The sequence below is a fragment of the Homo sapiens genome, chromosome 18 (genome assembly GCF_000001405.40).
Source record: "Homo sapiens chromosome 18, GRCh38.p14 Primary Assembly".
Lineage (NCBI taxonomy): Eukaryota > Metazoa > Chordata > Mammalia > Primates > Hominidae > Homo > Homo sapiens.
Window position 1 is genome coordinate 27,767,492 of NC_000018.10, and position 576,716 is coordinate 28,344,207.

The following is a 576,716-nucleotide window of genomic DNA, read 5'->3' on the forward strand; positions in this document are numbered from 1 at the left end:
GCTAGGATGGAGTAGGACAGAAAAAAAGAAATTATGGGTGACACCAAAGCTTTTGGCCTAAGTAAAAGAAAAAGTGAAGCTGGACATTTATTTATTGAGCTGAGCATTATTATGTGAGATGGTTATGATTTGCATTCCATTTTTAAAATTAGACTACATAGGCTCCCATTAATTATGGGCTTGCTGCAGGTAGCACAGCTTGTACAAGGTGGAGAGTAGTTTTGAACCAAGTCAGTAGACCAAAGCCCCTACACTCAATCATAAAGGCAGCTAGGGACCCCTTAGTACCTGCCAAACTTGCTTTGGACCTACCCCTTAGAAGCTTGCACACCTCAAGATGAACATAGATGGGAAGAGAAGGACCGGAGTCCCTCCATCTGTGCTCGGGGATTTAAAAGCATTTCCATGCCAGTCCATCGCTACCATTCTGCACACTCCCCAACAGAGCAAAGGGACCTGCCTGTCTTTGGCTTGACATTTCAGAGATTCCTACTGCACATTTCTATCTATATATAGGCAGGTCCAGCTCCAGGCAGGTGCAGGATACAGAACAAATCTCAGCGCCTCTCCTCTATACCAACACCCTCCAGCATATGGTATGTGGGTGAAATTAGGTTAAAAAGAACATCAAGGACAACCCTGGAGGATAAATGAAATCATTACCAAAAGGAAACATGTGATGGAATAAAGGAGGGGTGCCAGCTGAGAAAGGTGTTGGAGTGCTGAGTATTTGTACAAGGAATCTGCCGCTGACCATCTGTCTATTGTTTTTCAAGTTTCTACATAGACTATTAAGTTTCAGTCTCAGTAGGAAGGAAGAGGAAAAGAGAAAGAAAACATTTACTGGTTGTTTGCTATGAGCCAGGCACTGGACTAGATGCTTTGTATACATTTGTGCAACACAATGTGGCATTGTCATTATTGGGCCAGCTTTACATAGATTAAGTCACTAAACTGAGACTCCAGCTTAACTTTTCTGCACAAAAGCAATCTGTAAGCTCCATGAGGGCAAGGACTGTCTTTGCCAAGTTTACTGTGTGTCCCCAGTGCTTAACACAGCACCTGGAACTCTGAGGTGAGGAGGGTGTCATTGACTCTTTTCTTCTTTTTTTAGAGACAGGGTCTCACTCTGTCACCCAGGCTGGAGTGCAGTGGTACAATCACAGCTCACTGCAGCTTCGACCTCCTGGGCTCCAGGATCCTCCTTCCTCAGCCTCCTGGAACTACAGGTGTGCACCCCCACACATGGCTAATTTTTTGTATTTTTTGTAGAGACGGGGTTTCACCCTGTTGCTCAGACCAGTCCGAACTCCTGTGCTTAAGCAATCTGCCAGCCTCAGCCTCCCAGAGTGTTGAGATTACAGGCGTGAGCCACCGCTCCCAGCCATCATTGACTCTAGAGTGAATCATGCTTCGCTCTTTCCAATTCTAGTTCCAGATCAAGAATCACATCTCTCTCCTCAACCCATCTCCCACCTTCCTCCCTCCCTCCCTCTCTCCTCACCATGACAGAGGAAGGTCTTAGATTCCCAGGGCTGCTTCTGCTATGCACAAAGCAATGACTGTGGACTGGGGACAGCAGGACAAGCTAACAGGGGCATCCTCCAGCAGTATAGTTACTACCAAAAAGGGAGCTGAGCTTGGAAAAAATAGAAGAGGCAGGCAGGCTTTCCTGGGTATCTGTAGCTTTCCCACTCTCAAAATTTGCACAAGAGGAGGGAGCTTTCCTTTATAAGCACAGTTGTGTCTGCCTACATAGAAGGAAGTCCTGAATGTCCATCCCCTGGGGTTCTGCTTTGGAGTTTAGCTCTGGATAGACGCCTCCACCACCCACCTCTCATACAGCTGGTGAGGCTACTTCCTGTTCCCTGCCACCTGCTTCTCTGAGTCACTGGTCTTTAAGTTTCTCCAGTAAACCCAGGCCACCTAACAGCCTTCATTCTTCATTCAATTACCATTTATTCTTAGCAGAAGCACTAAGAATGCAAAATGGTAGCATGTACATGGCACTAGTTAAGGAATGTGCAAAAATCTATGCCTGTGCATAATGCTTTAAGTAGAACAGGAATTCTTTGTTTTTATGCTGTATTTATAATCTCAACCAAACAATTAAGATGAGATAGGATTTTATTTCAGTTTTTACCAAAAAAAGAAAGTTAAAGGACCAATGTCAGCCTATATTAATGTGAAACTGTCCTTTATTATTGACTAAAAATAAACTCACACAAACCCAGCAGCAATTTTAACCAGGTACTTCCTAGTTAGAATCAGTTCCTGTAATTTTCAGCTTTAGAGCAACAGTTCAGAACACCAAAACTTAGCATTTTCTAAGTATTCAAAACTCAGCAAAGCAATTACTTCTTTTTCCCTCTTTTGAACCTTCCATTAGGCAACAGAGTCTCTCTTTTACCTAAGAAAGAACTATGATCTAAAAATATTATAATTTTGAATTAGGACTTAAAATAATCAAGTTTAAAGCATGTCCTTCTATATTTGTGAGTTATTCCTCCTTGATATATTTGTGGCTCTCCAGCAGCAGCAAGAAAATACTTTCTATTCCAGAGCACCTCGCCAGTGTCTACTTTTCATAGCTCCTTCTCCCCCCATTGCATTGTGCCCTGGTTTTTATTTATTTGTTTTATTGGACCAGGGTGGGTGCAACATTTTCAAACCTCAAATATGAGAAAGTCGTAGAGGGCAACATGTTTAAGATTTATATGATTAGACTGCAGGGAAGAGCAAGATGCACTTGGATGAGAGAAATTATCCTTACCATTTCCTTCTTTTATTTCTCCTTCCTTACAAAAGAGAGGTCTTGTTCTATACAATGGGCTTCAATAGCCTTCACATTCCACATAGGGAGATGATAAAGTAGCAGTCGCAGATACCTGCTAAGACTTGGTAGAAAATTAATCACCTCCCAATTATACCCAAAGCACTTGCGCATCGGAACTCTTAACCCCATTTAGATCTGCTTGTATATTTATAATTTATAATGTTTGCAATTTGTATTGTTATTTTGGAATAAAAATTACTTCTATGCATGCAAAGTAAAAAAAACACATCTAATAATAATTAGATAATTCAACCAAGTAAAGCCACTCTGTCTTCAAAAATATGCATAAATCTTAAGGCTTTTAGTTTCCTTTTGACTTTGTTTTGTTTGGCTGTTGAAATATTTTCTTTGCATTCATAAACACAGAAAGAAAGTCTAGTTTTTGCAGGATTTCGTAGAATCACCTCTGATTCTGTTTTTGGTATATGCCCAAGGAAAGGGTACCAAAGGGACCTTCTACAGAATAATAGGGAGAATTGGTACCTCTCCAAGCTGAGTCCCTTTCCTCTGTCACCCTGCTGCCATAGAGGAGAGTTTCTTTAACCTTTCTTCCCGTCAGAGTCCAGATGGGAAGAACTTTTATAACTTTTATAAATACAGGTTCTTGAGCATCTACATAGACCTCCCAAATCAGTAATTCTAGAGGTGAGGTTTACAGCCCCAACATTTGTAAAGCTGTCCTTCTTGGGTGATTTTCATATGCAGGCAGGTTTGAGAGTAACTGTCCTTATTTAGGACAGTGACCCCATGTTTCCTAATGAGTCTCCTAGTTATATCCTTTATTCCTATGGCGGATAATAGCTATCATTTATTCATTTGTTAATATGCATATGATTTATTTAGCCAAGAGAAACTAGAAATCTCAGGCTTTTTGAGGATTTTCTTGCCATCATTCCTGATTTGCTTAATGCTGATCCCTTAGGGTTAATTCTTTATTATTTGATAAAATGATATCCTGCATTGGTCATCTCTGCTGTAGCTACTGTGATGTCAACATGCCATCAACTCAAGAATATGTCAAAGCTGGCATCTCCAGGAGGAACTACCCTTCTTTCTTCCTTACAAGGTGTCTCTTGTTTCCCAGTCTGAAATATTTCCACTGAGTCTTGTATGTTATTTGACTTCTCCCTCGTTAAAGAACAGAAGCCTCTAATGTCACATTTTCTTCTATGCTATACAATAGAGAGAAGAGAAAGCAAGCATTGTGTTGCATTTATAGTCATGCCTTTTATAATTATTCGTTTTAGAATATGTCATATTATTTGACCAGGACTGGACTTTTTATAATTGTAGAAAATCATGGGAAACATGCCATGTTCAGAAGACTTTTCAGGAACCCATTTTATTCATAGCCTTCTTTGCTGCTGGGTGTGTTCATCACAACTCCCATCAGAACTTCACAGGCACTAGCAGGAATACCAGAGAGTGCTACACAGCTACATTACATGACCCTGAAGTTTCTCACTTTGGCAACATACCACACTGTCATACCACAAAAATGTAACACTGATTCCCCCAATAAGAATAACACTAACTGTTTCTGGATAAAAAGAAGGAAATAAGTAACATGTTCAAAAGCACCTGCCCACAACAAATGCTTTCTGGGAGAAAATGTGAAAATTAGATATGAAGAATCCTTGAGATAAGTTTTCACAACAATTAAATGTGAGATGGTAAAGAAGAAGCATCAGTTCACATTGAAAAAACGTATAAAATAGTTTCATTTATCAGAAAGAAAAGAATCACTTCCCTATTAGAATTATAGACTGTGGCCCCAAAGGGATGGTGGCCCACCCTTCATTCAGAATGGTGCCAGGGATGTTACATTTTGGCAGCGTGCAGAGACTGATGGCATGCAAGAAACACTCCTAACTAGTCTTTCTTAACAGATGTGGATTGTTCCCTATTAAACTGGCCAAGGGCATCTCTTTTTACTTCTTGGGGAATTAAGGAGAATAACAAATAGCACATTGTGTTCACAGCCAGCTAAAGAGGAGAAAGTTCAACAACGTGTGTCTGTGTTAGAATAGGAAATGCTGTGGGCTTAACGTTAGGGCCCACATTCTTCTCCCATTTTTCAGCATTTTTACCCGCCTTGGAGGAAATGTGGTCATAAAAAGCGCTTCAGAGTGGTCATGGTGGTGATGGCATATGTATGAACACACAAAGACATATAATGATGTTTGCATGTGCATCCACACTTGGAGAAGCCCAGTGCATGTTATTGCACACCAGAAACCAATGTGTGTGTCGCACCTCTGCTTTTTAATAGAATTTTATATATTCCCCATTCTGTTTTTAATGAAGAATAAGAAAGAAAAAGACAACTTTCTCCCTTTCCTTTACCTGTTCCTAGGAGTGAAAGCACAGATCTGAGTCTGTGCGAACTTTGATTTGCATTCTAAACAATTAGTGGAGTTAATGCATTGATCAACTTATTTAATTAAATGTATTGAAATAATCTTTATATCCCATTTCAGCATCACTTGATCATCAGGAATCAGGTTCTGTGGTCAAGATTTATGAAACACCTGCAGATTACTTTTCAGTATTCAAAGACAGTATAGAAGTTGATTTATTGAGACTAATAAGAAACAAGTATCCATAAACTGAGATAAAGATGGGATGTGATGAATATAATAAAGAAAAAGAGGAAATAAGTTTCAACATATCTCTGTCTTCTCCATCCCCCCTTTTCACTCTCAAATAAGAATACAGCCTAGCACAATATTTAACTTCTCTCTCTCATACCTGTTCTTCATGCCTTGGTACAATTTATAAAAAGTGAATATTTTTTAGGAAATTTAATCTTAATATTTGTTCCATATTAGGAATAGCCTGGGTGGCAAATGATGTTTAGCCAAATATCCCATAAAATTGAGCAGGCTGAAAGAAAATGTCATTGAAAGAAATACTTTCACCTTTCATGTCTGGCAAATACGATACATGTTCTATGACTGTTTTTTCTTTCTAAGTCTCTAGATTAGAAGATTATATGAAGTTTCCCTGGAACTGATGTTGGTGGCAATTTCTGGATAAAGTTTCTGGCTAAAATGAGGTTATTTCAACTTAAAGAGGAAATCAACATCTAAAAAGGGGTTAGCACTCTTTCTTCAAAGATGTTCCTGATATTTTACAAGGCTTAAAATCACATATTGTAAGTTGCTGTGATAAAATGCATTGTTTATTCAAACTGGGAAAAACAGAAGATTTAATAAATGTCTTCTCACAAACAGTATTTGGCTACAAGAAACTCCATGTGGTATGATAAAAATTGTTCAATTTGGAAAATGACCTAGGACCTAAGTTTTGGCCACTTTAAACATCCAACATAATGTTGGCTCACATGGCAGAGAGGGGATATTAACTGATACATGGAATGTATTTCTAGAGTTCTTTAAAAATCCAAGGAAAAATTGATATAATTTTCTAACAGCTTATGTAAAAGTTGCACATAAAATTGTTGCAAAATAGAAAAAGTAAATCTTAGCTCTGCTTAAATTACCACAAAGAACATGAAACTTTCCATTCAAGAGGAAGAACATTTTTTTACAGTCATACAGTATTATAGCTGGAAGGAGCCTCAGAGATGATCTTTCTTACCTGTTATCTTTACTGCGGAGAGAACTGGGGGTGAGATAATTTAAGAGACTTATTATGATCATCTTCATTCTTAAGCTTTCTATGAGCTACCTTAAACATTCAAATCTAATATTTGTATTGAAGATTTCCTTCACTCATATAAACCAAAAGGTAAGAAAGAGTATGCACTTTTGTATAGTACCCACAACTAGAAAGTTAACAGTGATAGCAAAGTAGGTTCTAGTGCCTGTGGTCACATTTGAGATAGACTCCATGGATTTAGATGGCTCCCTTCCCCACCTCTTCTAATTTTGAAAAGGCAATGCAATATCTTTTCTCTCCTTTTTAATTTCTCTACATCGTGGGCTGTTGTTGTCTGCAGAAGCAAACAAAGGGCTCTCTGCTGACAGCAGAATTAATTTACAAATTCTGTTTGTTTAAGTAAAATATATCTGACAAAAAATGCTAGCTGCTATTTTAAAAAGGACTCTTGTTTGGTATCATATGTTAGCCATGCTTAAAGCAAGGTATAGAGACAAAGGGTTGACCTGGGCATGGTAGCCCACCTATGGAGACACAAGAAGTAAAGTTGCCAGGTGACAGAGAAGGAACAGAGCCATGTAAGTGCTATTCTGCTGTCCCCTTATTTATTAAGGAAAAGGGCCTCCACACTTAAGCCATAATGAACCAGAGCGAATCCTGCTATACTTGTGGAAAGGAAAAAGGAACCTAGTTGCTCCAAACAAAGTAAATCATATTGCTTAATATTAAACCATCTTGTAGGTTACCAAGAACCATTTATGATCATCTTTGTCCAATAAGGAAAAATGGGAAAAATTTAAATAGACTGAAGATAGGGAAAATCTTGACCCAAATTTTAAAACTGTAAATGCTATAAATTATGTATTGCTCGACTTGGTTCTAATATCTGATAAAATTCTACAATGGATCCATCAACATGTGGTCTAGAAAAACTGAACAAACAAGCTAACCCAGTTGCTTGTTTTGAATTTTGCAAAGGAAAATATTCTATACAGTAAACCAAAATTTTGCTAACATATCTGACAGAGTGTCTCATGACATTCTTATAACAGCATGGTGAAATGTGGGTTGGATAATAGTACAGTTCGATGGCTTGTTTACTAACTGAAGAAAAGCTATTGGCAATCCGGAAAGTAAAAAAGAAACCTGATCTCTACGTGATGATCCACAATGTCCTCCGTGATCTGCTCCACCTACTTCTCTCCTGTTCACCAAGTTCCACTCATGCCGATGACTCTATCCTTAACCAGGCCACACTCATTCTTTGCTGCTTGCATTTGCTGCTCCCATCTGTCTGGGATGCTCTTCACCTAGCTCTTCCAATAGTCAGATCCTTATGAAACTGTAGGCATTAGTTTAAATGTCACCTATGCAGACATTGTCTTCAAATTACGCAGCCACCTAATCAACCCTGTCACTCTATATCCTATCCCTCTGTTTATTACCTATTAGATTCTGTTTATTTTCCATCACTCCCACTACAATATCAGCTGCATCAAGGCTAAGACCTTCTTTGTTTATTCACTGAGTATCTCTAAGGCCCAACCCAATACCTGGCATGCACTAGGCTTCTGTGAATTTTTCGATAAATTAGTGAATGAATTAATAAAATACAACCCTAAGTAATGATATAATATCTTCTAGTTGGTTTTTTAAAATATAATATTTTTATCCATGTCTTATATGGAGATACAGAAGGTCTGGATGTTTGTTTTGTTTTAATCTTTCTGATTACGTTATACCGAATAAATACACTGCATGATGAAATAAGAATTCATCGGGTCCTTGAAGGGTTGAAAGACCAAACCCTTACAACAAAATGTCATTAAACGAGGAGACATGAAAATTTCTGCACTTAGAATCAAAGGGAGTTTTTGTGTTATCACAGAATGCGGAGACATCATTTGTCATCAGGATTTATAAAAAATACTTTGGGTTTTACTTTATCACAATCTTGTTTTGAGCCAATAGTGTGATGTGGGCAATAAAAATCATCAGAGTTTTAAAATTAAAAGACAGTCCCTCCAGACCAAATCCATACATTTGTTCAATTCTAGACATTAATATCTAAAAACACTGGAAAATGTTTAAGTGGTGAGAGGAAGAGAACAATGATTATGAGAAGCATGGAAAACTGCTCTCATAATAAAATAATCAAACTTTTACCAATAACCTCAATAAGAGTGAAGGACTTTCTGACAGCTTAGAGTCATCCCAACATACAATAGATTATTCCATGAAACGGTGAATTTCTTGTCAGTGTAGATTCCTATTTCATGGTTAGCAGTTAGGATGCATTGGAAATAATTTTCATAAAATGCAAGTTTATTTGATTAATGATTTGTGATCGATTTATATAATTTAGCTGGGCTTCTTTACTCACTCCTCAGTTTCCCTACTGTGAAGTATTTGCATTAAATACTAGCATTTTTGTTTTGTTTTGTTTTCTAACGTACTATGCATGGAGAAGTTGGTTGAAAGGCATACACGCTTTGTCAGTCTGCAGATCATGAAAGTATCATGACAATAAGTATTTTGCTATATGTTAGTGGCCCACAGAGATGTCAAGAAAAGGTCAGCTACCCAACTAGGAATTGAGAATTAGTAAGTAAACTAGTAAAATCCATGCGAAATGGATGGAATTTGCCTTTGTAGGAGTAAACCAGGAGGTTATCTTTAAATTTGTCTCTCAAGAAACTAGAAATACCTGAATATAATAGAGGAAAAGTCGATTTGGAAGCTTTTTCTTATCACCTTGAAAGCAGGAACATAACTGTAACCAATTTGGAGAAAAATTGTGTGAAGAAAAGGATAGTCAGCCTCAAAAACAGAGCATCAAGACCAGGAATGTGAAGCTGACCTTGTTTATCAAATTCCATAAAAGACATAAACTTCTTGGTTCACATAGTGATGTAATCTATAGAGATGGATTCAACAAGTTCAAGACAGACTTAGTGAAATATCCCTCAAAGCTGCCTTCTCCACTGCACTCCCAAACAACTCAGGTTAAGTCCACTTCCCAGACATTCTGGTACCTTATACTCATCTTCTTCATGGAAAACAATATAAAAATATAAAATATATAAAAATATAACCCCAATCTAAACACTTATTATGGTGTATATACTTTGATATCATTTTGATTAGCATCCGTCTTCCTCTCCAAGTCTATACAACATGCACAACAAAATAGAGAGGCTGACCATGGGCTACAGTAACATCCCAACATAATGGCATGTTGGGTAGCTCCTAAGTAGAGAGTGTTTTCTGGCCACACTCTTGCTCACTTTCATAGCTACATCATTCTGTATTGACTACATACTTAAACATGAGCTAATTAGTTATGGAAGAATTAATGTAAACAGGTTTTGATTTTTTGGTATGAATAACAACTATTGAACTTAAGGATCATTAAGAAACCTTGAGGCTAGAAAGTAATTGAGAGTATTACAGAGCACATGAGATGATTTGGAAAGGAAGTAATCAAAGATCAAGAAAAGGTGAGTTTTTTAAACAATTGGTTATTTTAAACCTTAGAAGTAAGCAAAGAAGCACATCTTTCACAAGAAAATGACTGAAAATGCACAAGAAAGTTAGTGTGAACTTTGGCAGTTGGAGGAAGCCTATGCAATGATCTGCAAACCTGAAATAAGTCTATGCTCACGGAGAATTCAGTGGGGAGGCCTTCAGACATACGTCCCAAATGATACTGAGATATTTGAGAATATGCTGCTGAATCAGGTTCACACATTTAACCAGAAAGATGACAACAAAGTAGTCTTTACTCATGTACACTTCTGGAAATACAAAATCTCCTGATTGCCTTTTACTGCGAAAAGAGTAGAAGGAGAAACTATTCTGAATGGGGCTTGGGTGAAGACTGTGAAGCACACCAACCGCATAATGGAACATTCAAAAACCAAATGCAGAGTCTTTCTCACCACTGCTGTGAGGGGCCCTTTTCTCTCTCTCCATCCAGATAGTATGTGACTCTGAATATCAGCAGGCAACAAGCCAAAAAAAAAAGTAAACTTGTCTCCTTGCATTTCTTTTTGCTTAATTTCTGTTTGGAGGAACTTCATGACATCATAGCGGAGAGTTTATACATAATATATGAAATAAAATGCCCTTGCCCAGAGCACAAGGAGAGTATCATCACAGACTGCTATGTGATCCTTGTCACTGTGCATTCAGTTCTCACAAAGCTGTGAAAAACCCACACTCAGAGCTCTCAATCCATTATTGCTCCCACACCCTCCCCTCAAAATTATTTGCTTGTATTCTAAATGAACATATTCTTTATATTGGTCCCACTTATTCTTTAGACATTCCCTCCAAGATGTTAGACCATGGCCTTGAGGAACAAATTATATTCATATACACAAGTAGTAGTCTCATACATTTTGTGAAAAAGGAAGCATTTTTCTTTCTTCAATTCAATAGAAGTTTTTAAAATTTAGATGGGAAAAGAATGATGCAAGGGGGAGAGAGCAAATTAATGCCGTTTGACATTTGGTGTTTGGTGGGTAAATGGTGTTCTTCCTTGCTCAGTGGCTTAAAGCCAACCATCCAGTGACTTCCCCAGGTTTAATTAAACCTTCAAAGAGAGGGATATGTGTTTGAAATCCAGAGAGAGGAGTAGAGATTTGTGATCAATATCAGAAACTTCCACAAGTTGGTGCTAGAGGCAGAAAGTAAGCACCGTGATACCCAGTTCCTTCTCCCAGCCATTAGATTTAATTTTAGCCTTCAGATGATATAACAGCTGACCAATGACAGGCAATGCTACTTTTCCTGCTTATGTATACATACCCCAGAAGACAAGAAATGCACAGATTTTTAAAATATTTTAGACAAATAAGCACATATTATTTTATATGTTGGAAAATATTTAAGCATCTGCAAATACCTAGAGCATGTTTCTGTATCATGAATAAAAATTATAAATTCTTAGTATAGGACATGGGCTGTCTGTAAGGGGTGCAATAAAAACAGAAAAGAACCACGAATGGCCCCAATAGCCTAGTCAAATTAAATCAGAATGTGAGCTTTTTGTTGTTATTGTTTACCATCAACTTACTTTTGAAAACAGCCATTGTAAAGCATCTGAAACCTAATCATTTAAGTAAACAAGGTTGGCTATTAGCTTCAGAAGAAAACACACTCTCCATTTACTCAGTGGCTAGTCTACTTCATCAAGGGCTAACACCTCTTTTCAGAAAGTTTGGTATTACTTGGCTATCCTAAACAGATGAAGGTGAGGTTCAATGAAGCAGTAAGAATTTGTTTTCACTACTACAAAAGAACCACCACAAACACTAAAATATGCAAGCATTGCAACCTACTGTGTGAAGACTAATTCCCTGATAGAAGTAATGAGAAAGCTAAGCTAGGAGACCAATTTACAGAAACCCTATTCACCTGTTCCTGAAAAGGCATCCACTGAGAAGTCATCAGAATATCTCACCATCCCACCAAAAAAAAAAAAAAAAAAAAAAAAAACCTGGGCAACCTTCCTCTATCTGTGGAAGATGCTAATTTTCACAGCCATGCAGCTTGGTAATTGCTTCAAAGACAATGAGCAGCAGTCATGTGGCTCCAGATCTCTATCTAGGCTCCTTATTTCAAGATTCATGGACTTTATGAATTTTGTTCAGTGACTCTGAGTGCCACAGCTGATAAGGAGCTGGACTGTTATCAACCTACAGAAATATCTAAACTCATGTGCTGGATTCAGCCATCCACACGTAAGGAGACCATCTAGCATGTGCCAGATGTTTAAAGCATGGAAATTATGAATGGATCTAACAGAACTTAGCTTTGAGGCTTAAAAAAAAAATGAAGGCAAGCTCAGGGATACCTGTGGAAAAATATGTTTTTTTTCTCTTTCTGAAATGAATCATTTTGACAAATGGAGGCGTATGGCAGTTTAGTAAACTTCACACACATGATTGGAGCTAAAATATATTTCTCCCTATTTCAACTCAATTCATAGTAAGCTAAGGAGCCTAAATTTTTTACTTTCGGCATTCTCTAATTGGGTGATATTTTTGTGTGGTATGAGAACTGAAGAGATCAAGAATTCTCCCTTAGCATGAACACCCATTTTGCTCTGAATTCAAAAATGCTCTTCTACTCATTTTCCTTAGGTAAATTTGCAATGGTATTTTAACATCTGAAACTGCCATCCATGAATTTAAATTTCTGCATCATTAAATGGGCAACAAGCTAGCTCTGGCTGATGAAAATATGAGCTGGAAGATAACAGCACCATATGGAATGATGATCACATAATAAACCAGGAAACCAAAAACTGAATGAGTCAAGCTGCTTAGAAACACAAAACAAGGTTATAGCACTCTTTTGAAATTACTATACTCATAAATGGTAAAAAGTACTACCTCCCAAACTTGATATCAGCTCCGTCAATAAGTCTTAACAATGTCCCCATATTATCCCTAGGGATGTAGGTAGTTGTAATGAACTCAAATAAAACTGCAAAAAATGTGTAACCTTTTCTTTTCGATAAAACTTCAGTCTATACTTTTGACTCACTCTATTACTTCCCCACCCACAGTAAAAATATGAAGACACGATGACGTACAATACTTTTAAGTTGAAAGCTCTAGACTTTTAGTCATAGCATGGTTGGGATTTATATAGCAAAATTGTTATTTTTCTAGCAGCAACTGCTTTCATGAGCCATGAGTCTTGGGAAGATGAGATAGAAGGTGGCACATAACATTTTCTCCCACTTGGTTTATTTTTACTCAAGATACTTTGGTACTTTATGGTTTGATAAGCTACTACTCAATGATTATGGCTTGAATTACAATAAAAAAGTAGTTGGATATGTTTCAATATTACATATACTGCAATATTACATATGGAGTATATCAAGCAACATATGGAACAATTTGTAATGATCTAGATGCTCCCAATGTCTAAATCACTTTCAGAAAATTATGGGTTTTAAGAGACTTTGAAGACATTAGTTGTTATGGTCACCAGGATGCCTTGAATAATATGCTAAGAAAGTATATATATATATGGGACCTGCATAGTTAATAGAAATAAGCTACATGCACAATGAATTTCTATATAAAATATTTAGCTTAATCCCCATGAAAAGCTTGTGGGTTAGTTAGGTTTTATTATTCACATTTCACATAAGAAAGTTTAAAGGATTTGCTCAAAATCACAAAGCTAATAGTAACTCCAGGTTAGAGGAAAAACAAATTAGTATAGTGAGTATACAAGTGTACAGAGGCAGAGTTCTGAGAATTTCACAGACCCAACGTAATTCTCAAGAGGGGAAACAGAGGCCCAAAGTCACATGATTGGTGGTCAGCAGTATGGCTTCAGAGCCTGTGCTCTCAATCACCACTTCATGCTCCTCACTTTCTCTAGAGGCTGCTGGATGAATAAAAGAAATACAGAGGCTCAATGTCAGGATTCTGGCCCAGTGTTGCATAGAGTACAAATAGCCATGGAGTGACAATAGTTAAAAAAGAAAACATTGAATTTCCAGTGGTTCTGCAAGTAATAAAATTATATAAAATCTTAGGATGCTAGAATTCTTATTTCTATGCCATTCTCTTGATTTCCTCTTCAGGAAATAGCAGTCTTGCTTCAGACCACCTAAAAGTATTTAAATGTCAATATCTTCATTTCCAGTGTTCCTAGAGAGAATATTGTAATGCATCGTGATACTCCATTCCCACATTAGGAGAAGATTTGGTTGAAACCAGGGAGAAGAGAAGGGTCATAAAATTGGTTTGATGTAAAATATCCTACATCTGCTTCCAGTGATTTCAATGCTATAAGGGTGAGAAGGAGAACAAGCAGTACACACGTAACAATAAAAAGCAGTAGGTAATTATTAGTTTAAAGTAGTTCCATCAATTAAATTTAATGTTTTAAAGATTTTATGCATCACTTTGGAAGAGTCATATTCACATCTTGGGTTTTCTTTTAAACATACCAGATAAATTCTTAATAAACTTGAGTATAGTCTTCAGCAATATCTTTAGAAATAAGGGTTTGTAGCTGGTTCTGTACAGAAATGGGAATAAGTAGTTAGGCATGGGAGGTATAAAATGTATAGCTGCGTGCAATGATCAAATATTCATTGAGAGTGACAGGTGAACCAAGTGTATTAGACACGATCCTCTCTAGTGAGCTGGAATTTCAAACTCAACATGGCAACTAGTCACATGGGATAGTTTATACAATGTGTTTAGAGGAAAGCAGAATTTTAAAAGGCAATAACCAACAACCTTTCTCTTACATAGAGAATGCCATAGCATGATTTGTGGGAAAAAAAAACATGTTTTAGCTAGCATTGTGTCATAGAAAGTGGATTTAAATAAAATCTCAATGGACAATCAAGAGATGTGATAAGAAGTTTCCATGTGAGTCTTCTCCCTCATATTCTCATTTAAAGAAAATTTAGAAAATGCTAAATTGGGTCAATGCGAATATTGTAGAAAAATAAAGTAAAAGAATAGCAGACACAATTTACTAACTGCCAGTTTGAGCCTTCCTGATCAAGAATCCCAAAGAGTGTGCTCAAGAAAGATGATCCTTCTCAAAAAAAAAAAAAAAAAAAAAAAGAAGAAGAAAAAAAAAACACAAAGCACTGCAGAGGTATAAACAACAAACTGTGGGAACTACAGATTTGAATCCTTTCTTTACTTTGCCATGAGTTTGATTGTACCAGCTATAAATCATCATTTCAAGAATATTGCTGAAGACTATACTCAAGTTTATTAAGAATTCATCTGATACGGTTAATAGAAAATCCAAGATGTGAATATGACTCTTTCAAAGTGATACATAAAATCATAGGAGAATGGAGTTGTCAAGTCAACTGTTGTGATATGGTTTGGCTGTGTCTCCACCTAAATATCATCTTGAATTGTAGCTCCCATAATGCCCATGTGTTGTGGGAGGCAGACAGTGGGAGATAATTGAATCATGGGGGCAGTTCCCTCATACTGTTCTCGTGGTAGTGAATAAGTCTCAGGAGATCTGATGGTTTCATAAGGGGAAACATCTTTTGCTTGGCTCTCATTCTCTCTTGCCTGCTGCCACATAAGACGTGACTTTCATCTTCTGCCATGATTGTGAAGCCTCCCCAGCCACATGGAACTGTGAGTCCATTACACCTCTTTTTCTTTATAAATTACCCAGTCTTGTTTATATCTTTATCAGCAGCATGAAAACAGACTAATACACATTGTTTCAATTATAAAGTTTGTACTAGAATGTGAACATTGTAATTCCTACTAGGACTCCTGTGGAAAAGTATTTTTACATATTAAAATTAGTTATTATTATTATTACTCTAAAATGGAGTACTCTAAAGAGAAAATGAGCCAAATTTGAGTGAAAGATTTATTTTGGGTAAGAATAATTACTTCCATCAAGTTATTGTCCTTGTGTCTAATACAGCCCCAGTACACAAAAGGAACTATTATTTGTGGAATTCTGTCTCCAACCCCCGCCCCCCACCAAAAAAAGGATATATTGAAGTTCTAACTGCTTGTATCTCAGAATGGACCGTATTTGGAAACAGAGCTGTTGCACAAGTAATTAGGTGAATTAAAATTAGGTCATACTGGAGAAGGGTGGACCCCTACTCCAATATGATTGTGGCTGTTACAGAAGAAAGTGGCCATGTGAGGACAGGGACTGTGTGTGTTTTGTCTTGTCACAACAAAAGCACAGGTTGGAATGAGCAGCTGCCAATCAAGGAATGCCAAAGATTAGCAACTAACCACCAGAAGCTGAAAGAGGCAAGGAAAAATTATCTTACAGGTTTCAGGGGGAATATGGCCCTGCCAACACCTTGATTTCAGACTTCTAGCCTCCAGAACTGAGAAGCAATGCATTTCTGTTTTAAGCCACCCAGTTTACGGTACATTGTGATAGGAACCCTAGGAAATTAATAAAGGCCTTCAAGAAGCACTTAAACAGGGACAAATCAAGGACTGGATTCCTGACAACTGCCTTATTAGATCCCTTTCTGTTTTTAGAGAGGGCATCGTGGAAGGAGTTTCATAAAACTGAGTTTGAATCCTGATGCCACCACTTACTAGTGGTCTTTAGGCAATTCACTTAACATCTCCAAACTGTAGGTTACTCATCTGGAAAGTGAGAATAAACCTCCATAAAGTCCTAAGAGCATTAAATAAAATGATATATGTAAAGTGCCTGGTACATGCTTGGCACGGAGTAAATGTTAGTTCCAGTATCTCTCCTTGCATCACAATGTTGTAATAACAATTACATGAGACTAGAAACAAATTACTTTTACCATAGAGACCACTCTACATTTTACTATTCTATCGTCACCAGCACCTTGGGCATGACATAAAAGGCGCAAAAGAGCCCATCTGAGAGGTTTTTGAGACCCCCCAGGAGCCCAGGAAGAGAACTTGGGATGGGTTAGAGTTCTGTGGGATATGGGGGATTACATCTTAACTCTCACTGCTCTGTAATTCAGAGCCATTGCCCTAAACTGCAAAGGACTCAGTGAAATATAATCCCCTTCTAAGCCCTAAAAAGTTCCATCAAGTGTCAGAGAGGCAGCCTCACATGCACTCTCCAGCCCAGTTCCTTGAGAACTTCCTCTCAGTCCTCGGGTCAAGGGAAGTGTTAAACTTGAAAGAGTAAAATCACTTCCAGTTGCAAGGAAAGCTACAGAAATGATGAAAACACTCATTGGCCATAATATTTGCTCCTCCAATGAAGACAAGGCAGAACTAGCAGTTGGTAATAAGATGTTCCCAACTGGGACCAGTAGGAACTATTGCTGAGCACAGTTAATGCTAAATTCAGAGGAAAACCAGGATCCAGCCCCAGAGAGATGACTTGTAGTCCTAAAAGCATAGCAGGGCTAGGAGGGGCCCCAGAAGGGCACTAGGGCTACTTGATTGTACTCCACTGGGACCTTAGCCCACCTGGAGTTAACTTTAGTAATCAGCAAGATGTTGCAGGGTAGGTAGAAGGAAATTGTGTCCATATAAGAAAAAGGCAAAGCTAGCTTTTATTTTATTTTATTTTATTTTGTTTTATTTTATTTTGAGACGAAGTTTTGCTTTTATTGCCCAGGCTGGAGTGCAATGGTGCGATCTTGGCTCACTGCAACCTCTGCCTCCCGGGCTCAAGTGATTCTCCTGCCTCAGCCTCCCGAGTAGCTGGGATTACAGGGGTGCATCACCATGCTGGGTAATTTTTTGTATTTTTAGTAAGGACGGGGTTTCATCATGTTGGCCAGGCTGGTCTTGAACCCCTGACCTCAGGTGATCCATCCACCTCGGTCTCCCAAAGCTCTGGGATTACGGGTGTGAGCCACCGTGACTGGCCAAAACTAGCTTTTAAAGAGAGAAAGAGAATAAAGATGAAAAAAAAATTCACAAATTTGAGAAAATTCTGAAATGTAAGGAGGCAATCATCAGAAACCCAGTTCTTGATTTTCCCTGTTTGAGTGCTTTACAGCAGAAGAAAGGACCATTTTCTCCCTGGCACAAAGAGAGAGTTCCTACACGACAAGTCACTCCCTTCCTTAGTCCTCATAGCCAGAGATGAAGAAAAAAGCAGTCAAATACATTGCTGGCTGTGTAGCCCAAAGTGTATCTCCAGAATCTGCGTTTAAGTAAAGAAAATTATTTTCTTGGTTGCTATTCCAAATAAAAAGATGATCCCAATAAGAGTCCAATGATTTCAAGAATATACTTGGACTTCTGCCTGCCAGTTAAGGTTCACTTAAAAGGTGAGTCTTTCCTCACACTTTCTGGAACATCTGGAGGGAACTTCCTCCTCTCCCCCTGCTCTCCTCTACCCCGCCCAGGAATTATGCAGTGTGGAGGGCCTTCTGGAGGACAGCAGCATGGAATACCACCTCAAAAAGAACACACAGAGAACCATCCCTGCCATCGCTCCCTTCTTCTCGTCTCCTCCCAGTGTCTCCCACCCCAGAGAAGCTTAAGACCCTGAGGAAGGGAGGCGTGGAGGTGACAAAGCAGACCTCCCCGCCACTGCCGACAGCAGGTGAGGATACGTCAGGGCAGGGCTTAGCCCTGCACTGGCTAAGGAAGGCATGACACTTGAGGTCTGAGCCAGATTGATCCAGATTTTAATAACTGAAAGTGAATGTACTGCTGTTCCCAAGCTCAGGGGACAAAAGAGCGAGTCAACAGAACACGGTTTAAAGTGATGATTGAATAAAAATAAAACCTTTTCATGCTCGCACCCCACGGAGTGCAGAACCACTTCACTGAACACTAAAGTATACATCCTAAGAGGAGCTACTGAATAATGCAGTGGCCATGTCTCCGGTAACGAGAGTAGCAGGTGCCAGTGCAGTCCAGCTGGGCTGGCGAGGAACCGGGACAAGTGGGGGATGGGGCAGAAGAGTCAGAGAGGAGAGACAGGAAGTGTGGCCATTGTTCTGAATGTACTACGCCGTTTCTGAAGCAATTGAAGTAGGTGCAGTGACTTCACATTTTAAGAAGCTGTGTGTGCAGAGGACGCACAGGCAGAGAGGAGCACGAGGCAGGAAGGCTGCATCCAACTGAAGTTAACTGGTCCTTTGTTGCTTCTCCAGTCTAAGCTCTGTGGAGGGACGTCAAGGCCAGAATGGGATCCAGAAGGGTGGAGGATGGGGTTGCCTTAGTAGCATGAAGGATTGGTGGGAGGCAAGAAGAGCCGAAAGTTACTTTTTAAATAATTTGGCTCATATTTGAATTTATCTGATTAGTAGAGCAATGTCTGGCATCCCTCCTGCTTGGAAGGCAGACTTCCCTTTTCCAGCCAAATTCAGTAAGTTTCAGGTAAGGAACAGCTGGAACACGTGGCCTAAACGATATCTTCTCTCCGCAGTAAGGAGTATGGGAGTTGGAGGGAAGGTGGGTTCGAATCTCAAATACAGCCCAGCCCCCTTCACTGGAGCAGAGCTGAAAGTGTTTTGAAACTCAAACCCTAATTAGTAATAAGGAAGACACTTTTGTCTGGGACACCCCCTCCCCATTGTGCAAAGATCTCTCTAGGACCTAATATGGTGGAAGGTGATAGGCAACTGTATGAAAATATGGGGATATGGAGTCCTGCCTAAATGTAATTCTTGAAGAAAAAGCGAATAATACAGAGGAACTAAACGTAGAGAATTTGAAGAGGGATGATAGCAGCGAGGTACAAAAGGTAAAGTGGCAAGACTTGCAACCAGGTAGATATCAAGCATGAAAAGAGGCAGAGAAAGCAGTTTCAGAGAAGGAATTAATGGGGAAATGGCGATTGCTTTAATAGAAACAGAGGGGAAGGGAGAAGATTCAGAGATAAGAGAAAAGAGGTGAGTGAGTCCGATTTTAAACATGCTAAAACAAAAGCATCTCCATGACATTCACCAGCACTTGGAAACAGAGGCTGGAGCTCCAGAGGGAGTTTGGCTTCTTGTCTCCACCCATCCCTTCAGGCAGAGGTGAAGATGGCTTCTCGTCTCCACCCACCCCTACAGCAGCAGAGGTGGAAGTTTTCCATGTTCCCGTGCCAGAAAGAGGAACTAAGCCCCAGCTTTAACACACACAGTGGCTACAAGAAACAAACAACACATCTATTTTTCACATTGACTGATCTACCCCAATGGGTTGGCAATGTCTCTGTGTGTTAGAGAGCAAAGACCCAGCATAAGTAAATGCTGAACTAAGAGCTAAGGACTGCAACTGTAGATGCTGTGAAGTTTGTTACATGCAATAATGAAAATGTCAGATGCCACATGGATGAGGAACTTGGTACATAAGAAACACATGTTATTTAACAATCTGCCACTGAGTGAACAAAAAGCAGCTGAAATCAAGCTAGAGGCAGCCAAGAACACACCACTGAAGTCATTACAGAGCAATACTAGGATTGCCACGGGAGCAACAGTGCTGTGATTCTTCCTCTGACAGAAGTCCAGATCAAAGGAGATGGACAAAGCATGCAGAAAAACTGCTAATAAAGGAAAAAAAAAGAAAAAAAGTACTCACTTAAAGCTAGTGAATACAGTACATAGGATGGCAAGACAAAGAAAAAGAAGGGACATCACTCCCCTCGAAGATGTGCTTATCTCTGGGCTTACCTTTGTGATCCTCTTACTTGGTTGGCTATGTCCTTTACATCTTCCACTGACAGGGACAATAACGTCCCAAAACAGTTTCCCAAGTGCCCTCAAGAGCATGAAAAGGCTCCTCTTAGAGAGGGGTGCACCTACTCCATGAGGGACAGAGTTGAGCACGCCAGACTTTAACAGGTGCAGAGGCCAGAGGTCGGAAATCACATGCCTATAACAAAGGAAATGTAGCTTCGAGCAATTATACAAATTAAAACCAGGCAAAGCACATGTGGGCACAGTAGAAAAGAATATGGGCTAATTCAGCAGAAAACGTTTCACAGCAAATGTTACATTGTGGTGATAAATTTAAATATTATGACAGTTTAGCCTTAGTTTTCTTATCTGCAAAATGGGAATAAGACCACCTCTCTTATAGGGCTGTTGTGAGAACTGCAGGGGAAATAAAATTTTGATCAGAAGACCAACTGAGTAAATTGACTCTAATCTTAAAAGAAAACTATGATATGTGAACAGTTGTAAGCTTTTATTTATTCATTTATTTATTTTGGAAATGGAATTTTACTCTTGTTGCCCAGGCAGGAGTGCAATGGTGTGATCTCTGCTCATTGCAACCTCCACCTCCTGGGTTGAAGCAATTCTCCTGCCTCAGCCTCCTGAGTAGCTGGGATTACAGGCATGTGTCACCATGCCTGGCTAATTTTTTTTTGGATTATTACTAGAGACAGGGTTTCACCATGTTGGCCAGGCTGGTCTTGAACTCCTGACCTCATGTGATCCACTCACCTTGGCCTCCCAAAGTGCTGGAATTACAGGCGTGAGCCGCTGGGCCCACTCAATTGTAAGCTTTTTAAGCTCACATTTCATGAGAAGTGATATAGGAGAACAGTTAGGAATGTCTGTGTTAGCATCCTGAGAATGCAACTAGCTATATAATCTGAGCAAGTTAATAGCTCTGTGCCCCATTGTTTTCATATAAAAAATGGATCTAATAGAAATATGTTGGTCTTAGGTCTATTTAGGATTAAATTAGGGAATATGAGTAACATTCTTACAGTGGTAACAGGCATATGCATAGCACATGTTTATTAAATGTTAATTATTATTAATCGGAGAAGTAGCTCTAGGAAGTTTCCTAAAACTTCCTTACCTGAGCTACTAACTCTACATAAAAAAATGCTTTATTATTTTTGTGTTTTTATTCTAGGAATTGTCTGGAATTTTTGTGGAATCATGAGAAAATTTGAACACAAATATCTCCCGTGGACTAACTGAGCAAGAACTCATTTATCACCAAGGGGATGGTGCCAAGCCATTCATGAGGGATCTGCGCCTGTGATCCGAACACCTTCCACTAGGCTCCACTTCCAACACTGGGAATCACATTTCAACATGAGAGTTGGAGTTGACAAATGTCCAAACCATGTCTCCATCCAACCATCTATACAGGTCTTTTTCTTTTTTTAATCTATGATTCAATGTGATAGTGGGGGTGGATGTGGCTTTTGGTGTGCCTGCTCCTGGTAGGTACTATGCAAATACTAGGACATGACCAGGCTAGTATTCAGACAACATGAAGACAAACCAGTTCTTCAGGTGTTAAAATAATTTCACTAGTTATAGTGGCTACCTTAAGCTCCCCAGTGACTCTTCCCCAAACTTCCAGGGATGTTTGTCATCCAGTAGTAGAAAGGTTTATACCTAGTTCAAGGAAATTTTTTCAAAATAGGGTATCATCACAGCTCTTATACAGATATAAACAAATGTCAACAATTTATTTAACTTATTAAATGATGAGATAACTGGAAAAGCTGTCACAAAAACCTCAGTGAGAACCTGAAGACCAGACAAATGTATAAGCCCATCAGGAGGGAATGTTGAAACAAACTTGGCTAAGCAATGCAAAACTGGCTTCCTCCACAGCAGAGAGGGAAGTTAATTGAATTTCTACAGCACAACAATTCTTTGCATGTCTACAGACAAGAATTATTTGCCTTATATCAGTGTTGTACAATTTGCTTCTATAGAGTTAACTATATCTAGTTATCTCTATACAATTATAAAATAACTCAGACAATTAAAAGCACAAACCCTGTAGAATCAGCTAATCCTGAACTGAACGGTGTGCTTCAAACAAGGCACAGTTTTCCACGGATGACACCTGGCAATCTTTTGGCCCAATTAAAAATCTTTCAAATTTTTTGTTACTATCTCCCCAACCTTGATCAAGAATAATGATAAGGAAAATTTCTCGTAAGGCCAGTCTCATTACAATTGGCCTGATCGTTTGCACAGCTGCAGTGAGAGGACTTCTACAGTTTGCTTTGGAAATCTAGAGCTCTGCGGTATTGAATAATCACAAAATTAACCTCTGTTGGGAAGTTTTCGTAAAGAATTTCAGTTTGGGCTTTTCAAAGTGCCTGTTATTTGTTATGCCAAAGCTAGGAAACTAAGCCCAAAAAACTCTCTTGACCTAATTTTACCTGCAGTTCCTACAAATGTGGGCGAATTCCTCTCTTCTCAATGTCCCTGGTCTAGCAGAAGGTAGCTTTTCTCAGTATGTGTCAGGCAGGGCCTCTGTAAGCCAGGTTCCAGGCCAGTCTTTCTGAGAGGCCTTTATGGGCATTGGTTCCATAAGAAAGTCATAAGTAAAATATTCAATTTTATTCTCTTAACAGTGGCTGTCACACCTGATTAATGAGAATTATTCTCAAATATGACATTCCAGGCAAGAACTTAGTTGCATACCTGATTTTTCTAATTATATCATGGTATAAAGGTGGACAGATTCTTATTGAGCCTGTTGAAATAACTATTTTTCCATGAACAATAAGGAGATTGAGTAAGAATTTCTGATTTGGGGTTACGGGAGGCAGGGGAGGAAGGGAGAGGGAAACGGGTTAGTGACAATTAGATATCATTTAAAAATGCTTCATTTTCGTTTCCAATAGCAGCATCTACTAAACTGTTATTGGTTACAGATAGGTTAAGAATAAAAAAGGAGGACTTGCTTGCAGATAAAGAAGAGAGTACATTAAAAGAACACCAACAGTATCCTAAATAAAGATCTATAATAAAAATTTCCTCATCAGTTCATTCGGTCCTATGTAATTAAATTATGTTCCACCAGATCTTGGATTCAAGAAGCCTTATGCCTCTTGGCTAAAAAGAGTTTGAAAATCCTGACTCGGCCCATTGGTAAGCAATGCCATCTTTACACAAGAATTTATTCTTAGATAATTCTTATTGATCTTTGGCAACACAAATGTTGATACAATTCTGCTTATTCAGGTGAGAATCAGAGTAAAGTAAGTAAAGTAAAAGTTATCTGCACTTGACAGAAATGTGAAATAGGTATGGTTATTTATTACTGATAATTTTCAAATATGAAAGATCTTATATTAGTTCAGAACAAAGCAACTGAAATTTGGTTTCTTCTGTGGGATACAAAACAAAATCATATTACCATTCCAAAAAAAGTTTAGACAAAATATCTCTAAGGATAATATTGAGTTTAGACAAAATATTTCTAAGGATAATATTAAGTCCATATACAAATGTTATATCTAATTTATAAATGCATGAATATAATTTTTATAGAGAAAAAACCTGAGATATAATATACAATATTTCCGAGATGTTGCATACATAATATATCAAGACTATACCAGGAATATCAAGTAAAGAAATTCAGTAACTCTGGAGTAGTGACTAGACATGTGTATTTTTATAAAACTCTATGGGTAAGTCTGATGTGCCTCTCTAATTTAGAATCACCGGCCAGACGATGCTAGATTCAAATTATAAAAGTAGGTTTGTTCCAAGTAGGCATTTTAAAAAATAGCTGAAATTGACTGCTAACACTATACTATTTTTGCAGAATATTATCAGGCAAACTACCACCAGAATTCTGATCAATAGGAACATATTTTAGATAATGTGGGCATTGATAGACCTCTAAGAATTTCCCATGAAAACAACACACAATTTCTGAAATATTTATATTAATACGTCTTATGTATTGAAATTTAACCTTGGGAAATCTGAGCATCTCTTCTGCTGTGCCAATTCGTTAAACAAACCTAATTATTTCTAGCATCATTTAATAGAAACTAATCATTAATTTTCCAGAGATCTTCTGGGAAATCTCAAGGATAGTTTTAGGTATAAAAGATACTCTGAAAGTTTTATTTTTTCTTTTCTTAGAATTTGATTTTTTGAAGGCAAAAATCAAAAAGGATGTCAGAGGAAATTTAGACATGTGATTAAGATAGAACCTCCTGTGGGTGCCTGAGAGACAATACATGATTGTTCATTTAATCAAAGAGACAACAAAGCATTTAAAAGTAAACATAAAGGTAACACAACTAAAAAGAACCTTAGCCTTTCATGAAAGAGGAAGATTTGTTCTTCGTTAGATTTTTTTCCCCTAAAGAATCTCAGTAGAAAATCTCTACGTCCCTTTAAGATAGTTTTTATAAAGAAAAAAGTTATAATCATGACTCTCATACAGACATAAAATGAACGGGTGTCAAAGATTTTATTTAACTCATTAATCAATGAATAAAGGAACTGGAAAAGTTGTTACAACCAGTTCAAAGGAGAATTCAAAGGCCAGAAAAATATAGGCCCTTCAGACATGTTGAAATTAATTTACTTAGTAGGTGTAACACTGGCTTCTTCCACAGTAGGTGTGGACGGGGGTGTTGGGGGGAGCTGGGTATTGGCAGGGCAGAATCAGTTGAACATCTACTAGACGATATTTTTCACATGCCTATAGACAATAATTAATTACATTACTATCAGTTTTCTGCAAGCTAATTTCTCTGTCTACAGAGCTATAGGATAGCTCAAGATAATGAAAGGTCTAAACTCCATAAAATCAAATAGTCTAGGAGAAAGTGCTCAATGTCATGTGCTGTTTTTCTATTGAAGACACCTACTAAATTTGGGTTCATTTAGAAGTCTTCCACATTGTCTTCTTATACCCTGACACAGCAGGGAGCCTTCGTAACCCCACTCTATCAGTTTTCCAGGCTTGTTAATATTTACCACTGCTTGTTAAATATGTTTACTATCCCTCCGGCACACAATAGAGAAAAAGACAGTTTCTGTCCTTCATGGGCTCTTAGTACAATGGGAAAGACAGACCAGTAAACAGAGCACAGATAAGCACAAGGTACTTGTAGAGGGAGGCACTAAATCTAACTTTAAAAGTCAGGACAGGCTTTCTGGAGCAACAGTAGCAATTAGCAAAGAGATTGAGATGGGTGGATAGGAAGGGAACAAGAAAAAAGGGGCCCCAGACAGAAGAAATGGTGTGAGCCATAACCTGGAGGCAAACTAAACCACGGTGAATTTAAGGAACTGCGAGTAGTTCACTTAGGCTTTTGGGGAGAAAAATATACTTTTCACCATCCTTAACTTGGCTCAGGAATACACCCCTCAGTAGCAGCGATATCCTCACTGCCTTGAAGGATTTTAAGAAAAATGCATAGTGAACATATGACAGGCAAAATGTGGGAGCAGGGTATTGTAAATAATTCTCAGCCAATTCTAAAAATGGCTTGCAGCCATTCTAAATATTGCCTAGGAATTATTTATAATGCCTGATATAACATTCTGTGATAACATCAGCACACACAATTGAGAATTTGTTAAAATTTAATCCCAATTGAAAAGCTAGGCAGACGGGGTCAACACGAGAACAGGGAAAGGATTTTCATCAGTAGCATCTTATTCAAGTAAAAGTTAGAAAAAACCCTCAAACTCAAAAAATTAAAATGACCATTTCCCAGAGTTGGTAAATTTTTAAGTGGACAGAAGGCAATCTCTTCTTGGGATTGGTTGCCATATTCAACAGAGGACTAGATTTTCATCAGTCTTGGTGAGATGGGTTGTTGGGAATAGATTCCACTTGTTGGCACATATGTCCCCAGCCTATCCTAATTCTAAAATTACATCTGAAAAAAATGAGATTGTAATCAGAGCTGCCAACAATAAAGAACTCTTCAGAAACATGACAGCTACCATTCATTTACTACTTACCATGTATTAGGCACTTAAAAAAACCAAAACCTTCTGTGACAGATAGTAAATTATCACATCTACTTTACAGATAAATAAGAATCAGGGAGATTATGTAAGTTGCCTAAATTTTCATATGTTGTAAGTAGAAGAATTTGGATTCAAATATACATTTATCAGTCCTAAAACCTGTGGTCTAAAAAGTATACAACATCCAGAGAAAAACAGAGCTCCCTCCAAGGACTTTTAAATGATGACATTTATTAACAGCATCTGAGATTATGAAAGAGGACTTGTTATCTGGGAAGTAGACTTCTGGACCATAACCAGGCCTGCCTTTAACATCATTTGTAAGGCCTTGGACAAGAATACAAATGAAAATCCACGTACCATATGTCTCAATATTAAAAGTAATAAATCAGTCTAACAAGCTGTTAAATAAAATATGTTCTATACCCTTGCCTTGATAAATATATTTTATAATGACTGGAGGGTCAGGGTCAAATTTAGAATCTCTCGGCTCTAAACATGGCACCTTGTCTCCCCAAGTCCACCCCCTCCAACTCCCACACACACACTCTTCCAAGTTCTGGCTCTGTCCCACACTACAGGGGACCTGGCATGCATGTATGCTGTCACCCCATCCCACATGTCCAAACTCCATCCACAACCCCCACACAGCTGTCCCTTAGCTACTAGTTATGTGATCCACCTCCAGAGTATAGATTTAGGGAAAAGTCCCACACAAGTCCTAGAGGTAAGCTCAGGTTCCTCTGGACAGGAGATCCTGGGAACCCAAGTATGGCCTATAAGGTGATATCCAAAGTACTGTCTTTAAACCTGTCTTGGTCATTGAACTGTTTATTACTAGTCTGCATCAAGAAAAGTACAGAAAGTGAAAGTACGCATCTAGAGCTTTTCATTACAATCTGACATTTGCTGCAACATCCAAGGGCAGGGTTTCATATTAAAAAATATATATTGGTGGGCCAAGAATAGGAAATTTTTAAAGCTGGGGTTGGGGTTTTACCCATAAATGGGTAGAAAAGCTCTGCCTAGAATGGGAAGGAGGAGAAAATCCTGAGGGACACAGCCCTTTGCCCACAGACCCACCCACCATGGGGAAGGGTCCAGCCTCAGGAGGGCCTGGCCAAGGACTTCCAAAAGGGGCTTCCTCTTACCCAGGTCTAAGAGCAACCCTGACAATCACAAGACCATTTCTGCTCTTTCAGTGTTACTTTAAAGATCTGCGTGCCTGGGGCCTTGGGCTTGATGAAGCTGAGAGAAACGGGAAAGCAAGCTTTGCTGTTACTGTGTGAGCTTTGGGATCCCACATGACAACAAGCAGGTGTATAGCTAATAATGGCTAACAGGAAACCTCTAAGACTTTAGAACTCCTGCTACCAACATTCTGCTGATTACCTCCACCAGGACAATCAGGTCAAAGCCAATAAAATTTAGCTCCTATTAATTGAGGACTACTCTGACATTTCAATGGAAAGATTTTAGATTCCCTGTATCTTTTCTTGCTCCAAATCCCAAATCCTGCTGAAGACACATTCCTCAGCCTCTTTTTTTTTTCTATGTCTGTTGATAAAGGAATTTTAAAATAAAGCAAGGGAATTTGAGACATTTGAGATCTGTTTCAAAGAAAATGAATTTTTTAAGGAGTAATACAAATGTAACTCAAACTGCTACTTGCGGTCTTGATACTATTGCCTAAAGGTTTTGGCCAGGAAGAAATTGTTTTTAAAATGACTTAGGATAAGAAATAAGATTTGCTACTATGACTTTTTCCTTTTCATAATTTTATTTATTCAAATATTAACATGCATATCCTTCACTCTTTACCTACTCCCTCCCTTTTTCTATCCCCTTCAATACACACATATGCATACCCACACCAATAAACCAAGAGCTGATGAGAATTGTAATAGCTCCATTTTGTTTAAACACTATATTTAACTATTAATAAATAATAAGCTTAGCAAATACATATTTTTGGTACAAATCATGTAATAAATAATTATACTTCTAAAGTAATAAATGCCCAGCTAAAATTAACTTATTTTTATTAAAATATTAAAATTTTATTCCAGTGTAGCTCCTAGAAATTCTGTATTAAAACACAAAATTCAGTGGTCTGGATTTTATGTAGACAAGCAACACAGAAGGTAAAGTAAAAAGGGAAGTCTGCCAGTACCTTCCTTAGAGAAAATTCCTCTCAGTTTCTCCCAGAGCACACATGTATTTTATGACAAATTGGCCTCCTTCACTTTGAGGCCAGGGTTTTATTCAGCAGCAAAGTTCACTGTTAACTTTACATGAAGGTTAAATTAAAGATTGTAAACCAACAAGAGTTTTCAATATCACACTTAAAATTACGTAAATAGTGGTCAGTAGCACCAATACCTTCGCGAAATACAAGTTCCCGTAAGTACATACAGGATTTTAACCCTGGAATAGTCTGTCAACAATATCCCTTTTTCCTCAAACAGTGACTTGATCTCTGGAGGCCTAAATGATTTAGATCTGTTTTTCCTGAGCATTTCTTGGTATTAACTTATCTTAGGCAGGCTTCTTTTCTTTCCCATAGACAAATAACTCTAACCTTTAATGTGCATAAGAATCATTTAGAAACATTTATAAAATTTAGATTTCCAAGCCACATCCCTAAAGATTTCAAGTCAGTAGATCCAATATCTCACTAGGAATCTGTACTTTTAAGAAGTATCTTAGGTGATTTCAATGCAGTTGTTTAATAGAATGGCTTTAAAGAGATGCCATATAGGAACCATGACTGTCTCTAAGTACTGAATTGGATCAACTCATGCTTACTGGCAGTTTGAGCTCATTTTATTTTGTTGACCATGGTATCACGGTGGGGAAAAGTAAAATTTCACAGAATATGTCACAAACCGTAAACATTATGGAAATTAGTTGAATAATTATATAATCAAACTTGCCAAAGTAAATACAGATCTATGTATGCTCTCTTATTAGGAAACTTTTTGTTAATTAAAGCAAGCAAATGACTGCATATTATTATATTTCAAAGCTATTGTTTAACACTCTCAAAGAATATTAATTAATAAGGGAGAGTATCTGCTATTTAATATTTAGTTTGGAGACCAGACATCGTGAAGTTACATGTAAACTTGTATCTAATCCCAAAAGTTAGAGTTGTGTTGCTCTGTAAAACGTTAATCAGGTTTGCATCTATGAGCAAATTTATCTCAGTGTTCTTTTGTGTGCCTGACTACATATGAATTTGTCAAATTCTCCTTTGAATCCATCTTACTGACTCTTTCATTAAGCAATGGGTTGAATGAAAGAATTGACATGTATTCATTTTATATTTGTATGAGAGACATGTTTTTGAATTTTTCTGAGAATTGTGCTTTGACTGTTTTGGAGTACCACTGAGATCTCAGCTGCACTTACCTGCCAAGGCCAATTAATCCATGTTGGCCAAGAAATATAAGTTCTTGCGTTGTTTAAACCCAGGCACATCTTTTCTTGGCTCTCTGAGTGAATCTCAAGCAGCAGTAGACTCTCTTGCTGACTTTCTGTTTCTCTTTTTAGTTTCCTGTCTGTGTTTTTGTTTTGTTTCTGGTTCTTGGCCTCATTCAGTTCTGATTCTAGTTTGTGCACAGCCAATGCATTATTTCCCACTGGAGGCCTTGATGGTCTGTATCAGGATGATGGACATCTGCCCTCTGTCAGGGGAGAGACCAAAGATAATTTTTTTTTGTGTATGTCTCTTTATGTCCCCAAATCAATTAAGAATATATTTTGTACCCACTAAAAAGGAAAACAGCTCTTTGAGACAGAAATTGGTGAGGTTTTTGTGTTTCTGTTGACTTTGCAAAACCTGTGGCTCAGATTATGTAAGTGAAATGTGTCTGTGTGTCTATAATTGAGAAAAGCCTTAACCTCTCATTGTGTGAATTTGAAAATTTTCCTACCTCTGAGGAGTATTAATAAATTTGAAGATAAAGTCCCTCAAAATAAAGAAGCTTTGTATTGTATTGATGTAGTAAATGCTTATGTAAGTAGAACATTCTTTAAATTCCCCCAGAAAATAAACTGAAATTTAAATGTGATAGCATTTTAAGACAAAACAAATTAACTTCTAGCCCAGAAACATGTTGTATATAATAATCTAAATTCACATAATCAAGATGAACCATTGGACAAATAAGACTGGTTGATAATTTTGATTAAGAAAATAGCTACATATCTTTCTTGTAATTAGAGTTTAGTATAAGAATTTTTAAAATTTTTAAATAAATTTGCAAAACTTCTTATACAGGTTTATTGATCAAATAAGCTAACCCTACTCCTACATTATTTTTTTAAATTTGAAACATATAAAACCATGTTCTACTAAAATTAATTATAAATTTGATAGGCTTTTGGATATAAACAGCAATTATGTTCTGATGTTCTGTAGAGTTTCAACCTCAATGTGATTTTCAAAGTCCTTAGTTAACTACAAAAAGTTGGACTAATTTTAAATAGAGTTAATTATTGGATAATCTTCAGACACCTGGATAATTTCTAAGTAAAAGAGAATACTGAAACCCAAGTACAGTTTTAATATATGTACTTTTGCTTCTTTAATATATTATAGAGTGGCTACAGTTTTAAATAATATTATTAAATTTGCTCATTCTTGACATTTTAAGAACGCATAAAACTGATGCATGTGGCTACAGGGACTGAGCTTTCCTGACTAGTTTGCTAAACTGCTTATGTGATAGAAAATTATGAATGACCTATCTCTTGGCAAAATCGAAGTTAGTTTATTTGGTGGAAGTTACATTTAGCATGGGTAACTGAGATTATACCAGAAACAGAGCATCAGAGGAATACAACTCTGTATGCAAAATTATGAGATATGTTTTTGTTTTCCTAGAAAAATGAGAGCAGTGTTGACCTAAATGAAAGTGTCAGCTTGTTCTAAACTATAAAACATCACAGAGAAGAACAAAATTTAAGTTTGTCTAGCAAGTTGTAGACATTTTGAGGGAAGTGAACTTTATTTACCTTGGTTTATAATATCCAAGTCTGAAAATAATGAATTATGTTAAAATTTTGAAAAAGTTTGCACAGCCTTAATGGACTTATTCTTGTTAATTTGTAAAGAAGCTTGAGAACACTTTACTGCCAGCTAGAAATTAACACAAACAAGTATTCATGCAAACTAGAAAGTCAGTTTCTGTCTGTTGAAATGACAACTGATCTTAAAATATTTAGTCTGAACAATGGGTAATAAATGATTATTCTTCACTTCTGTGTAACCTGTCCAAATAGTATTCCATACAGCAGATTAATTTTCTGTGCTTTGTGTTGCTTTACAATGTCTTTGATTATCATTAAAACAAATAAAAGTTTGTTCTCATAACAGTGCTAAGGTCATCAGAGAATGGATTCTGCAGAAGCAGATGCTGAAATACTTTGGTGGGCAGGGCTCAACATCTCCAGGGACAGGGCAGGGCAGAAGCAAGGTAAGGAATTGGCAGAAGTCAAACAACGCTGCAGTTCCCAACCCTAGGGGAGCTCCGGAACACAAATGGCTCATCAGAGTATCCAACATTGGACCAAAATGGCCAGGGCTTTATACCCAAGACCTGATGGGTCACTGGTTATGGGCCACCCTGGGAGATGTTAGCTGAGCACAGCCCTGAGGGAGTTGATAGTTTAAGGCAGCCTGCCGACAGCTGGGCACCAAGTGCCTCCATGAACTGGAATCTGGGCAGTTCACTTTCATGCCCGCCACAATCTCCTGCAGCCACCTTACCTTCTGCTATGTTTATTTTAAAATATTGTACTGTTACCTTGATTCAATAAGTAGCCAACTATTCTACCTCAGGAAGCCCTGGATCTTGCCTAATCAGGTAAGAAATCACTTGTAAAAACTCTTGAGTTAACCTTCTCAAGATCAGAACTCAAATTTAGAAAAGGACAAATTTTTACGATACTTTTTATTATTATCTAAAACTAACTTGGAGGTTTTACACTCAGCCCCTGGATAATCACAAATATGTCTTCTGTTGCCTTATAAAAAGAGGGATGCTAGAAAGCACAGGTATGCTCCATATTTCTCAATGAGCTCAATACTATTGTAAGTTGTCAAATCAAAGGATAAATGTGTGTGCGTTAAATATTATTAGTAAAACAGTTTCAGGGATTATACTCTTTACAGCAGCATTTCTCAAAATGAGGTTCTTAGACATCATCGTCCAGGACCTTGTTAAAAATGCAAATTATAGAGCCCCATCCCAGGCTTACCAAATGAGAAATTATGAGGATGGGATCCAGCAATCTGTGTTTTAATAAGTCTTTCAAGTGATACTGATGCCCGATAAAGGGTAAAAACCGCTGCCTTACAGAATAGATGGAAAGGCCCTGGAAATGTGTTAATATCCTTACTGTCCACTATGTTTTCTTATCCTCAGGAGAAACATTGGTCAAATCCTCATGAAAATGTTATGCAATTTACTGAAATAGAGAATTTTATACTCTTGCGTTTTTTTATATTATTGGTTACTGTGATAAATCAATTACAGCATTTAGATTCATTACCAATCAGGTTTTTCTGTCCTACCCTGGATGCTTGCCTGAAGACTCTGCTATATATAAACCACAGGCTTGAATTTTTATCTTCGTCAAAAGGCAGTCTCAATAACTCATTGGAAGGTCTGTACCAGTGATTTTAAGGCAAAGACTCAGGGGTCAGAGTTTAGAACTTAAAGATGACATTACTTAAGCAACTAACTTTTCCTGAAGACAAAGCCAGGATTTGCAAAACAAGTTTTTTTACTCCAGAAGGAGACAATTTCTTGAAAGTAAAACAAAAATTAATTACATCAAACTAAATGAAACAATGGAAAACATTTAAATGTAGTTATTTATTTTGGAATACATTTAGTATTAGGTTTAAAGTTCTATTATTTAATCAGTATATAAGAAAGCTCTTTTTCTTTGTTTTAGATCTATTTCTACTCATAATTTAGGAGACTATGCTTTTCCCAATTGAAATGAAATATTTGGTAAATGACATCTGATTCCCCTCGGAATTCAAATACTTCTACGGAGTCTTCTTATTTTTAATGAAAATGTGGTTATTTGCATGTTTTCAATGAGAGTCTGTCCACCTTCTTACTAGAGTATCATTGCAAAAATTAATTGTGCAACCAGGACCATAATTGGTGTTTTGTATTTGAGAATGATTCTTATTTGATATGGTTTCACAAGCTCACCATTAAAGAATAAGGATTGCACATGATGTGTGCAGCCAATAACTACAAGGCCCTCCTAGGAAAATTGGCCTGGAACTTGTTTCATTGTCTGGAAGATTCCAGACTCAAAGGGGCAAGGAATGTTATTTATTGCTATTCAGAATCTTATAAAATACTGGGAATATTTATGAGGTAGGATTTCACTCTGACTTACAGGTACCACATGTGAAGTTTCACAGAAGGCATTTCTTGATCTTGGTTTTCTACACTCAGGATAAAAGAACAAATAATAGAGGCTTTTAAAAGTCCAAGACAAGATTTTTCTAGAAAATGTTCATGTAGAAGTTAATTTTCTTGTCTTAGTTTATGAAATACAGTATGCTTGAAGAGCCTTATATTGTGAATTTATGCTTCTTACTGTACCTACGTAAATAATCAGGTCAAAATTAAATGAGGGTAGCCTTTTTATGTTGTCAGGAATAATTTTAGAGGGATAACTATAAGTAGAAGAATGAAACTAGATGCCTATCTATTACCACACACAAAAGTCAGATAAAAATGGATTAAAGACTTGAATCTAGGATCTGAAACTATGAAACTACTGGAAGAAAACATTGGGGAAATACTCCAGGACATTGGTCGATGCAAAGATTTCTTGTGTAAGACCTCAAAAGCACAGGTAACCAAAGCAAAAATAAACAACTGGAATTATATCAAGCTAAACAGCTTCTGCACAGCAAAGGAAACAATCAACAAAGTGAACAGATAACCCACAGAATGGGAGAAAATATTTGCAAACTATCCATCACAAGAGATTAATAACAAGAATGTACAAGGAGCTCAAGTAACTCAATAGCAAAGAAATAGATAATCTGGTTTAAAAATGTGCAAAAGATTGAAAAGACATTTATCAAAAGAAGACATACAGGCTGGCATGGTTGCTCATGCCTGTAATCCCAGCACTTTGGGAGGCTGAGGTCAGAGGATCACTTGAGCTCAGGAGTTTGAAACCAGCCTGGGAAACATAGTGTGACCCTGTCTCTACAAAAAATTTAAAAAATTAACGAGGCACAGTGACACATGTCTGTTGTCCTAGCTACTCAGGAAGCTGAGGTGGGAGGATCGCTTGAGCCCAGGAGTTCAAGTCTGCAGTAAGCCATAACTGCAACACTGCACTTCAGCCTGGGTGACAGAGTGAGACTCTGTCTCAAAAAAAAAAAAAAAAAAAAAAAGGTTCAATGAATGAGGCATCTCACACTCAAGTTGGCTAAGGTGATCTAGCAATTCCACCACTGGGTATATGCTAAAAGAAAGGAAATCAACATATCAAAAAGTTATCTATAATCCCATGTTTATTGCAGCAGTATTCACAATAGCCAAAATAATGAAATTAAACTAAGTTCCTATCAAAGCATGAATAGGTGAAGAAAGTGTGGTATATATACACAATGAAATACTATTCAGCCATAAAAAAATGACATCCTGCCATTTACAGTAACATGGATGGAACTGGAGGTCATTATGTTAAGTAAATTAAGCCAACCACAGAAAGACAAATATCCATGTTCTCATTCATATGCAGGAGCTAAAAAAACTGGATCTCACAAAAGTAAAGAGCAGACTGATGGTAACCAGAGGCTGTGAATGGAAGGGGAAAGGGAAGGGATGCAAGGGAAAAAAAGAAGGTAAATATTTATTGCCACTGAACTGTGCACTTGAAAAAGGTAAAGATGATAAATTATATATGTGTATCTTACCTCAGTAAAAAAGAATAAACTTTAGAGACTAGTTATGATCATGGTAGGGGTAGGGGTACAGTTGAGAAAATTGTTCCAAATTAGAAGTAAAGTTTAAGGATAACTAATATGGTTTGGCTCTGTGTCCCCACTCAGATCTCACCTTGATTTGTAATCCCCACATGTAGAGGGAGGGAGGTGATTGGATCATGAAGGTAGTTTCCCACATGCTGTTCTCATGATAGTGAGTGAGTTGTCATAGATCTGATGGTTTTATAAGTCTTTGAAAGTTCCTTCTTTGTTCCTCTCTCCTGCCGCCTTGTGAAGAAGGTGCCTGCTTCCCCTTCTGCCATAATTGTTAAGTTTTCTGAGACCTCCCCAGCCATGCGGAACTGTCAATTAAACCTCTTTCCTTTATAAATTACCCAGTCTCAAGGAGGTTCCTAGTAGCAGTGTGAAAATGGACTAATACAATAGCTACATGTTCTTTCAGTATCATTGTTTAATTATAGATTATATAAATATCAAGGAGAATGCACCTATATTTAATTATGTTATTTAATATTTTTAATTAGAGTCCAAAGACTCTGAAATTACACGATAATTTATAGAGTTCTGTGGAGTAGAAAAGATAACCCAGTTCTTTACTTTGTATGTCATTAACCATTTTTAAAATCTATTCACAAAAATTTCTTACAGCGTTTCTTTGACTGCCTGACTATATAAACTTATATACTTAAATTCTCCTTCGAACCAGACTTGCCATCTAACTGGTTTCCTCATCAATTAATGAGTTGCATGTCGTTTTAGGTTTGGTTTTACCACATTATTCTGAGCATATTCAGAATAGGTCAACATGCTACCAAATTAATTATGAAAAATTTATCACTTTTCAGCATTTGTTGGATTTTGGCGGGCAAATTAGGGGATTGTGAACCTATAATTTCTATTGCCATCAAAAACTACATTTACTCAGCTGTAGGGGACTCATGTCAAAGATAATAAAAAAAAGGAGTGTGAATCCTCAGAAATGATTCATAATTTAGTATCTTAGAGTGCAATCTAATGTGACTCATTTCTTTGAGGAGAGTAACAGAGTTGCAAATGTCACATCCCCAAAATAATGGCAAATAATCTGTGATTCACGTTTAGAAAGACTTCATACTCAAGATCCCTAACCATAAAATTTAAAAAACAGCAAACAAAACTGAAGAAAACATGAAAGTTATAAATAAAACTTTCTTAAATTTAAAATAGGTGAATTTTCCTATAGTAATACTTCATGGCAAATATAAACCTCTGCATAATATCACAAATCTTTTGCAGTCTTTGAATAAGTAGAATACTTAAAACCAACACATTCAGAGAAAATAAATGCCAATTTATTCACGGCAAGATTGAAAAAGGCTTATAAAGACATGAGTAATGTAACTTTTAATGAACAAGAATGATCTCAACATTAGGCATAATAATTAGAGTCTAAGCTCTTAAAATATGGCTATGTTTAGATAAACAGAAACAGATAAACACAAGTGCAAGGGTTACTACAATGAAAATTCTATTGTACATTATTTCTTAGGATTTTTGTAACTTTTATGCAATGTTTTGAATATTGAAGACTTTGATTTAAATTTTAAAACATTAATTAAAGTTTCTTAACTTTCTCCCTAGCAAAAACTTCTCATTTTTTGTTTGTTTGTTTGTTTTTAGGACAGGACTAAGAGAAAGGCAGAGATTCATGGCTTTTTAAAATGGTATTTATGGTTATTCCCTCCTCCACCTCATCCCTAACTTACCGGAAGACAAAATGACATGGGAAGAAGAGGAAAGTTGTTAGAAGGGGAGCTCTAGACAGCCAGGAAAGCTGGAGTCACAAGTGGACAAGGAGACCCATGGAAGCGACTCATGATAGAAATGGTTCTCCTTTGGTCATCTGCAAACTTTACCCAACAATGGTATCTCCTGGTATCGTATGAAATAAAACCAGAAGTCTGGTATTTTGGTCCCAGCTGTTAAGACTTCTGCCTGGATTAAGCCTTCTTTTCCATCTCTCTGAGGGGCCACCCTGCTCAGATTTCTCACACTTGGGCAACCTGCCTTGATATGTGAATCTTACTTAGGAAAACAGACAATTTTCTCTGGTCACTATCTCAGCCCACAAGGGAGATTTAGCATTTTTAGTCGACCCTCTTCTGCCACAATCCTAGAAGCTTGCAAATATGAATTTATATCTGTAGATATATATCATCTATCTATCCACCCATCCATCTATCTAAATGTATATTCTAACTATCACAAATATGTTTCCACTGTGTAATTTTCGCATAACAATCTACACACATAAATAAGATACACATAGTATTTCAGAACTCATTTGATTCACTGTGAAATCTAAAGGTAGGGAAACCTTTACTGAGTGAAGGTTTCTCTTAAAAGCCATCTCTCCCAAAACTAATCCCATCAAAAAATGTAACAGACTATATCAATTTTAACAACAGTAATGAATATTTATGGAATGCTTAATAAATTATTTATTATTTGAAAAACTGTTATACACAGAACCTTTTAACACTATGGGGAAAATCTTACAAATAAGCATTAGTCATCTTCCATATGCGTTAAGAGTAAGCTGTTTTGCATGTGTTGCAATTTACCTTTCCTCTAAAAATAGAATAAGAAAACTTTCAGGCTAAAGATAACACTAATGAATAATTAAATATACAATAAGAAATCTGTGGCTTTAAAATACACTTTACATGTAATACATGTACACATTTAATACATCATAAGAATATAATCAAAATACATTATTCTCATCAGTCTGTATAAATTGAGGATTTGTAGGGAAAGGGGATGGTTCTCCCTGACCACCTCCCCATCCTCAATTTTTCTACACACTGTGCATTAATTGGTCTCCTCCAACTGGTATCACTCTTCTTGATATCCCCATTTCCTGTTTTCCATCAAGAAGACAAGGCTTGGCATTTAATTATTTTATTAGTTCATGTAAGTTAGTTACCCTGGATAAATGGTCAGTGTGACCTCAAATGTGCAACAGATTCTTAAACAGGCTGGGGAGAAGCAGCAGAGACGAAAAGAAAGAGTAAAATAATGTTTGACAAAATAACAAGAAAATTCAGTGATTTTCCATAGTGAAGGAGGCGTTCAAGGCCTATAGACTTGGAAACTGCTTTCCAGATATCAAAGAACAAGATGAACTCCACAACTACTAAAACTGCAACATGTACAGGAAAATCAGAATAGAGACCAGAGTGCAGTGACATTATTCTCATGTAGAAATAAAATCCTTTGGAATATGCATTATAAAAGCATAGAGCTCCTTCAGGTCCAGAATTCCAAAAATCTATGCATCATCTTATAAGAATAGGGACCACTTGCCAGGTGTGGTGGCTTATGCCTGTAATTCCAGCAATTTGAGAGGCCAAAGCAGGAGGATCGCTTGAGCCCATTAGTTCAAGACCAGGTTGGACAACGTAGTGAGACCCCATCTCTACAAAAAATTAAAAATTCACCAGGTGTGGTGGTGAATGCCTATAGTGCCAGCTACTTGGGAGGCTGAGGCGGGAGGATAGCTTGAACTCAGGGGGTCAAGACTGCAGTGAGCTATGATGGCACCACTACACTCCAGCTTGGGTGAGAGAGACCCTGTATCAAAAAAAAAGAAAAAGAAAAAGTAAAAGAAAAGAAAACACTGAAACTATCAAATGTTAACTTGGTAGTTGAATTTCAGAATCTTCAGGCCAAGGAGCCTGAGAAATCTACAGTCAGTGCAAAGAATCTGATGCCGGGTAACTGCTGTTTCAAAGCAAATGTGGCTGTAACAGAGCAGACTCTTGAATTGTTACCCAAAGAGGGTAACAACCTAGATAGATCCAGGATGATGAAAAAGGCATGTCCCAGGCAGGTCCTGGGCAGAAATGGTGGTCTTGGCTGCTTGTGGCTGGTAAACTCATTTGATGAAGAACTAGACGTTAGCATTAGAACCATGCTGCATATATTCTAGGAGCAATTACTCTGTCTCTACAAGATAAATGACAAGTGCAAATGTGACACATTAATACTGAAATTACCCTGGATTCCAGCCACCCCAACCCACCTCAACTCCATCACACCAGCCTTGGCACAGTCTCCTTTTGTTATTTCTAAAAATCACCAAGAGTGTTACATAACTCAAAAAGAAGTTCACTCACATTCTCTCCTGACTTCTTGACAAGGTGTTTTATCCCGGGCTGCCTACCCTGCCTCTTGGAATGCAGCACTAACAGAAACTTCTGCCTCTTCCCAGATGCTGTTCTGACCCTTCAGATGGTCAAAACTGACTGCTCTATGGTCAAGTGGGTGTTTGCCTCTCATACAGTTAGAGCTGTTTCCCATACATTTGCAACCCCTCTCCTCATTGCCTGATACTTCAGATGGCTCTCCTCTCTGCTCCATCTTCCACTGGGATATGTGTGGTAGACTGCTTGCAAAAATGGCACCAACTCTCCAACCCCCACTTCTGTGGAGTCAATTTCCCCCCTTGAATATGGGCTAGCTGTGCAATTAGCTTGACAAACAGAATGTAGCGGAAGTGACATGTGCCTTACCTACATTGGTTTCTCAGAATTCTACAACCATCAAGAGAAAAAAACCCAGCTAGCCTGCAGGAGGATGAGAGACCATATGGGTCAGTCACCCCCATCAGCTCAGGGGACAGCCAGCCAGCTCCCAGAAGCAAGGCTGCCTAGCTGGCCTGTAGCTCCCGACAGATGCATGAAGCAACCTGGCCAATATCAGAACCACCCAGCTGGGACCAGCCTAAATTGCTGACCCCCAGGGTCCTGAACCCAATAAACGGTTGTTATTTTAAGCCATTAAAATTGGTGGTGGTTTGTTATATAGCAATACATAATTAATACAATATGCTATCCATGACAAATTGTCCACATAGAGGTTAGCTCTGTGATCAATTAACTTTCTACATAGCAGAAATATTTGACTCTCCTGTGATATGTAATAGTATATTAGCATATTAAAATAATATATTATATTGTAATATTATAATACTGCACTGTATTACATTATATTATTATGCTATTGTACTATATTATATCAAATTATGTTGCATTGCATTACATTATTATATGTTCCTCCTTTTCTGAGGGCAGATATTCCAAGGGAAGCTATGTCAGTGATGGGGAGGAATGGGAAAGGGGGCATTAAAGCTAGTGGAAAACACTGTCCCTTCCCTCAGCTACAGCTTGCTTCTCAGTCTGACCTGCCCTGCTAAACTTCATTCTCTCTCATGATTTTCCCTAAGGAACACCTCAGTGTAGCTTTCACTGAGGCTCCGGTTCTTTCAGATACACCTGCCAATACTTCCATCACTTAGGATCCCTCAAATGCAAGTACTTACATTGGCTGTCATAAATAGTGAGAAAATATATTTTCTCACATACCATGAAATCCAGATGTAGACAGCTCCAGGGTTGCTTAATTAAGTGGCTCTGTGACATCACTAAGAATTCATCTTTCTGCCCAATTGTTTGCAATTCGTCAGTTTTGCCCTCATCATTGCTCTCTCCTGGGCGCAAAAGTAATGCTGCAATTACATAGACATCAGATCTAGACACGAGAGCATCTCTTCCTAAATGTGCATAAAATTATCTCTCTCTCTCTCTCTCTTTTTTTTTTTATAGAGAACTTCCTCCTAGAGTTTGAACTAGGGATTCCCTTAGAAAGCCTGCCTAGCTGTAGTGCTATATGGAACTGTCCAGCCACATTCTTAGGTTGTGTTGGATGCACTCTTGCCTGACCCTGAAGTTCTCTTTTTCTTGTCTTACTGACTCATTGTGGTTGTGTGTATCTTTCTACAGTATCCTGAGAAAGGGTATGGGGGAAGTAAATGTTTAGAGTTCTTGCATGTTTGAAATGTCTTTCATTTCACATTTGATATGATATGGCTTGGTTCTGTGTCCCCACCCAAATCTCACATCAAATTGTCATTCCCAACGTTGGAACAGGGGCCTGGTGGGAGGTAACTGAATCATAGGAACAGACTTGCTGTTCTCATGGTAGAGTTCTCTAGAGATCTAGTTGTTTAGCACCTCTAGAGATCTAGAGTGTGTAGTACCTTTCCATTCACTTTCTCACTCTCTCTCTCTCTCTCTCTCCCGCCGACCACGTGAAGATTTGCTTGCTTCTCCTTTGCCTTCGGCCATGATTGTTAAGTTTCCTGAGGCCTCCCCAGGAGCAGAAGCTTGAACAGCCCATAGGACCATGAATCTATTAAACCTCTTTTCTTTATAAATTACCTAGACTTAGGTATGTCTTTATAGTAGTGTAAAAATGGACTAATACATGATATCAGTTTGGTTGTGAATAGAATCTGAGGTTAAAAATAGTTTTTCACCAGGATTTGAAGGTATCACTCATACTTTCCACCTCCAGGTTGATGCCATATTTTTTTCCCCACTTACTGTATTTGCCTTTTTTTAGTTTTCTTGCTGTAAGTTTTCATCCCTAATCTTTTAATATTATATAATGAAGTTCCTTAATATAAGTCTCTTTATATTCCTTATAGTACATGCTCTGTGGGCCTTTCACTTTTGGGAAATTTTCTTCAATTATTTTTTAGCTGATTTTCTCTCATTTTTTTTACTGTTCTCTCTTTTAACCTATTAGTCAGATATTAGATGTCCTAGTGAATACCATAAATACCTCATGTTTCTGTTCTATGATGCAATTCTCTTTATGTTGTTTTCTATTTCAGCTTTAATTTTGTTATTTCAGCTTCTTTTCTCTGATTTTCCCCTTTTTATCACTGGAGCATCTTCACAGATTTTATATCTCCTATAATATTTTTATAATTTTTAAACTTTTAAAAATTATTCTCTTCATTGTCTCTGTTGCCTGTAATTTACTCCTGTGTTTATTTTAGTGAGTTTTCATTTTGGAGGTTTTCTTTAAATATCTCCTGGTTTTTTGATATCTGTATATACTTTAGAATGAGGCACTGAAAACCTGGTTTGATGTCCTGGTTTTTTCTTTTTTTTTGACCAATTTTTTGGACTATGGATTATTTTACTTATAAGACACTCAGGATATGAACTGGATTTCTTTTGGAAGACCTCCAACTGTCCATATTTACTATTTCCTATAGATGTTGAGTTTCTTACGAGAAAAACCTTCCAAATTTCTACCCAGGAGTATGAGTTACAGAAACAGTAGATGAAGGAAGTTGGAGAAGCTGCCATTCAGTATATAGACTTAATCTCAAACTGTTCCCTCAAGAGAGGGCATCAATAAAACAGCCCATCACACAGAAAAGTGACCAATATCTCTCTGTAGTGACCCACATTACCCAAGTTACTTTAAGATTTGGATAAATAATCTTTGCTTCCCTTATGTTTCCAATAGTATCTGTTGTGAACTGAGTTTTGTCCTCCCAAAATTTGTATGTTGAAGGCCTAACCCCTAGCTTCTCAGAATATAATTGCATAGTCATGTGTTGCTTAATGATGGACATGCTTTCTGAGAAATGCATGACTGGGCCATTTTATTATTGTGCAAACATCACAGAATGCACTTACACCAACCCAAGTGTATGGTCTACTATACACCCGGGCTATGTGGAATAGCCTATTGTTCCTAGGCTATAAACCTGTATAGTATAGGACTGTACTGAATACTGTAGGCAAGTATAACACAAAAGTAAATACATTCATCCCTGGATATCCATGGGGGATTGGTTTCAGGACCTCCCATGGATACCAAAATCTGCAGATGCTAGAGTCTTTAATATAAAATGGCATAGTAGTTGCATATAACCTATGCATATCCTCTTGTATACAGTACTTAAATCATTTCTAGATTACTTCTAATACCTAACAAAATATACATGCTATCTAAGTACTTTTTATACTATATTGTCTAGGGAATAATGACAGGAAAAAATGTTTGTACATGTTCAGTATAGATGAAATTTTATGTTTTTCAAATATTTGTGATCTCCATTTGGTTGAATACACAGATGCAGAACCCATGAATCCAGGGGACTGATGGTATTTGTGTACCTAAACATATGTAAACATAGAAAAGGCACAGTAAAAATATGGTATAGAAGATTAAAAGTGGTACACCTATGATATGATTTGGCTCTGTATCCTTACCCAAATCTCTTCTCAAATTGTGATCCCTACATGTTGAGGGAGGGACCTGTAATCCCCATGTGTCAAGGGAGGGAGGTGACTGGATCATGGGGGTGGTTTCCCTCAGGCTGTTCTCATGATAGTGAGTGAGTTCTCCTGAGATCTGATGGTTTTATAAATGGTAGTTTTTCCTGCACTCACGTGCTCACTCTCTTCTGCTGCCATATAAGATGTGCCTGCTTCCCCTTCTGCCATGATTATGTTTCCTGAGGCCTTCCAAGCCATGCAGAACTGTGAGTCAATTAAGCCTCTTTCCTTTATAAATGACCCAGTCTCAGATAGTATCTTTATAGCAGTGTGAGAATGGACTAATACAACCTATATAGGACATTTACCATGAGTTGAGCTTGCAGGATTGGAAGTTGCTCTGGGTGTGTCAGTGAGTGAGCGGTGAGTGAATGCAGTGGATTAGGACATCACTGCATACTAACATAGACTTTATAAACACTCTACACTTAGGCTACACTAAATTTATACACAAATATTTTTCCTTATTCAGTAATGAATTGACTTTACTGAAACTTTTTTATTTTATAAACTTTTAAATTTTTTTAACTTGTTGACTTTCGTAATAATACTTAGCTTAAGCACGAACACATTAAACAGCTGTACAAAATAATTTATATCCTCATTCTATAAACTTTCTTCTATTTACATTTTTTTAACTTTTTAAACATTTTTGTTAAAAACTAAGACACAAACACACACATTAGTCTAGGCCTACGCAGGGTCAGGATTGTCAATATTACCGTCTTCCAACTCCGTATCTTATTCCACTGGAAGGTCTTCAGGGGAAATAACATACATGGAGCTGTCATCTCCTATGATAACAGTACCTTCTTCTGGACTATCTCCTGAAGGACATACCTGAGCCTGTTTTACAGTTAACTTTTTTTTAAGTAGAATGAGTACACTCTAAAATAACTAAAAAGTATAATAGAGTAAATACATAAGCCAGTAATAGTCACTTATTAATATTTTCAAGTATTATGTGCTGTAAGTAATTGTACTTGCTATACTTTTATACACCAGCAGTGCAGTAGGTTTGTTTCCACCAGCATCACCACAATATATGAGTAATGCATCGCACTAAGACCTTATACCGATAGGAATTTTTTAGACCCATTATAATCTTATGTAATTGCTGTCATATAAGTGGTCCCTCATTGACCAAAAGGTCATTATGTGGTTCATGACCATGTGGAGAGAGGGCCTTCAAACAAGTAATTAAGTTAAAATGAGGTCATTAAGTTAAAATGAGGCCATCAGCTGGGCCCTAATCCAATCTGATTGATTTCCTTATAAAAAGAGATTAGGACATAGAAACACAGAGATAGTAGACCATGGAAAACACAGAGAGAAGACGGTGATCTCTAAGCCAAGGAGAGAGGCCTTAGGAGAATTCAACCCTGCTGACACCTTGATTTTGGACTTCCATTCTCCAGAACTATGAGAAAATACTTCTGTGGTTTAGGCCACCCAGTCTGTGGCATTTTGTTATGGCAGGCCTTGCACACCAATACAGTACCTAAAATGTACATAAAGGTTGTGTTGCATGACTTTCTCCTTAGTTCAGCTAAAACTGGGCTTTTGTCACATGACCAGGGAAGATTAGGCTCTCAGACACATAGAAGGTTGAGGAAAATTAGATTTCTTGGGAGAAAAGGAAAAAGGAAAAGTAACTCTCAGCAAAGTGAGAGTGTCCTGCTGGCAGGTTTCCTTCTCACAGATTGAATCCCAGATTACCACCCAGGAACCGAAGAGGCCAGACTCCTCCCACCTGCAAACAGCGCGAACTTTCCGAGGCTCCACCCCATCCTCCCGGTGCACAGGTGCGCAGGGTTCAGAGAGAATCAGTCAGGAAAGGGTGGGCTTCATCCAGCACAAGCAGTCCGGTTTTTCAGCCTTTGGGCTGTTTTAGGCTTGAAGCCGGGGTTTTGCCGGGGACCTTGGCTGTCTCCTGTCTCTATCAGTTGCTAATAAGTATTTGTTTTTAGTGAATAATCAGTTTGACTAGTTGACTATTGGTGTCCTGCCTCTATGCTCTTGCCTACTACAAGGTCATCTATAGAGAGCTTCCACATGCTGATGGCTTCCCCCAGCACTCCGCCTGAGGCCAAGGAGTGAGCAGAGCAGGTCACAGTTCATGATTTTGGGGCAATCCTCAACCAACAAGGAATCCAAGTCAATAGGTAAGTACTCCACCTTTCTTACCCCTTAGTGGAACAATTCTGAAGTGTGTCTCTCACAGCATACCTAGCACAGCCAAGCTTTTTTGCCGACTGCCGGTCGGTAGCCAAGTCTTAAAGCTAAAGGGTTGCACAAGGGGAAAAAAATCAAAAGGGAAAATGCAACAGCAGTTACTTGAAAATAGAGGCCGGGCTCAGTGGCTTTCACCTATAATCCCAGTGCTTTGGGAGGCTGAGGCAAGGAGGATCCCTTGAGCCCAGGAGTTCATATTGAGCTATAATCGTATTACTGCACTCCAGTCTGGGTGACAGAGCAAGACGCTGTCCCTAAAACAAAATCAAAAAAATAAAATAGAAACTGAAATACATTATCCTTTGTCGGTCTGAAAGGAAGAAGCTGAGGCAAAATTAATATAAATAGTTTATTTGGGCCAAGCTTGATGATTGCAATCCAGGAGCAGGTTCCAGCTGCCCTGAATACAACTTCAATTAAGAGTTACAGGAGGATATTTAAAGGGAAAGAGGAGGCAGTTTCTGAGTTGTTTACCAAGAATTTAAATTGAAATTACATTAGCTATTGATTGGCTATATATTGTTTCTTGTATCACAGATTCTAGGAACATGAACATAATGGACCAGGCAGCTAGTTAGGAACAAAATGCCTCTAACCAGTTGCCTCCAGTCATAGGTTGAGGGGGGCGGGGTTTGGGCCTTGCTAGGCGTGAAGTCTCATACTCAAGTTCCTCTGAGCCTGCAAACCTCACATATCTCAGACTGCTCTGAACTTTTTTGTCTTTTCCCTCACCCTTACTCCTACTACGCTAATAAAAATTCAATCTGTGGTTGCTCCAGCCTTCTCTTAAACAAGCTTCGGCGTTTAGTAGCGTTCACTGTGAAAAAAGCTGTTTTCAAATCAGACCCAGGTCACATAGCAAACGTTGCATCAGGACTTTAAAAATAGAAATATAAAGACCTTTTCTTATTGTACAATAAAATATTAAAATTCCTGTCATACGTTGTTAGATTTAGACATTTACATTTCATCAGCATAAGTTATACTTGGGATTCCTGTCGAAGAGGTTGTGGACTGCTGTTCCTCCGCAATCATTCTGAGCCTCAGGTCTGTGTCACATTTCACTATGCTTTTCTTCTACAATTAGCATGGATTTTTGCACAACTACATAATACAGACAAGACACTATTAGGAAGATTTGGCAACAAAATGACATCAAGTTCAAAGAAAATATACAACACTGTGATGAGGATTTAAATTCCATTTGGGCTAAATCTATGCTCTATGTGAATCTAGAATTTCTTGCCCCTAGTAATTCACTTTTCTCACATCCTGTGTGTTAGTTTTGTAGTGAAGTTTAAACTTTCCCTATGAAGGTTCTATTCTAAGTTTGTTGATGTGAATTAACAATAGACAGGTTAACAGGTAAAAGTCCTATGATTTTATTAACATGCATGAACATGGGGAATTACAGAAGAATGATTATCCTATAACCCAATGAGGTGCAGGTGTTTATATACCCTTCTTCATAGGAGAGGTGGGATATGGGGCGTGTAAACAATGTTTTTGATGGGTAGTAAACAATTGTTAGAGTTGTTAGAGAAAATGAATGGGGCCAGGAGACAGAAATTAATTTGTAAACGATTCTCTGTGGAGTTTGAATAAGCCCAAAAGTCAGACATTATCTTGTGGAAAAATCCATCCAGGTATGGTGGCAGTCCTCAGTTTTCTTTTCTGCCATAGATAGTGAGATTTCAGGGAAGGAATGGAAGGCAGTTGCTTTTCTCTGGTAGGTCCAGTCTTAGGGCAGATAAAGGAATATCAGGGCAGAGCCTCTTCCAGCATCTGCTGACCTTCAAGATCGTTTATTTTCAAATAATCAGCATGGCAGGGTGCCATATTTTGGGGTGAAATTCCCTGGGCTCTTTCAGTTCCAGTTCCCCAAGAGCAGATTAGGTGTAAGTAGCTATTTGGAAAGCTAGAAGTATCCCAGTAGAAGGATAAAAGGGGAGAAGACAGACTTGACTGAGCTTAAATCCACCAAAGACAGTTTTCTAAATGAGACCAAATTAAATCTAAAGAGTTTTAAACCAGAAGAGACCAAGATATTTCCAAATAATTAATAGAATAGGTGACATTACATTTCACAGGTATGTCCACTGGAAGAAAAATATATAGCCAAGAACAAAGATTTCTTTACCACTAAATATTGTCTGAGAGTAGTAAACATTTAAAATGGTAGCAGAGAGGAAGGGAAGTTGAGCTCTACACGGGCAGGCACGATTGTCTTCTGTTCATGGCTGAAACTCTATGCCCACAGCAGCGCCCGAGATGTGGGAGCCACGCAGCAAACATTTACAGGAAGAAAGAAGGGGGATCAAGTAAGATAAGGAAGGGCTCAGAGTCCCCATGAGGCTTACTTCATTAGGAAATTTTAAAATATTCAGAACCAAAATCCTTCTGAAACTCTAACAGACATGGCAAGAACAAACTGGCAACATATTCAATAAGAGAAGCATTTATCATAAAAAGTTCATGGATGGTGTGTATATAGTAAAATTTCTAAATAGAAAAAAAAAAGTTGAGAGTTAAGTCTTACAGTGTTATATGTGAGAGTTAAGTTATTTTCATACTGAAATATGGCCAAGTAGTTTCTTAACGTGTATGTGTATGCATTTGTTTCTCTGCTGATGGCAAGACTGAAGCTTGGGATTAGAAACTACAAGTTGAGATAAATTCTCAAGATTCCTCTACTTGATGGAGGTAGTGTATTCTTTGAGATGGGGCTGGTTAATGATGATGAATGCACAGATTTTCTTTCTGTTTTTTTTTTCTTTCAACTTTTAAGTTCAGGGGTACATGTGCAGGATGTGCAGGTTTGTTACATAGGTAAACATGTGCCATCGTGCTTTACTGCACAGATCATCCCATTACCCAGGTATTAAGCCCAGTGTCCATTAGCTATTCTTCCTGAGGCTCTGCCACCCCACCCCAAACAGGTGCCCAGTGTGTGTTGTTTACCCTCGTGTGTTTATGTGTCCTCATCAATCAGCTCCCACTTATAAGTGAGACCATGCGGTGTTTGGTTTTCTGTTCCTGCATTAGTTTGCTGAGAATAATGGCTTCCAGCTCCATCCACATACCTGCAAAGGACATGACCTCATTCGTTTTTATGATGGCCAAGTTTCTGAATACCAGGCCAAGTGTTACTGGATAAAAACTTATCGATAAATGATGAAAGCTTTGGAAACTAAGTCTTTTTTTTTTTTTTTTTTTGAGACGGAGTTTTGCTTTTGTGACCCAGGCGATCTCGGCTCACTGTAACCTCTGCCTCCTGGGTTCAAGCGATTCTCCTGCCTCAGCCTCCCAAGTAGCGGGGATTACAGCTGCCTGCCACCACAGCTGGCTAATTTTTTTTGTATTTTTAGTAGAGATGGGTTTCACCATGTTGGCAGGCTTTTCTCAAACTCCTGACCTCAGGTGATCTGCCCGCCTCAGCCTCCCAAAGTACTAGGATTACAGGTTAGAGCCACTACTCCTGGCCAGAAACTAAGTCTTTTTGTACATTAGAGTTCCATTCACTAAATTAGAACATTAATATATTTTTATAATTATTTTAATTGTTGTTAGTAGTAGTAGTGTAAGTAAACATGTAAACAAATGAGATAGAAGCCATATTTGGTTAGAGTACATAATTTAACAAAAAGAAATAAAAAATATCTGGAATCTCAGTATTCAAAATGACCCAAGTCCTAAAACCTTAAGGACCAACTAACCACTGAGGTCCAAATGCCCAGGTTTGAAACCCATGACTGCTGACTTACAGCTGCATGACTTGGTACAAGTTTTTTTTAACATCTCTGCAGCTGTTTTCTCACCTGTAAAACGGGAATGCTAATGTCTCTTGTAATTAAGTTATTGTTAAGATAAGATAAAATTTTACACAAAAAGCATAGTAAATGTCCAGCACGTGGGAGCAGTGTCATGACACAGAAATTGGGAGAAAAGGAATCAGGTATTATCTGAGGGCATTGGACAGTTACACGCACTCAGTAAGCCTCACTTTCTTCATGTGTAAAATGAGCATTTTGGAGGTTATGAACCTTTCATATAATGCAGGGACTTGCCCTAATTAATGACAGGGTTCAAGAAAGCTACCTCAAAATATAGCACTTTGGCATTTGAGAAAACAGCTGAGGCAAGAAGGTCACTCTCACCTTCCCCTTGCCTTTCTCTCCTGAAGCAGATCATAAGATCATCATTCCAGAGGCATAGGACTCTAATTTCAGAACTCCTATGCCCAGAAGAAAGGAGCATTCTTAACCCTTAGGCACAGGGAAGCAGAAAAGAATCTGAACAATAAGTCCTTGCTAAATTTCCCACAATTTACTCCCATTAGATCATACTTTTTTGTCCTCCAATCATATGTCTCCATGACTGTCTCCTTTTCCTCAAAGCTGAGCATAAAAATACACAAGTTTTCATCTGTTTCTCTGGGTCTTCTTTGCCTTATGAAGTCTCCCATATCACATAAAACCTATATTAAATAAATTTGTATTTTTTTTCTTGTTAATTTGTCTTTTGTTATAGGGACCTCAGCCATGAATCTAATGATGGCTGAAGAAGAAAAATATTTTCCTACCCTGCATTAATAGTATAAGACTCAATAATAATACTAATAACATTAGCTGACAATAATCTGCATTTACTTTTTACTAGTCACTGTGCAAAGTGCTTTCATTGCACTTATTAATCAATTTTTAACATGCATTACATCTCAAAATTGCCCGAAATTCCATTTTTTTTGACAGCCACATGTTGGACAAGTGAGTCAAGCAATATTATTAGGGTTCTTATATTTTTTAAATACAAATTGTGATTTCAGGTCCTCTCAGCTCTATCTTTAAAACAGTTGATTTTTAAAAATACACATGTAGGCAAATATATTTAAATATGATTAATTTTATTATCCTGGTCTGGAACCATCATTCCAGCTAACTCAAGTCTGTTCTTCATCTTAAGCCAGTTTTCCAAAATATTAAATACCATTGGCAACTTTGTGTTGAATAATACCAGAGCAAAAGTGAAGCCCAATGGTTTGCTATCAACGACTTCCTTTCAGTTAGTCTGCAAATCAACTTTGATTTCATATTGTCTGATAAACTTTCAACTTGCCCATCTGACCTGTCATTTAGTCTAATTTCAGAACTCAAAGACCTTGTCTGTAAAATGGGGAAAGTCTTAGGCGTTATATGTGAGAGTTAAGTGAAGATATATTAAAAATATTTAGCAGGGTATACAGAAAAAGTAGGCATTCAATACATGCCAGTTTTCTTTTCCCCTGTTCAACTGATAGTGATGTTTGAGGTATTGACTTTATCTTCTTTCTCACAACACATTTCCTTCATCCACTATACTGTTGCCTAAATTATCTGAAACACATAGGCAAGAATACAAAGTGATTGTATCAATTTAGGTGACAATGCTATGTTCCAAATATAAAACTGTGGTTGACTTTTGGCTCTGTATTTCAAAAGGGACTATGTTTAGGCAAAAATTTCCAGCTTGTCTGTCCACTTGAATTAATGACCACACTCAGCTGACCCTGAAGATCTAGTTAACTGATGGCGTTTCTTCCAGGACAACCCGAGGCCTCAGCTTGCACACGTGATGTATGCAAGACCCACTCATGGAAATACTGTTCCTCTCCTGACCTGGTGAAGTTGGCTGCCTAAATTACCATTCCCCCAACTTCTACTCAGTGAGCACTTATTTTGCCTGTAAGGGTGAAAATCGGGCTTGTTCACGACCCACTTTAGTGAATGAATCATCTCTTTCTTCCTCATTAGGTCCTTTGGCAAATGGGAAGTGGCATTTAAGTTTGCTTTTCCTTTTCCTATACCATATGTCTTTGTCTCTTTGTGTGGCTATAACTAAACACTGCAGACTAGGTAATCTACAAATAACACAAATTTATTTCTCATAGTTCCGGAGGTTGGGAAGTTCAAGATCAAGGCACCAGCAGATTTGGTGTCTGGCAAGGGCTGCTCTCTGCTTCCAAGATGGTGGCTTCTTGTTGCATCCCCTGGAGGGGACAAACCCTGTGTCCTCACTTGACAGAAGAGATGAAAGAGCAAAAGGCACTAGGGTGGTTCCTTCAACTTCTTTTATAAGAGGACTAATCCAACCATGAGGGCAGAGCCCTCATGACTTAATCACTTCCCCAAATGCCTCCCCTCTTAATACCATTGCCTTGGGCTTTAAGTTCTATCATATGCACTTTGGAGGAACAAATGCTTTCAAGAAGCTGAATCTTCTCTTGTGTAAGGCCCATGCATGTACAGTAGTGGTTCTCAAACTTCACTGCACATTGAAACCACTCAGGGAGTTTGAGAAAATAGCGGAGGCCTGGATCCATGCCTGAGAGATGGTGATTAACTGGTCTCAGGTATGGCCTGATCAATGTTTAAAAGGAGATCACAGTGTGCAGGAAACATTGAGAACCACTAATTCAGATGGCTAAGAACCTTTGAATCCCACATCTGAAACTACAATGTGGATCCTCATTCAGATGAATGGACTCAAGCTACTGTTACTGCTCCCTACCTTTTCTTCCTACTCATCCCTCAGACTCTTCTAACTTACCTGTGTCAGCAATGTGTTTTAAGCTATCTTTGTTGCTGGGTGGGAGAGTCCACTGGGAGTTCTTTTGGCGAAACATACTCTATTAACCCCTCACCCAGTTTCAGACAACAAAATGCTAAAACGAGTTAATTTTATAAATTCAGCTAAACCATTTCATTTCACAGAGAGAAATCAAATCAATTCAGCCACTTATTGGTATCTTACATATATGGCAAAAATACAACAATTTTCTAAATGACTTAGTTTTTTTTTTTTTTTTGACTGGTAGTTTTGGCAACATGTATGCCCAGCTCCTATTACATAAACACCTTGATTTTTAAAAAATTATTTTTTAGAGGCAGGGTCTCACTCTGTTGCCCAGGCTGGGGTACAGTGGAGTGATCATAGCTTATGGAAGGCTCGAACTTCTGGGTTCAAGCAATCTTTCCACCTCAGCCTCCCAAGTACCTAGGACTACAGGTGCATGCTACTACACTCAGCTGTTTATTTTATTTTTGAAACAGGGTCTCACTATGTTGCCCAGGCTGATCTCAAAGTCCTGGCCTGAAGTGGTCCTCTTACCGCAACCTCTCAAAGTGCTGGGATTACAGGTATGCACCACTACACATGGTCCAGTTTCTTTTTTCTTTTTTCTTTTTTTTCAATTTAAAAATTTATTAATTAAAGAGAATCTTGGCGTATAAACCTTTGAACAAGCAATGCCTCTGTAACCAAACATCTGCTCCTTCTTAGTTTGTCTTTTTTTTTTTAATCTTTTGTTTTTGTTTTTTTTTTACTTTTATTATTATTATACTTTAAGTTTTAGGGTACATGTGCCCAATGTGCAGGTTTGTTACATATGTATACATGTGCCATGTTGGTGTGCTGCACCCATTAACTCGTCATTTAGCATTAGGTATATCTCCTAATGCTATCTCTCCCCCCTCCCCCCACCCCACAACAGTCCCCGGAGTGTGATGTTCCCCTTCCTGTGTCCATGTGTTCTCATTGTTCAGTTCCCACCTATGAGTGAGAACATGTGGTGGTTGGTTTTTTGTCCTTGTGATAGTTTGCTGAGAATGATGGTGTCCAGTTTCATCCATGTGCCTACAAAGGACATGAACTCATCATTTTTTTATGGCTGCATAGTATTCCATGGCGTATATGTGCCACATTTTCTTAATCCAGTCTGTGGTTGTTGGACATTTGGGTTGGTTCCAAGTCTTTGCTATTGTGAATAGTGCCGCAATAAACATACGTGTGCATGTGTCTTTATAGCAGCATGATTTATAATCCTTTGGGTATATACCCAGTAATGGGATGGCTGGGTCAAATGGTATTTCTAGTTCTAGATCCCTGAGGAATTGCCACACTGACTTCCACAATGGTTGAACTAGTTTACAGTCCCACCAACAGTGTAAAAGTGTCCCTATTTCTCCACATCTTCTCCAGCACCTGTTGTTTCCTGACTTTTTAATGATTGCCATTCTAACTGGTGTGAGATGGTATCTCATTGTGGTTTTGATTTGCATTTCTCTGATGGCCAGTGATGATGAGCATTTTTTCATGTGTCTTTTGGCTGCATAAATGTCTTCTTTTGAGAAGTGTCTGTTCATATCGTTTGCCCACTTTTTGATGGGGTTGTTTGTTTTTTTCTTGCAAATTTGTTTGAGTTCATTGTAGATTCTGGATATTAGCCCTTTGTCAGATGAGTAGGTTGCGAAAATTTTCTCCCATTCTGTAGGTTGCCTGTTCACTCTGATGGTAGTTTCTTTTGCTGTGCAGAAGCTCTTTAGTTTAATTAGATCCCATTTGTCAATTTTGTCTTTTGTTGCCATTGCTTTTGGTGTTTTAGACATGAAGTCCTTGCCCATGCCTATGTCCTGAATGGCATTGCCTAGGTTTTCTTCTAGGGTTTTTATGGTTTTAGGTCTAACATGTAAGTGTTTAATCCATCTTGAATTAATTTTTGTATAAGGTGTAAGGAAGGGATCCAGTTTCAGCTTTCTACATATGGCTAGCCAGTTTTCCCAGCACCATTTATTAAATAGGGAATCCTTTCCCCATTGCTTGTTTTTCTCAGGTTTGTCAAAGATCAGATGGTTGTAGATATGCAGCATTATTTCTGAGGGCTCTGTTCTGTTCCATTGGTCTATATCTCTGTTTTGGTACCAGTACCATGCTGTTTTGGTTACTGTAGCCTTGTAGTATAGTTTGAAGTCAGGTAGTGTGATGCCTCTGGCTTTGTTCTTTTGGCTTAGGATTGACTTGGTGATGCAGGCTCATTTTTGGTTCCATATGTACTTTAAAGTAGTTTTTTCCAGTTCTGTGAAGAAAGTCATTGGTAGCTTGATGAGGATGGCATTGAATCTATAAATTACCTTGGGCAGTATGGCCATTTTCACAATATTGATTCTTCCTACCCATGAGCATGGAATGTTCTTCCATTTGTTTGTATCCTCTTTTATTTCATTGAGCTGTGGTTTGTAGTTCTCCTTGAAGAGGCCCTTCACATGCCTTGTAAGTTGGATTCCTAGGTATTTTATTGTCTTTGAAGCAATTGTGAATGGGAGTTCACTCATGATTTGGCTCTCTGTTTGTCTGTTATTGGTGTATAAGAATGCTTGTGATTTCTGTACATTGATTTTGTATCCTGAGACTTTGCTGAAGTTGCTTATCAGCTTAAGGAGATTTTGGGCTGAGACAATGGGGTTTTCTAGATATACAATTTTTTTAACTAAAACATAACAACTGATCATATCATCCAAAGAATATTTCCCCAGGTTCTAGTTTTCACAGCCTAGGCCATATTTAAAATATATTATTGATGAATTAAATAGTAGTAGTAGTAGATTAAATATCAGTGCTAGATACTGTTTATTCAAAATATACTATATGTGTATATTTTCAAGCAATGTCTAAGAAATAAATTGGACTGTTACTATTTTTTTTCAAAGAGAAATGATTTGGTAAACAACATTATCTTGAAAGCAACTAGTTCTTTTTAATGCTTATCATGCTTTCTTTGTATTCAGTTTAAATGTCACACATCAGCGTCAGTAGGTGGGCTATTGTCAGTGACCTTTATATTATGTTGAAAAAGCACCAGGAATTTTTTCCCTGTATTGTCAAAGAAAGAGGGAAAAGACTTAAAGCTCTACTCTTTCATTGCCAGAAATGCCTGCAATCAGAACTTATATTCCCCATTATATGACATCATAATTACAGTCAATAAATATTAATGGCAAATTCCAGAGAATTCCCTGGATCCCTTTAGCTAACGTGCAAATGCAACGGGGTTGGGGAGCTCTTCTCAATAGATTTTGTATGCGCCTCTACAGAAAATAGTAACCTTCACGCAGGGTCCCACGAATTCATAAATAATACAAGAGAAACATTTATGCCTGAACATAAACTTCATAAACTTGTTTTCTAAAATGTTGCTTTAAAGTGTGTATGTGAAGCAGAGGTAAAAAGGACTCCCTATTTAATAAATGGTGCTGGGATAAACTGGCTAGCCACATACAGAATGAAACTGCACCCCTACCTTTCACGATATACAATAATTAACTCAAAAATGATTAAAGATTTAGATGTAAGACCTCAAACTATAAGAATCCTAGAAGAAAACATAGGAAACAGCACTCTGGACATCAGCCTTGGAAAAGGATTTATGACTAAGTCCTCAAAGCAAATGCAACAAAAACAAAAGTTGACAAGTAGGACCTAATTAAACTAAAGAGCATCTGCACATCGAAAGAAACTATGAACAGAATAAACAGACAACCTACAGAACCTGAGAAAATATTCACAAACTATGCATCTGATAAAGGTCTAATATTAAGACTATGTAAAGAACTTAAACAGTTGAACAAGCAAAAAACAACCCCATTAAAAATGAGCAAAAGACATGGTCAGATACTTCTTAAAAGAAACAGCCAAAAACATATGTAAAAATGCTTCATATCACCAATCATCAAGAAACGCAAATCAAAGCCACAATGAGATACTATCTCACAACAGTCAAAATGGCCATTATTAGAAAGTCAAAAAATGCCAGATGCTGGCAAGGTTGAAGAGAAAAGGGACTGCTTATACACTGTTGGTGGGAATGTAAATTAGTTCAGCCAGTGTGGAGCACAGTTTGGAGATTACTCAAAAACTTAGAACTAGCATCCAACCCAGCAGTTCCATTATTGGATATATATCCGGAAGAAAACAAATTGTTTTCTTGCACTTACATGTTCATTGCAACCCTATTTGTAATGGCAAAGACATGGAATCAACCTAGGTATCCATCAACGACAGATTGGATAAAGAAAATGTGGTACATATACACCATGGAATACCACACAGCCATGAAAAAGAACGAAATCATCTTCTCTGCAGCAACATGGATGGAGCTAGAGACCATCATCCTATGCGAATTAATGTGGGAACAGAAAACCAAATACCACATGTTCTCACTTAGGAGCCAAACAGTGGACACTCAGGGACATGAAGATGGCAACAAAGAAACTGGGAACTACTAGAAGAGGGAGGGGGACAAAGACTGAAAAACTATTTGGTACTATGTTCAATACCTGGGTGATGGGATCATTTATACCCCAAACTTCAGCATCACACCATATATCCAGGTAACAAACCCACACATGTACCCCTTAAATCTACTCTAAAATAAAAGTTGAAAAAAAAAGTAAAATGTCAATAAACTAAAGTGTGTATGTGTATAGATACATATACACTGTGTATGTGTTTGTATGTGTGTGTATGAGTTTACCCTGTATTGTAAATTAAAAACAAAAAATGTTAGATAATTAAATGTTATATGACTTGAACTGGGTGCTTGTGTAGGGATTACTTGCTTAATAGGATTAGCATTTAAATGGTCAGTATTGAGATTAACAAACAGCCGTTAAGATGCATCAGAGGAGTTTTCTGCAGTTTTTTGCAGCCGCTGTTTTAGTCTGGCTGGCTACAGCCTCAACAAAATGGCAGAGATGGGATTTACATAGTGAAGGCTATTTTTGTTAGTGGGAGGGATGAAACCTTTTCTCCAATATAAATAAAATGGATGGTCTTGAGAGACTAGCATGTGGGAAAAACTAAATCTTCCACCCACCTCCCAGCCAACCTTGCAATTTCCATTGTCATCCTCCCCTTTCCCTGGAAGGCTTCAATGCAAATTTTTTAGTTCCCAAGCATTTGCCTTGTGCGTTGCTCACAGCATCTCAGCCACCTCTCAAAGGACTCCTTGGATACGGAGCCAACTGTCTACAAGATTCATTATTCTGGGCTTTCTGGGGTTAACACCCAAATCCTCTCCCATGGCAGTACATGTCAGAGGAGGAATGGAGGGGAGAAATTACATGAAAATTCCTACTGGCACTGTCTATAGAAAAGAGGGCAATAATTAAGAGATAATGTGAAAGGGGAGAGAACATTCTCACAGGATAATGGTCTCCTGCTGTTAAAAGGATGCCAAGGCAGAGCCAGCTCCATTAATGGAAAATAAATGTCATGGCGAGGGAGGTTAAGACATTTACTTTCACATCAGAATAGCCAGTCCCTTGGTAAAGTCCTGTTATTCCAGATCATCAAAGCTGATTAAATCATTTTATCTAATAGATGTTCAAGCAGAAAAGGGACACTCCCTATGTCAGTAGCAGCCTGCACAGTTAGACAACCTGGCATAAATAAATAAATAAAATGTAAAATAATGGTCACATCTTTAGCTGGCTAAGAGAGGTGCAAGTGAAGCATGGTTTTTTACTAAGTCCATGCTAGGCTGTGCTCTGAGGCATTCCAAGTGCTTAGCGCCAGTCATGCATTCTGTAGAAGCTTCCCAAGAGCAACACGCTTACTTTTGTTAAGTAAGAAAGGAATTGCTTCAGAGGTGGAAACTGAAGGTTGAAGGGTCTGAGGAGGGGGGAGGGGAGGCAGCCTTTATAGTAGAAATTTTTTTGGGCAAATGGGGCTTTTCAATACCCTCAAATTACACTTGTGGGACTAATTCCAGTGCTATAGTTCACCGAATGAACTCCAAAGAAATTGCAGGGTTGTTTCAAATGCCTATAAATAAAATTGCAACTGTGACATGTTTGATTGAGTGTTTCTGGGCATCCATGGAATGACACATCAATTTATTGCTTCAAAAAATCAAATGTAAATACAGACATAATTTTTCAAACAAATGATTCACAAGTTTCATTCAGTCATGTCAAAGATCGTAGTCAATACCACCAGTTTTGCACTTGTGTGACATTTCATAATTGGATTCACCATAAACAAGCTGAAAAGTCACATAAAGACAACACATATTTGGCAATTACCTACCTTGTACAGAGATTACATATGATATCACCAGACACATAAATATGAACAAGATAACCTCGAGATATTTATATCTTATCACAAGGGAAAAAGATGGAAAACTATACCTATTGTTATTAAAAAAAAAAAAAAAGCAAGTGTGGTAATCCAACAGAAATTATATGAGAACCCAAGAGGGACCAATAAATTATAGTTAATAAAATTTTGGACAGCTTCATTGCAAGGTATGTGGCTGCCTGGAGCACAAGCAAATCAGTCCCTTAACTCTCCTCTGTTCAAAATCCCTAGTGGCTTCCATGTCATTCAGAGTAAAAGCCAAAATCCTTCCTCTGACATACAAGGTCCTCCATTAACCTCTCTTAGCAGATTTCCTACCACCCTTTTTATTCATTCTAGATGCACTGGCCTTCTTGCTGCTCCTAGACTGTGACGGGCGCACAGCTGCCTCGGGACCTTGACGTATGCTGTTTCCTCTCCCTGAAATGCTCTTCCCCCCAGATAGCATCATGGCTTGCTCCATCACTATTTTTAGGTCTCAACTCAAATGCCTCCCTTCTCAGCAAGGTCTTGCTTGGCCACCATTCTTGAAAGTAGAATTTCTCACCTCCCTACCCTTACATTTTGCCATACTCTAAATTGCTATACATTTCTGCTTATGTTCTGCTGCCCCAGTTAGAAGGTAAACCATATAGGGACAGAAACTTTTATATACTTTGTTTAACTAGAGCAGTGCCTAGTCCATAGTAGATATTCTTTATTGCATGAATGAATGAATGAATGAATGGGTATATTATTAATCCTCTCAGTCTTATTGTATTCATGTTTTAAAGGAAAGGTTTTATTTTGGAAGTTTTAACTCTCTGACTGGCAATATATTACCATGTGTCTGTAACATTTCTCTTTGGAACACTGTAGAATATCTTTAAATAGTATGGTTTTTCTATACTATTCATTCAGATTAGAATAAAAATGGCCTTATATACACAAATCATTGGATTTTTCCATCTGAAAAATAAAGGTATTCAACTATTGTTTAGAATAATTACATCAACCGTTTAATGAGTGCGTACTCTCTGTAAGGCACATTTGTCAATCAACATTTAAACAAATATTTATAGACTCTGTAATATATGCTAGGCACTGGACATATATGGGGAACAAGAAATGCAAATTATTTTGTTTGCCCCTGAAGTCCCTCTGCAATCTGGTCCATCTATGTATTCAGTCACAAATATATATTGAGCACCTGCTATGTATCAGGCGTGGCAAAATGCATCCTTACTGTTCTACAATATTTTCTTGTACTCCTCAAGGTCAGGAAGCTTAGTCGTCTTCTTTTCTTTTTATTTATTTATTTATTTTTGAGACGGAGTATCGCTCTGTCACCCAGGCTAGAGTGCAGTGGCGCCGTCTCTGCTCACTGCAAGCTCTGCCTCCCAAGTTCATGCCATTCTCCTGCCTCCGCCTTCCAAGTAGCTAGGACTACAGGCACCTGCCACATGCCCCGCTAATTTTTTTTTGTATTTTTAGTAGACACGGGGTTTCACCGTGTTAGCCAGCATGGTCTCAATCTCCTGACCTCGTGATCCACCTGCCTTGGCCTCCCAAAATGCTGGGATTACAGGCGTGAGCCACCGTGCCTGGCCCCTTCTTATTTTCTTTAATTCCCACAGCTTCTCATGCTGTCCTCTCTAGCAACTTCCTCTCTTCACTTGTTCAGACATTCTCCCCTTCCTGGGGGGTGTCTCTGCTTCATTCACCCTGGTCTCCTTGCTGAATGAAGGTGACTAACACCCAGGTCCTGATTTCATGGCAGCCCTGAACACACTGTCTCACATGTAATCTTGCCACTCTTCCACTAAACTTGACTTCACATCACAATCACCAGGAATATTTAAAAAAAAAAAAATGGTAACTACATTTGAATTCCAGGAAGCAACACACAAATCAGTGATTTAGACCCAAAGTTGAAAACAAATTCTCCAATTTGAATTAACAATGGAGTAGTCAACCTAAATTTAATATGGATGTTGCTATCATTTGCTTTATATTATGATGTTATTGGACATAACAGGATTCAACAGAGCGGCAGTTTTCATCTTGAATGTTTCTTGCCCATCAATTTAGACAAAATCTTGGAAATATTACTTAATGTCATGTGTCTGTTAAAAAATCTTCATTCCCTATTTGTAAATGCAAAAGTATGAATTTCACAAAACGTGAGTAGCAATCATTGTAATTGTGCCAGGCTCAATTGCCTGGTGCGCAGCCAGTTAATACACCAAGACACCGTGAATTGCAGCAGAGAAAGAGGCTTAAGACAGGAGGAGACCTCAAATCTGCTTCCCTAAGGAGGCTAGGGCTTTTAAGGGATTTGGGATGAGTAGTGGGCTGGGGATCACTGATAGGTCAAGAGTGAAAGGTGAGGTCATGAAATGGGAGGATGAGGAAAGAACATTCTTGTGCTGACTTGGTTCTTTGGTGGGAGTCTTCAGACTAGCTGGCATCAGCCATTCTGCTGGAATTCAGGATCTGAAAACATTTTAGGTGAGTCTTAAGCACAAAGGCCCTATAAATTCTATCTATAGAAAAAACAGGGAAGCAAATGGTCAGCATCTAGTGCTACTTAACTTTCAGTTAGTAGGTAGCTATAGTAAAGTAGGCCAGAAGGCAACCTGATTCATGCATAATTGTGTCTAAAACCTAGCATGAAATTCTCGTTAACCCTGTGGGGACAGTTTCACTGTCACTACCTATTTACCTCACAATCCCATTATTTTAGGGACTGTAAAATTATTTTAAATTAAGGACAAGTTGTATAATAAGTAGATGCTTTTAGATGTAACTTTCCACATTTCCTCCAATGAGGCAAGTTTTGGTAAAAATGATAATGGTTTGGGGAACTTATACTCTAGTCTTAATTTTTATATCTCTCATAAGAGTTTCTGGGTGAATGGGTTTTCTTTATGTTAATGATGTTCTCAGACCAAGTAGAAGATAGATTATTTTTAAAGCAATCATCACATTTTTTAAATAAGTATTTTTCTTAGAACAGAATAAGTTCTAAGTTCCCGGGAGTCTCATTTCATTCTCATAAACCTTTGTGTAATGGACTGGTTGAGAAGGAGGGAAGAGGAAGAATCAGAGAGGGTGGCAACTTAAGGGAAGGCATTGCTTTCTAAACTCTGGGTAGGAAATCTTGGGAGTTCCAACCAAACCTACAGCACATAGTCACACTCTGAAGATTCAAAGTATATGAGAATGTACATAACACTTAAATGTTACTCAAAATGCTTTATTCTTTCATTTTCATTCTCTCTTTACCTTACTCACTGTATTAGTCTGTTCTTACACTGCTGTAAAGAACTACTTGAGACTGGGTAATTTATAAGAAAAGAGGTTTAATTGACTTACAATTCCACAGGCTATGCAGGAGGCATGGCTGAGGTAGCCTCAGGAAACTTACAATCATGGCAGAAGGGCAAAGGGGAAGTAAGCACATCTTCACATGGAGGCAGGAGAGAGAGAGAGTGAAGGGGGAAGTGCTACGCACTTTCAAACAACCAGGTCTCATGATAACTTAATATCATGAGAAGCGCAAGAGACAAGTCTGCCCCCATTATCCAGTTGCCTCCCCCAACACTGGGGATTACAATTTAATGAGATTTGGGTGGGAACACAGACCCAAACCATATCACTGACAATCTTTTCCCTTACATTTTCCATTTATGAACCATAATTATCACCTAGGAAATTTTGACATATGTGATACTCTTTGTATTTAGAATAAGTTAGGCATTCTGAAACATTTTAAGTGATCTATTAATAAAAACAAACTTTGATAGAAAAATTTACTGATTGTCTCTGAGATAACATGAAATAAAATATACTTTCACTTCTTTCCTCTACTACACAGAGTCAAGGGTGTGCAAGCAAAGTGTTCTATTATATAATTTTTGTGCCTCAGTTCCTTTATGTTCCAGGGGCAGATTGTAGACCTATGTAATTTTTCTAAATGATGATATTCGCTCTACCATCTCCAAATAACAGAATCTATGGAAAATTAGATCTAAACTGACATTCCAAGTTGACAATCTATCTAAGGGTGTCGTCTATGCACTGATTCTTTCAGCAACAGAAAAAAATTACAAAACATTTATCTTAGGGAGTCTGACACATGCTCAATTTATTCCTGATATGTAGGAAAATGGGGAGATCTGACATTAAAAGCTGAAATTTCTCATATTAAGAAAGAATATATGAAAATAATACCGGATTGAAGTGCATACAAGGATGCCTTGCTGTCCTCTGCATGTCTCTTATTGGAAATGATAGGACAATATACCCTCCTCCTATAAAAAGGCTATATTGTCCTATCATTTCCAGTGAAATGTAAATACATGCCTTTAACCCCTTCAATTGAGTTTTAAATTCTTAATCCAAAAAAAATCTAATCATTCTCAAATATCTACATCAAAGTCTTGCCATACTACTTGACATGTCTAACACCAATATCATTTCTTGGGAAAGGTATGGGAGTCTTTAAAACCTGATTATTTTAACTTGTTTTAGGCATTGTTGTTCTTGGGCACTATGGTCTATCAAGCAAGAAATTTTCTGGAACTCTTTTATCTAATTAAGCCAGTATCACCGACTCTTAAAGAGAAAGCATGATTTTGCATGAATATGTCTAAAAGTCATGTAATTATGACCTTTAGGAGGGAGGAGAGGAGAGAGAGAAGTTAGGTTATGTGCAAAAGACTCTTTCAGAATGGGTAGGACACAGAATAGTCTGATGGGAGACCAGGAGAGCAGACTCAAGTTCCCGGAAGCTGCTCTGACGGTTCTAGTGGAAGACAGATTTTACCTAATTCTTAATTGTGTCCAGGCGTCACTTACCCCACAAGGATCTATTGAGCACCAACTATATGCTGGGAGCTTGTATTAGTTTTGCATTTCTTTCATGCTACTTTAGATTCTGTGAAGGCAAATGTTGACCTCATGCAGCACCGAGAAATTCTTCCATGGTGGAAAGACCTACACATATAGCAGCTGCAATTCAAGAGTTTTGAAGATTTTATTGGTGGTTTTTTTTTAAGCAATAGTTTTTCTACAGCAAATCTCTCACTAACAAGATGGCCATTCATGATATAAAATTAATTTTTGCAGTAAAATAACTCCTACTCTTTATGCCCATTATTTTGTACTGCTGCTCTCCTCTTACTGACCACTGCATATGACCCTAAAAACATCTCAAGCTCACAACCCTAGAGTTCATGCTGCATCTCTGTGGTCTCTCATAGACCACATCTAAGCTACTGTCAAGTTCAAGTGCTCTTTTTCTTTTTCTTTTCATTTACTCAACAAATAATTATGGAGTGCCACATGCCCCCATAATAATAATCACCACGTGCCTGTCATTGTCCCAGGCTTTGGGATATGGAAATGAGCAAAACAGACAAAACTAGTTTACACTCTAATTGGAGAAAAAGACAAACCAATAAGTAAAATGCATAATATATTACTTTATGGTGAAGGGGATAGGTCCTGCGGGGGTTGGAGCAAAGAGGATTAGAATTAGGGGAATGAGGGCTGACTTGGTGTTCTCAGCTTCTTGTGGTAACTGATATGAACAGGGATATGAGACATAATGAGTTAATTACAGTCTCAAGGCCAACACTAGTGTAAAGCTGTGCATCTCTGTGAAGGGGAAGTATTAATCCAAGCAGGGTAGCTCACGGTTTTGGAGCCCCTTCTTGCGAAGGTGACAAAGAGACAAAGGGACTGGGAGAGTGGCTTATCTAGAGCTGAAGAGCTCTAGAGCTCATTCCTGCCTTCTTTGTTCATTGACAGAGTCTTTGCTAAATTCCCCAGTGGATTCTTAACCAAATCACTGTCACTGAGATATATTAAAATAGAAAATGTCTTCTTTAAAATCCCTGAAGAAATTACCAAAAATATACATGCAACATTTTCACACAAAGTAAGAAAGCACAAATGTTAAAAAAAAAATTTTCAGCATTTGATGGCTTGTGTCCTCCCAAGAAAATTAAATAATACCCATAACTATCTTTATTCTTAATTTTTTTCTTTTATTGCCAAGTGGGAAATAAAAAAAGTCAATTATTTTTGTTTCTAGCATACTGTGATTAAACTGTGTGTTTCTAATTATAAGCTACCTACTCAAATAAAAAAAATGTTGCTTTCAAAACATAACACCACAAAATTGTCCCTGTGGCCTGGTGAGCAGTGGCAGAATTAGAGCTGATTGGGAACATCTACAAAGAAAAAGTGTCCTTAATAATGTGATTATTGGCCACCACACACTTCAGCTGGGGACTTTTCTACACGGATGCTTCTGTGGACCCTGGGGAGGGAGTATTTGAAAAGAGCTCAACATTGGACATTGACTAACTGATTTTCTGGTTATAAATAAGAACAAGCATGTGTCCTGGGGAAAGTAATGAATGTCACTGAGCATAAAGAAGAAACCAAGTTAAATGTACATGGATAGTTTTTTTCTAAGTGTGAATACAGTAGGTCGTATTTGTACAGTTTTGTCATGTATCATGGTATAGATTCCAAGTTGCATGTGGGAGCTGAAGGAAGCACCCATTTTTCTGTTCACCAAGCCATTCATTCACTCTATTGAGGATCTCCATCCATCCAGGGGAGAGCCACTTTTGTGTAGCTTGCTCAAAAACATTGTGTGGCTTATTGGAGAATAAATATACGCAAACACAAACAGGTATCTCACAACAATTTCTCCTCTACTCTATGGATTCAAATTTTTCCTTTCTGTTGGATGTTTCCACTTAGCCAGAAAGCATTCTGTAAAGTATATAAGCACTTAAGACTTTGCATACATGTATTATTAATCCCCCCAAGCCATCATTTCTGCCTCTAATTCTTCTTCGTTCAGCCTTCGATACCTCACCACCTACCCCCGCTTTATTTTGTGTAATCTACATTCAACCACTGCTGAAACCCCACTTGCAATAGACATCAGTCATTCTCTAGCTACCAAATCCACCCACCTTCTCAATTGTGTTTCTTTTCCATAGCCTCACACCGTTGATCAGCACCTATTTCCCTAAATCACTCCTTCCTTGCACTGCTCATTTTCAGGGTGGTTGTTGTTTTTGTTTGTTTGTTTGTTTTCTTCTCTAGAATCGCTTCTTCTGTGACTTTATCTCTGGTCTATCTTCCTGCCTCTAGGCCCTAACCATAGGTGTCATGGAATTTTCTATTTAGCCCTCTTCTCCACCCTCTGTCTTCTAGAAAAATGTATTTACTCTCACTCTTTCAATTATCATCTCTAAGCAGAGAGCATCCAAGTAGCTATCTAGAGACCTGACTTCTCTCTTGAGCTCCAGTCCCAAATATTTGTCTTCCAGACCAACAGGCAAAACTAAACTGTAGCATCTGTTGTAAACAACCCCCAGGCATCCACATGAGTAGCTGAGTGTGTTGTGAATGACCCCCAGGCATGCATATGGGTAGCTGGGTTCGTTATGAATGATGCCCAGGTATGCACTTGGGTTTGAGCTCAAACTGGAATATGAGCCAGAGCAGTCAGGCCTCTCCCCCTTTTTGAGGGCTCTCCAGAAAGGACTATTGTCAAGGAGGGAGGTGTGAAAGGAAAAGAGAGAAGAAAGGGAAGAAAATAGCTTAGGTGGGCTTCAGCCTCTGCTCAGCCCTCAAAGCATGATTTCCTATGAGAACCTCAAAGTTCATCTAGAGAATCTAAACTTGCCATCCTCTATCCTGTCCTTAAATTCGTCTTTCTTCCTACCTTGTTTATGATAATGTCACTTCATCTTTCCTTTCGCCTGGGTTCAACACATCTTGATCCTCTCTGTAGCTGCTGGTTATTTTCCATTTTATTCTGTGCAATATATCTTTCTATTTTATATCCTTTCTCCTTTCCCACTGCCTTTGCCTTGATTCCAGTTTCCAGTGCTTCCCACCTGGACTGTTCCAATAGTGCCACTGACCACTATCCACTCAAGCAACTCACTCCCGTGTGTCTTTCTCAGAGGTCTAAACTTACTTCCAACATTCCCTGGTTATATGGATTTTTTTTTGTTGTTTTTTGAGACGTGGTCTCACTCTGTCACCCCATGCTGGAGTGCAGTGGCTTAACCATAGCTCACTGTAGCCTTAAACTCCTGCACTCAAGCAATCTTCCCACCTCCCAAAGTAGCTGGGACAATAGACAGACACCAACACATGGCTAATTATTTTAATTTTTGTAGTGATGGATTCTCACTATATTGCCAAGACTGGGGGATATGTTTTCAGAAAACATACACACAATCTGAAAAATCTCAAGAAATATTATAAATGTTCTTCTTTCCATTGAATAGTTTACTTCTTTGGCTATAAACAGGGGCCATTTATTAACATTATATGTAATTTATGGTTTAAAAATGTGGTGGTAAATATTATCTGTGAAAGAAAGACTGGGAAAATAGCAATCTGTGGGAAGAAGGCTTTGTATGTCAAGGGAGTGAAAAGTGGACCAACTAAAGAAAGTCTCAATTAACCAGGAGAGCATGTTATTCTGTGGAGTTAGATAGGCAAGGCTCCATGTGAGAAAAGAAAATACAAGGGGGACGTGTGTGTGTATATGTTTGTATGTGTCTCCAACTACACAAAAGAGCTCTGTTTCCTCAAAATGACCAACTTTGAGTTGGAAGAGACCAAACTCACAACACTAAACAGGAATCCCAGAATATTCTCCCTAGTTGATAATTTTGGACCCTATAAATATACATCTTTACCATTTAACTTGGCTCAGTTATGACAGCTAATGACTAACTATTGAAGAATGTCCTTAAAGAAAGAGGGGAATGTGGGTTAGTTTGCAAATTCAGGGACTTCTCCCACATTCTCTGAGAGTAGTACCTGAGGACCATAATCCCATTGACGTAGAATGTAGTATAAATGATGCTCCTCAAGTTGTGTAAAGTGACTCATTGATAGGGAGTTGCTTTCATGGGCCGCTTCTCCATTCTCACAACCTCTAACTCCCCAAAAGAACTAGGAGATGCTCCCAAAGTAAACACTTGTTAAAACAGAAGCTTCCTGCTGGTGAGAGAGGGTCAGGGCAAGGATCTTCAATTTTGTTTGTATTTGCCGTGGGAAGTTTTGATGATATCAGTGATCTAATCCCTTATGTTCCTCTCTCAACATCCCACCTCTTAAGTCTAACAGGTTGATAGTCCATCCCCTATCTCCTACTCCCTGAATACTACATCACCTGCTTGAAGGCAGGGAGTGCCTTGTGTATCTTTGTATCTGGCACGTGTGTAATAATAGGTAAGTGAATCAACAAATCAATGAGCAAATATACCCCATAGCAATGGCTCCCAAAATATTAGATTAAAATATCAAAACACAGTCATTAATTGGACACAAATAATAATATTTGCATAAACATATTGCTGTAAGTACTTTCCTTTTGGTAAATTTCAAGAATGTGGAAATCATTTCAGAATGAATTAGGAAAATAGCTGCACTGTATTCATTTTGGTATTGAATTCAACTGTATTCATTTTTTCTACCACCTGGCCCTTGTCTACACTTCAGCTCCCCTCTCCCCAATTTCCTTTTTTGCTTTTTAGTCTCAGCTTTTAGACATCTTCCAACTCCTCTGACAGGCCATCATCTCTCTTGTCTTTGTGACTTCATATGTGAGGTTTACTGAGCCCCCAGATTTATCTTCCTCACCTTCTTATCATTCAGGTCTCAACTCAAAGGAGATATTCTCAGAGAGACCACTTTGACATCTCACTTGGCTAGCTCTTCTGCATACGCTGAGTGTGTGAAGCCATCAGCACATTAATGATGACATCTTTTTATGCATGTCTTCCTGACTAGACCATCAGCTCCTTGGAGGTTCAAGTTTGTCTTGTTCACTTGGTTAGTATTCATTGGTCTCAGTACAGTGCCAAGCAAACTATAGGTGTTCCGTAAATATTGTCTAGTAACATCTCAAAGTTAAACAAACATCATTATCATTTTAGTATCTTTGGGGAGATTTCATTCATTCATTCAACAAAAAATATATATTCAGCCCTTACTTTCTCAAGCTCTGCTAGAAGTATTCAAGCTCTTCACTCTATAAACAGATCTATTATTTTTCTCCCTCAAGTATTTCCAGCCCAGAATTCATTTTATCTTCCAAGAGATGTACTTAATAAATCTAGATTGAAATACCACCTCCAAGACTCCTGATGTCCTTCCTGTAGAAATATGTTATTTTCATATTCTACATTGTCTAAAGCTATTTAACTTCCCAATCACACACAGTGCCTTATGTAGTAACTATGTTCCCAAAAATGTTACTTAAAAATCAAATTATATATTTCAAGTGAATAACATTGTCATTTTAAGTATTATGTACTCATTTTTATTAAACCTCAATTGACAGTAGTTTTTCACATTTTACGTTGTGCCAGAATTTTTCTCTTGATTAATTAATAATACATAAACTAGGCTTAAAAGTATTGGAGGAGTATCTATTTAAATAAATATGTAAATGATTCCTTTTATTTTAGTGAATGATACATTATTTAACCTTTGTGTAGTAATTCTTTGGTCACCAGCCACATATGTCTGAGATATAATGTGCCCTTTCTTTACGGGGGTTCAATTAATGTTTCATTTTTGCAATGATGAAATTTAAATTCAGTTTTCCCTTTTTAAAGTTTTTTTTTCACTCTTACATTGCCAATATTGGAATTGCCACTAACAGATTTTTCAGGAGTGAGGATGAAATGATGTGTGTGAGAAAAAAAATGTGATAGGGAAGTTTGACAAAGTGTTTTAACTAGGCAGAGGCTGAAATTAGAAGCTGGTTATATGAGACATAGCTAAGAAGACATGACATTAAATATGCAGTGATAAGCTGAAACCCTGTTCAAGTAATAGAGCATCACACATAAAGGTATAGGTGGTTATGGTTAACTATTTTTACGATGAAAAGTAAATAAATATTGAAGCACTAGAAGCTTTCCTAATTCAAACATGACTGGGGTAATACATTTATGAACAGAAGAGGCAGGCGAATGGAGATTTGCATAGCCCAACATGAAATCTACCTATGCAATGGCAGTAGAGAGACTCATAAAAAAGCAAGATGGACCATTAGAGAAACACTTGCATTTTTATAGCTATTTTTATATCCAATGATCAAAGGCATTTTATTACCTATGTTAGGGGGAATTCATTTATTCATCTTCAAGCTCTACTATCTCTTTGGAGAAATAAACAAAAAGTCATGACACATCTTTGTAGCCATGACCAAGTAAAGAATTTAATCAAGTAATTTTTTTCACTGATAAATGATGAAAAAAAAGGTTAATTTTATTTGGGGGAGAAATAACCAATTCATCTCAAAGTATGGGTAAAGGCAGAAGTTATTTTTATGGGCCATCTAGAAAAAAGCTCAGGTAAAGAGACAGGGCCCACTAAAAGGCAATCTCTTGTCTCCTACTAGGTACTGATTTATTATAGGCACAAAGGGGGAAGTGTTACTTGGGTTCCATGCATCACTTACTGCATCTCTCCAGGAGATTCGGCATCTGCCATCCAGGTGCTGGCTTGATCTGCACTCTTTTTCTTTATAAGATCCAGTGAGATTATAGCCAAACTGATATGACTGCAGGGTCCCTAAACCCCTTGGCACACAACACTTGGATGTGTCTTTTTCAGCAGATATGATCAGCTTAACATCTGGTGGTTTCCCTCATTCTGTATTCATGCTTAGAGGCCAGAGTGAGCCAAGGTGATATGATTCTCTTAATGCTTATGTGATTTTGTTTGAATTTAGAGGAGGGCCAGAAACCAGAGCCCATTACTTTGCCTATATGATGATGTAATTAAGTACAAATTGGAAAAGGTAGTTGGCTTGCCTGTTGGTTGGCCCCCAACCAACCAGTGTGACTGATAAGTGTGACTAAGAAAAATAATTTTGGTAATGCCTCATCTCACCACCTGGCTGAATCACAAAGTTTAGAAAGCCTGAGACTAGCTGCCTGGTTGATGGTTTGTACCAATGTGCTGTGCATCTACCACTGAGATGCTTGGAGACCTCTAGTTTCAGATCAGTGCTAATGGCCTCAAGCCTAGGAATAAGCTGATTAAGGAGTTCCAAAGGTTAGAGCAGAAGAAAAACTAATCACCCTCAGGAAGGTAGTGGTGTGAAAAGCCAGCAACTACATATGAATGGTGCAAGCATTGCTGTTTTTTCAGGACTGTTCAAAGCAGCAAATGATAGTTAAGCATCATTCCTATCTGGGCAGTATCACTCTGTTGGTCACAGCATGTCCTTGAAAAGGTAGAGAGATCTTGGTTCACTATCTGAGCAAGACAAATTCATTCCATGGCCAAGGCAAGATGTTAAATAGTAATTGTGTGCCCAACTCTCTAACACACACTGGATGCTTTTCAAATGACCTTGTAGATGGAAAGACTTTCCCCTTTGGCTTCATATACAAGGAAACAGCCCTGTGTTACAGACTGAATGTTTGTGTCCCTCCCAAAATTCATATGTTGAAATCCAATCCATATAGTGATGGTATTTGGAGGTGAGGCCTTTGGAGCTAATTAGGTCATGAGTTTGAGGCCCTCATGAATGATATCAGTGGTCTTACAGAGAGAGCTCACTTTCTCTCTCTTTCCACCATAACAGGATGCAACACAGATCAGGAGTCTGAATCTCAAAAGAGAGCCCTCACCAGAACTCCACCATGCTAGCACCTTGATCTCAGGCTTCCAGCCTTCAGAACTGTGAGAAATACATTTCTGTTTGTTTTGATAAGACACCCAGTCTGTAGCACCTTGTTACAGCAGCCTGAGTGACTAAGACATCCTGCATGCAGCTGCCCGTTTGCTTTTTGAGTCACATAGGCCTATAAATAGGAGAAATAAGGGCTACTGCTAGCTCCTGAGGATATACATGCATACCATGCATACCATTTTATTGTGCTTCACTTTATTGTGCCCCACAGATGTATTTTTTAGAAATTGGCGTTTGTAGCAACACTGCATTGAGCATGTCTATCAAAGCATTTTCCCAATAGCAAGTACTTGCTTCATGTTTCTGTGGCTTTGCCATTATTTATTATATCTGTTATGGTGATCTACAAATCAGTGATCTTTGATGCTACTCTTGTAATTGTTTTGGGATATCATGAACTGCGCCCACGTAAGATGGCAAACTTAATGGATAATGGTTGTGTATATTCTGACAATTCTACCACCAGCTAATCTCCCATCTCTCTCCCTCTCTTTGGGCCATGATGTTTGCTGAGACACAACAATATTGAAATTAGGCCAGGTAATAACCCTACAATGGCCTGTAAGTGTTCAAGTGATAGGTAAAGTCATACATCTCTCACTTTAAATTAAAAATTGAAAACTAGAAATGATTATGTTTAGTGAGGAAGGCATGTTGGAAGCCAAGACAGACTGAAAGCTAGGCTTCTTGTGACAAAGAGAAAGGCAAGTTGTGAATGCAAAGAAAAAATTTTTGAAGGGAAGTAAAAGTGCTACCCTAATGAATACATGATTATATGAAAGCAAAACAGCTTGTTGCTAATATGGAGAAAGTTTGTGTGGTCTGGATAGAAGATCAAACCAGCCTCAACATTCCCTTAAGTCAAAGCCTAATCCAGAGTAAGGCCCTAATTATCTTCAATTCTATAAAGGCTGACAGGGGTAAGGAAGCTGCAGAGGAAAAGTGTGAAGCTAGCAGAAGTTGGTTCCTGAGGTTTAAGGAAAGAAGCTTCTTCATAGCAAAAGTTCAATGTGAAACAGCAAGTGTTGAGGTAGAAGTTGCAGTAAGTTATCCAAGAAGATCTAGCTAGGATAATTGATGAACGTGGCTATACTAAACAACAGATTTTCAATAGAGACAAAACAGCCTTGTCCAAGAAGAACGTGCCATCTAGGACTTTCATAGCTGTAGAAGACAAGTCAATTCCTGGCTTGAAAGCTTCAAAGGACAGGCTGCTCTCTTGTTAGTGGCTAATAGAGCTGGTGACTTAGTTGAAGTCAATGCTTATTTACCATTCCAAAAACCTAGAGTGCTTAAGAATTATACTAAATCTGTCTGCCTACACTTTAGAAATGGAACCATAAAGCCTGTTTACAGCATATCTATTTACAGCATGGTTTACTGAATGTGTTAAACCCACTGCTGAGACCTACTGCTGAGAAAAAAAATTCTTTCAAAATATTACTGGTCATTGACAATGTACCTGGTTATCCCAGATCTCTGATAGAGCTGCACAAGGAGATTGATGTTGTTTCCGTGCCTGCTGACACATCCATTCTGAAGCCCATGAATCCCTAAGGAGTAATTTTGACTTTTAAATATTATTATTTAAGAAATGTAAGGCCAGGTGCGATGGCTTATGCCTGTAATTCTAGTACTTTGGGAGGCTGAGGTTGATGGATTGCTTGAGCCCAGGAGTTCAAGACTAGCCTGGGCAAAATGGTGAAACCCCATCTCTACAAAAATATGTATATATATATAAAATTAGTTGGGCATGGTAGTGTGCACCTGTAGTCTCAGCTACCCAGGAAGCTGAAGTGGGAGGATTGCCTGAGCCCGGGATTTGGATGCTGCAGTGAGCCATGATCTTGACATTGCACTTCAGACTGGGCAACAGATCAAGACCTTATCTCACACACACAAAAAAAAGAAAAGAAATTTATTTTGTAAAGTTATAGCTGCCATAGTTCTTGATTCCTCTGATGGATGTGGGCTGCATAAATTGAAAATCTTCTAGAAAGACTTTGCCATTCTAGATGCCATTAAAAACATTCATGATTCATGGAAGGAGGTCAAAATATCAACATTAATAGTAGTTTGGCAAAAGTTGACTTCAATCCCCATGGATGACTTTGAGGGGCTCAAGACCTCAGTGGAGGAAGGAACTGTAGATGTGGTGGAAAGAACAAGAGAACTAGAATTATAAGTGGTGCCCGAAGATGTGACTGGCTTGCTGCAATCTCATAATAAAACTTCAACATACGAGGAGTTGCTTTTTATGGATGAGAAAATTGGTTTCTTGGGATCGAATCTACTCCTTTTGAAGATGCTATGAACATTGTAGTAATGACATCAAAGTATTTAGAATATTCCACATACTTAGTTAATAAAGCAGCAACAGGGTTTGAAAGGATTGACTGCACTTTTGAAAGAAGTTCTACTGTGGGTAAAATGCTATTAAACAGCATCGCATGCTACAGAAAAATCTTTTATGACAGGAAGAGTCAATTGATGTGTCAAAATTCACTGTTGTCTTGTTTTAAGAAATTGCCACAGTCACCCTAACTTTCATCAACCACCATCCAGATCAGTAGCAGCCATCAATATTGAGGCAAGACCCTCCACCAGCAAAACAATTATGACTCTATGAAGGTTCAGATGATCATTAGCAATTTTTAGCAATAAAGCATTTTTACGTTAAGGTACATACATTTTTTACACCTAATGTTATTACACATTTAATATACTACAATATAGTGTAAACATAACTTTTATATGCACTGGGAAACCAAAAGATTTGTGTGATTTGCTTTGTTGTCATATAAGCTTTATTATGGTGATCTGGATCTGAACCCACAATCTCTCCAAGGTATGCTTGGATTAACAACCTGTGTCTCAGCTCCGAAACCTTTTCTAAAGCAGTATAAAAACCTGGTAGAATCAGAAGGCTTCATAAGATGCAAAATATGTAAAGAGATTCTTTGTTAGATTTAAGGGATCCAGATGTAGTGTACGAAGTTATATAATCACATTCAGATCCCTAGTATATATGGTTATTGTTGGAATGCACCTGTTTTTTTTAACACCTTCACAATAAACCTGTGGGGGTAACTCCTATTATTGCCCGGTAAAGGAAGATGCTCAGAAAAGTTCATCCCACCCAATGAGAAAGGGTGAAAAATACAGAGCTGAGATGCCCACCCAAAACCGCCTCCAAAAGTGTATCATTTTATTAGAAGCTGAAGTTTTTATCTATTTTAAAGACAAGTCATAAAAGAAGACTGGCTTAATAGTAAAACATTAATGGTAACATTAATTAGCATTCCCATCACCATTGCTCACACTTATTTTCCATCTTACCTCTGCAATAAAGGTGCTTACATTTTTTTAAAAAATCAGCATCCAAAAAAAAAATTGAGACCCCAAAAGGGGAAATGATCTCACTGAGTCCCTGAGCAAGTCACAGACAATTTTGTCAATCTGATTCCATCTCTAAATCTCTCCTTACCTTGATATTCTAATTAGTAAAAGTGAGAGAAATTATCTCCTATCCTCTTATTTCAATGTCAGGGAAGGAGCCAAGAAAGAAACTCAGCAGCCTCCACTCTCTGTCTAAATGTTTTGTTGACAAAGCCATATTATATCCACATGCCCAAATGCAAGCAAGATGGGAATAACAACAACAAAAACTCTCAAGAATGGCAGGAAGATCATGGAAAAAAGCAGCTGATTCTCCCCTTCCTCAAGAAAAGGGAACAATGGCATCCATTCATTTGGAGGTAGAACTTTGAAAGTCCAAGAACTATGGCATGGACTGTTTAACTCTGGTTCCCACTAGGACTTTTCTGCCACTGGCAATTTTGCCAGAAATTGCACTATAAAACATGAACCAGGGATGGAAGGGTGGGGTGCAGAACCGTGGGAGACCCACACAACCCCCAAAATTCAATTCCACTCTTTATTTCTGGTTCATGGAAAGAAATTGGCTCAGCACGCAAGCTACTCTGGGATTTGCTGACCCTTCTGCCGGGGGTGATAGGAATCTGTTCCTAATTGACCCTCCTGGACAAATCTGGAAACTTCTACTTTGTTCTCCCTGTCTTAGAAGAACTGAGTACATATTGTGCCCAAAGAAAAGTAATTCTAGCAAGTTTTCATCAGTAGGTCTAACTAAACTGTGGGAGTAACAATCTGGAATTTAAGAAATGCAGTGCCAAGACTCACAATGAGTGGACACTGTGATTTTTAAAAACTCCCAATTTACTCTTCTGTAAAATGAGAGTATTAATATTGGTATCCTAAAACCATGGTGAGAATTTAATGATACTACATATATACATATATATACAATCTCCAGCATGAAGTGAGTGCCCCTCCCCTTCCTGGCACAGTCCAATCTAGTGGCATATCCAGAGCCTCCACACTCTAAGATGCTAATATTCGAGGTGTCCTCACTTGAATAGGTCCCATGGCAGGTGGATCCAGAGATAACCACAGAATCCCATTTTGTACAGCTTTCTGCTCTCAGTGTCTTTGCTTCCTGCTCAAGGGACTCATCACTTTTTTTTTTCTTCTCTTCTAATCCCTGCTAATAAATCCATTCTCAGACATTTTCTTAACCAATGCTTCAATCATGGAATCAGGAAATTTAAAAGCAGAAATGAATCTAACAATGTAATTGAGGTTATCCCTCCTCTGGGCAATTGATTCCCAATGTGAATATGAAGAATGGCATCCTTGCAAGCATAGTTTTGGTATTAGTCACTGTAATGATGAAAAGCTTGTTGTTTTATGTTCAGGGGGCGTGACAGTAAGAAAAGTGGGGGGGTTTCTGAGGGGCCTTGAAATCTCTCTTATCACTCACATCATTTCCTTAAAGTTACCATTCATTGGCTTTATGTTATGACTAATAAACTCTTTAAACTAAAATCTATCAACCCTCTTAACAACCACAGATGTAGACAGGTCCTGATGCATCCTATCTCCTCTCACTCTCCATGACTCTACTCAAACACCTCTCACTAGGGCTGCCAGAGACGTGGAGATGTTATTAAGAGCTCACTTCCTATTTTCATCTCACCTGACTTCTCAGTATTTCCACTATTTTGAACATTCCCCTTTTCCTGGAACTCTCTATTCTCTAAGTTTCCTTGATCCACACTCTAGTTTTCTCATGCCTCTCTGGAGATTCTTTCTTCACCCAGCCATTAAATATTGCAATTCTTCAAAACTTTGTCATAGGTCTTTCCTCTTTTTAAAATTATTTTCTGAGTAATATCATCCACATGGGCTTCTGTGACCACTTATATATAAATTATGCCTAGACGTCAGATCTCTCCTCTGATCTCCAGTTGCACATATTCAACAGCCTGCCTCTTGTCCCTGCTTGGATATCTTAAAAACCACAACCCACAAATGTTTATTTGAACTCTCCACCTTCTTCAAGAAGTCTTGGGGTTTAACTGTCACAGCAACTCCCAGCATCCACCAAAACAACATTTTTGATCCTTTGATCCCATCACCTTTACCCTCCATATCCTTACTGTAGCCAAGCCCTATAGATTTTTCTTCCAAATATCTCTTGGATCTGTCCAGTATTTCTACCTTTGATGCCACTTTGGACTACAGCAGTCAATAGCCTTTCAACCAGTCTTATTGTAGCCATTCTTGTCTAGCTCCAATTCATTCTCTCTAATAGAGGCAAAGCGCTGTGCTAAAAGGCAAATAGAATTTTTCCATTCCCCATTTAAAATACTTCAATGGTACCTGGTGTTCCTGGATTAAAGACCACAGTCCTTACCAAGACTTTCAGGGGCAAGAGTTCTCCACTCCTGTCGATCGCTATGGTTTCATCTTCACCTGTTCCAGCAGACACCTTTCTGTTTCTAACAACAGCAAGCTCAATCCCACCATAGAAACTATGTTTATATTCTCCCCTCTCTGCCTAGAAATCACTTATCATCTCCCCAAACCCCCTCACCCACTCCATTAGTTTCCTAGGGATACCATAACAAATTGCAAGAAACATGGTGGTTTCATAAAAGAAACTTTTAATCTCAGGTTCTGGAGGTCAGAAATCTGAACTCAGGGTGATTGCAGGGCCATGCCCTCTCTGATGGCTCCAGGGGAGAATCTGTCCTTTGCCTCCTCCAGCTCCTGATGGCCGCTTGGCATTTCTTGACTTGTAGCTGCATAACTCATCTCTGCATTCATCTCTACATGGCTCCTCTCCTCTTGTGCCTGTGTTCATCTTTTCTGTGACATTTCCTATTCTTTTTTTTTTTTTTTTTTTTTGAGACGGAGTCTTGCTCTGTTGCCCAGGCTGGAGTGCAGTGGCACAATCTCGGCTTACTACAAGCTCCGCCTCCCAGGTTCATGCCTTTCTCCTGCCTCAGCCTCCCCAGTAGCTGGGACTACAGGCGCCTGCCCCCACACCTGGCTAATTTTTTGTATTTTTAGTATAGACAGGGTTTCACCATGTTAGCCAGGATGGTCTCGATCTCCTGACCTCGTGATCCACCCACCTCGGCCTCCCAAAGTGCTGGGATTACAGGCGTGAGCCACCATGCCCAGCCAACATTTTCTATTCTTATAAGGTCAATTCTCATTGGACTAAAGGCTCACCCTGTTAATCTAGAGTGATCTCCACAAAATCCCTAACTTAAGTATATCTGTAAAGACTCTTCCTGCATAAAGTTAGAACTTAGACTTATCTTCTTGGGGGCCACATTTGAACCCTTTACATGTACCTAAACCCTATTTATTCTTCAGATTTCAGCCCAATAAGTATTTCCTTAGAGCAGCCATTCCTTCTCTGAATAAGCTCATGCTTCTGAGGAAGTACATACTTCTTTGTGGTCTGCTGGCCACATCACACAGCAGCAAAGCAAAGCTTCTTCCTCCATAATCTCACATTGGTACACAGCGTCATGTACACACACATAAAAGAGAACACACACATTAATTCGCTGAAACACATGTGTACAAGCAGGTATGCCCAATCCCAACAGAATTTTGGGAAGTTTGATTCCCACACACCCCCTAACCCATACAACTCTAAGTCTAGCATGATTGCCTCACTGAGGGTCTAGGGTACATTTAGGGTAAACATCTCTGGTGCCATGTAGTGAGTGAGTGGGTTTGATTGTGTTGCAGCCAGGGCTGATGACCATCTGGACTATTAAAAAGTTAACTTGGATCCAAGGAAGTCCAAAAAGTGGTTCTTTTTGTAGAATAGTAGCCAAAATGTATTTTTACTTGAGTAAGTTGTACCCTTTTCTAACATAAACAAAGAAACAGTGTCTTAGTTCATTTCTGCTGCTATAATACGGCAGACTGGGCAATTTATAAAGAAGAGGAATTTATTCTCACAGTTCTGGAGGTTGGGAAGTCCAAAATCAAGATCCCACTATCTGCTCTGATCTTTCCTATTGTGTTCTCTCATAGTGGAAGGAGGAAAGGCAAGAGAGAGCAAACTCACTCCTATAGGCCCTTTTCAAAGTGGCATTAATTCATTCATGAGGGCAGAGCCCTCATGACCTAAACACTTCCCAAAAGGTCCCCGCCTCAACACTGTTACATTGGGTATTAACTTTTCAACACACAAACTTGGGGGTCACATTCAGACCACAGCATATGATATAAGCAAGCTATCAGTGGCACTACCCAAATATGCCCACTTCTGTCCATCACCACTGCTACAACATAGATGCAAGATGCCATGAGCCCTTGCCTAAAATATTGCATCAGCCACCTAATTGTCTCTCTGCTTGTCCTCTATGCTTGCCTCCTTACAATCAGTTCTTCTGTATATGACTTTCAGAATTATATTTTCTGTAACAAATCGTGTCACTTAAATCCCCTGTCATTCCCTTGCTTGAAACACTTCAATGACTTTCCACCAGACTTAGAATATTATCCAAGCTCCTCACTATAACCTATTAGCTTGTATATTATCAGGGTATCCCATCTCTTATCACTTCCCCCATCATTCACCCTGATCCCCACCACTTCAGTGATACTTCTACCTATTCCTTGAAGATATCAAGTCAACTCTCAGCTTAGAGTCTTTCCACAGACTGTTGCCTTTGTCTGGAATACTGCTTCCCTGGGACCTTGTATGCCTGGCTCCTTATTATGTAGATCTCAGCTAAAGATGCCTCTTATTTTATCTAAAATAAACCTCCTCAAATCTCTATCACATCGGTTTATTTTATTTCCTTTGTATCTATGATTACTATCTGAATTAATCTTATTATTATTTATTTCCTATACCCTCTCAGGAAAAGATAAGCTTCATGAGACAGAGTTGGCCCACAATAAATATTTAATGAATAAACGAATGTTTGGCTCCACCAACTCTGCTGTACACACATATCGCAGACTTAGACAAACAGTGTGTCAGTGTTTATGACTGAGCCATAAAGATGTTAATCTAGCTCTTCTTTCAAAGGTTTTTCTTTCTGTTTTTTCCTTCTTTACCCAGCAGTAACAGGCCTTCCTGACAACTCAAGTTGTTTGGCATCTTGGGCTCTTGTCTTTACTCCATTCTCCAGCAGCCTTGGAGTCATTTTATTTTCGTTGCTCTAAACTACATTTGCAAGGTCCAGAACAATGAGATAAACTCTCCCTTCTCCTGTGGCAGAAGCATAAAGGAATTTATAGTATCAGACCCTCTCTACTGGAAAAAGTCTTTTCGTAGTCTACTTTGAGCCCAAGTTACTTATCTGCAAACACTTTAATTTGCAACCAATGCACTAATTTAATGTCATGCCTATTTTCCAGTGCAGAAAAACTGTCTACTGATCTCTGTATACCCCAGTGTACCATAGAAATTAGCACGTAGTAGGTGTTCTGCAGTGTTTACTGAGAAAACAGAATACATTTATGTCTCAAAAAGTTATTAAACTCAGCAGAGACTTAAAAGAATATCAAGTCCCTTCCCATAGGGGAAAAATAACTCTTTTAGATGGAATGAGATTTACTGTGTCAAAATATATAAAAACCAGTTAGACAGAAAAAGCCCTCCACAAGATCAAAATCATCTCCCAAAAGATGTAATGAATGTTTCCATATTTGAGTCACTTCAAACTATACTGAGCACTCTAAAATATGTAATTATAAAGCCCTGTAAAAATAAAAATCTATGTTCCAAGGAAAAGACACTGAGCTCTCCTGATTTGAAACCAAGATGGACCAGCATTCACAGCATGTTAATCTCCTTAAGCCACAGTTTCCACATGTGAGAGAACTTAACCTGTGTCCCGAGGCAGTCAGGAAGCTAAAGCGCTCTTGTCTGCCATGCATGTGAAGACCTTTACATGAAAGGTGTTACAGAAGGCCAAGAAATTCATCTTGGCATTTGTTTCGACTGGAAAATTCCTTCAAATATTATAAGAAGAAATCCCATAAATGACTCATCGGGTTTCAGCCCTTCATAAATTTTAAAATCAAATGATCTTTTAGCTTTAAACTTGTAGATAAAGGTTACAGAAAATTCTGCAGTACTATATAAGGCCAACGGCTCTGGTAATGGCCAGTCTTAGACACATACACGTATTGCCTCTGATGGCTGTGAAAGGGGGATTACCTGTTTATTTTCTGCAATGATTTGCAGGGACAGGGACTAGGGTTTACCTTATGGCATAATAGTCACCAGCCAGCACGCAGTCTGATAGTCCCAAGCAGATGAACTTGATTCACTCTGTTATTTATATTCTCCAATTGAGAATGTTTGCATATAAAAGTTTCATTAATTATAAAAAGAGATAATGTAAAGGAAAAAGCCAGAATCACATCAAAAGGACTTCGGTATTGTGATTCTCTCCCTGCCACACCCCAGTCATATGATTTTGGCCAAGTTATAACATCCTCCAGTTTTCTCATCTGTTAAAAGAAAGAATATATTTCAGCTACCCATTTAACAGAATTGTTGTGAAGATTAAATCATGTAATGCATTTGAAAGCATTAGAAAAATATAATGTAAAATATTTAAATAAAACATTATAGGTATCATTAATACTGCTAACATTTAGATTGAATTGTAGAAAAATTTTAAGTCTTAGTATATTAGTCAGAAAAATTGTATCTGTTTTTGTTTCTTTTTTTCTTTTTTTTTAAATAGAGACAAGGTCTCACTGTGCTGCCTAGGCAGATCCCAAACTGCTGAGCTTAAGCAATTCTCCCACCTTGGCCTCACAAAGTGCTGGCATTTCAGGCATGAGCCCCCCAACCTGGCCATATTTTATCTAATTTCTCTCCTTCTTAAAGAAGGGGACATTTTAACTCTAATCACACCCAATATATCTTACTTTTTGTGTTGTTCAATAATTTACCTATATCTTATTTTTATCCTTAAGTTTGATATTATTATTTTTTTACTCAGTCAACATTGGTTTAGGTTAACCTAAAGTTTACTAAATAATTTAGGATCCCATTTTACATCTCAGACCTTCCCTCTGAAACCATTTGTCTTCTTCCTCATATATTTTGTGTAGAGCTATGGTTCTCCAACAGGAGCAGCATCAGAAGCCCTGGAGAGCTTGACGTAGCACAGCTTGCTGGGCCCGCCACAGTGTCTGGTGCAGGGTGGGCTTGAAGATATGCATTTCTTACGTATTCCTGAGAGGTGCTGCTGCTGCTGCTGGGGACCACACTTTGAGAATCACTAGAAGACTCTTGCCTAGGTTGTCCGTTTACTCTATTGATAGTTTCTTTTGCTGTGCAGCACCTCTTTAGTTTAATTAGATCCCGTTTGTCAATGTTTGCTTTTGTTGCAATTGCTTTTGGCATCTTTTTCATGAAATTTTTACCCATTCTTTTGTCCAGAATGGTATTGCCTAGGTTGTCTTCCAGGGTTTTTATAGTTTTGGGTTTTACCTTTATGTCTTTAATCCATCTTTGTGTTGGTCACAAACTCTCAGTCTTTGCTTGTCTGAAAAACGACTTAATTTGCCTTTCTTCCTGAAGGATAGTTTAGATAGACACATAAATCTAGGTTGATTTGTTTCTTAAGCTTCTCAACAGTACAAATGCTTGTGGAATAATATTTTCTTCTAAGACAGACAAAGAGGGAAAGAAAACAAACCCAGATTTTATTATATTATTATCAATATTAACATTCCACATTTATTTGTACTGTTGAGAAGCATAATATCAATGTAACTGTTCTCTTGGTGGGTAAACTTTTTTTCTCCTCTTTGATCAATTTTATCATCTTCCTTTTCTTGAAAACGCAATTGTCTGAGGTGAAAATCTCTCTCTCTCTCTCTCCACCCCCGCCCCCCACTTCTTTTCTTTCATTTTTCCCTCCTTGAGTGTGGTTTCCTTAATCCGCAGCTTCATGTCTTTCATTAGGTCCGAAAAATTCTTTGCCATTATCTCTTCAAATATAGCCTCAACCCTATTCTTTCTGTTCTTATACTCTCTTATTCAAAGAGAGATTTTCTGTCTTTGTGTTCCCGGGACACAATTTTGAAATCTACCTTCTAGTTCCTTTTGCCTCAAACTGTGGGTCTCACTTGACAGCTTATTAGAAATGGCAACTTTTGGACCTCACACCAAACCTACAGAATCAGAATCTGCATTTTAACACACTCCCTAGGTGATTGCCATATACGTTCAAGGCTGAGAAGGATGGCTCTAGTTCACGAATTCTCTCTCTTTGGGTTTATCTAATCTGCTTCTTAATTCATTTATTAATATTATCATTGTAATGATTATACTTTTTTTATTATACTTTGTTTTAGGGTACATGTGCACAACGTGCAGGTTAGTTACATATGTATACATGTGCCATTTTGGTGTGCTGCACCCATTAACTCGTCATTTAATACTAGGTATATCTCCTAATGCTATCCCTCCCCTCTCCCCCCACCCCACAACAGGCCCTGATATGTGATGTTCCCCTTCCTGTGTCCATGTGTTCTCATTGTTCAATTCCCACCTATGAGTAAGAACATGCGGTGTTTGGTTTTATCGTCCTTGCGATAGTTTGCTGAGAATGATGGTTTCCAGCTTCATCCATGTCCCTACAAAGGATATGAACTCATCATTTTTTATGGCTGCATAGTATTCCATGGTGTATATGTGTCACATTTTCTTAATCCAGTCTATCATTGTTGGACATTTGGCTTGGTTCCAAGTCTTTGCTATTGTGAATAGTGCCGCAATAAACATACGTGTGCATGTATCTTTATAACAGCATGATTTATAATCCTTTGGGTATATACCCAGTAATGGGATGGCTGGGTCAAATGGTATTTCTAGTTCTAGATCCCTGAGGAATTGCCACACTGACTTCCACAATGGTTGAACTAGTTTACAGTCCCACCAACAGTGTAAAAGTGTTCCTATTTCTCCACATCCTCTCCAGCACCTGTTGTTTCCTGACTTTTTAATGATCGCCATTCTAACTGGTGTGAGATGCTATCTCATTGTGGTTTTGATTTGCATTTCTCTGATGGCCAGTGATGATGAGCATTTTTTCATGTGTCTTTTGGCTGCATAAATGTCTTCTTTTGAGAAGTGTCTGTTCATATCGTTTGCGCACTTTTTGATGGGGTTGTTTGTTTTTTTCTTGTAAATTTGTTTGAGTTCATTGTAGATTCTGGATATTAGCCCTTTGTCAGATGAGTAGGTTGCAAAAATTTTCTCCCATTCTGTAGGTTGCCTGTTCACTCTGATGGTAGTTTCTTTTGCTGTGCAGAAGCTCTTTAGTTTAATTAGATCCCATTTGTCAATTTTGGCTTTTGTTGCCATTGCTTTTGGTGTTTTAGACATGAAGTCCTTGCCCATGCCTATGTCCTGAATGGTATTGCCTAGGTTTTCTTCTAGGGTTTTTATGGTTTTATGTCTAACATGTAAGTGTTTAATCCATCTTGAATTAATTTTTGTATAAGGTGTAAGGAAGGGATCCAGTTTCAGCTTTCTACATATGGCTAGCCAGTTTTCCCAGCACCATTTATTAAATAGGGAATCCTTTCCCCATTGCTTGTTTTTCTCAGGTTTGTCAAAGATCAGATAGTTGTTGATATGTGACATTATTTCTGAGGGCTCTGTTCTGTTCCATTGATCTATATCTCTGTTTTGGTACCAGTACCATGCTGTTTTGATTACTGTAGCCTTGTAGTATAGTTTGAAGTCAGGTAGCATGATGCCTTCAGCTTTGTTCTTTTGGCTTAGGATTTACTTGGCCATGCGGGCTCTTTTTTGGTTCCACATGAACTTTAAAGTAGTTTTTTCCAATTCTGTGAAGAAAGTCATTGGTAGCTTGCTGGGGATGGCATTTAATCTGCAAATTACCTTAGGTAGTATGGCAATTTTCACAATATTGACTCTTCCTACCCATGAGCATGGAATGTTCTTCCATTTGTTTGTATCCTCTTTTATTTCCTTGAGCAGTGGTTTGTAGTTCTCCTTGAAGAGGTCCTTCACATCCCTTGTAAGTTGGATTCCTAGGTATTTTATTGTCTTTGAAGCAATTGTGAATGGGAGTTCACTCATGATTTGGCTCTCTGTTTGTCTGTTATTGGTGTATAAGAAGGCTTGTGATTTTTGCACGTTGATTTTGTATCCTGAGACTTTGCTGAATTTGCCTATCAGCTTAAGGAGATTTTGGGCTGAGACAATGGGGTTTTCTAGATATACAATCATGTCATCTGCAAACAGGGACAATTTGACTTCCTCTTTTCCTAACTGAATACCCTTTATTTCCTTCTCCTGCCTGATTGCCCTGGCCAGAACTTCCAACACTATTTTGAATAGCTGTGGTGAGAGAGGGCATCCCTGTCTTGTGCCAGTTTTCAAAGGGAATGCTTCCAGTTTTTGCCCATTCAGTATGATATTGGCTGTGGGTTTGTCATAGATAGCTCTTATTATTTTGAGGTACGTCCCATCAATACCTAATTTATTGAGAGTTTTTAGCATGAAGGGTTGTTGAATTTTGTCAAAGGCCTTTTCTGCATCTATTGAGATAATCATGTGGTTTTTGTTGTTGGTTCTGTTTATATGCTGTATTACGACTATATTTTTAATTTGTAAAACTTCTGTTTGTTCTTTTTCAGACTTCCCTGATTTATATTTATGGTATTTTTTCTTTTATCTCCTTTTTTACTCCATTTTTGGTTTTTATACAGTTTTTAAATCCTAAATTTTCTGTGCAATTATTCTAGTATCTAAAGTCCTTGGCAGTCACCAGGGCTCATTTCCTTGTGTTCTCAATGACTTTGGATTGTGCATTTATATTTGACTGATGTGAATCTATGGGATTAGAGAACACAAGCTTGTTCCTCCATGTGAATTTGGGTTCTGCTGAGTGATCCCCAGCATATCAACTGTGGTCCTCTTGAAATTTGTTTTCCTGTCTTGAGATTTTTATGACACCAAAGAGGATGATTTAATCTCTAAATCTGTGTGAGGAACTCGTACCTGATTGTAAGTCCTTTGGGAAAGACAAGTATCATCTTCCTTTGTCAGGAGGTAAATTTTCCTAACTAACCCCTCAATGAGGACGTGGCCCTATGAGTTTTCTAGCTTTGTGCAAATGTCGCTTTTCTTACTTCCTGCTTTGCAAAGGCCCAAAACCTTATCTCCTGGCCTCACCAGGCGGCAATAACTTTTAAGTTTCTCATGCAGACAAATGCGCCCACAGCACTTGTAGCTTTGCTTGTCATTCTGGTCTTCAGTTCATTCCATTTTTGTCCTGGGATTTATCTTACCTTCTTCTGAACTCAGCTTTATTGGGCAAGGAAAGAAAAGAGGAAGAAGAGAGAGACAGAGGGAGAGAGAAGAAAAGAGAGAAGAAGAAAGAGGAGGGAAGAAGATAAGAAAAATAAGTGGGGGAAAAGGTGGAAAAGAGAGAAAGAAGAAGAAGGAAAGAAGAGGATATTCATCCACCATCAATTTTTTTTTAACTTCTAATTTTAACTTCAGGGGTACATGTGCAGGTTTGTTGTATAGGTAAACTTGTGTCATGGGGGTTTATGTTCAGATTACTTTGTCTCCCAGGTATTAAGGCTGATACCCATTAGTTATTTTTTCTGATCCTCTCCCTCTTCCCACCCCCCACTCTCCAGTAGGCCCCAATGTGTGTTGTTGTCTCCTATGTGATCACGTGTTCTCATCGTTTAGCTATCACTTGTAAGTGAGAACATGCGGTATTTGGTTTTCTTTTTCTCCATTATTTTGCTAAGGGTAATAGCTTTCAGTTCCATTCATGCACCTGCAAAGGACATTGTCTCGTTCTTTTTTATGGCTGCATAGTATTCCATGGTGTATATGTACCACGTTTTCTTTATCTAGTCTACCACTGATGGGCATTTAGGTTGATTCCATGTCTTTACTATTGTGAATAGTGCTATGATGCTAGAATGATTTGTATTTCTTAGGGTATATACCCAGTAATGGGATTGCTGGGTCAAATGGTAGTTCTGTTTTTAGCTCTTTGAAGAATTGTCACATTGTTTTCCACAATTGTTGAACTAATTTACAATCCACCAACAGTGTATAAGAATTCCTTTTTCTCTGCAACCTTACCAGTATCTGCTATTTTTTGACTTTTTAATAATAGCCATGACTGGTGTGTGATAGGGTATTTCCTTGTGGTTTTGATTTGCATTTCTCTAATGATCAGTGATGTCGAGCTTGTTTTCATATGTTTGTTGGTCACATGTATGTCTTCTTTTGAAAAGTGTCTGTTCATGTCCTTTGGCTACTTTTTAATGGGGTTGTTTGTTTCCTTCTTCTAAATGTATTTAAGTTCCTTATACATGCTAGATATTAGTCCCTTATCAGCTGGATAGATTGCAAAAATTTCCTCCCATTCTATAGATTGTCTATTTACCTGTTGATAGTTTCTTTTGCTGTGCAGAAGCTTTTTAGTTTAATGAGATCCCATTTCTCAATTTTTGCTTTTGTTGTGATTGCTTTTCGTGTATTCATCATGAATTTTTTTACTCATTCCTATGTCCAGAATTACTGGTATTGCCTAAGTTGTCTTCCATGGTTTTTATTGTTTTGGGTTTTACATTTAGGTCTTTAATCCTATATAATATAATATATATTTATATATATAATATATATATTTATTATATATATATTATATATTATATATATAATATATATAATATATGTAATATATATTTATAATATATAATATATAATATAAATATATATAAATATTATATATTATATATTATATATAATATATAAATATTATATATTATATATAATATATAAATATTATATATTATATATAATATATAAATATTATATATTATATATAATATATAAATATTATATATTTATATATATTTATATATAATATATAAATATTATATATTATATATATTTATATAAATATATAAATATTATATATTTATATATATTTATATATAATTATATAAATATCATATTTATATATATTTCTATATTATATATAAATATCATATTTATATATATTTATATATTATATATAAATATCATATATATTTCTATATTATATATAAATATCATATATATAATATTTATATATTATATATAAATATATTTATAATATTTATAATATTTATATATTATATATATCATATTTATAATATTTATATATTATATATCATATTTATAATATTTATATATTATATATATCATATTTATAATATTTATATATTATATATATCATATTTATAATATTTATATATTATATATATCATATTTATAATATTTATATATGATATATATCATATAATATTTATATATGATATATATCATATAATATTTATATATGATATAAAAATATATTTATAATATTTATATATGATATAAAAATATATTTATAATATTTATATATGATATAAAAATATATTTATAATATTTATATATGATATAAAAATATATTTATAATATTTATATATGATATAAAAATATATTTATATATATTTATATATGATATAAAAATATATTTATATATATTTATATATGATATAAAAAATATTTATATATATTTATATATGATATAAAAAATATTTATATATATTTATATATGATATAAAAAATATTTATATATATTTATATATGATATAAAATATATTTATATATATTTATATATGATATAAAATATATTTACATATATTTATATATGATATAAAATATATTTACATATATTTATATATGATATAAAATATATTTACATATATTTATATATGATATAAAATATATTTACATATATTTATATATGATATAAAAATATATTTATATAATATTTATATAAATATAATATTTATATATATAAATATTAAATATATTTTCATATATACATATTATATTTATATATATTTTCATATATAAATATTATCTTTATATATATTTTCATATATAAATATTATCTTTATATATATTTTCATATATAAATATTATCTTTATATATATTTTCATATATAAATATTATCTTTATATATATTTTCATATATAAATATTATCTTTATATATATTTTCATATATAAATATTATATATATTTTCATATATAAATATTATATATATTTTCATATATAAATATTATATTTATATATATTTTCATATATAAATATTATATTTATATATATTTTCATATATATATAATATTTATTGTAAGAAAGGGGTCCAGTTTCATTCTTCTGCATATGGCTAGCCAGTTATCCCAGCACCATTTATTGAATGGGGAGTCCTTTCACCATTACTTGTTTTTGTCAGCTTTTTCAAAGATCAGATAGTTGTAGGTGTGTGACCTTATTTCTGAGCTCTCTAGTCTGTTCTATTGGTCTATGTGCCTGTTTTTATACCAATACCATGCTGTTTTGGTTACAGCAGCACTGTAGTATATTTTGAACTTGGGTAGCAAGATGCCTCCAGCTTTGTTCTTTTTGCTTAGGATTGCCTTCGCCATTCAGGCCCATTTTTTGGTTCCATATGAATTTTAAAACAATTTTTCCTAAGTTTTTGTGAAGAATGTCTTTGGTAGTTTGATAGGAATAGCATTGAATCTATAAATTGCTTTGGGCAGTATGGCCCTTTTAATGATGTCGATTCTTCCTATCCATGAGCATGAAATGTTTTTCCATTTGTTTATATCATCTATGATTTCTTTGAGCAATGTTTTGTAGTTCTCATTGCAGAGATGTTTCACTCCAATAGTTAGCTGTATTCCCTGGTATTTTATTCTTTTTGTGGCAATTGTGAATGGGATTGCATTCTTGATTTGGCTCTCAGCTTGACTGTTGCTTGTGTATAAGAATGATTCTTCTCTTTTTACATTGATTTTGTATCCTGAGACTTCACTGAAGTTGTTTATCTGCTTAAGGAACTTTTGGCCTGAGACTTTGGGGTTTTCTAGATATAGAATTATGTTGCCTACAAACAGATAGTTTGACTTTCTCATTTCCTATTTGGATGCCCTTTATTTGTTTCTCCTACCTGATTGCTCTGGCCAGGACTTCCAATAATATGTAAATAAGAGTGGTGAGAGAGAGCATTCTTGTGTTGTGCCAGTTTTCGAGGGGAATGCTTCTAGCTTTTGCCCATTCAGTATGTGTCAATTATTTTGAAGCAGGTAGGATTTTCAGTTTTTACATATAGCCAGATACTCTCCAGACCCCCTGCAGGATATAGATTTTACTTCTATTGTTAGACCACGTGCTCTTTCACCTGTTGGCATTTGTTCATGTCTGCTTGGAACTGTCTACCCCTGTTTAATTACGTCCACTTCTTTTACCTGTTTTATAAATGCTTTCAAGCACAAATAAGAAAGGACCAAAACAACAGTGGCTTTATGAACAAATATATTTTATTAGTTCACCTGACAGGCTCCTTATCTAGAGATAAAGCATCCAGCAGGCCAGTGATGTCAGGAAATGTGGCCCTCCCTGGCCACTGGCCACTGGCCACTGGAGCAGTGCCTGTCACAAGACCTCACACCAGTGTCCCAAGCAAGAAGGACAGACAGAGGCAAACACATCTTTTTTATATTTGTCCCCACCAGCAGATTTCTCTTTCTACCTTATCAATCAGAACCTTTTTACTATCATATCCCTGGTTTGGGGGAAATGACGATGTGGCCTAGAGAGTGTGGGTCACCATGACTGACTTACACTAAGTATGCAAAGCTTTACATCAAGGTACCTCCATCTACCACTTAAGCAAATGCAGAAAGAATCATGTAGAAAGGTATGTTGTTGAGTACAAAACAGTGTCTTTCTCACTGAGGAAGTTCATCTAGGTCTTAGCTAAAATATTATTATCTTCAAATATGTCAGGCCTCCTATAACACTCTCTATTCATAGCACTAATTAGGCTCCCTTGTGACTTCCTTATGGGACCTTATACTCACCCTATTGTAATATTTCCCACACTTTACATTATTTGTGTGATGTCTACCTTTCTTGGTATAATGTTAAGTCTATGAGGGCAAAGATCATGACTGTTTTTGTTCATTACTTAATCTATATCATAAATACTAACATATATTTACAGAAAAAAGGAGTAACAACAATAAAAGCAAACTATAATGTGTCCTGACCTATACTTTTCTTCCCAAACTCTCCTCTGAGAATCATACCCACATGTACAACAGTCTACTAGTTATCTCCATTTAGATATTTTAATATAGTCCTAAAATAAAGCTCTTACAGTGGATTACCACTCTGTGATGAGGTTAGCATCTAACGTAAGCACAAAAGCCACAATCAAATATAATTACAAGTACCCTTAGGAATACATAAAGCACAGTGATATTCAGAAACATGTTGCTCGAGTAGGAACAGCATGACACCTAGGGCCTACTGTGATACTTTTCATGTAGCAGGTATCATAAATAATCATTGTTTATTGAATATATGAAGTTGTTGGTTTGGATGTGGTCAGGTCAGCAGAACGAACCAAGAAAAATTATCATATTGTCAAAGGAAGCACTCTGAATTCCTCATGCCTTCTAATTATGCCGGTCTAGAAAAAGCTGTCATCAGATCTAAAATACCTATTTAAATCCTAATTATGTATTTACTAAACCCAACAACACAACATGGGTATTTCTTGTTTTTTATTTGGACGTAAGCAATACATTCCCCATTAAACAATTAGAAATGCAAACCACTACAGTGAAACTGCTTCCAGGCTAACAAATACCCAGGGACAACCCGTCAATTTTGGAGACTTGCATTTAACTGTGAATGTTGCCTTCTATTGCTGGAAACCACGTAAGGATTATCTAAAGTGGTCACTTAAGAAGAGGGTACTTCCTTTTAGAGACACTCTGTGATTCCTAACTTCTCAAGGTTGTCTTGAAAGGATTTGACCAGATATCTAGTATTTCACTGGTTATGTTATTAGAAGGGTAGGAGATAACTGGCAATGCATTTTTCACCTGGCTGCAGAAGTAGAAACATCAGGAAGAGTACATGGTATTTATTCAAAAGGACTAATTTAACCTCGTTTTCTTTCTACCATAGATTTATGGGACTTTTATTTAACCAATTTTTGCACCAGTACTCTTCCAGGCATTGAGCCTATGGAGATAAAAAAGAAGACATGAATACAAGGGGCTATTATTCTCTAGTGGGGAAGAAAGAAAATTACCTTATTTTATAACAGAGTACAAGGGTTATGCGCAGAGATACACATATTAGAATGTGATAGCAAAAAGGAGAGGCAAATATGGCATAACATTTGTCTTAAGACTTTTCTTCCACACACACATACAAATCTATTCTGGATCATAGCTAAGAGATGAATGGGGACCATTTTCAGGCCTGCTGTGTAACAATGCTGAGATTGCATATTGCACTAGGGAGACCATTCTCCTTGTGGACATGTCCTAACACACCAGGTATGGAGGCTGAGTTGCAACTATATTCAGATGTGCCGAGTCACTTATTTCCTGTGCCTTTGCTTGACAAGCCTAATCCCTCTCATCACCTAGAGTAAGCCTGCCCGACTTCCTCAGCCTCTGCCTGCAGTGTCTTCCTCCTGCTCTTGACCTTATAGAGCATTTGGATGTGTATAAGCAGGCAAGCATATAGGCATGTGTGCGCCCAGCTAATGTCATTGTCTGCTAGGGCGCAGGAAAATTCCCCCAGGGCACAGGTATTCAGGTTATGCTAACTTTTTTTTTTTTTTTTCTTTGAGACAGAGTCTTGCTCTGTCACCCAGGCTGGAGTGCAGTGGCGCCATCTCAGCTCACTGCAGCCTCCACCTCCCAGGCTCAAGAGATTCTCCTGCTTCAGACTCTCGAGTAGGTGGGATTACAGGTGCATGCCACCATGCCCAGCTAATTTTTTTTTTGTATTTTTAGTAGAAACAGGGTTTTGCCGTGTTGGCCAGGCTAGCCTCGAACTCCTGACCTCAAGTGATCCGCCCACCTCAGCCTTCCAAAGTGCTGGGATTACAGGCCTGAGCCACCAGGCCCAGCCTAACTTTTTTTTTTTTTTTTTTTTCAATCTTGTGGACCAGACAACTTCTTCTTCTTCTCAAAAAGGCATTAGCTGCAGCCATCATACACTTTCACTTTCACACACAAAACTAAAACAAAAACCACACAAATATTTTTTCTTGTTCTTTGCATATGCTTATTGAAAGAAGACAATGACACGATGGCAAGGAATTCCAACACCTAAGCAGCAATGCTTTTTTGCTGTCCACGTGTAAAACTCCTTTGATCTGCAGCTGTAGCTGCAGCTGCTATTTGCAGAGCCTGGCACTGTACTATGAAATTCCTGGTCAGCCCAGAACATTCACTCTTGGGAAGCCATGTCCTTGCTGACTGCAGCCGACCACGCTGGCTCAGCAGCTTCTGTGGCTTCCTGGCTGCCCACAACTGTGTTTGAAGCTGGGCTGCCCTGGGCCTTCCCAGGATTCATCTTGCCTTCCTGCTTGCTGGTGCTTGGCTGCAATTCACCATAAAGCTCTTTCTTGCTTTTTATCCCGCTAAGGGTGAGTTAAACTAGCACAGGTAAAAATGTGAGTTTTGTTTTACAAGCACCTTTCAGGAATATACAATCTTTCTGTCTCTCAAGTGAACTCCCTGGACTCAGTAAAATTCTAAAAACACCAAAAAAAAAAAAAAAAGAAACAGTGGGGTTCAATTTTATTAACCCCCTAAAAATTACATAATAAAAAGATCAGAAACATGACCTTTGTCACCCGAAGCGAGAATAATTTTAATGGTTCAGGTGACTCCCTCATCCTGAATCCTGACTGGATCCACAGAGTTAGAAATCCCAAAGCCATATGCATTACACAGCACTGGGAAACGAGAAAGGAATCAATTATCCACAACCTGGATTTGGAAGACCTTAAACCACCTTGCGTCTCTGATTTCAGGATAGCTACGGCTGCATGATCTCTCCTGCAAGAGCAAAACCATTTGAAAAACTATCCCTTTAAGGTGCAATTGATTTAGCCATAAATAAATCCTGGAGGAAACAGCCTGCTCTTTGCCAGGAGGGCCAGCATGCACGATATGCATGTTCTTTCACACAGCGATATTTGATAGGACCCAGCGTTGGCTGGAAAATGTAATTTGCTCAGTGAAGCATGCCCATCCCTGGCCCCTGATTACTCACTGCTCCCTTTACAAATGCCCCAGCCCCTTGCCACTCGGTACTCATCAAGGTTTCTCTTACGCCGATAGCAAATATTTTATCAGATCGGTGATTATTCTTATTATAAAGAAAATGCACCAGCCAAACAGCCAGGTTGGTTCAATTATCGAAATTATGTCTTCCCCCTAGGTAATTTCTAATTGAGTAATTATGAGGATTACAAGGCTCATTGAGACCTTACTGGATACCGGTGATGCACTAGTCTTTTTTTCAGTGAATCTTTTCTCTTGATATTTCTGCTATGAGAAAAGGTTAATCTATATCAGCAAGGTTTCAACTGAAAGGACATTTGTGCTCATCAGCGTTATCACTTCTGGTGAGCCTGGTTTTCATCAAGAGCTTTAAAATGAACAGCCTCCGGGTTTTCTATAAACATCCAAAAGGCACTAACATGAAAAGTCTTTTGGCGTGGCCTCTGAGTGGGCCGGAGATAGAAGCGGGCTTCCATTTCAGCCATCTACCACTGTTCTTTCAATTACTGCTCCTACCTCAGGTTCAAGTTCTCAGGTTTGTGCCCTGTAGGCAAAGGGAATGGCTATTCTTATCTCCATGGGAGTGCAGTGCAGCTTGGCTCCTTCAAATAAATAACGAGATCAAATGATTATAATTTCTCTAGATTCAAATTTAATCTTGGCTATGCATCTAAGTGCATGATGAACACAATATTGCTCAACCAGAGAAAACAGTATCTTGATAAAGCCCTGGCAAAATGCAAATAATAAATAATGATCTATGAGGGGCATCTGTTTGTGAAAAGAAGAGAGATAAAAAAAGATACACAGTGGGACATAAATTGCCTCCTTATAATCCTCAGAAATTAAGTGCATCAGAGTAGTCGATCTTCACTACTGTCTTCTGCTAGGGAATAGAGTTGTCCTTCACTATCCCCTGGGGATTGGTTCCAGGAACTCCAGTGGTACCAAATCCACAGACATTCAAGTCCCTGACACAAATTGACATAGTATTTTCATAGAACCCACACACATCCTCCTGTATACTTAAAATCATCTCTAGATTACTCATAATACCTAATTAAAATATAAATACTATGTTAAAAGTTGCTATGCTATATATTGTTTAGGGAATAATGATAATAATTAAGTCTGTACATGCTCTGCACACATGCAGGCATCCGTTTTTTCCCCAAATGGTTTCCATCCATGGTTTGTTGAATCCATGGGACCTGTGAATAAGGAGAGCCAACTGCATTAATGAAAACAAGTTTGGATGGTGCCTGAGTAGCAAACGAAGCGAGTGTTTGGGAGGCAGCGTGATGTGGAAAGGACCTGATGTAAATTCCTGGATACAAACTCGATGACAGGGTCTCCTTGGCCATTCCCTCTACTTCCATAGTAGTTTCTTCAACTATTAAAAAAAAAAAAAAAAGACAGTTCCTTCATTTGCTAGGACTACTATAACAAAGAACCCTAAACTGGGTGACTTAAACAGCACAAATGTATTTTCTTACTTTCTGGAAGGTAGAAGGTAAGTCAAGGTATCAGCAGGCCAGTTCCTCCTGAGGGCTGTGAGGAAAGGATCTGTTCCAGGCCTCTCTCCTTGGCTGTCAAATGGCCATCTTTTCCTGGGTCTCTTCACATTGTCTTCTCTCTAGGGATGTCTGTCTCTCTGTCCAAATATCCCCTTTTTATAAGACACTAGTCCTTTCGGATTAAGCCCTGCCTTAGAGACCTCATTTTAACTAATTACATCTGTAATGACCCTATTTTCAAATAAGGTATTTAGGTTGGTGCAAAAGTAATTGCAGTTTTTGCCATTACTTTCAACGACAAAAACCACAAATTACTTTTGTACCAACCTAATACTAGGGGGTAGGACTTCAACAGATAAATTTGACACAATTCAATACATAACACGTGGATTGGTAAAAATCTCTAAGTTCCCACTCGGCTCCAAAATTATATGACTTTTTCTCTTAATAATTCAGAAAAACCAACTCACAATTTTTTTTAAGTCAAAAATAAGGGGTAGGTTTGTCTAAATTCCATTAATTACTCGCAATCATGAAATTATCCAGCTAATGCCTTACTCTTTGCTGTTCTCTTTAAGATAGATGAAGTACTGGCAGATTCCCTCTCTAGCCTGAGTTGGCACTGCCCCTTTTGGCTGTTGCAGGAGCAGTTGTTACATGTGGCTGCAGCCCTGACCTTTCTCTGTCACCCATGCCCAAGGTCAGACCCTGCCACTGCAGCTCTGAAAGACCACAGACTTCATTTTATTTTATTTATTTTTTATTAGCCCTAAATTACTTTCCTAGGTGTTTTTATTGTGTGTGCACTTTTTTTCTTGAAATTCAGGAACTGAAGCAGGCTTCCAAAGCACACAGTGGATGGTCTAACACCATATGGTGCTGACATTAAGCTTTATATTGTGTGACTAATGGCTTAACTCGGGGCTTGAGTGCGGTTTAACCTTTTTAATATTCATGCATTGCACTAGTGTGTGCAAGTATTATATATCCAGTATATAGATATAAGCACTAAATGTTCTCAGTTGTTGATATGGTCAGACAGGGTGTGGTAGGAGGTGCTTTGCTTTGTACGCAGAGGACCTGGTGAGGGAGAGCTGTTATAATTATCTTAGAACTCACCTTTGGTTCATCTCACTTAAAACCAAAAATGTGTCTGCCCTAAAGTGGTGAAGTGTATTTTTGTTTTGTTTTGTTTTTGAGACAGAGTTTCCCAATTCTTGCCCAGGCTGGAGTGCAATGGTGCGTTCTTGGCTCATTGCAACCTCCGCCTCCTGGGTTCAAGTGATTCTCCTGCCTCAGCCTCCCCAAGTTGCTGTGACTATAGGTGCCAGCCACCAAGTCCGGCTAATTTTTTTTGTATTTTTAGTAGAGACGGGGTTTTGCCATGTTGGCCAGACTGGTCTCAAACTCCTGACCTCAGGGGATCCACCCACCTCGGCCTCCCAAAGTGCTGGGATTACAGGCATGAGCCACCGTGCCTGGCCTCAAAGTGTCTTTTTTTAAGAGAATTTTGGTATTATTAAAAGGATTTTTTTTCTTTATTTTATTTTTTTTCTGAGATGGAGTCATTTTATTTTTTTTCTGAGATGGAGTCTTGCCGTGTCACCCAGACTGGAGTGCAGTGGCACGATCTCGGCTCACTGCAACCTCTGCCTTCTGGCTTCAAGCGTTTCTCCTGCTTCAGCCTCCCAAGTATCACTGGTATTACAGGCACATGCCACCATGCTCGGCTAATTTTTGTATTCTTAGTAGAGATGGGATTTCACCATGTTGGCCAGGCTGGTCTTGAACTTTCGACCTCGTGATCCACTGCCTTGGCCTCCCAAAGTGCTGGGATTACAGGCATGAGCCACTGCACCCAGCCCAAGGATTTATTTTTAAATGGAATTTGGTAGTGTATGTAAGTCCCTCAACAAGAAAAATAAGGCTTCCTTATATAGGCTGAGCCAAAGACTCAACATCTTCAACATATATTCATTTCATTCAGAGTCTACAGCAAAAAAGATTTAAGTAAGGAAATGTACAAAACCAGTGTTTGAAATGTTCACTTTTTTTAAACTTTGAGAAATAGCTTTTACTCAATCAGATAGAAAAGTTACAGTGACCCAGCAAGAATTGGATATTCATTTTATTTTTGGATGAAAAATGAAGTACCGAGACATTTCATTATGGCCATGGGTCCTACACTCATTCTTAACCTGAACTCTCTGGTTTCTCTGCACACACAAGGCCCTGGTGCCCTCTTCAGCACACACACCTGATAGATGAGCTCTGCTCCTTCCCAGAGAAAATTCCTCAAGTTGTCCTTGGTGACTCCTGGTCTGGGGATGGCTATTACTGAGTCATACCTTTAAAGTGTCTGAGAAAGAAGCAATTTGTGGTCATGAAAAATTAGGAGTCCACTTTTAAATCTATAGGTATTGCTATTTTGGAGTGGAGCTGGACAGATTGGTAAGTAAATCCTGTAGTGATGAGGAGAGTCAAAGTATAGGAAAGGGGATGATGGGATTGTATTCCACTCCTAAACAAGGAAGTATAATTATGTGAACACTGCATGTCAGATCTTCTTTGAAACAAGATGCGTAGAGTTACATTTAGTATGTTTAGTGTGAAAGCCTATGAATGCTGAAGATGGGTGGGTTAAAAATAGAAAGAAAATAAATGACATATTAATATATGATGCAGTAAATTCTGAATGTGGGTAAATTTATTTTTTAATTAGCCCACCTAAAGCTCCAGAAAAATAATTTTCCAGGTACTCATTAAAAATTAAAAATAAAAATATAATGGTGAAAAATAAAATCCTACCTGATTGTCACATTTGTTTATGAAATAATAAAAAGATAATGCTTTTCATAATTTAATAAATATGTATAGAAGCATCAAATTTTTATTTAAAAAGGCCTTAGCAATCCTACTGTTATTTTCTAGGTAACCAAGAGTTCATTAATTTACGTTTTAACTTAAGTATTACATGAATGCACAAAAGCATTTAGCAAAATGAATTACGAACTTTTTTGAACACGTAATCTTTAAATAAGGATGAATTAAAGTAAATGAATCTTAGTTTTATATTCAAGTCAACCATCTTGTTATTTAAATAAGTTTCTTGTTTAAAAGAAATTAAAGAGTAAACAGGCAACCTACAGAATGGGAGAAAATATTTGCAAACTATGACTCCAACAAAAGACTAATATCCAGAATCCATAAGAAACTTAAATCAACAAGAAAAAAAATAACCCCATTAAAAAGTGAGCACAGTACATGAAGAGACACTTCTCAAAAGAAGATATGCAAGCAGTGAAAAAATGCTCAACATCACTAATCATCAGAGAAATGTAAATTAAAACCGCAATGAGACACTAATTCATACCAATCAGAGTGGCTATTATTAAAAAGTAAAAAAATAACAGATGTTGGTGAGAATGTAGAGTAAAGGGAATGCTTATCTACCATTGGTGGGAATGTAAATTTGTTCAACCCCTATGGAAAACAGTAGGAAGATTTCTCAAAGAACTAAAAGTAGAACTACCGTTTGACTCAGTAATGTCACTGCAGGGTATCTACCCATAGGAAAAGAAATTGTGTATCAAAAAGACACCCACATTTGTATGATTATCACATCACTATTCACTATTCCATAGCAAAGCCATAGAATCAACCTGTGTCCATCAATGGTGGATTGGATTTTTTTAATGTGATACTTATATACCATGGAATACATATCACCATAAAAAAGAATGAAATCATGAACTTTACAGTAATATGGATGAAGCTAGAGGCCATTATCCTAAGTGAATTAACGGCAGGAACATAAAATCCGATACCGCATATTCTCACTTATAAGTGGGAGCTAAACAATGGGTACATATGGATGTAAAGATGAAAGCAATAGACACTGGGGGCTCCAAAAGATGGGGAGGCAGGAAGAAGGGGAAGCGTTGAAAAACTGCCTATTGGGTACTGTGTTCACCATTTGATTGATGGGTTCACTAGGAGCTCAAACCCCAGCATTACCCAATATGCCCAGGTAACAAACCTGCATATGTACCCCCTGTATCTACAATTTTTAAAAAAATAAAGAAAAAGAAGACAGGATAATGATTACCTTGGCACAGGAGACAAAGATAGTGATTTTTAAATAGTATTAGAGATTAACTTTGTATGTTTTTGAATTTTGTATAAATAGATTGATATTATGTATCCTTTTTTGTCTACATTTTTCATTCAACATTTATAAAAATTACTTACATTGTCGCGTTTAGCATTAATTTATTCTGACTTTATGTAGTCTATTGCAGAATTTATCATTCATTTTTCTATTCTACAATTGACAGATTGTTTTCTATTTATGACTATTAAAAAGAATTCCAAAAAATGAAATATGTATTATTGTGCATGTATTTTTGCACATATGTATATATTTCTGCTGTGTATGTACCTAAGATTGGAAGTGCTGGTTTGTGAAGAATACATCCATTCAATTTTGGTAGAAAATGCTACTTTTCTATTATTAATGTATGAGAGTTCCACTGGCTTTAGGTCTTCAGCAGACTTCAGGAATGCAGCAAAAGTCATATTTATAGGCGAATTTGTAGTCTCTTATGCATTAATTAGAAAAAAATGGTTGAAAATTAATTATATAAGCATCCATTTTATGGAGTAAGAAAATTAAACTCCCATGTTTAAAAATTAAACTCTCCACGTTAATCCCAAAGAAAATGGAATGAGGCCGGGCGCGGTGGCTCACGCCTGTAATCCCAGCACTTTGAGAGGCCGAGGTGGGCGGATCACGAGGTCAGGAGATAGAGACCATCCTGGCTAACACGGTGAAACCCCGTCTCTACTAAAAATACGAAAAATTAGCCGGGCGTGGTGGCGGGTGCCTGTAGTCTCAGCTACTCGGAAGGCTGAGGCAGGAGAATGGCGTGAACCTGGGAGGCGGAGCTTGCAGTGAGCGGAGATCGCGCCACTGCAGTCCAGCCTGGGCAACAGAGTCAGACTCCGTCTCAAAAAAAAAAAAAAAAAAAAAAGAAAAGAAAAAAGAAAATGGAATGAAAGAAATAATAAGAGGAGAAAGTTGTGAAAGAGAAAAACAATGCAACACGGAGAATCAGGATAATAAAAAGTTTGCAAAATCAATGAAGAAAGAAGAGAGGGTCCAACATTAGAAATGAAAAGGGAGTCCTCACTACAGAACCTATTGTACATTCATTAAAAATATCATAGGAGTGGGAGCTAAGCTATGAGGACGGAAAGGCATAAGAATGATAAAATGGACTTTGGGGATTCGGGGAAAGGGTGGGAGGGAGTGAAGGATAAAAGACTACGCATTAGAGACAGTGTACACTGCTTGGGTGATGGGTGCACCAAAATATCACAAATCATCACTAACGAACTATTCATGTACCCAAACACAACCTCTTCCCCAAAAACCTATTGAAATAAATAAAAATAAAAAGACCTAAGAGACATGACAACCACATTTTATACATGATTGGTGATTAAACCCAGGATCGTGGAAAATTATTATAAAGAATATTGTTGAAACAATTAATAAAATTTGAGGATGAATTGCATTTTAAATAATAGCATATAAGTATATCAATGCTTAGTTTCCCAAATTTGATCATCAAATAGTGATTATGTAATGGAATGTCTTTGTTCTTAGGAAATACATCTTGAAGCATTTCAGAGTAAATGATTGTGATAGATGCAACTTTCACCCAAATGAATTAGAAAAAAAAATATGTATACATTCTTATGTGTATGTATTTTTTCTGAATCATTTACATGTATACATAAATATATATGACGTGTGTATATACAAAATAAATATATGTGTGTATATATGCATAAAATAATAAAATAAATATATAAAAAACAAAATAAAAATAAATAGGTGGGGCGCAGTGGCTCAAGCCTGTAATCCCAGCACTTTGGGAGGCCAAAATGGGCGGATCACGAGGTCAGGAGTTCAAGACCAGTCTGGTCAACATAGTGAAACCCCATCTCTACTAAAAAAAAATAAAATTAGCCAGGCATGGTGGTGTACGCCTGTAATCCCAGCTACTCTGGAGGCTGAGACAGGAGAATCGCGTGAACCCGGGAGGTTGAGGTTGCAGTGAGCAGAGACTGTGCCACTGCACTCCAGTCTGGGTGACAGAAAGAGACTGTCTCAAAAAATAATAATAATAATAAACAGATACACATATAAAGTATATACAGGTAGAATATTGAATATATTCATATGAATCTGAATGAGGGGTCTATGGGAGTTCTCTGTATTATTCTTACAGCCTTCCTATAAATATGAAATTATTTTACAATAAAACATTTTTGAAAATGTTAAAGAGGATAGCATGAATAACTTTATGCCAATACATTAAAAATTATCAAAATATTAGCAATTACTTTGTTGTTATTTAAGAACAATTGAGGAAAAACATATGACCTATCTCTTACCCTGGGTCAGTTTTAAATAAAGTCATGCCTTCCGTAGCGCCGCAGTGTCATTGCTTTTTGGCTGTGTGACATGTCAAGAAGGGTGAGAAGGTTCTGTCAGGACAATAGATTTCATATGACATGGTATACTGCAGTTTTGTTCTTGAATTCAGTTCAGCCTCTGACAATTGTAATTGCAGTTACATTAAATGAATGGTTTTCTGTGGCTCTGTAGTAAAATGGTGAGACAGCGTATTGTAGTGAAAAAGACAGGGTTGCTGATGGTAGCCAAATCTATATTCAAATACAAGTCCTCTGTATCCCAGTTGTATAATGTCTTGGATAAGTTATTAACACTCTGAACCTCAGATTTCTCATGAGTGAAATGAGGATAATACAACCAACCTCACATGCCTGTCCAGAGGTATAAAAACAGTTCTGATATTTATATTTTATTCTGTTTCACGAACATCTATTTTCTATTAAAACTGTCCTAGAAAAGGCCTGAAACAAAAAAGGAAAATTTATAAAACTATCATTTGGAAACTATTTTTTTCTTGATGGTTATACAGTGGGACTTTTCTTATTTCTTTTATGAACACCAAACTGCTATTCTTTCAAAATATGTAGATAATAAGAAAGGTCTTCCTTACCTAATTTTATTTCCAAGTTTTTGGCAACACTAATCTGATTTCTTTACTTTTTCTAGAGTAGACTTTGTAAGAGAATATAATGTGTCTCTGTGTTTTGTGGGGTTTTGCTTTGTTTTGGTTTGTCTTTAGTTACTAGCACAGTGCCTGAGCGAGAGGCCCTCAAATAAACTCTTCTTGGAAAAAACTGAATTAAATGAAACATGCTCAAAGCTGTTATATGTTATGGAAATTGTTCATAAGAATTTCTATCACTCTAGAAATTATATATTACACTTCAGAATTCCAGAATCTTCAAAAACCAAATTTATTAGTAAATATTATATTTTCTAAAAATATATTGTAATAAAGACAAGTCCCTAAAATAGAGATTCCACATGCATTATTCATATAGAGTATAGTAGGCCGTAATTCTAGGGTTTTTAAGATTTCTTCTTGATGTAAAATCCTTACCTTGACCAATAAATTTTAGATTTCTAAGCTGATGTTTTAAAAATGTAGGTCTTTTTTTTTTATTAGATTTCACTGTGATTTACTTAGGTATCTATAAAGGAATTAAGCAAATACTGGGTCACATGTCTCTGTATCCAGAATTTCCCATAAATTGGGGTGTGGGCACCCTGGCAATCAAGTGGTGGTATTAAAAACTTTGTCAATTTTCTACGGTCCTTTTGTTTGGTTTTTGAAGGGACTTATTACTATGAGTAAATATGCTATATTTGTTTTAGTCAAGATAGCATAAGAGGGATGGTCAATTAAGAATGAAAAAAATCATTGTAAATATTAGCCCAGACCATATAAATTCATAGGTCAAATATTTTGTGCTATTCTCTTAACCCTTGAAAACGACTACATCTATAGATGATGTAGTCTTTTACCACATTCATGATGTATATTTAATTCCTGAAGTCTGTGATTTTCAGTAGGAACTGTTAGAATGCTCAAAGGAGGATTCTAATGAGGGGCGGGAAGGAGTTGGACTAAAAAATGCAAATACAATCTGTGATCTTGCAATAATCAGCAAATCATTTTTAATGCAGTAAAGACCTCTAAATTTTATAGAGGCTTTTAAATTAACATATAATTACAATGAAAAACTACATATGTTAACTTGTTAATTATTGATGGCATATATAAAAATCATAGTCACAAAATGATGTATATGTGTACTGTCACTAGAAAAATTAGCAGTTTGGTGTTTCTAAAGAAATACAGTCAGTGCCAATCTATGGCACGAAAGAAAAATTTAGTATTAGTTTTCAAATGATCACTTTATTTTTCTCTATCAAGAAAAATCTCTAGGAATTATAGTATTATTTTTAATATACATGATGAGTGGCCACAACTTTTCTTTTGGAGAGTCATATTTCTGTTTCATGATGGTCTTAACATAATGTTGGCAGCAGAAAAGTCTTCCAGGTGCACCTGCAGAGACCAGATGGCTTTCCACTCCTCTGCTTGGGAGTGGGTCTCGGTTCCCAGCATGTTATCACCCTTTCCTGGGAGCAAAGCACCAGGTGTTTCCCAGGCTTCGTTTGCATTCCATACACACTTCATGCTCTTTTGCTTCCAAACGTGCACAAAACTATTCCTTACTCCTTTTGTATTGCTAATGTTCGTTTATTCTTCAGATTAATTTTGTGACCCTGAGAAAAGTTAGTGCGCAAGGGTGAATTAAAGGATGTGAGATTGCTCAAAGGGCAGCACTAGCTGGAAGGGGAATGGAGAAATTGCCACCAGTTTACACTGTAGCTGAGAGAGTTATGGGAGAAGTTTTAAAGTGAAAACATATCAAAGAAAAAAAAGGTTTATTATTTCTGTTATTCTTCTTCTCAGTGGTCTTTCTATAAGCTAAGTTCATACAAACTTTCAAACAGACAATCTAACCTTAAACAACTTAATTCAGTCAACATCCTCCTGACCATCACTGAAATTAAATAGTATCGGGGTGGGTGATGACCAACTCTTAACCAAAACAACCAACATAATGAGGAGCGCTGTTCCTTGGAGGAAACTTTCCCTCTCTTAGTACCATGATTTCAGGAATCATTTCATGTAAGGATGCTATCCTTGGTAGTTAAGCTGAAATAAAATAACTCAGGCAATATATATGACTTAAAACTCAACTTGGCTTAGCTTCTTGGGAAGCTAAGAAAGGAAGTATGGCCTTTCTTATTGACTCTGGCAACTCCCCAGATTTCAAAGTATCATTAAAAACTCTAAGAAAAAAATTATGCATGTCAGGCATAACTTTGTCAAAATTAGTCTGAAAGCCCATCTGGCTACAGTGTCTTATTGAATTTGTCACATTTTATAGGTAGTTGAGTTTCTTTCCTAATAATCAATCTCTCCAAGGGATGACAAGAATTACTTCATTGTATAAGCAAATTGCTACAGTTGGTTACCCCGACAAGACATTCTCTCTCCCAGAACTTCATTGCTTAAATAAATTTCTAACTTTTTATTTGGAAGATCCAAATTTTAACTCTCCAGTGGCCCTCAAGTGGATACATCCTATGTTTACCGTCACCCAATTCCAAGCAGCATGTATTAAATAACCTCCTAACTTATCGCCTCACATAAACTGCTGCCCTCTTCAATCCGTTCTCATACTGGAGCCACAGTGATACTTTCAGAACACAATTTGGATCACACTTTCCAAACCATAACCTCTACTTTCTACCCTTCCCCACTTCTTTCCTCTTAAAACACCTCTGTGACCTCCTGTTAATGTGGCTTCCGAGTTATTGCCTGGTCTCACTTCCACCTGTCTCTCCGTTCATCTCATCCTGCCCTCACTGTTCTTGGTGCTTTGCTCATACTGACCTTTCATTTTCTCTAGTGATCATTAGGTATCCTCCCTACCTGACAACCCACCCAATATCATGCTGCTACTCATCCTTTGCCAGAATGTTTGCCCTCCTACAACCCCTCACTGAGTTAACTCTACTTACCCTTCCAATCTCAGCTCAAGGAAGCCTTTCCCATCCCTTCAGAATACGTCAGATCTACTATTCTACTTTCAGTCATCATCCTCTACCTTTCCTTGTGCTCATCACCAGTTTATATATTTGTGTACTTATTTGATTAATGTCTTCTTCCCCCCTAGCTTCTAAGCCTCAACTGCAAGAGATCACATTCTGTCTTCTCATCATTATATCCTCAGCAATCAGCAGAGTTCTGCTCATAGACTGGGCACTCAAGACATAAATGAATGCATGAATAAATGAATGCCAAGAAAGGATTATATTTTTTCTGTTCCTTTACCTTTCTGGGTTTTACCCCTAAAAGTAAAATATTCTTATTCACCTGACAGATTTTAAAGCTTGCCATGCTCATACTTAAAGTGATGGATATTGGCATTGTTTGCAAAAATAAAATGCTTGACTACATGGTAGGCATGAAAAAAAACCTTTGATGAGTAACAGAAACTTCTCTATGTATCTGGCTAGCAAACCATTTGCCTACATTTGTGGGCAGGGGTAAAATATAAACATATTAATTCCCTTTATCTCATGAGAGACAAGGTCTAGAAAACCAGAAAATGCCCCTTTGCTTTTTACCTTACAAGCGTTCTTTGAAGCAATTTTGTCCCAGACACTACATGGCTAAGATACACAGGTGAAATAAGCACCATCCCTGCTCTCAAGAAGTTCCCTCTCTTACAAAGTTCGCTCTCCTCTTATATAGCTCTACAACACCTCTATAGGACTGAAGCAACCTTCCAAAATTTGAAGTTTCATACCAAAATTTCAAACATGAAGCTCTTTATCTGCCAATATATTGTATCATAAATATATTCAGGTTTTATAAACAGAAAATCTTTGTTTCCATGTTGGGAAGTTTTAAATATATATTTAATAGTTGCTCAGTCAACATGAGCTGAATGGACTGATTGATTAGGTGTTATGGTGACTTTAAAGTGAAATTTTACCATCATTTCCCTTTATCTTCCTCAGCTCACACAAAGATTCTTTTAAAAGTAGTGGCATGCAACTGTAGTGGATATCGTTCAACTACATGCGAGTCCACTTAAGGTTACGAGAAACATATAGCACAGATCAGAATATCTTAGTTGAACATTGCCACTCCCCTCATTGCATACATAACCTTTAGCAAATTCAAGATTTCCTTATATTTCTTTTAAATATTTTAAAATTTCTTTTTCAGAAAAGAGATTGGCAACTTCAGATTGGAAGTGGATCATAGCAGGAATCCAAGCCTATAAATCAGGTATGGAATAGATCAAGGAACTCAGAAGTCCAAGAATGAGCAACTCTACTGAGGTTTTTCAGCTATAAAATGGAGTAATAATGATTGTGCTTTCTTCAAGTGTTTTTGTTAATATTTGGAAAGTGTTTTAATCTGATACTAAAAAGGTGTTTTGGGGCCTGGCGTGTGGCTCACGCCTGTAATGGAAAGCACTTTGGGAGGCCGAGGCTGAGGTGGGCGGATCACTTGAGGTCAGGAGTTCGAGACCAGCCTGGCCAACATAGTGAAATCCTGACGCTACTGAAAATACCAAAATTGGCCAGGTGTGGTGGTGCACATCTGTAGTCCCAGCTACTTGGGAGGCTGAGGCAGGGGGATTGCTTGAACCTGGGAGGCAGAGGTTGTGATGAGCTGAGATCGTGCCACTGCACTCCAGCCTGGGCAACAGAGTGAGACTGCGTCTCAAAAAAACACACAAAAACAAAAACCTGTTTTGGAAGAAAAAATGTGATGGGTGTTGTCAGTGTGGGGGTAGGAGAATGCAGTTTATTCTCAACAAACGTCCAATCACAGCTTTTCAAGAAAGTGGAAATTCAAAGGGATTTTATTTTCAAAGCTTATTTAAAAAGTGAAAAGAGGCTTGCATGATTATGTCTTTTATATAGCATTCCTGAGCTATTTATCAAGGTGCATAATTGAAGAAACATGATAACAGCTGGTACTGGCTAGGAATTACTGTACTTAATTAAAAAGTAGATGTAGATCCTGGCAGCTTTGGTTTCACAACATACCTGTTCTACCCACTGAGGGGAATTTAAATTCCACTTAGTACGATCAGTACATCAATACACAAAAGTATGTTGTAAGGAGATACTCCCCAGGAAGGTAGAAGACCATCTACAGTTGAAGGGAAAATGGACAAAGAACAGTAATTATTTTTATTCAAATTAGTTTTTAAAATTTTTTAAGTTGTGTTAGTTTTGACTATCAAAATATATGTTCATTTTTATATTTAGAGAATTAGTAAACGCCTAGGAAACAAATGATATTTACCCATAGAGCTACAACAGTACAACAAACCACTGTTAAAACACTATTGCATTTCCTTCCATTTTTATATATGCATATATACATTTTAATTCTTGAAAAACTGTGATTATGTTATATATTCAGTTTTTGGGTAAGGGTTAAGTTTTGGTTTGGGTTTATACACCAATTCAAAGTCAAGGTCATATCTATAAAAACTTTATCTTATTTCCTGAACTATTTTTACAAAACATGATTTTAAAAGCTATATAACATTTAATTATATAGTTATGGTTTTTGTTTTGTTTTGTTTGAGACGGAGTCTCACTCTGTTGCCCAGGCTGGAGTGTAATGGCACGATCTCAGCTCACTGCAACTTCCACCTCCCGGGTTCAAGCAATTCTCTGCCTCAGCCTTCCAAGTAGCTGGAATTACAGGTGCCCACCACCACGCCTGGCTAATTTTTTGTCTTTTTAATACAGACGGAATTTCACCATCTTGGCCAGGCTGGTCTTGAACTCCTGACCTTGTGATATGCCCGCCTTGGCCTTCCAAAGTGCTGGGATGACAAGTGTGAGCCACTGTGCCTGGCCGAGTTATGTTTTTTTTTTTTTAACTCTTTTCTTCATTGTAAATACGTAGGTGGTTTTTAAGATTTTTTTTTTCCTTTCATACATTGTTAGGTCTCTCTATTAAAAGAAATCTCTAAAAGTAGACTTCAGGGGTTAAAACATTTATATATCATAAAAGCATTTTTACATTATTACAAAATTGTTTTCCAGACCGTTAGTACTCCCATCAATGGTGCATAAAAGTGTCTATTTCATTAAAAATTAACATAATTTAATATTAAAATTTTTCTCTATCCAATTCTTGAAAAATTATAAAATTTTATTATTTTAATGTGTATTTTTAACACTAATGAGATTGCACAGTTTTGTACATGTACCTTCTTTTTGCAAATTATTTTTATATTCAATTTGCTTATTTTTCAATAGGGGATGTTAGTTTTTTCATATTAATCTATAAACACACAAGATATGAAACATATTAAGTGATAATTTTTGAAATATCTCCTCAATTTTAATTCCTAGTTTAATTTTATTCAGAGCGCTTTTTGACACTAGTTCGTACAATACAGTCAGGCAATGAGAACATATTCTGGGAATTGCTTCATTAGATGACTTTGTGTGAACATCAACAGAGTATACTTATACACACCTAAGTGGTCTAGCCAACTACACACCTAGGCTATGGAGTATAGCCTATTACTCCTGCACTGCAAACCTGTCATGGCATATGACTCTACTGAATAGTGTAGGCAATTTTGGAACAACAGTACGTATTTTTGTAACTAAACATATCTGAACATAGAAAAGATCGAATAAAAATATGGTATTATAACCTTAAAGGGCCACCATTGTGTATGTGGTCTGTCGTTGACTAAAATGTTGTTATGGAGCAAATGACTGTAGCAACTGAAAGGTTGCTATGGACTTCACACTATTCTGAGCACTGGTAATCTAGAAATGAACAAAAAGTCGAAACTCTAGACTTTGTAAAACTTGAACAAAACAGTAAAAAATCCTGGCCTTCAGGAAGTTTTAATTTTAGTTCAGAAGAAAGACAACAAATTTTGAAAACTGATATATTAGGAGGTGATAAATGCTATGGATAAAAGTGATAACAGCAAAGAGAAATAAAAGATGCTAGGGATGGAGGTTGTGATTTTCAGCAGGATTATCAGGGAGGATGACATCTGAGCAAACACTTGAAAGAGGTTGGAGGTGAACCAGGCAGAAGAAATAGTGAGTACAAAAGCCTACAGGTTAGATGCCACCCAGGCTTAAGGAATAGGAAAAATGCTAGCGTGGCTGAAATCAATTGAGATTGGGATTTCATTGACGAGTTATGGGTCCCAGAACACTAAGGGCCTGGTGTAAACTTTTTGGCATTCACTTTGAGTGAGAAATGGACCATTGGTGAATTTTACGTAGGTAAGTGCTATGATCTGACTTATAAGCTCATTCTGGATGGTGGATTGGGAACAGGTGGAAGCTATTGCAATAATCTAAACAAAAGCTTGAACAGGGTGATAGTAATCTAGAATAAACACAGCCCCTATATACATTGAGAAACAAGTGACAGGAGTTACTCAAAGCAAGGTTTGGAAGGTGAATATGAAGCAATGACAACTCTGGATTTTTTTATGTTTATTTTAAGTTCAGGGACAATGTGCTGGTTTGTAATATGGGTAAACTTGTGTGGTGGGGGGTTGTTGTACAGATTATCTCATCACCCTGGTATTAAACCTAGTAGCCATTTGTTATTTTTCCTGATCCTCTTCCTCCTCCTCCCACCCCCCATCCTCCGATAGGCCCAGTGTGTGTTGTTCCCCTCTATGTGTCCATGTGTTCTCATCATTTGGCTCCCACTTATAAATGAGAACATGCGGTATTTGATTTTCTGTTCCTGCATTAGTCTGATAAAGATAATGGTCTCCAGATCCATCCATGTTCCTGCAGAGGACATGATCTTATTCTTTTTTTCTTTTTGACTGCATAGCATTCTATGATATATATGTACCACATTTTCCTTTTCCAGTCTACCATTGGTGGGTATTTAGGTTGATTCTATGTCTTTGCTATTGTGAATAGTGCTGCAATGAACATAAAACTCTAGAGTGTTTAACCTGCAACTAGAAGGATGGAGTTGTCACTAACATAGATGAGAATGACTTCAGGAGGAACAGATTCAGGGGGAGAAACATGAGGAGCTGAGTTTTAGACGTGTCAAATTTGTGTCTTATTAGACATCCATGTAGACGACCAGTAGTCATTTGGAAAAAAGTGACTTTAGGAGAGAAGTCAGAGCTAGAGCTACTCATGTGGGAATCATCAGCAAATAGGTAGTATATAAAGCCATGAAATTAGGTGAGATTAAATAATCATCGATATAAAAAGAAAAGATAAACAAAGGCTGAGCTCTGGGGAACTTCAACCAGCAGAAGAATGAGAAGTAGCCATTTAGGAGGAGGAAAGATAGGAGACTTCTGAAATACAAGGAAAGAAATATTTCAAGAGAGGAGAGAATAATTGCTAGGGTCAAATACTGGTGAGAGATTGGATAAGAGGGAGACTGACATTCAGGTGTGATGTGATTATGACAACATGGAAGTCTTCAGTGACTTTGACAAGAGGAGTTTGGAATTTGGAATGAGAGCCTCTTAGAACAAATTTGAAGGAAAATAGGAGGAAACAATTTGGAGACAACAGCTAAAAACACTAGGGAAGAGTTTTGTTGGAAAGGGAAATAGTGGTAGTTAGAGGAGAAATGAGTTGAGGGAAGGATTTGTTTTAGATAGGAGTAATATAGCATATTTTTCTGTTGATGAGGAAGATCTAGAGAGAATAAAAAAGATTCAAAATAGAAAAATATTTAATGGAGCAACATACTGAGTTGGAGAGAGACCCTAGGGTCTACTGTAAAATAGGGATTTGGCTTTAGAAAGGAGCATGAACAGTTTATTGACAGTAACATAAGTGGAGAAAGAAGATGTGAAAATCAATGCTAACAGATGAGGAGAACATGGTAGACACTTGGAAGTCTTCTGATTGCTTCTGTTTTCTCAGCAAAATAAAAGGCAATTTCATCAGCTGAGAGTGACACATGCTTTACTTTTAAATGGGGCAAATCTGTCGTGCCCATTTTTTTTTTTTTTTTTTTGTAATTTCTTCCATAACTTTTCAGCTTAGGAATCCTCTTCCATTTTGAGGTCAGCTTTTAAAATCCCTGTATTTTCTCTAAGGTTTTGAATGCTATATATATTTTTTAATTTTTGAGGGATAATCATCAAATAATCAAGTCTAAGCAAGACACTAAACCCAGAATCTATAAATAAGCAATTGATAAAAGTTACTATTTAATAATATTTATGCTTGGCAAGAATATACTATAAGCAAGGTTCAAAGATCAACCTAAAACTAAAACTGCATCAGCTGGACTGTACTTGTGACTTGCTCTGGCTAACAGAATGTGACAGCATGCCAGTTGTAATCCTAGGTCTCAAGAGTCTGTGCTTCCATGTTATCTCTTGGAAACCTGTAACTACCATATGAACAAGCCCAGGTTAGGTTCCCAGAGAGTGAAAGAACACATGGAGGAGAAATCAGTTGCCCTAGCTGTGTTTCCAGACATGTGAGAGCACATATCCTCTACACAGCCACATTTGAATAAAACCGTAGAGTCAGCCCAGCAAAGACCAGAAAACTGACACACCTGAGTCTGGTCTAAGTCATTAGCTTGCAGACTCGTGAGCTAAATAGTGGTTGTTACTACTTTTAAGCCAACTAAAGTTTAGTGGGCTTGTTCTGCAAACATAGCTAACTCATACATTTGCATGAGTATTTCTAAGTATTGGAGAGAGAATAGAACAAGCTGACACAGGGTCCTCAACAGTCTACAGAAAGAGTTAATTCTATAGTGATAGTCAACTTAAAGCTGATGTTAATTATAAGGCTAAGTGTGAGCTTAAGACACCATTCCCCAAATTGTCCTCCATCAATAATAGTCCTACCAGATTCTCATGACAAGGGGGGTCGCTACGATAAAATAATTTTTTAAAAGGGTGCACACTACATTATACTACTAGAGCCTGTCGATATACATTAATATATAAAGCCTCTAACAAGTGGTTAGTTCATGGCCTGAAATCTAGTGATCATTCAACAAACGCTCAAGTACTTATAATCTTTATCATCATCAGCAGCAGCATCATTCTTTATTTACTGGCTACAAATTAAATCTCAATTCAGAAACTTGAAACTTTATAGTTAATTGATTAGTCTCTCAGATTCTTGCAGTCAGTTGACTTTAATTTTTAGTCTAGATTTAAAATAATTTTATAAAGTTACAAAACATTTGATTTCATAATTTTGGACATTTAAAGAAAAAAATGAACGTGGATTGCTATGATGCTAGTAATTATACAGCACATATTTCTTTCAAAAGTAGGTTGTAAGTAAGTAGATGCAATTTCTATTAATAGCCTATAGAACTAGAGTTTTGTGAAACTCTGGAATTCTCTACTCTGAGGTGATGATGGCTAAATGAAAAATGTCACAGGTGAAATACTCTGCTCTTTTAAAGACTGAACAAGGAAAAGGCAGATAAAAGTTAATTATCTTACTTCCCACCAAAGACATGAAGAACCATGAAACAAAGTTTTAAAGTAACTCTGAGAGTTCCCTTACAAATCCAGTTGTGATAGGTGTTAGTGGTTATGCATTGTAACAAAGAATCTTTACTGGGGAAGAAAGGAAGAGAGATTTCTCAGTTCAATTTAATCTATAAAAGTAGTCACCTTTCTTGGAACACATGATCATAAACACGGGTTTCATCTCATGTTTTCTAATTTAAGCTTTTCCCATTTTTTAAATTCATCCTTTTTGGCATTTGATTCTAATTGATTATTCTGTATTTGTGTGTTTTTATTCTGCCTTTACTTGGTAATCAATTGTTACAAATCCATTAATTTTTTACCTTATAGCCATTCTTAAATGTAATCTAAGCACTAAAACACTTAGTAATACTTACTGGGCAACAGAAATAAGAAATGCCCTAGATTTTGATGTTTACAGTAGTACCCCTTTCTCCACACTTTCTCTCTTCTTGGTTTCAGCTACCCAGGGGCAACCACAGTTTAAAAATATTAAACAGAAAAATCCAGAGATAACCAATTCATACGTTTTAAATTGTATGTCGTTCTAAGGAACATGATGGAATCTTAAGTCATCCATCCTGTCCTTCCTGGACATGAATCATTCCTTCTCCCAGCATCTACATGCTGGGTGTCCACCTGTTACTCACATAGTAGCCATCTTGGTTAACAGATCTACTGTTGTGGTGGGCAGTGCTTGCGTTCAAGTCACCCCAACCATGGATACCCTTTTCTCCTAACATCCAACCATGGAAAATGTCATGGCTACATGATCCAAGATCACCTGAAGCAGATGCTCTTCCTGAGATATTATCGAAAGGTCCATAGTAGCATAACGCTGTGTCACGATGCCTGTGTCATGTTATGCTATGTCATTCACCTCAGTATGCAGGCATTTTATCATCTCACAAGAAGAAGCATGCATACAGTAAAATAAAATATTTTGAGAGAGAGAGGCCACATTCAATTCACTTACTTATATTACAGTATATTATAATTATTTCATTTTATTTTTAGTTATTGTGGTTAATCTCTTACTGTGCTTTATTTACAAATTAAACTTTAGTGTAGGTATGTATGTATAGGAAAAAACATAATATGCATAAGGGTTGGTATCCATGGTTTTCGGCATCCACTGGAGGGTCTTAAGAACTTGGAACACAGAAGATGTAACATATCTGGGGATAATAATTCAGCTTACGGCATTTAGATATAAGATCCAATTAACACTAGTCATAGGGATTGTGGAATAAGCTTATTCCACAGGTTACCCAAACCCCCTATTCTTGCAAATATCTTTTTATCAGCTTCTATATTCATTTGCTAGGGCTACCATAACAAAATACCACAAACTGGGTGGCTTATACAACAGAAATATATTTTCTCACAATTATGGAAGCTATAAGTCAGCAATGAAGCTGGTTGGTTTCTTTTGAGGCCTCTCTCCTTGGCTTGTAGATAGTAACCTTCTCCATGTTTTGACATGGTCTTCCCTCTGTCTGTTTTTGTGTTCAAATTTCCTTTTCTTTGAAGAACATCAGTCAAATTGGATTAGGGCCCACTCTAATGATCTCTTTTTAACTTAACTACCTCTTCAAAGACCTTATCTTTGTTTATTTATCTATTTGTTTAAGAGACAAGGTTTTGCTCTGTCACCCAGGCTGGAGTGCAGTGGTGCGATCATGGCTTACTGCAGCCTCAAACTCCTGGGCTCGAGAGACCCTCCTGCCTCAGCCTCCGGAGTAGCCAGGACTACAGGCTACACACTACCGTGCCCTGCTAATTTAAAACAACAAATGTGTAGAGATAGGATCTGTCTGTGTTGCCTGGTCTCAAACTCCTGACCTCAAGTGATCCTCTTGCCTTTGTTTCCTTCCCAAAGTGCTGGAATTTCAGGCATGAGCCACTGTACCTGGCGAGGCTAATCTTCAAATACAATCACATTCTGAGGTATTGGGGGTAGACTTCAACATATAAATTTTGGGGGAACACAATTAGCCCATAACAGCTTCCTTCTTATTTTTCTCCTTACCCATATTATGTAACTTCTTTGTTCTCCATCTGTTAAATAAGAATAATAAAACCCTTTGAAACAATGCTAGGAGCATAGTAAACTTAATGAATATTGTCTGACACTATGTTAGACCATCTATTATAGTCTGGGTCTGTGAAATGAAGAGAATTATCAAGGGTGGAGAATAAACTGGAAAAAATAAAGCAAATGCTGCTAAACACAAACTAGTCTATAGTCTAGCAGTTAAGAGAACAGGCTCTAGAGTCAGAATCAAATGCAGCCCTCTTGTTGCAGGGCAGGCAAGCCTCCAAACTGGGGCATAACCTAGATGGTTCTTAGCTTCACCCAGGAAAGAATTCAAGGGTTAGCCAGTGGTGTTTGACAGCAACTTCGATAGGAGTGGCAGCGTAGAGCAGCAGCAGCGGTACCACTCCTTGCAGAGCTGGGCTACCCCATAGGCAGCGTGCCCAGAGCAGCAGCTCAGAGGCAGGTCTGCAGTCATATTTATACCTACTTTTAAGTGCATGCAAATGAAGGGGCAGGTTATTCAGAATTTTCTAGAAAAGGGGTGTACTTCTGGGCGGCTGTCATGGAAAAGGGCAGTAACTTCTGGGCTTTGCCATGGCAATGGAAAACTGACATAGCCCTGGTGGGAATGTCTTATGGAAAGGTACTTTTACCGTCTCCTGTTTCAGCTAGTCTTCAATCTGGTCCAGAGTCGAGTCCCTGCCTCTTAACCTCACTGTGACTTATAAACCACATGACTTTAGTAACTGCTTTATCATCTCACATTTTAAGCTTTATATTCCTCATAAGACCATAATCCTCATAAGGTGGTTGTAAGGATCAAGAGAGAGAATGCAGAAAGAGCACCATGGAGGTACTTGGCACATGGTGGTATTGGACAACCAGCAGCCACTCTCAGTATTAATCATTTTCAGGATCATAAATAATCCATTGCATTTACACTTAATTCTCTCATGCTTTGATTTTCATCCAAAGAAGTGAATAAATATTTATTAAACCAAACATGGTTTTATTTCTTTAAAAATGATTAGCCAAAGAAATGCATCCTTTTTGGTTAGAAAAAGAAAATAATGACTCTATAAATATACTGTGAACTCTAAGAGTGAGCCCTGACTCAGACTATGGAGTTTGGGTGAGAATGACATGTCAAGGTAGGATCATAGATTGTAACAAATATACCACTCTAGTGTGGGATGTCAATAGTGAGGGAAGTCTGTGGATATACAGGGGGAGGAGGTATATGAGATAACTCTGTGCCTTCTGTTCAATTTTACTGTGAAACTAAAATGGCTCCAAAAAATAAAACTTATCACAAAAAGTATTTTGGAATCCCTTTTTATATATTTTATAATGTAAAGGGACAAAAGGAAAGAAATATTTCTGAATTGCTATAAAGAAATCTACTACCAAGTTTATCTTCTATCAAAATGGAGAGAATAACATCTAAGTATACATTTTGGATGTTTTATTTGTCTCTAGATTTCTAAACACGACAATGTCATTTGCTTTTACCTAACTTTCTTTGAATTGAAATTATATTCATGATGAAATAAAACTCACTCTAGAACCAATGCGATAGTTCTCAGAAAAGTGAAATTATTCCTTTTCTTTGTGCTATAGATGCCTTTAACAAGCTTCGATCTGCAGTTCACTCATCTTTTTAATAGCAGAGACTTTGGGGAACGAATGAAAATAATTGTATATCCAGTGAAAGAAAAATTGGGTAGGAGTCACTGGACTACCATGCTTTATTTATTCAGTTAAATCCATAGTTCCCTTTGCCAAAAATTCTCCAGAAAAAAAACAAAGGGGAATTAGGGTGGCTATTCAGCAAATTTTTTTATGAGCTTCTTTTGACTATACTTGCCATTAAGTGGAGATTTGTTAGGAGAAAAAATATAGATAGATAGATAGATAGATAGATAGATAGATAGATAGATAGATATAGTCTGGGCATCGTGGCTCATGGCATTCTGGGAGGCCGAAGTGGATGTCACATGAGCTCAGGAGTTCAAGACCAGCCTGGGCAACATGATGAAACTCCATCTCTACAAAAATAAATAAATAAATAAAAAATTAGCCAGGCATGGTGGAATACACCTGTAGTCCCAAGTATTTGGGAGGCTGAAGTGGGAGGATTACTTGAGCCCAGGAGAGGTGGAAGTTGCAGTGAGCTAGGCCACTGCACTCCAGCCTGGGCGACAGAGCCAGACCCTGGCTCATAAAAAAAGAAAGAAAGAAATGTATTTCTCAACATCTTCAGTGTTCTACAGACAAACTAACCAGCATAAAATGAACTTAATATCTCCAGAGTTATGTGTTTAACTTTATATCTCTATCAGAATCTTTGTTATTTCCATTATCAGAAATATCATTCTTTGTAAGGGGGAAAGAAAGAATTCCAGGTATCTTTTCTGAAGGTAAAAAGACATAATAACAGTCCCTTAAATTCACACTCTAATTGTACCTGTTTTAATGAGCCTTCCTGAATATAGCAATGTCAGCATGCCATTTTATAAAGGATAAAATTATACTTTCTACTTGCTGAATTATTAATGATATTTAATTTCTCCAGCATTCACCTTTGATTTAAGAGTCATAATCAGAAATACATTTGTTAATTCACAGTAACAGAAATGGAAGAATTAGCCAACCACATTCTTCAATATGTATACCCAACCTTCGCACTACCCTAAGGACCTGTTTCAAACCAAGCATGTTATTTAGAAAAACGCAGGGAAATGAGAAGCGTAGCCTTGAAGTTTAACTTCAGGGCGGTAAAGAAGCAATGTTGTTTTGAGGATACCGAAGAAGTGAGGCAAAACCCTTTCAAGTGCAAACAATCCCGTTTTAAGCATATATTTGTCACCCTAGAGTTCACCAGAAAGGATAAACAGGATTTTACACCAGATATCAACATATATACTTAAAATGAGTATCAGAGTATTTTCTCAAGGCAGCCAAAAGCAATCCTTCCATTTCTGGCACTGGAGTTGGTTTAACTAAAGGAATAAAAGGATAGAGTGACCACATTTTTAAAAAACAAAGATAACCTGAGACATCTCTGAACAATAGAATTATCTCTTTAAAGGTAATTTCTGTAAAAATCTTAGTGGTTGTGTGACTTTATATAACCTCTCTAATCCTGCAAGATTGCATATGCAAAATCGTTCTTCTCTTTAAAGGAATAGGATCAGACTAATTTAAGCCAGAAAAAGAGAATTTATTGTAATCTACAGGGACTCAGAGGGTCAAAAGAAAAGAGAGCAATCAGACCTTGAGAAGGCCAAGTGCGAGGGTAGCTTTGGAGGGCTCAACAAGCAGGAAGCACAGACCACCCTTTAGCTTCCTAGTTGAGACCATTTAGCTTTAGTTCCTCATTCCCTTGGGGACCACTGCTCAAAATTCATATAATTGGAAGATAATTCATCAGCACTAGCTTGGGACATGATTATTTCCCTGTGGTAAGCTTAGAGAGTTGGGGGTGAGGGGTGGGGACAAGAATGGAAAGGGGTAGAGGGGAGGATAGTTTTATTCAGGATACAAGTGTGAGTCACACCAGATCCCAGAGATGGAGGCAGGGTGGGACATAAAATGAGAGGCAAATGCTTGCATCGGCAGAAGGAAGGGGATACCTGTGTGTATGTCTGGGGACCCTGCTATCCCCTAACACCCCCACAAAAAAAGGACAAAATTCAAATAACCTACTTTGCAGAGTGACAAAAACATAGTCCTCAATAAATGTTAATCATAATGATGTATTTGGATAGGCCTAGAATAAATAAACTCAAGAACACATTTGATTTGGAAAGCGTGTCTTATTCGTGCCCTCAAAAAATCGTTTCAAGTATTTTCACCTAAACTATTTTTCAGTTTCTCTATACTTTTCGGAAAAAGAATCATCTTCTACCTTAGCAGGAAATACAAGGCAAGAACTCCGTCAGAGCAGGTTCAAAGTTAAGCAGAAATGTCCTACATGTCACATTCATCTTCAGTGCACAAGCTCCACAAAATTCTCCTAGAGTCTTTCCACCTTCAGAGGGAAGTTGCCTTAGTAATTCCACCCCCAAGCCAGGAGCCACTGATCTCCTCACTCAGCTTCTATCAAAACCTCTCTTGGGTACTTTCTCTGTACTGTTTATATTTTAACAGAAATAAGAAATAAGGGGGAGGGGGGCAAGCTCTGACCTTGGAATTCCAACAGTTCTGAGGGGACAGGTTTCGACAAGTGAAGAGTCTTTCTGGTCCTCTATTGGGTTGTCACCACTTGGGAGAAAGAATTCCTAGGGAACAAACAAATTGCCACAAATAACAGCCTGCTCTAATAGAAGCCATTCTTCTTGCCTGCAAAATCAGTGTGGAATTAAAATTTTCCCAAGTAATTCTGTTTTGAGTTGCTCATCTACCAGCTCCTCCAGTCTGTTTTCAGAGCCCAGTCATCGCATGACAGCACTGAAATACCTTATGCAACCTGCATTCTGCTACCAGCCTACTCTGGGTCATGCCCTCTGTGTTTGTTCCCTTGTATTTTGGTGATTGTGCTTCCTTCCTTCCCTCCTTCCCTCCTTTACTCCCTCCCTTCCTTCCTTTCCTCCCTCCCTGCCTCCCTCCTCCTTCCCTGCCTCCCTCCCTCTGTCCCTCCCTCCCTCCCTTCCTTCCTTTCTCTCCTCCCTCCCTCCCCTGTCTCCTCCCTCCCTCCTCTTTCCCTCCCCTCTCTCCTCCCTCCCTTCCTTCCCTCTCTCTCTCCCTCTCTTCTTATCCTCCCTTCCTCCTTCCTTCCATCCCTTCTTGTTTTTCTACCCTCCTTTCTTCTTGCTTTCTTTCTCATTTTTAACTAGGCACAGAAAAATTCTATACAAAATCTGGATTTGAGGAAGATGTAGTAGAGTGTAATAAAATTATTTAAGGAGGTAAGATTTACAGTGTCTGGAGCTGAGTCAGTCACTAACTATCTGGGGGATGAGAAAAAAAAATCTCTTAAGCTTTCTGAGCCTCAGTTTTCTCATAACTAAACAAAGACGGTTGTTTAAAACAATAATTCACCAATGCCCTTCCACCCCAGCCAGTTCTATGCCAGGCAGTAATAGAATTTCCTGTTTAGCTTTGGTGGTAGGTGATCTTTTAAAATTACAAGCCACCTATTTTCCTTATAACCAAGATGCTGTAAGGTCCCTCCCTGTGCTCTGCTGTGAAGAATCCCTTCACTAGTGTCACTGGATGTTACCGATGCAGTGAAGTGTTCCTTTCTTCAGGGGCTTCTGGGCAAAATCAAGGTTGGGAACCACTGGTCTAGACTAGCTCCAAAGTTCTTTCCAGCTCTGACATGGATTCTCAGTAGGTTTGAGTTGGTCACATTCCTTAAGGATTAATCAAAGACTCCTCTCATTCTAAGAGAAGATTATATGTCAAGAACATACACTTGGGTTATCACAGCTTTTAGAGGAGGAAATAAATTATAAATAGCACAGGACTAGGATAACTCAAGCAAAATTGCTTCCTTCATATGGCTCTCTTCTCTTCTCTTTCTTGTATCCCATGTGTAGCTACTATAGTAGGACCTCTCTCTGCTTTTAGAAAGCAGAGTGGGACCAGGGAAGGCTTCAGAGAAATGAAAGCATGGGCTAGTCTACTCACAGACTCTTGTACCACAGTCATAGAATAACAGAGCTCAGTAGCATAGGAGGAGGAGAAGCCAACCAGGGATTCAGGGCTGAAACCCAGGTGAGCATGAACATCATGCGTCTAAGGCCAGGCGTGGTGGCTCTCGCCTGTAATCCTAGCACTTTGGGAGGCCGAGGCAGGTGGATCACCTGAGTTCGAGACCAGCATGGCCAACATGGCAAAACCCTGTCTCTACTAAAAATACAAAAATTAGCCAGGCTATTTTTTCCCAGCTACTCAGGATATTATAGCCGGACTGTATTATCCCAGCTACTCGGGAGGGTGAGGCAGGAGAGTCGCTTGAACCTAGGGAGCAGATGTTGCAGTGAGCCAATATCACACCAATTCACTTCAGCCTGGGCAAAAGAGCAAAACTCTGTCTCTAAATAAATAAACAAACAAATAAATAAAAATAAAGATAATAGATCCATATCATGTGCATTTGCTGCATTTATTCCCTGGGAATCTAAGAAGTGGCCCAACAGCTAAACTAGTGTCTGGGTCAAGATTTGAGCATCCCGGATTACCTAAGGGATTCAACTTAAAATAGATTAGCTGGTCCTGATTTTTAACTGCTTGAATCGTGACTGCTTCAAAATAAGAGTTTTCAAATCATGAAAGAGGGAGCTGCATCATTTAAAGTTTCCGAAAACATTTAGGTATTAGAATTCTTTATTAAATAAAGGCCTGTAGTGGATAAAGGAATTTAGGGTGGTTTTATCCCTGGATGTTGTATAAACATGCCACCAAACATTCCATTGAAAAGGAAACTAATAATAGCAAACTATTCATTTTTATTACTTATGCTAATTGTTATTCACTGGTAGTTTTAGGATTATAGGGAATGCTTATTCTTGCAATTAAGGTTGTGTCTGCAGCAACAATTGGTTTAGAGAAAAAAACATGTCTGTGTATGGCAAATACCTACTTATTTTGAAAACAACTGATTCAGAAATAGTTGGCCGCATTAAATATATGTTTCCCTCCAAAATAATTTGTGTTAATAAACACTTAGGTTTAAAAATGCCTTTACTGAACACCCACAATGAACAAAGTATGGTAAGATATATGGATTACCTCAAAGGAACTTAGAATATAACAAAAGAAACTTGAGTTAGAACGCATCTTATGTAATACATGTCTTATGATAGGGGTATGGATGAATATTTTGCAGTCACTCTAATGCTAACAATGATCTATCTTACATAAAAAAACAGAATAATTTAATGATAAAGTCCATGTCCTTTGCACAACATTCAAGGTTCTCTTTCTTCTGGCCCATACATACATTTCCAATCACTTCTTGTTTCTTGGGAGAGATGGCATGATTTAAAATTTCTGAAAACATTTAGGTATTAGAATTCCTTAGAAAAATTGTAAATTACATATAGTTTCTAAAGATGGGCCATGATGTCTCGTGCCCCATTTATGACTATTCACTTGTGTATCTGTCCATTTCCTATTTGACTCTGAGCACCTTGCTGGAAGCTCTATTGACCCTCACAGCCCAACAGTTAGCACAGAGTCTGGCACACAATTGCATACGTAAAGATTTATGAAATTAGACAGAGTTAATAGTTTATTTTCAAAGACAGCTTGCAAGCAGAAAGTATTGCTTCTCTTTAGTGTTCTCACAGTTTCACTATTTTATTCTTTCTTCTCTTTATCACCTAACTGTGGAGAATAAGGTGGATGTTCTTTACTTTTTTTTTCCTTTCATTATCTTCTTGCACAAGTGCCACCACATACTGGTGTCAAATATATTAATTGCATTAATGACAAGCAAACTAGAGGCAGATCAAACACCTAGGCCAGTGATATCCATAGATGGCATTTTAATCATTTTTCTTAATTATTATTTTTTAGTGCTTCCAAGATTTTAGACACTACATTTGACATCATAATAAGGTCTTATGTCCAGGATTGCTAAGGGCTACTCTGGTGAGAAAAGCAGCAAAAGTTAAAGCAGTTAAATATTATAAGGGTTAAATAATAAAATGAAACTGTACAATAAGTATTCAGGGAAAAAAAAAACATGTCTTAACCAAGTGATGTCTCAGAAATATGCCCCTTAGGGTTTTCGTTTTCTAGAATTTACTTGTTGCTATGAGATGATTCCAGGCATGGGGATCAGTGATACATAAGCACCATCACCAGATTCCTCCCTTGAGTCTGGCACCCTGACATCCTATGTTGTAGCCCCTCTTCCCTGTGTCAGCCTTTCCTCATGGAGCCAAACTCCATTTATCAACCGGCAGTAATAGCAGGCTGGCAATGCCTCCCCTGGCTGTTGGTCTAAGCTAACCTTGAAAGGACTCCAGATGACAACAATGGGTTAAGATTTTCTTCAGCAGTTCCACAGAAATATTCAACACCAAAATGACTCAATTCTAGATCAATCCTTTGCAACTGAGAAACTAATGTGTAATTTATGACAGAAATAAATATATTTAATATTCTAGAGTTTTGTAAAGTTATAAACAAAATATTCAAACATGGAAAGCTCAAGTATAATCTAAACTAATCTAATTCTAACATGATCTATTGTAATCCTTTATGTAGGTTACTAGGGAACCAGAGTCTTCCCTGGTATTGAATAGTTAAAGGAAAGGGGAAATGGCGGCCAAAGATAAAAAAAGCACTGGGGTGGAGGATTGGAGTTACTGGGGGCAGGAGGAGCAACAAGGCAAATTGGGAGATAGGAAGGCAAAGAAGCTCTTTCCATTTTTTTCTTTGTTACAGAAAATAACCTTTGCTTTAAAGGAGTTACTGCATATTCTCTTCCCCTTGCCACCTCCATTTTCACCAGCATAATCACTACCATATTTATAAAGTTCTAAAAATGAGCAATGGACAGAAACATTGTAATGCGACCTACTACTTTCTACTGTTTTAAAAAGCAAACCATCTTCTTGGTTAAATTAATTAGTATTTTATTCGTTTTGATGCTATCATAAATGGGATATTTTTCTTGATTTTTGGACAGATTATTATTGGTATACAGAAATGTAACTTTTTTCATGTTGATTTTGTATACTATAAATTTGTATCCTATGAATGGTTGAATTCATTTATTACTTCTAAGAGTTTTTTGGTAGAGTCTTTAGGGTTTTCTACACATAGGATCATATTGTCTGCAAATAGGAATAATTTTAGTTTTTCATTTCTGGTGTGAGTGCTTTTTATTTCTTTTCCTTGTCTGATTGCTTTTGATAGTACTTCCAGTACTATGTTGAATAGAAGTGGTGAGAGTAGGCAACCTTTCCTTGTAGCAGATCTTAGAAGAAAAGCTATTGGTTTTCCCCCATTGATTATGATGTTATCTGTGGACTTTTCATAATTGATCTTTATTATGTAGACAAAATTTCATTCTATACTCGAATTGGTGAGAGGTTTTTTAATCAAGAAAGAATGTTGAACTTTGTCAAATGCTTTTTCTGCATCAATTGAGATGATCATGTGGTTTTTATTTTTCACTTTGTTAATGTAATATATCACACTGGTTTGCATACGTTAAATCAACTTTGCATCTCAGAGATAAAGTCAACTTAGTCATGATGCATAATCTTTTTGATGTGTTGTTGAATTCAGTTTGCAAGTATTCCACTGAAGAATTTTGCATCTATGTTCATCAGAGACATTGGCCTATAGGTTTCTTTTCTTGCAGTATCTTTGTCAGGCTTTGGGACCAGGGTGACACTGACCTAATAAATTGGGTTTGAAAGTATTTCTTCTGGTTCTATTCTTTGGAAGAGTTTAAGAGGGATTTATTTGATTCTTGTTTGAATGTTTGGTAGAATTTAGCCATGAAGCCCTCTGGTCCTGGCCCTTTTTGTTGTTGTTGGAGATTTTTAGTTACTACTTCACAGAAAAGTATAGAATATTGGTGAAAGAAATTGAAGAAGATACCAATAAAAAATATATTCCATATTCATGGAGTGGGAGAATTAGTATTGTTAAAATTTTTGTACTACCTAAAGCAATATTCAGATTCAACATTATCTCTATAAAAATTCCAAAGCTATGCTTCATAAACACAGAAAAAAAATTCTAAAATTTGTATTGAACCACCAACAACCCCAAATAGAGGAATCGTGAAAAAGAACAACACAGCCGGAGGCACCACACTTCTTGATTTCAAAATATACTACAAAGCTGTAGTAACCAAAATATTATGGTATTGGTATAATAACAGACAAATAGACTCATGGAGCAGAATAGAGGACCCAAAAATAAACCCAAGCATATACAGTCAACTAATTTTCAACAAGCCCATCAAGAAGACACAGTTGGGAAAGAATAGTCTCTTCAATAAATGATGTATGGAAAACCAGATATCCACATGCGAAGAATAAAATGGGAACCTTATTTTACACCACACACAAAAATCAACTCAAAATGGATTAAAGACCTAAATGCAAGACCTGAAACCATAAAAATCCTAGAAGAAAACATGGGAAAAGCTCTTTAACATTGTTCTGGGCAATAATTTTTTGACTATCACACCAAAAAATCGAGCAACAAAAGCAAAAATAAACAAGTAGGACTACAAACTGAAAAATTTTCTGTTCAGCAAAGGAAATAATAAAAAAAATGAAAAGGCAGCCTAAAGATGGTTGCAAATCCTACATCTGATATGGAGTGGGTATCCAAAATATATAAGGAATACACACAACTCAATAGCAAAAAATGAAAAAAATTTTAAATATTCTAAAAATTAGATAAAAAGTGGGCAAAAGATATGAATAGACATTTCTCCAAAGAAGACATAAAAATGGCCAATATGTATCTGAAAATGTACTCAACCTCACTAATCATCAGGGAAATGCAAATCAAAACCATTATAAGATATCACCTCACATCTGTCAATATGACTATTATAAAAAATAAAGAGAACAAGTGTTGGTAACAGTGTGGAGAAAAGAACCTTTATATAGTGTTGGTGGGAATATAAATTAGTGTAACTGTTATGGAAAGCAGTATGGAGGTTCTTCAAAAAATTGAAAATAGAACTACCTTAAGATCTAGCAAGTCCTCTACTGGGTGTATACCCAAGGAAGATGAAAATAGCATCTTGTAGAGATATTTGCATTCTCATGTTCACCACAGCTTTATTGACAATAGCTGAGACAGAGAAACAACCTAGGTGTACATCAACAGATGAATGGATTAAAAATTATAGGGGGATGTATGTGTATGTATATGTATATACATATATGAATATTATTCAGCCTAAAATCGAGATCCTGACATTTGTGACAATGTGAATGGATCTGTATTACATTATGCTAAGTAAAATAGGCCAGGCACAGAAAGAAAAATGTTGCATGATCTCACCTTTATGTGAAATCTAAAAAACAAAACTGGCAAATATACAGAAACAGAGAATAGTCAGTGGTTACCAGGGGTGGAGAGGTGGAGAGAAAATAAGGAGATGTAAGTCAAAAGATACAAAGTTATAGTTATGTAGGACGAATAAGTCTAGAGATCTAATGTACAACATGAAGACTAGAGTAATAATATTGTATACTGAAAATTTGCTCACAGAGTAGATTTTAGGTGCTCTAACTACACACGTACACATGCATAGACACACAAATGAGTAACTATGTGAAGTACTGGACATGTCCATTTGCTGGGCTATGGTAACCATTACACTGTGTATAAGCACAGCATTATATTATACATCTTATTTATATACAGTTACAAAAAACACTGGTAAAGGGAGCTACCTGCTACATAGAAAATCTAGAATTTCTACATCTTTGGCTTATTCCTTTTTTCCTGTGTGTTTTAAAAGACAGTGTTTAAAACAATAATTATAAGTCATAATTTGCACAAAAAGAGTAAAAGATAAACACAGGAAATGTAATTATCTGGCTGTCTGTGATAGGCTTCTTGAAAGGTGGTTTTTAACTACCACTTAATAGATGTGACATATTTGAAACTTTGCTGATTGGTCAAAACTTCACAATATTTCCTTCCACATTCGAACCTTGGTATTTTACTCCAGTGATTATCAATTTTTTTAAGGGAATCTAAGAATTATAAAGAATCTCTAGGTCTTCCTTTTTGAAACAGAGTTGATAACAGCAAGCCAAAGGTCTATCTCATTTTGTCATTGTTTATTTGTTTGTGTTGTCTTCGTGTGTGAAGTTTTATCTAGTATCTGACAGTATGACAGGTACTTGGGCACAAAGACTTGCATCTTGCCTCTGAGTAGCTCACAAGCTATTCAACCCTAAAGCCCAAGTTGTGATTCCGTGACAAAAATATATTTTTAAAGTCGGCCTTCTTTCCCATTTGGAAAAATTCCAAGCTGAACTACTGGGCTGTACAATGATTATACTGTGCTCTTCAGTAAATTACTTGTGGCCTCTGTATTGAAGACATCACGATTAAATTAAGCAGAGAACATTCACTATTCATCTACTTTTCAGTGTAGAGGGAAAGATTCATTAGATCATATCTATGTCATGCTTTAAACAATTCAGTAGCCAAGAAATATATTATTACAATTTCATTAATCATTCATCTCTGTTCACATTGCAATGTCCATATAAACTTGATATCCAAATATAACTTGATGTCAACACCATTCTGGCCTCATTCTGGTGCAAACATCAAGTCACATACACTGTCATGTACATTTATTCTGAGGCAAATTCTGTTGGATATTCTGAAGCAAAGTAACTTCTGCTGATCACAGCAGTATAACTTAAAATATACAGAATTTCACTACAGTTTTTCCTCTCTCAAGTTCATTTTTGAGCCCAAACTAAGCAAGATAAATTATATAACTAAATGTATTTTTCTGGAGAAATGATTAGAGAATGAAAAATAGAGGTTAGTTCACTGTGGCCTCAGCAACCTTAGCTGGAGCATCGCTATTGCTGTCCCGTAAATTAGATTTTCAGTGAGATCTGCTACTGCTATTCAGGGCTTAGCCTCGGTCTATTCCATGTCCCAGAATTGCAGACAACAGAACAAGCAATTAGGTCAGCTCAGGTCAACGCATGATTCAGCTCTAAATTTGTTAAGGGTTCGCGCTGCAAATAATATTAAATAGTAGATCATAGGTTGATCCTAAATTTGGCTTCTTTAAGGTACTCTTTTCCTGTGATTGGGAGGGAATATCACATCTAAGGAGAGGCTTCTGGGAGATTGGGAATTGGGTCAAATAAAAATCACCTAGGGAGTTTTTAAAGTATATTAATACTCATATTTTTGAGTCAGTCCCCCAGTCCAGTTCTTTAACTTTCTCTACTGTTAGATGTATATAATTGGGAAAATGATCTGATATTTTTGGTACGCAGCACCTTCTAATATCAGAGATTACAGAGATGGTTGGGCAGGGTTTTATATTGCCAAGCTTGGAGCTAAAATAATAGGGGCTTTCTCACTTAGCCAAAACAAACAAGAAAGGAAAATGTTTTTGCTCCCAACTACAGAAGAGAAAATCAAAGGAATGTGGGACACCAGGAGTCCTAGCAATTACGGTTGCTGTCCATAGCAGAATTCACACTCCAGAGATTAGCCTGGAGATGAATATGCTTTCAAGGGTGGAAGGTATCATTGGCTTCCCATATATGCAGTTGGGGCTTGGTATCTGTGGAGGATTGGTTCCAGGAACACCTGAAGATACCAAAATCCAGGGATACTCAAGTTCTTGATATAAAATGATGTGGTATATTTGCATATAACCTACACACATCCTCCCAAGTACTTCAAGTCATCTCTAGATTACTTATAATACCTAATACAATATAAATGCTATGTAAATTGTTGTTATATTCTATTGTTTAGGGAATAATGCCAAGAAAAAAAGTTTGTACATGTTCAGTCCAGACACAATTTTTTTTCTGAGTATTTTCAATTCAAGTTAGTTGAATCCATGGATGTGGAACCTGCGGATGCCAAGGGCCTACTGTGTCAATCATCACTGTTCTCTCAAACTACATCCAAGAAAAACTAGCACAAATGTTACCCACAAAAGTTTTTCTTTACAGTATTGTATCATTGGATTCTTTTCTGTTGGAAAACAGGAAAATGTGAGCCAGTATGGATACATTCTCATGTTCTTAAAAGATTGTTTACTAAAATAGAGAAAGACCTAGAAAATGATCAGACCTGAAATGCTAATCTAAAACTGAGATGCAGCCATCCAGTTACCAGCATCTGGCCTTTGGTTGTATTTATTTAACGTTATGAATACATGATGATCATTCTTTCACTGATATTTTTTATTACACCTGCATATTTAGGATACAGTTTAGTGATGGAAACTGGAGAAGACAAAAGGAGAACATTGAACATTGAAGACAAGAAAGACAAGAGAAAGAAGGTGCTGATGGAAGGTTCTGTCAATGCCCTCCAGCCAAAGACCACCAGTAACACTCCTTTAGTTGAACATATTAAGTTTATGGTTTGTTGCAGTAAGGGATCATAGGGTATGATGGACACTATGGGGGTGAGGAGCAGGGGGATGTGGTCAAGGACATCTCAGTAAAATGGCATTAGGAAGGATTAGAGTTCGGCCGGGCATGGTGGCTCACACGGTAATCCCAGCACTTTGGGAGGCCAAGGCAGGCAGATCATGAGGTCAAGAGATCGAGACCATCCTGGCCAACACGGTGAAATGCTGTCTCTACTGAAAATACAAAAATTAGCTAGGTGTGGTGGCACACACCTGTAGGTTCCCAGCTACTCAGGAGGCTGAGGCAGGAGAATCACTTGAACCTGGGAGGCGGAGGTTGCAGTGAGCCGGGATCTTGCCACTGCACTTCAGCCTGGCAACAGAGTGAGACTCCATCTCAAAAAAAAAAAAAAAAAAAGGATTAGAGTTCATGCTTGGGCAACTTAGTGTCTTCCCCAGAAAGAGGGGAAACTGGAGTGAGGTTGTAATTTGTAAGAAAGGAATGAATACTCATTCATATGAACCAGGATAGAATGGGGTTAGGTCATTTCTGATGTTTGGTTAATATTCATGTTTTTGTCTGCATTCAGTTATGGTTATGGGGCAGTCTTATTTTTGTCTTGATTCATCATGGTCACAGAGTGGCTCTGTCTGATCTTGGTGCTCTGTCAAATTGTTTATACTCAGCAGGGGAAGGTCTAGCTGTGAGTGCCAAGCTAGCTTCTAGATGCCAGGAACTGCTTTTCTCTAAAGACAAAGTATAGATGATTATTGCACCTCAACAGTAATAGTTGATAAGAGTAAATCTATAATACAGAGAGCACTTGTCATATAGCAAGCACTGCTAATCACTTTATGAGTACTATTTCATTTAATCTTCCAAACAACTCTATACAGTATTACTCTACTTGTCCTCATTTGTCACGTAAGAAACTGAGTCATCGAGAGCTTGAGATCCTTGTCCAGAGTCTCCTAGGTTGTAGAGCTGACCTGTCCGACTTCAAAGCCCAGGTTCTCAAAAGTGTCACTCTCCCACAAACAAACAAGTGAATAAATACTTCTGTTCTCATACTGTGAACAGATAATTTGTTGTGGTTAATTATTATCATTCAAGGGTGCCTTATTCTCCTTCCTGATGCTTTTCTGAGTTCTTATCTATTTATCTTCCTGTCTAAAGCATTTTACAACTTGTCCCATCTTCACAGTGTGCAAGGTGCAAAATGGGAAACCAATTTGAACAATTCTGCTATGTAAAAAGTGGCCTAAAATGTAGGGTTGCCACATTTAGTGAGCACACATATACACAAATACAGGATGACTAGTTCAATTTGAAATTCAGATAGACAATACCATATTTGGGATAGGTATGCTCCAAATACTGCGCGGGATATACTTACCTTTAAAAATTATTTATTGCTTATCTGAAATTCAAATTTAAATAAGTGTCCTGTATTTTACCTAGCAAACCTACTCTGAAAGTTTAGTGAAACTTTTAAAGTTTTTAACCATGAAATTAATTTCTTTTTGCTATCTTCCTGGCCATTAGAAGAGAGATCAGTTACCTACTCTTTGAAAACTGAATATTCTACCATATTTATTTCTGTATCCCACACAATTAACATAGGTAGTCTGTAGATATTTTGGAAGTAAAGGAACGGCTACATTTAGTCTTCATACACATACACATCAACATACCTATTTCACAGACAAAGATGGACACATGAGTATAATAAATTACAAAAAGAAACCCTGCATTATATTTTTTATGAGTAAGGATGGGCTGTCCCTCATTAACTCAATGGTCCTTTATGGAGCCTCTACTATGTCGTACGCTCTTTTAAACACACAGGATACAAGGAGAATCTCACAATTTAATGAAAACTAAAGTAAAGAGAAAAATGATAAGATAATCTGGTGAATATTTGCCAATCCTCTTTATTTATCTTAAATATTCTTAGAACATTTATTCTTTGGTTTTGCGAAATAAATACACTTTAGCAATTTGTTACAGACAACCTGTGATTAATTTTCTCCTTGGCCTCTGCTAAACTCATCAGATGTCTGGACTATTGACTGGTGCCTGTTGTGAGAGTTTAGTACTAATTTAGCAAGCCAGCTTTTCCTAATTATTACTGCATCTCACACAGACTTGAGTCACAGTTTGGGTTTATAAAGCTTTTGACTTCTCTCTATCACGAGAGACTATTTACTATAACAAATAGTACTTTAAGGTTTGGTCATCACAGAATAGACTAAGAACCTTAACACTGAGAAAGTAGATGATTTGAAATCATTGATCAACAAAGAGAATAGATGTGTTCTGTAAGGAATAGTTTCATTAGCAACTTTATGCTTAAAACAAAAGCTAGAATCTACTGTTAAAAAGAAACAAAACAGAAAAATAGTCCTACATACAACCCACTAATTATTTTCCCAGAAAGCACTAACTGCATGTAATAAAGTCTAACTAAGATTTATTTTCCTAGTTTATGGCACATATGTGCAATATCATTCTATGAATACTGAATACTGTTTGATTGCCTGGAACATCTTTGATTAATTAAAGAACAAAAACTTCTAACAATTGCTTTTTATGGAGTTTAAGGAATACCTAAAAGATTACCCTGAGCAACAAAAGCACATGAGGTAATGATCTGAAATTTGAGGGAAATTGCAGCCCATGGTGAGAAACTCAGATGGAACTATCTAGCACCACACACCTTCTAGCATGTGGGAAAAGAACAATAAACACTGACTGAACAATATAATTATATAAGAAGCCACAGATATTCTGCAGTGTTTTTGACAAGAAGGAATGCAACGGGATGAAAAAGTTAGAGGCGATATGCTCAAATATCTGCAGGCTGGTTTTAAGATCTGCTATACCATTTGGTGATTGGGCAATCTGCTCAGAGTGACTTCACTGGGAAAGGAAAGACCTATCCAAGGACACACAACAGTTTTGCTATCCTCAAAATTTCCACAGTCAGTTTTATATCTTCCCTGTTTAATCTTGTTTGCTCATCTTACTAGCCTGGAATTGTTGTATGGGCCCTCCCAGTGATGTTTACAAACACGGTCACACCCTGGGAGGTACTGCTATCTCTCTTGAAAGGCTCATAATGACCGTATGTCTTTGACATTGTGCCCTTTGGTAAACAAACTAAACCAGGATTTTAAAGTGTGGTCAGCTTAAAAAGCCAGTGCTTGTCCATATGCTCAGATCACATGGGGGAACTAGAAATACTAGTGTCACCATTTGTTGTGGCTCTTTTACCAACAGGCTCGTGAAATAACTTGGCCAAATGTTTTCTTGTCTATTCACCATCTTCATATGGCAGAAATTTTAAGGTCTCCCCAGGCTCAAACACTACTAGAATTCAAATTATACAAGCAATCTAGTAATACTCAGTGTGTCCTGTAATGACTTTGTCAATATTTTTCCATTATTTATCATGCCTTCCCCTCACAATAATTTTGTGAGGCAGGTCATATAAACAATTCCAGTTTGCAGTATAATAAATTAAGGTACAGAAAATAGAAGTGAAGATTATAATTTATATGCTAGGCGCTATGCTTTGCATTTAAATATATTCAGTAATTTAATATTCCTAACAGTCAAGAAAGTTAGGAATTATTATGCCCACTTTAAAGGTGAAGAAACTCAGTCCCAAAAAGATGATGCAACTTGTCCCAATAACACAGTTGGGAGCTGTACTTTGAAATTATTAAAAATAAAGGCCCAAATAAAATTCCTCTATACAATTGTCTTTGAAATTGTGACATTTTGTTTTGTGTTTTGTTGTTGTTCATTTTGTTTGGCATCTACTTCGTGCTACATTATTTACCTAACTTACATTTTTTAAGTAGATTTCACTAAAATTGACTGCCTTCAAAAATCCCATGAAAGCAAATCTAAGGATTATATCACGAATCACTTTGTTTTAAAAATGCAAGAGAAGTGTACTTGCTGGATAAAGTACAAGATTTTGGCTTCACATCTGTAGGTCCAGGGGCGTGGCGAGGATGTTTAATCTTAGGTTTTAAGTCCTGCACTATCGGTAAGATTTACACATTAGCTCTAAAGGGGGAGATAAAATGAATGAATCAAGTTGCTCACAGCCTGAGGACAGTCTTTTTATCTACACATCAATGCTACTGAAGCCCTTCAGGAAGTTTACAGTTCTTCCTTTTTTTCTTGCAGGAACTTCTCTCTTAAGTGTAACTCCTTGATTGAACCCAGTACTCTGTCCATGCCATTTCTTTTTTCTATTATTAAAAGAAGAAGAAAATCTTCCATTCGCATTCTTCTGTGAACATGACAGAACCTAACAGGGTTTATCTGGGCAGACCATTAAAAGTATGGCAAGCAGGCCTATGCATCAGCCATTTGGAGAGTGGCTCGCTGCCCCCTAAGGAAGAATTTAGCAAAATCATAAGAATCTCTTTGCCCTTTGCCCCTTTTGTCTGAATGGAATAAATCAATTTGAATGTAATCATTTCAGTTACTCTTTCCTGCATAACTTGCTTTGTTGCATGGATGTAAACCATATCAGGTTAACCCCAAATGCTTCATGGGTACTTGTGCTGTAATGCCAAACTGCCAGAAATGATTTGCTCAGCCAGGATTACACAGAGAAGGACAGTAAACCCGGAATGAATTTCCTCATTCCTAAAACAGTATTCTTTTCTCTCTCACTGCCTTTTTTTTTTTCCTTAATAAAATTGTTCTAGCTAATTACAGGATTAAAGAACCTAAACCCACATGAAAACCTCTCCAATGGCAACAAAGGTTAAAGCAACGATACATTTGTGTGCTGATTACCAGTGGGGGAAAAAAGTCTTTTTGAAAATCATGTCCTTTTCAAGCAATAAACCCTTAACAATAGATACCCACCCTTGGAGAGTAAAAGGCTTCAGGGCTGTACAAATAACAATAATCAGATGAGAAACTGTTGAAAGCATAAGACAAATAAACCCAATGAGAAACCTTCAGAGGGGAGTAGATAAGCATTGCATCAAAGGGAAAATGTCAGTGAAGCTATTTCACTCTGGAAGCTATGTTTTTTTCTCTTGAGAGGAAAAAGCACTGATTAGAAGTAGAAAATGTGTGTGCATTTTAAACAGAGAGATGAGTCCTGTCGAACGCCTATCTTCCTGGTAGCCTCTTGCCTTCTTTGCTTCTAACCCTATGCTGTGATGGTTTGCCAATATCTTTTTTTTTTTTAAGTTGGGCCAAAAAATATTTGTCAGTCAGGTAGAAAAGTAAATGTTAAATGCACATGCAAATTGAAAATGAGAGAAAATCCATGGTTGAGACACACTCAGATTCAAAGTTGGGCTGTTGAACGCAACAGATACAGTGCTGATTTATTCACATTGCCTCATGCAGATGAAAGAAGTTACCAAATAGAAAACGCATAGTGATGTCAAGAATTTCTACTCAGTAAGCCACCTGTCCCAGAACCTCGCAAGGACTTGGCCTCTGTTTTTAACTTACCTCTTGGGAGTCTTGATTGCTTAGGAAAAATATGAATGATTCTTTGATGTAGATAAATGTTTTTCTACCTGATACCAGCACTTACTTTTAATGCTTCTCGGAGTCACTGACTCATTTGTTAAGCAGCTTTATTGAAGTAGAATTTACATAACATAAATGCACTCATTTTAATTAGACAATTCAGTGATATCTAGTAAATTAATAGAGTTGTACAACCATCACCACCATATTTTCTCTTTCTCTTTGGCTTTCTGCAGTTTGAATGTCATATGCCTTGGTGTGTTTTATTTCTTATTTATCCTGCCTGATATTCTGAGTTTCCTGGATCTGTGACTTCTTGTCTACCATTAATTTTGGAATTCTTTTGGCCTTTATTGCTTCAAATATTTATTCCACTCCATTCTCTGTCTCTTATTCTGATATTCCAATTCTGCATATAGTACACCTTTTGCAACTGTTCCAATAGTTGTTGGATGTTCTGCTCTGTTGTTGTTGTTTTCTTTTTTCTCTCTGCATTGACGTTTGGGACACTTCTATTGACCTTCTTCAAGCTCATGGGTTCTGTCTTTAGCAGTGTCAAGTCTACTGATGAGCCTCTTAAAGGCACTCTTCATTTCTTTTACTAGGGTTTTGCTTGCTAGAATTTCCTTCTGGTTCTTTTTTAAAGTTTCAAAATCTTACTCATCTTTTTGCATGTTGTCTTATTTCTTCATTAAAGACTTTAACATGTTAATCCTAGTTATTTTAACTCTGTCTGATAATTCCAATATCAATGCCACATTCCAATCTTATTCTTAACAATTGCTTTGTCTCTTCAGACGGTTTTTCTTTTGTTTCATTTTGTTTTTGACTTTTGGCATGCCTTGTAATTATTTTTTAAAGCAGGACATGTTTTACTGGGTAACAAATCTGAGGTTATATAGGCCCTAAGTGTAAGGATTTACAGTAACCTGGCTACAGTACTCACTATGTTTAATAATTTCTGTAACTACAGGTGACAGAGTCTTCAGATTCTCTAGCACCCTATTTTTTGTCTTTCCTCTTGACCTTGGGCTTCCCAACATATTAATCTTCAGAGAGAAACTGTGTCCTGCAGCTCTTTCAGCTGTCTTCTGTGATTTTCCTGGAGCCTTGTTGGGGTAATGACCAGGTGTTGGGGAAGGGAAGCATTCTACAATCCTATGATTTAATCTCAGTCTTTTAGTGAGCTTACGCCTTGGAAAATTTTTTCTGCATCCTCTACTTCCTTTTCTGGCCACAGCATTCCCAATCTATTTCTTCGAAGCCCTGACTTCTGTTGACTGTGTTTTTTGTTTTTTCCATGAAATAAAACAGGAGTGCAAATGGGGGTTGAAGTAGGATCCTGTATAACCTTTACCCAACTCGGTTAAGACTCTTAGTTTCTAGAGCATAAGCCTGTTTATGAAGGTGCTGAGCATATTTCACAATGGTTACCGTGTCAGTCTGCTCAAGCTGGTATAACAAAATACCACAGACTGGGTGGCTTAAAAAGCAGATATTTATTTCTCATGGTTCTGGAGGCTAAAAAACCCAAGATCAAGATGATGCCAGCTGATTCCATTCCTAGCGAGTTCTCTCTTCTGTCCTGCTGATAGCTATCTTCCTGCTGTGTCCTCCTGTGGCACAGTCAGAGCTATCTCTCTCTTTCTCTTCTGAGAATTTCACTGATTCACCATAAGGGCTCTACCTTCGTGATATCATCTAATCCTGATGACCTCCTGAAGGCCTCATCTCCACTGAGGGTCAGGGCTTCAACATACATATTTGGTGGCAGTGGAGTAGGCGGGACAGAATGCAATCCGTAGCAATTATTCTTCTCCTATTTTTGTCAGAACCATGAGGCAATGTTTTTCAGATCTTCACCATGAGAATCTGGTGGAGTTCCTGGAGGAAAAGCCAAAAAAAAGTGTGGAGCATCCCTAAAACAGTGATTCCCAGGAGTTTCTCACCATCGTAATACTTCACATTCAGTGTGATGGTTAATTTTATGTGTCAACTTGACTAGGCTGTGACGCCCAGTTGTTTGTTCAAATGTTAGTTGAAATGTTGCTATAAAGGTATATTTTTAGATGTGATTAACATTTAAATCAGTAAACTGTAAACAAACAGATTACTCTTCACTGTGTGTGTGAACCTCATCCAATCAGTTGAAAGCTTTAGGAGGAATGATTGAGGTCTGCCGAGGAGAAAGGAATCCTGTCTCCAGACTACCTTTGTGTGTGTGTGTGTGTGTGTGTGTGTGTGTGTGTGTGTGTGTGTGTGTAGGTTCTGTTTCTCTGGAGAATCCTGACTATTACAACTGCCAGCAATTTATCAAAATCATGGTTTTTTTTTTTTAGTGGTTTTACCAGCTTATGGCAGCTCCAGCAGCTTTCTGTTAGATAAGAAGGCCTTGATTGTATTTCTCTGGATGAGACTGTCTTTCCAAATGTCAAATTGGAGATTTTCCCTGCAACATCAGTTTTCTGATAAATCTAGGAAAAGTCATCTTTTTTGTTCAGTTTTTTTTTTTTTTTTTTCTGTTGTAAGGGTAAGTGTGATGACTTCCAAGGTCTTTACATGTTGGAAGTGAAACCTAAAGTCTCATTTGTATAAATGGAATCATAAAATAGTGTATTATTTTTCATTCTGCTGATAAAGACATACCCAAGACTGGAAAGAAAAAGAGGTTTAATTGGACTTACAGTTCCACATGTCTAGGGAGGCCTCAGAATCATGGCAGGAGGTAAAAGGCACTTCCTACATGGCAGCGGCAAGAGAAAAATGAGGAAGAGGCAAAAGCGGAAACCCCTGATAAACCCATCACATCTCATGAGACTTATTCACTATTAGGAGAATAGCACGGGAAAGACTGGCCCCCATGATTTAATTACCTCCCTCTGGATCCTTCCCACAACATGTGGGAATTATGGGAGTACAATTCAAGTTGAGATTTGGGTGGGAACACAGCCAAACCGTATCATTTCACCCCTGGCCCCTCCAAATCTTATATTCTCACATTTCAAAACCAATCATGCCTTCCCTACAGTCCCCCAAAGTCTTAACTCATTTCAGCATTAACCCAAAAGCCCACAGTCCAAAGTCTCATCTGAGACACAGCAAGTCCCTTCTATCTATGAGCCTGTAAAATCAAAAGCAAGCTAATTACTTCCTAAATACAATGGGGGTACAGGTATTGGGTAAATACAGCTGTTCCAAATGGGAGAAATTGGCCACAACAAAGGGGTTACAGGGCCCATGCAAGTCTGAAATACAGCAGGGCTGTCAAATTTTAAAGCTCCAAAATGATCTCCTTTGACTCTAGGTCTCACATGCAGGTCACACTGATGCAAGAGATGGGTTCCCATGGTCTTGGGCACCTCTGCCCCTGTGGCTTTGCAGGGTACAGCCTTCCTCCCAGCTGCTTTCACAGGCTGGCATTGAGTGTCTGCGACTTTTCCAGGCGCACTGTGCAAGCTGTCGGTGGAACTACCATTCTGGGGTCTGGAGGAGGATGGCCCTCTTCTCACAGCTCCATTAGGCGGTGCCTCAGTAGGGATTCTGTGTGGGGGCTCCAACCCCACATTTCCCTTCCTCACTACCCTAGCAGAGGTTCTTCATGAGTGCCCTGCCCCTGCAGCAAGCTTTTGCCTGGGCATTGAGGTGTTTCCATACATCTTCTGAAATCTAGGCTGAGGTTCCCAAACCTCATTTCTTGACTTCTGTGCACCCTCAGGCTCAATACCACATGAAAGCTGCCAAGGCTTGGGGCTTCTACCCTCTGAAGCCACAGCCTGAGCTACACATTGGCCTGTTTCAGCCATGGCCAGAGTGACTGGGAAACAGGGCACAAGTCCCTAGGCTGCACACAGCACAGGAACCCTGGGCCCAGCCCACAAAACCACTTTTTCCTCCTGGGCCTCCAGGCCTGTGATGGGAGGGGCTGCTGTGAAGGTCTCTGATGTGACCTGGAGACATTTTCCCCATGGTCTTGGGGATTAACGTTAGGCTCCTTGCTACTACATATGTAGATTTCTGCAGCAGCTTGGATTTCTCCGCAAAAAATGGGTTTTTCTTTTCTACTGCATCATCAGGCTGCAAATTATCAAACTTTTATGCTCTGTTTCCCTTTTAAAATGGAATGCCTTTAACAGCACCCAAGTCACCTCTTGAATGCTTTTCTGCCTAGAAATTTCTTCTGCTAGACACCCTAAATCATTTCTCTCAAGTTCAAAGTTCCACAAATCTCTAGGGCAGGGGCAAAATGCGACCAGTCTCTCTGCTAAAACATAACAAAAGTTACCTTTTCTCCAGTTCCCAACAAGTTCCTCATCTCCATCTGAGACCACCTCAGCCTGGATCTTATTGTTCATATGACTATCAGCATTTTTGCCAAAGCCATTCGACAAATCTCTAGGAGGTCCCAAACTTTCCCACATTTTCCTGTCTTCTAAGCCCTCTAAACTGTCCCAACCTCTGCCTGTTACCCAGTTCTAAAGTCACTTCCACATTTTTGGCTATCTTTTCAGCAACACCCCACTCTAATGGTACCAATTTACTGTATTAGTTTTTATGCTGCTGATAAAGACATACCTGAGACTGGGAAGAAAAAGAGGTTTAATTGGACTTATAGTTCCACATGGCTTGGGAGGCCTCAGAATCATGGTGGGAGGCAAAAGGCACTTCTTACATGGTGGCGGCAAGAGAAAAATGAGGAAGAAGCAAAAGTGGAAACTCCCGATAAACCCATCAGACCCATGAGACTTATTCACTATAACGAGAATAGCTCAGGAAAGACCCGCCCCCATGATTAAACTACCTCCCCCTGGGTCCCTCCCACAACATGTGGGAATTATGGGAGTACAATTCAAGTTGAGATTTGGGTGGGGACCTTCTGTTTGGCATCTTGCTTCTTTCACATAGTGTCATGTTTTTGAGGTTCATTCGTGTTGTAGTATGTTTTAGTAGATTCTTGCTTTTTATTGCTAAATAGCATTTTATATAGTGTTACGCCACATTTGATTTATACCTTCACCAGTTAATGAATACTTGGATTCCAATTTAGGGGTATATAAATCTAATCTTCTAAACAACAGAAAACAAAGTATACTATTTTCCTTTTAATATACAGTTGTACTTTAACACATGTACAGATTCATGTTATTCTTACAACAAACAAGATACAAGACAGTTCCATCACCACAAAAACTCCCTTTGGATGTCCCTTTCTATTCTTTCTATATCTGCTCCTAACTCTTAACCCTGCCAGCTTCTCATCTATTCTCCAACACTATAGTTTTGTCTTTTCAAGAAGGTCATACACATGGAATTATATAATATAAAAGCTTTTGAAACTGGCCTTTTAATTCAGCATAATGCTCTTGAAATTCATTCAAGTTGTTGTGGGTATCAATTGTGAGCTCCTATGTTATTGCTGACCAATATGCCATTTTATAAGGATATAGGAAAAACCAAAGTGTTTTTCCAACTCTATACTCACACAATTTAGCACAATAAATACTCCTGACACTGATGTGTTGAAATTTCTTCCTACACTCTGAGCAATTCATCAGCAAGCACCAGCTGATTGTCCTTCAATTCAATGCTGACATTCTCTACCTGGAGATAGTGTCGATCCCACAGGTTGAGGGCTCAGTTCCACAAGACTACCTCCCACTTCAAATACCAGTTGCAAGTAGTAGATTATCACTTAGAGTTGTAACGCACCAGCTTTAAATCTGGGTTCCCATGATCCCCTCCTTGCTTCAATTAGTTTGCTATAGCAGCTCACAGAACCTAGGGAAACACTTATGTTGGCCCAGTTATTATACAGGGTGTTATAAATGATATAGATAAACGGCTAGATGGAAGAGATACTTAGGGTATGGGAGAAAGGGTATGGAGCTTCCATGCTTTCTCCAAGCACACCATCCCCTGGCCCATCTCCATGTTCAGCTATCCAGAAGCTCCATGAACCCAGTACTTTTGGGATTTTATAGAGGCTCCATTATGTAGGCATGATTGATTCAATCAGTGGCTATTGGTAATCAACCCAATCTTCAGCCCATCTCCCTTCCCCAGAAGTTGGGCAATAAAAATCTAAGTGCCAATGCGCTAATCATATTGTGGTCTTTCTGGCAACCAGCCCCATCCTGAAGCAAAGAAGGGGCCTCCAATCATCAGTCATCTTATTTAGCATACGGAAGATACTCATCACTTTAGCGATTCCAAGAATTTTAGGAGCTGTATGCCAGGAAATGGGAAGAAAGAACAAATATATATTTCACAGTATCATACATTATATGACTATAGAACAATTTGTTGGCCCATTTTTCCAAGGAAGGACATTGAGGTTAATTCCAGTTATGGGAAATTATTAACAGAGCTGGTATAAACATTTGTGTGAACATCAGTTCACTTTTCTCAAGTAAAAACCCAAGAATAGGATAAAGTAGTGTATATTTAACTATAAAAATCTTCCAAAGTATTTTTCAAAGTTGATACACCATTTTTCATTTTCACCAGTAAGGTATGAGAGTTTTAATTGCTCTGTACCTTTACCAACACTTGGTATTGTCAGGATTGTTTATTTTAGCTACTATAATAAACTAAATTACTCAGTTGAGTTTAAACTAAGCTACTAAACTTAGCTACTTAAGTGTGTAATTGTATCCCATCATAGTTTTAATTTGCATGTCTGTAGTGGCTAATGATGTTGAACACCTTTTCATGTCCTTATTTCTCAAACTCATACCCTCTTTTCAAGTTCTTTCTCCATTTTTAACTTTGTTGTCTTTTTAATTTTTCTTGCTTTCTTGTTGAGTTTGGCAGTTCTTTTTATATTCTGCATACAAGCTTTTTGTTAAATATGTGATTTGCAAATATTATCTCCCAGTTTGGAACTTGTTTTTCATTCTCTTACAGACCTTGTAAAACTTACTTACCAGTCCTAATACTATTTTTCTATGAAGACTCCTTGAGATTTTCTATGAAGACCATTATGCCATCTGTAAATAGAGATAGTATTACTTCTCCCTTTGCAACCCTCTGTATGATATTCATTTTTTCTTCTTGTCTTATTTCATTGGTCAGGATTTTCATTATTATGTTGACTAGTAGTGGTATGAACATTCTTGCCTTGTCCCAATTTTAGAAAGAACACATTTAGACTTTCACCATTAAAAATAAGGAGATTGGCCAGGCATGGTGGCTCATGCCTATAATCTCAGCACTTTGGGAGGCAAGTGGATCACGAGGTCAGGAGTTCGAGACCAGTCTGGCCAACATAGTGAAATGCTGCCTCTACTAAAAATACAAAAAATTAGCTGGACATAGTGGTGTGTGCCTGTAATTCCAGCTACTTGGGAGGTTGAAGCAGAAGAATTGTGAGAACCCAGGAGGCAGAGATTGCAGTGAGCCGAGATCACACTGTTGCACTCCAGCCTGGAAGACAGTGCAAAACTCTGTTTCAAATAAATAAAAATAAAAATAAGGAGATCAGGCACAGTGGCTCACCCCTGTTAATCCCAAGACTTTGGGAGGCTGATGCAGGAGGATTGCTTGAAGCCAGGGGTTTAAGACCAGCCTGGCAACAAAGCAAGACCATCTCTACAAAACATTAAAAAAAAAATAGCCTACAATGAAGGCATGCCTGTAACCGTAACTTCACAGGATACTAAGGCAGGAGGAATGCTCACGAGTTCAAGGCTGCTGTGAGCTATGATCATGCCACTGCATGACAGAGTAAGATAATAATAAAAAGAATCTGTAAAGATAATAAGAAAATAATCTAGGTTTTTTTTTTTTTTTCAGATATTCTCTGTTGGGTGGAGGAAATACCATTCTGACTTAGTCTATTTGTGCTGCTACAACAGAATACCTGAGACTGGGTAATTTATAAAGAAAAGAAATTTATTTCTCACAGTTTTGGAGGTGGGGAAGTCCAAGATAAAGATGCCAGCATCTGGTGAGGGTCTTTTTGCTGTGTCCTCACATAGCAGAAGGCGGAAGCGCTGAATGTTGCACGAAACCTCTTTTATAAGAGTCTTAGTACCATGAATAAGGGAGGAGCACTCATGGTGTAATCATCTCTTAAAGACCTCACTTCTTAAAGTATCACATTGGCCACAATTGGATTTTGGAAGGGACTAATACTGAGCATGAATTTTGGAGGCAACAAAAATAATCAAACTATAGCACCTTCCATTTGTTTTTTCTTGAGAGTTGTTATCATGAGTGGGTGCTGAATTTTGTCTAATAGTTTTTGTGTATTATTTGATATGATAACGTGGTGTTTCTTCTTTAGACTGCTAATATAATACATTGCATTGATTCATTTTTTAATATTGAACCAGCCTTGCATTCCTGGAATAATCGTCATTTGTCCATAGTGTATTGTTATTTCTATATATTTCTGTTATTAAATTTACAAGTGTTTTTGAGGATTTTTGCATCAATGTTCATGAGGAATATTTCTTTATTTGTACTATCTTTGTCTGATTTGGTACCAGGGTAATGTTAACCTTGTAAAATGCATTGAGAAGTGTTTCCTCCCCTAGCATTTTCTGGAAGAGACGTCTTTTTTTTTTTTTTGTATAATTTGCCTGTGAAACCATCTAGGACATAAGACTTCTTTTTCAGAAAGTTTTCAACTGTGGCTTTAATTTTCTTAAGTGTCAAAGGACTATTCAGTTTATTTAGGTTATCTTTCATCTACAAGGAGTTTTGGTAGCTTATGGTTTCAAGAAATGAATCCAGTTCATCTAAGTTGTTAAATTTATGTATGTAGATTTGTTTATATTACACTTTTATTGTCCTTTTAATGTTGTAGGATATATGGTGATATGCCTTCTTTAATACTGATATTGGTAATTTGTATCTTCTCTCTCTCTCTTCTGATTTATTAGAGGTTTGTCAATTTTTCCCCTAAAGAAAAGATTATATACAGATTTTTAATTCATTTTTTTCCATGTTACTTTTAAGCATTATGTTTCATTTTTGTACGACTAACACATGTAACTTATACCACCCATATCTTAATTTTATGACAGTAAAGGATGCACATAATGTTATAAAAGAAAGCATTGCACCTAAGGTTAAGAATCACTAATAGAAATCATGTTGCACTATGGAAGGCAGCCACTTAGAGAATCACATGGACTACCACAACTACTGGCCTTTCCTGAGAGCAAGCATCTGAAGTAGGCTTGGGCCAAGGTCTTTAAGAAAGACCCACAAGGGTGATGTGTGACTCAGCATGATCTGCCATTTATTGATCTTTTCAAAGAACCAACTTTTGGTTTCATCGATTAGCTCTATTTTTTTTCTGTGTTCAATTTCTTTACTATTTATTCATTATCTATTCTAATAGATAACTGTTTCTTCCTTTTTCTGCTTGACTTGGATTTATTTTGCTCTTCCTTTTCTACTTTCTTAAGGTGTAAACCTAAATTATATATTTTAGTTCATTTTCTTCTCTAATCTAAACATATAATGCTACACATTTCTTTCTAAACACAGCTTAAGCTATATTCCACAAATTTGCATATGTTGTATTTTTATTTTCATTCAGTTCAAGATAGTTTCAAATTTTTTTTGAGACTTTCATTTGCCTGTGGATTATTTAGCCGTATATTGTTTACTTTATACATTTTAGAGATTTTCCTCTTATTCTTCTGTTATTTATTTTTAATTTTATTTTAGTATGATCAGAGAACATGCTTTGCATGATTTGAATTTTTCTAAAAATGTAAAGATTTAATTTATGACCCAGCTTATGGTTCACCTTGGTGAATATTCTATGTAAAATTGAAAAGTTTATTTTTCTGCTATTAAGTGGAGTGTTCTATTATTTTTTTCTAACCTCTTTCAGTATCTTTTTCTTTGTGTTTAACTTTTAGAAATTTGATTATGGTGCATCTGGGAATTATTATTTGAGTTTTATTCTTTTTGGGGGCTAATTCAGCTTCTTCAATTTGTAGGCATATGCCTTTCACCAAATTTAAGAACTTTTTGGCAAATGTTTCTTCAAATATTTTCCTTTAGCACCTCATTCATTCTCCTTTTTCTACAATGCTGATGACACATGTGTTAGACTTTTTGTTGGTCCCTGAAACTCTTATTTTTTTCTGTTTTCCAATTAGATAATTTCTATTCATTTACCTTTAGGTTCACCATCTTTCCTCTGTCACTTTCATTTAAGTCCAGTCAGTGAGTTTTTCTTTCTAGTTATTGTGTTTTTAATTTCTAAAATTTGTATTTGATTCTTCCTTGTATCTGCTATTTTGTTGTGAAAAGTTTCTCTTTTAAGTTTTGTTTCGAAGATCTGTCAGATAATTAAAACATCATGTCATCTCATCATCGGAATCACTTGTCTTTTCCCATACAAGTTGCAATTTCATAATTCTTGCTATGCCAAGTACTTCCAGATTGTAGCCAAGGATAGCCTGAATATTATGTTCTGAGACTACGGGTCTCATTTAAATCCCATGGAGGATGTTGATGTTTTGTTTTAAGAGGCACTACCTGATTCAGTTCAACAGGCAAGTTTCCACCAGCCTTCTGTGGGCTATGGTTCCATTATCAGTTCAGTTTTCAAAACCTTTGCAGTGTTATCTAGATCCATGCCACCCAAGTCGCTTTGTCCTGGTTGGAGGTTTATCTCTTAGATTCATTCTCAAAGTCTTTGGATGCCAATTAGTATCAAAAACATTCATTCCTATATTGGAGTGAGTTCAAAAGTTTACAAGTGGAGTTGTTTTCTCTAACTTCTTCACCTCTGCTATATATCCAGTACTCTTTGATTTCCTGAAGCTCTTCTATTTAGTTCTCTGACTAGAAATCTGACGTTTCCACTATTTCACTATAGCAATTGAAGACAGAAAGAGAAAGAAAAAAGCAATAGAGTTTGGCCTCATCATCTTGGAACTGCAGCTTTACTGTTAGAAGTTTTTCCTCTTTCAGAGTTTGGGCTCTCATAATCTCCTCTTGCTGGTTTATTTTTGCTGTGGCTACTACTGTAGAATGGTTGGAATCTGAACTGCGAAAGACTGGAGAAAAAGGAGATGAAAAACTAGTGGGATTTCTGACACTTTCTCTGCTTTAAGAACTCCATTGTCTGTTCCTCAATTTATAACTAGAAAGTTTGCCAGGCTATCCCTCTGAAGCACAGTGCCGACCTCCAGGTTTTCATTCTAAAAGTGAAGATTATCATTAGTAGCAATAAGGAAGGTCACTACAAAGAGTCCAATGTTCAGTGCTAAATAACTGTAAGCTTATATGTGTCAAACAACATAACCATGAAATATATATATGTAGTAAAATTCACAAAACTATAAGGAGAAATAGACAAATCCACAATCACAGGATATATTCAGTGTACTGCCCCCCAGCAATGAGTAGATTTAAAAGGCCAAATATTAATAAGGATATAGAAGAATCAAAAACCACAATTTAAAAACTTGATCTGGCCAAGAGCACTTTGGGAGGCCAAGGCGGGTGGATCAACCGAGGTCTGGAGTTCGAGACCAGTCTGACAAAGCCCTTTCTCTACAGAAAAATACAAAAATTAGCTGGGCATGGTGGTGGGTGCCTGTAATCCCAGATACTAGGGAGGCTGAAGCAGGAGAATTGCTTGAACCTGGGAGGTGGAGGTTGCTGTGAGCTGAGATCACACCAGTGCACTCCAGCCTAGGCAACAGAGCAAGACTCTGTCTCAAAAAAATAAAAATAAAAAATAAATAACTAAATAAAAACTTGGCCTAATGTTCTTGCATACAACGCTGCACCCAACAAAAAACAGCATGTGTCCCTTTCAAAGAATATACAAAATATTTAGCAACTTAAGCTAGTATCAATTAATTCCAAAGAATTGGTAGGCTGACCACAGTTTAGTAAATAATCATAGTGTCTACTGCATAACTACAGGCTCTGGCATCAACGGACAAAATAGTACATGATAAAATTACTTTAGAAACTGTAATAAAAACAATAGGAAGAAAACTCTATATGGTTAAACATGTTGGCAATACACTGAAATCGCTCCTTTGGAAAAGAAATTGGTATTATCTAGAAAAGCTGAAGATATTTATATCCTATGGTCCCACAATTCTTCTTGTAGATATATACTTTAGAGAAAATCCTGCATTTGGAGTATTAACGGCATACTCCAAATTGTTCAAAATATTGAGGTTATGATAATAAAAAACTTGGAAGATTCTAAATGCCAATCAACAATAAAACAGGTAAATTATGATATATTCTATAACGGAATAGTACACAAAAGAGATATATAAGTGAAGTGTACCTGCATAAAACAAAACAAAAAATCAACAGTAAAAGTCAATATAATACTAAAGTTCATATGGAAAAACATATATGCAAGAGTAGTTGGAAAAACACAAGAAATAAAAACTATGAGGAAGATTAGCTCTACTGGACATTGTAACATATTATAAAGATACTAATTAAATCAGTGCGGTACTGGAGTGTGGCTAGATAAATAAACCAGTGGAATAAAATATAAAGCCCTGATATTGACTCACGTACATATAAAAATATGTATATTCAATGTATGATAAAGGTGGTATCTCAAATCACTGGGACAAAGATTGACTTTATAATAAATGATGCTGAGACAACCATTTAGCCACTTGGAAAAAGGTGAAGGTAGATCTATATTTCACACCATACACAAAGGAAACTCAGTGGTTTAGGGATCTGCATGTAAAATAAACCCTTTAAATACTAGTAGGAAACATGGGTAAGCTAGTAACCTACTCTAATTTCAGTGTAGATAAAGGCTTTTTAACTATGACTCCAAATCTAGAGGCAATGAAAATGATAAATTTGGCCATAAAAATTATAATTTTGTATGACAGAAAATACCAGAAATGAAGTCAACAAACAAGTGATAACTGGCAGAAAATATTTGCAACATATATACAGAGGGCTAAATCCCTAATACAGTCATGTGCCACATAATGACATGTCAGTCAACAATGGTGGTCCCATATGATTATAGGAGCTAAAAAATTTCTATTTCCTAGTGACACGGTGGCCATCATAACCTTGTAGCACAATGCATTACTTTTTGTTTGTGACGATGCTAGTGTAAGCAGTATGTGTGCATTACTTTTTTGTTTATGGTGATGCTAATGTTTGTGCATTATTGTTTTGTTTGTGGTGATGCTACTGAAAGCAAACACACTGTGCTGTTAGCTATATAAAAGTATAGCACATACAATTATGTGCAGTATATAATACTAGATAATGATAAATAATTATGTTACTGGTTTATGTATTTATTATAATTTACTATTATTTTAGAGTGTATACCATCTACTTATAAAAAAAAAAGTTAAACTGTGAAACAGGCTCAGGCAGATCCTTCAGGAGGTATTACAGAAGAAGGCACTGTTATCATAGGAGACGACAGCTCCATATGTGTTCTTGCCCCTGAAGACCTTCCAGTGGGACAAGATGTAGAGATGAAAAACAGTGATATTAATGATCCTGACCCTGGGTAGGCCTAGGCTAATGTGTGTTTGTGTCTTATTTTTTAACCAAAAGGTTTAAAAAGTTCAAAAAAATGCAATAGAAAAAAGATTGTAGAATACGGATATAAAAAATATTTTTGTATAGCTGTACAATGTGCTTGTGTTTTAAGCTAAATGTTATTTCAAAAGAGTCAAAAAAATTAAAAAATTAAGTTTGTAAATTTTAAAAGTTACAGTAAGCTAAGGTTAATTTATTATTAAAAAATATTTTATATAAATTTAGTGTAGTCTAAGTGTACAGTGTTTATAAATCTATAGTAGTCTACAGTAACGTCATAGACCTTCACATTCACTCACTGCTAACTCACTGACTCAACCAGAGCAACTTCCAGTCCTGCAAGCTTTATTCATGATAAGTGAATATACGGATGTACCATTTTTTATCTTTTACACCATATTTTTAAGGTACCTTTTCTATGTTTAGGTATGTTTAGATAAACTCATATTTACCATTGAGTTACAATTGCCTACAGTATTCATAACTGTAACATGCTATACAGGTTTGCAGCCTAGGAACAATAGGTTATACTATGTACCCTAGGTTTGTAGTAGGCTATATGTATCATCTAGGTTTGTGTAAGTACACACTATGATATTCACATAATGACAAAATCTCCTAAAGATGCATTACTTAGAATGTATTCCTGTTGTTAAATGATGCGTGACTGTAATTTAAGAACTCTTACAAATTGAGGGACAAAGGATCAAAATCCTGATAGAAAACTCTGAAAAGGACATAAATAAACAATTCACACACAAAACAATATTAAAAAGCCCTGAAACATATGGAAAAATGTTAATTTGATCATAATGATATGCAAATTAGACAACACTGAGCTACCATATTTCACTTAACAAATTGGCAAAAATTAAAAGTATGGCAACACATTCTGTTGACTAGCTGTGGGTAAACAAGCACTCTCATATATTGCTGATGGAAATGCAAACTGCTACAATCCTTCTGGTGGGAAATTTGGCAACCTACGTATACATTTACCTTTCAACCAGCAATCACTTTCTAGCTGAATCTACCCTGAAGATACACCTCTAACACTACAAAAATACATATGCACAAGGTTATTGATTGCAGCATTGTTTATAATTGCAACATATTAGAAACAATCTAAATGTACACGCTTAAGTGTATGGTTGAATAAACTACAGTACATCCACTCAATGGAATAATATACAGTGGTAAAAGGGATGCAAATGATCACTGAGTATTGCTATTAAGTGATTTCCAGATTATACTGCTAAGTGTAAACAGCAAAGTACAAAACAAACAAACAAACATGTCTATACTATCCTTCAACTGTAAAAACAGAGGATATAAGAAAAGATATATGAATCCGCTTTTGTGCGTAAAAGAAAATTACCTACGGGGGACGAATGAGAAAGATGTTCAAAGAAGTGGAAGTGGAGCTGGACTAGCATGAGAAAGATGTAACACTTCTCTAAGTCCCCTATTTATGTAGCCCTGACTCTAAGCTTCAAAGTCATGTTTCAAATGCCCCAATAACAAACAGATAATTAAAATCATACAGCATTTGGGAAACCCAAGAGGAATACAAACAGTAACCAATGCACCCAACCGTACTACAAATAAACAACTTTACCTCACTGAAGGGAGCAGAGAAGACAATTAATCTAAGTAACTTATAAAAGCTGTATTTTGACGGTATACTGTCACACTAATGACAAATGGAATTGTACACAAATACTTTACTTTTGTTGACAGATTCGCTTCTCAGGTATGGACTGACAATTCATAATTTATGTTTATACTAGGATTAAACAAATAGGTAAATATATTATAAATAACGAGAGTCGGGTTTTTCATTTTTAGAGAAATTAGCCACTAATAAGGAAATGAGGGAAGACTAGAATGAGCCCTGTGGTGTTGGACTGGAATCAGAAGTATCAGTATGAGCTAATGGTTTTGTGTGTGTGTGTGTGTGTGAGAGAGAGTGTGTGTGTGCACATGTTTTTTGGGTCTATTGCCTAGAAGTAATACCAATCCCAAGCAATGAACACACCTAGTATCTGGATTTTAGTTTCCAAAATCCAAATATCATTCCTCAGTAGAATGAACCAAAACTCCTTGGATAAATGATTGATTCCACAACTGAGCAAGAAATGTACAAGATAACAACCTGGACCATCCTGCTGTGCCAGAAGGTAAGAAGTTGCTGAAAGGGAGTTGGGAGCTTGTTAAAAGAACACAGAAGCCATCCTGAAGAAACTCTTAATAACCAAAACTGGAACAATTTGAAGAAAACAATGAACAATGCATTGGAATATATAGAATAAAATAAATATTCAGAGTGAATACTAATATAAATAATTAAATACATGTATAGAAGAAGAAAGGATTTACAGAAGAATTCTAATTAGTAAATGTAGAAGAACAAAGGGAATGGAAAGAGTATCATTTGTCAAACACCACATTGAATAGGTGTTATTGCATGCAAGATTAACCAATGGATGCAAAAATTAGTGGGTAAAAGTTTGAGGAAAACAAGATATTCTCATAGTCTCAAAATGCCTTCCCAAGGAGATTTACTAATTACAAAGGAAAAATAGTAACTTTATGTTAATACTAGAGAACCTGACAGATACCACCTTAACCAAGTAAGTAGACATACTGGCATCATAACCCCTGTGATATAATGAACAAAATTACTTCTGTGGCATTCTTACCAAAGTAATCTCAATCTCATGATAAGTAAATATTTAAACATCAAAATGAAGAGATATCCTACCGAATAACTGACCAGTACTCTTCAAAAGAAATTCATGCCTCTGAATTGGAATCAGGAACAGAATTAAAAAGTGCACCACTTAAAAAAATGATGAAATTCGGAAAGGTCTGTAGTTCAGTTTAGTAGAATTTCTCTAATGCTATTTTCCTGGTTTTGGTAACTGAACTATACAAGACGGTAACTTTAGGGGAAGCTAGGTTAAGATCCTACTATAAACAGGAGCTCTTTGTATTATTTTTGTAACATCACTGTAAGTCTAAAATCATTTCTAAATAAAAAACTTTAAAAAAAAATAGGCCGGGTGCGGTGGCTCACACCTGTAATCCCAGCACTTTGGGAGGCCGAGGTGGGCGGATCACGAGGTCAGGAGATCGAGACCATCCTGGCTAACATGCTGAAACCCTGTCTCTACTAAAAATACAAAAAAAAAAAAAAAATTAGCCGGGCGTGGCGGCGGGTGCCTGTAGTCCCAGCTACTCCGGAGGCTGAGGCAGGAGAATGGCATGAACCTGGGAGATAGAGCTTGTAGTGAGCCGAGATTGCACCACTGCACTCCAGCCTGGGGACAGAGTGAGACTCCGTCTCAAAAAAAAAAAAAGAAAAAAGAAAAAAATATATATACATATGTTTAGGGTCACAACATTTTCAGTAACACTATTAGATACCATGAAGGAATAATAAGCATAAAATATAGGCTAGTGGTGACATTTGAGAGTGACAGCATGGGAACTGGATTAGGGAGGGGCACACAGGAAGCTTCAAAGGTAATTTTAATATAACTGTTTTTAGAATGGCTGTGAATACATGAATGTTCATTGTTAACATGATTATTTTATATCTTCCATATATTTGATAATTTTTGAATCAATGGAATAGATTTAATAAATACAAATATGTGAGATTCTGACATAAAGAGTTTACATTAGAAATAGGCTCATTTGTAGCCATTTGAAATTGCATTGCATTAAATCAGAATACTCCTAAAAAGACCTTTCCATGTTACAATTTAAAGTGTTAGGTTTACTTATTCCTCCCTTTGGGGATTCCTAATGTGAGTTGGCTTGCATTTGAGCATAGTAAAACCTTGGCAATAATGCAGTTTAATCCTGAGTGTGGTATCAATGGAGAAAGGGGAGCAGTTGGATTTTTTTTTTTTTCTGCCTGTGGATACAATCTTAAGAAGAACAAATGGGAAAGAGTACTTCTTGGCACATATTGAGAAAAAAAAAAAACCTGCAGTGAGTCTCAAGATACCCAATTAAGATAAAATTAAATCATGCAAATATTGATCCAGTTAAATTTGCCATGGGTAAGCCTTATTATCAATCAAAATTTTTATATCAAATAGCAAAGAACTATAGAAAAGCCAAAATTATATATATATATAAAGAAATGAATGATATATATATATATATGTATATATATATCAGGGTATATATATATGTATATATATATCAGGGTATATATATATGTATATATATATCAGGGTATATATATATGTATATATATATCAGGGTATATATATATATATCAGGGGAACAGTAATAATAAAGAAAAACATATTTTATTTCACTTTTATTACTTGTGTTGGTAATTGACTCATAGTTTTGCTTTTGACTAATTATGCTTAAAATTTCAGACTCCTTCCCAGATGATTAGCATTCGTAGATAATGCGATACTCTCAAAAAACTAACATATTGCTTAAATAAGATGCACACAATTTTAGTCAACGTGCATATAACTAAATGCACAAAATGGACCACAGAATATCCACGAGCAACACAATGGCTCATGGCTCTGGATGTCCCTAGAAAATGACTACACATGAGTTCATGGATCAAAGTAATTGATGACAGTTTTATCACTGAAGTTATTCCTTGAGGAATTTAATACTGATTGATGTAGGCAAACATGTTTAATTCCACAAGTTTGAATGAATGCAAGTCTGAATTTTCTTTGTAAGTTTTTTTCTTCAATAATATGGTTTCCAAAAGCAAAGTCTCCATTGAAAAGTTTGCATTAAAGCAAACTCACAAAAAAACTCTTCCACAAGAAAAGTACAATTAGCCATGAATTTGCTTTATATTGTTTTCATTATTTAGGACATTATTCCAAGAGAGTTGATTGCTTTTAAGTCTACCAAATTATACACGCCCGTGTGAGTACAGACTGCATTAAAGCAGTCCTCTTTAGAGGTCACATTTCCCATTGATGCTGACCCTTCATCAAATGCTTTTGGAGTTCCTCTTTTGGAATTGTACTCAGAGCTTACAACACATTCAGGAAAATCCTCAGAGAATAACCTTAGTTCTTTGACAGTGGGTTTGATTTTCAAAAAGAAAGTTACGTAGCATTTGGTATAGTGATTAAAATGGGTGCTGAATCTGGTTAATGGAATTCTGAGCTAAACATGAGGCATGATTACAAATGATTGCTACTGCTCCACAGGACATTTAAGAAGGACTTTGCACCAATGGGACCTTTGTTAAAATGAGCATATAAACTTCCAAAGAACCTATCTTGAGGGACAATATTCATTTGTCTGCATAAGTTATGGCATTGACATTTTAACAAACAACACTTTATAATTCCTAGCAGTACAACGTTGAAGGCTGGTTAAGGTTTGCTGTCCCGAATGTGTCTCTGAGAGCCATTCTGTTTCTGCTAAGCTAGGGCTCTTTTCTGAGTCCTCTCAGCCACAGGGCGGGGCCGAGCCTCACGGTAGGCCCGCCTTTTTCAGCACCATCTCCCAAAATCTGCCCTGAGTTCCCACCTTTCTTCTAGCCTGCGTGGAAGGCTTCCTATGAAAGCTTCCCCTTTCTTCACACAGCCAGCAGCCTAGAGGCAGCAGGAAATCAAGACTGCTTCAAACAGGTGAAGAAGATGGCCGTGAAAGCCACAAGGTCATCCCCCTGAAGGTACTAATTTGTTGAAATTTTACTAAAATGAAATGGCTAACAAGTTCACTAAAGAAGACGTATAGCTGAGAGTCAACAGGAGCAGAGCCAGTGCTACTTTCACCCAAATAAACAAATGATATGCACACACCCCTCAGTTTCAGTAAAGAATCGGTTGGCAGAAGCTTTTCCTCTCCTGCCCTGACGGCGAGTTTTCTCCATAACTTGCTCCCGGGGTTCCCCTGCGGGTGTCCTCTCCCATCCAGACTGGCTGGCCATTCCCGGGACTAGACGGTGCTTAGGGCGATCGGGAGCTCTGATCCGGCCTGATTTTTCTGATCATCAGCTTCCTTTCTTTTTCATACTCTGATTCTAAAGATAAAGATAGAGCCAGTTTCTCCCCCTTTGGTGTTTCAAATTCCTTTCTCATGACTCTTCAGGCAGTACAGTGAAGAGATTAAGTGCACGACGTGGAATTCCGGCCTGTCTCCTTAATAGCCTTACGATCTACCTCACGGAAGTGTTATGAGGGTGGAATGAGTTAGTGCACATAAAGCCTGTAGCATGGTGCTTGGCCCAGAATAGGCCCTCAGCGAATGTTAGTTATTATGGTGATGATTAATACTTCAGTTTCTCTGTGCTCAGCAAACACCACCTCCCTGTGTGGGCACTGCATAATCCCCTCGCCACATATATTCAAGGTCCTACCCCTGTCTGCTTATGCTATGGTCTCTAAGGAGGAGCAATGGGGGATGCCTGTCACCTTCCAAGACTTTTATCTGAAACAGGCTTTATCTCGTTCTCTTTGGAGATTTTTCCCCGAGGCTCTTTTGTCCCCTATTTCAGAGCTTATTTTGCCTCCCTTTTGTGTTACATTTGCTTCTATAGGGGGGTAGAGTTGCCCTATTTACAAGAGTAGCTATCACCATGGTAACTTGGTATTTTGATACAGGCATGAAGCATTTCTGAGGGAAAAATAGGTCCCTTATTTTTCAGCTTTGGCATGTAGATGTATGGGAATCAAAATACTTGCCCAACATTATATATCTGGTTCAAATGTCAAAGCAAAGAAGCAAGTTTTGTGGATATTTTAAATAAGTATTGAGCAACCACAGCATGGTATCAATTGGGCAGAACATTCTCACAATTAATTCCTGCCGCTTAGGCATGAATGCCTGAAGGCAGCGTGGCGTATACTTTGGTGAACTCGTTCTCTGAATGAAAAAAATAATGGTACACATGGTTGGACAATAAAACATTGTGTTCACTCACATTGCAAAACGTGTCAGAGATGCCAGGTTGGAGTTTCTGAAATATTTTGATTGTTTTTTGAGAACAAACAAGACAGAACATTCTAAAATCAGCCTGCTGTTTAATGATCAGGGGAATGTGTTTACTGTATATGTCACTTACTTATACACTGGGCATGGAGTAAGGGAAAGACTGGTATTGGGTGTTGAGTGCCTACTGTGGGCCAGGTTCCCTGCTATGAGCTGCTAACATAGATGAATGAACTGTAATTCCTACCTTTGAGACTTTGCATTTGGTGAGGAAACAAATAATTATAATACAGTGTAATGTGTCTTGATAAAGATAGCTACAGAAATGATATGAGGGACAAGGAGGAAATAAGGCCTCATAGAGATGTACTCTGAACTGTTTTAAGGGTGAGCAGATGGTGAAATTAGAGGGTGTGGACTCTACCCCAGACTACTATAGAGTATCTTTCCAGAGCATGGACTTATTTTACTCTGCCAAACAAGGGCAACAGTAGTTTCTACTTTGGCATGTTCCGACAACCTAGGGATTCCGGGGACTGGGCTTGGAACTATTTTCAGTTCACTAAATGTGCCATATTTTTGCTTACCTTTGCTCATCTTGTTCCACCTACCTGAATTCTTCCTGTAGTACCACACCTCCTCTCCATCTGTCTTGTTGGTACATATCCTCTTACCCACTTTTGTGTCCTTCAGGCTTTGGCTGTGGTGTTTCTTCCTGGGGTAACCTTTGCAGACCCTCACAGAGGGCTTCGTTACTCCTATTTGCTCCTACAATATCCTCTACTTACCTTTCTATTAGTGCTTATAAACATTTTTTTTTCATTGCCTGTTTTCTGGCTTGGCTCATTCAATTCACTCACCCCGTTCAGTAGGAAACAATGCATATCATTCCGTTTTGTACTCCCAGAGCCTAACTTCATGCTTATTAAACAGATGTGTAAATGAATCAATGGAGAGACTTACTATTACAACTGCCCTTCAAGGGAAAGAACTACCTTGTCCCATAATGATGTTCTCTTGGATTTGTTATAGTCAGTCTTCTGCAAGGTATGGATGGCTAAACAAGATAGATGAAAATCCATGTTTATTTCACTTTGGGGGTAACATTTTATAATTTCGAACTTGTAGAAAATTTGCAAGTTTAGTATACGCAAAACCATAAATGTTTATGTGGATTTTAAAAATGGTTTTTATTTTATCCCAATTGCTTTACCATCTCTTTGTTCTTCCATTTCTCTGTACATATATGAACTTTTTTTTAAAGTCAATTCATCAATTATCTTTCTTTTTTTTATTATACTTTAAGTTCTAGGGTACATGTGCACAATGTGCAGGTTTGTTACATATGTATACATGTGCCATGTTGGTGTGTGGCACCCATTAACTCGTCATTTACATTGGGTATATCTCCTAATGCTATCCCTCCCCCCTCCCCCCACCCCACAACAGGCCCCGGTGTGTGATGTTCCCCTTCCTGTGTCCAAGTGTTCTCACTGACAAACGTTTTTTTAACCATTTGAGAGTAAATTAGAGACATCATGCCTTTTAACTTCTACATACTTTAGTGTGAATTTCCCATCAAAAAGACGTTCTTTTACTTTAAATCACAGTAAGATGATCAAAATCTGGAAATTTAATATTGATACAATATGAACAAATAATTAATAGTTTATACTTAAATTTCATCAATTGTACCAATAATGTTCTTTACAGCTATTTTCCCCAGTCCAGAATCCAATCAAGGATCACATGTTGCACATAGTTATCATGTCACCTTGAGTGTCCTTTAACGTGGAGCTATTTCTCAGCCTTTCTTTGTCCTTCTTGATCTTCATAGTTTGAAGAATACAGGAAAGTTATTTTGCAAAAAATCCTTCCACATTTGGCTTAGTCTAATGTTTTCTTGTAATTAAGCACAGGTTATGCTTTTTTTTTTTTTTTGCCAGGAATACTACAAAAATGAGGCTGCTGTATCTTTTCTGGTGCAGCATGTCAGGAAGCATACGACTTCAGGTTGTCCCAATATTGGTAATGTTAATTTTGACCACTTGGTTAAGGTGGTGTCTGCAAGCTTTCTCCACTGTAAAGTTTCTATATTTTCTTTGTAGGTAACAAGTGATTATACACACATATGTATATAAAGATGTTGTTAGATAGCAAGGTAGGAAGACAGATTATAAACAGATAGCCAGCCATGGACATAGAAGTAGATGTAGAGATGTACGTAGACATAGACATGGAAGTATAATTTCTGGATTTTATGTTGAAATGAATGTTTAGGTTTATGAGAAATTGCCACAGTGTTTTCCAAAGTAGCTGCACCATTTTGTATTCCCACAAGCAATGTATTAGACTTTGAGTTACTCCACATCCTCACCAACATTTTCAATATTTTGTTTTATTATTGTTAGTTATTTTAAAAGAAATGTAATAGTATCCCATTATTGTTTTCATTTTCATTTGCCTGAAGACTAATGAAATTAAATACAAAACTCCTTTATTACTTTTAGTTTTTTCACCATTTGGCTGTCCTCTTTTTCTTTTTCTTTTTTCTATTTTTATTATACTTTAAGTTCTGGGTACATGTGCAGAACGTGCAGGTTTCTTACATAGATATACACATGCCATGGTGGTGTGCTGCACCCTTCACCCCATCATCTACATTAGGTATTTCTTCTAATATTATCCCTCCCCTAACCCCCCACCCCCGGCAGGCCCTGGTGGGTGCTGTTCCCCCTCCCTGTGTCCATGTGTTTTCATTGTTCAACTCCCACTTATGAGTGAGAACATGCAGTGTTTGGTTTTCTCTTCTTGTGTTAGTTTGCTGAGAATGACAGTTTTCAGCTTCATCCATATCCCTGCAAAGGATATGAACTCATCCTTTTTTATGGTTGTGTACTATTCCATGATGTAAATGTGCCACATTTTCTTTATCCAGTCTATCATTGATGGGCATTTGGGTTGGTTCCAAGTCTTTGCTATTGTGAACAGTGCTGCAATAAACATACATGTGCATGTGTCTTTATGGTAGAATGATTTATAATCCTTTGGGTATATACTCAGTAATGGGATTGCTGGGTCAAATGGTATTTCTAGTTCTAGATCCTTGAGGAGTCGCCACACTGTCTTCCACAATGGTTGAACTAATTTACACTCCCACCAACAGTGTAAAAGCATTCCTATTTCTCCACATCCTCTCCAGCATGTTTTTTCCTGACTTTTTAATGATCGCTGTTCTAACTGGCGTGAGATGGTATCTCATTGTGGTTTTGATTTGCATTTCTCTAATGACCAGTAATGATGAGCTTTTTTTCATATTTGTTGACCGCATAAATGTCTTCTTTTGAGAAGTGTCTGTTAATATCCTTCACCCACTTTTTGATGGGGTTGTTTTTTTCTTGCAAATTTGATTAAGTTCCTTGTAGATTCTGGGTATTAGCCCTTTGTCAGATGGATAGATTGCAAAATTTTTCTCCCATTCTGTATGTTGCCTGTTCACACTTACGATAGTTTATTTTGCTGTGCAGAAGCTCGTTAGTTTAATTAGATCCCATTTGTCAATTTTGGCTTTTGTTGCCATTGCTTTTGGTGTTTTAGTCATGAAGTCTTTGCCCATGCCTATGTCCCGAATGGTATTGCCTAGGTTTTCTTCTAGGGTTTTTATGGTTTTAGTCTTACATTGAAGTTTTTAATCCATCTTGAGTTAATTTTTGTATAAGATGTAAGGAAGGGGTCCAGTTTCAGTTATCTGCATATGGCTAGCCAGGGCTGTCCTCTTTTGTGAATTGTCTATTCATAATTTTTGCCCATTTGGATTTTTTTCTGGTCATTTAATTATTGAGTTGTGAGAGTTATCTACTCTGTGTACAAGTTATTTGTTCACATATTTTGAAAATATTTTCTTCTGGGCTGGTATGCCCATTCATTTTCTTCACAATCTTCTGATGAGTAGAAAATTTTAATTTTGATGTAGCTTGCTTGTCATTTTTTTCCTTTTGTGGTTATTGCTTTCTGTATCTAAGAAGTATTTTCCTGCCTACTGTAAAGCTATTCTCATATGTTGCTTTCTAGAATATGCATAGTTTTATCTTTTCCATTTAACTCTATGATCAATATAGTGTTTACGTTATACTGTAGCCTATTAAGTGTGTAGTAACATTATGTCTAAAAATCAATGTACATACTTTAATTTTAAAATATTTAATTGCAAAAAATGCTAACGATCATCTAAGCCTTCAGCAAGCCATACTTTTTCTGTAGGTAGAGGGTCTTTTGTTTAACTTAAAGTGGAAACCTCCATTTTTAAAGAATATTTCAACTGGATATAGAATTCTGGATTGCCAGATTGCAGTTTTCTGCAGTTTGAAGATGTTCCATTGTCTTTGGCTCACATTGTTCCTGAAGGAAAGTTGACCTTAATTTATATCTTTGTATACAATGTGTCATTTTAATCTACCTGTTTTCAAAATGTTTCTCCTTATTGTTGGTTTTCAAAAGTTTTATTACAATGTGTCTAGGTGCAATTTTATGTTCTTAAACTTCTTAGGGGTCACTGAGTTTCCTGGATCTGCAAGTTACATATTTCACAAAACTTGGAAAATATCCTGACCCTTTCTGTCTCTCCTCTCTAGGACTTCAGTGACATATATGTTAGACCACTTGATGTCCCACATGCCACGGAGAATCTTCTTAAATTTTTTTCTCTCTGTTCTTCAAATTATATACTCCCTATTGATTTATATTTAAGCGTATTGACTCTTCTACCATCTCTAATATGCTATTAAGCCAATCAGGACATTTTTTATTTCAGATACTGTATCTTTAATTCTAAAATTTCTATCTGCTTCTTTCTCATACTTTCCATCTGTTAATGTATTACTCCACATTTTTCCTTAAAAACATTAACATATTTATAATAGCTACTTTAAGGTCCTTGTTCAATAATTCCAATATCTCATTTCTGTGAGAGTTGAGTACTATTAATTGCTTTTTTCTGGGCTATGTGACACATTTTTTCTGTTTTGGGGGCATATCTAGTAATTTGTTATTATATACTGAGCATTGTGGACGATACGTGGTAGAGATTCTGGATTCTGTTATACTCTTCTGAATGTATTTATTTTTGTTCTAGCAAGCAATTTATTATACTCTAAATTCCCTTCTTCCTGTGATGAACAATAGCTGAAACAAAACTTTCTCTCATTCTTCCAGTTCTTAATTCTAGTTAATCTTTTAGAGACTCCCTGTGTATGTTTAGATCAGCAAAGTTTATTCACACATTTTTGTGACATGTTCCTCTGACCTGGGACTTCTCAGTATTCTACCATCTGGCAGTCCTGATTCCTAACCTCTGACTTCTTGAATAAGACCAAGGCTTTCTGCTTATGCTTAAGTGGCTCCAGGCATGGGACTGGATGTGTCCTCAAGCAAAATGCTACATAAACAAAATCTCACCTAGTGCTCTTCTTTTTCAAAGACCAATCCTTCTCCAGTTTTTGCTTGCTTTTGATTTGTCCCCAGTGCTGATAGTTGCCTATAGTTTAGAATCATTATATAAAGGAAAGTTAGTCCTATATTAACTACTTTGCAGTTACCAAAAGTGAAATCTGCCAAAATGAACCTTATTATGCACTCAGGTCCTCTGCATGAAATAAGACAAAGATCCATTAATCAATTTATACCAGATATTAGGGATTCTGTCTAGATTTATTCTTTGTTTTCTAATATATCTTTGGGTAATTTTATCTGTAGCCATGACCTCCACTGACCCCTATTATCTCCTATATTAATGTCTTTTAAATCTTTAGCTTTAGACTTTATCATTCTTCTGTGATCCAAGTCTTGATTTCCAATTATCCTCCCATTCATATCCATAAGACAGCATTTTCTTTGTAAAATTTTGTCCATCCATGACCAGCAGAGACTGATACCCCAACTGTGTGTTCCTGAAGCAATGTATTTCTGCTTCGATCTAATCACTTGTCAATATCTAATTTCGATTTTAGGTAGTTTCATACACTCGTTTCCCCAAATATACTGTAAACTCCTTGATGCCATATGCCATGCCTTATTTATCTTCCTATCATTAGTGCCCAGATCAGTTATTTTATTCAAAAATGTTTGTTGAAAACAGATTTCAAAAGGAGCAAATATTTGCATCATTTTTGGCAATATAAAAGGATGCTATTGTCTCCCCCAAAAAAGCCGTTTGTTTCCTACAAAGTTAAAATGCTTAGATTTTCAGTAGGCCTCTCCAGGAGGCTTTGAGGAATATGAGAGAAGTGACACACTATGACCCACTGCTTGTAAGGACACTTTTAAAGACAAATATTTAATTTTGAATTTGATTAGATATTGATATTTACCTAACTCTTAGTAAAGGGGAAGTAAGCCTTTCTTTAAAAAAAGAAGTAATTCAATACATTCAAATTGTGAGTCGTATACACTCTTGGAAGTGTTGTATAATATGTTATCACTTTTTGATATAAATGTAAGGGGCTGCTCATGTGGAAAGTGGTCATTTTCCAAGCTCTCTCTTTCTCATAAAGAAGTAGTATAATAATAATAAAAATAGCACATGCTATATTTGTTGAATTCTTACTGTATATTTGAGGCATTGTCCAAAATGCTTCACCTATATTAACTCATCTAATACTCAGAACAATGCTACAGAAATGTATGGTTATTATTATTATTTCCTCAGTTGAAGAAATTGTGACTTAAGCAGTAGTAAGCTGAAGATATTTTACAGTCTTAGCTTTTGTGATCAAGAACAAACTCTATGGGTATAGAATATAATCCCTCTGCATACTTATTTCTGATACCTTTATTTTACCAACTCATTGCTCCTTCAATACCTTGTGTTTGCCTTTCAGCCATATCATGCATCATCATTTTACCAGTGACAAGTTACCTAAAATCCAATTTTTCTTTATGCTTACAAATACTCCCCAATTTCAGCAAATATTCTCTTTTCTCCATCACTGCAGTGAGCTTCTGTTTTGTCCTTTTAACTGTTGCACTTGCCTGTCATTAATACTCCTTTTGACTTGAAGAAATCATCTTTTTCAATCATAAGAACCTGATGAAGCAATTTATGTCCCCAAAACAACAATCCTCAAGTTGTTTTTAGTTGGCTGTTCTTCGTGTGAATTATGTGTAATGGTATATTGATGTTAGCTGATATCTAATAGGGATTGGTTTGACACTACCAATCTCATTTCTTTTAGGTACTTAGGTCCTTAGGTCCTAAGACCTGAGTGGAGATGATAGGACCTTTGTTTTTTTGGTTTATCGTGTCACCAGTTGCTTAATATTTGAGGTTTACTTTTTATAAAAAATACAGTAAAAAATTTTTGCAGCTTATAAGATATTCTTTACTTGGTTATAGGGAAGTGGTACTATTGCTGAGCTCATGAAGAGCAATTAAATAACAATAATTCACTAACATTTCAAAATTAGGCATCATCGTTTTTCTCACATTAAAACTAGTATAGTTAGTCTTAAGTAGCTCATCATTTTGTTATGGGGAGATTTGTACACATTTAAATCAGTGTTTTAGTTAAATGTAAATTAGTATTTTTATTTTAAACTGCAAAGAGCTGGCACTCACTCAGAAATATGGAAATGGCAACCAATAAAAGGAAAATGGTTTTCTTCTCTGAGATACCTATATGAGAAAATATTGTTAACAATAATGGGAGTGAGTTGTTCACATGGAGAGGGCATTATGCCCACAAGTACTCTTGAGGCAACATGACAAACTTGCCTGTTTCTAAAGTTCTGATTTATGTAGTGCCTTATTCACTGTGCAACAATATCAGTCTCTGAAGTGCATCCTATAATTATACCAGCAATAACCATTTCTTTTTGTTTATAAAAATAACAGTGAGTGAAGAGCTGAGATGTAATTTCCTGAAGCAAAGATCTTGAAAATTGATAACATCTTTGTAACTCTTCATGTATCATTTTCAAATTCAGTTCATAAGGTCAATATTTGTTTGTTAATGAGTTCTCAACAATGTCAGCCCAGAAAGTGACAGAAAATCACACGTATATCTAATGAATATGTAAAAATATCAAAATATAATGTCAATTCAATTATTCACAGTAATTGAAGGATTAAGATGTCCTATTTCATTGTGTTTTCTGGTTACATGAAACTTGATCCATTTGTGCTAGATGTATGAACCAGTTAACTTACTATGTCTCATTGAGTTACTTACTATGTCACTGAGTAGACATTAACCAACCACAAGTCTTCAATTTAGAAATCAAAATATCCATTGTACGGTCAATATTCTTTGAGAAAGTATGACAAAAACAGAAACGTAAAGATTCTACCAAATACCATAAGTATAAAAGAGTAATGGCCCAGAAAAATGATTTTCATTATTTCAAATATAAATTTAACTCAAAATTTGATGCAAAAAAGTTTTGGAAAACAACTAGATAATTTTGAATTTATGTAATCTTATTTAAAGAGGTGGTGATAAAAATGCAAATATGAAATTGGCTCTAGCTCTCTTTAGCTAACAGAATAAATCTTAGTTGAATCATTTATCCCCCTTTATACATATTCATATTCTTGCTGTAGCCTGAAAACTCAGAGGTAAAAAAGTAAGGCCTTTAGAGGTATCTAGGACACAATTGGCAAACAGATTAAAAGTCATAATAGTTGGCAAAGTGCCTTCTTCACGTCTCTTTCTCATTGCCTATGCTTATCTCCATATGGTGCCTCTGTTTCAAGCTAGGCACTATCTCGTCTTCCCCAAATGAAGCAGAATCAAATTTATATTTCATTTTAATCTGCTTATTCTAAGAAATTAATGCCACCTGCCCCACATGCAGACTGACATGCCTTCGTTTGGGTGAACTGTTAACATAATATCTGACTTTCCCTTGTCAGATGACATATTTATTTTTTGGTTTTCTTATGTAAGAGAGACTATGTTTACTAGAAACTTTTCTACCATCCCTTTATGACAGTTGACTGGTATTATGTACATAAATCAAACATTTAAATTAAATTTACTTTTCATTTTGCAAGAAATTCCTATGCCAGACTCTGGGGATTATGAACCAATTAACCTTTCTTGATTTCTCTTGAATACTTCTTGGTTCCTATTTATATTTCTTAGCACTCCTGTGGTCATAGGTTTAAAAAAATCACCTGAATAGTTTTAAGCAAAGAGTCCAATTTAGTGCAAGGACTTAGAGTTCTCTTTTGTAAGCTATACACAGCAATGGGGTTGGCACTGAGGAATGTCTGAGAAAGAGGCACTGGACTGCCTGCCTTGAAAAACTCAGCTGTCTCCTATCATTTCTGCGTCTCTGTGCAGTTGCTGAGTCTCCAGTTGCAGACCAGCTCTTTTTGTTCAGTTCATATGATGGAAAATGGCTATTGAATAACTCCATGTTCGTGTTGCCTTCATTAAGAGATGAGCATGACAGAGTTGAAGCCTTGCTTGCAACTACATATTTTCAGAGTCAAACTAGGATCAGCTGCATATACTTTGGCCTGAAAGCTGAATCATGTCAGACAAACATAGCTGTTGCTGTGGTAAACCATGTAAATGGTGGGAGGACCTTTGAAAGCAATACAAGATGCCTTGATTTTAACTCTTATATTAATTATATGAAGTTTTGACTTACCAAAGAGATAAATTAGGTTGATCACTTCTATTCATCAATTTTTAGTATCTATCAATGATCAATTAAATATCATTCAAATAAATCTAGAGCTGTATTTAAGGGAAAGTTAGATTTGGCTTTGGCTTGTAATCATGCCTTTTAAATCCTACTGCTTATGATCCAGATATATTAATAATATTTGCCCACTTGGAATCATATTTACTAGGAAGCCAGATAATATATTCATGCATTTTTTATTTTAGAGATAAATAATACTATGCTGCAATATTGCTGAAAATGCAAGTACATAGGTTCACATGTAGTTGTAACTCTAAAATATTAATTGTTGACCCTGGCACTCTTCTCTGATGTAATGTGGTTCATACTCATTAGGTCCAAAGGCAGGCATGATAGATGCATTGCTGAGATCATGGTGCCCACGAAGCCAAGGTCATAGGTGTAAGCTCTCTATGGGCCAGGTTTTCTGTAGAAAAAAAATGAAAAGCCAGCATCTCAAGTCTTATCTCTTTTTTGGATTAACACATACCATTAAACAGGAGGTATACTGATGGTAATATTAAATAAACCAAACCAAAATGCATGTCCTCCTTATTGTACCTAAGATCAACTTCATATATAAAGGGAATTTATTTATTTAATCAAAAGAATATCTTGGTTCAAGAGCATATTCAGCAAAATCATATACTCCGGCCTTTATGGAAATAGGTCCTCTTTACTTTCAACTATTCATCTATAAAATGTATAGGTATGTTGTGAAATAATTGTTTAGTCATCAACATGACCAATATAAATCATAATATGTATTATTCCTGAACCCCTATAGCATGTCCTGAATATTATGATTTTGCTACAATAAGTAGCTCTCTGTTTGAATATACTTAATTCCAGTTCTTAGGTTGGAAAAAAAGAAAGAGAGAAAAGGAGGGAGAGAGAGAAATATTGACTATGTTAGAAGAAAAGTAGTCTTGAGGCCCAACATTGTGGCTTTTACTTTGAGAGATTAAACATCTTGTAATTCTAACCCGTTTCGGATGCCCGAAGTCACTAAGCTATGAAACTGACTGATGAATCAATGATTGTTTCAGGAAAAGCAAGCTTCACGTATTTGGGATTTAAACAAAATGGCATGACACCTCAATGCATATTTTCTAAGAAATTTGAAATTATACCTAACTAAGACTTTCCAAACCCGATAAGTATTTATCAGAACTTGTTGACTTGAAGGCCATGGTATATTAGCAAATGGTGATAATTTTAGGTAGCTTTGATTGAAGAGCTTATTTGAGATCCATGTGAACAGTCTCACTGAAATAACATAAATTAAAGAAAGAAAATATGTTATCAGCCAGTAAATACAGTTTTTCTCTCACAACTGTGAAATAGTGAGATGACTGGCCTGTTTATATTCTTTTCATTCTAACAAATACACGTAGGATAAAATACACCAAATACTATTATGATTCCTCTATTAATACCATTTTCTTTACTTATATCAGTTGTGCTGAAGCACACACATTCACATGCATATGGTCATTCTAAGGTCTGTTTTCCTTCCTGGTTCTGTCGGCTTCCATTTTAGGTCGTTTATGCTGCTGTCTGTATCGATGTCTGTCAAACTAGCCAGTAGGTTGTGTCAGTTAACTCCATATTGCCTTCTGAAATGATTCTGAGAGCAATCTGAGTGCCATTTTTGCTTTGAGGTACAGATTTCTTTTCAAACCAATGAAGGTTCCATTACTGCAAGGAATAGATTTCTTTCTCTATCAGAATCAGAGTGGTTTATTGTCTCTTTGATACTGCAGGATTTTCTTTCAGAGAACTTTTTCTATTTTAGCAGGATATCCCTTTCTTGCCCTAAAGATCAGCTATTTTCTAAACCAGCATCTCCCTTAAAGGGCAATATACTAATTTTAATAATACATTTATTAGATAAAACATCATCTCTGTAAGCATTGAAACATCCTATTAATATTAACATACAATGAAATAGTCACACAGCTGTGTTTTCTTTGGTCCTTGACCCCAGGATTTTTGGAACCAGTAATTAATTAAATTAACTAATCAATTAACTAATTTGGTACAAGAGTCTGGAACAGAGTCGTGTCTGCACTGGAAGCAAGTGGAAGATTTTATTTGGGCCCGGCAGACTCCATAGAACTACCACTGTGACTACTCAAGAATGTCAATTGATGATATCTTTCCTTTATTTCAAATTCCTACTCAGCTTTTTATAACCCAAGACATAAAAATCTAAATTCTTTAGCATACTACACAGGTCTGAGTATGATCTGAAACTGCCCCAACTTCCAGCAAACTTCATTCCTTGCTGCTCTACCCTCCAGTGCTTTACTTGACCATTCCCAGAACATGCCTTGAGATCACACCTTGATGTTTTTGTATTATGCTGTTCCCTTTGTGAATGTTCCTTTTTTCCCCCTTGGGTTTGGGAAACTTAGCCTTCCACACTCATAGTAAGTATTGCCATGTGTATTAGTCCATTCTCACACTGCTATAACGATACACCTGAGACTGGGTGATTGATAAAGAAAAGAGGCTTAATTGGCTCACAGTTCTTCAGGCTGTAGAGGCTTCTGCTTCTGGGGAGGCCTCAGGAAACTTCTAGTTATAGAGGAAAGCAAAGGGGAAGCAGACACATGTTCACATGGCTGGAAGGAGAGACAGAGAGAGAGTGAAGTGGGAGGTGCTACATACTTTCACATAACCAGATCTTATGAGAACTCTATCACAAGACAGCATAGGGGGATAGTGCTAAACCACTGGAAACCACCCTCATGATACAATCATCTCCCACTAGGCCTACTTCCAACGCTGGGGATTACAATTTGACATGAGATTTGGGTGGGGACATAGAGCCAAACCATATCACCATGACAAGGGGGTAGGCCAGATGAAGTCAGATATTCATTTCAATAGCTCCAGTAGAATTGGGTCCATTCCACTATGGTACTGCCTTGTGTAGTGTCTGGCCACATGACTTATCTCTACATTAGACCAGAAAGTCTTTGAGGGCAGACTACAAGTCTTAATGACCTTTATAGACTTGTGCTTAGCATGGTGCTTGGCACACAACAGATGTCCAATCAGTCTCTATTGTTCAATGGCTATCTTTCTGGGCTAAAGTACAATGTGAAATACATTTTCTTTATTCATTATAGTTTCTTATGCAACTAAATTTGTCTCTTAAGAATTAAAAAGCAAGTTATTTTTTCATTTCACATTTAAAGGATTAAACTTAACAAAGCCCTTTTAAGAAGGCTTCACTAAAACTTGCACTCATTGATTTATGTGAATTGCTATATTATTCTGTTGCACTATAAACACAACTGTAATATTGACAGAAAATAGATCATCAAGGGAAGTCCAGATGTGTTTGGTTTTATGTTTTTCATTTCACTTCTTCTTGACAATAGAAGACAGAGTTGAAGGGATAGACTCAATGCTTAGACTTACACTAATGAACAATTGCTGTGATAACCATCAGTCAAGGTTAGAAGATCAAAATTAATATCTATATACATTTACATTCTACAAAGGTCTTTTATATACCTTTTCCTTTTTGCCTCTCATAATAGCCTTTTAAATTAAATAGACAAGCAGACATTGTTATATGCTCATTGTACAGATAAGGATGCGGATGCCATGGTGCATATTCATGAGTAACTGACGATTCTGGGACACAAATGCAGGGCTCCTGGCTGAAAACCTTTCTCTTTCACTACACTGCACAGCATCCTTTATTCTGTGAATCTGACTACCTACAGATTCCTTTTAATAAGTAAAACCATCTATTTCTCACTCACACTTTCATAGCTGATGTATTTTTCTTTCTTATACTGTTTTCCCCTCCCTCCCTTTTGTTTTCTCCAAGACAGAATCTCACTCTGTCACCCAGCCCAGAGTGCAGTGGTGCTATCACAGCTCCCTGCAGCCTCAATGTCCCAGGCTCAAGCCACTGTCCCACCTCAGCATCCTGAGTAGCTGAGACTTCAGACATGTGTCATCATGTTCTGCTAATTATTTTATGCTATTTTTTGTAGAGATGGGGTCCCACTGTGTTGTCCAGACTGGTCTCAAACTCCTGGGCTCAAGTGATCCTCCTGCCTTGGCTCCCAAAGTGCTGGGATTGGCATTACAGGCTGAGCCACTGTGCCGCCCCTCTCCTCCCTTTTGAATTACTTCAGTTATTTCTGCCTGGGCTCAAAAAAACTTGAGGTAGGAGACTGGCATTTTGTTATGAAAGTAAAACACTCTCAAGTTTTAGAGATATTCTAATTCAAAAGGAAACTTTAGTAATGCCAACTGAATGTGCTGGTAAAAAGATGTGCAAGCAAAATAGTTACATTCATTCATATTCAAAATATGAGTAAACTTCATATGAGGATAGCCAACATCCTCAAATTTCATTTTATTTCTCTTTTCTGGGAACATTAACAGAATTGAAATTGTGGGGTCAACTTTCAAATACATTAAAAGCTTGAAATTTTACCAAAACATGCAAAATTTACAACTGAAGTTTGAAATTTTGCTATATTAGAGGTAAAAATCCATCTTTATGAACATTTTATTATAATTAAAATAAAGACATTTAAAAGAAAATGTAGCGGTTCAAAATCTGGATCGTAGAATTAGACATGACTAAGTTTTTTTTCCAAACTCTGTAATTTACTATGTGATTTTAGGCAACTTACATATATACTTTTTGAACCTTAGTTTACTCACCGGTAAGACAGGTTGAGGTTTGGATCATATTAGATAATTTCTGTAAAGCATATCAGTAACAAAAACATGTGCAAAATAAAAGATTGTTATTGTTATGACATTAGGCTAATTTATCCCTTTGTTCGTTTTAATACACCATTTTAGGGTCTCAGGTACCATTGATATGCACCTCTGAATAACATGAAAATAACCTACACACTCAATCTTCTAATCTAACTTTCTTTTCTAAATTCTCTTCCCTATTTCTCTCAAAGGCCTGTGAGCTGCACAACACAATGGTAGGATTATAAGTGAGCCAAGGATGTAGGAACTACATTTCAAGCTTTCTTCGACATAAATTGAACTAATGGTCAATTATTTTAGGTTCTCAAGAAAATCAATAATTTATTTTTCATTCCAGAAAGATTTTATGCAGCTCCAGATAGTCAGAAAATCATCCGCTATGAATGGTGAGGCAAGTTTTTATTTAATTTTGAAAACACCAAAATATTTTTTTAACTTCTTTAAAAATATAGGCATATGATATGGTTTGAATATGTGTCTCCATACAAATATAATATTAAGTAATTTCCAATGCTGCAGGTGGGGTCTGGTGGGAGGTGATTGGATCGTGGGGGTGGTTTCTCATGGCTTAACATCACCTCCCTTTTTGCTGTCCTCGCGATAGTGAGTTCTTGTGAGATCTGCTTGTTTGAAAATGTGTGGCACCGCCCCCATCTCTCTCTTCCTTGTGCTCCGGTCATGTGAAGTGCTGGCTCCCCCTTCGCCTTCCACCAAGATTGTAAGTTTTCTGAGGCCTCCCCGGAAGCCAAACAGATGCCAGCATTATGCTTCCTGTACAACCTGCAGAACCGTGAACCAGTTAAACTTGTTTTCTTAATAAATTACCCAGTCTCAGGTATTTCTTTATAGGCAATGTGAGAATGGGCTTATACAGCATACCTTTTGAAAACCACCCACATAGTATTCATAAATTGAATATATAATTTGAATATATTATCCATATTTATAGACCATGTTTGTCCTCATACACTTGTATCATTGTGAATTATAATAGATAATTCTTATCTCTGACATCAACATTTTAAGGTGATAAAATGTTATGGGAAAACAAAATGAATCAACCTTTGGATTATCTTTTTCAATCAAAAGCATTTTTGAGAGCACTGAAATTAAAGCAAGTTTTAAAAGATGCTACTTGTGACTATTAAGTAGGAATTATTAATAATTATACTATACCCTTTCACTCTAGTAAGTTATACTTGATTATGTTCTAGATATTTCCCTTATCTTGAGAAAGTGAAACCTCTACATTTTTTTTAAATCACCTCACCATCAAGTACTGAACAGCACAGTGTTATAGCATCGCTTAATTTCTGTGTGTGTAATCTAGCAGAATTTAAGACAATACACGCCAATTAACTGGTATAGAAGCATGCAGGTATAAGCAAATCGTGCCTGCTAAATTGGGATATTCGAAGGAAAGCAAAAGTATTTTTAGCAAGGAATTCAAATGTTCAAATGGTATAATATTTACAGTCTAGGTAGAAAGAATGCTATCACATTTTAAAAATATATCCCTAGAAGTTTATACAAAGTACCTATCTCTATCTGTCAGGAGAATGTTTGTGGGCCTTCTGGATCAGATGAATTTTCTTTCTTCCTGTGTGTTTTTGGGAATGCATTCTGCATTTCCCATGTCTTTTATTTCCTGGGCTCCTTCCTCTCAATTTGGCTCTACATGATGGCCTAGTGAGTTTCCCCACGTTTTCTTCCTTGCAGCTACCAAATCAAGCACACATGTTCTTCCATAGATGAACTAATCACTGTGGGTAAACCCTGGGAGTCATAAAAATAACTGCAATTTCAGATAGCCTGGGGTCTTGGTGTCCTTAAGAGCTACATTACTTCTATTTCAATCTGTCACTCCCCACTGCACTAATATTCCTGCTGAATCTCTACCTGATTTCTACAATGCACTAGAAACACACGAAAGGAGAAACAGCAAAACAAAACCCCCAAAACCTCCTACGTGACCTTTATAGTAGAAATGGAGGGGGTGGTTTTTATCCAGCACTGCAGACACATTGAAAGTGAGTGTAAAATGGCCTGATGTCGAACTTTCCCATGCTGTTATTTAGGCATCACTGCTTTCATTCACCTCCACACTCTTCCTGTGCGTTGCAGATGTGGCCCTTGAGCTCACCTCTTTTCACATTGCCTCATTCCCAATAAGTCAAGGACTTCTTTGTCTAGTCATTCCCTAGACAAAGACTTCCTTCCTGGGAGTTCTTATACTATGTGGTTTAATTTTGTTTTTACTATACTGCAACATTAAATGGCTAAGTTACCAAAGTTAAAAACAGATTAATAAGCATGCACTATGGTGTGCCTCTCAGGACCTTCTGGAAAACTGAAAAATGTGCTTTCCCATTTCTGATAGTACTGCTGGCAGATGGCCCTCAGTTGTCAGCCCTCTTCTAGGGTTGCCTCCCAAGGCTAAAACCTTCCTAGGGCTGCACACATCCAGTGGCATATCTATACTGGGCTATATAGGCGTGTCTGCAACCCCACCCTTGGGCTTCAATTTGGGACCACCCTGAAGGACCAATATAGTTTTCTAGTTTCCTCAGGTATCAGTTGAGAACCTTTGTTGACACTTCATGGCAGCCCAACTTCTCCCTCTACCTAATCTGGCTTCTTTCCCTTTCTTTCCACAAACATAAATCCTTAAATTATTCATGATAAACTTTCTGCACGCTAATCTCAATCTCAGTATGCTTCCTTTGGAGCCCATCCTGGGACAGGTTCTTAATTAGTGTTCCTCCATATGGTTACCAACTGTCTAAATCAGATGAGACCCCAACAATACTTTTAGGCAAATCCAGACTCGCTCTTCTCTTGGGTAATCCTGCATGGCGGGTTCAGTTGCTCAGACTGTGGTCTTGGGTATATTGGTGTGGGAGCCAGGCAGTATTTTCAAAAGGTCCCTAGAAATTCTAATATGTAGTAAGTTTAGGGATCACTGGCCAATAAGCTCAACCATTATCCATCAAGTCCTTCCACCTTCCTGGATGCCTCTTATTGTAAAGAACCCTTGCCAACTCTTTGGAGCTTTTTCTTGTGCTTTATTTGGACAATAGTTTTGTTTTATGCTCATTTGAGGAGCCATGTTTTTTCCACCCTGAGACTAATGAGTGACTTCAGTCTCCTTGGCTCCCATTATAGTTCCTCCATTCTTCAAGGTCACTACATGATTTATTCACATATTGCATCTTTCCTAGAGGACTAGTCACGTGAGAAATAAGGTTTGACAATAGAAGAATCAATTTAACATGCAAAAACAGTAAAAGACAGTATCCTTCAAAGGACAAAATAGCAGTTTGTCACACCATTTAATAATTTTGTCTCACCATTAAGAAGTCATAATTACAATAAATTATTGCAACTGCAAGAAAAACAAAATCAACAAGCAAACATATCCTGGAACAAAAGAACAAATGAATAGCTCCATCTCTGACCTGTTTCTCTGGGTTGTGCCATCAGTACATTCTGAGATAGCTAAGTATTGGCTTTTAGTTTGTAGGAGAGATACATACATACATAGCTGAGGTTTCAATCTAAGTAGCACCTTTTTTTTTTTTTTTTTTTTGAGAAGGAGTCTCGCTCTGTCGCCCAGGCTGGAGTGCAGTGGTGCTGTCTTGGCTCACTGCAAGCTCTGCCTCCCGGGTTCACGCCATTCTCCTGCCTCAGCCTCCCGAGCAGCTGGGACTACAGGCACCCGCCACCACGCCCAGCTAATTTTTTGTATTTTTAGTAGAGACGGGGTTTCACCGTGTTAGCCAGGATGGTCTTGATCTCCTGACCTCGTGATCCGCCCGTCTCGGCCTCCTAAAGTGCTGGGATTACAGGTGTGAGCCACCGTACCTGGCCAAGTCCCACCTTTTTTATGATACATATGCCATTTTTCCAAGTTATTGATTTAATATTTAAAACCTAACATTTATACAGCCTTTTCCAGTTTATAAAATACCTTCACATCAATGGTCTCATTTCACATTCTTCAGTTGTGCTAAATGATTTCATAAACTTGATGATACTGGTATTAAGTTCTTGTAAAGAATGTGATTCTGATTAACGAAAGCAATTAGATATATTTGCTTCTATGCCCTGTATATCCAGTTATTAAAGTTTAATGTTGCATGATGACCTAATTTCTGAAAGATTCCTATACATGCAGCCAAAGGGTTTAAGAGGAATGATACTATTAAGAAGGGAAATATTAGAAAGTAGATATAGAATTAGGTGAGCCAGGCTAAAATAGATGGTTCTGCTAACATAGCTGAGTTATTAAATCTGCACTTTTTATGCCAAAGTCCACAAGGAAAATCTCCAGAGTAATAAAGTTTGATCTCTTTAGGATCTATCACTTCCAGGCAATTTAATCGATTTTCAGAATTTCTGTGTTTCCAAGTTTCCTGGATGTACTTGGATATTCTTCCAGAGCTGGCAATTAAGGAAACAAAGTTAACAGGTGCTGAAGCATTCTGGAAACTGGGACCAGAAATCAAGTACAATTCTACTTCCATAAACTTGACTATAAGGGCCAAATAAATTATATAAAACATATTTAATGCTGCTTTTAATAATGGTAAAAAGTTCAAAACCTGGAATGCAGAAAACTTAGATTTTTTATTTTTTATGAGGTAGGATAAACTCTCTTACCCACATAAGTGTGTATACTGGAAGGGCAAAAAGAATATGTATGTTAGAATTACAAAGTTCTTATGGAAGTTCTGTCTGAAGTCTTTTCAAATAATGTTTGAAAAAATATGAGAATAACCTGAAACTTAAAAAGCTTTTTGAGAGTGAAACATTTTCTTTCTTTGTAAATTATAAAAGGCTATAGTGTAACAATTATAGGTAGGTAGATAAACATGAACATGTCTTCCTAATAATAGATAACAATAGCTAACTTGTAATGGTGTGGTTACAATGCTCCAGGTGTCCCCTATTCCACAGACAAGGACACAGAGAGAATGAACAAATTATCTGAAGTTATGCAGCCATTAAAGGGCACAGGTGGGATTTGAACCTAGGGAGAATCATACCAGTCTGTACCTCTGGCCATGTTTAATTTCTTCTCAAGGCACTTGAGGATGTTGCAGTGCTCTGGAAGGCCAAGAGTTAGTATATTAGAAAAACAAATGTTTTTTATCCAAGCTATGCTGCATAAAGAAACAGAAGAAAAGATTCATCTTTCTTAGTGGAGAAGAAAATGAGTTTCTGCTAGCAGACTACATGTTCCCCCAGAGCCCGGAAATGTTACTTTGATTTCCAAAATTGTTCAGCTTACAACTGGAAAATGAAACATGTCGGCCAGAGATGGTAGGTAGGTCTTGTTTTGTGTATGAACGAGATTGTCCATAGTGGCTGTGTGAGTGCGCCTGGCAGCTTTCTAGGCCCTGGAGAGACTGATGAGTAAGAACGCTAGGAATGTGTCAGTCTTGGTGCAAGCAGTCAAGGAACTTAGTGAGTATAATAAACCATTATGTTTTCTAAAAGTTTCCTCTTGTCCTGAGGTCTCCCATTCATCTCCTTCCCCACCACACACCCACACTTCTATGCTTGTGTTTCACAGGGTATTATGGTTCCTTGTAAATTATGTGATTCATTCGTAGAGTTTAGAATGAACTAAATTAAAGATTTAATTTAGGTATATAAATATTTGACTATCTGAACACCCCAAAATGGCGATCCTATGTGGTTCAACTAATACACACGTGGTACTATGCAAAAGAGCCACTCTTTCTTTTATTCACTCAGCCCTCTGTCTTTTCACTCAGTGTCTTCTAGAGATAAGTAAGTGTGAGCTCTGGAGCTAGACAGTTGGGCTTAATAAATCATGGCTCTGCCACTGACTAGCTCAGTGTCAGTGGACAAGCCACATAACTTCTCCTAATAGAGCTTCTCCATCTCAAGAAATCAGGAAAAATAAAAGTGACCTTATATACCTTAATATGTATTTCATAGACTCAGACACTCTGATGCTAGTGCTTTACTGATGTTACCAAAAAGCATCAACGTAAAGTTTTCACACAACTACAGCACCTTGCTGGGGTAACGCTATTAACTGTATGCAGCTTCTTGATCTTAGAATTGTTAAAATGTGGGAAGTAATGATGAGTCTATAAGACGTGATGAAGTAATTACTATAAATATTAAATGAATTAATATGCCAAGTCCACAGCCCAGTATCTATGCACCTGGAAAGAACTCAGTATTAATAAAATCCATCCATGTTGTTGGATGGGTTTCTGTGTAGGGGTTTACACAAGACTGGCCATAGTTTTGGTTCAACGCAGTCTCTGAGGCCATGTTTTCTACAACCACAAAAGAGGTCCACTTTAATTTATATTGTTCACATGAGGCCTGAAGAGATGAGGCTTTGATTTAGTTTTATTTATTCCAAAGGTTGCAGAGTTACTAGTGCAGTGGTATGAAACTAGGTATTCCAGGTGAAAAAACTGTGGGACAAAAGGAAAACATTTCCGTCAGTCTGTGGTGGTTGATGCTTTTTTAGATACCTAAAGATTAAGATGGAGATAAAACAGGAGAAAATGAAACAAAAAAATTATTACAATAGTATCAGCCTCTGAATATAAAAGCGATTTAAAATGAAAATAAAAATATTCTCATTCAATGTTTTGCTGCTGACCACGGATGTTAACAAAATGTCTTTACCATATATAATAAAAAACTATTAGAAAAAAGCAGCAAACTCTAAAATTTCAATATGCAAACTACCTTTCTCACAAAGTAGAAACTAGAAAAATAAGCTGTCACTGATAAATATATATGTATTAACCTACAAGATAAAGGTCAACATTCTTAAACTTGCAGTTTTTTATTCAATGTTCCTTAGTTGCAGAGAAAGATCAAGTAAATTACTGTAGAAGCTGACATCCATTTCATAATTAAGTTAGCCATTAATTCCTGAATTCCTGAATATATGAATACTTTTTTGAATTACTCGAGGTCAGCATGTCCAAAGTTTAAAACCTGATTAAATGAATCTAATATATCAAATATATGTTGGCTTACAGTAACAGAATACCTCAAAGGATGTCTGTCTCCCATCATGTTTCTGATTCACAAACATGTTCTAATCAACAGGCTTCACCTCTTCTCCTCCTTCTGCCTCCTCATCCAAGAGTGGGCACTTAAAATATCAGGTCAGGTGTGGTGGCTCATGTTGCATGTAATCCCAGTGATTTGAGAGGCTGAAGTGGAGGATCACTTCAGGCTAGGAGTTCAAGACCAGCTTTGGCAACATAGTGAGACTTCCTTTCTAAAAAAAAAAAAAAAAAAAAAAGGCCAGGCACACCCTAGTCCCAGCTACTCAGGAGCCTGAGGTATGAGGATGTCTTGAGCCCAAGAAGTTTGAGGCGGCTGCAGTGAGCTATGATCATGCCACCGCACTCCAGATTGGGTGCCACAGCAAGACCCTGTCTAAAAAAACTGTAATTCTCATGTAGGCTTAGTTTTTGCTAAAACAATCATAAAATATATATTCTCAGATTTTAAGTTGTACCTATCGTTAGCATATCCATTTGTTGTACTAGAAATTGAAGGTACTGGAATTGCTTTAAATATACAAATAATCTCTCTCAAACTTGTTTTAGCTGCTGTAGCATCATCTTTTTCCACCCACCCAGTGCTTAATTAGGCTAAGAAGCAGAAAAAATGGTGATGTGTGAGTTCTTACTACAAACCTTACAGAAGTACTGACGATCAATGAAAAAGCAAGACCCGTAAGACTGAATTTGCTGCATGAAAAAAAAGAGAAGTGCTCTTGCTTTCTCCCCTCTGAGTCCTTTCATAATGGGGGTCAATCAACTGATACTTTCCAGGAAGGAAGATTTTTTTTTTTTTTTTTTTTTTTTTTTGCTGTTTGCTTGTTGTTGCTAAGGATATGGTGATAATAACTGTCAGGTAGTTTATATTTGTATGATCTCAAAGTCATCTTGTATGAGTCAAAAAAGTGACAGTTCAGGATCACATGAACTCTAAGGTCTTCCAGTTTTCCTTATGAGTTAGTCTTCCAACTTTTCCTTTGAATATGAAAAATGATACTTTCTCCCCCCAGTAAGGAAAAAACTTTTAAATCAAAACATAAAGCTACAATGCGGTAAACATGAGAGGGAAAAGGAGCCTGGTTGTTGAATGTCTCTTCTTTTTAATACCATCAGGGTCCATTAACACGCTGGTGACCTGGAGATACCCTGAAGAGCTGTGGGAACAACCAGTGAGAGCCTAGTTTATTGAGGTCACAACTCAAAATGCAGGATTGTTATTGGCTTAAAAGGAGGTAAACTGCAAAAATCAAATCATTGTCTGGACTGATGTTTTACCAATCCACTGTTACAGTGTCTGTTTGAAAATGGCATTGAAATGAAAGTTTTAGGACATACATGTTGTTTAAAATGTAGAAGGAAAAATTATTCAAGTTATTAACAATGAAGAGATGGACATGCTACATCAGACTAAAATCACACACATATTTGGCTAAACAAACAAAAAATCAGCAAAAGAAAGCAGGTATGGCTATATTAATATGGAATAATGTGGAATTTAGAACTGAAGGTACTGAAAGTTACTGAGCAAGGACTGGTAAAAGTTACAATCCAAGTTTTAAGCACATATCATCATGGTCTGGAAATACATCCAAAAAGCTCATGGGAAATGTTAATAAATCCCTTTCAAGAACTGATAAACCAAATGGAAGTAAAACATTAGTATCTGAAAAACAAATTAATAGGCTTGGAGAAATGTGTACCCAATAACCAAATGAATAAATATTCTGTATCGATAAATATAAAGCTGGTTCTCTTAATAGAATAATAATATTTGACTACCCTGATGAAGAAAAAAGTAAAAAAGAAAAAAGGGAGAAAGAAAACATAACCTAAGGTATGATACAGATTTTATGAAGATAATACTGTATGGAATTTTCTATTGATACATTTTTTAAAAGCTAGATTCTGCAAGAGACTTTTCAGGAAAATGTAAATTGTGAAACATGTTCAAAAATAAGTGCAATATCAGAATTATACCTATTCCTACTGAAGAAAACCTATCCCCAAAATGATAAAATTGTAGGAGAATTTGAGCATTTTTAATGGAGAGTTCATTGTGATGTATATAATCCAGAGCATAGGAAAAATGGCAATCTTCCTAATTACTTATTGTAGGCTAGCATAAGCCTAAGACTAACGTTGAGCAAAATATTGAAAAAACAAAGTATAAGATAACCACATATAACTTAAAATTCCTGAGTAATATAGCAGCAAATAAAATATATCAACCCATTAAAAGAATAACATTATGACCAAGTAGGTTTATTCCAGGAAAGTTCAATTCAATATTAGAAAATCTAATGGCATTAATGATGTAATTCACTCTTATTAATGGGCTAATACACAATCATCTATGTAGATGAAGAAAGTGTTATAAAATTCAACATGTACATACAAAATTTCAAGGTAAGTGAAGTATAAACTGGTATCTATACTAAATGCTATGCATAATCGTGAAACATACAAAGCCTTCCTATTATAGTCAGGAATAATAAAACAATGCTTGTAATGATCACTGCTACTAATGGTACAGAAAAAAAAAATACTATTCATCTTGGAAAAGGGAAAAAACTGTCATTAATTGCCGTTATGATTGTTTGTCAGGAAAATCCAAGAGAATCGCCAAAAAGCTATTAAAAGTAATACAACAGTAAAATAAGACAGTAACAGGAGAAATAAAAGTTGATAAATCTCCAACAGAGCAGTAAAGTATCACTAGAAAAAATGCTATAAAAAGTAGAGCCCACTCATAATAGCAATGAAAATTATTAGAGTGTAATAAAATGAGATGTTTAGTGAAATTCCATGAAAGTATATACAATGTGAAAAGTGAGAATATTATAGTATTGGATAGAATAGTAAATGAAACTGTTAGCTTTTCACAATTCAATCAAATTTTGAATAAAATTTGTTATGGAACTTCACAAAATAATTCTACAATTTATGCACAAGAGAAAATGCGAAAAAAAGAACGTAAGAAATTTTAAGAGGCTTCTTCAGAACTGATAATTTAGTGTAAAAATTGAGTATTGTACAGGAATTTAAAGGTCAATGGAATAGAAGATCCGGAAACAAACACATGCTTATATGACAACTGTGATGTAAGTATGTGATATAAGTATATGTGATATAAGTATATGTGATATAAGTGTATATGATGTAAGTATATGTGATATAAGTATGTGATGTAAGCATATGTGATATAAGTGTATATGATGTAAGTATATGTGATATAAGTATATGTGATATAAGTATATGTGATGTAAGTATATGTGATATAAGTGTATGTGATATAAGTGTGTATACGGTAAAGAATGCATTCCACATGGTTGGGTTTATATTGAAGTTTTTAACAAGTAGTGTTTGGAAAACAGATATAAGTGATATAACTTTGATATAAGTGTGTATACGGTAAAGAATGCATTCCACATGGTTGGGTTTATATTGAAGTTTTTAACAAGCGGTGTTTGGAAAACAGATATAAGTGATATAACTTTGATATAAGTGTGTATACGGTAAAGAATGCATTCCACATGGTTGGGTTTATACTGAAGTTTTTAACAAGCGGTGTTTGGAAAACAGATATAAGTGATATAACTTTGATATAAGTGTGTATACGGTAAAGAATGCATTCCACATGGTTGGGTTTATATTGAAGTTTTTAACAAGTGGTGTTTGGAAAACAGATATAAGTGATATAAGTGTATGTGATATAAGTGTGTATATGGCAAAGAATGCATTCCACATGGTTGGGTTTAGACTGAAGTTTTTAACAAGTAGTGTTTGGAAAACAGACCTTTATCTAGAAATGTTTTAGAAAGTTAGATTTCTGCATCACACAAAATCATTTCTAGGTGGATTAAAGAGATAAATGCAAAATAATGGGAACAATACAGAATAATCATCTTATAATTTAAAGGTGTTAAGACCTTCTCAAAAATCTAGTCAAACATAGTGAGAACCACATAAAAATGAAACTTGCTATACATTTCTGTAAGAAAATTTACTAGATTAGCAAAAGATCATGAAAAAATGCATATAAGCTCTAATTAGAAAAACACAAATAACTCAACAGGGAAAATAAAATACGTAATTCAAAGAAACACAAATGGCTAATGAGCATAAGAAAAAAATCTCCAATCCCCTCATTAGTAATCAGAAAAGTCTAATTGTTAACATGAGGTATCTTTTGTTGCCTATCATAATGGCAAAACTTTTAAATGTGTGTGATGTCCAGGACTGTTGAGGATGAGTGTAAATATATTTTTGTACACAGGCTGGTAGGAGTGTACATTGGCATAGTTTTTAGAGAAATTTGGCAACGTCTTACTAAAATTTAAACTACACATACTTTTATCATTGAAAATAACCATTTCAAAGGGGTACTAACACTCTGTATGCATGTTTTTTTATTAGCAATATTGCAGAAGAGATCCAAATTACCAGGAATGGCCTAGAAAAACATGTTTCTGGATGGGATCCATAAACCATGTTGATAAATGTATAGTTTTCAGGTTTTAGTACGTCACATGGTTACAGTCATTTTACAGAATACTTTAAACTAGTATTGTGGCCTGACTCAAAAGCTAACTTCCAAAGAAAAAAGAAGGCGGCCCTGGCTGGATTGTCTTACATTTTGTGGTTACTATTTTGAGCTGCACAAAATCCTTTTGCCAGAGGAGGAAGTTACTGGCTTTTAGAAAGCCTTGTCTTCTTTCAGCTAAAAGGCACTTTTAAGCATGCTAAAACATTTATTATTTCAGCCATATTTAACTTATCTCCACATTCTTTAATCCAGCAATTCCATCTCCAAGACTCTACTAGTACTAGAAAAATATTCCCATGCAAAGAGACATGCACAAGGATGTTTACTGTGGCATTGTTTTTAATAGCAAAAAAATTGGGAACAACAAATTAATTAGGAAATGGTTCAATAAAACTATTATGTTCATATTATGGAATAATATGTAGCAGTTAAAAAGAGGTAGGTGTACATATATACTAATATGGAAAAATTACCAAGATACACTCAGTGAAAAAAGGCAACTTACAGAATAATACATAATGTACAATCTCATTTTCATAAAAACAAAAGAAAATCATTATGGACATGTGTGTGTAAAAATGCTTTTTGGAAGGACTAGAAACTAGATCAACCAGCTAAACAGAAGTTCCTTCTGTAGCATGGCAGCGGGTTTCCATTTTTTATTAGTTTCCTAGTTTTTTTAATATAAAAAGAATGTTTTTACAAAGAAAATAGTTGTTTATTATGCCTACAAAAATTAATATTTATATTTATTGTGTATATATATAAAACCTTACAAACACTTAAAGTTTATACATATACACACTAGATATGGCCTGTGAATTGTACATCAACCATAAGAAAATCATTTAAACAGTGTTTATCTAAATGGTGTGAGCATTAAGTGTTATGATGTGTGAATCTGAAAATATAGTTTCATTTGGATGTACAACAGCATGGAGGCACAGTCTAAGAATCAATTTTAGAAAAGACTATTCCGATTAGCAAATTTAGTAAAAGTTTCATTATGGAAATTCCCAGAGGCAAGCTCTGGCATTTAATGATTAGAAAAGTAACAAGAAAGTATTGCCTACAAAGTGAATCAATAGAAAAGTAAATTTCACGGTCTAATATAAAATAACCTTTATGTTAAGCAAAAAATATAGTTAGAGGAGGTATATTATATAAGTGTTTTCAATGTGTACAGTATAAGACTATATGGTGTGATGATTAAGAAACAAACAGATAAATACAAGTGGAGAATTCCTTTGCCTCTTAAAATTCAGAATGAATCATAGTAAGATACATAAACAATTTTACAAAATTTAGCAAGACTGTTTCCTTTTGTTGCCCTCTGCAACCATTACTATATCAAACTGAAGCAAATGATCAAGTCAATGGATAAAGGCCAGTCAAATCTAAGTGTGTTTCACTAAGTACATAAAACGATGGCTTCAATGAATTGCACAAGAATTCCAGGTGTCCACTGCAGTTTCCAGGTTCAGTCCTATAACCCACTTTACTGAAGTTTCCCTTATGGTGGTGGCTCTAATGGGAAAGGCCTGTCAGTCAACAGAACAATTAACTTGAGCAGAAACAAATTAAAACATGAGTTATATTAAGAATTAACACCGAAGTTCACTGAAGGTAAAGGATGTGATTTTTCTATCACCACCAGTAGGGTCTATTCCTGAATCACTTGATGTTTTTCTTCTATGATGATGGGAAGGTCCAAAATGATTCTCTCTGCTGCACACCGTACATGGTTGCCATGCTACGCGTTTCAATGGTGAATAGTGCAAGAACAAATACATACTTTTTGTACTGTTGTTCCCAGTACTTGGGATTTTTGCAACATTCAAAGCAGCTCAAGTAGAAAAGAAAAAGTTCAAACCAGTCACCAGATCCAAAATTAGCATTTTATTCAGAACGCTGGGGTCAGAGGTGTATCATTTATATTCTGGTACACAATACAGAGGCAAAGCTGTTGTCAGAAGTCTCTCCAGTTTAAAAGCTTTTTTTTTTCCATTTTTTTTTTAAAAAAACACACACTTAGTAGTGCCACCAGTGTCAGGCCACCCCTTTCTTTCCTTTCCTTTTTTTTTTTTTTTGGTACAAATTATGTAAAACATTTGTGCTAAGAACTTTTCTCCCTCCCCAAACCAAAAAGAAAATAAAAAATAAAAAAATTAAAAAAATTAAAAATTGAGTATTCTAACTACAGCTCAACAATTGAATCAAATGTCACTGTTTTGTAAATACTTTATCCATAACGAAAGATATAAACATGCAAAAAACCTGAATCCATAGTCCAAATAATACATACACATGTTCTGAAGTTTCTGCACTTCTCCATAGACTATGCCAATAAAACATTATGTACACATACTATTTTTACAGTGAAGTGGAAAAATACAGAAATAAAAAAGTGTACATGGATTAAGACCAAAATGTGTCTAACATTCTAGTTTATGAAAAAATTCAATTTTGCTACAAATTGGTGATATGAAAACTCCCTTTATTTGCAACCAGCTGAGTAAGTTTTAAGATTTTAGTGAAAAAAAAAAAAACAAACTAAAGTCTAAAACTAGAAGTAATGTACATTTTCCAATCTCATGGTCTCATCCCCCAAGATAATAAAATCGCTCCATGAGTTTTTTTGTTTGTTTAATTTTGTATTTTAATAAAAGCAAATGCAATGTAACAAAAGCGTGTTGAAGCATATCATGGTTTAACTTACTGCTCCCACCACAAAATATTTTGTCTTTTACTTATCGTTTCAGAAATCAGTACCATTAAAGCCTTAAACAGAAAACTAATTCCAATCTGAAAAAGGTACAAAAAGGCACATAAAATCCCAGTGCTTCTGTACTGTAAAATTCAAGTGTAACTGAGCTCAGTGTTTTTCCAAACAGTATGGATCACTGATATTCCCTCTGAGCCCAAATTGGTTTGCAGCCTATGCCAAAGCCTCCAGCAAGCACTGTGCTAGTAGACTACAAAGTTAAAGCCTAGCTTCTGAATGCTTTTTGGGAATATCAGTTGAAATTGTTTGTACTTGTCCAAAAACCAAGTTCACCCTGAAGTTCAGTCATCACCTCCACCATACATGTCAGCAAGTTTCTTGAACCGTGGCCCCCAGTCGTTCAGGTAATCATAGTCCTGCTCACCACCACTACTTGAGGAATTAAGGGAGCTCAAGGACCCAGCAGTGGAGCCACTGCCTTCATAGTCAAACACTAACAGGGAGTCATATGGTGGAGCTGTGGGGTCATTGTCAGCCGCTTTAAGGCCCTGCAATTTGGAAACACAAAGAATGAAAGAATTAAGAGAGGGTTACACTTTACAAAACCACAAGCAGATCCTAATGAATTCACGGGATCAAACAAACACTTGTTTGTAAATTTCCATTTACATACCATATTTTCAACACATGGAAAAGGGAGATATAACCATTTGAAAGTTGGACAAAAATTAACTTATATCTTTCCGGTGCAAAGAAACAACCCTAAGCAGTCAAGCTCAGGGAGGCCAAGGCTTATGAAGGGAGGGGGTTAACTGGGTAATAAGTTGGACAGGTGGCAGAAATGAATGGCCCTGCTTGAGGCAGAGAAGAAAGGATCTTAAATAACATAATATATAGAGCAGCATTGCTAGATTAAATTTAAAAAAAGCACCTCACTGAAATACAAGAGACACACAAATGAGTACCATGTGGTCCATGTCCCTCCACAGGCTTACAGTCTAGCATAACAGGTATTACTACTGTGTGAAGCAAATGACAAGTGACAAAACTATGAAGTCAAAGCAAAAGCCATCAGGTTGTGGGGGAAAAAAATTCACATCAGCATTAAGAGCTAGGAGTTCAAAGAGAAAGTAGCATTGTATTTGACCTCATTTTGGAAGGACATCAAAGGAAGACTGAAGACAGGTCAGATGTGATTACTACATAAAGGGAGGTACTCAGAAAATCATTTATGTGACTAACATAGCATAAAATGTGGAATTAATTAATTGTAAACTGGTATTTTAAAAAATAGGGTATCTTCTAACTTCCAAAAAATCCTAGAAATGTCATAATCCAATATCTGTACACGGTATAAATATTGAAAAGAGGAGGACTCCTGTCAATCTAAAATAACATGCGTTATCTGGTTCTTATAAAGAATTTTAAGAAAAAAGAAACAAGGAAATAACTACTATCTATATTTGTAACTTTTGTAAGCAGATGCTTTTTAATATACAATTAGAGTCTCTATGCTCTGCAAAACTTCTAAGGATTTAGTATTAGGTCCTCTGGTATATTTTCTACTTAATTTTTTCCCCCAATTCCATTCTAGTACTCCTAGATACACTAACATTAGTCTCCAAACAATCGTTTGCTTTTTCCACACTCTACTTGTCAAATGCTAGTTGGCTTATATGGCCTCACCTATCTAAGATGTGTCACAGACAGTCCTACCCTTGAGAGATCAAGCCTGCCAATACACATGCATTTTATGAGCGCATACATGGGTTTTTATGAGCATGTGTTCACCTATCCTTTCAAGGTTACAAAGGAGAAACAGGGAAGAAGAGCAAAAAAATTAAGGTCAGAATCAGTATGGTGTAGTGGTTAAGAGATCAGACTGTGAGATGACACCTTAGCTCTCCCCAGTACTAGCTGTGGGACCTCCGCTTAACCTCATCTACAACTGTAATCATAATAATAGGACTATTATAAAGACCAAATGCAATAAAGGGACCCGAGGTCTCACCACAGTGACTGGCACATGTAGAGCTCAATGAATATTAGTTAGTATTTTTAAAAAATTTAAGTTTTGAGAAAAATGTCCTGCCTTGGGATTTGAAAAAATAAGAAACGATGAAGATATATTTTAAGAAACAAAATGGCAGCTGCTTGACTCACGTCAAAAATCAGAGAAAAAAGTACACATGACCAGTTTTCTCATCTCCAGGTACCTCTTTACTAACAATCCATGAAATTTAGCAGTACTTTACTACTTTTCGTCATGTCATTTTATACTGTTTATACTCCAGAAAAGCCTGTGTAAAATAAAATAAAGCAGGTTTCAGCAAAATACTTTGATATATACAACATAAATAACTTTAGATAGGATTTTATCTTATTTTTAGACTAAGCTACAAGGCAATTCTGCTAAGACTGAGAACCACAACCTACAATTTCTCAAAACTTGTAACTCCCTTCTGTGGTAGATTGTGTTACTGCCCTCAGTGATTCACTGCTCTTTTTCTGAAGGCAGAACACACACCCACACTCCCACAGAGCCTCTCTGGGGTCAGGGTTTACTTTCCCAACCACACTGTAAGGCTTGGCTGTCTGACTGGCTTTGGCCAATGCAATGTAAGTAGCTGTGAAAAGTACCCGCTTCAAGAACTCTATCTAATGTGTTTCCACCCTTCCACTAATCCCCCTTTCCCCCTCTGCCAGGAGAATGGCCTGCTCCAGATGGGAAGTTTATCTGCCTGGATCCTGAAACGAAGACGACATATGGATCAGGAACTGAGTCACTGACAGACTACAGCTGACTTACAACTTAAGTAAGAAGTAAACCTTCATTATTATAAGCAGCAATATTTTGGAGTGGTCAGTGATTGGTACCTTAGCTAACAAAAGCCGAAGAATGCACCTTCATTCATTTTGTTTGTGTTTATTCATTAGATTCAAGATGTATTTGTTGATTATCTATTAATATTATTGCAATGTATTCTGCTAACTGGTAGAGACACAGCTACTAATGAGCTAGATCCAATGGCTGCCCTCGTGGAGTTAATATTCACATATTAGCCTACACTCCTCTTCCCTACAAGATCTAGCAACTGCAAATTTAACCAACAGCGGATTGCCTTAGTTCAGCATTGTCTGACTTGGGGTCATACAAGTAGGCCCAAGAAGGATCTGAAGAAAAAACAAGAAAAATCAGGGAAATTCCTGATAAGGAGAATGGGTCCCTGAAAACAAATATTAAATTTTCATTATGACAATTGCTTTATAATACAGACAACAGAGACAATGGCTAAGATCACTTTGTTCAGGTCATCTGCTTTACCACAATTTAATTATTAAGCGAAAATACACACAGAGCCCTGGCCCAATCCTTATGATGTCAACACCAAACTGGAAATATGGAGAGGTCAAGACTCAAATTAGGGATAGCATTAGGAGAAATACCTAATGTAGATGATGGGTTGATGGATGCAGCAAACCACCATGGCACGTGTATACCTATGTAATAAACCTGCACATTCCGCACATGTATCTCAGAATTTAAAGTATAATAGTAAAAAAAAAAAAAAAAGAAAAAGAAAGAAAAAGAGAATGACAAGTTAAAAAAAAAAAAAAAGACTCAAATTAGCCCGAAAGGGTCAATGGCAAGGCCTCAAGTGTGTCTGAATTTGGAGGAGAAAAAAGGGATGGCCTGTGTTTACTATGTCCAGGGAATAAACACAAGAAGGGGTCTGGTCTTCCCTGGTGTGTTCACGGACCCCAGGACTCTTCATCAAATGACTAAGCCACCTAATTCAATTCCTTAAAATAAATATAATGCTTGTGATAATCAACTCCCATATCCACTATTGAGAGTCTAAAAAATATTATTTTCTTTATTTTTTAGCTCCTGCCCTGGCTTTCTGATCATCCTGGTAGTTTACAAATCTCTGTTTTCTTTATTTCTGTTTTTTTTTTTTTTTTTTTAAAGAGGTTAAGGCCATAAAATCCATTAGAGAGAGACCACTGTGCTATGCTAGAGCACGGCACATTGCCTTATGTTTTAATAATTACAAAAGGGCAAAATCACTGAACTTTTCAAGAGTTCTTAGACAAGCCAGCTTTCTATGCAGGTTAAGTACTTTAAATCCCTTCCATTTGGATAGCACTGATTTTTATCTGAGAATAAAATATGACTCTTCTGAACGAGGTATTATATAAACTCTTGGTAATATTTTGGTAATTCTAAAAAGATCGCACTGAAGTCCTAAGAAACTGACAGTAACAGGCACGAAATCTGAGTGAATGTACAGAAGAAATCCAGTGGGCAACAGAACCTTCTGGTTCTCCCTTATGGGATTCCTTTATTCTTGGATATGAACATTATTTCACAGGATGTACTGTTACCAAATTTACAAACTAAACGCCTGTGTTTCTCTAGGTTTGACTAAATTTAGCAAAGTATCCTCTTGTTCCACCTTTCCTGGAGAGGTAGATCTTGAATTCTGGATAAAGCTGAACTGTCTTCTAAAGACTGAGGCTTCTCTGCAGAGTGAGAGAGCTTGGCTCTGGCTGAATTCTTGCTGAGCTTGTATTTATAGACTTCTGATCCCAGGCTTTATGGGCGGAGACATGCTTTTATGAGGATAAAAACCCACATTATCCAGCGAGGAACACATGAGGGATGTAAAAGAAAAGAGGTCTTACTGTTTCCTTTACATTCTGTCTTCTACAGTCCTAGTGCCACTGCTTTAGTGGAGGTCATCATTATATCTTGCCTGGACCAGAGAAAAAGCCTGCCTAACTGGTCTTCGCCTGTCTCCAGCACTGTTCCAGCTTCTTTCCTACAAACTATTGGTTTCTGTCTCAAACGTTATTTGATATCACTCCCGCAAGTAAGACCTCTGACTGCTCTCTATGACTCCTTCCAAATGAAAGAGTTCCCCCGACAATGGGCAAAATGATTTTTAATTGGTGCATGAACACTTTAAAACAATTATTTAAGAAAATTAACTTAAAAATTGATGAACAGTTTAAGAAAATAACAAGAAGTACACAGAGAGGGAAAAAACTGGAAGGTGTTAACTCAAATGCCTGCTGTTGGGTAACCTACAGCATACAGTAAAACTCTTTAGAAAGCATTCAGTGAACCAAGACTGTTTACCCACCTTTTCTGTTTCAGCTATTCTCAGCTCCAGCAACCACGACTGAATTATGCACCCCCAAAGGGAATCCCCCCAAACCCCAAAGCATCATGTTCTTGTGCACTTCTATGTTGTTTATTCATTTTTTTTAGAATTATACTTCTTATATTTTTTATCTGATTAATATCCATCCATCCCATCCATCCATCCATCCAAAAGCTCATTAAAAATATCACTTCGACTGCACAGATCTTTTTTCCCCAACCATGACTTAGGAGTCATTCCTGTGGTCTCTCTGGTCCCTTCTACTTTTTTATTTTTTATTTTTAGAGACAGGGTCTCACTCTGTACTCCAGACTGTAGTGCAGTGGCACAATCATGGCTCACTGCAGCCTTGACCTTCCTGGGCTCAGGTGATCCTCCCACCTCAGCCTCCAGAGTAGCTAGGACTACAGATGCCTGCCACCATGCTCGGCTAATTTTTGTTTTTTTTTGTATAGAGGGTTTTTTTATCAGGTTGCTGAAGTCGGTCTCAAACTCCTAGGCTCAAGCGATCTGCCTGCCTGAGCCTCCCAAAGTGCTGGGATTACAGGTGTGAGCTGCTGTGCCCGGCCTCATCTACTTTTATCATCTTGTTTGGATGACACTAGATTGTGACATCCCTTTCTACAGAGGCTGTTTTGTATTCACATCTCACTGTCCAACACACTGCCTGACATTCAACAGGTATTCTATAAGGTAACTATGCATTGTTGTCCTGGGCGTAGTTTTTCCTGCTCAGCATCCTCTTCATATTTATATCCATTCCTTTCAGAAACAGCTAGAATCTAGATTTAAGACATATGTGGATATAAAAGTACACCATACTTACATTACAGTAGAACTGAACATATCAAGGCCAACATTACTACCCCTCTTTCTGGGAATTTCATTTTACTTAAAGCAATTTTTGATGCAGAAGGAGTGGATTTTAATTGTTTTCTTACAATTAGAGAACAGCAGAAAATCTTTTACTCCTAAAAGGTAATTTACCTGTAATAGTTACTAATATGACACCAATAATAATTAAGAGATTTTTACTATGTGACAAGCACTATATGAAGCACATTACAAAGATAATCTCGTTTAGTTCTCACGCAATCTTAAAAGGAGGTTCTATTACTATTCCCATTTTACAAATAAGAAAACTGAAAAGGTTAAAGGCAAGGATCTTGACCTTGTAACAAGGTAACAGAGCTGTTAGGTGGGATGGCTAGATTTGAACTTACACAAATGCCCAACTTCTATAAGACCATAATGAGATATTTTAAAAAACAGAAATTAAAATTAATTAATAGGAGAAAAAGACAAGCATTTTAAACTTTAGTAGTTTCAAGCAAGTTGTAAGAAGCTTCCATAAGTTTTAAACAATATTAATGAAAAGGTGGTCTTTTAACAGAATTATTCACTTGGTTTTTATACTTTTGAGTAGAGAAATATACTTCATATACTAATGAATACATATATACACACATAATAAAAATCTCTTTATATATGTATGTTTGTATCTACAAATATACATATTTATATATGTATATATGTGTATATTTGTATATACACATATATAAATACGTGTATATTTATATATGTGTATATTTGTATATACACATATATAAATAAGTGTATATTTATATATGTATATATGTGTATATGTGATATATGTGTATATGTGCGTGTGTGCACACACAATGATACGGTTTGACTTTGTCCCCACCCAAATCTCATCTTGAATTGTAGTTCCATATTTCCCATAATCCCCACAGGTTGTGAGAGGGACCCGGTGGGAGGTAATTGAATCATGGGGACGGTTACCCCTATGCTGCCGCTCTCACGATAGTGCGTTCTCATGAGATCTGATGGTTTTGTAAGGGGCTTTTCTCCCTTTGCTCAGTACTTCTCTCTCCTGCTGCCATGTGAAGAAGAATGTGTTTGCCTTCCCTTCTGGCAAGATTGTAAGTTTCCTGAGGCTTTCCCAGCCCTGTGGAAATGTGAGTTGATTAAACCTCTTTCCTTTGTAAATCACTCAGGCTTGGCAGTTTTTCATAGCAGCGTGAAAACAGAAAAATACACGTATATATATAAAGAAGTTTATTTCTTTTTACAAAGAAATACACAGGATTAGTATTAGTAAAATTATTGGAGGTATATTAATATCTAACTGTTGGGCTGAGATTAAATGAATTTGTTTGAACTTTTCACTCCCTGAAGGTCATGTTTAAAAATTCAAAACAGAATGAAACTCTCAGTTGAAATTCAAAAACATGTGACTTATTTTACTCTGCCTACCAGACTGGAAATAAGTTATCATTTTTGAGATTCAAGGCAACATTCATTCCTTATTTAAATAAACAAACTAGAAAATGTTCTCATGAGCTTTCTTATTCCTTACATCTATAAAAGCACTCCAATTATAATCACCACTATATTATTCTTCCTTTGGAACATTTGGTGCTCTGCTAAATCAAATAAGACCTGCAGATAAATAAATTTGTGTGCCTTTTAAATATTTTTATAAAATGTGCTTTTCTTTCTTTCTAGGTGCTTTCAACTGTTTTAAAACTCTACAAGTAAGTATTCATTTTTGTCTGTCCAGTAAATGAAGACACTGAACAAGTCTTAACAGTTATCTTGGATGAAAGAGTCTAGATGGTATTTTGGAGAGTTATTACTGGCTTAGGCCTTCTGACTTACATTAGACTTTCATCTCCCTTAAAAGTCCCACAGAACTGACCATCATCTCCTTAAAACTATCGTTTTGATTGTTTTCTATTATACCTACCTCCTTAGATTTTCTGTCTCCAACTCTAGGGGCATTTCTAGCTGAAGATATTTGATTGCTCCTCTCCTTCACATTTCTCTATCTTGTAATTATATTCGAATTCATGGATTTAGGCCAGGTGTGGTGGCTCACACCTGTAATCCCAGCGCTTTGGAAGGTTGAGGATGGAGGATGGCTTGACCCCAGGAGGCTGAGGCTGCAGTTTGTTATGATTGTGCCACTGCACTCCAGCCTGAGCAACAGAGAGAGACCCTGTCTCTTAAAACACACACACACACACACACACACACACAAACACACACTCGTGGATTTAGTTGCCATTTTCAGAATAATTTCCAAATTGGATCCTTTCATCCATTCACTTGGTTCACCAAATCACTGTGCCCCATACTGGCCCCTCCAGGGAGAAGCCTGTCTCCCCTCCCCTGGAACATGGATCAGGGGGAGGCAGGATGGAACCATGGGATCTGTGATCTGAGGGAGGTGAGTTCTGGGTACCATGGGATGCCAGTGGATGGTGTCTAACCCATACTCTGTATGCCTGACCCTTCCTGGGTTGGTAAATACTTAATGAATTTCACCCAACGCTAGAAAAATGGGAAAGGAATTCTAGACAGGAAGAACATCTTGTAGATGGGCACCAGCATGAAATTGTAAGCTGAGATTGTAAATGACAAGTAGAGTTCTCTGTAGATAGCCTGCAAGATGCTGGGTGGTGAGGGCCTTGAGATGAAGTTGGAAAGCCAAATAAGAACCAGACACAAATGGCCTCCTATGCCTGGCAAATAAGGCTTCGGATACTGGCACATTTGCATTGCACAAATATCGTGCTAGCAACAAAGTAGGGTATACACACAAAGAGAATCGATGTCTAATTTATGCTTTTATCTATATATTACTTGCACAGTTATGTTACACACATGGATGTTCAATAGTGATTTGCTGAATGGATGATCTTACATTGAGCTCAAGATGGTTTCACAATGAGACATTTTTCACATATGCAGATAATCTTCAAATTAGGAAGAGATTGTATTCTGGAAGTCAATTTGCAGTCAGTTGTTTGGAAGACGGTTTTTCATATAAGTAATCATACCTGTTTGTTAATGGTCTCCAGCCATAATAAACTGTATACCTGAGCACTGTTTAGGAGAAAGAAAATTCCAAATGGAAATTCCTACTGTAACTCCTACTGTGGCCGAGAAGGGTTGGGTAAGTGAAACTTATTGACTAGATGTCTACTGAAGAAGAGATAGTCATTGTTAAAAAAAGAACAAAAAAAAAATCAATGACCATAGACATAGACACACACACACAAACAAACACACACTCAAACATAAACTCAGAATTTGAATGTAATCTGACAAGTAGGATGAAAGGCTCTAGACTCAGTATCCATTGAATCTCAATCAGATGTAAAGTGGGTGGTGCCCAATAGCATCATGCCCTACACATTTGCCAGGGTGCATACTTGAATGCCTGAAAATGACAAAAATCTAAGAGCTAGGTAACATACTAGATGTTTAAGTTATAAAAACATGAACAAGAAATAGCGCTTGTCCTGGAGATAACTCACATACTGAGTGGGAGAAAGAAATACTGACAGTTACACCCCAGCTGGTGAGGGCTATGACCCGAGGGGCAACTTGTTATCCCTTCCCACAGGCATCAAGGAAGGCCTCACAGAGAAATGTTTTGGCTGAATCCTGAAGGCGAAGTGGCAGTCCTGCAGATGGACAATTAGGTTAAGGGCTTTGCCGAAGTTACAGTATATTCAAAAGTGTTGATGCTTTTGAGGAACTGCAAATAGTTCAGTGGGGCTGCAGCACAGAAAGGGAATGTGGGGACGTGAGGGGTAGAAGAAGGCAGGAATCAGATGAGGAATAGCCTTTATAAATAAACCTTACTGTTTGTTTGATCTTTAGCACTGAGAAAAGAAGAGTATCAGGGATGGAATGAAATCCACAGAACACTGGTACTTCAGGGACAGGCAGAAATATTTAGTAAGGATTTGTTAAATTATACTTAAGCTAGAATTCTGGCTTCAAAAAAGTATGGTTCCAGCTGGGCACAGTGGCTCAGGCCTGTAATCCCAGCACATTGGGAGTCTGAGGCAGGAGGATCATTTGAGCCCAAGAATTCAAGACCAGCCTGGGAAACAGGCTGGTGAGACCCTGTCTCTACAAAAACCAAAAAAAATTAAAAAAAAATTGTAAGGTCCAGTTCCTAAACCTACAGTCAGAAGATTCACTATAACTTGAATTGACAACCATCAGAATAACTCAACAATTTCTTATGATGACAAACATGAAATTAGAAATAAAATCATCAGGCACTCTTACATTTTTCTAAAAGATCTAGGCATATATGTATAAATTTCTGCAAATTCTCCTAACTGGATCTATATATAACTAAGAGCTGGCAAAGTCAGGACATATTTCTGTGGATAAAGGGAGTTACTGGCATTCTGTTGTTTTTGCTTTCCATGTGTTTTTAAATCATGTCAACTACAAATTAACCTTATTACCTATTTAGCAGAAATGAATACATATGTTCAGAAAGGCAGCATATATTTTAGGAACAGACAGTAATGGATAGTTATAGAGACAGGCAACTATTCCAATTTTGTTTTAAAACTTTTTCTACAAGCAATAAGTATATCTAAAAACCTAATGTAGATTATGTTTAATATTATATGAATTTTGAGGAAGCCCAGGATACAAGAGTCTTATCAGCCTATGACTGAAGGCCATATCCAACAGATGCATTCCACTTTGTAATGCACTGAGACCTATTCTGATCTTGGAGACACCAATGATATGACCAGAAAACAGGAGTTCTGCCATATATTCACAGTCAACATCAATATGTAGTGTTCTCTTACATTCACAATACAAATTCAAAAGAATTACAGTAAGACTACAGACATGATCAGAAGCAGCAGCACAAATCATTGAACTTCAAAACTTAAATGTAACAGAACTCTTGGTCAGTAATAAAGAATGTCATAATAATTTTGACAGTGAAAATCATATCTGTTATATGCAACAGAGAAATAGCTTCCTTTTACAGAAGCTCTTAAAACTCCTCAACTAGACAAGTCCTTAAATCACTTACATAATATTTAATTTAGCTCTTCCAACTAATCTCTTTTGATGGAGTCATTGGGCAGGCACTGAATTCTCACGATTTGTGGGATTCAAAGGGTACAGTGTGAGGAAAATTAAAGTGAACTACTGCTACATTTATTAATGCTAATAAATGAAATTAGAATGCACTATAATATTGTTAGTCTATTTATTACTTGTAATCTAGGAAAAAAAATCCTTCTCGGAGACAGTGTGACTAATTCTGATAATATATGATGTATGTCATTTTACAAATGCAGAATCTTAATTGATAGATCTCTTTTTGGTTGATCAAAGCAATTACATTTGTTGTTAATGAAGCCACATTTGCTTTCACACAAGATGAACTTCAGAAACACAAGTATGTTTTAGTGAACTATATAGCTGTATTCCAAGCAATTTGTGGCCTACAGAGATCTAACCATTAGCATGAAATGAAAACTCTTATAGAGAAAACGAGTGTCTCTCTGTACCTCATTAATGAAGTCCCCAATGTCTCCAGGGTGTGGGGCTGCAGATCGGACCGGATACTGGGGCTCGGCGTGGATGGGTCTTTCATCCATTCGTCGGATTCCCACAGGCTTGATGGCATCAGGCTCCACAGTGTCAGGCTGCTGCAGCTGGCTCAAGTCATAGTCCTGCAAAAAGACAAAATCAAAAACCGATGGGAGATGGGCACAAAGATAGAAAATTACAACCTCGCTTTTTAAGCACATACTCAGAACACATAGAAATGAGGAAAATTTAACATAATGGAAAAGTTGCCACTATGAGTTTTTCATGTTATGATTAAATATTTCTTTCACACAGCTCTTTCTTCTGTGCTTTTCATTTCTACAGTCTGTGCTCCATCTGCTTTACAATGTTCCTCATCAGTTTCCAATGAAAAACAGCAGTGTGATGAGGTCTCACTATAAAACAACTAAAAAACCGACTAGACAATATAGTTGTACCATACAAGCAAAGGTGCTAACTTCATGTCTTTAATATTTTTTTAAAACGAGGGTGGTTATTCTTCCTTTTCCCTAAAGGAAGGCATTAGTTCATGAAGGTTTCAAGCCACCCTTCTTCCTTCTCTCTCTCCCTTCTAAACTCTAGAGCAGAGGTCAGAAAACTATGATCTCTGGGCCCAGTGTGACCTATGGCCTATTTTTCTCTAAGATTAGCTTTTACATTTTTAAAAAGTTACTTAAAATACAAACGACAAAGAAAAATGTGCTACAGGGAATATATGTGGCCCACAAAACCTAAATTATTTACTATCTGGCCCTACTGAGGAAAAGTTTGCTGACCTCTGGTTTAGTGGTGGTAGACCAGAGAGAGGGTGGATTTTCTTCCAATGCTGCCCTGTGGGAATGTCCTGGAAAAACAATCTGTCCGCTTTCAGAGAGGCAAAGTACAACTTGTGAAGAAGGATGCTCTGGCCATAGGTTGGGCCCTCAGAACTATTTTTAGCTCAGACATCTGGACAGGAATGTATAAAGAAAGAGACTACAATGTGGAAATAATCCACATTTAAGGTTTGGGCAAATAGTTGGTAGTATTCAAACCTCTGAATTCTGGTGATACAAAATATCATATCCCCAAGCTTACCCAACATTCTTTCAATTCAAAACTGACATTTGCAGCAAGCATAGATGTAGTTATGCTTTTCTTAGTTCAGGCTTCATCTCTCTGTCTGAAACTAGCTTTTAAAACCTTTTGCAGTTATCTCTAGAGTGATTTTGATTTATTCGACAGTTGTTTAACGTTTACCATGTTTTGGCAATGGTCTAGGTGTCTTACATATGTTCACTCATTTGATCCTCTTAGTACATGTGATACTAAGTTTTATTATCCCCACTTAAGAGATGAGAAAACTGAGTTTCAAATAACCCAAGTAAGTCGCATATGGTCCCAGATCTATTAAGAAAAGGATTCTGACTCCAAGTGTATTAGATTCCAAAGCCTGGCTCTCTTCACAATCATCTATGAGTAAATCAAGACTGAGTTACAAGGTTGGATTTAAAGGTAAGGAACTAGATAAACGAGCTTGAGCTTGGAGGGACAGGAATGTGAGGAATGCTTAAAATAACAAGGAGACAAAGGGAAGGAAAAGGTCAGTAACTTCATACTCACTGTGGGTCAGGCACTATACCAGACTCTTGATAAGTGTTTTCTCACTATCAATGGTGCCTAAGAAACCCATGAAAAATGTTTTATCATCATCTCTTTAGGTGGAGAAACAGGTTGAGTAACTTGCCCAAGGTCACACAGCTAGTATATGACTAAAATGAGAATCAAAACCATGAGTGTCTGACTTCATAGCACCTGATTTAAAATTTATGCTAATTGAGATACTCTGATCCTGGCAACACTCTCCCTGAATATTTCCTTATCAAGAACTTCAGCTGGCAGGTGAAGGCACTCACATACATACGCTGATGGAAAAGCTCCTCCTCTTAGGTGTGTGCAATGTGATGCGGAAAGCGAGGTAGGTATAGAGACTTCGAACCCGCCAGAGTGGGATGTACATTTGGTGTATCACAAACTATAAAATGTTCAGGGGGAAATCAGCTTTAGCTCTGAACCATCTATGGGCTGGCGACAAAGCGCCATTTTGGGAGAGTCCACAGCAGGAGCAAAGGCATCAGAATGCTGCTTTCTCTTGTCAAGATGGAGTATTTCAAATCATCCATACAAAACTTGAGAAAAAACACCTTGATCTTGCACAAATGTGCTCCATTTTCAATTTTATAGAATTTGAGTTATTTACGGAATATCTCAGAAAAGGCCCTCAATGATGCAACAGATGTGAAAGTCCTTGAACTGTTAAAATGCTATACACGACAAAAAGAGGGATTTAGTCCCCTGCACTTTGGGAGGCCAAGGCGGGTAGATCATAAGGTCAGGAGTTCAAGACCAGCCTGGCCAATATGGTGAAACCCCATCTCTACTAAAAAATACAAAAATCAGCCGGATGTGGTGGTGGGCGCCTGTAGTCCCAGATATTTATTTGGGAGGCTGAGGCAGGAGAATCGCTTGAACTCGGGAGGTGAAAGTTGCAGTGAGACAAGATCGCATCACTGTACTCCAGCCCGGGCGACAGAAAGACTCTGTCTAAAAGGAAAAAAAAAAAAAAAAAAAAAAAAAAGATTTATTCAGAGAAATTTTAATGCTTTCACACTAAAAAATAAAATATGTTTTTTCCAGGCCATGTTTAATTGTATAACTACCAAGCACAACAGAGTGGGGTGAACTATGAATAAGTATGCATTCTTATTCAATTACCAAAGCTGTCCTTAAAATGGGGGAAAATAGATGGCAAGTATATTGATGACAGTGAATAAATGTTTTTACCCTAAGGGTGAAAAATGTTTTATTAGAAGTCTAAATTACACACAAAAAGGTAATTGAATCTTATGTTTAAGCACTGTCTTTTACCTGGTGACATATTCTTTGATACTCCTGGATATATTACATAATAGCTCAGGGTGACAAATATAAGAATATAGAGGAATTTCGTTCATATAACTGGAGATAAAAGAGGCATGTGGGCTTTGCTCATGCTACTCCCTATCTGGGAAGAGCCATTCTACTCTGACTTCTTCTATAACTCCAACTGTATCCAGAGGCTGCAAATAAAATTGCATTTTGATTGGCTAGCAGACTTTTAAATATATTCAAATAGGTCACCAACATTTAGACATAGGTGTATCTCACCTGAGAATAACAAGATCTGGCAAAAGAGATCTTACATTCTGACAACAATTTGCTACAGCTGAGAGCAGTTGTCCCCTCTGGACAAGGAAAGGATAGCCTCCTAACCTGCTTCATAGATGAATGTGTATATAACATACTTACATAATAGCAAATAATTTACAGTTCTTTATCTTTCTTTTGATAGCTTTTTCCTACTATCTTAAGAACCAGAGAGCAGGAAGAGTCTTAAAACTTCGGTGGTCTTGCTTAGACCTTTGGACCATCAATGTTTCAGGCTTATAGAAAGTTCCCACTAAAAAAAAAGTGTTGAACATAATCTCAGTGATGATACTTATGCCAGATATCAAAGGAGCAGCTAATTCAAGAAATGTGACTTGGATCACATTATACACTATAGTAATAATTTATGATGAGACGGGAGAGAAAGACCTCCTGGTCCCATTGCTGAGAATCATTGCCATGGTGAATCACCCCATAATGATGGAAGCCTGTTAAATTCCTCCACGGTGATGGTGTCCACAAAGAGGCAAAAAATCACTGGTTTACAGGAAGTTAGACACAAGGTTAAAATACATGGCTTAGAGTGTCTCTGTGATGGCTTCTCCTTATCTACTGCAAATATGGGACATAAAAATCTGATGATGGCAGGCAGCGTGTGGAAGTATCCTCCGGCCACAGGGTGGGCTCTTCTGTTGACGTCTATCTGTGTTGTATGGCAAAAGTCCTGAACTGAGAGTCTAATTTTAGACCTTTTGATAAAAAACGCTCCCTAATTATACATCTTTACAATCCCATAATGATGTACATAAACACACAAATGACAACATGTAGGATGAGAATTATAAAGAGAATTACAAAGACCAAAAATCTTCTCAACGTCATTGGGTTCATGGCCTTACTCCTGAAGATTATAAACAATCCAAAAAGACATCTTTATTTGGCTCCTAAAACTCAAAGAGTGGGTCCGAAAATTCTCTTATGATTGCCAACCTTTACAATGTTAACTTCCCAAAGAAATTCAATTTTCAAACAAAGGCCAAGGAAAATCTCTTTTTTACTTCATTTTAATGTTTGGAATATGTGTTAATTGGCAATCATCATTAAAAGTAGGCATGGAATTTGGGTTTTGAGAATATTAACACTGCAAGTAACTTAAATTTTTTTTTGGTCTATGATTTAAAATGTCTTAAGGGCGATATAGTTCTGGGGGAGTTAGTAAGAAGTTAGCATGACTTGCAATGATTTATAATTAGTTTGGAAAATGATACAACGAGTTTAACTCAGAGCATTTGGTTATGCTACAATAAAATAAAATGTTGCATCAGTATAAATTGAAATTCTGGAATCCCAGGCAAATACTTCCAAAAACTACATTGCATGTAGAATCTACAGAATTGTATAGTCAACCCATTTCAGGGAGTAATGCAAACACTCACTCATTTACCATTCCACCAGTATTTATGGAATGTCTACTGGGTGCCAGATGCCATTTTCAGGTCAGAGAGCAAGAAAGCAAGCAAGCAACCTTTATCTGGTGCTCATCATCTGTCAAGAATTACATTAGGTGCTTTCTCATGTGGTATTGCATTAATACAAACAAAAACCCTTCTAAGTGGGTGTTATTGTTCCCACTCTATTGATTACCACAGCTCAGGGAGGTTAATGATTTGACCAAGGTCACAGACTCACTTAAGCACGTCAAAAGATAACACAGAGCCCACCAGGGCAAGCAAAATAAATAATCAAAAAGCTGCATCTTTTTGTCACTTGCCAGTGAAGAAATGCACGAAAGAGTTTACTGAGGGGGAAAACATCTGGGGTTTGAAGTGCTGGAGGGGGGAGTTTAAGATGGTTCCACTAATCAGTCACTGGGCACTAGCACTCTGCATAGAACAAATGAGTTCTTCGGTCTGTGCACAGTTGGTTAAAATAAGACTAACTGTTGTTTAGGCAGGAAGGAATCCTCACTTAGGTCAAATAAGAGTCTGACACATGGAGGAGAGGGGTGGACACTTAAAGTTCACGGGCCTTTATCAGCCTCCACTGGTTAGAACCAGTGATGAAACACAACAGTTTTGCTATCTCTTAGGCATGGGCTGGTTCAAGTGGAACATTTTCCTTTTATAGCTGCAAAGGCAAATGACTTTAAAATCCCCATATAGATAAGGTAAACATTAAAAATGTTTCAAGACTGAGTGACTGAGAGAAATTAAAATACTCACATGGAAGTAAATGGACAAAATTCTGAAGGAAAAAAAATATCTGGAAAAAAGCTGACTGCGGCACAGGCAAGAAACTTCAGACACAAAAAGAAATGGAAGGTGGGAGAGAAGAACACTATTATCTCACCCTCTATAGCTCCCGGCATTAAAATAATTGAATAAAATAGTGATAAGGTGTCAACATATTACCAAACAACTGCTGACAAGTAAGTCAAATATACCCGTGCAAGCTTTATGTAAATTACATTACGACCTGATTTTCTTCCCCAGTGAAATATCGTTATGACGGTAACTATCTTCACAGGTGAAACGATGTGGAAAACTAAGTAGATTCCATGGATTATCACAGCCCCCCCACCAACAAAAAATTTGCTAAAAGCTTTTTCTGGATTGAACCATAAACCTAATACAAATAAAATAACTTGGGGACTTTCAGTATACAGATGAAGGATCTCTGTTCTCTCTCTTCATATACTATACATTTTAATCTTACTGGTAGCCAGTTTTCTACTTCCCACAAGGGAGAGGACTGAGTCCCCACTAAAAGGGAACAGTCATTGTTTCTGCCCCTGTGGCTTACTGTTAATGCTGACATGTCAGTTTCCTTTAACATGCTACCTGTTTTCAGAATTATGAATGAGCTATAGGTTCACTCTTTGATGTAAAATTACACTTCTATTTTAGAAACTGTGACTGTTGAAATCCTATCACAACTTATTTCCCGTTACAAAATTATGGCTTATTCTTTTAGGAAAATGTGGCATATACACACTTCAATTAGACTTGATTCCACAAATTCTTTCATAAGAGGGGTCTCTCTTGGGAAACAGACTCGGTTACTAACAACACTGAGCCTTTACTCTAATGTCTTTTAAAAGGACATATTTTAAAATAATGAAAGTTTGGCCAGGTACGGCAGCTCAGCTTGGCCGGGTGCGGCGGCTCACGCCTGTAATCCCAGCTCTTTGGGAGGCCGAGGCGGGTGGATCACTTGAGGTCAGGAGTTGGAGACCAGCTGGCCAACATGGTGCAACCCTGTCTCTACTAAAAATACAAAAATTAGGTGCCTGTAGTCCCAGCTACTCAGGAGGCTGAGGCAGGAGAATCGCTAGAACCTGGGAGGCAGAGGTTGCAGTGAGCCAAGATCGTGCCATTGCACTCCAGCCTGGGCGACAACAGTGAAATTCTGTCTCAACAAAATAATAATAAAAAAATTAAAATAATGAAAATATAATATTTAAAGTTACAAAAAATACGGAAAGTGAAGATGTCAGAAGCTATGAAGGAAGTACTGTTGGAAGAAGGGAGGATGCAGATATGCAGAGGAACAGGGCTTCAGAAAGATGGAGCACTGGAAATATGAAATAATTTCCCGTTGTTTTGATGCAATCCAGTTACATTCCTATAAAGAGAAACACATTTCTTAACCCTTCCAAGCCACTGTCTGTCTTGGGAGACAAAAGTATAGCCATCTAAATGCATGTTGGGTTCCATGTTTTCACCTCGAGTTCCAATTTCTTCTTGCAAAAAACAAAAAATGTGACCACTTGGATAAAGATCAAAGCCACTCTATCTCAGCATGACCTATTAATTCATCTCAGAGAAAACATAAAAATAGGTAATTTGGTTGAGAATATGGTGGCAGAGCATCAAAATCCTTCCCTAGTTTATGACACATCATTTTGAAATGTCCTAAAGAATATTATTTGTTTTAGGATAAATGTACACATAAAGTAAATACTGCAAAGGGAGCCAAGTATTTGATTTTTTAAAATCCTTGATTCAAATCCTGGCTCCATCATATTTTAACTGTGTGACCTTGAGCAGATTACATAAACTTCCCATGCTAACCTTAATAGTATTCAACTTTTAGACAAAAAAGCCAATGAGAATTCCATTGATTAAATCCGTCTATAACAATGTTCAACAATCTTTTCCTGTAGGGTCTAGATAGTAAATATTAATATGTTTGGATTTGGGGGCCAGATAGTCCATGTCACGATGTTTCAACTCTGCTGTTGCTGCAGCATAAAAGTAGTCATAGATAACACATAAAAAATGGGCATCAATGGGCATGGTGCATGGCCATGCTCCAGTAAACTTTATTTATAAAAATAGGTGGGAGGCTGAGGCAGAAGTCTATGTGTAGGCTGGGCGCGGTGGCTTACGCCTGTAATCCCAGTACTTTGGGAGGCCAAGGAGGATGGATCACGAGGTCAGGAGTTCCAGACCAGCCTGACCAACATGGTGAAACCCCGTCTCTACTAAAAATACAAAAATTAGCTGGGCGTCGTGGCACACGCCTGTAATCCCAGCTACTCAAGAGGCTGAGGCAGGAGAATTGCTTGAACCTGGGAGGCAGAGGTTGCAGTAAGCCAAGATCACACCACTGCACTCCAGCCTGGGCAACAGAGCGAGACTCCATCTCAAAAAAAAAAAGGTAGCTGGTGGATTTGGTAGCTGCTAGAACACTGGCCTATAGCATTTTTGCATGTCAGTTCTTTTTTTTTTTTTTTTTGCATAGTACTAATACATACTTGGTATTCAAATCTTTATCATTGTTATTAGTAGAATATCAATAACTTTCCATTTCCCTAAAACGAAATATAGAAAATTTGTAATCAGCCAGGAAGAATAAATATTAAGATGACTTATCTAAAATACTGTGTCACTTGCATGAAGTGACAGGAATGATGAAGGAAAAGTCATATGCAAATCATATGCACAGTGAAAGTATTTAATAACTGGGAGGGGATGGGCACTGACCAGTTCAGAACACATGCTTTTACAGCCCACTAATGTGTACCCTGGCCACGAGTGTTTTGAGAATAGCATGCAAAAAGGGAATGACAATGTGCTAACCCAATCCCTAGTGAAACTTTCCTTTTGTGAAATCAGAATCTTTCAATAACTAATATATAACAGTGTTTGCAGGTTGGTAAAAATGAATGAATAACTTGGGAACATCATTAACAAAGCATGCTTTAGCCAACAATAAAAGTGTTGAAAGTGGTCTCCACAGTTATGTCCAGATTCAGCCATCTGTTAAGTTTGCTTAAAAGGCAGAATAAATTTATAAAGCGATTATTTCAAGCAATCAAATATACCATAGTTAGATTATACAGCTTCATTCTCTAACACTTAAAGTCCGATAGTTGGGCTTGATTGCCCACATTAGGTCTGGTTCCCGAGACTGGCAGAAGTCCACAGAGATCCCCTGGCTCAAGAAGAGATTTCTTGACTCAGAAAAGTGGCGGGTTTGTTCTCAAGTGGCTTTCTTGTACCTGTGCCCCCATCCTTCTGTCTAGGCATCTTGCCTGGACTTTAGATTTAGCTCCAGACTGTATACTCAGATTTTTTTTTAATAACTTGGCTGCTTAGATTGCTTCTCCAGATTTTAACTTTGTTAATGTCAAAATGGGTCCAATTCTGCAAGCTTAATCAATTGATTACCCTTATGTCTTCTAAAGTCATATTACCAGTGGTCATCTAATAAGCTGTGGCTATGAGCCTAGCCATACTGGTCCAAGCCAGTAACACCTCCTGCCTGCTACAGACCAGTGAGACTAAATAAAATATCTATCATATGACCTCTATCACAGTGCATGAGAGCCTGAACTCTCGAGTCACATAGACCTAGGTTTGAAAACGGACTAACAGCAGTGTCCATTTCATGGAGTCATCAGGAACATTATAAAGGACATGCAAACTAAGAGAGTAGCACAGTGCCTGACACAGAACAAATATGCAACAATGCTAGCATTTATGAATGCTATCATCATTTCCTGAAGACATCAGAGATCTCTAAGGATGACAGTGAAGTTATCGGGAGTATACTGGTTCAATTAAGTCACAGATAGAGTTGCAAACTAAGTTAGAAATTCAGGAAGAGGGCCCACAGCAGTTCAACTAACATTCTATGAGTGTTGCCAGGTGCCAACTGTCCTAGATACTGAAATAAAAAATAAGTATGACAAGTCCTTGCCTTACAGAGCTTAAGGTCAGGACCAAGAGTGGACATAAAAGCTCAAAATAGAGGTAGACTGGGAATGCTGTGGGGGCACAGAGCAGAGAAACTTGATTTAGCCTGGGACTCTAAGACAAGATGTCTTGAGATGAATCTTGATGGCTAAACAGAATTAGGTGAAGAAATGGACTACGTTAAAAAAGTGTGAGAGTGTGGTACAGGTGTGCAAGTATAGGCAGTTCAAAATGCAAAGTGGAGGGGTAATGAGAGAACAAACTGAATTGTCAACCCTTGAAGTTCGCAATCCTAAAAGCCAAACCCCAGGTCATAGGAACTGTGGGTTCTTACCCCATCTCAGGCACTTGGACTTGGCGGAATGTGCTTTCTGTGTCACCAAGACTCTAGGGATCTCATCTACATCAATATTGAAACTAATTTCCACAACTCACATAAAAAAATCAACTTCATTGAAAAAAAGTCAGTGGACACTCATATGGTAATTATATCTAGGTCTTCTGGGTTCTGAAAACCTAGGCCACTAAGAGGCACTTCTATTATAATTCCCTTTATCATGAAATTGTATGTGATTTCTTACATGTGCCAGTGCTGGATCCTGATCTAGAAGACTTTAGTATCACAGAAAGTACTAGAAGCTTTCTTCAGATAAAGGAAAGCTGCTTTCCCTTGTTTTTGGTGAACCTTACATTCCGTTTCTCATGCCTATACAGTGTTGTATTTCATGAGCTGTGCCTACTGTATCTCCTCTGTGCCAAGGGACCTACTTCCCTATGACATACCTGGATTGGTCAGAACAGTGCAACCCATTGTGGGTGAGGTAAAAAGGGTTCTCATACAATCTCCAAAAACATTCTCTAAATTCAAGTACCTAACCTGGGTTTGTTAAGACTTCCAGCTGATCACTTAAACCATTTATTTTTCTTTCTAGACACACTGAAGGTTATTTCCCAGGGAATTAGGAGTGGAAGGGATGTGTGCCACTTCTAGGCCTGGCCCATAAAAATCTCCCAAAAATCATCCTCCATGCCCTGTTGTCATGTAGTGATTGCATGGATTTAAGGGTAGGGTGATCCTAGAAGTCACATGTGAAAGATGGGAGAGTCTTTGGCGCTTAGGTCCCTGAATGACTGTGTAGAGAGAAGCAGACCTCCTTTCTCCATCCCAAATGCCCACGACCTGAAACCCAGTTAATGTTAAGAAACCAATAAATACATTTTCAACTAGACTTAGGTCACTGAAATTTTAGAGTCTGTTACAGCGGCTAGCCTATTTTAACTAATACCTTTGGCTAAACATATTTGTGTGGCTACTTCTCTCTCTCTTTTTTTCTCTCTCATTTAAGCAATATAAAACTGTCTTAGAAAATCACCTCCTCTTTGTACAAACCTGTTTTTGTTAATCTAAGACTTACTTATTACTGTATAATTCAATCAGGGCCTGCAAAATAAGTATCTATGAAGAATGGGCTGATAACATATATCAAGAAAGCTGGTCTGGTACAAAGAATAAAAATACTGGAACATGCTTGTCCTGCTTAAAGAGGGAAAATCTCTGTTTAGTTCCCAACAACTGTCATGTCAGAATGCAGGCCATGTTTCCAGATCTTTCTGCTTTTTGAAAGGATTAGGAAACAAGAATTTTATGTGAATATTTTCCATTTTTAATTCTGCAAGCTCAAGAAAACATAGTCATGGACTACGTGTGAACAGATTCTCAGTTTATAAAATGCTACTTTAAAGTGACACAGAATCCATCTTCCAGACATGTCCCCCAAAACACAGGGGTTGGTATGAGGTATTGCTACGCTCTGAATGTCTGTGTCCCCCACTAAAGTCACATGCTGAACCTGAATTCCCAATACAATAGTATTAAGAAGTGGGGCCTTTACGAAGTGATTAGGTCATGAGGGTGGACACTTCATGAGTGGGATTAGTGCCGTTATAAAGAATACCAAGGGAGGTTGTTTGCTCCTTTCATTGTATGAGGACACAGCAAGAAAGGCGCCTTATATGAAGCACAGAGTAAGCTCTCACCAGACACTGATCTGCTGGTGCCTTGATCTTGGACTTCCCAGGATCTAGAACTGTAAGAAATAAATTTGTCTTGTTTATAAGCTACACAGTTTATGAAATTTTGTTATAGCAGCCTGAACAGACTGAACTACTTTCTTTGTGATTTCAGAACCATCTCAGATCAAACAAAAAACAAAAAACAAAACACCCCAATGAACCAGGTGTCAGTCAGTCTTTAAAACTTAAAAAAACACATTTCAGAATTCAGGCAGAGTGTTCTCAGTCCTGGAATGGGAAACCTATATAGTGTTCTCTGAGCCTAAGGGGTGCTGGGCCTTACCTGGAGAGACTGAGAAGAAAACGGAGCCAATTGTCATGCTCCAGTCAGCAACAGACTTGAGTATGAGAAGAAAGATCTGAGACATGGTGGATCACAAGGGCCAAGAACCCAAGAGTGATCAAGAGAAAACTGATGTGGAATCTTTCCACAGCCACGTAGCCTTACTGTCACAACCTCCTTTGCCCAGCATCAGCTTCAGTCTCTCACAAGTTAACTCTGCCTGACAGAAAAGTCCTCATCCCTTTGATGCAGGACATTTTCTTGACCTCTTTGTGGGACTGGTGACAGGGGTGCCCCATTTACTCAGCCTGCTGAGCCAATTCCTTGTGGGAGGGAGCGCACAGGTGAGTGAGCACGGGAACCAGCCGGCCACTTTGGCACTGGCAGAAGCAAACTCCGTGCAGGCCCTGTGGTGGCGTCTAGGTGGGGTGCCTGCCACCCCAAGGCCCCAGAGGGCGTGTTACAATGCTCTCATAGCTCTGCTGTCCGCAGACAGCAGTGTGTTATCAGCTCAGTGGGCCATTTGCCTTGTTGCATGGGGTGGCTGCCCCCTGCCAGTGTGGGCAAGAGGTCCGTGTGACAGCCTTTTGGGTACCCACACTTGGTGGGTCTTGAATTCTTGTCTGGTACCCAAGAAGAATGAGGTCATGTGGACAAACTGAAGGATGGTGAATGTGGAGAATTTTATTGAGCAATGAAAGCAGCTCTCAGCAGAGAGGGGAGCTGGAAAGGGGATGGGAAGGGCAGGTCGCTCTCCCCTGAAGTCAAGTCACCTCTCTGCCCCTCTCCTCTGCAATCAAATGCCTCTCTCTGACATCCAGCTGCTTCTCTCTTCTACCGGCTGAGTCTGGGGTCCTTATAGGGACAGAATCGGGGGCAGGGCAGGCCATAGGTAGTTTTGGAAAAGGTAACATTTGATTGGTAAAAAGACATTATTCAGAAGGAACCAATCATGAGAGAGCAGGCAAACAGGGACAGAAGTACTCACTTTGGGCCATAGGTTCCAGGCGTTTCAGCTTTAAGGTGGGGCTTTGACAAGGACCCGTCCCTGTCTGCCTAGAGCTTCTCTGCCTCCTGCCTTTATCACCTTGAGGCTGGCATTGCTCCTTGAACCAGAACTCATGGTCTGAAGGGTTCCAGTTTCTATCAATTATCATTTGTGACCCCAGCCAAGATGAATAGCAGTACCTCTTTTCATAGATTATGAGTTCTCACAGCAGCCCAAGGCCTTGGGATGGTTAATGTTTCAAGTCAAATTCTGAAAGCACAGGAAGCTGCTGGATGTTCCAGTTCTGCTTCAAGGATGGGAGAGCCTTCTGACAAATTCGCATGGCATTCCAAAAGGCAGTATTTTAGTTGCCTGGTTGAACATGAGCTTTGTAAAGGATGGTATAAGATATGATAGACACCATTTTCTTTGCACTGAGGCAGACAAAGATTTAATCTTCACTTTGCTACTTTCTAACAATATACGCCTATTTTACTGGACTATTGTGAAGGACAAATGAACTAATGTATATTTCAATAACGAAATAATGTACTTAGTACAGTGCCTAACACAGGGTACACCAAATAACAGCTTTTGCTATTAGTATAGAGAATGAAACTGCATTGTGTCAGGTGATGTAGGGAGAGGTTTAAAGTGAGCACCACTGACTGAGCACCATTTATACACACTTGATAAATGTTTGTAATTAAGTCTAAGCCTTAAAAAGCAGAAGGCTAACAGTTTCTCTTTCCTATCCTGGGGCTGAAAGGGGATGGTCCCAGGGAAAGTGAGATATCGGCTATATTGTACATTCACCCTGATTTTATTAGTGACGCTGATATGGAAAGAACTTGATACAAAGATCATTGAAAGCGATACCGTATCTGCAACCAACCCCATTGGCCAAAAGGGCACTGAAGGACATTTACTAATGAGGGTAATTAAACATGCCTTACTAACCAGCAAAAAAAGCCCTGCTGTTAGCAGTGAAAGAGATAAAGAAAGAACTTCACTCTCTGAAAAGAGACTAGATATACTAAAAGTGTCTGTTCAACCGCTAACAGCCCTGTGTGGAGATAACACTCTCAACAGAACACATCTAATGCTAGTTTCAAATATGGGCCCAACCTAGCCTCCTGACAATCTAAGCCACAGCAGAAGATCCACGAACTCTAATAAATCTCTGTTATACACAAGGTAAGAAAAAAGATATCGGAGTAGTTGTTTCTTTTTTTTTCTTTTTCCCATTTTACCCCCTTAGGCACCTCTTAGTTATTTTGTTAAAGAAATTAGCAACCTGTACCTTGACATAGAACTTATACAGACAGAGACTCCAATCAAAGACAGGTAAGATAAGAACTACCCTTGTAAAAGACTACTTTGCTTTGTTTTCTTTGTAATCAGTTAGCTGCTGGTATGGATACTTTGTCTTGGCAGGAAGAATAGGAATCTCAGCTGAGCCAGTTTCAGGCTAATTTTCTGGAGACTGCTGTACAGACCTGCCTTGCTGTAAACACAGTCATTACCTGGCATCCAGCAAATACTTAAACTGATCTCTGAGATCTACACAACTTTTAAAGCTCAATAAACAACATGTGGTTCAGTTTACAATGGAATACTATTCAGAAACAGCAAAAATTATTCTTTAAGACTGTCCAGCTAAGACATGAAGCAGATCAGACCAGCACCTCGTCATCACCAGCCATTCACACCTGAAGGTACACACAGGCTCCATAAAAAAAAAGCAATGGATAATAAAGATCAATGAAAACTTGTCCAGAACACAGCATGGCACCAGTCCCATTTCCAAGGCCTATTATTGTAGAAAGAGAGTATCTTCATAAAAATTATGAATTAGATTCCATTGCCAAAAATTCTTACTTCACACTACAAAGAAACAGAATTTCTAACAGGCAGCCACATGTAAATTATGGAAAATAGAACCCAGTGTATTTCATACCGCTGAACTTCTCAGGAACTGACCATGATTTTAAGATTTAAAGTAAGAACATCTATTTAGAAAGTGGAGTACTTGTAGTAAGTACACTTAAAAAATAAGATAAATGGTTTATTTTTCTTAAAGAAAAAGTAAAACAGAATCCACCAAAAATCTAAAAACAAACAAACTTTGCAGAATATAGTCAGAAAACTTACCCTATTGGTTTCAAGACACTAGAAAGCTACAGTAATCGAAACAACATGGGATTGACTCAAGAACAGACAGAACAGGTAGTACCGCATAGAACAGCAGGAAGCTAACCCACAAAGCCGCACACACATATCACCTGCTTTATGGCAATGTAGCACCGCAATGCAGTGGTAAACATCATCTTTTTACCAAGGGGTGCTGGATATTCATAAAGAACATGAAGAAGTCCTGACCCATGTCTTAACCAAATGAAAAATCCATTACAGATAAATTATGGACTTAATATGATAGGTAAAACAATATAGCTTCAAGAAAATAATATATGTAGTTGGGGGGGGGGATTCATTACCTTGGGGTAGACATTTTATTTTCTCATTATTATTATTTTTCTGAGTCAGGGTCTCTGTGGCCCAGACTCTGGAGTGCAGTGACATAATCACAGCTCACTGCGGCCTCGACCTCCCAGGCTCAAGCAGTCCTCCTATCTCAGCCTCCCAAGTAGCTGGGACTATAGGTATGAGCTACCATGCCTGGTTAATTAACAATTTTTTTTTTTAAGAGATGTGGTCTTACTATGTTGCCCAGGCTGGTCTTGAACTCCTAGGCTTAAGTAATCCTCCTGCTTTAGCCTCCCAAAGTCCTGGGATTATAGGTATGAACCACTGTGCCCCACTCAAAATTTTTAAATAGAAACATGAGCACTAACCATAATGGAAAAAAAATGATAAACTGGACAACATAAAAAATAATAAAAAAACTTCTGTTCACCTAAAGACCCATTAAGAGAATAAAAAAGCTATAGAATGAGAGAATATATTTACAATATATTTATCTAACAAGGAACACATATCTATAATCTATAAGGACCTCCTACAAGTCAGTAAGAAAAAGACAGGCAACCCAATAGAAAAGTAGACAAACAGGCTAAACAAACGTCATGAAATAACATATCAAAAGGGTAAAACCGTAGGCAGGAATATCCCAATTAAATAATGAGACATACATCATCAATGTGGCCTAAATTTTAAAAGACTGAAAAAAATCCAAGTGCTAATTGAGGAAGAGGATGTGGAGCAATTGGGACTTTCATGTACCACAGTGGGGAAGGGAGGTGTCAATTGTATGATCACTTTGGAAAACGTACAGGACTGTAGTCGAGCTGCACATATGCACACTCTGTGGCTCAGACATTCAACTCCTGTGCACACACCAGAAAATGCACCAGAACATATGCACACAAATGTTCATAACAGTTTTATTCATAATAACCCAACTGGAAAACCTCAAGTGCCCAAGTGAAGTAGGATGGATACATAAAATGTAGTTAATTCTTCCAACAGAATACTATTCAGCAGTGACAAAAATGAACGACTTCTACACATGAATCTCACAGGTACAATGTTGAGTAATAGAAGCCAGATGCACAGAGTGCCGACTGTTTGATATCCATTTACATAAAAGTCAAAAACAGGGGGTGCTAATCTATGGTGACAGAAATAAAAAAGAGTGGTTACTTTGGACAGAGGGCAAACCACCTGTTTGTGGGTATAAGGGAAGCTTCTAGGGTGCTGGAAATGTTCTTTGTTGGTGTGAGTTGTAGTTACACTCTTAACCCTACAGAAAGCATCTGCTTCTGGTTGGGATAAAGTCATGAGACCATTATTCAAACTCTAATGCCAAGAACAAACCAGCTAAGTTCCCAATCAAAGCTTTTTGAAACCATAAGATAGCAGAGAACAAAATAAAGCCTAACTGAATGAAAATATAGAATCAGACAAGCCCTTTCTAGGAGAAGATCCACAGCTGCTTTTATCCCTGAAGGAAGAGTGAGAGGAGGAAGACAGAACTCTGCCTTTAAAAACCGTAAGGATAAATCACCCAAACTTTGAAGGAAACTTAAGTCACCGTGAGTCAACAGGCTGGATGAATTCACATCCTCAGGGAGTCTGCACCCACCACTGACGCTTTCTCATGGGCCTTTACCTAGTGTATGAGGGGGTAAACCAAAGGTTGGGTGCAGCGCTGAAGAGCTGTCATGCTAAGGAAGAAGTTCCAAAAGGTGGATTGGGATGTTAAAGCACAGACAAGACACCGTTTAGGAATCTGTTGTAGGATGGAGGTAAGTGAAGGTAGAGGCCTTGGAAATGAGGATAAGTGAATGGATTTCATGAACCAGTTTAGAGATAGAGGAGAAAGAGCCTTGGTGTGGCACTCCTACATCACATATTTTATTCTGTTATGAGGTTAAAAATTAGATGCATAAAAACCCCATTATATAATTTTGTCACAACTGTCTAGAATGAGAACTGCATGGAGAAATCACGGAAGCTCTTGGTCTAGACTAATATGCTATCAAAGAACCCAGAGGCTACAAAAAGATACCACAGGAAGATTGGTACCAAATTAAAAAAATTAGCCCCAGAGTACGATACAGATAGAATTCCAGAAAAATCTTTGGACTCGTGGGGAAGTAGATATGAAGCACATTTATGTCCAAGAGTTTGGCTGGGGTCAAAAAAAAAAAAAAAAAAACCCCAAAAGCCAAAAGCCAACAAGCTTCAGAGATTAGGTAAAGAGGAAGTTGTAGATTTATGATATTATTTTAACAAATCTTACAATAGATGAGTTTTACCACTTAATCTCAAGCATCAATCTAAGTGGATAAAGTCAACAAATAAAATAAGTCTTTCCTAACATAACTATAACAATACGGCCATATTAAACAATTTATTGGACTGGTGGGGAAAGGAGAGGAAGATTCAGATTAGGTGACATTAAATACCCCACGGTCCAGTCCCTATACGAGAATTTTCTTGGTTCTTGCCTCTGAGCCTCCAATTTTGGGCAGCATCCAGTTACTACCGGTGGTCTTACAGTTATTACTACTTTTACTGAAGCCTAATTGAGCTGGGTTTTAGGTTTATGCCTTTGTAAAGTATGCAAAATTACACAAAAAATAAAATACTGGAAGTAGACGATTTATGAGAGAATGTGATCAATATGTTTGTTGATCTTGAAAATAGCCTAGGAAAGTGAAAGGATAGATTAATTAAAGAATTAAGCCAAACATGAATTTTAATATTCAGAGACATTTATAAGCAAAACACCCTAAGGTATATTTATAGAGCCACTTTAATTAGGCAGTATTCAAAACAGCTTTACACATGAGTCAAGTTTTCAACGTACTTTAAATATGCATCTCTTCTAAATGAGAGAGCTGGGGTATTGTAAACCAAGCATGGAACCTGGAATCAGAACATGAGGCCTTGAGTCCTGGCTCTGTGGGTTACAAACTCTGAAAGTAAATCATGCAACTTTTTTCAAATGTAAAATGGAAAACTCTAAGGGGCTGCCACAAAGTTTATACAATAATGGATGTAAATGTGCTTTGTAAAATGAAAAGTGATATATCATTTCCTCAAAGGAGTGAAGCAAGGGAAAAATATGTTCATGAAAATTTGCTTTTATTCAATTAGCAGGCTTATCAATAATATCTGCATATATACTTAAGAGAGTACATTTTAACTTACTGATACTGATGCAAAACCAAAGAATCCTGGGTTCTCTTTCAGACTGTTATCCCCGACATTTGCATTAGCCAGTAGAAATCAGATAACTATCAAATGTATCTAAGAATTACCTGTCATAGTGATTTCTCATGGATTACATTAATATCGCCCATATAATTTCAAGAGAAACTGTATCAGAATAGTTTAGCCTGTGAATTCAGAGAAACCTGAATGCAAACTCTGCATCTATTACTTCCTAAGTGCATGATTTTGTAGAATCTAACCATCCTTAACTTGGTTTTATACCACAAAAGTGGAGATGTTCACAGTACTAGTATCACAAGTTTCAAGGATTTAAGAGAGAGCAGCACCTAATGTACTTAACAGAATGCCTGACATGTAGTATAGAGCTTACAGATGTTTGCTATGATAACATTGAAAATGTTGCTTCAGAGCAGATGGAGATTTTTGTTTTCCATTTATGGTCATTCTCATCCTTGAAGAGGTATGCAATCCCATACGCACATAGTGATATAGGTTCACATTAGTTAATGGCCAGAAGGAGATTCTGACATCTATTGAATAACCACCTCAAGCCAGGAACTATGACAGACACTATAAATACAAAGATGAACTAGATGTTAACTCTAACTTCAAATATTTCACAAGAATGTAAGACTCTTAAGGATAGATATTTGTTAACTCTGCCCATGGAGGTATCTTCAGGGATTAAAATAGTGCCTGAAATATTGGATTTCCTTGGTAAATACTTGGGGAATAAATAGTCTTAGTGGTTTTTCTACCATACATATAATTATCCAGATCCCAAAGTAGAAGATGCTTTTAATATATTTTGGATATCCAGTGAAGAGAAACTGTAAAGTATATTTATCATTACACAGATATAACTAGAATTGGGTTTAAAGCCTTTGAAACAAGGTGTTTTTTTTTTTTTTACAAAATAAATACAATGACATTTGGTACTTTGAAAAAAAATTTGAGAAATATTCAACACACATAGGAAACAATTTACCAAATGACTGATAACAGGAGGGAAACCTGATACCATTTTCTTACTGATGTATTAACACTTCCCACTATTAAATTTATACGATCATAAAATTTATTTTTAAAGATTTAAAGCACTGCTCACCTGGTCTTCTTCTCCTCCACCTTCTTCATCATATTTTAAAATATTATCTCTTACATCATCTTCTGGATCAATTAAAAGTTGTTTGGCCTGGCGTTCTTTATCCCGGCGTTTCATCCATACCACAAACATCAGCACAAGGACTAGGTAGAAAAATAGTAAAAATACATAATATTGTCATTTTTAAAGCCTGGCCTATTTAGTCACAGTATTCAGTACTAATAATTTATACTTATATGAACTGAAGGCCTGAAATGCGTCTTTCACTCTACTATCTATTTCTGGCCTCACATTAAGAGAGACAAGACAAAGCAAGCTAAAGCACTGGGTTTAGAGTATGAAGGCCTGGGCTCCCATCCCTGGTGCCCTCTGCAAACTCACTTGAGAGGTGATCATCCTTGTTCTCAGTTTTACCATCCATATATGGGGACAGTAACTTTTTCTATCTTCCCTTTGGCTTGCTAGAGGATAGTTGCCCTTCATAGGGCCTTGTAAATTCTAGAGACACAAAACAGCAGTAAGGTGTTACTTGCTGTGTTATTTCGGTTGGTCAGTCATCATTACACTCCGAAATTCACAGAAGAAAACACTTATCCAGGAGGACAAAGCTTGCCCAGATGACCTGGGTAGTAAATTGGAACTAAGTCAGGAATCAGATCTTGAGGTTTTGACTCCCAGAGGCCGGTGCATGTTTCAGCTAAGAAAGCTAGGGGATTCCTTTGAACACTGAAATAATATTAGACTTTCATGTTTTACACTTTGCGCCAGGTCTAGAACCATAAATTTTCCAGTGAGTTGATGTTAAAATCAGCACCAATTCAGTTTCCTTCAAAATGTCAGTTACTTCTTCATTGCCATAATCCATCATGCCTAAGTCTTTCTTGATAACATTGGCATCTATGCCACATTTCAGTTGAAATGGAAACATATCCCTAGGTGCACATCTAGGAACAAATTCTATCTAAAATCTGGGGGTATCAGTTTACATCCTGAAGCAAAAGATTTAATGACTCCTATTGGAGCACATTTTTATTATTGGCCATAAAAGTAAATATCCTCCTTTTAAAGCCAGATAACATGATCTCATTTGCTATTGTTCCAGGGCTAAATCTAGCAAGTGGATTATTAGTATAGCATGCAGGTTTCAAATTATAGCCAAAGTAGTCTCCACACAGGAAGTAAAAAATGCTTAGACTTCTATAGTAATTGCTTAGAATAAAGGGACAGAATTCTAAATTACCAGAACACTTGTAAATGGAGAAAACATAAAAGAAATGGCCAACATTTTCAAGAAAGTGATTGGTGCATAGCATGATCGCACAATAAACTAAGTCCTGCTGCTATTCACAATAAAACACAGGGCCCAGGCAATTTATTCTTTTAACCTGCATGCTTAGAAGTGGTTCCTAAAGTACTTTCCAGTGGTTAATTTTTTGCATTCCATTGAACCAAAGATTGCAAAGTACCTTAAAAAGAAGCAATTCCTTAATCTACACTTACTCTAAAGACAGACAATCTACTGAGCTGTGTAATCATTTCTATTATCAAATGTCCTGTATGTGAAGTACAATCTCTCACTCTTCTACACAGCCCTTCAGAAACAAATACCTTGATCCTCGCATGACTGGAGCACGTTGCTGACTGTGCTTTATATGAAGGAAGGTGAAGGAAAGCAATATACTTATTTTCCTAAATCATCAACTACGTGCCATAAATTCATACTCAAATCATAAGAAAAGTGCTCAAACTTGGGATTGTTTAATGTTTTTCTATGAAAAGCGTTTACTACAGCTCCCTAAGCAATAAGCATGAGAAAGGGTAAGAGGGCAAGGAAGAGGCATGCTGAGGCAGCTTGTTGCAAACATCAAGTGCTTGAAACAATGCTCTGGGGTTTTTTCATTCTAAAGTGGACTTGGTCGACCCATATATGATTGGCGAGGAAATGCTGAAAGGTCAAAGGGTTGTTAGACTACTTTGCCAGGCAATAGCAACACATGACTTTGCTGAACATCCTAGAAGCCAAGAGAACTGAAATCTAAAAGACAATAAAAGTACTCACTAAGCAGGATGATGATGCAGAGCAGGATGGCAATGATGGCACCGGTGCCAAGCCCCGCACCCACAATCCTGTCCACATCTGTGCAGTCCCCGTTGGAGTCACACTGGCAAACCTTCACACGCAGGATGGAAATATTTGATTTGGGAGGATTACCCGAATCTGTGATTATGATGGGAACTTCATAGATACCAGCTTCAAGAAATTTTATCTTTAAATTAAGCTGAGCAAAATCACCTATATGAAAAAGGAAAAACATAGTTTGATAGGTAATACTTAAAGCGATAAAAAAACACATAGCATTGTTCAGGATGTATTTACTACCTAATAGTACACATAAAGCGGATTACAACTATGCTGCATTCTAAATACTTTTTTGGCCGTAAAGGCCTTTAATATCTTACTTAAACTTTAAGTAGCTTTTAAAATATGTATAATGAGAAGATTATGAAGCACATAAAATTAACTTTTCATGCCAGGCTTCAAAATCTCTCAACTGCACATATATTCAAATAATTAACCTGTTCTTACCATTAAGCCGAGTGATGGTCCAATTTCTCTTAATAGTCACTGGAGATAAAGGAAGATCAAAAGCAAATGGTCCAGCATTTGGATCAATGTCATAATCAAGTGCTGTAATATTAATTGAATTGGGGTCTGGAGTTTCGCAAGTCTCTGCCTCTTGAGGTAACACTTGAGGGGCATTGTCATTAATATCAAGTAAATAGATCTGCAGCGTTCCTGTTCCACTCATAGGAGGAATTCCTGAAAAGAGAGAAAAATCACAAATGATGCTGAACAGTTCTCTCCAATGAGCCTCAATTATGGTGAAATTCTCAAAGCTTCTAACCTTCTGGCCCTTTTAACTGTGTAACCTTGGAAAAACATAGTTGCTATGGCATCTGGGCAGACCGTTTCCAGAACAAAGCCCCTTCTTGCTTCCCTGCTAGAATGACCCTGAGCTGCCACTGCTGCTCTGCAGGAGCTGAGCAAGGTGACGAAGAATGCCCCTGTGATGGAATCCCGTACCCTCCCTGCCCCTCCTGCCCATTATTCAGGGCTTGCGTAGACCATGCTCCTCCAGGCACTGTGAGGAGTGTTGGAGATGCAAACACAGGGCTCGTGATCCTGTTGACACTATTCTTTTTATGGAGAACCAAGACATATGCATGAAAGAACATAAGAATGCTTTTAACGCTCTAACACAGCTTTGACTTAACGCAACAGTCTACAGACAAGTGATACAGAACCACAGACCTCAACTCAGGAAGGAACATCATGCAGAAGAGAAATGATATTTACTAACCAACCAACTACCTGCTTGAGATCATATTAGGCTGCTCTATGTACACTCTTTGATTGTAATCCTATGACACAGGTTTACACAGATGAACCTGAGTCTGTAAACTGCTCATGGCCACACACTCTTGTAAGTGGTGGAGTTGCTACTAAATATTGGTCGGCCTGACCTCAAACCCATTCTCATTCCACTATAATAAAATGCTGTCTCCACCACTTTGTGTGATAATTTAATCTGGTGATTTGCTTCTGCTACATTGTAAATATTCACACACACACAAATATATAATATGTTTATGAATATTTTATAAATAATGCTGTACACTGAAGACCAGAGACTTAAGCGACCTGCCAAAGGTCATGCAACTAGGAAGGTGCACATACATACACAATCCTGGGGAGGGAATAAGGAGGAATGTTTACCAACTTCTATGAGGAATATGATGGTTCTAAGAGCAGGGAGAGTTGAACTGGAAGGGTATAGTGGCTGTTACAATATTCCAACACCACCATGACCACTATGATACTCAACAGTTTGAGGGACTTCGAAATTTACTATCACATTTAATATTACTATACTTTTATAACAACTATATAGAATATGTAGGTAGTGAAACAATTTATCAATAATGAAACTAAGGCATACAGAGTATAAGAGCTTGACTAATCATTAACGAACAGAGCTGGGGCTCCAAGTCTAGCCTTGTGGCTTAAAGGAAAGTGCAATTGCAAAGCATCACAGCTACATACATTATAACAGGTCACTTCTCTCTCTTATCAAAAGCCCTTTCAATTAGAAAACAATCCTTCCTGGTGAATGAGAAATCTGGTTGTAACTCACAACCAATATACATACATACATACATACATATAATTTTATGGCTCTTTAGATCTTAACATAATGATTCAAGATGCATTACTTTCAGTACCACTGTAGAAGAAAGCCACGGTTTATGGCAAAAAAGCATAAAACAGGTACTAATGACATGCTTTGATGTACAATGGCAAAAGCTATTCCTACAAAGTTCCAACACTAAATATTTAAACAAGAGGTCCCATATTAAAAAGGATAAGAAATATTTCTTTGGTTGGTCACTACATAGATTTTCTACAGATAGTAATCTCATTAAATCTTAGTATACAGATTTAGAAAGGTTCACTGACATTATTCTTAAAGTATTGATATGTCTTATTTTAGTAATGCAAAATATTTTACAATTTGAAAATTGCAAACACCAACTTCAACCACCAAATTGAAGCCTGCTATTTTTTATTAAGTACCAACATTCATATTCATAGTTTAATACTGAAAATATTTTAAAATATAGTTGTGGTTCAGTTTTGAAACTATTAATACGCAATAGGAATACTTAGTTGAGTGGTTAGTTCGTGTCAGCCACTGTTTCAAATGCTTCATATATATGTAGAAGTCATTACATTTTAGTTAAAACACTGAGTTAGGTGCTGATACGTATCTATTTAACAAAAAAAGGAAACAGATATATTTAAAACCTCATGGCAATCCCACAGATTCAAAGTGGGAAAGCCGGAGTCTGCACCTGGGGGTCCTGTAGAACTCCAGAGCTTGAAGTCTGAAACACACATCGTACTGAGAGCTAACGAAGCAAAATAAGCCCCTCATCAGGTTTACAAAAGTCCCCTTTATATTACATATCTGAAAAAAGTCCTTATCTATTAATCTTAACCAATGAGAAACCAGCAGAGACTCAGAAAGGAAAAAAAGGTGCTACATATGTATTCTAAAACCCATACCCTGAAGCTCACTACTCACTTATCTCAATTTATGCACAAAATTAAGTTTCCTAGCCCATGGCAGACAGAGGCAGAGAATTATAAAAAGGAAGACTGATAGAGATGCACATATGAAAGGCAACAGAGTGACTAGAAGACATATAAAAAGAGCCACTGAAAAAACCCAGTGTCTAGGGCCACTGAGGATGGACTTAAGGCATCAACATGTGACAGGACAATAAGATAACAAAGGTATGTCTACATGAACGATGGATGGACATCGAGAACAGTCATTGCAAAGACAGTGAAGGATGTTCCAGAACACCTGTCTGAAATGATAAATAAAAGCTGGACCTCGGAATTATAAAAGTCAGTTTTCCAGGCAATTGAGTTTTGTAGAAAACTTTAATTCCTGAGCATGCATGATGAGGATCTACTGTCTTTCATCAACATACAAGAAAAAACAGCGAACATACCATTGTCAGAAGCAAGGAAAGTAGCATTATATATATTGTTTTTCACATTTGGTGATTCTCGGTCCAAAACAGCAATTGTAGTTATTTGTCCATTCACAGGATCTATTTTTAGCCAATTGGCAGGATCAGATAATTTAGTGTATCTACAAAATGAAAGTGAAGTTTAATTTCTTTTTATGAAACTTTAAAAAAACATATTTTACAGGTTTAGTTCCAAATGCAACTGGCTCATTAACTTGCATTTCTGTAGATGATGGCTGGACATACAGCTTTAACAGGAAAAAGTATTTTTGTGACAGTGGTATTGGGAGGCACATAAAGGTTGTGTTTGGTCAGGCATGTAGGAAACATTCTACAGGTGTCTGAGGGACAAGACTAGGTGCACAGTCTCCCTAATGTGGGCTAAAGCAGATTGGAAAGTTATCATTTTAGGTTCTTGTCCACTTCAACAGATATCAATGGTTCAGGTAAAATAGCTTGAATATAGTTTCTAGATAAGCAGTAGTCTCAATGTACAGGAGTTAAGAGAAATTATAATAGAAATTGAATACTGCATCACAGAACACTCCTAAAACATTTTAACACTTTATCATGGCCAACATGAAGCCACACTGGAGAGACCACCATAATCCCATTCCTACTTGAATCTTTCACACTGGGCCAAGCCTCAGATCTATACCTTTGCAAAGAAAGTCCTACAGTCTTGAGTCTGAATTGGCAGATTTATCAGCTTAAATTCCTTTTTAAAATTTGGAGTGGGGATTAACTTTTAAAGATTAGATAACCAGTTGGATTGGAAAAGGTATGCTATGTTTGGAAAGGTACAAGTTGTAGGATTTCAATACATCTATTAACTGGCTATTTATTAATAGTTATCTTGATTTCAGTGAATAGAGAAATGGAGAACATTTAACATTTAATAAAAGATAACAATAGAAAGTTATCTTTTAGCAGCAGTTCTGTAAGAAGTTTAATGAAATATAAGTTCATTTTAAAAATGATCATCACCAGCTTTGGAGAACAGTCGCATGGGGTGTGCTCTGGCAACCATCCACTCCCTCATCAGAAAGGATAAATTACATTTTGCTGAGTTTGGAAATCTTTACAGATAGGTTTCATAAGTCCAATAACTACTGTACAGGTAAGGAATGAAAATAATTAACTCTTAGATCCTGGTTTTGGCATAAGCTTTCTTTCCTTCATGATGCATGGAGGAGAGATAAATGTTATAAGCCTCTGAAAGTTCCCTGCGGAACCTTTTTGTGATGTTTGGCATAAAGGCACAGGCTAAATAATTTTAAAGTATTTTTTAAGTAAAAATGGCAGATACAGAGAAACAAGAACAGCTTTTTCTTCAAATAGTAAATCCATTTTAATATGGATACAGATATCTATTTATATCTAATATAGTCATTGACTTACTGAGAAGAAAATTCAAAGAATTTTAAATTATCTTTTAATAAGTAGTTTTGATTGCAATGAAAATTTCTACTCAAATAGTGAATTAGATAAATTTTATGCACAGCATAGAACATAAGTAAGCTACAAAAACACTACAAACAGCATTTCATACCTAATATTTTGCTGCATATATCGATCTGGGTCCTGAGCAGTGAATGTTGTCAACATGGTACCGGCATGAAGCCCTTCTTCTTGGCGAATGATCTTAGGATTGGGGGCAAAATAAGGGTTTTCATTTACGTCAATAACTGTAACAGACACGGTTGCAGTTGACTGAGGGGGGTGCTGAATTCCCTTGGCTAATGGCACTTGATTTTCTGCAGCAACAGTAAGGACAAACATCCTATTTGTTTCAAAGTCGATTGGCTGGAAAATAAAAGGGAAGCCATATTTTTGCAGGAAATAAGAATGCTTGCATTCTGTAGTTTATTCCTCTATCAACTCCATTTCCAAAAAATTAATTTCTTCATTCACTACATAACAAGGTTCCTCTCAAGTTTCTGGAAAACATGCATTAGCATGGTCACTTATCAAAATATTTATCCCAATTTAACCTAATTATAAATCTTGAGTACTTAAAAGATTTATGTTCACAAAACAGTGCACATGATTACTGCACAGATTTATTTATTTAGGTACATCTAAAAACTTGATTATTCTTAAGAATAGCATTGTTGACTAAAAATACTAAATAATATAAAGTCAAGTGAGAACATGATGGTCTAAATGTATACTCTCAAACATTAGTACAAAGATCACTCCTCACCCAGGAAAGCTTTCACCAGTCTATGATGAATTGAAGAAAACAAACCAAAAATCAGAAAATGTAATTTTTAAATACAGCTAAACTTATTTGATTTAAAAGTACCTTTCATAATTTGAAGTACACATTTTGCAGTACAAACATGTATACATAATCGCACACACACCTTTTAAAAATAATACTGTTGGTAGGTGGAAGATATTTTTCTTTTCCTCTTAGCAAACTAAAACTCTGCTGTCTTCTGGAATATTTCTGGATATTTTATTGGTCTGTAAAACCCCCAAATTTAAGAAAAACACTCTAGATAAATGCAATGCACAAATAACCCTTCATGTAAATACTAACTTCCAAAGTTCACTGAATCTTGCTGTCACTAGAAATATTACCAGGAGTCAAATGACTAGACTGGACATTCACTCTTAATTTTCCTTGTTCACCTGCGAATGGATGTGCAAATAAGCATTACTGTGCAGTAATAACAGGAAAAACAAGAGCATTAAGATCTCTTAGGCTCATAATTGGTAGCCTAAGAATGATCGAGAGGTGACGCTCATAAGAAAGCTTCATTATCAGCAGAAACTGCACCAGTTTCGTACCCTAGACCACCTTTTAAAAATCTTCAAACACATCTTTTTTTCTCTCTAAATCCCCAATTCAACATTCCTTTCTCTAGTATTTTAAGCAAGACAGAAAAAAAGCCAGAAAGTTAAGACTGCAATATTTAGAGTGATTTCACTAGCCACACGAAACCTTCCCCTGATGTAACATTTATGCTAAGGGGTATATGCACAGTTCAAAGTCCTTTAATGTGTATGAAGCTCATTTATCTCTCAGAACACTATGACTAACATACTGTTATCAGCCCCTTTCTGCATAAGAAACCTAGAATTTACAGTGGTTAAATAGTTGGCCATGATCACACAGATATCAGGAGCAGAGCTGGGACTCTAACACAGACAGCAGACTCAAGTTGGTGCTTTTGATCACTATGTTCCTTCTGAGAGTTTCCATTCCCATTCTATTCTACTCCCGCATCTGCATAATTATTGGCAACTGGCACTTTAGCACATCTTTCTATGTAAGGTCAATATTTAGGTTCACTTACAAATCAAGAGTGCTTAAGTGGGAGGCAAAGAAGTAAATCTCTTTACTGGGTGGCTAAAAGGAAGGGATGTTCACTTTAACAGGCTTTTCCATTATAGCTACGCATTTATTATTCTTGAAGAACATCCCCTTGGCTTCTAGCATGCAACTGTTTTGTTTGGTTCCTTTTTGACCATAAGATCAGAAGAATACATTTCTTAACGTCTCGGAAATAGCATTTAAAAACAGCCATGCAAATGCAAGAGCTTTCTAAAATGCAGGCTTTCTTCTTGCCTACTCATTACATTTTTCTTCTATGGCTTTTCTGGTTTGTTCACTATCTGCCAATATTCTAATAGCTGTAGACATGAAAATAGCAGCTGTGAGGCATCATTCTTAATAGCTATCAATGGTGATCAAAATTTCAGAATGTGATATATCATGAATATATCAACTACACTAACAGTTAATGTTGTTCAGGCCAGTCCTATCCTCAGATTGGTAAAAACTGTCCAAACTGATTCAAAAACAATCATCAAAACTCTCACTCAAAACTCTCATTCAAAAACTCTCACAAAACTCTCATCATAAAACTCATTCAAAAACCCTCACATCAGTGATGATGTGAGAGTACTGATGTTGGCCTTAGCCTCAGCATAAATTAAACAGTAAGATATAACCTCCCAAATATATATCAGACCCACATCTGGAGATGTCTGAAAGAAAAACGTCCTAAGTTTCCATTGCAAAACAATGAGTGGGGGACATATATTGGTCCTTGCTGAGCAGCTGTTGGAGAGATCAGTGGCCCGAGGAACACTTACTTTGACCACGGTGACTAACCCGTCGTTGCTGTTTGGGTCGGTCTGGATGGCGAACCGTCCAGTAGGATCTCCGCCACTGATTCTGTACACTGCGTTCCAGGCTGGTGTATGGGGTTGATCCTTATCGGTCACAGTTAGATTAGCTACTATGATGTCTACCCTGTTCTCAGGAACTTCACCATAAAACTGCGAGAAAGACAAACCTCAGTCAGAGGAGGGGCATGGACCACTGAAGGACAACTTGTCTTGATGACCACACCGTCCGATTTTACTGCCCCATTAGATTTTTATTATCTACACTAAATGAGGAGACTGATAATGCAGGTAATCACAGCATTTATGTCTGACTTTAAAAATACTGTAACATTTTTCAGTAGTCCAATTTTTTTCCAAATTACCTTACAGTTTCATTAATATTAAAATCAGCATCCATTTGTGAGTCTCTGGGTGATTATGGTGGGGTGGGGGAAAGAACTTGTCTGTGCAAAATGATTTTACTCCAGATATGGATAATTATATGCTGACAAAGTAGCATAAATCAGTCATGCAGCTCATGCACCTGAAAATATTCATAAGCATTTTGTTGTAACAGCACAGTCTTTTTAGGACGTGTTTTCCAGGCAGCTTATTTTAACAACTTTAACAGTGGACTTGAAGACTACGAAGAAACAAATTACTTGGATGCCTCACGTAAGGCCCTGATGACAGAAATGTCCGAGTTAGCAGCCATGCTACTATTAGGTGAAGCAAGTTCCACCTCTATTTAACACATTTATTATTCATGACCAACCTTCTCAGTAACGAACTACAGACCCAAAGTTGTGTGAGTGACAGGCTGTACTCACCGTCATGGCAGTAAACTCTGGAGGATTGTCATTGACATCTGTCACTGTGATGACGGCCGTGGCTGTGTTTGAAAGGCCATATGTGGGATTGCCTTCCATGTCTGTAGCTTGAATTATTAACGTATACTGTTGCACTTTCTAAAAAGACATAAAGATAAGAACTTAAATGAAACTAATTCCTCAAGAAGACATAACAGTTGTTCTGTAAACGGCTCTTTATAATGCAAGGAGAGCATGGCATCATTCATTCTGATTAACATGACTTGAAATTTCGCAAGTGGAGTTTCCTTTAACTTATGAAGCACAGGTCTGGTCCTTGTCTAGAGAGATTTAACTGTGTATATTCACCTCTACTGGCAGAAAGGAATGCACTGCAGATGTGTGAAATTCACAGCTAAGCTGAAACCTCCATCTGGTTCCAACTTTTGCCTTTCTTCACTTCACGAGATTGTGATCAAGCATTCAAGTCATTTGGTTCGTATTTACTTTCTTCTATGTTAATTTCTACCCAGTTTAGGATACTAAAAACAATGAAGAATCTCAAGACAGGGAGAAGAACACATACATAATTCACAAAGTATATAAGCTTTCCTTTTATATGTTCTTACATATATTCTATTATTACAGGGTAGATGCAATATTTCCCCTTAAATTCTATTGATACATATGATTCAAAACCATATAGAAGAGATATACAGTATTCTTAAACAAAGTCAAAACTTGAAGGGTTTCCGTTTATTTCCATAGTCTTCTAACAGGGCATATATTTGATAACTGCATATTCAATGGATTAGGATTTGGGTATAACACTCATTGTGTCCACTGCTTTAAGCACAGACCTACAATGGATATAAATATTGATACATTTACATGTAGATGATTATTATTAGACAGGCATCCACTACTTTCAAATTCCAGGTTGACTGTTTTAAAAGAGCCAAATTAAGCTATAATATATCTAAGAGAAAATGCTGAGATTGAGAAGTCAGGCATTTGCTGAGTAAGTTTTATATTAGGAAAACCTAACTTTAAACAATATCTAAAATCATTTGGAATCTCTGTGGAAATTTGCAGATAGATCAAAAACAGTGATCATTTTCATAAATGTTAAAACATTCTGAACAACAAAATCCGCTACATACAAAAATAAACTGTCACTGCAAAGTGCAGTTTTCCCTGTTTCTAAATATAGCTAACATTATGAATGGCCATTCTTAAGGGATTTCTGGAGCTTAGATAGAACACACACAAATTGTAGCTTTTGATTTAGTTGTCAGGGGGAGGGGCAAAGAAAAGAAAGGAGTAGGAAGGAAAGCCAAACCGCCCACACTAGATTCTAAGTCTCTGTCTGTCCACCCAAATGCCAATCTCTAGCAGTTATTTATTTCAGTTATTTTTTGTCTTCCAAAAAGAGAAAATGTTACACTATTTTGAATTAAAAAACACACACGCAGTAAGAAATAATGTTGGTTGAGTCATTTAATTTTTTCTTAACCCACAGTACCTCACTATAATGTTAACATAGGCTAAGGGCTAGGTGCGGTGGCTCACGCCTGTAATCTCAGCACTTTGGGAGGTCGAGGCAGGCGGATCATGAGGTCAGGAGTTCAAGACTAGTCTGGCCAACATAGTGAAACCCCGTCTCTATTAAAAATACACAAAAAATTAGCCAGGCGTGGTGGTGGGCGCCTGAAATCCCAGCTACTCGGGAGGCTGAGGCAGGAAAATCACGTGAACCCAGGAGGCGGAGGTTGCAGTGAGCCGAGATCGTGCCACTGTGCTCCAGCCTGGGCGACAGAATGAGACTCCATCTCAAAAAAAAAAAAAAAAAAAAAATGTTAACATAGGCTATAATACTTCTTCAGTTGCTTTCCTTCCCCAATTAGAAGTGTCACTTCAGCTTAATGCTTTCATGGTTAGTGAGAGAATTTCGCAGGACATTCAGTTCAGCCTCCCAGCTGAAAACCATGAAAATAAAAACTTTTATGACTTTTGAAATGTCAGTTTTGTTAGCTGCTATTTGCAGAAACAGATGAACATTCTCAAAAAGAGAGAAAAAAAGGAAGCTTATTTCTTAAGAAGTTAACTCACATAGGTATTACATGAAAGTATAGTTATTTCCTAATGTCTAGTCTACAAAAATCTTTAGAATTATGTAAGCATAATACATCCAATAATTTTCCATTGATCTGCAATATTGGAATTAGTAGCTAATACTTGAAATTTCTTATTGCTGCAAGCTAGTCTGGAAATTTTAAATTACAAAAGGACACTTGTTATTTCCAAAGTACAATATCTCTTCAAATAAAAAAAAAATTCCACTTGGTAAATAGTAAATAATGTCATCTCCATTTTCAAATGCCAGATTGCTAAAACATTCTTATATTTAGTAAGGAAGGCTTGATAGCCTGTGTTTTAGACAACTGAACTGCTTAGAGCTTCTTGCCTAATTTGGTCATTGGGCATCTGGCTGTGAATGACTGACATTTAGATTCCGTTAAGTGTTCGACTTCCCACTCTCATAGTACCTCAGCTGATCAAGGGGATTCTGCTTGAAAACTTCTCCTCCCTTCCTGCTCTATATGGAATAAAATCCAAAATCATCTGCTTGCTGTCAATCCTTCCCTCTCCGAAACTCGCCTATTTTACAAAAGTGATTCCTCCCATTCGCTTACCCCACACCTGGAGCTGTTTTGCATTTATCTTCAAATGCCCTGTCATGATCCTGTGTCATTCCATTTGGCATTCTCCTCTGCCTAGACAAGTGGATGTTACACAGAGTGAACATTTTGGGTTGTTACAACTAAGCACTCCTTAGTTGTGACAACCAAACTCAGTACCGACATCTAATGGGTAGAGGCCAAGGATGCTGCTAAACAGCCTATGATGCACAAGACAGGCCTCATAACCAAGTAAAAATGTCATAGTGTCCTGGCTGAGAAACCCTTGCCTAGAATACCATTCCCTTCATTCCAAGCCTGGCTAACATGCAGCTTACAAGTCACTTTGGAGACGACTTCTGAAAGTTCTTGAGGAAGAGCTGTTTGTGTCCTCAGGACAGAGCCCTTACAACACACCCCATCACTGTTTATAGTTTATATGGCTGTTATCAGTCGTATGTCTGTATCTGCCTCACTGTGCATGTGTGTGCATACAGAGACACAGACACACACACACGTGTCCCAAGGGCCCTTGCTTTGTTGATGCTTGTGCCACTGGCATATATGGCACAGTGCCTGACTCAGAGTAAGAATTCCACAAATGCTTCTGACTTGGTGGATGGATGGGTGAATGCATAAGAAACCTTGGGTTTTGCATGATCTTATCTCAGGTAAAGAAAAAGCCATCTTCTATTCACATGGATAGCTATAATTTACTTCTTAAAACCCATACTGGGAGCATAAACTAGCTCACCTTTTCCCAAAACCACAGTGATTCATGCACAGTAGTCCCAATTCTAACATTTCCTCATACTATGAGTCACTTCCTATTTATATTGACATTAATTTCCCTTTTTAAAGCTTAATTTATTGTAAAAGTCCCATAAATGGAAAGCTAGCATCAGTTATCATAAATATGACAGTAAAAAATAAACATGATGAAATTCTTGGATTCTGGCAGTCTCTACTTGATGAAGTAGCACGTGAAAGGCTGTGTCCGCTTGCTGTCCTAGAGGCTTCTCAGCATTTACCAATTAAAATCTTATGCACGTGCAGCACAATTTTGAAACACTGAGTGACATCAGTGAATGAGGAGGTGAGAACATTCAGTCATTCATACAGCAGACATTTAATGAAATGTCTTCAAAATGCCAGGCAATGGAGTATTTACTTGGGTAAAACAGTGACCAAAACGAGATACAGCCTTGCTTTCACTAAGTGATGGAGGCAGAGAGTAAAGGATCACAGGACCATATAGAGCCACCAAATGCATGAGTGCAAGTCTAGAAATGGTAGGAAGAAGTAATATGAAGAACCTTCAATAGTGCATACCAACTATCAGGTTGGTGCAAAAGTAACTGCAGTTTTTGCCATTACTTTTAATGTCATTACTTTGAGTAAAAAGAGAAGAACTTGATGACTAAACAGATTGCAGGTAGAGGGACAGCAGGGCATGGGAAAGGCAATTAAACGATGACCTTGGGAGACTGAGGAGAAGGTCCTGGTCACGTGAAATAGGAAATTCATCATAAATCACGGGTTTCAGGAGATGACAGATTTGCCTCTAGATAAATTGGGTTGGGGACAGAGAGTTGAATAACAATGTCACCGAAACTTAGGAGGGAAGTATAGATTTGTGACTCTGTTCAAATTCTTTTTTTTTTTGAGACTGAGTCTCACTCTGTCGCCCAGGCTGGAGTGCAGTGGCACAATCTCGGCTCACTGCAAGCTCTGCCTCCCGGGTTCACGCCATTCTCCTGCCTCAGCCTCCCGAGTAGCTGGGACTACAGGCGCCCGCAACCACGCCTGGCTAATTTTTTGTATTTTTAGTAGGGATGGGGTTTCACCGTGTTAGCCAGGATGGTCTCCATCTCCTGACCTCGTGATCCGCCCACCTTGGCCTCCCAAAGTGCTGGGATTACAGGTGTGAGCCACCACTCCTGGCCAACTCTGTTCAAATTCTTAACTGCTAAGCCCCACTTCCCTCATCTGTGAAATGGGACTAAAAGTACCATCTACCTTATAAATGTGGTCTTTCTTTTGTATACATATTACATGCTGGCACTGTTCCAAGGGCCTTGATTTAAAAACAAAAAACAACTTTTATTGAGTTTGAGCACTATGTGCCCAGCACAGTGCTATGCACTATGCATTATTTCAGTTAGTCCTCACAATAATCCTATGAGGCAGGTGGGGTTTTGAAACCCCATTTTACAGATGAGGAAATGGGCTTAGGAAGGTAAAGGAGCTTGCCATGGACACCCAGCCATAAGAGGCAGATAATAGACTTGAACTCAGGTATGGTCAAGAATCTGTACCGTTAACCAATCCACTACGTGAGTGCCCTCTAAGATGGTAAGAGTACTGCACACATGCAGCATGTGCACAGGTCAAGCGGGGGAAGCAGGTGGAAAGCCGGACTTCAAGTGGACAAGGAAGGAGTGGAAGTATTTTTTGCTTGTTTGTTCTTGAGACAGGGTCTCATTCTGTCACACAGGCTGGACTGCAGTGGCACGATTATGGCTCACTGCAGCCTTGACCACCCAGACTCAGGTGACAGGTGATCCTCTTACCTTAGCCTCCTGAATAGCTGGGATTACAGGCATGCACCACCACGCCTGGCTAATTTTTTGTATTTTTAGTAGAGACAGGGTTTCGCCATGTGGCCCAGGCTGGTCTCAAACTCCTAGGCTCAACTGATCTGCCTGCCTTGAGTGCTGGGTGCCCCTTGGAGAAGACTGGTGTGGAACTCAGGTAAAGTATAGTAACTTAAACATTTCTTTACAATTCATGTTCAGGGTAATGAGACAAGGAATATCTGCCCCACTGGATGTTGAGAATGGGAATCCAGATATACTTTCTGTGTAACACAGTCTATATAGAGGTATGCAGAGACTACTGTGGGTGATCAGAGAAGGGATTGAGAACTGGCTCTCAGAGGGTAAGGATTAGCCTGTTATGTAGGAGAACAATATTTAGGCAGAGGAAACGGGAACAGAAGAATAGAAAACTTCCTATTTGCACAAGGACTGTGTGTGGTTCAATGAGTGGTTGGGCATCATTTGTATGTGAAAGGCAAGTAATTCTGGGGGGTTAGGTTAAGGAGGGTTTTGGGGCCAAGGTCACAGAGGGTCTGGAATGCACTATTAAAAAGCTCTAACTTCATCCTATAGGGCATGGAGAGCTATGCTACCACAGTGGAGACCCAGCAGGTTTGTAGATTATGAAGCAACCTGTAGAGGAAGGAAGATTGAAGACAACAGAAAACAGGAGAACACCCCTTCAGGATGGAACTAGGAGTTGAAGGCACAAACAGAAAGATTATTAGGTTTGGAAAACAGGAAGTATTTCTTTCATCTTATGAAGAGGAGTAAAGGTGATAGATAGTGCTCAACCAGGAGATGCTGCTGTTGCTATTCATGATGGCAGTGGGGAAAACAATAGCTCAGATTTATTAGGCACTGTGCTGAATGCCTTTTAAAACGCTTTTAAATTTATATATATATACATATATACATATATATATGTGTGTGTGTGTATATATATGTATATATGTGTGTGTGTTTGTGTATATATATATACATTTTTTTTGAGACAGGGTGATATGGTTTGGCTCTGTGTCCCCACCCAAATCTCACCTTGAATTGTAATCCTCATAATACCCATGTGTCAAGGGCGGAACCGGGTGGAGGTAACTGAATCATGGGGGCAGTTTCCCCCATACTGTTCTCATGATAATGCATGAGTCTCACAAGATCTGATGGTTTTATAAGCGTCTGGCATTTCCCCTGCTTGCACTCTTCATTTCTCTCCTTCCGCCCTGTGAAGAGGTGCCTTCTGCCATGATTGTAGGCTTCCTGAGGCCTCCCCAGCCATGCGGAACTGTGAGCCAATTAAACCTCTTTTCTTTATAAATTATCCAGTCTCAGGTATTTCTTTATAGCAGTGTGAGAACAGACTAATACAGAGGGTCTCACTCTGCCACTCAGGCTGCAGTGCAGTGGTGCAATCACGGCTCACTGCAGCCTTGACCTCCCAGGCTCAGGTGATTCTCCCGCTCAGCCTCCCAAGTGGCTGGGACTACAGGTGCACACCACCATGCCAGCTAATTTTTGTATTTTTTGTAGAGATGGGGTTTCGCCATGTTGTCCAGGCAGGTCTTGAACTTCTGGGCTCAAGCCATCCACCCACCTCAACCTCCCAAAATGCTGTGATTACAGGTATGAGCCACCGTGCCTGGCCTGAATGCTTTATGTGTCATGTTACATAATTCTTAAAACTGTCCCATGAGGTAGGTAATACTATTATCCCCATTTATGGATGCAGGAGCTGAGGTTTCAGGTTAATACACTGAAAGTCAAACAGCCCATACTAAGCAGAGCCAGAGTTCAAACCTGGGGGGAGCAGGGGTGAGTCTTTGACAGTCCTGCACAAAAAGGGCAGAAAATGGACATGAAATGGAAAGGCCAGGAATACTACCAGCAAGTAATGTCACAAGAGGACAGATGGGAACAAATGCTGAAGACTGGGTAATGTGGCAAATACACCTTTAGGTCTGGAGAAGCTGAAGAATTAAAACTAAATTTTTAAAACCTGAAGATTAAACAAAAATAAAAAGCTGAATCTCACTAAGCATTTCAATGATTAGGAGTTCAATCACTTAAAGGTGTCATACATCCTGAGAGCACGAGAACACACATTACTTTTGACAGAAAGGAAACTGTGAATTCTAATAGAAATAAAAGAATTTCAAGTCTGCACGAGGCCTGAAAAAGTCAAAGTAATTTATCCCTGGCCTCAGGAAGAATTATCATAAACCATCCGAGATAGATGCATTTTTTCTATGTTAAATGACTTTCAGAAAAGGAAGGTTTTCCATAATTTTCCCTAGTAACTCATTGTTGTGTTTAATAATTTCACTGTCAAGAAGCTATTTCTCATACTGTATCTAACCCATAATTCTATAGTTTCAAATCCATTTCCACATTAGTTTAATCAAGGGGTAGTGAACAGCTTCTCTATCCACTGGAAGATAAACTTAATGACAATTATGGCCTCACGTCAGGCTTTCATCCTCTAAACGAAATACAGTCTGATTTTTAAACATGGTTGGTCTGTTTTAGTAAAAAGTATCTTTAATTTTCCATGCCTCTTTCTTTCCATAAAACATCCAGTCTAAATGAGATAGGAATATTACCATATGAAAACAGGATGAAGTCTCATTTCTGTATCTCACAATGACAATGTGAATGAAAGAGAAATATTAGGATTATGAAATGAACTAAATCTACTTGGTATATGAGCAACCTGGCACTGAAGAAAGAATACTGAAAATTACCCCATATTCTCTAATAAATTATGGCATTCATGCTGAGTTTATCGGCATATAAAAATAGTATTTCATATAGCAATGAAGAGGTGAAAATATACACATGTTACTGAACTAAAAGTACTACTTAAGAAACTAAACTGAGTCCAACAATCTCTGATGCAAATCATTTCTAGAAAAAGAACTGTTGATGCCTACAAGTCAATAGGTACAATGTCATAGGCATACACTAACTCCTAAGTAAGGCTCTCAGCTCAGAATAAACTAATCTTTATTGGCTCATATTACTTTATTGTAGTGCCTCTAGCACTATTTTGTGTGAACAATTGCAATAGTAATGTTTTCTTCTATTCAATTCAAATGAATGCTTCTATAGCAAATAAAGTGTCAAAAAACACGAACTTCTAAAATCCTTGTCAATGATATTTTATTGCAGTGGGTATAATGTCTCCTTTTGACATACATAATCTAAGTCTCATTACAGTAAAAGCTGGCTCAGCCAGAAATCTACAAAGCACAGATCTCCCTATGAGTTGGCGCTTTGATATTTCACTCAAACAATGATTACATGTGGTCAAAATAATGACCTTGAGAGTCTGTAAGAAAATAGTCAGGACAGAATCGAGAAAGGATGAAAAAGTTTCACCAGGAGTGGGGTTTTCAGGAAAGAATATGAGCAGTGCTTGAATCAGAACCGGAAGAACTAGAAGATCCAAGATCAAGATAAAGGTGCAAGGCATGCCTGGCCAAGGGGATCACATGTACAAAAACACAGGGGTATGTAGGAGCACAGTGGGTCGAGGCCTGTAACACTGAGATGGCCCACTGGGAATTAAAAGAAGTACCCATTCCATCTCAGACTGTGATACTGCATAGTATTTCAATGCCTTCAACATTGCATACATTTTCAACTAAATGTTATTTCAGAAATGTGTTTCTTTGTATTTCTAACTTTAAATACTTGTGGGTAGAATTAATGCAGTTACTACTGCTTAAATCTTTTAAGTAAATTAATCATAGAGTTAAGGGGCTAGTTCTAATAAAGAAGATAATCTACTATATACTATGTCAGACTATTCACAAGGGCTACAAAAAACCAAATCACATACATGTTATTTGCAGCCTTTTAATAACACAAGCATTAACAATTATCCTAAGTTTGTGTGCAAATTATTTGGCTGTGATTTTTAATTCCTCACAAAAACCTTTGACTATAAAGGAAAATGAGGAAATGTTAAAAATTTTAAAAATTAGATACCAGAGAATATTGCTTAGTCAGTGTCACATTAAAAACTACATAGGCTAGCATTGATTTATCCAGTATATATACATCATTTAACCAATTTGAAGCTCTGCAGAAAAATATACAACAGATTACTTAATGAAAACGATTAGCATTTGAATAACACTGTGAGTATATTGTGATGTGGAGATAAAATGTATGTGATATGATATTGTGCACCTTTAAGATTAAAAACAAACACAAATAGAGTTTTTGGTTGGCTTACTTCTCGATCAAGTCCAGCTGCCACTGTGATGATGTCACCAGTCTCATTGTTGATTGTAAACATGTTGGGTGAAGGGGTGCTTGGAGCCTGAGACACGATTCTGTACCTCAACATCCCATTGAGGGCATTGGGATCGTCAGCATCAATTGCTGTTACGGTCATCACATATGTTCCTAGAGACAGTGTACATGGAAAATGAATGGTTACCCTTCATTCCAGGGACCCCAAAATAGAAGGTATATTTATTGTTTTGATATGTCTTATTTTCACTTTTTAAAAACAAATATTTAAAGTCATTTAGACTTGATTAAAAATGCTACTCATAAGAACAGTACTTATTTCAAAAAAGATAAAACCTGGTCTGGATCTTTGAATGAAAAATTATACAACATACATATTTATAAAAACTCAATTTTTCCATAACTTAGAAGATAAATTCACTTTATGATTCCAAAAAGGTTCATTTTAGACCTTAATTTATATAAAATGCAAATAATGGGTAATACAGATACCATTAGAAAAGTAATTTATTGCCGCTGATTCTTCCCTCTGTCATCTTTTCTTCCGTTATGCAATGATGTCTAAAATAACATGCTGAGTATGATTCTCCCCAGTGCCTGAGTCACTTTCCGAATGTAGGCTGTGTGCAGAAAGCAGCACACTCCATTTCCTCAGGTCATAAGGAACCATTTCATGCACTGCTGTTTTGGTACATTGCATAGAGATTTGGCATCGTGGTTCATTATTTCCTCAGTGATTAAAAGAACATTGGAACCAACTTAGAGACTTCAATTTATTAGATATTTTGGAAAAGAAATCTTCAAAGCCTTTGTATCGAATTAGTTCAAACTAGCTAGACACTCTGTAATTTAGAAGTAGAGTGAGAAGTAGTTACTGTTTAGAGTGGTTTGTTCTGTGGGATCCATTTAAGGACTGAATTATGAAATGTTTATCTCCAGTCTACCTTCCTTTTGAATACTCAAGTTCAGTTCTACCTTACAGCCTGTTTACATTGGGTATTCTCTCTCCATGGTATACCTTGGGTTCTGAACTAACTGTGCTTTGGTAATATTATTCAAATCTCATTTCAGAACTTGTCCCTTTAAACGATTTACCTATTTTGATTATGTGTCATCCCTACACCCTTATTTTTTCAAAACCTTCAGTGTGTACTTCCTTGTTTGCATGTTTTTTATTTCTCTCCCCTACTACAATTTAAGCTCCAACAGGGCAGGAACTAGCTTGTCACCACTGTATCCACAGTGTCAGAACAAGGCTTACCACACAGCATATGCTTTATAAACATTTGCTGAATGAATGAATAAATCATCAGAATAAAAAGGTATCTTTCAGAAGTGTGAGCCAAAATATAGATCACAACGCAGTTTAGCTCAAAATTCATCACAAATCTTGCCTAGAAGGATGTTTTCAAACTTATAGAAGAACCACAAGAAATATACTCACAATATGTCTACTTCTAGCAATAGCTGACAGTCTTTTATTTATGGGTGGCTCATATGGAAATTCATGGTAAAATGCATCATAAATATAGCTTTAGTGGCACATTTTAAACAATTTTTGTGAAACTATTCTTGTAAAGTTGGAAATAATAGAGAAAAAAAAGAAAATAATATAAAAAAATTTCCACAGTCCCAAAAGCCCAATGTTTGTTTTCTTTGGAAGATTTGTCTAAGACTTGTGTTTTAGTAAGGAAATGCTGAATTTGCTTTAATTTTACTGTATTTTAAAATACTGAAGAAAGCTACTCTGACGATGTGACTTAGAAGGAGTCACAGATGGCTGAACTTCCTGCACAGCCCCTGGTCTCCCTCCAGCTGCCCCCACCCTACCCCTACATCTTTTCTGAAGAGGCAGAGATATGCACTTGGACCAAGAAAATGTATGTGTTTGAGGCATAGTTGGTTATATCTATAAACTGACTTATGCATAAGGGAGTTGCATAAACTGGTGTCAATGACAAAGGTATTATGCAGCACAATTTTAAATGCTGAGGCTTTTAAAAATACAAAACAAAAATACAATAGCTAATTAAATCTCTCTGAACACCACGCCATCTCAGGAAGCCTGGTCAAACACTTACTTTTACCATCCCTATACCAACTGATTGTCTTGTCCACTGGTTTTCTAGCGGCCTGGCTTTTCTACTGTGACTGAAGTGTGTCATATTTTTAATACGAGAATCTAAAATCTTAGTCAAATACCACTTTACAATCATGAGTGGCTTTCCACAAGTGCTATTTCTAGGCCAGGGCATTTTCCATTTTGCTGGTTGAAGGGATAGAACTGCAGGGGACACGCTGGCCACCCTGAAAATAACTGTCCTGTGGAGCTAGAGGGCAGCAATCACAGATGTTACTAAGCCCCTTCCATGCTTTCGCTATGACTTCGCCACCTAGTCCCAGGAACGTCAAGTATCTTTAAGGCTTTCTCACTGTGTTAAATTGCTGCTACGTCTCATACAGTCACATCTGTACTTGATAAACAGAAAGCCTCTCGTCTTCTGGGGCTCACTTTCAAGATGCATTGGCTGTATCAACTAAAGCAGAACGAAAGGATCCTATGTATTCCACAGGACAGAATCAAATACTGTAGTGCATATTTTTTCAAAGGTGGGAAAAATCAGTATGAGTAATAAGAAGGATTTTTTTTTTGTTTTTCTCTCTTCAATTGGTTTTTCCCTAAGTTACCTTCCTTCTTTCCCAAAAGCATTATGAATGAAAGAAAAGGATCCAAAAAGCCTCATATGATTTCTCCATTTCTTGCTCATATAACAGGGCTGGTTACACCATACTTTCCTCAAGTCATCTTCAAATTATTATCTTTAAACTTACCAGGCTTTGATCCCTCAGGAACTGTCCCATTCCAAACCTGGTGTAAGAACTCAGGTCTGTTGTCATTCATGTCAATAACATTGATGACAATGTCAATGGGGTTCTCCACTTGATTTCCATTAATATCTACTGCATGTGCCCTCAACTGCAAAAGTAATTAGAAAACAACTATTTAACAGATTTATGTCTGTGAGAAGATAAATACATCATCATAAGGCTACAAAAATAGCAAGAATAAACTCACAGCTGAAAAACAAAAGCGGTTCTTCCCATCAAAATTTAAGTTACACCAAGTCCATATAATTAGGATAGATATAGTAGCAAAAAGCCATCATTTACTATATGCTAGGCATTGTTCTCAGAGCACAATGGATTTTAACTCCTTTAATTCACGTACAAAAGAGTGAGGCAGAAATTTTCAGCATTTGAAGATGAAATTGAGCCTCAGAAAGACTAGGAAATTTATGAAGGTCACTGCTGTCTCTGCTGACAGGACTTAGATCCAAAACCAGTTGTGTCCAGCTCCAAAATCCCTTCCCTAAACCAGTAGAGAAGACAGACTTAAGGTAATTAAAAATGTGAAAGTAGGCCAGGCACGGTGGCTCACGCCTGTAATCCCAGCACATTGGGAGGCCAAGGAGGGCGGATCACCTGAGGTCAGGAGTTTGAGACCAGCCTGGCCAACATGGCGAAACCCCGTCTCTACTAAAAATACAAAAAAAAAAAAATTAGCTGGGCCTGGTGGCATATGTCTGTAAGCCCAGCTACTTGGGAGGCTGAGGCAAGAGAATCACTTGAACCCGAGGTTGCAGTGAGCCGAGATTGTGCCAGTGCACTCCAGCCTGGGTGACAGAGTGGGACTCTGTCTCAAAAAAAAAAAAAAAAAAAAGAAGTGGAAGTAGCACAAAGTAGTGATAGAGATCAAGGCAACAGAAAATAATCTAGAAAGAAGTGTACATAGGAAATTTTGACACTAGTTTTTTTCTTTTCCTTAATTGTAAAAGTCATTCACAAACATTAAAAATATACTAGTATATGGCTGGGCACAGTGAGTAGCTCATGCCTGTAATCTCAGAACTTTGGGAGGCTGAAGCAGGTGAATCACTTGAGGTCAGGAGTTCGAGATCAGCCTGGCCAACATGGTGAAAACCTGTCTCTACTAAAAATACAAAAAATTAGCTGGGTGCCTGTAATCCCAGCTACTCAGAGGCTGAGGCAGGAGAATTGCTTGAACCTGGGAGGCGGCAGCTGCGGTGAGCTGAGATCATGCCACTGCACTCCAGCCTGGGCAACAGAGTGAGACTCCATAAAAAAAAAATATATATATATATATATATATATATATACGAGTATATACGATAGCTGTTCCTCTCCCCAGCCCAGTTCTCAGTTTTATAGGTATTCTTCTAGAAACTTTATCTTATTTTTCTTTTTAAACAAAAATATTCATTTGGCTACACTTGGCAGAATATCAAAATCCTTTCCTCTAGAATAGATTCATTTCATTCTTTCCAATGGCTGTTTAGTGCTCCTTTAATTGTTTCTTTTGGACTGGAATGCTTCTAGTTTTCATGTTAAGTCTGATGCTTGCCATTGGTTGCTGCTGGATACACTCTATCAAATTAAAAAAAGCTTCAACATATCCTTTTTTAAATTCAGAGGTTATTTAAACACATAAAAACAATGTAAATTTTAATACTGCCATTCAATACCTATAGAGATAATTCTTTTTTTTCCCTTGGCTTATTTAATATCTTACATTACATTAATAGATTCTTAATACTAAAACAATTATACTTATATATTGAATCTGAATACTGAACCTTAATACTTTCAATTTTACAATTAATTCTGTTCTGTTATGGGTTTTTTTGTTTTTGTTTTTTTTGTGAGATGCAGTCTTGCTCTGTCACCCAGGCTGGAGGGTAAGAGTGCATTGGCACGATCTCGGCTTAACTGCAACCTCTGCCTCCCAGGTTCAAGTGATTCTCCCACCTCAGCCTCTTGAGTAGCTGGGATTACAGGCGTGCACCACTGCAGGCAGATAATTTTATTTTTTATTTTTAGTATAGACAGGGTTTCACCATGTTGGCCAGGCTGGTCTGGAACTCCTGACCTCAAGTGAGCCACCAGCCTTGGCCTCCCAAATTGCTAGGATTCCGGGCGTGAGCCACCACACCCGACTGGTATTGCTCTTTTAATGTGCAAGTAGCAAGCACTTAGCAATAATTTACCCCAAAATTGACCTGAATATACTCATTTCCTGAGTTTTAACCACAGGAATTCAGAAAGCGAGAATTCCTATAAGAAGAGATCCTTAAGAATTTTAAATTGATCTTATTTATATTCATAAATTAGAAATTAGTCTAAGTAGAGGCAGGTATATTGTGTGCTATCTAAAAATAAGTTTCCTTATTAATGCTATGTTGTCTTTGTGAGACGTTTGGAAGTTTTACTTCTTTTCCTATGTTTCAGAACTATATGGAAAGCATTAGAATAACCTATTCCTCCAATGATATTAAAAAATGGAATGATGAAGAAATCAAGGTCTTTGGGAAGAGAAAGTATAGAGCAATACTCAGTGCATAAGACATTTTAAATTTCTCATATGCTTATTTGTCTGTTAGATCTAGGTGAATCTATTGAAGTTTAAAAACTTCAATAATTGTTCTCATTCATAGGTGGGAACTGAACAATGAGAACACTTAGACACAGGGTGGAGAACATCACACACTGGGGCCTGTCGTGGGGTGGGATGAGGGGGGAAGGATAGCATTAGGAGAAATACCTAATGTAAATGATGAGTTGATGGGTGCAGCACACCAACATGGCACATGTATACATGTGACAAACCTGCACGTTGTGCACATGTACCCTAGAACTTAAAGTATAATATAAAAAAAAAAAAGAAAAAACTTCAGTAATTTTAAAAGTTGGTAAAAGTACAAGAATTCAACAAATGTATCAGTGGGCAAAATAAGAGTCTGGAAACACATCCATGCACATGTGGGATGAAAGTTTTAGTGATTAAGTGTAGATGATGGATCAATGGGGAAACTAATTCAATATATGCTGTTGGGACAAGTAGCTAGTCATAAAGGAAAAACAAAGTGGGTCTCTCCTTTTATTAAAATAACTCTGCAGAGGTTAAAAATTCAAATGTAAAAAGTAAATACAACAAAAATTTGGGGAACTGGGGAGATTGGTATCCTGGAGTAAAACTGGGGAGACTGGCATCCTGGAGTAGGGAAGGCCTTTATCAACATCTCTGGAAAGACAGAATGTATGATAAAATTTTTAAAAATGAATTTTGCAGTGTAAAAACGATGTTATACTATGGGAAAATTATTGACAATGTTAGAAATAAACAAAAGGAGAAAATGTAGGACAAACCAAGCACTAACATTCCTAATTAGACAAAAGGTTCTTAGCAATAAGAAATCCCAAAGAAAATTCAAAATAAGAAAGGAATAGGGGATTCACTTTGATTAGAATACTATGCATTCATTAACAATGCTGTGACCTCTATATATTTTACATGTAACAGATTTGACTCCATTCATATAAATTTGTTCTTACAGATTCTTAACCACATATCTGAAAGCAAGTATCAATATGTAAAGAGTAATGAGATTTTAGGCAATTTCACTTCCTTCTTTCTTTGTTGTGGGCACTATTTGTTTTTCTATGAGGGCATTTATCAATTCTATAAAAACAATAACATTATTAAAATAAACCAAAAGACTACAGATACAATTCTTAAAACTCTCAGTATTGAGGCTTTCAGACTGATATAAGAGGCAATGGTAAACTCTGCAGACATTTAGAACTGTTAATACACAGAATTATCAGCTGGTTGGAATCTTACATGAAACCGGGCTATCTGCTCGCGATCCAGGGGCTTTGTCACCGACAGCTGACCCGAGATGGGGTTGATAATGAAGATACCAGTTGGAGGCTGGTCAGCTCCTGGCCCAGTTACACTGTACCGCAGTGAAAGGTTTTTATCTCTATCAGACCTGATCTGAGGATCAAGAAAACAATGACATTAAGTGAGAGACTAAATGAGCTCATTATCAGAGATGGGGCACATCACACTTCATGCCCTTTTTCAGCTACAAACTTATACCATCTCTCCCCAGAAAATCACTGAAACTCTCCTAGTGCCTGTTCTTCCTCTGCTTCTCAGTGACAGGCTTCAAAAGAGATGTCATCTATCACCAGAAAGACTGGAGGCAACATTAACATCTAAAAGAAAACTCACTAGGAGCAGTGCAAAAGTTCCAAATCTACAAGTGAGAGTTTTTAAACAATCAAACTCTGTCCTGGGAGTTTCTAGGTTAGACGATTTAACATAGTAAGAGCTGTCCAATTTCATTAAAATAAACATTATTTACCTTTTTGCATCAGTAACAACAAGAATTAATTGTCTATCCATAGTGTGAAATATACTCAAATGGAACTCTAATACAGTTATGGTTGACCCTGAATGTCAGACTTCTGTACTTGCATTGTACTAACACTGTTCATTGCGCACCAAAGCTTTCCGTATCATTTTAAGTGACACCTGAAATTTTCATTAATAATAAAGCACAAAAGAAAGCATTTTAAAATATATTTTTATGCTCGCAAACATTATATCATTATAGGCTCACTGCCTTCTCCAAATACAACTACTCTCAAGAAAATTAAGTCAATGTATGAGCAGTCACAGGAGACAGAACAGGCTATGGAAGGGGACGAAGGGAGGCAGGTACAGAGAAAAATAAGAGATCCTTATGTATTAGGTACTTATACTTAATCCATCAATAAAATCTAGGTTTTTTTTTTTTGCGGGGGGGGAAGGAGTCTCACTCTGTCGTCCAGGCTGGAGTGCAGTAGCATGATCTCGGCTCACTGCAAGCTCCACCTCCCGGGTTCATGCCATTCTCCTGCCTCAGCCTCCCGAGTAGCACCACGCCCAGCTATTTTTTTCTGTATTTTAGTACAGACGGGGTTTCATCGTGTTAGTCAGGATGGTCTTGATCTCCTGACCTCGTGATCTGCCCACCTCAGCCTTCCAAAGTGCTGGGATTACAGGTGCCCTGCCTGTTTTTTTTTTTTTTAAGTTAAAGCAAAATTCCCTTTTCTCTCAAACTTCATTAAAGTAGAAAAAGAGACAGTATCTTAATTTAGAGTTACATTCTTTGTTAAAGTGAATTATAATGTACATTAGGACAGAATATACAACATATTTTAAAGCGGCTTATTTTAAAAAAAAGGCTTTCAGTAAGTATGTGTTAGAATGCTAAAATAATCATATACAGAAACATTTACATTTTAATAAGTGGGAATACAGCAGCCTTGTCTTACTATACTTTTGTAATAAATAATGGGTTAAGTTTATTAAAATGCAAAAATATCTGCATTTTTTTTCTGTAGCTGATGGTATGTATCTAGAGTAAATAACTAAAAAAAAAAAACTTACTCCTCAGATTTGAAAGCCTATGATTTTACACTGCCCTGGGGATTCTGTTAATGGTATCAGAGGTCATTCTTTTCTTTAAAAAACTCTCAAATGCATTTGGTGCTGGCATTTTTAACAATGATTGCCCTTTATTTTTTCTGTGGCCCAAAAACCATCTGTAGAGGGCAAAGATCATCACAGAGAGCCCAGCTTTCAGACAGGGAAGTTTAGGGGTGTGTGTGTTATGAGAGTGGAAATGGTATGGTTGGGAATATGTGTTGGCTTTAGGGCTTGTGTAGTCACAAACTGAACAAGCTTTCTAATCCACAGTGTGCAGGACCTACAAGTGAGCTCTACTTATAAATAATCCAAAAGGTAACAAAGAAAATGAGAAGAGGCTTTCTACAACACTACAGAAATTCTATCTTTATAGAAAAACACTTTTAGTATATACATGTCATAAATTCTACTTTGTAAAAAAAATAGACAGAAATATTTTTAACATACATTTGTCTTGTGGTATGAAAACAGTTAAAATTGTGCCACCTTACCCTGACAAGCTCTTGAGGAAAAGGTCCCCTGGAGTTTTCTGGCAAGTTGATTGGAGGGATGACCCAGTCTCTCTTCTGCCTTTGTAGGTGGCCACTGTGCTTACTGAATTGTCTTGGGAACACTATTTCTTCAACTTCTGCTGACTCCTTTACATTAAAATAGAAGACATTCCTGAGTACTAGGAAACACATTTTCTGAAAGTACATCAATATTATTGAATACCTGAAAGCATAGGAATCACAGTTTATTATGAACAAAAAATAAGTCTGGAGGCCCTTTTCCCTGGCCCCCTATTAAAATAACAGAAAAATACCATAAAATTTTTGGGTTATACTGTGTATCTGAAAAATTGAATTCTAAACAATTTATTATATGGCACAGCTGTGTAAACTATTTGCAGTTTCTATAAACCTTTTTAGATAGCAGTTAATATTGAGCAAAATTTAATAGTACCCTTTTATATATTTCTCATTAGTTTAAACCACAGTTCAGGTAATGTGCTACTGTACATTAAATTTAGATCTTGATGTGCTAAAATATAATTTGAATTCCAAGAGAAGTTTAATACATACTGCTAAGGAATGTCTCAAATATTTATGACCCTATTATATCCCACAGAATTAATGCTGTAATTATTCTAAACCTATGTCAGCCATGATGGATGCTGCAGATGACCCACTTTGCACATTAGGTATTAATCTCTGCTGGATGTCAACATTTTCTTCTGTTTCTTCCTCTATCTGTAGACATTTTAGCCATTAGCCCTTGCTGCTTCAGTGCAAATATCCAAGCTAGTTTGCTGGAACACAGCAAATCAACAACAAAAGCATCTTTTCACTCCATTAGTTACTGGGTTTTCACTTTATATTACCCAATGACATGACTTCCCTCAACAGTTAATAGATTAACAAATTAAATTTCACATAATAAAACCACAACACTGAAATAAGAGAAAAATGATATATTTTCCTCTGATATATTATTCATGTTTGATTGTGGGTATGTATATCACATTTACAATTAAATACCAGAAATGAATGTGTCTGTTTTTACCTCTCACAGTAAAATAAGCATAAAAAAAGTAGTAGTCATAGTTCCATAGTTCATGGACTTCAGAATATATGGGTGTGTCCCATCATATTTGTTTTGAATTAACTCAAAAAACTAAAATATTCAGAAAATATTATCATAACGTTACTGAAGTTACTGTATTTTATTTAAAATTCCGAACAATGACTTATACAAATTAAGTGCTCAATAAATATTTGTTGAATTGAACTGAATGGCACTCTGTTGGAAATGTACCTCATTTATTTTATCTTGGCTCACAGCAGCTTCCACCAGAGGGAGTATATCATTCCTAAAAAGTCATGTTGGTAGTATAAATAATTCATACCCCCCAACTGGATTATTAAGGGACAAGACAAAAACCCAATACTCATTGCCAGAAATGTTTTCCTGTTACTACTTTAAATCTGTACTTCTCATCTAATAAATCTGACTGATGACATCTTGTAAAGAATTGTTTATTTTGTGGTTTTATTTAACAGCTTGTAAAACTTCTAAGAAATTTAAAACAAACTGCTTCTAACTTAAATTATAAATCTCAAAGTATAAACAAATCTTTAAAATACAATTTCTAGTTGCTTAAAATATATTTAGTCTACGTATCTTAAGAGATTACAAACACAACAAAATATTATTAAAATGACCAAAGTTGATACAAATGCAAATAGTGGCCATCCATTAATGTGGTCTGAAGCAAAGCATATATTTAGTTCAAACTGTATAAAGCTGATTTTTAACCAGCCCTAAAGCCATATTCGGATACTATACCTTCACTGACTCCTCAGTTAAGGTTGGCTTCAGGCTCAATTTTACTGCCACTTGCCACTTTTCCTGGGTCTCTTTGTCTTGGGCATATATCAGGAACTTGGCATGCTCAGAAGAGAGTGGAAAGCTTCTCACGGCATACACCATGCCATCTTCATCCACCTTAAAATCTGCAGGCTCACTGCTCTCATATTGTACTTTTCTTTTTCCATTGCAGTTGCTAAACTTCACTGTAAAAGATAAGAAATAGGTCAGTTATTATAATTATACCAAAAAGGCAAAAAAAAACCCCTAATACTTAAACCTATATCCTGCTTAGGTTAAAGGATAAAAATACAGTAGCATGAAACACAGAAGTTTTATTTTTATTTTATTATATCAAAAGCATTTTCATACTATGAAATGCCAGATGGTAGTTCTGAGCTGTGCCCTAGCATTTCCTTCTTCCAAAGCTTTCCCCTTCTTTTCATACTTCCTGGACACTGGGTCCTCAGGTGCACCTGCTTTTCACCCTGACACCTTTCACTGGTATTTCCTCCCACCCTATTACAAACTTCCACTCACTCTTCAGTCCCAGGTCTAAAGTCACTCAAAGCAGAACAAACCCCCTTTTTCTCAGTCTTCATGTAGTGATCTGAGCTCTGCTACCTCAGTTTCTTAGTCATGTCTGACACTGCTTGGAAGAGGCAGTTTGGGGCAAATGTTCTTAGTTATCCTGCATACCCTGCATACTTTCTGGCACACAGTCTTAATACATAATTTCGGAACAAATGCTTACAGGAAGAAAGCAATGCATTTATTAATGTTGAATGTTTACTATGCTCTAGAATTGTAAGACCTTATGGTAATTAACAGGTAAATAATTTACAAATTTCTATTCCTCTTAGTGCTTACAGTACTTCCATTAAGCAGTAACATATTTAAAAAATTTTAAACAAATAAAAATAAAGGTGTATCCCAAAAGAAATTTTAAATTAAAAAAATGATGACAAGAGTAGAAGAATTCAAAAATGTGTCTTATCTCTATCATACATGCAATGACTTCACACTTAAAAAAAAAACAACTACTGCTGTCTTAAATGCTATGACAGCTTGTCTCAACAGGTAATAAAACAAAAATTAAACCATGAACTTGTGTAGAACTAGACAAATTCAAGATGTAATAAAATAATAAAAACAAAAATATTCTCTAAGGAAGATTATTCCTTTAAAGTCCTTAATTGTTCTTTCTGAAGAAAAATTCTATGGGAATAGCAAGTAAAGGGATCAAATAAAAAATGATTTTTTTATTTCTGTAAACGTCTGATGTTATGTTCTGGCTATAATTACATAGGATACTCTTTGGAGTGTAATTAATAGCGACATATTACAAAATATAATCAAATACACCTTGTGCATTTCTCAAGGATCTAAGTAAAGTGTTTATGAACCCTCCCACTGCACATATAAGCTGCTGACAGTTCTTCTGCTGTCATTAGAATAAATTCACTGAGACGTGCACACAGCCACATCTAAATAACAGGCATGCTTATTTCCCTTAGTAACCATAAAATCCTTGATAGAAGTCATAAAATACTTTAACTACTGAATATATTATTTTCCACATAATGCCATCTATATTATCTTTCATATTTCAATCATTTCAAAGTGAAAATAAAAGTATATCTCAAACTAAATGATGTTAAGTCAAAATGTTTGTCTTTGGAGTAGAAGTATCCCAAAAGATATTTAATTACTCCATCTTCCATGCCCCATGATTTAAAAGTGAAAAATGGGAATCTTTTCTACAGAACAATGCCATCTACTGCTCATCTTTCATTAAAGACAAAAAATGAAATGTAAAATTGTTTTTTGGATCCCTGCTGATAAATCAAAACGAGACTTTTGCCATATTTTTGTATAAAAAGTACTTTTTTATATTACAAGAGGGATTCATGGTCCTTAAAAACATAATCTGGAATAGAAAAATTACATACTCTTCTGCACACTTTTTTGTTAACTGTGATCACTCTAGTATTATTAATTGTCATCCATAAACACCTGGACTGTTACATAAGCCTCCTGGGTAGTCTTCCCAGTTCCTGGTCATGGCATGCCCACTGCTAGACTAGACACCTGCTGTGATTTTCTCCTCCCTGCTTAAAATCTGTAACATTATATGTCAGATCTTTAACCTAGAGTACAATGCTCTCTTAATTCTTGGGTCACCTGGTCTCTTCAGTTTTACTTACACCACTTTCTAAAACATATACTGCCTGGCGAGAGAGGCTGCAGTCATCCCCTACCTCGTGCTGCTCCACCCCACAGGCTCAAATTCTTATCTGGGACACTCCCATTTTCCATACCAAAGCCCTAGGGCCAGGTCATCACTTTGGGGGAAGAGTCGACCATGATGCCTTTCACAAGATTTCGGCCTATGCCCTCATTTGGAACTGCTCTAAATTTTTTATTTTTATTTGTATTTCCTGTCCACTGAAACACACTGATACTTTATGTTTATAATAATAATAGTTATAATGATGGTTATTAATAATTTCATATGAGTGGATCTTCTCTCCCTAAGCAGACTATAAACTCACTTTGGCTTCATGAGAGTTAAGTATTGCTTCTTTTGTTTCTTAGGACACTTGATGGTCACAGGAACAGTATAAGTGCTCATTAAATATCCACTAATATCTTACAACTTTTTCAAAAAGTAGGAAACAGATGGGAACCTTAGAAGTACACACAGCCTACTATAGTAACATCTAGCAACACAAACAAATGAACAAACAAAACCCAGGGACTTCAAAAAATTCTACTTTTTATTAGGTTGTTGGTAGTAGAAGAAAATGAATTAATACTTATGGAATGCCAGGCACTGAAAAAGACACTTCAGATTATGTCACATGTTAACCTTAAAAATGACTCCTGAGGTGGGAATCATTGTTTCTGTTCTGCAGATGAGGATGAAAACTTCAAGTCATCTATGCACATGGCTGTTTGATTTCCAGCGGTTTACTCCCATACAAAAGTGCAAAAGAATCTAAACTCATTACATAAGTCACTCATATCTAAAGCTTTAATATAAAACAATAAAATTAACAAAAAGATCTGAAAAATGCATACGAAGAGAATAATGCCAAATTTAGACCTCTGAGAGTACCACAGTAAATAGCGCATTAAAAAGAAATCTTTTTCTGTGTCTATTGAGATGATCATGTTATTTTTTGTTTTTAATTCTGTTTATATGGTGTATCACATTTATTGACTTGCAGATGTTAAACCATTCCTGCATTCCTGATATGAAACCCACTTGATCATGGTGGATTATCTTTTTGCTATGCTATTGTATTCTGTTATAGCTAGTATTTTATTGATGATTTTTGCATCTATGTTCATCATTGCTCTGTTGTAGTTTTTTGTTGTTGTTCTTATGTCCCTTCCTGGTTAGGGTGATACCGGCTTCACAGAATGATTTAGGAGGAATTCTCTGTTTCTCTATCTTGTGGAATAGTGTCAATAGGGTTGGTACCAATTCTTTGAATGTTTGATAAAATTCAACTGTGAATCTGTCTGGTCCTTGAATTTTTTTTCTTGGCAACTTTTAAATTACTACTTCAATCTTGCTGTTTGTTATTGGTCTGTTCAGAGTTTCTATTTCTTCCTGGTTTAATCTAGGAGGGTTGTATACTTCCAGGAATTTATCCGTCTCCTGTATATTTCATTGTTTAAGCATGTAAAGGTGTTCATAGTAGTCTTGAATGATCTTTTGTACTTCTGTGGTATTGGTTGTAGTATCTCCCGTTTCGTTTCTAATTGAGCTTATTTGGATATTCTCTCTTCTTTTCTTGGTTAATCTCGTTAACGGTCTACTAGTTTTACTTATCTTTCAAATAACCAGCTTTTTGTTTCATTTATCTTTTGTATCTTTTTTGGTTTCAACTGCATATAGTTGTGCTCTGACCTTGGTTATTTCTTTTCTTCTGCTGGGTTTGTGTTTGGTTTGTTCTTGTTTCTCTAGTTCCTTAAGGTGTGACCTTAAAAATCTGGCATCCCTTTATGATTAAAACCCTCAGCAAAATTGGCATAGAAGGGACATACCTTAAGGTAATAAAAGCCATCTATGACAAACCCACAGCTAACATTATATTGAATGGGGAAAAGTTGAAAGCATTCCCCCTGAACACTGGAACAAGACAAGGATGCTCACTTTCACCACTTCTATTCAACACAGTACTGGAAGTCCTAGCCGGAGCAATCAGACAAGAGAAAGAAATAAAGCCCATCCAAATTGATAAAGAGGAAGTCAAACTGTCGCTGTTTGCTGAAGACATGATTGTACCTAGAAAACTCTAACTCATCCCAAAAGCTCCTAGAACTAGTAAATTCAGCAATGTTTCAGGATACAAAATTAATGTACACAAATCAGTAGTTCTGTTATACACCAACAGTGACCAAGCTGAGAATCAAATCAAGAACTCACCCCCTTTTACAATAGCTACAAAAAAAAAAAAAAGGAGGCAACAGACTGCTGTAAGGAAAACTACAAAACACTGCTGAAAAAAATCACAGATGACACAAACAAATGGAAACACATACCATGCTCATGGATGGGTGGAATCGATATCGTGAAAATGACCAATGACCATACTGCTAAAAGCAATCTACAAATTCAATGCAATTCCCATCAAAATGCCACCATTATTCTTCACAGAACTGGAAAAACCAATACTAAAATTCACATGGGACCAAAAAAGAGCCTACATAGCCAAAGCAAGACTAAGCAAAATGAACAAATCTGGAGGTATTACATTACTTGACCTCAAACTATACTATAAGTCCACAGTCACCAAAAAAGCATGACTGGTATTAAAATAGGCATATAGACCAATGGAACAGAAATGTATGAAAAAATGCTCAACATCACTAATTATCAGGGAAAGGTAAGTCAAAACCACAATGTAATACCACCTCACTCTGTAAGAATGGCCATAATAAAAAAAATAATAGATGTTGGCATGGATGTGGTGAAAAGGGAACACTTTTACACTGCTGGTAGGAATGGAAACTAGTATAATGACTATGAAAAGGAGTGTGGTAATTCCTTAAAAAACTAAAAGTAGATCTACTATGTGATCCAGCAAATCCACTTCTGAGTATCTACCCAGAGGAAAAGAAGTCATTATATGAAAAAGATACTTGCACACACGTTTATATATATATATATATATGTACATATATATGTGTGTGTATATATATATTTATTTATATATTTATATGCACACCACGGGATACTACTCAGCCATAAAAAGGAACAAACTAATGACATCTGCAGCAACCTGGGTGGAACTGGAGACCATTATTCAAAGTGATGTAACTTCAGGAATGGAAAACTAAACCCTATGTTCTCGCTCATAAGTGGGAGCTAAGCTGTGAGAATGCAAAGGTGTAAATGATGCAATGGACTTTGGAGACTCAGGGAAAGGGTGGGAGCAGGGTGAGGAATGAAAGACTACACACTGGGTACATTGTACACTGCTCGGGTGATGGGTGCATCCAAATCTCAGAAATCACCACTAAAAAACTTATTCATGGAACCAAACACCACCTGTTCCCCCAAAAACCTATTGTAATTTTTTGAAAAGAAAGAAAACAAGAAATGAAGAAAGAAGAAAGGAAGGAAGGAGGGAAGGCAGGAAGGAAGGAAAGAAAGAGAAAAGAAAAAAGAAAAGAAAAAGAGAAACAAAGGTAGGATAAGGGTTTGACAGACAGAAGCGGGGATTTCATAGTCACTGGCACTTATTCTATTAATGTTGTACTGTTACTTATTTGGATTCAGGTGTCACAGTGCTTGAGGGAGGAAAGAAGGAGGACTTTGCAAAAAACGCATTTGCAAAAAGTCACTTACTGCACATCCTATGAATGAGAAGAGGTTGACCTAAGAGAGTCTGACACTAGAGAAAACACTTTAGAAGAAATTGTATAAAGGTCAGTCATTTAAAGTCAATTGGTTTTTCTATCACCTCTGCCCCTAACCTATGACCAATATGAATTGGTTTAATATATCTGTTATTACGATTTTCAGAGTTTTAAAAACAGGTGCTAATTCTCATTTGCTCAAATATTAAAATACACAAAATCTTTTGGCATTATTCAGGCTCTATGGAATGTGGTGTATTACACAATTCCCTTTGTATATTTAATCAGTTGGGTCAATATCTTAGATAAAACTAAGTCAACTGAAAAAGTTCTCCTTGATGAAATATTAGTCCTGACTTGATCCTGTGGTTTTGGAGCAATCCATGTATGGTACCTGGCTCATGATTATATGCTTCTTCCATGTGAATCATATTTTATTATTTGCAAGTCACACAAATTAAAAAGCTTTCAAATTTCAATGGATAACATGTGAATTCCATTTATCATCCACTGGTCAAGGTTTATTGCCTGTTGTCTGGTTCACCTATGACTTAGATGCAGCTAGGAATATCTTCTTGAATTTGACAAGATTCACCTCTGCTCTAGGAACAAACACTAAAACTTACTCAAGTTGTTTATTTTACACAAACTTAAAAGTTAATAGGAAAAAAGTGGAAAACTGTTAAGTTACAGAATCTTAGGTATACCAGTAATATATACTTAATTTATAAGTTATATATTTTTTAGTTCATAGCCTTTCAAAAAGACTTTAAGGCTTAAAAATAAAAATAGTACATAGAAACGATGTGAAAGGGAGAAGATATACATGGGACGTGCTTTATTTAAATTAGCTTCAAAAATTAAACTTTGATGATGAAAATAAGGCTAATATCATGGACATTTGACTGCTGTAAGGAGAAATACATAGTCCACTGGAGCCAACCTATTTCTGTTATTAAAACATTTTCCTTATGAATGGCAGGTACAGAACTCTGAGTACCATAATGAACAAGATTTTCAACTTTTATTTTTCAAAATATGAAGCAGTTTTATTATTTTTAATATATGGGCTTTCAAGAAGAGATGATGACAAATTTATCTTAAAATACACGTTTAGGAGTGAAACTATTCTGTATGATGCTATGATGGTAGATACATAACACCATGTTTTTGGCAAAATCCATAGAGCTGTGTAACACAAAGAATGAACCGTATTGCAAACTAGAAACTTTAGTTAATAATAATGCATTGTTATTTATTTGTCAATTGTAACAAATATACCACACTAATGCAGGATGTTACCAACAGAGAAACCAAGTACTGGGAGAGATATATGAAACTCTGTATTTCTGCTAATATAAAACTGGTCCAAGAAGTAAAGTTTATTAAGTTGAAAAAGTATAACATTTCTTAGAGATGATGGTTAAACATGCTAATTATCAGATATAACTTAAAGGAATGGATGGTTGTCTCGTTGTCAATATCCCCAATCTCTCACAAACATGACTTCCATTGAATTGCCTCAAGCTGGTATTAGTCAGAGTTGGATAATATAATCGAATCAATACCTTTATGTAATTATCCTAAGTATGAATATACTGAGTTGATATTTAATGAAAGTTATGCTATTTTAACAGACACATATAAACAGTTAAAATTTCATTTCAAAAACGATTTTAAAATTTGGCTTGAACATCTTTTCCTGAGAGAACAACCTTCCTTCCATCAACATTAAATTTTCTTATGCTCAGATAATCTCAAGTAGAAACTCCAGAATATCATAACATGGGAAAAAAGAAAATACGCTTCCTTAGACAACTGAAAGAACAGGCTTGATCCTCTGGATTAATTAAGTCTATACACGATTAAATGATTATGGCAAAAAAAATCATACTATTAAACAACAAATTTATTATTAGAGATATTGCATAGTTTACATATATCAGATGTAGTTATTGTGTTCTAGCCCACATAAAACTGTGTGAACATGATGAACATAAAATTAATCACCAGGGAAATAATTATTTTAAAGAAATTTTTTGCTCTGAAGGTAATACCTCAAAATGATGTTAACCATAAAACCATAATATCCTTATAAAATATTAACAAGAAACCACAGATCTTATATATTAAATGTATTAGCATTTAACAGCACTACATAAACCAAATGAATGAAAATGTGGAAATACTCACATATGGTTTCTAATTTTTGCTCAAGTAAACATTATACCATATTTAGAAACAATTATATGAGAACACTCAAATATTTTCATGTCTAAGTATCTTTGACTTTTTATTTTTTTCCATACTAATTGCTATTTTCAAAGGCATTGAGAAAATAGAAATAGTTTCACAGTGTTAACAAAAGTTTCTTTTCCACAGCCACAGAGCAGTATTTATTAATGAATGAGATTTCAATTAATGAAGGCATTAGGAGGGAGGAAGGTAGGGAGAAACTGCCACAACAGTAAGTGTTTCACAGTGTTTTTACATATATATTCCAATGGAGAATGGTCACCACATAACGAATTTGCTCATAAATCTGAAAAAAAATCTGCTTAGGTAACATTTTGCCACAATAGTTCCTTTCTAAATTTCATACAGGAATGATTTTTTTTTTCTAGAATAATTTAGTTGCCATGTCAGGGCTTACCAATCCTTTCCACACATGTACAACAGGACAGTTTTACAGACAGGTTGAGAATGTCTATACAGAGCTTGGTGAAAAAAGTCATTCCATTTTCTTTATAGCATATAATTATGATAAGAAAACAAATACAGAGTATTAGGGAATATATAAACTAATATGCATAAAATTTCCAACTGAAATATTTTTTAAATCTTTAATGATAAATTTGACCTTGTGTTCACAAAATACCTTTGTATGTCTCCTGATTGAAATATCAAATTCTTAATTACTATCAACGAAAACTTTATTAACAAGAGTTAGTGGGAGTAAAGGGCAGTAGAGTATTTACCACTTTTTCTCCAAATAATAGAAAGTTCTTTCTTGTCATGAGCCATGAGGGCTAAATTTATTAAAGTTCATGGTCCTTCCTTTACTTACAAAGACAAATGTAATGTGGAAAGTCCTTTGGAAATGCAAATGTTTTTCAAAATTTTTCCTATTAAGTACTTCAAAATAATGAGTTTCAAACATTCACAGGGATTGCTCTAATAGTTTTAATACTTTTTTTAGGTTTTCAATATAACACCAATAACACAAGTGAATCATTTTTATCCTTTTTTGAAAGTTTAACTTTTGCTTTATATCTATAAACTCTGTGTGTGTAATATTTTTATATGGCCTTTGCAATTTTCAATTAAGTTCATTCAGGTGCTCCAAAATGTCTGGTAAGCAAGCTATCTTTTTTCAAGTGAATAACTCTCCTTCAACAAATCTAAAGAGAGTAATATTTAAACACACAATGTATTTTTTTAATTAACTCTTGAAAAAAGGTATCTTTTTAGACAGCTTGTGTACACATTGGCAAATATCAGTAAATGTGATAATCTAATCCCTTATCTTTGAATAAAGCTCTAGCGATTTATTTAGATTCATATTTTCATATATGACCTTATATGGAATCACGATTTATAAGCAAACTTTTATGTACAAGAGCTGCTATGTGAGTAAAACTCATCTCAGATGAAACTCTTGATGTTTACACCTTCATATCATCTATAGCCTTTATAGCTTCATGCCACTAGGGCCAGAGCACCAGCCTCATGTATGAATATGAATTATTTTATTTCATTTTGAGACAGAGTCTTGCTTTGTCACCCAGGCTGGAATGCAGTGGGGTGATGTTGGCTCACTGCAACCTTTGCCTGCCAGGCTCAAGTGATTCTCTTGCTTCAGCCTCCCAAGTAGCTGGGAGTACAGGCGTGCACCACCATGCCCAGCTAATTTTTGTTATTTTTTAGTAGGACAGGGTTTTACCATGTTGGCCAGGGTGGTCTCAAACTCCTGGGATCAAGTGATCCACCTGCCTTGGCCTCCCAAAGTGTTGGGATTACAGACCAACTGCACCTGGCCAATATGAATATTTTAAAACATGAAATATGAATATTTATTTGCCTCCCTGCATACATAATCTACAGAAGTTTGTTTTGATTTGCTCAGAATAAATAATGATCTTCAAGGATTCTAAAAAGTCTATTAGCAATTATACTAATGTCTTAACGTCATCAATATACAATAACTTTTTAAATTTAATAATCTATTTGATTAACGTTGTCACTACGATGTGTGACATGCCCTCACTGCCTGTTCTGATAGCATTATGCTAACACGGCTCCTTTTCTATTTCTTCTGCTTCATTTGTTTCCAGTCTACTACTGATAGTGAACATATAGGCTGGTAAAATAAGAAATTCCATATAACAGGGAAGCACTTTGGCTTAGTATTATATGTGAAACCTTGTAAAAGATGGCTTTTAAAACTTGATCATATAGTGCTGTATATAATCTCATAAAGAAGGATTCTTACTTTTTGTGTAAGAGAATTCAAAACTACTTACGTCTAAGATGGCTGTTTTGGGGTAGACTGCCACAAAAATGTGTCATGCAAGTAGCTTCACTTCATCACTTTTGCATGCAAATGAAATGTTTACTCCATGTGTGAGAATAATTATAATGGCACATGAATTCCAATTTAAGAGAATCATCATTATATTGCCCAATTATCTTAATAATTTGAGGGGTGGATTCTAGTGATGCTCAGAGGTTTTCAGCATTTATTCTCAAAATATCCTTTGTGTTGGGAAAATAAACATATGTAGAAATGAAATCTTAAGACAAAACAGATTGTAGGCATGTACAAATCTAGAAAATCTATTTGTTAATAATATAAAGTATATATATAAATAATATAAAGTAAGTATATGTATTTAAAATATATAGTTAAGACTATCTGCATTTTAAATGCTTTAAAATAAAGCGAATAAAAAGCTTCAAAATTAAACATACAGCAATCTAAATTAGAATTTAATTTAGTAATTAAAAGTTAAAAATATATACAATATAATCATTTTCTACATTCCTAGATAACCAAAATATATTTTGAAAACCATCAGTTTCTGGAACTTACTGTTCTCTTTAGTAATTTAGTGTCCAGAGAAATCAACTAATTTAATTGAAAGGAGTTTTTTTCTAAAAATGTGTATCTTAAACATAATATAAACACTTTAATTCTAAAACACACAAAATTAATTATTGATTTCCATCAATAATAAGACTTTTGACTAATTGTTAACCTTGAAATCCAATCAGAAAGAAAAAAGAAATGAAAGCAAAGAAAGAGTAAAAAGAAAAAGGGAGGGAAGACAGAATAAGCAATTAAGAAAATTTACAAAATTAATAATTTTCTGATACCACACTAAAACAGTAAATGATAAAATTTATATAACTTCTATTTTAGAATAGTGAAAAACAAATACTTGCATAAAATCTTCACTGAGGATAAACACATTGGTATTAAAATTGTGATGAGATTAACTGAAGAATTTTGGTGGGAAAGTTGGGAAATTTTGTGGTGGTTGCTCCATGAGTGAGGTCTTGGTCAGGGAGATGATCTGGGGAAGTGTTATGCAGGAGACCTCTCTTGCAATGGGTCTACACAAGTCTTATTCAGAAAAATAACAGAAAATAATAGGCTGGGCGCAGTGGCTCACGCCTTTAATCCTAGCACTTTGGCAGGCTGAGGCAGGAGGGTTGCCTAAACTCAGGAGTTCGAGACCAGCCTGGGCAATATGGTGAAACCCAGTTTCTACTAAAATACAAAAAATTAGCCAGGCGTGGCGGTGTACACCTGTAGTCCCAGCTACTCAGGAGGCTGAGGCAGGAGAATTGCTTGAATCTGGGAGGTGGAGGTTGCAGTGAGCCGAGATCACACCACTGAACTCCAACCTGGGTGACAGAGCGAGACTGTCTCCAGAAAAAAAATAATAATAATAATAAAAATAATAAGCGTTTGCAATTGCAGTAAGTTTTCAGAGCAAGCCATAAGAGTAAATATTATTATTTTTATTAATTTTAATTGACACATAATTATACATACTTATAGGGTACAGTGTGGTGTTTTGATACATGTACATGTACTACAGTGATCAAATCAGGGTAATTACCATAGCCATCACTTTAAATATTTATGAGTTAGGAAGAATGAGTTTCGTGGTTCTATTATAACATAGGGTAGCTATGGCAAATAACAATGTAGTATATATTTAGTAGTGCATATACGATTTTGAATATTATCCCTTCAAATATTATTTTAACTGTTGTGAATTAATTTTTATATATTTTATTGTAAAAAGTCTTCACATTTTTAACACTATAAAAAAGCCCAAGGGCACATGAATTCTAATTTGATGGGATCATTATTATATTACCTAATTAATATCTTAATCATTCATGGGGGGCATGGATTCTAGTGGCTATGAAGTCACCAATAAGTATTGTGGGCCAGTCAATGCTTTATGAAAAGCTAGAAACCAGAATTTGTCTGTGAAACTTTAAATCATAGAGAAGAAGCCAAATTCATGTAGCCCTGGTCTAGTCTTCAGCCATGCTTTGTTTGTGCCATGTAGCATTTCAACAAAATAATGTCATTTTCTTTTGATTCTTCTACTTCCCCCTGGGAGGCCAGGTGATAAAACTAAGGCACTGATTTGCCCATCAAATGAGACCACTGAAGTTCTAGCCAAAATCTTTTCCCACTATTGTCCTTTTACTCTCCATTACCAAACTTTCCTTCTAGTCTATCAATAATGTAAAGGCTATTTGGATCAAAACATGATGGTGGCTTGAACAGGCTGAGAAATCTTGGTTAATGTCTTTTGAACATGGTAGCAGACGTGGGGAGTAGGTATAATTATAGACAGCCTTCCAGGGATCACACCAGAATGACAGAGGTATCAAGGGTAGGCAGGCCAAGTCCTTGCTAGAACAACCATAGCCTGACATCACCACCACTCTCCTAGAGATCATTCTCTTGATACCTGGAAATTATTCTTCCTCAGCCCAAGGAGCTACCTGCTGATGGCCTGGAGGGCAAATGCTGTCCAACAGAAAAACAATGTCAGCCATGTATGTTATTTCATCAATTCTAGCAGCCACATTAAAAACTAAAAAACAGTTGCAGTGAGTATCTGTAGCATACCTGTATTCCATTCATGGCATTCTAGCTCAGACACATGGATCTACTTGCCATGCTGCTAAATATTAAGACAAATGTAAGCATTAGTGATGCTCAGAAATATCTTCAGTTTTTCTCCCCTTCCTAGATATTCAGAAAGATTACACTTCTCATCTCCCTTGACATTAAGCATGACGACATGTTCAACAGAATCAGCAGGTAGAAGGGACACATATCACTTTACAGCAGAAGCATTTAAAAGTTGATGCCCTCCTCCCCTGCAGTGGTCATTCTTTCTGGTAATTATGAAAGAACGGGCCAGCTGGAGGTAATACAAGATCAAGCCCACAGGATGAGTGAACCACCCCCATGGAGAACTGCCCTGAGAGTCATCCATATCTACAATGGACTTAGCATGAATATCGGTTTTTGTGTTAAACACAGAAAACTGGTGGTAACTGTTAGTGTGGCACATCCTAGCCCATCGTGTCTAATAAGGCCTCAGCTTGAGTGACCTACAACAAGACAGTAAAATTAGGACAAAAGGTCTATAAAAATGAAATAAATCAGAATCAAACTTGTTGTAGGTTAAGTTCAAAAAAAAAAATTTTCAAATTACTACAAGTATTGATATTTCCCTACCAAAAAGTTTTTATTATAATGTTCCCCAAAATATTACAAAGTCTATTAGGAGCTGCTATTTCATTTCCTTTCCAGGAAAAGTCATGTCATATTTAACTAACATATACAAGTTGCCACAAATAAAAGAAAGAAATAACGTGCTATGTTATTCTTCTTTAATACAAAACTGAAAAAAAATCAAAACAGCAGTAGGGATGATATAGAAAAATAATTATGGTATCAAAAATATAAAATTTAGCTTTCAGTAGTCTAGTAATGCTATGCATACAATTTTATATATTAAACTACTGGGAAAGCAGCAAGATTATTGTGTTCTCCCTTGTATACATTCTAATAACTCAAAAGTTTTTAAGCTGTTCTTCACTTCATTGATATTCTTCCTCCAGGCATCTCTATGCTACGAAATATTTCAATGAAAACTCTTTCTTTTGACAGAATCCAGCTAAAAATATATAAAATTATCAGTGCTTAGGCAGTTTTGTTTTGTTTTTTTTTTTTGCAGAATGTACCCATTAACAAATTACACTGAAATATCACTACCTCTAATTAAATTAGTCTTTCAGAGTACAGGTGGCGTAGAAGCTCCCTTTTCCCAACTGTATCATTATTAGTCTCTGAAATTTGATGTAATTTAGTTAGCTCCATATTTCTGGTTACTTATGTCAACAAAGAAAGAAATCTAATTCCTAATTTTTAAAACAGGTTTTTGTTAACTTTGAAAGAAAAAGAAGAGTTTCAACATGAATTTTACTCATAACAGACATTTTGCTAATTGGCATTTTCAAAGATAACACTCTAAAAGAAAAAAAAACCTAAACTAAATTAAACCTGTTTCTCAATGAATTTCCACAATGTGGCCTCAAAATGTGCTACAGAAACCATTGAGAACAAATGTGTCCCCTGAGTAACCAACTTACTAAGATACAGGTAGCCCAAAGAACAAAAGTACGTTACTGTTTTGTGAAACTTGAATTTAAAAAAAGAGGTTCATAGAACATGATGTGCATTAAGCACACTAGCCCCACTGGTATGATGTGATACCACACTAACTAAAATTAAAGTCCACTGGGCTATTAAACTACTAAACCCCAAATCATTTGCTGACAGTAAAGTTACAGAACAAACAAAAGGATAAGATTTCATCCTAAATACTTAATACAATTTAAGAAGTGCTTATTCTTTAGGAGAAAAAGGTCAGGATCATACATGAAGAAATAATATATATAAAAAACAGGTCTTGAAAATTTACCATCATAATACATAACTGATAGTTTAAAATGTGAATTCCCAATATTTACTGCAAATTGAACAAAAAGATCACTAGCTGCTGGAAAGAACTTTGTAAGCTGAAAAGCTGTACTATTCAAGTAAACTATAAGAATTTAACAAAAGAAATATCCAAACCCCATTATTTCTAAAGGCTACTTACATTTTCTGAACATTGGCAACCTGATGTGTATTAAGTATTTAACATATACAGAATTCCATGAAAATTTCAGCAATAATCCTATGCTTTCACAAAGGCAATGAAGATATTCAAAGCAATGACATGAAATCTTTAAGCTGCCAATAGAATTTAAGTACTAAAAACAATCAATAAATTCTAATATAAGTTCACTGATGCCTTATTATTTGTGAAATATTATCATGTAACCAGGAAAAAATCATGGCTTCCCAATGCATCTTTTTATGATTATCTCAGTTCACTACTTTCCAACTTTTCAAAGAATTATTGCATAAACCCTAGAAAGCTGCTCTAGTAGGGAAGATATTCTTCCAACAATCTAAAGGGATAGGTAGTATTTCTCAGACTCAGTTCAACTCACTCAGGTCTAACATACAGAGCCACAAAGAAAACAAGCACAAGTAGTATATGGCACATAATAAGAAATGGATTCCACTTTTAATGTAGTAACATAACAATAATAAAAGGCAATTTAAAGGTTACTTAATTTTATATACATGTAAAAATGTCTGACTTTGGGTAAGACTCTTAAAATGCCAGTTATTTTTATTTAGAAATTACATTTTATGCTTACTAAATTTTTATTAGTGTCCACAACTGCAGTCATGTCAAAATGCCATCATTGGTTTTTTTTTTAATCCTCTTGAAAAATGTTCCCTCTCTTTGTTATACCCTGAAATGAACACTTACCTATGTGAACACACCAACTCAGCAATCTGAATAGTTACTGCTTCAACTGACAATAATAATCCTTATTCTCATTAATGGGCTGACATTTCCTCTTGCAGAAATGATTACACTTCTATTTCACCATTCTCATTAATTACACCAAAGTGAACAGGATTAATTGCCATACACTGTAACAGGATGGCCATCTCAGGTATGCTCCAGCTCCACATCACGTGTTTTATCTGGAAAACATCTTAGGTGCACGGCTGCTCTAGGGTTCTGCCTAGGAGAATTCCACACAGACCCCTCCCAAATGCTGCTACACACTCTTAGTCCAGCTGTTAGGTGTACTTGTAAAGGGTCAAGGTATTTTAAATTTTTCAGAGGTAAAGAATTTTCACATTTAATTCTCCCTGTGTAAATATATAAACATGTATTAAAGGATTTCCATTACATTAACTAAGATGATGTCCAGGCAAGCATCCTGTGCACGTATTATTTGCTCCCCATTTACATTTCTCAATCTGTATGTATTAGCTAAAACAAATCGAGTTAGGCTAAAATAATATTCTTATAATGTCCTGATAAATAGATGCAATAAGCAGACTAGTCTGAATTACATCCTTTGCCTAAAAGCCCTGGCATTATTAATGTTTCAAGATAATATGTTAAAAATCCTATTTTTTTTGGAAAACTAACTTACAGTAGACATTTGACTTCCATAAGCATAAAAGTGAAGAAAAACAACAGATGTGGATAATTGGGACAATGACAGAAAAAAACACGCACCTAAACAGGAATAATGAAAAAGTATTAAGTGTAAATTTTTTGTCTAAAAAAAGGACTTTTTTAAAAAAATGTAGGGATATAAAACCAAGGACATATAGAAATGAGGTATGAAGACTTCTGGAGAGCATGGCATGGCACAATAGGTCCACACTGCAGAACTATCACCTTGTTCAAATACACAGCAATAATAATCAGATGTAAAAGTAAAAACAAACAAACAACAACAACAAAAGAAAAAACCTGGCCAGGATCAAAAACAAGATAGTGGACCATAAATGAACCAGTATAAATTGCTGCCTGGATAGGGAACAAGTGGAGGACAAGTGGAAGTTCAGCCTTTGCAGGGTAAAGGAACATGAAGGTGACAGGAAGCTGGTACAGCAGCTAGGATGCCACTTGACTCCAAAGAATGGGGCTCGGGCTGGGGCTGAGGCTGGGCTTGAGCAAAGGCAGAATGAAAGAGAGATGAAAACAAAAATCTTATTCATAGTGAGCCTGAAATTCCCAAATTATTACACATAAAAAAATCTAGTGCTTAAGAAAGCCAACAAAAAAATCAATAACCAGAACCTAACACACTGCAAAGGAAATTAATTCCCTTGGGTACTCTTCTGGTTTCCCCCATCCCATTGATGACTCCCTCTCCATCTCCTTCAGTGCCTTAAGGCTTAGCTCATGACCTTCCCTGATCCATATTTTCATGCTAGGTAATTTTAACCAATCTTAAGGTTTTAAAAACCACCTGTACCAAGATGAATCTTGAATATATATGTCTAAACCGTGACCACTCCACTGAGATCTAGTATCCTACATCTAACTGCCTGCTTGCCATCTCCACTTGGAAATCTAATAAGCAACTCAAACTACAGAGATGTGAAAGCCAACTCTGGGTTCACCCTCCTCCTGTACAACCAACTCCATTGTAGTTTCACCCTCCACCCAAATGCTCAGGCTACAAGTCTAGGAGTTGAGCTTAACTCTTGTCTTACCTAAATGTAATCTATTTGCAAGTTCTAACAGCTCCACTTCCAAAATATATCATCAAGACGACCAATTCTCATCACCTCCACAGCTAACATCTTACCATCAGTCATTATCCAGCATAAGTCATAGATAGAAGACTCTAACTGATCTCCTACTTCCACTCTTCACAACATCTACGGTGGCCTTTGAAAAACAAACTGGATCATGTTCAAAAGGTTCCTACTACACACAGAACAAAATCCTTAACAAAGCCCCTGGCCCTTTAACCTCATCCTTCTTTCCTCTTCTCCTAGCTCACTGGGTCTCTACAGTTACATATGTTTTCTTGTGATTCCTCCAACAAGCTAAATTGGGTCCTGCTTCAGGGCCTTGTTTGTATATTTGAAATACTGAACAATGGACGAGAAGGAAGAGGAAAGAACAGAGGAAAAGGGGAATCACGAGAACTTGGAAAGCCAGGCAGGAGACGAAATCCATGTTAAAAATAAGAGATTAGGCTCATTTTTGTCTTTTATAGATTTCATAGCTAAAGCTATTTTTCCTTAGTTTTTCTAACTTTCTTCCTTTTTCTTTAAGTGACACTGCTGTTCAATGGGTGATCAGAGCCGACTTGTCCAGTCAAATCAGATAATGAATAAAAGGAACATGAGACCTTGTTTTATTTTTCAGCTGGTTTTACTAGAAATGAGTGATGTGAATCACAAACTGCCTAGGGGAGGGGTGTAGTATAGTACTCTCTTCAATAAAATCTAAAAAAGTGGAGAAGTGGCAGATAAAAGTGTTTTGATGTTGCAGTGTAGTTATTGGTCTACTAACCATAACATGTAGCTATGGCCAAGATGCCCCAGATCACCTACAGTCTGAGCTCTGACTATGTATCACACTCCCTCTCAAACAGCGCTGGAATTTCTTGCACAAAGAATGAACAAATTCCAACTAGCTTCTCAGTAATAATATACAAAACCAACAACAACAGTCTGGTGTTGAGCCACGGTTCATTCATATATGTATTACATCCTCTCAAAACTGGGGACTAGGCACAAAGAAATTTGTGGGCTCAGCATCTGAACCATCAATTATAACCCTGCTTCAACGAGAATGTGTGTTGAATGATTCATAACATAAGAAAACAAAGACAAAGGTAAAGATTGCACCCACTTCCTCATATCCAACAGCACTGGGAACAATATTACATTAACATGTTTTTTACATATGTGTGAATTCATCTATGTAAATATAAAAGTGTAGCATACAGTGCTATACTCTGAACAGGATAAGTAATCAAATATTACTCTCATTACTACTGTTTCTAAGTCATGAGTTCAGAATGTTTGTGATAAAATATCTCATTTGGATATCATCTATAATGATTCAAATCCTTTAAGTACTTTTAAAAAATTTATTTGCTGTTTAGACAATGGCTTCCCACCTTTACAAGTAGCAAAACAAAAGGTCACAGAGTGTAAGTTTCCTGGTCACATTGAAAGTGGTGGGTGGTACTGATGCCCAAAGCTCTTTGGGGCGTCCTGGGAAGCACCCATTCCATTTTAGCACCAAGGGAAATTTCCATTTCTTGTTGAACTGCCCCACACTCAACGAAAATGAACTACATGATTCCTAATCTACCATTTACAGTGAGTATAGAGATAGACATGGCAAGGTCCCTGATCTCTAAGAGTTTAAATTTAGGGGGAAAGGGCTTAAAAATAAGTAACATAATGGGCAAAACTAAAGTGCTTAATAATTACATTTCAAGGGAGAAAGGGAAATAACTGAAGATTCAATGGAAATGGCAGGTGGCTTGTGATCTGAGCACCAAAGAATAAACATAATCCCAGTAGGGTATAGACAAAAGATGGCAGCTTCGGAATAAACAGGGGCATGGACGCCAGGCAGTGATGGTACATTCACAGAGATATCAATATGTAGAGAAAGGGTGGTGTCTGGATCAGCACAGCAGTTCTTCCCTCAATGCCTTTGTCAATGATTAGTATTTGGGAAGTATTTTTTCAAGGGCAAATTTGTTCGGCAAGGTTTTAGGATGTATTATTTTTGTAGGGAGGGATTTTTATGGACTAATGTCTTTTATTGAGAAAAACAGTCTCTAGGTAGACTGAAATCCATTAGTCTGAAGGGAGAAATGTCAACAGAGGCACAAACTAAAGATCTAATTACTGATGCACACGAATTGGTTCACTGAATTTAGGTGCTCTGTGTGTGTGTGTATGTGTATGTATGTGTGTGTGTAACAGATGTATCTGACAGCAGGATTAAGTGTTAAAATTTAAATTCCATTGTAGGTTTTGTACAAAGGCTTAGAATTTCCCCATTTTCTGATCCCATTGGTTTGACATATTAATATGAGGAAGACCATTAGTGGCACTTTTGAAACACAGGCATCATTCAAAAATACACAATATAATATACAAGATGTGATTATAAAGAAATAGGATTCATTCCACAAGTCACACAGAAAAATCAGATTCATTCTATTACAGTCATGCCTTGTATAAATTATAGTCCAGCCAACAGGGGCACTAAATATGCACTTTAATTTGGAGTACAGTACAGAAGTAACCTCACTATCTAATGAGATGAATTATTAATAAATGCTAAAAGATACTAAAAAAATGCTTGTATTAAAAAGGCCAATGGTAGTCTTATGTATTTTACAAGCAATCTTCAATAAGCCACTATCATTTTATACTCAATTGAGCCATACTCTCGATTAGTCTGATATACTATACTTTTCTTTAAATTGGAAGAAATTACATTGATAATCATTTTTTTATCAATTCTTTCTGGTTTGGTGAAAAAAAATAAAAAGAGCAATGAACTAAAAGCCAGTAAACCGAGTTATGGTCGTGGTTGCGCTGATAATAATCTCTCAACAGCTTTGGATCTTCATTTCTTCAGCTGTAATATGAGGGACTCTCACTAGATGACTACTCTGCTAATATCTCATACGGCACTAAAACCATGCATACGCTATAGTCTCAGATTTGATATCTTAACAAGTACCCGAGTGAATATCACCAGTGAAAGCTCTGCTCAAGTTCTGTTTGCTTTTGTTCATGCTGAGCAGTCATTATGAAAAATACAATGGTTTTTCTAAGAAAAAAAGCAAAGGCGAAAACCTACAGGGATAAAATTGTTTTAAATATATTTTTTTTCTGGTTTTTAAACAGTTATATATCCCAAAGCAAAGTTAAAATCCAAATATCACATTCCAGGAACTACAGATGAAAGAGCAGCAATTGCTGCAGATAAAAATCATAGCAATTATTCAGTTGTCATTTTTCCTTCCAATACGTTAAAAAATTACATAGGCCTTAATGAATTTTAATTTATAATCTAGGTGTTTTTCTTTTGCTAAAGTTCGTATGTCATCACAAAAAGAAAACAACAACCACAATAAAAAAAAACAAAAACAAAAACAAAACTCAAGCTTTTGAAACACGAAACACAACTCCCTAGAATAGACCAGTCACCTTTTTTTGCATGAAACAGATTTCAGTCATTTCAAAACTACGGTGTTACAATGAGTATAAATCCTTGAAGTTCAAACAATACTACCCGTACTTCAAGTTCCAAATTCTATATCTCATCCCCTCTAAAAGTAATGGATGTCAAATGGTAATGGGAAAACTCTTTAGAGCACAATTCTTTAAAATAGTTTTTTGGAACTACCTAATAAGGAATACAAAACAGGTGTAACTCTGGAAAAGAAAATTAAGCTTTCAAGACAACTAAGGACGCAATCCATTATTTCTCTCGAGTTTATCATTTTGGTAGGATAAATGCTCCTCAGGAAAGATTAACTGAAGACCTACAAAGTTCCTTAGGAGATATGTGGCAAGAAAACCAGAAAAGGCTCTTCTTTAACTTTACATGACATACTTTCTTTTTGAAAGTTTCTAATAAAATAAACTCATTCTTTATTCAGTTTTCTTATCATAATGGCCATACACAGACATTCCACTCCAAGTTTTGGTTTCTAATGAGCAGCATTCCTTCTCTCAGGTTCAGAGTCATTTGCTTTAATAGCCTATTTTACATGCACATACTACCTTTTGATAATTCTTTTCAGGGACTACAGTTTAGAATTTAAAACAAGCAACTTTGCTGAATATCTTATTGTTTCTCTTGGTGTTTTCAAACCCCTTGATGTTTGGCGAATTTTTACAAAATTAATGAGGTTAACCTTCATTTTTCAGACTTTCAAAGTTACTTTATGTTAACAGAGACCTCTCATTTAAGGATGACTCATATTCATCTTGTTTAACTTTATTTTTAGGAAAATTTACTAAGCTCTGCGTAGATACAAAAAAGGAGACGTATGTAACACAAATGACATTTATTAGACAACTAAATACAGGTTAATTCCACTTATAATAAATGAGAGACTTATGAAAATAAAAACCTCTGCATTAAAATTTAAAGAGCTATTAATAATGTTTTTCATTGTATAAAGTTCTTTGTCATAGCTGCATGAGAGTCTCTTGTCTTTGTCCATTCCATGCCTGAATATGTATGTCTCATTACAAGGCAGGCACTGTGAGCGAGTTGAAAATATAAAAGTGAATTGGGCATGTATTTCACCAGCAAGGAAGACACACCTGTATCTAAGAATTTCTCTAGTAAATTATATGAATTAAGATGAAGATCTACTTAGTGGGGATTAGGGAAATTAGGTTAAGAAATTTAAAAGCTGAAGTTGACATTTATATAACATAATTAAATAGAGTATCACAGAAAGTATAAACTTTACCACAAAAAATATTTGGCTTGTAAATGTTAATTTGCCTGCAGTTTGCAGAAGAATGTCTGCTATAATAAAAGGTGCAAATACAGTTTGTTGTTAAGTATTATCAGCTAGATTTGAAAATGTATCTCTTGTTTTGAAATACAGATGTACAACTCTCTAAGCCTACAACTCTAGAGAAGACAAGAGTGAAATACAGCTTTTGTAACATTCATTTTTTTAAATCATCACCATCCCACCCCCATAAAATACATTTGCAGTTTTCTGTGATTATGTTTTAGTTTGATTTTAGGTTAACAGAAATTCACATAAGCATTAAATTCCTTGTTTAAAATATAAAATGTACTTTGTACATAAGTCTTCTCATTTTATGTTACTTTGTTTTCCAAGTTAACTAAATCACCATGTTATGGAATGAATAAGGCAATTTTTGTTACCTGAAAGGAAAACATACAATTCTGCTTGGTTCTTTAATTTCTCAGTGAAGATACACACATAACGCCTTAATAAAAACATGCCATCAAGTTTCCATTTCCCATAATTCCTTCTGCTTAGTGAACAAAGTCATAATAGGTATGTCAGAATGAAAGCAGGGATAAAGTTCTTTTGAGCTGACGGAAATGCCGATGCAGCTTTTTATAACTGGAATACTGACCGTCAGCAAAACAGAGATTGGGTGGCTCAAACAGAGCCCTTATTACATCTGATTCACTGATCCCTTTCAAATTCTTGCCCCCAACCTTGGGCACAACACAAAACCTTCCTGAGCTCTACTGGTCCTTTTGTCTGTTTGCAAAACAAAATACAACGTAAGAATAAACTTTAAGGGGGTAAAACAGCACTTCTGTTTGGAAAAATCTTTCCCTTTTGGTTGTCTTAGATGCATTTTCTATCTAGTGTTTTCAGCTAGTAACAATCCATCACTTGTCATTTAGCAATCTGTTCAGTAAAAACATCTATAGCTGTCCCAGCTTTCTCTAAAGAAGGAACTTGGGTGAAAAGTCAATAATATATATGCTTTGCATACTCAGTAGCACTCAAAGTGCTTACAACATAATTAAGATTTGTAAGGAGTTGGTTTCATATCCTAAATTGGGTATGAATCCAAGATTAAATGTCAAAAAAAGTGTTATCTGGGAGTACTTGTTAAAATACAAAATCTCATAAATAAAGAAATGCATTTTATGTAAAATGAAAGATGCTCTAAGTGCAAACCATGCCTATACATAATTTTGCTAATGGGTAGATACAAGATTCCCAAAGAGTGCTTCTTCTCCCAGATTTTTACACACCATGAAACTTTCTGAGGATTCAGATAGGTTGCCAGCATGAAGGCAGAGCTACTTTTAACAATGGATTGTCAGATGTCTTGTTTTTAAACATCCCCCTTTTAACAATCAACTTTCTAGTTCACACCATATGCTAAGGTGTTTGATACAGCATAAGAATATTGTGGGAAGCAGCGAGAAAACTTACAGAAATACTTTGAGACAATGCTGAACCTTAGGATTCTGAGAGGTGAGACTGGGAAGAAGCGAGTTCCAGTAAGTTGCAGAAATAACCCAGAGCAGAAGAAAGGAGGCAATGACACCTCCAAGGGAAAGCAAAGCTAACCACTGCTTAAAATAAGGAATTCATACAAGAAAAAAAATCTGTAAATTGGATATGGGCAAACTTACAAAAACTTGGTAGACAAGTGTCAAACATTTTTGAGAGGGGGAAGTAATGTTTTGGGACAAACGACTCAACTTAAATATACAGGCTGAAATTACAAATGAAAACCTAAAGGCTAGCAAAGCTCTCAAGAGGTTATTGTTTGAACATGAACTAGAGATCTAGCCAGAGTAATGGGAACAGGAATCTCAAAAGAAGAAACATATAAAAAAAGATGATGAAGAAAGAATCCACAGGAATGGGTAGCTAATAGTATGTGGGCATAGAAAACGGTAATTGAAGGGAAGTAAGGAGTCAAAAAAGGATGCCAATGTTTTGAATCTTGTTGACTTGGGAAAAGAATAGAAACAGGTTAAACCTCAAGGAGGAAACAGTTTTATGAAAGACTGTTTTTCAGAACTGCTGATTTAATTTAGCATTAAAAATATATATGAGGGCTGGGTGCAGTGGCTCAGACCTATAGTCCCAGCAATTTGGGAGGCCAAAGCAGGCAATTACTTGAGCCCAGGAGTTCGAGACCAGCCTGGGCAATATGGCAAAACTCCGTATCTACCAAAAATACAAAAATTAGCCAGGCATGGTGGCGCACACCTGTATTCCCAGCTACTCAGGAGGCTGAAGTGGGAGGATTCCTTTAGCCTGGGAGGTGGAGGCTACAGTGAGCTGTGATTGCATCACTGCACTCCAGCCTGGGTGACAGTGAGACCTTGTCTCAAGTGTGTGTGTGTGTGTGTGTGTGTGTGTGTGTGTGTGTGTCTATGTGTGTGTATGAAATGTGCCTGTTCTGAGTGCTATAAAGGACTCATAAACTACCCCAAAGGCCTTACTCTGCAGGAGCTTCCCCAGTTCAATTATAGGAACCAATGCATGCATTTTTTGTGCAGTTGAAGTCCCAGGAATCAAGTGAAATCTCTCAGGTAGAAAGTCATAGATTATCTTGTTTACTTGTCTTATTGACAGAAAACATCTGATAGCCATCTTGTATGCAGACATCTCTTCAAAAAGGTATTTTACAAAATGTACTGATGTCAGCCTTGTTTCGTGTTTTCTCCTTATTGAATTTATTAGTTTCTTTACTCATGGATCTTTGATAATTTGTGTGTTTCCTCTGCACCACATTCTAATTTGCTACCACCTTTTTCAAACGTAAAACTCACAAAACTAAATTTTTTAAGAGCACGACTGCTGGTGCAAATTACTGTCATCACAACAACATTTGAGTACCTACTGAATGCAAAATACTTTACAGCTTCTGGAACTCCTGTGAAGATTTGGCAATTTCTTGTGGACTTAAAAATCTTTGAATGTATTAATGATAATTGAAGGATCCACATCTCATCTCTGGGATTGTACACAGGATAGTGAACTTTATGTGTCTTCCTTCATACTCTTAGTTCCTTGTTTAATGCCCTGCCACCTGACTGGGTCTAATGTCATGCAAAGTCCCTTCATTTCTCTCCTTTCCACAGCTATTGGAAGCTAGCAAGTCCATAACCTACTGCTTAGCTCCTTGCATGAATCCACATTTCTGACGTCTCAGGATTGCGCGGCATAGGGAAGGGCAAGGATACATGACTCACAGGACGTCCTGTGTTTGAGGTCAGGGCAGGGTGCTACACAGGAACTCTGATTGGCTGGCTGCATTCCTTCCATGCTAGTTCCAGTCTTCTCTTGGACTTGGGAGACTGGTATTGATATTTCACTGATTTCGCATACAGGATCATATCTGATCCTTGGAACTCCAGGCTGAGTAGGCAGCAACTCACATTTCCATTTTATAAATGAATTAATTATGGCTCAGGGAGATTAAGCAACTTGCCCCTAGGTCCCACAACTGTCAGACAGAATAAACTGCCATTATTAGGGACCAAATGAACTATAAATAATGATAGGTTTCTAGCTCACACTTACTTTATGGGTTGTTATAATTACCTATTTTCTGCTCTATCAGTGCCAAGTCAGGATTTCACAGTCTGTATCGTGTGTTTTTTTTGTCAAATTCTCCTTACCACTAATTTGTAAGGATACTTTTCCTCCAATTTTAAAAGTTGTAGGGTTAGGCAATTCCACACAATTTGGAGTTCTGTGTGGTTTATAAAACAGATCTTGATATTTTACAGTGATTAGTATAAACACAAGAAAGCAAAGGTTGGTCAACATTTATGGCTCAAGAAAAAGAGAGTATTACATAACCAACCAACAGTTATTTCCTTTTAACTATATGCTGATGACAATGCATGCTTTAATATTGGCAACAACTGACCGGCAATGCCAAAATCAGAAGCACATCTCATTTTGACTAACTGAACACAAATAAAATTTGCAAATAGTTTGTATTATGATCGTATCTTAAAATGGTGCTACTGACGAATGAATAACTATTTGTTTAGTTAGAGGCAATGACACTTACTGAAAGTTGATTGAGCATTTGTGCACAGGGCCTCAGAGCGAATCCAAACAAGTGTGTGGCATGCTGGGGTCCTAACCACTCACTTTACAGCCAAAATACTACTCTTATTAAAGAGAACCACCCCAGAATTCTTGTATGATCAAGATAGTAATAGTACTCCTAACTTATAGCTATGAAGCACGTTAAATGATGCAAAACTGCCTTCATATAAGCAGAAGGCCAATTATAATTCCTGACATGGCAGTACTCCAAAAACTGTATGCCAGTGGAGCGAGTTCCATCACATCAGCAAAGTAATTAAGTCACTTCCAAGTAGGTAAAATTCCATGAACAGACAATGTTAATTTTCTTAGGTCAGCATCCTGATAAAAATTATGTTCCAACAATCTGCAGTCAACACAAAAACCTTTAGGTTTACCTCCTGTTAACAGAAATGTTCAGAGCAAAATTAACCACAGGCAGCAAAAATGGCAACTGCTGGAAAAATAACAGATGCAGAGAGCAGAGCAAACAATATAAAGTAGATGCTGAAAAAACACATTCCAGCCAAGCTTCAATGTAGAATTCTACAAACCCTTATATAGCAAATATTGCCCTACTAAGTGCAACAAAAATATTATACACAGAATACCAAATGGGTGACTCCCATCCCAGCTTACTGGAGACTCACAGTGTAGTGAGAGCACAACAAATACCAAGTATTCTAGTTTATTATTCTCACATGGAAAGATCTTTGATTCACTGACTGGATGTTTATGCCAGACACACTCCACAGATAATCTCATTTTATCCTAAGAACTCTAAAAGGTAGATGTTACTTTAGAAATAAAAAAATTCCTGAGTCATAAGGAGATAAAGTACCAGACCCAGGATGACACAGTGGTGGAACTAAGAATGTTTGAACATCACTCTGTGATTCCAAATCCTGGTATGGTTCTTCAAAAAATCACACTGGCTTTCAGTTACTGGGGAGGGGTCCACAATGAGTATACATTGAGAGAAAAACATAAACCATGAATTAGTAACTTTATGAAAAAAATGTATTTTCCTTAGGAGCAGCACTAGATTATAAATTTAGAAAATAATGAAATCTTTATCATTTGATACATTCTTCAAACAATCACTTTTAATTGGCATGTTTACAAAACTGGTTTTCTGAAGTGAAAAACATTTTACTTAGAAATAAGGTATACATGGGGACCAGGGCTACATAAATGTTTTTGGCTTTGCTGAAAACAAGCACAAAACAAACAGAATTCAATTATTTTCTCATTGTAATCACATACGGCATTTTATATAAAATAAAAAGAATGGATTTCTACTGAATACTTTCTACTTTAATCAAAGCCCGAAATCACACTCAAGCCTCACCAGGCAATGTGCAAAGATGAACAGTCAGCAGGCAACTGTGTTTTTAACGGATAAGTGTCCATGACAACAGGAAAAAATGCCACAGCAGTGCACGCAACACTGTTAGCAGACTCAAAGAGATTAGGGTAGAATTAGCCTAGTGATTCCTTCCTTCTTTCAGACGAATCATTCTTAACAGAATTAAGAAGCAGTGCAGGCAGTATGGGCCTGCCTCAACATTGTTTTTATACCTATTCCTGAATTCTTAGAGGACTTATGTTCTACCTAAGTGCTGCCACTATTCAACATTCCTACAGTATCAATATTTTCTTGTACCTTATAAACAACTTTACAGTCTACAATAACATAAACATGTAAAAGTATACCATTACAATAAATAATTCCAATTACCTAAGAATTTTACCCTGATTTCATTTAAATATAATTTATTTATTAAAGAAACAAATTAATGCCCAGCCCCTTAAATAGCAGTCCTTAATTTTTACTATGCCCACTGTAGACACCACTGAGAAACAGTCATATATTAAGAGGGTAATCATCACCATAAAAACAGCAAGTATGAAAGTTGTAATTGGTACATCTGAAATGCCGAACTGCTAATAAGCACTTTTCATTTACACTATGTATTTTTTCTATTTTACTAGTACATTCTAGTCTTAATTTTAATATAAATGTAAGAAACTTAAAATTGTTAGTATTATTATATAACTAGAACCATTTATTTTGCTTATTCATAGACAAGTTTTTCTACTTTTAAAATACCCAATAAGATAGCATTGGAATTAGGGAAATAACGTTTTATTACTTTAGTAGCATTCCAGTTTAAAAGTTCTTTGGTAATTGCGTTATCAATCTGACTCAGATGACATTTAAGGTGATCTGTCTGATGTTTAAATCCACTCTTTACAGAATGGTATTATGGCTGGTGTATATACAGTGATGGTCTTGGTATTATACTCCCAAAATATTTACAAATCTTGAAGTTTGATAAATTCTGTTCTAATTTTCATGTTGAAAACAAGGAGACAAGTTGTCTCACTTTAACATACCTTATAAAATTATTCATTCATTCAACAAGCACTTACTGGGTACCTATTATGTTCCAGGCACTGTTAGGGGCCCTAGGGATACTGCAGTGAACAAAAGAGAAACCATAAAAATATACACACACACAAGTTTATGAAAAATTAAAGCAAGATTTGCATCGATAAGAACAAGTTACTACAGGAAATTAAGGATTTAAAAGTACAATGTTAGCATTCCTTCTGTTTGAAGTCTATAAATTTAGGATCTCGTCTTTTCCAGCAAAGAAAAAGAATAATAAAAATCAGAGTAAATGCTTCTAGCTGGAAACTAGGCCTCATACAGGGATGGAAGGAATAACAAAGCTCCTTCCTACTAAGGAAACATAATGTTGATATTTGAAAATCGAAGATATGGATCATAATAAAAACTATTTGCAAATTTTATTTGTATTCAATCAGTCAAGAAGAGATTTGCTTCTGTTTCTGGCACTGCCAGTCAGTTGTTGCCAATATTAAAGCAAGAATTATCATCAGCATATAGTTAAAAAGAAATCAACTATTTGTTGGCTGTGATATATATATACACCATGGAATACTACTCAGTCATAAAACGGAACAAAATAATGGCCTTTGCAGCAACTTGGATGGAGCTGGAGGCCATTATTCTAAGTGAGGTAACTCAGGAATAGAAAACCAAATATCATATGTTCTCACTTATAAGCGGGAGCTAAGCTATGAGGATACAAAGGCATAAGAATAATATTAATATAATGGACTTTGGGGACTCACGGGGAAGGGTGGGAGGCGGGTGAAGGATAAAAGGTTACACACTGGGTACAGTGTACACTGCTTGGGTGACAGGTACACCAAAATCTCAGAAATCACTACTAAAGAACTTATCCATATAACCAAAAACCACCTGTACCCTAAAAATTACTGATATAAATAAATATATATATATATATATATATATATATATATAAATATATATATATATATATATAAACAGGTTTGATTTGAAGTAGTTGATGGGGACTTATGAGCTTTAAGGACACTTAAACTAGACCCCTAGTGGCTGATGGCACTGAGTTTTCTTCCATTACATCTAATTTCACTCCAAACTTTATGGTTTTTCCTCTTGAAATAAATTCCCCACCAGCACTATTCTTATTATCATCCTCTTTGAAAAGTCTCATTCTGAGTTAACAAGTAAAGAAAGAAGAAAATGATTTTCTAAGGTCAAGAGTTGAACAAAAGACCTAAAGGAGCTGGAGATGTTGTGTTACAAGTGAATGATCACAGCAGACTGCTTTAGCTGTGAGTGGCCATCCTCAGGCTGGGCCACTCATCTCAGTCTCATCTTTCTCAGAATCTCGGATTTTTTTTTTTTTTTTTTTTTTTTTTTTTTTTTGGAGACAGAGTACTTCTCTTGCTCTGTCACTCAGGCTACAGTGCAGTGGCATGATCTCAGCTCACTGCAACCTCTGCCTCCCGGGTTCAAGCGATTCTCCTGCCTCAGCCTCCTGAGTAGCTGGGATTACAGGCACCTGCCACCACGCCCAGCTGATTTTTATATTTTTAGTAGAGATAGGTTTTCACCATGTTGGCCAGGCTGGTCTTTAACTCCTGATCTCAAGTGATCCACCCGCCTCAGCCTCCCAGAGTGTCAGGATTACAGGCATGGGCCACCACGCCCTGCTAGCCTCTTGGACATTTGAACAGAGGTAAATAAAGACAAGAACCAGTTGGCAGCTGCGCTAATTTGCTGGCTGTACCCTGGAGGTGGAATTCTAGAAACTGTTCACATTTTGCCTGTTAACCCCTTACATTGTTTCTCCAAGGTTTTCCTGGTATATTCTTCCAGTAAACAATTCCTTTTGCTTAAACTGGGTTCTGTTACTTCCATCCAAAAGAATACTATCACACCCCCTCCCACTGATCCATTCCCCTTTTCTATTCATCTTGCTAAAAACTTTCAATGCTTCCTACTGTCAATAAGATAAAATTAAGACTATAAATATTCCAATATTCTCTGTTATGACACTTCTATAGGCTTTCAAATCCAGGCCTATCTACTCAATGACATGCGAAGTGCATACATGCCTTGCTTCCCATTCTAAAACACTATTAAAAATAATAATGGAAAACACAGTGAACATTATTTTAACAGTATGTTTGGGTTCAATGGTTCAATGATGGGCCTGCTAATTATTAGATGTGGAAGCTTGCACATGTTTTCAACTTCTCTAAGCCTTAGTTACTTGTCAAAAAAAAAATGAAGATAATATCTTGTTCCTAGAATTATACTGAAGATTTTAAAAAGATAATATATAACATCGTGTGTGTGTGTGTGTGTGTGTGTGTGTGTAAACAGGTCCTGGCACATAGAATGTTTTCTATAAATGAGATTCATTATATTTCATTATGACTTAAATTCATTATCTCTATCCCAGAACTTTCTTGCTATTCAGAGCAATAGATCTAAGTAGCTACATGAAATTTTCAGGTAGATAGACCTCAAATTCCAAATTCAAAAAGAAAAATTAACACCCACATTCCTCTGAGCCTGGGTTCTCCTACACCGCTCACCATCTACCAGTACCTCAGCCGTTAAGTATGATAATCTTATAGTTCTTCCTCATCCAACTGGTCTTCAAGCCCTCTAGACTTTACCTCTAAGGATAAAGGTTATATCCTCTCCACTTCTCCCAGGCACATAGATTCTCTAAACCTCTTATGAGGCCTCTAGTAATAGCTTCCTAACTGAGCTAGTTTGTCCTTGTTGTACTCACCAAATTTACCCTCCCAACAGCTGATGAATAAGTCTTTGTAAAACCCAAAGCTTATCAGGTTTAAACTTATAAATAGCTCTCCATTGATTAGAAAAGAAAGACCTACTCCTTTGAGTGTTACACATGTCCTTCAACAATGTGGCCACAGCCTAAAAGTCAATTCTCTCATCATGGTCTTGTAAATGAACTTCATTTCCATTGTATTCAATTGCTTACAGTTTCTGGAACACATCCAACTGTTTCAGGCTTCTGCCTTGCTCATGCTAGCCTATCTGAGTGGAACACTCTTACTTAAGCACCTGGGCCAGTGGCTACTCATCTTTTAAGGGTCATTTCCTTTATGACGTCCCAGCAGACAAAGCCCTCCCCCACATGTGTGCTTCAACTGTACTCTTTAAATGCTTCCATCACAGCACTCAAAGCTGAATTTCACATGCCTGTTTACATATTTTCCCAAACCGAAGCTTCCTTTAGAAGCTCTGGTGCTCAGCTCAGAGCCCGGCACAAAACAGGCTCTTGAGATCTGCCTGCTGAATGAATAAAGGTAGAAAGCAGAAAAAGACAACTGAGAGAACTGAATAATTAACAGTAAAGTTCAGGTTATTTTCTGGAGTCTGTAGACATTCAGCTCAGTGACTATCACTGGACCGACAATGATACTGAATACAGTAACTGTTCATCTTTATGATTTCTGCTCATTAAGAAAACACTCCATCAGAGTTGTGCAGGATGCCTTATTTAAGGTAGTCAAGTATGTGATAAAGCTGATGCATCATTCCAAAGGGGGCTGAGTCAAGCATTCCTTTCTATAAGATGGCGTTTGACCCTTAAATGACAATTTGAGAAACAGAAAGGCTTCACAGTCTAAATAATTTAAATACGGTGCATTACAGAGCAGCACCAGAAAAAAAGCTATTGTTATCTAGTACTTTGTGATCTTCTCCTTTATTATTAGGAAATGTAGGCACTTCAATACATTTACACATAACTTCCTTAGTAGGTAACTAAACTTTTAGAAAAAATCTGGAGGATAAGAATATATTGGAAGAATATTTTAACAAGCTCATTAAAACAGAGAATTATTTCTTTAAAAATGTTGATAGTTATGCTATAATAAAAACTTGAGAATAAATGCAAAGATGTGGTCAGAAACCCAAAAAGTAAGAATTTTTTGGCATAAAGTGATGCTTTGGGTGGGAAAGAATATAAACAAAAGTCATAATTTAGAGAAAAATCATATATTACTGAATCAAATTAAGTTACAAGACTCAGTGCTGAGAAAAATGCTCTGCAAATTTATAGAATGCATCCTGTGTAACAAGTCTTCTATGAAATTTTGTCACAGACCTGAATAAAATCTATGTAAGTTGTCAAGATTTAGCCTAGTCAATTAAATAAGTAAATGGAATCAGTGACCATTTTATAGACATTTAGATGTGCTACTTATTTTAACTTTTATAAATAGTCCTTTAAAAAATGTGGGGGACTTTCTAATGAACTTTGCTCTGAGCAAAAACATAATTTTGCTTTTCAGATTTCACTGATGTTCAATTGGAGTAATGGATAAAAGTGACAGAAGCCATGACTGATTAACTGGAAGTAAATTTCTTCCTCTAAAGCAGCCTTAAGGCAGGTATGCAATATTACCTTTGTGAAATCTAGTGGAGAGTTGGAAAATAGAGATTCTATGAATTTCAAGAATTATACATTACTGGAATGTGCTGAAAACCAAATGGATGTATTTGATGTGATTCCTAGAGGGATTCCTTTACACTTCAGATCTTCTACAGCTTTGTAATCTGCCAGGCTCCAGGCAGTTCACAAACAAATTACCGTCACTTCCATAGGAAGCAGATTTTTAGCTGTAGAGAAGCAACTAAGTTACAAAAAAGCACCAAGAGATTTAAATACCTAGAAGCTTGCTAGAAGCCAAAAAGAAATGAGATACTGATTAAAATTAGATATCTATCATAGTCTTGGCCCTCAATATTCAAGGCTAAGCAAGAAAAAATATCAAAATACTCTTCATTTTACATCTGAAGATATCTTAAGGACAGAGGTTATGTTTCGCCTGTCAAGCACTCAGCCAACAGACGGCCATACTTAACGATTTTATCCTTTTAAAACAAAGGAAGCAACCTGCCCTATAAAGCTGTGCTAGATTTCACTTCAGTAGGTATCAGAACAGGAAAAAGCAGAGTGTTCATTTGATCTTTCAAGTTCTGATCTCGTAAGATTTGAGACTGACATAAAGAGATTGCTTCCATATAAAGAATGAAACTGGCCGGGCGCGGTGGCTCACGCCTGTAATCCCGGCACTTTGGGAGGCCGAGGTGGGTGGATCACGAGGTCAGGAGATCGAGACCATCCTGGCTAACACGGTGAAACCCCTTCTCTACTAAACATAAAAAAAAATTAGCCGGGCGTGGTGGCGGGTGCCTGTAGTCCCAGCTACTCGGGAGGCTGAGGCAGGAGAATGGCGTGAACCCGGAAGGCGGAGCTTGCAGTGAGCCGAGATCGGGCCACTGCACTCCAGCCTGAACAACAGAGGGAGACTCCATCTCAAAAAAAAAAAAAAAAAAAAAAAAGAATGAAACCTTGGTAAGTTTGAATTGTGATATGTTTTTGCCTCTATTTAATGTTTTAATATTTAATGCTAAATATTAAAAGGGAGGGGAGCTACAGTAAACTTCTTCATTACAGTTTTGCTTTATCTATCTGCTTTTCATTTGAAATTATGGGCAGAGATCTTATTAGCAGGGATCTGCTGCCATTTAATAAATACAATGTCTCAGGCACTAGAGCAGTCACTTTCTATTCGATTCTTAAAACAATTCCTGTAATATAAATATTATCCTCCTTTCCTGATGAGGAAATTAAGCCTCACAGAGGTTAAGCAATTTATCAGATCCCACAGCTAATGGGCTGCAGTTCTAGGTTTCAAGATAAGTTCTAGGTTTATTGGTAAGTTTGAATTGTGGTATGTTTTTACCTCCATTTAGTGTTTAATGCTAAATATTAAAAGGGAGGGGAGCTACAGTAAACTTTTCCATTACAGTTTTGCTTCAACTATCTGCTTTTCATTTGAAATTATAGGCAGAGATCTTACTATATTAAATGTGTATACAGAAACAACTCTGCAAAAATGTACCTCACAAGGGCGATAAATAATGATTCTGGTTGTTATAAAGAATAACTGTATTCGATACGTTTTTGATATGGGTCAAATGCTCCCAAAGCATACAAAGTGGGCACGGAGAGACTGGCATTAAAGTTTTGGCATTTCGTCAGGACTACAATGCTATTCAAAATGCTATTCCCCAGCTTTCATGAAGGTGTTTCTTTTCAATAAATCTGAAGCACCATAACCATGACACAAATTTGAATGTAAACAAAGAATGCTGATCCCGTAACTAAATGCAGCAGTGCCTTTACTTCAGAACAGGCAAACACTGCCAGCAAAAACAACAAACAAAATTTCTGTTGAAACAGAAACAGCAGAGCGTGAAATAGCAGCCTGCCATCAGACATTGGGAGTTTGATTTTCATCAATGGCAGCTGAAACAGCCCTCTCCACCCACTTCTGCATGAAAAAAGAAAAGAAAAGAAAACTGATAATACCATCTGCATGCAAGCAGGAGGACAAACCTTGTGGGTCTATTTGCTGCACTCCAGCATGAACCTAGAGCAGCCACAAACTCCTCTTTAGGCTCTATTTCATTCCGTGAACCTAACTGATACTCCCAGTTATTGTACATTTGGAGGAATACACAGTGATTTTATTTTTTAAAGATTCTGGCGGTGTCACGACATCTATTGGAAAACTTTTCAAGCAGAGGGCTTCTGATTGATTTGCTTGGGGTCATGTGGAGGTAAAAGAAAAAGTTTAAAAAAATAAGCACTTACAAGTGGCAAATGGCAAATCCAACCAGCAAAGGTGAGTGCATTTCAAAAGCTTCCTCTGTGATGACTACACAGAAACGTGCTATGGGCATGTACTATGTGCGCCAAAATAACTGCCGATGGTTGCGATATGGCTATTTCCAATTCATGTGTTACAATGCTAAACACGCTCCTGAAACACTACCTTCTGCGAGAGAGGAAACTTTCACACAGAGACGAAATGAACAGGACAAATATACACTGTGGTAGTACTAAAAGGAAATTTAGACCGAATAAAGCAGATTGATAACACGGGTGGAAAACATCCTCGGCTAGACTAGATTATTAATGATACCAGAGAAGCAACAATGTGCTTTATAATTCTTATATGTATTTGTACATCATGAACGGCATATTGATCATAAGGAAACAAAGCAAATGGATTAACTCACCACTGAATAGTATCTATGGCAAGGCCACATGCACATTACATGTCAAAAGACAACCAACCTCCACAACAACAATCTCAGCCACATCCTGCAGACCTAGTCACTGCTGTTAGAAATGTTTGGTGCAATTTAACCCGTATGCAACTAATAATTATTATGATGATAATCATTTAAATAGTTTAGATTACTGCATAGCAAATAGTCACTACCCTCTTACTGCCACTATTGGCAGAATATACTTTCCCATTTCATTGATGTTTAGTGTGGTGAGATGTCTTGCTTTGGCCACTGGGATGTTGGTGGATATAACATCAGTAAATGCTTGAAATGTGCCTGCCTTCTTGGAGTATGCTACCACCATGCAAAAGAACATGTTCTGCCTACCCACCAAATTAAGGATGAAGGCATGTGGAGCAGATCTAGACCAAATCTGCAGCGTGGATCTAAGCCCAGCCTGGATAAGCTGAGCCCCACTTGGCTCACAAATGCAGGAGCAAGAAGAGTGATTGTCGTTTTAAGCCACTGAGTTCCGAGGTGGTTTGTTATGCAGCATCACTGTGGCAAATGCTAACTGAGAACAATATCAACAACACATCATCACAAATAGAGCCCATTTTTAATTAAATGGTATAGGGTAAAATTAAAATACAGACATTGCAGTATTGCTGATAGCATATAGTTATAAGCCTTAGTATTATACAATTGGACCTTCTTTTAGTTTTACCCCCTTCTGACTCTTCTACACCCACATAAGTAGCTGCTGCCATTTAATAAATACTATGTCTCAGGCACTAGAGCAGTCACTTTCTATTCATTTCATTCTTAAAAAAAATTCCTGTAATGTAAATATTATCCTCCTTTCCTGATGAGGAAATTAAGACTCACAGAGTTTAGGCAGTTTATCAGATCCCACAGCTAATGGGCTGCAGTTCTAGGTTTCAAGAAGGTGCTTCTTTAATACTTACCATATTTCAGAGTAAGATTTTTTTCTATTTAAAAATGTTTAAAGGGGAAACCAGCAGGCTGCATAGAGGAGATATAATGCCTTTTTCACTTTTGTTGCTCTGCAGGGACTCATCTAGCACTGAAATAGCTCTCCCATTCCCACCCCCAGATGGTCCACTTGACAAGGAGAGGCCTCTGGGGATGCCTGAAAGCTCTCTTCTTGCACAGGAGAAGTACAGCCTAGAAAATTCCTAAGATAGTCATAAGTTTTAGCTCAAGAAGATTCTTTTTAAAAAGCTTATTTCTTTTAATCCATGATCATTAAGATAATTCAGTCTTGATAAGGACTATACAAAGGAAAAATCAGACTTTTATTTTTAAAAATATGTATTTCCTTAACCAGGCATATTCCTAACTAATCCATGTTACCAACTGAAAAGAAAATATTTAATTCTCTCAAACAATTTTTCCTTCTCAATTCTAATCCATATGCATATTGTAAAAAATAGGTAACTATGAACATTTTCCTTGAGGTAGCTTTTAGAAGATACTGATGAAGAGATTAAATCCTTCCAGGTATTATATTATTGTTAATATTTCTGTTACACTTTTATCAGATATATTTCCTAGTACCTCAGGGTAGTCGGGATTTCTCTATTTTATAGTAGTGAAAACTAAAGTATAGCTAACATGATACTAGGCAAAAATCATTCAAAACCTGAAGATAGTGTAATACCACAAAATAGATACAATGATTAGAAGTAACAATGACCTTGGGAAAATACTAAATAGATTTCAAACTAATCCCTGCATAATTAATAGGATGGTGTTATCTCTACAGTCTGTAATACTAGACTTGCAACTAAAAATGTCTGCTTGTCCTGGGAAATGCAGTGTATAAGGTAAGAGAAAGTGATTTCCATGTAAGATGACAGACTCCTTGTCAGAATCATTCTTATTTCTATCAGGAGTGCTGAACTTTTTAAAATTAAGATATTAAATGTCAAACATTTTTATTAAAGATAATAGAACCTTTTCTGTAAATTAACCTTACTCAAAATATGTCTCTTACCAACTATAGAACTGTCTTGCCCTGGAGTGTTTATGAGTAGTTTTCCAACCTACATCCTATAAGGACAGCTAAGAATGCCTCTAAATCTATAGGGAAACTACATGAATCAAACTCCTGAATGTGCTAAAGTGTACTGTTATATCTTTTACTACGAAATCACTACGTAATAATGATAATTATGTCATAGCACTAATTTTTACTGGGAATGATTGCAAAATACACAAAAAGAGAGAAAAGTACAAAAAACTCATACCAATCATCCAGGTTGGATAGCTATCAGAATTCTGCCACGCATGTTTTATATATCCATTTTATTGCAGTTGCATAAGTACTTTACAGCAAATACCAGATCCCATTTGTATGCATCTCTACAAATGCAGACACTTTTGTAAAACAACAACGATGTCATTATAGCCCAAACGTAATGAATAACTGTTATGAGATATCCGATATATGAAGTTAAAGCAAGCTTGTATATTTTACAAAGACAATTCTTTGTATTTCCCAGCTCTAGAGTACATTTCCTCCAAAAAATTAAGAAATGAAAAATAATTAGAAGAGTCATAATTTCAATTTTCAACTTATTCCACATGGGAAGTAATTTGTGTAAGGGAAGTATAACTGAAAGAAGACATGGTATCAATATCTGTATCAAACTTATAATTAAATAGATGAAGAAAAAGGAATTATTACTTGAATTTTAGTTTATATTTAAGCCGTAGTAACAGCAAATGAAAAAATAAATTTTAACTTCTCAGTGTCCTTTGTCATTGAAGAGTATACAGAAGAAAACTCTGAAATGAAAAGCTACTATATTTTATGGTTCACCTCTCTATAAGGTCTTATGTGTATTTGTTTGGAAAGGGAGAGAGAAATTTCAAAGACGGCAAAGAAGTATTTGAAAATCATTAAATAGTACTTTAACTTCAGTGTTACATGGGTACGTGCATCACAAGTATCAATATTGGGGAAAATTAAAAGGAAAACAGTATTGGAACAAAATACAAACCACCGAAGGACTGGAAGTGAAAATGTAGGCCATGACGAAGTGGCCAGACATTCTCAGGTGTGCCTACCTGCTCAATATCACGAAACAGTTCATTGAAACAAGATGCCTTGTTTTATACAGTTTAAAAATTAATCTCTCCCTCTTCAAATCACTAGAAAATTATATTCTGTGGGTAATGGGCTGAATGTGTCCCCTTAAAATTCATGCATTAAAATCTTAACTCCTCAGTACCTTAGAATCTGACTATATTTGGAGATAAGTCATTTAAAGAGGTAATTAAGGTAAAATGAGGTCGTATGGGGGGGTCCTAATCCAATATGCCTGGTGTCCATATAAAAAGACGAATTTTGGACACAGACATGCATGTGCACAGAGGGAGGACCATGTGAGGACACAGCTAGAAGGCTATCGGGGAGAAGAAGCCTTCAAAGAAACTAAACCTGCTGGCACCTTGATCTCAGACTTCCAGCCTTTAGAACTATGAGAAATAAATTTCTGTTGTTTAAGCCATGCAGCCTGTGGTATTGTGTTATGTCAGCTCAAGCAAGCCATTCCACCATGTAATTGTAGAGTTTGAAAATCGTCAAACTCTGCAAATTATTCACTGACTTCTTAGATAACCAGGCAAGTTAGTAAAACCTTAATTTTTTAATAAGTATTAGACATTTTTAAAGATATCTTTTAAAGATTATAAAACCTATTATGCTTAAGAAGATAACTATAATTCATTAAGATTATCAAACATCCAGTGAGTAATTTACCTGTCACATGTTAAATAAAATTTGTAGGGCCCAACAGACCAAACCAAGATGGGGTTATTCATGCTAAATGAAAGTAATGAACTTAGGAGTACACTCATGTAACAACTCGCTGAGTTTTGGTTAGTTACAGCAGCTGAGCTTTAGCTAGTCACTGGAAGCAGCCAACTGATTCAAATAACCAATTAAGTCCTATACCTCACTTCTGTTTTCTTTCTGTAAATACTGTCTGAACAGGCTGCAGCCCCAGAGTTCGTTCTGGTTCTGAGGGCTGCCCGTTTCAAGATTCATAAATATAAACGAATTAACATCTTTATACTAAATTTGTTTTTTAAGACTATTGGTCTTTTGTCTTTTAAGACTATTGGTGCCCAGTGTGGCACTGGAAGGACATTGATGGTGAATCCAAACATCCCTTGAGGAATGCAGGAGAGGTACCACTGAATCTTTTTTGAAGTCCTCTATCTTTCTTACGGGCTCCCGAGAATTTTAAGTTCCTCTTGGGTTGGACTCTGCTCTTTTTGCATCGAGCCCCTAACCTTTTAGGTTTCTGAATCCAGGGTTAGTTTGTGCCATGGGAGGCTGCATAACCTGGGGTCAGGTACCAAGGGTGAGTCTGTGCTGTGAGAGAGCACACAAACTTTGAAAGTCTTGACAAAAACAGGACTGGATCCTGTAGGGAGGAGTCAGGTGTCTGAGTCAGATTAAAAGTGGACTGGCTTCCATAGGTAGGTAAGGTTACTAGAATACAAGGAATCCTGGGATCATCTGGATCCAAGGAGTCTAGAACTCCAGCCAATTTCATGCATAAGAACCATGGACTCAGAAGCTGTGCCTTTTTTATTTTTAAGCAAAATGGGTAAACCTTACCAAAAATAGTTAGACTGGCCACAGTGAAGTTCTAACCTAGATAAAATTGTTCACTTGTAGGGCTCCTTAGGAAAGAAAAGATCAGAACCCCACAGGAACAATGACATGCATTTTTGTTTGGAACACAGAGGCTAAAAGATTAAACAAATCAAAAACTGCCTCCTTACCAAAGGCAAACGGGCATGTCTTGACAGCTACAACACTTACAGAAATCAAAAGAACTTCCTTGCACACATTTTAAACCAAAACCATGATGTTCCAAACTAAAAAACTCTGTGCCCAAGATGTCTGCCTTTATTGTAAACAGCCAGGCCATTAGAAAGGATATTGTCCACTTTTACACCAGCCACTTGATGAATGTATTCTCTATGACCTGGACTGTTTCCCTACTAATGGAAGCCCCGAAAGACTTTACTTCCAGGATAATAATCATCAAATTAGCACTCTGTTTGTTTTTTCCTGTTTGATCCTGTAAAATGGGAAACTTTCAGCTGACTGAAATCCCTCCTCTCAAACCTTTGTTGCCATTTCTTTCTTGTCATAATCTTTGCTATACTCCTAAATTTTTTCTTGGTGAAGAAAATGCATTTATGGCATAAGGATTATTTTCAGCTGGTTATTTCAAGACCCTTCTGTAAGAAAAATTTATATCTATAAAGAAATCTCAATTTGTAAGTGTGTCTCCCTCTCTATACTGAGAAGACAGAGAGAGCTAAGTCACTAGAAACTTTTACAATGGAGAAGCCAAACGCTTAAATTTATATAACATGCCTCACTTAGGACCATTTTATTTACTGGACTCACAGTTCCACTTGGCTGAGGAGGCCTCAAAATCATGGTGAAAGGCAAAAGACATGTCTTAAATGGGGGCAGACAAGAATGAGAGCCAAGCAAAAGGGGTTTCCCCTTACAAAACCATCAGATCTCACGAGACTTACTAACCACCATGAGAACAGTGTGGGGAAACTGCCTCCATAATTCAATTATCTCCCACCAGGTCCCTCCCACAACATGCGGGAATTATGGGAGCTACAATTCAAGATGAGATTTGGGTGGGGACACAGCCAATCCATATCACTAGGCTTATTATGCCTTTGTCTCAGAAAATAATGGTATTTAGGCTTGAAATTTGACTACAGTGAGCAACCTAGCTAACAACTGCTTAGGGCAATGAAACAGGTAATTGAAAGAGTGATAGTGTAAAGGGTGAAGAAGAGTTATTTGGAGACTGGCAAATGAAAAATCTTAATGATATTTCTAGGATACGTTTCTGTCTGTATGGCTGTGTATATCTATATATGTCTGTATGTTATATATGCGTGATATTTTTCTAAAATTTATAAAGAGCTTTAATTGGCTTTAAAAAGTAATTTAAACATTTAAATCTATGTTAATTAGTATTTATGAAATGTCTGAGTAATTTTAAGTATGTTTAAACACTGAAACTAACTGCTATATATATACTTCGGCATCCTGTTTTTGTATGGTGCAAAGAAGCTACATATATTATATTTGGGTCTATTAGTTGAAAAAATATTTTTCTATGGGGAAGCCCCATATGTTGTTAGAAACTCTGAAATGTGTATACAGAAAGTGTTACTATATGACAGAAAGTTCAAAACTGCTTTACTTTACTTCCTAGGTTTTTAGTAGAAATTAAGATTACTAAGAGTTAAATATTCTAATGACTATATGGTAACTGAAACTGGAAATAGTAGGGCAAATGACTCCATATTCGGGGAAAGTAAACACGTTTTTGGTAAGTGAAGCTATGAGGTATAAAAGATTTTTTTTTTTTTAAGAGAAAAAGAGTAATTTTTGTCCTAAAAGGACTGGTTGTTTCAAAATGAGAAAGAAGTATAAGGCCAATGATGAAAAGGATATTAGAAGGTTGTGGAGGATTTGTAGAACATGGATTTTGTGAAGGGAATTTTAGGTATGACCAAGCTGGCTAAAATTAGAATGGAATTATTTGTAAGGCTTTCTAAAAATTGAACTTTACTATCAAAACTACACTGATGCAAAACTAGAACTTGGTCCTTTCTGTCAAAACAAATAGGTTTTCTTGAAGTATTTATTTGCTCTTAACAGGAAATGGTAAAAGGCTTTTATCTTTTAGGTAATTGGCCTAGGAAACAAAGATTCTATGTTTTATCACGATGAATCCTTGCGCTTCATTTTGTCTTTCTTAGGTCTTTGATTATGTAAGAAAACTGGGTCCTCTCTATTAAAAATAAGACTTTTCCTACAATTATGTAACTTTCTTTATTTGTCTTTGAAGTCTTTAATGATCACTCTGGCTAAATAAACGACTATTATTTCACAGTGACCTGTGATCCCATTTTGATCAAGTGTTTTAAACCTTTGATCAAACTTCCCAAAAGGAAATTCTAACAAACTTCCCAAAAGGAAATTCTAAATTAAGACTTTTTGCCTTAGAATTAACTCTGGAATTTTCCTATTGAGTCCCTGAAACCCTCCAAAAATGTGTCTCTCCTCTTGTAAAAGAGATATACTCAACTAATTAAGGTTATTTGATATATTAAGTTATATGGGAAGCACTGTCAAATAAAAGTGATTCTAAACCTTGAATTATATTTGCATGGATATGTTATTGGTATGTTCCAGAAACTGTATAAAATTCTTAGAAATCCGATGTTAGCCATAATTTTGGTTATTGTGTTGAATTATTGTATGACACAGAAATAACCAAATTTCCTTGTCAACGGCATCATTATTTTAAGGAGCTCTAATCAGATCTTTAACCAGGACCATTTGAAGTCTTGTCATTCACAGATGGTTATGTACTCTGGTACATTCCTGAGCAAGTATAAATATTTCATCTTCAAGGAGGTTCATGGAAAGAACTCTGACAAGTACAAGTTTCTGATAATTTTAAGAACCTATCATTGGACTGGGTAAGAATTCTCAGAAATCTAATGAAGAAACTGATTTGTTTTATAAAACTGCTAAATGAACATCAAGCAGAACAAGAATTATTTAAATACCAAGGAAATGCTTTGGCAGACTTTCATGCTAAAATTACTGAAATTTCATGCTAAAAGTACTGAAATTGCTAAGAAATGAAATTTGAGGCCAGGCAAGGTGGCTCACGCCTGTAATCCCAACACTTCAGGAGGCTGAGGTGGGCGGATCACTCAGGGTCAGAAGTTTGAGACCAGCCTGGTCAATGTGGTGAAATCCTGTCTCTACTAAAGCAATACAAAAATCAGCTGGGCATGGTGGTGTGCACCTGTAATCCCAGCTACTGGGTAGTCGAGGCAGGAGAATTGCTTGAACCCGGGAGGCGGCAGTTGCAGTGAGCCAAGATCATGCTGCCGCACTGCAGCCTGGGTGACAGGGCAAGACTCTGTCTCAAAAAAAAAAAAAAGAAATTTGAATAAACTGTTAGATTGATCAAGGTCAAATTACCTATGATAACTTATTTATTAATAGTAAGCAGTCGAATGCACCTGAATTGGACAATCGAAGTTGGTATTTAAGAGGATATAAATCCAGTATTAAGTGTAGGCTCATGAAGAACCTGAACAGTTGCCTGGTCTTGAGTTCTTAAAGTTTCCATTATTAAAAGTTCTATACTTCATCACTCATCATGGAGTAGAAAAAATAATACAAGTCATGGAAAAAATATTGGTTTGGTGATTGTTCTAGAATTGCTAAGGTGGTTTGTGACCCCTGTTTGGTTTTTCAAACCCATCATCTTGGGAAGATAATCAAAACTTCAAGTCATATAATTCTGCTATCTGATGGACCATTTACACATGTATTTCATTCAGTTACCATTTCAATGGGATGTAAATATGTTCTTGTAACAGTGTTCTCTGGTTGGATCAAAGCAGTACATGCAGGAAAGCCAATACAATAACAGTAAAACCTCATGTATCACCCATTCTTATAAACTTTGATACCAAGGCATATTTTTATAGCTAAAACAAGCCTTTCATAATCCATTGATGACAATCTGACCTTTGGTGATCTGGAACCCAAAGACTGGATCTTTTGGACAAGACATGACAGAGAGAGACAGAGAGAGAGACTGCTCTTGAATCCCAGTGGGAGGGACCATAGAGTTCTTCTCCCCGTATATTGCAGTAAAGCTTAGGACCTTGCCTTGGTTCAAGGTTAAAATGGCCCCTCCAGGCTCACGCAACTGTATACCTATTGAAGACTTTAAGGTAAAGCTGATTAGGGAAAAGTTTCCCTAGGAACAGATGACATTTTAGCCTGGATGGTGTTTTCTAAGAAATCAGAACAAAACTCTTCATCAAAATGTGACTTTTATCCCTCTTAATTTTTCCTTGTTTATGCCTACTTTTTTCACTTGGAACTTAGAACTTTATAACCAGTATGAAATGTCGGATCTGTTATGATCTCAGAGATTCCTTAGTATACTTAGTGTTAATATTAGCAACATCCCTAATCCGACTGTTTATTTAAATTTTCTTAGTGTTCTGTTTTATAGATTTGGACTTCTAGACCCACTTATTTTCACTTCCTGCTTTGATTTGGCCCAGTCATGGAACGCTAGATTGCTTATTGGCTAAGTAGGAGTCTGTGCAGTTGCTAGTATTTTTTGTTGTGCATAAATATCTTAAGTATTGTAGACACTTGGTTACAAAACAATTAAAAGAAACAGGCTATTTGGTTAAAACAGGTGAACTCCTCATGTAGCTTATCTATTTGATTTTAGTTGGTTTGATTTTAGTTGGTTTGATTTATGGGGGCCCTTGCTAAGGCACTAACTCCAAACTCTTGGTATTATCCTCCTGAGAGTCATAATGGCAATCTCCCTGGGTATGCTGTACTTTCTCAAAAGTTTTAAATGTTTGCCTATAACCAACCATCAAACACCAAATGGTCTCTTTGGTTGGAATGACAAAAACCCAAGGAAATGCATGAACATGATGACACTGTAACTTATGAATAACAGGTTAAGACTGGAAATGTAAAATGATAAGAATTGAGAGTAGCACTGATGACCTAAGTTGTGGTCATACTCTCACCTAAGTGACAGCCTGACCAAAAAGGGGGAAATACCATTGATTTGGACTAGGCTCCTGTACTTAGTCCAACAGACCAAACTAATATGGAGTCATTCATGCTAAAGGAAACTAATTAACTTAGGAGTATACTCATGAGACAAGTAGCTGGGTTTCAGATAGTTAACAGCCCCTGAGCTTTAGTTAATCATAGGCAGCCAACTAATTCAAATAAGATTATAACCAATTAAACTCTATAACTAACTTCCATTTTCTATCCATAAATACTGTCTGACCAAGTTGCAGCCCCAGAGTTCTCCGAACCTGTTCTGGTTCTGAGGGCTGCCCAACTCTAGAATTGTGAATAAAAGCCAGTTAAGATCTTTGAATAAAATTTGTTGTGATTTTATCTTTTGACACATACACATAGGTATGCAGATATGCAAGCATATTTATGTATGTTTCATATATGTGTAAATGTATGTATATTATATATCTGAACACACACATACACATTTGTTTGAATCAGATTCCAATGAGATTGGTTGATAGGTCTCTTCTTTAATCTATGTATTCTTCATCCTCTTTTTCCTTTCAAACTTTTTTGTGGAAGAAACTGGATCATTTGTCCTACATTTTCCCCTGCGATCTAGATTTTGCAGATTCAAATTCTCTAATTTCATGTAATATGATCCTCTGCACTCTGTATTACTTAGAAGCTGGCACATCTAGAAGTTTGATCAGACCCTGGTTTTTTTTTTGGCAAACAAGTTCCTATCAGGAGTACATAACAACGCATAACAGATAGTCTTCCTTTTAGTCACTGATGATCATCACTTAGATCCACTATTTCAATAAGAGATGCAAATTTCTATAATTCCTCCTTTACTTATCATCATCATTATTATTATTTTTGAGACAGAGTCTCACTCTTTTGCCCAATCTGGAGTGTAGTGGCACAATCTCGGTTCACTGCACTCTCTGCCTCCCAGGTTCAAGCAATTCTCCTGCCTCAGCTTCCGTGTAGCTGGGACTACAGGCGCGTGCTACCATACCCAGCTAATTTTTCATATTTTTAGTAGAGACGAGGTTTCACCATGTTGGTCAGGCTGGTCTCGAGCTCCTGAACTCAAATGATCTGCCTGGCTCAGCCTCCCAAAGTCCTGAGATTACAGGCATGAGCCACTGCGCCTAGCCCCTTCTTTACTTATTAACTGCAGTATTTCTTTACAGAAGAACCTGCCTATCTAATATAGTTACCCTAAAGTACAGTCATTCTAGAAAAAGCAAAACAAGCACTTGATTCTTTCTCTTTATCTTTTTCAAAACCATAAACAAAATGGGATAGGTTTTGTTCCTCATCTTCAATTAGTAACCTTGTTAGTAACTAAGTTGGCTTAGTTTTGGGAGACCATTTGGTAAGACTAGTAATCTTGTAAGATAACATGATATTCCAGGTCATCTCATATACTTCCTGCCTTGGACATGGAACCAGCCATTTCTTTAAAGAACCCTGGCTCCTTCTGGTGAACCTCAGTATGGACCCTCAGGGTATTCACTGCTATTGGATACTCATTGTTTTCGGGCATTTCCAAAGGATAAATCAACAAAATCAGCATTTTAAAAAAATAAATCATTTTGCTACTTCTCATGCAAATTCATTTTTTTACTTAATCATACCAATCTTACACCTCTGTGTTTCTTCCAAAACTAGCACTAACACTAAAAATGACTGTGAGACAAGTTAAACTTTCTTTTGCCTTTTTTTGAACTTCAATGTATATCCCACTAAGGTTGTACTATATAGTTAAAATTTCTGTGACATAACATCATTTAAAATGGTTCTTCTCAGTGTGGCCATGTATACCAGCAACATGATTTACATTGGGACTTATATATTGTACTTTTACTAGTTGTCTTCATTATCTTGGTTTTGTTTTAAACTTAAAGCAAAATTTGTACACATTTCCACAGTCAAGTCCACAAAACACCCTCCTTTCCACAAACAGGAAGCATTGTTTATTAAGTGTACTTCCCTCTTCTGTGCTGTTTTCACTTAAAACTTTATCCTAGGCTGGGCATGGTGGCTCATGCCTGAAATCAAGCACTTTGGGAGGCCGAGACAGATAGACAACTTGAGGTCAGGAGTTTGAGACCAGCCTAGCCAACACGATGAAACCCCATCTTTACTAAAGAAATACAAAAATCAGCCGAGCGTGGTGGCATGTGCCTATAACCTCAGCTACTTGGGAGTGGTTGCAGTGAGCCAAGATTGTGCCACTGCACTCCAGTCTGGGACACAGAGCACGACTCCGTCTCAAAAAACCCAAAAGCAAACAAATACTTTATCCTAGCACATGAGTCTGTTCTCACACTGCTAATAAAAACATACTCAAAATTGGATAATGTCTAAAGGGAAGAGGTTTAATTGACTCACAGTTCAACATGGCTGGGGAGGACTCACAATCATGGCAGAAGGCGAAGGAATGTCTTACATGGCGGCAGGCAAGATAGCATGTGCAGGGGAACTCCCCTTTATAAAACCATCAGATCTCATGAGACTTACTATCATGAGAATATCAAGGGAAAAACCTGCCCCATGATTCAATTACCTCCCACCTGGTCCCTCCCATGACACATGGGGGTTATGGGAACTACAATTCAAGATGAGATTTGGGCAGGGACACGGCCAAACCGTATCACCTAGAGATCTCTCCACAGCAATTTGTACACAGCCCTCATTCCTTTTGACAGCCACATAGTACTTCCTTAGATGGATGTACCACATATACCATAATCTATTCAAGCAATTCCTGGTTCAAAATCATTTGGTTTGCTCCAGTCTTTAAGTTTTACAAACAGATACAATGAACAGCCTTATTTTTTGCAATAAATTTTTGAGGTATTTAATATTTTTCTAGCCATTTATCTCTTTTTAAAAATTGAAAAGTGGCTAAAATTATTTCAAAAGAAAGAGAATATAATGCAATAGGAAAGACTACTGGTAAATATTTATTAATTTGTCCAATAAATGAAACAATCTGTCAATTTTCCAACAGAAAACATATAACTTCTTCAACTAATTAAGTAGAATTTATAATCCAATATATTCAGCTGGAGTCAATAATAGAGTTTTGCCTGTCCTGTCTTCATTATTTTTATAGCATACTATAGATGAAAACTGTTATTTCCAAGTGTTTTTAAAACAATAAAACTATTTTTATAACAGCCCTTATTCTGTGAGTCAAGTAATCCATGCTGTGCAACTGAGTTCATGATGCAAATATTCACCACACTAACATAAAATCAGGCAACTGCATATATTAAAACTTTCCAAATTTTAATGATGCAACATTAAGAAAAATGGAATGAACTATCACCAGTTGAGAAATACACCGTCCAGGCTAGGCGTGGTGGCTCATGCCTGTAATCCCAGCACTTTAGAAGTCCAAGGCGAGCGGATGACTTGAGGTCAGGAGTTTGAGACCAGCCTGCCAACATGGTGAAACCCCTTCTCTACCAAAACTACAAAAATTAGCTGGGAGTGGTGGCACATGCTTGGAGTCCCAGCTACTCCGGAGGCTGAGGCAGGAGAATTGCTTGCACCTGGGAGGAGGAGGTTGCAGAGAGCCGAGATCACGCCACTGCACTCCAGCCTGGGTGACAGATCATGACTCTGTCTCAGAAACACACATTTCATAAAAGCCTAATATGCTCCCAAACTGTTAAAACTATGTTATAATAGCATTTTTAAAAAGCAGTAATTTAAACGTAGCTACTTAAACATTAGATATAAGTAGCACTGTATGTCCTCATAAGTCTTTGTTATGGTGATTTTTTTATAATAAAAGTATATAGCTTTGTAAAATCCTATTTGTTGCATTAAAAACTATTTGGGAAAAAAAATTATTATGGGACAAAAGAAATGCTTATACTGCTTTTCTTGTATCTTGAAGCTTAACCATTTTACTGAACATTTCACATTACTACTGGAACATATTCACCAATTGGTGTTTAAAAACAAAACAAAGTGGGTAGAGGAGTCAACAACCAACAATGCAGGAAGTAGATTAACTAAAGGCAGAAGAATAACACACTGTTTCAGGGAATGAGAAGAGACGGTTCCTTTGAGGAATTGTTCTGTGAAGGCTATGGAAGTCTTTCTCAGCTGGAGCAAAGAAAAATAGGGAATTCTGGCAGGTTATTTATAGTGGCACACACCCACAACTTCAGCCCATCTCTGTCAGCCATTGTGTAGAGCACTAAAGCATCATTAACACATCCTAATAAAAACTTTTCACAGGGGCTCCCTTTCTCATCAACATGCAAAACTAAATGTCAGCAGGAGGCCCATAGCTTCAGGAAGCCATAAAGTGAAGTTTGAACCCGGTAATGATCTACAGCAGGGTGTCTGCAGAGACAAATTTTCTTGGTTAGGACAGATGTGACAGCATAACTGTGTATGTAAAACTTCATACCATTTAAACTACATATCCTGGGATTTGTAGACAAAAGTATCCTCTTTCATGCTTCAGAAAGTTATGAACAGGCTTTTCTATATTTTCTTCTTCAAGCCACTTCAAAATATTATTGGCTACTGTCTATATTCTGTAATCTTCAAAAATCACCAGCAGCACAGTATATTGCAAATAATAACCAGCCCCAATTTATTCTACCTTTAAGATCGACTTAGACACAGGAAAAGGTAATAGAATATTTATTGCCTGCCTGCAAGGCGTTAACAACCAAAACAAGTTAAAATATATGCTGTCCTTCATTTATTTCTCCAGACATGTCTGGATGAGAAACATCTGGAAATCTCTTAAAACTATGAATTCCTCAAAAGAGGGGGGGGTAGGTGGGGATGGAAAGAGATTTTTCTCTCTTCTGTCTCAAAATGACTCCCATCTCTAAACATGGTATCTGTATGGAGGCAATCCCTGGGGAGTGGGAAATTTTTCTCATCTCTTTTTAAAAATTTTATTAACAGTTTATTTTTTTAAGAGATAGGGTCTCACTCTGTCACCCAGGCTAGATGCCCAGGCAGTCTCTCACCCTGAAACTCCTGGGCTCAAGCAATCCCCTCTTGCCTCACCCTCCCAAGCAGCTAGGACTACAGGTGTGTACCACCACACCTGGCATCCTCTTTTCTTTCACTGGCTTCCTGAACTTCATTTTTCCATGAGGCATCAGCCAAAGCCTATGGGGTCATACCAGCCAGTGGGGAGAAAGGAAATACAAGAGTGGCAAAATAAGAAAAAATAAAAAATAAAATAGGTATAGAGACTAAAACAGAATGATGGGGATGAATGGAACTGGCCACCTACCCCCAGTTCTGAGGTGGTTTAAAGAAATGCGAACAAAAAAGCCCCAATTAAAAAAAAAAAACAACTGGAGCCCTATTTAACAAAAGTATGAACTATAAAGTGAACAGTCACTTAAAATGAGAAAATAAATCACCAATGTTACTGGAGCCTTGAGAGAATCAGGTCCCCTTCTTCGGAGATCTCTTGAGAAAATTTACCAGAAATGTTTTCAAATTGCAACCTTGCTTCTACTCTCCTCCTAGGACACTTAACATAATTTCCAGCAAACCCCATTACTCAGGGCCTGAAAGTGAGGGTCCTGAACCTTGAACTTCCCTAGCTTCATGATAAGCCTGCCTCTCTCAGCTTGTCCTTTCCAAGGACCATAAATTTTCCCTTTCCTTCCCCAAAGCTGCTTACCATCATAAGATTTCTCATGCCCAAGGAAGTCACAAATGAAGCTGTGGTACAAGTCAAGTGCCATGCTCAGTGGCTACTAAAAAACTCTAGATTCACAGTAACTATCCCAGTTTGTAGCTCACTGTAATACTCTTCAGTCCTTCTGATAAAGGGCAACTCTTGGGAACTGAGCCAGAAACTCATTCACCAAGGGTTTTTATCCCCTGTTGACATTTCATTGTTAAGAGATGTGACAAGATCTAAGCCAAGATCTAAGCTAGGGTCCCAACTCTATCAGGCATCACAGCTGATAACCTATACAACATAACACTCGTATATCAGGATACAAGTGGTAGGGTGATGGACGAGTATCCAAAACAGAATTTTAATTACCAAAGAAGTAATTAACAAAAACGGCACTTGGTTCACTACATGTTAACAAGAATCCCTTCTATAGCAACTGTAATAAAAAGATTTTTCAAAAGGACTGCTTTTTCAACAATATATGCTTCCATCTCCTAATATGGAAGAGGGATTACTCCTCTACATTCCCAGACACTAACTCAAGTGCCAGGAATGCTACACTGATAATCCAGTCATTGTCAACCTTCAAGGAAATCCATGGTAACTAGCCGTAGAATTGGTTTCTTGTTTGCCCAGAGTCCTGACTTTGTAAGAAATGTTACATCATCCCTTTTTTCCTCTCTCATTGTCATCTTTATCATCATTATCATCCTGTCTAATTCTCCAATATTAAATTCTGCAGGAGAACATAACCAATGATATCTGAGAAGTATACGAAGATCTCAGTAGTCCCTTAGGTATGAGGTGATACAGCACCCTTTATTTCTTATTGGCAACACCAAACTTAAATGCTAGGGGTTCTAAGAAGACCACAACATTAAATTGCACTCTCCCTGGGCTTTGAGGATTATCCACCCAGATATGTACCAATTCTGACAAAGAAAGCATCCTGGAGCTTTCTAGTGGAGGTGGAGCTAGGGGGATGACAGGTTTCTGGCTGCATTCTGTCATTCTCCCTATTTGTGCATCAAATATTCAAGAGCTGGCCACATTCTACGACTTGCGTGTTCATTTGTGTCACAATGCTCTCTGATAATAACCATTTGAAAAGTTGTTGGTAAGTACAAAACATGCATCTGAAATTACAATGGACTGAACTAAACAATAATAAACAATATTTCAATTGCACACAGGAAGAAGAAAAAAACTAGCCAAAGCAGACACTTACTAAATATAAAATAATTGTACCTTCAAAATTAATTACATATAAACTTCAAAATGCAAATATTTCATAAAGAGAAACACTGATTTTACATTATTAAAGTAAAACTTGGGTGTCTAATCAGAGTATTTTTAGATTTTAAGGTTGCCACCTTTAGCACAAGAGTTCGAACAAAGGCTCTTATGTTTAATGCATTAAGAATTAATTTTCAGAATAATTCTTGATAGGAATGCATGGAATTGTATTGACAACCCCCTTCTCCAAATAGACCCCTTTTCACTTTTCAAAGGCAAAACTCTCCTTTTCTTACTGCCTATCAAGCAGACAAGCATGTAATTAAAACCATTTTACTAATTCTCTTTTTAGATTAGGTGCCACTGAAAAGCTGCTACAACTCTACTGTTGGAATAATGATTTCTATTATAGTCAAGCTGAATCTGAATTGTACAAAGGGTAAGTTTTACCACTGGATTAGATGGAAAAAAGTTAATCTGTAAATTACAAAAAAAAAAAGGTTATTGTCACAATTTGAAATCCACAATATGAGCACATTTAGTACTTACTAGACTCAACTCTTGCATCATTTATGTATATACTCCTCCAATGTGAAAGAATTGGCAAAACTCACAAAAGATAAAAACCGAAAGTAAATTTTAAGTAAAACTCAAAATAAAACCCTAAAATAAGAACATATAGAAATTTAGTTTTCTATTTGGGTCTTTCTCCTCACAAACAAACCTATAAAAACAAAACTTCATAACGTACAGGGGAAAACAAACTCTATAAATGTACTAACAAATAGACTGCAGGGATTTATATACTTCCTGGTAATTAGCAGCTTATAAAAAAACCTTCACAAAATCTGAAAGTAAATATCTGCATGCTCATATAGATTATGAAATATATATTTTTGTGTTTTGGGTTTTGTTTACTTTTGGTTTATTTTCTAGTGTTACTGACTAACAGCTTTATTCAGATAATTCACATATACAATTCACTCATTTAAAGTATATAATTCAATGGCTTTTAGTATATTCACAGCTGTACATCTATTACCACAACCAATTTTAGAATGTTTTCTTTGCCCGAAAAGAAACTCTGCCCCTCACAGCCGTCATCTCCCATTCCACTCACCCCTCTCCCCAATCCCAATCCCCTACCACCCAACCTTAGGCAACTACTAATCTACCTTCTGTCTCTATAAGATTTACCTAAACATTTCATACAAATGGAATCATACAATATGTGGTCCTTTGTGATTAGCTTCTTTCACTTAGCACAGTGTTTTCAAGTTTCATCCATGTAGTAGATGTATCAGTACTTCATTCCTGTTCATGACTAAGTAATATTCCATTAGATGGATATACTGCATTTTATGTATCCATTCATTAGCTGATGGGCATTTGGGTTGTTTCCAATTGATTCATTTTTTTAAACAGTATCTCTTATTTTGTTTTACTTTGTTGACTAAAAATATTCATCCAATCAAGGCATATAAAGCACCATCTCCTCAAAGTAAAATAATTTACTTTGTGTTCAAGACCATGGTCAAAAGTATTGAATGTCCCTTAGGGTCAAGTTTTAATATTCTTAAGTAAGGTATATCATCTTATGTGGGCCTCAAATTTTCTCATTTCTATAATGATAAATTATCTAGTTATAATGAGACAAGACTATTTCTGAGTGTAAAGTTTTAACTATTTAGAAACTGATGTTTATAATGCAATGTAAGAATTATCAAAATAAAGCTGAATAAAACTCCAAATGTAGTACAGTGACACCAGTGTAAAACCACTCCATAGGGAGAAAAACAGAATAATAAATATCCTGATCCTCCCCTCTTCCCTCCCTCCAATTCTGCCAAGGCTCTCACTGGCAAATCCTTCCGAAACACAAGGGAGGATCCCACCGCTGAGTCCATACAAATCAGCCTCCTGAAGCAAGGAGTAGATGCGAAAGAGCAAAGAGAAGATCCCCGATCCCCAAACCATTTCAAACAGCTTTTCAGACTTGGAAAGTGAACAGTAAAAGAAGAAATAAAAATGTCAGAGCTGCTAGTTATAAGGTCTCAACATTATTAGCATGAACAATGGCTATCTATAAATATAAATACAAAGGTGCCAAACAGTCTAAATCTAAGAACTTGTCAGTACGCACTGCTGAAGCTCAAAGGTTAAGTTAACAAACACACACACAAACACTCATGTCACTATCAACACTACTTTGAACATTCTGAGATGGAATACATGAATAAATGTTCCTAGCTAGTACAAAACATCAACAAATTAAAAATAAACTGAATTTACTCATACAGCTTATAATGCAGATATTCTGTATTAAAAGTGGAAGATGTATTAACAGTATGACCAAAAGAGCTTCACTGAGCCTTGTTCGAGACTATTGACACTTGATGTTCACATATAAAAATAATAACATTAGCAACCATCACGCAGTGCTAGCAGATTTAAGAGTACACTTGGTTTTAAGAAGGTTGACATGAAATCCCTTCTTGCTGAAGAAGATATACAGAGTCAAGAACTAACTCATTAAGGTGAATTAGATCCCATGCTATTTTAGATACAACCCGATAGGGAGTGTGCATTTGAAAAGCTATTCAATCTTCAATCTATTTAATAACATAAAAACCTTAGATTACATAGAGGACAAGTCTCTACCACATAATAAACCATCTTTATTCTTTCTCTTTTGCTATTTTTGGAAAACAGAAAAACACAATGTTGTCACATATTATACAGGGGCCATATTCCTGGAGTTCCCCCTTAATTCCAGACTAAACATAACAAGGAATGAAAGGTATTTCTGTTTACTCTATGAAGTGGAATATGAAAATTAATTCATCTCAACCACTTTGAAAATTATAGTAAACTTGACAAAGTAAAGATGCACATTATTTCACAACTTGTGCACAAAGTTTTACACCTATCTTTATATGACAGTATTTTCAGTTTTGGAAATGTGATCACACTAATGCCAACCTTTCCTTGGTTTGTTTATGTAGAATTTGACATGGTTCTTCAAAATTTGTTTGAGGCAACAATCTAAAAAGGTCTATATGATTATTCTGTAAGTGGAAAAAATAATCAATTTTATTCTGAACTTGCCATTATCACTCTGGCTCAAAGGATGACAAATTTCTATCTTCCAGAGGAACTACCCTCCTCATTTTGAAGTCTTTCTATAATAGTAATCCCATGTTTTGTTTCATTCCAACTTTCAAGTACCCAGAACCAACAGACTTGGTGACAACCAATTCACATTAACATTGCTTTCCAGGGTACCTTAGCCTTTTTCAGGTGGATTACCTTAAACATTCCTCCCTCAGATCTTAAAAATAAAAGAGAACATTTACTATCTCATCTATATATTATCAGGATGCAGTCCTTGGGCTCTCCCAGACTTGTTTGATACCTGTGTTATAAGCACACACTGAGAGAATTAGCTGCCCCACCAGAATGCGGGACACATTAAGGCATCTACCATATTTTATGTGGGAGATGGAGTCACCACCATAATGACCCTGAGCTGCATTCAGAGCTGACATTGCAACTTTTCTGGAGGCATCTTGGGAACTGGTTGTTTAAACTTCCACCCCATCAGAAACTCCCCTCAAGGTACCATTTCCCTGAGAATGCCATAAAAATGTAATGCAAGTAGGCTCCTCCCAACCCTCAACCAAAATAACGTGATAAAGTTAAAGTCCACTTTAAGGCCTCCAGTGTATCGACCTCCATAAGAAGCCTAGTAGGCAGAGGCGAATCAATAGACTAGGAAACACGGCAACTAACCAGACAGTTAATCCAATCTTCACAGAATCATAGATAGGGTGAAAATTGGGATGTGATTTGGGAACACGGCTTAGAAGAGAGCTGGAATTCTGTAGGTCAAGAAAACATATGGTAAACTGATAGTTATACCACCCTGTCTACATAAGGAAGTTTGCCAAGAGTAAAAAGTTGCATAGAAAGTATAGTATTTTCAACTACTGTTATTCCACCTTACAAGTTCAACTACAACTACCACCTTTATAATTTGTAAAGTGCTTTCACAGTTATTATCTCATCTGAACCATATTACAACCCTATGAGATAGGTATAATTATCCCTGTTTTAGCTGCTAAAGCTTGAGAAAGTAGTTGCTAAGGAGCAGAGGTGGGATTTGCACTGGTATGTCACTGATTCCAAATCAGATGCTCTCATTCCATGGCACCAGGTTGTCTCCTGTAGCATGAGACTATAATCGACCAACACAAAAAGGAGACAGGGAGAGGATGCCGACCAAACTGCCAAGCTAATGCATCTGAGAAGGGAATACATACAACTAGCCTGTCCTCCATTCCTGGGCTGGACGCTTCACTAAACCAGACGACAAAGCCTTCTGGAATACCTGCTGTGAGTTGGGCACTGTGAAGGCAGTATGCCCACTCCCAGCCCTCACAGAGCTCATGGTGTAACTGGGGACAACAAAGTGTAAACAAGTAGTTAAATGTCACAAGATAAATGTAGGGGAGACAAAGAGGTAGTAAGGCAGCATGTCAGGAAATGGTAAACAACACATCATGTCACACCACGAATCATGAGCAATCCATCAGTGGTAGGATTCGAATTAAATTACAATTCGATTTTACTTATTTATTATTTAGGAGACATTCTGTTTTTCAATTTTTTTTCTTCTCCACATCAGCCCACCCATTTTAAAGCCCCAAGCATTGATATGATTTCATACCAATAATTTGGAGATAATGATTTGTGTCTCGGTTCTGCCTGCATGGATCTCCTTCTGATAATTTGGGGAAAGAATGATGTGTATCTCCCCTCTTTTCAGAGAGTGGCCTTGGGGATTTTATTCTTTGTTGGGGCAGGGTCTTAGCTTTTCTGACAGATTTAGGAAACAGGAAGACAGACATCCAGAACTGAAAAATCTGTCAAACTCATTTTCTTTCACGGTTTTCTGCCAATTTTTGCTCCCTCCCTTTCTCTCTCTCTTTTTCCCCTTCTTTTGAGTAAGAGGAAGAGTTGGGAAAATACGTATGTGCCGGTTCCTAAAGGGACAGACTAATAAGTGCTGCTGAGCAAAAATGCAGGTGCGTACTAGTCAGAAGGTCACTCTCTGCTCCTTGGAGATGAAGCAGGAAGTCAAGCAGGAAAAGGGTAAGTGAATGCAGGCAGTAGAGAAGGCTAGTGGGAGGGACATTCTGTCCGTAACTGTCACACCATCATCAGAGCACTGAGGACAGAAGGCTGATTTTTGCCTTCCCAGGACTGCACAAGTCAGACCTTTTCCCCCTTCCTCCATTTCTCATCTCCCCATTAGCCAGAAAGCAGGAAAGAATTAAACCTATTTTATTGCTAAATAATTAACAAACCACTGGCATTCTGACAAGTTGGCATGCATTTTCTTAATCAGCAACCCAGTAATTTTGTTTCTAAGCTACTTAAGATAAATACTGTCACTTAAGTATTCTAGATGAGCCTATGTCCACTATCCATTTCCTTGCAGTAGCTTGAGTAATGCTTTCTCTCCCTTCGAGCTTCCTTCTAACCCAAGTTTGGTTTCTTTTCACACTTAGGGATTACACTATTAACCCTAAAGGTAGCAATAATATGCCTAGGATAGTTCCATCAGAAAAAAATGACGAGGTTTATGCGACTTTTAATGATACAATTACTCTTCGAAGATCCTAGGAACTCAAGTTACAATAGAGATAATGACATTGCTCTTGATAAGGTCACCAATGACAGCTTAAGCCTAATTACTAAAGTCAATGATTCTATAGAATTCTTGTCAAAACATAGCAATGTTTGACAGAGAATCACTTATTCTCTCTGCCTTGAAACTCCCTCTCCCCATGCACCTTGTCCCCAACTATCAGGTTCTCATTCTCTCCTTCTCCTCTCCCATTTTCGTGCGTTTTCCTTATCAGTCTCTTCTACCTCTCTCTTGGGTATGGGTGTGTTCCTAGGCACCCTGGATGAATTTTCTTTATATGCCATAAAAAGCCCTTTCCTAATCACCTACCTGTCCACAACACTAGCCTTATGTGACCGCCATACCACATGCCTTCCAGCTTCTAAGCAGTGCTGTGCTTGTCCTGCACTGGAGCGCCTGTATTCATGTGGCTCTGTCTTTCCTCTTCAGTGCCTCCTATCCCCTTCGACAGGCCTACTCAACCCGGAAGATCCCACCTGGCATAGTTGTTCTCTGTCCTTTTCCTTACCACCATCTGTAATCATGCACTTGTTAACTATCTGTCCCACTAGTTCCTTCAGGTCATGGACTCTGTTAAACACTTGTATCCTCTACAATGCAGCAAGTAACCAATTAAGAGTTCTGAATAATAAAGTAGGTTAGAACATCATGTCCAAATAATAGAGACTAAAAACCAACTAAAAATTTTCCATACAACTTTTACATAAAACACAGGAAGGCTTTCTGAGCTTTATGATGTACTTCCTATTCCAATGCTTTATTTTTCAAACAAAAGTAATCAACAAAATAACCTTAGTTGTTTATACACAAAGCAATAATTTCTGCTTTACGCAAAGAGTAGTATTTGAACATGAAAGCGACAACATATGTTCAAAATAAAAATCTATCAATGTTCAAAAGTATATAAACCCTAGTTGGAGTCATGGGTTACACACACACCTTTATTGTATGTGTAGATCTATATACACACATATATACTCACACATACATACTCATCTAGCATCCCTATTACTGTCTTAGCTGTCAGAATACCAACTGTCAATAATGTCACATAAATTACATAGACGGTGGCACAGAATTTTTTTTTTCAAAATATAATCATTTTATAGATGCACATAATACAGAGGATACTGCAAGAATACCAATGAGAATCATCATGCCAGTAATTTGGATTACATTTCCTTCAGTTCTCTAGTGTAAACAAATCTTCTTCCAAATAGCCCTATTAGTAAATGAAATATTTACTACATCGATAAATTTGCCAAAAAATTTACTGGCCCAACATGTTTTCAATGTAGAGAAGTTCATTTCACAAGGTATTTATTTCATATCCATTGTCAAGGTTCCCATACAATGAGGGCCTTTAAAAAGCTTAAACGGGTTCAAGTTCTAATGACATTTTTTGAGTTTCTATTTTTAAAAAATCAATATAAAGATAGGATCTCTTAGTTGATTGTTTTTTCCTTGCAAATTGTAAATCAAACCTTGAAGATATAGAAAATAAAGATACTATTTTAAATTCTGCTTTTAAAACTGTCCCTTACAATGAGTCTTTACATTTTTACATCTCTTAAGGTGGGGGGATAGTGTTACTAAAAGGGTGACCTTGAGCCCTCTTAGCTTACTAAAGGCAGATGATAGAATCTACTCTGCTGAGATTATTGTAAAGATGATGATGTATGAGAAGCATTTGGACTGGTACCTGGTAAACAGATATGTTAAACACATTTATTGAACTGACAAAGTAATCAAGCTACTAGTGGGGGTGTTACAGGCTCTGGAGTGAGAATATCTGTGTTCAAAATCAGTTTGATATTCTACTAGCCATGTGACCTTGGGAGGCATTTACTTAATATGCCCGAGGTCCACTAGCCTTATCTGCAAAAAAGTGTTAACCAGACAACCTTGCTCCTGGGGTTGCTGCAAGATTCGATGAGATAATGCATACAAAGGGCTCAGCACAGTGTTTAGCCATTCACTATCTTGTTATTTACATTGTATTAATATCATTAGCACGTCAGAGGTGGTGGGAAGCAGGAAGATTTGCCCAAAAAATTCTGAGAGACTACAAATTCTCTGCAAGAATTTTTAAAATTAATTTTTGGTTTTTATTCATATAATAATTTTTGAAGTTAACAAAAATACTTAATGACAACTTGTATTTACATGAACAAAGAGGTACAAAGTAGTCATGTAAAGGTGAACTTAATATGTGGATGACACTCACTTCTCAAGCAAAGATCAAATGAGGCCATTCCTTGCTGTATGAAGGCCTCAGCTAGTTTGAATAAGGAAAGCAGTGAGGAACTCAGCTGTCATGACACATGCATACATGAGAATGCTGAAGCCACCAGCATAACTGTGCAATGTTATTTTTAATAAAACATTACTATCCACGACATTAAATTAACTCTCTAATTCCAGTTTTAATGGGTCTTTAGTTTTTGTTTTGTATTTTTAGTAGAGATGGGTTTCACCATGTTGGTCAGGCTGGTTTTCAACTCCTGACCTCAAGTGATCCACCCGCATCAGCCTCCCAAAGTGCTAGGATTACAGGCATGAGCCACCACGCCCGGACGGGTCTTTAGTTTTTTTGGGTGTGTTTAAAATTATTTTGCTTTTAAAACTTATGAGCCATATATTATAGTAAAGGCTTAACTAGTTTTATATTTTACATGTTTATAATTATCATAATATAATTTAACTCCTAACTAAAGGAGGCCCTTTTTTTTTTTTAACTATTTAAATCTTTTTATTCATCTTTGTTGAACAGCTTTCTCCATCTGGTTTCGAGAATTCTTGGCTAAAAATTATGGGGTTCAGCCTAATCATTAAAAAAAAATCTTGTCAAATTCTGCCATATTTCAGAATTGAGAAACTTGTGAAGTAAAAATAAGAGTATAAATTAGAACAATTTAACTGACCTCACTGTTAACACACTGAGTTAACAGTGTGTCAAAAAATGAGTATTGGAAAGGGAATCATATATTTGAGATTCTGGACATTCTTTGACTCAAATTAGCCACTGTGGGGCAATTCACATCTTCTTTGGGCTTCAATTTCCTCATCTGTTAACAGAGTATCCTATTAATAGAGTTTATTCACTCATTCTATAGTTTTGTTATTTTCTTTCAGCACCTTTATTCTAGTGACTATACTGAGTTCTACAGATACAACATGAAGTAAGACACAAATAGTTCTCTGAAGCAGCCCACATTCTATGGGAAGAAAGCACATAAAGTAAAAAGTGCTGTGATAGAGGTATGTCCAGAGTCCATATGGGATCACATACATCTCAAGGGATGCATACAATATGAGTGCACAGAGTGCTAGATAGCAGGAGTGTGGGAGGTGTGTCCCACCCGTGTCTGAGCTCCTAATAGAGCTTCAGTTTCTCTGGTCCAGTTCTGTGCCCTAGCAAGACTCATCCTTCTATTTCCAGGGCCACACACCCGATTCCAGAGGCTTAAGAGTGCTCTGAACTATTGAAAATGGGTGGAAAAGGTCTCCATGGGATGAACAAACAGGGAACTGACATGTTGCTGGGCAATGGGCAATGATCTAGATATTGTCAGCAGGTCATCCTCATCAGGCTACAGTGAGAAGGGTCATCTAATTTTCCAAGCGATGCACAGTGCTTTCTCAAACAGAAAAGGCTGGTATCCCAGAAAGCCCTTCCGTGGCTTTGTGCTGCTCCCTGGCACTAGCAGCTGCAGGACATTTGCTCCCAATGAGTCAGCATTCTCCCTTTGTAGACTCTATCTCTGCCTATCTGCTTTACTGTGGAACCTTCAGATAGTCAAGGGAAGGACCAGATCTCTTGCTCTTAACACCTTGACCACAGATCTTTAAATTGAACAACAAAGAATTTCTCATACGGTACTCTGGTTCTGATCTAAAAACTTGCTTTGGGATGAGGAATACAGAAAGAATGGTAATTCTTCTTATTTACCCTACCAAGGGAGATAGGGTAAGTAAGAATTGAACACAGTGGTCAATTCCAAATATCATTTCATCATACGAGCTGTTGTTATTTGTGATATTACTAGCAGCCAGATCACACCATCTTCTTTAGCAATCCATTCTGCCCCTAGCATCAAAGCTTTAAAATGGAATGAGGTACCTTTCATAGACTCACAAAAATCCAGCCTTCTTTATGTAGCAAGTTTAGATAAGTGATATGATTTGTTCAGATTCATACAGCAGAACCAAGGGTAGATGTCACTTTCAAGTTCAGGCTTCCTCCCAGACCAATTACTATTTTATTTTATTTTTCTAGACTAACATTTTGTTACCTGCTGATGTCTTGTTTGTTGCACAATCTTTAAAGTCAGATTGTTTTCTTATCCCGGCCTTACTATTTGCTAGCTGGATGTACTTGAGCAAGGCACTTTACTTCACTGAGACTTATATTCTAATCTGTTAGATAGAGACTCACATCTGGGGGAAATAATATATGCCCCTTATAATCACTGTGATGATTATATGATTTAATTCATATAAAGGTTTTAGCACAGTGACTTGCATATGATAATTGCTCAATAATTTTTTAACATTTTAGATACAGTTTTTTTTCCTTTTTTTAAATTATACTTTAAGTTCTAGGGTACATGTGCAAAATGTGCAGGTTTGTTACATATGTATACATGTGCCATTTTCATGTGCTGCACCCATTAACTCATCATTTACATTAGGTATATCTCCTAATGCTTTCCCTCCCCCCTCCCCCCACCCGACGACAGGCCCCGGTGTGTGATGTTCCCCTTCCTGTGTCCAAGTGTTCTCACTGTTCAATTGAACAATGAGGAGGCCCTTTTCATTTATCAAGCTTGAGAAACATTGTTTTCAGGAAATGTGTGGATTAATTTATCAGATCTCTCACAAAATTATAACCAAATAAAATAACTCTGCAAATCTGATAGATGGAAAAGCAAAAGAGTATGAAAATTAAATGCTATAATGCATAGGAAATACTCTATATAGTAGCTGTCACTTGCCTTGATAAAAATTTGCCTTTATCATTAGCATAATTATCTTAATCATTAGTCATCATCAACTATGGAAGCACCTATTCATCTTCTACTTTAGTACCAGGGAAGGAAAAGTGGGTACTAAACAATTTTCATCAAACAGCCAAATTGGTAATAAATGTTAATTTTGCCTTTCCTATTTTAAATAGTTACTGTTGTCTGGAACACTGGCCACACTGCTTGCTGTTTTAAGCCTACTAAAACTGGTAAAAGCCAACTACTGAGTAATGGCATAGTATTCTGCTTGTTTACAATCAGAAGGTTGTAAGCAGAAATCATAATCTTTGGAGTTAACAGTCAAATAATGAAGTACATCAAAGATTCACAGAATCTCCTAAACGAACAACATGAAAATTTACAAAGGAAGATGTTACCGGATCAGAAATTAAAATAAGACTGAATGAAATCCTTTAATAAGAAAAATAATCAGTGCAAGAACATTCAACATTCCTGCATATGTTAGACCAAGGCATCTGTCAGTGTGGTCTGAAATCCCAGAAATGTCATCATTTTTTAACTCTAAAAGTCCTCCAAAATAGAGGACTAAGCAGAAAAAATGAAAACAAACTGCAAAACACGTATCCTATTCCCAAAGAAAAAGAAATAGTGAGGGCCAGGCACAGTGGCTCACGCCTGTAATCCCACCAGTTTGGGAGGCTGAGGCAGGCGGAACACTTGAGGTCAGGATTTTGAGACCAGCCTGGCCAACATGGTGAAACCCCGTCTCTGCCAAAAATACAAAAATTAGGCGGGTGTGGCAGCGTGTGCCTACATTCCCAGCTACTCAGGAGGCTGAGGCAGGAGAATTGCTTGAACCCGGGAGTTGGAGGTTGCACTGAGCTGAGATTGCGTCACTGCACTCCAGCCTGGGCAACAGAGTGAGACCCTGTCTCAAAAAAAAAAAAAAAAAAAAAAAAAAAGGAAAGAAAAGGAAAAGTGAACATCATTAACATTTAAGCTTTGCAAAATCTGGATACCAAATCGAATCTGTGGCTATTGCAAGGACGTGTTTTTACCACAGCTTTATCAACATCAAAGTTGGACATAAACTTTGTATCAAAAGATATCCCTCCCACAGAATATATTCTGACTATTTGTAAAATGTCCTTCATGCAGGACAGATTACATTCCTTTTGCATTTCTGCTTGTCATGAAAATGAAGTTCAAAGTTAAAATTTTAGAGTATGCTTCTCAAGATACATTCTGTGCCTCAGAACTCTCTAGGTTAACTGACAGGATCCTCCAGCGCTGAGAGAACCCCAATCAGCTGTTGACCTCCTGGAACTGTGCAAACACTATATGATTTAATATATATAAGCAAAGTAGTGATGTACACATATAAACGAAAATGGAGATTCATTAACCTCAATGTCTTGATAAAAATAATAGGGTATCTGAACTTCAGCAATGGGAAAGGTAGAGTGTTGGGGAGGAACTTAACTAAAGATAGATTAAGACAGCAGAGACCATAGTTGGTGACTCATTAGGATACTGAGGCGATGGAGGGCAATGACGCTATTTCTGACTTCAGGACAAAGTACCAACTCCTAACAGTGGCAGTGTCGGCTCTTCCTGACCTTGCCTGCCTGCCTCAACTCCCTCATATTTGATATTCCAGCTATACTAAATTCTCCCTTCCAATACAGTGCTCCTCCAAGCACCCAGGCATTTGTACATTGATTTTTTTTTTTTTTGCATGAAATACCCTTCTCTAGCTGAAAAACTTCTACTTACCTTTTAAGACCCTAACATGTCCACACAATAACAGTTTTCTATACTCCTCGCCCCAGCAGTTTAATCCCAGTCATTTATGCAGACAAAGTGTGCTGCTCACTCTTCCACTGTGAGCATGCTTATTTCACATTTGGTTGAACAATCAAATTCGTGCTAACTTAGAAAGGGATTTTTCCTCTGGACATTAATAATAACCTCATTCCTCCACACACTAATCAGAGTAGAGCCTACTTTCAACTGTCATTATCTGCTTATCTTGTTTTACTAATGGGCTGTTGGTTCCTTAAGTCTTCAGGAATGTTTCTCATTTAACTCTGTACCTAGCAACTTAGTAAATCCTCAGCAAATATTTGCTCAATAAGATAGTAAAATCGTCTAACATTTAGCCATCTAAATTGTCTACAATTCCAACCTATGCTTATCATCATTTCTCAAGATAAAGCTGTGGTAAAACATAATTCCCCCTCATCATCATCCATGAATGGGATAAGTGTTTTTTCTCATCCTCCCTTCAGATTACAAAAACCCTTGCTCTCTAAACATTTTTTCTATTGCTTTCTTTAATTTCTCTATTAATTTTTAGGATGTAATACATGCAGAAGGTAATATTTTACAATAGAGCACAGTGTAAAGTTTACATGACTTTCAATCCTGTGTGGGTCTTAGTCCTGTCTATAAAGAATCAGAATACATATGCAGCTGTATTTGGGTCTCTCCAATTATTTGTTATTCTATAGCTAAGTGTCTTCCCTTGATGCAAATTATTCTGCTTTTTAAGAGATCACAGTTTTGTTTCATAATCCCACTGAATGAAATTTTTTTCCTTTGCAGGATAAATTTATTTTAAAACAAAACCAAGGCAAAACAAAAATTGATGTTACGGTTAATGGTTTAAGGGGTAAAGATTCTCAATTCCAGTTCTGCTATCAAATCAGAGGCAAGCCAACAAGCCCCTGAGAAGGGGAGAGCCCTGTTAAGCAGGACACTGTCCTAAAACCACGGAACTGCATCATCACGGTAATGCCCTATGGTGGACACTTTGTTCTAGCATGTGTAGTGGGTCACTGCTTTTTAAAGGTAAATTCCACCCCCCCTCAGAAAACGTGTCATGTGACCATAGGGACTTAACTGATTTTTTTAGAAATGGCCCATTATTTTATGAGCAATTTTTTAAAGCAGCAAAATATAATTTTAGCAAGTGGAAACATGAGGCCAGAAAAACACCTTCTTAACATTTAACACATGAATTGAAATTCTCCAGAACAGCATTACTAGAGTATGATCCAGAGACCCTGAGGAGCTTTCAGTGACTAATGAGAGGTTCCTCAGGAAGAAGACACAGTGCTGATATTCAAAAGAGAAACAGGAATGTGCTGGTAATTAATTTACCTGAAGGTGGAGGAAAGACAAGACCCTGAGGGCAAAGCAAAAACTAAAATGACACTGGCTTTAAGGGCAAAGAGAGAATTAGCAATAAAGAGGAAGGTCACTACCTGTGAAATCCAACACAAGCCCGAAGCCTCACAGCAATGATCTGAAAACCACGAATAACACCAGAATTCAGAAATCTATGTTTTCACTTCCTATTTAATAAGGCAATTTGAAAGAACCTCTATTCCCATTCAAAAAGAAATTAAAATTCCACAGAAATTATGTTAAAACACAAGTTTACAGTTCCAATGGGTTTCTGCCATAAAGCTGCCTCGCCTTCTAAATTTTGAGGTTGTGAGATGACAGCACCCAAATTTAATAACTAGGTCTTTCAAAAATTAACAAAGCATAAGACAACAGAAAAAGAAATACTTAAAAAAACCTGGAAACCTTTGATTATCAAAAAATGCTGAAATAAATTACCATAAATCTTAACAGAGTTTAAATTTATTTTGTTTGTATAATGCTTACAGCTTATTTGTGAAATCATGCTCATGCTAAGATTTAAACAAAAGACCAAACTAAGAATTATACAGTAAATTGGGAAAGATGCAATACTCCTTCACTCAATCAGCTAATATTACTGAGCACCGTGGATCCTCAGTAACATTCCACCTTCACATACAATCTTGTGAACGGCTTGTAATACAAAGAAAAATATTTAACAAAATTGAAAAAGGCCCATGCCTCTGCTTACACCAGATTTCCTGTGATATACAGATTTCCTATAAACTTAGCACCTATTAACTACTGGAAAGCATAGTTGTGCCTGAGTCAGCACCTTTCCTTCCATCTTGAAAGTCTTCTCTGCCCAGAAGCAAGCAGCCCACTGAGCCCCTAGCTATGGGATCAAGAGTAAATGATTAAACTCTCGGTCTTGGCTTCCTCATCTGAGAAGAGGCACCTGTGAGGCTCAACCATATGCAAAGGACCTTGCCTGACTTCCTGTACACCACAGGAATTAGTTACACAGAGTCTCATCATTCAAGATCCAGCCCAAGATGTGATGCATTCATCTAGGTCAGGATAAGCTCTCCTTTTCTGGATTCCTTTAACTCTTAAGAGTTTAGCTTATCACTGCTTTTTGAAATTGTTTACTTATGTTAGTGATTCTCCCTAGCTGTACTTCATACCATTTAGGGCAGATCCCATCATATACACTGAAGCACTTCCTAAAGCACTAGTCAAAATAACTGACCATTAATTCATTTATCCTTGAAAGCCTGAGAAAATCCATTTTTAAAAAAACAGACTGATAGCTAGACAGTAAGAGCAACTTTTAGAAAATGTTTTAAAATTATAAGAAATTCCCCTACAAACAGGCTAATTTAAAAGTCTTTTATAAACTAGCTGTAATATTTTATCTGAAAATATTTAGCAAGTCATGATATTATAAATCTATTTCTTGGACATCCAACAAAAGTAAATTTTTGCCATATATAAATCAAATACATAATTACTTGTATTATTCCACTTATGTGTAACAATGCTTGATGGATAAAATACCATCTGGCTTCAGGACTGTCCATAAGACTTCCCTGAATAATGATGATGTTGCATTTATAAAACTGACCCTTTCTTATGCTGCAGCATTATCATAAGTTGACAATGGTTTAACGGTTAGCCCAGAGGCTGCTGAACTTCATATATAAGTTAGCATTAAGGTAATAAAATATATGTGAATAATGCTTATCAAAGGTTACACATTTTAGAACAGGGTATTTCATCTGATCAAATTATATAACATAAGCCGGCAAGGAAGGAAGGAGTATAGCATTTTCCTCGTCATCTTTTGAATACCATCTTTTTCAGTGTCAGCTCTTCAAGTCACATAATAAGTCCAAGCTTAAGTTCATAGCCTTGTAAAATCTTGCTATAAACTACTGAGAATCTTTTTGTGAAAAAATGACTGATCTAATATTTTCTTGTTGTAAGGATCACAGTCAATTTAGGATTTCTAAAAAGTGTTTAAATTGACATCAGCCTGTACTCCCACCATTCTGGGAAGCAGAGGCAGGAGGACTGCTTGAGCCCAGGAGTTAGAGACCGGCCTGGGAAATATATGGAGACTCTTGTCTCTAAAAAAAAAAATTAAACGATTAGCTGAGTGTAGTGGCTCACACTTACATTCCCAGTTACTCTGGAGGCTGAGGTGGGAGGATCACTTGAGCCCCGGAGACTGAGGCTGCAGTGAGCTATGATCACACAACTGTACTTCAGCCTGGCCAACACAGCAAGACTCTAAATAAATAAATAATAGGGAACATAATACTTATAGGCATGGATACATTCCTTCACTAGAGACATCATAACAAAGATTGGCCAGCCTAACAAAAATAGGTCAAGTTCTTGAGTATTTTTGCCAATCAGAGATTTTAATAGGTACCCCCCATTCAAAAATTAATTTACATTTTTTTCCTACAAACTGCTCAAAGATACACAAAGCAATTCTTATCATTTCATTAATCCTATTTTATATTAGATCATAAAATGGTGCATTATACATGTTGTTTTATGACCACACAGCTGTTCCTTAAATAGTTGCTGCCTTAATTGAACTTGAGATGTGGTTTCTTGAATATAATGAAAATATACTTTCAAAAAATGCCTTATTTGGGAGACATGGAAAAAGAAAAGGAAAATGCTGTCAATACCCACAGACAAGAGTTAATATCATCTCTTAAGAAAAGTATTTCAGCACTGGTGGAAGGCTGGATTGTACCAACTAGAAGGTTCTTTCCCACCCTCCTGTGACAACAGGGTTAGGGTTTGCTGTTCTTCACAGTCAACGAAAGTAGCAGAGTTTAAAAATACCTTTTGATTACCCTAAAAGCAAGTAACAGTTGATGCCAACTGAGCAAAAAAGAATGTTGATATTCAATTTCCTGCCTATGGACTTCCTAGGGGAGAGACTTGGTAAAACATGCTTGTTGCTGTTGATCTGGTTGCAGAGCTATTCTTTCAATTAGCTACTGGAGACACAGATAGTATAATTAAATAACTAAAGATAATACCCCCCAAGAAACTCATTTTCAGCACCAGACCAAGATTGCAGTAGTGCCTTGCCTGAATTTTGTATTTTATTGTCCCAGTCCACCCTATGCTGAAGATACTAATAGACAAATAGCCAAAAATCACTTGGAAAACAGAACTAAGAAGAAAATGAAAGGCTTTGATCCAATAGAAACATGGATAGCTAGACTGATCATAGCACTGTTGTGCCAGGAAAAACCTGGACCACACTGGACTGAATAGAAAACATCAAGAAAGAAATTGTTTTAAAAATCTTTGAAGTACAATTTAATTAATTATTAAAATTTGAAAAAGACCTTAGAGATCATTTTATGATTAAGGAAACTAACATCCCAGAGGTACGTGACTTTTCTAAGGTCACAAAGCTAGTTTGCTTTGTGAATAAGAACTTGCTGAATAAGAACTAGCCTACAGATTTTTCTTATTTATATTCAGGCCAAGATTTAGTACACTAGTTCCCTATACCTTACTTAAGTTTGATGTGAATATGCTCTTTCGATCATAAAAGGTATGATGGATTTTAAGGTCGATTGAAAATATAAATATACACCCTATAGTTGACTGAATTCATGTTTTTCTGCTGAGGCAAATGGACATAAGACTAGTTAGCCCCAGGCCAGGGCTGACAATCACTGTTCTAATCCAGTATTTTGAGAAAACACTATGGTGGCTTGTGAGCAACTCCTCACATTCACATTTTCACATGAGGGTGGGAGGGTAAGTATTTTGGTTTAATGAGTTCTACCTCTCTCTGAGCTCAGTGGACAGCAATTTTGCCGCATTTAGAGAGCTGTGTCTAACTTGGTTCACATATAATCTGAAGTCTGTCCTGGGTAGCCAGTAAGCAAATCAGCCATGAAGACTTTTGTCTGACAAATTCAAATGAACAAACAACAACAATACAACACTTGGTGACAGGAGCTGGCATACATGAATCTGATTTATTTAATTCTCCGTATACCTATTAGCCTCTGAGCTTTTAGAAATAATCACTCAGGCAGTGCGTATCACTTTTATTTTGCCTGAGAACTCGCAAGCAATACTGAGGAAAAATCCAACAGGGCAGAGCCTCTAAAAATGTCACTGAACTCTAACACAGCAGGGAAGGGATTTCCTTATTTCATGTTATTGTTTCTTTGCTATTTTGTTTTTATGAGAATATACAACAGTACAAAATAGTACAAAATAACAAAAATAGTTAAGAGTCACCACCATTTCAGGAGTTGCTTATTTGTCTTCATCTGTGGTCAAGCTTCTGAAAAATGGCCAGAGAATCTTCCTCTTTACCTGGTTTCTCCAAGTCACATAGCAGAAGAAAGCCAATTTTAACACTGTTTCAAAGAAAGGGAATAGTACTTGGAAGTAACATGCAGTGCAAAATAAAAAAAAAAGGATACACACACACACACACAGCATAAAATATCAAAAGTACCAGACTGCTCTTACCAGCTTATGGGCCAGCTAAACAACTGTTTCTTCCACTTTGACCTGTTCCTTCAACCTCATCCACCCAGCAAAATCCTAAACTTGGGATCAATACAGCAAAGCACGATCTCTCATTCAGATGCAGGAAGCTGAAAACTTCTGGGGGAAAATTGTGCTGTGCTTCTCCTCCAATCCATGACTTAAATCCTAATCTGGTAACCAGTAACAATGAACTTTTTTAGCTATCCTTGGTACAGCTCTTTCTCAATTCCCTCAGAGACTATTCTAGATCATCACTAGGCTCTGGACCAACTCACAGGTGATTTATCTCCTGCTCTCCTGAAAAGATGAAGGCCACCAGCCCTGGTCAAAGCTGAATTCCCCACTCTACTCTTCTATCTAAAATATATTATACGTATAGACAGCCACACCCATCCCTAACTCTGAACTCCTCCTCCTGTTGGAGACTTACTTCCCAATTGAGTTCTTGACCCTGACTTCCTCTAGAGAGACAGATTATCCTCAGTCCTTTCCTTTTTTCAATTTTTCTCTTTAAGCTTTCCTTGTACACAGCCATAAACTTAAAAAATGGGTCATTCCTCCCGCCACCGGCCTTATCTTAGTGTTCGCAGCTCTACTTAGCAGTCTCTTTCTCCGTCTCTTTTCTCTTACACTTCCACAAACACACACTCTCTCTATCTCCTCCAACTCAAATATATTGAGAAAAGACACTTCCCTAGCTAGCAAGCACAGGACCGCAAGCACTGCATTCTACTTGTTCACCTGCTCCTCTGCACACGCGTGATTTTCCACCTCAGTATCCTCATTTCCATCCTGCCCCTCAAATCTTAACTGTCCAAGGCATCATTCCCATATCATGGCTCTTCTCATTCACCTTGTATGGTTGCAACCACTACCACATAGTATCAACAAACAACTCCCCACTGTTGACTGCTACATCTGCACCTTCTAGCCAAGATTCAACCTCCATCTTCAGAAAATCATGTTTAAATACCTACTTTGTACTGACTGACATTGTCATGTCCATAAGCATCTCAAAGTCACACATCGGATGGAAATCTTCAACTTTGTTCTCAATCTGGTCCCATACTCTATATTCCTATTCTCAACCCTAGAGTCACGGTAATCCTTGAATCCCTAGTGCAAAACACTGTGTTTGGGACTTAGTAAGTACTTAATGTGCTGAATGAATGAAATGATTAATTACTTTCAATATTATAATTTCCTACAAAATTAGTATTTAGGTCATGTGAACTAATCACATGATAACGCCACAGGACACAGGTTATTAACTACCACTGTACCCATCTTCTCTAAAGGAGAATAAAAATATTATCCATCTGGAATCATGCTCACCACTGTATTATAAACTTGTTTTTAAAAGGAATGACATTTAGTGACCAGAATACAAGACCTTTGAGACCATGTTAATTTTCGCCTAACACAAGGGAGAACGTCAACCTTCTAGCAAGCAGCAACAGTACAGCTAAATTCACTCTGGAACAACCTAGTTTGCAATTGAGAAGTTGATACAATTAAGAAAATGTGTTTATACTGTTCTAAAGAAGGGATTAACAGGATTATTATACTATTTTATTATCCTAAAGAAGTGGCTTTCCAGTGTTATAACTACCCTATAGTCCTTTCCAACATTAGAACTCTATAGTTATTCAGTTATTGTTATGCTTAAACATTTCCTCTACTACTGTATAGTTCCGTAAATCTCTCGGTCAAACTTTGCTAATTTCCTTTATTTATTAAGCCTTCATTGTTTTTAAGTAAAAGGTCCATTTATTTATCATTCAATCACACTACGGTCTCCCACTGAGAAAGACTGTGTACCTAACAAAAATCTTCAGAGTGTACTCGGGAAAAGAGACTATTTCCTTCTGTGTGGGTCAGCATCATATCCTGTCAAAAATCAGGACCCTATGAGCTCTCTGGGGACACTGACCATGGTTCTAAATAATATATGAATCTGGACAATTACAAATGTATGTTTTTGCTTTTTGCTCACACACAAGACACACTAGGGGCTTGCCTCTAGTTGAATGGCTTCTTGTTTTCACTCAGTTTCAGCCTATGCTCTCATCTCATTAGAATTTCAGTATCCTCTGGTCTTGCAGAGTTCCCTTTACCTTCTTTTGTATCAGACAAAAGATGGTAATTTACGTCTAATTAACGGAACTGAGTCATAATGAGTTCTTTTCTCTTAGACAGCATTTGAATGTCCAAAATAACCAGAGAGATTGGGCTTTTTAAGTCTTGCTCCAGTTTAAGGTTTTATAACACAATGCTCTCATTCAGGCCTCCTACTTTGCATACAGTCAGAGGGCTGGAGGTTATCCACATTGTGAAATTCTTTGGCTAGTTATGCCCAGAGTGACTGAATGGCAGGCAGGCTGAATTTAATATTTTCTGCTAAGCAGCTCTGTTGAGACAGCCAAGCTTACGACTGCATCCTTTTCATGTCTCTTACTTATACTTTGAAATGCTATCTTTTGCCTGTTGATGAATTTGATAGCATTCTTTATGAGATCAATTTCCTTGAGAAAGATACAAAAGGCAGGATGAAAGACAAGTTTGATGCAAAACACACAAAGGGCTGTGCATCTGTGTGAAGAGAAGCATGATAAAGCATAAAGCGGTTCTCCCCACACCATGATGAGGGACAAAGATGTAAACACAATAAGCCCGCCTAAAGAAAGCAAAAGCACATGTTCTAACGGGAGCAGTAACCAGGTTAAAATACTTGAAGCATCTTCTTCCTCTCTTATGCCAGAGCATTTTAAAATGCCCTCTATACATGACGGCATGCCAACACAAACAAACTGCAGAGGCTGAACTCCACTGGCATCGTGCCGTCCTGAAATGACACCAGTTAGATAAACTGGGTTTTTACTCCTGGGACAGTCTTCAACCAAGCTTTTTATTACATTGGGTTAAGAAGAAAAAAAAATAACCCTTGTCTCCACACTTCAAAATCCAAATGTGTATTCCTTTGATAGGATATTGTTATATTAAAAATACTGTGGCAATATCACTTGTCATCATGTTCTACTGACACACATATTCACCAATGCTCCAAATTTCAGAGGCTCAGCCACTCAAAAGAAAAACAAAACAAAACAAAAAAAGAATGAATGAAAATAAAAAACAAAACAAAACAAAACAAAACAAAACAAAAAATAAGGCTGACCAAACTTTCATGATGGGAGCCCTGGGACCAAGAAATTATAGCTGTATTATAAAGGACAGGCAAACCACACTACAGATACTCGGTTTTTTACTCTCTCCCGCCTCATTTTTTTCCTCCCCCTCAAAGAGGGAGTGAATGTGAAATTTACACAGACAAGCTCCTCAATAGATACACTTGATTTGTCAAATGGAAAGATGACCCTTCAGTAACTAGGCTGCTTGGTGAAAATATTAAACCAGACAGTAAGTCAGAGAAAATTAAATACTACCTTGATTAATCAGGCTTAATGGGTGAGAAGCAACTAATTTATAACACTACATTGACAAAAACAGGGTAAAGAAAAAGGAGGCTGTTTCACATCAGATTAAAGTATAATTTCTTTTTCTACTTTTCTTGGGGAAGGAATATATTGATACTCATAAAGTCAACTACATTTTTGAAGATATAAACAAAAATCACTGTAGACATAGTCTTTGCCCCTTGATACTCAAAATCTAATGTGAGAAATAAAACATACGTAAGCCCTGAACACGCAAATGAGTTTTAATGTTAATTTATCAATCTGACACTTGAACCATAATTTTTTTCATTCGAATTAAATTGAAAATCATTTGGATGTCTCCAAGTTAGCTCAGATACCCTTTCTAAATTAGAGCAGAGTGAATTAACAGCACAAGGAATCTTGCAATCTTGCCTTTCAGCCTCATGTGCTTGAAGGCTTTCAGACCCTGAAGGTGATGGGGAGGAAATGTCCTGGGGCCTATGTAAGTCTGTCCGAGAGGCATCTGGTGAGCTAGGCACCTCCCAAAGGAGGTGGACAGAGGAAGAGGGTTTCTAGCACAGCACCTGCAGGGGTTTTAAAGGGTTCCTAAGGGGGCGGGCATGTTCCCTGACAGCCACCTTCCCAGCAAGTCAAGTGTTGCTAAACTGGGGGCCTTCTATGCATAGCAAAAGATAGACACCATACAAAGAAGCCAAAGTGTGAAATGAGTGGAGGCAGATATTGCATATCAGGAGAGAAAATACAAATTCTACGCTGGGTGTCACAAAAAGACTACAGTGCCAATTCAAGGGGAAACAAATCTGACTTGAAAAAATATTAATATCTAGATTATTACACTTTAGTATAATTTACAAAATAGCCACTCTTAAAGAGCTTTGGAAACAAAAGCCTACACACTGTGATTTAGTTTCATTCATTTGCTCTTTCTCATAACTGAATAGAAGTATAACAGAAAAGAGAGGAGGAACAGAGCTCATCAAGAGTACGTCTCCTTTACATGTCATTCAACTCTAGCACACTGGAAAAGCCTGCTTATAATAAAGAACCAATATACAGAAACTTCAGAAAAACCTAAATGCCAAACCTAGATCTTTGACTCTCTACCAGATGAGGACACCATCAAATGATAATTTTCTAGAAAAAAGATTTTAGGACCTCAAATAAAAGAGTGATAAATACAATGAAATTCCTTCTATATAATAACTACAACAGAAAAATCAAACAACAATATTCAGTCACAACTTATAATAACCAATCACATATATTTCTTCACATTATAATTATAAAATCTTCACATTTTAATCATTACAGTCAGTAGTGTTTCCTAGAAGGAAATTTTTAAAGGGTTATTATGCCTTACTATACATACGGGTTATCTAGTTTCCATAATCATTTTTTTAACAAAAAATTGCATATAAATTGATAGTCTGTAAATAGAGTTACATTTTAAGTGTCCTTGAATTATTTAAGTAATTTAAAGCAATTTCAATTGCAATTTTGTTCAAGTCCAATAATCTTTTCTAAAGCAAATGGTTATATCTAATTTATGCATTTCCTAATTGGTCCAACCTGTAACTGGTTTTCTTAAAACAAGATTAAAGAAAGTAAGGTTAGCCAAATTCATAATTAGTACTCTTTACCAGGTCTTATTCCAAGAGATGCATTTAGCAATAAATATTTAATGGACACCTGCTACCCTGGGTATGTGAACAGTGCCAGGAATACAGAGGTAAACAGGACAGAGCCCGATTCCTGTCCTGATAGAGCTCTCCACACTTCAGATCCATATTCACCTGACAGAATCTTCCATATCCACGTGAATTATGCTCTTATAAACTGTTTTATTACATCCTTAGTAAATCTATGAGGTTTCACTGATGAGAAACTAAAGTGTAGTTAGCATAACTACAAAAAATTATTGGATGCCACAGATGTCAAAGAACTTGGAGATCAATTAGTCTGGTGGTTCCTTTCCTTTCTGAATATAAGTATCAATTTTTAATTTATAAACAAAACAGAATTATACACAAACACAGAGCTATGTGGACCCCACATATTAGTAATTGTTCTTTTTTGCATCTGTTGACTAAGACAATGCCTATAAACTACTTTGAATTCACTACGCTTTTAAATACATGTCTATTACAGTAATCTCAATAACATCTAAATTAATTTGTCTCACAGTGACAAATGTGTGGCATTGGCTGACGTATGGATTTGTGTATTGGACAATAATTCCAAGGGCCTTTAAAAGGCAATAAAGGCAAAAATCTCACCCATCTCCTTCATGTCCTCATTGCAGCACAAATGAGGGCCAGAAATGACTGCACTATCTTCCAAGGTCATACCACTGGCTAGCGAGAACACTGAGGACTACAGCTTCTTCCCCCCAGGCAGCGTCCACAAGCATCTGCTCAGGTGTTACCCATACCCTTCCCTCCACAGATGACAATTCTCCTTTAGCTACAAAATTCAGAAGTCATCTCTGTGTATGTTTATTAGAGTAGCTTGTACTGTATTCCAGCAAACTGGTGGCAATGCTATAAATGCTCTCCCTTTCCAACCTTATGGTAGATAAGAACTCAATGAAAGCTAAAATATAACTTCAGGGCAAAAGACAAATTTTCTTTTATTGTACTGAAGAATGTTGTATCCATCATAGCCTACAAATACCCAGAAGCCAGTATAATATTTCTAATACAACATGTATCTTACTGGTTTGGGGAAGAAAAAATAATCCTTTTATTCCTTTTCACTCTGCCTACAAGTAGAACATTGAGATAATAGAGATTAAGCCTTAAATTTCTATATCCAATAGTGGTTGAATCACAAGAGGACTGAAAAAGCATTTGTCTCTACAAGATAATACCTAATATGCTAGTCCTCCGGGCAGTTTACATTGATTTTGCATTTAATTGCATAGGCTGATTTTCTCATATTTTCCAGGACAAAGTTGTCAAAATGAAAGGATCTAGATGTACTCTGCTATGAAGCCAAAAGAAGAAAGTAAACTTAAGAGCACTGGTTTCTGTAATAACTATATGATTGCAAAAAGTTTTGTTTTGTTTTTTTCCTACTAGAAATTGACACTGGGGATCACAAACCAACTTGAGAGCAAAGGTGATAAAACTGTACTTTCTCCTCAATCCCTCATTTCCCCCCTCTGTTCTTAAATTACTTTCAGAAATGGGAAGAAAATGAAAACACCCCCTGACACTTAAATACCTTTCACCTACTCTGTAACGAATTGGATTTAATTCCCTTTAGTTCAGTTAGCTAGTGGACTTTGTCCTTCAGTCTGTCTGGTAAATATTTCACAATTCTCTCTGTATGTTTTTGTAAAGTAGTGGGAAAAAAAAACCTTATTCATTTCTCTTACCATCAAAGAAGACAAAGACAATATTTTGATGGGAATAAAGCAGTTAATTCTAAATGATTAACTCAAATTATTTTTTAGAGTATACGTTTCCTGAAGCTTCACAGAAAATGATACTTTAAAGACAACTTACTGATTTACTATTTGAAGAAGCTACCACTGGAAAATTAATTAAAATACCAATGGCTTTGGGACGTTCTCATAGGAGTTATTTGAAAATGACATTAATACAAATTTTGTTTCCAAAGAAAATGGTAAACTTATCTTTTCATTTGATTAACTGAGCTATTTTAATCACTGTTTAAGGAACATCCCCCCACCCCACCACCGCCATTAGTTTGCTAGGGCTGCCATTACAGACTGCCTGGCTTAAACAATAGAAATGTGTATTCTCACAATTCTAGAAACTACAAGTCTGAGATTAAGGTGTTAACAGAGTTGGCTTCTTCGCAGGCCTTTCTGCTTGGCTTGTAGACAATCTTCTCCCTGTCTCTTTACGTGGTCTTTCCTCTGGGTATGCCTGTGTCCTAAGAACACCAATGATACTGGAGTAGGGCCCACCTGATGAAGATCCTCTCTCCAAATACCATCACATACTGGGGTTTAGGATTTCGACATATGAATTTTAAGGGAACACAATTCAGCCTGTAACACACCTACGAACCAAAAATTAACTCTTCATTTCCAAGTGGCTCTATAATGTCTCCTTCTCTCAGTCTAACATGTAATGACAGTCTTGCTTCTTAAAGGCCAAGAAAGGCAGACCTTCAGAAGGCAGAGAAATTACTGACCATGATGCCAAATCAACAATAGTCAGTACTAATACAGGTCTCACCTTAGCCTTTACTAAAGAAATGATTACCTTCATGTATAAATATAAAATGCTTATTTATGAAATGAAACAAATAAGTCAGAGGAAAAGTAGCACACATAATTTTGTTTGTCACCCTCAGAAGACTATTGTAATAAATTGCTCAATCCAATTATCAAAATTCCTTCTGCTACCCTATTTCAAGGAATAGGAATGAAATACTGATTAGAAGAGAGAAAAAAAAAACAAAAGGATGAAAAGAATCTAAAATTGTAAAAGCCCCATAAAAACTCTGCAGTTGAAAATATTAACATATACTATTATTTTAAATAATATTATTTTGTACGGCAAAATCTTTGAAGAAACCACAGCAAGAAAAAGTCCCTAATTCAGAGGTGGTATCAAATGACATTACTATATTTCTAATTTTATTTACCTTTCTTAAAATAAATGAGATTATAGGAAAACAACAGAATTGTAGAAGTCTTCACATCTGTCCCCCTATTTTAACAGTGAGGGATGAGGTCCATTAAGAAATTACTTTCTTAACAACCAAATGGAATCCACCAATATTCCAGCCTATGCCACCCCCTACATTTACATTTTGTGCTCTTTCAAAGGCAAACAATGATTTTGAATATTTTTCTATTATTGAGCAAATCACAAATGTAGGTAACACCGAGTTGTCACATCTGTCCCTCCGAAGGACTTATTAAAAAGGATAGTGGCAACAGAGCGGTTGGACATTTCATAAGTCATCACGATCTAGTAGGTACTGCATAAAAGATTGAAACAATGCTACTACTCATATTTTTGCTCAAAGAACACCTTTTAAAATACAATTGATGACTATGTGAAGCTTTTCTCCAAGAAAAAAATCATATATAGCTATACAGATAGATGGATATATACACACACAAAATCTGGCATTTCAGAGAGTTGAAAATATCCCCCAATAAGTATTATAATATTTAAACCTCTGAATCAGATAAATAAAAACAAAGCCCAAGTTAGAAGATACTGGGTAAAGTCTCTTCTTCCTGATCCCTCATCTCAACTAAAAGACTGTTTCCATGTAATAAAGGAATAAGATGGGAGTCCTAACTTGTTTTTAAAATTCTGGGAATCAATAATATAGATTTTCAAAGGTTTCTTTCTACTCTTTACACCATTCGACTCCCATATGGAAGATACTATTTAGCTTTGTCTGGTATGATTAAGATATGAATGTCTTTATCTTTTAAAGTCTAAGCAAAGTTAAAAAAAAAAAGAAAACAAAACAAAACACATTAGGATGTTCTCAAAACCAACAAAAAATTTAGCTATAAGGTTCAGATAAAACATTGCGAAAAATCACCATCACTGCCAGCCAGTTAAATGATTAATACATTTTCCTCGACATATTCTATTTCATTCTTTTATACATTATACTGAAAAACTAAAACTTGAAACCTAGTAGTAACTTGTACATGTCTTTGTCACAAAGAGAATCATAACTAAACCTCAAAAGTAAATTTCACTTTTACTTTTTAAAAAGTGAAGAGCATACACATATAATATCACAGTTCTCAGCTCCCTGAGGCATGTTTGGAGGTCTACACAGAATGAAGGGAAACAGCGGGGTGCCTGAGCAGAGGTGGTCCTCAAATTCGACTGGACACGTCCCATAGCCCACACACCAATGAATCTAAATTATTCTTGGAGCACATTAAAAACTTAGACTCAAATGAGCAAATATGTGAATAAACTTCCTCATCACATTTAGGAGAAAATATATCCTTCTACAATTTTGAAATAATCTCCCTTTAAAAGAAACCCCAGTTAGCCTAGTGGATGTTGCAACTGTTTTGGAGTTCCTCAACTATAAAAATGAGGAGTTAAAAGAGATGATTGTGGCCAGGTGTAGTGGCTCACACCTGTAATCTCAAAACTTTGGGAGGCTAAGGTGGGCGGATCACTTGAAGCCAGGAGTTCGAGACCAGCCTGGCCATCATGGTGAAACTCTGTTTCTACAAAAAAATACAAAAATTAGCCAGGCATGGTGGTGCAAGTCTGTAGTCCCAGCTACTACAGAGGCTGAGGCACGAGAATTACTTGAACTTGGGAGGCAGAGTTTGTAGAAAGCCAAGTTCACACCACTGCACTACAGCCTGGGAGACAGAGTTAGACTCTGTCCTTAAAAAAACAAAACAAAACAAAAAAAGCCAGGTGCGGTGGCTCACGCCTGTAATCCCAGCACTTTAGGAGGCTGAGGCGGGCGGATCACAAGGTCAGGAGATCGAGACCATCCTGGCTAACATGGTGAAACCCTGTCTCTACTAAAAACACAAAAAATTAGACAGGTGTGGTGGCGGGCGCCTGTAGTCCCAGCTACTCAGGAGGCTGAGGCAGGAGAATGGCGTGAACCCGGGAAGCGGAGCTTGCAGTGAGCCGAGATCGCACCACTGCACTCCAGCCTGGGCGACAGAGTGAGACTCTGTCTAAAAAAAAAAAAAAAAAAAAAAATTACTGCTATAGTTCCTCCCCACTCTAAATGCTACCTTTCAGAGACTTCACATTTTTAAAAAATGAAAGCAAGGATTCAATGGGCCAGGCCAATTTAACTCAAAACCTATAAATTGGGGGGAAATAAATGTTAAAGAATTTATAACATGTTATATGACATGTTATAACATATGTTTTCCAACAATTTCTGTTCATTGCTGCTTTAATAAGGTGTCTTGACTCATATTTTTTAGTGCCTTAAGATCCTTCTAAGCTCTAAAATCAGTTTTCACACTCTGTCAGTTAACTAGGGACTCAAGTTTTTCCTCCTTGTAAATGGCCAGGCTTCAGGTACCAGGGCTTTTTCATATGTATATGCTCCATGTCCAATAAAGCTTCGGAGAGTATTCAGACATCTAATAAATGCTTGCTAGATGAACGAACAAGCCAAGGAGTGACTGCACTGCTGTGAGTTAGGCATGTGGAATTTAAAAGAAAAAAAAGGGTCGGGTGCAATGGCTCATGCCTATGATCCCAGAACTTTAGAAGGACAAGGTGGGAGAATTGCTTGAGGTCAGATGTTCAAGACAAGCCTGGGCAACATAGTGAGATCCCATCTCTATAAAATAAAAATAAAAAATAAATAAAAAGTTGAAAAAAAAAGAATCTAACTACAGGGTTCCACTGCTCAGGATGCATCCAGAAAAGGGGACACAGGCAGGTAAAAAATAATTAATTACAGGCTGGGTGTGGTGGCTCATGCCTGTAATCCCAGCACTTTGGGAGGCCAAGGCGGGCAGATCACCTGAGGTCAGGAGTTCGAAATCAGCCTTGGCAACACGGTAAAACCCCATCGCCACTAAAAATTAGCTGTGCATGATGGCACACGCTAGTGGTCCCAGCTGCTCTGGAGGCTGAGGCAGGAGAATCACTTGAACACATTAGGTGGAGATTGCAGTGAGCTGAGATCATGTGACTGTACTCCAGCCTGGGCAATAGGATGCAACTCCATCAAAAAAAAAAAAAAAAAAGAAAGAAAAGAGAATTACCACATACTAATGACTAAGTTCCTCAATGGAAATGGAGAATACATACAAGGTACAATAGCAACACAGAAAGGGCCTGAAAAAACTGGAGAGAGGCATAAAGGTTACAGCACGAATTATGGTGCATCCTAACATCAGAAAACAAACTATTTGGGAATTATGCAGTTTAAACTAGTTCTGTTTCCTTTATAGGTCACTGTGAGGGTGATTCAGACATGCTTTTATGCCTTAACGTGTCTGGATCCAAGTGGAAACCCAACAGTATGAGGTGCTATTCCCTCAATACCACTGGGTATGTAAAAGTACATATTACAGACTTTAAATTTTACAAACATAAAAACATATATAACTTGGAATGATTCCTGAAAGAATGGAATGACCTTTACTGTGACAAAGGAAAGGCTTTACCAGGCAAGTATTTGGGCAAAAATTATGAACAATTTTACACAAGTCAAAATTCCAATAGTAAATAATATTAGAAAAAGATTGGTCCATGCTAGTAATCAAAGATGTATAAATTAAAGCAACCTTGAGATGCCATTTTATGGCTGCCAAGGAGGCAAGTTCTTTTTTTTTTTTTTTAACATAACACACAATGATGAAGTAACTATGGTAGAGAATACTATTAATTAGTAACACATTTCTGGAACGCAATATGAAAATACATAACAACAAAAAAAGTAGTTTCATATAATTCCACTCTTAAGAACACATTCTCCAAAAATACACCACAAGAAATAAAAAAGCTATAAGCATTAAGTTGTTTATTTGGCATTATCTGTAAAAATCAAAAAGTGAAGCAAAATCCAAAATTATCAAATCAGGGAAGAATGTTAACAAACTAAAGTGTATTGACACAATCTAATATCATGTACTCAATAGTTTATGATCGTGAAGGCACTGCATAAACAAAACAAAAATTTGTTATGAGGATATGTAAAAAATGTGAAATGCCACGTGCACTTTGTAAATAAGACTTAAATAGCATAAATCAACATTTGCTCTTCTGTAGCAGCAATGCTTAAAATAATGACAAGCTAAGCATGCTCCGTACTTGAGCAAGATCAAAATTAAAAATCTGCCAATGTAGTGAAAATATGCAAATTTTTAGCAGTAGATAATTTCTCCCATGATAATTTTAAGCCATCTTTCAATGTCTAGCACACATGCCACCTCATTCAGCCATCCAATTCTCACAGCCGCAAGTAATATTTTCTCCTACCTCTGTATTTCCAGTACACTCTGCTTAGAGTCCCCCTGAGGCATTATCAGGGTCTCCCTTGTAGCTGACGGTGTACCCGCTCTGATGTGCAGGATAAAAGAAAGTAGTATCCTTTCTTCACTTCTGCATCTGTGTCTACAAGGAATCAATGTGTATTTGTGTTTCTTAAATTTAGATACCTGTGTTTCAAAGCTAGAAAAAAGAGACCAAAAAGGGATTGAAAATGGAGATGCACAGTCTGAGTCCTCCTACACACATATGGTTACAATATTCCAAAGGAAATACAGCTATGGAGTTTTGTTCCTTTTTTTAAAAAAAAAAAAAAAAATGGAACTCACAGCCGGGTGCAGTGGCTAATGTCTATTATCCCAGCATTTTGTTCTTGCAAGTGCATTCATATCTAATCTGCATTTCTGTCCATTTCTAAAGTACAGTTGACCCACAGTACCCATGGATTCTGCATCCACAGATTCAACCAACTGCTAACAAAAAATATTTGAAAAAAATGAAAACAATATTGCAAAAAGTACAGTATTTACATAGTGTGTATTATAAGTAATCTAGAGATAACTTAAAGTATACAGGAGGATGCACATAGCTTATATACAAATACTATGCCATTTTTTATCAGAGATTTGAGCATCTGCAGATTTTGGTATCCAAAGGGGTTCCTGGAACCAATCCTCTGAGAATACCGAGGGACATCTGTACTATGCATTGCTACTTAAATGCATTATTTAAAAATGTACTATAAATGGCCATTGAAATAAGAGCTAAAAATAAGTTTTATAATTTTTTCATGTTCCTAAAAAGATTTTCAATTTTTGATAAAATGGAGTTTTTTTGTTAATTTCCTTTTGTTCAGAAAAAGAAACAGCATATTTGAAAGACTATAGAGGACTCTTGCAAATAGCAAAAGTTTCAATTTGTATATCCTGTGTCCCAAAATTTCATTGCAGAAAATTTATCCTAAGGAAATAATCATAGATCTGATAAAGATTAAGTGCCAAGGATGTTTATTCCAGAATTTTATATAATAGCAAAATGTTGGGGAATGGGAAGTTGTAAATGGTCTATAAAAGAGCTTTTAGTAAATATACTAATAGCACATCTGTATGCTGTATTGCTACACAGATATGACAATTACATTGAAGAAGATCTAGTGATCAGGAAAAATAACTTAAAATATATCATTTAGGAAAAATGCATTAAAGAGGAAACTCAATTTTTGAAAAAATAAAATAACTGGAGTTATTCTTATCATTTGCAGTAGTTATGATCCATAAAGTTGCCAAAAAACACTGAATTTGTAAAGGCTGAACCACTGCTCCTAGAAGAAATGCAAAGTTAGGTTCCTATGAGCCTCTGGTCACAAGATTTTCATCAACTGATCAATACCTTGTTTTATGTGCATTTCTGTTTAAAGACACCTTATTTAACATTGGCTGTTGATTTGTTAATATTGACCACATGGCCGATAGCACTATAACTCATGCCTGAACAAAACTTATTGACTACACGTATTTTCTCGGTGAGGCACATCCAGCCTTCCTGTGCTTAGGAACACTAGACAGCACTTCAGTCCTACACATGGGGGCCATTTTAAACAGTGAAATCACCAACAAAAAGCACACAAATGAGGAAACATGATATTAAGTAGGCTGCAAACAGGACATTTGTTTAGAGTCTGAGGACTGAAATAGTAAGGCAGAGAATCTACTTGTTCATTCTCAGGTGGGAAAGTGTGTGCTGGCTGACTCAAATTTTTTGCTACTCTTCATGTGTCTGCCAATGACCAAGACAGTGCTATGTACATTAATTGGGGGTTACAAATAAGTCTCAAGGAATAGGTGAATTTTCAGATATGGACTTCACAAATAAGGAAGAGTGACTGTATATATACATAGGGGAAAAACTGGATGGATTTAAGTAATCTATAAACAGAAGTCTCTCCATGGAGTAACTAAGTAAGTGTGTTACAGGTAATACTTATTTTCTTTTTGCTCATCTGCTGTTTCAAGGTAAATTTATCATGCATCAATTACTTATAAAAATGACATATCTGATTACCTATTCTAATTATCTACTGCAAATATTTACTAACTTTTGAATTATAGGAAGAAAACTAACACTAACAAAATCCTTTACAATTTTGGTGTTTACATTATATTTTAAGAACTATCTTACACTGTTAAATAGTTTGTGATACTGAGAGTTATTTGCCATTAACCATTTACCTTAACCATTGGCAGTATCTAATTTTAAGGAGTTAAAAAGAATGCAGGTCAAGAGGACTTTAACTTTCTGTGGTGATAATACTACATGAAGAGAAAATGGACTCAAGTTATTTATAGCTGATACAATTCATTTCCAAAACAATGATGTCATATCTTACATTTTATGTTTGTAGTCACACTAATATGGCTGCTAACCAGTTGCAAGACTTCACTGAACACTTCCACATCAATTAAAATATAAAATGTTATAACTACACAGTAAAAATGACAATTGGCAAGAAACCACTAGAAAGAAGTTTAGTAAGGGCAAAACCAACCAAACCCAAAAGGAGTTAGGGAGAAGAGCAGGTAACCACTACATATAAAGATAAAAAATTAAATATAAATATTAAATACACCTTGATAAGAAAACAAGGCCATGGAAGTATAAGAAAAATTGAGAGACAGTGTGATATTAGAGAAAGCAAATAGCAAGTGAAAGCATGTGCAATTTCAGATAGAAAAATATTTGATCTCTTTTGAAAATCTTACTTTCAAAGGTAGGTATCACCTTTAGAGTGGCCTAAATATTAAATACGATGATCAAATATTACTATATTTCAGACAAACATCTGTGAAGTTATACATTTTTAACCAGCAAAAACAGAAGTTTTTTTTTATCTATGATATGAAAACTTAAGTTTGTTTAATTTCTATGATGAGCATTCATCCATCCATCCACCCATCCATCCAATATTTACTGAGTACTGATGTTTACAAAGTACTGTTTGGGGCACTGGATAAACACCACATGTGACGGTTAATTTTATGGGTCAATGTGGCTGTGCCATGGGGTGCCTGGGTATTTGGCCAAACTTTATTCTAGGTGTTTCTGTGAGTGTGTTTTGGGATGAAATTAACAGTTAAATCAGTAGACTGAATAAAACAGATTGCTCTCTTTAATGTGGGTGAGGTTCATCCAATCAGCTGAAGACCAGTTGAACCAATCAGTTGAACAAAAGCAGACCCTATTCTGAGTAAGAGAGAACTCCTACCTGACTGCCTTTGAACTCGAACATCAGCTTTTTTCTGCCATCAGACTCAAACTGAAACAATGGCTCTTGCCAAGTGTCAAGCCAGCCACCCTTCAGATTGGACTACACCATCAGCTCTCTTGGGTCTCCAGCTTGCTGACTCAACCTGCAGATCTTGGATCTTGTCAGATTCCATAATCCCATGAGCTAATTCCTTAGAAAGAAAATCCTATGGCTCGGTTTCTCTGGAGAACCTTGGCTAGTATACCATGCTGGGCTACCAGGATACATGAGCATGTCAGAGGAGTCCTGAGTTTCTCCAAACCTGGTGTATGGCACAGTTTACCTGTGGTCTTCAGTCTAGCTTCGCAGATTTTTCAACCATGAAAATCCTATGTTATTCACATACACATTGCATTCCCAAAGTTGGAAGGAATTTCTAATGAAACCTAAGAACTTTTTGTTGGAACTTAAAGAAACGAATTAATAGAATCTTCACAGTTATTAGTGTAAATATATAAAACCAACTCACTATGGGCCACATCAATGCAATGTGCACACTGCCCAACTCACTAGCTGAAACATTACATCTTCCTATCCCACTGAATAGCTAATACCATAAAAAAGAGTGAGTTAGAATTCACTCTGACATATGCTTTTAAAATGTGAAGTTCTGCAAAACTTTTAAACAATTATCAGTATTATATAACTTGTGACCCTTCATATTTGTTCTCAACACACACTTTCTTGAACACCCCAGTGGAGAACTGACCATCCAGTATACACGATGATTTAAACACGTAAAACATAAAATTTTACCTTTAACACAGATACTGCTAATGACTAGAATTGATGTTAATGGCTTAAATAACTTTCTAGTTGCATTGGCTCTAGAACACCTTAGCAGTTTGCTTCCCACTTAGTATTTTATGTATCTTAACTTTTGTTCAAGAGTATAGTATTTCAGACCTTCCCATGCCCTCAAATGTTAAAGTATACACAAAAACTCTACCTCCCTAGCAGTATCAGTCATACGACCCCTGTAGCTATTTATATGACTCTCCTGACTAAACACAACTTAATTTTCATCTGCCATAATGAAGTTAGTGGTGAATTCTCCTGCCTTTCAAAGTCATCTGCACCTGTATTCATTTATTTAACAGCACCTTATTGACTTATATTTCTCCAAAAGCCACCTGGGGACTTGACTGTAACTACACTTGTGATTTATAAACAAATACATCGTCACACATTTCAGAATTTAATCTCACCAAGCTTATTTCATACCTATGTGCAATTTAATTTGAGCAAAATGCTATGTTTGCTGAAATAGCTGTTCTTGTGGATCAGTTTTAAAAAAGAAAAAGGATTGATTGAAGTACAAGCATAAACTTTTCTGCCATCCAGGAAACTAAGTTGCATAGTTTGAGGTACACAATAGATTAAAAAGAATCTACCCTAAGCATGAAAGGGCTTCTAATTTCCTTGATTGCTTAAGAATTCCAAATATAAGAAAGAAAAAAACCACTTCACCCTACAAACACACCCCACTTTGGTCACAGTGAATATCCTACCAAAGGCAAAATTAACCACTTGCGCACCTGTTTCAGTTTTTCTCTGCCCTCTCCATCTCTGCCTACATCTCTTCCTATTTCTCAAATTGCTCAAGAGAAAAAAAACGAGGAATGTGCTGGTTGAGAAGTTAAAGCATGTTCCTATTTCCCACAGCCACCCATAAAGAAATGCCCAAGTCGTATCCACTCACCTTAATCATGGAGCAGAAACTTTGTCTCCTAGAAATTTGCCTGTGTCCTACTTTTCCAGTTAGAAGACAGAGCAAAAATAACTGTTTCCTCCCTCTCTTTGGGACAAAGTATTACATTCTCCGTAAACCCAAAAATCATGAGTTAATTTTAGTAGAAAAAATCTTATTTTTTTTCATTATATTAAATGGAGAAATGAAATCCCAAGTGTTTGGAATTGATTGACTACAAACTGCCTAAAGAATTGTTAATAAGAAATGAAAATTTCAAGCACAGTGAGGGTATTCTGACCCATCTCTGCAGAATCATTTCTTGAAATGTTCTGGTGTTTTTTAACTGGAAACACAGAAGGCAATCCTTATCCATATCCTTGCTTTCTGATTCTATATATCCAGCCCTGTGAGCAAAGCTATGGACTACGTGCAAGAAAAGAGGTTTCTTTTCACACTGACTATCCAGTAGTGACTGACAGTAGTTGGTGCCTTGGGAAAGAGCAATTGCAGAGCAGATTATTTATTTTATAATGAATATGCAAATTATTCCCTTGCCTTTTTAAGTCAAGAGTTTAGCCACTTAATGTAAATTAAATATACAAAATCCTAAAACTTATCTTGTGGCTTGGAGCAAATTATTGCTATTGAGAGGCCTTATTTACTTGACTTATTTGTGGGAGGAAAGGTGGCAAGGGGTGGGCAGTAGTGGTTCAAAGTACTTATCTGAGAAACTGAAATGGAAATTGGAAGAAAATATAAAGCATAAAAATAGGCTACAGTTTATGGTGAGCAATGCTAAATATCTAGGAATCCCTAACACTGCAATTAAAACTGGTTTCAGATTATGAAAAAAAAAATTAGGGGGTAAATTTGAAGTCAGGTGAAGTACTTCTTACGTATATCTGTGCTGATTTAAATAATCAAAGCCTATTATTTGCCTATAAAAAATACTCTGTTTTCACTAGTTACTTAACACTAGGTACTCAGAGTAGGCTGATACTCAGTAAACTGTCAGTGAAGAAACAAATGAAGTAATGTAAATAAAACACTTATGCCCAATTAATAAACTCCTTATATATATATATAAACTCCTTTATATATATATAAAGTATATATATAAAAACTCCTTTATATATATATAAAGTACATATATAAAAACTCCTTTATATATATATAAAGTATATATATAAAAACTCCTTTATATATATAAAGTATATATATAAAAACTCCTTTATATATATATAAAGTATATATATAAAAACTCCTTTATATATATAAAGTATATATATAAAATACATATAAAGGATGTATATATATAAAGTACATATATATAAAGTATGTATATATATAAAGTATACATATATGAAGTATGTTTATATATATATATATACACATAAAGTATGTATATATATACACACACACACACACACATATATACACACACACACATATACTTTAAGTTCTGGGATACACTGCAGAACGTGCAGGTTTGTTACATAGGTATACACATGCCATGGTGGTTTGCTGCACCCATCAACCCGTCATCTACATTAGGTATTTCTCCTAATGCTATCCATCCCCCTAGCCCCCATCCCCTGAGAGGCCCCAGTGTGTGATGTTCCCCTCCCTGCATACATGTGTTCTCATTATTCAATTCCCACTTATGAGTGAGAACATGCGGTAGCTAGTTTTCTGTTCATGTGTTAGTTTGCTCAGAATGATGGTTTCCAGCTTCATCCATGTCCCTGCAAAGGACATGAACTCATACTTTTATATGGCTGCATAGTATTCCATGGTGTATTATATATTTATATACACATAAAAAAAATCACCAGAAATTTTAAATACTATTAATTTTTTTTGGTTCTACAATAGAAAAATGGGTGACACAGTATGAATACCACTGGCCCAGGAGAAGTTGGGGCACCACTTTTTCTGGCAAAGTCTGCCAGCTGTGGCCAGTGGCATTGAGCTCTTGCAGTAATTCCTGATGCCAGCTGGCTATGACTTTTTCCTGTCTGCCTATCCAAGAAAACAATCAGTGTTAATTCCAGCAGGTTGTGTTATTGATTTTTGTTACTAAAACAGACTTATGATGAAGAACTACTATAAACACTCTTATCAAAAATTTCTTTAGGTTCTCTAACATATATTATGACCATAAAAGTATTTACCATATATTCATTAAAAGAACCCTAAAGTCTTTTCTTCTGAAGAAACTGACTAAATCAAAATGATTTAAAAGTGCACAGGTATTTGTTCTTTATCATAAAATTTGATAACAGGAAAATGGAGATTGTTGTAACTGTTGATATCTTGAAATCAAGGATAACAAACAGATATTTAATTTTTCTCCTTCTTCAAATATTTTTTAAAAACCATGAAGCAATCCAAGAATTCAAACTAACTGTTTTACATAGAATTCTTATGCTTTTCCATTATTTTATGGAGCTATTCTTATTAAGGAGTAATAGTCCTAAAAATGGGTGAGAAGTGTAAGTAAAATTATCTTTATCCAAGATAATCATCTTCATTCTCATGATTAATTCACAAACAGAATTAAATGTAATTCAATAGACAAAAAAACATTTGATTACCTAAACATACATATAGATGCAAATACATATCTATCTATCTATCTATCTATCTATCTATCTATCTGTAATATATATCTATCTTCTATCTAGATAGATATATGTTCCATCTATATGTATGTTTAGGTAATCAAATGCTTTTTCGCCTACTGAATTATGCTTAATTCTGTTTGTGAATTAATTATGTGAATGAAGATGATTATCTTGGATGATAATTTTACTTGTAGATAGATAGATACTCACCATAATGAAATACATGTAAAATATATGTAAAAGTTCACTCCTGTCTAGCTTGATACCATGATTTTTTTTTAGAAATGTTATATCATGTTTATTGAAGAAAATTTTCAATGGTAAAACACTTGATCTAGAGCCAGATTTCTTGGGTCACAACCCTTCTTATACTATTCTAGCTGTGTGTCCTTGGGCAAGTCATTTAATCTTTCCGGAACTCATTTCCTTCAACTGTAAATTGAGAAGGTTGTGGTTGAAAAGCTCTAAAGTTCCATCCTGTTCTAAAAATCTATGAATCTGTGAGAGAGAAAGTTCATAAATATTCCATAATCTTCCTTTTACCAAAATGTTACTTCCAAATATAGATAACCTTCCATGACACAAAGCAAATGTTGTGACAAGGTACCTTTCAATTAATGCAAATTTTAAAGTTACTATTTAAAACAATTCAGAAATAGAGCAAACTCTATCAAGATGTTGTGATTTCAGATAATTCAGAACACAACATAGGGATCACATGCCAATCAAAATAAATCTGAATGAAACAAATTATTAACTATGAATTTTACAGAGTTCTGGAATACTTCCAAATTCCTGCTATCATTTTCAAAATAAGCTTTTCATGAGAAAAAAAATACAGTCTCAATTAAACAGAACATATCAATTATACATAAATTAAAAAATTATTATTATTTTTTCTCCAAACCTAGAAGGAAAGTTCAAACTGACAACAAATTTATATCAGTCATTCAGTAAACCTTTCTCACACACCTCTAATTTCTGGGTCATGGACCTTAAACTCAAAAATAAAAATTCAAATTCAGAAAAATATCCACCCACATCAATGTATAGTTCTTAATTTAAAATATAATTACATTCATTAATAGAATCTTAATAACCAAAGTATCCTAATACGTCTTACAAAGATGTTTGAAATTAAAGCTTCACATTAAAATGGGTTTCTGGTAAACTACATGACTTAATTTACCAGACAAAAACCTCTCTACTATGCAGATTAGTTAATTGAGGATTTATTGTAAAAGCAATAACCAGAAGTTGTAATAGATACGAATTGAGTAGAATTCATTCTCTTTAATATCCTCAAGATGTTACTTAACTCACAGTGCTTATTCACAAGTTCTCTGCTCAGGCAGTTAATGTGAGATTCTTGAAAATTTTAATATCCTGCCAGTAGTCAGTCACCATTAGCAAATGTGGGATAAGAAAGTGTTATATCTGGCCGGGTGCAGTGGCTTACACCTATAATCCCAGCACTTGGGGAGCCCAAGGCTGGTGGATCATCTGAGGTCAGGAGTTCAAGACCAGCCTGGCCAACATGGCAAAAACCTGTCTTTCCTAAAAATACAAAAATTAGCAGGGCATGGTGGTGTGCACCTGTAGTCCCAGCTACTCAGGAGGCTGAGGCAGGAGAATCGCTTGAACCTGGGAGGCGGCGGTTGCAGTGAGCCGAGATGGCGCTACTGCACTCCAGTCTGGGTGCCAGAGTGAGATTGCATTTCAAGAAAGAAAAAAAAAAAAAGTGTTATATCTATGTTATGGACATCAACTTACCAGAGTTTTTTTTTTTGTTTCTTCCCAGATGGATGGTTTGTCTTTATCATCAAAGAAGACAAACATTATCCAGTACAGTTAAAAATTTCTAGGTATGATTTAAAAATATGATGTCACATGTAACCACTGAACAGTGAGGAAGACCACAAGATGAGCTACTTTTCTGTTTGTAAATTTCAGCACTTCTGTCCCATTTAATAGACCTTGTTTCTGTCTTAACTATTCTTTAAAACCTTTTTACTATATGATGGTAAATACGTATGAGCATTTAAAAGAAATCAAATTCAAGTCTTTAAAATAATGTATAATTTATAATTTCAGTTTAGCATCTCTAATTGTATTATTTATGTCACAGATATCATGAGATAATTATTTTACAGTTTACCTAGTTACACAAATGTTTAGTGAAAATTATTATAGATATAAGCAAGGAAAGTCAAAATTATATACAAAGGGACAACCTAATCTGGCACTGATTAAATACATACTCACACACACAACTGGGCATTCATTACCAATTCCATGAATATTTTGTGAGATGATGAGAAACTTGAAAACAGTGAAGCTGAAAAACTCCACAAGTTTGACAATTAAAATCAGGCAAAACTAAAATATACTACTATAGTCCATTTACTGCAGCAATATTTCTGGAAATTCTCGCACCATTTCAGACTACAAAATCAACGTTAATCATTTCAAAGATCTAATAAATTTCTTTTCCTTTATGAAACAATATACATATAATATAAATAATATATTATTGTTATGTAAAGAAAGAAGACACCTACAGCTTTAAAGTGAAGTCTGTAGTACTGTAGTGAAACTAAAATACTCCAAACTCAAAACCTACCAATACTGTGTTTAAAATGTTGAAAAAATTAGTTGGTGTGACCACAGAATATGGAGTGTATGACGGTATGCATATTAAAATGGAAACTGTTGAATCCGTGATATATTGTAATATAGAAAACTGTATACCTGAGGACACTTAAAATGATGCAAAACTAAATAATAAAAAGTCCAATGTAGAAAATACGAGAACCAAATAAATGACTTAATAGGAGTATAATATGTATGCCATAACACTGATAAATACTGGTACATACCTTACATTTACAAGTAGGACTTATTCTCCTAATATTTAAAAGTTACAAATAAGCATATTAGAGCTCTTCTCAACTGTATAAAGAAGCAGTCAATAAAACACAGAGCATACCAGGAAAGAGTGCAGCAGGTCAAAAAAGGCAGATGTCAAAAATAGTATGTTTTCCTTTGGGGACAAAAAAGTGGAAGGTTTTATGCATTTTAATTAGCCATTTAAAAAAAAAGGAATCAGGTGAAGACTACCAATTATCACCTTCTAGCCCCGCTAACACTTTGTAGTCTAGCGGAAAAGAAAAGGAAAAAAGAAAAAAGAAAAACACCCTCCCATTCTAGGCCATTAAAAAACATTCACAGTTTCCTCCAGTATCCTTCCAACAGCTACTGATGAGATTTATCTTCAAAGAACTTTCTTGTTTACAATACAAATCTTCCCCTCTGTTACAAATTAAACCCAATTATCTGGCGAACAGTTTCCATAATAAAACCTGGTAGACAGAGGAAACAGTAACCTTCCCATTTTTTTTTCCTCTCTATTTGATAGCCTGCAGGTTTCAAGAAGTAAAAACTACCCTTACTTATCCCATTAACAGATAGGTGTTGAGAGGGCATGGAAACCCCTGGGAAGATAAATGGCCTCATTTGCTTTGGATCAGGATTTGGAGACAACTTCCAAAGATCTGAAAAAGTGTGGAAAACTCTCAGTTGCTTATTGGATCTATAAATGTTTAAACTACTATGAGAAACATTCTACAGAAAAGCATCATTAACTCTTTCTGGTCACTGGAATCTACAGTCATTGGTATATCTAGTCATTGCTGAAGGACAAACTACAAATACTCAAGGAAAAGATCCATTTGTTGAGATAGCAAATAGATGAAATGCAATCACATACACTTGAGTCCTGGCCAAGTCTAACTCACCCTGACACACTGGGGCTCAGCTTTTAATCAAGCAGCTGCTCAAAGACACATTTGTGTCCCTGTAACAGAACCCATCCAATTTATGAGGAATTTCATAAAATCAAGTTTATTCTAAGTCTCCAAAATGCATTTGCGCATGCTCAATATATGTAAATTTCAATTACAAAATTACAAATTCAAGTTTATTCTGTGATACTATTTTGCATTAAGCAGAGCTTTATCAGGTGTTACTAGCCATTTCCTAAAGATGTAAACTGTGCTTTGCAAAAAACATAGATGTACCTAAAAAAAAAAAAAAGACAGAAACAGCTTTCCCCAAATTTTCTTAACCTCACGTAGAAGCAAGGGTGTCTAAATAAATAAAAAAACTTCCCCTCTCTTCCCTCCTACTCTGCAGAATTCCATTTACCTGGCAAATCATGAAAGGCAGAATCATAAAACTCAAGTTTAGTCATACCTCAACAGGCTGTGTTCCTGTTGAACATTAAATACTTTGACAACACAACAGCGCCTTCTCCAGTGCTAAAAGCAGCATGATTAATCTTATTAAACCAGCATCTGAACCACAGCCACCATGCCATGGGAGAATAATTAGGCTGCTAATGACCTAAATACTGTATCTACAAACTCCTATTACTGGAGCTAGTAAGAAATAAGAGAGAATATTCACGCTTAAAATGGCCAATCAAATTAAGAATATTTTCCATAGAAACAAGGTATCTATGCTGCAAAATAAATGTATTTTAGTAGACTGGCCTGTGACCACAAGTAAGCTTTTTCTGTTTAAAACAAATGTTTAACACTGTTATGTCAGAAAATGTTTTACTAATTTGCAAAGAAGTGGCAAAACATGAAATGCCCTCCAATTTTAAGTGGAGGAATTCCTACATCCCTACACTGTTGGAAGTAAACAGTAAAGTTTTTCTCCTCCTTACACAGTTCATGCGGTAGTTAAAGAGGAAGATTCACTGAACATAATGAAAACTTACAGCTGAATTCTTTGGCCACACCTCTGTTACATTATTATAGTAATACATAGAAACAAGACAATAGGAGGAGCTGGATAGGGAATAACCATACAAATAAGAAACTCTGCACTGTTATTCTCAAAAACTGGAGAATTATTTATTATTGCAAATTTCAGTATCATTCAAGACAAAACCAAGTCTTAGCTTCCAGGTGAATTCACAAATAACTGGTGTCAAAAATCTCTTGACACTTTTCTCTAACACTTAAGTATATGAAACTCTTTTTTAAAAATTCCACGTCCAGGTAATCTGAAGATCAAGAAGAAAGCTTTTCTTACAGTTTATGAAATTATAGATTCTTACAATAACAAAAAGCACATAGTGTCAGCATGTATAAAGTGTTATTGATTCCTCTTTCATATGCCAAAATAGTACTTTCAAAAATGCGGGTTAACAAAGGCTATTCCTTTCCTTTTTTGAATGACTGCCCAAGAATGTACATACCATACTTTTGGAGAAAATCACTTTTGACAGAAGGAATTGTCATGGCAAGAGCATACAAATACAAGGCCATATGGTGTCCTTTTCTGAGGTAAGAGGCAATAACCCAACACACTTAGGAGTTTATTCCCTTTCTGAATTAAGAACTTGGTGTTGCCCATGTAAACACATGAAATGAGAACACACTCATGCTGTACTAATTACATACAGGGACCTCTGCTGTTATCTCCGCTGTTTAGCATTATCCCGTAGTTAATTCTGCTTTGCTTTAGTTGCAGCCAAAGACTAACATAACAAAACAGTGTCTCCCTACATGGGACCCTCTGTCAGCCACATGCTTTCACTGCATAAATTATTTCTTGAGAATGAACCTGAGCCCTTTGTGAGATGCTGAGTTAAGGCCAGGAGTAAGAGACTGCTGCAGCCACTTCAGCCAGGAATTCAGTCAGAATCAAATTTAGGAAAAAGGGAGTAATGCAGACAGACCAAGAAAAGAAGTCAGTTGACTGCGGCCAAATGCACACAGCAATGGCCAATTCTCATTGCAAAAGCCTTTGCTTTTGTTCCTCATGCCTGAAATAACGACTCTGTTCTGCAAGCTACTGGGCCAATCTACCTAAGCAATAGCAGGAGTCATGAGAAGTGGGATCATGAATATAGATGCTTTTGGGAAACTAAAAGTAGACTGAGGATTTCTTTTTGCCACTAAAAGAAAGAAATTAATGATCGTGAAATCAATGCATACTGTAATTGCTAAAGTGAATATGTTATTTACTGCAACAAGAATTCAAATGAAAAAGACACCTATATCTATATAGGCTGCAATGGAGGCCAAAGAGAGGTGGTAAGATGTGGCCAAAGGTATCCAGCTGCACAGGACAAAGATGGCTATAGAACCCAAACCACTATTCTCTAAATTGTTGGTTCTCTTCGCCAAGCCACGCTCTCTCCGGGGTCCACTTCTAGATCAAGCAGGACTCGGAGTACATCAAGCTAAATGAGGTTAGCATGAGAAAGGAAAGAGGCTGAAAAAGAAAGAAAATGCCCATCCAGCCATCGGTCTGTGCAGAGTCATGGAAGATGGGCCTTCTTGCTCAGTGTTGCAAAAAGAGAGTTCTTATCAGCTCTCCTATCGACTCCCAAGCCCAGTCTGCAGTGGCGCCCCTGGCCTACTTACAGGCATTGGAAAGAGGCAAATCAAATGCTGCCAGGGAAGAAAACAACAGAGGAGGACTTCTATTATCAAACCTCAAAGCCTCCGCAGCTTAGCCTCAGCCTTCTCCTCTGTCCCGGAGCCCACTTGCTGACCTAGACAGAGATATTTCGAGGCATGGGTGTAGCACGTGCATACGTGACCCCAATCCCAAACCCCCAAGCAATGAAATTTCATCTGGATTTTCAATATTAGTTAGCATAACTTTGGAACAGAAGTGGCTTTTTAAAAGACTGAAAACATGTATTCGAGGTAAGAATGTTGTCCACATCAAAGAAAAAGAAGGAAAGCACTCCGTCCTATAATTTGTGGGAGCAAAACGATAATCTTAGAAACGATCTATCCAAGACCTAGCATTTTATAAATGAACTGAGAATCAGAGAGGCAGGTGCCGGCTCTCTGAAATTCAAAACACTGAGTTCCCAGATGTCTTGATCAACCTGAAACTTTTGAGTGAAGTCAAACCCTGGCAGAAAGAACACTCAACCTCAATGTCAGAGTGCCAAATTTTGCGTTAACCCATGCTATCAATTAGCATAAAGATTGAAAATGTCATTCACCTGTTTAAACCCAGTATACTAATATGCAACAGGGAAAGATTAAGAGCTTGAAACACATGATCTTTCAAGTTTTTTTTCTCAGATGTAAAGTTCTATGATTCTGTTCTGAACTGAATAAGAATAAATAACAAGAAAAAAATGTAAACAGTTTAAACTGCAGTTAAAATAATTACTTTCAAAATTTTAAACTAACAAACTTTTACAAGTATACCCTCATTTTTTATAGATTTTCTTCCCTGGCCTCTGCCACACATATTCTTCTATCTACAAAACTAGAAGGACAGTCTGACCTTAGCATTTAAGGGTAACAGACAATGAGCCCGACAGACAATTAGCTGTTAACAGTTAGATATATTTAGCATTTAAGAAATGTACTATCAGTACACTGAAAGTATTTGGAAAGTTTAGTCATCAGCAGATAGAGCATGAATCACGTCCATGTCACCAGCAGACCACTTATCTAATCACCCCCACTATAAATGCAAGACTCTGTGTCTCCAGAGCTGGTTTGTTTCATATTTTAGCTCCACGGTCACAGGCAAATTCACTGAACCAAAATAAAACCTTCTGACTTGCTGTTTTCACTGTCCTAAAATGGGTTAGTGATGTCTTGCCCACAGAATTCCACACCATGATCTGAATGAGTGGAAAAAGATTCTGTCTGGCTCACAGCAGAGATGATACCAAATGGCCAGTAAAGAGGCCGACTCAAATTCCTTTGAAGGAGGCACCGAGGTGGTGGATTCAGCAAAAGGCTGTGAAGTTTATGTAAAATTTCACTCATAACTTCAAACGCACTTAAAATAAGTTAACAGGCAGGTTTTCTAAAAGAAAGTTTCTTAAAACTACATTATAGTTCTCATGATCATCTTTTTAATAAGCCAATAACCTTTACTACCATGAAGTATGTAGGCTCTTATAAATATCTTCTAATTAGTCATTCAAACCTTGTTTTACAGGAAAAGAGAAAAACAACAACAACAACAACAACAATTTCCCGAGGATCCCTGCCCACATTCAGAGTAGCAGATTTACCTACTTCAAAGTGGAGATCAAAGCCACACTCTAAGGCTCCTTATTTCCACAGGCTGGCAAGCAAACAAGGCATACAGGCTTTGCAAGAGTGTATCCTAATTCTCTTACTGAAGAAAAGTCAACAGCAGAGACAACACAGAAAAAGGAATCAAAGAGGCCAAATCTGTGGACTCAAAACAATAAGAAAAAATAAATCAACTTTGCTAAAATTTAAGAATGCCAGGGGGGTAGGTAAATGCACTGGGAAGTATGTGTGGACTATGATGATAATAAATCTCCTTTCAATACAACTGATATTTATCAGACCTTGAATAAAACACTGAATGTGGATACTATAGTGCAAAGCATCTATATAGGAATTAGGACAGTGGAAGTATGAGGTAAGCTGCAAGTGTAATTTGAAAGTTTCCAGCAGCCAGATTAAAAAGGTAAAAAGAAACAGGTGAATGGATTTTAATAGCATATTTTATTTAACCCAATATATCCAAAATATTATCATTTCAATATATAATCAATATTTTAAAAGGAGACATTTTATATTCTTTTTTTGGTACTTGGTCTTCAAAATCCAAGGCAACCACATTAAAAATGATCAATAGTTACATATGGCTACTGGCTACCATATTGAACAGAACATTTAAATACCTACATAGTTAATCATCTGGAATGCAGAAGTGTCAATATACTGAGGTAAGCCAGCAAAAGGAAAAAAAAAAAAAAGATGATGAAAAAAAGAAATATGTTTACCAAAGACGTGGCACAAATATTCTCCACTGCCTAAGAAGGGAAGGCGAGGTAGATTTAGCATAACTAAAATAAGAATGATTTGGATTTAGATAGCTTCATAGCTGATGAGATGGGACCAAAACATTTCTACTACTATGGGCATTTTTACAGAATCCTCTTCCTTGGAATACTGTATAAAATACACATAGTTTAAAAAAATAACAGAATTAGCTCTGAAAAAAAGACAGGGAATATTCAATACTGCTATAAATTCCTTTGAGCTTTTAAAGATGACTCTTAATGTATATAAAGTTACACTCCATAAAAGGCTGAGTAATTTATAAAAGACTGAGTAATTTATACAAACTCCCAAGAGGCACAATGAAAATATGCATTTTCCTTTTAAAAATCGTGAAGGAAAAATGACAGTATCTGGAGAAAGAAAAAGGAAAAAGACTATCTAAAACAAGAGCAGTCATTTGGAATGAAATCAGATTTCATAGTATTTAGTAGTGGCATCCTCCAACAAGTAAGATGTTAGGTGGGAGAGGATACTAGAGGCTGGGGAGGGAGGGATAGAGAGAGATTTGTTAAAGGATACAAAATTACGACTATATAGGAGGAATAAATTCTAGTGTTCTATAGCACTGTAGGATGACACTAACAATATTTCATAGTTTCAAATAGCTAGAAGGAAGACACTGAACATTCCCAACAAAACAAATGACAAATGTTTGTGCGTGCTAATGAATATGCTAATTACTTTGATCTGATCAATATACATTATATGTATAGAAATATCTCTATGTAGCCCATGAATATGTACAACCATTATTGGTCAAAGAAAAAAGATGTTAGATGGGGCAAGAGAACTGGATCTTAGAGTACTTCCAATTGATTCCAAGCCTCTATGCACACAGTACACTATTTTTTCTATTGGTCCTCATATAAACAGTATATAAACAGAAACATATATCCAATCGGAAAAAAAAGTGATTCAATATTTTATATCTGGATTAAACTTATACTTGAATTTTTCCTAAATTGGCCTGACAATTGATGAGCAATAAAATGGGCTTTAGTTTCATTTAAATTATGTTCTTCTCCTTTAAATTCCTTTGCCATGGAGCAGTCAAAGGTGGTTTTTAATAATGACTCACATATCAAGCTGTAGTTCAAAGTTGACGTTGTCTGGACCCGGTGTCAGTAAAATACTTAAGTTACTAAGTCATGAGAGATTTTAGTTATAGGGCTTCTAAATTTTCACATCCAGAATCTGTTATTAATATGCCATGACCTTAGGCACACTACAACCTTAGACTCAACCTGTCCATCTTCTTAAAAAAAAATGAATGTATTCTTCTCCATCTAAATTGTAGGCTGCCTACAGAATGCAAAAAAAAAAATTATAAAAAAAAGTCTTACAATGAATAGCTTTAAGGTTTAAATTCAGTTTGTCAAAAATTGTTAGGCTCCTTGTTGTTCTCAACCGTTTTCTTGCCCAGTCCAGCTAAGTGTAACAGGGGTTCCTAAGTCATGTTCCAGTGATCTCCAAGAGGGAGGAGAACGTTTCTTGCCTACAGAAATTCAGTGGGCTGAGAACCTTGGAGTGGCAGGAGTCTTCAACCTGTCCTTAAAGCCTGGGAAACAAACTGATATCCAGAAAGACCTGGCGTTACTCAGAGCGCTAGCTCCTGGGGTAGGTGTTGAGGCTGCAGCTTTTTATGAAAGAGATTCCTGACAAAGATTCCTCTGCCCACAGGGGATTGCCCATAGCAACTACTTCCACAAAAAATGCCTTGTGGGAAGTGGGGCATGAGTCATACTGTTTTAGTTACTCCCCTGTTCTCCAGACCCTCCAAACTGGAAGATGCAGGAATATCCCAGTGTGAATCACTGTGCTGTCCTGGTGCTGACCACCACAACATCCACCAGTGACTTAGCAGAAGTGAAACCAGTCAACCCTAAGGATTATCAAACATGGGCCAGGGCAACTGTCTCCTACTGGCTGGTGACAAAGCTTCCACTGGTTCCTGGTATCTTGCTCAGAGAAATTCCTGATACCAGGGCCCCCAGCTACACAATCCTGAGGATAGACAGAAGATGGCTGCGGCCCTCATCCAGAACCACACAGGAACCACCACAACCAATTTATTATGGGCCAGCTTTCCAATTTTCCAAGATTATTCCAAAGTCAGGAAACTGAATTAAAATGATGACTTCCATTTATACAAACATGTCTATGTGAATTTTACGACACTTTTTTTTAAGTGACAGAACACGTGGAATATCCGCACTCTACTTCATCTCATGCTGTTCTGAATTTTTCAAACAGCTATCAAGAAAACAAGCAAATTCAGTAAATCTCATGAAGTTTTTACACTGCATTTTTATTAGGTCACCTGAAGTTTGCCACGTTATTCTTTCTTGGAAAAGCATTCATTCAAACATTTTTCTATGTTAAACAGTGATAATAATCATTTGTTTATTTAATGAAGTGGTTCTCAACCAGGGGTGATTTTGGCTTCTGGTAAAATCTGGCAATCTTTGGAGAAACTTCGGTTGTCACACCTGTGAATTCTAATGGGTAGAGGTCAGGAATGCTGCTAAACAATCTATAATTCACAGAACGACGACCCTATACATCAAAGAATTATCTGGTTCAAAATGCCAACAGTGCTGAGGTTGAAAAACCCTGGCTTAATGTCTTCGGTAGGTGTATTTTTTTTGAAATTTTACTTTTCAATCCATATGGCCTGGCATATAAAAAAGGCAACTTGTTAGGGAGAGGCCACTAGGCAAGATAGTTTAATAATCAAACAGTTTCTGGGCTTTGAAGCCCAAGCATCTGTAACAACGAAAATAATAATGTGACATTTTTGAATCATGTTTTAAATTTTACTGTTTTAGCACATTTTCTCCTCAGACTCTAGGTATTATTTTGAGTGTCCTTTTATAAACTATGTTGAGTCAAGCCACATGAATTTTAGCTTAGAACAAAGCAAAGTTTCTTGAGGAAATCACTATTTCAATAGGAAGTCAGTTATCACTGCAAGATTTTCAGTGGAGAGTGAATGACCATGGATGTGCCTATTTTAGAAACAACTCCCAAAAGGGTAGACTAAGCCAGATGATACCAAAGGTCACTGACATTCAAGGTTTTTATACAAAACCAGCTAATGATTGTCATTTCCCTGTTTGTCTTTGATCTTGAGCACAGAATCAGTGTAATACAATGAATGCTCAAGGTCTGAGTGCCTCAAAGTGTGAACTCCTGACTTAGAGAACTGACCCAGCTTTACTAAAGATACCGGTGCTACCTGAAAGAATTAACACTGGCATACTCTAAAGGAATAGCTGCTTGTTTTATATAATAAGTACCTGTCTCAGTAATGAAGGGAGAAGAATCAGTATTTTATCTTTTAAAAAACTAGATTACTCAAATTTTGTAGGCGGAGTAGGGTTCACTAAGCAGCCTCATCTCCTACAGATGTGCCCACGATCTGATTTTTGTACTCTTCCTCCCTCACAAATTACAATGTATTTGAGATAAATCTTCTAATTTTTGAAGTTTGAGAAGTGGCTTGCTTTATCTTACTGATTTTTATGCTGCTATTTAATATTCTCTTTAAATTAAAATTGCTGCCACAAAAAGGGGATGCCATGGCACACAAAAAGGCATCCACTCACATACTTGTAAAAAAACAAATTGCTCTAAATAAGATTAACTGAGACTGGATATACCAATCTCAAATTAAATAAACTAAATCCATATGGCCAGACATGTGATTGCAGGGGAATATGGCTAAAGGAAAAATATATGACTTGGATAAATGTTCACAACTAGCAGGACATAGATATCCCTTCCAGGCTGGCCACCTGGCCCACGCTGTGGCATATACACTAGGGTTAGGGCTGCTTACACCAAGCACACACCAACAGCTTCACTTGTGAGCTGGTTCAGAGATTTTAAGTGCTCCTACAATACAGTAGAAAGAGGCTCCATGCTGTACCACAGACACCAGAGCCTAGGATCACTAGGTCACAAAATAGATTCACAAAGAGTTTAAACTATCAAGAAAAGTTCATAGCCTCAAAGGAAGATGAATTATACAGATGTGTGCACAAATCCCACTTTGCAGAAGGTGGCTCTTGAAAAATGCTCATTTTTTGTTTTACTTTATATTGGTTTTAAGACAAAAGTGGCCAGTAAAATGATAATCACAGATCTAAGAGTAATTTCAGTAACCACGTAGTGCAAAGCCTGCAATTTACAGACGAGAAAATGGCACCCAGAGGTCGTACACACCAGGTAAGTTTATAATGAAGTTAGCAGCTGAGCCAAACCCCAATCCCAAGTTGCCTGACTCCTAGACTATTACTCTTTCTAGTATGTTAGGCCACCTGTCATCTAAATGACATGCACCACCCTGGGAAAAATATTAAGAGTTTTCATATATCAGAACTTAAGGGCTTCATCTGACTTAATTTATTAAAAATAAAAGCAAAGAGCAGTGATGTTCCATCTGCATCCTTATTTAAATATTATCTACCCTCCCATCAAGTTTAGGGCAACACACACTTTCCTTTTTTTCTGCTGAGTTCTGTTTTTTTTTTTAAATATATCCCCAATGATGTTCTATCCATACAATAAAACCGAATCCTTCAAAAGTTATCTCTATGATAATTAATATTCACATACACCTGTGTTAAAGAACCGAGAGCAGTTTGAGATGGAAAGAAGAGTAAGAAGTGAGGGGACAGAAATGCAACAGGAAAAAAGGAATTAGGAACAAATGCTGATTTTGCCACAAATGCACTGCTGCACATTTACAGCCAAAGTGCTCCATCTTCTATTATGTATGACTTTTAGTAACATCAATATTGATCCTCACTATTTTAATGCAATTAAATAATCAAAGAAAATAATCAACCTATTTTCAAAGAATATTGTTAAAAAGAACAAATTCCACAGTTCTCATTAAAAAGAATGACACAAAGCAAGACAAAACTGGGTGAGCCAAGTGTTCTTTGTTGTTGTTGTTGTTTTATAATGCATTTACAGTTTAATTAGTCTGTTTTTAAATTTAGTTCAGTGTGTGTGTGTGTGTGTGTGTGCGCTGACTTTAGGTTGTGAGCAGTATGGGAATCATAGCAAAATTTACTGTTTTGGATTTTAAGAATAAAAACAAAATAGTGCACCTAAGGAAGGAAGACTTAGGCCGTATACCTTAGTAGTTATTGACATATTCCACTAATTTTATATCAAAACCAGCCTTTTATTAAGATTGTTCATTCTAAAAAGTCCCCAAATTACAGTCTAATTAAATGGGAAAATATGAACTCTGAACTGCTTATGAAAGGAAACAACATATATAATTACTAGCTAAAAGTATACTTTGTTATGTTAAAAAATAACTTTCCAAATCCTGAAAAATCTCTAATTAAATAGACATAAATAAAGTTATTTTCCTTGCTCCCTGACATGTCCTATATACCACAGAAAAGGTTACTATACAATCCATTGGAAAGTTCAAAACCAAAAGAACAATCCAGGGAACATAAAGAACTTGAGTCTTCAAAAAATGCTCCCCACAGCAGCAACCAAGTCCAAAGTGGGTTATGTTCAGGGAAAATGGTGCAAAGAAGACTCTTGAACAAGGAGGAAGAATCCTTTGGGAAACTTTTCCTGTGACTCGGACCAGGTACAGCCACTACTGTCAGGACTGCTTTTCATAGGCATGTAAACATAACTGTAAATGCCTTAATGCTAGGGCCTGTGTCCCATTCAGGTATATCCCATGCACAGCCTGGCAAAGGACCACCATATGGGGAGCTTAATAAAGAGCCAAAACGAATGTGTGAATAGAATAATGTTCAAGAAGCAATCAGACACAGACCACCACAACCTGCTAGAAAACAAACAGATCTCCATCAGTAATTGTCATCTACATACAATCAGATCCTTAAAGATTAAAATTCTAGAATTTGAGATCATCAGGTTTTGCAAATTTAGATGTTTTATGCATAATTTATAAAGCATTCAATAATGCCTTAATATTGAGCAATATTGAGTGGACATTCTACAACTGATCAATTATAATGCAAATATAGAAAATATATGTCTGCTATTTATATATACCACCTCTATTGTGCCCTAGGACTGAAACTGTAACCCAATATTCATTCTCGTCTTCTCCCACAGTAATAGATGTTTTAGCTGGGCATACTGCCACTCACAATAAAAAGTGCATTTCTCTGTCTCCCATGAGGTTGCTGTGCCTTTTAAGAAACCTCTGACCAATGGGATACATGGGTAAGTGATATGTGTACCTTCCAGGTCATGCGTTTAAAAAGAAGAGGGCATTCTCTGCCTGCCTGCTGCTTGGACAGTGAACTTGACTGTTGGCCATCTCAGACTGCAAATGAGGGCAATACTATACGAGGACCAAATGACAATGAAGGAATCGGGATCCCTGGATGACTTCATGGAACAAAGTCATCGTATCTTTCCTGGAATGCCAGCTTCCAAATGGTTACATGTGAGAGAAATAAACGTCTTCCTTGTTTAAGTTATTGTTTTTTCTATTTCCTGTTTCACACAGCCAAAACTGCATTTTGCCTAACTCATAATAAACCAAGTGAACAAAAACCACTATGTCTAAATTATCCCTAAGTACTCTGACTAAATTCTGTCATACACACATACACACATCATGATTGAAACTACACACACAGGCACATTCATATGGGTCATAATGTGTGTCATATATATATATTTTGTATGTATGCATATAGGCCCCATTTTCAGATGGCATATCATTTCATCATGCTGATAGGTCCAAGATACTTCCTCAACTTCCTCTCAAGTCATTCAACCAGATGTTTTAAAATATGACCAACTGAGAACTTGACTAAAGAAATCACAGGATGTTCAATAATATATCCATATATTTTGATATATAAAATATATACATCACTTAGTTTTCTCCAAAAACTTTGCTATTACATAGTCATAGATATAAAACAAATATATGTCTATTCATGACCAGAATTGATATTTCCTGTAATGGTACATGGCCGAACACGCTGTATGTATTTAGAAGATATGTCAAACCTATAATAAAGAAGACAGATGAACAGTACTATAAAACACACAGATATAAAAGGGAGGCATGATTTATGCCCAAGTCAGAGAGAAAACCTATGGAACTTCATCGACCCCATCTATCCTATTCTACATTGTAAACCTATGAATGAAAGAACAGTATTGAAGAAACACTCAGTCACAACACACATGGGTCACCCCTAGACACAGATATCACCCACACTATTAAGTTGTTTGTTGTTGTTTTTATTTCCTTTGAAAATGATCTTAAACTCTTAGGTAAGGGTTTCAGCCCTACTCAAGAGAAAGCCCCTTTGGCCACAGGTGTTAAGATTTTACTTAGGGAATCTGACTCTACTCACAGGCACTGTAAAAGCTGATATTTGATAGGCTCCTTCCAAGTCAAGGACAAATACAGAAATCCATGGAAACCACAGTGAAACACTAATGTTATTCTGTGCGGTTTCACATTAAGTATCCAGTGCTTAGAATATGTTTTACCCAGTAACCAGCTTTCAATCAACTAAAAATGACCGCAAGAAATCCTTAGCCTTCTGGTTACCCAGGGGTTTAGGGTCAATAGAAAACACCTAAATAAACTAAATTGTCCAAGAGATCATTACAAATGACATGAGAAAACATGTGATTGTTTTCTTAAAGGAACATGCATTTTCATCACAACCACTCTATTTAAACTACTCTCAAAGGGCCTCAAAACTGCCCATTCACTGAATGCAACCTTTTCATTATGTCTCATTTTTCTTGGCCTCCCTGCAGTATTCTAACTCCTTGGTCATTCCTTAATTCTTGGAATTTTCTTTGTCTTTAGCTTGTGTGGTACTGACTTCTCCCCTAACCTCTACATTTGGGTCCCACAATTCAGGCCTCAGCTTTCTTTACTCTTCTCTATATTCTGCACCAACTCTCATGCATTAGATTCCCTAACTTCTTCCACAAAGCTAGACCCAATCTCCAGCTCTGGATGTCCTCCCTGTAGCTACCTTTCCAACAATTCAAATTCTTTATCACTTTCATCAATTCAACACTCATCTACTAAGTATTGACTGTGTGCTGGGGATTAGGGTTACCAAAAAAAACAGACACTGTAGTCCCATAAACTAAAACCACACTCACATTGGTGCGATAGATGATAAAAGTCTGAACCAGTAGCATAGAAGCACCTGTCTCAGTGGCTGTGCACAAAGCTGTGATACTTTGCCTGGGTTTTGTAAAAACCCCAAGCAGCGAAGTGAGCAGGGCAGAATGGGACGGTGGAGGTGAGATGAGTAAGTGATTCATACAAAGCTGTACAGCCCAGAGAGTTTGGGAACTGCAATGATTTCCTTCGGTAGAGAAAGAACTAAAGGTGATAGAAAATGAGGGTGGTCTTCCCTTCTCCCTCTTGACACATGGTGTTGGTGCCTCTGGATTTCATTTGGTGGTACTCGCATTCTTCTAATTACTTATATTCAAAACCTTGAAAGTTTTAGGCTCCTTTCTCTTCCTGGTACCATATGCCCAAAAAATGTCAAGCAAAACATCTCAATTGGCTTCATCTAATTTATACCTATGTTTTAAGGCTTAGCTCAGATGCCATGTCTCCAGGAAACCTTTTTCAACCTCCACCACAGCAAAAAGTAATCAGTCTTTCAAGGATCTACTAATATTGTCTGTATTTGTATCAAACAACCCCCCTTTTTAATGAAAAGCTTATGGAAAGCAAGACTATTTCTATTCAGTGTTGTACTATGGTATTTGTGCACAGCAGGTGCTGCCTTTTTTCTCCTAGGAGTTTTCTTTTTGTTTTCCCTACTCATTATTACATACTGGCTTTTGTAATCTTCGGTATTTCAAAAATCACATTTTACGCTATTAGCAAAGTCAACATAAATTAAGTTAGCTAAGTTGGGTTTTTCATTTTATTAATTATTGGACTCCATGGTAAAGAGTGGGGTGGTGCTATGTAATCTGAAAAATTCCTTCCAAGTCTAGAATTCTATTAGTCTTTGATCATACAAAATATGGTTAACGGAAAAACAAGTTAGCACGAAGATTTCTAATTATAAAACACTAAGAAATAAACTCTTTAAATCACGACCTTATAAGGTGATTCCATCAAACTTTCTTAAACACAACTCTTTTAGCAGACTAGAGGTGCTTCACTCTTAATGCCTACGAATATAAACACTTATTGCCTATGAGTATAAACATTTTCTTAAAACACTTAGTAACTAAAAGAAATTCTCCAGTGGGCCTCATATGAATTATTTAACAGTCATGTATTAAAAATGAGTAATTTCTAATTAATAGGACAACCTTTATCAAGATAGATGTTTCTAGTAAAAAACAATCTCGAGACAATTTTAGATCATGATGAAAGTTTGTGAAAAATGTTAAGATATGGTAGCCAACAAGGTGACAAATTGTGTTTTAACACTTTTTATATAAGAGATCAATTTTCAGGCCTCAGTTCTGCCTATCTTGATACAAGTGTTAGAAAGCTGATATCCCAAATAGTCTAAAATACTACTCCAAATATATAAATATTTTTAAAGATAAAAACTGCTTAAAAGTCTCACTAAAAGCAAATCCTGAACTAAGCATAACAATTCAGAAAGAAAGTACAATATATTCCAAAGTGTTTTATTCATGCTGCATACAAATGTATCTGTAGTAAAATAAGAGTTGACAGATCACCTCTCAGATGCTATGATGATCCATGTATTTTTGATAAGCATGCTGCTAACCTGCAGGCGTAGTTTCATAAAATGAAGAATTTTATTCAAAATCATTTAGCAGCAATCATCTTATGTGATTAAGTCACAGATATTAACTGAAGCATTATTTTGCTAATACTCAATTTTCCTTTCTTGAATCAAATGATTTCTGTTCACTCATTCTTCATTACTAGAGAGAGGATAGGTTTTTGGATGAACCCAGGAGCAAGCTCTTTTCAGGCTTGTTTGGAGGGGGTTCAAATGCATTGCTCCATCCTGGCTCATAAGAAAAAACCTCAAACATAATTTTGATCGTGCTTTAGAAAGAAAAACAGACACCTTCCTACCCTGGCAGTGATGCTTGGAAGGGAATTGAAGCACAGGCTTCATTCCACTGTATCGATCTCACTAAATAAAGGGTTCTGAATTTATTGATCAGCTCAGACTAAACCCCTAACTGTTTGCAAGACCATGCATGATGTGAAGCCCTGGTTCACTGAAGAAGGAAGAACTGAAAGCACTTTTGTTCTCAGGCAGCCACAGAGCAGCAATTTACACTAAGTAGTAGATGAACATGATTAAAATAATAGACAGCATTCAGTTACAGGATGGCGGGAGGTGGGGGAGATAAAACTTATGTTAAATTCAAAGATTTCTCAATTTTAAGAATGATGTAGTAACAAGTGAAAGGTAAAACTATCTTTAAAAGAGGAATATTTTATTTGCATGTTTCTAAGCAGAAAAGCAACTCAGTCTCTAACACAGTTGTTTCCTTCAAACCCCGAAAATATGCCTGTAGTGATTTTTTTTTTAAGGCTACACAGCAGTTTCTTCCCCACCCTCATCACTTTCACTGACTGCTAAATGATGCATACAGGGAGGGGTAAATCCAAGATTAATTTTAAGGTTCATTTTGTACATCTGCTCATTTTCATTTTCATTTGGAAGGACATTATTTTCTTTAGTCAAACTCAATTCTCATTCAAAATAAGCCTGAATGTGCTGCGAATTGATCTTATTATAATAAAATATTGCTGCCAAAATTTACAGCAGGCTTTTATCTCAGAAAAAGGAAAACCACACCCCTTTATCCTGGTTTTCAGAACACAGGCCAAGCATGTGTTTCCCAATTTCTGTTAGCACCCATTTTTACACATTCAAAGCGTTCTCAATTTTAAAACAAACAAAAAGAAAGCCTAGTTGTTTTTTCTAAATATTGGCCACTGGAACATCTCCCAAAAGGCTTTCCACCTAGTCTTTCACATTCAAGGACTTAAGTACTCTGATCTACTACTTCGATATCTTGGTATTTAAAAGAGAAGAAAACAATGATTTTGTATTCAACCACTGCATTAATTTTTCTATTTCTTAACTCTTTTCAACTTAAAACAAATAAAGTAATTGTTTCCAGTCAAGAGGGAGAAAACTCTAGCCCAGGAACTGAATTCAAGCTTGAATGCAATCCAAATATGGGTTTGGCCACTAAATAGCTGTACAGTGTGGTATCTTCAGCAAGTTGCTATGCCTCTCAGTTTCAAGATATGGAGTACATGCTGCCTGTTCACTGGGTTGGTTCTCACATTTTACGATAATTATTTGAAAACAGCATTAGACACAAATATGAGTTATTTTTTAAACTGTGTGGGATTTAAATGCTAACATCTTTATGTCCACTTTATCAGAGAAGACTACAGCTGTCACAAAGACCTTACGTACTTTTTAGTTGGGCAGGGAAAGGGGACAGACTTCTACTTTACAATTTACGTTCCAGTACGTGAGACATTAGAAAACTTCTAAGTTCCTTCCTCTAAAGGTCAAGAAGACAGAAACTCATGACAGATGGTCCTCAACTTCTGGTGGGAATACATTCCAATGAAACTCACTGTAAAGTCAAGAACTGTAAATTGAACCATTGTAAGCCGGGACTGCCTGTACATTATTACACAGTCATTAAATAACTTACCCAATATTTACAAAGTACCTAGGATGAATAATACATTAAGCAATGTTGCTGCTTAATACAGCAATACCTAATGTAAAAACTAATATCTGCTGGCAGTGATTCCAAAGGCAGATAGGAGATGGAATGGAGTAAAAAAAAATTTTTTTTTCAAAATTCACTTTCTTTTAAAAAAGGAAGCCAGGATGAAGTGGAAATGTATTGGGGAGGGAAAAAATGGCAAACCTAATCCAAAAAATGTGTTCTATGAGAATGGACTTATCCACCCTAACATATTCATGTTTTACATGTAAACATTAAGCGTAAATTCACTTGATTTAAGAAAATGCTTCATTTTGAAAAAATTGGGTTAAAAACCCCTAAATCATCATAATGAGCATTTACTGAGCATTTACTATGTGCTGAGCTTGTTCTAAGCACTTTATAATATTAACTCATGTATGCACCCTAACAGGCACGTAAGACAGTCAGCATTAGTACCCTCAGTTTTCAATAAAGAAACTGAAGGGGTTAATCTCAGGTTTCATTTACAATCCAGAGATCAGTACTCCTGATTACAAAATGCGTTAAGTTTACATTTAAGAAATATTTTAGGGTGTAGAAAATACACAAGGTGGTTTCATCATTTTCCTTAATTTTGAACTGAAAATAGTATAAAAATTTAGAAATATGAAAGCTTACCTCAAGTATAGTATTTTTACAGGAAAAGAGTCTATGGTCAATTGCATTATCTAATACTTTGAACTGCTGGACAAGGGTTCACATTTAAAGAAAAACATGATATTTAATAAAAATGAGATTGTTAAAAGTTTATAGATTATTTATTCTATAGGAAATATCCAGATGTATATGCTTTAAAATCAAATGTTATTTTGAAGACTGCTATCATTATGAGAAAAATGAACTACAGATATGCATGACTGTTCGCTATATATTATTACCAAATAGATATATGGAATAACACTTAAATAGATTAATGGGGCAGGGTGGGGGACAGTTAATATGGCTACATCATAAAACTTCCAAAAATCAAAGTGAACTATTTATTTAAAACATAGCACATAACATAACCTAGCTTAAGAAAGATGGCATATGGCCTTTGAAAAAATACATCATCTTCTATTTACTCATTGGGTGCTTGTGCAAACTCCCTAGCTTTTCTCAATCTGTTTACTGAATCCCTTTAAAATATACATAAAATCCACTCCAACTGGCTGTGATGCTAATTAAGCTAAGTAATACATCTAAAACCCCGAGACATTATCTGGAATTCATGCAAATTTGATATACTTACATAAGTATAATAAAATAAGGTCAGGGGGCTTCTAATCTCTCATCTACAAATAATTAACTTTGAAAAAAATAATTGGGGTAAATTGCTCCAATTTTCTATTAAATAAAGAGAGTGAGTGCCTGCTATCCATTTTTTGTTTCAAACATTCATTGAGGGTGCTGTGCTTGACACAGAAGATAGAGATGTGACTGAGACATAGGCCATCCTGGCAGAACTATCGGTCTGGTGGGGAAAAGTGACTTCCTAAAATTGAAAGGTGGACAGAGGGGACAAGTAGTCTCCAGAGAAACAGACCAGAACATGAAAAGATATGACAATGTGATCACATGGTGCAGCCGGGACGCATCAATAAGGAAGCGTTCCATGTGACCCTAGAATGTCCAGAGGGATGATGAGGCAGAGATGCTGGAGGGGTGCTCCAGAGCCAGACCCAAAGGTCCCACTTGGCCAGGCAGGTGGACTTCCTCCTCAAGGCACTGTGGACCCACGCATGAGTTCTTAAGCAGGAGAAAGACATGCTACCTGCTGTGTATAAAGAAACCAAATGGAAGACAGCTTGGAGAAAAACTGTATTAATTTTTAAAAATGATGAGTATTGTGTTATTTATGAAATCACTTTCTTTTGTAGAAAAAAAAACTAATTGTCAAATCATCCTATCCACCAACCTGATTTAGGGGAAATAATACTAAAATCTACCTGGCTTTTCTCCTAGTTCCCACAGGAGCAGTTACGGATTCAGTGGATGGATTCAACTTCTGAGTGGCTTGGGAATTTATAAGCTTCCCCCTAATAATAGCAAATTTTCCAATTCTGTTAGCCATAGTGACAGGCTGTTCCAGCCCTATCTGAAATTGGGACGCAGCCATAAGCGCAAGGCCCTGCGGCAAAGGGAAAATACTTTCCTTATCGTGGCGCAATGGTCAAGCCAATTTTCCTAGGCAAAAATACATTTAAGATTTTATTTAATGTTCCTAAAATAATGCTCATTTCACTTTTTAACAAGAAAATCTATTAACTGAGCACCAAGGCTGATTACAATATAGCAATTTAAGCCATGACCAAAAAAAAACCTGCAAATACTTATGAATACAACTACATCAGAAAAAAACAGAGTTTATTACAGCTAGAGGTAGGGGTGCCTACAAGTCCTTCAAGGCTATTTCAAGACGAATTCAAATAGAAAACTCTTTCATAAAGGGACACAAATGTGTGACATTTCTTGCATTTTATATACACACATAAACTCAGCTAATTGTATGGTTAACATATTGTGAAGCTTTATGTGCACAGGTATCAAAGCACATGGGTAATACTGGCCAAGAATGGCAGTGGTCAAATATTTTGCAAAGCTAACCTATCAAATATTAACCAGAAATCCTAAAAGAATGCTCAGTGGCAAACAGTTTAGATAACAATAAAAAGATAAACAGATGATCCATTGATCATGACAGGTTGGCTGTCATCCTGGGACACCTCCCACATTCCCAGGATATTTGATTAAAGGAAGTGGTTAAAATATGGTTAGTATACCACTAACAACAAAATGGAGTCTATGGTAACTCATGATCACACTTTTTAAAAGTGTATCATAAAATTCCCTGTCAGTTTTTCAAGTGTATAGTAAAAGTGAAATAGGTCACATCAGAATACAGAATTATGTTCTGAAAAACTTGTTCAATTTGGCTAAGTCTCATAATCTCATCACTTACATAAAGTCACAGATTCTGCATCAATAACTCTAGGTGTACAATATAATATTGTCTGTGCACCTAAAATATCAGATATACGTGTATTTATTTCTAATGATGTGGCTACTGTTCAAAAACTAGTGACTGCTGACAGGGCACGGTGACTCACACCTTAATCCCAGCACTTGGGAAGCCTCAGCAGGCGGATCTCAGAAGTTCAAGACCAATCTGCACAACATGGCGAAACCCTGTCTCTACAAAAAAACAAATAACAAACAAACAATTAGCTGGGCATGCCTGTAGTCCCAGCTACTTGGGAGGCTGAGATAGAAGAGCTGATTGAGCTCAGAAGGTCAAGGCTGCAGACAGCCGTGATCATGCCATTGCACTCCAGCCTGGGAAACAGGGCACGACCCCGTCTCAAAAAAAAAAAAAAAGTCTGACTATTCAACTGTAATACCTAAAGTTTTGTTTCAATGTGCTTCAGTGGCATTCATGAATTAAGGAGCTAAGTGAATGCTGGGTTTAGCATTAACCCCATGATTAATGAGGCTACCTTCCACAGGACACAAAAAACACAAACAGGATGCACTCGGCCACACAGGCAACAGGCATCCTATTTATTTTTTTCTGGTAGATATGCCAGTGGTACAAACCAAAGGCCTATTTGAATTGCTCTTTTGCTTACATTTGAAAGTCAATATGTAAACTACTTTCAGATGCAACCAACAACAGGCCACACCCATAAGATCTAAGTACATCAAACCTTCCTATATAGTTTTCAGATATATCCCAGTCCACTCAAAAGCATTAGGCATCGTATGTTAAGTAATTTTTACCCCTGATATATGCAAACAGGCCTTAGAATTGCTTTGTGTGATCTTCTGGTTAATAGCTACTCCACTGAAAATTATAATCTGTCTTTCAAAATACCATTGAGTCAAAAGGTGATGCATTGCTAATGCTAAATTATTTTTCTCTGAAAAAATTTACTTCCATCATTCTGGTATTTTTAAATCACAGCTGTAAAATTTTAAACTCACAAAACATAACCACCTGCATATAAAAACCTATCTATAATATAAGCCATCACACTTTAATTGTGCTGTCAAAAAATATTTGAAAGGAGTTTGCATTGATATATTAGGTAAACATGAACCAAAATATCAAAACTTTATTTTCCTTAATGAAAGCCCAGCTTACGATTTCCAAAACAGATGAATATCAGTTAGACTCTAGGCCTAGCTACAACTTGGAAAATACAAATAAATAACTTATAAAAATTGGGTCTGTGTGGCTCACACTGGTAATCCAAGAACTCTGGCAGGCCAAGGTGGGAGGATTGCTCCAGGCCAGGAGTTTGAGAACAGCCTGGACAACATAGTGAGCTTCTGTCTCTACAAAAAATTAAAAAATTAGTTGGGTGTGGTGGTTGCATGTCTGTAGTCTCAGCTACTCAGGAGGCTGAGGCAGGAAGATCACTTGAGCTCAGGAGGCTGCAGCTGCAGTGAGCTGGGATCGTACATTTATCTCCAAAAATCAATTAATTAATTAATTAAATTTTAAAAAACTAAATGACTCTACTGTCTATGTCCCAGTAAACATAATTTATAGATCTTTCTTATTATTCATTTTTAGGACATCTAGAACTACATAAGAAAAGCGTTATTAGGCCACCAAAGCAGAACTGTTGCAATAATGTGACATTAAGCACAGTGTCCCTGCTCTGCTGCTTCCTTAGCAGAATAATGAACCTCTCTTGTCTTCCGTTTCCATTTGTAAAACAGATACACAATCACCATGCCTGTACCTCACAGATGATTGTAGAGCATAAAGAAACTAATTCACGTAAAACATTTTCATGTCTAGGATACAGGTTTCAATAAATATTAGTCAGAAGCATCGTGATCATTTTGTAGTTGGCTCAGGACTAACTGAAGGACTGTGGGCATGAGCAAGTCCTGGCTGGTCATCAGAGGTCCACACTGCTGCAGGAAAGACAGAAACACTTCTGAGAGACTCAGGGGCTAAGTACTCCCTCCACCCAAGAAAGCAAGGAGGAGGAAATGCTTTTCAAAGTGCAGACAGCAACGCATTATTGCTATAATTTAGAAAGGAATGGAATGGAAAATGGAGTATATCACAGTCAAAAGTAAGTCTCACATCTTGTGAAATACACATGTAAGTGCAGTATCGTGATGTAAAATGTATTTCCGACATAACATTCTGACAACTACTGCTCTGAAAGACATAGGTATATATCCACTCCAAATCAGAGACACCTGTGAAACCATGGCACCAAGCCTAGCTGAGATGCAGAAGACAGAATTCACTGGCACAAGTCCTGAGAAAATGGAGCGCATCCAGATGTGCGCATGGCTGCTGAGCAGGCCTCTTCCAGGGAGCCCTGCGGGAGAGGATTTGGGCTCTGTCCCCAGTGACTGAAGTTGAAAATTCTGTTACCTCCTTAGGGGCACAGAGGGCTGTAATGCTGCCAAGACTTTCTGAAGTGGAATTAGACTGTCAGAGCAATAACCCCTCTTTCAAAGTGGTCTAGAGTAGTAAAATGACTAAATTTCCATAGGAGGGTGAGACTTATTAAGTTTTGGCAATCCCAAGTTTTGATGAGGTACCCTTGAAAAAGCAAAAGTTAATTAAAAATTTAGAATCAGACACCACATGCATGGACACGCACGCTAATCCATTCAATGGAATCTTTATTTTTATTAATAAAAACAGCTCCTTACACCATTTCCTCGGCTAACCAGACATAACCAATAAACAGTTCCAAAAATCCAAGAGAGCAAATGCCATGTAGGACCAATAAATACCACATAATTTGTTCGTAAAATAACTTACACCAAAAAGGACAAAAAAGATATTTTAAGTTCTTCAGTATTTGAAAGTTATAATTCCCTTAGAAGTTTCATCTGGTCTATTCACAAATTTAGAATTATATCATCTTGATTTTTTTTCAAAAATACTAAAACATACAACTGCTAGGAACTAAAAAAAAATTATCAGATAGTAAATATTCTGTCAGTTTTCAATAATCTAACACTCTGAGTAATTGTTATACCCCAACTTTGTGGGAAAAAGAGGCCACAGGAGTAAAGAGGTAGCGAGATCTCAGTGCAAGCTCATCATGGGTTTTAATTGACACCACCTTCCCTCACATCTGGGCAAGTTACAGAACATTTGACAGAATCTTCACACAGAACATCAATCACTGCAGTGGTGATTTTATATTAAGATCTGACCTAGAAAAAGCCCTTGATTTTTTTCCTGTACTCTCCATCTTATGTTTTTATGAGAAAACCAAAATATTATGGAAGACATTTAGAAGAAAATTGGTCCATTTTGAGAGAGGGAGAAAATTAAGGATAAAAGAGAGAAGATACTGTTCAAAAAGCATTTGTGGTGTGTGTGTGTGTGTGTGTGTGTGGCCTGAAATAGTGTGATCCTACAGCTCAGTTAAAATTTCATCTTACCTACTATTTTCCACTAATTTGCAAGCTAGCATCCCATTTCCATCTTTCTAAATTACTTAACGATGTCATTAAAAATATTTCCATACTATTCTCTGCAATAGATATTACTCCCCTTCACCTTATTTTCTTATTTCTCAATAAACATCCAAACTTGTGTTCACACTCATTTAATCTATCAATGAGTATCAAAAGGCCAGGACTCGTCAGGCATTGTGCTAGGCATTGGGAATACCGGGCAAATGTGACAAGGTCCCTGCCTTACAAAGGTGACCTCCTCTCAGGCTCATTGAAAAAGCACAGCAGTATGGACCCCTTGTTCAAAAAGAAACACCTTTTATTTCTCTCTAAGGTGATACTTCCCCTTTCTGGCCTTCGCCATGTACACCAGCCTCTCATTCCCCCAAAGTTATGCAGTCTGCGCTCACATCCTTGCTGAGACCTTCAGTGAAACCCACTATCAGTTAGGATGCAACTCACTGCACGGAACAGAAACTCATCTCACGCTGCCTTACACAATCAATGGTGCTTATCAGCTAACGTGACTGGAGGCCCAGGGATAGGAAAAGCTTCTGGATTATATTAATTCAGCAGCTCAATGATTTCATTAAGGGCCAGTTTCTTTCCTTCTCTCCACTCTGCCTGGAAGTGGATGATTGACAAGGATTCTTGAGATTACTGGCTTCCCTTTCTCCAGTCAAGGAGTGAGAGAACCACTGAGGGAAAGGGAAGGAGGTGAGGAGAGAAGGACGGAAGGGGGCAAAAGACAGAGGCAACGGGTGGGAGGGAGCAACAATTCCCTAAATGTGATCTCACTGATCCAAAGGGGTTCCACTGCAGTCAGAGGAACAGGACTTTGATGCTTCATCCCTAGAACCAGAGGTGGACTTAGCCCCTCCTAAAGCTATGGATGGCACAGGAGCAGCAGGGAGCAGATACCCAAACACTAATTTAAAAAATGAATCTCAGGGGAGGCCACCATAGTGTCCCCTATGCAACTGATTTCACACAAAATGTTATTCACAGACTGCTTATGGCCTTTACAGTCAGCTTCATCCTTATCATCCTCTCCCAAATCCATAACTGCTTAATTCTCCTGCATAGGTCTAGATGACTCGCACCCTATCAGCCAATTCTAATTCTCCCTCTGGCACTCAACTCAAGCATCCTCAAGACTTAGTCTCACCAAATAGTTCAGATTTGGGGGGAGTATTCTCCAATTAAAATCTTCCTCCCATGTCAAACCAATCTCACACACATTCTCCTTATCTATATCTCTTCCTTATCCATTCAAACTGCCCTTCTTGAAATCAGCAATACCTGTCTGATCTGGTTCCTCACTTACTTTGACTTTTCAGGCAAATCCTATGGAGATAGCATGGTATGTCACAAAAAGAACACGAGAGGAAATCCCACAGGCCATTTGCTAATGATATGCTTTCAGTAAATCACTTTAAAACTGTTTACATCTGAATTTCCATATCTGTAACACAGGATTACCACTTTTGCAGGGCTAAAAACTAAAGAAAATTTATAATAAGAACTTGGCCGGCCGGGCGTGATGGCTCATGCCTGTAATCCGAGCACTCTGGGAGGCCGAGGCGGGTGGATCGTGAGGTCAGGAGATCGAGACCATCCTGGCTAACACAGTGAAACTCCGTCTCTACTAAAAATACAAAAAATTAGCCGGGTGTGGTGTGGGTGCCTGCGGTCCCAGCTACTCAGGAGGCTGAGGCAGGAGAATCGCTTGAACCTGGGAGGCGGAGGTTGCAGTGAGCCGAGATTGCGCCACTGCACTCCAGCCTAGGTGACAGAGCGAGACTCTGTCTCAAAAAAAAAAAAAAAAAAAAAAAGAACTTGGCATATATAAGTTGCTTAATAAATAAAATCTATTGTCATTATAGAGCCATGAATTCTCTTGTTTGCGTGCAGTTTTTGTTGCTTTCTAGTGCTTTCATATGCTAGCTCTTAACAACAAGTATTCTGGGGCAAACAAGAAGATTTATATTTTTATATCTGTATTTGTGCCTAATCAACTGCTGGCCACTGTAAACTGCAAAACCGTGATGCTGCTTCATGATGGCTACATTTGTCTTCTATCACCATGCATAGGAATGTATTTCTGGGCCAGGCACAGTGGTTCACGTCTGTAATCCCAACACTCTGGGAGGCCGAAGCAGGAGGATGGCTGGGGCCCAGCAGTTTGAGACCAGCCTGGGCAACATAGCAAGACCTCATCTCTAAAACAAAAATTTAAAAATTAGCGAGGCATGGTGAGTCACGCCTATAGTCCCAGCTACTCAGGCGGCTAAAGTAAAAGAATTCCTTCAGCTTGAGGCTGCCATGAACAATAATGGTGTTACTACAGTTCTGACTAAATTTACAAAAAAAAAAAAAAAAAAAAAAGACTTGGGAGGCTGAGGCGGAAGAATCACTTGAACCCAGGAGGCAGAGGTTTCAGTGAGCCAAGACTGTGCCACTGCACTCCAGCAGTGACAGATCAGAAAAAAGAAAAAAAGAATTTATATTTCTTAAATAGAAGACATTCGTGGCTTAAAGTATGCTGGGAAGATGGCTGATGATACCAACTACCTGTCCCCTTCCCCCAGCCTTTCCCCCACAAAAAAGAACTAAAAATTGCTCAGAACCCGTCAGGGTTAAAAAAAAATGTTGAGCAGCTAGACTAGTTGTCTCACACCTGTAATCCCCGCACTTGGGGAGGCCAAGGTGGGAAGATTGCTCAGCTCAGGAGTTCAAGACCAATCTGGGCAACATGGCATAAACCCTGTCTCTACAAAAAATTAAAAAATTAGCTGGGCATGGTGGTGCATGCCTGTAGTCCCAGCAAACTTGGGAGGCTGAGATGAGAGAACGGAATGAGCCCAAGAGGTTCAGGTTGCAGTAAGCCATGATCGTACCACTGCACTGCAGCTTGGGGAACAGAGCAAAATCTTGTCTCAAAAAAACAAACAAACAAAATGTTCAGCAGCACAACCAAAACTTGAGAAGAATCCTGTGTGCACTTACTGACACCTCAGAGAAACCAAGCAAAGTTGTGTGATCATTCTTGAAAAGAGGATGGGAAAATTGATGTGTACCCTGACTAGCAACATGGACTTTAAAAACCCAGATAAGCAAGTGAGTACTGGCATGTAGGGGATGGGAAAGCGGAAGGTGCCCAAAAGGCTCGATCAGAAGCAGCCGTTCTGAGAAGCACTGACATCATGGGCTGGAGGGAAAGGGCCCTCCACAGTGGACAGAAGTGCGAACACAATAATCCAGACTGCGTACAGATACGTATTCATCTCATGATTCTAAGTGAATTACTTCAGCTCCGTGGACTCAGCATTATGTGAAAATAGAAATGCCCCCTGTTCTACCTGACTCATAGGGTGTGGGACAGCTAAATAGAATTTATGAAATTGCTCAAGAAGTAAAAAATGCTATGCAAATGTAATACATTTATAAATAACCAATCTAAATGGCAAAGGTAAAGTGTCTCTTACAAATATCAATGTATCATTGCTGAAATGTCCACATGTGACCAGACAGATGATCTACCAATAGGCAGCCAAATGAAGAATGGATCTTTTCTTCATTTCCTATTTTTTAATTATTGCTTAGGAAATAATAAATTATAATTGTTGTTTGAGATGGGTTAAACCCTTAGGACATTTAAATATAAAACTACTAAAACTTGGACAATGGGGTACCAATATGATTGAGAATTCACACTCTCTACTAATCTGTTAATCATTAGTGGAGTGAAAATACCATACCTTAGGTTTATCAGTTTGAGTAGTTAGTGTGAGATTATCCCATAAGGGACAATTTTCCTACAATATAAATGCAAAGAGATGCTTTAATAAATTTGTCTTCTGCATCAATAGAATATAGATGACAAGTCAACAAAGATGCCATACCAGATCTCAGTGACTGAACTGAAGGAATAATTGCATATATGCATAAGGTGAAAATCTGAAAGATTTAATCTCACAAAGAAATTAGGAGGACAAATATTCATCTGTGTTGAGATTTTTCTCTGGTCATTTCATTAAGGTGGTCCATTATTTTTTAAGCCTTGAAAACCATGCAGAAATTCTACAAAGAGACATTTAAATTTAAATGATTGCCACAAATTATGCATATTTTTCCACTACCACAACTAGTAATTGTTAGCTGGGCACTGGCATTTTCCAAGGAAATACATAGTTACTTCCTTACACAAAACATAAAACAAGTATCTGTTGAATGAATGTACAGAATATAAAGACTTCCCAGAACCTGAGAATTTCCTTATCAACATTTTCTCAAATGCACAATACATGCCAAATCTGAGAATACTTAATTTAAAGTTAACTTCTGAAATGAAAGACAAAGTAATAATGAACTGGCCCTGACTTATAGGGTTTCAAAATATAACCCAACAAGTTGCTAACTAAAGTCAAGAACATCAGGAAGGCCAGCTGATGTCAGAAGAAAATCAAAGGCAGTATTATCAGGTGTTTCCTCTTTGCCAAAAATGTCTGTGGTCAGATGATAACATCAGCAGTTTAATGAAGGAAGGAAGGAGGAGCTTTCAGGTCTAGGAATGAACTGAGAAGTAGTTTATGGGCCACGTTCTTTGCTGTAATCTTTTTTTTTTTTTTTTACCATCAAGTAAAGTGAAGAATCTTCGTCGCAATTTGTCATTAAACTCGTTTATCAGAGTTTACTCATCTCCTTATTTGAGCATCTGGTGAAATAAATATTCAAATATTTAAAAACAAACAAAAATGTACTAATAATGTATACAGACATGTTCTGATCAATTGTTAACATGAATAAAGGTTTCTTCAGTATCTGTTTTAGATGATGGTAATGTCTACCCAAAGACATAAAGTAGACTTCTATATAAAAGACAAGAAAGAAGACTTAATTTATAACCTCCAAAGTACAACACCTCCAAAAATCCATCTAGACTAATATGGTTGACTATCCAAACAGAGTGAACATAACTGAAGATAATCTGTATTTCTGTTGTGGAAATACACGCTAAGACCAAATATCTAAGTATAGTAGAAAATAATCTACCAGAATCACTCGGAATTCACTTGAGAAAATACATTTCTTAGGACCCAGATCTCAAACTCTGGATTGGGGCTCAGGAATCTGCATTTTAACAAGCTTCCCCAGAATAACTCTTAAGAACTCTAAAATTTGAAAACCAATGCTATTGGGTTAGAAGAGTTAAAACATGAGGACTTTGAGTTATTTCCTACACTTTTTAATACAGAACACTAGAAAAAAAAGTTGAACTGGAAAAATAAAGGCATATAAACAGCACAGAATAAGGTAGCAGTCAATTTAAAAGTTAGTACAATTAAAATCTGATGAGTCCATATGTTGAAGGGCTACTTCCTCACACTAATGAAAACCTTCAACTCAGGTGAAATAATGCATTGTTACAAAGAATGACTGGCTCTCAGGGAGGAGCAGCAGAGACTGGCCCTGGTGTAAAGACACACATCTTCAAAAGTGGCTGGGGCTCTTAGTTTTATTCTTCATACAACACAGAGTATAAATATTAGCATCAAAGATGATTCCATTTGGAAAGAAGTCTAAAGGATACATATTTTTTAATGACAGGAAAGCATCCATAAAAAGACCTTAATCCACATTGAAGAGGGAAAAATAATAGATCAAGCTGTTGGTGACTTTCTCCTTATAAGTGAGCAAATCCCAACCAGAGTGATCTATAAAAGATTTAACAATGAACAATTAAAAAAGCAAACTTTAGACTCTTGCAGAGACACAGTTCAAAACATGAAGGTATTAAAGGCAAAAAAACAAAAACAAAAACAAAAACAAAAACAAAAAACTGTGCTCAAATGTCCGAACACCATAAGGGATCTTTGTTCTATGTTGTATAAGTTTAGGAGACAACCCTTTATTGATATAAAAGTCCTCAAGATGAAATGGACACTCCTTAACAACTATAGATGTTCTTTAATAAAATAAATACATTCTTAGAAATATATAATTTTTATTTTTTTGTTAAAAAGAATAAGATGCTTTTTTCAGGAGAGATCTAAAGCAGTCATAACTGGAATGATCTAAATCCCGTTACTTTCATATATCTGCAGTAGGCCTTTTCTCCATTGCCTGGCATTAAGAATTCTATTTTAAGAAAATCACAGGCCAAGAATTAAAATATAGTCTTAACATGTGTCTTAAAGTTGCTGTAGGCTGAAATTCATGGACTAATTTTTGTTCATTTAATTATTTAAAGAATGTGTGTGTGTCTGGATGTGTGTGTGTGTGTGTGAAGGTTTTACTCCATCAATTTGACAGCTTATGTCATCTAAAACTTGTCGATTTTATTGTATACCCCTTTCTTCAAATGAGGATTTAAAATAAGTACTGGCATTAATTCCTAGGGCCATTACGTGATTGGGTTGTCAGTGGGGTCTCCAGATAACGTTGAAGCTAGGACCTTAAAAAAAATCAACCAAAAGGTCTAACATTTATGTTCAAAAATCAATTTTACAAGTGTAAGATGGTAAGCAGTTTGTCTGAAAAAAACACCCAGGAGTTTTAGTTAACCACAGACTTAACAGGAGCCAACAGAATGACGCAGCCATAAATAATGCCAAATCCATTCTGGGCTGTACTAGAAGTCCCGCATCTACATCAAAGGCAAGAAGAATGCCTCAGTACCATGTATCAAGACCCACGAAGTATTGAGCTCAGTTGTGGAGGGAACCTCAGTTTCCCCTATTTGAAAGAGAAGAGTAAACAAGAATCCTCAAACATCACTGAAGAAATTGTTTGATGTTTAGCCTGCAGCAGAGGAGATTTAAGGAGCCAAGGTGATTATGTTCAGGTATTTGAAGAATCTCTGGAACATAAGTTCCTACTACAGGGATTTTGCTTGTCTGTTGACCACTATTGCGCAGTTCCTTGAGAAAGGCCTGCCACATGATCACCGTTCAACATGACTTGTCAAATGAAGAAATAATAAAATGAATGCCCTCCGAGCAAAAAAGGATATGCTTGCTCTGTGTGACGCCAAAGTCACCAGTGGGTAAAAATTTTAGAAACGTTATGCTTCAGTTAAACTTGAATCACTTTTTAACGGTGAGAGCACTCCAAAGATGGGGAAGACTTGGTAAGAGAGTGATCTCCTCCTCATTTGGGGGAAGGGAGTGACAGTAGTATTCTTGCAGAAACTGGAAAACCATCTGTCAAGGATGCTACAGCAATGAAAATGCTGTTTACATCATTGAACACCACAAGGCTTTCATTTTTATCCTCTCTGCCATTTCTGTGAAGAAAACCTTCTGCTGACATAAAATCATCAAGACAAAATGAAGAGTTTTTAACCATTTTAGGAGTGACTCAACAAAATGTGTTAGAGTGGTTCTAAAAATGCAGGTACATAAAAACATCTGCAGGATGTGTTAAAAAACGCAGATTTTTAAAACCTCCTTGATCTTATTTCTCTAGCCTAGTCGCTGATATTGTCTTAGTAAGTGTCTCCCCTCTTCTGCACCATCACTTTTTCCCTCCCCACTGGATTCTTTGACCTCATTACACAAACATATTGTAACTCCCATCTTCAAAAACAAATGGCCTCAGTTGACCCCACTTCTCTTACCAACTACCACCCAATTTCTTCTTTTTCTTTTAATGAAGAACTCAATCTGTATCCAAACTGAGTTTCCAGACTCCACCTGACTGTTGAACACACTCAAATCAAGCTTCTGATCCTTGTCCTGAAGAGTTTTTATCTAAAACACCAGTTGCCTCCATGTTGCTAAATCCAATGGTGACTTCTCAGTCCTCATCTGAGTGGACTCTTCCATAGCATTTGGCACAGATGATCACTCCTTTCCTTTGAAACACTCCCTCACTTACCTTCTAAGACATCACAGCCTACTGATTCCTCTCCTACCTCACTGATCACTCTTACTCAGTCTCCATTTCTCCCCTTAACTCTAACTTCCTAACACTACAGTTCTCAAAGGCTTGATATTTAAACTGTTTTTTCTTTCTTAGGCTTCTCGTCCTCACATTCAGCTCCACAGTGATTTTATTACCCTGTGTCAAGGTTTTACTTACTGTTTGTATACTGAGTACTCCCAACTCTGTAGCCAAGCCCTTTCCACAGAACCCCAGACTCATATCCAAATGTCTTCTTGACATCTCTGATCTTCATCTCAACAGATTCAAACCAAGCTCCCGATCTTCTCTATCACAGTCAGTCACATCCTTCACAGTGCTCAAACACCACATGTAGTCATCCCTGAACCCTTCCTCTCTCCCACATACACATTCAGTCCATCATATCCTGTCAACTCTATCTTCAAACATATTCAGAGAATGAAATTAGGCCTCTTCCTAACACTATACACAACAATTTTAAAAATAGATCAATTACCTAAATATGAGTGTTTTAAAACCATACAACTCTTAGAAAAAAATATAGGGGTAAATCTTCATGACCTTGGATTTTGCAATGGATTTTTAGATACAATATCAAAAGCAAGAGTAACCAGACAAAAAACAGGTAGGTTGAACTTCATTAAAATTAAAAACATTTGTGCATCAAAGGAAATTACCAAGAAAGTGAAGAGACAAGTACTATGGTCTGAATGGTTGTATCCCCCTAAATTTCACATGTTGAAATCCTCATCAACAATGTGATAGTATTAGGAGGTGGAATTTGTGGGAGGTGATTAGGTCATGATGGCTCTGTACTTATGAATGAGATTAGTGCCCTTACAGAAGAGGACCCAGAGACATTCCTTGCCTCTTCTACCATGTGAGGTTACAATGTGAACATGGCCATCTATAAGGAAGCAGGCCCTCACCAGACACTGAATCTGCAAGCACTTTGATCTTGGATTCCTCAGCCTGTAGAACTGTGAGAAGTAAGTTTCTATTGTTTATAAGCTACCCAATTTATGGATTTTGTTATAGTAGTTCAAAAAGACTAAAACAATCACCTGTGAAATGGGAGAAAATATTTGTAAATCATATATCTGACAACGATCTAGTATCCAGAATATACAAAGAAGTCTTACGACTCAAAAACACAAAGGTAAACAACTCAATTTAAAAAGCTAACAAACAATTTGAATAGACATTTCTCCAAACAAGATATATATATATATACCTATATATATATATAGGTATGAAATATCGTTAGTCATTAATGCAAATCAAACCACAATGAGGTACCATTTCACACCTACTAGGATACAATCAAAATAAATGTAAAATAAGATAACAAGTGTTGATGAGTATGTGGAGAAATTGGAATCCTTGTACACTGCTAGTGGGAATGCAAAATGGTTCACCTGCTGTGGAAAACAATTTGACAGCTGCTCAAAAAGTTAAAGAAAAAATTAATATACAATCCCTCAATTCTACTCCCAGGTATATACTCCAAAGAAAACAGGAACTCAGAAAAGTATACAGATATATACACAATGGAATACATTTAGCAGTGCAAAAGAACAGGGTAATAATACAAGCTAGTATATGAACAAACTCCAAAATATTATGCTAAATGAAAGAAGTCAGTCGCAAAAGGTGTATGAGGCTACAGGGAAGGGAAATCAGAAGGAAAATGCTTAATGACTAGAGTGTTTTCTCTTTACTTTGAAGTGATGGAAGCATTTTAGAACTAGATAGAGGTATGGTTGCTCAACACTGTGAATGTACTAAGTGCCACTACACTGTTCATATTAAAATGGTTATTTTTATGTTACCTGAATTTCACTTCAATAAATTATTATTTTTTAAAGTTCAGAATCTAATCCCTTCTTCTAATTCCACCGCTACCACTTTGATCCACACCACCTTCTCTCATCAGATTATTACTAGCCTCCTACCTGGTCTCCCCTTCCCCTCTTGTCATTCTGCTCTTTCCTCAACACAACAGCCAGAATGATCCTGTTTTGAAAGTCAGATCATGTTTTACCTCTACTGAAAGCCTTCCAATAGATCATTAGCTCCTCATAGTCAAAGCCCCACACAAAGTGGCCTATGACTTATCTGACCTCATCTGACCTCAGACACACTTCTGCCTCAGGACTCTTGCATTTGCTGTTAGCTCTCTTTGTAATGCTTCTCCCCTTAATATGTAAGGCCCTTGAACCATCACCAACATCCTTGAACCATCACCAACATCAGTTCTTACTCAATGGTATCCTATGCAATGACATTTGCTCAGACCATCCTATTTAAATGCAAAGGCACACATTCTCCCTATTTCCCTTCTCTGCTTTATTTTTCTCCATAGCATTTATCACCATCTATCATTCAGTATATTTTACTTATTTATTGAGTTTCTTTTCTACTTCCTACTAGACGTTTACTAGAGAAAGCCTAAAAGGATAAAGAGTAACGGCCTGTGCGATCTTAAAAGGACAGGTTTTAAACCATTTGGGTGTCTGCTTGCTAATATGTCTGTATGCATGCATGATAGATGTGGAGCTGTGACTTGCTTTCTTTAACACATATCTCCTCGTTCTAAGTTTGTGAGGGAAGAGATCTCAGCTAGTCCAAATTACTGAAGGCTATGAAGAACTACAAAAGGACTTTATAGAAAAGTGACCACCCAAACTGGCTTATCTTACTTTGCTGCACTGCATTAAGAAAACTAGACCTAAAATACATCGAAAGGGATATAAAAAATTCCAAGTATTAAATAAGCCTAAATGATTGCTATGAAATAAGGATTGAAATAGAAAAAAAAAAACAAGAAGGATGGAAAGTTCTTGGTTCTTTTATTGATCTTATCATATATTCAATTATTTTTTAAAAACAAACAAAAAATACCCCAAGGTTTAAAAAAATGTCCTCCGCCCCTGAGAATGTACAGGATGACATTTCATTTTTTCCTCCTTAATCATCAATATCCAAGAGAACAATCTCTGTCTTGGAACCACTTTCCACAATCAGTTGGAAATCGTAAAGTGCAAGGGCCTGGCTGGCTTTATTAACAAGATGTTTATAAACCTGCCTTACAAATATTTTAAAACATTTACACATTTGATAAAAAGATGTATCAAAATAAAAATATACATAAAAACAAAAGCCATGCACTCATTAACAGATAATTCAAGTCTCTTTCCCAATTTAGTAATACATCATACAAAAGTACTCATATTATTAAAAAATAGAAGAGTTGTACAATTGTATAGTCCTACTAAACTAATAAAAAGTACTTCAGTTCTGTTATCTTAAGATACCATACCGCAGCTTCTTCTGACCATGTTAATGTAGACAAGCCTCAATCAGTAAGCACACTAATCTAAATCAAATTCCATCTAGTTGAAAATAATCATCATGTGCTGCCCAGAGATGGTGAGCATGAATGGATTACTGAAAATATTCATGGTAATTGCAGGTTGCTATTTCTGTTGACCAGATTCAGAGGAGTTTACTTAGAGAAATATCTAAGCATGCAGACCACCAATGCAAAACACACAGAATATCACTCTTGACATCCACACTAAAAACAGCCCAGGATCCTCTCTGCAATGTCACAGTGTGGTTGTTATTTCATAGTGTTAGATACACTGCTAGTGACAAAATGAAAATGTATGATTGCAGTTATTTTATTTTCAAGAAATATGCTACCACAAGAGATTTTTTTTTCCTAGTCAGTGGAGTGTTAAGTTATATTAAGGACTACATATTATCTTCAAAAGCCCCAGGTTCTTCTGCTTGTAAACAGGTGTGTACAAAATACTAACAGTGACAATAATTGAAAGATGCTTTTTAATTATAAGGAGTTGCTTAACATATTCCCCAATTCGCAAACATATCTAGTTAACACACAAGTCATGGTGGTAAATGGGGAATAAAGACCTGCTCTAAAATAAAGTGGCCACAAGACACCTGGATATTTAGGCTGGATCCTTTCTCTGTGTTATACCATAAGTTTTTTATCATCACCATCATCAGAACTAAATTAGAAATCAGGAAACCTGGGTTCTAATTCCAGATCTGCTGCTAACAATCTAAAGAACTATATAATCACATATACACCATGAAATACTATGCAGCCATAAAAAAAGAATGAGATCATTTCCTTTGCAGGGACATGGGTGAAGCTGGAAGCCATTATTCTCAGCAAACTAACACAGGAAAAGAAAACCAAACACTGAATGTCGTCACTCATAAATGGGAGTTGAAATATGAGAACACATGGACACAGGGAGGGGAACAACACACACCAGGAACTGTCGGTGGGTGGAGGGCAAGGGGAGGGAGAGTATTAGGACAAATACCTTATGCATACAGGACTTAAAACATAGATGACAGGTTGATAGATGCAGCAAACCACCATGGCACATGTATACTTATGTAACAAACCTGCACGTTCTGCACATGTGTCCCAGAACTTAAAGTAAAATTAAAAAAAAAAAGAGCTATATAATCACGGGAAAAGCCTATGATCTCTGAGCTCTAATTTGCTTATTTTTAAAATGAAGAGTTTGGCCATAAATGCTTTTAAAACAGAATAGAAAAACGCAAAGTAAAAATGACTGCCTAAACATACAAAAATTGATCCTAATTTATAAAGGCAAACATATATATGCCACGGGATAAAAAAGGAATGATTTTTCACCAGAGGGGAAAGAGCAAAATGACAATATATTATGAAATTAAATGGTGATGAGGATATTGAAAAGAACTAACACACAAGCCTTGTAATGAAGCATGCTACAAAATGCAAAGAAAAAAGATACTGTCAAACTCTACATTCCCTTTGACCTAGTAATTCTATTTTTGAACACAAATTCCCCCAAAAAAATCCCTAAAGAAAAATCAAAGATCTCTAAAAAGAATCTCCATAGCAGCACTACATATAAGAGAGGAAAATTAGAAACAACCTGTATGTTCAAAAATAGAGGCACAGTTAAGCAGAATCTGGTTTTGCTAACAAAATGGGACAAAGGCCTATATAGCCATTTTTTAAAATACAGAACTATCTTCAAAGAGTGGATGTATTCATGTGATATTACATTAAATGTTAAGGTTGATCACAGAACACCCTTTTTATGATTTCACAAAAAACACACGGTTAAAAACTAGAAGATAAATGGAAGCTGTACAGTTAGTTCTTTGAGTTTGTTATTTTGATAAAATTCATTACACTAGCAAAAAATAAAGGGAAATGGGGAGGAAAGAATGCTCTTTAAACCACAGTCCAGTTTGTACATTTCATGCTTCTTCTATATAATTTTCTAACGTGACAAATACCAACTTATGTCTCTACCTTACATTCAATGTTCCTCAAGCATTTTTGCAAAGATTATGTTAATTGTTGGAAAAATCATCAGCGTTCATGGTACCAATACACCAACATATTAAACTTTTATACAAAGTCTAGTGTGTCAGATGTATCCTAAGAATGTATATTGTACATACTGGTGAGCCATTGTCATCCTGTCCCCAGATGCCATCAACGGGAAATTAAAGGAAGCATCCAGAGTTAGGAGTTACGATTCCAACAGGGTCTTGGACTCTAAAGTCAGCCAATATATGGTAGAACATGCTATGAGGTGAATGCCTTGGAAAACTGTCACATACCTCTTATGTACAATTACTGCTTTCCTTAAACACTATAGGCGACAAAATCATAGCAAAAGTCATCACTCTGGTTGGCCTCGTAATATATCCCTTTCAGCTGTGGCAAATATACAGTACATGAATTTACTGCAGTACACAGAATTCATAGATATAATTATGGTGTGGTATTTGGCTTCAGTGTATAGCTATAGCATTGGATTATCCTTCTAATAAAAACTCCAAAAAGATGTAAAAGGTAAAAACCCAGAATTATCCTAAGTAGCAATTCTCCAGAAGAAACATTAACTGGAGATAACATGCTTGTGTTGAATAGAAATGCTGATGTTCCACAAAAGCCTGTGTAAATTTTCTTCCTTCCAAAAAGTTGTTTTTTTCTACTAATCAATATTTTAAACAGTATGTTTCAAGCTTTACGATGCTGGTATCCTTTAACATATTCTGAGAATGATAAAGAAAAAAGTAATGGTGTCATGTGAAAAACTGTTTAAAAAAAAAAGGCTAAAACCTAAAATTGGGAACAAGTGGATATACCAAAACTGTAAAAATCTACCAGAGACCATTATACATACTTTTCTCACTGATGGCTAGAGCACAAAGTAAAAAATATTTTCAATCTTTCACCTTTACAACTTTAGCAAAAATCCTGTTTCTAGTTATCCTAAAAAGACACTGGCAAAAAGCTATGTCCAATTTCTCCTGTCACCAGCATTATCTAATAATGTGAAAACAAGCTATCATTTTCAAAACTATTCAACGCGCCAAAGTAATTAATCTTAAATCAATGGCTGCTAGTGACACACCATGTGTTTACTTTAAACAACAAATTATAAGCTTTTAGAAAATGAAATTACCCATTTAAAAATGAATCTCAAAAATATGCTGCAGCAATGCAACAAATTCCACTTTTTATTATCTGTCTGAATTATTCTACAGAATCATATCAATATATTTTATACACATTTACAGGTCATACAAGTTCTAGGGTGCCAAGTAATAATTTAAAGATTTAAAGAAAATGGGATACACACAGAAGAACTCCAAAAGTCATATTAAGTTAAAGAAAGGCTGTACACGGATTTAAATTAAACCTCCATTACCCACCAGATGAGATAGCAATTCAGTGTTGAGACAGACTAACTCAAACATTCACCCATTAAAATACCATGTAATGAGGCAGGGACAAGAGAATGCCTTAAAAAAATTAAAAATCAACTTCAGAAAGACAGCACAGGTGAGAGCAAATCCTAATTTAAATAGAAATTAAAATAAAATGTAACCTGCACCCAAGAACGATAGTAGCTAAGAGGCCATTTACATTTCAAAGTCCTCTGTCTATGGTATTCTTAAGTACTATACCACTAAGGTTTGTCGGTACTGTGGAGACACTTCAATTAAGGCTGTGTGGTAGAGCTCTGTGTAAATTAATTAGTTGAGGTTACGCAGATTTTCTAAAAGCAGCTCTCTAAAACAGCCTCAGAGATATGCAAGATTTGTGGGGAATTAAAATTTAAACACAACTTACTAATCAATTCTTCTTGCTTTCACATTTCAATGACATTTTGCGTAATAATAAATAAGTCCATGAAAATACTACTAACCAAAATTTTATTTGCTTTCAATTAGAGCTAAAGGAAAGGGCTTTCAGTTTTCCTTTTGATACTTAGGTTTTATTTCAGATTTTATCTAGACTTATTGGCAAGAGTTTCCATATGATAACTATAATGAACTTGATCCATATTTAAATGGGAAATGAGACTATATTTAAAATTCACATATGCTACAACTAAATTAGCTTTCTAGTAATTGCTATAAACAATGTCATAACAAAAATATGAATTTCATACTCTTGCACTGAGACTTTACATGTTAAATTCATTCAATGTAATTCAGCTATATATTAAAGCTTCACGTTTTATCTAATAAAATATTATAATAATTTCCTTTCTTTAATTCAAAATACTAAGTAATTTTTTGCTGTAAGTAAATTTTAAAGCCATTAGAACTAGATGTTTCATATTCTTCAAAATATTATTCTTTAAATAAAATGTATACACAAAAATGGTAATAATCAGTTACATAACGGTTTCTCTGTAAATTAAAAATGGAAGAAATCTGACGATTTCAAGAGATCAGGAGCCTTCAAATTATGTATATAAGAGATTCATAAGCTCTTCTGTAATCCTAAAATAAAGTCCCTACAGTCTCATCATAGTGATTGTGAAAAATTCATACTTGTTATACAGTAGAAATGATTTAGGCTTTTTTAATGGCTAATTTGTTTCATGAGCATGGACACTGCATGTACAAATATATCTTTTGAGATAGTACCATTGAGAAGAGGCTGTCCTTCATGCACATCCTTCGATAAGACTGCACTGTAAACATCTTCAGGAAATCCAGTCTTGCATAATGCGATTTCACCAGAAGCCTCTACAGACGCCTGCAACACAAGAAAAAAAAAAAAAATGTGTGCAATGATTGCTACCTCCTTCAACTGAGAAACATTCCACTTGGCATAAAGCCTCATTTTTTCAACTATCTTGTACAAACAACCCCTTTGTTTCCAAGTGCTTACAATTAGAATGTAGAGGGCAAAGGGTTAATCATTTTGATAACTGGAGTAGAAGAAACAAATCCCACTTGTCTAGTCCAGTAAAAGCGAAATAATACACATTCTAGGTTCTTCTAAGGACTGAACATTTCCATTAAAATGCTCATTGTGACTGAAGAACTACCAAGTGGGCGTGGGGTTTGGGGGACAGCCAAATAGTCTTTGGGCTCCACAAATCACCATCACTAACTTAAGTTTTCATGAAAAATGTATACATTCAAGTACACAGATTTTTATATTTTTAGCTAATTTTCTATAAAACTGGTTTCAAGATGCCATGTTCATTTAAAAATAAAATTATAATATACTTACAACAGTGGGACAGATAATATTTTATACCAAGTAAAACCAATCAAAACTATATATTTATTTCTATAATTTGAAGGACAGTGATACATTAAAAATTTAAGTAAAGATTAATACAACTATGTTTTTACACTTAAAATTAGAAAGTAACCAAGTATCTGTCATTTTCTATATCATCATATGCACAGTTAATTTACTCAGTGTGCTTAAAACTCAGTCATACCTACTACTGTCTAGCTAACCCTCCAAGTTAGTTGCCCTACTTCTTTCAGCCCTACTGACACAATTGGAGGACAGTCAGCCCTCAGCAGAGCTCCTGTAGCATCTGCATTAATTGTAGGAAACTCTACCATGTACTAATGGGGATTCAAATACAGAGGAAGGACGAGTAGAATGAGGCTACCCAATGAAGGGATTCCAGTGGCCATAGGGACAGCATTAGGGACAGTCCACCCTAGTGAGAACCAGAAATTGAGAGGAAGAAGAAGGGAAGTCCCAGAAACAGAGAGATCTCAGAACAACTGTCTGGATGAAGCAATGCAGGGCAGCTTCATAATTAAATGACTACCTGAATTATGCATGTGAAATTTTGCAAATACTAATGTTGCAAAAATCTAGACCAATCTAATAAACTGTTCTTTTCAAATCCAAGAAAATAAGAAATAAATTAAATTTAAACAGTATTAAATATCACAGTATTTATTCTCAAAAAATTTTTAGGAGCAACAGTGAGATACTAGTTCAGGCCCATCGAATGAGTAAGCAGTTTTAAGTCTGTTATGTGCAAGAAAGGGCTGTATCAAGTGAAGAATAAAGAAGAACCAGTCCCCTAAAAAGGTGTGAGTGGAAGCTGGTACAGTCACCTTGGCATATATTTTGGCAAACTCTAGTAAAGATGAATGTGGATATATCCTCCATATTCCTAGGGAAATATTACGCCACATGAGTGCTCCAGTTGACATGTGCAGGAATGTCCACTGAAACATGACTGTAATAGCAGAGATTCTGTACATGTCCATCAAAAGGAGAATGGACTAATACATCATCACAAAGCCAAAAGAAGAAAACAACATTAAAATGAAAGAACTGGAACTACATTTATCCAAACAGCTACATCTCAGAGGCAAACTAAAACAAAACAAAAAGTCAGTTTCTTTAAGTTCCATGTATGATTAAGATATAAATTTAATTATAAATCAACCTACAGATGACTATTTAGTAAGTTCAGAAACCCATTTGTGTGACATCCCAAATTCAGACTGAAGACAAGGCACACTGCAGTATGAAATCTTGCAAAAAAAAGTAGAAATCATGACTGATGATTCCGCTTATATAAAATTTAAACACAAAAGATAACATAATGTTTTGAACACATACTTATGTAAGAAGAAAAGGAAAACAGCATAGTGATAAACATGAAATTTAGGATAGTGGTTACCCCAGGGGAAGGAAAACTAGGAAAGGCATCAGGAAAGATTGTACAAGTGGCTTCAATTTTATCTGTAATAATTACTTTCTTTCAAAAAGACTGAAGGAAACCAGGTAAAATGTAAAGATCCGCATAGACACACAGGTACAAATTACAGTATTCACCTCACAAACTATCTGCTCTACATATTTCATAATGAAAAAGAGAAAATATCAGAAACCAATTGAGAAATAAGAAGTGAGGCTTCCAACACCCATCAAATTTGGGACACTGGGAGACAGTCTGATACTTGACACGTGTAAACATCCAGGTACTGTCCATGCCTGGCACAGTGCAGGCACTGAGTAAAGGAAAGCTTTTGCTTTTAGCTAACCCAAACGAACACAGGGAACTCCCCAGTTTGCCATATAAAATGGACAAATGTGTTGTAAACCTGTGTCCCACCAACATGTTACGAGTCTGCCTCTTCACCCTTCTAGTCCAGGCTTCTAAGAGCAGTGAAGCATGGCAGGTGCTAGCCCATGACAGGTCAGGCCGGAGCCCAGAAACGCCGTGGCCAGAAGCCAGCGATGGAAGGCACGGAGCAGACGGGGGTCACGTTTCAAATGGGGGCGTTCAGGGTAGTAGAGTATGCGGGTTTGTGGGTAAGAACTCAGAGATCAAGAAAGTCTCAAGACTAGAGGAAAACCGTAAGCTTTTATTCAATCTTGTTTCCCAGTGGATCTGCCCTAAGGCAGGAGAATCAGCGGCACCAAGTTCCTGGTCCAAACCCACAGAAATAGGACTTCAGGGCCATGTCGAAGCTGTCAGGAAGACAGTGAATGTTCACCTCTGTGTTTTGTTCTCTGCCTTATTTCAGAAAAGGGACCTTCTGTCCTCAATGTGCTGCCCCTTACTAAACCTCTCCATGCTCATTTTCCTCATGTAAAAAAGGGTACCAACCAGCCAGGTTGGCCATGAGAATTATTGAAAAAATGCTCTTAAAGCACATCTCTAATGAATACTGACTACTAATATTAAATATCCATGGAAGTCATGTCATACTTTGAATAATTTCATATTCATCTTAAATAGCTGAAACTTTCCTAAATTCTTCTTCCTTAAGACAAAACGGATCCACAAAATAATATAATCCTGGATCCAAAATACTAATCTATAATGTATTTTCTTAAAAACAATCTCCATAAAATTGTTAAAATATATATTCTCCCTATTTATTTCCTCTCTTAACTTTCAGTCAAAAAATAGCAAAGTTACCAAGTTCAAAAAACAAACAGGAAGCACTCAAATGAATACAAGCTCCCAGCTGGACATAGTGGAGGCTTACTTTGCACCAAGCACTGTGTTGGTAAATCAGTATCTCATTCAATTCTCCCTGCAACCCTACAAGGCTGTGACTGATACCAGGTATGAGACTGCAGGAGACCAAGAGCTGATGAGCAGAATCCCCTTAGGGGGGCTGACTGCACTGTGGTGGTAATCCTTGTTGGGCATTGGAAGTTCTCTGGTCTAACCCATAGCTAATGCCTGAATGTTCTACAACAGTAGCTCTCAATCAGGGACAATTTTGCTCCCCAGGGGACATCTATCAATGTGCAGACACATTTTTAGCTGTCACAACTGCGAGGGGGTGCTACTGGCTACTAGTGGCTACTGGCTCTCAGTTGGTTTCTGGCATTTTCTCTTTTTCATTATAAAATACGTAGAGCAGGGAATTTGCTAACCATTATACAACACACAGCACAGCATCCCTAACAAAGGAGTGCCAAGCTCAAAATGTCAACAGAGCCAAGGTTAAGAAAACCTGTTCTACAGCAACACATGAAAAAGAGGTATCTACCTACCCATTAACACTGCTATCGGTATGAGGATCACTGTCTGCTCAAGTAGCCTCATCACTCTTGGAACATCCTGCATCCCAGAAAGCCAAAACCCAGCCCCTGAGGCTTACTCCCACATAAAGTCATCACTCTGCCAGGCCTAGGATGAAATTCTGGAACTTCCAAGAGGAGAAAGAGGCATCCTACCCTCAACAAGTTATCTGTGGGTATGAGGAGGAGGTTGTGAATAACATACATTTCCCTAATATTTGAATGGTGCATGGGTTGGCAAGCTTTTTCTGTAAAGGGTAAACTAAGTATTTCAGGCTTTGTAGTCCATAGGATCTCTGCTGAAACTACTCAATCTGCTGCTGTTGTGCAAAAGCAGTCATAGACAATCAGTATATGAATGAACATGGCTGTGTTCATTCTAATAAAACTTCATGTATCCTGAAATTTGAATTTCATTCCATTTTCAAGTCTTGAAAGATATTCTTCTTCTTTTTCTTGCTTAAAAGCATTTGAAAATGTAAAAAATATTCTTGGCCAGACAAAAATAATGGCAGCAGGAGTGTAGTTTGCAGATCCCTCGAATAGTGTGTTAAGTTCCGTATCACATTGTTATCTCACTTCATTCTCACAATAGGCCCCTTAAGAGGGGGTTAAACTATCTGCATTTTGCTAATGAGCAAATCGATTCTCACACAGAGGTACAGTGAAATACCCAAGACCTCACATCCAAGAGAGAAAGGGCAGGATTCAAACTCTGTAGTCTTTCTAAGTACAACAAATAATTACAATACAATCTTTCAAGAAACATGTACTGAGTGTTCATTTGCCACTAGAAACAGAAAACAAGATACAGCCCCTGCCCTTAAGGAGCTCAAGATTTAATGTGGGAGGTTAAGATATGCAGAGGATATGAGCAAAGCCCAGGGCAGGGAATCTGGGGGCTTCCCAAGCAGAGAGCTGGAGTAGCAAGGCGCTAGAGAGTGGCAGGAAAGCCATCCTAGGCAGTCACTGCTTGAACTAAAACAAGGCAGCAAGAAACAGCATAGTGCCTGGGGAATAACAATGAGTTCAGTGTCGCCGGAGTCCAAGAAGCAAGGCAGGATGTCAAAAGTTGAGGCTGGAGAGTTAGACAGGGTTAGATCACAAATGGTTGGGGGCCTGGGGTTATCCTGTTGGCTGGGGGAGCCAGGGACAGATTTTAAGCACAGACCGAATGCATCTGACAGAGAATTCTCTGATAGTTTTGTGGGAAAGTGTGTGTGTGATAGGGGATGACAAGTGACAACTGGGAGACAAGCTAGGACACAGACCTGAGTCAGGGCAGGGGCTGCAAGGAATGAAAAAGGGGCAGATTTTGTCAATACCAAGATAGTTAAGATCGATAGGGCCTTCTGAGGCAGGGACTCACTGGGGGAGGGAGGGAGGAAATGATGCCTTCCCTCATGTTTCCAGCTGAGTGGCTGTGAACACGGGTGCCACAAGTAGGAAAAATAATTGCAAAACTATAATGTCAGGAACAAAGTGCTAAAGAAGCAGAAAGAATGGGATGATAAATCTGTCCGTGGAAGTCAAGGAAGACTCCATAGCTGAAGTGACATTTAGGCTCTGACTTTAAAGATGATTAAAAATTTGCCAGGAGAAAGAGGGGGAAGTGGAAAAGGGCATTCCAGGCAAAAGGTACAGCAGAACAAAGCCCCTGGTGATTTATGTTGAGCTTGTAGTCCACCAAAACCATCCTGATCTTTTTTTTTCTAGGCAACTGTTAAGTTATGGCTTCCTCCTCTATTATCTTTGCTGCTGATTTTGGGTCCTTAGGGGGAGCAATTTATATTTAACCCTCCAAAATTTGGTCTCAATAAATTAATAATTCCAGCTGGCTTTAGTCATTCCTTCCAGCTTTATGTATCAAGAAAGTCTAATGAGATACCCCAAAGTCTTCATGTAGATGCTACTTAGATGCTAAAAACAGGGTATGTCACATGCCCAGACATGGTTTGGGGAAATCTGCCCAGGGGCAACACCCCCCAACCCCCCGGGGCCCTAAGCCCTGGGCTCTTAAGAAGAGCAGAGTGACTGCAGCATGAACTTCCAACAGGTCAGACTGCCTGGCTTTAAATCCCAGTCCCATGGATACTATCTGCCAGACCTCTGAGAAGAAACAGTTCCCCATCTGTACAACAAGAGTACTAAAGACAGCACCAACTCATAGGGCAGATGAGAGGATTAAATGAGTTAATATGTGTAAAGCACTTAGGATAGTGTCTGGCACATGGTTATTCAATGTCTTAGCTATTTGTCATCACAGTACTAATACTATTGGGGCAACACGAATCCAACTCATGGTACATCTGCCATACAGGCCGGTAGGTCTCAAACTTACTCAACACAGCAAGCAATCTGGGACATTTGTTTAAAATACAGATTCTTGGGTCCTAGCCCAAGACTCATTAAAACAGACTCTCAAGAGGCATGATGGATAAATCTGTGTATTTAACAAGTGCCTGTGCTGCAAGTGGTGGCCACACATCCAGCCCTTATCTTTACCTCTGGAAACCTTTCTGAACGTTCTCAAAACGGCACAGCTACCTTTTGACCCTAGTCTTCAAACCCAATAGCTTAGCAACAACAAAAAGGAATACAGAAACCATGATTTTTCTGTTCTTAATCCCATGCTCTCTTTATTCTGAAAACTACACCTTCTTGATTTTGAATTTCTTTTGCTTTGAACAGAGCATTACCCCATCTCCAGTCCTTTAGCAATTCTCCTCTTCTGCACAATTCCTCAAGGATGACAAGCAGTCAACAAGCCCTCTCGGCCCACCAGCGTGAAATTCACGCTGGTCAGAGGATCTGAACTCATTTAGTGCCGCTCTGTGCTCTCGCACAATCAGCTCACCTATCTTGAGTTTCAATTTCCTCTTACAAGTATTTACTCTACTCTTCCCAGGCTGAAGATCGACCTCCTTGTCTAGAGAGGACAGAAGTGTAATAGGAGTTGAGGAGTTCTGCTTGCCTGTGAGTATCAGTCTCTCTGTTCTGGTTCTGCACTCGCAGGGACATTGTTTTTGTTCTTGTTCAAATTTTTCCACGGTCTCAATGCTGTGAGCTTTAAAGCCGAGTCCACTACTCTTTTCGGTTCCCGTTCTCATTATTCTTTTTCATAGTCATCCTTGGTCACTCAATCTGCTTTCCAATTTCCTCCAAGTCACTCCTAAATCCAAGCTCTTAAATATTCCATGTGGAATCACCATGGACAGACTTCAGTTGCCTTGTCTCCTCACTCTCTTCCTCATTAAGATCATTTATGATTATTGGCTAAAAATTTCACCTCTGAAAGCAGCCTAAACCTAAGGAAATCATAACTTTTCTTTCTGGCTCTGAAGACTGCCTAACCAAAACCTAGACTAAGTTAGTTATCATAAACTCTTAAATGTAATCCATTGGATGTCAGGTTAAAACACTGATCTCTTACTTTTTCCCTATCAGAGATTCCATGGTCACAATCTTGTAACAATTACATTATTGTTTGGGAGATTACCAAATGCAGTCAACAAAGCTGAGGCCTTCTTTTGCATTATGTTTGCTCCCCTGATTCCTTGTGGAAATAAGGGCAATAATGGGTAGGACTGGGTTAAGACTGAGAACTCTGCAGCAAACCTGCTCAGGTTTAAATCCAGCCTCCACCATCTACTACCTGTGTGACCTTGGCAAGCCATGTAACCTCATCTGTGCTTCAGCTTCCTCCTCTGTAATAATAATAATAATAGCTAAAGTACAGGTCTTTAGGATTGTTGTGAAGAATACAAAGGGCTTAAAAAACAATACGTGATTCACCACAGGACAAGGGTTAGCTATTATGATGCTGGTATTGTTTTGATTGTGGAGACTTTTATCTCTTTGTTCTGTAAGTAACTGAGAAATATTTTAAAATTATTTTGTGAAGAAGGAATACCGTAAAGAAATCAAGCCTGCAAAAAAACGGAAATTCACTCACAAACAAGGACAAAAGATGCACAAGTGGAATTCCCTTCATGATACGTGATTTGTGGGTTGGGGGATGGAGCCGCAGTACAGGGAGGGTGACAACTATGGTAATACTTTTATTATGCGGTTATGTCTTCCAAACGACATAAGCGAACATAAACAGTTAATGAAGACACTGTTAACGTCGTTAGTTGAGTACATGGTGATAGAGTAATGACACTGTTCGAGAACATTCAGCACGACTAATTTTTTTATTTTTTAATCCAATTTCTCACCATACAATTACAGTTGCCAGATTCTCGACATCTCACAGGATTCCATCCATGATGTTGGAGGCTATGTTAAGAAGACTATTCAAGAGCTACTGCCACTCTTCAAGATTTTCTCTGTGTCAGTAATGCCACTGATGGCACTTTTGAATTTCACATCCCTGCAAAAATGCTTAAAACGTGCAGAAGTTTAACCCTGAACAGCTGCAATATTTTTGTTTTGTCAAGTACCATTCTGGAAGGAGATTATCTTGTCTTGCATGGGTTTTTTAACTCTTTCTTGCCTTCATGATGTGCTCTAGACCAGCTTAGGTTCAATGAATACCACACTGAGGCCACACATTTGCCCCATCTGACAGCCTAGTAATTTTCATCTTTATTTTAATTATCTTATTAGGATGTGTCCTTGAGTATCTCTAGTATCAGTACTTTTAGTTTTCTCATTGTCATTTCTTTTAATCAAGTAAGGACAAAGAGAATAGGCAAAAACAGCATTGATGCTGGCACAGGAACCTGCAAACTGTTGAAACTGAACTCTTAGCTAAAAGGCAGCCCCACAATACAAGAGTTTGATGGACAAAAATCTGGGTCAAAATCTGGGTCTGCATACAAAATGTGGTACAGAATGTCACCTTCCCAGGTACAGAATGTCACCTTCCCAGGTATAGCATGTCACCTTCCCAGGTACAGCATGTCACCTTCCCAGGTACAGAATGTCACCTTCCCAGGTATAGAATGTCACCTTCCCAGGTACAGCATGTCACCTTCCCAGGTACAGCATGTCACCTTCCCAGGTACAGAATGTCACCTTCCCAGGTACAGCATGTCACCTTCCCAGGTACAGCATGTCACCTTCCCAGGTGCAGCATGTCACCTTCCCAGGTGCAGAATGTCACCTTCCCAGGTACAGCATGTCACCTTCCCAGGTACAGCATGTCACCTTCCCAGGTATAGCATGTCACCTTCCCAGGTATAGCATGTCACCTTCCCAGGTACAGAATGTCACCTTCCCAGGTATAGCATGTCACCTTCCCAGGTATAGCATGTCACCTTCCCAGGTATAGCATGTCACCTTCCCAGGAGTAGAGCCTATCAGGGCTTAGGACAATATGAAAACATACATCGAGTGACATCCATATAGACCTCTGTGCAATCCCACATCTCCTCTGCCAAAGTGAGAAGAGGCTTCCTAGGCTTCCAGGCTTCCTTGAGTAGAGTCTCAAAAGATAGACAGGAGCTTACCATGAAGTGGATGCTTAATGTAACAGGTAGTAACAATGTACCTACAGATTTAATTGGCAGGTAAAAGGCTAATACTATCATTAGATAATGGCCCAGGCAGCTGTGCAATTAAACAGTCAGAAAAAGTTCCAGAAGTGCCCGTGGCATTCCAGGAGAGATGGCCAATCATGGCTCAGATTGATTCTGTCCCATCAACTCATGACACTCAGCAGAGACTGCAACACGCTTATACTCAAAATGTTATCAAATAGTATAGCACTTGGCATTAGACTGTTTATAATGAACTTGGAAATTCATTCAACTAAAGACACTCAATATCAGTGACTGCAAATATTTACTGAGTGCTTAATATGTGCCAAAAAGCATGCTACAATGCTTTCCATGCAATATATCTTAAATAGTCCTCACAATAACCCTATGAGGTAGATGCTGTTAGTACCGCCATTTTGCAGGCAAGGAAACTAACTTAAAGAAAACTGCCCTAAGTCATCTAGTTAGTCAATTTAGGGACACTATTCAAACCGGCATCAAAAGGCCTTGGGGATTACCCTTAACCCAACCACTACAACTTCCATTAGGAAGCATTCACATACATTGACACATAGTACCTAACTGGCTAAGGGCTGGAAACTGTCCTATATGAATTGAGACTAAGTGAAAAATCTGCCTGCTGCCATAATAAACTTTCTCCTAAAATATGATTCTCGCATACGATATGTGATATATGCTAATAAAACAATTTCAATGTTTCTGTTCACTATGGAAAAAATTAGGAAAAAAAAAGACTTCAGGTAAAACTTTTTTAAACATTTTGTTTTAAGTCCTCCAAATCAAAGCCTCACACCCCCCAGCCCAAACTCTTCTAAAAGTATACATGGAAAGTTATCAGTCAATAGCTATCATGGCTAGTATGTTAATTTTCAGAGGTGATATTGATGAAGGAATAATTATAGTCTATAATGAACTCTTTATACACTTTATTTGCTCTGGAGTCCCCTGTATTCATGTACAATTAGGCCCATTTCATAAAACCTGGAGCATGGTTTCACTTTTTAAAAATGGTTACAGATGTTTACAGTCCCCGGAACTCTGATTTAATTTGAGTAGCTGGCCATAGTGATGATTTATGTAATTCTGAGTCCCTGATAAGATAAACACAACCCAATTATAGCATTATTCTTGTGAGAAAACAACATTCAAGGCACAGCTTCCAGAAATGCATTGCAGCGAAAGGAGGCATAACGCCAGAGTTCAAAGCCTTTCCTGAACTTATTCTGGAAGCAGCACCCCATCCAGTGGTGTTCTAATAGATCAAGCAATAAAGAAATAAATCTCCAAGCCCTGCAGGCTGAGAGGTTGCAGAGCTAATATCGTCAGTTCCAGTTTCAACTCAAGGGTGAAGGACAAGCATTGTCCACCCATGGATATCTTGGGTGACTGATGTTTGGCATCTGGATAGTTTCACAGTGTAACCCATAGAGGAAATGCTTCTTCCCTTCCTGATGCTTCATTCCATGGGAAGGCACTCTGCTAACTCTCACTGTCCCAGTGCTTTCCACTGCCCAGTCAGTGTTACCCTGAATGGCAATTCTTAAAGTATGGTCCGAGGAGTGGACTCCTAGGAGTTCCCACGACCCTCTCAGGGAATCTACAAAATCAAAGCCACTTCCATAATATTACAACATATTTGCCCTTTTCACTCTCATTATCTCACAAGTGTAAAGTAAAGTTTTCCAGAGGCTATGTTATGTGTGATACCTTAACAGAGAAAATTCAGAAGCAGATATGAAAAGCCAGCTATCTTCTTATTAAGCCAGACATTAAAGACACTGCAAAATGTAAAGGCACAATGCTACTCTTCCCACTAATCTTGTTTTTCTCTTTTGGAAAATACAGTAATTTTTCATACAAATTGTTATTTATGTTACGCATACAACTGGTTTAATATTTTAAGTGAATTAAATATATAATTTTTTCAGTTTAAATTCTCTATGGTAAACAGCAATAGATATTATCTACAATAGAAAAGCTCACTGAAGAACTCAATAATTTTTTAAGCATGTAAAAGAGTCCTGAGACTAAAAAGTTTGTAAAGTGTTATGTTAAACAAAGAGGGATGGACCAAACTTACCTGAAGCCTGCATTTGAAAGAATAATCTGAGCAGCTGGTGCCCAACCCTGTCCCCTACTCCGCCCATCTGGGAGTCACAGGTCCACAGAAAAGAAGCTTGGTGATCTCATTTTCCATGCTGGGAGCTCACAGATTCCCTGCAGCAATCTGGCAGTGGAAGGAAGTGGGCATGTCTTTGAAATGCTGGGATTCTGGGATTCATTGTAAGGGGGACTTGCCAATAGATGAAGGCCATGCCTGCCACCCTAGTGCTTATCAGGACTACGGTGATATTTTCCTTTCATATTTTCTGATTCTGCTGGCTTACATTTCCCTCGGTTCAGAATTCAAGACAGGGAGGACAGGTCCTATTTACTGGGCCCTTTCAAAGACTTCAGCACTTGGTGAACTATCTGGGGATCTTGAGAAATAAAAAAGGAGTCCAATGTAGGGGAAGAAAGTACTCATGGAGGAACTTGGGCTTCTGGCAGTGGGAAAAGGGTGCTTTACTCAGGACCTGCAATTTTTTTGTTTTTTTTTTTTTTTTGAAAGGGAGTCTCACTCTGTCACCCAGGCTGGAGTGCAGTGGCGTAATCTCAGCTCACTGCAACCTTTGCCTCCGCAGCTCAAGCAATTCTCCTGCCTCAGCCTCCTGAATAGCTGGGACTACAGGTGTCCTATACCACGCCCAGCTAATTTTTGTATTTTTAGTAGAGACAGGGTTTCGCCATGTTGGCCAGGCTGGTCTCGAACTCCTGACCTCTGGTGATCCACCCACCTCAGTCTCCCAAAGTGCTGGGATTACAGGCGTGAGCCACCACGCCTGGCCCCCGGCACTTCTTTTAACTTGGTGGTTTATAGCCTTGATTGTGTAGGGTGGCTGGTTTTTATAGTTGGAGAGGTGGCTTTTAACATCAAAAGGCTTAAATTTCTAAACCACAGAGTATTTTGACCTTGATGCTTGACCACCACTTAGGTAGCTTATCTCCAGGAAAATGATAGCTGTTTAAGAGGTAGCGCCTCGAGAAAAAAATAAAAAAAAAAACAGCAGGACCTCAGGAAAGACTATAGGCCAAGGATCCTAGAATAGAAAAGAGGCAGGATGCACAGCGACCTTAGCCCAGTGGTGAACAATTTGGGTGAGGGATGCCACAATCTGGGTGAAAGCTGCCGCAATTTGGCCTTGGCAATGGTCTAAGGTAGCTCAGGACTCTGGAAGTGCTGAGGGGCCTCAGCTTGAACGTGCTGAGGGGCATAAAAAGAGGATTATTTCAACATCTACTGCCTAAAGACTAGTCAATGAGCAATGTTTGTTATTTTTTAATAACACTGAGTTCAAGAACACTAGCAAGGGTCTCACTTGGGCAAGGTGGGGACAGCATGGATTCTGACAGCTCGACCACTGGCTCAAGGGTCAGCCTCCACCAAGTGGTCTGGATGGCCTTTACAAGTGAACAAGAAATCTTCCCTTGAGGCAGCCGTCTTTGGCCAAAGCAACTCCATAGTAAATGGCAGAGAAAGAGCCAGTGGGGCCCGAGACTGAAAACACCTGTTCCACCAGTCAACCACCAGACCAAACCCAACATGGTGATAACACTGGGCTGTCAGATCCAAGGGAGACGAAGGGAAAGTCTCAAAGGGAAAGCAGGTTTGAACAGGCTGGCTGCAAACCAAAACCCAACTGGGGAGAGGCTCCCAGTGGGAGGTTGTTTAGCACTTCCTATTTACCATTTGGGGTACCTCATGCATACCGGGTTTTCTTTCAGAAAGCTGGCATCTGAGATACTGTCACCTAGCACAAGGTTCAGAAATGTCCAATGATCCTTGTCCTTCTTGAGGTGCCTTTTTTCTCATCTAGCATATTCAGTATCTTTATGTTTCCACTTCCCCCTTTCAACTTTGTTTAGTTCAAAGCTTGCAGATTATAGACAAGAGGCTTAGACTGACCAGCATCCAGGAAAGGTTAAAATGAAGAATGTTTTCTCTGCCCACTATCAGTCCATCCCTCACATACCACAAGCTCTCTACTGTGTTCTTTGGAACACTGAGAAACAATTTCACCTGGATGACTCTTCCAGAGCAGAGCCTGGTTTGCTTTCTAACTTTGAAAACTGTTAAGACTGTTGCTGTGGTCATCATTTGGTTTGGGAACTCTTTAAAAAGTAAAGCTGGCCGGGCACAGTGGTCACGCCTGTAATCCCAGCACTTTGGTAGGCCAAGGCGGGCATATCACCTAAGGTCAGGAGTTCGAGACCAGCCTGGCCAACACAGTGAAACCCCATCTCTACCAAAAAATACAAAAATTAGCTGGGCATGTTGGCACACACCTGTAGTCCCAGCTACTTGGGAGGCTGAGGCAGGAAAATAGCTTGAACCCAGGAGGAGGAGAATGCAGTGAGCCGAGACTGCATCACTGCACTCCAGCCTGGGTGACAGAGTGAAACCCTGTCTCGAAAAAAAAAAAAAAAAAAAAAGCAAAGCTATAGATCTTCCAAGACTTCAAGAAGTTGGGAATAAGTCTGTCCTGACAGATGCCCATCTCGCCCTCTGAGGGGAGTTGCCACATTTTGGAATAAGCACACACTTGATGACTAAGAACATGAGCTCAACAGTCAATCCAAAATTTGGGGACCGTCAGAGTGTAAACCTCATCCTCTACTTCCATGTAGTGGGAGCTGCACTAGTAATAACATTCTTGACCTTTGGCCAACTTAGATAAAACGAGTGGGCATACAGAACCCAGGCTCTTCATCACCTTTTCTTCCTGTCAGAGCCACGCCACCTATGTCATGCAAATATTGTTAAGCTATAGGTCCGTAAGCTTCGACAGATGGGAGCACTGTCAAAGATGGGATGCCAAGGGTAACTAAATCTGAGATGTGAAAGATTAAAGCCACATTCTCTAACCTTGTCTTTATCAGTAATAAATGTTGTAATTTTGGTTCTCTATGTACTGATTCTTTTGTCTTATTTGTCCAGAACTGAAATAGATAAGGAGCATTATTGCTTAGGCCCCTTCAAAGACAACAAAATTATCTACAAAGTCTCAATCTTACTGAATACTCAAAGGCCAAGGCTAAATGATCAAAAAGAAGTTGGTCCAAATAACATTGTTGAAGTGCCAGCAGGGCCTCAGGCCCACTAGGATGTCTCTGTGCTGAGTCTGAGGCACTCAACCAAGACCCCTCATGTACTTAGGGGAGCACAAATGCTTGGAACAGAAAGCCACATGTGCCCTTAGATTGCTGGGTGAGTACAGAACTGGGCCAAGGTGGGGTGAGGTCAGGAGAAAGAGAGTGATTCACAGAAGGAACTATCAACAGCTCATGAGACACTTGCATCTCCGAGTCACCACCAAGAAGCTGCATGGCCAGCGGCAGAAACTGCCTGCTTCTTTGGTAGCCTATCCTGCATCTGGCTCAATCTGTTAGATTTTCCCATTCTTAAGCCGAGTTTGCTCCATGAAACTGAGATCTTTTAAATCCTCATTCTAAAGTCCAAATCCTCCTTTAGGCAACAATCCTTCAAAGTCCAGAATAGACTAATCTTGCTCCCACTGGGTCCATTCTTTTGCAGACTTTCAAGGAACTGGCCGAGTTGTTATCAGGAAAGTAAAGCACTGTTAAAGCCCTGGCCAGCCACCTCACAACAGTGTGCCTTCAGGTGAGTGGTTTCAGCCAATCTCTGTTCAGACATCTGTAAGATGGATAATGATAATAACGTCTACCTATTGCAGAGGATTGATGTGAGGATTATATGAAAATGCAGGTCAAGTGCTTGGCCTGGCTCATAGTAAGCACTCAGTAAATATTAATCCCCTGTGTCGGCTATCTAGAAGGTTCTCAGTGCTTCAAAACACACCTACACAAGCCATGACTGAAAATGTTAGGTGAAGAGAATGAGAAACACACAGCAAGGCCAAGCTACAGACAAGTTACAAACTTCATCCAACAGGCTAGTGTTCATAAAGACACTTCAAGGCAAACCAAAAGGTCAAAATACATAGAAAAACTCTCATCAGAAACCAGATTTCAAATTTAAGCCAAAATGAGACATTATTATGCAGTCCACCAGATTTTTTTAAATGTTGAGGTTTGACTACAACAAGTATCCTAAAATTAGGGGGAAACTATGCACATACTGCTGGCAGACCAGTATGGAAAACACAATCTTGCATTAGCTGGTAATGATGAAAACATGCATACCTTGCAATCTAGCAATTCTACTCCTTGGTACACATCCAAGAGCAGAACAGTGTTCCATCACCTGGGAGTCTGCCAGACAGGCAAATTCTCAGGCTCTACTGTAGGCTTACTGAATCAGACTATCAGGGCTAGGGCCAGGGATCCACATTTAAACAAGCTTTCTGGTGATTCTCATATAAAGTTTGGGGAACACAGCCCTAGAGTATCCCTGGCATTTATACCCAGGTGGCATGCATAAGAATGCTGACAGCAGCAAAAAACTGAAACCACACACGCAAGTCCATCAACAATAAACCAAATAAGTAAATTGTACCATATTCATAGCATGCAATGCTCTACAGCAGTGAAAATGAATAAATTACAGCTATACAACTCAGCTGAATCTTATAAACATAACGCTGAGTAGAAAAAGCAAATCACAGAAAAATACATTATATATACACATGCATGATACATGTATACATCTATGCATGATGTATATGCATATATAAAAATGTCTATATAGATGATAAAACTACAAAGGAAAGCAATGAATAAATGTTAGAAAAACCCAGATAGTAGTTATCTCTGCCAGATAGTAGTTAACTCTGGGTGGAGAGAGGGGAATGGATGCAGTACTCTGGGGATGTCCAAGGAAGTAGGAATATTCTGTTTTCCTAACCAGGCTGGTGGTTACATGGATGTACTTTATATGCTTTAATTGTCCTTTAAATAGTACACATACACTTTATAGACTCCTCTATATCGTATCCTCATATCACACTTCACAATAAAAATTATTTTTCAAAAGTGACCTTCATATATATATAAAATACAAATGGATGTCAATCTGCTTTCGGTGTTTTTCTGCCTAGATTCAAATACATATCAAACCTAGATACACAGGCCCTGACATCAGGCTACTTGCATTTAAACCCCAGCTCCAACATTTAACAAAATAACCTTGTGCAGCTCAGATAACCTCACCATGCTTTGGTGTCCTAATATGTAAATTGGGTATATTTGGGGAGGAATTTAATGAGTTAATACATGTAAAGTGCTTTGAACCACGTGTGGTACATAGTAATTACTAAAAAAATGAAAAGCTACTATTAGAATAGAAAGATGCTAAGTTAAAGGCAATACTTCCTGCATCTAATCGTCAATAAACCATCAGCACCTATGAGAACAATGAATCCACCTTCCCTGTTTTCCCAGATGCTGTACTGGCATCAACCAATATGGTACCATTACACTCAACCCTCTCCTCTACAGGGTTGTCATCATCATGTTAAAAGCATTCAGAGGCTGAGTAACTTTGATTCTAGCCTAGTCTCAAAACACACACACACAGACACACACACACACATACTCCCACATGTGCACACACATGGGTCCTTACTAGCATATGAAACAATTAAATTACAGAAGCAAGAGACAGATCTAGGAGGAGACAACAGAAAAGCTCCTATCTGATATACCTGTTGTTTCCAAATCAAATCACTGGCAGAATTAACACTCTACATACACTAATTCCTTCCCCTAATTATAAAGACAGTGGAATTATATCAGCCTAGATAACATCTGTTAAAATTTAAGGAGGATTGTTAAAATATTTGCCCTTCAATTGTGGTTTCCAAGTGTGGTCGATGGAACACTGGTGGTAGGTAGTCCCTGCTGAGCTATAATTTATCTGGTTGTCACACTGAATATAGAACAAAGTCTTGCATGCATTAAGTGCTCAAACTTATTCAAACAATTAAATTATCCATTGATTGTGTCTGTGTAAAACAATGGTAATGACCAGGTCCCAAAATCTTCAAATAAATATCCAACATCTTGCTCACTATATGAAAGCACTTCTCTTTCTATTATTATTACTATTATTAGAGACACAGTCTTGCTCTGTTGCCCAGGCTGGAGTGCAGTGGTGTGATCACAGCTCACTGTAACCTTGAACTACTGAACTCAAGTGATCCTCCTGCCTCAGCCTCTGGAATAGCTGGGACTATAGGTGTGTGCTCCCACACCCAGCTACCAAACCCAGCTAGTTATTTTTTGTAGAGAGGGAGGTCTCACTGTGTTGCCCAGGTTGTTCTCAAAGTCCTGGGGTCAAGCTATCCTCTGGCCTCAGCCTCCCAAAGTATTGGAATTACAACTGTGAGCCATCACACTCAGCCTGAAAGCACTTTTCTAAGTGATTTATATATGCACACGCACAAACACACACTAACCCATTTATTCTTCATAACAACCTTATGATAGATACTATTTATTATCCCTATTTTACAGATGGGCATACTGAAAGAGAAACATCAAATGTGTTGTCCAAGTCCACACAAAAAACAAGTGTCAGAGCCAGGGAACCAATGCAAATCTGGCTTCAGAGTCCCCAATCTTTTTTTTTTTTTCTTTTTTCTTTTTTTCAGAGTCCCCAATCTTAACCACTGTGTCACACTGCTTCTTCAGGCTACTAAGTCAGTGTAACCTTAAGAGAAAAGAAAGAAAAAGATTTAGAAATCTACAGAAATGATGTACTTGATAAAAGAAGCATTTCAGTTCAGAAAAACAGAAACTTTAACAAATGCCAAATGTATTATTGTGTGTATATATGTCACCACATATACAAAATCCAGGGGACAAAATAAAGCAAGACCTCTTTCCACAAAACACATAGAAAAGTAAATTTCAGGTAAGTAAAATATGTATATGTGAAAACACAAACAGATAAGTAATATCTGACATAGTGTGACGTTTGAGGAAGCTGTCTTTGGAGGTGGACAGGTCTCAATTTATATGACTGCTTACCTACCAAAGAGGAGTAATTCAGACACACTCATATATATATATATATATATATATGTCTGTATTTTAATTATGAAGAATCAAGACTTATGAAAATAAGGAATCACAATCTTGACAGTATCTATTATATATGCAAATACTAAAAAAAGTAACCTGTCTTTCCAAATGCTTTATTTTGCACCCTAAAATGTTATACGCAATCTGCAAAATAATCCACTGTTATCGACGTTTGAGTACACCACTATCTCCCTTTAAAACACAGCTTCATCAAGAAGGCCTCAAATAAAGAGAAGGATCATAAACCAAATCATGAATTTAACTCAGTTTCATTTACAAGGTACTTAATTCTAAATCAATTTGTAAATTAAATCAATGGTTATGATATTCTCCCCAAATGTTCTTATCTGTCAAACAAAAAAAGATAGAACTGTGAATAAGAAGTGAAGTCCTCAAACACAAACATGGTATGTACACAATTACTTTTATGGCAGCAAAACAATGTGTAGAGGCAAAAGCAAGTGAAATACAAATTATCTATCAATAAGCTAAGGCCACACCAAAAGCACAATCTTTAAAATATGGTAAAATTAAATCCACAAGTGTAAGAAGATAAATAAATTAGAGAAGCTTTGAAGCCAACAAATCCTTGGTGGGCAATTACCTATGGAATTTGATTCCTTAAGTCTTCATCATTATGCATGGAAGCCTCTACCAACAATCTAGAGCTACTAAACCATTATAAACAGAAAAGGCCTCCAGAAAGAAAGATGCTGGGACAAATGTGGACAATCTGCATCCCTCCTGGCAGACTCTCAGATCTTTAAAAAAGATATACAAATATAAAAAAAGGTAAATGGTACCCGGATACACACAGTGTGTGGAAGTAGAAACCCCTCAATGTACCCTTTCCAAAATTAAAAACAAAAAACTGGGTAAAGCCTTGTTGAAAACTGGGTCACTAGTAAGCTCAGAGAAGGTATTAAGAAGCATCGCTGAAAAGATTAGAGTCTGTTAACACCTAAATCTTCTGATTAAAAACTTCAGGTCAGAAAGATATTTAGTTCTTTGTCTCCACTCTCGTTCTAATAAAAGGAAGGACAAGAGAGACTATAACTTAACAGAATTCCAAATGTATTTGGCATTTGGCTGAAGTGATATTGCCAAACTACCAGAACTATGGCAAAAGATATTGTAAGAAAACCCACAAAAGGTATTTAGTGGCTTGACACCATAAATGTGCGAGTGGCCTTTAGCTGCAAAAAATGATTAATCTTTCCATTTTAAACCAACTTCACCCTCCTTACCTCCAATATATTTCTATAGTGTCCGTCTTTCCTAATTTTGTGACAATTACAAATACATATGATATAAATATAAGAAAGATTCTGCGTACTGAGTGGAAGATGCCAGACACAAAAGAGAATATGGTTTCACAAAGTATAAATGAGCAAAAAAATCATGCTGTTGGAAGTCAAATAAATAGTTACCACTGAGGGACGGTTAAAATTGGAAGGAGGTACTGGTAAAACTCTGTCTTGATTCAGTGCTGATTAACTAGTATGTTCCATTTAGGAACATTTAGCAGGCTGTCCACTTCTATGTATATTTTCCTGTATGCATTTGACACTTCCATAAAGTAAATGTATATGTGTGTATTATATGTACATAATCTGAATTTTGAGTTCCCTAAAATATCATATCAGGTAGCAGGATATTAGAACTCAATCGTAAAGGTGTTGACACCAAATAGACTTTAGCAAGAGAGTGGGTGCCAAAGGCCAATATTTTCGCTGCAAAAACAGACTTTTCTTTATTTACTCAACCCGAGAGCCATAAAGAATGAACTTCAGACTTTGAATGTCTGTGTTAACCAATTAAGACAACAAAAGGAAAAATAATAACAAAGTGGTCACAGTTTCGAGTTTATTAAAGATTTATGTTAAGCGGGAGCGGGGGGATTACATCCCCTTTCAATTTAGTAAATGTAATTTTTTTTAGTCCTTTATTTCAGATTCCACTTAATAGTTTCCCAACCAACAAACAAGACATTTCGTGCAAGATTACAGTCAAGCCAAGTGTATCCACCCACCAACAACAGGTCAAGTTACAAGTAAAATAGTTCTAGGTTTTTCCCAGCAGCAAACAAATCAGTATCTGTACTCAGTTACACTACAGAATATTCACCGGAACTTGTCTGCAGTGGGTCATTTCAAGATGTGGACATGTATATTAAAATATGCCAAATAACATTATTAGTGTGCGAAAAAGTAATGCAAAGTGTTCAAATATGGAAAATGTTTGAACATTAAACATTAAAACTTTTCAAAAATTGGTGGTGGAATATCTTGCATTTACTTTCACCCTGAAGAATATGGAAAAAAGAGTTTCAAAAAAAATGTGTGGTCTTGTGGCCTGAGAGTTTATAGGCTTTCAGAAAGTATTTTAAGTTCCAAGATTCATTAAAAAAAATTATTTTTGAGTACTTACCAGCATATTATTTGTTGATCAAAACTATTAGAAGAACTTTTAAAAACTGATTATGAATGCTTCTAAAATGTTTTTTCTCTCCTAAAGACCACAGGAAAAAAGAATGAAAATCTTAACCAAGCATTATGTTTTGGCTTCAGATGCCAAAAGAAAGCAAAATATTTAAGGCCAAGATTAAACAGAGAGTGTAATTCAAAAGTTAATTATTTAAAGAAAAAAAAATCAACTAAGTAGAGAGAAACTGAAACTCTTCTTTATTGTGACAGTCATTCTCTGGGTATTATACAAAAAGGGCTGCAGTCTGATAAAGGGAGAAACCCGTATGCTTTGTAGTCAAGCCCAACTTGAATATGACAAATATGGTTTTATTCTGGATTCTCATATTCAGAATGTTTGAGTTCCAGTTTTACCATCTCTAAAATGAGAGCAAAACCACCTATCTCATAGAGTTACAGAAACAATGAACTGAAACATAATAGTTTCCTTCCCTGAAATTAAAAATACTTAATTTCTGAGGTTTAATACTAACAGACATTGGCTTGAAAAACTCTTTAAAGAGGCAGCAGCAAATACCTAGTTTCAAGGGTTTTCTCTGCTGTATCTGCTCTACTGAGTTCTGTGAATGACGTACTGACAATTACCAAATATAAAATAAATTGAGGAATGTCTTAAAACTGCAGATGTGGGAAAAAACTAAAAGGGCAATCCTTACAACCTTTAACGAAAGCAGTAACATCAAAATCCAATATTTAGTGCAACAGAAGAAAGTTAAGAAAACTCAAAGTGTATTTTAGTAATGAAGGGAGAAAAGAGTCATTTTACATTTTTAGTGCCAGTGATTTCTGGAATAATAAAAACTCCAAACTATGCACCTTTTAATTTACTTTTTAAAACTAATTATTTAATCCACCCAAACATTAAGTAACATATCAGAATGGAAAGAAAATCTGGGCATACATGTTTTAAATTATAATGGCCAATTAATGTTTTTAATTACACAAAAATCAGTATTAAAATTAAAACTACAATATATGGGAGTAGGTAAGTACACTATCTAATTTTTAAATTATAGCTAGGTATATTTTATGAAAGAAAATCTAAGAACAGATCATGGATCAAACATCTCTGCATTATAATTCCCATACCATATGTATAATAGCAACTCTTTTTAAATAGCTCAAGCTGCTTTAAAGCACTATACAACTAATTCTCCCAATGCTACTTTGAAAAACCCAAGTTAAACTGCTTACTTAATCAAGGCAGTGGGTACACTAGAACTCTCATTCATATACTAAATGTTCTTCTGTATCTCCAGTTCCACATACTAGTAAGGTCCACTTTCAATTACACTTCCACTATTAGAACAGATGAAAAGTTAAACATTCAATCAGTCAGGAGAATGTGAAATATTACCATGGTTTACCCAACTATTATAATCTCTCAGGCACTGAGAACTCAGCATAAAGTGGTTATTCCATGATGTCAGCATGGAAACGTATCCATTATTTAGCTATCCATTAATTCAGCCAATCTTCCTTTGGATCTACTTATAGCTCAGGCTGCTATAGGTTGTTCTAAACCTAACTTGGATTGTCCTAGTGTTAGTTTAGGTTATCTTCATTCTTAAATCTACTGTTTGATTGTATATTTCTCAGTTATAGCTTATATTGTGGTCTGTGTCAAATTAATCCTCATTCAGAAGCCTGAAATCCTCATTTATTTTGGTTGTCCTTCTCTGTAGCTTTTTTAAATTTTATTTTGAGGTGGAGTCTCGCTCTGTTGCCCAGGCTGGAGTGCAGTGGCATGATCTCGGCTCACTGCAACCTCCGCCTCCCGGGTTCAAGTGATTCTCCTGCCTCAGCCTTCCAAGCACCTAAGATTACGGGTGCCTACCATCATGCCCAGCTAATTTTTTGTATTTTTAGTAGAGACAGGGTTTCACCGTGTTAGGCAGGATGGTCTTGATCTCCTAACCTCGTGATCCACCTGCCTTGGCCTCCCAAAGTGCTGGGATTACAGGCATCAGCCACCATGCCTGGCCCTCTGTAGCTTTTTTAGGTTCATGACTATTCCCAAAACATGAGGTGGCTTAACAATCGCTTTCTTGAACCTGAACTAGTAGAAAATGTTTTGTTCCCTACAGCAGGGGTTATTAAATTTAGCTTAACATTATGCCATAATTTCTTAAATCATTTCTTACTCATGGACTTTTAGAGATCAAATAATCCAATCTTTCGTAATCATAAGCAATGCTTCAATAAATATCTTCGTATATGTATCTATACCATGTGTTTGTCATAAATACATGCATACCTGTACCAAAAAAAAAAAAAAACTAGAGGAGGCCAGGAGCAGTGGCTCGTGTCTGTAATCCGAGCACTTCGGGAGGCCGAGGCAGGCGGATTCCCTGAAGTCAGGAGTTCGAGTCGAGACCAGCCTTGCCAACATGGTGAAACCTCATCTCTACTAAATATACAAAAATTAGCTGGGCATGGTGGCACACGTAATCCCAGCTACACAGGAGGCTGAGGCAGGAGAATTCCTTGAGCCCGGGAGACGGAGGATGTAGTTGAGCCAAGACTGTGCCACTGCACTCCAGCCTGACAGAGCGAGACTGTCTTTAAAAAAAAAAAAAAAAAAGCTAGAGGAAAACTTGACAAAGGGCTAGAGCTGTATTTTTAATGCTGACCCACTTATATTTTTAATGTTGACCCCCTATCACTCAATTCAATGGCTCTCCTGAAGGCTATCTTCTCTCAAAGAAACATGAGCTCATAAAACTAATAAAAAAAATTTTCTCAGTAATATTACACTTACCTTCATTTTAAGCCTAAAAATAATTTTTATTCTCAGTAATATTACACTTACCTTCCTTTAAGCCTAAACCCCTCCCCAAAATTGTTTACTTTTACTGGCAAAGGTAGCACAGCCAATGAAGAAAATTTTAAGTTTAAAATTCAGGCATATAAAAAATATAGATGACTTTAAACCTATCACGATAAACTACGGTTAATAAATCTTCAAAACTCACATTCTATCACTCCAAGTATCTGAAAATTCTTACATTTTCGGCTGAAAAAAGCCTTTCCACAACCTTCGAAAAGGAGATGTGTTTGAGATATTTTTTAAGTAGCCCCAGGAATCATGCAACTGGACAGTCTCTTAGAGATCAACTAATCCAACTAGGCCCAAGATTTTATTGTTGAGGAAAATGAGGTCACGGGACTTTAAGAGAGTAGACTACATCTGGACGAAATCAGAACCCCATGCTTCCTGCCCTGGACACTAGCTCTTGCCCTTGACACTACACAAGGGCATTCACTTACACAGATCAGTTATTATACTGTTGGTGCCTAAACCACCTTTCATGACATAAAGTAATCAATCAATTATTGATTGACACTTCATATCAGACTGTACTCAGTGTTGCAGGAGACTCATATGTATATAGCAGTCCTCAACATACATTTGGGGTGTGTGTGTGTGTGTGTGTGTGTGTGCGTGTGTGTATGCAATCCAAGGGCTTGGGGGCTGTAAGTACAGTTGGAAGCAGATGAGGAAGTGCACTGAGTACCAAAGAGTGAGCGACAAGGAATAAAAATCTAAGCAGAATTTAATCTAAATTTTCCTTAAAGAGACTATTATAACATAAATCATAATGTTTAAATCTACATCTTTCAAAAAGTCCCATTTAGCTTGTGAATTCACCTTGTTCTGCCTACTTTAGACCTATCACTTCATACATGCAGAAGATATAGCTCTTACTAAAACATTAATATGTATATACCTCTTCCTTGGCATGGATAAGGTTGTTTAATTAAAACTTACATGTATTTAGTTAAATACAAAGACTAGCATCTGCTCAAATTAACTGATGTCTTTTTCTGAAAAATTAAAATAAAAATAAAATTTTAGTAGAAAAAAACAGAAATGTGAGACACAGTGATTTGTTGGTACCAATTATGTTTCAACTTAAAACTCTTAACTTGAAAATACTTAGGTTCTAGCAAGTATACTGCTGTCAGAGCGAAATACTTATTCAGATGACAAAATCCAAATTTAAAAATCTATCACATTTTTAAATGGCTGACAAAAACCACCACCAAATCTAAGCAGTGCCTAAACTTGATTACTTTTTTGTATTTGAGCCAAAAGAACAAATCTGAATGTTAACCTGGGAAAAATGGTAGTGTATATACGAACACAACACTTCTTAAATAACAGCTCTGATTTTTAAAAATCACTCTTCTAACTTCATAATAACCCCTTGAAAAGAAGATGGGGATTTTAATCACTTAGGATTAAAAAAAATAGGATTTAAAGCAAGATTAACTGTTGCTTTAAGTCTTGACATTTCCCTATTAATAACCCTAAAGCTTAATGAGGCACAACAGATTTAAGAATTGAAATTGTTAATGAAAAAGAAAATTAAGGACAGTTTGGTGCTCTATACCATCATGAAAATAATCTGCTCCAGAAAGATTTTAGTCTCTACATGTAAAAAGCAAGAAATATCTAAAAAGTATTTCCTTGTAAAATCTCAGTCTGAACTTTTAGAAGGTTAGGGCAGACTTTGATGAAAGTATAAAAGTCAGAAAGTACCTATGGTTTAATATATAGTGTTTTAAAAACAAGTGAGGATACATAAAATACTGTTTTTCAAATTACACCTAGTATGTTTGTAACCTTTCACCTATTAGTAATGACCGCATGCCTCAAGTTAAGAAAAGCAAAGAAATATACATAACTGTGTCTAGTAAGTAAACTCTGAACACCAAGTTAACTCTTCTTATTTTCACAAGAACTTATGTTTCAAAAGCACATGAAAATCAAATAAATACTGAGAATAAACACGATTTACACTTAAAATCACTGCTGAATCCTTGCCACATTCTAGAACAAAGCTGCTTCTTTTTATGTATACTTCATATGTTGAATATTAATTTCTTTAAAATCTGTACCTAATAGGTGAAAAACACATAAGGTTTATCCATCGTTTTTCCAAGGTCCTCACGCAGGGTTGAAACCAGGATCTGTTAAGTCTTAGAAATGAATTTCTATGAACATTAAAATACTGTCCTAGATGCCCCATAACCCATACAAACGTATTTAAATTAGAACAATGGGGTTATGCAATTAAGATGTGAACTAGAAAAACAACACAGGTTTCTAATATATTAATTAACTAGGTCAATGGTAAAAGCAACATTGATTTTTTTTCTTAACAATAAACCTATGTAAAGATTTGAAAGTCACTTGTATTATTTAAAAGGAAAGCTAGTTATAACTTTGTGATATAATATTTTATACTTTTATCAGGTAAGCTGAATGCTCAAATTCGGATTTTTTAATATAAAAAAGGCTAACATCTTAAAATAAGACTAAAGAAAATCTTGATGTTGAACATCATAACATGCAAGATTGACTAGAATTATGTAAATCTACATAACAAGACTAACTAAACTAGTAATTTCTCTAAGTAAAATAAGGTACACAGACACTTCAGTTAACAATTCAAGGCACAGAGTCCTTTGAATATTCAATTATATTTAGCTTGTAAAAAAACAAGGGTGCTCCGTATCTGCACTAATAACCTACATATTCTCTTTTCTAAAACTATCGGCTGCTTAGTCTGGAATTTAAAAAAAAAAGAAAAAAAAAACCTAGACTGTTAATAGCAGCTGACTGCAGGACAGCCACTTTCACCTTGCAGATAGAGCTTTGTTGTTCGGGCGTGTAAAGCAGACCATTAGCACAAAGTCATTTCTAATCTCAGTTGTACAATCCACATGGTGCACTTAACCCTAAAACTCATGTTGCGTAAACTGCTCTGCTTCCACTCCTAATGACCTTTCAAATCATTCAATGTTACTGCTTGACTTGTACTCATGAATTAGAGGACTGCCAAATAACTTGATGAGAAAGTTATAATTTCTCCTTTCCTGAAGGTTTAAAAAAGTCAACATTGGTATAGAAGAAACTGAGAAAGAACATACAATGGAAAAGCACATTATTTAATGCTTATAAACGATATTTTTAGAAACACTTAAGAAAAAACTGACAGAAAATTCACACCTGACTTCAAGGCAGATGACTAAAACAGAAAATGAGAGTGCTCCACTTGTAACACACATAGATTTCCCACAGTATTCATGACCAACAAATGTCTCTTCGTGTCCTAACTTCGCTGCACAGTATTCAATTAAAACTCACTTTTAGATGAAAAAGTTTGTGAAAATAACCATCTGCTGCTGGATTCACACTGAGGATTTACTGTCTGTAAATAAGACGACCCAATGCTGTCCAAAAATTAGTGTTTTTAAAGTAAGATTTGTAAAAAATGTATCACATCTCCTTTGTTAAAAAAAAATCCTAATACACAGGAGTCTTTAAGTTTGTCTTGCCTTCCATTTAACTTCAAATACTTTAGAAGCAGGACTTTTTTCCTTCTTCCTCCTTCAGCCTAACCTCTTTAATAAACCCCATTTTTAAAGAAGAAACAATAAATGAAGTGACAGGAGGTCAAAGAATGAGGAGTGTGCGCTGGGAGAATAAAGGGCGGTTTTATAACAGGAGGTACTTTTGTTAGCAAGTGACTGGCAGGTCTCCTCCCCCAAGTTAGAAGGAATTCCATCCACTCTCCAAAACTGCAAAGGCCAAAAATGTCTAGTCTAATAGTTCTGAAATCCCCGAGTCAGGAGAGAGCCGAGTGGCGGATGGCGAGTGGGGGAAGGGAGAAAGACCGGTAGGAGACTAAAGAACAAAAGAAGAAATCCAAGAAAGGGAAAAGGAACGCTGGGACCCTGGCCTGGGAGGCAGGGGTGGGGAGAGACAAAGTGAGAGAGCACGACCCGGGAGGAGAGCGTGGAGCCGGGCAGGGACAGGCGTGCCGCACCATGGCGCACCATGGACAGGGCTCCGCGCGGCGGCGGCCCACGACCGTCTAGGGGTTGCGGGAGAAAGCGCGAGAGACTGCGGAGGCCAGCCCCGTCCAGCCCCTGCCCCCGCCCCAGCAGCACTCACCCCCCGGCGGGCCGGAGCGCGCCAGGCCCTGACCCGTGAAGACCACGGAGCGGGGTAATCCACACCACCTGTCTCCACCCCCGGAGCAGGCACTTCCGAGCTGCGTCCGCACTTTTCGGGGCTGCCAGCTGGCAGTAGAGCACCTCTCCCCTTGCCCCGAGGGCGACAGGCAGGGGGACCCTCCGTGGATTTTCCTGCCCCGCGGCGAGGGTGGGCACGCCCCTTTCCCGCAACCTTCGAGGGACCCCACGGCAGGCGGAGACCGACTTGGGACCAGGGCACTGCACCCGCCCAGCTAGAGGGTCCCGGCCGAGGCTGTGTGAAGTGGCCTCCAGGCCTGGGCTGGCTGGTCGGGAGGAGCCTGGGGGCATCCTCGGGTTGGAGGCGGCGGAAAGTTGGGCTGCCCCCGGGCTGGGAACCCGCAGCGTGCAGTGGCGAGGGAACCTGCGCCCGGACTGGAGCAGGTGCTTCCTGCCGCGGAGGAGCCTCTTAGTAGAGATTAAATGAAAAGGCTCGCTGGCTCTCTCCCGAGGGTATGAAAAGTACGGAAGGCTCCAGGCAAAGGCGCCCCCGGGGCGCATATAGGGCACAGGCAGCCGGACAGAGAAAGGAGCAGCCGCGTAACGGAACTTCTCGCCCGGGGGAGATACTAGGCGTGAGAGGCCAGACTCGTTCTACAGGCAGGCGCTGACCGGCAGAGACTCCTCCGGGCAAGAGGGCCAGATTTTCTTTCCAGGTGGGACGAACACAGAATATTGTGAGGGCAAGAGAAGAAGAAAAGGAGGCAACTCCAGACTGGGATAAAGACAATAGGACAGTAGAGCCCTTGAGCACCGGGAGGCGCACGGGTGCAGGGTGGGGTAAGGTGGAGGCAAGTCCCGTAACTAAGACACCAGAGTGAGAATTCCTACTGTAAACTCGCGACCCATCCCTGCAGAAATAAACAAAAAAATTGGAGCAAAGTACTATGCGAGGGGCGAAAGGCACAGAAAACTGCAAAACCTGGGAGTTATCCTGCCTCACCCTCCTGCTGCCTGGGGACACCCCCCGCGAGCTTGCTCGGCCCCGAAGAAGGAGCAGAGGGGACCCGCAATCCAGCCCCTAGAGCCCCGCCAGGAAAGGCGCGAGAGACCTACTGGCCCCGGCAACCCTGCCCCGGCGCCCGGACGGAGCCCGATGCCTGCGCAGCTACCGGCCGCGCGGCGCGGCGCGGCGCGGCGTGGCACCTCCCTTCCCGGGTGCGCAGCCCGGCCCCGCAGCGGCGCGGGGAACAAAGGGACCCGGCGCCGCCCGCCCCACCCCGCCCGTGGCCCGGCCCGCGGGGACCGCCGCGTACCTGAAGCAGGGCCGCCAGCAGCGGCAGCAGGGTCCGCAGCGCTCCCGCTATCCGGCACATGGAGGCGGAGAGGGGCCGAGCGAAGAGCCGGAGGAGGCGGCGGCGGCGGCGGCGGCGGCGGAGGAGGAGGAGGCAGCGGCAGCACCAACAGCGGCGCGGAGAAACGGCTCCAGGCAGTTTCCACCCCCTTCCCTTCCCCTCCCCTCCCCACCCCCTTCTTCGCTGCTCTCCGCTCCCCGCCAATGGAGAGCGAGCTGATGACAAATAGCGGGCCGCGGAGTCCGCGGGACTCGCACCAGGAGTAATAAAACAGACCCAGAGATCAAGGAGCTGGGGAGGGGGCGGGGGAACAGGGAGGGAGAGCGTGTGAGCGTCTGCGAGTGTGTGGAGGCGGCTGCTGTGGCAGCGCAGGCGGCTCGGCTCCGGCCCGGAGCGCAGCGGAAGCCGCGAGGGATGCAGCGGCGGGGACCTTGGCCGGTGGAGGATGTGGAGGTGGAAGTGGAGCGGATGGCGCTCCCCAAGAGCTCCGCCACGCGAGGTTTCGGGCTCGTGGTTTTGCTTCCTCCGGGTCCCCGCTCCAGGGCCGCTCGGCGCGACGAAGACGCCGGGGACAGCGCCGCGGGGAGGGCGCTCCGGGTCGTGCGTGCTGCACCCACAAAGAGCAGCAGTCCCGCCACTCCGCGCCTCCGCTGCGTGGGGGCCGAGGGGCGCTTCTCGGCTCCTCTTTCCGGTCCCCCGGCGAGTTGGAGACTGTTCTCCGGCCTCGGCCGCAAGGGGGTGAGGCGAGGGGCCGGCGCGGTCTCTCCCGCCGCGGCTCCGTCCCGCGCAGCTGCTGCCGCAGCCGCCCCTGCTGCCCGCGCACCGGCACCCGCCCGCCGGTCCTCGCCCTGCGCCGCTCACTCGCGCGCGCCGCCCTCCGTCGCCGACCGCGCACCCCGCTCGGCCTCCGCTGCGCGACCTGGGCGAGCCGCCGCCGCTCTCCCCGCGCTCGCCCCACGCGCTGCCTGGCTGCGCGGCCCGCTCCCCTCTCCTATTCCTCCCGCCGCCGCCGCCGCCCTCGCCCCCGCCTCCCTCCTCCGCCGAGCCTCCCCGCCCGCGTCGTGGCCAATCGGAGGCCACCAAGCTGCGGCTGTAGCCGGCCGGATCCGCGGCAGCCGCCCGCCCCCGCCCCGCCGAAGCGCCCCGTATTTTGCTGCAGCCCGCGGGGGGTCGCCGGAGGGAAGCCTAGAGTGCGCCGAGCACCGCCCCGGCAGGTGGAGGGGCTGCGGGAAATAAAATAACTTGGGCAGGAACTTGATTGGTAGCAGGTTCATCTTTGGTCCGCGGTAGGGAATCTAATGGAGATGAAGAATGGTGGGGAAGGGGGGGCGGTGTCTCCTTGGGAGCCTAACGTACGCTTCTTTATTTTGTCATTCTTTGGAGATGGGTAATCTTTCCTGGCAGGGGCAGACACAGCAAACTAAGGACGCAGGCCAAGCTCATCCTAGCTATTGTTGTCTGAGGCGCTCGCCGGGAGCCACCTGCGGGCGGGGGAGGGCGGAGGCCGCGGCTCCTCTCTGGAGCTCGCACCTTCAGCTCCCACCCTTGAGGATGTACTGGAACAGCCCAAGTTTTTGTGTTCTTGTTTTGTTTTCTTTTGTCCCCTCTGGGAGTTTGAGAGTGCATGTTTGTTATTTTATTTGAAATCTCCCGTTTTCTATTTCTATTACTACCTGTTAGTGGTACTGTTCACATTTGGGGCCAACAGTTTCAGGGTACTTTTACCCTCTCCTACCACCCCTAACAACAATTTTTAAAAAAGAGAGAAACTAAAAGCCGGAACTTGAGAAAATAGGATTATATAAAAGATAAAATGACTGATACAGAATTCTCACCACGTAAAGGATTTCTGCTGGCTTCCTTTAAGGCATGAACTTCAAGTGCAACACAGTGAGAGACTTTACAAGTTTGAGTCACAAGCATTTGTGGAATGGAGCGGGGGATGGGGAGCAGTTTTTGTTTTTTCTAATTCTGGTGAGGTAATAAATTTTCCGGAACCTTTTTTAAGAAAGGTTTACAAGTAAATAGAAATATCCGTTTTATGTAAGCTTTTCAACACTTGGGAGATCGGTGAACTTCATTGCAGTTAATGAATATTTTCTGCCTTTATTGCTTGCTTTTCTGCTTTGGGTGACTGAAATATTAACTTTATTTGAGTTTCAAGATACCGATCATTTAAGAATCTGATGATGAACCTTTAAAAACCAGCTACTAATTTCTTGACATAACTGATACAGCTTTTAATAATGTACTGTTGCTGGCTAGGCTTTTAAAAATTTAATATTCATAGGGAGGCTTATTCAATTTTAATTAAAACATAATATTGTAAGTTTTTTATGAAACAAAATTTTTCCTGGATTTTCTTTCTTTTCAAAAGAATAAGAAAGGTTATGTTAATTAAATTTAAAAGATGAGATGAAACACTTAATATAGTAATCAGAAGTGCTTGTTCTTACCCTTTCTCTTCTTTTTTTGCTAGATATTATTGTCACACTATTGCTAGTCCGCCTAAAAGTTATCTTTGCAATAGAGTATTTATAAATTATGCTTTCTGGGAGTCATGCAAAATAATAGTAAAAATTCAGTTGAGATATGGGGATATGTTTGTTGTATTCCAGAGTGAGATGTAGAGATCTCATCTCCATGGCTAAGATTTAAGCTTCGACCCTCGTCGTGGGGTTTCGACTGTATCCTCATCACTCCTAGCAGTACCCATTGATGTTTATTGCCATTCTGATTAATTTAAAGGTGGAACAAATTTCAACATGAATAACTCTATTTCTTGTTAGTAGTATTTACTTGAAGCTTTAAACATGTCCTTTATAAATTAAGCACTTATGATTTCAAAATCTCCTTTGGAATGGCTGTCAGTCAAGGAATTCTCTGATTCCAACAGTTTTTGATCCTTTAAGTAAGCACTTGCAGCATGTTTTAAAAGTCCAATTTGCATGCCTCTCACTCTTCAGTGGTTGTGAATTGTTTTAGCATCTTGCCTCACTTTAAGTTGATCACCTGGTCAGCCAAATCTTGCTAATAATAAATAATAGGCCTCTGATTACAAGAAGGAATAGTCTAGTCTAAAATCATGCTGTTGGAGACTTTGTGCATCCATTTGATGTTAATGAAAGTAGATCTGGTGTTGACTATGATATCCAAACACAGCTTTACCTCAGTAATACCATACCTAAGATTAGCTAACGGGGCCATTCACTGTCCTGGGCAACTGATGACCAAACTCGCAGATTTTTAGCCCCTGCTCAAAGCATTACTTGTCTGAAGACTGGTTTTCCATCAGCCTGTAGAACTCCAGGGATGTAGGGGATTGTCAGTGACCCAGAGAAACAACCAGGTGTTATTAGGGGTTGGATGGATGGAGACAAGAAAAAAATATAGAATAATATAAAACATGACTGCATTCACACATCAAAAATCAACCTAATCCTTCATTTCTGACCTATGGAGTGATGCCTGTTGACTATAAGAGGTCTGCAAACCGTTATGGAAACCTGATTAAATGATGTGCTCTGAACACATGGCCCGTTTTTATATATATGTAGAGGTCACGATGATTCATTTCTAAGCATTCATTTTTATATATGTGTAGTTTTTATATGTGTGTAGAGATCATGATTTGTTTCTAAGCATTCATTTCGAAAATCGTAATAATTTTTGTTCTGGTGTGTTTTGTCAGGCAGGAGATGCTAAATGTACAAATTCACCATGTGGGTGTTTGTGTACAAGGGTTCTTGCTTTGGACATAAATGCTCAGCAGTAGTAGTCTAATCTAGAGCCTCCTCTCCCCCACCTCCCCTTCCCTACCCCCTATAGATACACACCGCAAAGACAGGCCCTACACTTGTCTTTGTCTCTGACACCTAGCGCAGTGTCCTTCCCAATGTTGAATGAAGACCCCCTTCTCCACTCTTCCTCCTCTCCCCATCTTCAGAGCAAACTAGGATTGTCCCTCTCCCTTAGAAAGTACCCCTCAAATTACATTTTCTCCATAATTAGCTTTAGTGTACATTAAAGCTGACTTTCCCTGGGTAATATCCCTTTCATAGAGTCATAGAATGTTCTAAATGAAACATTAAAGATGGTCTCTGCAACCCCTTCATTTTACAGATGGGACACCCTGAGACTTAAAAAGGTACACAAGGCCACCAGCTGGAAAGTAGGGAATGCAGAATGGGACCCAGGTCCCCTTACTCCCACTCTTACCTATGCTCTCTATCTTATTCTGGGAAGTTCCTTTAACATTGAAAAATTCAACTATATGGGATGAAAGGGAGATTTTTCTTTTTAAAGAAGAAAATATAATGATGCTAGGGATTAGTCTACTATTTTTCTCAAGTTTTTTGTTCTTCAAAGTATGTGTGAAATTGAGGACATAACTCTTCACTGCTCTCAGTTTTCATATGCTTTTCTTAGTGTGATTATCTTGTGTTATTTATTATGATTTTGGCATTTAAAGATCCATATATTTGATACAACCTGGCTGCTAAACACAAGATAGCCATTCATCTGGTGCTCAGAGAAGTAGTGATCTGATCCAATATTAGAAGAAAAACCTGGTTATTTTAAAAAAATCTACTCTTGTTTGAAGATATTATTTACCTATTGTTTTTCAGTATTTGAAAATCAAAATCAACATTTTCATGGAAAATATAACCAAAGAAGTAACTTGAAGTATGTATGGTCACATAAGTGAGTTATAAAGTTGCCAGATGAGCAACTCAACAGAGGCGAGTAATTCATAAGCAGGCCCTGAATTACAAGGAACCCCACCAAACAAACAAACAGAAAAAGAATCCCATTCTGACTCTGGAATGTAGAGGGGTATAGTATAATAAACAGATATGGCTATAAATTCAAGTAGACCTAGCTCTATGACCTTGAGTAAATTTCTTAACATGTCTAAGGCTCTTTTATCTCGAAAATGCAGTATTTCTTTATAAAGTCTGATGGGAACACAATAGAGCACAGTAGGGCCTTAGCATTTTATCTATAGTGTATTAGGTATGCTGATTTCCACAGAGGATTCAGAGCACAGTTACTTAAGAATCTGAGGGAACACCCTTTCACCTCTCCCAGTTGCTGTCTGCAATTAAAAAAAGTGCTTTTAATCAAAATTTTATTTGGGAGGTTCAAATTTTACAAAACAACACAAAACCTCTAATGTAAAAAAGCAATGGCTAAGTAAATAATCTACAGACTGGTAAAAGAAATAAAAATTTGGTGGCTTTGTAATGTGCAGAAAAATAAGTCTAGACAAAGTATTCACAGGAAACAATATAATCAGTATTAATGTATTGATTTGGTGTAGGAGAATGAATTCATATTTGAATTAACTCATAAATTGATAATACCGAGACCAGGGCTAAAACTCCATTTTGCTTAGGACCTTTCCTGGCTTTTATGGTTTCTTGAATGCTTTCTGCCTGTGTGCTCCCAGAGTCGGGTTTGCATAGTTGATTTCATGAGTCTTGTTTAAAGATCAGCTATATTTGAGAAAATAAGATTTCCATGATATCCAAGAAATCTACCTTCTGCACCAGAAGCATGGATACTTACAGCGGAATACCAGCACTTTGGATCACTTAAAATACAGAAAGCCTATTTCACAAGATAAACAAATCTTGAGAAAATAAAACAAATCATGCTGAAGACTTTGGTAACTCTTGGTGCCAAACTTTTGCCTTCATGTCCTTTTAAAAGCAACGATCTGTCTTCAGGAAAGTTCTGAAACACAACTGTCAGTATTTAGAGGATAGCAAAACATATTTACTATCTGAACTTATATTTGATTGTGCCCTTTCCTCCAGTGAAAATTGAGGCAATGGATAAAGTATTGGCTTGGGTTCAGGAGACCAGTTTTCTCTTCCCAGGTCTATGGCTGACTGAATAATCTTACGTGTGACACTTAATTTCTCTAAATGTTTTCTAATCCATAGAACAGAAATAATGCCACTATTCTCATAAGAATGCTGAGAGGACTAAGAAAACAATGTCAGTAAAATCCACTTAGTTCTTCATAGAGAGGTTCTACATAAGTACATGTTATTCTTTAAGGCTGTGGATTCAACTATAAGAGGAATGATTGGTGTCTAATGTTAAGTCACATTTTAATGATGTATAATCAACAAGCCAAGTGCTTATTAATTTTTTTATCCTTTTTCCCACTTATTCATAAATTTTAAAAATAAGTTATCTTTCTCATTACAAAGGCAACATTCACAGATATTTGAGAAAATTATATTGTTAAATGCATCATAAACATTCATAGATTATGCTTACCCATCCTTATATTCCAGTACCAGCTGGGCAGATATGGTCTGAGTTTTCCTTTTAAACAGGGAATGTAAAATATCAACAATATTCCTATTTATTACAGAATTTACAATGTATGTCACTCTGACCCATTTTTTACATAGTAACTAAAAAGAGCTGAGTGATTATCACAGATAAGCATGATCTCTGGGAGGTCTATTATTTTGACTCATCCTTGAGAAAGGTTTTTAAAGACCTGTCTGCAAGAGATGGGGATAGTCTCATTTGTAAAGTATTTACTAGAGCCAATAATAAAAGTGCATTTGCATTCCAAGACCAGTTTATCCAAGCCATGTGAAATTTCCAAGTCTTGCAGGCCAGGACACAGGCTGTCTCAAATTGAGGGAAGAGGGCTTTGAGGAGCCTGCTGGTCAGTGCTGTGAGGGAAAGGAGGTGAGAGACAGGGATAAAGGTCACAAGTGGACATCAGGAAGGACTAAAGCACTTGAGGTTTGTATTCTGTCAGCAGAAGGGGCTCATGATGTGGATACAGCGTGGACTATGGTCAAACGATAGGATCTGGGGAAGGTCATAATCGTAGCAATTGCTCAATAAATACTTGCCCAGATTTAGGAGTGAGTCATACAGGAAAATAGGACATGGATTTGGACAGGAGGGTGGGGACAAGTCTTTCGGTATCCAGAACTGATAGGAAGCTCCACACAAAGGGAGTACCTGATATGTAACAGTTCATCCAGGCCAGTTCACCCTGTACTGTCCCTAGATTTGCACAGTTCTTGATGAGGGAGAGCAGCTTCTCATGAGATGCTTGCTGGGGATGTGTGGGGTTATCCTCAGTTCTAAAATTGCTACTTCAACAAATGTGAAATACCTATTTATACTTCTCAACTTGTTTTTATAAGGATGGAAATGATATGAAATGGTTTTTGTACTTTACAGTCTTTTTCAGTCAAAAATAAGCACTATTTGACTGAAAATAAATGGGATAGTATAAGCTTTAACTGAAGAAGATGTAAGTTGGCTTTCTTAATTTTATTGCCTCATTTTCTGAACCCGTTTTTTTGGATGCAGAACTTTCCGGAGTATTGATTTTTAATTTTTTGATCTTTCTTTTTTCTCTTCCTCCCTCTTTCTCTTCTTCTTTCCCTTTCTCCCTCTCTTTCCCTTTTTCTCTAAAATAAAAAAAAATTGGAGAGTTTCTTCACCTTTTTTTCCTACCTTTCTGTTGAGATGATATTTTTGATTTCCAAGAGGTTTTAATGTTCTCTGATTTATTTTTTATAGAACTTTGCTCTCATTTAATAAATGTAAGAGCTTCTCCTAACTCTACATATTGTTCAAAGTTTTCTTCTGCTTCTGCTTTATCTGAGTTTCTTCTCTTTCTCTTTTTTTTTTTTTGCAGTGTTTGTTTTTGTCTCATGTTTGAGGTTTTCTTGAGGATATTATTTAGTATGCAGAATTTCATTTAGTCCTACCAGGTTTTATTTATTTATTTATTTATTTATTTTTATTTTATTTTATTTTCGAAAAGGAGTCTTGCTCTGTCGCCCAGGCTGGAGTGCAGTGGCGCGATCTCGGCTCACTGCAAGCTCCCCTTTCCGGGTTCACGCCATTCTCCTGCCTCAGCCTCCCAGGTAGCTGGGACTACAGGTGCCCACCACCGTGCCCAGCTACTTTTTTTGTATTTTTAGTAGAGACGGGGTTTCACCGTGGCCTCAGCCTCCTGACCTCGTGATCCGCCCGCCTCGGCCTCCCAAAGTGCTGGGATTACAGGCGTGAGCCACCGCTCCCGGCCCTACTCCTACCAGGTTTTAATGAGGCACCCTACCCTGCCTCATTTTTGCTTGAAGCAAGAGGTCACAGATTGTCCCTAAGGCTTCTTCCCAGGAACCTTCTCCTCCACACTTCTTCTAACCACTGTCTCCTCCCATTCTGAGGAAACAGGGGTTGTTATTCCCTCACTTAGACCAGATGCCTCATTCCCATCTGCACCATGGGACTAGTTCCTGTCCTGTAAAGGTGTTTAAAGAACCTCCCCAGGTGAGACTGGCTCAAGTCACACTGTGCTCCGCGGGGGGCTTGACCTTACTTATCTGTGACAAGATGTCACCTGTGATTTATTCCTTGATAAAAAGGGAAGCAGGAGCCCTAAATTATTTTCTGGATGACTGCTAACGCTTTTCTCTTGTCTGAGTTGGTCATCTACCTCTTCCCAAGGATGAGATAGACATCAGTATCATAAGAGGCTTTCAGCTTAGGACTCCTTTTGTGACATGGCCCTTTCTGAAGTTAATGATGGGCCTCCCGTGCTTCATGTCCTGTGAGAAATAGTGTCGTCTCCACAAATTACTTCACCCCAAATTATTTGTATGGGCCCCTATAGTTTTCAGCTTAAAAAAAAAATCTAAATGCTTTATCCTCAGCATAACATAATAACAGTTACATGGGCTGGGCACGGTGGCTCATGCCTGTAATCCCAGCACTTTGGGAGACCGAGATGGGTGGATCACGAGGTCAGGAGATCAGGACCATCCTGGCCAACATGGTGAAACCCCGTCTCTACTAAAAATACACAAATTCGCTGGGTGTGGTTGTGCGTGCCTGTAACGCCAGCTACTCGAGAGGCTGAGGCACGAGAATCGCTTGAACCCAAGAGGCAAAGGTTGCAGTGAGCCGAGATCATGCCACTGCACTCCGGTCTGGCGACAGAGCAAGTCTCCGTCTCAAAAAAAAAAAAAAAAAAAAAAAAAAAACCAGTTATGTGAAATCAGATTTCCAAGGTTTTATGTGGAAGCAGTCTATGGAGGTACCTTCACCCTAATGCGTTCACTCCATTCCCACTAACGGAATCTATCCAGAGTGAAGTAGCCATTTCCATAATATGAAAAAATGTATGTGTTCAATAGACAATAAGAAATATAAATTTATAATATTGGTAGTGCAACCCTGCTATTTATAGTAAATAGGATAGAAACACGTCAGTAACTAAAGCATTTAGTAGAATTATCTTCAATTTTGTTGTTGTTGTTGTCATAATGTATTTGCTAACATGTCCTAGAAATAGCATCTTTCATTTGGAAGGTGTACTTTATAAATATACGTTGATCAATAAGTGCTTTTATTATACTTTATCCCAAATATTGTGACATGTTCCTCTTAGGGAAGGTCATTGCTACTTTTCCTGCTAACACTCCTCCTGTTGAAAATCGCAATTTAATATTTAATTGCTCTTCACTCTCATTTAGTATAAATCTTCTGTATTCATTTGAAGTCTCATGAGGTTGAATGTTATCTTGCTATTCAGTGGTGTGCCATCACTTCACCTTATAGGTATTTGTGAAGATTTTATTCACATGATGCTCTCAAGCTTGGAGTTGAAATACTACGATTCACTTAATAGATTAGGATATTAGGGTCTATTGAACAGATGCATAGAAATCAGTCACCATTTCACCCGAAGTTACATCCAAATACTTAGTTTTATTAAATGCATCTCTACTGCTTAGAATATCCAGTTTTGCCTTACAGTAAAATTGGGTAGGCTGACCACCTACTAGTAACACATTTGTAAACATACCAGAGGAAAAAAGCCTACTTTTATTTACATAGCAAATACCTTCTCTTAAAAAGAGGTAACTTTTTAAAGATTGTGTCCAAATTGAAGAACTTACCTGAGAATAACAAAAAAGTACAAGACCAATACTGCCTATCTTTTTCTTTCACCCTTAGCCATATGGAGGACAAGCTGGCTTTAGCACAGCTATGGCACAGACTACAGAGTGCATGAGAAAAGAAACGATGGGGTCACCAACAGTGTGGAAGGGAAGGAGCACTATAGTGAGCTGGAGCTTGGACACATGAAGGATCCAATGAGATTCTTAAACTCTGTGTGTCCGGCAAACGCTAGCAGTGAAGAGATGTTAAGTTCATATATCTTCTCCTTGAAGAAAAGCAACATCCTAAGATCTCAATAAACAAAAAATCCTTCATTTGGTTCAGAAGATCCTAGAAAAGTTAATTCAAGATGCTGACTAAAATCTTAAAGATGTTCCCTGGTAGAACATGTTTTTGTTCGTTTATTTCTAAGAATCACAAAGTCAATCCAGTTCCTTGCACATTGCAAACCTCTAAGAGATCCCTTTGCACCCTCTAAGTTCTGCAGTTTGGATTACTGACAGCATCTCCTATAATCAATACAGCATAATTGGATTATTACCAAAGGCAAAATAATATATTTGCTGTTTTTTAGTTTTTAAAAGCTAATATTTTAAAAATACAAGTTTAATCATCTTTACCATCTAGGTAATAAAATACATATGTGCCCCCACATGTGTTTAAATAACCAATATCATAATTAATATTTTTTCCAGAAATAAAATTCTTAAATCTTTATAAAAAGTTTTGAACATACAAATACTTTGTATCCCTAGCTATTATTTTCTTAACTTCTGTTTTCATTTAGAAATATTTGCTTTTGACCACAATCTTCTTCACTAAACAGTTTTCATCTTTGTCCTCCTTTGATTTGAAACCCTTAGCTAATATAATTTCTTAGTTCTCTTTACTTGGTGCAGTTTTTAAAAGGTCTATTTATTTTGAGTCAGCTTACAATGTCTTAAAAATAAGCAAGGAAAGAAAAAATAGGGAGTAGAGGGGAGGAAGAAACAAAAAAAATTCAGTTATGAACTGTTGACTTTTTCTATGCTTTGTTTAAATGTCTAATCTTAAAGGGAGTATGGTGGAATCCTGCTCTTTGAACCAGCCATTAGGAGGTGCTCACAGTTTAGAACAAACTCTTCAGACCTTTAAGACTTGTCTAGTTTTTCTGTTCTGTAGAACTTTAATTTTAGAAATTTTCTTTCACTTGAACATACCACTTGTAAAAATTGTGTAGCCGACAGCTCTGGGAACCAAAGTCATCCAATTAGTCCAAAAAACAAATGTTTTATGGCATCTATCACCACAGAACACCAATAGGCCCTCAGACAACCACATCAGGTTAAAAGAAAAACATGTATTTGAGAAGGAAAGCCTTCTTGGCTATTTTGCTTTCAGAGAGAAATGGTTGATATTAACTGGTGTAAGGCAGTGGTCTTCAGGAAATGTTTCCAAGGGCTATATCTAATTTTGTAAAGTAAAGGGCATATTTGTATTCTGAAATATGCCTACAGGGTAGAGTGTACTTTCTTTTCTTTTATTTTTTTTTTGAGACGCAGTCTTGCTCTGTCACCGAGGCTGGAGTGCAGTGGCGCTATCTCGGCTCACTGCAACCTTCGCCTCCCAGGTTCAAGTGATTCTCCTGCCTCAGGCATCCTGAGTAGCTGAGATTACAGGCTCGTGTCACCACGCCCCACTCTCACAGCTGTTTATTATAGACACATTCACACCGTTACTTTTTCATTTTTGTTTTACCATTATTGCTTTTTATTTGCTATAACAGACCCAGACTGGCAACTTGACGAGCCTTTGGCACAAGTGTGGATATGTTTGGAGCAAAGAAGGCTGAAGGACAAGTATGCGCCATCTTTTGGTGGGTTTTCATTGGCCCCTAAAGCACTGTTTGGAGGAGAGTAAACAATGTTCGCCTACTTATTTATAATAGAAGTTATTGTTAAGGGGTTATAGGTGTTTGTACAGATAGTACAAGCATGAAATGCTATGCATGAATTACTTAACTGATTTAATGATGGCTTCCATAATCTTGTGTCATTTATCAAGTTCAGTGTGACAATCAAATATTGACATTAAATTTTAATTTAAAATTTTCCATATTAAAGGAAATCAATGCACAAAATTTCAAAATTATATGCCTGAGAAAACAGGAAGCCAACTTTATTTTATTTTATTTTATTTATTTTTTGAGACGGAGTCTTGCTCTGTCGCCCAGGCTGGAGTGCAGTGGTGCAATCTCGGCTTACTGCAACCTCTGCCACCCGGGTTCAAACGATTCTCCTGCCTCAGCCTCCCGAGTAGCTGGGACTACAGGCATGTGCCACTACGCTCGGCTAATGTTTTTGTATTTTCAGTAGAGACGGGGTTTCACCATGTTGATCAGATTGGTTGCAAACTCCTGACCTTAAATGATCCACCCACCTCGGCCTCCCAAAGTGCTGGGATTACAGCGTGAGCCGCTGCACCTGGCCTAACTTTAAAATAATTATTATTACTTGGAGTCAACTCCTAGCAAATGGGAACGCTTATCTTATTTCTTTTCATTTCTTTGGCACCCAACTCATAATGTCTTAAGTCCAAGCATTTGCTAGGACTTAAGAGAGGCATTAGGCGTGCACTGCATAATGTTGATGATGACACCTACTGGCAGGACAGGATTTTGCACCCTAGTTCCATAAGACACTGAAGCCCTTTGTTACCTATCTAAAATAAAGATATTTGAAATCTGTACTTTTATTTTATGAATTAAGTTAAATTTCACTAGAAAAGTCTTATTGGAATATGATTATCAGTTCATATAAGCTAAATTATGCTGTGCCAAAAAAACTCCCTAAAACTCTGACAAAGGTTTCATTCTTACACACACTACCTGTCAATCTCAGATTATTAATAATGAAAGATGTGAAATGAAGATTAAATGTCAATTCTGCCTCCAACCCCACCGTTAATTACTAGCAAAGAGTCCCAAGGAAAATCATTGAATATTTCTCCCCTTAGCCATTGATTTGTGATGTGGTCATGTACTAAGTCTCTATTTTGGAACATCTTTTTCTGTCATGGATCAGTCTTTCTGTGTTTGCATCACTTCCAAGCTATTTTAATTGTTACAGCTTCATGATGCATTTACTGTATGAGAAGACTTTCACTTACTTCCTCTTTTTCCTCTTACTGATATGGTTTTAAAAAAATTTTGTAATTCTCACCTGATTATTCTTCCAGGAAAAGTTTAGCATTATTTTGTTAAATTATCACAAATGACATTTGATTTTATTTAAATGGCATGAAACTACAAATTAATTCTATAATAATTAATAACATATTGAGTCTTCTCATCTAAGTATTTTCTATCTCTCCAACATATTTGTAATTTTATTCATCTTAAATGTGTTTTTATAAAAATTTATCCTTGGAATGTTATATTTTGTTATAACCCCTAAGAGTTTTTTACATAATTTTATTTTCACATTTGCTATAGTATCTGCATATGAGTATGCTACTGCTTTTGTATCTTCCTCTTGTAAAAAATAAAATAATTGTATGCATTTTCCATAGGATGACATTTTGCAATTTCTCTAAATGAGTTACTATTTTTCGTCTTGTATTTATATCTGTTAGTTCTGTATGTCTTACAACATTGGCTAAAACCTTCTAGTAAGAATGTTAGAGGCTGGGCATGGTGGCTTGAGCCTGTAATCCCAGCACTTTGGGAGGCTGAGGTGGGTGGATCACTTGAGGTCAGGAGATCGAGACCAGCCTGGCCAACATGGTGAAAACCCATTTCAACTAAAAATACAAAAATTAGCACGGTGCACACCTGCAATCCCAGCTACTTGGGAGAGTGAGGCAGAAGAATTGCTTGAACCCAGGAAGCAGAGGTTGCATTGAGCCGAGATTGTGCCACTGCTTGGGTGACAGAGTGAGAACTCATCTCAAAAAAAACAACAGAAAAAGAACGTTAAATGCTATTTAGAAAAAGCAATAGCTTTTTCTAGACTTAATGGTAGGGTCTCATGGGTTTTATCATTAGGAATTTTTAAAATCATATTGATTTTAAGTAATTGTGAATAAATATTTTAATTATCAATAATAAATGTTTTAATTATTAATAACTTGATTATTAATAATAATTTAATCATGTTGATTCTGTACCCACTGGTATTTCCCAAAATTGTGACTGTTGAATTTTATCTGATGGCTTTATTTCAAAAATTATGATCATGTTTTCTTAAGTAACCTAATAATTTAAGGTATTATAATAATAAACTATATAATATTGATTCTTTCTGCATTCCTGAAATAAATCCTACTTGATGAATATAAATGTTTAAAATCACAAAGGAAATCTTACAAATAGAGCTTAGCACTATATAAAAAAATCGTTTGGAAATGAGTTGGCATTTTTAAAAAATTGATATCCTTGGAAGAATTTGTCATTTCATCTATTTCTAAAAGCATTGTTAATTGTATTTATCACATATTTTTATTTCATATTTGCTAATAATGTTATTAGACATTTGCTTTTATTCTATTTTTTTAAATACTTGGTAATTTAAACAATTTACTATTAACTAATTTTGTTATCTAATTCTTCTTTTAATCCATGTTGGTCTTACTTTCTTTTTCTAAAATTTAGTATGTTTGCATTCTTTAAAACATATAGAAAAATATTTGTACTTATGAATTAACTTTTATGCAGCAATTTTGCTTTGATGGTTTTGTTTATTTTTATCTCTTCCTTAGTCCAATAGTCACTTTAACAGGTTTGTTTTCATTCTCAGGTGGTAAAGTCTTGTTTCCAGTGACAGAAAACTTTATATTTTACATTCAATTGTTGTCAGTTAATGTGGTGTATGATTTCAGTTTATTTGGATTACTGACTGTTTTGGGTCTGATACCAATTTTCATTCATGCTTCTTGCATATTTTACATGAAGGAAGTTACTGGTTATGTCAAGAACTATGACAGGTTGAGATTTTACCCTACTTAAAAAGTTACCTTTCATGGTTGTATGGAAGATGAACAATACATTGTCAGAGACAATGTATTTTATTATTCACAGTAATAGCAGTAGCTAGAGTATCATCATTTTTGTGTCAGTTCCCCATACCCCAATTCACACAGGATGGGTGAAGAGGGCGAGATGACACCAACACACAGAATGGATGCATTACAAGAGAGGAATCCTAAACTTAGGGCATCTGATTCTTTTATAAAAGGCAGTAGGCATGCCTCCCTTTTTTCCTGGAAGGAGATATCTTCATTGTGCTGGGCTGCAAGCATGTCTGACCTTTGCTTTGGAGGGAGACACTCTCTCCATCTTCCTGGACTATAAGCAAACCAGCTCTTTCCTTCAGAGGGACACATTATCTCTTTACTCCAAGGTAATTGTCTATACAAACATCCTAGAAAATACATTCTGGAACAAGGGCATCTATTGGCTGTATTTGCAAGATGTGCAGAAATGCAAGACACCCATGGATAATTTTCTCCTGAGATATGAGTAGAGGATAAATTTTTATCTATATTAGTTCTACCTTGATCAAATTCTTCAAAATTGTTTTTGTCAACTCAGTATAGCCATAGATGTAGAAACAGAGATGTTTGCCATGTGTAACTATCTCTTTATCTCTGTCTCCATCTAGCTATCTCTATAGATACAGAGAATGTTGCTATGTTTAACAGTATATATAGATGATAGACAGATGATAGATAAATGATAAGGTTATAGGTTTAAAATGTTATTCCCTATGTTCTTAATAATTTTATGTATTTTAAACTATTCAACTTTAGAAATTCAGTATTATTTCTTTTACTGTTTATATAATTTTGTCAACATATAATAACCCTTTTTAGTCCCATTTGTGTAAATTTTCACATCTGTTTATTGTTATTTAAATCTGTTTCTTAAAAATAATAAATTATTGGATTATTTTCATTCAATCTGATACATTTCACTTTTTTTTTTTTTGAGACGGAGTCTCACTTTGTTGCCCAGGCTGGAGTAGAGTGGTGCGATCTTGGCTCACTGTGACCTTCGCCTCCTGAGTTCAAGCTATTCTCCTGCCTCAGCCTCCCAAGTAACTGGGACTACAGATGTGCACCACCACACCCAGCTAATTTTTGTATTTTTAGTAGAGATGGGGTTTCACCATATTGATCAGGCTGGCCTTGAACTCCTGACCTCGTGATCCGCCCGACTCGGCCTCCCAAAGTGCTGGGATTACAGGCGTGAGCCACCACGCCCAGCCCATTTCACCTTTTTAATAGAAGAGTATGAACTATATTCATTAATTATGTTGGCCTGACATATCTTTTCTTTTTTTTTTTTTTTTTGAGACAGCGTCTCTTTCTGTTGCCCAGGCTGAAGTGCAGTGGCAGGATCACTGCTCACTGCAGCCTTGACCTCCCAGGCTTAAGCAATCCTCCCACCTCAGCTTCCTGAGTAGGTGGGACTACAAGTGGGCACCACCATGCCTGGTTAATTTTTGTATTCTTTGTAGAGACAGGGTTTTGCCATGGTGCTGAAGCTAGGCTTGAACTCCTTGGCTCGATCTATTCACCCACCTCAGCCTCTCAAAGTGCTGGGATTACAGCCATGAGCCACCGTGCCCAGCCTGTTGTCTGCTTTTTTGTTTGCTCACCATTTGGCCTCTCTTCCGTAGGCTGTTTTGTTTACTTTGTCTTCTCATTACTTCAGAATACAGACATCCAGTGTTTAATTCTGTTTGTGGTTATCTCATAATTATTAAGATATATTCATAACTATTTGTTTATTAATCAAAATAGCAATAAGAAGACTCTTGTTTATTAATTGTACTTCCTTTACCATATCTTAGTCTTTAATAATTAATCTGGTTACATAAACTTTGTCATTAATACATCTATACATATTTCTCTTTTCAAGAAATTGGAGTTTTTAAGTGGTTGCATTTGTATTACCCTAATAATGCCAATTATTCTGAGTTTTCAGCATTAGTTTTATTCTCTGTAGTCATTGTTTGCAGTGGCTGTAGGAACGCTACTGTCACAAGTTGAAGGCCAAGAGAATTGTTCCTAAATTCTCGTTTCTTTGTGCTTTAGAGCTAAGGTAGAAGTGAATCAGAATTCCACTAAATGTGGGCAGCCAGCCAAAGGGAGTAAAATTAACCCCTCCATACACAGTAGGCAGAATGATGAGGAAAAAGGGCTGAGTGCAGTGGCTCACACCTGTAATCCCAGCACTTTGGGAGGCCAAGGTCAGTGGATCACTTGAGGTCAGGGGTTCGAGACCAGCCTGGCCAACGTGGCGAAACCCCATCTCTAATAAAAATACAAAAATTAGCCAGGTGTTGTGGCACATGCCTGTAATCACAGCTACTCAGGAGGTTGAGGCAGGAGAATAGGAGAATCCCTTGAGCCTGGGAGGTGGATGTTGCAGTGAGCTGAGATTGTACCACTGCACTCCGCACTCCAGCCTGGGCGACAGAGTGAGACTCCCTCTCAAAAAAAAAAAAAAAGAATGGCTAAAAGGGTCTCTTTCTGTTGCCCAGGCTGAAGTGCAGTGGCAGGATCACTGCTCACTGGAGGCTTGACCTCCCAGGCTCTGCAAATGTGAAATTCATGACATACTTCCAAGAATCCTAGGAATAAGCTTTTCTTTTCCCCTTATCCAAAGCTTCTATTGGGAGCGGTGTATGTTTCTATTCCCTGTTCCCTTCTTTTCCCCTATCCTACTTCCTTGAATCTCCAGTACTGTTTTACCCACCGCAGGCCTCAAACTTTACAGTCTAACAAGTGTAGTTTTTAAAGTAACCCAAAATGCATGAGGATACTTATCTAAGTCTTCATGGGCTGCCAGAGCAAACGATCATTGACTGGGTGACTTAACAGAGATTTCTTTTCTCACAGTTCTGAAGGCTAGAAGTCTGAGAATGGGGTGCCAGCACGATGGAGTTCTGGTGGGGGCCCTCCTGCTGGCTTACAGATGGCGACCTTTGTTCTGTGTGCTTCCATGGCCTTATCATGATATATTGGTGTAGATCTCTGTCTCTTCTTATAAAGTTAAAATTCTATTGGATTAGGACTCCACCCTTATGACCTAATTTACAAATACTTACCCCCTAAAAACACTGTCTCCAAATACAGTCACATTGGGATTTAGGCTTCAACATGGGAATTTTGGAGGCATACATTGCAGTGCTATAACCCTTGAGGACTTCATTCATACTATAACCTAGGCCGAAAAGCCCTTCCCACTTTTCCTTAAATAGACAACTTGCCTTCATCTGTCAAGACTAGTTGAAGGGTCATCCCTACCAGGAAGCCTTGATTGAATCCTTAGGTGAAGCTACAAGCTCTGGAGCTGCATGGCACCTTCCTGCCTGTGAAGAGCTTTCCCTCATCTGTTAGTGTTTGACTACCTCTATTTACCCTAAGTTCTTCGAGAGCAGAGCTGGTTTCTTACTTACTTTGAGACTCTTAGTGCCTTGGGCAGTAACTGGCTCAGAATAAGCCTGTGACCAATATTGGATAAACTTAAAGCACAGAAATTAGACCATCCATGTTGAATGAGGCTCCTGGAAATGTTAGGCAGACAGGAGGAGGAATGGTTGTTGAGGAGGGAGGGAGTGGTAGTGGGGAGGGGCAGCGCCCTGAGTCTTTGGTGCCAGAGATCTGGATCTTATTGCAAGACCACTAGGGCTTTTGGGGCCACTGGCAGGGGACTCACAAGTTTGCACCAGTTGATTTCGGCCGAAGCCTTTTTCAGAAATGCACATTTTGTGAATTAGTAAAAATTTGCCACAAAGGGAACTCATTTGCCATCTGACATCTGGGAAATTCTGCTACATAGCTAACTTGCACAGAAGACATAGACTTCATAATGTGGTAGAAATCAGTATAGCAAAATTGTCAGGGGTCTTTAGGGAGTAATATTAATCTCCCCATGCAGTCTTTTTTCATAAAATCTCTTTGCAGTAAAGACAAGACCTCATGGTGGTAAGCATGTCCTTTAAAGATTAAATGAGGATCAGTGACCCTTGAGTTTGGTTAGAAAATAATAATATATTTTTAAGTCTAGTATGAGCAAAAAGATTTGATGTGCCCTTTAAGAACATAAAGATGGAAAAATTGCCACCAACCTAATTATTTCCACCATTGTTTAGCCTGCTATTCACATACATCAGAGGAAAGGGGAAAATTTTGAGGGTCAAATCTTTGAACCAGACTCTTTTCTCTCTTTCAAGAACATACTGAACCCAAACTACATGCTCTTTTCTGATCATGACCTTTGATCAACAGATTTTCACAAGACGCTAAACATTTGGGGTGAAGTGAAACGTTCTTGCATTCACTTAACAGAAATGCTTTTTTAGTTGGTGTGCAGAGATTTATTTTTGAAGTCTGGACTGCTTGCTTTGTTTTGAACTGCTTGCTTATTTCCCCATTAGAGGCTCATGGTATTGTTCCATTTAGCACCGCCTTCTCTGCCTTGTCGGGAGTGCATTCCTGCTTTCCTGGCTCCTGCTGAAGCTTCCCTGGAAAGCTCTCCTCACCTGTCCCAGGTTTCCACCAATTCTGTGGTCACCAGATCTCTTCCCCAGTATTGTGAGTCAAACAGCGGAGTTGTGGTATGTCAGGAGGCACAGCACTAGCATCCTAAGCTCCTGCTCTGCCCTCTGCACATTCTTTTTTTTTTGAGATGGAGTCTCTCTCTGTTGCCCAGGCTGGAGTGCAGTGGCATGATCTCTGCTCACTGCAAGCTTTGCCTCCCGGGTTCACGACATTCTCCTGCCTCAGCCTCCTAAGCAGCTGGGACTACAGGCACCCACGACCACGCCCGGCTAATTTTTTGTATTTTTAGTAGAGACGGGGTTTCACCGTGTTAGCCAGGATGGTCTCGATCTCCTGACCTCGTGATCCACCCGCCTCAGCCTCCCGAAATGCTGGGATTACAGGTGTGAGCCACTGCATCCGGCCCCTTCTGCACATTCTTACTTTGTGATCTCCCTTACCTAATCCTTTCCGGCCCCATTTCTGAGCAATGTAAGGCTAGAAACAGCCAAGGTTTTTCTCGCCAGCAGAGTCTGAAGAAGGCTTTATCTTACCAAGGCCTGCTAGGTTTTGTTTTGTTTGTTTTCTTTGTGGGCTTGAGGCCTAGCACTGTGGCTCATGCCTGTAATTCCAGCACTTTGGGAGGCTCAGGCAGGAGGATCGCTTGAGCCCAAGAATTCAAGGCCAGCCTGGGCAACATAGCAAGAAAAAAAAAGAAGACTTGAAGACTTAGGTAGTTTTCATATAAATTATCACAATCTTTTTAGAATACAGACAGTCCCTGGTTTAGGATAGTTTGACTTAGATGTTTCTTGAATTTACAATGGTGCAAAAGTGATATGCATTTAGTAGAAACCATACTTCCAATATCCACACAATCATCCTGTTTTTCACTTTCAGTACAGTATTTAATAAATTACATAAAGTATTCAATGTTATTTTATAATAAATTAGCTTTGTGTTAGATGATTTTATCCAACCGCTCACTAATGTAAGTGTTCTGAACACTTTTAAGGTAGGCTAGGATAAGTTATGATGTTCAAAAGGTTAGATGTATTAAGTGCATTTTTGACTTACAATATTTTCTACATAGAATGGGTTTATTGGGATGTAACCCCACCATAAGTCAAGGAGCATCTGTATACTTTTGTACTTTTATATTTCCCTTTACTTCTATAAATACCTCAATTTGCTTTTTCAAGACAAAGAAAATAACTAAGAAAGGGAAAGATGTATTTGTCTACCTTATAAAGACATTTTTATTAAATCAATCTATTAGTCTAAAACTTATCAAATAATCCTGTGTGTAGTGTAATTTATAATTAACAAGATTAAATGAGTTTTTCTAGAACTGGTGAATCTACTGAATGTGGTGATTGCTGCTTTTAAATTTAAGTAAATTATTTTGCTGTAGTATTTTTTTTCTTAAAGCAGAAATAATAAATATAAAGGCCTTTGGGTCAGACGCTGCTCTGACTCAGACAGCAATTTATGCTACACAATGAAATGGTTTTTGTTGACATAGAAGAGTTATAATTTTGCTTTGGTTTTGCAAATAAAAAGCCACCAATTTCTCCAGAAGTTCTTGTCACGATATTAGTTACATGTTGCTATTTTCTTAAAACCCATCAGAGAAACAATTTTAATTGTTTTTTAAATGGAGGATTAACAAAAAGATTCAGGCCCAGGCAAGTGTTCTTTTCTATAATGCTATAGTAATGACAAAAGTCTAGAGTATTTAGAAATATTTAAAAGTATGAATGGACGCCCTGGAAAAACTGCCTTCATTGACAACTGAGTTAATTATAGTAGTTCTGTTATTCAAAGCTCTATTATTTGGCTGTAAAAATCATTGTAGGTTAAAAATGGACTCACATTAGCTTCCCTATAGGTATAATATTTTACATACTTTAAAAAAGACTTGATTCTTTTCCAAATCCAATGATACAAATACTCAAAAATAATATGTACACTCAAAATAGTTATTCTGCGACATGAAATCTGAGTTGTTTATATTTTAGATATTGTAATATTTTTATTTCAAATTTTAAAAAACAACTCAGTAGAATTAGGTGCCCATAATAGAAATATATTAGGTAAGCATAGTTGAATGTGCATTTCATAAATTTTATTTTAAAAGAATCCTGGCTAGTCTGTGTCTTTCGTTTTCTACGCAGCTCTCTGGGAGACCAGAATGTGGCTATCATGGAGCCCTTCAATTTTAACAGAGATCCTTTCTCTATAACTAATTCAACGCATGGCTATATGGGTAATTTTGAACAAGTGGATCTTTCTCCAACCTGAAAGGCTGCCAGGACAAAGAGGGAGTGAGAAAAAGAGGGTTTCAAAAGGAGTCATAGAGACCACAAAATAATCACGAAGCACTTCTGTATTGCCACAATCTCCTTACAGAAGTGCATTGAGAGGTGGTGATATGGAACAGAGAGGACACATCATTGCAATAAAATACTCTATAATACCTGGGAAAAGAGTTCGAAATGATTTTGTCTTCAAACAGAACACCAAAACTGTAGGAAGTATGACTATGTCTGCTGGTGAGGAATATTTAAAGAATTATTATAGCTCCCTTCATTATGTTTCAGATATTCACGTCACAGTGAAATATGAAATATTAGAAATATAAGACTAGAAATATAAAGTAGAAACTGTCATTTCAACTTTTATATATCACATTTAATGAAAAAAACCTTTCAGCCAAATATTACATTATGCAAGTGCATAAATTATTATTAGTTACTCTGAATTTAGATATGACTATTTTATTGAATCCAATGTGTCAGAATAAATTATTAAAGCGGGCTCAATCTTTCAGGCCTGTGAAATCCTCATGAATGGAATACATTCTGAGTCATAGCATAGTAGTAATACTGCAGTAAGTGGAAGGAAGTTTTGATTTTGCAAATGGCAATGGAAATCCTTTCATAGAACCCATGAAAATGAAAACAATCTCAATGAATTAAGACAGTTTAAAATATGTACTGTATCTGTTAAATTTCAGTTAAAAAGAAAACTAAACAAGTAATAACTGAGAATATGGCAAGGGGCAATTCCTGGGAGTAAAGTCGAAACCTTATTTATAACAGGGCCAGGTGAGACACAGGGTAATTTGGTTCTGAGTCCAGACATTTGATCTGATGTTGCTTAAATATTCCTTGTCAAAGAGAAAATTGATGCTAGATCCTGGAGCCTGGCTGAGCCCACAAATGGGGATCCAATGGGAATACATCGCCAGAAGATGGAATTCTATAACAAACGTTCTACAGTTTTAGTATGTGTCTCTTTATGATGTCAGTTAGGCTGAGTGTAAGTGGAGTAAGTAATATGTTAGAAATAAGATTTAATACAAGAGGCAAGACCAGGTCAGGGATGCTTTGGAATTCATTCATTCATTTTCAAGCATTTTACATGTGTATGAAAATGCGAATTTTAAAGAATTATCTACACATGAAGTTGAAAAGAGACACCTATTGAAAGAACCCAAAGAGGAAAATCATGTTAGAGGGACAGTTTATGAGAATTTTTTAGTAGTAGAATGATTTTGGTGATTAGAATCGGAGTACACTTGGGAAACTGTTACAGTGTTTCCAATTCAGGTGTGGCATGATAATATCTTGAAATTTTAACTGTGTTTGCTTTTCTACACATCCTTCTACTTCATTTTCCTCTATTCAGTCAGAGGTTTTAAGGAAAATGAGAATGACTAAGGCAGGTTTGCAAAGAACCATCAATGTTAAGTTTTTGAGATGTAAAACAGATTTTGAAACTTGTTAAAAGTCAATAGTCTTGCAAGTTAAGGGGGCTTTAATGACAAGCATGGTCATTCTTAGAGAAAAAAATAATTTGTACAAAAAAGCAGGGGTCTTTTCAAAAATGGTAGGTTTAGAAGTCTATGTGTAGGCCAGGTGTGGTGGCTCACACCTATAATTTCAGCACTTTGGGAAACCGAGGCAGGTGGATCACTTGAGTTCAGGAGTTCGAGACCAGCCTGATTAACATGGTGAAACCACATCTCTACTAAAAATACAAAAATTAGCTGGGCACGGTGGCAGGCACCTTTAATCCCAGATACTACGGAGGCTGAGGCAGGCGAATCACTTGAACTCGGGAGGCAGAGGTGGCAGTGAGCTGAGGTCGTGCCACTGCACTCCAGCCTGGGCGACAGAGCAAGAACTCCATCTCAAAAAAAAGTCTATGTGTAATAAGTAATGGCTCAGGGGCCTGAAAACTTGACCTACCACCCTGTCCACTCCTAAGATGAATTACTGGTAAGTAAAGATAATTGAAACTCCATGTAGTTGGGGGGAATTGAGAGAAAAGATGCATTACCCAGGTTCCAGTCAATAGTAGAAAGAATCCAAGCCTTTAGGGAAACTGTGTTGGCCATGGAACGTAGGCAGTAAAGTCGAAGTGGCTAGAAAAGAGCATCCAGAGTATCCCAAGCTCTGAGCAGGCACAAGAGGGTGGGAAACCAGGCACTGTGGTCAGGCTAAGGAGGGAGCAGGATGACCACAGAGATGGCTGGTGAGCAGGAGAAGACATTCCAGCCATGGACAGGATGAGTTGGGAGCCACAAAACCAAAGCTCAGCAATGCCAGTACATCTCCTCAGAAACCAAGGTGGGTGGTTGCTGATGCCTTCAGACCAGTGCTTCTCAAAGGCATAATCACCTGGAGGCCTTGTTAAAGCACAGATGACTCGGCCCCTCAGCCAGAGTTTCTGATTCAGTGGGTCTGGGGTGGAGCCTGAGGATTTGCATTTCTAACAATTTCTTGGGCAGTTCTGACGTTGCTGGCCACGGACGTCACTTTGAAAAGCACTGTCCTAGACCAAATAGTCTAAGATGGTACCCACACCCTGCTTGCCACCCTTCTGCACACATTCCCAGAACTTAAATGGCCCCTGGGGAGAAGTGAGAGAGGAAGAGAAAACACATCCTGATAGCCTGAGAAGTCACCCAAAATAGACGGTGTTTACACCCAAAAGTGCTAAGTAATCACCAGTTTGAGTGAAGGAACCTTGACTGCCACAAAAATTTACCAACAGCAGAAATTAGGGCTTGAGGGCTAAGTTCAGTCCAGTTGAAGAGAAAGAAATTGACCAGGTGCACACCTAAGTCTAATTTATTACTATGAAAATTAGTATCCAGTCTATACTAAATTTAGCACAGTTTGTACTCAATATTAGAACAAATGCTGAACTAAATTTTAAATACAAGTTTAGGACTCCGGGAAAGGAAACATCCTGAAAGGATGTTTTTGTGCTTTGTTACACTAAATCTTTCTTCTAAATAGTTTGAACTTTTTAGTTTTTTGTAGAGACAGGGTCCTGCTGTGTTGCTCAGACTGGTTTCGAACTTCTGGCCTCAAGAGATCCTCCCACCTCAGCCTCTCAAAGTGCTGGGATTACAGACGTGAGCCAATGCACCTGGCAGCATTGTGCTTTTTAACCTGCCTAGAAGTAAGATGTTTCTGTAGCCGCAGCACCACCATTATACTACTCATCCTCTGGGCCTCTTCAAAGAACAGAGAAAACAGGAGCTATGTCTGAGTGGATAGCCCTTCTGAGAACTATGAGAAGGCAGAACATCTGTGTGCTTGGAACACTACTCCCACATTCCCAGTTCTCCATCTGGGCCCCTGCACGAACAGACTTAGTGCCCCTTTTATGATTCGCTCAGGGGCCTCACGCACCGACAGCAAATAACAATGTTCAGTCTGCAGTGAAGTGGGATTCTCTCTTTTCAAGGGTCCAGTGTAAAAAGTAAGAGCCCGTCAGATGGCATCTTTACTTAGACAGCTGGTAGGGTTTGGCTCTTCAGTTTTGCACTGGTTTGGCCCAAAATTGAATTGTGCATCTTTGCTTTTTGCATTTTCTCTATGCTGACAAGATCTATGTCAGTAATTTATAACTCTCACCAAAGCTGAGTGCACATTTATGAGATTTAGCTGAAATTAATCTATTATGTGTTATCTAATGTCCCCACATCTTTCAGCCTCTTGAAGTCAACTGTTTCTTTGATACATGAGCCTCCATCCCGAGTAACTGATGGAAAACCAATGACTTCCTCACTATTCCAGGGATTCTCCAGCGGGTGCAGAGTATATATGCCTAATACGTGGTATTGTCCACACTTCTTACTCTGAACTCCAACTCACGGCCCCCACACACATGTTGCTGTTTTATCTGTGCACTACCATTCTGTACTCCTCACACTTCATTCAAAGCACAGACAGAACATCTTGTAGACATTTTTAAAACCACTATTAACCCATTCAATTTATCCATTTGTTTTCCTATTGAGCACTAATATGTGGCAGCTGAAGTTTTACAAAACAGCACTGAAAAAAATCAGCTTAGTTTACTGTTGTAATTTCTACAGTGTATGGAGGTTTTCTAAAACGTAGGGGGCTAATGAACTAGGGTTGCAGCCGGAAGCAATAAGCCACTTGCTCCGGCCTATCAGTATCAGATGTCATGATTTCTGAGCCACGGAGATTCCCTTCATGGGAACTGCCTGTCTTCTGAGGGCCTAGCTTTGTGCCTTGGGATTGACTCCTGCTTTCACTGTCTCTATTGAGGTCTTTCTCTGGCATCTCTTTCCTCCAAGTCGAGGGACTTTTCTACAACTTTTCTCCCTTGAGCTACCAAAATAAAATGGGAAATTGATTTTAAAGGACCAGAATAATTTAGCTTACTTTGTCTCCTCTTAGTACTCAGCACCTTATGTTTCATATCGAAAAGTCCCATTTCAGTGTTTTCTCAAACAAAAGAGACACATGTCTTGGATAGGATTCATCACAGATTAAAAGAAACCTACGCAGACCATCATCCATCTTGGAAAATGAAATCTGCCACAGTCATCAATGCAGAAGATCAGCAAAATATCCTATGAGATGGCTAAATAATCAATCCCTGTGGATTAGATTATGACAGAGGGGCAGACAGTTGACCCAGTCCTGAGGTGAAGTAAAGTGAAGATATACTGTTGTCCTCATAAGGGGAAATCAAAGATCTTTACTGTATTATTTTTTTCCTAATAGCATATAGAAAAAGCATTTGCCTGATCAATATCTTTTTTTTTTGAGATGAAGTTTTGCTCTTGTTGCCCAGGCTGGAGTGCAATGGCGCAATCTCAGCTCACCACAACCTCTGCCTCTTGGGTTCAAGTGATTCTCCTGCCTCAGCCTCCCGAGTAGCTGGGATTACAGGCATGTGCCACCACGCCCGGCTCATTTTGTATTTTTAGTAGAGACAGGGTTTCTCCATGTTGGTCAGGCTGGTCTCGAACTCCCGACCTCAGGTGAACCTCCCGCCTCAGCCTCCCAAAATGATGAGATTACAGGTGTGAGCCACTGAGCCCGGCCTCTGATCAATATCTATATAACAGACCTCAGTGATATGTTGACTAGTTTCAAAAAAAGAGACCACATCTGCAAAGTGGCTGCAATTAGACTTACTTCCTGATTATGTTTGTAATAATCCACCATCTTTCTTTAAGGCCATCTATTCTCAGCCTGGTTAAATAATTAGTTAAATGTGGATATGAGAAGAATCTTACATCTGCACACCTCTAGTCTTTTTTTGGTGGCACTAATTTGTGTCATTCCCAATTCAGTTCACTATTTGAAGGAAAAAGGCAGTTCAAAGGGCTAAGAAGCATCCCTTCCTAATATCTTATGGGTTTAAGAACTAATATGGGTATTCTGGCATCAGCAGAGTGTATTTTTGCCCACTGTGTACATTCAAAAAGTGAGGAAATCACCTCATTTTATAAAATGCACAGTCACCCTGGTCAATGACCGCAGGTTCCTTTGCAGAATCTCTAGGGTTATTTAGAATTTATTATTTTGGCAAAGACCCAAGGCACTTCCTCAAAGGAATCTAGCATACTTTTCATTCCAGGGCTCTGAATCTGGAGATTAGTAAGAGGCCATAATTCTTTGTTGTGCCAAAACTCTAATAATGAGACCTATGATGTTTTAAATTATGAAAACCAAGTAGCTAATAGGCAGCAGTTCCTTTCAGTACAGGGGATGCTATGATCTATTAGCCATCACCAATGACTCCTGAGGCGTAAGCCATTTTGATCCCTGCTTTAACCTGCTGCCCACATTGGGAATGATACCCACCTTGTTTCTGGCTTTCACACTAAAGTGCAGTCACTTGGTTTCTGCCACTCTCCATGATCCCATTATCCTCACTGAATTTTGAAAGCCCATTTCAATGGGGGTAACTACCTGTAGTTACCACCTCAGTGTTACTTCCTAGTGCTTTGGTGAAGGGAGGTCCTCTGGGCCTTCCCAGATAACATAGTGAGGGGATATAAAGCAGGTCACACATGATACATCAACACTAGACTTCTGTCTTTCTTCGTGTACCTTCCTCTACATTATTTCCTGGAAGTTCTGACATCTCAATTTTATTTAGCCTTGACCACCATGGAGTCCAGGTTTCAGTCTACTGAATACCTAATCTGGTGAGCCACAAGCGTATACTCAAGTATCATACATTTTGAATCCAGAATATCTGAAAAGTGCAATTACATTAATAAATGTGTCTTAACACAAGCGTCTCTTTTTTTCTCTCCCTGGTCTAGGTCCCTAAAATCCATTCCTACCATTCCTTGCCAAGTTTCTGCCAATATAAATTAGCAAAACCTTTCAATTCTTTCCATGTGTAAACTATCTCCTCCCAAGTCGGCCTTTGTACCCGTCCTCCTGTAATTTGATTCTAGGAATGGGTCTGGAAGCAAGACAAGGTGATGGGGCAAATCTTGTGGAGAATCAGTAACACCAAGGAAGGTAAATGCCTGAAGTATGGCCCTTACAGCTGCTTCAGATGGATTAGGAAAGGTTTCTTCTACTTACAAGGAGGTTCAGTGAAATTTGGAGGTTCAGATCCATCAGGATCCACCCAAAAGTCCCCACTCTGTCAATAAATGCCTCAACTTTTACGTGAGATACCAAGTTTTGTAATTCTGCAATATGAAGCATCAGACTTTGAGTCTAGTTTTCAAATACATTTGTCTCATATTTGGCTATGAAAGTAAGTTACATTTTAAGAAGCTCTTTTGCTTTCTTATCATGTCTTGAGCTCAACATTTAGAATCCTGAGCTCTTTAAGTGTCTTTATTAGAAAGAAGTGGTGCAGTTAGAAATAGTCTACCTCAAAGTCCTCGTGGTTATTTATAATAGAATGTTTTAATATAGCAGCCTCTTTATTTCCCAAATCCTTGTCTTTAATAGGTCCTTTATTTAATAATTGTATTAAATTATGTATTTACATTAATAATTAAATATTTTAAAAAAATCTTTGAACATCACAGGTATACGGATATTCCATTCTTTACTGGTACTGATATTAATCTTTTATCTCAATCTTTTTTTTTTTTTTTTTTTTTGAGATGGAGTCTTGCTCTGTCGCCCAGGCTGGAGTGCAATGGCATGATCTCAGCTCACTGTAACCTCCACCTCCCAAGTTCAAGCAATTCTCCTCCCTCAGCCTCCCAAGTAGCTGGGATTACAGGCACCCGCCATCGTGCCCAGCTAATTTTTGTATTTTTAGTACAGATGGGGTTTCACCATGTTGGCCAGGCTGCAGGCTGGTCTTAAACTCCTGACCTCAGGTGATACACCTGCCTTGGCCTCCCAAAGTGCTGGGATTACAGGCAGGAGCCACCATGCCCGGCCATCTCTAATCTTAACTAAGCAGATAATCTACCCCAGATCCTCCTCATTTTCAAAAACTGTTTCTTAGGACCACATTTAGTGCCAAATACTTGCTCAGAAAATCGTACCTGGATAAGCACAACTGCTTATCAGACAGGAGATGACTTAATAGAAGGTATTAGATTCTTTCTTCATTTCTAGAATGCCCAGAGAAGCAAAGGTCATTCATTGAAGATCTCTGTTAACTCTTAAATTTACCACTATCTTACTAAGGGGTATGAAATTTCTTTTTTCTTTTATCTTATTTTAAGTTCGTAGGTACACGTGCAGGTTTGTTAAACTTGTGTCATGGGCATGTGCTGTACAGATTATTTCATCACCCAGGTGTTAAGCCTAGTACCCACTGGTTACTTTTTCCTGATCCTCTCCCTCTTCCCACTCTCCACCCTCTGATAAGCCCCAGTGTCTGTTGTTCTCCTTTCTGTGTCCATGTGTTCTCATCATTTAGCTCCCACTTATAAGTGAGAACATGTTGCATTTGATTTTCTGTTCCTGTTTGCTAAAGATGATGGCCTCCAGTTCCATCCTTGTTCGTGCAAACGACATGATCTCGTTCTTTTTTATGGATGCATAGAATTCTATGGTGTATATGTATCACATTTTCTTTATCCAGTCTACCATTGATGGGCATTTAGGTTGATTCCATGTCTTTGCTATTCTGAATAGTGGTCCAACGAACATATGCTTGCATGTGTCTTTATGACAGAATGATATATCTCTCTGGATATGTACCCCGTAGTGAGATTGCTAGGTTGAATGGTAGGTTATGTTTTAAAGTCTTTGAGGAATTGCCACAATGTTTTCCACAATGCTTGAACTAATTTACACTCCCACCAACAGTGTGTAAGTGTTCCCTTTTCTCTGCAACCTCACCAGCATCTGTTTTTTTTTTTTTTTGACTTTTTAGTAATAGCCAATATTAGCCATTCTGACAGGTGTGAGATGGTATCTCATTGTTGTTTTGATTGGCATTTCTCTAATGATCAGTGATGTTGAGCTTTTTTTCATGTGCTTATTGACTACATGTGTGTCTTCTTTTGAAAAATGTCTGTTCATGTCCTTTGCCCACTTTTTAATGAAGTCGTTTATTTTTTTCTTGTAAATTTGTTTACAAATTCTTGCTGGCCTCATAGAGTGAGTTATACAGGAGTCCCTCTTCCTCAATTTTTTGGAATAGTTTCAGTAGGAACAGTACCAGTTCTTCTTTGTAGATCTGGTAGAATTTTGCTGTGAATCCATCTGGTAATAATCTTTTTTTTTTTTTTTTTTGTTGATAAGCTATTACTGAGTCAATTTTAGAGCTGCTATTGGTCTGTTCAAGGATTCAATTTCTTCCTGGATCAGTTTTGGGAGGGTGTATGTGTCCAGGAATTTATCTATCTCTTTTATATTTTCTAGCCTGTGGGCATAGAGTTGTTCATAATATTACCTGATGGTTACTTGTATTTCTGTGGGGTCAGTGGTAACATCCCCCTTATTGTTTCTGTGTTTATTTGGATTTTCTCTCTTTTCTTCTTTATTAGTCTAGCTAGCAGTCTATTTTATTAATTCTTTCAAAAAGCAAACTCCTATTTCTTTGATCTTTTGAGTGATTTTTTGTGTCTCCTTCAGTTCAGCTCTGATTTTTGTTATTTCTTGTCTTTAGGGCAGGGAATTTCTAAAGCCACAGAAAACTACCGGTAGTGATCACAACTATCTACAGAACAAAAGTAGGTGATTGATATAGTTTGGATATTTGTCCCCTCTTAATCTTATGTTGGAATGTGGTTCCCAATGTTGGACATGGAGCCTGGTGGGAGATGATTAGATCATGGGAGCAGATCCCTCATGAATGGCTCAGTACTATCCCCTGGGTGACGAGTGAGTTCTTGCTCAGTTTATGCAAGATCTAGTTGTCTAAAAGAGTCTAGGACCTCCCCCTTCTCTCTCTCTCTCTCTGGCTCCCGTGTAGAGTGCCTCACCATGTAGAGTGCCTGCTCTCTTTTGCCTTCCACTATGATTGTAACCTTCCTGAGGCCTTTATCAGAAGCCAAGAACATGCTGGTGTGATGCCACATACTGCAGAACTGTGAATCAATTAAACCTCTTTTCCTTATACACTATCCAGTCTCAGGTACTTCTTTATAGCAACACAAAAATGGCCTAGTGCAGAAAATTGGTACTGAGGAGTGGGGACATTGCTGTCAAGACATCTGAAAAAGTGGAAGTGGTTTTGGAACTGAGTAATAGGCAGAGGTTGGAGTTCTTAGAAGAAGACAGGAAGACGGGGGATTTGGATATTCTTAGAGACTTGTTGAGTGGTTGTGACCAAAATGCAGGACAAATAAGGACAGTGAAGGTCAGGCCAACAAGATTTCAGATGGAAATGAGAAAGTTATTGGGAACTGGAGCAAAAGTCACTCTTGTTATTGATATAGGAGTTAAAAAGGAATTATTTAGGCAGGTAGTGAGGGTAAGGAAGTCCTCAGTAAGGTTTTCCTTTTAATGAAAAATAGCCCCCAAATCATTTGGTTTTCTAACAAAGAGCAGACTGTAAAATCGAGCTGCAGACAGACAAGCAAGCTGGAAGCTTGCATGGGTAAATGCTGGCTGTTGCACCTGCAAGGCTCTTGTATCGCTTCGAACCCTGAGAGCATGCCAACAAACAACATGAGGAAGTGTGGAGCAACACGCTGTTTTAATGAGCACCTGGGTGCAGGCGTGCTGAGGCCCTAAATGGCATCAGCACCAAATGAGAATGGGGCAGGGGTTTTATAGTCTCCTGTAAACAGGAGGTGTCTCAGTCTGATGTAACTGCTATGTATACCCAGACGGCCTCTCTTTCGGTCTTCAGGGGGTGTGTGTCTTCCGGCCAGCTCTCTTCCTGCTTCTGCTATCTTACTGACACACGCTGCTGGCACAAGTGGTCTTGCACCTTGGGACTGGGCCCGAGAAGGGAGGAGTAATTCCTTCCCTTAAGCTTTTGGGCAGCGGGGAGAATCTTTCATTCCTGTCTATTTGGTCATAAAAAGGGAAAAGGGATGACTTTCTCAATAACTACTTCAGGCATGACACAGGGGGTGGCGTGGGCACCTTGGAAAAAGAAAAACTTAATTTTTGGGGTATTCTTGAGAGATGGGTTGGTATTCTTCCTGTCATTGTAGCAGGAGCATCGTCTCGATTGTCTGGTGGCTAACTGTAGTTTCAACAAGAGTTTTAATGGCTTTTATTATTAGCGGGATAATAGAGGGGAGAAACAGGATGAACCCACTGATGAAGATTACATTCCCTAACAGCGTTTTAAATCCTCCTAAATTAGAGAACTACCCTCCTAGAAGGTTTGTTGGGTCCCATCCCTTCCAGGTTTGGACTGGTACATGGGCTGGAACTGATGTTTGAAGCAATTTCTAGAACCACTTTTCCGTTATCATCTATGTTAAGACAGCAATTAGAGATATTACACTTATCACAGACCCCACCTTTTTCTGCTAATAAGTAGTTTAGTGCTAGCCTGTTTGATAAATTGCTGCACGCATTTGGTTTTGTTGTTGGGTGAGCATTTCCAGGGCTGAGGCGGTTTGGTTAGTGATTATCTCTAGAATCGCCTGTAGTCTAGTTATTCTATTTAGCATATATATGGGAGTGCAATAACCCCATGAACCATCCTCAGCCCAAGTGGCAGGACCGTAATATTTGATGATCTGTTGCAGAGGCCATTGTCCTGTGGCCATCTTTGCCTTCTTCCTACCTTTAAGGATCGTTTTTTTGTTGTTGTTTAGGTTATTATGTACAGGGACTCTGAGGGTGTTGCCTGCTGTTAAAGTTTTGGAGGAAGGAGTAGCCTTGGGGGTGAGCTTGACCCTGGTGCGATGGATCCAGTGGGGGAGTCCTTGGACTCTCACTGCAATTGGCATGCTTAGTATCACAGTGTAGGGGCCTGTTTGCTTTGGTTATAGGTTTTTGTGAGGGTCGAGTTGGCAGATAAACATGTCTGTGTCTGCAAGACAGTTATGTTGAGAGGACAAGGAGGTGTTGACAGGGAGGGGCATGGCCTCATTTGCTGTTTCATGAATGAAAGACTGTCTGGATTAAGGAGGGGAGGTAATTCCCAAATGGCTCAGAGACTGGTAAGGGTGGAGGCCCTAAGACAAAAGTTCGGCCATACATGATTTCGAAAGTACTGTAAAAAGAGGGTGGCTTGGTGTTGTGCGGAGTCTTATGAGGGCAAAAGGGAGACTTTTTGTCCACGACTGGTGGGTTTCTAGAGTGAGCTTCGTGAGTTGGGCTTTAAGGACAGAGTTAATTTTTTCAACTTTGCCTGAAGATTGAGGCCTGTAGGGTGTGTGGAGAACCCATTTTATACCTAAGGATGTAGAGATGCCTTGGTTAATTTGGCTGATGAAGGCGGGCCTGTTATTGGACTGGATGGATGTTGGGAGTCCGAAATGGGGAATTATATGCATGATGAGAGTTTGTGTGATGACATTTGCACCTTCTGAAGTGGTTGGGAATGCTTCTACCCACCTGGGGAAAGTACAGACAAAGACTAGAAGATAGCAGAGCCATTTATCAGGCGGCATGTGAGTGAAGTCTACTTGCCAATCTTGCCCAGGTACCTGGCCCCAGGCTTGGTGGGAAGGAAAAGGCAGCGGCCGGAAGGAGCCCTGGGGTGACACTGAGTGGCAGATAGAGCAAGACTGGGTGATTTCTCGAGCACAGCTGGAAAGGTGAGGACAAGTGAGAACAGGGCAGAGAAGTTATAAGAGAGGTTTGTAACTGACACGGAAAGAATTATGGAGACTTTGGAGGATAGGTATTGTCTGGAAGGGGTTGGTCTGTTAGGTTTGGAAAAGGTATAAGAAAGGTTTGAACAGTGTTCACACTGAAATACGTAGGGTCTTGGGCGGTTGTAGCTTCAGGTAAGCGCATGGCCAGGTTCAGACGGGAGCTGGTTAGCATGATGATGTGGGGAGTTTCTATGAATAGAGCATACAGTTGGAGGAGCTGTGGGGCAGAGATGAGACTTAGTACACTGTGGTGAGCTAGCATGTCTTTGATGTTATGGGTTGAATAAACTGTTAGGTTAGCATGGAGAGATAGTTTTAGACTTTCAAGGGTGAGGACAGCAGCTGCCACCAATGCTCGGAGGCAGGCAGGCCATCTGAGAACTGTGGCTTCAAGCTGTTTAGAGAGGTAGGCAACAACCCGGAAGGAGGGTCCCTTAGACTGGGTAGAACACCTAGTGTAACTCTATGCCGTTCCTTGGTATAGAGGGAGTGAGGTTTGGTGAGGTCTGGGAGAGTGAGGTCAGGGGCTGAGGTGAGAGTAGATGGAAAGGTTGGGTAATAGGCTGTGCAGGGTTTAAAGGCTCACGGAGAGGGCCTTTTGTGCTTTGGTATAATGGTTTGGCAAGTAGAGCGAAGGAGGGAACATAGAGCCTAAAATATCTTGCTAGTCCTAGAAAAGAGAGAATTTCTTTCTTAGTTTGCGGAGGCAGGAGGTACAGGAGGAGGGATATGCGGTTGGTTGTGAGCCCTCAGGTTCACGAGGTAAGAGCTAGGCCTAGATAGGTGACTGAGGGGGTGCATATTTGTGCTTTCTTAGGGGAGACCCGGTACCCCTGTTCTGCCAAGAAGTTTAAAAGAGAGATAGTATGGAGGTTGCAGTCTCTTTGAGAGGGGCTACACAGGAGCAGATCAGTAACATATTAAAGGAGAGCGGACAGTTTTAGGGATAAGGTACAGAGGTCATGAGCAAGGGCCTGCCCAAAGAGGTGGGGGCTGTCTCTGAAACCTTGAGGCAGTACGCACCAGGTGAGCTGATGTGAAAGGTGGGTGTCAGTGTTTTCTCACGTAAAGGCAAAGAGGTTTTGGGAATCTAACACAGATTGTGAATTTGATTTGATTTGATTTTTTAAATGGCTTGGTATAAAAGGGAACGATTGTAGGTATTTATGTTTTTATTTATAATTGACATAATTAGCATATGTATTTATAGGTTTCAATGTGGTATTTCAATACATATATACATTGTGCAATAATCAAATCAGAGTGATTAGCATATCCATTATCTTAAACATTTGTCGTTTCTTTATAATGAGAGTGCTCAGAAGCCTCTTTTAACTATTTCAAAATATGCAATATAATATTGCTAACTCTAGGCAAACTACTGTGCAATAGAACACCAGAATTTATTCTTCCTATCTCACTAGCTTTGTACCCATTGATCAATCTCTCACCATTCCTCTCACCTCTGATAACCACTGTTCTATTCTGTACTTCTATAAGAACAACAGATATTTATGTATTTATATCTTTATTGATAAGCTACACAGTAGATGTTGATAAAAAGTTTCTGTTTCAACTAATGCCAAACAAGAGCCACCAGAGCCTGCATGCATCCATTCTAAGACTGATTTTTGCTAACATACTTTTGTGGTAAGAAAAAAAAAGCATAGAAAGAGTCATATCTTGGCTTCTTACAGTAATAAAAAAAAAAGAATAGTGTATTACAAACAATAAAAAAAAGCAAAAGTAATGTAATACAAGTAAATGAAGAATTAAATATTTGAATATTTGAAAACAGAATAAGCCCTTGATATCCAAAATAAAATTTTTGTTGTTGTTGTTTCCAATTAGTGAGATAAAGTCTCTGTTGGCTGGATGTAACTTGAAAGTGACTCAGTCAAAATCTTTCATGACTAAATTTTTTCTTTTTCCATTGCTAGGAAAAGCAAAATTGAAATATTTGTGTTAGTAACAAAATTAAATCACTTACTTATATCCTTCATAATTATTAATATTCCTAGTATGTATGGCTGTTTTGCCAGTTTATAATAATTAAAACTGTGTGACATCTGGAAAAGTAGGTACCAAATAAATATTTGTTGACTTAATGAACACAAATTCAGACTATCCTTTATTTATTTATTTATTTATTTTTATTATACTTTAAGTTCAGGGGTACGTGTGCAGAACGTGCAGGTTCGTTACATAGGTATACATGTGCCATGGTGGTTTGCTGCACCCATCAACCCATCATCTACATTAGGTATTTCTCCTAATGCTCTCCCTCCCGTAGCCCCCACCCCCTGACAGGCCCCAGTGTCTGATGTTCCCCTCCCTGTGTCTATGTGTTCTCATTGTTCAACTCCCACTTATGAGTGAGAACATGCAGTGTATGGTTTTCTGTTCTTGTGTTAGTTTGCTGAGAATGATGGTTTCCAGCTTCATCCATGTCCCTGCAATGGACATGAACTCATCCTTTTTTATGGCTGCATAGTATTCCATGGTGTATATGTGCCACATTTTCTTAATCCAGTCTATCATTGATGAGCATGTGGGTTGGTTCCAAGTCTTTGCTATTGTGAACAGTGCCACAATAAACATACGTGTGCATGTGTCTTTATAATAGAATGATTTATAATCCTTTGGGTATATACCCAGTAATGGGATTGCTGGGTCGAATGGTATTTCTAGTTATAGATCCTTGAGGAATCACCACTGTCTTCCACAGTGGTTGAACTAGTTTACACTCCCACCAACAGTGTAAAAGCATTCCTATTTCTTCACATCCTCTCCAGCATCTGTTGTTTCCTGACTTTTTAATGGTCACCATTCTAACTGGTGTGAGATGGTATCTCATTGTCATTTGATTTGATTTTTAAGATTTTAACAAGAAAATGGTAAGCAGTCATGCTAATGCTCTTGAACGCTGAACTAGAAATCAACATAAAGGCAGTTAGTTTTAGCTGCCATGGGTCATTTCATCGTGGGAATTTGGGAAAATCATCATGATAATGAGCTATCTTGCCTATGTCACAGAGGCACCTGAGGTAATTGCTTTGGTTTGAGTTCTTTGGAGGAAACATGAGCTACAGAGTTACAATGAATATTGATAAAAATATTGGATTTTTGTAGTAGTAAACAAACACACATTACCTTTATACATTAGTGAGGTTTCACTGTTAACTATATCCAATTATACTACTATAAGGAAACATTTAGGCTATAACAAATTTCAAAGGCATGGACATTATACATAAAAGACTGTTCATGTATTCAACAAAGCTTCCGGATCTTTGCATCCCACCCATATACAGATTGTACTGTCTGCTCTAAGAATGATTTCTCTGTTCCAGAGTGGGAAGCTTTTTTACCCATCAGATAAAGAACAACCTTTCCCTTCCAAGTGCCTTTTCTTTATTACTTCATCACCTCTTTGTATTGCCAAGATGTTCCCAACAGAAAAATCTTTCCTGTTTACAAGGATCTCGTCATGTGAATATATTTTAAAGTCCTCGATAACCAATTTAACGAAATTATTAAATAACTTTATATTGGCCTCCATTATCCCTTTTAAAGTTGTATTCAGAAAGGGAAGTTTTTACCTCCCCAGTGTTCCAATTGGAAACTTGGTCATTTCCATAGGGTTTTTGATTGCTTTTAGGTTAAAAAAAAAAAAAAAAAGTCTTCAAGTGCCTCTCAATTACCCAAGTCTGAAACTATAATGTCATTATCTCACATAAAATTTAAAACTCCAATATGCAACATATCTTGATTTGTTCAGATATGAAGGGACATTGGTTTACTGCCATAGCTTTATGGGACAACCTAAAGCTGATGTCTGCTTAGGCGACTGAAGCTGGGAGGACACAAATAGGTAGCTGTTGTCTAAATTTTCTAGTAGAACGACAAACCAGAATGTTTGCTTCTGTCAAGGCACAACACATTCTGGGTCACTAATTCTTATCTCTTGGGAAATAGAAAATATGTCCACTGACTCTAGCCCGGTTCTGCATGAACAGATCAGCCCATTTCACTGCTTCAGTTAGGATGCATTGATTGAAAGTGCATTGGCTTAAATAATAAAGAGGATTTATTGAGCCATGTAACTAAAACGTTCAGGGATGGAAGAGAATTCAAGCATGTTCTTACTTCTCTCTGACACTTTTAGATCTTTCTGTGGCTGTGAGTTGGCTTTGTCCTCAGGTAGCTTTTATCATGAATGATAGCACCACTAGCACCAACGAAGGCTATAGGTTTCCCTGATCATGTCCATAGAAGAAAATACCTGACAGGGACAATTTTAGGACACGTATTCACCCGTCCATATGGCTGTGAGAGATACAGATTATCCTAATTGGGAAGACTAGTTCCGGGCCCATTCCAGGTAGTAATTCCAGCAAAATCTCGTGGCTACATCCCGCAGCAGAGAAGGGAGAGGCAACCTCCTTGCTTGATAATTTTCAATCATGGAGGAACTTTGAAAAATAAAGTAAGAAACTGTGTACTAGATTTCCTCAAAGTCCTTAAGAATCTTCTCACAGAAACTCATGTTACCTCTTGTTTAAGAGATCTTCACTAACTGATCTTCATTTCCTCATGTACCTGTGGGCACGAAGCTCATATACACACATTTGGCCTACAAGGGCTTGGACTGGAATTTTCTCTGTGGTTTTATGATGTTTCTTTGTTCCTTTCAAAAGCACTGCTTTGATCAACATATCACATCCAAAATTCAGAGTTTAATCATGATCTTAAATCGGTTTTATTTACACATATCAAATATTTAATGATTGCAATAAAAATCATAAGCAATGAAATCCTTTGGTGATTTCTGCCTGATTATAGTTACTTTAATTTTAATTCATACACTTCTTGCAAAGGCTCTGGATGTGGCTATAAAGAATTGTTATTTAGATCATACTGCCTGCTAGTTTAAGTAATCTACTTTACTTGACTTAGATTGACTTGGTTTTAATTAATTGTCTGGTTTAAATAGGAACTTGAGATAGCCATTATGCCTAGCCCTGATCTCACTTTATGCAAACAAAATTACTATTATGACTTCTAAACACGGCAATGTAAGCTTTTCCCTTGAGTATTAGAACCTTAAATATATATTCAGATTTCTAGCTAGCTGTTAATTTTAATGATATAAAATATTATTCTTGACTCTTGCTTCAATGGTATAATTGAAAATAAGGCATTTCTTTAAAATTGTCAGGGCTCTTTTTTTTTTTAATCCTGGTTTCAACAAATTCTCAAAAAATCTTTTTCTTTGAGAGGGAAATTTGCTTGATTAATGTCCTTTAGACAACCCAGAATGTTATTGGTCTGATTTTTCTGAACTTATTCTTCACAGTGGCTACAACTCAATAGACAGCACATATTACTGAAGGAAAAAGGGAAAAAAGCTAAGTCCACTAGAGCATTTCTAAGCTACAACCACATACAACAGAGATCAGATGAGTTTAATGTAGGGAAATGTAATCAGCCACAGTATAGGAAAGTTTAATTTATCATAACCTTAGGGAGAAACAAAATCTAAGTCTAAAGATAATTATAACTGTAAGAGACATAAAGAAAAAATTAAAACTAGAAAACAAACAAAATCCATTTTTACAACAAATTATTCCTTAGAAAAAACAATACGTTAAAATTTGTGGCCACCGATATTCGCTTTCCCCTTGAATGTGACACCACATATTATCAATGAAACTTTGATTCATTTAATCAATTATAATAATATTTTACACCCCAGTTTTGCTTTCGTTTGTGTTATAATACATTTAAAGAACTCAATCTAGAAATTAGCTTAAAATTAATTTATTATTTTGGTCAATGTTTATTTCCATTGATTCCATATCTTGGTAGGTTATTACTAGAGAAATATATGATAATATCAGTGAGAAAGGAAGAGGCAGTGAATTTACTCATGAGATTGAAAAGAATCTTGTGCCTTTAATATTAATATTAATAACACACCTGGTTGTGTGATTCAATAGCCTACAAATCACTTATTCAGCTGAAGGTCTGTTCAGTGAATTGTTCCCTGTGCCTGAAATTGTAGTATGTGTTACACACACACACCCTTATTTAACCCTCACAAGAACACCCAGGCGATGTTATCCCCTGTATAGACTAGACAATTGAAGATTAAAGATTAACTAATTTTTTCTCATGATATGTATCTATGGTATGGAGACAGGGTTAAAACTCAAGTATCCTTAATTAAAAAACCCATGAGCTTTCTATAACAATTTGCTATTTCTTTCCAGTTATATTATGCCTTAAAAGTAGATTATCAATTCAACTTTTCCAGCCTTAATTTATGCCTAGTCATAGAATCAGATTTTTACTCATCCAGAATAGACTTGTATACTAAGGTTAAAATCTGAGAATTGGATTGTGTAATATTTCATTGATTATATTATACTCATTTGTTCACATTTAACATCTTTGAAATGAAGATTGTCTTATAATGAATGATAAGAAAGTATTTGTCATAGGTTGATTATGATAGTTTAATTTTTCTTTCTTCATGACGTTTAAACTAATGATGTGTTTTCAATGGATGGCTTTTTATATTTGATGAAATGTGGTTCTTGGCTCTTCAATGAAACTCTGTAAAATTAGGCAAAGCAGAGTAATCCTGTTTATTCCTAGCTTTGCTCCAGGCTGTCTAACAAACTGGGATGGGAATAGGTACTCTATTTAAAGCAGGGTGGTGTTTGGGAGTTCCATCTCCCATTGCCACTGTCATTCCTTACCCTCCCCCATGGCCCAGTTCTAACAATAACATTTCTATTTCTTCTTTAAATCTGCCTTTGGAAAATTTTTAAATGATGTTAATTTTATTATGATCTCAAGTTATTTATATTCCCTTCCTCCTACCTTTTTTTCAGTTAACCAAAAGTTCAGTCTTTTTTTATTAAGGCTTTTTCCATAATTCCTTTAAAATTGAAATAAAAATGGAACATTCTTTGTCTATGTTCTTTACATAAATATATATGTAGAAGTTTGAGTGATTAAAATATAAACTGTCTGTTCTTGTTGCTTCCTTGTTATTGTCCATTTCTATATAAAGATATCAGAAATATTCCATTATGTAAATCCCCACTGTTACTGAAAGGCTTAACAAGATATTAAAATCAATGCAATTTTTATTGCTATGTAAAACAGTATCCATTTTGAAACCTTAACAGAGCCCTACCCATCTCCTTTATGGCTTCTAAAAAATATTTACCAATGCCTCCAGGAGAAACTGATCTCTCTTCCTTAGGATATCTTTATAGGTTATGTTGTAAGGTTTCCTCTTATATAAAATGGGAGGTAATGATATTACCTACATGTATCACTTATAAGACAAAGTTGCTAATACATATGAAGCTTATAATAAATGTCTGGCACCTCAGTGCTCATAAATATTTGCCATTATTAGAAGCCACTTGATATATATCATAAACTGCCATTTTAGTTTCTTTTTTGGGTATTTTACAGATTATAAATTCCTAGAAGACAGATTATGTTGTTTGCATTTTAGAAACCCTTTTAATGCCTAAAATTTTGCCTTACATATTCTGAAAATCTCATTTGTTTAGTTGATGAACAAACTTCCCATTTGTGCCCACCCTAATTGGATCTGTAACCATTACCCAATAAGTGTGGGAACCAGGGTGCATTGATCTCCCTATTTAAGTTGGGTATAGTGGAAAGAACATAGGTTTTGGACCCACACAGGCCTAAATTTAAATCCCAACTGCCTTTTACTTTGACATTGGGAGTCACTTGGTACTCTTTGAGCCCCCATTTCTGCTTCTGCAAAAAGTAAGTAACACTTACTGTATGTGGTTTTGGTGAAAATTAAATTACATAATGTATGTAAAAAATCTAGAACAATGCCTGAGATATACTAGACTTTCCATAAGTATTAACTATTGGTAATTATTATTGTTGCCATTGTAAATGTTATTATTCCTGTGGCCCATTATTTAATAGCATTACATCTCAATTTTTCCATCTATAAATGGGACCAACATTGATTTATGCATATGAGTAAAAAGTGGATTAAATTATATATATGAAGCCTTACGTAAGCATCTTCACAGTGTAGGTGCTCCATAAATGATTTTATCCTTTATTCCTCCCACCCTTTTTTTTACATCTCATTCCTTGATATAACAAAGGAGTAATTTCCTTGTTCTTTCAAAAGAGATATTTCCAAAAGTTCTCCAATTCTTGAGTGTGTTGTGCTGTTGTGGAAACTTTAGCAAAATGAAACTTAAGGATTTTGGGTCTTTAGGTTAGAAAAGTTATGGGGACATTGGGAGTAACCTTCACCCGTCTCCCATCACCATTACCATGCAGTATTCTTTAATTTCCCATGGGCATCTCCAGTCTTATATTTTCAATGGTACAGCAAGACCTAGTCTTTCAGCTCTTACAAATAGTATTCCCGAAGAGTCTTATCCCATTACACAGTTTCTGTATTTGTTACCCAAGGGTTTTTCAGAATTGTGGTTTCTTTGTCTGAACAAAGTGAAAAGATCCTAAAACAAAAACAGAAACAGAGTGATGGGGCCAGATTCCCTTAACCTCCTGAAGAGAAGTTCAGGAAAAGTCCTGGGTGCTGTGTTTCTATAATATTCCACAAATAAAATGAGAAATCTTGTGAAGTTCTGTAGACTTGCATGTAGGCAAGTTATATGGAATGTAATTTTATAGTGATGGTGTAATTTGTCAATAAATTTTTATTATTTTCTCTTTATTAAAAGATCAGGATTCAGAGCACAAGTGTCATGCCTGCCAATTTCACCATGAAGCAGTTAGCAATACTGAAAGTCCAATTACTTTTGTGCTTATTTCTTTACTGATTGGTATCATGGCAACTTCAGAAGACGTGTAAGCACTGGGGTACCTGTAAATTGACTGGGGCTGGTAGCAGTTGATCGCATTCAGGAACAGGTTTGTGGAAGTGTCCATCAAAGACTATGTGTCAGGACCATTGAAAACTTTTGATGTTTTACATCCCACACTTGTCCTAAGAACCACAATGTATGACACACATACACAGTAACAGCTCTAACTGGGACCATAACACCAGTAAATTTCTTTTCTGTTCTCTGCTTTAGAGAGAAAGAATCAAGGCACAATGAAATAAGCCAATATCTGGTCAGTTTAGATTCAGTGTTCAATATACTGCAGCTTATTACCTCAACAACAATTCATAGTGGCCCTGAAGCACTGCAGAGTCATCAATCATAAAAGAAATATTAAATTAGCTTTAGTACTTAGCAAGGCTGTGAAGTGGACTAATACATTTTGCAAAGATCTTTTCCAGCCACTTAGGTTGAAACAAAACAATTTTTTTCTATTTAAATTACCAGTTATCCAGAAAATTCTATTTATGAGAAGTTACCAGAGGTTCCCTTACCTAAAACACCATCTAAAATGGGTCCTGTTGAGATTTGTATTAGCTGGTATAATATACATTGTAAAATGTAAAGAACATGCCCAAGATGGGCTCACCTTGAAGCATTCATTATGATGCCTCTAAGTCACAATTGGACACTTAAGAGAAAGTAGATCACCTGAGGTCAGGAGTTCAAGACCAGCCTGGCCAACACAGTGAAACCCCATCTCTACTAAAAATACAAAAAATTTAGCCAGGCATTGTGGTGCGCACCTGTAATCCCAGCTACTCAGGAGGCTGACGAAGGAAAATCGCTTGAACCCAGGAGGCAGAGGTTGCAGTGAGTCGAGATCTCACCATTGCACTCCAGCTTGGGCATCAAAGCGAGACTCCATTTCAAAAAAAAAAAAAAAAAGAATGTCAAATATCCAAATCCTACATCAATGATGCTAATGTCAGAGTAAAGGACATCATTAGAGAAAAAGGTAACCCCAGACCCCCTTGAACCCTTGCAGAGAGACTATAATTAACCACTCCCAAGTCTCCCAACCTTGCATTTGCAGTTCCTGGCTTCAGTGGATGTGCCTACTATTTATCTTCATTACTGGCCAGCAACATTAATAAAAATCAGCTTAAGATCTGAGCATGGAATTACTTCTTATAGATTCCAATTTAATTTAGAAATGCCTACATTGAAGGAAGCATCCTTTGTTTGTCTTTGAGAAATGAGTTGGTTTTTCTGTGATACCCAGCTACAGCAATAAACAAAGATGATGCAGATGGGAAGGTCCACAGCCACTTCTTCCACTGATTACCTCCAGACATTAATTTTCAATCTAATTGCTTTGGTTGGCACTTTCACCTCAGTGGTACTTACATATGCCTACAGATCTGTTTGATCACAACTCTTGGGTGTTGAATTATTTAATACCCAATCAGTATTAGAAATGTCCCTCATACCCTATCTAGAATTTCTTGAAAGAAATAAATATAATGTGATATTTAATAAAATGAAACTTTAAATGACAGACCTTTTTAATAGTTTACCATCTTTGCAATCCTGAATTGTTTTGTTTATGAAACAATTGCTTTAGTAAGATCAGAATCACAAAACTCTTCCACATTTCATTGAATTCAAAAAGTATTAGTACATATTATGCATAAAATATGATAAAAATATATTTGTTTCATCATAAAAGTTATGGCATTGCAAATTTTTTTTCCTATTTAGCCTCATTCTTATGATTCTTAAATTCTTAACTGTTATTTTATACATTTTTAAAACAATGCACACCAGTGTTTAAAAAATAAATGCATAATTTCAACTAAGACTGAATATATAACACTGGTTAGCTCTTTCAGCATTGTGCAGGCATGGGTTTCAGGCTGCTCTGCAGTTTAAATATATCAAATTACATGAGCATCTTAACTGTGCAGATGCCATCTTCTTAGCTTCTTTATTCTCCCCTCAAACTATTTAATGTTGCTTTAATGGTAACATCAATTGTTAGTTTTAACTTCTGTATTTAATTGTGACATGACACATATCCACTCAATGTTTCTTTTTTATTATTATTATACTTTAAGTTCTAGGGTACATGTGCACAATGTGCAGGTTTGTTACATAGGTATACATGTGCCGTGTTGGTTTGCTGCACCCATGAAGTCATCATTTACATTAGGTATTTCTCCTAATGCTAACCCTCCCCCTGCCCCACACCCCACAACAGGCCCCGCGGTGTGATGTTCCCTGCCCTGTGTCCAAGTGTTCTCATTGTTCAATTCCCACCTATAAGTGAGAACATGTGGTGTTTGGTTTTCTGGCCTTGCGATAGTTTGCTCAGAATGATGGTTTCCAGTTGCATCCATGTCCCTGCAAAGGACATGAACTCATCCTTTTTTATGGCTGCGTAGTATTCCATGGTGTATATGTGCCACATTTTCTTAATCCAGTCTATCATTGATGGACATTTGGGTTGGTTCCAAGTCTTTGCTATTGTGAATAGTGCCACAATAAACATGTGTGCATGTGTCTTTATAGTGGCATGATTTATAACTCTTTGGGTATATACTCAGTAATGGGATGGCTGGGTCAAATGATATTTCTAGTTCTAGATCTGAGGAATCGCCACACTGTCTTCCACAATGGTTGAACTAATTTATACTCCGACCAACAGGGTAAAAGCATTCCTATTTCTCCACATCCTCTCCAGCACCTGTTGTTTCCTGACTTTTTAATGATCGCCATTCTAACTGGTGTGAGATGGTATTTCATTGTGGTTTTGACTTGCATTTCTCTGATGATCAGTGATGATGAGCATTTTTTCATGTGTCTGTTGGCTGCATAAATGTCTTCTTTTGAGAAGTGTCTGTTCATATTCTTTGCAAACTTTTTGATGGGGTTGTTTTTTTCTTGTTAATTTGTTTCAGTTCTTGGTAGATTCTGGATATTATCCCTTTGTCAGATGGGTAGATTGCAAAATTTTTCTCCCATTCTGTAGGTTGCCTTTTCACTCTGATGGTAGTTTCTTTTGCTGTGCAGAAGCCCTTTAGTTTAATTACATCTCATTTGTCTATTTTAGCTTTTGTTGCCATGCTTTTGGTGTGTTAGTCATGAAGTCCTTGTCCATGCCTATGTCCTAAATGGTATTGCCTAGATTGTCTTCTAGGGTTCTTATGGTTTTAGGTCGAATATTTAAGTCTTTAATCCATCTTGAATTAATTTTTGTATAAGGTGTAAGGAAGGGATCCAGTTTCAGCTTTCTACATATGGCTAGTCAGTTTTCCCAGCACCATTTATTAAATAGGGAATCCTTTCCCCATTTCTTGTTTTTGTCAGGTTTGTCAAAGATCAGAGGGTTGTAGATGTGTGGTGTTATTTCTGAGGGCTCTGTTCTGTTCCATTGGTCTATATCTCTGTTTTGTTACCAGTACCATGCTGTTTTGGTTACTGTAGCCTTGTAGTATAGTTTGAAGTAAGGTAGCATGATGCCTCCAGCTTTGTTCTTTTTGCTTAGGATTGTCTTGGCAATGCGGGCTCTTTTTTGGTTCCATATGAAATTTAAAGTATTTTTTTCCAATTCTGTGAAGAAAGTCATTGGTAGCTTGATGGGGATGGCATTGAATCTATAAATTACCTTGGGCAGTATGGCCATTTTCATGATATTGATTCTTCCTATCCATGAGCATGGAATGTTCTTCCATTTGTTTGTGTACTCTTTTCATTGAGCAGTGGTTTGAAGTTCTCCTTGAAGAGGTCCTTCACATCCCTTGTAAGTTGGATTCCTAGGTATTTTCTTCTCCTTGTAGCAATTGTGAATGGGAGTTCACCCATGATTTGGCTCTCTGTTTGTCTGTTGCTGGTGTATAGAAAAGCTTGTAATTTTTGCACATTGATTTTGTATCCTGAGACTTTGCTGAAGTTGCTTATCAGCTTAAGGAGATTTGAGGCTGAGACGATTGGGTTTTCTAAATATACAATCATGCCATCTGCAAAGAGAGACAATTTGACTTCCTCTTTTCCTAATTGAATACCCTTTATTTCTTTCTCCTGTCTGACTGCCCTGGCCAGAACTTCCAACACTATGTTGAGTGGAAGTGGCGAGAGAGGGCATCCCTGTCTTGTGCCAGTTTTCAAAGGGAATGCTTCCAATTTTTGCCCATTTGGTATGATACTGGTGTGGATTTGTCATAAATAGCTCTTATTATTTTGAGATACATTCCATGAATACCTAGTTTATTGAGAGTTTTTAGGATGAAGGGCTGTTGAATTTTGTCGAAGGCCATTTCTGCATCTATTGAGATAATCATGTGGTTTTTGTCATTGGTCCTGTTTATGTGATAGATTATGTTTATTGATTTGCATGTGTTGAACCAGCCTTGTAACCCAGGGATGAAGTCAACTTGATCATGGTGGATAAGCTTTTTGATGTGCTGCTGGATTTGGTTTGCCATTACTTACTGAGGATTTTTGCGTAGATGTTCATCATGGATATTGGTATAAAACGTTATTTTTTTGTTGTGCCTGTGCCAGGCTTTGGTATCAGCATGATGCTGGCCTCATAAATTGAGTTAGGGAGGATTCCCTCTTTTTCTATTGATTGGAATAGTTTCAGAAGGAATGGTACCAGCTCCTCTTTGTACCTCTGGTAGAATTCGGCTGTGAATCCATCTGATTCTGGACTTTTTTTGGTTGGTAGGCTATTAATTAGTGCCTCAATTTCAGGGCCTGTTATTGGTCTATTCAGAGATTCAACTTCTTCCTGGTTTAGTCTTGGGAGGGTGTATGTGTTGAGGAATTTATCCATTTCTTCTAGATTTTCTAGTGTATTTGCATAGAGGTGTTTTTAGTATTCCCTGATGGTAGTTTGTATTTCTGTGGGATCGGTGGTGATATCCCCTTTATCATTTCTTATTATGTCTGTTTGATTCTTCTCTCTTTTCTTCTTTATTAGTTTTGCTAGTAGTCTATCAATTTTGTTGATCTTTTCAGAAAACCAGCTCCTGGATTCATTGATTTTTTGAAGGGTTTTTTTGTGTCTCTATCTCCTTCAGTTCTGCTCTGATCTTAGTCATTTCTTACCTTCTGCTAGCTTTTGAATTTGTTTGCTCTTGCTTCTCTAGTTCTTTTAATTGTGATGTTAGGGTGTTCATTTTAGATCTTTCCTGCTTTTTTTAAATTTTATTATTATTATACTTTAAGTTTTAGGGTACATGTGCACAATGTGCAGGTTAGTTACATATGTATACATGTGCCATGCTGGTGTGCTGCACCCATTAATTCGTCATTTAGCATTAGGTATATCTCCTAATGCTATCTCTCCCGCCTCCCCCCACCCCACAACAGTCCACAGAGTGTGATGTTCCCCTTCCTGTGTCCATGTGTTCTCATTGTTCAATTCCCACCTATGAGTGAGAATATGCTGTGTTTGGTTTTTTGTTCTTACAATAGTTTACTGAGAATGATGATTTCCAATTTCATCCATGTCCCTACAAAGGACATGAACTCATCAATTTTTATGGCTGCATAGTATTCCATGGTGTATATGTGCCACATTTTCTTAATCCAGTCTATCATTGTTGGACATTTGGGTTGGTTCCAAGTCTTTGCTATTGTGAATAGTGCCGCAATAAACATACATGTGCATGTGTCTTTATAGCAGCATGATTAATAGTCCTTTGGGTATATACCCAGTAATGGGATTGCTGGGTCAAATGGTATTTCTAGTTCTAGATCCCTGAGGAATCGCCACACTGATTTCCACAATGGTTGAACTAGTTTACAGTCCCACCAACAGTGTAAAAGTGTTCCTATTTCTCCACATCCTCTCCAGCACCTGTTGTTTCCTGACTTTTTAATGATTGCCATTCTAACTGGTGTGAGATTGTATCTCATTGTGGTTTCGATTTGCATTTCTCTGATGGCCAGTGATGATGAGCATTTTTTCATGTGTTTTTTGGCTGCCTAAATGTCTTCTTTTGAGAAGTGTCTGTTCATGTCCTTCGCCCACTTTTCGATGGGGTTGTTTTTTTTTTCTTGTAAATTTGTTTGAATTAATTGTAGATTCTGGATATTAGCCCTTTTGTCAGATGAGTAGGTTGTGAAAATTTTCTCCCATGTTGTAGGTTGCCTGTTCACTCTGATGGTAGTTTCTTTTGCTGTGCAGAAGCTCTTTAGTTTAATTAGATCCCATTTGTCAATTTTGGCTTTTGTTGCCATTGCTTTTGGTGTTTTAGACATGACGTCCTTGCCCATGCCTATGTCCTGAATGGTAATGCCTAGGTTTTCTTCTAGGGATTTTATGGTTTTAGGTCTAAAGTTTAAGTCTTTAATCCATCTTGAATTGATTTTTGTATAAGGTGTAAGGAAGGGATCCAGTTTCAGCTTTCTACATATGGCTAGCCAGTTTTCCCAGCACCATTTATTAATTTTTCTTGCGGGCATTTAGTGATATAAATTTCCCTCTACACACTGCTTTAAATGTGTCTCAGAGATTCTGGTACGTATGTCTTTGTTCTCAATGGTTTCAAAGAACATCTTTATTTGTGCCTTCATTTCATTATTTATCCAGTTAGTCTTTCAGGAGCAGGTTGTTCAGTTTCCATGTAGTTGTGCAGTTTTGAGTGAGTTTTTTAATCCTGAGTTCTAATTTGATTGCACTGTGGTCTGTCTGAGAGACAGTTTGTTGTGATTTCTGTTCTTTTACATTTGCTGAGGAGTGCTTTACTTCTAACTGTGTGGTCAATTTTGGAATAAGTGCAATGTGTTGCTGACAAGAATATATATTCTGTTGATTTCGGGTGGAGAGGTCTGTAGATGTTGATGAGGTCTGCTTGGTGCAGAGCTGACTTCAAGTCCTGGATGTACTTGTTAACCTTCTGTCTCTTTCATCTGTTTAATATTGACAGTAGGGTGTTAAATCTCCCATTATTGTTGTGTGGGAGTCTAAGTCTCTTTGTAGGTCTCTAAGGACTTGCTTTATGAATCTAAGTGCTCCTGTATTGGGTGCATATATATTTAGGATAGTTAGCTCTTCTTGTTGAATTGATCCCTTTACCATTATGTAATGACTTTCTTTGTCTCTTTTGATCTTTGTTGCTTTAAATTCTGTTTTATCAGAGACTAGGATTACAACCCCTGCTTTTTTTTCTTTCCACTTGCTTGGTAGATCTTCCTCCATCCCTTTGTTTTGAGCCTATGTGTGTTTCTGCACATGAGATGGGTCTCCTGAATACAGGACACTGATGGGTCTTGAGTGTTCATCCAGTTGATGTATTTTAATTGGGGCATTTAGCCCATTTACATTTAAGGTTAATATTGTTATGTGTGAATTTGATCCTGTCAATATGATATTAGCTGGTTATTTTGCCCGTTAGTTGATGCAGTTTCTTTCTAGCATTGATGTTCTTTACAATTTGGCATGTTTTTGCAGTGGCTGGTACCAGTTGTTCCTTTCCATGTTGAGTGCTTCCTTCAGGAGCTCTTGTAAGGCAGGCTTGGTGGTGGCAAAATCTCTTAGCATTTGCTTGTCTGTAAAGGATTTTATTTCTCCTTCATTTATGAAACTTAGTTTGGCTGGATATGAAATTCTGGGTTGAAAATTCTTTTCTTTAAGAATGTTGAATATTGGCCCCCACTCTCTTCTGGCTTGTAGAGTTTCTGTTGAGAGATGTGCTGTTAGTCCGATGGGCTTCCCTTTGTGGGTAACCTGACCTTTCTCTCTGGCTGCCCTTAACATTTTTTCCTGCATTTCAACCTTGGTGGATCTGACAATTATGTGTATTGGGGTTGCTGTTCGTGAAGAGTATCTTTGTGGTGTTCTTCATATTTCCTGAATTTGAATGTTGGACTGCCTTCTTAGATTGGGGAAGTTCTCCTGGATAATATCCTGAAGAGTGTTTTCTAACTTGATTCCATTCTCCCTGTCACTTTCAGGTACTTCAATCAAATGTAGATTTGGTCTTTTCACATAGTCCCATATTTCTTGGAGGCTTTGTTCATTTCCTTTTACTCTTTTTCTCTAAACTTGCCTTCTTGCTTTATTTCATTAGTTTGATCTTCAGTCACTGATACCCTTTATTTCACTTGATTGAATCAGCTATTGAAGCTTGTGCATGTGTCACGTAGTTCTCGTGCTACGGTTTTCAGCTCCATCAAGTCATTTAAGGTCTTCTCTACACTGTTTATTTTAGTTAGCCATTCATCTAATCTTTTTTCAAGGTTTTTAGTGGAGGCTGCAGAACAGCAAATATTGCAGACCAGCAATGTTGATGCTACTCCTTTCTGTTTGTTAGTTTTCCTTCTAGCAGTGAGGTCCCTCAGCTGCAGGTCTGTTGGAATTTGCTGGAGGTCCACTCCAGATGCTGTTTGCCTGGGTATCACCAGTGGAGGCTGCAGAACAGCAAATATTGCCGAACAGCAAATATTGCTGCCTGATCATTCCTCTGTATCCTTCGTCCTAGAGAGGCACCCACCTGTATGAGTTGTCAGTTGGCCCCTACTGGGAGGTGTCTCCCAGTTAGGCTACATGGGGGTCAGGGACCCACTTGAGGAGGCAGTCTGTCCATTCTCCAAGCTCAAACACCATGCTGGGAGAATCAATGCTCTCTTCAGAGCTGTCAGACAGGGACGTTTAAGTCTGCAGAAGTTTCTGCTGCCTTTTTTTCAGCTATGCCATGTCCTTGGAGGTGGAGTCTACAGAGGCAGCAGGCTTTGCTGAGCTGCTTTGGGCTCTGCCCAGTTCGAGCATCCCTGTCCACTTTGTTTACCTACTCATGCCTCAGCAATGGCAGACGCCCCTCCCCCGCCAGGCTGCTGCCTCTAAGGTCGATCTCAGATGGCTACGCTAGCAGTGAGTAAGGCTCTGTGGGCCTGGGACCCAGCGAGCCAGGTGTGGGATATAATCTCCTGGTGTGCCATTTGCTAAGTCCATTAGAAAAGCACTGTATTTGGGCGGGAGTGTCCTGTTTTTCCAGGTATGGTCTGTCACAGGTCCCCTTGTCTAGGAAAGGGAAATCCCCCGACCCCTTGTGCTTCCTAGTGAGGCGATGCCCCACCCTGCTTCAGCTCATCCTCTGTGGGCTGCACCCACTGTCCAACCAGTCCCAATGAGATGAACCAGGTTGGAAATGCAGAAGTCACCTGTCTTCTGTGTCGATCACGCTGGGAGCTGCAGACCAGAGCTGTTCCTATTCAGCCATCTTGGAACCTCAATGTTTTTTCAAAAGAGGAAATCATACAATCTTAGTTGCTGGGCGAGTTCTTATGAATCAACTTGAAATCACCTTTTTCCACTTTCATAATAACTTATTTTAATTGACATGTCAACTATGATTAGATATTAACTATCTTTTTCTAGTTAAAATTTTGTTAGCTTTCAAACAACAATTCCAACTCTAGTATACATACCCACTTTTAATGTATATAACTCTAATATATATATGCATACATATACACACATTAAACCAGATCTAACATATATTTAGATATGTTGAGAAAGCCACATTTTTTCAGATCTCTAAGTGACCATTATTTACACAAATATGACCAGTGCTCACACTTATCAAGGCCAATGCAATAATATTATTAAGGTGATTGTTTCAAAGAGAAATTAAATGGAGAATTATTTGTTGAATACTGTCAGATAAACAGTTGTCTTTTTTTACATGTTATTATTTCAGCCTGACCCAAATAATTTTTCTACTTTTCATTCTACCATGCTGGCAAACAGCTTCATATATCAACCATTTCTGCTTTGGTGGTCCTTTGAGAATGGTATCTTAATGTTTATTTAAGTGCAATAAATAAACTTGACATTTATAGGAATAAAGGAAATTGATATAAGTTAGGCTGGAAAATCCAGCCACTTGCCCAACTACAACTCAAGGGATAGTTCTGTTAAAGGAAGAAAAGAAGAATAGAATTTAACAGACAACTGCTGTTGCCCAAGTCCACAGCTGTGGCCCAATCTGTGTTGTGCATCCTTCTTCTCACAGAAGTCACACTAACCTGAACCCCAAGCAAGAAAGACCAAAGTCCCATGGAGTTACTGTATCCGACCCGAAGTGCAGGATCTGTGAGTCATGTGCTGTGCATTCCACCATGTTCACAAGTGGGTCCTTGATGTCCAGTGATCTATAAGAAAATCATTTTTTGACCTCTTGGGCCACATTCAATAAAGAACAGTCAAATATGATTGAAATAGTCTCAATAAATTTTTTTATTTGGCAAATGGAAGATGGGGAAAGACACAGAAGTCACTGGTTGATATTGTTAGGCTTTGTGTTTCCAACCAAATCTCATCTTCCCCACTTGTTGAGAGACAGGTGGGAGGTGATGAGATGATGAAGGCAGTGTCCCCCATGCTGTTCTTGTAATACTAAGTGAGTTCTCATGAGATATGATGTTTTTATAAATGTCTGATTGCTCCTCCTTCACACACTCACTCTCTCTCACCTGCTGCCATGTAAGAAAGATGTGCCTGTTCCCCTTTCACCATGATTGTAAGTTTCCTGAGGCCTCACCAGCCATGTGGGACTGTGAGTTAATTAAACCTATTTTATTTATAAATTATCCAGTCTTGGGCAGTTCTTTATAGCAGTGTGAGAATGGATTAATACACTGGTCTATTGCAATAGTGGAGTTCTGTAGGTCAGACATTGTAAAGATTTTGTTGTGACCATGTAGAAAATTCCTTGTTCTAATGAGAATACATGGACACAGGAAGGGGAACATCACACTCTGGGGACTGTTGTGGGGTGGGGGGAGGGGGGAGGGGGGAGGGATAGCTTCAGGAGATATACCTAATGCTAAATGACGAGTTAATGGGTGCAGCACACCAGCATGGCACATGTATACATATGTATCTAACCTGCACATTGTGCACATGTACCCTAAAACTTAAAGTATAATAATAATAAAATTTAAAAAAAAAAAAGAAAATTCCTTGTTCTTACCCTGGATCCACTCTCTGAGGAATTGCCTTGTTTATTATTCTCTTTGACTCCCAGGTTTGTTTTTGGGAGATTTTTCTTACCAAGATTTTGAGGTACTTTCATTGCTAAAGAAGAGAAGCCACAAGCATGTGTGGCCAAAGTGTTAGGGGGTGATTTATTGACCCCTAAGTCATTCACCAGGGCTCCTAGCCTCTGCCCCTAGGGAAGCAGGCTGTGATACTGACTTGGGCCCAGAAAGACATGCTCTTTAGTACTGACTTGTCTCCAACATACAGGCTTTTAGTGAAGTGCTTCCAGTTAGTTTAATTTGAGAATAACACGGTCAAAAATTCTTCCTATCTAGGTTTCTTGGTATATAGACTCTCATTTATTCATCGGTTGCTGTTCTTGACCATCTCTGTTTTCCTTAATTTAACCCTCGCTACTTTGAGGACATTTGAAACTTTAGGCATTGGTGAGAAGACAACTCTTAAACTGCTTTTGCCCCTGACTGGCTCACATTTGAAACCACTCAGCAAATTGACAGAGAACTCCCCCTAGCCAAAGTTCCTTTCTTTGGTTCTCTGCTTGGGAAACGTGAAGCTGTTATTATCTACTTCTCTCTTTTTCAGCACTTGTTACATGGCATAGACAGTGAACAGCATGCACCAATACCCAGACATTGTTAAACTATGTTGCTAGGGCCATGGCCTTAGTGTATCAGGCCTATCTTCTAAGTTTTCAATGTAATAGTTTTGCAAATTTTCATTATAGCATGACCATAATGAAGTCACCAGCTTCCTGCCCACACTATTACACTGTTGCCATATATTTTGTTTTATTTAGGGAAGTGCCAAATATCCAGTATCAATTTTCATGATGGAGAATAGACCAAGATGCTCTAATAGAGACTAAAGGTCTCAAATGAGATGGGACAAATATTTATCTTACGTACTGGTTCATGCACAGGAGGGCATAAAAGCAGATAGGGAGCTCTGCCCCTTAAGATCACCCAGGAACCCATCCCTGCATGTAGTTTCCATTTCTCTGTTTGCCATCAGAAAGGGTAAAAGGAAAGAGCAACTTTGAAATAGAAATATGCCCTGGAAGTTGGTCAAGTTGGTTTGCACTATTAAAAAGTCAACAATTGATTCTTAACTTTTCTAATTTGTACACTCTGGACTTAATACGTTACTTTTAATAATTAAATCTGGGCCATAAAATAATGAGCTATATAATTATTTAAATATTTTGGGATATATTTACATAAAACATTTATCTAACTTTATGACTTTATTACTGTCTATTTTCAAATGAACTTTCAGGGAAGAATATATGGAATAAGAGAAAAAATACCAGGTAAATGTTATTCTGTAGCTATGTGTGTATATATATGTGTGTGTGTGTGTGTGTGTATATATGTGTGTATATATATATTTAATTTAAAAAATTGCTAGAAGTTTTCCTTATTAACCTGAACTCATCATAATGATCTGTAATATGAAATACATTAAAGATATCAACAAATGATGTTGAAAAAATGCAAAAAATGAACTTCAATCTTTTTTTATTACAAAATAAACTAAAAATTTCTAGCTATAACACCAAAAGTGCAAGCTGTGAAAGAAAACAAAATTGATAAATTAGGCTTCATTAAAACTAAAAATATCTGTTTTTTAAAGACACTTAAGATGAAAAGAAAAGCCACAGATTGGCAGAAAATATTTGCAAGACATATAACTGACAAAGGGTTTCTATAAAGAATAGATAAATAACTCTTAAAACTCAATAATAAGGAAAGATGGGTAGAACTTTATTCAGACACAAAGAAGACAATGGGTGGCAGACAAACACATAAAGGGATGGCATAAAGAGATGCTCATTAGCCATTAGGGGACTGCAAACGAAAACCACAATGAGATGACATTACATCCCTATTAGAATCTCTAAGGATTCACCATACCAAATGTTAGTGACGATGTCAGAGCAATTGGATCTCTCATACACTGCTGGTGGGAGTGTACAATGGTACAAGCATTTTGGAAAAAGGCTTTGCAGTTTCTTAAGAAGCTAATCATACACCTTTCATATGTTTTTGCCATGTCTTTGCTATGTAGTAACCAAAGTTTTTAAAAAACACATATGAACATAAGGATTTGTACAAGGATGCTCATAGCAGCTTTATTTTTATTACACTAAAATTAGAAACAAAATGTTTATCAACAAGTGGATGCATAAGCAAATTGTGGCATATCCATACAATGAAATAATATTTAGCAATTTGAAAGGTGGATGTGCAATAACATGGACACACTTCACATTGATTAAGCTGAATGAAAAATGCTAGGAAAAAAGCCCTTACTGTATGATTTCATTTATATAAAACTCCAGAAAATGCAAAAAAATCTATGATGATAGCAGATCAATGATAATGAGGGGATAAAGAAGAGTGGTGGGAAGGAAGGATTTCAAGGAAAGTGTGGAAACTTTGGGGTATGATAGATATATTCATTTATTTGATTATGGTGATGATTTTATGGCTGTATACATAGGTCAAAGCTTATAAAATTGTGTACTTTAGACATGTAGTCTTTTATGGTATTTATTATTCTATGATAAAACTGTTAAAATTAAACATATTAGGTTGGTGCAAAAGTAATTGCAGTTTTGGACTGTGAATTTTAAATCATTATAACTAGGCTCAAACACACCTTTATTAATCAAAATCAAAATAGGAGCCATTACAATCAACACATTTTTGCCAACAAGAAATAAGTTTCTTTATCGCGGTAGGGTAAAAATCTGTGCCTCAGGATTCGACGAATACTCAGAAAGCATTTTCTGTATCCTGCTCGTTGTGGAAGTGTTTGCCCTGCAAAAAGTTGTCGAGATGCTTGAAGAAGTGGTAGTTAGTTGGCAAGAAGTTAGGTGGATATGGCAAATGAGGCAAAACTTCGTAGCCCAATTCATTCAACTTTTGAAGCATTGGTTGCTTGACGTGTGGTCAGGCTTTGTGAAGAATTGGGCCCTTTCTGTTGACCAATGCCAGCTGCAGGCATTGCAGTTTTCAGTGCATCTCATTGATTTGCTGAGCATACTTCTCAGATGTAATAGTTTCTCCAGGATTCAGAAAGCTGTAGTGGATCAGACTAGCAGCAGACTACCAAAAAGTGACTGTGACTTTTTTTTTGATGCAAGTTTGGCTTTGGGAAGGGCTTTGGAGCTTCTTCTTGGTCTAACAACTGAGCGGGTTGTCATATAAAATCCACTTTTCATGGCATGTCACAATCCAATTGAGAAATGGTTCATTATTGTTGCATAGAATAAGAGAAGACGACACTTCAAAAAGAAGATTTTTTTGGATTCTCCCTCAGCTCATAAGGCACCCACTTATTGAGCTTTTTCACCTTTCCAATTTGCTTCAAATGGCGAACTACTGTAGAATGGTCAACATTGACTTCTTCGGCAACTGCTCATGTAGTTGTAAGAGGATCAGCTTTGATGATTGCTCTCAATTGGTCGTTGTCAACTTCCGATGGCTGGCTATTATGCTCCTCATCTTCAAGGCTTTTGTCTCCTTTGCAAAACTTCTTGAATGACCACTGCACTGTACATTCGTTAGCAGTTCCTGGGCCAAACACGTTGTTGATATTGTGAGTTGTCTCCGCTGCTTTATGACCCATTTTGAACACCAATCACTCGAATTTGCTTTTTGTCTAACATTATTTCCATACTGTAAAATAAACACAAAATAAATAGCAAATAACAAGTCATTATCAAAAAAGCCATAAAGTGAGAAATATGTATTAAAATGATTTATAATATAACCACATTTATTTAAGAATGTATTCCAATATCAAATGGCAAATTTCAACAATGCAAAAACCGCAATTATGTTTGCACCAACCTAATATAATATTGTCTTTATTAAGTTCTTATAATTCATAATCTAAGCAGAATGGCTGTGTATAATTTAAACATTAAATTTTAATTTAAATTTAATCAAATTTTACGTGCTAATTAAGAACAGTTTTCTATTTATAACTCCTTGTTATAAAGATCGATCATTGTATTTCATGTTTTGCATGCTATCAAGCTAAAACCAGATACACAAAGACTCAATTTTAAAGAATCTTTTAATACTATGTAAAGTTCCACATATCATTAAAAGACAATTGTTAATTCAAATGAGAATATATTTAGTCAAAGCTGCCAAGGTCACACAAATCAGTTTAAAATTACAAAACAAGGCCAGGCATGGTGGCTCATGCCTATAATCGCAGCACTTTGGGAGGCCGAAGCAGTTGGATCACGAGGTCAGTCAAGAGCAGGCTGGCCAACATGGTGAAACCCTGTCTCTACTAAAAAAATAAAATAAAATAAAATTAGCTAGGCATGGCGGTGCATGCCTGTAATCCCAGCTACTTGGGAGGTTGAGGCAGGACAATTGCTTGAACCGGGACCTGGGAGGTGAAGGTAGCAGTGAGCTGAGATCGCACCACTGCACTCCAGCCTGGGCTACAGAGCGAGACTCTGTCTAAAAAAAAAAAAAAAAAAACCACGAAAAAAACCACAATTTTTTTTTACAAATATTATAATATCTCCCATTAGATTTGATGTCATTCTGCATTCTGCATTAAATCTTTACATTTCTTTAGATTTTGAATGAAATCTTTATAATATAAACTATGTTACAAATTAATATTTTATTTATTAACTTTAGATATGAATTGATTTTATTGATATTTGCCCTTAGAAATATGCATAGAAAAGTTATCTTAAAGAGCTGTTTTAACAATTTAAGATGCATTTTTATTTTTAATGGAAAATGTAGTGCTTCCCTTTTTTCCTTCCTTCCCTCTTTCTTTCCTTCCCTCTTTCTTTCCTTCTCAATCTTCTTCCCATCTCACTTATTTCTCTTTGCATTACTTTTTCTTTTGGTTGTCTTTAAAACTTATTTATTAAGGATTTACTATTTTGGGTCTCTGGGGATATAACATGCTATGAGTCCTATTCTTTCTTTGGTTATTCATTTTCCTGTTGGTGAGAAAAGGCTATCAGACATGTCTGTAGGTGGAAGTTAATGAAGGAGAAGAGGGGACAATGGTGGGTAGATGTTGTGGGCTGAGGCTGTTGCAGGTGTTTGGGAAAGGAATGGACCCAGACACAGTAGCAGTCATTGAAGGTTTTGTGGTCTTTTAAGAAAGAATTTTCTGTATCATTGTAAGCCAATTAAAGTGTTAGACTTACAGTGATCATATATAATGACTTTGTTGAGCAAAAAAAACCCTATCATTTTAGTAATCTTTTGTTTTCTTAAAATCTTATTGGTTATAAAAAGTCAAAGGGCCTAAGTTGGTATAATTTGATTTCTCACACTATCCCTTGGAAAGAAAATTTGTTATGTGGCCTTTTTCCTAGGACAACCACCATATCCCAGTTTCTGCAGAACTGTCCCAATTTTACATGCATTCATCTATTTCAGTCATCATTTAACAGACATGTGACTTTGGCAAAGTTGTTTAACTTCTTTGAGCATTATTTTCCTCATAAGAGTAGGGCTACTTTAAAAAATAAATCAGATAACATACGTACCATAGTGCTCGGCCCATAACAATGACCAGATAAATGTAGGTATTATTCCTACTGCTGTCATCAATTGCTTTGAGTCAGGTTGTTATCATTTAATACAATGAGACTTCATTTTATACAGTAATAAAATATTTTATGCAAATTTAATTTTAGTTGCTAGAATCATATATTCCTATTAGATCAATTGTTTAGTGTCTTCATCAGTTAATGCTCTTTATTACTACAAATTAAATAAAATTGCTCTCAGTGATTGAGTGGCTGTCAAGGCTGATCTTTTAAATGTGGATAATGCGTGATAAAGGATGAGTAATCTTTCTAGATTTCTTACTTTCTAGAAGACTTCATTTGGAAGATAAGACTGCTATTATCAGTGCCCTTGATACAAATTGCAGACTTTTGTTGATTTAACTTTAGCTGTTACTATCTTGATATGTTGATTTTGTTCTTAGGACAGCCATATATTCAGATCTTTCAGAACAATCCAGACCCAAAATGCCGTCCTGCTGTGCCCCATGAGGTACACTTAGATTTGTTGTATCATATGTTGTGCCTTTTGGTTTGGAACATAAGAACTGATACCACTCGGCTTTTCTGGCTTCATCCTTGCTCCATGCTGTCACCTTGTTCCTGGATTCTGGGTCCCAGCCCTGATACTCTTTGCCTTGAACCTTGACTTAATTTATGATCTCAGTTTTTCCTTTAAAATTAAAATAAATTTTGAAGTTTATTTATCATCTCTTACATTATAATATTGACAGCTTCATTCTTATTTTATGAAGAGTTGATGTCTTTTTCTGGAATATTTAAAAAATGTACCAAAATATCTTGAAGAAATCTTATGACCCCATAGTCAATGGATCAAAATATCGATTTGAATCTCCATGAGTCAATTATTTTGTAAAAATAGAAATTTAATTTTTTATAAACATCTACTTTTAAGTAGGCAGTCTCACTAAAAGTGTGTCAACCCTCACTATCCTTGAAGTTCATCCATTATTTAATAAAACACTATACTTAAATATTCCATCATGAATGTTACAAATTAGATCTTGCAATTCTTGGCTATAGTGAATTAGCTTTTTAATTATCTAAAATTACCTACCATGTAGGTCCTAACATCTGCAACTGCCTGAAAAAAACAACTAAATTAGCCCTTGAAATTTCTTTTTCATTGGTTGTAATGGCTGACTTATACATATTATAATTGATTAGATGTACCATGAAGCAGAAGAAACAATCAACTGGACCTGCATCTAATATAGCATTTCATTTAATCAATGTGATTTGATGAAAGTCCCACTATATGCTTGGCTTTAAGCTTGGAGATTCAAATAAAAAGACATTAGGAATAAGATATTGTTCCTAAATTTAGGGAACTGGTATTCCAGATAACTAGTTGAGTCAATCTGTTTGACAAAAGCAATCATACTAGCCATTATTCAATCAATAAATAAAGCCATTATTTGAATTTGAATAAACCCAATGAAAAAATTATTTGACTAAATTTTTCATTTTCAACTGGCTGCTTGGGCAATGTAAACAAATAACCCAAAACAATTAAAAACAATAAAAGAGTTTTGTTTTGGTCCATTATTTTACCATCGTCTAGATACGATCTGACTACTAATGGAGAGAAATAATGATTGAGCAAACCAGAAAAGTAGCAATGAAGACAGAGAAGAGTAGATGAGATTGAAATAAATTTTGGAAAAAGAGATGTTGAAATTTGTTGATGGATAGGATACGAGGCTGAGGAAAACCAGATGTTCATTAGACATCCACATGAAGATGTTAAAGAGGTAGTTGAAGATGTAAGTATTTGTCTTAAGAGAGAGCTAAGGTCTGGAAATGGATAGGTTATCAGGTTGTTGTTGAGGCATGTTTTCTCAATAAGATTGATGTCCATGCTAAACTTTAGGTGAATTTGTTTTGCTATATGTAAGACATAGGTTAAGCACTACATCCAGGTTGACAGATTGGTCAAGAGTATGAAATCGGTTTCTCAAACTGAGTATCACTTCTTATTTTCTGTGTGATCTTGAACACTTACATCACTCTGAGTCTTAGCATCATCTGGCAATACAATATTATCCTGCTTGTAAGGTTTAAGGGAACTAATACATGCAAGCATTTAGCATAGTGTCTTAGTCCATTTTGTGTTTCCATAAGGGAATATCTGAAGCTGGGTAATTTAAAAAAGAGAGGTTTACTTAGCCCATGGTTCTGCAGGCTGTACAAGAAGCATGACACCAGCGTCTGCTTAGCTTCTGGTGAGGGCTTTTCATGCTGCATCTAAAAATGATGGAGAAGGTCAAAGGGAAAGTGGGCCCTGGCAAAGAGGGACCAAATCCAAGGGACAACCTGGCCTTATATCAATCTACTCTTGGGCAAACTAATCTAGTCCCTAGAGCCAATCCAGTCTTGTGAGAGCAAGAACAAACACACTACTGTGAAAAGGGCACCAAGCCATTTGTGAGGGATCTGCCTCTATGACCCAAACACCTCCCACTAAGACTTCCCAACACTCCCCACTGGGGATCAAATTTCAACATGAGATTTGGTGAAACAAGCAAACAATATCCAAACCATAGTACCAGTATTAGGTATACAGTAACTACTCAATAATATAAGCACTCAGCAGACAGAATGTAGGTTTTAAGAAGGGTAATAAATACAAATATTATTATTATTATAAATAATAATAAAATTCAGTGAGGTTGTTTTACATTGAAACTGTCAGTAAAATTGTGAAATACTTTGAAATGGGCAAAAAGTGATTACTGGGTGCCCTGTACCTTTCTGGGTTATCTCTACCTTTCCCTGTCTTTAAGCCATTTTGTGGCTATGTAAATTGTAGAAAAATTAGTAATACAAATGATTTTCTTCGATAAAAATGCCAATGAATTGTTCCCAGTGGAGACGCTATTTTTTCAACATTCCTGATTACTTTTACGTGTGTATCTTTTGAATTCTTTGAACTGGTTGCAACATCTTACTGGTTCACTCATTAATTATGAGTTAAATAAGATCTTGAACACATGTTCATTTTAATGAGATAAGATCTTGAACACAATTTGTATGAGAATTACAACGTTGCCTTTTAAAATTATTCTTTAATAAAAGTAAGGAGTAATTCTTATCTATCACCCTTCAATTTAATGAAGAAAATTTATAAAGAATATGAATATAAGAAGAGAGACTACTAAAATGTTTAATTAGAAAAAGGGATATAGGTAAATGCTTTTATAAATATTATTAGATCTGGGTCATAGTTCCAATATGATACAAAGTAGTTAAATCTTGTTATGCTTTATCAGTGCTTCTTCTTTTTTTTTTTTTTTTTTTTGACATGAAGTCTTACACTGTCGCCCAGACTGGTGTGCAGTGGTGTGATCTCGGCCTGCTACAATCTCCGCCTCCCGGGTTCAAGCAATTCTCCTGCCTCAGCCTCCCGAGTAGCTGGGACTACAGGCGTGTGCCACAACGCCAGGCTAATTTTTGTATTTTTAGTAGAGACAGGGTTTCACAATGTTGGCCAGGCTGGTCTCGACCACCTGACCTTGTGATCGGCCCGCCTCGGACTCCCAAAGTGCTGGGATTACAGGCGTGAGCCACCGTGCCCGGCCATCAGTTCTTCTTAAATGTGTCTTACGAAACACTAAGATACTAAGAAATGTTTACAGATATTCTGAGAAAAAAAACCACCAACCTCAAATTAGTTGGAAAAACCCTAGGTTAATCGAAGTTAAATAGATTTTTTTACTATAGAAATTCTCAGTCTTCACTAAGGTAAATGCATTATAAACACACACACACACACACACGCACGCACACACGCACACACACACACACAGCATTTATATGGTTGTGAGATGTTTCCTCTTTTTATTTTTTATATCTACTGACATCGGCATTTCTCAAGACACACAAACAAATAGATTTGTTTAAAATCTCATTTAAAGGAAGACTTGTGAAATATCGAGTAAAGAAGTGTTAGCCTAGAGGAGGAGCCAAGATGGCCGAATAGGAACTGCTCAGGTCTACAGCTCCCAGCGTGAGCGACGCAGAAGACGGGTGATTTCTGCATTTCCATCTGAGGTACCGGGTTCATCTCACTAGGGAGTGCCAGACAGTGGGCGCAGGACAGGGGGTGCGCGCACCGTGCGCGAGCCGAAGCAGGGCGAGGCATTGCCTCACTCCGGAAGCGCAAGGGATCAGGGAGTTCCCTTTCCTAGTCAAAGAAAGGGGTGACAGACGGCACCTGGAAAATCGGGTCACTCCCACCCGAATACTGCGCTTTTCCGACGGGCTTAAAAAACAGTGCACCAGATTATATGCCGCACCTGGCTCGGAGGGTCCTAAGCTCACGAAGTCTCGCTGATTGCTAGCACAGCAGTCTGAGATCAACCTGCAAGGCAGCAGCGAGGGTGGGGGAGGGGCGCCCGCCATTGCCCAGGCTTGAGTAGGTAAACAAAGCAGCCAGGAAGCTCGAACTGGGTGGAGCCCACCACAGCTCAAGGAGGCCTGCCTGCCTCTTTAGGCTCCACCTCTGGGGGCAGAGCACAGACAAACAAAAAGACAGCAGTAACCTCTGCAGACTTAAATGTCCCTGTCTGACAGCTTTGAAGAGAGCAGTGGTTCTCCCAGCACGCAGGTGGAGATCTGAGAACGGGCAGACTGCCTCCTCAAGTGGGTCCCTGACCCCTGACCCCCGAGCAGCCTAACTGGGAGGCACCCCCCATCAGGGGCACACTGACACATCACACGGCGCACTACTCCAACAGACCTGCAGCTGAGGGTCCTGTCTGTTAGAAGGAAAACTAACAAACAGAAAGGACATCCACACCAAAAACCCATCTGTACATCACCATCATCAAAGACCAAAAGTAGATAAAACCACAAAGATGGGGAAAAAACAGAGCAGAAAAACTGGAAACTCTAAAAAGCAGAGCACCTCTCCTCCTCCAAAGGAACGCAGTTCCTCACCAGCAACGGAACAAAGCTGGATGGAGAATGACTTTGATGAGCTGAGAGACGAAGGCTTCAGATGATCAAATTACTCCGAGCTACGGGAGGACATTCAAACCAAAGGCAAAGAAGTTGAAAACTTTGAAAAAAATTTAGAAGAATGTATAACTAGAATAACCAATACAGAGAAGTACTTAAAGGAGCTGATGGAGCTGAAAACCAAGGCTCGAGAACTACGTGAAGAATGCAGAAGCCTCAGGAGCCGATGCGATTAACTGGAAGAAAGGGTATCAGCAATGGAAGATGAGATGAATGAAATGAAGCGAGAAGGGAAGTTTAGAGAAAAAAGAATAAAAAGAAACGAGCAAAGCCTCCAAGAAATATGGGACTATGTGAAAAGACCAAATCAACGTCTGATTGGTGTACCTGAAAGTGACGGGGAGAATGGAACCAAGCTGGAAAACACTCTGCAGGATATTATCCAGGAGAACTTCCCCAATCTAGCAAGGCAGGCCAACATTCAGATTCAGGAAATACAGAGAATGCCACAAAGATACTCCTCGAGAAGAGCAACTCCAAGACACATAACTGTCAGATTCACCAAAGTTGAAATGAAGGAAAAAATGTTAAGGGCAGCCAGAGAGAAAGGTCAGGTTATCCTCAAAGGGAAGCCCATCAGGCTAACAGCGGATCTCTCAACAGAAACTCTACAAGCCAGAAGAGAGTGGGGGCCAATATTCAACATTCTTAAAGAAAAGAATTTTCAACCCAGAATTTCATATCCAGCCAAACTAAGCTTCATAAGTGAAGGAGAAATAAAATACTTTACAGACAAGCAAATGCTGAGAGATTTTGTCACCACCAGGCCTGCCCTAAAAGAGCTCTTGAAGGAAGCGCTAAACATGGAAAGGAACAACCGGTACCAGCCGCTGCAAAATCATGCCAAAATGTAAAGGCCATCGAGACTAGGAAGAAACTGCATCAACTAACGAGCAAAATAACCAGCTAACATCATAATGACAGGATCAAATTCACACATAACAATATTAACTTTAAACGTAAATGGACTAAATGCTCCAATTAAAAGACACAGACTGGCAAATTGGATAAAGAATCAAGACCCAGCAGTGTGCTGTATTCAGGAAACCCATCTCATGTGCAGAGACACACATAGGCTCAAAATAAAAGGATGGAGGAAGATCTACCAAGCAAATGGAAAACAAAAAAAGGCAGGGGTTGCAATCCTAGTCTCTGATAAAACAGACTTTAAACCAACAAAGATCAAAAGAGACAAAGAAGGCCATTACATAATGGTAAAGGGATCAATTCAACAAGAAGAGCTAACTATCCTAAATATATATGCACCCAATACAGGAGCACCCAGATTCATAAAGCAAGCCCTGAGTGACCTACAAAGAGACTTAGACTCCCACACATTAATAATGGGAGACTTTAACACCCCACTGTCAACATTAGACAGATCAATGAGACAGAAAGTCAACAAGGATACCCAGGAATTGAACTCAGCTCTGCACCAAGCAGACCTAACAGACAGCTACGGAACTCTCCACCCCAAATCAACAGAATGTACATTTTTTTCAGCACCACACCACACCTATTCCAAAATTGACCAGATAGTTGGAAGTAAAGCTCTCCTCAGCAAATGTAAAAGAACAGAAATTATAACAAACTATCTCTCAGACCACAGTGCAATCAAACTAGAACTCAGGATTAAGAATCTCACTCAAAACTGCTCAACTACATGGAAACTGAACAACCTGCTCCTGAATGACTACTGGGTACATAATGAAATGAAGGCAGAAATAAAGATGTTCTTTGAAACCAACGAGAACAAAGACAGAACATACCAGAATCTCTGGGATGCATTCAAAGCAGTGTGTAGAGGGAAATTTATAGCACTAAATGCCCACAAGAGAAAGCAGGAAAGATCCAAAATTGACACCCTAACATCACAATTAAAAGAACTAGAAAAGCAAGAGCAAACACATTCAAAAGCTAGCAGAAGGCAAGAAATAACTAAAATCAGAGCAGAACTGAAGGAAATAGAGACACAAAAAACCCTTCAAAAAATTAATGAATCCAGGAGCTGGTTTTTTGAAAGGATCAACAAAATTGATAGACTGCTAGCAAGACTAATAAAGAAAAAAAGAAAGAAAAATAGATGCAATAAAAAATGATAAAGGGGATATCACCACCGATCCCACAGAAATACAAACTACCATCAGAGAATACTAAACACCTCTACGCAAATAAACTAGAAAATCTAGAAGAAATGGATACATTCCTGGACACATACACTTTCCCAAGACTAAACCAGGAAGAAGTTGAATCTCTGAATAGACCAATAACAGGAGCTGAAATTGTGGCAATAATCAATAGCTTACCAACCAAAAAAAGTCCAGGACCAGATGGATTCACAGCCGAATTCTACCAGAGGTACCAGGAGGAACTGGACCATTCCTTCTGAAACTATTCCAATCAATAGAAAAAGAGGGAATCCTCCCTAACTCGTTTTATGAGGCCAGCATCATCCTGATACCAAAGCTGGGAAGAGACACAACCCAAAAAAGAGAATTTTAGACCAATATCCTTGATGTACATTGATGCAAAAATCCTCAATAAAATACTGGCAAATGGAATCCAGCAGCACATCAAAAAGCTTATCCACCATGATCAAGTGGGCTTCATCCCTGGGATGCAAGGCTGGTTCAATATACGAAAATCAATAAATGTAATCCAGCATATAAACAGAACCAAAGACAAAAACCACATGATTATCTCAATAGATGCAGAAAAGGCCTTTGACAAAATTTAACAGCCCTTCATGCTAAAAACTCTCAATAAATTAGGTATTTATGGGACATATCTCAAAATAATAAGAGCTATTTATGACAAACCCACAGCTGATATCATACTGACTGGGCAAAAACTGGAAGCATTCCCTTTGAAAACTGGCACAAGACAGGGATGCCCTCTCTCGCCACTCCTATTCAACACAGTGTTGGAAGTTCTGGCCAGGGCAATCAGGCAGGCGAAGGAAATAAAGGGTATTCAATTAGGAAAAGAGGAAGTCAAATTGTCCCTGTTTGCAGACGACATGATTGTATATCTAGAAAACCCCATTGTCTCAGCCCAAAATCTCCTTAAGCTGATAAGCAACTTCAGCAAAGTCTCAGGATACAAAATCAATGTACAAAAATCACAAGCATTCTTATACACCAACAACAGACAAACAGAGAGCCAAATCATGAGTGAACTCTCATTCACAATTGCTTCAAAGAGAATAAAATACCTAAGAATCCAACTTACAATGGATGTGAAGGACCTCTTCAAGGAGAACTACAAACCATTGCTCAAGGAAATAAAAGAGGATACAAACAAATGGAAGAACATTTCATGCTCATGGGTAGGAAGAATCAATATCGTGAAAATGGCCATACTGCCCAAGGTAATTTATAGATTCAATGCCATCCCCATCAAGCTACCAATGACTTTCTTCACAGAATTGGAAAAAACTACTTTAAAGTTCATATGGAACCAAAAAAGAGCCTGAATCGCCAAGTCAATCCTAAGCCAAAAGAACAAAGCTGGAGGCATCACGCTACCTGACTTCAAACTATACTACAAGGCTATAGTAACCAAAACAGCATGGTACTGGAACCAAAACAGAGATATAGATCAATGGAACAGAACAGAGCTCTCAGAAATAGTGCCGCATATCTACAAATCTTTGACAAACCTGAGAAAAACAAGCAATGGGGAAAGGATTCCCTATTTAATAAATGGTGCTGGGAAAACTGGCTAGCCATATGTAGAAAGCTGAAACTGGATCCCTTCCTTACACCTTATACAAAAATCAATTCAAGATGGATTAAAGACTTAAACGTTAGACTTAAAACCATAAAAACCCTAGAAGAAAACCTAGGCATTACCATTCAGGACATAAGCATGGGCAAGGACTTCATGTCTAAAACACCAAAAGCAATGGCAAGAAAAGCCAAAATTGACAAATGGGATCTAATTAAACTAAAGAGCTTCTGCACAGCAAAAGAAACTACCATCAGAGTGAACAGGCAACCTACAAAATGGGAGAAAATTTTCACAACCTGCTCATCTGATAAAGGGCTAATATCCAGAATCTACAATGAACTCAAACAAATTTGCAAGAAACAAACAAACAACCCCATCAAAAAGTGGGCAAAGGATATGAACAGACACTTTTCAAAAGAAGACATTTATGCAGCAAAAAGACAAATGAAAAACTGCTCACCATCACTGGCCATCAGAGAAATGCAAATCAAAACCACAATGAGATACCATCTCACACCAGTTAGAATGGCAATCATTAAAAAGTCAGGAAACAACAGGTGCTGGAGAGGATGTGGAGAAATAGGAATACTTTTATATTGTTGGTGGGACTGTAAACTAGTTCAACCATTGTGGAAGTCAGTGTGGCAATTCCTCAGGGATCTAGAACTAGAAATACCATTTGACCCAGCCATCCCATTACTGGGTATATACCCAAAGGATTATAAATCATGCTGCTATAAAGACACATGCACACGTATATTTATTGCGGCATTATTCACAATAGCAAAGACTTGGAACCAACCCAAATGTCCAACAATGATAGACTGGATTAAGAAAATGTGGCACATATACACCATGGAATACTATGCAGCCATAAAAAAGGATGAGTTCATGTCCTTTGTAGGGACATGGATGAAATTGGAAATCATCATTCTCAGTAAACTATTGCAAGAACAAATAACCAAACACAGCATATTCTCACTCTTAGGTGGGAATTGAACAATGAGAACACATGGACACAGGAAGGGGAACATCACACTCTGGGGACTGTTGTGGGGTTGGGGGAGGGGGGAGGGATAGCATTGGGAGATATACCTAATGTTAGATGATGAGTTAGTGGGTGCAGCGCACCAGCATGGCATGTGTATACATATGTAACTAACCTGCACATTGTGCACATGTACCCTAAAACTTGAAGTATAATAATAATAATAATAATAATAAACCAAAAAAAAAAAAAAAGAAGTGTTAGCCTAACAGCAAATAGTGGAGTGGGGTGGGATTGTTCCTACCCATCATCTGGTTTCCACAGACCTTTATCGCCTGTCTCAAGAGAGTCAACTCTGCTCTTAGCAAGTCTCTGCTGGAGCAACAGCATGAACAGGGAACTGGCCATCTGAACCTTTTCATCTACGGAGCCACCTGAGCTAAGCTGTGACTCTCTGCAGTGGCAAGACACAAACACGGTCACAGACCTTTTAAAACATGCTGCTAAAAGATATCCTGCTCTTAACATTTCAAACACAACATTTGTGCCTAAATCCAAATTACTCTGTCAGAGCTAAGTTGCAGCAGTTGTTTAATATTTAAAGCCTATACACTTCAGGTAATGTAGAGAACAGTTTGTTCACCAGAGAAAGGAAGTGGGAGAGTGGTATTTCATTTGGGGTCAAGGTGCTTAAATGATTTCTCCTGGTAGCCCCTAAAACACATTAAGATAAAAAAAAATCCTATCTTGCAGGGAATCTTATAACTCCCCATAGTGTATCACAGTTCTTCTGGAGAACGTTTATTTATTTATTGAGACAGTTAAGTAGATTTTTTTACTATAGAAATTCTCAGTCTTCACTAAGGTTAAATGCGTTATTTATTTATTTATTTATTTATTTATTTATTGCCCAGGCTGGGTACAGTGGCCCAACCATGGCTCACTGCAGTCTTAAACTCCTGGGCTCAAGTGATCTTCCTGCCTCAGCCTCCCCAGTAGATGGAACGACACAACATGCGACCACACTGGCTAATCTTAAAATTTTTCTTTTATAGAGATGGAAGAGTTGCACTATGTTGACCAGGCTGGTTTTGAACCCTTGGCCTCAAGCGATCCTTCCTCTTCGGCCTCCCAAAGTGTTGGATTTACAGATGTGAGCCGCCCTGCCCAGACAGCAAAACTTTATTTAAACTACTAATTCAAAGAATGTAAGATGTTTTAGTGTTATATTTCTTAGATGACTTTTTTAAAAAAGCTTTCATTAGGCTACTTGAACACATACATCATTATGAAAGAATAAATAAACTAGGCATGACTTCCTCATTAATGCAATATTCAAAATGAGATATCTATATGTTTAGCATTAATGGGGTGTTGTGGAACGTTTACAAAAAAATGTAAGAGTTCTTTTCACTTAAAGCAACATCTCGTCTGACTGAAGATTTAATAATATAGGTAACAATAAAAGTTGGAAAACAATACAGTAGAGAATGTACATACACGAGAAGTTGTGGACTATTATAGGAGTACATGTAAGAAAAGAACCTGTGTAGGTTGAAATAAACAGAGTGAGAATGATGAGCTTTAAAATAGAAAAATGATGTAAGGTAGAGAAAAATTCCAGAGAGATCATTCCAGGCAGATGAATTGACAGGTGTGTGGTAGCAGAGAAAAAAAAAAAAAAAGATGAAGTTTTTCTTTTTTTTTTTTTTTTTTTTTTTTTTTTTTGAGACGGAGTCTCGCTCTGTCGCCCAGGCCGGACTGCGGACTGCAGTGGCGCAATCTCGGCTCACTGCAAGCTCCGCCTGCCGGGTTCACGCCATTCTCCTGCCTCAGCCTCCCAAGTAGCTGGGACTACAGGCGCCCGCCACCGCGCCCGGCTAATTTTTTGTATTTTTAGTAGAGACGGGGTTTCACCTTGTTAGCCAGGATGGTCTCGATCTCCTGACCTCATGATCCACCCGCCTCGGCCTCCCAAAGTGCTGGGATTACAGGCGTGAGCCACCGCGCCCGGCCAAGATGAAGTTTTTCTACAGCCAAGAGTTCATGCTGAGGATTACTAGATTATCAGGACAGGGCACTGTGAAATCAGATAAAAAATTTTGAAAGGCTTGGCTCTGTGGCTCATGCCTGTAAATCTCGGCACTTTGGGAGGCCAAGGAGGCAGGATTGCTTGAAACCAGGAGTTGGAGGCCAGTCTGGGCAACATAGTGAGACCCTCGCCTCTAAAAATATAAACAATAAAAATTACTCAGATGTGGTGACACAAACCTGCAGTCCTAGCTCCTTGGGGTCTGAGGTAGGAGGATTGCTTAAGTCAGGAAGGTCGAAGATTCAGTGAGCTATGATTGCCACTGTACTCCAGCCTGGGTGACAGAGTGAGATCCTGTCTCAAAATAATTTTTTTCTTTGAAAAATTATGATATGATATGTTAACTTAAAAAAAAATCAAAGATATAAACTTAGAAAAAGAGAGAAGGAGACTTTCTTTCTTATAAAGGGTTACAACCTGCAAGACAGCCATCCTGCAGCCTGGGAAGCACAGTCTCTGAAGGAAGCCCAGAGATAGGTAATTGGAAGGAGGAGGGGTTGGGGTAGGAGCTTTACACTGAAAGGGTTGGCCAAACATGCATATTCAACAGATTACAGGAGGAAGTATGAATATTCATGAGGTGTTCCTGACACTTGACCCATGTTCACTTTGGGGTGGAGACTTAACAATTAAATGCATTACTATTAGACCCTATATGTGAAAAGGACTTTTCAGGACATGAAGGCTTGAGAGTGCAATCTCTGCACCAGCCAGAACCACAGTCCATGGTCTTATCAGGAGAAAGTTGCTGAAATCACTCTCTTGTCCAATAAAAGCTGTAGTTATGGCTGTGGAAGAGGGGCTGGGGGGTCGGTTAGTACCTAGTGGAGCTGCAAATTATTTCAATATTGCTTATCTTGAGGGCATTGCTTGTTTAGCTGCTAGAGAAAAAGAAAACGCGTGTAGCAGTTAGAGCATAGTTGATTCTTTAAGTGCAGGGGTGTGTGACCTATCTCTTGCCTGGCATGGACTTAGGTCCTGTTTGTAATTTGGTATTTTATTGCCACCAAGAGTCTGTTTTGTCAATCTTATAAGCTTGATTTTATCATTAATGTTGGTCACTGGTTATGTCTAAACCACAAAGGGAGAGGGTATAATAAGGTGTGTCTAACCTCCCATCCTATCATAGCTGAAAACTCAGTTTTCAGGGTGTGTGTGTGTGTGTGTGTGTGTGTGTGTGTGTGTGTGTGTGTGTGTTGGGGGGGTGTTCCTTTGGCCAAGGAGGAATCTGTTTGGTTGGTGAGGAGACTTAAGAGTTTAAGTTTAAAATATTTATATATTATAATCACTGAACATTATGGATCTTTTGGTAAATTCTACCAGCTTTAAAAGGAATAACATTGGTTACTTTTATATATTTTTGATGGATGTTAAACCTTCACTAATTCAGGTAAATTGAGTGAGAAATGAATCTGTACTAATTAAATTTATGGACTGTAAAACATTTATTTAAAAAAGCAGTTTTATTTCTCTTCTGTATTTGTGATAATAATAATTACACAAAAAATGTGTGGTATTATTAGGCTTCATGAGAGAATTGTTTTATTTTGAATAATGATTTAGAATTAGGATTCTTTTCCCTAAATAATAGTTTCCTAAGGAGAAAGATGCTTTAAATGATCAATTATCTTTAAATGTTTTAAATTATCTTGTTTACATCTTATTTTTATGGTTAATTGGCTAAGCAAATCTTTTCCTTATTATGTAGTGTTTAAAGTGGCTTTCATCTTAGCTGTCCTGGCAGTTTTTGGTTTGCCCCTCTAGAGATATCTTCTACAGTCCTACATACTGCTCTGTGCACCATGAGATGGCCCTCTATGGCCTGCGTCACAGGTCCCCTTGTTGTCTGGCTGCTGATAGGGTTGAGCCATTGGTAGGTACCAACAGAAACTCTGAAAAGTGAGAGGAGGGTGAATTCAGGCAGGGGGTGTATTCCCTAGCTCTTTCCCTGTCACGAAGTAGCTGTGTCCCTGCATTGAAGGCTACACAGTTTCTCTTGGGATACCCTTACATTTTCTTTCTGGGTTCCAGGAATCACTGGCTCCCTTTTGTCTTCAGATCTTGGGAATCATGGTTCTCTGCTATTGCTAGTCCATGTTCTGCATCATTTCCTGTTGGCTGTTCTTGATGCTAACTACTCTAACTACACTACTATAAAAATCTCTTTTAAAAATGAAGCAATTGTCCTATATGAGGGCATTGCCTGTTTTCTGCTGGGACTCTGACAGATAAAATATCTTTTACTGAAATAGATTTAAAAAACCAGTAAATGGAGTTTGCAACAAAAATGTTTTGCTGAATATGTGAATGTATTTCACTTTTAACATTTTGTGAACAATTAACTCATTTGTTTACCCGCTTGTTAAGAAACAGTTAAGTAACTATTATGTGTTAAGCATCAATAGGATAGGAATATAACAAGTTCACATTTTTCATAATATTTAATTTGTTATATTAGTAATAATAATATTAATGTATTAATCATGTTAATATTAATAACACATGGGTTTTACATATTCTCAGACTCTTAGATGTATTATTTAAGGTAGATACCAATTAATACTTTAGAAGTTTTTATCACCAACAGGCACATATGGAACATTTACTATGTGCAAAATAATGGGCTTATAGTTCCTAAAAGCACCATTTCGTATTTTTTCATGTGTGAAAGAAAGATATATTAAACTTCTAGTTCACAGTTTTAGATTATTTTATGCTTATGATAAATCATAAAGAGTTGGAATTCACAACATATGTAATAGAACTGTGAAACTTGGGTAAGGAAACACTTATGCATTTAGTATAGAATGGTGTATAAAAGGAGATAAAGACAAAGATAAAAATAATAAAAAAGAACTATCAATTTATAGATTGCTCAGGGTATTAGCTTTCCATTATTCAAGCATTTGAGAGACGTCTGGGTCCCTTGTGAGAGTAGATTGACCTCTTTCAGGGCATTATAATAGCATGTTAATTATAGCTGTACTAAATTAAATTGCAGGAACTGTGTGGATATATATTAAACTCTTGACTTGATCATCATAATATTTCTTCTAATTGAAAATAACAAATACAGTTGAAGACTCTTGTTTGATTTTTTTATTGCAGGAAGATGCAAACTAAAATTCAATTTATAAAAACATTTACTCTGGATAGACATTTTTGTCTATGTCTTATTTTGAAAATTTTTGAGGAAAAGGAGATAAAAATGGAGATTAAACCAAATATTTATTTTAAAAAAATTCCAGTAGATTTAACACCAGTGCAACGCAGTCCTATCTTCCACGTAAAGAACAGGGGACATTGGTCACACTGACTATACTAGTTGACTAGTTAGACAGTAAGTTTAATTACCTCAAATATTCAGTTTCCCAATTATTTTGTTTCTAAGAATTAATGTTACTTTGGGATAATACAAATGTTACACATTATAGCACAGATTTTTCAAGTATCTATTAATGACAGTATGATTTTTGTTTTCTTTCATGTAACCTCAGAATTGGAAGACATGATACCACTGAAACTTGGAGTTGATGATGAATACATAGACCTTAATTACAAACATAGTCTAGATCTTAAGACTACTTGTCTGCTTTAGAAGATCTTATAGGGGGAAGAGGAAAGGATACCTTAATTCTCAGATCAAGCCTGTCAATTTTTCCTTAGATTGATAAAAAGTGGCTTAGCAAGTGATAAGTACATGAGCACCATCCAGTCTTTTGTCTTTTTACCATTGAACTAAATATGGGCCACAGTTCTCCAAGAACTCTAACCAGGAAAGGTAACAGGCCTCATTCTTTATACACAAATTTAGTATTAAAAACATCATGACAATAAGAGCAGCAGCAGGAAGAAAATACAATTAGCAAAGGAAGCATGAGTAAAACATTTAAACCCATACTTTTTATGCATTAGCTCAATGATTCATTTTGAATTTAGCTTTCCAATTCATCTGTCTCCAGGTGTCCTCTATTTCATATCTAGATCTAATTTTTTTTCATAGAATTGTGTCATTGGAACATCTGAGAAAATAAAATTTGACCCTCCCAAATTGCAGCTTCAAAAAGCATAATACAGTGCTATTTTTATACAGAAAATTCTGTCTTTTACCTCCAAGAGCAGTTTTCAGGTGTTTAACATATTATTACTATTTTTGGTCTTACATAAAACCTATCATTTGAGAGGTTTGCAGTGTGCTGCTACATTAATTCCTATAATAGTATTTTGAGATCACGATCATTATTGTTGCTTAACGGAATAAACCTAATGCTTGTGATTTGCTTGAGAATTAATGCTTGGTAAATGACCAAATTCTATGGGGGCTGATGATCAGTTATTTATTGCAACACTTTATTCTCCCAATCTATTATTCTACCACCTAGAACATGGCAATTTTTCTTAGATGGGCCAGACAACAGTAAAGTTAAACAATAATATCAAAGATATGACTTACTCTGGAGCACATTAAAACAAAGAAAATTATTTGTCTCTGAACTACTAATAATATGAGGTTATTGTTTTTGAACCCCCAAAGGGATACAGAAAGCTTCTCAAATACACATTCTGAATCTCCAAAATGTATCTTATGTATAGATTATGGAATTATACGTTTTTAAGAACTCTAATCCTTGCTTTGCCTTTTATTTTATTTATTCTATCTTTTCAGCTTCCATTTTATTGACCTTTTTTTTTTTGGTTGTTGTCAGGGTGATATGGTTTGCATTTGTGTCCCGGGCCAAATCTTGTATCAAATTGTAATCCCCAGTTTTGGAGGAGGAGCCTGGTGGGAGGTGATTAGATCATGGGGGGCAGATTTCCCCCTTGCAGTTCTTGTGATAGTGAATTAATTCTCATGAGATCTGGTTGTTTAAAAGCATGCAGCACCTCCCCTTTCACTCTCTTTCTCCTGCTCCTACCACTTAAGACATGCCTGCCTCCCCTTCGCCTTTCTCCATGATTGGAAGTTTCTTGAGGCCTCCCCAGCCATGCCTCTTGTACAGCCTCTAGAACCGTGAGCCAATTAAGTCTCTTTTCTTCATAAATTGCCCAGTCTCAGGCAGTTCTTTAAAGCAATGCAAGAACAGACTAATATATAGGGCCTCACTCTGTTGCCCAGGCTGGAGTGCAATGGTGGGACCTTGGCTCGCCACAGCCTCAACTTCCCAGGCTTAAGCAATCCTCCCACCTCAGCCTCTCGAGTAGGTGAGACTACAGGTGCACATCACTACAACTGGCTAAATTTTGTATTTTTTGTAGTGACAGGGTTTTGCCAGGTTTCCCAGGCTGGTCTCAAACTCCTGGGCTCGAGCAATCCACCCTCCTTGGCCTCCCAAAGTGCTGGGATTACAGGCATGAGACATTGCACCCAGTCTTATTGAGATTTTTTGAGACAATATTGTCTGTCTCTTGCTTTCCTACTCTATTTTTTCTTTTACTTTAAGTTCCCGGATACATGTGCAGAATTTTCAGGTTTGTTACATAGGTATTCTTGTGCCATTGTGGTTTGCTACAACTACTGATCCATCATCTATCTTCCCTCCCCTCCCTACCACCCCACAACAGGCCCTGGGGTGTGCTGTTCCCCTCCTTATGTCCATGTGTTCTCACTGCTCAACTCCCACTTGTGAGTGAGAACATGCAGTGTATGGTTTTCTGTTCCTGTGTTAGTTTGCTGAGGATGATGGCTTCCAGCTGCATCCACGTCCCTGCAAAAGACATGATCTTATCCCTTTCTATGGCTGTATAGTATTCTGTGGTGTATGTGTACCACATTTCCTTTATCCAGTCTATCATTGCTGGACATTTGGTTTGGTTCCATGTCTTTGCTATTGTAAATAGTGCTGCAATAAACATACGTGTATATGTGTACTTTATATTCCTTTGGGTATATATCCAGTTATAGGATTGCTGGGTAAATGGTATTTCTGGTTTTAGATCCTTGAGGAATCACCACACTGTCCCCTTCGTTACACCTTATATAAAAATTAACTCAACATGGGTTAAAGACTTACATGTAAAACCCAAAGCCATAAAAACCCTGGAAGAAAACCTAGGCAGTACCATTCAGGACATAGGCATGGGCAATGACTTCATGATGAAAACGCCAAAAGCAATTGCAACAGAAGCCAAAATTGTCAAATGGGATCTAATTAAACTAAAGAGCTTCTGCACAGCAAAAGAAACCATCATCAGAGTGAACAGGTAACCTACAGAATGGGAGAAAATTTTTGCAATCTACCCATCTGACAAAGGCCTAATATGCAGAATCTACAAGGAACTTACACACATTTACAAGAAGGAAACAAACAACCCTATCAAAAAGTGGGCAAAAGATATAAACACATTTCTCAAAAGAAGACATTTATGCACCAATATACATATGAAAAAAAGCTCAACATCACTGATCATTAGAGAAATGCAAATCAAAACCTCAATGAGACACCATCTCACACCAGTCAGAATGGAGATTATTAAAACAACAGGGAACAATAGATGCTAGCAGGGCTGTGGAGGAATAGGAATGCTTTTACACTGTTGGTGGGAGTGTAAGTTAACTTTTCCACTCTTAAGCCTTTACTGTGTCATGGGAGTCTTCACATCTTCACTACGTAATGAATCTTGCCAAAACTGTATCATGATAACAAAAAAAATCTCTGTAAAATCTCCGTCTTGTTCTCGAAGAGACAAGTGGCACAAAGAATGCCACAGTGTGCCAGAGTGCCTCAGTGGCTTCCATATATTTTTTATTGTTTCTCAGGCTATTTACAGATCTTGCTATCAAGATCTCCTGTTAGTGGCAGCACAGATGAGGAGACTATCAGAACCTCTTATAGAAGTATAAAGGTCTTTCCTTTTTAGACAAAACTGTAAGATAGATCCACTCTGTATTAATTATGCTCTTCCGACTTACTAATTTGTGAGAAGACAAAAGAGACTTCAGAAATTTGTCAAAAGTCATGAAGATAGAATTAAGATTTAAGCATTGTTATTTTCTTTATGAACATGTTTTGAAAATAAATGGCTGTTTTTTCATAAGTAATACTCTTAAATACTATCTGTTGTACCATTAAAATATTGCCACACATATTACTTATAATAGTGTGTGGCAGATTATGTTAGGAGCTATTAGATTGTTTATTTGTTAACTATAAAGCAGCAAGAAAAGGGAAGAAAACTATACCAACCCAGCCAAGGTGACAGATCATATACTTTAATATTACCACTTTTACCAGAGAAATTTTTTTATATTTAAAATTTGGTGTTGCCTTTTCCCATTTTAGTCAAGCAAATACTTTCATGAATGCTATAAAGAAAATTAATAATAAATGCATTTGAATCCAGATTTTCAGCTTGTAATTTTATTTTTAATCAATTGAAAGGGAACCAATATTCATATCAAACATCTATTTATTGGTTTTTGTATTATAGGTATTGTGTTCTTTAAACAATACTCTATTTGACTATGTTCTACTGCTACGTGATAGGTATTGATATTCCCATTTTGCAGATGAGACACCTGCTCAAAGTCACAGAGAGGTTAAACAACTTGCCTGAGATAACGAAGTAAGTAATGGAGAGTGGTTGAAAATCTGGCCTGCCTGATTCTAAAAGCTATGTTTTCTCCACTGTTCAATCAAGCAGGTAAAGTATTTTCGATATTAGTTTTCATGCTATTATTTCAGAACCATGTCTGTTGAAGACAATGCTTCTTTTCCAGTGTGGCAACATATTTTCTCATGTACAGTAAAGTAGTATGTCAGGTAACAAAAGAGGAGTAAATTAAAAAGCTAAATTGGAAATTATAGATATTATGAATTTTCAGTTGAAAACTATAAAGTGATTTTAGTCCATCAACCATTAATAAGATAAAACCATACCAAAGACATTAAGGACAACAATGAATTTAAACTAGGAAACAATTTAATCTGAAATATTTAAATATCTGACTCACAAATTCAGTTTTTCAACACGTCTAGAGCTCTCCTTGACTTATTCTATGAAGCATATATTTTATATGTTGTCATAACTATGAGGGCATTTTCTAAAAATATGTGCAATGGGATGAGTAATGGGAGATGACAGAATAGGAATGGTGGGAGAGAAAATTCCTTTTTTAGATATTTTTTGCCCATGTCATTTTTCATTTTTGTAGCATTGTCTTAGGGTAACATCATCTACATATCTCATTTCTTCTAAAACATATTCTTCTAAAATACGTTTAGAAATATAAATTCACCCTGCATCTTAAGCTATTGTTTTACTAAAATGGAAAATAAAGAAGAATATTTAACAGTGGAACTTGACTTTGGATTTAACAAAGGCCATGCATAGTATTGAAGAAGGCATTTCAACCACAGCAAATGCTTAAAAACTGATAGAATTTTAAAAGGAGATTGCATAAGATTCAAAAGGAAAACGTGTTCTCTAAAAATATTATTATCCCATCTGGGTTCGTAAAGAGTAAGGTGATTTAATTTTAGACTGTATCTTTAGAGAATAGGTAATAAGTCATCAATTTCTTCTTTTAGAAAGCTTACTTTTTCTGTACACCACATTGGTTTCCACTTTTAAAATTTATTCCACTAGCACCTCCTCCTCCTCATCATCAAACATTTATTGATCATTAATTTTTTTGTTGCAAGGGAATATGAAGAAGAATAAGACCCAGTCCTTAACTTGTGATTTAAAATCTGGTTTTAGGGACATAGCACTTATAATCAAGGTAAACGACAATTAAAAGTAGCATGTCTTAAGAGCTCTGCCATAGATGGCAAGTATGTGGCCTGAGGCTGGCCCTTCTCTCTCTATAGTATTCATGGTAGACGTTGATATTCAATAGCTGTTTTCCTGCTGTGTCTGGACATGGGAAACAGTGAATCTTTCTTGGCCTTGAACTCTAGGTCGACTTTACCTGTGAATCAGCATTTGTATTCAATATGGAAACTATTAGCATTCCTTTGCTATGGGAGTGTTACAGTGATATATAAATCCAATACAGAATGTCGACTAGAGATGTAAGTTTTGAGATGTCCTTAAATGAGTGATAAAATATAAATTAATGGAATAAGGGAATAGGGAATCTAGATTAGGGAACTAGTACAAAGGAAGAACAGCGGCCCTCAGTTGTGGTGTGCTATGGAATACTCAGTAAACAAGTTAGATTGGCAGCATTACAAATGACTGCTAAACCAGGATGCCTAGCTAAGGAGATAGAATTTCATCTTGTTCCCATACACTCTTTTTAGTGAGAATTCTGTGCCAAAAATATAGACTTGGGAATCACTACTACAAAATAATAATCAACAGGAATAGATTACATCATATGAGGATATGTGTAGAGTAAGGGAAGCAATTCAGCTTTTGATGAACAGGAGAGGACCTTGTAGAGGAGACCCAGGGGCAGTAACAAGGAGAATAGATGGTCACAAAGTCTAGTAAGAGCTTTTAGAAGGAGCACTTGGTAAATAGTGTCAGGTAGTGCTCAGAAGACCCTGAAGATGAGGACTGTGAAGAGCTGTTCAATTACACAGCAAAGTGAGCAGTACAATTTTGGTGGAAAAAAGTACAGAGTAATTTTGATGGAATAATGGTGATGGAGAGGGGAGGAAAGAATAGAAGGCAGTGAAAAGAGGAAGGGTAGGCAATTCTGGTGAGAGAGAGATATAGGATGGTGGCTAGGAAACAAGGGCTTTGTTTGTTTGCTTGCTTGTTGTTTATTATGAGAGAAGCCTTGGCATATATACATGATGATGAAAAGGAGTCAGTAAGGAGGAGGAGAATTGAGATATGGAGTAATGGATGATTGATAGGATGAGATTCCAGAACAAGTAAAAGGCAATGGGATCCTAGCACAAAGGCAAATATATAAATAGGCATGGGAAAGATAAAAGATATAGAGTCTTATAAACTCTTACAAATGTGTAGATTATGTAAAGCTTTGTAAACCCCAAATTTCGACCCTTCCCACATATCTCTTTCTTGAGGTATAGGCCTGTATGTCCAACTGTCTCAGGAGATTTATACTTGGTTATCACAAAATGCATAAATTTCAACATGTAAAACATTCAGTTCCCGATCTTCTTCCCTTGCTACAAACCAACTCTTTTTCCCTAACTCAAGGAATGGCAGTGCCATGCATTTAGTTGCTCAGGCTATAAATCTGCATTATATTTGAATCCTCCACCTTCTACATTAAAACCACATTTAATCAATCACTAGGTTTTGCTGTTTCTATCTCCTAAATATCTTTGTACTCTATTTTTCTCTTGATTCATCTTCAGTAGCCTAGTTCTGCCTAGCATCATCTTTCTCCTTGATTACTATCACAACAACAATGACCTTTCTGCTTCCAGTTTTATCAAAATATCCTCTTCTCCAATCCATTCTCTGGTTGTAGGGTCCCTTCACAGGACAGGGGCATCCCATCAGCAGGAAATATGGACACAAAGTGGCACATGGAAAACACATTTAACTTTGAAGTTTCATTGTATTTTTAAGAAAGGTGATGTCTCCCCTCTGCTCCTAACACAGACTGCAAAGTCATTCACTATTTTATCCATGTTTACGTCTCTTGTTTTATCTTTTAAATCTCCACTGATCCTCTAGGGTGGCTGTTTCACTACATTCATCTGGTCAACCATCATTTGTTCTTTACACCTCTTCATCTTGAACATCACTTGCTCTGGCAGGACCTGTCTACTTACAATAGTCTGTTTTAGGTGGCTTTTTTTTTGGACTTCCCATAGTATCTTAACCTTCTCTCATCATGTTTGTTACTTAAAAGATAGTCTCCTGTTTTCTTTTTGTTTCCCCAGTGGACTCAGCAATTGTATTGGCCTCATTCATTATTATAGCCACAGTGCACAGTACGTTACCTGGTATACATTTATTAAGGAAATATGTATTTAATGAAATTGAATCTGTCAATAATATGCAGGATAAATTAAAGGAAGGGTGGGAAAGAACTAGACATAGGGCTATCCAAGAACCATAATTGTTTCATATCTTTTTCTATAACTTCTTATGTAAATCTAACCAGACATATGCCCAGAAAGAAGTAAATTTTATTAAGTAACATCAAGTTACTGATGTTATTATTTACCAGATTTTATTCTCCACCCCCTGTCAACCCCTGCTGCTTCCCTGACCTGGGTTCTTAACTTCTGACTGCAATGATCATGTACAGGCTATCCATTTGCAAAATAAAACAAGGAGGGGCTTTAAGATAGCTTGTTAAATGCATTTGGTATTTGCCTCTTCCACAAAGAAGAACTAAAATGGTGAGTAAATAATCATACTTTGAATAGATCATCTAAAAGAGAACACTAGAATTCAATACAGAAGTGACAGGAAACACCAAAAGCAAGTAAAGAGAGGGAACTGAGTCAGGTTGTTCTGCTGGGATTGGCTGGGAGTCTGGAGAGGTTTCCTAATGCAGGGAAACCATAAAAATAAAATACCTCCAGCAGTCTACATTCCCACCATGAACTTCTAATTTCCAGAATATATAAGGAACTCAAACAACTTAGTAAACAAGAAAAATAATAATCCCATTAAAAAGTGCGCAAAAAACATGAATAGACATTTCTCAAAAAGAAGACATACAAATGGCCATTAGGCAAATAAAAATGCTGAACATTACTAATAATCAGGGAAATGTAAATTAAAACCACAATGAGATATCATCTCATCCCAGTTAGAGTGGCTATTACTACAAAGACAAAAAATAACAGATGTTGGTGAAGATGCATAGAAAAGGGAATTCTTATACATGATTGGTAAGAATATAAATGGAAAAAAGTATGGAGATTTCTCAAAAAACTAAAAATAGTGCTATTATAAGATCCAGCAATCCCACTACTGGAGAGATATACAAAGAAAAGCCATCAGTAGTCAAAAAGATATGTACACTCCCATGCTTATTGCAGCACTGTTCAAAATAGCAAAGATATGGAAGCAACACAAGTGTCCATCAACAGATGATTGGATACAGAAAATGTTGTATATATACACAACTAAATATTATTCATCCTTAGAAATGAGTAAAATTAGAACACATGGACACAGGGAGGGGAACATCACACACGGGGCCTGTTTGGGGGGTGGGGGGCTACGGGAGGGATAGCCTTAGGAGAAATACCTAATGTAGATGAAGGGTTGATGAGTGCAGCAAACCACCATGGCATGTGTATACCTATGTAACAAACCTGCATGTTCTGCACATATATCCCAGAACTTAAAGTATAATAAAAAATGGCAAAAACAGCAATACAAATTCAAGAAAAAAAAGAAATGAGTGAAACGATGTCATTTGCAGCAGCATAGATGGAACTGGATGTCATTATATTAAGTGAAATAAGTCAGGGATAGAAAGAAAAGAAAAATATATGTTCTCACTCCTATATGAGAGCTGAAAAAGTTAATCTCATGGAGGTAGAGAGTAGAATGATAGCTACCAAAGGCTAGGAATGGTATTTGGAATGGGGCGGGGGGTGGAGATGAAGAGAAGTTGGTTAATGGGTACATCAGTTAGATAGAAGGTATAAGTTCTAATTTTTCACAGCAGAGTAGGGGGACTATAGTTAGCAACAATGTATGGTATATTTCAAAGTAGCTGGAAGAGAGGACTTGAAGTTTCCCAACACATAGAAATGATAAATACTCAAGGTGATGGATACCCCAAGTACCTTGACTTGGTCATTACACATTCTATGCATGTAACAGACTATCACACGCACTCCAAAAATATGTGAAATATTTTGTATCAATAAAAATACATAAATGGGGTTTGTCTCAGAATTTTATTAATATGATAAAAGAACAGGTGAGAATAAACTGACACTCAAGAGTTGAGAACCATAGATACTTTATAATATAGTAAATCTCAGCATACTTATTTATAATATAATTGTTATACTATATATTTCTGATATAAATTTCAAATTCCCTCTCATGATATCACCTGGACAGGTACGGCTAAAAGAAAAATGTTTGCTCAACACTTTACCTCTTCTGGCAAATTCTGCCTGTCCTCTCTTCCATCACTTAATGAATGTACATTTTCCACAAGGGTCCGTAGTAGGATCTCCATTTTTAAACTTAGGGCCATTTTCAGCATTTAAAGAAAATTTTGAGCCTTTGCTCATGTGGGTTCACTAAGTTTACTTTAAATACTGAGTTTTAATCAATGGGGGGCTTTTCAGGAGGTGTCATCTCTCAATTATGTTCTGTAAAGCACCAGCCCTAATTGTTTATCTTTAAATGGTTTCTTTTTCTGCTGATGTGAGTTTCTAGCTCTTTGGGTTTGGCTCCTGGGCCCTTGATTGCTTAGAGGAGAAAGGGTTTTATCTTACATACAGTTTTGCAGGAAGATTAATATTCTGAGAGGAGTCTGAGCTGAAAACAATTTCCTCATGGTCAGAAATAAGGACTTCTTGCTGTATCCTGTTTAACTCTCTTAACTATTCCCTTTCTCTTCTCATTCTCTGCCTAGTAGGTTGTAAATATCACTGCTTAATGTCTGTAGTGTGGTGTCAATTGCATGAGAACAATCTTTTCTTGATGACCTTCATTTATGAATAACCCCACATGGACATATAAAAACAATAATGCATAAATACATACAATCTATTTTTGAAAGTGAATTGACTTCAGTTTGTTGGAAGAAAGAAAATAAAGTATGTTGAAGATGTGACAAATTTTTCTACATAATATTTAGATGAAATCACTAATAATAGCCATAATGCAGTAAGAGACTTCCAGTCTCTTACGTCCCCTGCCAATCTTCTTGTCTTTTCCATGGCTCTGAATCTTGGGGAAAGTGACATGGTTAATGGAATTAACCTTTTTGGATTACTTATTATGTGTAAGATAGTTATACATATTAGTTATCTCATTTTTAATGTTTGAAAAAATTCTATTTCTTCTAGTCTTCATTTACAAGTAGAAAAAAAGAGGATCTGAGAGGTTAAGTAATCTTCAACAGTATGTCATGTTTATTAAAGGTCTATTATCCTAGCATTGTCAGTGAGACAGGAATAATTCCTGCTCTCCTACAGGAAATAAGTGTTTTTTCATGCAATGCATAAGGAAGTTCAAATATCAGTAGAAAAATGAACAAACAAAAAGCAAAACAAAGTAAAATACTTGCAGATGTATATTTGGAATAGTTGGGTGAGTCCGAAGGTGGGAGAAGTGGTGGTTACAGAGTGGGCTGCCTGAATTTAATGCTTCAGCGCTGAGGGTGCCTAAGGCTTTGGTGTCAGAAAATAAGAGCGTGAAATTTGAATACAGAACTATCTTATTCCAAGCCTGTACTCTTACACTACATCACATTACATTTATATACTAAATGACGTATATGTAAGAGAGGAATTCAACATCATAGATGACAAAATACAAGTTTTCTGGTATCTACTTTCATACAAACTTGGCAGCAAAAGAGGGCCAAAATTGTGAACTATTAAATGTTGATCTTGTGTCTTATTCTTCTTTTTGTATCTCCTCACTTTTTTCCCCCTTTGTTTTTCTTTCTTTCTTTCTTTCTTTTTTTTTTTCTGAGATGGAGTCTTGCTGTGTTGCCCAGGCTGGAGTACAGTGGGGCGCGATCTCGGCTCACTGCAAGCTCCGCCTCCCGGGTTCACGCCATTCTCCTGCCTCAGCCTCTTGAGTAGTTGGGACTACAGGCGCCCACCACAGCGCCTGGCTAATTTTTTGTATTTTTAGTAGAGACGGGGTTTCACCGTGTTAGCCAGGATGGTCTCGATCTCCTGACCTCGTGATCCACCTGCCTCGGCCTCCCAAAGTGCTGGGATCACAGGCGTGAGCCACCGCGCCCGGCCCCCCACCCCTTGTTTTTCTTTACCAGCTCGTTGTCCAAATGCTCATAGTTCCAGGCCTGATTTATGTAAAATCAGAAATTGAAGTTATTTACTCACTAGCCTATTCAAGTTCCCAAAATTGCATTATCTTATGATTTGGAGAGATACATTTCAATATATCCAAGAAAATATGTTAGTGGGGCAACCAGATAACATTTTCGATGTAACCCAAAACAATAATTTCAAAAGTTCTGATGAAGGGGAAAGCAGACTGGGCTACAGATTGGAAAAAAAAAATGAGTGACGTTATATACAAATCTTCAAATTCTAATGTTTAGAAAGATGCTTTATTTGCTCCTGCTTAAACCAGAAGCTTGGGTTAACAGAGAGGTCCAGAGTTTTGGGGCAATGCTTAAGAAATTACTTTAGGCACCAAGATAGTAGGAAGATAGTTTATCTTTGCATCTTCTTATTCTGTACTCTGTATGTATATTTGAAATATTGCCTCATTTTGGATATGGATATAGGGAAGCTAGAAGAGATTAGATTAGGATGCAGATTTTGTTCTATTATTTGTTAAAATTTGTCTTGGATTAGTAATTATAAAACTCTCTTAATAATTGGTTCTGTATCCCATGTCAATCGTGGATCATGTAGTCCAATTTCTGGTAGGTAGGTAGCCATATCTTCACAAATGCCACCACAATTCACAACAGTTCAGAAGGTCCCAGTTGAGCAGTGATGATTAAATCAGTCAAATCTACACTCGGTTTTTAATTCAGTCATCAACTCACTGTTGGAAAAGTTTGGTTTATTATTACTTACACAGCATTTTTAAGGTATATAGAAGATTTGAATTTTTATCATGGCCATTTGACACTCTCACATTACAGTTTCATTAAAAGTCATACTGATGACAAAGATGTGTATTTTAATAAATCATAATTTTATGGCTGTCATTACTAGGTAAAATGTATATCAGTTGACTTCCCTTGATCATAGTTTGTAACTGAGAACAAATTTACTCTGCCATGCATAGAAGGGGTTTATAATCATTTCAACATTTTCAGCAAAATATTTATAGGTATTACTAAAAACATGCTTATGAGGTCAAATAACTCTGGGAAATGCCAGTTTTTAGAAAGATTTCTCAACTCAAAAACTTTTCAAAGCCTATAATATGCTAATAGACGTTTTGGGTCTCTAAAAGGGAATTATAGGATGCTGAGTTTCCCAAACTGTTTCACTGCAGAAATTTTTTTTATATTTTTTAATTTTTATTTTAAGTTTTGGGATACACGTGCAGGATAATCAGGTTTGTTACATAGGTAAATGTGTGCCATGATGGTTTGCTGCACCTATCAATCCATCACCTAGGTATTAAGCCCCACATGCAATAGCTATTTTTCCTACTACTCTCCCTCCCCCAGCCCCAACCCAATAGGCCCCAGTGTGTGTTGTTACCCTCTCTGTGTCCATGTATTCTTATTGCTCAGCTCCCACTTATAAGTGAGAACATGCGGTGTTTGGTTTTCTGTTCCTGCATTAATTTGCTGAGGATAATGACTTCTAGCTCCATCCATGTCCCTGCAAAGGACATGATCTTGTTCCTTTTTATGGCTGCATAGTATTCCATGGTGTATATGTACATTTTCTTTATCCAGTATATCATCGAAAGGCATTTGGGTTGATTGTATATCTTTGCTATTGTGAATAGTGGTGCAATGAACACATGGGTGCTTGTATTTTTGTAGTAGAATTTTTTATATTCCTTTGGGTATATACAGAGTAAAGGGATCACTGTGTCAAATGATATTTCTGGTTCTATATCTTTGAGGAATCACCATATTGTTTTCCATAATGGTTGAACTACTTTACATTCCCACCAACAGTGTAAAAGCATTCATATTTCTCTGCAACCTCACCAGCATCTGTTGTTTCTTGACTTTTTAATGATCGCCTTTCTGACTGGCATAAGATGGTATCTTATTGTGGTTTTGATTTGCGTTTCTCTAATGATCAGTGTTGTTGAGCTTTGTTTCATTAGTTTGCTGGCTGCATGAATGTCTTTTAAGAAGTGCCTGTTCATGTCTTTTGCCTATTTTTAAATGGAGTTGTTTGTTTTCCTCTTGTAAATTTGTTTAAGTTCCTCATAGATTTTGGACATTAGACATCTGTCAGATGGATAGATTGCAAAAATTTTCTCCCACTCTGTAGGTTGCCTGTTTGCTCCTATGATAGTTTCTTTCGCTGTGCAGAAGCTCTTTAGTTCAATTAGACTCCATTTGTCAATTTTTAAAAAGAACATCTTATCAGACCACCAAAGTAAATGATACACTTTGGAGACTGCTGGATTAACATCCATCTAACCGACTTCTAGTTACTTCAATGCTTTATGCTTACCCATAATCTGCCAGAGTGCTGGGATGACCCCTCCATGTGTTCATTGCTTGGAAAATATTTTAAAAAGCACTTTATTCTCTAAGTTGTTTATTTTCTCTGAAGGTATCTGGGATCCAAATCCTTGGTAAAATTGTGAAATTGGTCATATTTGTCTTTGGTATGTTCTCACCAGGCTTTAAAATGCTTTTCTCCATCTTCCTTAAGCATCTCGCTTTCTACAAGCTTCTTTTCTCTTGACATCCCATGTTCTCCTTACTCTAGAATGTCTACAGTCACCCTCTGATACCCTTTCTTTATATATCTTCCCACTGAGGTACATGATGTGGCCATAAATACCCTTTCCCCATCATCACAGTACGCTTTTACAGCATTCCATTGCAGCCTACCGATCAGCTCGCACTGAGATGTCAAGCTCCTGCTGATCATGACACTGATAATTAGCAAATAGGTGGGCATTGACAAAGAGAAGCTAAAGGTATCTGTTTTTGTACTGTAATAAAAACATCTGGGCCTTCAAGCTGGGAATTCAGAGACTTTAGCAGGGGCAAATATTTTTGGTCACCAGGATCTTGAGACTCCTCAATTAATAACAACATTTATAATCTAAAGAATGGCAGAACTCTATTTTAAAAAGTTATTTAATTGTATAAGTTGAGGTAACACTGGAATTATAATCAATAACTTAAAAAATTTAATTTTCATTAAGTAATTAAATAACTATGAGAATCTACTTATAAAAGAGTGACCTACAGAATAATATCTAAAGAGTACAAAGTGCATGATAATATATTCTGCTAAAAAAATTTTAATTCCAGAAAATATTTTAAATTACTTTTTAACTATAAATAGAAAACTTTACAGGTATTCAGATTGCATACATCATAGTCAAATAAAATTAACTTGAATATGCAAATGTTTTATGCTGAGGCATCCATCAAATTATAAACCAATACCTCAAGATGACATTCTAGTTGGCCTCAGAGTTCTAATTTTACTGTCGAATCTAGCAGTGCATCCCAAACAAAATTACATCCTGGATGTTTTTTGATGTAATAATAACATAAAATGTAATAACAAACTCAGTAGTGCTGAAGTATTTAGTGTCTAATAATATTAGCATTTTATCACTCCAGCTTTAAACATTCATCTAGGAAAACACATAGAGAGATAGTTATAAATCCTTTAAAAAGAATACCCTTAAATTTCTCACAGTGGAAATAATTTTATGTTTTGATGGATTGATTTGTTTTGTTCTGTTTTCAAAGATAAAATTATTTAAAGAAAAAATTAATGCTACGACAAGCCTGTTTTATTTCATATATTTACTTCCTTCAAAGAAACTAATCAATTAAAGATGCTTATATAAGAAATAGTCTTATATTTGTATTTTATACAAGCAAAACAATATAGTAAACAATAAGTAATTAAGTAATAAGTTCATATATAGGCTTGTTCATCTTACATTTTCTTATATTAAGTGAATTTAGTAGGTCCTTTTAAATTATCTGTGATAATTAAGTGGTTTATTTGAAAGGTTTTTATATTTCTGTTTATTTAAGCTGAGAATTCAGGGACTTTAGCAGGATAGGAGATATTTTGAGTAATACCTATTATTTCCTAAAACTGCAATGAATTTCTAGTCAATATTTTAACTTTAGGTAGTCATGCCAGTGATATGTGGAAATTTTAAAGCATCGTTGGCATGATATCAAAATACTGTGCTTGATAACATACATTTCTTTCCTCTATATGCTGCTCACTCATACTTTATTTTAAAAAGTCTGTATAATTTTACTTATGACATTGCTTTGAAATTTACCTGTTTAAACGTGCACATACATTTCTTTTTACCTTCATCTCTTGTGCTGAGCACAGTTCCTGGTGTACAGTCTTGGATTCATATCAGTCCATGTGGCAGCAGTTCCTGTGGAGCGAATCATGAAGACTGACATGCCATCTGAAATATTTTGATGCAAATAGATGGCATTTCAAATTATGGCAATAACATTCACACTCCAAACTCATACTTAGAGTCTAACACATCACAAATAACTAAATTGACCTTCATACTGTGTCTAAAAAAGAGTGTTCTTTATGTTTCTTTGAAAACAGTATCAATAAGTAATTTCCTATCTTCTCTGCTTCATCTTCTTTCTCTTATCTTTTCCCATTTGTTCTGTAAAATATCAGTGCAAAGTATAATTTATACCTTCCATGTATACATTGCTTTACAGTTTACATAATATTTCATGTATATTATTTCATTTAATCCTTATTACAAAGGAGATGAAGCAGGTATTAGAGTCTTGCTTGATGGTGGAAAAAACTAATCTGATATCCAAAAGTCACAGTGGCAGAGTTACAAATAGAATTGTCATCTTTGTGTGTGGTTGGTGATTAAGGGCTGTTTCCCAGGTTTCCTTACAGCTAAATGTAGTTCACGTGACTAAAGTTCTGGCCAATGGGAAGAAAATAGACATGCCACGTTCAATTTCTTAGTAATTTCTTTATAACAAAAGGATGCCTTCTTCCCTGCTTCTTTCCTCTTTTTTGACGACTGGAATGTGTAATGGTGATGAGTCATCTTGGACTGCTGGAAATGGATAGAACCCTGGGGATGTCTGAGCAGCAAGGTGGAGAGACACTTAGCCTCACCCAACTTCATGGAGCAGAATCATCACCATATCAGCTCAGAACTTATGTGTGAGGGAAACAAATTTTCTCTTTTAAAAAATATTATTTTGTATCTCTCATTTATAGCAGCCAAACCCATATCAAAACTGAAATGATAACAAAAGCAGTATTTTTAATGAATAAATTGTTTGTTATGATGTCTTGTACTTACAGGCTTATCTTTCCACAGTGGTTACGTACCCTCTCCATTCTGGGAACTTCCTCAGTTGGGAAATAGGCTTTAGTATTAACTGACATGTAGAGGATTTTTTTTTGTTTGCATTAACATAAAAAATACATATTTATATTTGTGTCTTCTCATATGCAGTGAAAAAGTAAGGGGTCTTCCTGATATGTCCCTACTATATAGCTTATCAAAAATTCACTTTATACTTAGACTTTTCCTTTACATTCATTTATTTCCCCTTTTTAAGAATCTAACATTTAGGACAAAAGGTGTGCTCATGCTGGTCCTCATTTTGTCTTATTCTTTGGTGTTTACAGTGACTACTGTACAGTTTGAAAAGTAGTAGTGAGAATTTATTGGACTTTTCCCTCTCAGCACTGAACAAGGAGTAATCAAACATGACTATTTGGGCAGGATTATTATGATATGAGTATCCGACATCACACTGCCGACAATTTGCTGGAAGATTTAACTTGGCAAATAAAAATTGAATTTTTGTGGGATCATAGCAGTCACATATTGGACAATCTTTTTAATAATCTTAAAGCCTAGAAGTTTCTCGGTTCAATAGTCTTCCGGAAACAAAAGCAGTATTTTTGCTAATTTAAATATTTTAAACAAGGTAGAAATGTATTCAACAGCTTTGTATTTCTTTCTTTTTTGGCTTTGTAAGACTAAACTCTATTTAAGATTTATTCCAGCTTGGGCTACACTTTGGAAATAGACTCAGACTTTGGAAACATGTTTTTATTTTGATTCATTAAGACAGTATCCTTTCTTCATTGTAAATGTAAGATTTTTATAAGTAAATAAAAGAGCAGATACATGTGTTTTAGATGCCTGTTTTTCTTTAATCTACAGGTATTTGCATGGTGTTAAAAAATTATACAACTTTTCAGAAAAAGAAGAGCCAAGGTCTGAGAAAGAGGTTTATAATTGGCATTATATCTAAGATTTAAGACATGCAAGTAATTTAGTAGTTAATTATTTTAAGCCTACCTGACCTTTCAACTGTGTTCCTGTTTCAAGGGAAGAATGCTCAGAGTTCATCATTCCTCAGTGATTTACAATTTTTTTCTAGATTCCATCCCTTTGGAGATAAATAAAGCCTTTCTTTTCCAGGATATAATAATTCCCCTTCTTTATCTGTGTTATAATATTTAGTCTTACAAATTTCCCTTTCTTATTGGTAATTCGTGACATTTAGAATGGACTGAAATAATTCTAAATCACCCACTTTTTATTTATTAAATTTAACACAACCTAAAGAAATGTGCAACAGAAAATAGATATGCTTCAAAAATAAAGACCCCATTTTTTTACTTCAATAAACTTTTAATCCTTTTATTACAATTATTTAGACTTGATGTAATTCATGCATTTTAAGCAGTTTAGAAGATATTCTCAAACTGCAGCAGATAAATGTTGATATGTAAATTCAAAGCAGATCTCTTAGAAAGTCTTTTCTGGTTTCAAAGATCTATAGTTCCTTGTTAGTCATTTTCTTCTTATTAGATTAAGTTTTCACTTCATTTATCATGGAAAAACCACAGATTTGGAAGCTGTCCCTACTACTCGAAATGTGATTCATGGATCAGCGCTTAGGCACCACCTGGGAACTTGTTAGAAATGCAAAATCTCAATCCCATAACAGATTTCCAGGTGATTGGTGTTCATGTTAAAATTTGAGAAGCACTGTTCTAAAAGATAAGCCATCAGAGCTGGTTATGAGTGTGCACATGTATGTGTTCTTAAATGGAATTTTATATTTGTTGGTAGAAGTGTTACTTCATTTTGCTTTGCTATTATAACTAATTTCAACTCATAGTCAGCAAGATAACATGTGAATTAACCTCTACAATTTGTTTAGTGCTCCTCTTACTCTTGAATTGAAAATTATAAGAACTACCCTAATTCTCCTTTCTTAGCTGTCAGCCACATTTGATGGGGATTTCTAATTCCCCCGAACTGTGTGTCCTTTTAGAAAAAAAAATTGCTATTAGACTCCAGTTGGAAAGATAGCATGAATGCTAATATATTCTGTGGCAATGTATACCTTATATTTGCAAGAAAAAAGTAAGTTACAATTAGGTTAAATTTCTTGCCTTTGTTCTCTTCCAGACTTTAAACAAGTGAGTCCTTTCCTTCCAATCTAAGTATGGAGTACAATGGAACAGTAGAGCTGCACTGAAGACAAGACTTCTTGGGCTACCATTTTTCTGGAAGTTTCTACAAAGTCTGTTATTTATCATTCGGACAGACTGTGACAAATGCCATTTTAATTCAATGATATGATTAAATAAAGGTTTACTGATTGTTTCATTTCCTGTATAGTTCTATAATTTGATATAATCCCATGTGGGGTTTTTTTTGCTTTTGTTGCTTATGCTTTTGGTGTCATGCCCAGAGGAATGTCATTGAGGTTTCCCTCTGTTTTTCCCCAGTAATTCTTTGGGTTCAGGTCTTATGTTTACATCTTTATTACATTTTGAGGGGTTTTTTTTGTATATGGTATCAGATAAAGGTCCAATTTCATTCCTTTGTATGTGAATATTCATTTTTCCAAACACCTTTTATTGAATAGATTATTCTTTTTCCATTGTACGTTTCTTGACATCCATGTGAAAGGGCTCTCTATTGTATTCTATTTGTCTTTATGTCTATTTTTATGTGATTACCATGCCATTTTGATTACTGTAACTTTGAAATATATTTTGAAATCAGGGAGTGAGGCTTCCCATTTTGATCTTTTTACTCAAGATTGCTTTGGCTATTTAAGATCATTTGTGGTCCAATATGAATTTTAGGATTGTTTTTTCTAATTGTGTAAAGAATGCCATTGGGATTTAGGTAGGGATTGCATTGACTCTGTAGATCTCTTTGGGTAGTATAAACATTTTAACAATTTAATTCTTCCAATTCAAAAGGGATGTCATTCTATTTATCTGTGCCTTCTTTCATTTCATTCATCAATGTCTAATGTCTTTTATCTCCTTGGTTAAGTGTATTCATAATAATTTTATGCTTTTTTTTGCTATTGTGAATGGAATTGCTTTCTTAATTTCCTTTTTGTATAGTTTGCTGTTTGTATATAGAAATATAACTGGTTCTCATATGTTGATTTTGTATCCTGTAACTTTACTGAATCCATTTATAAGTTCTAATAGTTTTCGTTGTTGTTATTGTTGTCTTTTGGGTTTTCTACATATATGATCATGTCTTTTGCAAAGAGAGACAATTTTACTTCTTCCTTTCCAATTTGGATAACTTCTATTTCTTTTCTTGTCTAATGGTTCTTCCAGGACTATATTGAATAAAAGTTATAAGAACCTTATACTGGTTCTTAGAGTGAAAGCTTTGGGTTTTCCCCCATTAATTATGTTGTTAACCATGGACTTTTCATATATGACCTTTATTATGTTGAGGTAAGTTTCTTCTATACTGATTTTGTTGAGAGTTTGAGTCACACATGGATGTTGAACATTGAACTACGTCAAAGACTTTTTCTGTGTCTGTTGAGATATTCTTTTTTTTATTTCAATAGTTTTTGGGGAACAAGTAGTTTTTGGTTACATGAATAAGTTATTTAGTGGTAATTTCTGAGATTTTAGTGCACCCATCACCTGAGCAGTGTATACGGTACCCAATGTGTAGTCTTTAATCCCTCTTTTGTTTTATTTTGTTAATGTGGGGTATTACATTGATTGACTTGCATATGTTGAAATGTGTTTGCCTCCCAGGGATAAATCCTACCTGGTGATGGTGTATAATCTTTTACATGTGCAGTTGAATTTTGTTTGCTACTATTTTATTGGAGATTTTTGCGTCTGTGTTCATGAGGGATATTGGTTTGTAGTTGTCTTTTCTTGTTTTTTCTTCGTCTTACTTTCGTATGAGAGTAATGCTGGCTTCATAAAAGGACTTTGGAAGTGTTTCTTACTGTCTTTTGTTTTTACCCTTTTAATTTTGTATATATGATAAAAATGTAAAAATTCTGTCGATGCTGAAAATTACTAAGTTAAACCTGCTAAAATGTGAAGAAAATAGACTGAAAAGGAATATACAGAATGAAAGAACATATCTGCCAATCATATTTCTCATAAGAGGTTAATATCCAAGTATATAAGAAACTCAAACAACTCAAAAGCAAAATAAATAAATAAATAAATAAAACCCCCAAAACAACAATGAACTGACTAAAATATGGGCTAAGGACCTGAATAGACATTTCTCCAAAAAAGACATACAAGTGGCTAACATGTACATAAAAGAGTGCTCAACATCACCAACCACAGGGAAATGCTAATCAAAACCATAAGGAGATATCACTTCACACCTGTGATCATCTGTGACTATCATCAAAAAGATAACAAATAACAAGCATTGTCTTGTTAAGCTTTGGAGAAGAGCTTCTACATTGTACATTGTTGGTGGGAATGTAAATTGGTACAGCCATTATGGAGAACAACATGAAGGTTCCTCAAAAAATTAAAAATATGGCTGGGTACTGTGGCTCAAGCCTGTAATCAGCACTTTGGGAGGTCGAGGTGGGCAGATCATTTGAGGCCAGGAGTTCTAGAACAGCCTGGTCAACACGGTGAAATGCCTCCTCTGCCAAAAATAAAAAAATTGGCCAAGCATGGTGGTGTGTGCCTGTGGTCCCAGCTACCTGAGGAGAATGAGCCCAGAGAATCTCTTGAACCCGGGAGGTGGAGGTTGCAGTGAGCCGAGATCATGCCACTGCACTCCAGCCAGGGTGACAGAGCAAGACTTTGTCTCCAAAAAAAATAAAAAATATATATATATATAATTTAAAAATTAAAAATAAAACTAGCATATGATCCAGCAAACCCACTTCTGGGTATACATCCAAAGGAGATGATATCAGTATCTTGAAGACATATCTGTACCCCATATTCATTGCAGCACTATTCGTAATAGTCAAATGATAAAGATAATCTGTGTCTGTTGACAGATGAATAAAGAAATTGTGATACATACACACACACACACACACACACACACACACACCCTGATTGCAACAGACTTCAAAAATAAGAAAGTCTTGCCATTGGTGACAACATAGATGACTTGGAGGACATCATGATAAGTGAAATAAACCAGGCACAGAAAGACAAATCCTGCATGATCTCACTTATATGTGGAATCAAAAGAAGTTGAAAGCTGAGAGTAGAATGGTGTTTGCCAGGGGCTAGAAGGTGGAGAAATGAGGAGATACTCATCAAAGGGTACAAATATTTAGTTATTCAGGATGAATAAGTTCTGGAGATCTAAAGTACAGCATGGTGACTATAGTTAATAATATCGTTTTGCATACCCAAAATTTGTAAGATAGTAGATCTTAAAGTTCTAATTACAAAAAATTGTAACTATGTGAAGTGATGCATATATTAATTATCTTGATTATGGTAATTATTTACAATATACGCATATATCAAACATCACATTCAACACCTTAAATGTATACAACTTTCATTTTTCAAGTAAACCTCAATAAAGCTAGAAAAAGATAAAGCCATGTGTGATTATGGCAAATAAAAGATACAATAGGATAAATATGAAATTTACTTGTTACCTTTTTGCAGTATTATTAAAAAACTAATAAAACAGTTTAATGAACTTAATTGTTTTTATTTTTTATTTTATTTATTAATTTTTGAGACAGAGTTTTGCTCTTTTGCCCAGGTTGGAGTGAAGTGGTGCAATCTCGGCCCACTGCAACCTCCACCCACTTGGGTTCAAGCAGTTCTCCTGCCTCAGCCTCCTGAGTAGCTGGGATTATAGGCACCCCCAACCATGCCCAGCTAATTTTTGTATTTTTAGTAGAGACGGGTTTCACCATGTTGGCCAGGCTCAACTTGAACTCCTGACTTCAGGTGATCCACCCGCCTCAGCCTCCCAAAGTGCTAGGATTACAGTTGTGAGCCACCGCGCCCAGCCAATGAACTGAATTGTTAACTTTAATGTTTGAGTCCATTAAATTGCTCAAGGAATTTCAATACAGATACCTACAACATTTTTCAAGTGCTGTATTTTTTTGGACAGAGACAATATTATTCAAAAATAACTTTTAAATATTATTTTTAAAACAAATTAATACATGTATATAGTGACACAATCAAACATTAAAGAAAAGTTTGTGATAAAATGCCATTGCCTTCTACCCATTCAAATTCCAATGAGTGCCATTCTTTAAAAACAGATCCTTTAGCTGTACATTGTTTTCCTTTGTTTCCTCCATAACTCATATAATATACTTGTTTATTTCTTGAATAAAGTTTTGATAATATCAACTGACTCTGTAATCTTAAAAATGGGTATTTTTCTCACACCTTCTCCTTCCCCACTCTGCTTTAAAAATCATAACAATTGCTTTACTATTTTTAATCATATTGTATAAGTTTAAATAATGTATGAGCATTTCTAATTCCTGCTGGATCAACTTTTGATAGTATCTATTAGGTCTCCTCTTGTTAAATAAAAATATTTTTCTTCTCCTTCTTCTCCTTCTTCTTCTTCTTTTCTTTGAGACAGGGTCTTGCTCTGTTGCCTAGGCTGGAGTGTAGTGGTGCAATCATAGCTAACTGCAGCATCGAACTTCTGGGCTCAAGTGATCCTCCTGCGTCAGTTCCCCGAGTAGCTGGGGCTACAGTCATGTGTCACCATGCCTGGCCTTTTTTTTTTTTTATTTTTAATAGAGAGGAGGTCTCTCTATGTTACCCAGGCTGGTCTTGAACTCCTGAGCTCCAGTAATTCTCCTGCCTTGGCTTCCCAAAGTGTATTTGTGTCTTAAAAATCTCCCTCCATCTTCCTCACTGCCTCTGCCTCTATCCTTTAATTTCTGCCAGTCATAGTTTACTTTGTCAAGATTGTCAATAGTTACAATTATAAAACCCCAAGTGGTCCTAAGGGATTTATCCATAGTTGACAAGAAAATTTAAATACCTATAATTAGCACATAACGACCAAAAAAATATTGTTGCATTCTGGTGTTAGGTAGTTGCTAATATTATATTTCCTTCTCCACAAGTAGAGTACCATTTGACAGAGAATGTTCTCACCAATAATGTCAAATGGATTTTCTTTTCTTTTTCCTTTTTATTTTTTTGATACAGAGTCTCATTGTGTTGCTCAGTCTCATTCTGTTGCTCTGTAGCAGTGGCATGGTCTTCGGCTCACTGCAACCTCCACCTCCCAGGCTCAAGCAATTCTCCTGCCTCAGCCTCCCGAGTAGCTGGGATTACAGGCACCGGTCTTGATACCTGGGTAATTTTTGTATTTTTATTAGAGACAGGGTTTCACCAGTTTGGCCAGGCTGGTTTCGAACTCGTGACCTCAGGTGATCTGCCCTCCTCGGCCTCCCAAAGTGCTGGGATTACAGGCGTGAGCCACTACAGGCGTGAGCCACTGCGCCCAGCTTCTTTGCTTATATTCTACAAATTGCTTGAAATCATGCCATATTTCATTTGGCTTCATAACTGTACCATTAATTGATTTTTTTTGGTTATTATTCTTTCTTGCATGTCTGTTACTCTTAATGAATTTTACCTTTATCACAAGCTTAATATTGTTAGGTTCTTTATTATACACTCTATTTTATCTAGCCTGCTTATTTTCCCTGACAAAAAATAATTCTTTCAGAGCCATCCCTGTCTGGCCTCTTGCTTGAATCCCAGCACAGGAATCATCTTGGAACTTTCCTGAAGCTCCTCGGTGGGTCCCTTGTTATCTTTCTCGCTCTTGTTTTATTCCCTTACTTGTTGTAGTAGACCCTCATGTAGCTCTTTAAAATATTCTACATAAAATATATTCTTTTGAGTGTGTGAGAAATAGTCTCCATTCTGCCTTTACAGACAATTGATACCTGAGCTTATTATAGAATCTAGGTTGACAAGTATTCTCCCCTTAGAACATCGAAAGCATTATTTCATTGTTTTTTTTATTTTTTATTTTTTTACATTCAGTGTGGCTGATATGAAGTCAGATGCTAGTTAGCTGGCAAATTTGATTCCTCTTTGCAAGCTTTAGAATCTTTTTCTCTGTGATGACATGCTGTATCTAGATGTGGATCTGTTTTCTCTTTGCACTTGGTGTTTGGTAGATTTTTAATTCCGAAGACTTACACCCTACAGTTCTCAGAAAATTTCATGTATTATTTTTTAAAAAATATTTTCTTTTCCCCTACTTACTCTCTTATTTCTCTTTGGAATTCTTGGGTTGCAATCCTGGGCCTCTTGGGTTGGTCTTCTCTGTCTCTTGTAACATCTTTATTGGTGTGGGAGGCAGAGTTCCAGGATAGCCACCAAAATTCCTCCCACCCTGACTCCCTACATACGCTTTATGACTCCTTCCCCTTGAGTGTGAGTGGGGCCTGCAAATAGATGGGATAATAGATGAGATAACTCCCTTGATTAGGTTACTTTACAGGGTAAAGGTGATAGCATTGTCACATTTAGTGATTATTTTTACATTATATAAGACGCCTTCCTGGCAGCCTGTGGACAGATTCTGGCTTTGAGGGAATGTGTCGTCCCATTCTGAGACAGCCATGTAGATAGAACTGGAGGCCTCTAGTAGCTGGGAATGATCCATGGCCAATAGCCGGGAAAGATCCATGGCCAATAGTCAACAAGAAAACTGGGAGCTCCGTCCTACAACCACAAGAACCTGCATACTGCCAACAACCCAAATGAACTTGAAGGAATACCCACAGCCTAGATGAGAACACAGCTGAGCTGAAACTTTGATTTTAGACTTATGCAACCTTGAGCAGAGAAGCCAGAGGTATAATGCCTGGACTTCTGGTCTACAGAAACTGTGAGATAATAAATTAATGTTGTTTTAAGCCATATGTTTGTGATAATTTGTTACACAGCAATAAGAAACCAATACACTTTGTATTTTTGCTCTTTATTCGGTGAGTTTTATTAAATGATATTTTTCAGTCTTTTTGTAGTTTATTTTCTTAGAAATCCTCTTTTTAATCTTGGAAAGCATCTTGTTCTGTGCTTTTTTTCTTTTTCACAGAATCCTGTCTATTTTTAAGGTTGTACTACTTCTATAATCACTCTGAACATACTGAAGTTGTTTTAAAGTTCTCTCAGTATCCTTAATTATCTCTGCTTTTCAAGGGTCATTTTGCAGTTTGATATTTCTCTTTCATGTAGTTAGGTTTCCTAATATATCTGGTAATGCTTGGTTTTCAGGTTACATTTTCTAAAGGAGCGGGTTGCTAACGAGGGTTTCCTTTGCTGTGGCAGAAGTGCCTTTTCTAGCACTTCCTTACGGTCTCTTCAACATCTCTCTTGAGCAAGAATTCTGAAGGGGAATCCCATGTAGGTCGGGCAGACTATGCTGGTGGATTGGCTCTACTTTTACACTGAAGCTACGGTGAGCCCACTGGTCCTCTTGTTGTTGGAACTCATACTGGTTGAAAGAGAAGGGCTCTACTTCAGGGAAGTGTTGATGTTCACACCAGCTTCCCCAAACTGCTCAATTTTGGTAGAGATCATTTTCAGCCTGAATTTAAGTGACAGATGCCTGTGCTTTGCATCCAGCTGAGTATGAGTTGGAGAGGGATGGTGATGGGGATGACTACTTTTGCTATTGTCCCATACACAAACTTTATTTGTCCTCCCTTTCTTCTCCCCTACTTTCCTCCTTTTCTCCCTCACTTCCTCTCTCGCTCTTTCTCTTGACTTCAGTTCATTGCACAAAATTATTGGTTTTTGTGTAACTTTCTTTTGTTTCATTTAATTTAATGTTTCCCCCTTTGTTCTACTTATATTTTAATCTTTTCTACAGATACTCATTCTAATGTATTTGATAGATGTATTTATATATGCACCTGTCCTTTTTTACCAAGTTTGTTGAGGTATAATAGGTAAATAAAACTGTATATTTGTTTGTTTGTTTTTGGTTTTTTGAGACAGTGTGTTGCTCTATCACCCAGGCTGATCTGCAGTGATGCGATCTTGGCTCACTGCAACCTCCCTGGTTCAAGCGATTCTCATGCCCCAGCCTCCCAAGTAGCTGGGATTACAGGTGCCCCTTACCACACCCGGCTAATTTTTATATTATTTAGTAGAGATGGGGTTTTGCCATGTTGGCCAGGCTGGTCTTGAACTCCTGGCCTCAAGTGATCTGCCTGCATTGACCTCCCAAATTGCTGGGATTACAGGTGTGAGCCACTGCACCTGGCCAAATTGTATATGTTTAAAGTCTACAACATGGTGTTTTGTTAAACATATACATTGTGAAATGATTACCACAATGAAGATAATTAACATGTCCATCACCTAACTAATATGGTTTGGCTGTGTCCCCACCCAAATCTCACCTTGAAGTGTAATAATCTCCAGGTGTCAAGGGCGGGGTCAGGTGGAGATAATTGAGTCATGGGGGTGGTTTCCCCCATGCTCTACTCCTGGTAGTGAATAAATCTCACGAGACCTGATGGTTTTATAAGTGGGAGTTCCCCTGCACAAGCTCTCTGGCCTGCTACCATGTAAGATGTCCCTTTGCTTCTCCTTTGCCTTCCACTATGATTGTGAGGCTTCCCCAGTCAAGTGAAACTATGAGGCCATTAAATCTCTTTCCTTTATAAATTACCCAGTCTTGAGTATGTCTTTATTAGCAGTGTGAGGACAGACTAATACACCTAACATAGTGACCACTTTTTTGTGGTGAGAATATTTAAGATTTACTCTCTTAGCAAATGCTAAAAATATAATAATATAGTATTAATTATAGTCACCATGCTGTACATTAGAGCTTCAGAAGTTATTCATCCTGCATAACTGAATGTTTATAGCCTTTGACCAACACTTCCTCATCCCCCCAACCTCCAGCTCCTGGTAACCACTTTTTAAATTCTCTACTTTGATAAGTTTGACTTTTATAGTTTCTACATATAAATGAGAAAGTGCAGTATTTGTCTTTCTGTGCCTGGCTTATTTCATGTAGCATAATGTTCTCCAGGTTCCTCCATGTTGTCAGAAATGGCAGGATTTCCTTATTTTTTAAGACTGAATAATATTCCATTATATAAAGGAGTCTTATATAATGTAGTGTGTTTGTATATATATATGTATAAATGAAGTGTGTGTGTATATGTATGTGTGTATATATATACACATATATTATATATATAATTGTATAATTATATAATAAAAATAGATGAAGAAATTGAAGTGTGTGTATATGTATGTGTGGGTATATATATACACACATATACATACACATACATATACACACACTTCATTTTCTTCATCTATTTTTATTTATTATATAATGGAATACATTTTGTGTGTGTGTGTGTGTGTGTGTGTGTGTGTGTGTAGCTTATCCTTGAACAATGCAGGGGTTAGGAGGGGTACTATCACTCTTTGCACTGAAAATCTACCCATAACTTTCAATTTCCCAAAAACTTAGCTACTAATAGCCTGCTATTGACCAGAAGCCTTACTGGTTTGACATAAAACCTTACTGGTTTGATGACACACACAATAGATGAACACATATTTTGTATGCTATATGTATTATATGCTGTATTCTTACAATAAACTAAACTATAGAAAAGAAAATATTATTAAGAAAATCATGAGGAAGAGGAAATATATTTACTACTCATTAAGTGGAAGAGGATCATCATAAAGGTCTTCATCCTTGTCATCTTCACATTGAGTAGGCTGAGGAGGAAGAGGAAAGATTGGTCTTCCTGACTCACGGGTGGCGGAGGTGGAAGAAGTGGAGGAAGGGAAAGGCAGGCAGGAGAGGCAGGCATACTCAATTTAATTCTTATAAGAAAAAACTTGGGTAATAAGAAGACCTGTGCATTTCAAACTCATGTTGTTTATGATCAACTAAATACATACATGCACACACTACAATTTCTTTATCCATTTTTAATAAATGATATTTTCGTGTATATGTATTATTAATTTGCATTTATTATACTGAAGATCTTATTTTCTTTCTTGTTCATTCAATATTCTGATCTTAATGTGTTGCTATGTCTATATAATTTTCTATATAAAAAATCTTCTCATACAGAATTTAGGCTTAGTGTTATAGGCAGAGATAGGTGTCACAGAGAAGAGAGATATTGCCTTAAATTGAGACATCGTCTGACTAGAGCCAAGAGGTAGAATAACACTAAATCCTGAAAACCCAGCTTGAGCCCTGGATCTAGCCAGGCTTAGAGAGATCTGCAACTGTACTTTTCAGTTATTTGAACTAATATATTCTCCTTTTGCTTAATACAGGTTGGGTTGTATTTCTGTCATGTACACCATGAAGAGTCCTGGCAAAACATGTCCCAAATCTAATATAACACATACATAAAGAAACCAAATGTACCTCTGGGCTTCATATGATACACAACACACTGTTGTTTTACCTTAATTGCTAAGTAAAGATGTTAATCTTGTATTGTCTACCTTTTATGTTGTTATTTATGTTGTTCCTGGTAAGCATTATGTTAATCTATTCTTAAACAATTTAAAATGGTTTTAAGATATATTGTCAAATGTGTATATGCATATGTTCCACAATGCTGCTAGAGGATTAAATGTGTTTCTCATTTGTAGTTATCTTCTTAATGCATGGATAAGATTGAGGTTTTGTATTATCGGCATTTAGCATATTGCTTTTCTTTAAAATCTGGTCACTACTCTAAACAAAATGACCATGTAATAATCTTTAAAGTAAAAGTTAATCTTTGATTTCATTTGCGCATATATTGCCAAGGGACATCTGTGATCTTTAGGAAATAGAAGGTAGTGTTGCTTTAGTAAATGTCATTCTTTCTGCAGGTCTGTCTTGAATTCATTTTCTCTCCATTGTGCTCTATGTAATTAGAGGTTTTGTCTTTCAGAAAAAAGGAATGTTTGTTTTTGTTTTTGTTTTTTTTTCAAGATGGCAGATTAAAGGCTTTCAGCATGCCTCAGCCACTTGGAAATAGCAAGATAGTGCATAAAAATAAACTCTGTGAGCTTTAACTCAAGAAGAAAAAGGGAATCTACTGGAATTGTAAAGGACACTCCTGATCCCAGACAGGATGCTGGCAAACAGCCCCCATGATGATGTACAGTTGATAAAACTGAGTGAAGCCCCAGTCTATGAAGGAGACAGAAGGCCTCCCTCTGTGACTCACCTTTCCACTGGCGATCTGAGCAACCCAGGCTGAGGGACAGCAGTTTGTTTATCTCAAGCCCTGGGACTAACCTGGGGAGAGGCTTGAGATGCTGTGAGGGAAAGACATCGGGAAAACCTGCAGACATTCTCCCAGACCAGGGACTGAGACCAGGATGCCAGTTTTAATCTGGCCTACTGAAATTCATTTTGATCTGGCAGTGTGGCTGTGTACACATTTTAATCTCCAGCCCAAGACTGGAACACCTGCTCTGGAGTGGGACTGCCACAGCCAGAATGGTGGAAAGCACTTCAGCAGCAGGCAATGGAATTGTGTTCTCCCCCATCGCAGACCTGGGGTGGAAGGAGAGCTGCTACAAGTGCATTTTCTTCTGGGTGGCCAGACTCACACCCAGGGTCAGCTTGGCTACTTGGAATTGATCTGCATGTGCCATTGCTGGGTGCCCAGCCTGCTCCCCTGAAAGCATGGTGCAACAGGGCATAGATCACGGTGGACATAGATCTTGGTGCAGTGGGGCTCTCTCTGCTCCATGACCAGGCAGATCTCCAGGCATTTGAAGCACCTGCTTGCCTAATTCAGCAGCCTGAGCCATGCCACATTTCCTGTGCAGAGATCTTGGTGCAAGGGCACTCTCTCTGTTCCATACCCAGGCAGATTTCCAGGCATCTGGAGCATTCCCTCTCTTGATCTAAGAGTTTAGCCCACCCGCCCCCCTCCCTGTGTGGAGAACTTAGAACTGAGGAGCTTTCTCAGCTCTGTACCTAGGTACGCACCTGGGTACTCAGTGGTTGCTCACTGGATTCTCCCTTGGCATTGGTGCTTGTGCCTGCCATCAGGGGACCTGCAGGGGGACCTGCCCAGTTTGGCCTGCCTGCCCTTTGTGCCTCCCCAACCCACCTCACCCCACCTGGGACTGAGCAGGGAGTTCAGACCACTGTGCATTCCACAAATTAACCCATTGTCAGAGGCAACAGAGAGCTTCTGCCAGTAAACAAGGATTAAGCACATATCCAGCCATGCTGGCCGCAGCCAGCTCTTACCTATGGGTTGGTAGGTGAAATCGCACAGCCCAATATGAAACCTGCAAAAGAAATGCATAGGACTATAGAAAGAAAGCCAAAAGACCCTTCCCAGCATTCAGTAGAGTCACACCCCTAGAGAGAATGGAAAAGGGGAAAGGGAAATAAAAAAATAATAATATTATAGAGAAAGAAAAAATCCAACTCGCAGGAAAATAATTACAAAAATTAGAAGTGCCAGAGTCTTCAGATAAGACAAAACCAGCATAAGATTTCCCACAGGTATAGCTAGTATATTTAATATATCATTTGATTGTGCAAAAAAACTTCAGAATTTGCCTATATTCGGTATGACAGATCATTATTATTATTTAATGTAATTACAGTCTGTCCTTTGCCCAACCACTATTATATTGCTTTCTGTTATCTTGGATCTTAAATACAGTCTCTTTTCATATTGGCATACTAATATTTTTCAGTTTATATGCTCTGTCATATAATATTCTGAAATAAAACTTATCACGGCAATTCTGCATAAGGATTGGTCAGTGTGGTGGCTGTAATTCTGCAAACCTGCTACTTATTACCTTGGAACATCTCCAGTGGGGAGCAGGGGCAATGCAGGTCACAGTGCTTACTGATCCTATTGTCCCTTGATCTTCTAGGTTTTCTCACTGTTCTCTAGTCTCACTGTAGAAAGACTTGATCGCATATTGAAATTGACTGTCTATGGCAAGTGTCAAAAAATATAAAAATAATATCATAGCTTCCTTTGTACCTCAAACTAAGTAGCTTCATATTCCTTTGCTCATGCAACCCAATCATATTTGGGAAGCTGCAGATGAAAAGCATACTGACTTTTTCCTTTAATTTTTAGTGAATTCAGATATACAGTCATGCATTGCTTAATGGTGGGGATATATTCTGAGAAACGCGTTAGACTATTTTGTTGTTTTATGAATATCACAGAATGTACTTACAAAAACTTAGACGGTGTTGCTTACTAAACATGTAGGCTATATATGGTATGGCCTATTGCTCCTAGGCTACAAACCTGTACAGCATGTTACTGTGCAGGATTCTGTAGGCAATTGTAACACTATCATAAGTATGTGTGTACCTAAATATATCTAAACATAGAAAAGGTACAGTAAAAATATGGTATGAAACATAAAAAATGGTATACATATATAGGACACTGTGATAGTATTAAGTGTCAACTTGATTGGATTGAAGGATGCAAAGTATTGTTTCTGGGTATGTCTCTGAGGGTGTTGCCAGAGGAGATTGACATTTGAGTCAGTGGACTGGGAGAGGCAGACCCACCCTCAATCTGGGTGGGCATCATCCAATCGGCTGCCAGCATGGGTAGAAAAAGCAGGCAGAGGAAGATGGAAAGTGCAGACTTGCTGAGTCTTCCAACCTCATCTTTCTCCGGTGCTGGATGCTTCCTGCCCTCGAACATAAGACTCCAAGTTCTTCTGCTTTTGAACTCTTGGATTTACACCACTGATTTGCCAGGGGCTGTCAAGCCTTTGGCCAAAGACTGAAGCCTACACTGTTGGCTTCTCTACTTTTGAGGTTTTGGGACTCTGAATGAACTACTACTGGTTTCCTTGCATCTAAGTTTTCAGACGGCCTATTGTGGGACTTCACCTTGTGATCACGTGAGTCAGTTCTCCTTAATAAACTCCCTTTCAGATATACATATATCCTACTAGTTGTGTTGCCCTAGAGAACCTTGAGTAATACAAACATTTAACATAAACGGAGCTTGTAGAAGTGGAAGTTGTTCTGGTGAGTCAGTGATTGAGTGGTGAGTAAACGTGAAGGCCTAGGGCTTTACTGTACACCACTGTAGCCTTTATAAACACTGTACGCTTAGGCTACACTAAATTTATAAAAAACATTTTTCCTTCAACAATAAATTAACCTTAGCTTACTGTAACTTTTCTGCTTTATAAACTTTAATTTGTAAAACTCTTAAAATTTTTGTGATGCTATTTAGCTTAAAACACTAACACATTGCACACTGCGCAAAAACATTTTCTTTATCTTTCTTCTATAAACACTTGTCCATTTTTTCAATTTTTATTTCTTTTTTTTTTTTTACATTTTAATTTTCTCTGTCAAAAACTAAGACATAAACCCACACAATAGCCTAGGCCTACAAAGGATCAGGATAATCAATTTCACTGTCTTCCACCTCAACATCTTGTCCCAGTGGAAGGTCTTCAGGGGCAGTAACATGCCTGGAGCTATTATCTATGATAACAATGTCTTCTGGAATACCTCCTGAAGGATCTGCCTCAGCCTGTTTTATAGTTAACTTTAAAAAAAAGTAGATGGCGTATACTCTAAAATAACAATAAAAGCATAGTATAGTAAATACACAAACCAGTAAATAGTCATTTATTATCATTATCAAGTATAATATACAGTACATGATGGTAATGTGCTTTATGATTGGAAGTGCAATATGTTTGTTTACATCAACATCACCATAAACATGTGAGCAATGCATTGCACTGTGATATTACAATGGCTATGATGTCACAAGGCAATAGAAATGTTTCAGCTCTATTATAATGCTAAGACATCACTGTCATATCTGTGTGCCATCGTTGATTGAAACGTTGTGCTGTGCAAGACTGTAGTATGTTTGCTGTTTCTCTTCAAGAAGAAGGAGGCATACACTATCTTTTAAATTAATGTTGCTGTTCTGATTAGATACAGATTTGTGCTCATCATTATTGAGGATTTTTTCATCCTTTAGAAAAATTACAATTCAGAAAGGATGAGCATGAGAGAGGCAACACGGAGAATGGAAGTAGGCTGAGTGATTTTTTTTTTTTTTTTTTTTTTGAGACAGAGTCTCGCTCTGTCGCCCAGGCTGGAGTGCCGTGGCGCCATCTCGGCTCACTGCAAGCTCCGCCTCCCGGGTTCATGTCATTCTCCCGCCTCAGCCTCCCGAGCGACTGGGACTACAGGCGCCCACCACCAGGCCCGGCTAATTTTTTTTTTTTATTTTTTATTTTTAGTAGAGACGGAGTTTCACCGTGTTAGCCAGGATGGTCTTGATCTCCTGACCTCGTGATCCGCCCGCCTCGGCCTCCCAAAGTGTTGGGATTACAGGCGTGAGCCACCGTGCCCCGCTGGCTGAGTGATTCTTACCTCCAATCAGCACCTTCTACTTGATTCTTTGAATTCTTTTCTCATAGTATGCAACCTTTCTTTATCAAGGTGAGATAAAGGTCTCCAGGAGGGAAATCAAAAAATGCTGCTACTACTTGGTTCTCTTGTGGCAGCACTGGGCCCCTTTCACCATCATTTTATGAGTTTATGATTTTTTACATTATTTTTACCTGCTACTTTTGCCTAAAAATTTTCTCCCTTTGACCTAGTTGAAATCCGATCCATATCTGAGTCCATGTTAACGTGCATCTTCCCTATAAAGATGTCTCTGACCGTAGAAGTCAATATGGGTCTCAATTATGAATCAACCAGATTAGTATTAAATTTTCCTCAATTGTTCATGTGTTGTTGGTTTAGCATATGAGCTCCAGAAAAATAAGAAAGTTATTCTTTACTTCTGTCAGCACCTCACAAACACTGAACTGCATAGCTTCTTAATATGGATTGAGTTCTTAGAATTTTAAACATTTTTGTTCTGAATATATAATATTATGAAGGAGAAAAACATGTCAGTTCTCTGCATTTCAGTGGAGAGAAAAATTGAGCTTCAGAGACCACCAATGTTTAATGACATTTACAAATGTTGAGGCCAATGGGTGTTTGTCTAAGTTTTAGCTCATTATGTTTGCTGAGTTTTGTAACTGATTTATAATATCAGTAGACTTAAACCATAATTCTCTGCAAACTAACACAGGAACAGAAAACCAAACATGGCATGTTCTCACCCATAAGTGGGAGTTGAACAATGAGAACACATGGACACAGGGAGGGAAACATCACACACCGGAGCCTGTCAGGGGGTGGGGGGCTAGGGGAGGGATAGCATTAGGGGAAATGCCTAATGTAGATGACTGGTTGATGGGTGCAGCAAACCACCATGACACATGTATACCTATGTAAAAAACCTACATGTTCTGCACATGTATCCCAGAACTTAAAGTATAATAATAATAATAATTAAATAAATAAAAATTACACCACCATGTTGGTACAACATAAAAATATTTGGTTAGCTACTTTTAGTTAAATGACCAATTAAAATTCTTAAGCCTCTTGTTTCTTTGTAAATAGCAAAATCATGGTACTTGGCTCATTTTATTTTCACTTTTAGTGTGCTGTAAAACAGCACTATCTCCTAAAAGGAGATAGTCAACTGTTATGTCACTTGCCTTAGTTTGTATATTAAAAGATAACTGGCCTAACCATTTCTCAGTATGAAATGTAGTTTACTTTGCTTAGGAGTTTGAGAAGGCTATACCCATTTATCAAAGTTCAGTAACTTTTATTATCATCTAAATATGCTTAGAATGTATTTCTTATGGTTGAAAATACGTTTTAAGCATTTTTCTCATAGTGGAGTTAGCATTATGTTGCACTATCATTTGAAATCAAATTTGTTTTTGGAAAAATGAATGCTGTTGGAAGATATAGTTTTCCTTGATATCTGTTAACTCTATCAGGCAATGCAGTGTAATGGAAATGGCAGCAAGGTGTTGGTGTTAGACAGATCTGCATGTGAATGGCCAACAGATTAACCACTTGGCCTCTTGTTGATTCCTGAACTTTTGTTTGTCTTGGCCTCTGGTACTGTTAACATGTGGCCTCATCCTACTGACTGTCTCTTTGGGTGTTTACCCTTTTGACCATCTATTCCTTGCTAAAGTCCATGACTTGAAGCAACCATTTTTTGCTCATAATATTTTTCTGGGAACTTGAATTAAGCCTGCTAAAGCTTTGTCCTGTACTCTTTGGCTTATAATCAGGCTAAAAAATGTTGATGTGGAAAGGTTAGCAATGTGCTAAAAAAATTAAGTTAAAGTATTTATATTAAAGTATTAAAGTATTTATATGATATAAACATTATTTTAGGTGGAAACAACATGACTCAGACTAAAATTTTCATGCTCTGGAAGTGCTTTATTTCCTTTCACATTTTTAAAAGTTAATTTCAGATCACAGTGGTGCTCCCAAGTATAATTTGAAATGTTTGAAGTCATATCCATAATAGCTGGCAGTCTGATATATAAGAAAAATCAGTAGGACCTCACAAAAATGCTATTCTTAGTCAAAATAACAGATATCACATTTATGAGACTTAATAAAAAAGTAGATAGATTGGATAGCAAAATAAAGTAATGGTGTTTAAGGAAGCCTCTCAAGTGAGCTAATACATGCATCTCATTATGATCCCTGTCTGCTTTAGAATGTTGGACGCAAGGACAGGCATTGGATGCATTGCAATTAATTCAATAACAATAAATGAAAGGAAAAATTGATATATTTCTTACAGTGGTCATTAGGCCTCTTTGATAAAACACACTTACAGGAAGCTACCTGGCATGTTGTCTCTCGACCTCTCTATCTGTGCACAGGGTTTACATTAAGAATAAGGCAAAGAAGGCCTTATGATACAGAAAGTTATATAGAAAGATAAAGACAGAAAATTACAACTCAGATAAAATAATATTTTAGCAGCTTAATACTTTCAAAAGAATGAGAAAAAGTGATTGAAGATAGTCCTCGAGGCTGTTATTTTTATTTAGTTTATCCTCGTCTTATGCACAGGCTTTGGAAGAAATTCATTTTGACATGTTTAAGAGCATGATATAAAATACTGACTGTAGTGTTTACTGCTTAGATAAGTCAACAAACTATGGCACTTTTTACTTTTTCACATTGCCTAAGTAAATTGTTGTGTAGTTGATAAAATAATAAAATAATAACTTGGTATAGGGATATTTCTCTGAAGGATGAATCAATCACCTCATGTTGAACATCTGTGCCAGCAATGTATTTTTATTGCAGTTTTGAAAAAATAATATATTTTAGAAAGAATGTAACAAAATACAGAATATAGTTCTCAGATATATGCAGTCATATGTCACTTAAAGACAAGGCTATATTCTGAGAAATGCATTGTTAGGCAATTGTGCTATTGTGTGAACATCATAAAGTGTACTTACACATACCTAAATAGTATAGCCTCTATACAACTAGGCTGTATTTTAGCCTATTGATCTTAGACTGCAAACTTGTGCAGCACGTTATTGGACTGAATACTGTAGGCAATTGTAGCATAATGGCTGTGATGTCACTAGGCAATAGGAATTTTTCAGCTCCATTATAATATTATGGGACCACTGTCATATACATGATCTGTCATTGATCAAAATGTCATTAATGTGTCACGTGACTGTATTTGTTTTCATATACCCCCATGCATAAATAGGCGTACACATGTATGTTCTTTTAGAACAATTATTTGTCAGTTTATTTGAGGACAGCTATTTCTGAGGGTCGTTATGTTCGTTTCTCAGTGCTTAGAAAAAAACAATATGGAAAGTATTTTAAAATAATGATAATGCAAATTATTTTCCTTCAAAATTAAGCTAACCACAACAACAACGAAAAACTTGCCAATGATCTTATCACTTATATTTTATTGAGCTTAATTTTGTTTCTGTTTCTTTCTCTACACTGAATGGAAGGAACTATGTTTTACTGAAAGCATCAAAAGAAAAATGAGGCATCACATATGTGGGAACCATGATACAATTAATTGTTAAATTCTCGCTAGAAACTATAAAAGCCAGGAGACCATTGGTTTATTTTTGCTTTATATTTATTTATAAAGCACACAATTGTTTAAAAAGATTTATTATGCATATGGATTATATATAAGTATATAATACACTATAAAGTAGAGAATGGTGAAGCAATATGGAACTATACATTTGTAAGATTTTCATGTATTACATGAAGTAGAACAATGTTAACTGTAAGTGGACTGTGAAGAGTTAAGGACGCATATGTTAATTTTTAGCACGATTACTTAAAAATAATACTAAAACAGTATAGCTAAAAAGTCAATAGGAAAATTAAAATGGAATTCTAAAAGGTATTCAAGTTTATAAAAAAAGGCAATAAAAAAGAAACACAGAAACAACAAACAGAGAAAACTAATATAAAACAAATAATAAAATGGTATACTCACATTCACTCAAGCAAAGAATTATGTCGCGTAGTAATTCATTAAATACTCTAATCAAAGGCAGAGGTTGTTAGAATGAATAAAAAGAACAAAACCCAAACATTTGCTATCTATAAGTCATATGTTTAAAATATAAAAACAGTGTGGCTGGGAGGCTTCAAGTTGATCCCCATGATTTGCGCCTCTTCTAGTCATGTCCTTGCATAATCTTTTCCCCTTGAATATCAGCAGGATCCAGGGCTTTGTTCTAACCAATAGATTATGGCAAAGGTAACCAGATGGATGTTATTACATGTACATAGTTACTGTACATAAGATTGTAATGTCCATCTTGCTAGGAAACTCTCTCTCCCTCCTTGGCTTTGAAGACACATGCTGCCATGTTATGAGCTGCCATGGAAGGAGTGCCATCAGCACAGGATGTAGGGCAGCCTGTGGCTGATGGCCATCAAGAAATGGAGGCTCAGAGTCCTACAGCCTGAAAGAACCCGAATTCTGCCAGCAGTCACCTAAGCTTGGAATGAGATCCTTCCCCAGTGGAACTTCTAATGAGAACACGGCCCTTGCAAACATCCTGCTTGCAGACTTGCAGAGGACTCAGTGAGGTGTGTTTGGATAACATAGAAAGTGTAGATGATGCATGGGTTTTATTTTAAGAGGCTAAATTTTTTATAGTAATGTTATACGGTAAAAGATAACTAATCCAGATTTTGATATCTGGAAGTGGGTGTATTAATTTGCTAGGGCTACTGTAACAAAATATCTTAAACTAGATGGCTTAAACAAGAGAAATTCATCACCTCACAGTTCTGAAGGCTGGAAGTCCAAGACCAAGGTACTGGCAATGCTGGTTTCTTCTGAGGGTTGTGAGGGAGAGCTGATTTCATGCCTTTCTTCTAGCTTCTGGTGGTTTACTGGAAATCTTTGGCCTTTCTTGGCTTATATATGTATCACCTGATCTCTGCCTTCATTTTCTTATGGCATTCTTCCTGTGTGCATGTCTGCTTCTGTGGATAAATTTCTTCTTTTTATGAGAGCATAGTCATATTGCATTAGAGCCCACCATAAGGACCTTACATTAGCTTAACCTAATTTGCAAAGACTCTATTTCTAAATAAAGTCATACTTACAGGTATTGGGGGTTAGGACTCCAATGTCTTTTCAGGGGAAATGATTGAAACAGTATCAGTGGTTACTACCGAAACAATACCTAAGAGTGTGGAAGTGACTTTGGAACAAGGAAGTGGGAAGACTAGAGGATTTTGAGGACTGTGATAAAGAAAGATTAAGTTGCCTTGAACTGACTTAGTAGAAATCTGGACCTTGAGGAAACTCTCATTGAGGGTGACAGAGAAGGTGAGGAACATAGGAGTACTTGTGGAAGAGAGACCCATGTTATGCAGTTGCAGAAAGCTTAGTGAAATTTCTCCCTTAGTTATGTTTAAAGAAGAACACCTAAGTAATAAACCTTATTATTTAACTAAGGAGATATCCAAGTAAAGTGTTGAAGGTGCTGCCTGTTCCTTTTGCTGTGTATAGTAAAATGTGAGAGGAAAGAGATAAATTGAAAGAAGAAAGATTAAGACAAAAGCAACCAGGACTTGATGATTTAAAAAATCTTCAGCCTCTCCAGATGGCAAAAGATTCTACAATTAATTAATGACTTTTGAGCAAAGTCAGCAACAATCAGGAGAAATGCTCTTTCTTTAACTGTAAGGAGTACATAAGCTTGAAATTACTGGGACCTGTCAAATGGAGAAAGTCCGTCTGTAAAGTAAAACAATACAATCAAAGAAGAGCTAGGAGACAAAGGAATAGCTGATCACTGATAAAATAGTTAAATCCTCAATTTAGCCATAGTTGTTCTATCATTTAATTTGTAAATCAATAAATGCATGTTATTTTGTTTAAAATAGTGGGAATTCTTTTGTTATGTAAAAATTAGAGAACTAAAATAGAAAAGAAACACAAATTTAAAAAGAAAAATAATAAGGACACTTGCAAGAGAAATAAAAAATAAAGTCATTTCTCTTTGTGTGTAGGTTGATAAAAATAACAGCTTATATAATAATCACATTTTATAATCTTCAAATTTTCTGTTCAGCTAAATATAGTTAAGAATACAATAATTATAACTGCAGCCAACATACAAATCTGTTTTTTGAGAAAGAAGACAAGACTTATATTAAGTAATTGAAGAGTGTTCTGGAAATATCCTCAATGTTCTCAAATTTTTAACAGCAAGGGCCTAAGACATGAGGAAGACCATGTGCAAGATTGGGACTGCAACTCCTGGCAGATAAGTCTTTCCCTGCTAATATTCTTATGCTATAGTAGAAGTCCTGGAAGACACAACTCATTTCTCATTTTCTCTTTATGTAACTTTTGACTTTTTTTAGTCTTTAACATCAGCATTAATTATGTTCTAGTATAAATTATTGACTCCAAACTGGGGCAAGGAGGATTAAAGGGAGACTCCAGGAGAGATGATGACTTTTCCATAATGTGACTGAGAATTAGATGTGCTAAATGTCACTAAGTTGAGGCTTGCAAGAGATAATGAAAGTTTAAGAGCTTCCCCCAACCTATTTAAATTAACTTATTTGGGATTTTCTCTTTTTTGAAGCCAAATTTAGCTTTCAAGAAGAATTTTCTTCTTCTAAATTACTCAAGTGATAGCTGGTGATATACTCAGTGATAGAAAAATGGCACAGGGTCATCAGAAACAGTCTTACCAAGCACAGCACACACTTGAAACATCTGGCCCAGCCTTTGCATGCAGTTTTTAGTTCTGGGTTTTTAGATCTATGTGTGCACACAGGTAAGTATTTTCACTTGCTTATTTCTTATGGGGAAGCTTTAATGAAAAATATTTCTTTGTAGTTCAATAATAGGAGGTCTTATGGTGTGGAACATACAGTATTTTATCCTTCCCTCTGCCCTCAGATGTTAGGAATACTTTATTAGAGTGTCTCTTTCTAAAGAAATAGTGATTGGCTATGAAAATAGGCATACAGTAAAAAACTAAGTAATTGTCATATAGGATTCATAAATATTTATAACTTAAAAGCATTAGTTTTATGTAAAATGTTGAACTCATTGTTCAGAAAGGAGTTTTTGGCCAGGTGCTGTGGCTCATACCTGTAATCCCAGCACAAGCACTTTGGAAGATTGAGGCGGGTGGATGACCTGAGGTCGGGTGTTCGAGACCGGCCTGAAAAACATAAAGAAACTCCGTCTCTACTAACAATACAAAAATTAGCTGGGTGTGGTGGCACATGCCTGTAATCTCAGTTCCTCAGGAGGCTGAGGCAGGAGAATTGCTTGAACCCGGGAGGCGGAGGTTTCAGTGAGCTGAGATTGCACCATTGCACTCCAGCCTGGGCAACAAGAGCAAAAGTCCGTCTCAAAAAAAAAAAAAAAAGAAGTTTTTAAAAGCCTACAATAACCCATTTTAGTCTAGTACATTTAACAAAACCCTGATTTTCTACTACATTATTTCTGGGAAATATCACTGTTCAGCTTGCCATTCTGTGAAAGATTTGTAATGCCTTTTGTATTTAATATCTTGTTACTTTTTTATTCTAAAACTATGGCCTATTTTTTAATATAATAAGGAAAATTAAAGAAAAAAAACACTAGGAAAGTCACTATCCTAGGTTGGAGTCAATACCATTACTGCTATTCAAAGGCAGGAACTAATCAGATATTAGCTTGCAGCCAAGGAAACAGTTTTGTGTGTAATGGAAGGAGAAAAAAAGCCAAAGGCAAGTAATGTACTAGGACCTGAATGAAGCATGTAGGGGAAAGAATAGGATAATTCTTACTAGTTGCTTTTTAATTTTACCTGACACATTCAAACTGCTGTACCTCTAAATTATAGCAGATACGTATATATATATAGATTATGGGCCATCAATCAAGGAGTATATTGATAAAGCATGCCAAGGTTCCCAGTGTGATGAAGTATCATCCTATTTATGATATGCTCTATGTTAAATTTTATTTTACACAAATTAGAGTATGAAAGTAACTTGGTGTTGTTACCTTGTTCATTAATTTGACTGTTCATTTATTCAATAAACACTCATTGAAGACATAATACTTTTCAGATACTTTCTTTTTTATTATTCTTTAAGTTCTGGGTACATGTGCAGAACATGCAGGTTTCTTACATAGGTATACACGTACTATGGTGGTTTGCTGCACCCATCAACCTGTCATCTACGTTAGGTATTTCTCCTAATGCTATCTCTCCCCTAGCTCCCACCCCACAACAGGCCCCGGTGTGTGATGTTCCCCTTCCTGTGTCCATGTGTTCTCATTGTTCAATTCCCACCTATGAGTGAGAACATGCGGTGTTTGATTTTTTGTACTTGCGATAGTTTGCTGAAAATGATGGTTTCCAGCTTCATCCATGTCCCTACGAAGGACATGAACTCATCATTTTTTTATGGCTGCATAGTATTCCATGGTGTAAATGTGCCACATTTTCTTAATCCAGTCTATCATTGTTGGACATTTGGGTTGGTTTCAAGTCTTTGCTTTGTGAATAGTGCTGCAATAAACATACGTGTGCATGTGTCTTTATAACAGCATGATTTATAATCCTTCGGGTATATACTCAGTAATGATATGGCTGGGTCAAATGGTATTTCTAGCTCTAGATCCCTGAGGAATCACCACACTGTCTTCCACAATGGTTGAACTAGTTTACAGCCCCACCAACAGTATAAAAGTGTTCCTATTTCTCCACATCCTCTCCAGCACCTGTTGTTTCCTGACTTTTTAATGATCGCCATTCTAACTGGTGTGAGATGGTATCTCTTTGTGGTTTTGATTTGCATTTCTCTGATGGCCAGTGATGATGAGCATTTTTTCATGTGTTTTTTGGCTGCATAAATGTCTTCTTTTGAGAAGTGTCTGTTCATGTCCTTCGCTCACGTTTTGATGGGGTTGTTTGTTTTTTTCTTGTAAATTTGTTTGAGTTCATTGTAGATTCTGGATATCAGCCTTTTGTCAGATGAGTAGATGGCAAAAATTTTCTCCCATTCTGTAGGTTGCCTGTTCACTCTGATGGTAGTTTCTTTTGCTGTGCAGAAGCTCTTTAGTTTAATTAGATCCCATTTGTCAATTTTGGCTTTTGTTGCCATTGCTTTTGGTGTTTTAGACATGAAGTCCTTGCCTATGCCTATGTCCTGAATGGTATTGCCTAGGTTTTCTTCTAGGGTTTTTATGGTTTTAGGTCTAACATTTAAGTCTTTAATCCATCTTGAATTAATTTTTGTATAAGGTGTAAGGAAGGGATCCAGTTTCAGCTTTCTACATATGGCTAGCCAGTTTTCCCAGCACCATTTATTAAATAGGGAATCCTTTCCCCATTTCTTGTTTTTGACAGGTTTGTCAAAGATCAGATAGTTGTAGATATGTGGCATTATTTCTGAGGGCTCTGTTCTGTTCCATTGGTCTATATCTCTGTTTTGGTTCCAGTACCATGCTGTTTTGGTTACTGCAGCCTTCTTGTATAGTTTGAGGTCAGGTAGCATGATGCCTCCAGTTTTGTTCTTTTGGCTTAGGATTGACTTGGCAATGTGGGCTCTTTTTTGGTTCCATATGAACTTTAAAGTAGTTTTTTCCAATTCTGTGAAGAAAGTCATTGGTAGCTTGGTGGGGATGGCATTGAATCTATAAATTACCTTGGGCAGTATGGCCATTTTCACGATATTGATTCTTCCTACCCATGAGCATGGAATGTTCTTCCATTTGTTTGTATCCTCTTTTATTTGGTTGAGCAGTGATTTGTAGTTCTCCTTGAAGAGGTCCTTCACATCCCTTTTAAGTTGGATTCCTAGGTATTTTATTGTCTTTGAAGCAATTGTGAATGGGAGTTCACTCATGATTTGGCTCTGTTTGTCTGTTATTGGTGTATAAGGATGCTTGTGATGTTTGCACATTGATTTTGTATCCTGAGACTTTGCTGAAGTTGCTTATCAGCTTAAACAGATTTTGGGCTGAGACAATGGGGTTTTCTAGATATACAATCATGTCATCTGCAAACAGGGACAATTTGACTTCCTCTTTTCCTAATTGAATACCCTTTATTTCCTTCTCCTGCCTGATTGCCCTGGCCAGAACTTCCAACACTATGTTGAATAGGAGTGGTGAGAGAGGGCATCCATGTCTTGTGCCAGTCTTCAAACGGAATGCTTCTAGTTTTTGCCCATTCAGTATGATATTGGCTGTGGGTTTGTCCTAGATAGCTCTTATTATTTTGAGATATGTCCCATTAATACCTAATTTATTGAGATCTTTTAGCATGAAGGGTTGTTGAATTTTGTCAAAGGCCTTTTCTGCATCTATTGAGATAATCATGTGGTTTTTGTCCTTGGTTCTGTTTATATGCTGGATTACATTTATTGATTTGCATATGTTGAACCAGCCTTGCCTCCCAGGGATCAGAGCAGATCTGGAGGAAATAGAGACACAAAAAACCCTTCAAAAAATCAATGAATCCAGGAGCTGGTTTTTTGAAAAGATCAACAAAATTGATAGACCACTAGCATGACTAATAAAGAAGAAAAGAGAGAAGAATAAAAAAGACGCAATAAAAAATGATAAAGGGGATATCACCCACCAATCCCACAGAAATACAAACTACCATCGGGGAATACTATAAACACCCCTACGCAAATAAACTAGAAAATCTAGAAGAAATGGATAAATTCCTCGACACATACACCCTCCCAAGACTAAACCAGGAAGAAGTTGAATCTCTGAATAGACCAATAACAGGCGCTGAAATTGAGGCACTAATTAATAGCTTACCAACAAAAAAAGTCCAGGACCAGATGGATTCACAGCTGAATTCTACCGGAGGTACAAGGAGGAGCTGGTACCATTCCTTCTGAAACTATTCCAATCAATGGAAAAAGGCAATCCTCTCTAACTCATTTTGTGAGGCCAGCATCATCCTGATACCAAAGCCTGGCAGAGACACAACAAAAAAAGAGAATTTTAGACCAATATCCCTGATGAACCTTGATGCAAAAATCCTCAATAAAATACTGGCAAACCAAATCCAGCAGCACATCAAAAAGCTTATCCACCATGATAAATTGAATGAGCTTCTTAATTCTGTGTTCTAATTTGATTGTAGTGTGGTCTGAGAGACTGTTTCTCATGATTTCCATTCTTTTGCATGTGCTGAGGAGTGTTTTACTTCCAATTATGTGGTCAATTTTAGAATAAGTGCAATGTGGTGCTGAGAAGAATGTATATTCTGTTGATATGGGGTGGAGAGATCTGTAGATGCCTATTAGGTCCGCTTGGTCCAGAGCTGAGTTTAAGTTCTGAATATCCTTGTTAATTTTCTGTCTCATTGATCTGTCCAATATTGACAGGGGGGTGTTAAAGCCTCCCACTATTATTGTGTGGGAATCTAAGTCTCTTTGAAGGTCTCTAAGAACTTGCTTTATTAATCTGGGTGCTCCTGTATTGGGTGCATATATGTTTAGGATAATTAGCTCTTCTTGTTGCATTGATCCCTTTACCATTATGTAATGTTCCTCTTTGTCTCTTTTGATCTTTGCTGGTTTAAAGTCTGTTTTATCAGAAACTAGGATTGCAACCCCTGCTTTTTTTTTGCTTTCCATTTGCTTGGTGAATATTCCTCCAACCCTTTAGTTTTGAGCCTATATATGTCTTTGCATATGAGATGGGTCTCCCGAATACGGTATCCCGATGGGTCTTGACTCTTTATCCAATTTGCCAGTCTGTGTCTTTTAATGAGCTGGTTATTATCCCCTTGAGTTGATGCAGTTTCTTCATAACATCGATGGTCTTTCAATTTTGTATGTTTTTGCAGTGGCTAGTACCAGTTGTTCCTTTCCATGTTTAGTGCTTCCTTCAGGAGCTCTTGTAAGGCAGGCCTGGTGGTGACAAAATCTCTCAGCATTTGCTTGTCTGTAAAGGATTTTATTTCTCCCTCACTTATGAAGCTTAGTTTGGTTGGATATGAAATTCTGGGTTGAAAGTTATTTTCTTTAAGAATGTTGAATATTGGCCTCCACTCTCTTCTGGCTTGTAGGGTTTCTGCTGAGAGATCAGCTGTTAGTCTGATGGGCTTCCCTTTGTGGGTAACCTGAGCTTTCTGGCTGCCCTTAACATTTTTTCCTTCATTTCAACCTTGGTGAATCTGACAATTATGTCTTTTGGGGTGGCTCTTCTCAAGGAGTATCTTTGTGGTGTTCTCTGTATTTCCTGAATTTGAATGTTGCACTACTTTGCTAGGTTGGGGAAGTTCTCCTGCATAATATCCTGAAGAGTGTTTTTCAACTTGTTTCCATTCTCCCTGTCACTTTTAGGTACACCAATCAAATGTAGATTTGGTCTTTTCACATAGTCTCATATTTCTTGGAGGCTTTGTTCATTTCTTTTAACTCTTTTTTCTCTAATCTTTTCTTCTCACTTTATTTCACAGAGCTGATCTGCAACCTCTGATATCCTTTCTTCTGCTTGATCAATTTGGCTATTGATACTTGTGTATGCATCATGAAGTTCTCGTGCTATGTTTTTCAGCTCCATCAGGTCATTTATGTTCTTCTCTAAACTGGTTATTCTAGTTAGCAATTCATCTAACCTTTTTTCAAGGTTCTTAGCTTCCTTGCATTGGATTAGAACATGCTCCTTTAGCTCTGAGGAGTTTATTATCCACCTTCTGAAGCCTACTTCTGTCAACTCGTCAAATTCATTCTCTATCCAGTTTTGTTCCCTTGCTGGCGAGGAGTTGTGATCCTTTGGAGGAGAAGAGGTGTTCTGGTTTTTGGAATTTTCAGTCTTTTTGCATTGGTTTCTTCCCATCTTCATGGATTTATCTACCTTTGGTCTTCGATGTTGGTGACCTTTGGATAGGGTCTGTGAGTGGACATCTTTTTTGTTGATGTTGATACTATTCCTTTCTGTTTGTTAGTTTTTATTCTAACAGTCAGGCCCCTCTGCTGCAGGTCTGCTGGCATTTGCTGGAGGTCCACTCCAGACCCTGTTTGCCTGGGTATCACCAGCGGAGGCTGCAGAACAGCAAAGATTGCTGTCTGTTCCTTCCTCTGGAAGCTTCATCCCGGAGAGGCACCCACCAGATGCCAGCCACAGTTCTCCTGTATGTATGAGGTGTCTGTCGACCCCTACTGGGAGGTGTCTCCCAGTCAGGATACACAGGGGTCAGGGACCCACTTGAGGAGGTAGTCTGTCCCTTATCAGAGCTTGAACACTGTGCTGGGAGATCTGCTGCTCTCTGCAGAGCTGTCAGGCAGGGACGTTTAAGTCTGCTAAAGCTGTGCCCACAGCCGCCCCTTCCCGCAGGTGCTCAGTCCCAGAGAGATGGGAATTTTATCTATAACTCCCTGACTGGGGCTGCTACCTTTTATTCAGAGATGCCATGCCCAGAGAGGAGGAATCTAGAGAGGCAGTCTGGCTGCAGTGGCCTTGCTGAGCTGCAGTGGGCTCCACCCAGTTTGAACTTCTCCGCAGCTTTGTTTACACTGTGAGGGTAAAACCACCTACTCAAGCCTCCGCAATGGTGGATGCCTCTCCCCACACCAAGCTCAAGCATCCCAGGTTGACCTCAGACTGCTTTGCTGACAGTGAGAATTTAAAGCCAGGATCTTAGCTTGCTGGGCTCCGTGTGGGTGGGACCCACCGAGCCAGACCACTTGGCTCCCTTGCTTCAGCGCCTTTCCAAGGGAGTGAAAGGTTCTGTCTTGCTGGCGTTGCAGGTTGCCACTGGGGTATGAAAATAAACTCCTGCAGCTAGCTCAGTGTCTGCCCAAATGGCTGCCCAGTTTTTTGCTTGAAACCCAGGGCCCTGGTGGCATAGGCACCTGAGGGAATCTCCCAGTCTGCTGGTTGTGAAGACTGTGGGGAAAGCACAGTATCTGGGCCAGAGTGCACCGTTCCTCCTGGTACAGTCTTTCACAGTTAGGGGAGGGAAATCCTCCAACTCCTTGTGCTTCCCAGGTGAGGCGATGCTCCACCCTGCTTTGGCTTGCCTTCCATGGGCTGCACCCACTGTCCAACCAGTCCCAATGAGATGAACCAGGTACCTCAGTTGGAAATGTAGAAATCACCTGTGTTCTGTGTCAATCTCGCTGTGTGAGCTGCAGACCGGAGCTGTTCCTATTTGGTGATCTTGCCAGCAAATCCTCTCAGATACTTTCTTATATACTGAAAATACAATGGTGAATAAAATACAAAAACCTATTGCCCTACTGGAGCTTAGATTGTAATGCTCCCAAATATAACCAAAATGCTAAATAGTTTAAATCACAATTAGAAAGTGTTTAGGGACTGTATCTCAGTCTTTGGCTCAAAATCCATTTTTCTTACAGTTACTCTAAAATTGTTAAATAGATAACAGCCCAGATTTCTGCCACTTATTTTCTAGAATTCCTGAACTGGGATACAGACTTATTGTCTAATTCTTTGCTATGCTCTGTGTTAGTGTTTCTTTAATCTCTACCTCTTTCCTCCTGGACTCAAGTACTTGACCATTTGAATTTTAGGCCTCATTTGTTCATTCGCTCATTTAAAACCATATATTTCAATTCTATTTTCATAAAATGTATTTAAAAATATAGTGTTCACATCAAATAAGAGGTATGATGCTATTATTCCCACATTATAGATGAAGAAATTGAGGCAGTAGCTTGACCAAATTCTTGTGGCTAATAAGAATAATTGTTAGAATTTAAACTCAGGTCTTTTTTGGTATAAAAGTTTAGGGCCTATTTCATATACCCCATTGTGACCAAGAGCACATATATTCTCTAGGGAGATTTCCAGATCTGGTTTTTGTATTTCCCATCTATTCCATCTAATTGGAAATATAAAAATTAAGAGAATTGTAATCTATAAAAGCAAAAACAAATATGACAAAATATGCACAAGATCTACTTGAGGAAACCTATAAAACTCTGATGAAAGAAATCAAATAACTAAGAATGGTGAGATATTCCATGTTCATGGATAGAAGACAATATTGTCAAGATGTCAGTTCTTCCCATCTTGATCTATAGATTCTGTGCAATCCCATTTCAAATCTCAGCAGTTAGTTTGCGGATATTGACAAAATGATTCCAAAGTTTATATGGAGAGATAAAAGATGCAAAAAAGTCAAGTCAGTGTTGGATAAGGAGAAAAGTGGAAGACTAACATTAACCTAATTCAAGACTGACTGTAAAGCTATAGTAATCAAGACAGTGTAGTATTGGTGATAGAATAGAAAAATTGAATAGATTAATGGAAGAGAATAGAGAGCCCAGAAATAGACTCACATAAATATTGCCAACAGATTTTTGACAAAGGAGTAAAGGCAATACCTTGGCAGATAGTCTTTCAGCATATGGTGCTGGAACAGCCAGTCATCTACAGGCAAAAAAAAAAAAAAAAAATTCCCTAAATTTAAACCCCTCAGAAAAATTAACTAAAAAGAGTTATAATCCTAAATGCAAAATTCAAAACTATAAAACTCCTGGAAGATAACAGGAGAAAATCTGGATACTATTAGGTATAGTGATGGCTTTCAAAATAAACCACCAAAGGCATGCTTCATGGAAAAAAAAGTTGACAAGCTGGATGTTATTAAAATTAAAACTTCTGCTTTGCAAACAACAATTTCAAGAGTATAAGACAAGCCACAGACTGGAAAAAAATATTTTCACAAGATACACTACTAAAGCACTCTTATCCAACATGTAAAAGACACTCAAAATTTAATAATGAGAAAATATACAACCTTATTTAAAAAATAGACAAAATATATGAACAACCACCTCACAAAAGAAGACAAACATATGAAAAATTAGCACATGAATGACGTTCAACTTCATATTGTCATTAGAGAATTGCAAATTAAAACAGTGAGATACCACTGCACACCTATTAGAATGTCCAAAATCCAAAATACTGACAAGACCAAATGTTGTCAAGGATGTGGAGCAACAGGAACTCTCATTCACTGCTAGTGGGAATACAAAATGGTACAGACAGTTTGGAAGACAGTTTGGCAATTTATTATAAAACGAAACACACTCTTACCATATGATTCAGAAATCATTCTCCTTTGTATTTATCCAAATGAATTGAAAACGTATGGGCACATAAAAATCTGAAAAATGATATTTATAGAATCTTTATTCATAATTGCCAAAACTGGAAACAGCCAAGTTGCTGTTCAGGAGGGGAATAAATAAACTTTGGTACATCCAGACAATAAAATATTAACAGTGGTAAAATTAAATGAGTTATTGAAACATAAAAACAGAAGAATCTCAAGTGACCATTAGTATGTGAAAGAAGCCAATATAAAAAGTCTACATATTGTGCGATTTCAACTATGTGGCCTTCTGGAAAAGGCAAAACTATATGGACAGTAAAAAGACCAGTGGTTTCTAGGGTTGGAGGAAAAAGAGGGGGATGAATTGGCTGAGCACAGAGGATTATGTGGGCAGTAAAAATACTCTGTACGATAATATTATGGTGGATACATGTCATTGTGCATTTGTCAAATCTCATAAAATGTAATATCAAGAGTGAATCATAATGTAGACTATGGACTTGGTGTAATAATTATGTGTCAACGTGGGTTCATTGACTTTTAACAATGTACCACTGAGGTATGGAACATTGTTAGTGGAGAAGGCTGTACATGTATAGAGTCAGGAGAGACATGGGAAATATGTACTTTCCAGTGTATTTTCTGTGAACCTAAAATTGGTCTAAAAATAGTTTATTAGCAAAACAAAACAAAAATAGAACATGATATTTCTCAAAGCACTAATATGGAATACTCTCTAAGAGATTTCCTACAATAAAAAGTCAATACAGAAAAAATAAGGAACAAAAATATTGCATATGCTTGGCCTGTATTTTTTTTTAAAAAGTTATGGTTACTATTTCAGCATTTGAACATGTGAACTCAACTGAGATTAGAGAAAATAGATTTGGCATCTATTTTACAAAATTATTAAACCAGTGTGCACTTGACTTCAGAAATGGCAAGTGTGATATAAGTACTTAAAGCCATATCTAATGAATAATTAGTAAACTCCACCAAACCCCAAAGACAAAAAGACTAAGAAAAAAAGGAACAAGGAAGCTACCAAACAACTAGATAACAACATTATGACAGGAACAAAACTTCACATATCAGTATTAACCTTGAATGTAAATGGATTAAATTCTCCACTTAAAAGATATAGATTGGTGGAATGGATAAAACAGTAAATAAATAAACTATGTGCTGCATACGAGAAACTCACCTTAATTTTATAAAACGTATTTATTTATTTATTTATTTATTTATTTATTTTTTAAAAGTTTATTTTAAGTTCAGGGTACATGTTCAGATGTTCAGGTTTGTTACATAGGTAAACAGGTGTAATGGGGGTTTATTGTGCAGATAATTTCATCACTTAGGTATTAAGTCTGGTACCCATTAGTTATTTTTCCTGATCCTCTTGCTCCCACCCTTCATCCACTGATAGGCTCCCATGTGTGTTGTTTCCCTTGATGTGTCCATGTGTTCTCATCATTTAGCTCTCACTTCTAAGTGATAACACACAGTATTTGGTTTTCTGTTCCTGTATTAGTTTGCTAAGGATAATGGCCTCCAGCTCCATCCATGTTCCTCCAAAGAACATGATTTCATTATTTTTTATGGCTGCATAGTATTCCATAGTGTATATATACCACATTTTCTTTATCCAATCTATTATTGATGGGCATTTAGACTGATTCCATGTCTTTGCTACTGTGAATAGTGCTGTGATGAACATATGCATGCATGTGTCTTTATAATAGAACAATTTATATTCCTTTGGGAATATACCCAGTAATTGAATTGCTGGGTTGAATAGTATTTCTGTCTTTAGGTCTTTGAGGAATTGCCACACTGTATTCCACAATTGTTGAACTAATTTACACTGCCGCTAACAGTGTATAAACATTCCTTTTTCTTGGCAATCTCTCCAGCATCTGTTATTTTTTGACTTGTTAATAGTAGCCATTCTGACTGGTGTGAGAGAGTATCTCATTCTGATTTTGACTGGCATTTCTCTGGTGACCAGTGATTGAGCTTTTTTTCAAATGATTATTGGCTGCTTGTATGTCTTCTTTTGAGAAGTGTCTGTTTGGCACCTTGCCCACTTTTGAATGGATTGTTTGTTTTTTTTTCTTGTAAATATGCTTAATTTTCTTATAGATGCTGGGAATTAGACCTTTGTCAGATGCATAGTTTGCAAAAATTTTCTATCATTCTGTAGCCTACCTGTTTACTCTGTTGATAGCTTCTTTTGCTGTGCAGAAGCTGTTAAGTTTAATTAGATCACATTTGTCAATTTTTGCATGTTGCAGTTGCTTTTGATGTGTTTGTCATGAAATCTTTGTCTGTGCCTATGTCCTGAATGGTATTGGCTATGTTGTCTTCCAGGTTTATATGGTTTTGGATTTTACATGTAAGTCTTTAATCCATCTTGTGTATGGAAGGGGTGTAAGGGAAGGTGTTTAGTTTCAATTTTCTGCATATTGCTAGCCAGTTATCCCAATGCCATTTATTGAATAAAGAGTCCTTTCCCCATTTGCTAGCCAGTTATCCCAGTGCCATTTATTGAATAAAAAGTCCTTTCCCCATTGGTTGTTTTTGTCAGCTTTGTCAAAGATCAAATAGTTGTAGGTGTGTGGTCTTATTTCTGGGCTCTCTATTGTGTTCCATTGGTCTATGTATCTGTTCCTGTATGAGTACCATGCTGTTTTGATTACTGTAGCCTTGTAGTATAGTTTGAAGTTGAGTAACATAATGCCTCTAGCTTTGTTCTTTTTGCTTAAGATTGCCTTTGTTATTTGTGTTCTTTTTTGGTTCCATATGAATTTTAAAATAGTTTTCTCTAGTTTTGTGAAGAAAGTCAATGGTAGTTTAATGATAATAGCATAATCTACAAATTGCTTTGGGTAGTATGGCCATTTTAATGACATCATTTCTTCCTATTCATGAGCATGGAATGCTTTTCTATTTGTTTGTGTCTTCTCTAATTTCTTTGAGCAGTGGTTTGTAGTTATCCTTGTAGAGACCTTTCGCCTCCATTGTTAGCTGTATTCCTAGGTATTTATTATTTTTGTGGCAATTGTGAATGGGAGTTTGTTTATGATTTGGCTCTGAGCCTGACTCTGTTGGTGTATAAAAATGCTTGTGATTTTTGTACATTGATTTTGTATCCTGAGACTTTGCTGAAATTGCTTATCAGCTTGAGAATCTTTTGGTCTGAGGCAATTGGGTTTTCTAGATATAGGAGCATGTCATTCACAAACAGGGATAGGCTGACTTCCTCTCTTCTTATTTGAATGCCCTTTATTTCTTTCTCTTCCCTGATTGCCCTGGCTAAAACTTTCAATACTATGTTGAATAGCAGTAGTGAGAAAGGGAATCTTTGTTTTGTACTGGTTTTCAAGGGGAGTGCTTCCAGCTTTTGCCCATTCAGTATAAGGTTGGCTGTGGGTTTGTCATATATGGCTCTTATTATTTTGGAAACTCACCTTAATGTTAAAGACATTTACAGATTGGGGATAAAGGAGTGGAAAAAGATATTTTATGTAAATGAAAACCAAAAGTGAGCAGGAATCGCTATGCTTATATAGGTTAAAATAGACTTTAAGGCAAGAAGAGTGAAAAGAAACAAAGGGCATTATATAATGATAAAGCAATCAATTCAGCAAGAGTATATAACAATCATATAATGATAAAGCGATCTGTTCAGCAAGGGTATATAACAATCATAAATATGTATGCACTCAACATTGGAGCATCCATATTCAGAAAACAAGTATTACTAGAGAATACTACCTAAAGAAAGAGATAGACAGCAACACAATGATAGTGGGGGACTTCAACACTCCGCTCACAGCACTAGACAGATCACTGAAACAGAAAATCAACAAAGAAACACTGGAATTAAATTGGAATTTAGACTAAATTAACCTAACAGACATTACAAATCATTTTACCCAACAACCTGAGAATATAATTCTTCTCATTAACACATGGAACATTCTCGATAATAGACCACGTGTTAGGCCACAAAACAAGTCTTCATAAATAAAAAAAATGAAATCATAACAAGTATCTTCTCAGACCACAGTGGGATAAAACTAGAAATTAATCCCAAGATGAATTCTCAAAACTATAAAAACACATGGAAATTGAACAATATGCTCCTGAATGACCTTTGGGTCAATAAGGAAATTAAGACAGAAATTTTAAAAGTTTTGGAAAAAAGTGAAAATGGAAACACAATGTACAAAGGCTCTGGGATATATTAAAAGCAGTGCTAAGTAGGAAGTTTGTACCATTAAATGCCTACATCAAGAAAAAAAGAAAAATAACAAATTAGCAACCTAATATTGCACCTCATGGAACTACAAAAACAAAAACAAACCAAACCCAAAGGTAAAGAAGAAAATAAAGGGGGGCTGAGGTGGGTGGATCACGAGGTCAGGAGATCGAGACCATCCTGGCTAACACAGTGAAACCCCGTCTCCACTAAAAATAAAAAAATAAAAAAAATTAAAAAAAATTGGCCAGGCGTGGTGGCCAGCGCCTGTAGTCCCCGTTACTCGGGAGGCTGAGGCAGGAGAATGGCATGAACCTGGAAGGCAGAGCTTGCAGTGAGCCGAGATTGCGCCACTGCTCTCCAGCCTGGGCGACAGAGAGAAACTCTGTCAAAAAAAAAAAAAGAAAAAGAAAAAGAAATAGAAAAGAAAAGAAACAACAAAGATCAAAGAAGAACTGAAAGGAATTGATACAAAAGAAATATAAAAAATCAACAAAATGAAAATTTGGTTAACAAAGATAAACAAAATTGATAAACCACTAGCTGAACTAATCAAGAAGAAAGAAGATCCAAATAAACATAATAAAAAATGAAAAAAGGAGACATTACAACTGATACCACAGAAATACAAAAGCTTATCAGAGATTACTATGAACAACCATATGCTCACAAACTAAGAAACCTAGAGGAAATGGATGAATTCCTGGAAACATACAGCCTCCCAAGATTGAGCCAGGAAGAAACAGAAATTTGTAACAGAGCAATAGTGAGTAGTGATATTGAATTAGTAATAAAAAAATCTTCCAACAGGAAAAAACCTCAGGACCAGAAGAATTCTTCGGTAGATTCTACCAGATATATGAAGAACTGACAGCAAATCCTCCTGAGTTTGCTGCAGGGGCGGGGCCTTCATGCAGAACCTCTACTAGGATGAGGGGAAGGGAAATGTGGTGTGGGAACCCCCCACACAGAGTCTCTACTGGGGCAGTGCCTAGTGGAGCTGTGAGAAAAGGACCACCGTCCTCCAGACTCCAGAATGGTAGATCCACTGACAGCTTGCACCGTGTGCCTGGAAAAGCCACAGACAACATCAGCCTATGAAAGCAGCCAGGAGGGAGGCTGTACCCTCCAAAGCTACGGGGGCAGAGCTGCTCAAGACCATGGGAACCCACCTCTTGCATCAGCATGACCTGGATGTGAGACATGGAGTCAAAGGAGATCATCTTGGACCTTTAAGATTTGACTGCCTTGCTGGATTTTGGACTTGCATGGGGCCTGACTGTAGCCCCTTTGTTTTGACCAATTTCTCCTATTTGGAATTGCTGTATTTACCCAATGGCTGTACCCACATTGTATCTAGGTTGTAACTAATTTGCTTTTGATTTTACAGGCTCATAGGTGCAAGGGACTTGCCTTATATCGGATGAGACTTTGGGCTGTGGACTTTTGAGTTAATGCTGAAATGAGTTAAGACTTTAGGGGACTATTGGGAAGGCATGACTGGTTTTGAAATGTGAGGACATGAGATTTGGGAGGGGCCAGGGGTGAAGTGATATGGTTTGACTGTGTCCGCACCCAAATCTCATCTTGAATTCCCTCATGCTGTGGGAGGGACCCGGTGGGAGGTAACTGAATCATGGGGTCAGGTCTTTCCCATGTTTCTCTTGTAATAGTGAATAAGTCTCATGAGATCTGATTGTTTTTAAAAAGGGGAGTTTCTCTGCACAAGCTCTCTTCTCTTGTCTGCTACCATGTGAGATGTGCCTTTCACCTTCTGCCATGATTGTGAGGCCTCCCCAGCCACGTGGAACTGTAAGTCAATTAAACCTCTTTCTTTTGTAAATTGCTCAGTCTTGGGTATGTCTTTATCAACAGTGTGAAAATGAACTAATACAAGAACCCAGAAATAAACCCACATGTCTACAGCTAACTGATCTTTGACAAAATCAACAAAAACATATAGTAGGGAAACGACACCCTTTTCAATAAATGGTGTTGGGAAAATTGGATTGCCATATACAGAAGAATGAAGCCAGATCTCTATCTCTCACCATATGCAAAAATCAGCTCAAGATGGATTAAAGACTTACATTTAAGACCTGGAACTATTAAAATACTAGAAGGAATACTTTTCTGGACATTGGTCTAGGCAAATTATTCATGACTAAGACTTCAACAGCATAAGGAACAAAATCAAAAATAGACAAATGGGACTTAACTAAACCAAAAAGCTTCTGCATAGCAAAATCAACAGAATGAACAGACAAACTGCAGAATGGGAGAAAATGTTTACAAACTATGCATCTTATAGATCTGACAGGTGACTGCTATCCAGAATTTACAAGGAATTCAAATAACTCAACACAAAAATCCAAATAATCTGATTAACATATGGGCAAAAAACATAAACAGATTTTTTGCAAAAGAGGACATACAAATGGCTAAAATGCATATGAAAAAAATGCTCAGCAGCACATCAGAAAGCTAATCCACCACAATCAAGTAGGCTTTATCCCTGGATTGCAAGTAGGTCGTTCAACGTACGCAAATCAATAAATGTGATTCACCACATAAGCAGAACTAAAGACAAAAATCATATGATCATCTCAACAGAGGCAGAAAATGCTTTTGACAAAATTCAACATCGCTTTATGTTAAAAACTCTCAACAAACTAGGTATTGAAGGAACATTCCTCAAAATAATAAGAGCTCTATATGACAAACCCACTGCCAACATCATACCAAATGGATAAAAGCTGGAAGCATTCCCCTTGAAAACTGGCACAACACAAGGATGCCCTCTCTCACAACTCCTATTCAACATAGTATTGGAAGTCCTGGCCAGAACAATCAGGTAGGAGAAAGAAATAAAGGGCATCCAAATAGGAAGAGAGGAAGTCAAACTATTCCTGTTTGGAGATGACATGATTCTATATCTAAAAAACCTAATATCCTCCGCCCAAAAGCTGAGTGGATAAACAACTTCCACAAAGGTTCAGGATACAAATTTAATATACAAAAATCACTAGATTCCTATGCAACCACAGCCAAGCCAGGAGCAAAATCAGGAACACAATCCAATTCACAATTGCCAGAAAAATAATAAAATACCTAGAAACACAGCTAACAAGGGAGGTGAAAGTTCTTGACAATGAAAATTACAAAACACTGCTCAAAGATATCAGAGATGTCACAAACAAATGGAAAAACATTCTATGCTCATGGATAGGAAGAATCAATATCATTAAAATTGTCATATTGCCCAAAGCAATGCACAGATGCAATGCTATTCTTATCAAACAACCAATGACATTCTTCACAGAACTAGAGGAAACTATTTTAAAATTCATATGGAACCAAAAATACAGCCAGAAGGGCCAATGCAATCCTAAGAAAAAAGAATAAAGCTGGAGGCGTCATGTTACCCAATTTTAAACTATACTAAAGGGCTACAGTAACCAAAACAGCATGATACTGGTACAGGAACAGATACATAGACCAATGGAACACAATGGAGAGCCCAGAAATAAGACTGCACACCTACAACTATTTGATCTTTGACAAAGCTGACAAAAACAAGCAATGGGGAAAGGACTCCTTATTCAATAAATGGTGCTGAGATAATAGGCTAACCATGTGCAGAAGATTAAAATTGGACCGCTTTCTTACATTGTATACAAAAATCAACTCAAGATGGATTTGAGACTGAAACACACAATACAAAACTATAGAAACCCTGGAAGACAACCCAGGCAACATGATTCAGGACATAGGCACAGGCAAAGATTTCATGATGAAGATGCCAAAAACAATTGCAACAGAAGCAAAAATTGATGAATGGGATCTAATTAAACTTAACAGCTTCTGCACAGCAAAAGAAACTGTCAACATGGTTAACAGGCAGTGTATAGAATGGGAGAAAATATTTGCAAATTAGGCATCTGACAAAGGTCTAATATCTGGCATCTGTAACTACTTAAACAAACTTACAAGTAAAACATGAACAACCCTATTAAAAAGTGGGCAAGGGGCCTTAACAGACAGTTCTCAAAAGAAGACATACATGCAGCTGATAAGCATATTTTAAAAGGCTCAATATTACTGATCATAAGAGAAATGCATATTAAAACCACAATGAGATACCATCTCATACCAGTCAGAATGGCTATTACTAAAAAGTCAAAAAATAAGAGATGATGGTGAGATTTTGGAGAAAAGAGAACACTTATACACTGTTGGTGGGAGTGTAAACTAGATCAACCATTGTGGAAAGCAGTGTGGTGATTCCTCAAAGACCTAAAAAAAGAACTACTATTTGACCCAGAAATCCCTTCACTGGGTATATACCCAAAGGAATATAAATTGTTCTATTATAAAGATACGTGCATGTGTATTTTCATTGCAGCACTATTCACAATAGCAGAGGCATGGAATCAACCTAAATGTCCATCAGTGGCAGACTGGATAAAGCAAATGTGGTGTATATCTACACCATGAAATACTATGCAGCTATAGTAAATGATGAGATCAAGTGTTTTTGCAGGAACATGGGTGGAGCTGGAGACCATCATCCTTAGCAAACTAACATAGGAACAGAAAACCAAATACTGCATTTCCTCACTTAAAAGTGGGAGCAAGATGATTAGAACACATAGAGGGGAACAACACACACTGAGACCTATCAGAGTGTGGGAGGAGGGAGAGGATCAGAAAAAATATCTATCCGGTACTAGGCTTAACACCTTGATGACAAAAATTATCTATACAACAAATTCCTGTGACATGAGCTTACTTAACAAACATGCGCATGTACCCCTGAACCTAAAATGAAAATTAAAAATATTCTCGGTATCACTAATATTCAGCAAAATGCATATGAAAACCACAATGAGATACTATCTGACACCAGTCAGAATGGCTACTATTAAAACATAAAAAAATGACATACGTTTCTAAGAATGTGGTGAAAAGGGAACGCTTATACAATATTTCTGGGAATGTAAATTAGTACAGTCTCTATGGAAAACAGCATAGAGACTGCTCAAAGATCCAAAAATAGAACTACCATTCAAATCAGCAATTCCACTACTGGGTCTCTACCCAAAGGAAATAAATCATTATATGAAATAATACCTGCACTTGTATGCTTATTTTACCACTACTCCCAATAGTAAAGATATGTAATCAACCTAAGTGCCCATCAATGGATAGTTGGATGAAGAAAACGTGCTCTGTGTGTGTGTGTGAGTGTGTGTGTGTGTGTGTGTGTGTGTATAAACTATCAACATGGTTAACAGACAGTGTATAGAATGGGAGAAAATATTTGCAAATAGAATACTATTCAGCCATAAAAATGATTGAAATTCTGCCTTTTCAGCAACATGCATTTAATTGGATGCCATTATCTTAAGTAAAACAACACAGACAGAAATTCAAGAGCCACAAATTATCATTGTAAGTGGGAGCTTAAATAATGTGGACACGTGAACATGGAATGTGAAAAAACAGACACTGGAGACTTGGAAATATAGGAGGATGGGAGTGGGGTGAGGGATGAGAAATGACTTAATGGTACAATACACATTATTTAGGTGATGGTTACAACAAACGTCTAGATTTTACCACTACGTATCTATGTAAAAAAACTGCCCTTGTTCCCCTTAAATTTACACAAAAATATACAGAATTTAAAAAGATATAACAAAGTATGTTTTATAATGTAAAGTTTTATTATATTTAAAGATTAAATAATATTGTGGTGGTTCATGTATGGCCATGAAAATACATATCTGTTCCTTTATGGGAATTAAGTAAAAGTAATTTTGAAATTGTTTTATGATCTAAACAGTGCAAATGCCTCTTTTTAAGTAAGATAAACTTTTCGTGAAAATTGAAGAGGCAGTTAAATTGTGGCAGAAACTGTGACTTTCTATGGAAATGTGCTCAGAGAAAACCAGAGCCTTTACAAGCTTTCTGAAAACCAGTAGGAAGTGAAGACAATAGCGCAGTTACATTTTATTTTTGTGGTCTGAATATTAGTGTGTATTATGACATATATAGTGGAGGAGAAGAGACAAGGTGTCTCCAGAGAGCTTTGCTGAATGTCAAAATCTATTGCATTGACCTCATTTACTCCTCAAAGTTACCATACATCACATGGATTGCCTTTTCACTTCATTGGTAACAAAGCTCTGACTTGAGAGTTTATATAAACTGCTCGAGGTCACACAACCAGCAAGCAATGGAATCAGAGTTTGAGTCCAGTTCCATCTGACTCCATATTCCAAATTGATGAGCTTATGAAAGATTCACAAATTGAAGAATACTGGCATGTAGGGGGTAGTTGCAATATGACTATAATCTTATGTTTTTCACAAGTCACATAGGAAATATCTAAGGCAGTAATTATCAAACTGCTCTACAGAATCCTGTGGTTTCAATGATGAATTTTCCAACAAACAATAAGGACTACAACTTCTTGAGAAAAAAAGTTCATCTTTTCATATATGGCATGCAGAGTGCTTTTGAACAATGGTATTTGAAAAAAGAATGAATTCTGCTACATATAATTTGAAAGTCATGGTCTAGCTTGTGGGAGAGTAATTGACATTCCCAAGTAGGAACTACTGGATTATGCAGAGAAAGAAAGCTTCCTGAATAGAAGTTATATAAGTTTCAAGGTTCACTTTCAACACAGTGCCAAATGAAATCCTTAAGGTAGATGACAATTAAGAACAAAGAAAGAACAGTGCTGAGCTGCAAAGGAACCCTAACTGTGGGCATTACTGCTTGTGCCACAAAGTTTTCCATTCTGCCAGGGTAACAGCTACTACATCACTACATCAGTGGTGATGTGTTTGAAATACATCACACAAGTGACTGTGTCTAAGTGATTTGAGGAGGAATACTACATGCAGGTGAGGGATTGCAAGTCAAGAGAACTAGAGTAAAGAGAAGCATATAATTAAACCTGGCTGAAGTATTTTGACACAGCTAATCAAAAAAGACAGTCTAATAGGGCCAGCTAAGTATTTCCCCTTTATCCATTCTCTGGAACTTCAGGGCATTTTGAATTTTCATATATGTGACAGGTGAGCTCATGCCCCTCAGAGCTTGTTAGCCTTCCAGATGATCTGTCACTTATCACATTTAAGTTTGTAGATGGATTAGATGCTGATTGAATAGATTTCTGAAAGGCAATTAATGAAGGCTGTATATATACATATACATATACATATACATATATATACATATACATATACATTTACCCTCTGCAGTATGTACGTTTGTTAAAACCATCATCTTTTAGAGTAATAGAGTAAAATTTACATAGCAATTGAAAATCTCTTACCTAATATAACATTCATTTTGTATAACTCCCTAAGAATGAAAAAAATTATCAAACTAATGATTTTTCATATCACATTTTATTTTGTGTTTTGTGACCAGTTAGTATAATCATTATTTACATTTCCAAATTGACTTTTTGAAAAATAACAACAAGTTGTTATAGCAAATGACATAATATGATTTAGTTTATTTCTGCTAAATTGCGAGTCTCCCAAGGTCTCAGACAATGTTTATTTCTAATTTCCCTGACACCTAGCACAGTCGCTGGCACACAGAAATCACTCAATATATTTTTGCTGACATATGTCATATATGTATATGTATAAGCCTTTCCTAGATTAGTGTGAATGGAAATAAAGGCCATCAAAATGATGTCCATTAATTAGGTTGATTACTTTGCATTTGTGGAAGATGTACGAAGAGTCACATAAAGATTGCATAAGCTTTGGAGTTAGACAGCTTTTAGGTTAAAATTCTTGCTCTGCCATTTATTGCCCGTGAAACATTGGGCTAATTATTTCATCTCAGAGCTTTAGTTTTCTCGTCCATAAAGTAGGATAAAATAAGTCCAGCCTCAGAGAGTTGCTGGAATAATAAGTATATTGTAATAATGTACATAGAACAGTACCTGTCCTTTGCCTAATTACAGTTCAAAAATTTCAAAAGTCTGGTGTAGGATATTCTTTGAGTTAAATAAATTTGCATAATTATCCTACCTAACTGGTACAATTTAACCTTATTTTACACCACACCTTCCATAAACTCTATTTCATATTTTGTAAAATTCTCCCTAAACATAAGAGAGTATTTTAATAAATCAAAAAAGTACAATTAGTATTTTACTTATGTTTTCAGGAGAAGGTGAAGAAAAAAAAATACATCAGCCTGTGTAGACTCTTTAAAAACAAAACAAAATAACAGCCTTAACCCATTTCTGCTTTCTCCAGTTTTCTTCTGCTCAGGACAGCTGCCTCATTCTCTTTTCTTTTCTTTTTCTCCCTCTACCCTCCAAATTCTTCAGTTTCTCCAGTCAAGCTTATTCCAACCTTTCTTCTTCCCAACCACGTTTCAAAATCATGTCAGCTCAAAAGCATTCAGAGAGACAAAACTCAGCAAAATTAACTAGACCATCTACCAATCCTCATAAGAATCTTCAGTCAATGGTGAAAATTTTTAAAAACGTTTCTAAAACTTAGAAAGTTTTTAAAAGGCAAATACATGGTTGGCAGAGACTGCTGGTTGCCTCCAAGTATTGTTTCTCCCCTTTCTTCTTGTTGTCAGAACACATCTTATACAATGCTGTGCAGTGGTTCTACTTTTAATAAGCGCACCAGTGAGTAATAACAGGGGCCATGGGTGCCCAGCCAAAGGCAATATTTCCCTGCTGGTGTTACAGAAATTGTGGCATTTAGACTAAGTGCAGGTCAATGGGATTAAGTGGAAGTGAGCGTGGAAAACCTTGATTGGAGGAAGAATAGAGAGAAAGATATCAATTATTATTAAATTAGAGAATTAGTCAGACCTTATGGGGAGAGAGGAGAAAGTACTAGAACTGTGGAATGGTTTGCTTTCTTTTGACATCAAAATGAGGAAAGTCTGTATCATAGCAGGGGTGAGACTAAGCTATGTTTGGGGCCTTCCTGCACCTGGGAATACTTCACTCAGAGCAACAAAACCCCTATTCAATTATAATGGTTTGATAATGAGAAAAATTATGTAAATGAGACTCACAGTAATTAGTAGCTGGGTCTCAATGGGTCTAGCTAGTTCCACCTTTGAGGAAGGTCTGGGAGGAGTTTGGGAAGAAGTTTATGTCTCATACAAAGTGTTAAGGTCAGGGAAGGGAAGCATGTAACTTATGTGTACAAGGTTTTAGTTTTGAGACTGCTGGTTAAAAAGAGCCTCCAGGTAACTGCAGGCCTGGCCAAATTGAGAGGCAGTAAAAACCAATGTAGCTGCACTAGTTTGACTTGTCAGTGTTGAGGTTTGGACGAAAACGTCAGGAACCAGAAACCCAGGTCTAAGCAAAAGCAGAGGCTTCTTCCTCATGTCCTGTGAAACTTGGCCTGGGTTCAACACAATCCAGGTTTTTTTCTCTTCTGTGACTGTTCTCCTTGGGTTCCCACCACCTCTGGGGACTGGGTTGATGAGGGGCAGGGGTGTGCAGACGGAGGACCATAAGGACTTAGCAACTAGGAACATCAAGCAGGATTTCTCCTGTGTGGGCAAGTCACACACAAAACTCCAGAAATACATATTCAAAATGCTCCTAGCTTCCCTCTGCATTAGTCACAATAACACTAAATGCTGAAACAGGTACACTCCAATATGCCAGTGTGTTGTGATTTCTATTTCCATGTTCTTCTTTTTTTCTAATTTATTTTTAAAGTGTCTCTCTTGAGAAAGGCCATAAGACAAAGTAGCCACTCTCTAGGAGAGACCTGACCTAGGGAGTAGGGAGTTAGGTTGGGTTGTGTGTATTAGATGAGGCACAATGGAAAGGGGAAACCAAAATGCATGAAACAGAAGAAATTTGTTATTCACAGGTCCCAGAGAAGTCAGGGGTGCCAACAGATAGTCCACAGGTGGTGGGGTGCTCAACCAGTGGATAGGGAGAGGGAAAGAGTGAGAGAGGGAGAGAAAGGGAGAGAGAAAGAGAGAGAGAGAGAGAACCTGTGGGATTATGTCTCTATTAAAGTCCATAGGTGTTATCTCTTAGGCTTCTCTGTGGGGGTTGTAGGTTGATTAGTTTAAAAAAAACATGCATGAAGTGGGGAATTTATTTACATGACTCTGATATTGGCCAATAAGTTATTATGGTCAGATGAAGAATAAGCTGACTATGTAACAAACAACCACATAGGCAGGGGAGGTTTTAACTAGGCCATAGGTTACAGGGTACAATTGGGTTTCAAGCAACTTATGTCAGGATTAAAAATGGATACCAAGGTGGCAATGACATTACACAAATATATGACATGGTGGTTTGTCACAGAGAAGTTGATTTTGCTTTTGGTGAAGTCCAGTTGGAGGTGATGGGTACAATGGGTGGAGCTGGGAGTCTAAGCAGGGTGGTTATTTGTTCTGCAATCAAATTGCCTGGATTCAATTTCCAACTCACCATAGACTAATTTTGTGACCTTGATTAACTTAACTGTGCTTTGACTTTCTAACCTGTAAAAGTCATAATTTTACCTTATGTCTGGATAACAAATTGAATAGCAGTGGGACAATTATTGTACCTAGCTCATAGCAATGTGAACATTCATGAGATAATTCATGAAAAGGACTTAATACATAACTGATACACAATAAACACTCAACACATGTTTAACTATTATAATTTTTATTGGAGTAGATAACTGCATTTTTTAACCTTTTTCCTTGATGCCAATATTTTTGTACTTTTAGTATGTTACTTAACTCTGATTGTAGGTAGGAATTACTCTATCTTAAACTAAAAAAAAAAAAAAAGTCCAGGAATAGGTTTTTAACAGCTTGTACATTATGCCTCCTGGTATGGCAGTCCTTAAATCCTTCCTAGTTCCCCAATCAGTGACACACAGTGTGAAGATTCTCTTAGGGAAAATAGAGAAGGCAGCACTAATTAACAACGCAATTATTTAACACTTTACCTCCTCTTCCTCCTTCTTCTCATTAGAATCTATAATTTCTTTTTCTCTTGATGTTGATTTTAACCACATTTCACCAATGTGTACATGTTCAGGGGTGAAGATAAACTTTGATTTAATTTGACCAATATTGATTAAGATCTATTATATACAAAGTATTATTCTGGAAGCACATCCATGTAATCAGAACAAAAATTTCTGTCTTTGTGGGAGATTTGAGTGGAAGGTTGTCAGTAATAAGTGATATAATGTAAAAAAATAAGTGAATTAGCTAATATGCTAGGAGATGATATATGCAAAGGAATAAAGCACAAGTGGAATAAGGTAAAGAGGATGTGGAGTGAGAGATGGGATTTAGCTGTAATTTAACGTATATTGGTTAGGCCTCTCTGAGATGGTTGTAGTTGAGAGAAGACTTGAAGGAGGTAAGTTCTATGATCTAAATGTTTGTGTCCACTCAAAATTCATATGTTGTACCCTAACCTCCAAGATGACAATATTAGGAGGTGGGGCCTTTTGGGAGATGGTTAGGTCATCAGAGAGAAGCCCTCATGAATGGGTTTATTGCCCTTATAAAAGTGGCCCAAGGGAGTTCGTTCACCTCTTCCATGCTGGGAGGATATTGCAAGAATGCATCAGCTTTTATATGAATCAGGAAGGCCCTCAGCAGATACCAAATCTGCCAGCGATTTATTTTGGGTGTCCCAGCCTCCAGAACTGTGGGAAATAAATTTCTGTTGTTTATAAGCCACCTAGTTTATGGTATTCTGCTATGGCAGCCTGAACAGAAGAGAGTTCCATTCTAAGAGGAAGAGAATTACCCATACTGAGGGAAGAGGGTTCTTGACAGAGGTCACAGCTCATACAAAGACCTTGAACTGAGCACATGCATGGCTACTCTAAAGGGTTATTGTGAGGATTAAAAGAGAACAGGGTCACGGAAATTCTGATGGTAGACCTGGAGATGCGCTGCCCAGTTCCTCCCTTATGGAAGAACTTGCTGCTTGGAGAGAGTGGTCAGCAGACAGACTCCAGCTATCAGCTCTTTCGGGGTCTGCTTTGGCTACAGACAGTTGCCTCATTCAACATCACATCCTTCCCGGGTAGCCCACTTTGGAGCTGAGTAGTATAAAGGGCCAGCCATTTTGGCTCAGTGAGGACATGATGATGGGCAGCACTTGCTCCAGAGCTTCCCAGCAGGTTGGCTGAGGCTTGCTTGGGCTTGCACGGCAGGTCATCTTTGCCCTCTGTCCAATCCTACTTCCTCTCCTTTCTTTCATAGGTTTTGATCTTCCAGAGAACCCAACCTATGACAACACTGAAATAATGTTGTTACAACTTACTGCAACATGAATTAGTTCTAAAATTTCATGACTTTTAGGAGGAAGAATTGCAGGATCATTGACTTTGAATTACAGCTCTTGTCATGAATGATGTGCTTTTTTGACACATTTCTTAAACTTTTTAGTCTTTAATTGCCTCATTGGGAAAACTGGGCTAATAATTTCAAGTTCCATAGTTTTGGTGTGAACTAAATTATGTAATAAGTGTATAAAGTTCTACGAGTGTCTCACACGCAAGTATTGGGTAGAGTATAATCATTATAAATTATTCATATACTCATAGTTAAAGATCACTATTATTCAAGTGATACTAGACTAGGTGTGTGCAATGATTAATATTTTGAACTTTTTATAATTTATAAAATACGTGGCAAAAAAGTGGACAAATCCATAAGTGATTTTTACAAGGTGAACATGTCCATGTAATCATAACTTAGCCCAAAAAACAGAACATGATCAAGACTCAGAATCTACCTTCAAGTTTCCTTTCAGTCACTGGCTCACCAAAGGTAACACCAGAGATTAACTCCCCCACTTTTGAATTTCATAAAAATGGAATCAAACAATGTGTATCTTTTTAAGCCTGGCTTCCTTTGCTTACATTACGTTTGTGAGATTCACCCATGTTATTTTTTGTAGATGCAGTATTCTCATTTTCGTTACTGTATAGTGTTCTCCTGTCTGAATAATTTATAGTTTATTTTTCCCTTCTACTGCTGATCGGTGGTTTTCAGGTTATTGCAAGTATTGCTGTTATGAATATTCTTATATTCTTTTTTGGAGCACAAATGTATATATTTCTCTTGGGTATTTCCTAGAAGTGAAATTGCTATATGGTAAGATATACATAGGTTTAATAGATACAGCCAAACAGTTTTCTAACGTCTTCATACCTATTTATTCTCCAACTTGTGGCTTATGGGAACTGTGGTTACTCCGTATCCTTGCCAACGCTTGATAGCATCTTTTGTTTTGTTTTGTTTTGTTAACAATTTTAGGCCTGGCACAGTGGCTCATGCCTGTAGTCTCAGCACTTTGGGAGGCCGAGGCAGGCAGATCACCTGAGGTCAGGAGTTCAAGACCAGCCTGGCCAACGTGGAAACCCCATCTCTACTAAATATACGAAAATTAGCCGAGCATGGTGGTGTGCGCCTGTAATCTCAGCTACTCGTGAGGCTGAGGCAGGAGAATTGCTTGAACCTGGAAGGCGGAAGCTACAGTGCGCGGATATCCCGCCACTGCACTCCAGCCTGGGTGACAGAGTGAGACTCTGTCTAAAAAAAAAAAAAAAAAAAAAAAAAAAAATTAACTATTCTGATGGGTGTACTGGTATCATTATGGTTTTAATTTGATTTCCTGAAGACTAATGAAGTTAAGCAACTTAAATTTATGAAACCTATAATTTATTGACCATTCGTATTCTCTTTTACAAAGTTTCCATTCAACTGTTTTGCCCATTTTTTGTCAGGTTTATTGTCTTTTTCTTAATGTTTTTAGGAGTTAGTACATATTTTAGGTATAAGTCCTTGATTTAATATATAGATTAGAAATATCTTCTTCCATTCTATGATTTGCCTTTTTTCTCCCTTAATGATTTTTGTTGTTGTTGTTGAACACGAGACCTGAATCTTAATGTGGTACAATTTAGCACCTTTTAAAATGATTTTTATGTCTTTATTAAGAAGTCTTTGCTTATGCTAATGTAATAAGCTGTTTGTCTATATATTTCCTTCTAAAAGCTTTAACATTTTACTTTTTGCATTAAGATCTATAATACATCTGGAATTGATATTTATATATGATGTTAAGTAGAGGTCAAGGCATTTTTTACAATGTGCATCTCTGACCTATTTAATAAGAAAGTTTTATTCTTTGACTATGCTGCAGTTCTTTGTCATAAATCAGTTGTGCATCTATGTGTAGGTCGCTTCTTATAATTATCTGTCTATCTTGTGCCAATACCACAGTAATTATGATTATATTTGGTATTGTAAGTCGTTCTGTTTCCTCTTTTTAAAAAATCTGACTCTGCATTTCTATTTAGATTTTTTTAAAAGGCTTGTATTTCTATTACATGGAATCTATAGAGCATTTTGAAGACTATTGGAATATCTGCAATACTGAATATTTCAATCATAAATAAGGTCCATCCCTTTAAATATTTAGGTTTTTAATTTCATATAAAATGTTTTATAATATTTTGTGTAGCAGACATGTACCTTTTAAATTTATTCTTGAGTATTCGATGTTTCTTATACTATCATAAACAGTAGCAGTTTTCCAAATGTCATTTTCTATTTGTTCATGGCTGGTTCATAGAAACACGACTAATTTTTATATATTGGTTTTAATGATTTTCATGTTCACTGACTTTGTAGTAATCCATTATTCATCTAATAGTTTGCCTGTAGGTTCTTCTGAATATTCTAGGTATAAAATCATATCTTCTGCAAATAATGAAAGTTCTCTTTCTTTCTTTCCAATTCATATTCTTTTTAATGATATTTTTCTTGTTTTATTTTACTGGCAAGTATTTTCAGTGAATTTTTGAATATAAATGGTAATACTAGGAATTTTTGACTCACTCCCAATCTTATGGAGAAAGGATTTGATATTTCACTATTAAATATAATTTTTCTATAAACTTTTGGGTAGCTACTTGCCAGATTAAAGAAGGGCCTTTTTATTTCTATTTCACTAAGAGTTTTGAACATGGAAATGTTGAATTCAATGAAATGAATTTCTCCACATTTTAATTTAATAATATGTTATTCTTTTTCCTTCTATTATTATGGTATATTATAACTACTTGATTTGCAATGTTACAAATGGTACAAATTTGTATGTATCAAGTATATTATTACTACTTGATTTACAATGTTACAAAAGTTACAAATTTGTAATATTTGCAAATCAAGTAGTAATAATATACCATAATTTTTCTTGTTTTTCTAAGTTAAACTTATTTCATTATGATGTATTTTTCTCTCAATACGTTGTACCATTTGCAGATATTTTGCTTAGGACTTGTGCATTTACAATCATGAGATAAATAGATTGTTACAAGTTTTAATGTTGTATCTTCATTATCATTCAGTTCAAATAGTTTTGTTTTATTCATTTCTGCTTTGACTTGTGAATTATTTAAAAGTGAATTTTTTAATTTCTAGAAATAAGAGATTTTTCAGTTATCTTTAAAAAATTTCTAGCTCATTTCAACTGGCTAGGGATATACTCCGGATGATGTAAATGCTTTGATATTTGCTGATAATTTTCTTATGGTTCAACGTGTGGTCAGTTTGGTAGATGTTCTAATATTCTTGAATAAAAATGAATTCTTTTGTTGTTGAGTACATTACTCTTTATGTGTCAGATCAATTTTGTTAAATATGTTGTTCAGATTGGTTCTAGTTCTCTGATTTCTTAATTGGTTCTTTTCACCAGATATTCAGAGAACTATGTTAAAGTCTTCTATGGATTTTCCTATTTCTCCTTTAAATTCTGCAATGTTTGCTTTGCATATTTTGAAACTATGTTATTGGGTGCAGATGGATTTAAGATTCTGATATATTCTTGTTTTACTGATTTTTAATTATTTTGAAATGTCTTAAAAAACACTAACAATATTTTTTTGCAGTAAGGTCTATTTTTTCTAACATTAGTTTATCTAAACCAGCTAAGTCAGGTTTTTGTTTTTGTTGTTGTGAGGTATTGTATGGTATATTATTTCCCAACATTTGAATTTAGACTTTCTGTGCTTTAATATCTAAAATGTGCCTCTTGTAAAGTAGCATATAGTTCATTTTTATTCCATCTGGCACTTGCTATTTAATTAAACATGAAACTTAATGGTATGTATATGTGAGTGTTTAGCTTATCTACATTTAATGCAGTAAAGGTAGAGTCTACTATTTTATTATTCCTTTACTCTTTAGCTCATCTCTTTTATGATCCTTTTCCCCTTCTTTCTTGGTTTCATTTTATTTAATCAAAACATTTAAAATACTTTTATTACTCTATTTTCTCCTATTAACTCGATAGATAGATACTATTTTATTTTATTTTTTTCTGGTTACCCTCAAGATTTCAATATGCATTCTTATCACATTATATACTGATACTGATTTTTTATTTTTAACTTCTTATTTTTAACTTTTTCAGATATTTCTAAAACACTTGAACTCTTTAATTCTATTTAACCATATCATATTGTTTGTATTACATTGTCACATAATAAAACCTAAAATATTTTAAATTCTATAAGCCATTACACATAGTTTTATGTAGTCAATATCTTTGTATGTTTCTTCACATGTTTGTCTTGTCCAGAGTGCTTGAGTCTTTCCTGCATTTCCATTTTATGTGTTGGTTTTTTTTTTTTTTGATTGTTTGTTGTTATAGGAAAATTTTCCTTCTTTTGCAGAATGCTCTTTGTGAAGGTCTGTTGGCAATGACTTTTTTCATTAAAAAAACCATTTAAAAATATTTTTTAAAGGAATATTTTGGTGATTGTAGAGTTGTAGGTTAGCAGGTTTTTTTTTTTTTTTTAGCACTTAGATGTCATTGCATTGCCTTTTTTGTAAATATTTTTCATGTTGAGAAGTTGGTTACCCTTGAAAGTAATTGGCCAGTCTTATTACTGTCCTTTGAAGGTTTTTGTCTGCTTTAAAGAGTTTCCTCGTTGACTTAGATGCTGAGAAGTTTTACCAAGATGAGCCTAGGTGGTATTCTTTTTATTTATCCTACTCGGAGTTTGCTGAACTTTGTGATTCTGTAGCATTATGTTTTTACATGTTTTTAAGAATTGTTAGCTATTATTTCTACAATAATTCTATCACATTCCTTCTCTCAACGTTTTCTTGTTGTCTATTTTCATAAATATTATAATTTTTACTCTGCCCAGAATGTCCTATAGGCTCTCATCCATTACCATTATTTCTCTCTGTGCTTCAGTTTATTTTTTATTTGTTTTAGAGCTTATTAATTTTCTCTTCTGCAGTATCCAAACTGCCATTGACCTATCCATTGAGTTCTTATTTTTTTAGATATTTATTTTTAGCTATGGGATGCACACTTATAATTTTCTCATAACTTCTGATTCTACCTCATAGTTTTGCATCATTTTTCCGTTATTTCCTTTACTTTCTTGAACTCTGAAGGAACGCTTTTCAGCTTGCTCCACTATTAGCTCACTTGAGGATCTGCTTCTACAATATGATTTTCCCAGGGGTATTGGTGCCATGGTGTTGTCCGTTGGCCTGTAAGTACTCGGAGTCACTTATAAACAAGACTACATTATCTCTGTGAAGCTATACAGGCTCTTCAGTATTTTTTCCTGGAAAACTCCATAAATGCTTTCTGGTTGAACTAGTTATTGAACACCTATTCTTTAAGGCACTGCCACGGACTTAAGGAATTACAGAAGCATAGGATATGATATTGGCCTTGTAGAGATTACAATCAAATTAAAGACAGAAAACAGCATACATAAAACAATTATAGAATAACTAAATGTTAAATTGTGTGATAGTAACTCTAAGGGTAATAGTTCAGAGAAAAGAGACATTAGCGTGTACTACAGTAACAGATGTAATAATAGTAGTAATCTTGAGAGAGAACCAAATTCTTCCATAATACCTGGCAATATAACTTGTGTAGCAAGTTATGTTGAGAGTAAATTGTCTCTTCTTTTAGCCAGAGTAAGTCTCTCATTATCACACAATAACAGTTGCTGATAACATTAGGATCTTCCACATTTCTAATGAATATTTCTGATTTTTATACTTCTTATGCTGATGTTAAATATGAATCCATATTGGGGGCCCTAGCCTGCTCTGATTTTATCTCTTTCCATGTCCATCACCAGCTCATTGTCTTTATGTGTCTGCCTTTTTCAAACTGAAATGTGATTAAATTAATTGGTTTAAAAATACACTGTGTCATGCTGTGAATATTGGGTTTAAATACAATTGCAGTAGGTTGCACTAATTAATTAATTGGGTTTTATTTTACGAGCTTGGAGTTAAGGATGCTTGAACATAATATGTAAATTTATGCAGAATGTGCAAATCAGTATTTTGATTCAAGCATCCTGGCACACAGAAAAAATAAAACACTGAATATAGAAAGTATGATATAAGCTAGATTTATTTATCCTACGGGTTGAATTGTCACCTAAGCAACTCCAAATGGAGGCTGGCTTGGTTGGGGCTGGTGTGTAGGAAGATGGACTGAGAAACTTAAAAAATTCAAAGTTAATTTATTTCAAAATTCATATAGCTTAAATGACTAAAGGTAGGAGAAAAGGTATTGATCAAATGAAAGCTTTTCTGAGCTGGCTTTGAAGAATCTGTTTATATCTTAATTGATAGCTCCTCTTTTATTACTCGGTCCTGGGGTTAACCTCAATTGTATCCATTTACTCAACTAGTGTTTAATGAGTTGCCATGGTGTGCCTCGTACTTGTGATAAGATTAGAAGATAGGAAGATTAACAAAATGCAATTCTTCTTATTGAGAATCTCATAACTTGGGGGGTATACATGTGCACATAATTAATTATGATGCATTGTGATAATAATGCTAATAAGTCCCAGGGTTGCTGGCAGTTCTCGCTTGAAGCAGTGTTCCTTCCATTCCTGGAAATATAGTCTAGTAATCCGAAGTAGGATCTTTACTTGATCAGCTAAGAATGCATTCAATGAGAAGCATCAGAAAACCCAGCGATAGTGGTTGAAAAAACAGGAGTTTATTGTTCCCACACTATAGAAAATACTAAAGTAGTCGTGACAGGCATGAGTCCAGTGGCTCAGTAATGTCAGTGCTGAGGTCTTTAAGATTTTTTTGGCCTTTATCTTCAAGGACCAAAATGGCTGCTTAAATCTCATCCACAATCCTGCTTCAAGACACAAAGAATGTTGGAAGGAGAAAGTGGAAAGGGCCTTTTCTTTAATCAGTTTGCACTTTTATTCAAGAATGAGGCCCTTCTCCTCTCTCAGTCAGATTTCCCATTTCCTCTATTAGCCAGATCTGGGACACATGTTTAATTTTAAACAATCACTGGCCGAGAGCAACACCAGTGCAGTGAGCGATTATCAGGTCATGATTTATTCCCTGGGGCTTGTGTTGCTGCTCCCTCAGATCAAGGTCTCCCTCCACCTGCTATCTTAACACTTTTTTTTTAAAATCAGGGATAAAGAGGGATAGTAATGTCTTTTATGTAAGGAAAGCACTGTGTCTGCTGCAGCATTCACTTTTTAGAGAATGTTGTTGATATTTTATTAGAAGTAAGTTCGTAACCAACAGCAACATTTCTTAATATCCACTTTCCTCCTTTCTACTGTTCAACAGTGTCCTCAGACTCACGCAATTGCTCCAAAGCCTTTCTGTTTACCCCTGACTCTCACATTCCCACCCAAACCCAACTCACTATTTGCTAAAAACCCAGAAGTGCTCTCTCGGCAGCTGTCCAAATTCTCTCCGTCTGTTCAGAATTGTGCTGCGATTCTGATCTTCTATTCACATCATTTTTTCTTCCACCAAATAAGTGTGACTGGTGCTTCCTTCTCAGAAGCCTCATTTGGTGTTCCCAACACAGGAGGGAATGTGGAAAAATATAACAAGTTTCTAAATTCTGACGGCGTTTCTCAAGAAATTCAGCCTACTGCTTAAATTCTGCTCTATAAAGGGTAATCCAAGAACTGGTCAGAAAGTATCCTTCTTACCTAAAAAGAAAGAAGGGCAAAAGGTAAGGATATAGGAAAAGCAAGAAATATTTTTATATAAATAATTTTATTCTTGTTACATGACAAATCCTGCAACAGATGTTTGAATGAATAATTAGCACAGAGAATAAAATGACAAGTTGAGACAATGGGTGACTGACCCTTTTAGGGGTATAAAATGAAATGGATGCAGGAGATATGGCAATAGGAATGGGAAGGTTCAGTCAAGACAGGATCAAGACCATGGGATAAAATATGGCAAAATAATTTGCGTACAACTTTTCCTCCAAATTTATTTCCGCCTCCTTCTTTTCTTTGTCTTTATTTTCAGTCCAATTTTGTTTTCTTATTCCTCTAACTTTACCTCAATCCATGGATCTTATATAAATTAAAAACATAAAGAAGTTGTTAGATTTCAGAATGCTTTCTCTACTCCCTTCACCTCCCTTTATCAGTTTTTAATTAGAGCTTCTTACATCAAAGATGTTTCTAGAAAAAGAAAGAATAATTGCTTGATGGGCCCGGGTTTCCTGTCCTTCACACTTTGAGGTACACCCACTCTTAATTAATGAAGTTAATTAATTTAATTTTGGCTCCACCAAAACATGATATCTTCTTGGCTACCAGACTTACCACCATTCTAATTAAGGTAGCAATTTTGTAGAAATTTCGGACTAAGTTTAGAATCTGGCTTCATTGAAGCTCCGAAGCCCTTCCTTTTCTCATACTGTGTTCTATGTATCTTTTCTATCTGGCTATTCTTGAGCTGTATTCTTTGTAATAAATCAGAAATCTATTAAGTATCATGTTTCTCTGAGTTCTGTAAGTCATTCTAGCAACTATCCAACCCAAGGAAGAGTTTTAAAAACCTCCAATTTATAGTTGTTTGATCAGAAGTACTGGAGGCCTGGACTTGATTGGCATCTGAAGTGGAGGCAGTGTTGTGGGACTGATCCCTTTAACTTGTGGGATCCGATGCTAAGTGTCAGAGTTGAAGATAATTTTCAGACATTCATCTGTTATCTGTAGAATTAGAGAATTGCTTGCTTGTGGGAAAATCCCTATACATCTGGTATCAGAAGTGAAGTGTTCTGAAGTATTGAGTATTGTGAATTAATGTATAGAGGAAAATAGTTGGTTTTCCTTGTATAAGTATCACTTTCCAGGGTTTCACTTAGCTGTCGGTGAAACCAAACCAAACCAACAGACCAAAAACCACTCATGTGTATCTATTCCCTGCCATCTATAAAAGCACAGTTTGTTCCAAATGATGCAGCCTGCTAATTCTCTCCTCTTTGGCCGTGTGGGTGATACTGTCAAAGCACCATTTGTACTGTAATTATCAGGCATGTGTTAGGTTTCAAACCTTAGGTCCACCCAAACTCCAGAAAACGCAGACTTAAGGTGGCTTTTAAAAAGTGTTTCTCGTTTTACTTGGGATGAAGGTAAAGCACCTCTACCACTTCCTTTCAGCCCTTCATCAGTCCACTGCAAGGAACTGATTTTTTCCTAGAGGAGGCTGAAGTCATTGACATATTAGGAGTGCTGCGTGAATGAGGCAGCAAGATCAAATTCCCTAAGCATGGTTTGCATGGGAGGCCTGGCACTGTATATTGGGATATTGCAGGGCTTGTCGCTTACTGTTTTGTTCTAAACCTGTGGGGTCTCAGACAAATCTGAAATAGAGTGAAATGCATTTTGACCTCCTATATTTTTATGTCTTTATTCTAGGTACTGTGTCTAACATTGGAGGTAAAGTTGAGGAAGCCTCACTTTTTGCTTTGTAGGAGTGTATGTTTTAGGTAGTTGAGTCAGATATCTAAACAGATAATAAAAATACAAGTCAGAGAAGCTGATTTGAGGGGTACTGAACACTTCTTACTCTGACCACTGCTGCAGCAACTGCCTCTGGGGAGGCTTTACCAGCTTTGTACGGGCACAACTTGGCAGCCCACTTACGGGGCCCAGTTTCTGTGAAGCCAATGGTGCACAATGTCCTCAGGAACCTGCTTGACACAAGAGCGTGCTCAGCGGAAGCAGGGGTAGAGCACTCTGTGGGTGACCTCAGTCACTTTTAGCTGTTTGTCTCTTTCTTGCATATTATATGAAGTCTACAGGTACATTGACATCTAATTTCAGCTAAGTTGTCCTTAGGGTCTAAATTTTTCCATAAACATCTCACCTGTTGCATCCTGTGTGTGGAGTTCACACAGGTGGTCCCAAAATGCTCAAATATTTAATAGAACATTCCTTGAAATAAATTCTAAGTCAATTTTTTATACATTAAGGCAATGAAAATATCTTTTTTTTTAATTGAGGCAGAGTCTCACCCTGTCTCCCAGGCTGGAGTGCAGTGGTGCTATCTTGGCTCACCACAACCTCCGCCTCCCAGGTTCAAGCGATTCTCCTGTCTCAGCCTCCTGAGTAGCTGGGATTACAGACATGCGCCACCACACCCGGCTAATTTTTGTATTTTTAGTAGAGATGGGGTTTCTCCATGTTGGCCAGGCTGGTCTTGAACTCCCGACCTCAGGTGACCCGTCCACCTCAGCCTTCCAAACTGCTGGGATTACAGGCGTGAGCCACTGCGCCCGACCAAAATATCCTGTTAGAGTATTTGGTATGGTGCTTTATCCTACTTGTGATTCCTTGGGAAATACTAATTGATCACAGAGTATGTGGCTATCACCATGCAAACCTGGAGTAAAAGGAAAGTTTATAATTTGTGTAACCTGTATAATTTAATTGGAGAGAAAAACATATACATTCCAAGTTCTTAATTATCAAATTAATATAAACTAAGTCATCATGAGGTTAATAGTGAACTAGAAATAGATGATTTCAGGCCTCTAGGATGGGGGAGTCATTTGTTATCAGAAGTGAGCACCATAAGTTTACTTATTCCTTACAAAGAAACTCCTAATGCCCAGAGCCTTTTCTTGGTCTGTTCACATTACTTTAGTTGGCTGCAGCAAATAAAATAAACTCAAGGTTAACAATGTTGGTGTTAAGGTTTTAATAAGATTTCAATGTTTTAAATTTGATTTCTGTTTTGCCGTTTTCCGGTGTGTTATGAAACAGTATGTAGGAAATGATAAAGCATGTTTTCCATCACCAAGACTAGAGATCCAAAGTGTTATTCTGACAAGCAAGGCTTGGTTTTGCAGAAAAAAAAAATGAATTTCCCCACCCATGAATCCGTTTACCTAGTAGAATTTCTTTCAGATAGAATTCTAAGTTTCAATTCACTAATATGCAGATGATTGCACTGTCCAATTGGGGAATCAGCAAAGAAATGATACCTTACAGCTGCTGAAAATGTTTTTTCCTGTTCATTAGAACTTATAGCAAACAAGTATTTAACTAATTCATTTGCTGCAGATTCTTTGGAAGATTTCATTGGTTCTTTCATGCCCAAACTTTTGGAGGAAGATTTCTCTTTAGGGAAACGTGTAGATGACCCCAAACAATTCAGAAAAAAAAGGCTATTTCACATTTGATAGTTTCTGAGTTGAATCAATGAACACTTATAATAATGTATCAATGCTGATACATTATTATCACCCAAAGTCCATAGTTTACATTAGGTTTCACTCTTGGTGTTGTGTATGGTTTTGACAAATGTATAATGACATGTATCCACCATTGTAGTATCAGACCAAATAGTTTCACTTCTTATTTTGAGCATCAAACTTGTCAGTATGAGAGATATGTAAATATAACACCATTCTTAAGAAACTTACTGTCAGATTGGAAATGCAAAATATGAAATATAAACAAATAACAAATAATAAAACAGCGCATGTTTGGGCAATGCAATTGATTTTTTTAAAAGACTTGAATTAAAAAAAAAAAGACAATTTTAGGTTCATAGAAAAATTCAGAGGACGGTACAGAGATTTCTCATGTAGACCCTGCCCCCAAATTGACATTTCCTCCCATATTGTCAACATCTCCCACCAGAGTGGTACATTTGTTAAAAGTGATGAACTTATGTTGATACATTATTATCACCCAAAGTCCACAGTTTACATTAGGTTTCACTCTTGGTGTTGTGTATGGTTTTGACAAATGTATAATGACATGTATCCACCATTGTAGTATCAGACCAAATAGTTTCACTGCCCTAAAAATCCTGTGCTCTGCTTATTCATCCCTCTCCCCTCCCTCAATCCCTGGAAACCATTGATCTTTTTACTGTCTCCATAGTTTTGCTCTTTCCAGAATGCCACATAGTTGGACTCATACAATATGCAGACTTTACAGATTGTCTTCTTTTACTTAGCAATATGCATTTACATTTTCTCCATTTCTTTTCATGGGTTGATAGGTGATTTATTTTAAGTGCTGAATAATATTCCATTGTCTGGATGTGCCCTTTTATCTTTCCATTCACTCTCTGAAGGACATCTTTGTTGCTTCCAAGTTTTGACAATTATAAATAAAGCTGCTACAAACACCGGTGTGCAGGTTTTTGTGTGGATGTGTTTTAAACAACTGTTTTGGATTTAAAGAGTGCAATCGCTAGGTAGTATGGTAAGAGTATATTTAGTTTTGTAAGAAATTGTCAATTTTTTTCCCAAAGTGGCCATACCATTTCACATTCCCACCAGCACACCACCAAATGCTGGTGTTAGTAAAGCAGGTGAGCAAAATATTTGGAGGGGCTTGTCTTGAAAACCCACTTGCCTTGCTTACTGAGTCTTGAAGTCAGGTCATGTTAGATCTCTAACTTTGTTCTTTAATATTGTGTTGAGTCTTTTGTCACTCCATATAGACCTTATAATTATTTTTCCAAGGCCGCCACAATAACTTGCTAGAATTTTTATTGTGATTGCATTCAATCTACTAATGAAGTTGGGAAGAACTGGCATCTTGGCAGTATTGAATCTTGCTATCCATAAATATGGAACATTTCTCCATTTATTTAGTTCTTTGAATTCTTTCATCTGAATTGTATAGTTTCCTCATATAGATTATGTACATATTTTTCTAAACCTATACCAAAGTATTTCATTTTGGGGGTGCCAATGATATTATATTTTTAATTTCAAATTCCACTTAGTCATTGCTGGCATTAAAGGAAAGTGATTGGCTTTTGTATATTAACCTTGTATCCTACAGTTTGCTATAATCAATTATTAGTTCTAGGAGTGTTTGGTTGATTCTTTTGGATTTTCTACATAGGCAATCCTGTTACCTGTAAACAAAGACAGTTTTATCTCTTTCCTCCCAATTTGTATACCTTTTAGTTCCTTTATTTGTCTTAAGACTTCCAGTAAAATGTTGAAAAGGAATGACGAGAAAGAAAAATTTTAATAGATTTTCATTAATTCCTCTCCCTTTAAAAAAAGTAGTCCAGATATTTATAGCCATGTTGCATGTGTAAGTTAATGAGAATGCAGAGATTAGTTGCGTCCGCAAGTGGGAAGGGGAAATTTCCAGGGGGAAGGAACCTAAGAAGATTATCACAATAGGGTGATGATAGCAGATGAAGCATTCCAGCCTAAGAAAGCCACATGAGCAAAGATATGATCTGCAGTTGAGCAAAATAAACAGATTAAATGGGAAGGGGACCAGTATGACTGAAGCAAAGACTGCTTCTTTTAGATTCCCGGGAATGAGGTCAAGGTGGGAAGGCAGATTAGGAAGGGCCACTGGTCACATTCAGATGGATTCGTGGTTTTTTGTGCTCATACCTTACACACTGGAGAGGCATTGGGAGTTAATTGAATGCTAAAGTGGCTTGGTGAAATGTTATTTTTGGAAGATTAATACCTGTAGCTCTATTATAAATGGGAAGAGTTAAGCCACCTAATCTGATTGGAAAGATGTAGGGTAAGGACGGCCGGCTTCAAAATAGGGTATGACTATCCTGGGATTCCATGGCAACATTTCAAGGGCATTGTTCTGGGGAAATTGATTTCAAATCCTAAACTTTTATTTGTACTTTTTCCTAAAACTGTTCTGTGGTTTGAGATGTCATGCTGATTCTCAGCTCCACCTCTTCTTTCACCGTAACCTTTCTCCCACTTCCAAAGGCACAGTTGTCCTCTCTCCAATCCAGAGTCTCTTTCTGGTGCATTGCTCTGGCGTGGAAATCCTCCTGCATATCAAACAAGGAAACAATTCAAAATGTCACTGGTGTTGAGAAAGTGAAAGCCTCTAATAAAGGAACTGGCAATAAATCCTTTACGAGATATGTGGTTTCTAATGCATTTCTTTCAATACAATGTAAAAAAGAACCTAATCAGATTGATGATTATTAATTTTTGTTTTCAGGTAAGGTATAATTTTTTACATAAAATATAAAGGTATTTTAAATAATTGAGTGCCATTGCTTTGGGGAAAATGGAAGAATTTTATTCCTAACAACTTACTTATTTATGTTTAATTCTATTAAAAAAAAAAACTTCAGCCGAATTAAATTGAAAGGAGTTTAATTGAGCAATGAATGATTCGCGAATCAGGCAGCCCCAGAATCACAGCAGATTCAGAGACTCCAGGGCAGCCAGACGGTGGAAGAAGATTTATAGACAAAAAAAGGGAAATTATGTACAGGAATTGGAAGTGAGGTACAGAAACAGTGAGACTGGTTACAGCTCAGTGTACGTCTTATTTGAACACAGTTTGAACACTCAGTTGTCTATGAGTGGTTGAAGTATGGCCGCTGGGATTGGCTAACACTCAGCTATTGTTACAGGTGAATGCTACTAAGTTAGGTTTTCAATTTTGTCTGCCTATTAAGCTAGGTAACGATTGGACCACAAGGACTCAAATATAGAAGTACAGAGTCCTTCTCAGGCCATATTTAGTTTGCTTTAAACACTATATAAAAGAAAAAAATAGAACTGATGCCTCTTACTTTAGCAGTAATTAATACAGATTCACAGATATATGAACTAATTTAAAAAGTTTCATCTATCTCACCAGATATGTAAATCTGCTAATATTTTACATTCTGTGTTGACTAATTATCAAAACATCAAATATATTTGTTGGTTTTATTAACTATAATAATAAAAATGTTAATTTAACTACAATATTAGAGTGTTATGGTCCTGAAAAATAAAAATATGTGGATAGGTTGCCAATAAAAGATTTCATGAATAAAAACATATTACATTAGAATAAAATTCTGCAGGGAAATGGAACGGAAGTAGAAACCCAAGGAGAAAAAAGAATGATATGAAAACAATTTGTTCATGTATTTTTTTAAATGGATAATGGAGGGTATCAAACGTCTCTGATAATTTTCCACTGGATACATTTAAATGAGCTAGGTACCAGTTTTATTTAAATAGCCAACATTTACAATATGCCAGCAATTATATGCAACTACTTCAAGATAGTTGAAAAATTTTAGATGTCAACTAAAAAATGTGTGTGGCTTTTCAAATTATTTTTGGAAGTCTGTGAGCAAAAATACTAGAAGGGATGTCTCTTGAAAATGCATTTGCCTGTCATACACAGTTTTACTTTTTTATTATTAAAAATAATAAAGTTTTATAAAAATGCCCACTATTGCTATTTTTCATAAGATTTAGAAAATATCAATTATTGTATTGGGTGACAATAGGGGAAGGGGGCTGGTGGAGTTGAGGTTCCACAGCCCCCAATCCACCTCTTGGCGGTTAGCAGAGACAGGAGGATGGCATGACAGAGGATGGAGTCTGGGACACATATGATCGTGATGACTCTTTCTGCTTTTATCATTTGACACTTTTTATTTAATGTCCCTTTCAGTTATTTTTCTTTTTGTTGCTTTATATTTTATCTTCCAAACTAAATGCTTAGATTTTTGAGGGCATGGTCTTCTTCTTACATTCTTTTAAATTTTTATCCTGAAGTGGTAATATAACTCCTGACATACAACTATATACAAAATATTTCTATTTATTTAAATCATTTCTTATTTCAATAGGACTTCAATTGATGATTGGTGGAGGCATTAAAGGAGATGATAGAGCCAAAATAATTCCCTGATCTTGAGCAAGTCTTTAGGATAATGATGACACTTAAAAAAAGAAAGATGCTTAGGCTAGAGAGCTTATTTGGATATACAGAATTTGAGATGAGCTTGAGGACTTGGCTGGCACTGGCCTATAGATGCCTCTTAGTAAACCAAAAAAGATGTCCCCTCTGTGTTGATAAATTATACCTTTCTCTGGAGAAAGAAGCACCCTTCCTCCAGGTGTATACAGTCCTATGTCAGGGCCCAGAATTGTACAGTCCTAACCCAGTGCCTTTGTGGAGTGTACAGATTGTCCAACTATATTTGCTCCTCTGTGTGAGAGAGATAGTTGACTGTTAATCCCAGTTTATCTATATGTATTTGCTTTATTCAAAAGCCAAAAACTTTATCCTGGCAAAATAATCCATTAAGTTGCACTACATTTCTACATGAAATTGTGTGTATGAGTTCCTTGCTGAATTCACGTTACCATTTGCACTCAACTGCCAGTAAGCTTTATGTTGACAATTTAGGGAACTTCAGAGATATGCCTGGCTCCAAATACATGCAGCATGTATTTTATCACCCTGTCACAAACTCTTCTTCCCTTTTTCTCTTGCTATGCCTAAAATTCACCATACCAAAGCAAGTCAGTTTGTATGTGACAAATGCTGGGGTTTTATTTACAAAATGCCATGGCTAAAAAGCACATATTTTATCAGGAAAAGAAGAGAGATGCCATGAATTAGTTTATTTATCTATGAAAGAATTGTACTTTAAGGAATTTGATCCTTAACAATAGAAAATATCATTCATTCATTTATGTTTGTTCAGCCAGCAAACTATTAATATCTCTTATACTCTAGGCATTGTCACCCGTGTAAAAAGAAAATAAAAGAAGGAAGACAAAGTTTTGTTTTGTTTTGTTTTACACCAATAACAGTCTCAATCTAGTGCAGGAGAAATATATTACATCAACAGTAATACAATACAATGTTTACATGTCCCTTATAGAAGTATGTACCATGCACTGGACCATGAAGTAAAATCTAGGAAGAACCAATTCTGCTACATGGGGAAGGCTCCTCAAAGAAAACAGTATCTGAGTTGGTTATGGGCTGAATGTTTGTGGCTCCCCAAAATTCGTATATTGAACTCCTAACCCCCAACTTGGTAGCATGTGGAGATGGGGCCTTCGGGGGGTAATTAGAGTTGGATAAGGTCTTGAAGATGAGACCTCATAATGAGTTAGTGGCCTCATAAGAAGAGGAAGAGAAGTCTCTCTGCATGTACCAGGAAAGGCTGTGTGTGCACACAGCAAGGAGGTGGTCGTCCGCAAGCTGGCAAGAGTCCTCATCAGAACCCAACCTGCTGACACCTTAACCTTGGACTTCTAGCCTCTAGAACTGTGAGAAACTAAATTTCTTTTGTTTAAGCCACCCAGTCTGTGGTATTTTGTTAGGGCAGCCTAAGCTGACTAAGATGGGAGTTTAACTCTAAGGAATCCATAGACTTTTTCTTGTAGACCTGTGACGCAGATCTCCCATTTGACCCTGTGGATCTGCTCTCCACCCTTCTCCACCTCATTCTCCACCCCACAAATGGACCTATATGGGTGACACCTACAGCCCTCCCTGTACTCTCACTTCCACTTGGTGAGCCCTAGGCAGAGATGAGAGGGAGGGTGCAGAGTGAGGGTGCGGAATTTACTCCACAGGCTTCTCCCTGGTAGGGTTACCTTTGGCTGGGTTCCCTCTGTCAGGGCTACCTCTGTTGGCTGTGTCTCCTCCCCTGTATTCCCTCCAGGTGGCAGGTCTCCATGACTCTCTGTTTCTGGCTTCCAGCTAAGCTACTGCTACCTTTTTTGTCTCTTCAGGTCTAGTGATGGTAACCCTCCCCACCTCATTGCTAACCCCAGGGTGCTGCATTATCTCTTTTGGTTTATCTACACCCTGCCTACACAATTGTAAATAGTCCCTTTATTAAACCCCACTCAAAGTATCCTAATATGAATGCACCATCTGTTGCCTTCTGGGACCCTGACTGATACAGACTAAATTGTGTGAGGATGTGTCTGTCTAACTCACCCAATAAATGTTAGCTATTTTTATATCACACTGTGATAATATTTTGAAATGTAAGCAATATTTTTTCTTCCAATATTGCCTATTATCACTTTACTGTTTCCAATTAGAGCAGCTAGGCTGTTGATTTCACTGCTTTATTGAAAGGTTTGTTATAGCCATACCAGAAAAAAAAATAACTTTTGGGTGTGAAATAAATAGATGCCAAAAGACTAGCTGCTTAGGAAAAGTCTAAGTAAGAGTAAATAAAGTTGAGGAGGATTGATGGAGTTTCCACTGGCGGATCCTTCAGAAGGAACATTGTACCACCTCCTCCCCCAATGAAAGTATATTTGTGGTAGGAGAGGGTGGACAAAGCCTCTGCAAAGAACCAGGAATCTACAGGTAGGCAGAATTATGCTCAGTGAGATGGCAGGATCTCAGAGAAGAAACCACTACTGGGTGTCTAAGCAGAAATGTCAGAGATTGTCTCACAGTCTTAGGATGATGCAGAAGTAGCAGAACAAATATCTGAGTCCCACAAGGGGCATGGAAATAGCAAGGAGATTTTCAGCGCTGCCAGATGGACGGCCAAAGGCTAGATAAAAACAGTAGCATGAATGGGGGATGCAAGCACGCACTTATAAACACAAGGGCCCCTTTCCTGCACCTGTGTAAGTGCCTCAGACCCAGTCCTAACATAGCAAAAGAGGTGAATTCCTTAGTGGGTTGACTATAGGTTTTACCCACCAGAGACATGGAGCTCAAAATGGAAAATTAATTTGAGTTTTAATAAAACAAAAAGTTTTATTTCTTGCATGTCCCAAACTGTAAACATTGAGTCATGTCTGCTACATGTTATTAAGATTACTATTATTAATAAAATGGGCAAAGATAGAGAGTTTTCCAGGTAGAAGTAATAGTATGTTCTAAGGCAAAGAGGTCAGGGAACATGTAGTAGGTGAAGTTGCGGAGCGGGTAATGTAGAAGATAAGAGCAGAGCTGCAAGTTGGAGAATTGTGAATAATGTGAATAATGATAATGACTGTTTGCCAAGTGATTGCTATGAGAAAGACCCTCTGCTGATGACTATAAATTCATTATTGCATTTAATGTTTGCTATGTAGGACTCTTTGCTGATCACTAGAAATTCATTATTGTATTTAATGCTCTCAGCAATCCTTACTTTACAGAAACGAAGTTGAAACTAAAGGAGTTGGCAGGGGCCTAAGTCATGGAGCTGGAAAGTGGGGAAACTGGGCTGCAAGTCCAGCAGGGTGAACTGCAAAAGCCCAAACACGCCTTCTTGTAAAGCAACATGCCATTATCCCCAGACTTGAACTTGTATTAAGTAGGCAAATGACAACGAGATATACAAACTTTATGATATGATAAGAGGTGTGCTTTAAAAGAGCATTCTGATGACAGTGTGGAGAAAAAAATTGCAGAGGTAAAGGGCTAAAGGCAGGAAGACCAATATAGAAGGTTTTCTATGGACCAGGTAAAGAGTGGGAGTGTGTTAGTCTGTTTTCCTACTGCTACAAAGAACTACCTGAGACCAGGTAATTTATGAGGAAAAGAGATTTAATTGACTCACAGTTCCAAAGGCTGCATAGGAGGCATGGCTGGGGAAGCGTCAGGAAACTTACAATCATGGCAGAAGGTGGAGGGTAAGCAAGCACATCTTCACATGGCAGCAGACAGAGAGAGAAGGGGGGAAGTGCTACACACTTTCAAACAACCAGATCTCGTGAGAACTCACTCACTATCATGAGAATATCAACGGAGAAATCCGCCCCCATGATCTAATCGCCTCCCACCAGTTCCCTCCCCCAAGACTGGGGATTGCAATTCAACATGAGATTTCCCTGAGGACACAGAGCCAAACCACATCAAGGCGGTCGGAAGCATCCTAAACTAAGGGAGTGACGAAGTGAATAACTAGTATGTGGTAATACAGGGTGACCACCTAGATGAGTTGCAGCTAAAGATGAAGATGAGCATGATTCCCATGTTTCTGGTATGTGTTACTCCATGAGTGACAGGTTTGCACTTGTTTGTTGATAATTTTTGCAAAAAACTGTGTAACTATATTATCATTGCAGTAATAAAGGAGGAAGGAATTGCCTCTCTAGGCTTCAAAGGAATAGGTGAGCTTCAAACTGGGACTTACAAAATGGGTAGAATTGGGACATCCAGTGATGCGAGAGGAACAAGGAAGAAGACAGGAGAAAACAACAGTGTAGGGGAGACAAATTTGTCAAAGATTTATTTCTTAGTAGGTTTAGAGTAGATTTATTCAAACATACTTTGAATCACAATGTACATATTTACCTAAACTTATTAGTACTTCTTTAAATATAAACTATAATAAGGTTTGTCAAAGGAATGCTGCATATTAAAAAAGTACCATAAAAAGTAAAAAAAAGCACCATGTGTGGTTTTGCTGGCTCATGTAACTGCAGTTAGTGAATTTCCATTTATTTCAGAATTGTGATGACCAAGTTCCAGTTCATATCTAAAATCATATTAAAACAGAGTTTCTTCTTAATCAATCAAGCTAGTTGTCTATCTATTAATATCAATCAATCAATCAATCAATCAATCAATCGTCTGTCTACCAATCCATCTATATCGCTGATGCTCTTCGGTGTAGATCCTTGAAAGTATTGGTGAATAAATCTGAGTACAGCCTTGTGAATTCTATTTGTGTCTTTAACACCAGCAACAGTACTAGACCTTATAGTGGCCACCTATTAGGAGTCAAAGACTGTTGTTGGCTCTACGTAACATTATTCCTGATCCTCCCCAAATCCTTGAAAACTTGATATTATTCTCATTTGAACAGAGGAGAAATCAAGGCTCAGAAAGATTGTTACTTGTTAGTAGGCATTGAAGTTGGACTTCAAATCCTGATTTTCCCAAACCAAAATTCTGGTCTTTTTGTTTTCTATTACATTGTCTCTATATTGGTAAGCTGCCACATACGTTCACTATGCTGAAATTGGAATAGATTTGTCACTAAAAATGTGAATCTGAAATTATTTTATGATTCTATAATATTTTCTGGTTTTGAAAAAGAACATTCTGTTAAAGAATAAAGCATATGTAGTTTTTTCATATTTCTCTTTCCCAAGGCAGAAGGAGACTATGCGTCTGGTAAGACAGGAAAAAAATCAAAAAAAGGGAAAGGAATGGAGAACAGAGGCAATGCAGACATTGCCTCTATCTGCTCTTAACTATTCCAGCTAACAGATTTAGCTCCAAACTTTGATTTTAAGCTTTATGCTGTGTTATGTGAAAGAAGCTGTGCTTCTTCTTATTTATGTTTCTAAAAGAGTGGAATATTTGGTTATTTTAAGAATTGACAGAAATTTGATAGCATCCATGATGAACATTCTTAAAGGAGCAGAGAGACCAAAAATACATGCTTTTAGCAGATTTGGGGCCTTCATTTTGTCTTAGGCTACAAATTCAACAATTCAACTGAACTGTTCTGAATTCTAGGCTCTATTTTTGAGTTAGACTATCATCTGGAAATCATCTGTTCTAAACTATACAAAGGAACCCATTTTAAACATAATTTAGTTTCAGTGTATAATTTCAGTACCAGCTTACAAAAATTTGTTAAAACTTGAATAGTAGAATATTGAATTGTGCTCCCTTTTTCTAATAAAAATAGGTATAGGTCCAATACTTTTTGTTTATTACAATAAGACTGCTGCAAATGCTATTGTATGGCAGTGGCAAAAGGGAGTTAATTATTTGCAATTTTGATAAATTTTCCCCATGATCTTTTTGACATTACTTGCATGACAGAAACTACTTGAGGCATGTTATTGAGTTGCAATGTTCATTTCTTGTATCACCCTGAGGAAGGTGAGAGAAGTGGGCAAGAGCTGCTATCAGAGGACAGATAGTTTAGAATGTGAGCTGAGGTCCTAACCAGGGAGCTAAAAGAGCAAAAACGTTTTCTTCTGGATTCCTTCTCTACTGACATTTAAACAACTTGCATATACCCCGTATCAAGTGAATATATATATATGTGTTTGTATATATATAATGTTGTTTCATTGGGTCACTTTGCCTAAAATATTAAAGTAAAAAAATAAAATACAACAGAACAAACAGAACAAGCATCCCCATACCACCCATCAAATTTATTTGCAAAATTTTCATCACATTCCAAATGTGTGTTTTATTTAAAGTTTGATGTTGCTAAATTTTTTTACTGACACTTTCCTGCAACTATTTTTTATAAGTGAGACTCTTGTCTTTATGTAAAGAGGAGCAATAAAAAGATGAGCCGACATATGCACACACTTATTGTGACAGGGACCTGATGAGGAGGCTCATTCTGAACAGACTGTAAGTCAAAGAGACAGCATGGAAATAGCAAGAGACCTTCAGAATTCGTAGTTTTGATGGAAGGAGCTAGCAAAGCCATAGGAAAATTGCTAATGTGTCTTTACAAAGTTATTGGGATAGTTTAAATTAGTTGGAAAGTTTCTGATACTTGGGGACAAGTCCTTTGTATTTAAAAGTCCGTATGTTAAACTCAACAGGGAAAATTTTGCAAAGCTGGTAATCTGTGTTGTTTTGGGAAATAATGAAGTTGAAAAAACTTCCCTCTCTACTACTTCAAACCCTTTGGTATTACCTTTACGAAACACCCATGCAAATTTCTGTAAATTTGACTGATATTAAATTTGTTTGATTTCTGTTAATTTGTTTGATATTAAGATTATTAATTTCTTTATGTAAAATGCTTCATGAGTTTGCATGCCATTCTTGCCCCAAAGTGAAGCATATATCGCCTAGTAAACACACATAGAAATTATTTCATTTCTTACACAATGATGAGAAAGAATCTTCAACTGCCTAAAATACATTTGTCCAACATAGTATGATATGAGAGAGATCAAAAGAAAGGGATTTAAAGATAGCAAAAAGTTTTGGTGTCAAAAATTTGAAAATAGTGACTATTTCCTGATAGTAGATCCAATTTGTCTTTATTGAAATGACAACTAGACACTTGTATAGGGCAAAGAGACAGACGACAGCAAATTTAAAAATTTGCCATTGGTGCCAGTGTAGCTTTTATATGCAGAGATAAAAAGAATATTGCTCAGGTGGAATTGATGTCATGAGCTGTGGGATGCACATGTTAATTATGGCTGAAGTTGAAGTGAGATCATAATGAAGAATTGATTTGAAATAGCTTAAATTTGACAAGTAAATATCTGGGACAGAATGGTAATAAGTATATATTTGCTTTTGACCTTGGATTGAGTTTGATGGCAAATAAAGCCCCAAAAATTTAAAGGAGAGAGAAATGAAGGCAAAGAAAGCATCAGATGAAGATTGGGAGAATGGAGAGTAAGAGCAAAAAGCCTACAGAGTAGATTTCTGGAACACAAGGTAAATAGAAAAAGGTGGCAAAAGTAACAAAAAAAAGGGGGGGAGCTCTAGATTTTTATTCCCTTTGGTCTCCCTTTCTTCTTTCTCTTTTTCTATTTCTTGATACAGTTAATATTCTTTTCACTAACTCTGTTGTGGTGGCCTGAGAGAGGCTGGTAGGATTTGCCCGCCTGAAACTATTGATGCATAATACATTATAAGGAATAATATGCTTACTGTCCTTTGAGCCTTGACTTTCATTATCAGTGGAGTACTTTGATAGCATTAAGCTTCTTGATAGACATTCAGGAACGTGCATACTCTATGCATGGTTGTATATATCTCTTTGTATATTTACAAAGGTTGCTAAGCTCCCAGCTCCTAACCACAGACATAATCCTATAAAATAGTTATATTTCTTTCTGTTTAAAAGTTTTATCAAGCTAGATTTACCATCCTATCAATTAGCCAAATGAAATATATGTAATTATATGGCACAAATGAAGAATTTGAATTATATAAACTAAGTTAAAACTATCTGCTTCTCTTTATTCTTTACATACAAATGAGGATATGTATTTTTCAAAGAATAATACTAGAATAATACCTTTGTCTGCTAAATATATAACATTTTCATACTAATGGTAGGATCAAGTGCTGTCCATGAGAAGTTGATTACCTCAGACATGATAGTCAATTAGGAAATATCCAAATGTTAGAAAAGAGACTGCCAAAATGGATGAAATTTTGTAGAAATGATATAAAAAGAAATCAGAGACTGTCATAAATTGGAATAATGCAAAGTCAGCAATAAGAAATCAGTAAGTTAAAGTAAATCGAAGATAAAATAATTTAAATGAACCAAAATTGGGTCATCAAAATTGTATAATTTTTTATGGTGAATAAAAATCAGCTTTCTCATCACATACATCATGAATTCATTAAAGAAACATGCTTCAAGTGGTTTGATTTATGCTGATAGCTTTGTGTTTATCTACCTACACTTTTGCATGTTGCTTTTAAAAATTTCTGCATATATTTTTATGCTGATTGGCTTGGGTATGGGCTGCAGCTGTAGTTAAAGAATGAAGTAAGGGAAATATTCCCTAATGGACAGAAACTCTGTCCTTGACTCTTGGTAAACTAGTCACATTTGCTTATCACAGCTAGTTAAAGGATCAAGTTATTGAAAATCAAATCCCAGTATGGGGCATCTGGAACCTACCTTCTAGGAAGCTAATAACCAAGAAAAACAGATGATTTAAAGTAAAAAACCATCATTCTCAGCAAACTATCACAAGGAAAAAAAAACAAACACCGCATATTCTCACTCATAGGTGGGAACTGAACAATGAGAACACATGGACACAGGAAGGGGAACATCACACACCAGGGCCTGTTGTGGGGTGGCGGGGAGAGGGGAGGGATAGCATTAGGAGATATACCTAATGTTAAAGGATGAGTTGACGGGTGTAGCACACCAACATGGCACATGTGTACATATGTAACTAACCTGCACATTGTGTACATGTACCCTAAAACTTAAAGTATAATAAAAAAGAAAAGAAAAATAATATTATTTATGAATCTGTTCTTTTATTCATTTCTTTTTTTTTCATTTGTGTATTTTCACAATTTTGATGATGTCCTTTTACTGATGGTGTTTGGCTGTTTTAACTGGAGAGTCATAAAGTAAAAATTACAGTTTGCTTCTAGATTTAGTAACAAAAGAAATTTAAAGTGCTTCATGGATGCTCAATTTAACATTTTCCTCTTCTGCAGCTGCACTGAAAGGTGCCAACTATCAGATAGTCCAATAATGGTTACTATCTGAATAAGGGTGGAATAAACTTTTATTTTACAGTCTTATGTGTTTTTGAATTTTTTTTTAATCCAAGCTAATGTGGTCCTTGGTCCTACTCTCTATTGAAAGAGACTCTGCCATTATCTACTCATGGGTCAACCACTGAATTGAGGAATTTAGCTTCATTTTATAGAATCCTCAGTAGGAATTAAATGGCAATAATACAGTTTCTTAAATAGAAACTGGCATTCAGAAAAATTGATTAATTTATGAAAGTCAGTTATAGAACTTCAGTCTCCATGCATATTTTCAGACCTGGACTCAAGATATTGAATATCATCAACGTTGGAGGGTATCTACTTAGTACAGTGGTGCCCAACCTTTTTGGCACAAGGATTTTGTGGAAGATAATTTTTCCATGAACCAGGCATGGTGGGGGGTGGTTTCAGGATGATTCAAGTGCATTACATTTAATGTGTACTTTATTTCTATTATTATTACATTGTAATATATAATGAATTATATATAATGAATTATACAAGTCACCATAATGTAGAATCAGTGGGAGCACTGAGCTCGTTTTCATGCAAGTAGATGGTCCCATCTGGGGGTGATGGGAGACAGTGACAGATCATCAGGCATTAGATTCTCATAACGAGCAGGCAACCTAGATCCCTCGCATGCGCAGTTCACAATAGGGTTCACACCTCTGTGAGAATCTAATGCCACTGCTGATCTCACAGGAGGCAGAGCTAAGGTGATAATGTGAACGATAGG

The 576,716-nt window shown here is 37.2% G+C and overlaps 1 protein-coding gene and 2 long non-coding RNA genes across 7 annotated transcripts, besides 9 other annotated features; 2 read left to right on the forward strand and 1 right to left on the reverse strand.

The window, feature by feature from the left end:
* Positions 11,364-12,059: an enhancer, noted in NCBI's record as "NANOG hESC enhancer chr18:25358819-25359514 (GRCh37/hg19 assembly coordinates)". NCBI's record gives its function as "activates a minimal SCP1, AML or CMV promoter by ChIP-STARR-seq in primed H9 embryonic stem cells {active_cell/tissue: H9 hESC(primed)}" and the evidence as "EXISTENCE:reporter gene assay evidence [ECO:0000049][PMID:30033119]".
* On the forward strand, positions 18,915-37,591 carry LOC105372042 (uncharacterized). 2 transcript variants are annotated; one of them, XR_935323.3, is made up of 5 exons: positions 18,915-19,299; positions 21,781-22,022; positions 23,704-23,771; positions 35,430-35,532; positions 37,294-37,591. It is a non-coding gene; the product is annotated as an uncharacterized LOC105372042 (long non-coding RNA). The 2 variants fall into 2 exon arrangements; XR_935324.3 differs by lacking the exon at positions 23,704-23,771.
* Positions 153,450-156,759: an enhancer, noted in NCBI's record as "VISTA enhancer hs1636". NCBI's record gives its function as "enhancer in: forebrain[5/7]" and the evidence as "EXISTENCE:transgenic organism evidence [ECO:0001131][PMID:17130149]".
* Positions 153,786-154,985: an enhancer, noted in NCBI's record as "BRD4-independent group 4 enhancer chr18:25501241-25502440 (GRCh37/hg19 assembly coordinates)". NCBI's record gives its function as "activates an origin of replication core promoter dependent on BRD2, P300/CBP, MED14 and CDK7 cofactors, and independent of BRD4, by STARR-seq in HCT116 cells {active_cell/tissue: HCT116}" and the evidence as "EXISTENCE:reporter gene assay evidence [ECO:0000049][PMID:35650434]".
* Positions 154,103-196,201, forward strand: CDH2-AS1 (CDH2 antisense RNA 1). The gene is made up of 4 exons (NR_199051.1): positions 154,103-154,257; positions 187,027-187,136; positions 192,024-192,052; positions 195,895-196,201. It is a non-coding gene; the product is annotated as a CDH2 antisense RNA 1 (long non-coding RNA).
* On the reverse strand, positions 165,388-409,639 carry CDH2 (cadherin 2). Of its 4 annotated transcripts, none has more exons than XM_017025514.3 (16): positions 409,472-409,639; positions 380,182-380,293; positions 246,192-246,418; positions 244,355-244,501; positions 242,226-242,381; positions 238,358-238,502; positions 235,506-235,678; positions 226,009-226,146; positions 225,164-225,349; positions 222,606-222,859; positions 221,033-221,175; positions 218,037-218,270; positions 217,509-217,742; positions 215,453-215,592; positions 195,866-196,030; positions 165,388-165,633 (listed from the first exon to the last, which is right to left on the reverse strand). In XM_017025514.3, exons 1-16 carry the CDS (start codon positions 409,529-409,531, stop codon positions 165,601-165,603), a joined length of 2,547 nt encoding a protein of 848 aa, XP_016881003.1. In that variant the 5' UTR covers positions 409,532-409,639; the 3' UTR covers positions 165,388-165,600. The 4 variants fall into 4 exon arrangements, with proteins under 4 accessions (XP_016881003.1, NP_001783.2, XP_011524090.1 ...); NM_001792.5 differs by lacking the exon at positions 165,388-165,633 and adding an exon at positions 183,475-184,868; XM_011525788.1 differs by lacking the exons at positions 165,388-165,633; positions 409,472-409,639 and adding exons at positions 183,475-184,868; positions 391,658-391,806.
* Positions 316,408-321,401: an enhancer, noted in NCBI's record as "VISTA enhancer hs1634". NCBI's record gives its function as "enhancer in: branchial arch[7/8] | cranial nerve[7/8]" and the evidence as "EXISTENCE:transgenic organism evidence [ECO:0001131][PMID:17130149]".
* Positions 347,714-348,008: a silencer, noted in NCBI's record as "tiled region #6705; HepG2 Repressive non-DNase unmatched - State 7:EnhWF, and K562 Repressive non-DNase unmatched - State 24:Quies". NCBI's record gives its function as "represses a minimal TATA promoter and a strong SV40 promoter by Sharpr-MPRA in HepG2 and K562 cells {active_cell/tissue: HepG2 | K562}" and the evidence as "EXISTENCE:reporter gene assay evidence [ECO:0000049][PMID:27701403]".
* Positions 387,475-388,173: an enhancer, noted in NCBI's record as "OCT4-NANOG hESC enhancer chr18:25734930-25735628 (GRCh37/hg19 assembly coordinates)". NCBI's record gives its function as "activates a minimal SCP1, AML or CMV promoter by ChIP-STARR-seq in naive H9 embryonic stem cells {active_cell/tissue: H9 hESC(naive)}" and the evidence as "EXISTENCE:reporter gene assay evidence [ECO:0000049][PMID:30033119]".
* Positions 473,230-473,844: an enhancer, noted in NCBI's record as "NANOG-H3K27ac-H3K4me1 hESC enhancer chr18:25820685-25821299 (GRCh37/hg19 assembly coordinates)". NCBI's record gives its function as "activates a minimal SCP1, AML or CMV promoter by ChIP-STARR-seq in naive H9 embryonic stem cells {active_cell/tissue: H9 hESC(naive)}" and the evidence as "EXISTENCE:reporter gene assay evidence [ECO:0000049][PMID:30033119]".
* Positions 481,101-481,730: an enhancer, noted in NCBI's record as "OCT4 hESC enhancer chr18:25828556-25829185 (GRCh37/hg19 assembly coordinates)". NCBI's record gives its function as "activates a minimal SCP1, AML or CMV promoter by ChIP-STARR-seq in primed H9 embryonic stem cells {active_cell/tissue: H9 hESC(primed)}" and the evidence as "EXISTENCE:reporter gene assay evidence [ECO:0000049][PMID:30033119]".
* Positions 519,546-520,137: an enhancer, noted in NCBI's record as "OCT4-NANOG hESC enhancer chr18:25867001-25867592 (GRCh37/hg19 assembly coordinates)". NCBI's record gives its function as "activates a minimal SCP1, AML or CMV promoter by ChIP-STARR-seq in naive and primed H9 embryonic stem cells {active_cell/tissue: H9 hESC(naive and primed)}" and the evidence as "EXISTENCE:reporter gene assay evidence [ECO:0000049][PMID:30033119]".

What these genes read in the sequence shown, in the direction of transcription:
- CDH2 (NM_001792.5), bottom strand. Translation starts at nt 409,531, where the DNA reads ATGTGCCGGATAGCGGGAGCGCTGCGGACCCTGCTGCCGCTGCTGGCG. An exon ending in CTGCATCATCATCCTGCTTA is followed by an intron (nt 215,593 to 217,508) that starts GTGAGTACTTTT and finishes TTTTCTACCTAG; the next exon opens with TCCTTGTGCTGATGTTTGTG. An exon ending in GTGGAGGAGAAGAAGACCAG is followed by an intron (nt 196,031 to 215,452) that starts GTGAGCAGTGCT and finishes GTCTTTTTGCAG; the next exon opens with GACTATGACTTGAGCCAGCT.